This window comes from Euwallacea similis, chromosome 19 (genome assembly GCF_039881205.1).
Source record: "Euwallacea similis isolate ESF13 chromosome 19, ESF131.1, whole genome shotgun sequence".
Classification (NCBI taxonomy): Eukaryota; Metazoa; Arthropoda; class Insecta; order Coleoptera; family Curculionidae; genus Euwallacea; species Euwallacea similis.
In genome coordinates, this window is record NC_089627.1 from 387,301 (window position 1) to 842,935 (window position 455,635).

The window sequence follows — 455,635 nt, forward strand, 5'->3', positions numbered from 1 at the left end:
TAAACTTTCACTTCTTAACCGTCCTGGATTAATCTGGATGCAGTACTCTAAATCACTTCACAGATTCGAATATTTTCCCGATAACCCGGACCATCTCGTCTTAATAAGCCCCAATTGAAACCCTAACTAATCGCAATTATTTCAAGTTGGAATAAGGAACCATCAAACCCCGAAAATAACCTAATAACATATTACATAATGTATTCGCAAACAAAAGAGGAAAAAACGTGAAACCCACTTCTGCCCCAATCAAGAGTTACGTAACTGGGTGCAGATGTGGCCCGAACAAAGGCTCTCCTGTATATCTTTCTATCTGTCTAAATCTGTTTAATGTTCATTCAAAGGGCGAAAATAAAGGCGAAGATACGCTCGGAGATCGAGATATCTGTTTCAAAGGGCCGCATTGTATTAGGGTACTGGTTATTATTACTATTGTGCCCCGCTCGAACCACTTTAGGCCATAGAGGGATGCTGTTTGCAGTGCAAGTACCAGCCCCTTGATCAAGCGCTGATTTTCTGCCTTTGATTCGAGCGAATTTGACTATTTCTGGTTAGTCCCCGCAAATTTTGCCATGCGAAATGTTCCAAGTGAAATAACAAAAACTTGCACCTACAAAGGGTTTGACGATCGTCGATTTCCTTCAGTTTGTTTTGACCTTAGACGGGATTTCTGCAAATCTTGCCTGAACCCTTTTGTAATCCTCTCAGCCAAGTCAACAATGGGTGCCTGCATTAAGGCTCAAGAAGGTAAGATGTTTTCAGCAGCTTAAACCCTGAGAAAAGGGGTTAAAGCGATTTTTATTCTACCTAATTCTAAAGTCACTTAAACACAAAAAAAAATTAATTTCTACTAAAACCCTCCATACCAAAACTTTATCTCTGAGTTCCGATCTAAAATTGCATAAAAGGAACCGAAGGATATCCGCCACTCTTAACTTGATTAGCGCGCTAATCGTACCTTAAATTGGCCCTTTGTGAGCGAACGACCCTTTGCCAAGGGTTTTGACTTCATTGGCAGTTTAAAGGGCAAGAAGAGGGAAACGGAAAATACTGAATTTTAATTGGCCTTATTTTGGTTTCGTCGTCTTTATAGTCAAATTGAATGGCGGAACACTATACATGAGGAGCGAGAGGTTTTGGATATGTTTGTTAACGGGGATATTAACGTTTACGTTTTTGTTCAAGGTTATTTAAGGAATGTTAGAGCCGCACAGAGAATTGAACAATTTTTCGCACTGGCGTCTAAATACAGTCAGAGGGCAAAATCTCGAAAACGGTTAATTTTCCAGTTTTAAAATTCCATTAATTGTCAAAACATTGTGAGAAGATTTTTTAAACACAACATGAATCTTTTTCGATTGAGAAGTATTGCAAATTGCTCTTGCGTTTAAATGAACCAATACAAATGAAAATAGGTTCAGGAGAAACAGGTTGTGTTAGTTTATTACTAACTCAGTGGTATGCGCGATTGTTAAAAACACCTCCTTAGGAGCGACAACAGCTACAGAAATGCCCTCCAACACTACTTGGGTCGCAGACGTCTCCTTTTTCACTTCAGCGGCATATTTGGCATGTCTGCTGATGATTGTGCTGCTGGGAGCTGCAGGCAACCTCATGATTTGCATCACCATAGTGTTGGATAAAAGACTGCAAACCATCACCAATTACTTCCTCTTCAGTCTCTCGATCGCTGACCTCCTTATCAGTATCTTAATACTACCAGCAAGATATTTCACCCAAACCATAAGTAAGTACGCACTCAGAAACGTTTTTCATACGATTGTGAGCTGTAAAAATACAATTTCCATTAGATTTACTCGATATTGTTGTGCATGTATGTGTGTGAAATACTAACCAGTTTGGCTCCATATCAACAACAAATCCTATTGGATTCTTATGAGTTATGCATAATTTCGTACTAAAGGTGATGATCGTTCCTCGATTAAAAAACAATGTGCAAATAGCGGGAAAATCACCGAAGAATTTTCCTTTCAGCTTGTTCGAGTATGAGAATTCTCTAATGAAATTTTCAGAGTTGGATTCCTCAACGTTTTATTTATGTCCCATATACGCGAGTGCAGATGACTACTTGAAAGGCGTTTCGACTTTTCACATTTGTTCCATAAGCCTGGAGCGATACTCGGCAATAAAGAGCCCATTGAGCAGGTCCAAACCTACCAGAGGCCGACTTATTGGCCGCGTCATCCTAGTCTGGCTCTCGTCATTTATCATCTTTCTTCCATTGTACGTTACAGTAGGTATATGTACCCATACCATCAGATGACCAGAAATTTCAACAGATTTCTCTCCTCAGTTCTGCTTGGTCCTTATCCAGTCACACGAGACTATTGCTCAGCAGAGTTCGCCCTTCTAAAATACTTCAAAGTGGTAGTCGCAACTGAAGTCTTGATTATTTACTTCATGGTGGCAGTGGTCGGATACACGTTTATAGGAACAGTGTCGGTTTTGAGCAGATTGGCTCAAGAGCAAAAGAAGAGCAAAGCAGGAAGTCGCGTGGGAATAGTGAGGAATGTTCCCACAGGAAGCAGCAATAAGTAAAGATAGGTTCGATAAGTTGGTCTTCATCGGAATTTAATTTTTAATTACAGGAATTGCAGCAGACCTCAAGTCCATTACTCAGAAAAAAAGGCACTAAAGGTGGTGTGGATCCTTTCTTTTGCCTTCATTATAGACTTATTACCTTATGGCTTTGTCAACACTCTTTTCCTTATTTTTCCCTCTTTGCAACTGCCTACAATAATGTACACTGTATCCACATACCTCACTTACTGCAATTCTGTAATTAATCCTATTATTTATACGATTTTTAATAAGAGGTTCAGGGAGAATTTTAAGAACATTTTGCTCATGAGGTTTAAAGAAAGAAACAGAACAAACCCAATCAAAAGAAACAGGGAATCCGAAAGGGACAATATGTAAAATCAGATACGGGTAAAGCTAATGGAATGGTGATTTTTTTGATATCATTGAGAATAGAATTTTGCTTAACAAAATATACAGTGGAGTTCGTTATAGAAGAGCTGATATTATGGGTTATGTAACAGGTTTAAGAATCGTTTGTGCCTTAAATATTAATATAAATCATCTATGAATTCGCACAAGTCAAAATTCCTTTAAAACACGAGCTTATGCTAAAGTTTTTTCACACTTGTGTGGATTTCGCCGAATCTCATAGCTCTAAACGGCATATGTGTATCGGCCAATTTGATAATCCGCGTGCGATTAGTTCGGCAAATAGTTCGCCAAATAGAGATCCTTAGGGATTTCTCGAACCCACATGTGTGAAACCGCCTTAACAAGTATGAACTATTGGATAATGAAACACTGGAACTGAACTGTATTAAACGCTTGATTTCCATTAATTTTCGATTCTTACAGAAAATCAACATGAGAGACAATTGGAGAATGTTTTAGGAACACCCCGTATATTGAGAATATTTCACATCGACCATTTACTGTCGCGAAATTACAGGGTTCTATTCATAGAGGACTGAAGCTTCTAGAGCGGGCCTAACGTGGAATCAATACAACCGCGGCTTGAGCTTCGAACTCACAGATGGCGGACTATGTTCAGAGAGTTTTTGTTTTTCTGTTGGTGCAAATAACTCGAAAACTGGTGAGAGATTTGAAAAAACCGTGAAAGGTAAAAATTAAATGGAAAATTAAAGAATTTATTTAGCACGAACTAGGTCTTTAACAATGATTGCATAGTGCCTTTGGCCTAGCAAAATATTCCTTCTCTGTAAATTTTAAAAATTATTGAGTTCTCTAGGACACGAAAGATAATATGTAGATGCCGGTAAGCATTTGATGTAGTTGGCTGATATATAGGTAAGGCATATTGGTCACGCAAAATCCTTATGTTATTTGATTTAGTCTAAGGGGTCTTGGAGTCATGACGAGTGCCAGCACGTGAAATCTAATGAACCTAATGAAAGCTTAATATTTTGAAAATTTCTGCCAGCCCTGAGAACCGAGATTTGTAACTGTTTGAAAATTTGGAAAAAACGTTTATAAAATTAAGAACATTAGACATTTCTTGACTCATAATCGGTGGAGGAAATTAGGCGAAAATCCAGTGGGTCTCCTTTCTCCGCCAATATTTTTGGAGACTTCCAGCTCTGAAGGACAATACCACTGCATCACTACGTTCATCCAGCCTGTAAACTCATGTGTGTGCGGAACTTTCCAAAATTCAAGGAATGAGAGTGAGTCTTCTCACAAACAGTACGGCAAGTCATCAGTTTCTGCTTTCTTTGAGTATTGGGAACTATATGAAATTTGACCGAATTTTAAATCAAGTCAAGTCCAGTATCCGACTAGAGAATCAAATCAAGATGTAACTGCGGTGACCGAGTCTCAACTGAACGATTTTTCCTAAACATTTTAACGGGCCATGAGATCTATTATGCCTCATGAGAAATCTATGAATAATACAGGATTAAATGAAAATACATCTCTCTTGACACGTGTAAGTGTCAGGTAAATCGTGCATAATCCAAAGCATCATCCTGGAATAGATCTGGAATGGTTGCATCTGCGGTAAATCTGAATAAGCTCCAGACACTTGGCATTCCATTGCATGCACATGACTTCTTAATGGATATAAACTTTATAATCGATACAAGATGCATGGAAGAAGTCTAGTAATCTTTGATGTTATTGTCTGTATGAAATGCAAATGCGGCAGGAATCATATAGGATTGCTGCAGGTATGGTACATGCCCTACAATAAATAAAGCTTCGTTATTAATGTCTTTAAAAGTCGCCAACATTGGCCATAATCTCCTAGTGCTACAATTAATTAGGAAAACTTTATAAATCATTTAACTTACCGAGCAATGAAGTTATTTACACCACCTTAGCAGGCAACTGCATTTAAGTGGAGTCATTCGAGGATCGAAGTTTGCTAGATCCCTACGCATACCTGTCTAAACTTGAGACGAATTTAAGCAATTGCCTGGCTAATTGCATGTTTAATTACCGCTTATTGTCCACGTTCTGTAACTATTTTATCAATAAATCGACGTAACTGGTGGTAATTCTAGCTAATTTAATAGTCCAACGTATCATGGAAACTTTGCACATTTAAACTGGAGTTGCATGTCTCCCTGCATTCACTTCCATGGATCTAAACTTTAACCTATTCAAAACTATCTAAAATACATTGACATCCAACGGGGGAAAGTCGAGAAACTTTCTGATTAATAATTGCAGAAAAACTTGGCCGGACACGGTAATTCTACATAATTCAAATCGGGAACTTGGTACGGCCACCGTGCATAATTCAATACTCTACTAAGTCCGCTTAGTGTCACTGTTAATTGAAACAGGGCATGGAAATGAATTTTTTATAAATTCGTTTGTCTCAATCGTGTGCAATTTATCAAAATTGTACCGGAAATAATGGGGGGATGTTCCCCGCGTGTGCGGTCAGTTAACCAAATCCCTAATAAAGGAGCATTTAGGGATATGCGGGCTTACCGGATCGACCGCCGTCGAAGACACTTCCCGAATATAAAACAGGGATAAAAATCTTCCCTAAAAAAGCCTTTTCAAGCTCTGGAGCTCTAATACTGGGTCTGAACTACACTGAGCGCTTCGTGTGGTGCCAAATTAGGGCTAATATAATTACTACACTGACACATTGCTCTAAGGGATAATCGATCCAGTGGTACTGTGTGACGTAAAATAGGCGCGGTACGCCGAAAGGTACTCTTTGAATGGACGGAACTAATGCATCACGTCACGGATGGTTATGTCCGATTTAAATACAATTTAGCTGTCAACTGGTGGTAATTTGTGCGCCTTCTGTGTTGCAACACCCCAAACGCACCTTTATTGGTAACGACATTTATTGGACCGGTACTATAAATTGTTCCATCCATTAACTTCATTGATCTTTACTGCATAATACGAACATTTTATTGTGTTAAACGCCCCTATATTTCCCTTTAGTTTCCGTCGAGCTAAATATGCTTTAGTTAATACATATAATATACACGTTTCCAGGTCCCTGGATATTCTCTGGAAATGGGGAACAACGCATAATAATTAACAGGTTTGGATGTAGACATCGCTAGCCATTCTCTAACATACTACTCAGAACAAGACCCAGTCCTCAGATCTCTCGAAGGGAATCAGCGATTAGTTCCTACGTTAGTCCTGGTAAGCCTAGTTCCTAGATTCGCTTTAAGAATTACTTTGAAAGAACTATTGTTTTGGTGTCGATTTGCTTATCAATTTCTCTACGGGACATTGCAATCCTTGCCAAAATGGTGGCCCTTCTGGTTAAACGTGAGCTTTCTTCCAAAGTCCATAAAATGCATCGACTTAACAAGCAGGGACTTTTTACTGCTGAGACTCCGAGTGGAGACTTAACGAAAAGGGCAAACAGGATCCGCCATCAGGAAAAAAAACGAAACAAGGGAAGAAAAAAAAGTCGAATCCGAGCAAAAACCGGCCATTTAATAGTACTTTGCGGATGTTGGAGTGAATAGCCGGACCAAAGCACGAAATTCGATCTCATAATAAAGCGATTTCGCGTCTTTTGTCCTTTGATTGCGGTCAAAAGCGCCGCGCACAGTTCCATTGTCCAGGCTGCGGACAATGGTAAAACCACTCCGCGAACCATGCCTCAAGATTAATAATAAACCATTATTGTGTTGTTTGTGTGTGTTTTTAAGTAGAATTAGTCACACTCCTGCCTAATCCATCGATCATCCTGGAATCGGTCCGGTTTTGGCTGATGCCGTTCAGTTGCCAGGGATAAATGGCCTGTTTATGGCTGTCGCAAGCCACTGTCCAATCGATCACGTGATCAGGCTGATAGTGAAGGATTTATTTTCCGTACCAAGGAGGAAGGAAAATCGGCCTTTAATAAATCTTTGGAAAATTAACTGTTGTCATGCCTCAATGCCTCATTAAACCGAATATAACATTATACAAATTTGCTGACAATATTTAACTGCCCGAATCAAAACTAATAAAACGTTCAAATTATAGGAACCATTAGCTTCCCAAATAAAGCAATTTAAATTCCCGGATTTGATAGTTCGGTATTATAATGAGGGCTCCCCTCAGACTGATGACAATCGTCGGTTGTCTCACGAATAGGTATCGATTAAACATTTTACGAATACTCCACTCATAAACGTTTGCTTACTGTCATTTCATTATAAATTGTCAACTAAATGCTCTTAGATTAATAAAGGGATAAAGCAGTATTGGGAACTAAGCAAAGATCAGGTCCGGACTAACGGACGAGTAGCGTCATACCCATCTTGATGTTCCGAATTGCCATACACACGGCCAACCAATATTATTTCTTAGTTGGCCCTGTATATGACAATAAAATCAAATCTCGTTTTTTTTTTCAATTAGAATCAGTGAATCCCCTCAGAAGGTCCCAGACCGATAAAGATTACAAGACTTCACTAATTTTTGAGATGCAAACAGACTCAACTTACCTATATTCGAACTTGCTTTGTTTTCATGATAAGAGTACAGCTGAATTAAAAAATTCATATTTCCCCTACACTTGTGTATAGTGTTGAAACGCCTTGTAGCGTTATGATCAAAATCGCAACCCTAGTGAACATTTTTACATACATGCTACACAAGCTCCTTATCTCCCGGCTGTATCAAAAATTTATAAATGTTCAGTTTTAAAAACCCCCATTAAAAGAAGTCCGGCGAGGTCAAATCGGGTGACTTGGAGGGCCAAATTGGGCTATGCTGCCCCTAACTACTCTATCCTAACTTGACGAGTCCACCCCTGTCTTAAAGCCAAAAACTCAATCGTTCATTTATAGATGGGGTATTTAAATATTTCAGTTGGTACACCTTGACATCACGCAAGATGCAGCGCCATCGCCCGTCGTTTGTCCGATTCTAGATAATAAAATATACAAGTGATTTTAATGATTGACTGGGATAATGGGCCAGTTAATTTTCGAAAATTATTGCGTCTATTTCGTCTACCTATCTATTACGTCACACAATGGATTTTCAGTCCCAAATTAAAGATGGTTATTACTTGGGCCCGTGTAATAAATTAGTTGATCGAGTAGAGAGGGTTGACAGGGTTTCGGTCACGATTGTCACGACATTAATTATCGCATAATAAGAAAAGTATTGGGTTGTCTGGGGAAAGCGTGGGAGTTTTCATGGAGTTGTATCAGGGAAGGGCGATTTTTTAATTTAATCAGAAAAAGTTTTGAGTTGTATTGCATAGCGCGGATTGACGATTGCCTCCGACAAGAAGTCAGATCACAAACAATGATGAGGACCAAGAATGTTTTCTGAAAAAGGTTACAAGTGACATCCCCCATAAAGACAGGCCAGTGCATAGTTGAGTCAAGAGTAAAAGAAAAACGCGCATATTCTCCCAATTATCTCATGTTTCTGCAAAGCATCAACACCATCAGTGTCGCTCAACCAGTCATAACGACGCAACATTCCTCGTTATGAGATAGTTATTCCATCTTTTTTCCTATCGGGAATCTAATTGATTTGGTCGTTGTCGGATTCCCTGTCAATCATTCGCACCTCGAGAAAACCTTTGGGATCGTTCACCTCTCCGGTTAGCATTTTCCAGTATTTTTTCTACCTCTCGTGTGCCTTTTTTCTCTCTGTCAATCGGTCAGACAATCGGGCTGCGACCGGTGGCGAGAAAATAACTAACCGACTTAACACGCTCCTTGTCGCTCCGATAATTCGTCTTCGAATGTCACACTCTTTGGAATAATTGAGACCGGCCGAGGATGGCCCCGTCAGGCCAGAATCCCTCGAAATAGCCCTATCAGAAATAATCAAGCTTCTGATACAATTCCTCAGATTCCGTATATTCCGATATGCTAGAGAGAATTCCAATAGCAGCAACCCCTAAGGGAGTCTGTTCAGAGAATTTCTGAAGACCATTTACGTGGAGTCCGATGAATTCACGTGCTTCTCTTCCCAAAAATAATAGAGCTTTTGGCGCAATTTTTGAGAAGATATAGAGCGAATTCCAGTAGCGACAACGTTCAGGGGCCCAGGACTGTGGGAACCGAAGAGAATGCGGAATCGACGAAAATTCAGGACAAATTAATATATTTATTATTTTTTTACCCCATTTCGGCGCCAGGCTAATGAGATGATCAGGTGTCCTCTGCTACGTTATTGAAGACTATGCCGTGCTCATGGGGATAAAGGCAGTCTCAGATCACGATGGAACGAAAATAATCCAAAACTTCTAATATAATGCGATCCAAGGTGATCGCCGGCGAATTTCGGTTAAATATAGAGAAAATGTAGGATGAAGAAGATCACATACAAAAAGTGCGTGAAGAATAGTGTAGGGAAAAATGTGTAGTGCAAAATGCTGGGGAGAAAAGGCATAGGAATAAAGTGCAGGTGTAAAGAACGGCAGGAAAAATATCTGGAGGTACGAATTCTTCCTCAATCCACATGGATTGTCAACCGTCAGAAGCACCCATGGAGAGCATGGTCCTGGTATAGCTCTACATCGATTTAAAAGTTTCTGTGAAAATTCGTTGCTTATCGGGGCATTAACCGATAAAACCGGCAACCGTACATCTAGATCCCCAAGTACTAAAATAACAATAAAACTCGTATAAGCAACTCGAAATGTGTTCTGCCAGCAAGTCATATCGCTATATAAGTTAACACCGCAACTTTCATTCCATCTAACAGCATTATTACTGCTTTGATAACGTCCTCGATGTCAAATTGTGCGATTCTGGCCGATAGGCCGTTTACAGGCCAATTGTCGGCACCTTTGGTTAAGCTTAACATGTCCACACCTGAGCCGTTAAACTCTCACACCTTTCCTGCTACCAGTTTCACTCCATTTCGCGAATAACTTTACTTGGGCATAGGCCTTCGTTTATTATTGCCTCTTTCGTTTTTTTCCTGCGATCATTCAGCTTTGTTCAGCTCGACCATGGTTCTGTACCAATTTCTGCCCACCGGACGATAATAGGACGATTTGACTTTTGGGAAAATGACGACAAACGCCGGAAATTGGTGACATAAAGCCCACACCGGCCAATTAGTGGAGCTACTAGTTGGACAATATGGGTTGGTGATGGTAGGAAGGTGGAGTAATCGTTATGCGACTGAATGCAATAGGAAAACTGTTTTGGTCGAAACGGAGCGTTGTGATGTGAATTTTTATATTTCGTTAATGCCGATCATCAAAAGAGTAGCGTCACAGTCAACGGCTCTACAATAGACGAACTGTGCAGTAAATCGCCATTAGAACAATGAAAGTTGACAAGTTAATGTGGCAGCTTAAATGGCGATGAATTTGTTACCTCCATTCAATTTGTGGGAGAAAACTTACCACACAGTGGCGTAACCACCACCCAAAAAAGCCACTTTTAAAAATAATCATTCCCACCACTGCGCTGATTTGGTAGGCCGCGATGGTTGCTATTTTGTGACCTCACGGTGACCCAACCTCTGGGCTCTTCCCATATTCTAATGCCAACACAGTGCGTTGTTAAAATCCGCCTCTACGCCTCAGTAAAGCAAAGGGAATATCTATTAGCAAATTATACGAAAATAGAGATCACGGATGGCTAGACAAGAATAAAAGATCGTTTTGTATGAGCAGCGGCGGTGTCCATGTTACGGAAACGAGTGACAACAATTCCGACATGTGTTAAACGGGCCACTTTTCATGTAACAGATACGGCTGCTTTAGAAAAAAAACAACGACCATTTTTCAAATGTTTCAGATCCTGACCGCTGATAAGTAATTGTAGGTAATGGAGTGTGGACGGGTGCTTTGATGGAACTGGCAGAGGGAGCAAAGGGGGTTTTTGCTGCATGAAGGTCACTTCATCGTCAATAGCATTAAAAAAGGTATAGAACTACTTAACCACGAATTCATCAATTTCCATGCATTTTAGTAAGTTAACGCGATTTCCCGCAACAACAACCCTCAAAAGCGTCATCTCTGAAGGTCTTTTACGCGGAGTCCAAAAACGTGAAACGTGGAAAATGAAGGGAATTGGGAACCAGCTAGAACCCAGGAAGAATTAATTTTTTATAGCGCTTCGCTGGAACTTTACCCACTCTTTGCCTCATCAGGGCATCGATCGGATGATCGCATTTCATCGGCCGTTCCATCGTACCCATCTTCTGCCACGCTCCTGAAGGCTATGCTGCACTCAAGGGGTGAGAGACAGCTTGAGAAGAGCTAGGAAAAACTGAATAGAAAAAAGCCTAAATATAGGGAAGATCAGGAAAAACTTGTGGAAGTACCAATGAATTCGTCACTTCACACGAATTACCACATGGACTGCAAGACCCCCCTGCAAGGACATTCTTCCGCATTCCCGTGAGAGCTAACTGCTCACTACTTTTTCCACCTGTGATACTGATGGATCACAGGCAGGAGGAGGGTCAGGAGGAAAAATGTGTGGTATCTCCCTTCAGCAATGCATTTAATAATTGCGATTTCCTGATGATTACGATCCTATAATTATCTAATGATGAGGTGAATTCGCTGAGCGTTCTGTTTCAAAAGAATAATTGAATTCATCTTGTACATGTTCTATTTATCGACCCGCACTCACAGAGCAAATAAAGACATTATCCCGAATAGTCTCTCTGTCCCTAAATTGAAGAGGGCTAATATTTCAAACTCAGGCCAGCCCTGTGACTAATGTAACGTAACGTGGATAATGGCACTTACGCATGCTGTAGGTTGTGGCATTTTGTTTGTTCCCGACTACTTTTATATAGATATATTCGCCTGATAAATTAATCCTTCCAATAATAGACCCATTTTAAATTTCAATTTCCAATATAATGCAGACGATTGTTTTATTGTCGTGCCGCTTTTCCACGCTAAATAAACATATGATGGAAATCGTTTTGTCTTAAACGTCAATTGTCCCTATATTGGTAATTTCATTTCTGATTTTCTATTGTCATACGCAGACATGCAATATGATCAATGGGTCTATATCTATTTAATTTTTTAATAAAATAATTACATTCTGGGCAAGTTTCCAGAAGGAATTATTATTACCAACTGCGTAACTTCAGGCGACTTGTGTGTACTATCTCCATTTAATTTTCCTGTTTTATGGTAAAAACATTTATAGAAAAAAAAATTTCCAGACTCATCCAGAGAGTGCCTTTTCCAGGATTTCTGCGCTGAACTCCACTAGGTGTTATTCGAGTACGCACCTCACTCCGAGTCGTTTGGATCCGAATATCACTTTAGTCCGGGCGCGAACTTCACTCCGAGCTGTTCGGATCCGAATATCACTTTAGTCCGGATGGAACTTCACTCCGAGTCGTTTGAGACTCCCTGGATCGCTCGCCTTCAAGTCTGAGCTACAAACTATTTACACCATCAACAATATCTCTTCATGCAGAAACAATGAGTAATTTAGTTGCGTGTATAGTTTCCATCTAATTATCCTTTTCTTATGGAAAAAGGCACTCGTAGAAAATATGTTGTTCCAGATTCCTGCGAAAAGTACTCGAAGTCCACTAAGTGTCGTTCGGATTGGAACTCCTCTTCATATGGTTCCGGCCCGAAATTCATTCAGTGTCCTTCGGATTCGACTTTTAAATCCGCGGCACTCGGGCCCCAATTTCATTCCCAATCGTTTGGATCCAAAGTTATTTTTCAGTTATTATTCATGTCGTTTGGATCAATAGCAGGTATACGCACCTGCAACGGCGTTTGGGAAATTTTCATTAATAAACTAGCAATCTCTCGGACCATCCAACGGCTCCATCCAGATTCCTTTTCCTGTCGCCGAGGCCTTCGAATTGGAATTCCGCCTCTGTATAGCGGTTGCGTTACTTATTATCACTTAGTGGCTCGGTTAATTCTCTATCTAAAGCCGCATATGCAAAACCCCGAAGATCGGTCAAATAACCATCCGAAAGCGGCAGCAGCCTTGGCGAAAATTCCGGACGGCACTTAAAAGTAGCCGGTCGGTCGAGATCAAAGGCATCGCCGGAGAGGATAAGCACATTGTCAAGAAAGTCAATTAAGGAATAATTAGTGATCGCAATTAGGCAGGCATCCGCGATTCAGATTAGAGCGAGAGAGATATAGAAGGGCGCAAACATATCGTCTAGTAGTAGTTAAGAGCTTACCGGCATAAACTAGGAAAAGACTGAAAGCACTCGAGTGCCCTCTCCTCTTTCTCCACCGGCCGATGGAGATGTTGCTTTCCTTACACCGGCTTATTACATGGCTCTTAATTTCGATATCTGCGCAAATTAGCTTCGGAACTCATTAGTTACTTTAACTAGACAACCTCGCGAGCATTCGCTCACACAGATTTCCCAATCGGAGGAAATTAATTGGGGCCCGTCCACAATGGCTGTTTTGACACCGTTAGACATCGGGGAGATAAACCCGAAACCGGGCCATTCTCTCACGGAGCACAAATAGATTATCGAAAAACCACAGACAATTGAATAAGGCTATTAAGCATGCCTACTTTGTCACTGGTGGCTTTATCTCTCGGGATACCAAATTTTAATATATGTTCCGTGTCAAAAGAACTAGTTTCTGATATGGTTTCTCCGAGAGTGCGATGCGGATTTTTGATACCGCTGATGGCTACCGGGTACTCGAGATATTTCAAGACAGAGCCGGGCTCCGTTGCCGCAACTCGCGGGCCCTGGGAGATTCCAAATTTCATGGGCTCATAGGGAATGTGCGCGGAGGTTCATGGCTTCCGACCGCGAAATGAGTGAAGCTCAAGCAAAAAAATTCGTCATTACTCAAGAGTGATAAATTCTTTTAAATGACCCGCCCCTGACAGCATTCTTTCGTCCCGTGATGGTCTTATCGGAAAAAATTCTTGAAATTGTTTCCCGAAACTCCAACCTCCTTATCTTCTGCCACTTAACAGTGATTTCAAAACGGTGACAAAACACGTGTTTTCTGATCTTCCGGCGTCTCCCAATTTATTTAAGTAACGAAGCGGTTTTATGCCAAATAAAGTTTCCACACAACTTCGAAAACTTACATTAAAAACCGCACGACTGTCGGTTGTAAATTTAACGAAATTATAACGGGACATAGAACAGACCATTTTCGGCCTTACATTGTTAGAAGCCAACGGGGTATCTTACACCCTGGTGGGATAATAGGGAAGGGGAATAGACGGCTTGCACCAACACCATCCTGTTTTCACTGCGGTAAATCTCTCTCAGCCCCATCGAACGAAACTCACCACACTTAACTATTGAACAAAGAAACGTTAGAAGGAATCAGGGGGTTTTACTCGCTTGTAAAACGAAGTTCCTTTCTCGATCATTTGGTCAGATCAGCTGTATCCATCGACGTCCTGCAGAAACATTTCCGCAGTTTTCCGGTTCCATTGAAAGGGTGTCGCTTTTTATGACAATTGAGATTAAATGATGCGGTTTTAAAGAAGTTAAACGTTGCCGGCGAGGGGCACAACTGGTGATAAATCGGACACCCTAAAGTCGCTTTTAATTGTGAATAAGTTTGCAGTTGAGGAAGTAGAGGCTGGAAATCTAGCTTTTCGAGATCTCGTGTTTGTATGAATGCTGATGGAAGAGGAATGAAGCAGCTTTCCGCAGGTTAGAAGTCTGAAAAGTTTAACATGCAAACACTTTAGTTGCGGCTCACAAGCCCGTTCCTATCAACCTCTTTCTTTTCATTCGTATAACTAATTCCATCTGGCAATAAACAGTCAGGTGAGTTATGAAAAATAGCAATTTTTTTTTGGTTTTGGGGAATGAAGTAACAGTTTTTTTTTTAAAGAAAACTTGTGGCCAAACGGGCGTCATTTTGTGACTACTTACAAAATGAAGCATCGCGACGTCGTAACTTTGTCGTTAACAAACAAATGGGACCAGCAGACCTCTTATCCCGCAGAATCCCTCTCCTTAATACCGGGAAGTGCAACATTTTTACTTTTGGGGCAAGTTGAAAACTTCCTTCGATGCAATGAACTCCTTCTCATCTTCCAAACGAAGAACTTTGCTCTAAAGCCTTAGTGGTCACTTGTCACCTCATTGCGTTATTTCTTGGTTCATAGTAAGGATTACGTTTTCAGGTAACAACTTTATGGCCTCAGGTGCTTCCCCGGTCACACCCAAATAAAGCTAAACAGACGAAAGGGAAGCAATTACCCAGATCAGTCATTTGATTGAAATTTATAGTATGGGGTGGTGATAGGCCGCCATATGTGACATAACACTACAGGAAATTGCCTTTTATTGTCCATTGTCTGTTCAGGATTGGAAGTGGATGTTTCATGGAAGTAAGCAATTTTAATTTTCATTAATATTTGGTCAAAATGTGTAACAACGTCTAACGAGGCTGAACCCAAAGGAGAAAACAGCCACTGTGAAGCAGCATTTTCCCACTATTTTGCGCATTTTAGACTTGCTGAATTCAAACAGTGTTAGTATATATTTATGTATGTATGTGTACGTACAAAGGTGAAACCAAGTAGACGATGGGAAAGCAATGCGGACACATTCAGCTCGTTTTGAAATTCACGCTTCGTACATTTTATCTTTACAACCATCCGTCAAAAAAGTATCACATATGTACGTAACGAGACATATAATTTATATAGCATATCTGCGGGATAATCGGCGCGTGAAAAGATCACGTACAGATCATGATTCGGTTAAAAAGTGTAAGTTTCCACCTAATTTACACTCACTTCTGGCACCCGAAACAACGAACAGATTTTATCTAGAAAGGCTCAGCTCGAGGAACTACTCGATTGTGAAGATCTGTGATGAGATCTGAATTCAGAGGGAAAGTCAAATGAAAAAATAGAGAAAAACATGGACAGAGATTTGAATTCATTTAACACGTGTTAATCAGAGAAGGCGATAACTCGATGAAATTTCTGGATTTCAAACAACTTATGCGTTTTAAAATGCGTTTTTCGATTTTTCCTACAAAGTATTTGACAATAAAAGAAATAAAAAAACGAAATACAAAAAGAAGTTGTGTTTCCGCCCGGGATCGAACCGGGGACCTTCCGCGTGTTAGGCGGATGTGATAACCACTACACCACGGAAACTTCTTGAGACACAGCAATTTAGATTATATAGAATCGAATAATATCAAAATACACTTTCATAGTTACTCTATGAGGTGTAATATAACGTCACAAATATATTTCAGGAAGCGATAGTCTTCTGTAAAATAATAAAAAAATGCTAATAGACCCATGATCAAAAACGCACCATTTTGATATACAGGTATACAGGGTGGTCATGTTTCAACGTGCAAGGCGCCCCTAATAAACAAAAATCCAACGTTCCACGTTCCAAATGTGACAATCATAATATTTTGAAAAATTCCAAATATACCACCCAGCGTCAAAAAGCCACTTCTCATACGCGATTTATTAACGAGACTTCCTTGCGTTCAGAACTAAATACAAAGATAACACCAGATAAAAACGTCTATTACGCGATAACCCCCCAGAGACAAATTGATATCGGCCCAAATCCGGGATTATGGAAGATTCGAAGGGTGGAGGCGATCGGTTAGAGATATCTTTCGCTCTAGCCGAAATCATCCAAGAGTTACTGATCCGATGTGCTGATAAGGTTTACGAAAAAGGCCCAATAAGGATGAGAATATCGCGCTTGAAAGAGGGACGAAGTTTTTAAGTAACACAACAATTATGTCCTTTTGGTGTGGGTTCAAGGGTGTTCCTTTTTATCGAAATCCCGAACACCCTCACCCGTATGCGACATCGCGCTAATTGCAGTAGTGCGAATACCACCACCTGAAGTTTAAAAAAACTTGAAAAAAACGTAAACCATTAACGCCGATAGTTTACACCATCACATCGGACATGGGGGTTATTAAATGGTCTTGAACATTAGATGAGAATTCCGGTTGGAAATGAGTTTACCGGTTTCTATTAATTAAGCGTGTTTTTTCTGCCTTCAGGTAGTTAGTCAGGTGTCTATTAAACTAATTATAATTAGCAATTTAGTGCCAACGAAGGGTAAAGTATATGCTGCCTATTTGGACAGAGAAGGCCACGGAAGTTGATGGGATGCTGTTGGCGATGTGCCTTTTCCTTGCGTTGAATTGATAGAGACAACCCTTTCTGTGGGATTACTTATTCACTTCTCTTCATCAAAAGAAGTTTCTGGCATTTTCAAGGAAGCTTTCATTTTCCCGTGTTTCCCTGGAAACAATAACCGGTGATCATTAATAGAACCTTGCTGCAGGCAGCGGACCGTAAACGTAGGGCGTTGATTAAGCCATTTGCTGTATACCATCAAACACCTGACGAATAGGCAACAGCTGATGAATTTATCCAAGACGTGCCTTTGATATTTCAATGACTACTTACGGCTGGTCTCTGTGATCTCTGTAATCTCGAGGCAGTAAGGATACTAATTTACACCCATAATATCCTTTTTTATGTTGATTTTTCGCCAAGAAGATGAAGAACTTTACCTCGAAAACGCTTTAATAGTTAGCTCCAATTAATGGTACAATTAATCAACTGTAGTTGTCTCCAGCACTTCAATTTATGGAGAAAATGCTCTCTTTAAGTGACTCAATCACTTTCCTACTTCAGATCGAGTTTCCCACACTTTTCCGATCGCGTTTACATGCGTTAATCAAACTCTATTTTCTGTGAGTTTTCGCATGAAGTGGTTTGTGTGTACTGAGTCCAGCTCTATTTTTTGTCAGTTTTCGCATGAAGCGCAGGGCTAATTTAGCAGCGCTCACGGAGAACTCTGCTACCCCCTGCGCATTCGCATCTCATCCCGGAAGACCTAATTGACCTAACTAGGAGACAATCGGCGGTTGTCCTCTCTGCTACGACTCCAGCTTGCGAAAAATTTGCCTTTTAAAAAACGCGCAACGAGCAAAATTATTTGAATAAATAAATTCCACGCTGTCCAGGTCAAACTTCAACAGGTGGCAACCTTTCTAGCATCACTCGCAGTAATGACCGAACCACGACCTTTTCTATAAATCTCGGGAACAATTTGAGGCACACATACGCAAGACCACCGCGACGATTTATCGTCCTAGATGTCCATTAGATTGCGACGGTGTTTTGGCCTTGCATTGTCCGAACCATGCGATTTATACGCTGTCGATGGACGTAAAATTGCTACTTCGACATAAGTTTTCTAGGTAACAGCACTCATATCGTACAGCACTCATATGGTACCATTGCGACTTGACTATCGGTAACGATTTGGCGCGGCTCAAACCAGAAACCATCTGGTCCACAAGAGGAGCGGCTAAGATCAAAAGGCTACTTCACTTAGCAATTAGTTGTGTTTTAAATAAATTCAGACAGAGCGGAGTTTCCGCGCACAAGGCAAATCCTGCGGTGCGGTCATTAAGACTTTTATTAGCTGAGATTTATTCAAGTGGAGTGTGGGTAAACTGGGAACTGAAGTCGACAAATCACCGACGAGCAAGGCGAAAACCCGAACCACCAAAAACACAAATTTCATCTTTTTTAATCACCATAAATTCACTTAACGATCATAGAAACCATGTAAATTTGACCTAAACCTAATGGTCTAAACGTCGTTACGTCATACCTTTAAAAGAGGTAGTAGATGACCCCCCGGGGCCCGTCCCCGGGGGTTCATTCTTTGCTTGTCACCGACGGACACTGTAAAGGTACCTCCTGAGGGCCATCGATCATACCGTATCTATGGTGCGGATCTGGTACTCCTTGATTTCAGTTCTGTGGTGTAAATTTAAATTATGTAGATGTGACGCTGGTGTACGATGGTCACCTTATAGTGATGCCCATATCAGACTGTCCATCCGCTTTTCAAAGACATTTTCCGTATGCGGTCACCATTAATAATGACGTTTTTGACATTTCATGTCTGGTGCAAGTAGGTACCTCTCACATTTTAAATTTATTACGTAGGTACCACGAAATGGAATTGCCACTTGTAATGCAAGGCAAGCTTATCAGCTGGAGCTCGTGGTGTCCTGGTCTTGCAGTGCTTTACAGTAATCAGCCACACCCATCCCCCTTTAATTTACAATTGCTTAACAAGCCAGTTCCTTATTGTCATTAGCAACTTTGAGTCAACACGGGCCTTTCATATTCCTAAGCAAACAACTCGGTCTTAAGCGAAAATTGAGACTTGACTTCTGCTTCATCAGATGCAGCTGCTTGCATTTCCCGAGATATCGTAGAAATCCACACTAATTGACGGACGTTACCGCTGTACAACACCTTATAAGCGGTACCATCATTAAGGTGGTACCCTCGTAATTTCCTCAAAGGTGTTGCTTTAATTTAACTGGTTCATTAATTGGGTCTTCTGGGTTTACGCTTTTTTCGTTGTTAGTCGACGAAGGTAATTATTGCACTCAAAGAATTTTGACCCTACATAATTTCTGCTGTTATAGTTAAGTACCATTGCTCGCGCCAGTGGTATTGGTCGGTTTGAGCCATTCTCCTGAGGACAGAATGTTTTATTTTGAATTAGCTTTTTCTCTCTTGTATATTGTACCCTCATCAAAACGTCGGATCTACGAGTAACTAAAATTTTTATGGCTCAATTAACTTAATAAAATGGCGGTTATTACTGGCGCAATAGTACTTAAAAGATACAGGTGATTATCGTAGTACCAGTCGCAGTAGCAACTTTTAATTAACCACGTGTCAATTAGAGCTAAATTTCTGCTGAATCTAACGAAATGCGAATTAGTGCATGATGAAGGGGTATTGCGATTTTCTCGCCGCATCTTCGGGATGAAAGATGACCCGGGGTTCTTGATTTGAGTAGCATCCTGTATTAGCGTTAATAGCGTTTTTTATCCATTCGCACAATTCTGTCACTGTGTTAATTTCAGTCGTAAACACCAAACTTTTCATATAACCTCACAGATATACATAAAATCGCAAGGATTTAGGTCTGGTGATCTCGCGGACGGTCTTATTTGGTCCATTACGGCCTATCCACCTGTTAGAAAATTGGTTATTTAAACAGTCTCGTACTTTATTGACTTTTTTCATATGTATATATTTTGGTTGTTTTCGAAGTTTCAAAAAAAAACTACATAAAGATTTTGCTTAGTTTTTTTAAGTATATGTTTCTTAATAGCAAAACCCTACTTAAGATTCCCCTATATAGTCGCATTTGCTTTAGTCCACACACTTTCTCTCTCTCTCTCTCTCTGTTCATTTTATGGAATCATTATAAGTTAATTCGTTCTTGTTCCCATCGTTCTGGAACAGTCAAGCCCTAAGGGAAACCGATCTCTAAACAAGAAGATGGCTTCAAGTCATTTTCATTCACTCATTTTGGCGAAATTTTATCTAATTATAGGTCCGTTCTTTAAGAACCACACCTCAAATTTTCGTCTGTTATCATTGCATACCGGGTGAGCCGAACACATAAAATTTTCTTAAATTTTGGAGCTCCCCTTTCCTCCCTTGAATTATTGCAGCGTATGGAAAGCTTCACGTTTTAAAGTACAGTCGAGGCTCATCCTTCTCAAACATTTTGTTTCTTGGATCACTTCATTTTCTCCGATAGTAAAGAAGTTATGGACGAAAACTTTACTGCCATGGCGCCATTCACAACCGAGTCAGAACTAAGACAGAAAATTGGATGGAAATGTAATTTTCTTGTCGGCGCAGGTTATCCTTTGGTTATTATGGCTGCTGCTATTTTGAGTCGGCCGAAGGAGTCTAGCCGGACTAGCCGTTTGTGAGTATCCCGCGCAGCCACCAACACAAGGAGCAGTTAGTTGCATCGGTGGCTGCTGACTGTAGACCGATGCAAAAATTGTCTACTGAGAGTCAATAGAATTTCCTGCTCTTTCCTATACGACTCATATTAAACATTTTTACTAAAGCATGTTTTTCTAATTTAGATCGTCTAAATTAATTTTTAGGGGTCCATTCAGGAACTGATTGTTTTTTAACAGACTTAACAAGGTAATGATACTTTCGAAGCCTTTTCCTTGCGATGCAAGGTTATCAGAGGTAATTGAGCTAATGCTGCTTAATGTAATTCGGCTACTAAAAAATCTCTTGCGTTGGTATAGAGAACGTCTCCCCTCCTTAAATCGCAAATCAAATTGCCCGGAAAAAATAATTAATAAGCGCTGCAAATTAAACTCGGCCCATTTATTCCGAATGCGACACCCTGTATTCGATGCGAGTGTGCGTGAGCCAATTGGCCTTTTTCCTAATGGACATTTATCTCGTATCTACTCGACTGTGGACTCATTTATGGCCCGTCGATACAGAGAAAATAAAACTCGTTTCAATTAGGTATTAATTTCTTTATTTCTTAAAAGTAAATGACATATACACAGCGACAATTCACATTTTTTGTTTATTTCGTCTCTCTTTTCTACTTGTTTGATACACTTTGAATAAATTACAAATTTCAGCGGGGTTTTCTATTAGATATACAGGGATAATATCGTAAAAGTATCTTTTTTTTTAAGTTATAAGGGGATGTATACCTACAGTCAACAAATAAAACGAGGAGCTACGACTTGAGATGCTTTCGGTGGGTTTTGTTAACAAAGAAATCAGTCGCCTGGGATTAGAGATGTAGCGAATTCATACCAAATGTTCATGGTGAATGAGGATATCCGTGTGGGACTAATCTTAGTAAATTTTCGCCTCGAAACGCAAGCATGTTTGAAAACGTAGATACCTATCGGAAATTAGCAATAAATATCGAATCTCGATAAACTTTCTCGACGTCGATGATTTTTCCCGGTGTGAAATTTTTTTTCGATTTCGTCGTTTTTTGAGGCGAAAATTTATTGAGATGTTCGTTATACCTCCAATCTGCCTATACAATTGTGTTCTGGACACCAAAGCCTCGTCCAACTTGCCTTTATTTATATTCAACATCTGTCTTTGGCAAAACAGAAATACTATATGATTTGCGGTAGGTATGGTACAATTTCTCTTAGCGTCAATATACAATTTCTTACAGGGTTTTAAACAAAAACACTATATACAAAAAAATATCTTCCTATTAAAACTAACAATAATAATAATAAATATACAAAGTTTTAATTATTATTATCATTTACGACTTATCAAAAGGAACATTCTGTACTATGATCTCTGCAATGTAAACTCCACAGAAACGCAGGAAAACTAACACAGTCTACATAGTTAAATTACTTGTTGAATAAAAAGAAAAGATTACTACAGGTCAAACTGCCCGGAACGAGAATATACAGGGAGGCAACTAGTAAATCCTTTTGTTGACGTTGCCTCACCCAGTATATTCGAGGCCTGCCGCTAATTGAGAGTGTAAATAAGCACCAACGAATACATGAACCATTATTTTCCCTACCTAATAGTTATGTATAAATGTTTGTACTCTGGCTTTATAAGCTTAACAATCGTCTTGATAGAAGCGCCTTAACGATATAGGTAAATATAGTAATATACGTTCCAGGTGGGAGTTTCTGCAAGTATTATACAGGGCGTTTAAAATTTACAGCTCTGAAATTCGAAAATTTTGTTTATTACGTACTATTGCACTCTATGTATTATAATAAAGTCAGGAAAATGTGTTCCAGTAGGCACAGCTCAGAGGCTGAAAAAGGAAATTTTTATCGGGAAATGCAGGTGCAGCGGGGCTAAAATGAACATATCCAGTTTTGCTTAAAATTCTAAATTATACCCGAAACGGAATCGGCAAATTCAAAGATGTATCGAAGTTAAATGATAATTCAATGTAGCTGCTGGAAAGTGATGCCAGTTAATCGGTTATTCTCCGTGATGAGGGTTGTGAATTTCGTGGAAACTCATGGGGAAAATCGTGTCATTTGAAAATTACGAAATATCTGAAATTGAGGGAAGTTTTCGTTGGGCGTCACATAGGTACAGGGTGTTCTTTTTTGTCTCGTTATCTTTGCCGTGTATCTCGTTTATGAGTAAAGGTAGAAAGATGCGGTTATCGTCAAATTTGTCTAGTTTTTAGAAAAATAGACGAAGAAGCTCAGAAAATTAAATACCGTTGTTCGAAAGATTTTATTACGTAACATTCAGTGGACTTAATCATTTCTTTCTACACCGCACGGTTTAGTCAATAAATAAATAACCGAACAAATAAAAGTAACAAATAAAAATTTAATCGCTTTCTTGAAAGACGATTCGAAATACCTGAACTTCATAATAAGTTAAATCGTCCCTGCAGGAACAAAAACGAGGTACGCCACTGGATTCTACGTGAGAAGATCCGAGACACCGTTCCCCTCTTTTTTTAAACCTGAAAAAACATCCACTTACACGGGAACCTCCAAATCGAATTTTTTCCACATCACCCTGTACCTAAAAAAACACGAGGCCTATAACAAATCTCATTACACCCAGTACATATCTCAATTTTCATTCATTGTTTGCCAGGTATCTTACACAACACACACAACAATAACAGCAAAATTAATTGTTGTTATTGTTGTTGTACTCATAAGACAATGATCAACGTAAATTCCCATTAATCCACACCTGAGTTAACCCGTCTAGTTCACCTTCTTTTCAGGCCATCATGCCCACAAGCCTCTCCATTTAAAATTAGAAAATCATTGTAAAATTACAGAAAGTTTCCGTTGAGTAGCTTTGCAAGACCGATACTTATACAGTCTCGACTTGGTTTCATAGAAACAATTAAACTCTCAGTCTTGGTCTCAGCGTCGAGGATGAGTCCGAGACCAAGACGCGTAGCATCGGACGCATTACTGACAAAGTCAACTATTAAGACTGACTGACGACTGACATTTTGATGATTTGATGATTTAGCACTTGAGCAAGTGTGGAAAGTGATACTTTACCGCACGCTGATTGTAGTTGACCGACCGAACTAGAAATCTAGACGTTTCCATGCTTTCAAGCCTATTAGTGACTAACGGTGAAACGCCTAAGTTTTCAGCGACTATTGAATTATCATTTACTTATCATATAGGTACTTTACCAGTGGACATGCCGTTGTGGGACCGAAAAGTTTTGCCCCCCACTGTACACGCAAAACACACTTTCGCTCATAAAACTTTCATTTTTAGGAAACAGTATCAATGAGGCCTCCATCACCATGCGATCTCCTCTAGTGAAAGCACATTCTATTGCCTAATATTGCAAACACATCCCGGATAAAGAGCCTTTTCCCTTGCTACCCTAGGAACCATCATCCCCTAATAAGGCTCCCCACGAAGTACGGCAAAGAAACGACACAAAATGACACGCTCACCCCTTTAGCACCGACTATTATTTATCACCCGCGCCGTCCCCGGTAAGTTCGCTACTATGCTTCACATCCAGTCCATTCACCATCTTCTCTATACTCTTCAAATCACTAGGAGAACTCGCGGTCTCAGGTTTGGGCGACACTGTGCTCGCTCTTAAAGGGGGCGACAACGATGCGCCCCTTATTTTCGTACTGTTCGGGGAGTTGCTTAAACTGCGCGTGTGTGAACTGGGAGTCACCGTTTCGAACGCGCTCCCCATCCCCCCTCCAGCGGTACTTGTAGGCAAGGTATAGGGTGTAAACCTGTGTCCCCCCTTCAGGTGGTTGTGGATGGGGGACGTGGGCGACAAATGGTGGGGGTTCGGATGGGCCAAGTTCTGGTAGTGACTGAACAGGGCGGGGTGCTGGGCGGCCAGGGCCAGCTGAGCGTTGAACAGCAAACTGGGGTTCATCCCCGCGGGGGAGTGACCGCCCGTAAATAAGTTCAGCGAGGGACCAAATGGGTTGTGGGCGGCAGCGCCAGGGTAGATACCCGGGGGGTAAAAGTACGGCAGTAAATGAGGGGGTGGATGAATGGGGGGTCCCACACTGATGTTGGGCGAGGGGTATTCTCCGCTCGAACTCGAGGGGCCGGCTGCAGAGTCTTTGGGCGAGGAGGGGCGAGGGCGAAATGCGGTACTTCCAGGAGATTCGCTGCAAGAGGATTCGGAGCCGCTGTCGTCGTGAAGGCGACGTCGGATGGAGTCATCTTCTGCACCTGGAACCAACAAAATTACGATGATCAAGTTCTTGCTAAAGTGATGTCTATGAAAAAATAAATCGATAAGTGATTGATGGATGACTTACCACTGTGACTGACGCTGGACGCAACTGGGGTGGATGCGTTCAAACTAGGCCTAGGACTGTCCGCCGTGCCCACCACGTCCAATTCGCCATCGTCCGTTTTAGACACAGTACTGCTATCAGCGGACATACGCGCTGGCAAGGGATGGGAAATTTTCTCGTCGGAATGCCGTTGCGCCAACATGGCTTGTCTGTAACAATTTTTAGAAATAGCCCTATAAAATGAGGAGTTCAGGTAAAAAAAAAAAAAATAATTCGTGGAATAGCTACACATGGTGGCCATGCGAAAACGAACAGGTCCTGATGTTTTGGATGTCGTACAGGAAGGGAAAATAATTATTTCGAGTTTTTGTGCAGGCAGCAGACGTGCTAGTGCAGAAAAGTACGACTATCTTGTAAAGCTGAGTCGACACAGAAGGGTGGCGATTTATATCAGAGGCTCAATTAACCAACCACCGAGATGATTGCGCCCCGGTAACCTTTAAGAGTGCGTAATGCAAATGAGGGATAAGTGAGCAGACGACGCGACACAACTAATTATTTAGATTCCCAATGAGTCACCCACCGCTCCAGGGGCCGTTTTTCGCTTATTTTTCCATGTTTGCCTTGAAATCAGCTTCCGTCCTAAAGAACAAAGTGCGGCAATCAATCGTCCGGAGGGGTCGGACCTGTCGGCCGACATTTGCCCAAACTACACACTACCCCGATTGATAACACGATTAAGACGTCTTAAATTGAAAAATAAAGAACCCGAATTCGGGGTCGACGCTCCCGCTCTGCCCCCTCTATCGATTTCGCATTAGAATTTCTAATGTGCACTTGTTTCAGCTTTGTTAAGGCCGAAATATACGTATCCACATTTCCCTGGTGTTCTTAGCGACCTGTGGTGTATGAATAAGATATTCAACGCGGTGCTTAGGACACGTCCCGTGCCCTTTTCAGAGCCCCAGAGTTTCGCCGCGACCTTAAGCAAATGCCGGGGTTAATTTGAAACGATCCTCGCGGGGTTGTGGTCTCTAATTTAAATATCCACCCCCTGTTAGGGCACCAGACTTCGTCTTGTGTCTTCCAGGATCGAGAACAAATTTTTGCTTTTATTGTCGGGAAGTTGAAAGAGCCATTTTAGAAGGTAAAAGTGTGAGCGCTTCTTCACTTCTCAATTGTTAGCTCTTACAAGAAGAGGCTACAGAGAAAGGGAAAACATAAATAATTATTGAGAAAGGATCTATTATCAAATTAATATTTTATGTAAATGTACAGGGAGCCCGTTTCTGGAGCTCAGCGATCAATCCCGCTAACCATAAAGGATGGAGGTCGGTTAGATTGGAGCACAGTTGCGCAATTTGGAGCTCAAGAATATGCCGTGTTGAAATTTGAGAATTCCCATGACTTTCGTAGGCATTCGGGAAAAACTGAAATTCTGAAAAAAAAAAACGTTTAACACTTTCGACTACTATACAATGTATATGACGTATTTCTTTTAAATCGGTCCAATTTGCCCGCACCCGCGTTATTTTGCCTCTCTCGGAGAGTGCTGCCGTGGGTCGCAATTTGTCCGATAACGGCCGAGAAGATCCGAACGTTGCTATTATTCAGAAGCTTCTAAACTCGACTAGTTTCAATGCATCTTTATGTAAAGTGCCTTGGTTTGGACTCTTTTTGACTTAAAAATTAATTTGTCTCATTTTTGAAGACGTATCGATTCGATTTTTGCATATACCAAGAATTTAAATACGCACTTAGTTTTAGCACTTTTTACAAGTTCACCGGGGAGAATAATACTTTTCCAGGATTGAACCGAAAACCGAACTAATCCAAGTCCAAGAATTCGGCTTGCAGCTCTTCGTGTCAAAAGTCAAAAGTTTTTATATTTCGGAGTTGTTGAGAGGTTCAAATTTCATAAAGACAAAGTTTTTAGCGTAATTGAAGACGCAACTAAATAACAAACGGCCGCAAATTAAGCTATAAAAAACCCACCCTTCTGGTGTCTGATAAAATTGTCCCTCGTATTAAACCCGAAGGGCACTAATGCGTTAAAAGCCTGACCTTAAAATTACAAGGCGCTTTTTTGACCCCCTAATATGAGACAATGAGATGGCTAATGCTGTTTAAATATATTGCCTCATCCCTAAAGGGAAATCAGCTTTGGTATGGCTATACTGAATGTTCCCTAATATAGAAACATTAGATACTTACTTCTTTTCCCGCTTCCCCGCTCCCGTGTCCCTGAATCCTTTGGCAAATGGGTTATTGTCGATTTTTAGTTGGGTAATCTGAAACAGAGCGAACACGTTCAATTGACTCGGCATGGCGACTCGAAAGTGGTTTATTATCTGCACCAATCAATCTGTGACATATTTGCAATTCTATATGATGCTGCTGGCGCAAAAAAGCACCTAAAAATGCGGCATTTCCTTCTACACCGCGCAACAACTCGTCGAAGAATTTTAATTCAATCCTTGTTGACTTTATTACAACCTTTTACAGCTCATTATACAACTCGTGTGATTCTTTTTAATTTTTAATTTGCGCTACGTATTGCCTTTGTAAATAATATATGGCCCATTGTGTACCTCCTAATGGGTCTCTACGCTGAATTTATAAATATGCAACATAATGGTTTGTCACTCTGCAAGCAGCTTTTGCACCTGTATGGTTATGGGCGATTTATTGGGTAGTTAAACTGCAAAGCCACGTCTATAGGATGCTCATTTACCGGAAATAACCTGATAAACCAAAGAGCGCAAAAAAATTATTTTTTGACCGCTTGCAAAATTATCCTCACGTTACCCCAAAAATAATTCAAATATCGAATGAGATTTGAGAATTGCGCATTGTAAGACTCGTAAAATCCATTTTGGTAGGAAAAGTTGCCTTCATTCCTTCAGGAGAATTGCGCTACTCCTTCTGCCGGCGACTCAAACTTCTCCGTCGGGAATGATGAGTTTTATTATATACTCGTCCATTTTGAACTAATGGATATCGGACTGTGTAGAATCTATTGATTTAATATTTCTTGAATGGACCTTAGAACGGAACTACGGCATAGCAGAAGAATTAGCTGGAGGAAGTTCTGAGGAAAAAAGGACTCTGCTGACAAAAAATTCTGGCTGACAAACAAATTATTTATTATATGTAACGATAATATTCTCTATAGGTTTATTTTGAAAGCGAAGGAAGAGGACGAGGGGGAAGGAGTGTCTTGATCTGAAACGTAGTCTCCAATAGATTGGAATGTCAGAGCCGTATTAGGGCTCGTTGAGAAGATCAGTCGAGGAACACTCCACCATACATAAATTTGTTCCAAATATGCAGACGCATACGAATAAAAACCGAGATAAAAACCTAATTATGACAAACATTATGCAATAGGTCAACATTGTGCCACCTATGGACGTTCGTTGCGTGTACTCTGTCACTCTGAGCTTTCATCTGTAGACTTAATTGCCCTTTAAACAGTCTTAAACGTCCCATAACTCTCTGTCTCTCTCTGAACATTGTTGGAATAACGACTCCTAATTAGTTCTAGGAAGTGACCGAAAAAATGCAGACTGCGAGAAAAAGTTGAAAGGTACCGCGCCACGACACCGTTTGGTACAGATTACAGCACGGCAGTATCTATGTCGTACGATAATTAGACGATGTTAAACGGAGATAGAAAAACGTTTGTTCTCGGAAGTGGCGCTGTTATCGGCGGAACATAGCCGTACTAAGACTTTTTGTCAGGTAAGTAAGTTGTGAGGCAGATAATAACAGTCATTCACTCGTCTTTATTGTCCATCTTCTTGCAATTACCAGGCATAAACCTCTTAACCTGGACAATATTCAGTGAAAAGCTGGCCACTTGGAGAAGTGCAAACTTACCTTTTCGTTCTGGTAGGCGGTGACTGCAATGAATTCAGTTTCTTTGAACACGTAAGTCCTGAACGTCGAATAGGGCAGTTTCAGGATGTCGTTCGCCCTCACCAGGTGAAATCTCGGCTGGTATTTGTGCATCGAATTCAGTATCGTCTGCAAAAAAGAGATTATTTTAATAGAGACCCCGAAGAAGTATCAACATGATATTTTTCCCGATGTGTACTGATCCTCTTGCGCAGCGTATGGGCGCAAGTACCCCGGTAAGTTAGTCAAGGGTGGACCTAGGCGAAGTTATCTCGGATAGGTTCTAGTTCAAAATCGCTTGATTCGTTCTATTTGGCCAGCAGCTTATGTCAAATTCAGTATAGTACTTTGACCTAAGAGCAGCAAAACTTTGGATAACTTTCACTACTTAGTTACATTTCAAATTTTTTTAGAAGTGTTCAGTACGGCCCTGAGTTCCGTACACTTCATGCGAAAACTTGAGTAATCAATCGAGAATATTATATACCAAATTCAGTGGCGTACGCTAAAAATAGTCAAAGTTTTGCTACATTTCACTACATATAATAACACACAATAATAATACACCGTGATTATGAGGCACCTATACGAGGGCTACACGTTAAGTAATTAATCGACTTTTTTAAGTTATTATTAGCATACATAATGCGGTATAATATCATCGCTTGTTAAGGTTTTTAGGCACTTTAATTCCATATAGTAAATATGCATTAAATTAGGTCGGTCCGAGCTTGAAGAGCCAGCTGCCCCACATAATGAATTTAGATCCCGAAGGGTAATCCACTAAGACAGGCCTAAAAAGTGAATTAAAATCCGCCTCTAATGAATTTCGAAAAAAACCTGTAAATACCGTCATGAAAGGATTTTATTGGCTCATAGAGGTCGGATCATTAAAGAGGCATAAAACCGCATTTCTGTCATCGGCGCGAGTGATAAAAATCTCGATTCTTGATTCGAAACAATTTTCAGCCGTCTCAACGGCGAATAAACTATTCCAGTAAAATTTTTATTCCCTCCTTTCTGGGAATAATCTGGCCGAGAGATTGTGGTTCGAATGTGCTACAGGGTGGAGGACGCAGAACGGTATAGGCGGTCTCAGATGAAGAGCTTCCGGCTTGGTGCGAAATTCATTCTAAATTCCGAGTACCTCATATCCAACCGCCATAAGAAGAGGCTTCAAAGTACTCCCGAAAAAGCTTTTTTGCTTTAAACTGAAGTCGCCTGACGACACTTCGCTTCTCAGTTGGAACACCCGGTATGCTAAGCAACTGAGACGGCCTATACCTACGATCTGGTACTATCAGTGCCCTCTCTCTCAAAGTTGCCGCATCATTAAAATTACTTAACTTTTCAACACTTTTTAAGTACTGTATTATCACTACGACCGGCCTAATAAGCAATTGCGGTTAAAAGCTCACAAGCACCCGACTGGATATCGGACTCTTCGTTCTGAGACCGGACGCCGGTCAGTGCTGTTGGCCGATTGTACTCTTATCTCAACGGTAGCTGAAAAAAGACTTTACATCCTATTAACCTGGAGTTCGCTGCTTTTAGTTCGAAAGGGCAATGGTAGGGGCCACCCGGGTTGCTTTGATGTTTTTCGATGGAATGTCCGAATTTTATGGTGTGAAGATCAAGACGAAGATAGCCGGTTTATGGGGTTTAAGTAGCCGTCGAGGCTTAAGGGTAATGATCGTCGTTATACCGAGTGTTTGTTCTAATGTCCAATTAGTGCATGCGTTGAAGCAGGAGAGAAGGATGGTAGAGACAGGGTCCGAGGGCTGGACAGAGAGGCCACTAGAGCGGCTCGGCACATAGGACGAAAAGGCACAACATTTCGCATATAAACGCGAAAATTATGCACGATTTGAGGTTAACTGACTCTGCCGATCGTCGACGAGACTCGCTAATTATTTTTACGAAAGTAATTTTAATATTTCGAACCTCACACCGTGTGGCGATTTTTATAGATGTATAAATAATATCGATAATACCGTATGATTTTTGTATTCGGCGAGCATTGCCGAGCGGTCGTTTTGAAGTCCTTTCGGACGTCGTAAAGAATGACGATATATTAACGAGAAAATCGAGAATCGAGCGGCATTAGATCCGGTACGCGAGGAGGATCGCGGATTTTTAATTTACGGTACGGCCAATTTTTTTCTTTTTCGTTTAGGACGACGAATTAATATGTGATGACTATATCGATTTTTGATTGGCTTTCGTAATAAACCTTGCGAAGGCGAAAAAGGTTTACTTGTTCATAAAGAAAATGACGTGCACAGGGAAACTGGGGGCATCACCTTGACGCTGTCAAATACCTGGAAAACGGTGGCAGATCTAAAAAAATGCCAGATGCGTAATTGTTATTTATGTAATAACTACGTAATTTAGTGTTTTATGAGACGAATCAGTTTATGGCCGCATGGGCCGAGAGACTCCATAAATGGATGAGCCGAATAAAACCTCATTACGTACGCATTATAATACAAAGTTTTATGTCCGGCTTCACGTTAATTTGCTAATAATTTATCTTTTATGTCAAAATTAAAATACCTCTGGAATACCTTAATCACCTGTTGTGGAATCACTTTCATCGTCATTGGTTCAGACATTGTTAGCTACACAGTAAGCACATATTACTTGCTTTAATCTAGGATGATGATAATTATACCTGTTTTATCGTACTAGGACCGTAATGAATAGCTGCATAACACTATCAACCGGGGTCCAACAGGACCGAAAGTGGACCCTCATCACCGAGGTCCTAAAAGAAGATCCCGGCCGTTAAAAATGGAACCATGGAGGTTCAGATCCAGACAAAGCACATTAATTGTCTAGGCCTGATCAGGGGACTGGTAATGTCCAGGTCTGGATAGGACACATCGGCCGCACATGGGAACCCCGCGGATCACTCTGTCTATTCTGGACAGTTAAAGCAGTATAACCGTCAATGAAAAGGGGGAAGCACGTTGGGAAGCTGGATAGCCTTGAAGACATTGAATGTTAAACGGGTATAGTTTGAATCGAAATCCATGTCCTTACTGTCCATTTACAGGGGACTTTGAGCAGTTTGCAAATGTAAGTTTTCATTAAGAGGGAAAAAAGTCAGTCTCTCGACGTTTAGGCATCTGCACACAAGGTGAGAATGGACAGATTAGGTTTCGCAGAGAACCTTGAAGGGGATTCTTTCATATCTCAGTCTTGTGGCTTAAAACTCTTCAGATACCCCACGAATAAGTATATGGTCAGAAGCTCGCGGTACGTCGGGGTAGCACTGGCATTTAGTTCCATTGGGAGTACTGCGAAATGAGGAACGACGTAAAAATTCGTCCATGTAATTGAACGTTGATTTCTCTAAAAAATTCCTGCGTTCGTAAGCAAAAAGTTGCGACTAATCGATTCAGAAACATTGCTGAGACACGAAGAAATTTGCGTACTGAGCAGTACCGGGATTGATGACTGCCGGTCAATTTGCGCCAGAGTAAGGACGACTTCATTATCCGAAACGAGTCTTATCTCGAGGATGATGGCCGACATTACAAACACCACAAGATCGTTAAAATAATTGTAATACACCCGGGGGCAGAAAAATCGAAATAATGACCTCTGTTGCCGCCAAACACAAGAAAAAGTTATAAATATGACATCGGAAATGTCTTTCCGACGCTAAATCGACCGTGGAGAGCATCATAATAATTTTAATAAGAGATATCGGCTTGATATGTAAACAACACGTATAACTGTGACTTAATGAGATGGATCGATGATCTTGGGGTCAACCGACAAAGGCTCATGATGAGTATACTCTATTTTATTCCAAATGACCGATTGTGACTGGCTGTGTCGGTCAGTGGTCGAAATGGGTGCTTTAGCGTTTTATTTAATTAGCGTTTAATCGATAGTAATTACTTGCAAGTGGAAGGACGCTCCCACGTAAAACTTTAATCACAACCCAATTGAACCTTTGAAATTTTAACTACTGAGAAATTTACATAATTTGTATTATTTGCCTTATTGCGGTGCGATTATGACTCTTTCAATCAAAGTTATTGGAATTTTTATGGGTAGATTTCACTCTTCGGTGAGGTAACCATAAGCATTGACGCTCACTCTTCATTAACGCAATCGTAACTCCTGCCATTCACTCCTCGGTGACGTAGCCATAAGTCTTGACACTCAATTTTCGGTGACGTAACTACAAGTCGTGAGATTCGGTCTTCGGTGACGTCACCGCGAGGCCTGACCCTCACTTTTCGGGAAAAGAAATGGCGGAGTTCCAAGTCTGTCGCGTTGTTTCGCCTAGAAAACGACTTTGTTTTCTTTCCACGTTATCCCTCAATGTTGTCGTTAGCTTCAGCCCACATTTATCTTGTATGGCTTTGCGCTTTTTGCTCTAATTTGTTATATGAAAACTTACAGATGCAAAGGTGATAATTCCCATGTAAACCCCGCATTATGGTACACGTTCCCGTGTACTTAAGCGGGGAGCAAACGAGATTAGTTTCTGCAAACAACCGACGCCCTTAAAGGTTTTAGTCAATTTTTGCTGCAGTTCGTAGAGATGCCTCCCCGCGTCTTTCTAGCAGACAGCCCGATCGGTCAGCATTAGACTACATAATATTAACCAAATCAGACGTTTTTGCGTTTTTTTCGCATTCCTCATCTCCGACCATAACTCTGCGCGTTTCAACATCTGTCAAAGATAAAGAAATTGCTGCTGCTCACATAAATCAACGTCTGTCGTTTTCCTTTTTTGCCACGTATGTGTCTGAATCGGCGCCTTTAACACATTACAATATTAAAAATAATTACGCTCGTTGTCCGGCTATAGATCGAGATCCTGTTCGATAAGCTCAAAATATCTGAAATAGTACTGGGGCCGGAGCACAATGGACCATAGTCAGTTTTTAATGACACGTCATTGATCAACCGAGTCCCAAACAGAAATGATTAGCTATCAATTAAAAATCGCCTCGTCATACACCTGTCAATTTGAATAAAGAAATGATTTGTCACAGGCCTCCGATAGGTAAACAGACCTCGACAATCTATTAAGCGAAATGACCGGGGTTTTCGATACTGCCTTTAGATACTTATCGCATGGTTGCTTTGGTTTTACAGGAGAAACAGTTTTAGATGACCATTCGATATGGCCACGTGGAATGCTGGACTATTTAACGAACGCGCACGTAATAGACATATTGGAGCAGTGTCAGTCGAACAAAGGATAATTATCGAAAAGCTCTGTCAGCGGAAGATCTTCGACAGCAGGTACATGTATGAAGTCTGATTCAAATTCTTAGCAGCCATTTTCTATCCATCTCCGAATTTAGATGGGTCCTTCATCGGACAACCATAGAGGGAGGAGAGGACTATACTGAGGCCCATAGAGGATTTAACTGAGGAACAGTAAAAGATCTAGCGGGAGGAGGAAGTTCTGGAGGGAGATGGGCTCTGTTCTGGAGTTCACCAGTCTCGACAAAATGCTCAGCATCGAAAATAAAAATGACTAAGGAACACGGAAGAAACAGCACGGAGCATAGGCTGAAAGCTCCTTCTAGCTTCTAAATACTCACTTCCCTGGAGAAACAGGCGAGGCTGCGCGTGCTGAGAAGGATCAGTATAACAAGACCAGCTTGAGTGAGTTGCGTGTTGTCTTGATGAACTATGTTTCGGAGAAGTTTTGCGAGATAGCATTCTCTCCTTTATGAAGAAGACGAGTTTTGCCAAGGGAACCCTTATGAGGTGACAAGACCCCAATCGCCTTTAACCCGAACTAACTAGAACTAACTTCAGAACATAAATTTCATCAGATTGCTTTGACAGATAACCTCTATCATCTGTGTATCTGATTTGACAGATAACCTTTGCCATCTGTCTGTCTGATTTGACAGATGACATCTATCAAATCAATAGTTTGTAATGCATCGGGAAAATTCAAAATTAAATTTTTTACGCTTTTCAAAACAGCCAAAGAATGGAAATGCCCTCTTTAAAACTTTCCTAAATTAACCATCTCTTGGATTTCGATAATAATCGAGATGCCAATGATGAGAGCGAATTGTCACTAGAAAGTCTTGGTCGCCCACCTAGACAATGCGCTGATTACTTACTCTCCAAACCACTTCACTTATTCCAAAAACAAATTACTTTTAACCAGAATAGACTAATCTATAGCTAATTAAACTCGCATTTAAAAATATCTCCCTTAAAACAACACGACTGCTGCTTCGGCCCTTAATTGCTCACCCCATTGTTAACTGTTAAATATTTGACAAGTGACGTCGGAATTCTGCAGGATAATTACCGAGGGTTCGAAGGTCGACTGGATTTTCACCGAGATTCCTCGGGTTTTAACTGGGGAAAAGTAATCTAGGGGTTTCGTTTTAATCGAATTTGTGTGCTGATAGGATTTTACTCGGGTTTTACTTGTTGTCGATGCGCTAAAGAGTAGCAAAAAAACAAATACCTACTAACTACAAGTGCACAGGACTGGATCTAGATAAAATTCGATCTAAATACCTAGTAGGATGTCCTTTAAGAATCACTACAAATTTACAAGCTAAGATAAATAGGTGAAAGGGTACGTACCAGGAAATCTATGGACTTTTCTTTTAACTGAAAATAAAAAAGATGTAGTTTAGAAATGCATACTGACAACATACTTAAGTGGTATCCTACTAGATATTATTGATCAGGGGATTGGGGAACAACATGGTCTATTACAACTTCAACAGTTCAGGGATCTATTTCTAAGTTAAAGAGGCAAAATTACAGCAATTTTCAATACATTCAGTTTTCCACACAAGCTGAAACACAAACTGGGCCGGTCCGATCACGCCTTTTAAAAAACGAGCTCGATCGCACCTTGAACCGACGTTATCCGAAGGCGCATTCGGGTCGATTCGCTCTGTCAGTTTCCTTCCATGATCTGGGGCGGACTAAGGAGGACGCGAATGAAAAATATCGTGCTTAAGGCGTATCTTAAGATCGTGAGACACAGTTTCAAATTTAATTAAAAATGACAAAGGAAGTAGCATGAATGCAGGAAAGATCGTCATTTTGCCATTTTATGATTAAGTGCCTATAAACCCGAAACGAATGTAGGCATATCAGTTTTTAAATAATTGTTTCAATATTTAATGAGAAGCAGTAAATGTCATAACCTCATTTTTTACGAATTTATTGATACCAGACAGGGCGAGGAAATAAAATTGCTGTTCAAATCAGCTGCTTGATCAAAAGCGAAATACCGCTCGTTACAGGACCGCATTTGAAAACCATTATATTTTCACAAAGTTGGAATGACGAAAAAATGAACTAGGCAACGAACAGGACTCTTTGTGTGTCCATCACGTTTAAATATCCTCATTACAGAGTGCTTTTCTTTTATTACCTGAAACGTCAGGACATAAAGTTGTACAAAATTATTTATATTATTCAAGAAATCGACATTTTCAGATTCAACAAAAATGACCAGGTCAAACCAGATCGGTTCATATTAGGTTGGCTGAGGTCACCTTCAACATTAACCGATTTCTCAGTTTTACATTAAAATCTAAAATCTGGCAACATCATGCTATTCTTCTGTCCAACGACTGAAGCCATTGCACATGTAGTTGCCATTAATGCATCTATCAACGCAACGTTGCCATTGTTTCGTACGTTCCTAAAACTAACTTTTATAATTAAATCATTAAATTAATTTCGTACTATTTTAGGCTAATTTAATAGGTGTAGAATGGCAATGTACGAACCCTTATTACACAAGCAATTAACAGCATTTATGACGGACACACATCACTCATTCGTAGTTATCGCGTTCAGTATAATGTTGCCAGTGTTACCACTTTTCTTCACCTTCCTGATTATTTTCGTGTATCTGCTCCACGGGGAGGATTATGCCCTGGGTGGAAATTTCATGAAATACGTTCCATTAGTTATTGGAGTCCGTTCCTGGCACGAATTAATCCCTATCGCGAGCTTTAAAACCAAAGGAAAGCGCCGAAATGTAAAATTTTATAGCCCAACCGCGGTGGTCCAAAAATAATTAAAAAACACATTTACGGCGGCTCTAAAAAATCGGGATGCCTTCCTAATTGCTTATTACGGATTTATATTGATTTCGGTCTCGATAAGACAGAGACGGAATGCGCCTCTGTCGCATATCAAAATGGAGACGTTTCCCGGCCCAATTTGGACCTCTAGCTATGCTCGAGTTAGTGCTTGACGGCTCTTGTTGTTTACCAAGATATCGACGCACCGGTCTTCGTGGAGATGCCCCATCAGTCTAATGCGTGCCCATCCTAGTGTGTCCTGAAAGACAGTTTTTTGTTAGCCGATAAATTTTTGCTCCATCGGCCCGTAAAGTCAAAGCCGGACCGATTTCTGTCGATTCTCGCCTTTAAGTGGAGAGGCCTTAAGGCGGGGTGTACAAGATCCTGTCGACTAGATTTGCTTCAAGGAGGCGATAGGCGTTTGTTCTCTTGTTCCGATGGACTTAAGATTCCTTAAGTAGGCCTTAACCTTTAAGCAACCCTTTCAATATTCCTTTTTCCCATGGTCTGAAAGTAGGTTTTTGAAGAAGAAGTTTTGAGGAACAATGCAATAAAGTTTTTTTATAAGCATGCAAGTGAGGGGTACTCGGAAGGTACCTCTTATTAATTGCACTGTCCGAATCAAATTTTTGCATCGTCCAACTAAATGAGAACTTCCCCGGAGATTCTTTTTCAAGGGTTTGGAAAGGTCGACTATTCCACCTTAAGAAAATCAGACTATTTTAGGTTACCTCTTGCATGAAATTCGTTCTTATAGTTTCAGAATCTCTAGTTATTTTTGCCTGGGAAATTTCAGGTTAGTTCAGCCTCCTTTATTGCGGATTCGGGCGCCCGCACCAGTGCACACTGAGTGCGGAAATATGGCCGGCTAAAACTATCTGCGTCTGTCAAATATGTTACCAACGATCGTGGAAAGATAAAGACAGTCGGCCATATTGCCACACCGAGCGGCTGCCCGAATTCGCCATTAGTTTTTCTGTTCTCCCTGCTTGTGTGCCGATACAGTGTATCGATGGTATCGAACATCTCTAAGCTAAACTCAGAATGACGGTCGAGCTGCAACGTGGAAAACACAGTGGCTCGAATCCAGAACAATGGCGCAGATAACAATAAGTTTTATGATGACGCTGTAAAACAAATGTGTTTATTCAGGTTTTTCAGCATCCTTATGCAACAACTTGCCTTTTCGGGCAGTGTCCAGGCTATATTACGTAGCGATAACTCTCTGATACAATAGCATTTTATGGATTTTATGAAGTCCTTCTACTGCTCCTTATCTCCCTCGTTAGGAAAATAACAGTTTTCTCATTTCCTTCGTACGAAAATATGTATTTTATGGTGCAACCCGAAACGAAGTTCCTTGAAGTGCGCCACTGGCGAAATAGCATTTAATTAAGCGAAGACCGGTACATATAGTACATGGAGTGGTACGAACACATTTCATGTGTATTTTCTTCGCTCTTGTGACTTATGGCGAATTTCCGCGAACGCACCACTTGAGCGGCTCTTGTACAAATCGCCACTAAAACAGCGGAACATCGACCAAAGTCGGTGAGCTCTTCAGCAGCTTCCAAATTGATTATTGGGTAAACAAAAGAATGTTCTGCAAACATGGCGGTCCCGAGTCAAAGGCAGCCATGGACAAATATTTGATCTCGTATTAAAGCTCCGGCCTACTTCGATTTTCGTTTGTTCTGTGACAAAAAACTAAATGAAAAATTGTGTTTCTGTTAATGAACGTTTAAAAAGGTGGTTAATTATTGGGCCGTGAGGCCGCTAGATGGCGGCTTCCAGTTTGACGGCTTATTAACAAACGCATTGTTTGTTTGGCTTTTTGACGTTTTTAACACTTTGTGTGCACTTCTTAGGGCCGTGTCAACAACAGCCGCTCGACAGTAGGACGATTTACGTTGGTCTATTGTCTCTAGACACCGCCGCCCAGGTAGATGAACAAGGAATTACTGCTGCAACCTGTCGTCAAACGTAAAATTCGCCCAAATGCCCCATAAACCATCTTAAGAACTAAAATGTCACCTTTTTTTCTGGGTACTGACTACCCAGGCGGCACCGGACAAAAACTACCCCCCGCCAGAGTGGCGCTGGCATATTTTTTATCATCCCATTTGGTGCCTTTAGTTTTAGTCCTCGATGATCTTTTGTCTCGTAAATTTTCAAAATTGTTGACGTTCCTTTTGTTGTTCCGCATTTATTTCTCGGGCAGGTACGGTGAAATGGGCGTGGTTTTTCGGAAAAACGTGAGAGAGCCCACGAAAAAAATTTCTAAGCAATATCTTCGTGAAGATTTAGGCATGAAATCGGTAGCAGTAAGTGGGCACGCTTATCGCCCTCGAGCCGAAAAGCGCCTTTCAGCGTTCACGATAAGAAATTATATGGTTTAATATAAAAGACGTGTAGAATCTAATGCCGATAACTCTAATAGACAAACGGTATAAAATTCCCATTAAATAGATAAAACACAGCTTCAGATTGGACCACCAAACTGCTTGGCTACCACTGGCTTCCCATCTTCTCGAAGCCCGAAAATAGCAAAAGATTTTTTTTCACTTATCACTTTGTATATAAATAAATCACAGACTCGTCCTCAGCTGGAAATGAAGTCCATTTTGACCACTAAACTAAAATTAGTCACTTTTTCCTCGATAGTCATAGTCACCTTTGATGAGATTAACGAGTTACACCCCAAAAGACGGCTTCATCGAGCTAATCAATCAATGAGTGCATTCCGGGAATTGGCAGGGATCGAACGTTGCAGAGATTAATTTTCATACAGGGTGTTCTATGGCGAGAGGAAGATGCTTTAGATGACTCTACATATCATTTCCGACAAAAAAGGTGTGTAAAAAGGGTCCGACTTTTTGCTCTGATTTCTCACTCCCTTGTTGGCAATTGGGGGAAAAACTAACATTGAAATGAAGAACCACATGTGACATTAAAGAAATAAACGGAAGAAAAACTATTAGCGCATGCCAAACTGCTCAACGCTCACAAGGTTTTCCAGAATAACTAATTTGCCGAAACATTCACAGGCAGGCAAATTCAGTTTCTCCCGTTTTCAAGTTCTATTAATGATGTAACTAAAATAATCTGGAAAAAGGTCGTTTGGATTGCTGAATCCAAGAACTTTCCCTTTCACTAACTCCAGTTAAGGGTAGCACTACTACTGAATTAATAAGGCCCCGGAATTATCATTCCACTTGTTCCGGTCCTGCATACATACACCGAAAACTCCGCATAGCAAATGAGAAAGTTAGGCGCCTCTACAAATCTTACTACGTCAGGTTTTGTGTTTTTTATTGGCTCCGTTTCCAAAAGGCCCTTCTTATTATATGCATAAACCTAAATCAGGGGCGTAACGGCACTCAGAATTTCCTATACTTGTGGCAACAGCGCGCTTTTCTTTTGTCTTCACGAAATGTACTGCCATCAAATGATAGGGTGACATCAAATGCGACGATGCCGGTGCTAGATACTTCTTTAAGGGACAGTGCTAGGATGGTAGGATAAATCAGCATGGTGATCAGTCTTGCCTCCAATCTACGCCTCTGGTAAGTCCATAGAGCCAGCCTCTGACAAAGCGGGGCTGATCTTTATGAATAAAATTAATTTAAAACAATACGTTTATGGTTATTTATTCGTGTGTTTCGGGAAGGTTCGGTCGAGTTAACGATGGTTTTTTTGATACCATCGAACCACTGGATCGGAGAGTTTTTGCATTCATTGTGTCACAAAGGAAACTTACAATGGGAGCGAAATTGCAATAGTTTTAACAAGAGTCTCCCCATGTGGCACTTTGCACTGATTTCTCGTTTCCTCTGTTGAAGTGTTCATTTAATGCCCGCGGGAAGTGTTATAAATATAGCCTGTTCCTTTGCAGATTCATATCATTAATTCTGGCTTTATTGGACTAATTAATAAGAGCTCTTCGGGCCATCACATAAAACCACTGGGTGATTGATAGGGCAAGTCAGTTAGAATATTGGTGGGCGATAAGGTATGCAGCTAATCAAGGGACAGATTATTCCAGCTCATTTGTATCCAATTTGGGAAAGTGGTTATTTTTGTGAATGCCCGATTGGTGTCCTATTGGTTAATGTGGACAAAAAGAGTGTAATATGAAAGGAGTATTTACTGGTTTGGAAAAATATGTCGCTGACACGCCACGTTGATGGAAATACCCAATTTCGAGGCGAAAAACACGATTTAAAAGGTGAATCGTGTGAGTAATGGGTCAGCCGTGAGAAAACTTTGAGTCGTTTATGTTAAAAGAAAAAAAGCACGGAAACTTCAAATTATCATTTTTCTTCGGATTTATAGGCCTGTTACGGGGATCATTGCGGAAAGTGATTTAGGGCTATTAATCAATGCCCCACTGCTGAATTTTGGGGGAAATTGCAACAGCGTGTTTTTCCTTTTCTTCTGCGTAGGAAACACTATGCGCCACGGCTGACGGTGATGTGACAGTCAAGAACCGCAACATCCCCGACGTCTCGAATATGTCTTATGTCCAGTCGATTTTTCTACAGCACTTTTTTCCTTTCAAGTTGCGGTAATCATCAAAACAACCCTTCAGTCCAAACTCGAAACGTTGTACCCTCTGCGTTTGTCCCCTGTTAGCAGTAGTGCAAATATTTGCGTGGCATCTTCGTCGCGACAGAAATCAACTGGCCGTATGGCCAAGTTCCCAGAAGTGTCCATAAATTATTTTCGAAAAAGTTTTTGTCCCCCGAAAGCGGGGAACAATGGGCCCCGTCTCCGAATTTTGGTCGTCGCATCGCGATCGAGACGTGCGTATGCCGATTGGCCGGCATTTTTGACGTTCTTGACAGTTCTGACGGGCCGAACATATCTCCGTTCAGATTTGATTGGTCCACTTCAATGACGTGCTGCAGGAACGAAAATAATTTCACCGTTTCGCCTCCAAAAGGCGAAAGCACGATTGTTTTCGTTATTCCGACACCCGCGACATTTCCCCCGAGTGAGCTTGGCGTGTCTGGCCCATATTTTATACCTTTCTGGCGTGACAATACCACATAAAGCAAACACCTAAGAACATTACTGGCCATTTCAATGTTGTATTAACACTAGAAAATTACCTTAGGGCCCCGAAAAGCGACCCAGTGTCGGGTGCCCGCAAGGGCGAGAATGGCGCAAACTACAATTCGCCCGCAGACACGGTTAGCGTTAAACTTTCAAGTCCTTCGGCAAAGGAAAACGAGCTTAAAGCGGTTAGGGAGCGAAGGGCGTAGCGCCGAAATGCGGGAAATTATATGGAAGACATTTTCCTTGGCATGCGATGAGACTTTTCCAGGAAAACGTGGCAGTAAATTTCAGTCTCCGACGAAACCTCGATATTTAGTCTGCCTAGCAGCCAGTACGGATCTGATTAATTTTTAAACAGCTATACGTGCTTACATCTAAAAATTAGTGTCCCTTGTGAAGGACAAAAGTTAAACCACTTTCTGGAAAACTGAATTAAACGTGAGGAAATGGCAATATCACGCCTTTGTTTTGTCTCATGGCTGATTCACGTGGTCTCACGTGCGGATTTTGGTTATTTTGCGGATTTGCCGCGGTGATTGGTCACAAAGAAAATGTTTCACTGCAATGTTGCCATATGTTTGCGTATCGAAATATAAACAAATCTGGGCATACTGAAATCAACTGATTTACGAGAGTGCTGACAGATTATTTGTCATTTGTCAAACCTTACTTCGCTCTTTGTTGTGTGAATTTGGGTTCGTGCACCAAAGTGCGGTCTCAAGACATTTGTACCTTAATCTAGTGTTATAATATTTCTATGGGAGGTGCAGTAAAGTCAGTTGAAGTTCTCTGAATAACCTTTCAAGGAAATATCTGTTGACTTAATCTTTCGTGAAATTTAGCCACTCTTGACTGTGACTTCTCGCCGTTTTTGCAACGTTGTCAAAACTTTCGAGTTTTCCTTACAAATTCCGCAAGATGAAATATTCTTTGTGGCGTTGGCTGCGGTGTTCAACTATTAAAAAGTACTAGTACGGGTCTGTCTAGCTGCATCTAACGACGTGAAGACGGGGCGCCTTCGCCGCCTAACCCAATACCCAGTTGTTATGCCCAATTAAACATCCATATTTCATTTTTTAATGGCCCCAAAGCACTGCCCGAACCGCGGGACAAGGACACCTCCAATCATAATCACCCTGAAACCTAAACTTTGTTTGGTTTTCTACAATCTACGATTAGCAGGTGCAGTTTTTTTTAACAATTTTGGCAAATTTGGCAGGTGTTTCATTAGCTAGCACACAGTGTCATGAGGAGTCTAATAAATAACACATCAAACGGCCCTAAACTTGGGCTGTCAGCGGGAACAAAGAGACGCTGAAGGACAGATAATGGGGTACCGTTCAGGGTACTCGAGATAGGGCTACCACAAGCCGCTTAATCCTATGTAAGTACCCATCATGGCATTGTGTAGGCAATAATGAGACGAACCACAACACAAAGTGGCGGTACCTTTTGGGCACGGGATAAAGGTTGGATCTGTTTAACGGGCTTAAAGGCTGCTTGTAAATATACACCACGAAGATTTTGTCTGCCGCCCATGGGAACTTTATTTGATTAGGAAGGTGAAGTTCGCATTCACACAAACAAAATAAAACATTCGGGTGAGATTGTTGTGTACGTCTACGATGCCCAATATTTTAGCGGCCGTCGAAGCTTATCAAGTGTTAAAAGGACATTATTGTCCATTTATATGAGTCGCCACCCAAAGAGTGGCAGCACGGTAGCTAAAAACAGATAAAGAAAGTAATTTAGATAGGGGAACACCGCTTTCTACTTAGATTGAATAGTCGGCACCCACTCAGGATGAGTATGTGTCTTTGGTATTCGATTTCTCAACACTGTAACGCTTTGTTGATTCTATTTATGGTGCCAGTATCCTTCCAAGGGGGTTCGAACTTAGAGAGGTTTTGAGCGGCGCTCCGACTCGTAGCTTCCTCATTGAATACACCGATGGATCACCAACTGCGCTGAGGGCCATACGCTAGAAACTGTATCACCCAGAAAGCTCCCATGATGTTCCGGCTGTTAAATAACGGCAAGCTTCTGTGTATCCCAACAATTTTGAAGCCTTACGATTTATTGATCTTAAGGGACCTACATAGTCAGAATTGTGGTGGGCACGAGCTTGTCATTAATGCTCATCGGCGCTAATGTCCACTAACTTAATCAAAAAGGAAATCTGTGGGCAATAAACTTTTGTCTGCACCCAACATGAACTGAGTTGACCAACAACCATAACAGTCTAGAGAAGCCATTTTTGGTAATAAGGACGAATGATTTTTTACGTTCTAGCTAGGAATGTTTCACCTGGTTTAGCTGGCAGCCTCCAGAAGAAGAAAGTGATGCAGAATAGCGTCTACACTTGTTAAATTCATCTGAGTCGAATCAGTACAATTTCCTCATGGATCCCACATAATGTCCAGAAACTGGCCATCAGAAATAATAGGTCCCAGACCAGTTGAACATTCCAGATTGTGTCAATGCGTTCGTGTACGATCGTGAATAGTCGGAAGGATCAACGATGATGTCAGTGCCAGCTGATTCTGGCCAAATGGAGCAGTCGCAGTTCAGTTCCCCAAGATGGAGGAGCAACCTATCTACCTCTGCTAATCATCAAAATGTTTATATTCCAAAATATTTGATCCCATCCCTACACGTATAGGGTTAATTTAATGTTCGTTTGCTCGCTTCCAAATCAGCCCCTGGCGATCTACACCAATGACTTTCTCCACTTGTTCTAAGTCGATATCAATTTTGGTGATCAACAAGGTGGCCCTGTGAGCAGGGCATAAAGGCATTGAGCGGTAATCACAGGTCTCGGCCATAAACAGAGGTTCATATACATAATTATATGTTTGTTTAGCAGACAGCTTTAGGCGTGGTTCGGCGCGCGATGATCGATGGCGCCACCAGTCGCACAAGCAGTCGAAGGTACCCATTCACTCGTTTACGGTACGATTAGCGAACCCTGTGGGAAACTGTTGATTGTCAATTTATTACCGATGATTTGCAAATTTGTCGACCTTAATAATTTACCGGCCATCAATGCGGCTGACGTCTTCTAAGCCACAACAATAATAATTGTTCATGCAGTGGATGTTAATACGAAGTGTTTATAATAATCGAGGGAAATGTAAAAATAACCGGCGATAGTGTCAATTATTATCGCATTTAATTAGAATAAGCAATTAATTTTGCATTTTTATCGGCCGAGCTAAATCGTTTGAACATGTTCCGAATAAAGCGAAAACACTCGCCTATAAATAACCAGCTCTCTTTGTTTGTTTTAATTATTTATTATTTACTATCGGCGCAGCTGTTAATTAATGTCGAAACCCTATTGGGCAATTTTTATTCGCCGGATTTTATTCTGCCTTTTATTGGTAAACACCAAGTGGCAAAGAACAAATAGCAAATTAACCCGCAGTAGCGATAATTGCAGTTTAACTTCATTCTCTTTTGGGGCTTTAATTTGGATTATTTGCAGCTAAATTTGTTAATAATGTTTGAGCGCATTTGCTGGTTGAAAACATAGCAGGATTTAGCCAAAGTTTGAGAAAAATGCCCGGAAAATTACGAACAATTTAAATGGTTCGACGAGGGAGAAAAGACGGGGTCACTCGCTTTTAGTCCATAAATTAATCATAGACATTCTAACATAAAAAACATGAGGCATTGGCAACGTTTCATAATTGACAATTACGTCACGTTTCTAAGATCTGAACACACTTTTCCATGTCCTCCATGCTTCGCTTTGAGACATATGAACCACTCCTTGTTGCCATTTGCAAAATCATTCTATCACCATGATTGTTAGTGGTGGTAGAGAGATAATGTCTCTGTCTCTCTAGTTTAGGTGAATTAATCTGCGTCCGCTCGATTTGGTAGAAATCAGCTGTCACCGACATCAGCGATGATCCTCCCGACAATGCCCGAACGAAAACGAAGATGTAAGCCCGACCGGAATATGCAAACTGGTCTGCAATCTTTACTAACGTCCAGTTTCTTAAATTAGTGCACCTCCTAAATCGGGTTTCTGAATTTGTTGTCTTCACGTGACATTCAATTTAATACAAACAAAAACATTGATCTCGGTTTTCCTTTTTGGTTATAAATTCGAAGTAATAGAAATTAATTTAATACTAAAATGAATGTCTTCGTTCTGGTAAAAGTAGAAATCGTCATAAACCACTAAATTATTAGCCCGCCGGCGCATAAAGCCAAGAAAATATGATTTAACGGGGACGTTTTCAGTAAGTTTCAACCTTTTAGCAGACATTACGGTTTAGGGGGGCATGACCCTGCACGTAAAATTTCTGATTTAGTGCCGCCCAGAAACAATAAAATTGCGGTAATTTATACACAATTAAAAGAGCAAACCACGATAGAAGTATTTCCTTATTAGTGGAATAATGGAAGCTAAAATCACATGGCCGAAACGAGCAGAACGCGTCCGCGTGTGTCTGAAGGTAGAGAGAGTGACATCAAAAGGGCCTCGGCTCGGCAAAAGGGCACAACATAAGCGAATTACGTGTCACGCCTTGGGGCGGAGCGCGAATGTTGAATAAGACATGTTACCGGGCATATATTATGCATATGCCTGGGTCTGTCTGCAGGGAAAGGTCGGACAGACGTAAAAAATTACCAGGGACGGACCATGAAAATTTATTCCGTTTTAGCACACTTCTTAACCCAAGGAATAATTTCGTTGAAAAGAAGTTCAAACTGTCCAAAATCCACTGCATCAGCGCGGATTTTGGGCACCTCTAAACATACCCACACCTGAACCAAATACTAAAAAAGAAACGAACTGAGCGTACCTATGTCATAATTTTTGTCCAAACAAATATTTTCGCCTATATGAATACCGAGGAGGTTTGTCTTAAACTCGAGTCGTTCAAATCACACCAACATAACTTTTAACATTTTCTAGTAAAATGGCCACATGTATTGTTATAGTTAACGTGTTCGTATTGCTAAGAAAGTTGCACATTTTTTTTTAGTTTTATATGCTTGTTACGTTCGGCCAACTCAAATTTTTAAACGCCACTTTGAATAATGTGTTATGTAAATCTATAATCTTGCAACGCTGCAGTGAAATTTGTCCATAATGCATGATACTAGAAATAGATGATTTCCGCCCTGTTGCCGGCTCTAGTGCGTTTTCCAGGTCTCTCGCAATAAAGATTATTTTTGAACACCGGGAAGAGTCGAGTCCACGCAACCGAAAAGAGTTTTCTGGGCTTTCAGTAAACAGGAGTTAAACGAGACACGCATCTCCAGATTAAAGATCGTTTTCGTCTACACGTACATGTACGCGGAGAGCCCCAAAGGACGCCGCGTCGCTGTCGATCCCTTTAAAAAGGGGGCGCCGACCCTCCCCCGCGAGTTGTGTTCGGCTCCACTATCATGCATAATGTGATTGAGACGCCCCCCCTACCCTCTACATATTTCCTATATTTAAATATTTAAATATGGTAATGTCACCGTTACCGGGGGATGTTTCTGCGGTGGCATCATCATCATCGGTGGCAAAAGCGTTGAGAATTGTTTCTCTATAGATTTTTACCTCAGATCAAGCAATAGAAGGTAAAATGAGGTCAATAATCTATTAAGGAAATATGGACCTTTATGTGAATAATCAGAAAAAGTACTACTTACAAATCCATGTTTATCCGAAATGTTGTTCGTCAGCTTCAGTTTGTGGAAACTGACTACTTTCTGCATCCATTGCTCCCCCGTCGAGGGCGAGTCCGGATGGATGTACATTCTTTTAGGCATTTCTGGGTCCGCTTTGCCGGCCACCATCCACCGGCTAAAATTACCTCTCAATTAATACCCTCTTATGACTTATGCAAAAATCATGCCTTATTGATAATAATTAAGAAGAGTTAAAAACGTAAGTTTATGGATCATTATGTGTACCATTTGGTGGCGAGATGGTTTGCAACACCAAGTGTTCTGCGAAAAATATGACGCCGTCGATAACTCAGTGAGACACAGACTTAGAAATAGCAATGTAATGGGAAATTATGAATAATTAGGTTAATTGATAGAAAAAATAGAACGTTTGATGACCAATTTACACCTATAAATCTAACACATAAAATATAACTACTACTGACATTTGTAAATTAGTTATTTGTGGAAGGAAAAAATTGGCAAGTGGGGCTGTAATGGCTAAATTATTGTAGACCTTTGATCGTACTCGATAATATCGTCAAGCGACTAGAAACAAAGCAAAAAAGATGTGGTTTAAGTATGTGAAACGTAACAATTGACATTGAAACCCTTGTAAATACTAAAAAACCCTAACGTACACTTATATTATACAGTTTTAATTCAACCGTTAACTTTATTTTTACTGTATTTTAAATTAGCGTTAAGGGGTATCGAGAGAAACCTATCTCAAATGGTTCCTAAAGGTAATTTTTATCATTGATACTTCATTTTTATTGCGGGAAACATCGTCAATAACTGAAATGTTTGTGAAAAGGAAATCCATGGGTAGGTTCTAAGAAACAATCTCCGCCACAAGCTTGTTAATTCTGCAATATTTCATTTTTACTTAAAATTTATTACTTCAATTTATTATTTTAACGTAAAATAAATCAAAGCGCTTGTAACTTTCTTGCGAAGTTTTCACGGAAATCAAGAATCAAACTTTTCATTTCATCGTTTCCAGGGAAATAATTCTTCTGGCAAAGTTACCTGAACCAGGATTTTTGTGCCTCCAGAGGTTTTCGAAACTCCTGATAACTTTGAAAACAGGATAAATTTCATATAAACCGCAAAATCAAAGCAGAGCACTGGTCAGTTTCTGCATAAAATGCTACGATGAATTAAACAGAGCTGTACTAAGTATAAATTCATTGCGGCAAGGCCCAACCTCGCTACAGGTAATTATGCACCATGGTGGCACTCCTCAATGCGGTGGTACCCCTCTATACGAGTTTAAATTAATGATATACATATACTGGGATTTGCGCTGTGGGTGAAGAACGCTATAGCGCTCGGAAATATCCAGAAGTCAATAGGTTATAATCTGGAAAACTCGGAGGCCAGTAGTTTTTACGTAGGGGCATTTTGCGTGGGATGATAATTTATCGTTCTCACTGAGCATCTGACGCATATTACGACTTCACTTAAAAGGTAAACACAGTTAAAATGACCTCAACAAACTACAAAACGCATGCTTCGTGCTTTCGAAAACCCTCTCGGGCGTTTCCTTTGAAAACAGATCGCGCTTTCTGTATTGTCCGGATATTTTCAAACGAAAACGCCCGAAGGCACCTTGTTTCGCTCTCTAACACTTCGGGTTTAGCACTTAACAAAGCGGCCGAAAAAAAAGTGAAAAAAGAACCATCCGGGATAGAGAGGGAAACTGAACACCAAGAATAAACATAAACATACGAAATAAAGGGAGATAGGAAACATAATCATCTAACCTGTTGTGAAACTTATATCGGCAGTCATCGGCCGCCACGATGTCCATCAGAAGTATATATTTGGACTTTTTGTCTAAACCCGAGACCCGGACTTTATAAGCAGGAAACATGCGCCTGTAACAATTTCATCTGCATTAAAATCTATGGAAATCGCTATCTACCTGTTGTGGAACTTGTAGCGGTAGTCGTCCGCGGCTACAATGTCCAGCAATAGGATGTACTTGGCCTTCAGGTCCAGGCCGGACACGCGGAATTTCATTTGGGGAAACATTTGCCTGCAAAAAACCGCAACACACTACTTTTAATTGGGAGCTTCTGACAAACTATTTCGGAATTATAGAAAGTCTTCTTTTGACCAAACTCAGCGCTACTAGAAAGGACATTTTGTCCTTCCAGTTAGAGGATCATGAGTGAACCTTCAGCGCATCTTTGCGCTTTAAAATCTGCGGCGACCTCCGAATAAGGACAATTTCAAGGTCTCGTTTCTGCGGTAGATGAGAAAACGTGTAGGAATTGGACCTCCGCAAGCTCGGACGTGTTCTACAATTCTCTTGAGGAATTTTCCCCGCTGGTGGAGAATTGGAAAATTGACGAAAATTACGATTTCCTTATGGCGAGTGTGGCTCTTGTGTGCTGCTCGTTTTCTGAGAATTTTGGGCTGAACTCGCTGGAGCGGTTCTTCTGAGCCACTGCGCATTTCTGATCTACACCAAACCACCAAGGTTCCCATGTTTTATTTAATTTACTACATCTCTTCGACAATTCAGTTTTACGTAAAAATACTGCTCAATAGCCCCTCCGAAGGCCAAGTTGGTAAGCCTTAAAATTATTATTATGTTGCGCCTTTTAATGGAGTGGTAAGTGACCTACCTCCATCCACTTCGAGGTAGTTAAACGTCGCACGATTGTACCTACTACACGTTATCAGTAGTTATTTTTGGTTCGGCTGGAACAATACGAACATGGTTGTGGCGCAATTACCCTGTCAACATCTATGCAACAGCATTAAGATTAGTGGCGAGTGTTTTTATCGTCACAGCACTGTACGCGGTTATCCGCGTTTCGAAGGAAAATAAAAGTGATTTTAGACCAGAAATCAGGACCATATCCTATTGAATTTCGCCATTAATTAGTCGAGTTCGGGGATGCACTGGGCAACTGGAATGAGAAACAAGAGCAACGAGGCTAAAGAGGCGACGCTAGATTTTCGCACTGGGTCACCCTATATATACTTGTTTAAAATATCTCAATTATTAGTCATTGTAAAAAAGAATGTATTATTATTATTTGCTATCGATGTCTAGCTAGGTCAACTAAATGCCAGAACATATATCTAAATGTGGCGGCACTAAAAATGCAGTAAATGGCCCTATTTGAATGCTGAAAAAGCCAATGTCAATGCTGCCATATATTAGATATGCGTAAGGTATTTTCAAATAGTCGTTAAGAAAGGAGATCAGACAGAAAATGGGTATTGAATAACGATTAAAGTGAAATTTAGTACATGCGGCAATGCCCTTTCAGCTAACCTGAAACCCCAATTGTACCCATGACTACCAATCCTCAAGGCTCATTTGATTTTCAGCAACTGCCTCAGCCTTAATAAGAACTTGCATATTGTTCACTCTGTAGGTCAGTCCGTAAGCGGTCAGGGCATTGCAAAAACAATCATGGCTGAAAAACAAAAATGGTGCCCCTCTAAAATTTATATAAGTCAGAAATATTTCCCGGTAGACTCAGTTCAAACAATAGAGATGTGTGTTGGCCGGCACGCTCACCAGATCTTGCCCCATTAGATTATTATTTATGGGGAGCTATGAAAGACCTCATTTATGTCCCCACTGATGTTAATGAGCTGCAAAGGAAGATCGTCACAACTTCAAGGCCCGAAATAAAACGGAGGGATGTTTTAAGATCAGTGCGGAATTTAAAAGGATGCGTAGAGCTGTGCTGGGAACTGGAGGGAAAGCTTTTCGGGCACCTCTAGCAATTTTGATTTTTTTCTTATTTTGTTATTTCTACTCGTATAGACACCGTTTGCAAAAGCAAAATTTTTGATATTTTCTCTAAACTCCATAATTTAAGGTGTGATACATGAAGAGGGCGTTTATAAATAAAAACAAAGTTGATGATGGTCGTTGAAAATCGAAACGTCGGTATATAGATTCAGGCTCTATCGGCGTTGATGTGACTAGACGAAGGTGTCTCGGTTGAGCGAATTTTCTGTGATGCATGCTCAGTGATTTTAACGTTCCAAACGCCTCTTTCATCTATTCAACTATTGTAGCTTCGCTTAACATTCCTATGACTTCACGTAAAATCCTACTAAACTCAGGTTCAAACTTACAGCGACAAAACCAGCCTCACACCCTACAAAAAAAAGTTTCAGTAGGGATGTTTTTAAGAGATTTAACCCCGGTGAAAAGGCGGAGGGGAAATGCTCGCAACTTACGTACAGGAGAGGGCTAATTATTGCCACCCTTTCTATATGCTTAATTCTACACCCCGACGCAAAAATTTCGATCTAAGTAGATGAATGCAAGTACACTCCGAGCTCCCACTACTGGCGGCCTTGCAAAGAGGTATCGATGGAGGTTTTTTCGAGAAATTAAATGCAAACCCAATTTCGAGGCTGAATTCATTATTATCATTATAATATCGAGCAACAAGAGCGAATTTATATGATAATGACGCTCATTTAAATAACGTTTCACGCAGTCATTAGCCTCTCAATCTATTGGGCAACCTTTTTTTATCCCTCCCTGTACGTCCGTTATCCAAGGAACATGGATATACAAATTGTATGATATGCACGAATTTACCATCAGCAATAACAAAAGAAGTGGGGCCCCCGTTCATTAGTTTAATTACTTTTGCGCACGCAAGATGAATGGACATGTAGGTGCTAACAATAAATTTTGTTTGTTTATACTACGTGTTACAATGCTGTCTATTGGTGGTTAATGTGCACACACCTATGGAGAGGTTTTTGTCAAGCTCGACACACCCCTAAGTAGGTATGCGAGCGCCTTTGGCTGGGAGCAATTGGACCAAGGAGGATCGCTCGAAACGACAATTTGGTGCATTATGATGCTGAGAGGTTGTAAAAAGAGTTACACACGCGCAAAGTTCCTTTAGCACCTAATTTGCACCTAATTGGAACCTAATTGGCATTAAATTGCACCTGAACACCTGATTCGCCGATACTTTAACAGATGCCTTTTGACGAGGAGAGGATGAGAAACGAAAATGATAAATATAAGAAAGAGGGAAGGGGGGAATAAATGGCAAGAGAACGAGTGGGAGGCAGAAGGAAAGGGACTTGGTGCGATAGTTTGGAAAATCCAACTGGCCGGCAGTTTGGCTCAATGGGAAGATGATGATGTGGAAGCTCTTTCGAGCATCCGAAATACCTCTAATCTTGGGAACTTTGGCGGTGAGTTCTCACACGTTTTTGTAAGCAATTGTGAGGGGTTCCTACTTGAAATTTACCTCAAAATCGACAAGGGAGGAACGTGGAAGATTTATCGCTAAGTTGAACAATTAATACCTCAACAAAATATTTCTTTTAGAGACGTCCTGCCAATTGAGATGAAATCGATCTCACGAAACGTGCCGTTCTCTATAATTAAAGCTGAGCCGGAAAAGAAGCAATTACGGGCTGCGCAGAGTCGGAAGCGTACCAGCCAAATTTTTGCCAAGCTATGCGGGACTTAAAACCACCAACTAGAGGTAATTCTATTGGAAATATTCGAAACAAACAACTAGAACAATTCAGACTAAAAGCACGTATCACCATCTACAAAAACCACAATTAGTGTTGCTAATTACCGGTTGAAAGGCAGCGGAAAGTGGTATTTTATTGTTATTATGTTACCTAGGTCAACTAAATGTCAACACATCCTTTGAGATAGTGGTAGACACTTTACCAGGTGTCGTGTTGAAACACTTTTAAAAGGCCACATCTGAGAGTGCAGAAGAGATGGTTGTTATCCGTGACTAGGGCCACTCTATACCTGATTCGGAAATTACCATGTTTACAGAGGAGCTGCCTAAATGATGGGTTACATGGCGAAGGTGAGAAAAACGCCTTTTGTAACTGCTTATTAGCCGTGCATTCCGTGAGATGGCGCCTCCAGCTAACTGCTACGGACACTTCCAGGAAAAATAATCTCTACTCGGTAACCGTTTATCTCCTCGTAAACTATTATGTTTCTGTCTTATAATTTTTTTTCAAATTATACAATAATTTTGAAGTGGGAAATTAACCGTATCGATAATAAACTACAACCCATAAAGAATCGTTATGCAACGGCCTTTATCCCTAAATTTGTCAAACGCGGACAGAAAGGCTTTATATAGCTGATAAGGGGAGTCGTTATAATTAAGGAACTGCGGCGATAACTGTTTTAATCTCAAAAAGCAGCTGTAACATTGGAACATCGTGTAGTAAGAGATAACAAAAAATTGATCTTTGACTTTACGACCTTTTGGGATGTTTCCTATGTCTGGATTTCTTAACAGTCGAAGATAACGTGATTTGTGATGAATAATAATGCTAAGAAAAGAGCAAAATATGATTAAAATGTTTGGACATTCAATACATGGACTCGATAAACCTGCTGTACGCGACTTCTTGATATTCCAACGTGTGACGTTTGTTCCGAGATTAATTGGTGTTTGAGTCATGTAAGCTTAACAGCAAGCCAAGCCGTGACTCACCAGTTATTAGAAAAAACAGCGATGTTTTCCTTAAAATTTTTCAGGATTTTCAATTCAAGCCAAAGAGTGGAGGAGCATCCCTTAAGCCCCGCCACTGAATCGCTATGATGGTCTGTTATAATACGAAGCGCCATCTACCATATAATTTATTGGTTGAATCAAGACATCGAGGAAGTTTGTTAAAATACAGCGGGGCTAATAAGGAGTTTCGATATTTAATCACCGGTCCGGTTGTTTATGGGCTGTGCAGGAACCATCAGATGAAACTGTCGATTTCGGTGCGATGGTATTTTTTAATGATGAATCGGCGTTCCCAACCACTGCGGCCATAAAGCCGAAAATCGCGTGAGCTCTTGCACAAATAATAGACAGAATGATGGCGATCACCCCCTAAAAATTTTAGGGCAGCTGTCTACGTCGACGATCTATCATACAACGAAAGCGGGGTGAAAGATTATATTTTTAAGGGTGGTTCTATACACATCGAAGCCTACACCCCGGGACGTTATTGTGCCCTTCTCGTTTTATTTGCACCAGGAAGTGGTTTTTCTAGTTTTCGAAATAAGATCTCGTCCGCCATTCGCCCTGCTCTCAAGGTTTTTAGGTCAATTTCCGCCACTCTCTTTTAGGGTCGTGCGACAAAAGGCCCTTGGCAACATTTTTGCGTCACCTTCAGGTTCGAAAAGTGCTCTCCACCACCGAGCGATATTCTCCACTGCTTAAGTTTTTAGGGATTTTTACGCCCCTTTCATCGTCAAAATTACGTGGCGCTCTCGTCAGCCGCCCTTTGTTCCGGAGATTAAAAACGTGATACGTGCACCTAAGAGAATAACTTGCTGTACAAAGTTTACCTAACGCGGCTTAATCGCTTGTTTTTCGCCCAAAAAGTATTATTTATCCCTTGCGAAGCCCGAAGGGCGAGTACCTCGTGGTCAGTTCTGACAAGCGAAAGTTCGTGCTTGACCGAAAAATGTGGTAATTACCTCGGGTATGAGACGAGAAGAGTCGAAAAATCGTATAACCGACCCGCTATAAATCATATCTCGGTGAGTCGAAGAAATAGATAGGCATATAAACGCAGGTAGGGCCCTACGGGATTGTGTTTGTTTTACGTTAAACTACCGAGTGGCGCCTGTGCCCAGCATGGGACTGGCCGCCCGCTTCGGAAGTCAATTATCGAAAGTCATCGGTGGTTAGAGGTACTGGTGGTACCCGGCCTTGCCGCAGTGGTGCCAGTCCTCGTCCAAATCTGTACCCCATACCCAGGCGCAATTGTCAAGAGCGTCTCGGATATTGGGCGCATTCAGGGAGTTGGCAGCAGCGGAGCGACGTTGCAGAAAACGGAGCCATAAAAAAAAATAGAGATAATATGCAGAATCTCAATATACCGGAACTAACCTGAGGATTGCCATAATCGGTTAATACACGAAGAAAATTTCCGCTTATAGGCATAAATTACGGCGGGACGAAAACGTCCTGTATATGCCACATCTGCCCCCGAATCACGCATATAGCCCCACTCAGGCATCAAACGATTTCATCTAAATTTTCGTCGGTAAAAGGATTTCGGGCCGATGAATTAAGACGCCCTTTATACTCTGCCGTTTTCTAAGAGGATTAAATTCAGTGTGATACCTCGGATGCTCCCATTTCGATGCCTCCCCATCCCTTTTTGAAATTTAGATTTAGTCATCCAACGTTCCGTTTACGTATGCAACGACGCTCCCGCATGCCCTACATCCAAAGTTCGTTCTAACGTTGTAAAGTTACAAAAACGTACGTGTTCGTTCATCCTTAATGTTTACTAAATTGCCGTCGAAGAAACGAGAAAATTACCTAAATATGTGTGGTCTTCACAAGGCTGGAATAGGTTAACCACCTGTCTATATGATTATGTGAGAAGAGGTAGGAAGTCATATATCATAAAGCAAATAAGGTTTAAGTAAGGGCCTTGAAGGTTAAAAATGGTGATTACCGCAGTGGGGAATGAATTAATTTAGCTGTCAGAATGTTGTCCGTGGAGGCGATATAGTGATTATTATGATCTCGATTCAGGGATGATGGTGATTACATTTTTCTTTCTCTTTTGTATACGTACGACTCATACGCAAACAATCCGAAACGAAACCTTTCATGATATCATAATTTAGCCGCGTGGAAACCTAAGCTGACAGCACAGTTTAAGCAAATGGGAATAATTTAATGTTGGCAATTAGTGCACACGGTAAAACATGGTGCAAATTTATTACAAAACACGCATAATTTATGGAATATAATAAATTATTAATAGGTTAGATTTCAGTATGAAACTACAGCCTGGATTCCGCTTGAATAACTCTTTAACCGCTGCCTTGTAAGAGCTAAACGTGAGAAGACACGGTTTCGTTCGAGGAAAAAATATGTGTACCGACATAAGGCTGGAAAGTAAATCAAAAGGGGGCATAGACAAGATTAGACATTTAACAGGCAGAGAACGGTTAACACGGTAATAACACGAGCTCGCCACTTACCACCACAAGGGACAGTCACGGCGTAGCCGCCATTTTGTCAAGATTCCCTGCGTAGCATCTGAAGGTGAAGCCCTAGGGGGATGGCAATTCGTTAAATTTGGATTACCTTCTCACGATAACAAGAAATGGCTCATTAAAGAGAAGGAGCTGAAGCAGCCTCTATTTGAATCGATTTTGGGCCAATCAGGCCCACCGGATTTCTAGAGAGACAACTGCCAAATCCATCAAATTTGGTTTTTATGGTGGACTTTAAATAACGATTTGTGGGGCAAATCTTATACCGTTGGGATGATGGAAATAAATAAATTTAAAATCAACATGCAAATGTATGCGGAATGGCACGGTGTATAGTAACAAGCATTTAAATATGATTTAGCTAAAAAACGTGATGATATTATGCAATCATTAATGATCAAAGCGACTTGGATAGCACAGAAAACCGCGATCATGCTGTTTGGTGATTCACAATCAATACGACAAATGTTATAGATGTTGATATAGGGTGTTGAATATTAAAAAATATGTGTATGAAGACGAGCTGTAAGAAGTTAATTTTAACATTAAAAAAGCGCACGATTTGAGCCAACACACAAATTCCTTGCTCTCATTTCGCTAAGACAAGTCGGGCACTTAGAAGAACACAAATTTTAGGTGGAAAAAATCGTGTAACTCCAGCGATGTAGACTCTCAGAAGAGATCAGCATGTCTAAAATTGTCTTCATCGATGATCTTAATTTTGAGCAAAATAGCGAAAACCTCCAATTGGCCAAGCACAAATATCAGCGAAAGGGTGCCTTCTTTTAATTCCATCCAACTGGAATTTTTGGGGTTGAAAATTCCAGCATTGGGCCAGTCCGAGCCCCTAGAGCTGCGAAAAAAAACATGAACTAAGTACAGTGCGTTATCTCTCTATATCTGAAGAAAGGCTTTTGAAAGCCTTCGGCAAATATGAGTTTTACTGAAGAGTATGCTAAGAATTGGTATTCACCAAGAATTCATTGTGGGCCTCAAATGAACATCCTCGAACCGAAGCCCTCCTGGTAAAAATGCACGACATGCAGGACAACTTCGATGGAAACTGTGCTGTATATATCGAGGTTGTTACAGCTACACGGATTGGTAATTCTTCAACTTCTGCAACGTGGCGCCTATCCCGCCTTAGCGTGAAGAGAAATTAATAAACGAACAAAATCCCCCTCGAAAGCCTTTCGAGCTCATTTTTGATAAAGCGCTTAAATCCATAATTACGGCAGAAGCCCGATGTGTATAATTTCTCAATGAGTTCACCTGCCTTCAGCGGAAAACAACTCGGTACTCACTCTAACGAGGGTACCATTAAAAAAACTCACGAAGTCGCCCAGATCAATGACAATCAGAGGCCTCGTAGTCATCAGCGGAGGCCAATTATCGCTTTGTTCTTCCTTACTAATGGACACAACAATATTTTATCAAAACAATTATTGTTGGGAAAAAGGTTTAATAGTCGATGTCCCCTCATTTGCTCCGAAGCGTCGAGAATGATGAGAACAGAACGGTGATCGTTAAGATTTGCATACAAATGCGTGCGATCGCTTCATTCGGACAGCAACAAGGTGAAGATCTGGCTTGGACGATTGTACCTACCTCACTGCGAACGTGATAAAGACAAAATTATACCTTATGGCAATACGTTTTAAGTGCCTATAAGACTCAACAGCCGCGCGTTGCCGGGTCTCCACAATAGCCCCATTTCCCCCACGAAGACGCGGGACTTGCAAGAGAACCTTCACCAGCGCGAAGCGGAGCTGGCAGCGTGGTCTTTGCTTTATTGCCAGCTCATTACCAAAAAAGAAGTACCATGGTCGGGTATTTGTTTTAGGGGGGAGTTCCTCTTCGACGCAACATATTATTATCTGTCTTTTTTGTCGGTTAGGTCGAGACAACAGTCGCCCGTGTTAGCGCCTGTTGTTCCGACCCAGGTACCCGGGGGGGCAAAGGCGGGGGGAGATTAAGACCGGTCGAACGCGAACCTGATTATATAAGCGATATTTTGTTATGAGCGGTCATGAGTGGGCCGCCGGTGAAATATAATATTTAATCTGGGGGAATTATTAACGCTCCAGCGGTGGTGGCTTCGGAAAGTGTTTGAAAAAGCCAAAAGATGGAATTCGCCATGTCCTGTTATGGTAATGAGGCTGAAGCTTTAATGAAGAGAGCGAAAAAAACCATAGAAGCGTTTCAGTGCTACGATGCTGCAAAACACTTGGGTTTATCAAATTTCCTCACATTTCACGTCAACCTCAAGGGCCTTGGTCACACTCACTAACCTGTACTGTGGTTGGAGAGGAAAAAGTAGAATTATTTTTTCAAAAAAGTTCAGAAAGTTTACTGATTAGTGCAAGTCACATGTGCAAAATCGGAACAAATTACTGATTGTAGATACCAAAAACTAGAAGTTTCGAGAGGGTCGGTCCTCCAAACCCTTAACTCGAACGATAAGAAGCTCACTCTTGCCAGATTTGACGTGGGTCATAAACCATCAATTTGTGTCTAGACTTTGAAAAAAACTCTACAATTTTCCTCTCCATAAAACACTTCTTGTACAGAACACCCTGTACTTTCTTGACCCCTGACAATGACAAGAACTTGTCTACGTAATTTTAAACTGAGATAACGGCAGAATGCATGATTTTCCAAAATTGCATTATCACCATAAAATGGCAACATTGCTTCTGTCATTTGTTAGTTTATTACAACCTCCAATGAACGTCTAGGTGGGACGTCACGTGAGTTACCATATGGCCCTATGCGGCGTTGTCACAAAGAATAACCATCATGAATCATTCAGACTGTCAAAATACATTGAAGCGTTCGCTGCGTTCTGAATTGTGTTCAATAGCCCAAGAATAGATTTCCCTGTTTTAGTGTCTTGAATATGGACTTCATGTCTTCAAAATCGTTTTTAATTTTCAGCCCTTCTCCCTCACACACTACTGTTTAGCCTTGCATCTCATCAGTTTCTATATTAAACATACCTCGATATCCATTTCCAAGACTGCCTCCGGGGAAATATACGAGAGAAATGGAAACGCGGAAACTCAAAGTCCGTAATCGTTTACGGACAAATGCTTCTCCTTGAAGTCGTAAGGATACACTCGTGAGGGTCATCTCCATATTACGGCCGAACTCCGTTTGGAGCCCAAGTGGCCCTCTTTGAGGAGATTAAATTAGATCGGCCTAAAATTGCTTCTGTATTTCTCTATATTATGTATTTACATATGTACGCATTTCTCCCCTGCTTTGGGGACAGGGAGGGGTGTCTCATTTTCGGCATTCGGGCTTCACAGGAATGTGTTCCAATTGGGCGCAAAAATTGCGCACTTTCATAAAAATTATTTGAGGCGTACTCAAAGAGATATGCTTAAATAGGAATTTTTATTGAGTGTTTAGGTTTGGGGGCAATTTCGGTATTTAAGGGCACATCTTCGTTAGGAAGTTGTTCATTCCTCCTTCTTTCCAGTTATTGATCGCCTCTCAGAGGCAGGCTATTTTGATTAGGGAATTCAAATTATGTCCGTTCTTCCTAGTAATAGTAGTAGTACCACCGAACTGAATAGCTGCGGTACCAAAGTCTAGGTAGATCAAGTAGCGCCATGAGAATTCGAAAGAGCCAGTTTATTCGAAACTTTACTAAGAAGCCTGATTTCGTTGCTTTTAGTGGGGGCGAAGGGATCAAGCCAGGGACACTCGAATTTGGGTATCTGGACCTCCTGCAAGCACAAAAACCTAGCAGACACTCAACGCCCTATGGAGTTTTGAGCAATACTCAAATGAGATAAGTAGCAACACCGTTTATGCAATAGCCAAGGAAAAAGATCGTTTAGAACGCACTGTGTTAGATGCGTAATGTTACAGCATTAGACGAACCATAAATAATACAAAGATACCAAAATGAATGACAAGACATCCAAGACATTTTAGGCCACCAAATGCCCTTCCGACTCCAACGTTTTATTCTCCAGGGAAAGTTCCGGGCAGTACCGGCCTTATGGGGAGACGAAGTTCGACAATGACTCAGGGCGGCGGATTTTTCTTGGAGGTAGGAGGGTGGCAATTAAAAATTTCGCCCAGGGCGCTAGACTTGCTGAGGCCGGTCCTGGTTTCGCGTCGTGGCAGGATTGGCTTTGAGTAATCATGAGGTTTTTAGTGGATGGGAGCCTGAGGGAATCACATACTACCAGGTTGCTAAAATCTCAGGTCTTAGAAGCCTTTCCTTGTGACGAAAAAAATGACAGAGACAGAGGAGTTACCAAGGAGGACGTTACGGTAAACGTCATAGACGAATACTAAGTGACTTTTTTGTGATGAATATATGTTCGATGGTAATAGTAGTAGCGAAGCAGGTGGCCGAAGACGGGCTAGGCCCTTCACACTTTCTCACTCCTTCGGAGGCCATAAGTACTAAGCTTAGGTTTAATAACGTGCAAAAAACTTCTTATAATGAAAAATGTAACATGTTATTAAAACATGCAGCTCCTTCTTAGATGGTTCAAATGTCGCATGACTTCTCATAGTATTTATAATTATAAATCCCCCCGATTAAAAGGATATTATACGAATCGGTTGGCAGCTCGAAACAAATTCTTACTTATGTTGGGAATAACAAGCAATTTACATAAATGGCCAGAAGATATATGCACGAGTTTGCATACGACATCAAACACTTATCTAAGCTTAATAATTCAGCGGCCAGACTTCATGTTTTTATGATTAAATATCGTACTAAAAGTTTTTATCAATAAAAAAAAGTTAAATGAGAAATTGACAGATGAAGATGGAGTGAACCCGGGAAATCTTCAAATGCGTATGCGCGGAGACCCCGTTGCTCAAACTACCGATAACTGCCGTTGACCATAGGTACGTTTCTCTTCCATTGAGATCAACATGAAAATGTCCTGGGTGCTTCTGCAGCATTTCTAGTCCGCGTTAGGCATTTTTTCTCCGAATTCTTTCTAATCCGTGTTTTGCCAGTTTATATAACCAAAATGGACCCAAATTATATTTATCGACCGTCATAAGTAAATACGAGCACAAACACACACAGAGCTGGTCATAAATAATAAAAACGCCATTACAAAAGCTGAATTAAAAGGTCGTTTAATTCGATGTCGATATTCATCCGTATTACACCGAAAAATTGTATTACCCAAATTGAAAAGTAATGTTTTACGTTTTTCATTGTTTCTAATGGTTTATTAATGACAAACATCGTTTCCAGGCTCGAAAGCTTTTACTTTTTTCTCCAGCTTTTTCCACCTGCGATTGTCCAACTGCGGTTTCACTTAAAGCGACATCCATTTTTTTGCCACCGTTCACGATAATCGCTGTTTTTTGCTAAATTGTCCGATAAACAAATGAGGTTGCCTCAGTTTTTCACCGTCCCCGGATTAGCGTTGTTGCTCATTATCACACAAAACAGGATTAAAAGTAGTGTTGCCCCTTTACGGTACCGATAGCTGGTAATGTTAATGGACACTTACCGTCCACTTTTGGTAATCACCATTTCCGTTCCCAGCTTGTGGAACTTCTCCCAGAGATCCTTGCCTTCCAGGGTCACTTTGGGATCGTCCACAACCCCATCGTCTTCCGGCTGGATGGCGCGCAGGGGGCGCACCATTGCTGAATGATGATTGTGGACAGCCTAGACATAAGTGCAACGCTCAGGGCTTTTCAATCGATCCAAAATTTTATTATAAAACTTATTCGCATTATTTCTCGCCACACTCTACATTTCCAAATCTGGACACTCACCTGTAACAGAACGTCTTCAGCAGTAGTATAGGGGTGTCCAGGAAGCGCGTGATGCGGATGAGGTATCTTCGGTATCAAGGTACCAGGGTAGCATCCGTGGGGCCCGGCGGCTGCCTGCTGGGCCAGCAATGAGGGGAAGAACGCCCCCGCCGCCCCCGGGCCCGAAGGTGACGTGTTTACCCCTGAAGAGTTGTTGTTGGCGGTGGCAGTAAGCAACGAGCTGACGCTGAAGTCCGTCTGACGTGGCAGCTGCAGGAAGGGGTGGTAGGCCATTTTCTTCACGGCTTCGGGGGTGTCCAGCGCACTTTCGAAACGCATCGGGACCGAGGTTTAGCGGTAGAGCTGCTCCACCGCTTCGTTCCGACCATAAAAAAGGACTTCTCGATGGAGGGGTATGGCTGGTTGGGGTGGTGGTGGCCTAGAATATACAACAGAAAATTGTTGGACTAGAAACGACTTTGACGTTTATATACTGAATCAGAAAACTGAAAAATTAATTAAGACTTACTCTGTAGGGTCAGAAAAAGTCTCTTGTTAGTTATACCCCAACCCTGGGAGGATTTTATTTTTTTACCTTTTCATAGACTTTTTGGGGTCACCTTGTAGCGAACACTGTGTCGACCTTAATCAAACTTTTATGGCTACCCGTCGAAGACTGTAAGCTGACCTTTTAGACTATGAAAGGTACATGCAGATGATGCTCTTCGTAAACAATTTAAGACTGTTTAATTTGGAGGCTGATTTTCAATATGACTACTTTTTCCTTTGTGTATTTAAGGCATATCACTTCATTATCATTTGTATGCAGGATAACGGTGTTTTTTGCGTGGTAAACTACTAAATTACAATTGCTTTTGATTATTGGAAAGACGGTGCTATAAAGTGGCCTGCAAGTTCGTCAGATTTGAACCCCTTTGATTTTTCCTTTGCGATTGTGTTAAGGATACCCAAAACAAATTGGTGTTTATTTACGTTCACTTTAACAGTTGTTCCAAATGATACTTCCTGCAGCTCCTGCTGCACTTCAAGCTGAATGGTTCTTACCCCAGTATTTATTAGATACATTTACGTCATCCTATATAATTCTAAATAGCTTTGAAATCAACGCAAAACAAAAAGAAAATCAATGTGTTCGAGCAGTTTTACTATTTTCCATAATAAATCACGTCCTTGTATATAAATGACATTTAATTGTTGTTGATATCCGACAGGTCTATTTAACAAAGGTCTTGTTTGTAATCATTGCATGGTTTAAGCACTAGTTGTAACTTACAGACAGCTACAGCTTCAGTAAAAATTACTGAACTTGTAAGTTATAAGATTAAAATGCCAGAGACAGCAAGAGGTGTAGTTCCAAGTTACAAGTAACGCGTGTGTTTAACGTGACGTAACGTTAACGTACGTAACCAAAGTTTTGTCTGAAGTTTTGTTCATGATGGATAAAAGGAAAATTGGATGAAATGATTAGTGTTTGTGTGGACTTATTGTCTTTGCGTAGAAGTAGTTGTTCATTGATTGCATAGGTAGGTCTCGGGTAGTGTTTAAAAGGTCTTGTGCAAACTCTGTTAGAGATGGAAGAAAAAAGTTCAAATGAAATCTCTGGGTTCCCCCAAGTGATCTGAGCTTGCAACTATCTAATAACTTAGGGAAAACGATAGAACCTGGATACTTTTATATTGAAATGTCTTCTATACGTTTGAGGCAGACTGTTCATTCTCTGTTGCATTTCCTTTGGGAACGTTACGTCACACATTGCTACGCTCTATTCTCAGTTAAAATTAACTGAGAATAACATTCGCCCTTCAGAGGGCTTGGGCGAAAAGTTTCGGTTACAAATTCTGAAAATAGTGGCCGATTTGCCACCCAAACGTTAACAAGGGTTTCCCGCCCGGGCCCTTAATAAAGGATATTTTCAGTTAATTTTAACTGAAGAATAATGTGCAATTCCACCTCAATTTATGTGTGAAACGTTATTTCCAAACAAAAATAAAGAAAATAATTATAATTTTAGCCCTTTTGATGGTTTTAGGTAGAGTAAAGCCATTTCGGTAATCTTTTTGTGTCAATTTTTCAAGGCAAATTGGAGGCAATTTTCTGACGAATAACTACTATTACCACATAAATAATGTAATTTTTATCTGTACTTGAAATTCCTACACTTTCAAAGGAAATTGCCTATACCTTTTGGGTAAAGCAGGAAACCTCCAGCCCCGTATAAATCTGAGCCACAAATTTGTTAGTAGCTCTTATCATAAACGAGTGAATTGCCGGTAGTTCATAAACATTTTTCTAGAAAACTAGTGACACATTACTGATCGATACAAGTGCATACTAGTGAAATTATTGCAATTAAATGTTTCCAGTATATTCAAACTTTGCTAGTAACCATTAAGCCCGACCTGCGCGGCTGTGTAAAATAGGTCTTGCGTGAAATTGGCGAAAATCCTACATTTCTATTTCACAAAGTTCCATTTAGCCTGATGTTAGTGTATACTGTGATGTACACAGCTAAGAAAAATTCAAACATGTATATATGGATTTTCTGTACATAACACGTTCATGTTTTGGATTTTAGTGAATCTGTTGCATTAGAATAAGACTTGAATAAATTAGCGGAAAAATTACATATCAAAGTGAAGATACAAGAACGTACTCCTTACACTTATTTCCTCACTATAGGCAGTGATAGTGATTATTATTGGAATACTCTAGAAACATCTTCATGCTAACACTTTCAGGATGACTTAAATTTTTGCCCTAACTATACGGATACGATTTCACTCACTCGATTTCATTCATCATCAGTTTCAAATGCATTTATATTTGAATATTTAATTACTTATTAATCTTCGTGAGATTAGATCATCGTGCAAGTTATATAATCACATGTGGTGTTATAACTAACTACTAATATTTTTAAGATATGGTAAGGCATGGCTAGAGGTGTTTTTACTATCTTTGTGCGCTCTTAACCAGGAGCAATATGGATTTTTCGTTTGTTAGTTGTATGAGAACATTTTCTGCATAGCTAAATATCACAGGTACAGTATCAAAAAATACACTTTTTCTTCAGTTTAGGTTAATTCAGGTTAGTCCTTTAAGAAAAATTTTTTATTGTTCTCGAAAAGAATGGGTATTTTCCTGGTCACTTCATAGTCATTTAAAATCACCAAGTTCCATATAATAGAATATTCGTGTTTACCAATTTTACGGCGCAGATTCAAAGGGATATTCTTACATATAGAGGGTGTTGAAGTTTATGAAAAATCCGTGGTTCACTCTTTCTTAAAAAACTAGGTTTGATTTAAATTTTCGAAGTTTGATAGCGACATAGTAGTGCGTCTTTTAGCCATATCTGAGTTCTTCCACCTATTTCAGGGACGTGCCCCGGGGTTGGTCTGTGAAAATTGTACACAAAAAATCAACGTTTCTCTCCCTTGATATTTTTTCGTAATTCGCTTTCTTTTCGAGTTTAAAATTCAATCCGAACTGTTGCATATTTCCGAATCCACTTAATGTAAGAAAAAACTTTTAATTCATGGAATTAGATCTTTAAAATGTATGGAAACCACCGATTAGAACACATGAATTTTCTTCTAAGTGATTGCTTAACCCTTTGGTCAACCCCAGAAATATTTCAACACTTTGTATTTCCGATTTTCGCTACTTTTTTGGCTCCAACAATATTCCCTAAATTCTCCTTATGTCTAGGAAAAATCCCGTATGAATGAAAATGTGTATCATCCCATCATAAGTGAACACATGCAATTTATGTTTAGTCGAGTGAGTAGCAGTTCTAAATGCTCTTGCTTTGAACCAAAATTGGCTTCTTCTGCCCAATGGTATCTACCCATATTTTTTTACTGAGGAGTCAGTTAATTTTACACATATTATCGAAAAGATGAAAATGCGGCGTGTTTTAATGTGGACAGTAGATCGGTAGTAAGATCAGCCTAGTTGTATGGTGCCCTTGTAGGCAGCAAAGTGATTAAGATTGAAGAAAAACCACACGCCCTGGTAGGTGGTATAGCAAATATTAGATTTATTTATGTTTTAAACAAATTTGTTCGCTCCATATCTGGTCGTTGAATTTATTCTATTAATATTTGTATTAAACTGTTACTTAGGCTGCTACATTAGAAAATAATTAGTCTCGTAACAACAGATACAATGTTTTGGGTGTCTCCTGCCCTTCAATTCAGAAAAATTATGCATAAAGAATCTCAGCGTTATTTTCGTGGCAGATATTTTAGTCGGGAAGATCGCGGAGCTGAATTTCCCAATTTTACGTAAAACTTAAAATTTCCATTTCATAAATTTTAATTTTCGGGCTTATTTAGGTGCACAATAATCCACTTCTCACACATTCTACTATTTTCCTGTGGCCCCTTAAGCGTTATTTTGCTCCACGCGCGTTTTTCCTTCAATTTGCACTTCCGACGGAATAGATCTAGGCGGCGAGTTTTCAAACCTGCCCTAACTCTTTTGCAACTTTCAACTGTTTCATTTCCATTGCTTCCTCTGACAAGAGTGAATTTACGTTTACGAAACAACTGAATGACTGTTAGAAAAAAAATTAGATTTTGCCAGAATCGGCGAAATGAAGCCCGGAAGTGTTTTTCTGTTGCCAGAACAAAAAGGATAACGATGAACACAGTGAGAATTATTTTATTAAAAAACGTATTACTATTACAAAAAAGGATTGTTCCCGTTATGTTGTGCTTATTCGGATGATTGCTGGAGCCGGACTGGCTTGTGATGCCGTTTTGCTTAATAATCATTTCACCGAAAAATAAAAAAGCCGCTTTAGATCTGCCGAAATAAATAACCGAACTGAGTTGTTTTAACGCAGTAACCAAAAACATATTTTAAGTATAATAACTTCAAATCTAATTGTCATTAGAGTTGTTTTATTCAACATTTTCTACTGCAGTGCGCTAAGTGGGATTTTGCCTTTACAACGTCTTTTCGAACGAATTTTTAGGCCTATTTAGAGCTACTACAACTTACAAGACGATCTCTGGGCCTTGAGGAGTATCACAGCGGTTCAGCACATGTCGCAGGTCAGCTACAAAAACCACCACAGTCACAAGACAAACTCAAACTTTCGGCACTAAAACTTGTGTGAAAAGTCGATTTCCGCGCGCGGGCCGACTTCCCAAATACTTCTGGAGCCAATCACAATGAGCACTGGCCCGGGCAGAATTTCCGCGCGTAACTTCGCACCTAAACCGTATAACGAACAACGGACAACTATAGACTAGAACCCGCAAAGCCAACACTTAGCGGCGTTAATGATCCCGACGCTTTCCGATTGGCCGGCGACTTGACACCGACGCGCCGCGACCAATAGCAGGGCGACAATCCCCCCACTCTTTTCACACTTTCGGTGGGTTGGAGCGTCGGGGTTAGGCCTCGGGGGGTGTGGCTTGCGACGCCTTCGTCTGTTTGTCCTTGTCTGCGGCAGTCGGGGACATTTTTAGTCTTTTCGATGGTGTCTGCTGCAAAGAAAATAGAAGGGTTACCCGGGGGGGTGTTTGGCAGCCGCTTTTTTCCCGCTCGCTCGGGGGTTCGATAGGTGCTAGGCGAGGTGGCGGATCGGAAATGTGGTGGCGTTTTGGCAGAGGAGACGCTTCTGGGAGGTGGGTGGCTGATTCTAGCAGCAAAGCACGGGTTAGCGGGAATTGGTTAAGTGTTGGGGAGCGAGAGGAATGCGGGTTTCGATCAGTTGGTATCATCAGAGCTGTGGGAGGTACTCTGTAAAATTATTTACGTATAGTGGAGATATAAAGGTTGCAACAAATGCAACGAAATCTGTACGAGGCGAAGAAGTACTTGTCAGACATAATTTTTAAAAGCGCAAATTTTGGAAAAACGGTTTTATTACGTCGCTATTGACGCAGATACATATGAGTAAAGATAATTTGAGGAAAAAATCTATTCATTACATATGAGTTTATGAGTATCTATGAGCCCTCGACTGTTAGGTCTTTCTGCCTGGAAAGTAATGTTTACTACAAAATTTAAGACAAAACTGGTGGATGGCCAAGAAATTGCAGCCTAACGGTCATTTTACCTGGAAAACTAGCCCTTTTATTTATGTCGCCAACGGCACAACTGGCAAGTAAATGATTTCCACCAGTGATATTGTACTACTGTTGATACTTTTTACACTTCTCTATTATGAGGGCCACAACAAGATAGGAGCAACTCACTTTCTTTGGTAGAAAATGCCTATTTGAGAGTTTCAACACCGATAGAAGGAGGAGGAGGTATTTTAAACAGTAAATGACCAGTCAAAACTACAAGATCTTGCATTTTGTTTTTTATACCAATCATTAGTAATTATTCCCAAAGACCTTTAGTAGTTTCAAAGATTTCCACAAAAACATAAATCCTAATTTGAGTTGGTACATTATGGAATCCTCCATCCATCTTCAAGATGTTCCCATTTAATGTTTCAGGGGACGAATGCAAGTAGTGCTGATTTGTCTAATTAGTTTACACCTGCCACATGTATATCAAAAGAGTTTTGTTCCTTATACCAGAATTACTCTAATGGTTTTCCCCAATTTCACTAAAAACCTGGCTTGACTTGCCCGTCCGAATCCTCTACTCCTCATTGAGGCATTTCAAAATATCTCTTTATTGGTTTAGGAAGCGAAATCAAACGAATATAGTGCTGACTAGCCTAGAGTTGGTACACATAATTTGTGAAATTTCTCTAGTTTCCCTCATTTCCACAGGAAAAGGGTATATGCTCAGTCAGGAGTTGTCTCATTGAATTCTGTGTTCCTTCATTGGAATATTTAAAAAGGACTCGTTGCTCGAGGATATGGAATCAAATAAGTGGTACTAACTAGTCTAGTTATTAGGTGTCTTTTAAATGAATTTTATTCATTATTCCGGATGAGGAAAACCCATCAAAGGTTTTCCTCATTTTCACAGTAAAAGCGTTTTGAGTTGTCTTAACGAATCCTCAACCCCTAATGAAGGTATTTCATTTATTATTATAAGAAAAATGATCTGATAAAAACTACAAAGTCACGAATTACGATTTAATTTATTAAAACTTAGTCCTGACTGGTTAAAGATTAATAATTATCAGGGCAGATCTTGGCAAATCTAACGCCCTGGGCAAATTTTGAATCACCGCCCCCCTACCCGCGAAAAAAACCGCCAACCAGGAAAGTCCTTCGCCCAACTTCGTCCCCCATAAGGCCGGCACTGATAATCACCATAATTTAAACTTTGAAAAATCATATTTTTATGGGGAATTTAAAAAAAAAGAGAAAAAGTTTCTACGGTTCCATGCACCGGAATATATAACACCTGAAGGAAATTCTAGAAATTCCCTGACAATATAATTAGTCTCCATTCTATAAGTAGTGCTGACCGCTCCTCGTCAGCCTCTAAGCGTATTTTAAGTGAAAAGAAATTCTTACTGCACAACTGTCCTAACAGTTTCGTTCGGCCTAAATAGAAAAATTGTGTGCTTAGTAGAAAGTGGGTGCCACAGAATAACCGAATCCCCATCAAAGTATGGTGACTAGAAAAAGAATCTGAATTAACGTAAGAGGCTATTGGAACTGAGCTGTATGGGTAATCCAGGATTCCACTGGTGACATTTCCGGTTTGACCGGAAATACCTCTATCTTGGATTTTAGACGAAATCTTGACGTTACTGTTTATCGAAATTCATCGATAATTTTAAAGTACACATTTACAGTAATTTTTTCTAGGTGGGTTAGTTCAGGTTAAAGTAGCTAGTTTTCCTATTTAGGTACCAAGCATACTGTTTTCCATTGTGACAACTTTGGCATGGAGAGGAGTGTAGAGGTGGAGAAACGTGGCAAGGAGCTCCACGAGAGGAATTTGTCGGAACTTCTACTAAGATCAAAGGAGGACTGGGAGGCCGTGTGCAGTATAATTGCAAGTATAACGAGGAGAAAGTCAGGTTAGTTCAGATTAGTTCAGGTTAGTTATTTTTCCTAGCTAATTTTCCTATAGAAGTCCGAACATGAAACTAACGTGAATTAATTAAAAAAATAGTCCCTCTTCCCCTCATGGAAATTGATGTAATTGCGTTAAAAAAGTGGCAAGAAACGCCACCATTAAAGCACCCATTTGCTTCGTTTACGGTTTCCCTTCCATGTTCCGAGAAAATCAAAAATTCATTAATCCTTCATTAATTTCTGACCAAGAAAAACCCGCAATTAGAGACGCGTTTTTATCGTAGGAATTATTATTTTTTATGTCCCGTTTAATTTGAGCGTTTTTATTAATTTAGTTTCTTTTATTCCCGGCCGGCACGCAACAGGCCCTATTAAACGAAGAAATATTAAGGGAAAAATACCATTAGGATCGAGCAAATTCTTTTCATCTAATTTCTTCCACTCTCCTCAAATTTACCTTATTAAATTAAAATGAGCCCGAACAAACGGTTTTTATTCGTTTATTAATTCGAGACATTCGACCTTTTTGTCCACCAAATTGAATTAAACTGGTCGCTTATTCACAGTAATCCGTAATTTAAGAAGTGCAGTGGTGCGAATGTCACAAAACTGAGGCAAAAACTCCAGCACGAATCTAGATAGCGGAGTTCGCAAAAACCTCTCTTTTTCCACAAAAAAACTGCCTGAATTTGGCCCGCTAGGCATGAGGCTGCTCTAGTGCTAACACCCCTTTTTGCCTACTATTTTTTATTTGGTTGACTAAATGTTCAGCCGCTGGCTTCTTTGTGGATCCCCACAACAATAAAACCACCATCATCAGGATGAATAAATAATTTTTAAGCAGTATAGCAGAAGCGGCAGGTATTGCCTTGTAAAGAAGAAAAACCGTATAATTGTGGCTCAGCCCATAATTCCACGAGCACATTTTGAACAAATGCGCGGTTTAAACCGCCAAATGCCTATGTAAATGTTGATTTAACTGTTGGTTGCTCGAGCTATGATAATTATAATTATTACGATGCCTTTTCTGTTAAATAACTTTTACATTATTGTCCATGAATAGAGGTATTTTGTGCGTATGCATGATGTGCGCGTGTGTGCACACATGGCCGCCATTTGTTGCTATCTAGTACGCAAAACGTATGGTCAGTAATGTAAACGATGGCCATATTTACCAGCCGATATCCGTCATAGATGGCGATGCTATTAGAATGCTCATTTTAGACTTGGGTTGGGTCAAAATAGTTAGCCTGATTGGTCGCATCAAACTCGTGTTCCAGTACTGACCACCGGAGATTCCATTCGAATGTTCGTCATGTCCATATGGTAGAATTCGTCCGATTTAATGGGGCACATAGGTACTGAATAAATAATATTAGTGGGTCATGAACAAAGCGTTTTGGTCTCCACAGGAGCCGGCTTTGAATAATAAAACGTTTTAGGTTTATAAGGGAATTAAAGTCTTGAACGGCAGAAGCGACTTAAGTGCTGTAATTAAGTGCAATTTTTTTCTTCAGTCCAGAAACATCCATGAGCGGCACTTAAATTCAAGCGAGGCTTAAACTGAGAGTTTGCCGTACAGAACTGTCATCTTAAGATGGGCTAAGACTTAAGTGCGACTTGGACCTGCGGACACGATGAGGCAAGGGAGATCTCAAATCGGCGCCAAAACTCAATTTGCGCACCGTTTCTTGATAATTTTGTTGGATTTCAATCTCGTTAAATATAAGGTTGTTTGTAATGCCTTTTTGGTAGAGTTTTAGCGTCAAAATGTGAAGAGAAAAATCGAAATTTCTCAGAGGGAGACTGAGAGAGACTGAGAGTCTCGAAGAAAAAAATTGAGATTTCCATTGAAAACTATTTGCATGTTTTAAACTGTTGTTCCCATAGTCATTTAACCCATCCAGATTCGCTCATCCCTGCGAGACATCAACAGTCGAGTAGACGAGCAACAGAGTGTATAAAAACCATGATTTTAGCCGGGTTTAAAACATATTGCAATTTCAAGGACGAAGATTTATCGCCTGGACATTTCTACGTAAACAAGATCCTCTAGCGAAAACATGTAGGATTCATCATGCTCATAAAAAAAGGAATTTGCAGGTAAAAAACGCGGAGTCAATACACGCTAGGACGAGATGCATTATTATCCGTTTAAAAAGCAGAGTTGATGTTCAGTCCCCTAGCCCCCTCATTCCACATCGCTGATGGCGGTACATTCATGTACAGGGTGTTTCTTCATAAACTGACACTTCTAGATTCTTTGCTTTAGGAGGCGGTGGCCAACAACGGGGGCGATTTTGGCTCCCCAATTCACTCCTATTTTTGAACATTAAAAAATCTAAAGAAGGAAAGTGCCACAGAATGTTATTTTGGTACTTCCCTAGAATTCGTATTAATTGGGAACTCCTAGAGATGAGTTTCAAAATTCGTAAGAAGTTGACAAGAATGCCTTTGAAGTCTCGATGCTCTAACGAAGTCTATATTAATCTCTGTTTCCTAAGTAAAATTGAAAAACTAATCGGCAAATTACAAATATCTGCAAAAAATGAATAGAAAAGCTACGTTCCAAAGCAAGAAACATTACTTTCATTACTTGTAATTAATGAAATTCGCTCACTTTTTTAAATTGTTTTTTACCATCTATTTGCAGCATTTGTTTATAATTTATTACAATTTGTACTGTTTTAAGTCATTGCTTATAATCACGAATATGGAAAATCTACATAACGTGTATGGATCCTTTTAATTGAAAGCCACGTAGTGTCTACAAAGATCCCGTTTTAACCATAACCCGAGTAGAATTCCGCTTTTGCGCTTTAAGCAATATATTTTCGAAAGATCCTAAGAAAACAGGAAACCACCTTTTGAAAATCAATATCGGAGCATAATTGCTCATTCGAGATCCGTGTATGGCTGCAATCGCGTTATCACTGACGGCGTCCAGAAGGCCATCTAACAGAAAGAAACGCGCTATGGAATTAACATAACAATAAATATGTAAGAGCACGTCAAATCGTCGCTTGCGATAATTAAAAATGTGGGCCAGATTGTACACTTTTACGCCCGCAACACTATTAACCACGTCAGGCCAGATCTCAGATAAGAACACGAATAAAGCTATTAAAAACGTCACGCGAGCCTTCTCTACTAAATATTAAAACTGGCTCCCATATTAAACGTCGTCGGAGCTATTAAGTTACGTACAGAAAATGGTTTTTTTTCCATTTAGGAACACACACAAACACCGGCACGTGAAAAACTTGTCATTCACCCCTCCCCTCTGCCCTTGACAAGGCAAAAACCTACTGGCATCTAATTTTTTTTTTGTTAAATCTATACCTTCTCTGTCTCACTTTCCACTGCCTGCCAGCATTGAAAACCTCCACTAAGGCTTCGACATAGTGACTATGGCTACACTTTAACCGGGGGGTTAGAAAGAGACGCGATGCAACGCCGGCTCAAAGCGCCCTTTTGCGAAAACCGACTGAACGAGCGACTCTAAAGGGCAGTTCAGTTCAATTGCCAAAAAGGCATTTTCGAGAGTCTGCGCCAGCAATTTATGTATCACGACTGGGAAACTGATGGTTTATGTGAGTACAGGGGTCGAGGGAAAATTAGAGTGGTTATACAGAGTCATGTCAAAGCGCTCAAAAGACACATCATTTAGTTGTCAGCAGTAGAAAGGAATCATGACGCTACTAGGAAAAGTAAGTAAGAACGAAGTGACGTGAGGACGAATTTACATGTTCTGGGACCATTGGGTGCATCCAGTGACGTTCGGCGAGGGCGTAGCCAATAGCGACAAACGTCGGGTCAGCCGAATAGGATGGACGCTTGCTAACTCGAATAGGTGTCTTTCCAAACTCCTGAACTCATGTCTCGATGACAATAATTCAACATAACGTTTATGCAGTGAGAATTGAATTTTGCGAAAAATCTTAAATTCCAGTTCACATTTGCTCTTTCAGTTGTCACCAATAGAGGGTGTGGCAGCTCCGTTAATTTCTCTCTCTTTTTTTAAATTCTCCACTAGGCACTAAACGATATTTAAAAGTCCTAAACGCAAACAATTTTTTCTAAAAACTCGGCGCAAAACTGAAGAAAGCCCTAAATGCGAAGCAACAAAAGCAATAATAAAACCTAAATCTGTTGGGCATATTTGTGGAAGCAACATATTAAAATATTTGAACTGTATTACTGAATTATATGCCGTCGTTAAATACATATTTATCCAGCGTAAACAGGCGGCTCCATCTTTATGTAAAGTCAAGCTTCCAAAAATGTTTATTCTGGCAACCTTCTGCGAAATTTTCGAGACTTTTGAACAAGTTTAGCGTTGAGTTATAGATCATGGTTTTAGAGCCGATAACAATTTACGGTTTTATCTCAATTTATTTAACTCCAGAAAAGAAAGGATATTTAAACTGAACGGGCTTGTGTGGGAAGAGCACAAAACAGGGAAAATATTATTTAAAATATAAAAATTTTTTGATAGATATGAAGAGAAGAATTATTGTTTATCAAATTTAACTCAAGTTTTTGCATTTCTGACGTATTTGAAACCGTTTCGCGCAATTCCTTTAGTTTTGGCACATCAACGATTTTTGGAATTTTCTCCCCACCAATCTCTAAAGAATTTGAAATTTATCTACACTTCCCAGTTATACTCTTCAAAGGATTTTTTGAGCTTCAGGGGTATAGAGTGTTACATAATGCTATGCAGAAAATTTTGTGGCGCATAAATACGAAAACATTTCGTATAAACATCGGTCCGAAAAGAGCTCATTCACTCCAACCCCTGTAAAGCAATGCCTTACCGAATGCTGAAGTCTGAAAAAGGTTTTCATTTGGGTCAAACCTGCGATAAGTTCCACCCTTAATAACGCACGAGATCTGAGTCGAAGATGCTAACCTACAGTGTGTCCCAATTGCCCCAGAAAGCGTTAGAGGGAGCTTCGCCTGCCCCAAGTTCTAATAACCGAACTTTTGCTCCCGGACTATTCCCTCTGACCACAGAGAGGCGAAAATCCGCATCCCGAAACCCGCTAAAAGAATCAAGTTACCTTCGCTATCGCGTCTGAAATATCACCTCGGATGCGCTTCGGGAACATTCGCCGGAGCCGAAGGCGGTTACTCCGCCCTTTTGCCACCCCCCACTCCAGGCTCAACGTCGAGCACGCCCATCTTTGTCGTGTTGATGGATTCGGGGACTTTAAGCGGACACTTGGCCCGGATGGAGAAACGCGAGGACGTTTCGGGATTTGGACGTGCCAAAGTAATTGAATGAATATTGAAGTCGTGATTAAAAAATAGAATGGACATGCAAACAGTGGGAATTTGAATTAGCATTGGAAGCACATAGTGCACATTTGCATACATAAATATTGACGACAGTGCGCAATGCATCATTCATTATGGCACGTCGGTAATGGTCAGGTTCGTTCATTAGTTGACGCGGTACGATCGCGATCATTAATAAATTAAGTGCAATATTATTTTTGCATTTTCGTTCCTCAACTAGTTAATCAAGATTCCCATTAAGATATCCAATTAAAAAGTGGTTTTAATTATGCCGGTACGACGAGGTGATTTAAAAAGTTGGCTCTCGCTTCAGAATAGACGCGTTTCCTTAATCAGGCCCCAGGACTGCGCTTTTTCACTTAGAGGAAAACGTGTCTATAATTAAATTTTTCTCGATGTCTACTCTCGATAACCGCAGCGTATTCAATAATGCATGAAGTTATCACTTGCACTGATTCAAAGAAAAACTAGATACACTTATCGCTGTTTTTAGCTAAAAAGGGCACGCAGTATAAAGAAACCTTATCGAGAAACCCGATGCAAAGCTGCAAAGGGACTCTTCAGCTGGAAGTCGCCATGATGTGCTCACAATAGGATGAGCTTGTACGATTAAATTAATAAACAAGTACCTTCCCACACTCAATCAGTTCCGAAGAAGAGTATGTGTGGTGCTTTGTTTTTTATTTCGCCCCCTTTCGCTGGTTAAATGCTTAAGCTTAACTCGAAACTGTCAAGCCAATTTCGTCCGGTGTGTCGAAACAATTTAGAGCAATTTATAATTTTATTGGGCTTGTTTGGGGCTCCGCTTTAATCATAGATTTTAATGAAATTTGAGTGAATTTAATTCGATATTTGGAGGCACATTAGTCATATAGGTACCCAGAAATTGTTTATTTACTGCCGCGTATTGGGCGTTAATGTCAAGTGAACGTGACGTTACACCGACGTCACTCCAGTCGGCCGCAGGGCAGGGAATGACGTCGGCGCAACCATTCCCCAATTTTTGCCACTCAACAGACAACCAAACTCCTCATTGAAGGCGACTAATGGCGAACCCACTTTGCATGCTAACAAGCGCTAAAATTTTGAGAAAATTCCAAACTCAATCCTGCATCGACGAGCATCAAGTAAATCAAATGAAAGATACGTTAACTGGGAAAATTGCTGGATCTTAAAACGTAATGATATGCCAAAAATTTCGTGCATTTAGGGGTTCTAAAGGTTCCCCATAATTGACAATATTATCTTCCACCAAAGCAGGGGCGTATTGAGCGCAATCTTGATTTGAAAAAGGGGGCCAAAAATGTCGAAATGAGAGCAGTTTCTGAAAATTTTTGGATGTAAAAGCGTTGTGATGTGCCAATGATGTATTATATTTTCGACAAACACTTATAAACAAATTTTTACCCAGTACAAACAGGGATGGACGAAGGACAATTTTCTAGTAAGAATAATTAAATTAAACCCCTTGAAGTAAGGGAAATCTAGATAAGATATATGTAAGGGAATTTCCAAGAGCTATTGGACGAATGAGAATTGCTTAGACTCAGAGCATCGAAATAAAGATTCACTTCTTTTAAACGGCTAAAAATAGTTCTTCATAAGTCGAAAATAAGCGAAATTGCTGGATTTTTCAAATCTCCTTTCCCAGAGGCTTGAGGCTCTCTCAGACCTCAAAAACCAAAAATCCTTTAATTTCCTTCGTATCATGAAAAATTTTTTTTGCGACTCTAGTCCAAGGAGAGTAACCGTTCCTGCGTGTTAAAAACCTATCCCAAAATGGCTTCTAGAACTATCATCATAAGTGGCCGAAGATCTCAATTATATTCACAGAGCTCACGGGATCATAGGGTGAGGACAAGGCGCAGAACAGCAACGTAGAATACAAGAAATAAATTCCTTGAAATCATGGTTAATCCATATTTGTGGTAAGATGAACACGAAACGCAGCGTTTCCTAGTAATAAATTTTGCAGTGTTGGCCATATACATGGGCATATGGGGTCTAGAACCATATAGCCACATAATAGCAATGGTTCGCAATGGAAAGTATCCTTGTAGCATTCTCAAGCAATTATTCCATGAGCTGATGACTTAAGACCGAATTATGTTTCATTAATTATATCATGCGATGTCTGTAAGGAAGGTTTCCACGGTGCGCTGTTCGGCCCGTGCTAAGCGATCCCGTGGGAACCTGCCAACTTTACTACGCTTCTTTTGCCTTAATAAAGACTGCCCTATAATAGACATCTAAAGTGATGAACCTTGCAGACACAACTCAGACGATTAATGGATTTGCGGAAGATTGTAATTATAAAGGAGCTGTGCTATCGCAGGAAATACTTGATTCTTTAAAAATTGTTAATGTTGCATAACTATTTCAACTCCGCCTTTGTACAACGTGCGTAAGTAACATTGTCAGCTTATGATCGCTAATTAAATGTAGGCAAAAGGGCCATAAAATCAAAACAGCTTTAGAAATGTCGAGGCAGCGTTGCGCGGTTGCCGAAAATTTCCTACTCCCTCAATTAATTTATGAAAAATAAACTACCATTTTCCCTCAATATTTCCTAAAAGTTAATTGCTTTTGTGTGAGGCAAAAACCGTGAGATTGGGCATTTTTAGCCTTATAAGTTCAAAACTTTAAACGCGACAACACTGCACTGACATGCATATACTTACTTAGTAAATGCCGAAAAGCCTTCCGCCGCCATTGTAAATCGCGGCCTATGATCAGATTTCCACTAATTATCGCTGAATCACAAAAGGTCGGGCAGGCCCTTTGAGTCTTCTGTGTCGGTCGCGGTGAAAAGGCTCTGTATATAGAGCAATTCAAAGCCAAATCCTATGATATTCCGCGCGAGGAAAGGGTTCATGCCCTAATTGGAAGCGATTGGTGTTTTTTTTATTATGCAGATGACTGGGATAGAGTTTTTTTCTGCGTTTGTCGTACTTGGTACTTCCAGGGCAATATCCCTAACTACGACTTACATGCCCGCCCGATTAAGTAGGGAATTGAAAGACGGTCGTCTATGGATACTTAAAGTTTCCCATCTACTCTATGATACGAGGAAAGGGCTCATGCCTCAAGTGGAAGCGATTGGTGTTCCTTGTTTGTTATGCAGATGACGGCGATCGTGGCTTTTTTTTGTGTTCGTGGTACTGGGTACCTTCATGGGAATATCGCAACATACGACATACATACACCCTCAATTAAGGTCGCAATCGAAAGACCGCCGTCCAAGGATGCTTCACGTCTCCCATCTATTGTCAGTCATAAGAATGAAAAAACGGTACTATAATTGTCGGTACTTTATAATTCATATACCTACCGGGTCGTATTTAACGCTAATTATATAAAGAGACAATAAGTTAGGCATACACATGTTTTCACAGGATTTTTTGCGGAGAGAGAAACGTTAGGCCTTGATTGTTTCTTTTGTGCCGAGGATGAAATTATACGGTGTAATTTACCGTGTATACTTACACATGTGTGTGTTTTCCTTTTTTCCATATACCTAATGCCATGATACACGTAAGCGGCTGTTACATTATTATTGTTGGTCTTGCTGACAAAGTAGTTAGTTTGGGGGAGTCGAGAGAACCCCCGGGAAAAATGGGGAGCACCATTCTTGGCGCATTAACTCATTTTAGGTTGTTTCAGTTCAGGTTAGTAGGTAGCTGGCCCTAGGCCGGCCCTGACGCTATACAAGTTACTTGTTTTCATAAACATACAGGGCATTAATTATGTATGTAGACATACTTTAAGATGTGAATCCATAAAGTATTTTACGATAAAAAATTCATATTAACATCAGCCCATAACGGCCGAATTCTCGAGATACAGGCAATTCAATTTTTTGTTTAACAACGACACACGACGCAAATATCCTGTTTCTTTGGTATTCTTCACTTTCGATTACCACTTTATGAACTAGCGACTTCAAGTGATCTCGCAAAAAATAATCTGAAGGGTTCATATCGGGTGATCGGGGAGGCCATGTTCTTCTTTTTTACCTAACGATTTGGCCTATTTTAAACACAGTTCACAATTTGTCACTTAAAAACTTTAGTTTTTTTTAAATCTTGAAGACATTTAAAAATTTGCCATTTAATTAAAACTTTGTATAGCCCAATCTCGAACTTTAGAATGCTTTTCTCGTTGGAAGTCCTTGCTTAAAAAACTCAGTCTTTCAGCCCTCGATGGGAATCATTTTTTTATCTGCATGAAGATGGCACGCCAGGCGAGTGGAGCTTCCTATAAATAAAAAGTCCCAGAGCCACTACACCTGTTTTATATTTAAACATACATTTGTGACTGCAAGAAAGTGGTAATTAAGCGTGAAAGGCAACATGTGACGAATGTGAACATTTAATTTTTAGGTTAGCTTACTTCCGTGACAACTCGACTGATTCAAGCTTAATAAGAAGGCTTCTTAAATGGTTGTTACTGCAATATATTGCATCGCTAGCAGTAGGGAAGCTTGACTATTTTGTAGGTTTCAAAACACTTAGGGAGGTTGATATGCAGAGCAGTTTATGCTTGCTGAAATCCGGAACGCTGCTTATGGAGTGCGGTTAGTTGGTGACTGAACTGAGGGACGTGTTTTAGGAGAGACATGTGCCAACTAGTCTACATACTTAGGTTTTTCAGTCAAATTATCCAAAAATTTTAGGAGAAATTGATGAGATCTGCGACTTTCTTTAGAAAGACATACACACTCGTAACATAAAGGATCTGGATTTTCAACAAAAATTTTTATTGAGTGAATCTTGCACAATCACGGGATGAAACTCGTTTCAGCTATTTCACTAACTTGCCGATTACACACCTGAGAGAAGCCCAATCGCCCCTAGAAACCCCTAACGAATTGTGAAATCCGCCCTTTCTTCGGGCCCGTTCTTACCTTCGAATGTTTCTACTTCTTTTATTGTGAAGAATGAAACTACAGTCACAAGAACCGATCTTCCTACTGTCCCTTGAAATCTATAGTTACGCAGTAGTAGCCATCAGTTTCTTTCATTTCCATTGTAGGGGGACAATGGGACAACAATCAGGTTAGAGTGTGGAGGCAAATTCTCAAAACTAAGCCTATAATGGGACTGATAGCTAGAGAATAGTCTGAATTATTCGAGCTGAAGTGCCTCGAGTGGTCTAATTGGTTTAAGGAGGGATGTGAAAGGGTAGCGGTGCTTTCTCGGGGTTTGAGGGTTGTGGAAGACGAAATAGAAACGTGAGTCCCATTTTTCACGCAATCGAACTTTACAGAGTGTACATAGACTAAAGGTGCTTTTATGGACCTAAAGGTCCCAACTTTTTCTATAAGAAGTTAAGGCAGAGCTATAGCAGTTAGACAATAACACAATAAGGTTGTCGTAGATGAAAACTCCTAGTTCAATTTGTCATTTCCACTAGCCGTCCGTCAATCCTTAACCGTGCCATTGGGTGGCGCTTGTGTGGCAGGCGTTCCCTAGGTAGAATCTTAGTAAACTGCTCCACATTTTTTAATATGACAAATTTAACGCATATATGAAGCCTGTATGAGCATCTAAAGACAATTGCTAAGGAAGTGGCCTTTTTAACACCCTCATGGCTTCCACTGAAACGCATATAATTTGTTTGTTAGTGCAGACAATTTACATAATGTGCGGTCCAATTCCGAGAAAAGAAAAAGCGTTTTCCTATTGTTTCCCGTTTACGAGCGTAATTGCCCGACGAAATAATGCAAAATGGCGCGTAGGTAGCCATAATTTTATCAATAGAACCACACAGAGCGGCGTGATTTTACATATATGGCGTTCAAATGGAACAATATGTTTTCAGCAGGATAAATAACAATTCCGATACGATCTCGAAAGCCGCTATTTTCGTGTTTAGACGTTCAGATTTCGTGTTGTACCCACGTAAGCGAAATTTATTTCGCTCCAACGGCTCCGGGGAACACCGAGTGCACTGAGATCAAGTGCGGACGATTTCTTGTACCCACTGCGAAATTGTTGAAATTAATCATGATCGAACTTATGGACACGATTAATGTGTTTGGAGATTAACTTTTGAACATGCAGCAATTTTTTTTTCAACAATACAAAATAACGTTCAAAGATTCCTGATAACGGGCGAAAAATGATGCCGCCAGCGGTCGAATGCGCGGGCACCTTCCCACCAACGTACTTTAACTGCTCCTGTCATTCGCAGTTGTCATGTCAATTGTCATTGTCTGCAGTATTGCCAGTGTTTAATTTTTGCCTGGGTACACTGCTACATGAGTCATTTAATTCTTCCATTGTCTTTCAAATCACGCAGTACGTCCGGAAGCCGTGTGGAGCAAATTGGAGCCTCGAGAAAAATTATACCCCCAGGCGGGTAAAAATCGGTAAATTAGCTGTAAATTGTTTTTTCCCTGGTAGTTTCGTCGTGGCACTTTTTTCAGTATGAAACGCTTGCGGCTGCAAATTGTCGCTTAATGTAACAGTAAATTATAGACCGCTCTTTTTCCCAATAATAAAAAATTCAAATAGATTAATTTTTAACACAGCCCAGTGCCTCTGACTGTCCGGAAAAAAACCTGTAATTCCCATTGGATGATTATATTTGTCTTTCTATCAGTAATTTATGCAGCGACATCTACTCGCCTTACGTGGCATCAAATAGTTGGCCCCTTGAGCGCACGCAACCCCCTAACCAACATGGCCGCCCTCTATTTCTCGCGAATTTAGTTTCATTGGCTTGTAAGCGAGAAGGCACACACGCACAAAAAACCCCTTCGAGGGGTAGGTAAATGCATTGTGCCAGGTATTGTGTTGTGATCAATGTCCCAAGTGCAGTTTTCCATGTGCACAGCTGGGTCTGAACTAGGGGACGTCGGGGTAACTTCGAGAACCCTAATGTGGGGCCGATGGGAGGTTGATTAAAACACTTTTTTTGGCTTCAGATATAAATGTTTTATCCGGAGTACTCAAAGACTCTGAGAAATTTGCAACTTTTAGTAAACGAAAGTTAGGGGAAGGCTTTTTCTTGAAATCGTGTCCGATTTTACCTCTGGCTTCCCCTATAAAAATGCATCATGGCAGCTACCAGTCGTGTACCCTTACATCGAAGAATAATGGCAAATTTATTAAAGGCACATATCGGGTATCACGTAATTTTTTGGTATTTAGTGTCTGATGGGTCCCTTTTGTCGCCCTTAGGTAGTAGGCAGGGCCAACCCTGACATGGCGGATTATCATTTTCCTAATTAGAGGGATTTCTATTTAAAAATGAAAAAGAAACGGCGGTTGACCGAGATAATGGAATCGATTCATTGTTGAACCCTTATTTATTTTTTTCCCTGGGGGTGGACAATGGCGGCAAGCAAGCAACTTGATACTTTTCAATAGGCCGAATGTGGGCCATCTAATTTGACGACAAATTGACGAAACTTCATAACAATCTTTGAGAACGACCCCCATTGAGAGCGATCTCCTCCAACGTGTATACTTAACTGAGTATTTTATTCTACTTAATAAGTCTAAGTACATACAAATTTCTGTAATGAAAACACATGTTTGGGTAAATAATAGACGTAAACTTTTTTTACGCACGCATGGACACCAACACCACAGAGTGGCGTTTTCCCAGTGTGCGGACATGAAACATAACCTCAAATTGCCTGTAATTACGTCGAGAGACAATGACGATGCGAGAAACCGTGACCGTGTACTGTTTTTGAGTAGACATCTCATGTTTTGTCCACCTTTATCCGTGTCAATCATACACGCTCTTTAGTTAGAACGGTTTGCCGATTTTTTCAAGCGAGACTTATTTGCTGCTCATCAAAACCTAGTAACAATAAAAATGATGCATTTAAATGACATTCGTTTGACATTGACAACTGATGACTTTGACTGACGAAAATGAAGACGATTCACTGCGCACGCGCACTTGGAGAGTTTCCGGTTTTTCTCGGAATTTTTTGAGACGTTCCGTACATTCGATTTGGCCCGATACTTATGGATTCCTGATGAGTTCCAAGAGACTTGAGAGTTGGTCGTAAAAATTAGATACTAAAAACAGCTATTATGTTGAGAGATGAGGCGTCTAGATTCGTTTGCCAGATACACAAACTTGGTATTTTCGGATGTATTTAGTGAAACTGATGATGTGCTTCTCCCCGCTCACAGATCCCCGTTATGTTTAGCAACAACCCGTGAAGAACGTCAAACGAGGCAGACGGCACTGAAGTCGAGCGGCAAAAAGTCCGCTGTCGGCGGTACTAGGAACCACTGACGTTTAAGTCCTTATCTGCATCTTCGGGCGGCCCCTTTTTACGACGACTTTTTCGATAATTAAAGCGTTTAGGATGTCATTATGCGGATAAAATGGCGCCTGGCGCCTCCGCGGCGTCGTCAGGCTCCGCTCAAGCCAAGGATGCCCTTTTTTCTTTTCCGGACCCCGTTCTTTAAGCAGGGAACGGAGGCCCCTGTGGTCGATGCGAAAACTGCCTCTGTTCAAAAATTTATACAATATGTTTACATATGTCGAGCCGAATCGCGGCCGCATAATTGCCGGCAAAGAACTGTCAAAAAGAGGTTGAAAGTGGCGCCACCGCGCTGCAAAAAAAGACGAACCGAGGCGAGCGAGTCGCTCTTAAAGAGCGCAGACTGGTTTATAGAGATGAATCCGCTGCATTGCGTTGCATTTGGAGGAATTACTCAGATTCAGAAATTACATCTCTTTAAACCGAGAATTTCGCTTTAGATGTCCGGTGATATCGCACACTTTGTACAGCGCAAGTAGCATGTCAGGATGTTGTCTATGTGGTGCACGAAACCTCGGACACGCCCCTTTTTTATTATTGTCATTTGGTACCAATTTGGGAGCGACGAGCGCAAAAATTTAATAACATACAATTTAGGTTTCATTTGGCCGCTCAGCGTTACATTTTACAGTATTTGCACGATATTTCCTCATAAATGTCTACCTAGTTTTTATTATGCTCCTCTATCTGTTGAGCACAAATATAGGAATGCGGAAGCCTAATTCAGCCAGGAAATGTTTTTGCAAATCAAATTTCAACTATTAAACGCGTGGGTGGCAAATTCTGTGGAAGAAGAAAAGGTAGGAGCAAAGTGAGGGGGTCCGCTTAGGCCTCTGCTCTCCCCAGTTCACCCCCGTCTAATTTATGTGCACCCCTTTCTTCCTCAACAAAGCATGAAGTCATTTTTTCTAATTAAGGTCCTCTAGCTGAACATTTGAAAGAGTATTTTTCTGATTTTAAATATATACATAATAGTAGCAGTAAATGGAAATCAAAGACCCATCCACACCTCCACGTGGTGACCCCTGAATGCCTCCTCCTCAGTGTTCGGGAAACCAACCCTGGAGAAGAGAGAGAGAGAGAGAGAGAGAGAGAGAGAGAGAGAGAGAGAGATGTAACAGATGTGGAAGGCAGAAAGAGCGACCTATTACATAATTAGAAATTAGCCCTTGCGGCAAACACGACAAGAAAGGCCATAGAAGGTCAAGACAAAATAAAAAAAGGACCAAACACCCACAGACAGCCATGCACGTATGGATGCCACAACCCAAAGAGAAGCATCTTAGGAGAGAACACAAACATCAGGGTTGAATTTAACACAATACGGTAGTAGTAATAAGTAAGCGATCGGAAGGAGGAAAAGTGCCGCTGCTTCGCAACTTGGAAGGACACAAATCAAACATGGGGAATCGCGATGCCATCACAAAGGTCCTGTGGATTGCACGAAGAGCAAAAAAGAGCAACAAGACCAAAATGATCCAAAGAGACGGTAGTTATTCTAACACCACATGAGGAGAGCGCTATATCTACTAGCAGAAGATTAGTGGAGGAGATAGTAGTTACTCGCAGTCCTTTTTAACCCTGACGATATATCCCTCAGGGACAGTTTAAGAATCGGACAAAGTTCTTTCATCCCGAGATTTTTAGTGGGTAGATGTTGCAGGAAATCTCACACTACCCGGTCAGAACATTAAACCAGGCGTCTTTTGAATATTTTTCTCGTGACAAAAAAAATAGCAGTAGTAAAGCTAGAGGGGAAGATTAGACCTTTGGGAGCTTCTTTCACTCTCCAATTCCCACATTTTCGCTGCATGTGAGCCTCGTCTCTTTACTGGAGGAAAAGTGAGCATCCAAAACACACATCCGCTCTTAGGGTAAATATAATATCTAACATGTGCAAAAGTGTTTTTATCGTGCTCGTTTGTATCTCTGTATTAGTCAAGCATCAATCAATATTTATCAAATCAAGTCCGTACTCGTTAGGTAATAGGCACTTACGTCATTACTCAAATAGGTGACTTGTTGCAGGATGAGGACGAGCCGAGTCCAAAAATTGTCCGCGAGCACTGTAACACCTAATGGGCGTGTATTGAAAATAGACTTTTCTCCGACTCTTAAGACAATTTATCGCCTCAAGAATGAGATCAAAAGTTCTGTATTTTCATTTTTTTTCCATTTGTTCGTGTTAAATATTTTCAAAAAAATGACGTTGCGACATGAATAAAGCGCGTGCGAAAACTCTCTCAAAAAGGATTTACCTTAAAGCAACATATTTATGCCTACGAAGGACCTGAGGTCCTATGGGGTTCTCGGTCGTTAAAAATCTATTAAGGCATTTTTTAAATTTATCTCTGTTCAGTTGGATTTGTCAGTTTTTGGTAAAAAATTACCGAAAGATGTGGCCATGAACCTCGAAGCTCCTAGAGACAAAAGAGACTATTAAAAATGATTTTTCTTTAAGAAATACACATAATTTACACCCGCCAGTTTAGTCGATGTTAAGCACAGAATCCGTGAGATATTCCTGCATAAGCAGTTCACTTATTAATTATAATATTGCGACCTAAAGAAGCTCCTAGCTCCAGCAGCTCTAAGAGCTTTAACAGTCGAATAGGACGCTCAGAAGTGATGAAATATTTTAGTCCTGAGGAAAATTTATAGTCTGACATAAATTTTGCGGTTTCGAGACCGACAGCTGGCCTTTGTGGTATTTGTTTGCATTGAGTCGGTAATTAAAAGGAGATGCACTTCTGACGTTTGATTAAGATGATGAATCGACTGCGTATTTTTAAACGTTAAACACGTGAAAATTGGTCACCATTTACATGGATTATGTAAAGCACAGAGTTCGTCGATTTGTCAGTCAGCGAAGTTTGTGGAAGTTCCAATAACTCGAGAGTAAATAAGTTAAATCGATATCTTTTATTGAATAACGCTTTTCTCGCATCAACTTCCATGGCAGCATTTTCCGGACTCAGAGTCACGCAGGACTATCGCTTTCTGCCATCCCTGTAGACTTGGACCGGTCTTTTTTGGGAAAATGCGCCCCCTTCTCATCCTCAGTTCACTCTTCCGATTATCTAAAAGTCAATTGGTGGCGCTCCTCAGGTGCTATCTTGAAGGCCTCCCGCCCGCAGGGCGCTCTTCTGCCTCCTTGAACGCTTCATCCCTTGGCGGCTATTTCCCTTGCAAGTTGTCGGTTAGCAGCAATAAAGTTCAAATACTAGAAAAGTTCTCAGGCTCCCCGATGGGAGGACCTAGAATTAAAGCCAAGGCTAGCCGCGAATGGGTTATACCTCGACTTTTGGGACTTGTCGTCGGAACATGATTTATCAAATGCCTCTTCTTCCTGGTTGGTCTCAGGTGCGTCCGTTTTCAGGTCTTCCATTGGGCGATAGCTAACGTCTTGAATTCTTGTCCGGCATGGCACCCCCCGGATCCTAGTCCGTTGCCCTTCTGATCAGCTCATATTGATGTTTCGCGGCCCCTTCGCTACATGGTCCCTGATAACGTTCGTCATTGATCTGTAATTGAGATAATCACTTCCTATTAATCGTGCATCTGCGGTGGCCCCAATGATATTCTTTCAACCCGGTAGGAATTTTTATTGGGGTTATACAAATATTTTACCTGCCCGCAACCTGTCCGGCCCTAAACATTCCTTTATCACTAAAGCCACTTTCGCAACTGATACCTCCATTACCGGCCATTATCGCTTTATTTGGACTAGGTGTTTACAAAGCAAATTCTATGACACTGGTTTAGTAATCTCCAGGATTTGCCCAGCAGTAGGTAAAACAAACAAAAAGCTTGACTTTGGATTGTATAGGTACCATGTTATGAAGGTCGGGTTTCTAGTTATTTATGGCCCTGTATATAGGCATAGGTGAAGTGGGTTGATTTGTTATGATTGTCCTTGACAATGGCTGACTAATTCGTACATTGATTATTTCAATAGGAAGTTGAAAGATCTCGGTGCCGACCTTATGGACAGCGAGAGTGCGCGACAGTCTTTCCTGGTCAACGATGGGTCTTAAGGAGGCGATGATTAAACATTTCGTCCATGGCGCCAGATTTACTAACACCACCCTGGGAGAGCTCCAATTACGCATATTTTGATCGTCTTCACGATGCGTGTGTGAAAAACACTATTAAGGGTACTTCAATTCCGGCATGTCTAAACAGCTTAACAAATTCGCACCATTTCTTGCCGTTTAAAGGCGTCCATCAGTCCCAGTCATTCCCAACCAATTCCATCCCCTAAATCAGGCGTCCATTAAATCAGAACACATTTCGTTGGCCTTCCTGCATGTCCTTGTTGCAGTTTCGCCGCATTGTTTAGGAAAAATAAATAATTTAGAAAGTGATGGCTCAGGTGTGGAAACTTTATGATACATCACTTTAATGAAAATTTAATTGCGTATGAGCATTTTTTGCGCAAATTTATTGAATAATGTGGGATGACACATGTTTTTGACTATCATCATAAGATTTAATTTATTGACTACGCCATTGGCGGGGCGCACCACTGAGCTTTCATTTTTAGCAAGGCCGAGAGACCTTCAATACGATGGCACACGAACATACCCGATTGCTTGAACGATTGCATTTTTTTCCGCCATTCTGGTAACTCATGGCCTTCTTCGGCAAAAACCCCAAAAATTGCATTTATTTGCGAAATATGGCGATTTAGGTATAGGGACGTGATACATCGTTTTAAAGGAAATTTATTATCTTTCAGCGCAGTAGCTTATATACAAGGTGTCTTATTTAAATAAACGCACTTTAGGTATCTCTAATGTCCGACCGTAAAAGCATTAATTTTGACCCACATTTTTATATTAATTTATATTACAAAAAGGGCTAGAGCTAGATATGGGACTTATTAAGCAGAAAATATCAAAATCATAAGCTTCAAATAAAAAAAAATTACCTACATATGAATTGAGTAGATTAATAGTATCCATCTAAGGACCAGTTCTCTAATGTTCAGTTAGGGAGCGACAGCTGTCAGTTAACAATTAGCTGGCAGATCAAGTGTTTTCAAGCTATAGTTAAAACTTAGCAAACAGTTGAAGTGAGGACAGTTATCTGAAGCACCTCCGTAATTGACAAAGAAACTAATGGTTGTCCGCCTTGACCGCACCTTTACAGTTTAACGGAACATCCAAGAACCGGCCCTTAGGATGAAACATTTTTATCTTTTCTATAGTTAACGTTCTCTTTTCCAGGCTATGAATAGATGGCCAGATTCCAACTGCACAGGACATCTCCGTCCCATCCCTTAGGGCTCGCCTAAGACGTTGTGTCCATCATCAGAGAAAATCGCCGAAGAAAAGACGCATCTCGGTTTCCAGGGCGACTGCCGATCCCTTCTGGACCCTTGGCTGACCTTTCAGCTCCAGACCTTTGGCGGCAACCTTGCACGGAATAGGGCTCGTTTCATGCACGGTTGCCGATGTGACGGCTCCTGAAAGTGAAACGATCAAAAGGCATTCGGATCTAACGTGCGGAAAAGAGGCATTGGTGCGGAAATGGGCGGCCACCGCCTTATTTTCCCGGTTTTGCAAATGACAAGTGCACGTCGTTGGTGCTTTGATGAGTATCTCAGGCCTCATAGAAGTCGAGAGAAAAAATGAGAAAAATGCCGTCATCCCTCGACTGGCGATCCATCTTGGTCGGGACACTTTCGGGCTGTCATACTCTTAATTATAAACCAGAGACAAAAGACTTTCGGCAGATGGTTATCTCGTGGGTTTTGTGTCGTGTAAAACATTACAGAACACCGTGTCCTTTAGATTAAGGTTTTGGACCTGATACATTTCTCGAATTCTTCGCTTCAGATATCCCTGTTAGCATTTTGCATAGAAAACCATGTGGATTTTTATAGTTGAGACAGGCGCAAATGATACCAGAAGGTAACTAAATGTATGAAAGTTAGAGAACTGTCAAAATTATCGTCTCCTTTAGCTGGGTCTGACGTACGCACACAACTTGTGGTGACGTGTATGGCCGCTTTAAAATTATCAAAATTATCATCCCCTTTAGCTTGATCTGCTATACATCCACAACTGATAATTAAACGTATGGAAGTTACGAAATTATCAAAACTATCATTTCCACTGGTGACTTTTGAAAACAACACAAATCCCAATTCACACATCACGTTTCGTCGGTTAATCAATTTCTCTGAGGAGCATCCATCTGTAAGAATCGTACTGATAGCCGAAGAACGATATCTGGATGTATCATCTACCTTAAGAACCCAAAAAGTGATTTAAAAACACCAAAGATTAAAATTTTACGTATCGATGGACACTTTGGCGGGCCGTGTAAAACAATTCGAAACGGTATCTTTTACCTTTTTTGGGACTCGCTGTACGTTTCTATCTGATTGAACCTGTCTTGTAACAGGCAGGTATTTGTAATTTTAGGCCCTTTGAGCCCGTCCGAGATAGAGAACTTACACGGAGAGGCAGCAAATCGAGTGAGAAAAAGGTTTCGATGCGAGGATTGAAGTGAGTGCTGGGGACGTTTGCTGGTACTTTTTAGAATTGGTCACTACGTGTTGGTCTTCGAATGCCCGTCAGAGGTAGCTCGTTGGAACCAACTTTGATTTTGACTTTGATTTTTGGACAGTATTTGTGCATTTTACTCTGTCTTGCATGCAAGGGAGGTTGGTGAGGAAACTCACGTATTTGCTTACTGCCGCCTACATAGAGGGCGCCACATGATATCACATACTTCAATCTAAATAGCCATAACTCTTTTCTACCTCACTTTTTGTTCATTTTTACCCAGGAATCGTACTCTTAGAGTAGCCGACCAGGCAAAATGGGTTTGTAATTGGAATTTTAACTATCAAAATGGCACAATACATTCTGAAATTTATCTCTAGAGTAGTAATAGACAAGAAAACAATGCATGCAAAGTGAAACTTGTAAAACAATACACATTTCTCCATGACAGCAAAATCAAAAAATTTATTGGGAACAGATTTTAAAAACCTGACAGTGGTTGTTAAAAACCAAATTTTATGTGTATATTTTATTTATATTTATGTTTTTGAGTAATAAAATTGTAGAATCCACTGAGTGTCTCCAAACTTTTATTATTTTTGTGATCAGTCAAAACTTTTTATTCAAAAATGACTTACAGTCATTTACAAATAAGCTAGGGCTATTTGAGTTCAGGTGTGTTGTACCGTGTGGCGCCTTCTATCGGCAAATAAAAAACTGAGTAAATACTTTAGTTCCCCATATAACGTATAAGTTTAATTCACACTGTCAACGGAACGTTGGTGCACATTACTCACTTCCCGTTCCCATCATGAATACGAGATTTATACGAAAAACCTATTAATAACGCGGTCCGCTTTAATTTTCCCATTAATTTCGAATATTCACTGTACCGGTGTCATCCCTCATCGGGTCACGTGGCTTTAACAACCAATAACAATTAGCCACGGTTTCGGTACATTAACTTGTGTTTTTTGCAAGTCACATCCGTGATTTTTGCCACCCTACAGCGCGTTTTTCCCTTAACTGCGGCCGAGTTAGGGTCTGATACGAGGATCGATCAAATGGGGTCACCGCTGCTTTTCTAGCACCTTGGTTTATGTTGCTTGGTTGGTCCCGATATATGTATGTCTCTGGAAATGTAGAAAACCATAAAAATTTGTCCCATGAAGGGGGGGAATCTCCCTTTTGACAATTACAGCCGCCGCCGCTGTGACGGATTTTTGCTTCCGGGTGTGATGCGTGCGCCATTCCGTCACTTCCGGAGATTTTGTCGTTCGAATAAAAATGAGGAAGTTTTATTCAAGTAAAGAAGCATTAACTTGAATTTAAAATACAGCAACACAAACAATATCAGGTCAAGATTCTTCCTCCTCATTAGGCTATACCAATTGGAAAGTAGCTCAATTATCAATTTATTTTACGTGGAATGACCAGCAAGATCACTGGATTTGACTCCCTTCGATTTCCACTTTTGGGGCTATTTGAAATCTACGATTTATGAGGATACACAATTTTTGTTGGAGTTTGTGAACGCATCGTCATAGCCCTTTAGCATTGTTGAAGAGAGTGAACTTTGCGCCCTTACCGCATACGAGTAGGTTTTTGCGTTTTCCAGTTGTGCAGTTACGACGTTAGAGCTATTTAAAGGTATTTGAGCAATAGCTTGTGCGCGCAATAATCACTTAATAATATCATCTTTCTGGACCCTCTACTGCGCGCCAACCCCAATAGCTCGCTAACGTCAAGCTGGCCCTTTTTTCAAAAATTAAATGATCTTCTCACAAGGGCTCGTCAATTCCTCACTGTCATCTTGTTATGTAAACAGAATCCTTCACATCTGTCTAATTCCGAACCCTAATAATGGGGTACCATGATACTCGGGTACCCTAATGTCCGAGAACGTGTACCTGGCCGCGCCGCCGAGGCAGACGTATCATTTAGAAAAACAAACACCTTTCCGTTTTTCTTTTGTTATTTTCTGATTTTCGGCGGAATTAATCGCGGTAGCCTGGAGAGTAACCGCACACAACGATTATCCAGAGGGAGACGGAGGTAGATCAAGAAAAAAGCAAAAAAGGAATAATCTTCACCGGCGCGCCGTTTCTTCTTTCCACAGCCTCCCATGATTTATTCCGCGGCCGTCGTGAGGCGCATCGCGCGGCTCCGGTAACGAGATGCCCCGGTGGTCCGATCTTCATCTGTCTTCGCCGCGATGCCTCGTTGTTCCGAGCAAGGCTGCCGCGATTGTTTTCCAACGGCCATAAGTCATAGTGGGCCAAGGATATTTCTTTCGAAGTTGTTTTCTTCATATTTTACGGATTGGAATTTTCAGATGTCGTTTCTGCCCGTAATAAGGATTGTTGTTGTTGTTGCTACTCCGATCCCCTATTTAAGGAGATCGGTAGCCGTCCCATCACGTTAGATAAATACGGGGGCGCAAATAATAAGATCCCTTCTACACGAGAAATATCCATCGAAATCCATTTGTAGTTTCGCTCGGAAAACACGCGTTTCGGGGGTATCAGCTTACAATAGGGCTGATTTCTTTTATTGCCGGGCCGAACGAGTCGAAGCGCAGTGGGATCAAACCTAAACTTCTCCTCTTCCCCCCACCCAAAAAAAGCTTATTATAAACTTCTCCAATGATTTTCTCTGGCAACATCATATAGGAACTCTTCGGTTTTACATCGATCGAGTTGATTTTGAGTTGGTCTGCCGAATTACTTTGTCCGGTAGGTTCACACATTGACCCCACAAGGCATTTTTCTTTGGCCAGGGTAATCGTTTTAGAAAATTGCACAGGCCCCGAATTCGGCAGCCGTCCGCTGGTCTTTCTTTGTTAGGGCCATTTCTTTATTTCCTTATTTCCCCTCTTTTTCTTTCGGGGTCCAAGAGGACCTCGTTCCAGCCGATTACATTAGTCGCAGAAAAGACGTAGTGTAATCTTCACGTTACACGGCAATTATGTTTACTTCGCAGGAATTAAATACCTATTTACATGTGCTTCCAATCATGTTAATGAGCTGACGTTATTGCTAAAATTTTAATATACTGTATAGGAGAGGAAGGGGATTAACAAATATGAAAAAAGCAAATAAAAAAACAATAAATAAAAAAAAGGACAGATATAAAAATAAAATTTATAAACAACAAGTTTTCAGCTTTCCCGTTAATTTGTTTTTGTTAACTAAATCCATGAAAAGGGCCAAAAAAAGGGGGCTTGACCATTGAGAATCCTCCTGTACGTTTCCCCCATCTGTATTATCTCATCATGTAAGTCTTGAGCTTGTATAAAGTTACAGTTTAATATCTAAAAAACTGAAGGAACCGAGAACTAAGACGGAAAAAAACCTGAAAAACGTGACCACCAGCATCTCGTAGTCGAAGCGATTGCTAACCCCTGTCCATACGACCTTTCTTCCTTACAGCATCAGAACTTGAAATAGCACGTCATTAATTAACATTATGCAAAAGACCATGACAAAATTCTGCCAGGTGGGACTTAAGCAGACACATTACAGTCTTGCGTTATTGTCAAGGGGTACGTGGGAACACAACTCATCCGTAGTAAAATGTGAGATTTATTCTTCGAGGCAGGTCATGTTAGTTTTGTTCGACATGAGCGGAAGAATGTAAGACTGGGACAAAGTTTACGATATTTCCTAAGCAGATTTGGGTAAAATGTAACTTTTTGGGTTAAATGGACAATGTGGGATATAGTGATGTGTCTAAGAGGGATTGTCGGATGAGTATGAAAGTGAAAAGGAACGGGAAGCATTTGCTCATTAGTGTACAAGCAGATTTTAAGTTTGTGGTCCTGCTAACCATGTGGGTTCCTCATAAATCCCAAATTAGTTCTTCTGGAAGTCAGATCAGAGCTATAGGAGATTTTTTTGCAATCAATACCTTGAAATAGCCCCAATGTATGACTTGGACTGGTTTGTTTACTCTTGGAATCCCGGTTATGAATTTCCAATGGAAAAAATTGCTATACGAGTACGGTAACTTCGTTAGGCTTTGGCACTCTTCTCTATAAAGAAACTGCTTTTTTGGAATACGAAGACTGGTTTGAGGTTGTTGAACAGACTGATGGATTAAGACAAAGAAATTAGCAAAGAAGCAAGAATCAAAGAGAACGGCAAGACCACGTTATGAAGAGATCTCGTGTCGTTTTTGCTTAGAGCCCCAAATGTCGGTGAAACAGCTCGACTGAACCACTGCGAGGTTGACTTATGCGACAAAACACTCTCTTTCGAAGAATCAATAGCAGTGCGGAGAGTGTGACTATAAAGAGGACTCAGAACTACCTGACTTTGAAGCCCTCAGTGGGCGTGCAACCCTTGACATGTGAACCATCAAATGCATAAAACGACGAATCATTAGTGCAGATACGGGGCTGCAAAGTGAACCAGATCATACACTAGATGATTAACCTAGTTGGGTAGGACAGTCTGAAAAGGTCAAAACGAGTCTGATCCGAAGAGCGAGTGTTTCCCAAGCGCTTTCGTCGTGTCATCTTCTCGCCAAACCCGCTTCTGGCAGACCGACCAAATACGTTCTGTTTCTCAAAAACGCAAGTGCTAAAACTTGACCAAAGTACTACCCGTCTAGATTTTAAATTAAATTATTAGCTTTTTAGTCGCGGTACTTGCGTGTGGCAAATTTGCGGGACGGTCGCGATTAAAACGTTTTAAATAGTTTGGGGCAATTCAGCGAAACTTATAGCGGGTACGTGCAATACCCAGTTTGGGCCGAGTACCCGCACGACGGCAGTACCAAATTGGCGGTGCTTAAAATACTGAGAAGCAGTCTCTATGGCGAGTTTAACGCTGGTAATTACCGCGAAATGTCGTTAAAAATTTGTTTCGACGTTTTTCTGTCCCCTTCTCACTAATGGAATGGGATTTTTACCTTGTTACCGCTGATGAATTCCAATTAGGTAAATAAACGCCGATGATGTCTTCAATTAAATTGAGGCGATCGTTAAGGGCATCGCTGATGGGAACTAGACAGAGAGTCAAAATTGACGGTTTTTAGTCATCTTGAGGGTATCTAAAGTTGCCGACACAGTTATCCAAAAAAAAACCTTCCACGCTGCAAGAACCTTCAACACAGGTCCATGTGGCTCGATCTCCATAAATCTCCATTTTCGGCAAGAACATAATCACAGTCATTACGCCGCACAAATGGATTTCTAAGGGAGGTGCCATCGAATGGCCCGCAAAATCTCCAGATTTAACATCTCTAAACTTCTATTAGGTTTGCATTGTAACTCCCCCTGTTCTACAAGTCTACCAGACAATGAGCGGTTTTTCCAGTAACAACGAGGAAGAGTGGGTCTGCGTGAGGCAGTGGTACATGCGTACTATATCCAAATGTTGCAAATTAATGTTTTACTGAATTCTCATAGAGAGACTGCCTACGAATGTTTCTCATGTGATGGTTGTTGAGAGTTCAAATAATGGTATGGGTGCAGATGGTCGCGTTTCCTCGCGATGGCGGCGCCTCTTCGGTGGTGGCGTCTGCCGATCTCTTCGGAACTGCCTTTGACACCGCCGAAAAATGCCATCGGACCGCCGATGTTCGAAATGAGATAAGCCGACCTCAGATGCTCGAACAGTGGGAATAAAATGTTTAAAACCGCGGCCCAATCATTTATAATCATTAATGTCGCCGTGTCGGTACTAACGTTGATTCAGCTATTAATTTTTCGCTTATACATTCTAACCCTGGGAAAAATGACAGTGTATTGACCTCGCAAGAAAATGTACAATTTGAGTAAAAATGTTTGGAAAAAAGCTGGGAGATTAGGCCGTCGAAGCCGAGGCGTCACCGTAAATATCTCAGAATCGAGAGGCTGACAAGACCGAGCAATGACATTGACGGATGTGCGACGAGGACAAGAATGGACCGAAAAAGCCAAGCGAGACGGTCGCTTCGACTGACCATCATGTCGTGGGTAACATATGAACAACACCTCTCTTGTATACCGCATTTTAATTGGGATTTACTATTAACACGTCCTGTTTAACATGGCCAGCGGTCCGGTGCAAAGGAGCCCAGTGCCGTTCGTCCGAATACCCCACGTTTTTGGTACCACTGTACCTCTGGCTACAGCTCTTAATGAATCCCATTGAATTCCTCTCTGATCCGATCTTCCCTAGGAACCAGAAAAAATCCCATGCGCCACTGTCAGCAGCAATGGCAATGGCACCGTCACCGTGCCTATCAATCTGTCAGTCACAGTAGCCTTCGCCAATGCAATAAACAAACAAAAAGACAGTCGAAGACTCAGCGAACGTTTGTCGTTTGTTTTTTATTACATGGCCGTCTTGGTCGACGTTTCCGGACATTCTCCTCGGCAATTGTCACTCGCCCATTGCCCATAAATCGCCGGCGGCAAAACAATTGAAGATATTTCGTTTTAAATGGCGCCCATTTAAGGCCTACTTGGCAATTTTAATTGCGGCTTTCTTTTGAGGCTGCGGGTTTGTTTATAGCCGCGGATTGAGTGATTAATGAAATCTGAATTGAAAAAAAACCTGTGGCAGTTAAGGTGAGAAATAGCAGTTCTGCGAACCCAAATCTGGACCAGTTGGTGCAGTCGGTACTCGTCTAAGCGCCATCCATGCAAGAAGCAAGCTGCGTGGAGAACATGTGCAAGACAACGCTTAAAGGAAATCGCGAGTCGGTCCAACTAATTCCTTTAATTGCTAATTATGTCATGTCTGCTCTGCTTTCAAATGCTTTTTTGCTCGGGGAAGCTGCTCATATGCATACGGCTGATCGCTGAAGATGAATAGTAGACGTACATATCTATGATTGATGCCACCTCCGTTGGCACTGCTGGAAGGAGCAGTTTTAAGAGAGAAAATACGTTTTTTTATCATGAAGGGAGAGCAGCAAAACGTGGTCACGTGATGGGTCCCTAAAATCCCTCTTCGGATGCCTGGAAACACTCAGGTTGCTCCAGAAATGTTTCTATGCTCTCCCGAAGGAAGTTGTAAACTTTTGGGAATGTCAGTTTTCGAAGGAATTCTTTCTGTTACAGCTGCGTCTCTGCTGGACCAAAATGCCCCTTTGACTCGCCTTGTCCTGGTGGCGTCACCACAACTGTAGGCCCCACCACCTCCAGTTCTTATCAGCGAGTTCCAAGGCTGACACACCTGTACCAGAGGCCAAATGGAAAAACAATATTACCGGACCAATTTGCTCGTGCAAAAGGGGCCTTTTGCAAAAAATTCCTCTCCAAGATCCTTTCCAATTGACAGATGATTGGCATTCTTCGAATCCACACTTAGACCCTCCTAGTGTCCACGTAAGAATTAGATCCCGTGCCTATTGGCTGCGGTCTTCCCATCGTAGATCTCGAAGTTCGTTATTCATAGAAAGTACTAAAGAGGGCATGCGCAGAGACTTAAAGCTATTGCTTTAAGTCTCTGCGCATGTTCTCTCAACCGCTATTGTGCCATTCTTCAGCACCTCGTAGTGACCACTCGAGCAAGTAAATGCCCTGGATTTCTTACTTTTCGGGTTTATCCCAGTGTGGCAGGCCAAATTTTTAATCGGCGACAGGAAGCGACTTGCGCAATTTGCTCCCTTTGGAAAGTTTAATGCTTCCTTCCAGCCACGTGTCCCCGTACTTAACAAAAGTATCCGTCTATTAAACCTCTCCTGCATTTCAAGGGTGAATTTTCACTGTATAGAGTTACAAATAATAGTAACTGCCCGGGGTGGATGTAGCGCTTCTGGTCAAGGGATGACAACGAAGGGTTTTGGGGGATTAGAGGGCTGCTGATACAAATAATCGGTCAACTCAAGTGGACTGAATTGCGCTAATTGCCGGCTACGCCACTGACGATTGCCTGATGTACGTTCGTCAGCATGTGGGAAAAAAATTAATTAGTGCATTGATGGCGCATTTTTAGTTTTATTAATTCCGCAGACAACTTTTATGACCGATTGAAAGCGCGGCACAAAAATGTGGTGAAGCCCATTAAAACCATTGACGGGGAGCCGCTTTACGAGTGTACACGCCAATGGCGACTTAAATCACTACCAAGACTAACAGGAAATGAAACGTTAATAGTATTGGCTGCACTTGAAATGGTCGATAAACCATAGTTTTATGAAGCCATTGCAGAAAAAAGGAATTTCCTTTAGCGCTCCTTTTAGCTCGTCGAAGTGTGAGAAAAACAACCTCATGATACTGCTGAGTCAAATTCAATGGGTTATTACTTTTAACGTCCTTTCAGTGCAAATGTGATAGTTCCCAGCATTGACACATACCCTTGAAATACCGCAAATTCAGTCCAAATTCCTAGGAATACCTGCGACCCCAAGTCTGAAACGGTACCAAAATTGCTTGGCTTAACAAGATCATTATTCTTGTAATAGAGCCGCCTTATCTAGGTGCCTTTAGGCCTCATCTCCGAAAGCAACCTCCCCGTATTAGGAGGTAATCGATACTTTTGAAAAAGATCAACTGACCGGCTATAACCAGGACGGTAATCTCGGTTTTGTAATTGTCCGGGACTGGTTTCGACCTTTGGCTACCTGTATTGAACTATTTCGGCCTTTATGCGTGGTTAAGAAAACGTGAACATTGGCGCCATGTAATTGAGGGATATGTACCGGAAATGCATCCCGAAATTGGGCCAAGTGAACGTAAGTGGTTAAGCAATATACGGGGTGTCCTTTCCTGTCGTGCCCGGGATCTGCCAGAGTGCAGTCGCTTACGGAAATGGAGCAAATGAAAGAGATTCGGGACTTTCCTAAGACCGTTCGAATGCGTGAAAAAATATGTATATACTGGGTGTCTGCTCCTAGGAAGCTCTTCATAAGAAATTTACTTAAATAGAAATCCGTTGAAACGTTTCTGCAGCTTTCTCAGTGAGAACGGATAACGAAGCTCCAAGACGACGTTTCAATTTTCTGGAACTATCATCAACTAATTTTTTTCTGAAGGCGGCCATTGTTTTTATCAAACTGTAAATAAAGGGGGAAATAGCAATTTTCCTGTGAAATGTGGAAAGTGTATCTTTCCGCACGCTCTTGCTATTCCACAAACGACTCAAAGCGGAGCTTGGGCAAGTTACATCCAAACCCCCAGAGGAAAAATAACAAACTGCGATATGGTCGCCATAAAAAAATTATTTGATGTCTAGTTTTCTCAGAATTCAAGAGAAGCGTAGAAAGAGAAGATGGAAATGTTTGAAAAAGGAAAACAGTTTTTGAGATATTTAAAGGAAAAATCGCACTGAAGCTCCGTTTCCAATGCGAATTATCCACTCTCTTGCTATTGTTAATTATTTTTGCACTTTCTAAGATAACAATTTATGAGAAAATTGGACTCTTTTAACGCACTTTAATCTAAACAAATACAAAAGGAATCATGTAATTTTGCAATCGCATTGAAATTTGCTCTTTAATTTTGAGGCGGAATGAATGGATGCAATTTCGGATGCAAAAAGCTTTTTTCTGATCCAGATTACATGAATGCACATTGATCTAAAATTATCTAGAATTTTCCATGCACGAATTGTATTCGGAGGAGAATTTCATGAACCAAACGCTACGTATTTGTGACACACAATTTAATCGCGATTAAATTTGCTGACAAAGATTTTATTGCGATTTATTAATTTTTTTTCTACACAATTTTGTCTGTTTTTATTAAATTTCGTACCGTGCGACAATAGTTATTTACCTAACGCGTGCGGAAAGTGATTTTATTCCATTTATTTTTTTAACTTCTCTGTCGCAACATTTTCATTTCGAATTTCCTCATTTTTACAACAAATCGGTTCGAGTTGACCCAGCCGCCGGGAAAAGGCAGAAAATTGATTTATTTAAATATGAGTTCACGTGACATTCTAATCCTCTGGACACGGACTAATGGAATGCGATTCATTTTCTAACGAATTTCTTACTTTTCACATGCCAGCCCGGACAAAATGGCATTAAAATACCCAGCGCGCAACAAATTAAACGTTGATTTTCCATATAAAGAACACGCGCTAGTCATGTGCAAAGCTACTTATCGTCACTAGAATTCGCTCACTATTAAGCCCCCTGAAAGCCTAAGTAAAATGCAACCAAAATAACTAATAAAGACGATGATGTATTTTGTGGGATAGAACCTTTCGCGCATGAAGGCGTGATACACCATCAATCGCTTAAAGTTTAACATTCATTAACCCAGAATCATGAGTTTTACATACCAGCAGGCCAGATTAACCCCCCTAGTAAAATGAACCATTCTTGTCTTGTTCGAGGCTACGAGATAACCTATGTGTATTGTATCAAGATTCTCTGTGAGTATTGCTGACATATGTATAGGGTGTAACATTTAGCATAGAATATCGAAATATCTCGAATACTAGGCATCCTATAGAGAAATGTTTAGTATCAAACTTTAATCATTCTGAGAGGGAAATGTATTAGTGGTAAAGTTGATTCCTCTCCACCCCCATGTGGACGGAGTGGAGGTAAACTTTTTAATTTCAAAGGGCAATCTCCATTTTTTTACAGATTCGGATAACACGGCTGAAAATAAGAAAAAAATGTTTGAAATATTTTTTCGATTCATGTTAGAAAGCACTGTAACTAACGAAATTCAATTTCTCTTTCACTTATAATTTACCGAAAAGTTTGATATTTGCTTTAGAATTAATGAAAACGTAAATTTTTGTATAACTTTTATTTAAAGTAAATGTTCAAAATGGTCTCACCGAACTTCAATGCTCATACATGTATATCCATATTTTAAAGGACTCTTCACATCTACGAATTGTGTCGAAATATTGGCACAAGCGTTTATAATTCACAAAATCATATCCTCACGTGTAATTGGTATTTCTTTATAAACCTGATCTTTGAGATATCCTTAAAAAAAGAAATCTGGTGAAGTAAGATCTGGAGATCTAGCAGGCCAATTCACCGGTCCACATCTGCCGGTTAATCAACCGTTAAAATTACGATTAAGAACTTACCGTGCCATCGCAGAATAGTAAGCCGGATAACCGTCCTGTTGATACCACACGTTCTAACGCACTTCTAAGTTTAAGTCCTGGAGTATATGGGCAGTTAATTTTCCAAAATATTCCGATACATTTTACCATTCAATTATGTGGGGACCGATGAGTTTACTGCCAATGATTCCACAGCATACGTTGACAATCCAAGGACGTTGGAAATCGACTTGTCGAAGCCAATGTGAATTTTCAACACTCCAGTAATGTGTATTATGTCTATTAACTGTACCAAGATTCATAAGCGATAACTCCTCATAGAATAATACACAATGGAAAAAATTTGGTTTTCGTTTTATCTCCCCAGATATCCACTCACAAATGTCTAAACGATTTTCAAAATCTTTCTCGAGGATCTCTTGATGTAAAGAGGTATGATAATGATGAAACTTGTGCATCCTCAGCATTCTCCACATACTCATATGAGAAATTCCTGATAATCCTAATATTTCTCTTGTGCCCACTTGGGGATTGAGAGCCATAGCACCTAGAACTAGCCATTTGATTGTTTTTTCCACATACAGTAGCTGGACGATTTCTTTTCTTCTGATTTACAGTTCCTCCACTAATAATTTTTTTAATTACATGATAGAAAGAAGCCCGGGATCGTGGTCTTTCAGGAAAACGCTGAGCGTAGAGATTGATAGCATTATCTAAATGCCTACCAGCTTCTTCATTTACCAAAACCATTTCGATTTTCTCTTCTACGGTTAAATACTCCATCACGAAGACAATATTAACAACAAAACGTTTGAAAGTAGATGTTTTATTTGTTTCTGTTATTGTTTATTTATCACATTTTATTACTATAATTTTTTTTTGTCCCATAGAAAGTTTTTAAAAGTGAAGATTGCCATTTAAGATGTGAATTGAGTTTCGTTAATTACAGCGTTTTCTAGCATGAATCGGAAAAAATGTTTCGGACAAATGTTTCTTCATTTTAACCATATTATCTGAATGTAAGAAAAAAAAATGGGGATTGCCATTTGAAATTAAAAAATGAACCTCCAGCCCGCCCACGCGGGGGTGGAGGGGAATCAACTTTAGTACCAATACATTTCCCCCTTAGAGTGATTAAATTTTGATATTAAATATTTCTTTATAGGATGCCTAGTATTCGAAATATTTCAATATTGCATGTTAAATGCACACTGTATATACAGGACGTATAAAAAAATGTGGGCTTGCTATATATAACAGGCTTCTACGTCAAAAAAAAATTATACCAATATGGGCCCCGAAGTACTTCCTAACAGAAATATAGCCGTTCAAAGATGACGGCCAAAAAGTGGTTATATAAAGGGTGATTCATTGGGAATGGGACATGACGAAACCCAAGATAGAGGACACCAAAATATGACGATTGGATGCAACATGCCTTATATCAATGTTGCGCGTTTCAGAGTTACAGGGTGTTAAAAGTTAAAATTTTATTTTAAAATTCCTTAATAACTTTTTGTGTTTTCATAGCATCAACACCAAAATTGGTGTACTTAGGTTTTGTAAGATGCCAAATAAGGATTTTGATCAAATTTTTATGAAATTTCTAAAGGGCGCTAGTTACAACCCACCGCTTCGGTATATTTGTTCAAATTTTTTTTATGAGTGCAACTAAGGTTAAATTTTATTCAATATATTGAAAGAGCGTCTATTTTTACGCAAAAAAGGTATTCTTGTTCAATCCCGATATCTTTCTTCGTTTACGAGATTTTTACCTATAAGCTAATTCGTGTCGTTCCATTTCAACTCGGTTTTATTAATTTTCAAATAAATATTTTGCCGCATTAAACAAATGAAAAGCCATTAACAAATGAAAAATAAGTTTTATTTAAGGAGCTGTTCAAAATGACCACCTTTCACCTCAATGCACTTTACTAACCTTTTTCTCAAAGATCTTTTTATTCTAAATTGCATAACGACGTTATTCTTGATTTCATCGGCTGCTTGTTGAATTTTTTGGCATAATTCTTCGCGAGTATTAATTGTCCCTTTGTATACAATTGCTTTCATACTTGACCACATTGAGAAGTCCAATGGGTTGAGGTCTGGACTTCTCGCAGGCCACGGAAATTCACTTCCACGACCGATCTATCGATGTGGAAAAACATTGTTCAAATGTTGGCGCACTTGGAGAGAAAAATGTGGAGCCGCTCCGTCTTGCACGAACCACATATTTTGACGTAAATATAATAGAACATATTCGAGAAGTTCGTTAAGTTGTCCTTGCAAAAAATTTAAAGACCGAAGGCCATTTAAATTGGCTGGAAGTTCGAAAGGACCAATAAAAAAGTCACCTATTACACCACACCAAATATTCATCTTAAATTTGTGTTGGAGATGTGTTTCTCGTACAGCATTTGGATTCTCAGAATCCTATAAATGGCTATTTTTCCAGTTAAAAATTCCACGGCGTGTGAAAGTTGCCTCGTCAGTAAATAAAATTTTGTTCAAAAAATTTGGATCTTCGTTTTGTTTCTCTTGCAAAAATCGAGCAAATCTTAAGCGAGCAGAACGGTCTTCAGCGAGCAAATTTTGAACAGGCGTTAAATGATATGGATGGAATTTTTCTTTATGTAAAATTCTCCAGACAGACGATTGACTCATTCCCATCGTTGCACTTAACCGGCGTGTACTTAATGTTTTATTTTCAGCAATTCGTACTAAAACTTCTTCTTCCTGTTCAACCGGGATAGTCCTTCGAGCATCATTGTTTTGGCTTTGAGGGCGAAAAGAGCCTGTTTCTCCCAAACGATTGTACCGGTTTCTGAATAATTTGTGATTCGGTTGTTGTCGGTTGGGATATAATTCAAAATAACTACGTGCTGCAGCACGACCGTTAAAACGCATTTGAGCCAAAACACAAATCATATCGCGCATCTCACTAAAGGAAAAGTCATTATGCCTTGGCATTTTTACATTTAAATTACTATTTTTTACTTAAAAAGAGCAAATGACAAGAAAAGAGTCTAATTACTTTGACAAGCTAAAGTAACAATTGCTAAGTAATGCGTTGCTATGCAACTGAATCACAGCCACCTCCGTTTTTGAGGATTTGAAATGGCACGACACGAATTAGTTTATAGATAAAAATCTCGTAAACGAAGAGAGATATCGGGATTGAACAAGAATACCTTTTTTGCGTAAAAATAAACGCTCTTTCCATATATTGAATAAAATTTAACCTTAGTTGCACTCATAAAAAAATATGACCAAATATACCGAAGCGGTGGGTTGTAACTAGCGCCCTCTAGAAATTTCGTAAAAATTAAATCAAAATCCTTATTTGGCATCTTACAAAACCTAAATACACCAATTTTGGTGTTGATGCTATGAAAACACAAAAAGTTATTCAGGAATTTTAAAATAAAATTTTAACTTTTAACACCCTGTAACTCCAAAACGCGCAACATTGATATAAGGCATGTTGCGTCCAATCGTCATATTTTGGTGTCCCCTATCTCGGGTTTCGCCATGTCCCATTCCCAATGAATCACCCTGTATATATATATATTATTCATAACTACTTATATTATATATTATATATAACTATTCATTTCATAACTACGGTGGTGTGCAGGGTAACGGTACTACACAGAAACTTTCAACTGAATTTTTCTCGAAAGCGGTGCATCTGAAAGCTACGTAAAAAACACCAAAAAGTCATATTCTGTAACAAAAAATGTGTAAAAGTATCAATAGAAAGAATTAGGAGTAAAAATCCAAAGCGCTCCTCCCTCAGCTCCGCTCCTGAACATGATGGAAAACTGCGACTAATTGCTAAAACTAGGTACTAATACTAACAAATATCGCACCAAAATTGAAAACTCTATCCAAAGTAATTCCAATGATATTAAATAAAAATCACTTTTTGGTCGCCATCTTTAAAAGGCTGTAATTTCCTTTAGGAAGCACTTCCGAACTCATATTGATGTAAATGTTTTTTCTCATTTTTCGACGTAGAAGCCCTCTATATATAGCCAGCCCACATTTTTTGATTTTTTGTGTATACTCTATTTCAGACTGTAAAGACATTCACGCCGGACAAATTACACCTAGTCTTTTCGTCCTAGGAAGCTTTTTTATGTCGATTCGTTCACATATGCGGTGGACATCGCCAAAGGCCACTAGTCATCGCCAGTACTCCTCATGGATGAGTGAGGCGACAATTGGATCGTCCATCGTATTTATACTTTGTGCATGCGCACGCTCATGAATGCTCATTGGTAGAAGAGGCTTCGGCGCACATGTATACATGTAACAATGTAATAATAAAATATAATGTAACATATGCTTCAGTATGAATTGACGACCCTAACTTCTTCCTTCTTACAGAAGTTATTTGAAGATCGCGATTCGCTCTCTAATTAGTCTAGGGTGGTACCGTTGAGATTGAGGTAACACGTCCACCTCGTTAAAAAGGTTGCGATGACCTTCTGAAAGTGCATTCTACGCCCATGTTATAGTTTTTGTTTTGCCCCTAATATTAATTTGTATTCGGTTTGGGTGTAGAAGCGCAACCACATGGAACTCTTGGCATTCCTAGGGCTCATAACGGATCTTGTTTGTTCTTGACCAACTTCAACTAACAACTTTTTGAGATTGTGCTTTCTAGCACCCTAACGATCCGAGCTACGGCTCTATGTAGTGGACCTATTTAACCCCGTTTTTCTTCGTCAGTTTCTCTTCGTCAGTTTTTCCGTCAGGAAACTTAAAAGTTCATCCTCGTCAGAGGTCCTTAAACGTGTCAATTAGTCTACTTGTGAATGCTGCTGATGCTCGTTTAAGTCAAGTTTTACGCGGTTTTGGTGAAATTTCACCTGATAGAACCTCCAAGTCTGTCTATTCGCCCTCGAAGCAAAACCAGCATCTGTTGGCTCGTGCAGTTAATTTGTGGCAATGGCGAAAACAAACAAAACCCGAACAGAAATTGTTTCCACAGCCGGACCATTATTATCACCTCGTTTTCACCCGAAACGAGTCATTATTTTCGAATCAAATTTTGAAATTTTCGCATCGCCAAACACCCTTAACGACCCAAATGTGAATCTCGAATTACCGAAAACCCACTAAATAATAGTGTTTCGACGTCATTATACAGTTGTTATTGTTTTCGGCGCTCCTCCAAATCTATGTTATTAAAATACTAAAATACATTTCATTTCAGGTAAATTGTTGCTTATAGAGAGCAGTTGCGGCGCGCCCGGGGTTCCCCCGTAACGGAGCCTCCCTATCAGCTTTAAATGCCGCCCAACTCGTTTCAAACTCACGGTAATAACTAACTCACCGGTTTTTTGGGGTAAACTATTTCGTCGAACGCGGATAATAACGTGGAACTAGATCAATCCTGCAAGTCTCTAATCTGTTTTGCCTTAAAATGGATTTAAATCCGTATAATTCCCGAATTGAACCATGTTATTATAATTAGTTTAACAAACAATTCCATTTGTTCTAAAGCTATTATTAAACCAACGTTATTCTGGGACATTTTCCCTGGTTTACGCACACACACGGTAATCTGCTATTCGTAATTATGCGTAATTAGAAAAAGACGGAATCGCCGTTGAGGGCCGAACATCAATTTGCAACGTGCCGCAACTAGTTCTTCTCGATCGTTGTAGACCCTCTTCGGACCGTAAAAATCGGGCGGTCAATTTGCATGAATGGAACCGTCGAGTTGGAACCGTTTTCAGTGGACCCCCCGTGGAGCGCGAGTGTGCTGCCCTCTCGGGTGGTCCCCGCTTGGACGGTGGTACCAACGGCGGCGAAGGCACCATCGCGACAACCAGCTATATGACCTCTCCCGAAGGGTGAATATTCAATGAATCGCTCAAAGCAGTTTTGAATTTTTGCATTTTGTTGCGGGAAATAGGGACTTTATGAAACTTTGACAACGCGCGGTTTTGTTTCCTTCGTCAACTTCCACCTCATGCAGGAGGTTGAAAGGAAGGTAATTTTATAGAAGGTTGGCAACGTGGATGATGGGTTAGCAGAAATTCCCGCTAGATGGTGGTTAACCCAACTAACACTGCCATGTTGCCAATTTTTCAGATGGTGCCTAATTTATCTATATTTTCTTTCTTGAAGATGCACGGAAAAGGTAGCAGCCATACTTGCTCATTTACTCGGAAAAATTCATATATAACGCGGTTCTGCCATGTACAGCCCCTGTACTGCCACATTGATACTTTTCAGCTGGAGCGAGCGCAGTAAGTCGAAAACTTTACTAATAAAATTTGACATTTGTTGAAGTCCTAACGTCACTCATTTGTCAAGTCCCCCTGCAGTCTTTTGTTTATAGAGGGGAGAAAGATCTCTTTGGCGTCTCCTTTGGCGAGCCGAGATTTTTATAAAGATGGAATAAGATATCGGTGACTATCTAATAGGTAAGAGCGCACCTGAAGTCGTGAAAATAACCGAGGTGCTCTGTTGCCACTGTTTCCATTCGAAGCAATTGCATGCTTAATTTTCTACGGTTTCCATGAATCTAGAACTGCACAAAGAGACTGCCGTAAATTCAGTAAAGCGCAAATTGGGGCGCAAAACTAACTCCGGTTAAGCCACTTAGGCTGATTTTCGGGATTTAATTCTACAGCCCCAACGTTAGCGCGTCAGTTTGTAACTGTGCCAAACGATCCAGATTTTTCCGAGGGAGTAAAAATTTCCACCAGTGCACCCGAATTAGCCCTCCTAATCAAAAAGTTAATTATTTTGTAATCGAAAATCTGCGAACCGTTTTGTATCCTTCACATTTGATCATGCATAAATAAAGAGTTATGTGGCTAAAATTACAGCGATCCCTGAACTTTCCTAAAGGTCGTTGGTGGAAAAAGCACAGGACCGACTAGGAAAAAAACCTTGAAACGAGCTCACAGTGCAAGCAAACGAGATTTAACAGTATAATTAGATGCAAAATGAGCCAGAAACCGTTGTAGATCCGCTGTCGGGTCAAATTGGATCCCATCCAGGCCCGGCAAAACCATGTCGGGATTTTAAATCGGGGATGATTTGCATATACCCCGTGACGGTGCTCGAATTCGAGGTTTTGCGCAAACGGTTACAATGAGCTTGGAAAGTGGATTTGTAATTTAACAGAGCAATATTTCTAGTTGTCTTAAAGATCTAAGATTATCGTAAACACTGATGATGTATCTTTCATGACTAAAAAGGGTGGAAAGATGACCGAGTGACATCGAGTCGTAGGTTGCGAGGGGTAGAGGGGGAGGAGGAGGAGGGGGCGAAGCTAGGGGATTAAAATCGTTTTTTGTTGTTTCATTTTTCGCTTCAATATTTGTGTAACTGAATTGTTTGAATGAGAGTTTCCCATCGTCGGCATCAGTGGCAGCCCCAAGCCGACTAAACATTCGACTGTTTCCGGAGTCGCGGGGTGCCGAATTTGGGGTTTCACAGAGGGTGATTTTGGCCTTTCGCATCCACGGGGATGATTATGACAATTGCACCACTGTCACCGACCGTTTTGTCCGCAAATGCACTACGAACGCTCTGAGCCTTGTTGATGCTCCCGTCAATATTGGAGCTCCAACAAATAATGTCCCTTGTGTCTGTATTATCTACCTGAACTTAAATTTCCTTTTAAGCTTTTGTATGAAAATAATCGATTTTCCCTCTGTTTGCTATGAAGTTTGCTTGAAGGTATAGCAGTCGGAGCAAACTATACTAAGGCTGCAAGTGAGTTGCTAACGGACGTTAGTTACGCACGAGTGCATTCGGCCACCCTTCGAGCTAAATCGTATGTAAAGACTGGTCCAAATTGGTCCAGGAGACAATATTGAACGTTTCTATTAGTGCTACTTGTAAAAGAAGCTGCAGTTTATTTTTTAGATACACAAGTAGCCGCACTAGCAAAGATCAACTTGCAGCATCATGTCACCTGCATGAAATAACGTAACCAAATTTCTTACACCCTTGGTAGGAGAGGGGGGGGGGGTCAGAAAATGGGCAAAGAATGACCCTTTAGGTAATTTATTATTTTCATCAAAAATAATCCTGAGTGCTACCCTGTATACTGATATTCTGAGCCAGTAGATAGTGTTGGTACTAAGTCGATTGAGTGAGTGCTGAATTCAGTCTTAAGTCATAAATTTCGTATCAAAAACTACGTAGAAGCCTCTGCAAGATTTTTAGAAAGGTAAAATTGATATTAGAAAAAAATTTTGAAGGCAAAATTGATCGAGAAGCGAGACATGGGCGTCATAAATGTGGCAAAGGGAAACGAGGCGAAAATTACGAGAAATCTATCGGTAGAGGGAAATTACCTTGGAGGTACAAAAACTTATAAATATTTCTTGATCTCAGAACTTCATCATATTCATCCTATCCAGGGACGGCTTTAGCAAATCTGACACCCTGGGCGAAATTTTTAATCACCGCCCCCCTACTCTCAAGAAAATCCGCTGACCAGGAAAATCCTCCGCCCTGGGCCGTCGCCCAAGCTACCCCTCATGAGGGTGTTACTGATAGCACCTACTTCTGAGTAAAAGCTAAAAATTATAAATTTGTGGATTAAAATATGAATTTCTCGACCCTTTTGGACTCAGAAACAGATTAAAATTATTCAGTCTTCTGATCACCCAATCCAAGCCCAACAAAGGAGGTTAGTAAATCTTCAGTGACTAACCGATACCATCGCCTAACCTTTAAATACAATTAATGACCCATCATCATCCATCGTGATCTCTACATTACTGTAATGGCAGTTTAGAAAACTGCATTACGCTTCAAGCTACTGTCTTTAGTGGGTAATAAATTGCTTATAGAAGTTCGGAGCTTCATAAATTATGGAGTAAATAGCAGGAACATCGGTGTATTTGTCTGTTTAACGTATTGTCTTCACTCAATTTATATAAATTTTTCAAAAAATTGCATTGGGTAGACCGCTTGCCCCTGATAGCCGAAAGGAAGAATTTGGAAGTCTTCGTATTTAAAAGAAAATGTTAAAGCAAATTCTAAGTGAACTGTACTAAAAGGGCACATTCTGATCCTAGAAGAGATCTTAATTTTTCATTATTCAGTAATGTAGAGCATACCTAGCGCAGATTCTTACGCACCACCGACAATGGGTGAAGATGGTTCAAAATGTAAATAAATGTGGAGGACAACGAGTAGTCCTGTTAAATCATACTTTCACCCTGTATCTGGCACCACTGTCAGAGCTGTGTGCAAAATTCAGTTCAGCCGCGTCATATGTCATTTACAAGGTGTCACATAATTAACAATTTAGTCTGATTTACCTGCATCAGAAAGGAAAAATATTAATAATTTATTGTAACCCAATTCAAGCTTAATTCCCTTAAATGAGATCAATAATCCTAATTCTACCACGCCTCTGAACACACGTAGATTCCTACTTAGATATCTTGAAATTTTGCCAGTATTTGTCAATCTCGAACACTCTGCAGTAGGCCGATGCTAGAAAAAATTCAAATTTCGCCGCTCCAAACCTCCACATTTTTAAATCGAAGTTAGCCAGTGGATTCAAAATGGCGCCCGGTAAAATGCCACCATTTTGAATTCCACTCGTATTTGAAATATTTCGATTAATCAATCAAAAGCGAGTTATCAACGAATATAAAAAAAAAAACAGAAAATGGTTGACATGCCGACAAAATTACAAAACGACCATCCGTCCCATTGCCCATTTGAGCGCTACCATAGATGGCGATTCCCCGGAGGGCTACTATCTGCAAAAAAATGGTACTAGAGGTACTAGAGAGTGGAGATAAGTCTTCTCGTTGCTTCAAAGAGTTAAATTACCTCTTCTCGACCACGCCGATCGCTGCGAACGAGACTCGCCCGCGAGCGACCGTGTCGCCGCCTACTTTAATCGTTTTTTAAAAAAACAAAAGACCAACGCCGCCGCCTCTCGCCATTGGTCGCCCTGGACGTTCGTCATGGGAGGCCGCGGTTATAACTTACGACGCTTTAAGTCGTTCCAGCTCGCCGATGCGTTATTGTTTTGATCGGGATGGGTGTTGCCAAATCAATGTCAGACCATGGCCACTCTTCGTGGGTCTTCCATTTTCGCTTCGGTCGCAGGTCGAGCCCACAATCAGTCACTTTGTTGTTTTTGCCAAAAAGGATATGCTTCCTCTTTGAATTAAAACTATAAAGATGCGAGTAATGAGGCGCGGTTATCTTTGGCAGCAGCAGAGGCAATAAGAACGTTTATTTCCACAGTATCGACTCCGGATAGCTGCCATTCCAATTTCCTAGAGCTTTGCCAAAGTTTACGCAAACACCGAAGGTCGGTCGTATAAATGCGCAGTGGGGCAACAACTCAATGTTTCTAGCCAAAGCTGTCGCTGCAGTCTCCATGCGGCGATAAACTTTTTTCACTGAAATTTGCTAATGTCCCCTGCACGACTTGGTATCTTATAGGGACAGGAGAAGTTAGGTAATTGAGTTGTTTCATTTACCAAGAATTGCCCTTTCCAGGCTTTGAAAGTTTACCTCTTTTTCTTCTCAAATTTGCTTCGTAGTTTTTAATTTTCTTTCTTTTTCTTGGTTCTTAAATTAGTGACAGAAAAAATCATCTTCGGGTACGTAAATTCCGACCAAAGTCGACAGAATTACAGTAATTCACATTGGCAGAGACTATACCATGCCTCCCACCTCACCCATCAGCATCATCATCAGCACTCAAATTGCAAATTTTCGCATCGTATTACTACATTTTCAGGCGAATTTAAGCTAAAACCGAAATAGAAAATCAATCATTTTCAATTTAATTTTGTAATCACGTTGGATGCTCGGATTTGAGCCTCCCTGAAGCCTATATAAAGACCGTAATGCTCACATGAATTTTGACCAAATATAACAGTTAGGCAAAATTATGTAAAAACGCTGGGTGATATTACAATCGACCGATGAGCATCAACACGAAAAACAAAAAGGGTTTGAGATTTTGAGCGTTTTTGGCCCAACTTTTGCCAATTTTGGCCCACAGTCCTCGAACTGAAAATGACATATCGCCCAGAAAGACGATCTAGGGAATGAAAAACATCTCGATTCAGTTTGAGGGAAAAGGGGGGCTGTGTTGGAGGGCCGCGGGGGAGGTAAGACGCAAAGCGTCGGCTACTCTCGGCCCGGCGCCGTTGTCGACGAGGAGGGGCGTCGGTCGAAAGCGTCACGTGAAGGCGCCGGGCGCCGCGTCACACTCGACGCCGCCAGCACGAAGCCGGACGCGACAACGATGCAAAAAGTGCTGTTGGAGATCATTTCGTCGCTGGCTGCAGGAACTTGGAGAAACCGAGGGGTTCTTAGGGGGGTTGCTCTGCCAGTGGCGCACCGTCAGCGGCGTCCCTCAACTATCGTTTCCGATCAAATAAAAGAGGGTGCAAATTACGAAACGTTTGCAGTTGTCGGAAATAAATAAATCTCTTATCTGAACCATAAAATCCGATGTTTGGACAACCCTCACGATGATCCGGATAGGGCCGAGGGCTCGAAAGATATCAAATTAAGTTAACTGGCCCATGTGCGCGTCTGAACATACAAAACTTCGATCCAATTTGGGGATCAGCAACCGAGCGACGGGGGCCAAAATGGATAAATTACTAATTCGTTTCGCAAACATCTTCCTTGGAAATTATTCGAAAGGGCGGTATTGGGAGGAAAGACGTGATTGAGTTCTCTGGGTCATAATGTACATAACGAAAACGGTTTTCGGCAGTTAATTGTAAGTGTTCTGGTGGGAAAAGAGATGAATCTCCTCTACCCCAATAAAACTTGTCAAATTAAATTCCTGGGTCGGCCCCAACGTCTGCATTTCCCGCTGCGACGGGCTAAATAATAAAAATGATATATCCACTCGGAATTTCAATAAACAGCCCCAAAACAACCTTATAAAATTTACCCCTCGCAGTCGTAACTTTCGTCAAAACAACCAGACGTAATTTAGATTTCTTCGGTTAAATTCGGTTTTTGCCGCTTTAACCGCCCATGGATAAACGATAACCAGTGGATAAATTAAATTCCTCATTCCCTTAATTTATCAATTTCTAAACCTTCAGCAGCGTCCCAGCCGCCATGACAAAGTCCTTGGCTAGAACAGCCATTAGGGCCGATATATCGACGTCCTATGACTTGCTCGACAAGAAAAGTCCCGTAGAAATTATGAAATATCTTCCTGGTAAAGTTATCTAAACCTTGGTAAGATGGGCCTCAAAAGTATCATTTTGCGGTTATCAATCTCAGAACCAGCGCAGCTCTGAAGAAGCCGTCGCCTAGGGAAACGCAAATTTCCGAAAAACTGGATTTTTAATAATTCTCTAGTGTCCCTCTCGTATTGGGATCGCGACAGGCAACAGATTGCCCAATTCTATTGCCATAATACCCTGCCGCATTGGCGAATTTGCCTACAAAACATGGAAAATAACCCGGAACTGGACAACCAATTACAGAGATAAAATGCAATTTTTCCCGACATTTCCCCTTATCAAAGACGTTATCAAAGCAGACGCGTCCTGTCCAACCGAGGGGTCATTTGGATTCATCCGGACAGATATGAAATCATATGAGATCAGATTGGGATTCCTTTAACAACACCATGACAAATAATGCGGCTTTTATTGTGGACAATTGGGAATTCTCCACTACAACACCAATAAAAAATGTTTACGTTCTATCCAAGGTGGAAGGTTTAAATTCGTTCGATGCAGGTACTTTTTAACAGCTCGAGGAATATCGCTTTTGCTTCGACAAACTAGAGAGATTTTACGAGTCTGAAATTTTATGGAATTGAGAAGTTGCCGAGTGTTCCAATTTTACGGGACTTATTGGTGCGGATGGCGCAGGCCCCCTCTTAATGCATCAAATTCTACAAGTAGTGTAACTGGGACATTACAATATTGTGGCAATTCTCCGTTCCCCCTTTTCCTGGACAATGGGACTTTCCGAAACGGAAGACGAAAATATTTGGGGTGCCCAAGCACAATTGCGATTTTCTGCCGGAGTTAAGAATTAGCCACGGTTGACCATGGAGAATTTGCTAATATTCGGGAATAAATCATTTTTATCCCCCTCGATGCTCCATTCGGGATATACATATGCGCTAGAAATCGGAATAATAAATAACGAGTGTGTACATGCTTCAAAAATAGGTCTACTTATGAAAAAGTGTTTCTGGTGCTGATCGCCGGTAGAGTCAGCTTCATGATCAGGCCAGTGGTTAAACCCGCACTTTAGCTGAGATTGTGATCCGGTATCACGAGACCAATTCATTACCAATGAGTTCAGGTTAGTTAGTTCAGGTTAGTTCACTATTTCTGATTTCTGATGGAACAATGAGTCGATAAAAGGGAGAGGACTCATCGCATTCTAATTCGTCGAATTGACTTCCGTGTAAGAAGGTTTGCGAAATTCCGAATTTGTCCTGATAGGTGACTATATTTTATATTTGTCCTGATAGGTGGTCCTAATGGCTTCTATAACCCAAAAAAGGTTTTTCTGAGAACTTTTACTGCTTACTCTCATGTTAGAAAATGTCGAATGAGCTCCTGCGCCAAACGTGAGCTGCAGGAAGACTAAATTTCTCCTCGTGACATAAAACCAGGCCACAGGGGCGGAAAATTTACAGCCTACAGTCGATCCCACATTGTCTGCCTTTAATTTTAGACCTCCCCCTCACTCACCTCTTCTTCTTTAAAAATGCGTTTCCCTGATAGCCCTTTAAAAAATTGAAGATGCAAGGGTCAAAAGTGATCAGTTGGCCGCACCCCATCGTGTCACTATCTCCATTCCGCATTATGCACAAGTGGAAAAAATAAGCAAAACTCATTTTTCTTTAGAATGAAAACGCATCGCTCCCTCGATGAATATTTGTTTTTCATATCTCCCTCTGAATGGACGCTCATGTTTGCCCAATGTCCGGCAGGGTGTGAGGGTGTTTGTTTTAGCTGTTGATGGCCCCAAGGGCGGTCGCCTTCTCATTGGGTGACTGACCCCCCGAGCGAGTTGGCCCCCCCATTAGCATTGGACAAATTTTCCTGAATTTGTTCCCATTTTTAGAGCATATGTCGTGTGTCGAAAATACACCGGGCAGGATCGAAATTTAAAAAAAAATACCGCTTAAACGCTGTGTTTTAATCAAGGCAAACAAATTAAATCGGGCAATAAAACAAATCGCACTAAAACAGTAAACCAAAAGGGCGTAACTGTCGGAATTAATCAAGGGTTAACGGCTTAACGGGCCGCGGGTTGCGACACTAAATTAACCGACGATTTCGTTAAACCCACCTTTTTTGGGACCCCGTGTATGCCATGTGTCGAGCAGGGAGGAATACGAACCATAAATCTTCATTTAAAGACATACCCCTTAGTTTTCCAAAGCAACTCTAAAACAAGTGTTTGCTCCATTTTGGGTACTATAGGAAAGATAAAAATGTGCGCAAATTCTCCCAAAAAAGCTCCCATCTGCTAAGAAAATAAACAACGTTATAAGTACCTTTTTTCAAGTTATCTGGATCGGTCAACTAGCACCAAGATGGGACGTTTTCGGATAGTCCATCTCTCCTAACCCGAGCAATATCTGGAGCGATATTTTTTCCTTTTTCGTAGTAAATAGCCGGAAAATTAGAGACCCATAAATTATACCCGCAAAGAAAACCCGCAAAAGGAGAAAGTAATTTTTCTTCCCCCTAATCTCGGTCAGCGCTGGACAATCACTTTTAGCCGTCTCTTGTGATATTTTTTCGCCGATTTTTCTCGTTTTTCTTTCGCTGCGGACGTTTCGGGTGACTCATTCCACAATTTATCTTCACGTTATGCTATTGCATGACTTCAAAGGGGAAACATCGGCCACCACTAGCATTCTGCACCACTTTGAGGGTTGTTTCGTTTAAAAACATTATTATCTAAGCAACCGCCAAAGTACGAATTATTACATGAGCAACTGAATGGTATCATATTAGAATACACTACATACAATAGTTTTGATTGCATTATTCATGGTACCAAAGAGTGGCCGGCAAGATCAACAGACTTGAATCCCTTGGATTTTTTCCTTAAGGGCTGTATTGACGCCAGAGTGTATGAAAATAAATCCGTTTTTGTCTAAGCTCTTAGAGACAGAATAAGAACTGAGAGCGTTGGTCATATTGAACAATTAATGTGGTCTTCAACAGAAACAAAAAAATGTTTACTTGGGTGCACTCTGTCCTTGATACAATCCTAAAGGAAAAAATCTAATGGGGCTGGGCGACCTTGCCACTCAATGGTTCCACTTCCCCGGTAATCAAAGCTAGACGTAATTAAAGGCCTTAGCACACGAAAAGCACTTTGAACTCTTTTGCTTGTGACTTTTAACCAGTGAAAGGGAAAATCTTAAACTTTCGTGATAAAACCGGAACTATTTTATTTTTTACTGTATGTATACGGTGTCTCAACTTAGCTGTCCGCATGGGAATGTGTGTGTCATAGTTAAGTATATTATGATTAAGTTTCTGAATAAGTGAAAATTAAGACAAAATCTGAAAATGCTGCATAAATTGTCTCCAAAAGAATCTAACTAACCTGAACTAACCTGAACTAATCTTACAGGCATTTTCCATTTTCCCCTGGTCTCTTTTGAGAGGAAATCTCCGAAGGAGATGTTCCCATAACATCCTCGGGCTAATTTGAATACGGGTGGCATCAAGGTCCAATTTGTATTCAACAGCCGCCCGAAAGGTCGTAACTTTACGGAGAAGAAGCGGATGAATACTTGTCTTGGACAATTTTGATAATCATATTTTTCCCCTGTTTTAGTGACACTAAAAGTGGGAGACCGTTTTGTTTTTCCCGTGCTTTATGAAGATATATGGCGCTCGCCACTGATGGTTTATCTCGGACCAAGATAATGATGCGATTCGGGGATATGAATGAAGGTTTCGTGCCATAAAAGTGCGATAGTTCTTTGTTTTTCTGATGCACGTGCTTGACCACACGCACTACAAGAAGTCTTTTTCATATAAGTGGCCACACATTACCACAAAGTACTATTTACCACAAGGACAGTCTGAAACGAGTTTCCTCGGGCGGGGCTGTCAAATTTACGGTCTCCGGAATTAGAAAATTTCTTAACAAATATTGGATTCATCCTGGTAGGTCTTCGTGGCGATAAAAGTGGATCGCGAAAAGGAGGGCCTCCATTCACCAGCAGTCGATTATATCGGCTCAACTGTAATGAGCACCTTCGAGCTTAAAGACCATAAGCAAGCAAACCCGCAATTTGCATGCGAGTGAACAGTTAGTAATTAGCAAAGAAAAACCTGCGCATAATGCGGTCTCCAGTTGCATCTTTTCGAGATACGCCCCTGGTCTCGCCGATTATTTTCCTCAGGAGAATTTTGCTGAAATCCGGGCAAAATGTTTGTCATGTACTTCTCGTCAACAATAACGTATTCATGACCCGAGCGAATCAATCACCCACCGACCCACCCACGTCCCACGTCATTGTGCACAGACGCACGCATACATCCTGTCCTGCGAGGAGGCCATTGTGCCCTTTGTACTTCTCATTGCCCTATTGAATTACGTATGTCGCAAAGGACATTGTTTGGCCAACATCGGTCAAGCGTCGTTAAGTACTCCTTAACGACCTGCAGGACGCCCTTAATTGATTCGCCGTCGTCATAGCATCGTCACAACGTATTTCCTTAATTATAACTTTTGCGACAACGTCATCGTTGACGGGTCTAACTCCAATTAACTTTTTTCAATCAAGGTTACAGCAGCAGCAGGACGGGAAAAAGCCGAAAATAAGCGACGTCATCGTCGGTACAAAAACGTCATTAATCGGCCATTTAGTGCGTGTACCAGTCGAGGCGGCGGACGGACCGCTAAAACAAAAGACGAGCGCCCCGCCGCTAGCGCCGCCACCCACGGCGCATCGGTCGCGAGACAAATGAACGTCGTTGAGGAATACATGCGTCATCGGCATAACGACTCAAAAGGTTTTTTGTTTTTGTATCATGCGAGTGTGTGCAATAATTACGGTTTTATTGCAACATAAATTTGCATAATAATGTTGTTGAGGTCTAGCTGCGAGGAACGTTGAGCGAGCAAAGACATCAGCAAAGTTCTTGTCGATTTTATCGACTAGATGCCAAAAACTAAAAAGTTAAGAACAGCTCAGTAGCAGCAGGATTCGTGTCTCTACAAAAACCATCACAGTCACCAACAGTTTTCATTTTTTCTATTTGAGTTTAATGCTGATCTGGAAAATGTTCCTTTGTTAGTAACCCAGCGAACTTAGTTTCATTTGGATGGGCATCCAGTTCCTAGTGGGAGGCAGGTGACCACCTGACTATACAAAAATTATCCGCAAAGATGACTTTGGCTGCTATGGCCACCGCGCAGCCCAGACATACCACCTCTGGACTTTTACGTTTGAGGTCACTTAAGAGTTGAAGGGTATTCTCGCCTTATTAGCTCCAGAGGGAAATTGATGGCGAAATAATAATGCAAAAATATGTGCAACCTAAATATAAATGATGCCACTCCATTATCTCTATTGCTTACAAAGTGGTAACCCAGGAGAATTTCCCGGTTTTTTACCTGCAAGAATCCTTTTTTTTATTAAAGAAAGCTCAAGCGTAGCTGGAATCGTGGGAAAATACTGTTATCCATGCAGTTAGAGTTCAACTTTGCTCAATCCTTGAGCGACTGGTATTTTTTAATCTTTACTATAACTGAGCGTCACTGCGATTCATGATACAATTTTTTCCAGACCAGTTTTTCCCTACAGTCTTGCAATTTCTTACTTCCCACTTTAATTACTTCTTGTCTTAAGTCACTACTTCCCTCACTAATTGTTGAAAGCAACTCATTCGTCTTTCAGTCAATCTTCCGGTCATTACTGACCGTCGCTTTGTACTTTTTATCTTCATACATGTCTACTAGAAGTGCCATGATGTTAGTACTCCTGAGAAAGAACTAGTTAGCGGTCACCCGCTATTCTTGGCTCTTCCAAATGCTTATAAGAGACAACAAGTTAAGCTTACGGTCATCGGCGAGGTTCTAGAACATTCTAAATGCGCTTCGAAAAAATTCTAGAGCATTCTTCACGTAACACACAAGAAGTTCCATAACTGTTACGTTGCTGGTGATTTTTTTGATGATCAAGCCACTGCAGCTATGCCAATTTTTGCGTTGTTTGATGGTGGCCTAACTCAGTGTCTGATCTCGAAAACGCAACGTTTCAATCTAATCAGCAAATTATCCAAAAGCCCCTGTCGCTACTTAACGAGCTGAGCCGCAATTAACTTCACTTCTGCCAACATTTCAACGTGCACAACGAACAGTTCATTAGTCCAAGACTTTTCAGATCTAAGTCACAGCGTTACTTTGCGTTTAAAATAGCGAACTCACGTCATGCACGTTTTTCGCTTAATCAGTTTTCAGTTACGGCCTGAAGACCGACAGGAACAACCATCCCTTTCATCGTCATAGTTATGGCTAATTTTATTGACATCCGAGAGAGCAGAAGTGTATTTTAAGGCACCATGAGATGTAGGGGCCATCATTGGTTGGGAAATAATAAAACGGAAGAGTTTTTCTTATTGTTTCTTTCCATCAACCTCCTCCGTCCTTCTTCAGCTTCAGCTCCTTCAGGCTTCTTTGACTAGCTCTTCCGTTAGGGGTAATCGTGATCCAATCATTTACCACCTATTTCTGCATAAAACTTCTGCTACAATCGGGTTCTTCCTTCACACTGTCTCTTTCCACTAACTTCCTCCATCCTTTCCATGAATTTTACACCTTCAGGCATTTCTGCTATCTTCTTCATGGGTACTGTACCCATGCCTGGTCTCAATCCTTCAAGTTGCTTTGATTAGAGCAAATCTTCGTCTGGGCACTTTTGAGCTACTTTCATGTCCTTCGTGGAGGTGTTGTTGCACTCAGGTTTGCTAAATTCTTAAAGGCATCAAACATACAGAAAATCTGTAAGAAATCCCGAGCGTTTGAGAAACTCGCGAATTTGAAGCTCTCCTGAATTCCTTGATGGATCTCTTAGGCCCAAATTATTAAGATTTTGTCAAATTTAACTGCAGGCTAATTTCGATAGAACCTATAGCTTGGCGCTAATAACTTGACCGTTAGTGGGTACCAGTTTCAATATCTGGACCCCAGATATTCAGGATTTGAGCCCCTCCCAACAGTTAATAAATTTCGGGGGAGTTTTCGCAACTCTCGATGTTGTCCTTTCTGCATATACATAAAGGCTTATCGAGCGTTAATTCGCTGAAATTATGTTATTTCTACGTCATTTTACCGCTCATTTTTCCGAGGTCAAGCGCATCTGTCTGACTTGTTTGACCAATGCAGTCTTTATCTAAACAGTAATAAATGATATTAAAGGACGCGATTGAGCCCATCCCAGATTCGGTCCAGCATTAGCCGAAGGTCTACAATAGCGGTAAATACCTTTTGGGAATCACAATGAGTCCTAACAGGGTTAAGCCGGACCCACTCTGACCGCCGGTCAAATCCAGGATATTTGCTCTGGCTAACGATTGTTAGCCAGAGCAAATATCAGACTGTTTCGAAGGCCCCACCACGCACTCAGGGCTCCGCCAACATTTTGTTTAAATTATATTGCGGGTCCTGAATTCAGCCCAACTTTTAATTACGTTAAATACGTGAAATATCTTCGATATAAATTTCTCCGAGAAAACCGGCATCAGATCAGGAGGTGCCCCAACTTCACGTAATCGCATCATCTAGCATTACATTTGTCAACCGACCTGTATATGCAAATTGCATGAACCACGCAATACCGGAATATCATGGTTTTCTATCTCGGTTTAATATGCGATGACTCTCACTCCCACGAGTGAGGTCAAGAGGTCCTCAAATGGTCCCGCTGCGTTCCAGGTTTCTCCCATTCCTCGCGCGGCTGGATGGACGCCACCCGCAGCTACTAAAGGCGCTTCGTGAATTTGGGAACGTGGTCTGTTTTGAATGAATGATAAGGAATCGTCACGTCCTCAAGTGTGAGCGAAAGATCATCAAAAACGTGGCAGAGTCAAACGATATAAAAAATAATATTCGTGGGAATCTCGGTCGTGCGCACCGCACTTCTTGCATGCTGATGGTACCCGGCGACCATCTCGGGGAAAGTTCAACTAGTTTGCATATTATCTCGCAATGTTAACGTGGTGGAGTCTCGATGCATGTACCTTCCAAATAGACGTTTAAGAAAAAGTCTCTTTCGACGATTTTTCGAGGATGATTTATCGTCTAAACGGCCCGGGAGTACCACGGTGATGGCAGAGCACCAATAAGCAGACCTCCCAGATTGAAATATAGCCTGTTCGTACCCCGTGATTATCGCTTTCGACTCAGCCTCCTTGGATCCGAGCACCTTGTTAGCGAAATCATCAACGTGTGTGACGTCACCGACGTGGCGCACTCTGGGTACCACCAAATAGAGACCTCTCGTCACTATGTGGTACTCATATAAATCCGGCTTAGAACCCCCTCAATACACACGAAAACAATCACATAGAACAAAGATCTGAGGAGGGTAATTGTTTGATGTGTCACAGGGTTCTGATAACACACAGCGAGGGCTGATCGAGTTTTTGCGGGGCTGGAGAGATGTTTGGCGATAGGTGCCTATGGGGTACCCTAAAGCGACGGCCACCACGGAGCGCTGAAACAGACGCCAAAGTTATAAGCATGAGCGTTTTTAATTAGCTATTTCATGAAATTGCCGTATAATCATCGTCAAAGGTTTCCTCAGCCTGAGATTAATAGAGATGGAGCCATTAGACGACGTGAGCCTATATTATATTCCATTTCCTCTCGCAAAGAGAATGCATTATTTTTGTGATAAAACAAGATGCATTAGGTTCATCAGAAACTGCTGCAGGCGCGCCACTGCAAGCCAGTTTCAGGGGAATTTAACGCAGGATTTTTTTTTTATTTTGATTTTTTGTGCGATGCTCTTTAAGCTCCCTCAAATTGCAATTAATTACGTCAAAATCCTTCATAATTTTGAAAATCGATTTCAATCAAAAATCAATCAACTCCATGAGGTTATTGATTCCAGTGCTGTTTTAACGCACTCAGGATCACTGAGCTCGTAGAGACATCAACAGGCGAGTGGATGAGACAAGTCGGATGTTTAGTCATGTGAAAAGTACCGTGATGTATTCGCCTATAATGAGTACCACCCCCTCTAGGGGATGATGGACTTAATTATACGCTCGTCCAGTGACTTTCAGGACACTGAGTGATAGATTAGTCTTCCTGTCTGAAGTCATTAAACACTGATGCTTTTCGTATAAAAACGGCGTAACCACAAGGTGTAGAACCGTAGATAGTTATCAAAACTAATAAACTTTCTGCCTAGTTTAATTCATTATTTATGCAAATTAAATTGTGATGAATAGAATAATATGCCGCATTACACGTTAGGCCGGAGGCGTGTCACCCGCCATTTATTACTTTTATAAAATTGAAATTCCTGGTTTAGCGAAGCGTGGCCGATCGTTTTCTTTACTTGTCGCAATATCGTATGTTTGTGCCTTGTTGCGAGCCCAATAAAATCAATTTCCCAGGGGAAAAAACGAAATTTCGCACGGACTTAGGTCCGGCCAGGTCGCGTGACCCACCGAATCATCGATCATATAATCTAATTGGCCTCGGAAGAACCGACAAACGAACGTCGGCTCGAACTCAAAGGCCGCTTCGCACCCGTGTGGGTACTCCTGCGAGACTCGCATGCCAACTCGATATTTTATGTTTCCGATAGGGCACAACTCTTAAAGAGCCGTATAAAATGCTGATGGGTACCAAATTATTTCCAATACAAATAGCCGGGAGGTACCTACTGGTAATGAGAAGGGAATTAGGGCTAAAACAAGACACATATGGGGCAAAGTTTGCGGTTTTCAACAGCTCCAATTGGTATTATTAGCCTAACTAGGGGGCTTCTGTCCGAACGCACTCACGCAAACTAGAAAATTACTAGCATAATAACTGGGAGTTGATTCTTGGACTTCGATGGTCGACAATGACGGCGAAATGGCATTGCCCACTATGGCATCTACGACAGTTGACAACGACATCAGAATGTCATTGTCAAAATAATTGTCACATTTACAGTGTTTCGAAGTTTAGAACGATAATTTAGTCCTGAGTGAATAATACATTAGGACAATAGTTTTTTTCTTCCCGAATTTCCTAAGAGCCCTCCCCCCCTTTCTCCCCTCACTTTTTCAAACAAGTTTCCTTATCAACTTCCCGTAAGTACATGCAGACCTTCACGTCGAACTACAGAATAATAACGGCAAACTTATAAAACTTGCTAAGTAATTGGTACTTGTGAGGGGCGATCAATGACAAAAACGCAAAACGGTCTATTTGGAGCGGACTGAACTGAACAGAAAGAAAAACACGTTACATTACAACCAGCAATCATAGTGGCCAATGATAGTAATTTTGTGGTTACGTGTTCCAAACACCGCATTATCGTTTAGCTGTTTGTGTGTAACAACTAGGACATATGGCTACCGGTTTGAATTGCTTGCCATAAGACCAAGGAAATCTCTGAAGTCACACATTAAGAGTATGTGATTCGTTTTGCCAAAAACCGTAACAAATTACACTTAGATAGCCCAGTTAGCGATTAAAATTAGCAACTTCTTATCGTTTCATGAGTTCAACCGCCAAACTTCTATATACAGGGGGTTCTGTGAAAGCCGCTTGGAATGAGCACAAATTGAATTGTTTCGCTGGTTGACCGGTGTCGCAAATAAGGTGGCACCATCTAGCCGTCCTAAATTCGATTAACTTATATCAACTTCCCCGCATGATGGCGCCCCAGGTTGGTGCTGCCTCGGTAATTTGGTTCGCTGCATTTGAGCTGTGTCCTAATCACGATATCCGACTAATTACGAACTACAAGCCACAAACAAATTTCTTAATCACCACTTTGGACCAATGAATCGGTCATCTCACGACCCGTAATGACCGAATCATCGCGGTGGGTCCATCTCGGACAAAGTTGATTGTTTTAACTATTAAAATCGGCCGCCATGGCCACGGGCCGATTTTAATTGTCCGGGCCTGCTCAGATGCAAATTATTCAGTCCATTATGATTACATTCTTTATTTCAGTTTAAAGTCACGATCTTCGACGGTGAAATATCCTAGAGGGAGATCTTGGGCCTTCGTGAACCCAAGAGGAGGCTTCGAACACATGTATGGTGGAGATGCAGGATGGCGGACTCGGCAAATCGTCATTGCAGGTTGCTGGGGTGGCTGAAGAATATTTTACAGTCTTGATGTTCCTCTAGATGTTCGATAGTCTTTCGATATGCCAATACGCCTTATTTGCGATGGCGGTACTTTGCAAAGGATTATTTAGTACGTATCGGCGGTAATTGCTTAAAATGTCCGATGATTGGTCAGAGGAGCCGCTACGTTCAAGGTTCCTTTGGGTTATTACTTTTTAATTCGATGATAAGGCTAAAAGCCTCGTTGGGCTGTTGGTTTGAAGCATCGTTTTCAAACCTTCCAACCGCAGAAAAAACTTAAGTAGGGCTGGTTTGGTGCACCTAAAAACCTAACAGTAAAACGTGCTGACGACAAAAGGGAAGGAAACCGCAAATAATCGATATCCGTGCTTATTTGGCGGTTAGGTTGGGTTCATGTGTATCGGCAAACTGTCGTTTGGATATCAATTTGGGGGATAATTGGTTAACAGGTACCCTCAAAGACTATTGGAAAACTTACAAAAATCGGAACCCGAGTGATTAGGTTAGCGGAACATGTGGTCGTGCGGTGGAGCCGATTATCGAATTTACAAGTTGAAAAATGCTGGGATTGGGCACTTTTCGGTTTATATACCCAACAGCAACGGAGTTTAACGACTATGCAGGTTCTCGAGCTCAGCCGTGAGGGTAACCCTAAAAAGTACGAGGTCGGTTAAATTGGGGCAACAAGACGCAATTTGCAGTTCAAGAATGTGCCGTTATAAAATTTCAAAAGTTTCGATGACTTACGGAGGCATTCGAAAAGAACTAAAATTTTGGAAAATTGCTTTGTTCGGCGTATTCGACGAGGACTTTTCCTCTTTTCCAATGTCGCGATGTCACATTTGATATCCGACATTTCGATCTTAAGCAACCATCATCAATTTCTCATAGGCGTCATCTTGGATTTTCGCATTTTTGGGTTAGGTACCAGGGCATATCTACCTAAGCAAACATTATGTTTATTGGCCTTCACTCAGCGGTCCAAATTTCCTTATTATTTTCTTACATTCAAAGAGTCTTATTTCAATTTTTTAAAACTATCAATTGCTACAATTCCATAAATTGTACTTCTTACTGAATCTTAATAGTGGATCTCATTTATATACATGCCTATAACCCGTTGCAAGGGAAGGCGCCGTGGCTTAGTTGGTTAAAGCGCCTGTCTAGTAAACAGGAGATCGCGAGTTCGAATCTCGCCGGGGCCTCACCGAAATTTTTTATTTATTCTCTCATCATTTAACTCTTAATAACAATAATAATGGTGCTAATTAATTTTTACTAAATGCAAAAACGTATAATTTCATTTGTATTTGATAGTTCAATTTGTTTATAAAACACTCTTTATGATACTGTTTTCTGGCCATAAAACAACTTTTTATGGCCGTAGTACAATAAAGCAGGTAACAGATGTGTTTACTGTAGAACCGACATTGACCGACCGACATAAACTTCCTCTTTTGTCGATTAACTATTAACACATTTGTTTATTGTATACAAAATCAAACATGAATGATTCTTTTAACGGTCAATTTGCTAATTGTTTTACCTTATTGTAAGATTTTATTATAGGCAACCAGGTTCGCGACAATACTATCATATTTCACGCTTAATTAACTGATAGAGATAGACTTTAAGACATTTTGTTTTACCATCTGACTGATTTCATTTAAGATGTGCGGTAAAGCAGCTTTACCGCACATCGAATGCTTAATTAAATTAGATTAATTTTAATGCATTTATACCCTTAAACTCATTAGTCGTGCAAACTAACTTAAAAACTTCCGCCTATTGATCATTTGGTTTTCCACCAATTTAGAAGCCCCCCCACGATCAAAGTCGAGGTTTCCAAATCCTATTGCCAAGACAATATCCTTTGTTCCCACAACAAATTTATAGCTAATCAACTCTTTATTAATTACCGCCTCAACATCAAAAATGGCCGCCACAGCTTCTCTCAATGTGGGAGGCCGCACCGAACACATCTTAAATAAATCAATGGGGAATTATTTTAAGCAGGGACGGACTGATTTTGAAAAGAAATTCCTCGATCGAATCCGAACCAAAAAAGGAATTTTGCTATTATGCAAATGTTATCATTAAATTTCACGATTTAATTTGCAGCAAATTCTCCATTTTGCACCCGGGCGACCTTGCCCTAAACGCCCCTGGGTCCCGCCCTGCTTCATTGCATAAATCGTTCATAACGTAGCTTCGCTTTTTATTTCCCAATTTTTAAGATTCATTGAGAACACTTGTCCAAACAGCAGGTTGTTTTGTAATTGAGACTCGGGCATGAATCAAGCACTCCGCGCCTATAGCTTGCAGGAAGGACTGTGTGCGCATTTGTCCATCCTCGGGGGGGATTCCTGACGGTGTTCCCCGTCCACCCACTGCAATTTTTTCACTTGTTGCATATAAATTTCCCCAACAAGTCCCAGCCTTCAGGTGACTAAAAACGGCCTACGGCGCTGCCATCTTAATCAGGAGCGGCGATTTGATGTGCGCATTGAAATTCTTCGCAGGCTTAACACTGACTTAAATTTTTAACTTTATTCGAAAAACTCGGTTTAGGAATACCAATGGGGTATGTGAGGAATGGAAGGTGACCGTATTTATGCTCGCTCAGTCAAGGATAAACGTTGCTAATTCAAATATGTCATTTTTATGGTTGGAGAAGGAACCGAAGCAACGGCGTCACAGTGCTGATATGTCGGACTTAGATGGGCATTCTTTGAAATTGCGGAAGCTTTGCGGGAACCACGGTCCAGGCGTCAAATCCGTAGAAGAAAAGAAAATGTATCGATGGTACTAACTCGGAACTGAAACGTCGCAACTGAGAGGTGAAGGCTCAGGTACGTGGCTCAATTAAAATCGTTCTGAAAAACGCTTTGCTTGTTATATTCCTTATAAGTTTAAAAAATATGTATGCACATTATGTGATACCTTTTATATGTAATATATAAAAAATATGTATATTTATATGATAAATAAATGATGAGGGTAAACCTTAGGTTCGGCCTACAGCCCCAAGAACCGCGGTCGAAACCCTACCCGTCCGAAGACCGTAATCGTAGTAGCGAGCTTTGATCTAATTAAGGCCACCATCGATTTCGATTCGCAATTCGATTAATTAATAATGTCCATAAATCGAGGCATACACGTAGGCATTCCTTCCCAAAAGTCGGCGACCGGGGCATAAATTTGGCTGCCGAAAATGCCTCGGCCGCATCTCGATGCTCGATCGTTTATCTCGGACGGCCGCGATCGACGGTGGCGCCGTCTGGCATTTGTTTTAACCGTTCGACCCGCCCTCTGTCCTATTATCATAACGGCCGTTTTTTATTCTCTTCTCAGTCCTCGCCTTCGCCACGACTTTTTCTTCTTCTTCTCCTCGAGAAGCAGCCTTCATCTAATTCTTCTTTTTACGACTTTGCATTGTGCTTTGTCTCAAACGCTGGACCTAGCTAATATTGGGGCAGGGCCCTTAAGGAGAGCATGGGTAATCAATCTCGCTTGCTCTTCATCGGCCTCTTATCGAATATTTATACCTTGAAGAATTCGAGGGACCCGCTGCCCTGGCGCCACAGACCATCAAGATGGGCATTCCATGGGCGTGCATCGACGTCAAAGGGTTGATTTAATTAAATCTGCCAAGAACCCGGTACCGTGACGAGTACAAATGGGCCTCGATGGGCGCATTTTCCTTGGACCTACTTGGTTGCCAAGTTTCGGCCTGCATTTGCCCACCCAATTAACACCCATCTCCCAACAACATGAAAGTGAATGGAGGAGATAATTGGCCTCAGAGACGCAAAGTCGCTGAGGAATATTTACCATAAGGAGAGATGTAAAATGCACCTCGTTCAACTCGAAAACGAGACTTTCTCTGGGGGAATTGAACTAAAAGTGGCAACATGGGGTTGTGTTAATTTGAGCCCCGAATTAATTGAAACCATGTCTGCTTCAGTAGGATCAGATAATGTCTATTACCTCGTGTACGACTTGTTTTCGATAATTCAAGAGATATTTCTATTTTAATGTTGTCAATTTACGGTTGTCGTGTCGGCCTTCTTGTCTGAAGGCCCCTTTCAGAAGACAGGTGAAGCGTTTATTGATGAAGCGTCCGTTTGTTTTATGTAAATGTTGCCATTAAGGCCCGTACTACAGAGAAGTCTTTAATTTTTTCGAAATGAATTACAATAATTGACCCATAAAGCCCTGGACGAGCAGTGTCTCTGGTATATTAAAGTGTGACCCGAAAATAAAACAACCGCAGGGGAGCAGTTGGTTTGGGTTTCTGTTGACAGTTTTCACGCCCCTTTTACTATAATTTATTATATAATTTTTCGGTTGTCGACTTTGTGTCGGTCTGCCAATTATACTCAGGTATAAATGAGGCGAATATAGCATCTTTGCCTATATTCTCAGAGACATAAATAAGCGTCAAGAAGTGCTTAAAATGCGTTTAAATTCAGTCCTGCAGGTGGCTCACTGATTCTCCTAGGCTCAAAAACAGAATTTTACTTTCTTGCATCCACCTCAAAACACGCTGAACATTGCCCAATTAACGCCGATAAGTATAGACAAACAAATATAAACTTTTAAACATCAAAAAATATTAAACCTAATGCGAAACAAACCAAAAAGTTTCCATGTTTAAACTTCAAGCAATTACTCTGGGATAAACCTAAATTACATGACCTGCAGCGCCATCTTTAAGCTGAGGGCCAAAAATCACGGTCCTTCTTAAATATATCAATATTATCTTGCAGGCGTTTCCATTGCTTCTCGCGGCGCCCTCTAGACTTTCTCTTCACAGCTTAGCACATGCCGGAAACAAACGTCCGATAGATGGCGATAGCCAAGGTTTCTTTTCCCACATATTTAGAACTTACCAGAGACACTTGAAAAGTAAATTGAATTTTAGTATATGCAAAAACGTACGAAGGTTGAACAGTGACTATGACGTCTCAGTTGTCCATTTAATATGGACAGGATCACAGAGACGTTAAATTACTTATTTGGTTTGGGATTGGATGCACAAACTAGTCAAATCGGTTTGCTAAGCTAGGAATACACAACGTCCGGGGACATTAAGGGCTAAAGCAGTTCAATACACAAAAAAATCTTTTTGTCAAAAATTAAAAGTTCATTTCCATAAACTTGTACAAACAACGTATAAAAAATAAATGCTATTCCTAAATCTACGTTTTTCACATCAAAACCTACCTTGAAATGTATTCAATTATTAGTTCGTATTCGCAAAAATGGCTTAATTTAAATTAATCGACTTTCCAAGTCCTTAAAATAAATAATTTGAACGAACTAATAAGAGAACTGACAAGAGTGCAGGAGAAAATCTAGAATGATAATTAATATAATTACCACCCATGTGCGGTAAAAGGCCGTTTTCCTTAGAGTCACCTTTTCGTATGCTCACAACATTAGAGTAATAAATGTTCATCTGCATAATAACAACAATTCAATGATAAATCAGTTCGATAATTTGGCGCCAAGAGGTCGAAAAAAGTCCAATCAAAAACCGATTTATTTATGCAACAAGGCGGAGTACAGTCAAAACAATAAGTTGATTGCAAATCTTCAGTGAGTTATCTCTCGAGATGTTTAGAGAGCCTTTCAGAAAAACATCAAGGTTTTATGTAAATCCGGGAGCTAATCGCCCATTTACCTTCCACATGACAACAACACAAAAATAAAAACAAAACACATCAACACTATTAACAAATGGTCAAAGAGTATCACAGAAAAGTCTTGTACTTTCCTTTCTTTTTCATTAACAGTCACCTCTGCATCTCTCCCTCCTGTGTTTCTTCAGCACCAACAAGATACCAGTAAGAGTCACCATAGTGGCTAACAAACAGCCATACTTGAGACCCAGCTCCAAGTTCCATACAGTGAAGCTCGTTTGGTAAATTAATTGCACAAGTTCTTCAGGCAAGTCTCGGTCTTCCACACTCTATTCAAGCACAACCATTTTACAGATTTCGTCCAAAAGAAGAATTAGTGCAAACTTACAAATTCGACCCAAGCCAGGGGCAACACGAGACCATCAGGGAACTTCGTCAACTCCATCAGACCATAGCTCTTCTCCACTCTAATGTTGAGTTGTAGATTCAGTTTGCCTCTAAGTATAAAACCAAACTTGGGGTGTAAATCCATGAAAGTGTCGTGATCCGTGGGGCGTCCGTTCAACCCTGTGACCCCTTCAAAGACAGCACGGTCTGCCCCATAGAAGTGCGGGAGGGAGTAAAACAGTGGAGTGCCGAAGGAGCAGCTAGTGGCGTTGAAGAGCCCTCTAGGGGGACAGGCTTTGGTGCTCTTGTCGCAATAGCATTTGTTGTCTTCATTGTCAGTGCTGTCGAAGACGTCCGTGGGAACTTTGTATCTGTGACCAAAACGAAAATGAGCATAAAAGTAGCCATAAAAGGTTGCTTAAATTCGGACAAAGATGAGCCATTTGAGGGCAGGAATATGCCGCTTTAAAACTTAAAAAATTCTCATGGCTCTCCAAGTATTCGAAAAAATTGAAATTTTCGAAAAAAAGTTTTCATTAATTTTTTTAAAAGTATTTTTTAGGTTTTTATCGTTGCATCTTTCCTTTTACATCGTGACGATGAAATCCAACGTTTCCATTTTCCGACAACCATCATCAACTTTCCAACACACGCCTCAGAAGCCCTTCAAAAGTGTCAAAAATTCAAAATGAAGCCCATAAGAAAAAACAAAGTTGATGATGGTTGCTGAAAATCGAAACATCGAATTTCATCGTCACCTTGCAGAAGGGGTCAGTGATTTTGAATTAATTCCCAACCTGGCATCTTTAATGGTTATCAAAATCTTCACGGCTGTACTCCAAAAACGGACGCTCTGTATAAATATACGCAGCTGTCAAATTTATTGTATTATAATAAGGCCAAAATTTACCTGTACACAGGGACTTTGTCCAACATGCGCTCTTCTCCAACGAAATGCGCAGGAACTTTCCTGCAGAGTTGTGGAATGAAGAAGGAAACCTCCTTCTTGGCTTTGACTTTGTCGAAAGGGTATAGAACACCATCCGAGGATTGGATGCTATTACACGAATCGGAGCCCCACATATCATAATGACTTTCTCCATTGAATTTCTCGATTTGGCCCAATTTGGTGATGTCGTGGACCCCTGTGTTGGCCGTATAGATGTCAGGTTGGGTACCTTGTTTCCAAACCAAGAGCCCTGTAAGATTAAGGAGTGCTGTCTTCAGCTGATCATGAGTCAGGCTTTTTAGTCATACAGACTTCAAAGGAAAACCTCACTTGTTACAGTGCAACAGAGCGCTACTTACCAAAGTTATCGAACACTGGTTTATCTTCGTACTTCAAGTAAGTTTTGCTCAAATCGTATAAGTGGTCGTCGTACCCTGTCACGAAGTTCAGTGCCTTCTGCGTGGTGAACGCCCGCTCAGAAAGGGCATTCAGCAGCCCTTGGTAACCGACCCGCACCAGGAAATTGAATTTCTTGACTACTGCAGCTCCGGCCAGCAAGGGAACATTGGGGATTATTACCGAGTCCTCGGGGGAGCCCTTGGAGAGCTGCGGACTAAACCTGTAACAACAATTAAAACCCATCTCCGCTTTAAACCCATCATTCAAATCACCTGTAGTTCCTCTTCTCTTGATAGGACACCGTCCCATCCACTTTATTAAACCGCATATTGACCCTCTCCAGTTCCTCGTGGTAGACGTAAGGGCCAGTTTCTTGGACGTGCAGCTTCTCCGCCTCTCCCAGTTCGAACTTCTCAACGTTGGTGTAATTGAAAATGTGGATTTTCACTTGAGGTTTGACCGGGGGAATCCTCCACATCTGGTACCCGGGAGAGTCCTCGCCGATGACAAACATGGATTCGATGCGTTTGCGGAAGGCGTCGGTGAACCACATCGTGACAGTGCCCATGGTGCTGATGGTAAACAACAGGATCAGACCGGTCAGCACTGTAAGAAGGAACGGTTTAACTGGGATTCCTTAGAGGGCTCTTGAGAAGATTAATCATGGTTGGAGATGACTGATTAACCATGTTCCTTCGCTGCGTTGTGGTTAATTCGGGCTGACACAGTTCGTTTTCGTTTTGATTGTTTTTATTCTTGAAATCGGTACTATAAATACGTCTATTTTCTTAGACTTTGGCGATAACCCGCAGGGCAGAGAGACTGAGCTTGACACGGGGTCACTCCTTGCAGTGACGCAGGTGGATAGGACAAAATGGTATTTTACGCTTATAGCAATGATCTGATGAATATTCTGCTTCGAATAGTTCTGGATATCGACCATGATTATCAGGAAACAGCCTTAGAACGTGTAAAGTTGTGGAGATTACGAGAGCGTCTAGACTACAAGGGTTATCTATAGAGGTTAATAATACGCCTATTAAACCTCACATCCAAGAGGATTTTAATAAAATCGCCATTCAGCTCTTCGGTGCCTTTGGTAAGGTTTGCTGGCTTAATACGGGTTTTCTGAATACTCCTTAACCATCTAGATATCCGATCAAGAATAAGAACTTTAGTAGTCCAACTACCGGGCAGTTATGGTCAGTTGGGCTACCCCCCGTCGCCCTCCTACCCTAACCCTTCGCAACATCCAAAAATAAGTCAGTTATCATGAGAAAGTATCTTATAAACCGATTGCTCAATAGTTTTTGCGAATGACCATGAAATCCGATCACCCGATGCCTTTCCCGGCCAATAATGCTCTAGTTCTAGATAAACTTTAAACGGTAGTTAAATGGTAGTGAACCAATTATCAACAACAATGAACAAATTATAGTTTATTTACCGAGTGTTGGGTATATTTGGCACAATTGATTATCCAAAAAATGCGCTGTATCTTTTCCTTTCGAAATTAGTGTTGTTGCTCATGAGGCGCCTGTTTTGGCATTAGAAGAACTTGACCTGTGCCGCTGAACTTTGCGATTTTATGGGGCTATTAAGGTGATATGGTATAACACACGATTGTGTAATGAGGGGCTCTTTTGAAGTTTCACATATAACGTCTGCGAGTTAAATAACTTGATAACACAAAGGCGTTGGGACTTCGAACGGGAATTTTCCATCAAAACACCCGCTTTGCGTGCACTCAAAATCGAGGGCCTCAATGCTGCATAAAGGGCCTACCTATGTGTTAATAGTCACTACTTATGCAACTAGTTAGGAAATGCATATTTTTGTGTAACGAGGGGGATAGTGCTCGACGCGCGAAGCGAGGTTTCCTAATATAGCACAAGTTCCGCAATGCAGCGTTCCCGAACGAGTCTCATATTACATGTTTTCCTAATTTAACTGTACAATGAAGAAATCATCATAAAAAGTAAAAAATTTGCGCTGATTCATGTTACGAATCGCAGACAACTGCGGTAACCGGTGTTGTTAATGGTCAGGGTCAGATCACACTCCCACAATATTTTGATGACGACATGGCGGGTGCGCAAACAAAAGAGAATACAGGGTGTTTGTTAAACATAAAATATGTATGTAATGTAAATTCGTTCCGAAATTTCAGGGGCGTGCCCACAGAGCAGCTCTGTCGAATTTTTACTTAAAAATAGTAACGCCCAGTATATTTTTGGAATTTTCATAATTATTTTGAATAAACCAACGTAACTTTCCTGTACTGTATCTCACCAATTATCCAATTTCTCAAGACTGCTTAATTTTCTATTCAAGAAGCACGAGCCTTTAAATTTTCCCATAGAAAAAAATCTAATGGATCTAAATCTGGGAATCTAGCAGGCCATAGGTGAGGACCACCCCGACTAATCCATTGATCTTGATATTGAATGTTGACACGCAACCACACTAAAGTAATGCGCTGGTACCTCACCGTTTAATGAAAACGGTCTTCATGAACCTCATGCGGATTTCTTCAGGCTAAATATGTTGTGAAAATTTCTTATTGCGTTTCAGGAAAAACTTACTTCGTCGTAGACATAAAGCTGAAGTAATTTTTTGATATATTTTTTGGTATTTTTAGTTGCATTCTATCGGAATTCATTCCACCGAGAAAGAAATTTACGGGGCGTTAAAATTTTTGTGTAAAATTCCGACTTGCCCCATAGGCACGTCTCTGTTTTTCTGCACTAAAAATGCATCACTGATGTTAAGATTATGTATAAATTATGACAATATACGTTGCTGAAACATTAGTTAACATTAAGGAACAAGCGAGGAGCTCCGACTTATGCGGAACCTGGTATCATTCAACTCTTCCTATGCTTGATCTAAACTGCTCTTATTCCATGAGAAATTAATAATTCTCACACCCCTTTGGAGCACTAATTTACGCAAACAATTTCCTCGAATTATCAATTAACAGGTAAACTTACCAATGAACCTCCTAGTGTTCATCTGGTACCCGAAAAACGCGGTCTTCTGCGGCACCACATCGTTGTTGATTTTCTCAAAAAACTCTCTAGTAAGCGCGGGGGCCTTAAAGAAAATCTGATTGCAGTTCTTTTCCAGATTTGAAAGATTCGAGTGCCTCCTGGCATCGTGACTGGATCCGAAGGCGCTCTCTAACATGTTCGTAATTGGGACTTTTACCAACACCTCGTCTTCTACTGAGACTTAATCGCGATTAAGCTGCTTTAGAGCTAACACATGTATATATCTTCCAGTGTTTTGTATTTTTTTATCAATGAAAACGCTGGGTTTATCAACGGTTCTTTGACGAAATGATAACGTCTTGGAGAATCAGACGATATATGATGATGAAACGAAGGGGAAGTGAGTTAATTTACACTTGCATGTTCGGTTCGGTTGATGGTAAGGGCGTAGGGAGGAACCTTCGATGGTGATGTGAAGTCACCACAGAGCTTGTAGTAAAGACATGTCTCAGGAATCTCTCTGCTTGTAGCAGTATTATTTTGCGATTAAAAATTGTTTTCTATCTTTTTAGTAAAAGTTTTGCAAGCGCAACAAACGTAGTAGTTGTTTTCATATTTGTTTGTTTCGTCTAGGGTTATTATTGTAATTAAGAGATTTTGAGATCTGGGCTGCGTGAAAACACACGATCAATGAATGCATTTTTCCCACGCTCTGAAAAAATCATGAAATTTCTGCAACATTTGATGAATATGTTTGCTCCAATGTGCCTGGCAAGGAACGTAATACATCTGCGAAAATTAACAATAACTTCTTGCATAAGACTGATTTGATTAATATTACTATTTATTCTTTTATGTTATGACTTGAATAGAAGGAGAATCCTTTTTCCAACGTTTGATAAACACATCGGTAAATTTCCAGATCCTGAAAAATACCACGAGAGACATGAGGATTCCGTTGTTTTGTCGAGAAGGAGTTTTATAGGATAACTGGCACCAGAAGCTAATTAATCACCAAATTGCTCCAATGTATTGCGATGTTTTGTCTTTTTAATGTAATAATTAGTCGGCAATTATTAGCCAATAAATCATTCACTTTTTTCAAATTCAGAAAGTTCAAATCAAAGACGAAAACAAAGTCCGGCTATTCGGTCCTTGTCGCTCCTCAATTCATCCCATTTCATTCCAGAAGGGCCCCGTACCTTGAAAGCACCCTCACTAGATCCACGATGTATTTGTCGACTTATCCTTAATAGCCAAGATGGGCGTGTCCGAGTCCGGCCAGGTACCTCTAGTTATGTGCAGTTTGTCTGTACCCATTCCCATGCCCAGTGCATGGGATGTGAATTAACACGATGGAAAACCCCCACTTGGCTAACTCGTTAGGCCATACATTTCCTTAGACGCCCCTGCGCCCCGGAGCCAATGCAACGTCCCTCTTTCAAAATATAGAATTTGGGATCTTCTTGCACTGAGTCACAAATATGCCAAAACTGACTGCGGCATTCTCTTTTCTGGAAAAAGTCAGCTGACAATCAATAACATGTCGAGTTTATTTTTCAAAATAGGAAATTTTGAGTTTCCTCGAATTGAGTGACGAATTCGTCAAAATTCACTGCGGCATTGTTTTTTTTTGGAAAAGGTTAGCTGAAAATGAGTACTATGTCGGGGGATACCTTTCAAAGTAATAAAGTTGAAATTTTCCCGAATACGGTGAGAAATACGTCAAAATTCTCTGCGATATTGTTTTTTTCTGTTTGGACTTAAAACAAAAAGTAGTCTTAAAAGGATGCAGCAACGCTTCAGTTCTTTACTACTACCATTTCTAAGAATGCCATACTTTTTCAAGGCGCCCTATATATTTTCTTATAATTTTTGCATCGCACTTCTTCCCACAACTTTAGTCCCTACTTAATTCTTTGAAGTAACGTTAATTTTGAAAGGGATATCGACTAATAGCGATTGGTTTCATTCCATATAAAATTTTAAGTTCGAAGCTTGGAGCGCACTAATTACTTTAATAGTGCAATGAGGTAACGCATAAATGTCTATACTGAATGACGTCACTGAAAAAGCACACCGATAATGTCAACTACGCATCAATTATAGGTTATGTATTCCTGGCGAAACGCCATTTTTGCAACGAGAAGCACCGAAATTTACAAATACAGCTGCGAAAGTGAAGGAGAAAGACGTCACTTTCACAGCTGATCATTTTCACAAAAGCAAGAAGATTATTATAACTATAAACAATGATAAATGTATTAGTATTATTCCTATAATTTGCCCTCAAAATGTTCAGAAAAACACCACACCTGGACCGCAAACTAATGCAGAATGGACTAATCACCTCAATATAACTTCCCACAAGCCACCGGCGCTTCAAGACTGAAATCTCTGTAGCTGTGAAATTGGTAAAACCATAATTCCATTAATATCTCAGCGAATTCTACTCAATAACAAAATGTTGCCTTTTAGCTTAATTTCCTAAGAAAAAGCAATGTCAGAAAGTTTGGAACTGCAGCAGCTTGTAGATGATGAGGCTGAAGAAGACATCAAATTCCACAGGCCAAGACCTAAATGCCGCAAATATCCCTGTCTAGGTATAATTCTAGCTACTCTAAGTGCCCTATTCTTCTCGCTTTGCTCGGCTATAGTAAAGTGGATGTCTGACGTTGACCCTATGGCCTTAGCCGCTTATCGTTTCATTGGGGTACTTTTGCCAACTATTCCAATCCTAATCTACAAGCAAAAACCGTGCTTCCCTAAGGATAAACGCATAATGCTCATTTTACGTTCGTTCACTGGGAGCACAGCCTTAATGCTTAGCTTTTATGCCTTTAGACACATGCCTCTCAGTGATGCTTCAGTAATAGTATTTTCAGTACCAGTATTCACTGCAATATTTGCTCGAATGTTTTTAAAAGAGCCCTGTGGGTGGTTTAATATTGTCTCTGTGATTGTCACACTTGTGGGTGTGATTCTAATCACTAGGCCTCCAGTTATTTTTGGCAATACCATAGATTCGCTAGGGGAAAATGGGCAAGCACCCGAAATGTGGGGTGCTGTTGCCGCATTTAGTTCCACATTATTTGGTGCAAATGCCTTTGTAATTTTGAGGGCCTTAAAAGACGTTCACTTCTCAGTAATCATGACAAACTTCGGCACCTTTGCTTTGGTTCAATGTCTAATTGTCTCTTTTTTTATTGGAGCCCTGTGTTTACCTGTTTGTGGAGTTGACAGGTACCTTATAGTTGCCTTAGCAGTGTTCAGTTTCCTAGGCCAGATCCTCCTTACCATAGCCCTGCAAATGGAACAGGCTGGCCCTGTAGCCATTGCCAGGAGTACTGATATAATATACGCATTCATCTGGCAGGTTATTTTTTTCAATGAAGTCCCCAATAGGTTTTCAATAATTGGGACAGTTTTGGTTATGTCATCTGTGATTTTAACAGGATTAAGGAAGTGGGTATTAACGTTGCCCTATGAGGCTCCAATGAGGCGCAAACTGGAGTTTTTAACCAAGTGAAAGTTGTTTTTTACCATTTATTATTGTGTAACTGAATCAAAGGAAGATTGTGTGTATGTACAGAGTGATCTATTATTCTGGATGGTCAAATTAGGCAATAACTGTAAAAGGGAAAACAGTCCAAAATAAATAATTTCATTGTGGAAACAGCTAAAATTCACTTTTCAGCCTTTTGGAGGAGGAGACTCTAGAAGAGGGAAAGTTTGGTCATTAATTTGCTAAAGATTTTCACATACATTAAGGAATACCCTGTATAATAGATGACTTTTTACATATGCTGGGATTTTGAATAGTGTGTATAGGTCTTATGATCCGTTAAAAAGTATTAATGTGCCTATAACCATAACATGACCTTAATGTAAGAATCTCTTTTTGATTGAAAGTGACGGTAAAATTTTCCAGAATTGCATTATTGACATTTTGGAGAGTCTTTCTGCCTATAAATCTTAGCCATTGCATTTTTTCTGTAATACATAGGATATTTCAGCCATGTAGAGAGAACACTCTGTTTCTTTGTATTATTGCAGATAAGTAGGTATTCCCGATATTTCGATTAAATTATGATATACAGGGTGTCTGTAAAAGGTCTCAAAAAACGCTCTACCACATATTCTTCAGATCAAAACAAAACGATTTAGTCATATTTACTCTAATCCAAAAGTTGATAACAGCGCTAGAGGGTATCAAAGTTGAAAATGAAAAATTAATTTTTTATCATATTTTCTATACTGTGCAACATAAAAACGTGAAAGTTAGTGTAGGGAAGTTTTTCAAGACGCCGAATTCATATCTGCTGACAAATTGCACTTATCTGGCAGAGGGTGCCACTTATGGCCCATAGCATGTATTTAATTGATTGAAACTTTTTTGCCTTCTGGTATAACTGATTTTTAAATGCAGTAGTGTATTTGGTAATCGTTTCTAAGTAAAAAAGGTATACCTTGTTAATGTTCTAGGAGGAGCCGTTTATGAGATAAATGCATTTAAGTAATTTAGGTGTAAGATTTTAGACTAAGCGACTTATTTCCACAAAAAAGGTACCCTTGCTAAGACTTTAAATAATTCGCAGTGGTTTTACAAGAAAACTTAATTACAAAAACATGAATGCAAAAAAATAAAAATATCATAAAAACTGTTCAAGTGTCCACCATTTGTACGTATGCACAGATTTATATGTGGAAGAAAGTTAAAATGTATTCTTTACATAATTTCTTCGTCGTTTCTAATATTATTTACTGCATCTTGAATTTGCCACAGTTGTTCTTCGTTATCGACAGTTGTTATGTAAACCATGGACTTAAGATATCCTCATAAAAAATAATCCATTGGATTTAAGTCCGGAGAACGAGGTGGCCATTTTGCAGGGGCGTCATTACCTCTACCTATCCATTTATTTGGGTACTGCTGATTTAAATGATTTCTAACATTTAATGTAAAATGTGGTGGAGCTCTATCGTGCATAAACCACATACCTCTCCGAAGTCGTAAAGGTAAATCCTTTAACAAATTTGGCAATTAATTTTGTAGATGTTGCAAATAAATTTCCCCTATTAATCTTTGTGGAAGAATGACAGGACCCACAATATGATTACTAATTATTCTAGTTCACACATTAATTTTTGAATTCATGTTGAAAATGTTTTACCTTGATTGCATGCGGACTTTCATCTGCATAAACGTGTTCATTATAAAAATTGGTTGCCTCTTTTCTTGTAAAACACATCTCATCGGTAAACAAAATATTGTTGCCGAAATTTAAATCTTCTCTTTTCTTATTAAAAAAATCGACAAAAAACCAAGGGCATATCAGGATCATGTTACAAGAGATCTTGAACTGGCGTCTAACTTTTGGATTAGAGTAAATATGGCTAAATCGTCTTGTTTTGATGTGAAGAATCTGTGGTAAAGCATTGTATAGACCTTTTACAGATACCCTGTATATAAATAAAGGGTTCAGAAGCCAATAGGTCAAATCAATACTTTGCTAAAATTTACTCAAATGTTTGAATAATTGCTGACTTAAATCACAAAAGCTCTCTCTGTTGGTCACGCCTTAATAAAGTCACCTTTGCTTTGGTTAAGGTTGCCTCTGAACACTTTATGATATGATGAACGTATGTTTTTAAGTCTACCTGCATGTGTGGTAATAGTAAATGTCCCAATTTAAACTAATGATAAGATGCTGAATTGCCAATTTATCTTTAATATTCCTCTCGAAATTCACGGTCATTATCATCAAATTGAATATCACAAATCCTTTCTGAGGGTTCCTAATGGGAAATCTCTGCAAAGATTGGGCTTTGGCAACACTCCAGTTTTTACCTTCAACCACTCATGATGTTTTCTAATGTCGATCGAGTTGGTTTGCAATGCACAATTGTATGATGTTCTAGTCTTCGTTCTAGTCTTGTAGTTTTAGATCTCGTTTTAGGCATTATTTGTTGGAGTTTCAGATTTCGAAGGTTTCATCCAAGACCATATTTTGCTTCGTTGCAGGTTTCACCTAGTTTTATACTAAGGAACTAAAGGGTCTAGTCATTTGTATGTGATCATATCTAGTAATTTGTATCAAAATACAGTTGTCTCAGTTATTAGATGTTTTTTCTAGGTTTATAGTTTGAATGTAGTTTTGTTAAATATATTTTAAATTTTCGTAATTTCCCTGTTTTATTGAGTGGTCAGTGTAAAGGTTCCTACCTGCACATTAATTCAGGAGCAACTATCCTACGCCAATAAACTTTATGTAGTCCGTTAATGCGTGATTTCCTGTTCAAATTTGCCAATTTACAAATTAATTCAAGCACAAGCAGTGGCGTGCAAGACTTCTCTGGAAGAAAAAATCAATGGAAGAACGTCAGCAAAATTTGAAAAATTTCTAACGGCATTTGGAATCACACTATGCACTATTTTGGAATTAAATCTTGGATTTTCGAAGTCATTAATGGACGATTTTGCATACATTAAAGGAGTATGTTAATGCTTGCTCGACGAAAAATAACTGCTCATTTCGACGACCCATCAATAAAAATGATTGATTTTTAAAGCCACAATGTAATATTCATTATGGTCAAGTTCCATATTTGTGATTGCGACATTTTCCCCATTAATTTGCTAACGCGAAGCTTTCTGGTAACCCCAATAACTTAATTACACTATGTGCATATGCAAGTATACGTTGTTCCGACTTATTAAAAATCTCGGCTTGCCATGAAGTGCAGATGTTTTTCCCTGCATAAACAAATGACGGTGGCGAAATTTGACAAATGAATGCTGCATGGAAGTTTAAGAGAGGTCAGGGTGAATTAATATTCGACTGAATAAGTGAAATTGGGAGTTTCACACATTCCGATGAAAATTTCACATCTGCAGATCTGCTAATTAAATTAAAAAAAAGAATTTGATTACGGATACAAAAGTCGTTCCACCCCCCCACTAGAAGCAATGCCGAAGGGCGGGTCCTGGTGGCAGCAATGGGTCAGGGGGAGGATTTAGCGGGAAGGCGTTCTCGCGGACGAATCCTACGTAACCCTGTTGTTGAATCACCGGACCAGGTACCCATGAAGGTCTCCTCCCCAGTCAGAAAGTAAACACAAAATTCGTTTTGATTAAGGTCGGCCTGCATTTTCGACAATTTGTTTCCTTAGTCCGACCCAGTTGCGTCAGTATTCCGAACATAAATGAGAATTTTAAATAACGACAAAATGAGATTTAGGTAATTTATCTATCCTAACAGTCAATTTTTTATCTTTGATATAGGCTCCAACATTCAGCACGGAACAAGAATTAGCTGAAAATGCCGCATAAAATTGAACATATCTTAGGGATTAGGATTCCTGGAAGGATTGAGCGACATGGGGGGAATATTGGTGAGTATACTCGTTATTTGAACGTATTTTATTTTATCAAATGGCATTATAACTCTCTAGTAATTACTACTAACCCTTAGTATCTACCAATACTATCTATTATACTACCGAACCTTAAACAGTTCGCGAACATATTTTGAGCACGCGCTTTGCAGTGTATTAATGATCTTTTAGGCAAGCGACAGACTATAAAGTAACTAGAACTAAAACAAACCATACGATTATTCAATGGTTTCAGACTTTAATCTCACTGCAAACAACCCAATCGGTTAAATTCTAACCTCAAGAGCGTCAATCAAGGCCTCATCCTCTCTTTTCCTTAAGGCGGATTTTTGCTCTTGCAATAACCTTCTCAATAGCACTAAAAGATATAACCCCCCTGCACTCAAACAGAATACCGATAGCAGAATTTGTAGTACCGGTACCAACACTGTTGTTGCATAGGTCAGCCAATACATGTACCAGGGAATTCCTTCTTGGCTCTGAAACGGTACTGAAAGTCTTGGGGAAAGTAACGTAAGTTTACACTGACTCACATATTCTATCCACACCAGAGGTATAATAAAATTCTCCAATCGTTGAAAATCTGAATGGAACCCTCTCATAGTCTTCATGTGCAAATTTATTTGAGATCTTGCTCTGCCCTCTAATGGAAGTCCGGACATCTGCAAAACATGAATTGAGCTAAATTTAGTAATTTCTCTGTTGGTTGATTTTACCGGCTCAATGAACACGTACGAGCCGTGTTTTGTGAGATTGGGATTAAGGCCTTCAAGGTTCGACCCGACATCTTTGTCTGCGTGTAAAAAATGTGGGAAAGAAACCACTAGAGGAAAACCTAGAGAATTGCGTTAATGTACCATTTTGTCAAGAATAATGGGGTGCTCACCCCAATAGCAGGGAGAAGCGTCAATGATCCCATTGGGGAGTCTGGGGGTACCAGCAAAGCAGTCCCTGTTTCCCTTCCATTCAACTCTGCTGTAAGCCCAGGGTGCCAGCTCGAACCTATAAGTATTTATGCCTTGTACCACAGCATCCCCTGTATGAACAAAAATTAAGAAAAACCATCAAAAAACCCATTGGGCTGGGAACTCACTGACATATCGAATATCCGACTGCTTGCACACAGATTTCCTCCAGTAAGACAAATTTGTGTCTCTTGTAATCATCTGGGGGTAGCACATTCCTTCTGAGGCGTTCCTGAACTTGGACTGGCAGCTGGGATCAGAATAGTGCGGTAAATACTCAGACCCGTGAAACTTATCGATGGTAAAAAATTTCGAGTTACCGTGCTGGTTTCCTATGAAGACCGTCACAGGATCTACGAAATTCTTGTAAAGCTGCAACAGTTTCCAATAAATAAACTTGCAAAACGAGGGATGAAAATTTCATACCACGCTGAGTATTCCGACATTTTTGGTGGGCACCAGAGAAGGGGCCAGCTTCTCTGCAGGAACCAGAACCGGATCTGTAGCGTTCCACAGATAATCTTCGATGCTCATTTCAACGAAAAGCTTCCTGTTGTATGAGTTCAGCAACACATTTATGGCAAATTTGAGGAATATTGGAGAGTTGTGGAAGTAGGCTGGTATCATCTAAATGCAGTATTTTAAATGAATCATACACTGCCTGAATTTGAACAATTACCAAGACGCCCAAGTTAGGAACGATTACTTTACTCTTAAGGTTAATATTGTTTCTTTTAGGCAGAAACAATGTAGTCCTGTTGGTAGTAAAAGAAAGAGTACCATTAGGATGCCGCTGAGGGTTTAGGTGCTTCACCTTTTCCCTGGAGAAGTCCCGATTTAACCTTTAGTATTCAGGAACTGCTTATTTACCTATATAAAATCGGTCCAATTTCCTGAAGTTTTAGCTTCTTATCCAAGCCTTTTAAGAACCGCTCCGAGTTGGTTATATTGAATATCCAAACTTGAAGCAAGGGCTCTTCGGCTGGACTGAGCCACCATTCATATTGAGGCCACCCTGTAAACACCATATTGAAATAGTACTAGTTGTTCTTCATTGGAAGAACTCGGAAAGATCAAACTGGTGTTACATTACCAGGTGTCATTTCCAGTCTGAAACTCAGCATCATTTGCAAGGGTGTATAGGTGAGGGAAAATATGCCCCAAAGTATCGCCAAAATGGCCATGGTGATGTACAGTGATGTTTCTGGAAAAGGGGAAACTGTGATTGGAAAAGCTGTTGCAGAAATCCTGAGCTTACTCCTCAATGGAAATTTTGGGGTGTTTCTACCAAAGGCTAAAAGCTGCTTGCGGTTTTTCTTTTCTGAGAACCAACCAATTTTCATGATTGACTACCTTTTGCATCACCTTTCTGAAGCCAAATTAACTGCTTTTGGATGCAAACTCAATGAATTAATCTTAAAAAATAAATATAAAACGAAAATAAAGAAGCAAAAAATTTCGCCGAGGAGGAAAAAGAGGAAAGGGATTAATATCAAGGGTCTGGCGTGCATAAAAGAGCATTGCTTCAAACTCTAGAAAAAAAGGGGTTAGTCTGGGGTAGAATTTAACACATGAATCACAGCAGGTAGCGACTGACTCTAAACTCAATAATATTTATAATTAAATTTCCTGAAAGTCTCCACTTTTGTGATCCATTGCAAAGAAAATATTGTTGCAATATCTCTCTCATATTGCAGTACAGCGAGAAAATGGCACTAACTACACCGGATAATTGGATTTTTTAGTAGTAAAGATTAAAATCCCTTCTTGCTCACTATAAAACTGGGATAAATTGGGATTACTAAATGCATTTTATTCCAACATTTTTAGTAGGACTTAATAGGTTTACTGTTAACAGTTTTCCTGTTTGTTGTAAGCATTTTGTTGAATACATTTACGTTTATTATGACGTTAGTTATATCTATTACAGCAAAATTTTTTTGTCAACTGCCACAATTTTTAATTGTGGTCACTAAATAAATGCGTCGTAATTATATGCTTTGAAATCTGTTGTCTGTGTCTGAACGGCCGCAGTGATACAGGATCAAAAATAAAAAAATAAAAAAAAAAAATTTTTTTTTAATTAAAAAATTACAAAATCAAAAATATTAAAAATGCAAAAGATATTTTAAAAAATATATCTCCGTTGAATTACGCGTGGTCTGAACATCGGTACCGAAATAAAACTTTTTGGTTCACATAGCCCTCTCTACAACGGTTTCATTATAGCACGTCTAAATAGTATGTCGACAAGTATAATCGATGGTCCCCATTACGCTAAAACTATAATAGCAATGTCCTCTAGCAGATTTATCCCAATTACTGTATTTCTCCCATTTTTGTTTGAAAACAGAATTTGTTTCGCTATTTTATAGGGGTGCGATGAACGCCCATATCCTGCGCCATCCCCCTTCGGAATTCAGGATCAGCCATAGTTTAATATCTATTATCCCCTAAAAAACCTTTAATCTCTTTAAATGTTTTTCATCTTTAAATCGGCTGATTAGATATATATTGACTTGCAATCGCGATTCTATTATATATTAAGTCTAGATGTAGAGAGTTATTTGAAGAAGCAGAAAGCATTGAGCGCAATAAGCTACTTTGAATTAAACGTATGCCTGACGATTAAGGAACTCTTGACCATAAGATATTCCTATAGACTACAAATTCGGAGAATGCGTGTACGTCATTAAAATACTAATCGTGAAGCATTGAAGGAGGAAAGTTAAGTCATAAACCTGAAATAAGTAGGAAAATCTAGTAGTCTTCACAAATGCTTCATAGACACCCCAACCAACGGACACCCCAGTTCCTGTGAGGATTTGTGTAGATAGGCATATGAGTCCTAAATTGCCGTGACGATATCGCCATCCGTTGTAGGGCGTCTTCATGTTTCTGTTTAAGTATGTAAGCAAACGGGCACTTTAGGCTTAGCCAATGCCCTTATAGGGGGCGAGGTTGGGTGACAGCCCATGACGGCAGACCAGGAAAGACAGTGGGCTTTTCTCGGTCTGCTGGTCAACGGTTTTTCTTAGCGCTAGGGGGGCAGTAATTAAATATTTCGCCTAAGGCGCCAGAGCTTCCTAGAGCCGGCCCTGGGCATGATACCACTCATCTGGAAAGTGATTCATTTTTAGCTTTGCTTCGTCGTTCAGTGAACAACTCGTTTTTCTCAATATTGTTTCTTATCAAGTATATTATTTCTCGGTAGCAATAAACTGTAGCTATTGTTAAAAAGGGTTTTTTACACGAAACTGTCTCTGAAAGTGCGAACCCAGGAAGGTTCGGACGTGAATATCCAGGTAATAGCAATTTAGAGGGCCGTTTTGTAAATCCTCGGCAACATCGTCGGAACGCATAATTTTTTGGTTTTTTGAACTGAATCACTTCATCGATAATTTGAATATTTTTACGAATTCTGGTGCTCCACAAATCTCGCTCGACCATCGTTTTTAGCGAGGTCGAGAACCCTTAGAACCATGTCCAAACGATTCACAACTGTTCGTTTACAGTCGATATGACGTTTCAAAGCCGCCTTTGGCAGAAATGCCAAAAAAATTCCAACATTTAAGGGCGATGTTCAAACCGGAATTTATCAGGGAAATATGACGATTTTGGTATAAAGAGGTGATGCATAATTTTAAAGGAAATTTAACAGTTTTTCAGTGCACTTTAAGCAGTTGTTAACTGTAAAAGCATTAATGGTTAGGATCTATGTTGATGAGTATTGGGCCTCAAGTTGACGTGATAACATCGTTATATGTCATAAAAGGTTTCTTTTGTTATGTCATGGCCAGCTAGCGCAAGTCGTTTCGAAAATGGCTCGTCGCTCGCTATATCCGGGCTTTACTCGTTTTTTTTTAATATTGTTTTACCACGTTTATCATTATTCGGTAGCAATAAACCTTAGCAACAGCTAGGGTACCTTAGCCATAGTTAGAAAAGTTTTTTTTGCACGAAACAAACTCTCTGAGGCCCTTAGGGGGGTCCGAATGTATGTACATATCCGGCTCATAGTTAGTTTGGAGGGCGATTTTATAAATTCCCGAATTTCGGTAACATCCTGGAAACATATCAGTTTTTGATCCCTTCCAGCCGGAAACAGTTCATATCGGGTAAGACAAACATATAGTGTTTTTTCATAAATTCTGGAGGCCATTGTTTTCTTTCATTTTATTTTTTTGTCCTCTGCAATATCTCTGATAACAGAGTTGTGTCCTCCTGGGAGGACTTAGCACCAGTTTTTGCTTTGTTTGAGCCGAACTCAATTTTTTAATTATAGTTTACCGCAGACTCGCTGGACCTCGTTTGATAATTAATTCAAAAACGTGTCGAAAAAACTCCAATATAAGTTTTGTCAATTAGCAAAACAAATTAACATCCTCGAAATACGTCAGTTTCTGGTCAGTTCGTGCTGGAAACACGTCAATTTTTGACGCCCTCGCGCCGAAGTCGCATCTTTCTTTAACCATTCAACCTACAATTACCTCAGTAACCCGTCGTAATCCAATTATTACTGAAATAACGTTTAAACATATTCATATATTGACCAACAATAAAACGGTAATTGTTAAAGAAATATTACCAATTTGAAAGTGAATGGCACCATTCGCGATATAAGCCACTATTGTGATAGAAAAAGCTGCATTTCTCATAGAATGGAATTAGATCGTGCACATGACAGACTATAAAAATACTTTACTAATCTAGAACGACCGATACAGACATTGAAATGAACTTTTGAAAACCAATTATGATAAAATTGACCTTGATAGTGTTTGAATTTATTGTAGCATTTACAATCTATACCGGGCCTCAGCCCTGTTGTTATTGATTAACGATTCCTGTAGTATCATGCCGTTTCCTTGATTAATCTTCGCTCTAGTTTAAATTTTTACCATATTACTATAAATATTTATGAAGATTTGGACGTTCTGAAACTGTGCAAAATTCGACATTTTTTGAAAACAAATGTTGTTTATTCTTAGAACATAATACAATTTATTGTTTATAACAACTATAATTCCATATGTTTACAATGATTTCTTTGTTCTTGAGGAAACATGTAAATTATACCAGCTCAAGTGAATTTACATCGATAAGCTTTTATGCTAATTTTGTGGTTTTTGTGATTTTTGAAAGCTCAGTCCCCCTGAATGCGCCCCTGCAAAGCTGCACCCATAAACGAGAATTGTCAGCACCTTTCTTAATTATATATAAAAATAACTCATCGCCCATCGATAAAGGCAATGGGCTTACACCCGCTGTTACTGCAACGTTCATTGTGGCCAAGTTCAAGATTAATCATTTCGACATTTTCCCCATTAATTTACAAACGTGAAGCTTTCTGGTAACCCCAATAATTTAATTGCTTCATGCATGTAGGTACCTTATTAATATTTTTTTATAATAGAAACATACTGTATAACATAGAAGAGGAAACACCCCGTAAAAATGGTTTGATTTAAATAATTTTTGGTGTGCATGTTTCTGACACTAACACAAGTACATTATTAAAAAGTTGAATAAAATCGATGGCTAAAACTTGAAAAATACTTAATAACACAACGGTCCTCTGCATTATCTTATGCGCTCCTGGACACGTCTAGGCATCGATTCAATGAGATAGCCAATGTCTTCTTGAGGGAGCTCATTCCAGGCCATCTGTACGGCATTACAGAGTGCCGCTAGAGTTTGTGGGAGGTGGGGTAAATTGTATAACCTTCTACTTACAATAACCAGATATTTTCGATTGGTGATAGGTCTGGAGATGGCAGCGACCAAGATAACAAATTGACTTTATTTCGTTGGAAAAAAAATCTATAGTAACCTGAACTACGTGTTATCGTGCATTATCTTGCTGAAAAACTGGATTGCGGAATGTTCTGAGATACAGCAGAAGATGCCGCTCCAAGACTTCTTAGATGTATTGTTGAGCGGTTATATTTATCTGATGAAAACCGAAAGTGATCTGCTACTATGAGCTATAGCACTCCCTTCCATTATCTCTACAGTCTAATATTCCTACTCTCTTTCTCACTGTTTTCCGACTATCATGCATACCCAGGCCACATCTGGATTCATCGCTGAAGACTACAGTATCCCTTTCCAGGTCCCATTGCACCCGTTCTCTGCACTAGTGCAATCGATTACGAGGCAGAACAGTAAAAGCTAGCACAAAATGGGGTAAATGGTTTACATTCCAATAAGCTGTCCATGTTCGGTAAACCACTGGTCTGCCAGCGTCCGCGACGAAACAAAAATGTCTTCTAACGCCGAAAGTCTAAGAAGGCGATCTTGGGATTCTGTAATCTTTCCTCTAGACTGGCCATTATATTTAAACTTCGATTCAACCTAGTGGCGATTACTCTAAATGACAAATCAATTTCTCGTAAGCCCACTATTTTACTTTCTTCAAGGTCGATTTGTTGTTACACGTTTTACAGTTAAAAAAATGTCTAAATTTCCGGATTGACCGTTTTTTACATACCAAAAATTATTTAAATCAAACCATTTTTACAGAGTGATCTCTTTTCTATGTCACGCACTGTATATTTTCATGGATAAACTCCTTATTTTCTGTTTACATCACTCGTGCTATACTACCATTTTCAGTCTTTAAAGGGATACTCACTGTATTTAGAGGGTCTACGGTCGTTTAATAATGCCTTTGTCCAGCTACACAGGTTGACAGTTTGAGACACACGTCTGAGATTTTGAAGAATTGCGTCTGCTGGGGTGTCGATGTTGGTGCTGTCTGTCTTAGAATTTCTTCGCGAAGAACGGCTGGGCCGGGCGATGATTTGGTTCTTCAGAACCATCTTCTAAGCTTGCACAAGAATAATAAAGGCGTGAAGTCAAAAAATGAAAACTGTTCATTTATTTATTATTAATTTCGCGAGATTTAATGAATTTCCACTGCGATTTTAGTCATAATTCACTTTTGGACCAAAAAGAAAAAAAGAGAATGGTAATCATTGTAACCTACGCTCGCCTTATATCAACTTATAAACAAATAACAAAGTTCAGATAATACCCAAGTTATTTCAAGTTCGAGTTCTAATTAAGTAACAGTTATATTTCCATCTGAGTTTTGATTTGGATGTTTATCTACCAGCAAGGGTTCAAATGTGAATGCGAATGATCTTCACAGTCGGAGCGGCTACATGCACGTTTTATGGAAAATAGAGATGAGAAAAGAAATAGAGCTCTAAGATGAAATACGAGGAACGCTGGGTAAAAGAAATAACTTTTCCAGCACAAAGGTGAACTCAAATAGATTATAATAGATATAAACCGTTATTAAGGATTCCATTCAAGGAAAAGAAACCGTTAAAAGGAACTCTATAGAAAGTCACAATAGTGAAAAATCTAGGTTGAGAAATCCAGGAGTCAAAAAAGGACGATGGGGAAAGCCGCCACTGGTTTTACTAATTTTTAGAAATTTTTATGGAAAGATTCTGGCTAAGTATTAAATAGCCAAAAAGTAGCTATTTATGATCCAATTAGGAAATGTATAGTTTTGTCGCATGAGTGAGATTCAATGGTAGGAACGAAGGGACGTCCCCCATTGGAACTGGAGTTTTCATTCATAATTCTTCCTAAATTTGTTTTATTAAGAAATCAGAAGATAGAAGAGTGAGAAGAATTTTGACTTGCGTCTCGTATCTATAAACTTACAGTAACAAATAAAGCAATTGATTCATGTAGGAAGTTTGTTCTATTAACTGCTACATCTGTTAATAGAAATAATCTCCTTTCGCGTCTTGGCTTGAGCAATTACATGAAACAATCTTACAAATGCATTTAAATGGACGGTGGTATTTTTCAAAATACTTCTTAATTTATAGTATTTTGTTACAATTTACATAACGTTGCGTGCAGTAAGTATTAAGTACACTTTTATTCAGACCCTGTTACATTAAATTCTAGTAATAGTTTATACAACATCAGAATTGATTATTTCTGAAATATAATAGAATCAAACTATAACATATTACCGCATTTCCCCTATTTTTTTTATGAGGAGATAAATAGCCCTTTCCGCCAAAAATGTCCATCAATTTTTTTTCTATAACCAATGTCCAGGTTGCTGTAAAGACCAGCGGATATAGTAGCACTTTCCTCTTTTCTTACGCGAACAGCTATTGAGTATTTACGATGCATATGGAGGAAAACAGTCGCTCCTGTGGGGTAAACATTTTTTTCTCCATAGGGGATAAAATTGCTGAAATCTTCCTTCAAATGAGAGAAGACAATGATATCTTCTCTGAAGATCGCAGGAAAAGGAAAATGATCACCTTAAATATCAAGTTTCAGTGAGCTTTGAACTTGAGTGTTTGATAGAAAACCAAAGCAAAAAAGTGGTCATTTTAACCGTGAAGCTGTCGATGAAGCTTTAACAGAGGAAAAAATAGATTTTTTTCTCCGCCAGCTAACTCTTAATACGTTTATTTAATATCTATAAAAGGAATCACTAATGATTCCCTCAGTTAATTTTCAAATTACTTTAAATTAACGTCTCGTGACGATTAAATTGTTCTTCTAATATGTGTAAAATCAATCATTAATTGTCTTATTTTATGTATATAATTGTGTAATATATGTGTATAATTTTATTTTATAATTTATGGCAAATTCGGTGGCTCAGCCGTGGACCAAGTATTGTTCTGCACTTCTACAGATATAATGAGCATTACCCATTTAGAAACATTTCGCCACTTGCTTCGCTCGAGACGCAAGCTTCCTCAGCAGGGATGATACCCTTCATTATAACCTTGTCCAATAAGAGCGAGTCAGATCATAATTAAATGCATGCAGTAGCAATAAGTATTGCTATCTTGTTCTATGAGATTCATTCTTGGTACTACCATGTTCCACTCTTTATACTAAGTGAATACAGCTTTCTGTGACAAATCGTAACTAATGCACAATTCGGTACATGTGAAGATAACGCAAATATCTGCTTTAAAGGCGTATAGTAAAGAAATTAGAATAATTATAATATTGTGATTTTTCCGGGTGCTTACAAGTTAAAGCATAATAGTAATTGAAATTCATTGATGTGCAGAGAAAGGACACCAATACTGCGTAGGTACTGATTAATGTCACCACGAGATTGCAACGACCCTCTCAACATTGATTATTTAAAAGATTTCTTCCTTTTCGATCTATAGGAAGTCATGATCATTACATTCATTTAAATCAGCGAATTAATTTATAGAAACGCTGAAATGTTAATCTTCGAGAATCAGAGAAAAACCACTACAGTGGAAGGAGAAAATTGATTGGTAGGTCATACTATGGTCTTTTATGAGAATACTACCAAGGGGAGCCTCAAAGATATAGATTTATCCACAAAATTGTAATATAATTTGCTATAAATGAAATTTCACAAGAATATTTATAGTATCCCAAGTATTATACTCAGGTTAGTTCCCGTTAGTTCAGGTTAGAAAAAGTAAGGTTTAAAAAGCAAAGGCGTCGAAAACAGGAAAAATTAGCATCATTATGGGATGGAGTATTCAATTACAGACCAAAAGCGTTTCTTGATATTTTTCCCTCCTCTCACCGTTTTGCGGTAAACTTGATTTTTCTGATTTGTTTATTGCGGATGAGTCGACTGCATTGAGGCTGGGAACGTCAATCCTACTTTACATTACACATATCAGAAAAATGATCGATATTAAGGAAATCTAATTTAAGAGGCTTTGAAGGCCAAAATTTGGAAAAAAACAATTTGTTTAATATTATCATCCTGTAGCTCAGAAAAAACTCGATTTATGCTTACAAGACCAACCCACCTCAAAGTGCAATTTTTTAACTATTCCTGACCGTGAAAACTGGATTACCTCATATAAAACAACAATATAGACTTACTGAACGCCTCTTTCAAGCACCCACGAAGAAAGCGCTCAAATCAGAACTGCTCTCAATGCTGTCGCGTGCACCGCACTCCAAACGCTCCCTAATACCGGTACCCTAACGGTATGTTACGGTGTCCGAACAAGAATGAGATGGTCCCGTTGGTACTCGGGGATGTAGTATCTCCACCCACCACCACCTTTCTATACGTGCTAAGTTCTCGTGTTGACCTTCAGCACCTGCCATTGACCATTAATTCTATGTCGCCCGCATGGCGTATCGATTGGCTAAAAGTTAATAATAACACTTCTGCAGGTATTGGGTATTTGTTAAAAGACAAAAAAAATTATTTTCCATTTGTTGGATTTTTTTATATAGTTTTTGAACGTAAATAATTACAAATTGATGGTAGTCGTTATGGACAGACATTGAATTTTTTAAGAATTAATCAATAACAGAATTTATTCGATGAGCGGTAATTCATCACATTGGGTAATACAACGTATCCCGATTTGTTTCGAATAAATCGATATGGGAGATGACCTCATCATTTTAAGCAAAAAAGTTCATATGAACATGGATTCGATCTCGATGGATAGCGGAGTTACAGGGTGTCAAAATTTAAAAAAAAGAGATTTTTATTGTATTGTGCTTGACCTACTACAGATAGACCTTTCAAATTATATATGCATTTTAGGTAATAGGTGTTACTTAAAATGAGAGTAAGTTTCTTTCAATTACTATACCTTGTATAATAATTGAATATGATATCGTATATAATAATATATCTCAATATTACATGTATATAACATAATATCGAGATCGGACCTATGTATGTTCATATGAACTTTTTTGCTTAAAATGATGAAGTCTATCTCCCATATCAATTTGTCCGAAATAAACCGGGATACCCTGTATAAACAGGTTACGGGATGTCTTACGGATGATTGTTGCATTCTTTTACGTATAATAGTAAGACGTGGTTAACGATGGGAGCTAGATCTGAAGATCTGGATGGCCAAGATAGCAATAAATAATGAAAATAAACCCTTTTTATAGTTTCAGAGGTAATCATTTTATAATTAAACAGTGAAATTGGCGTTAAATATATGATAATTTCTAAAAATAGTGTTATACATAAATTTGTTTGAGTTTTTTCATGGTCACTGACCTAACATGGCAATAAGTTGAAATTCTCCAAAACGCTTTACTAACTAAACATCCTAAAAATTCGTTTTAAAAAGAAATATTGATATTTTTATGGACAAATCATTTCAAGAAATTTACCACTTTTTTTATGCGTAAAATGTATTGCGGTTAAATAAATACGAAAAAATCAACTGTAGGTATAACTGTATAATGTAAAATGATAAAATTCATTTCCCGGAAAATTATTTTTAAGTACGTCAAACTAATTGAAATTTGGGTTTCAGGTAAATGACAATATTGTGATCGAAATAGCTCCTTGAAATTGTAGTTGTTACAGTCGTGGAATATTGTAAAATCTTAATATGCGCAATGTTTCGGCATTAATCAGTAAGTTTTGTTAATGTTCAAAAAATGTATATTTTACTTAAAAAATGGCTTGCTCTAGCAACTTTGTTGGCTAAAGTAAATATTCTAATATAATGAGCTTTTTATAGCATTTTTAGAGCGTACATAAAATGGTATTTATAATGGTAGTATACATATGTGTGATAGTAATTTCCATACAATCTATAAATATACGATGGAGGATAGAGTGAATCAGAAAAATATTTGGATACTTATGTATAAGCATACCGTATATGTGCCTATATCGTATTAAGAATCAGTACATAATGGAACTTTTTTTATAGTAGTCTTTGTAATGATATATTATTAACAATAACATAAAATTATTGACAAATTATTTCAACAGTTCAGAATATTTAACAGATAAGATAAGAAGAATAAAACAAATAATATATGTATGTGTATTGCACATCATAAAAATATTCGGACATTCAGTCTTAAAGCTATTTATCACATCAAAAAAGCAACTAATAATTAATATGACCTCCTTTTTAATCTATCACACATTGCAAACGTCTAGGCATGGATGATGTGAGATTTTTTATAAAATTTATATAAATTTTTTTTCACTCTTCAAGTAAAATTCGTTTTAATTCATTTTTGTTTGAAATATCATGTTGCCTTATCTTTGTGTCTAAGTAATGTCATATGTTTTCAATGGGATTAAGATCTGGGGATTAGGCAGGAGTTTTAATGACTTTTAGGCAATTGTATAGCATCCATTCTTACACAATTTTAGCAATGTGCTTTGGATCATTGTCCTGATAAAATTTAAAAGTCCTCCTTATGTCCTTGTCACTTGCAATTTTTAATAAATTAGTTTTTAAAATGTTTAAGTGTGTCCAATTAACTGGGACGGTGAATTTGTATTAAAGATTATAATGAATATGAATAATTAATTTCGAGTAATTGTAAGATTTTTATTTTTACATGAACGTTGAAAAAAACAATGATTGACATCATGCCACTATTCTAACAAAAAATAGTGAAAATAAACACGAATGGTGGTTTAGTCCACTATGGTGATAACACCCTGGGTTACGTTATACATAGAGACAAACCACCCGTCGACAGTTAAAACAAAACAACAAGTAACTTGTACTGAAGTACAACCTGATGACACACATGATCAGGTGTACAACACCTGATCTACACTAAAAGCACCACAAGTACATTGTTTTATCTGAGATACCTTCAATGAAAACCAATTCACCAACTCCTTGAGAACAAAATACAGTCCCATACCATCATTTAACCACCATTAACCGTGTTTTACAGTAGCGCCTAAGTTTTCTGTTTTACTTGCTTGTTTGGTTTTCACCACACCATTTAACGTCCATCAGAATCGAAAATGTTGAATTTTGATTTGTCACCAAAAATTACGTCGTTCCAAAAGCCATCGTCCTTTAAAATAAATTCAGAAGCCAACGTGAATCTGAAGTTCTTATTTTTGTTGTTGAGCCAGGGCTTTTTTCTAGCTACCCTCTCATTATATCCATTTCTGCGTATGCAGTATCGAATAGTTTCAGCATTTACCCATTAGTTTTTACCCATTTGTTGTTCTAGGTTTACCTGCAGTTTAGGGGCGCTAATTTTGGGATTTTACTTGACTTGGTTTATAATATACCTTTCTTCTCGTTCGTTTAAGGCATGTGTACGTCTAGTTTGTTTTAGAGAAACGCGATCTTCATTCTTATAACGTTGGATAATGTCACTAACTGTACTTTTCACTAAATTTAGTTTTTCAGCTATTTTGCGATAGGACAGCTTCTTTTCATAGTTGAACATCACTGTCTTAAATCAAAAGTAATATTGCTTTTATTTTTAATTCGACTCATTTTCTTTAGTTCTAACTTTAAATTCACGGTTAACACTAACTTTAAATTGCCAAATTGAGTTATTTGCTGGAATAAACATTAGAATTTTGAAGAATCAACAAATGTCCGAATACTTTTTTGATGTCCAAAATCGATACGGTATTAAAGTTTTATCTATTTTTTTGTATTAATAAGAAAATATTTACATATTTTTGCATTTTTGTTCGTAATAAACGACTACAAAATCATATTAAGAAGAAAAACGAACGCATTTTAATTTTTTCTTAGTGAAAAGCAAATACTGTTCAAAAGCATAAGTATCTGAATATTTTTCTGATCCACTGTATATATGTATACGTTTTATGCATCTGAGGTGGATAGCTCATCCTTATTTTTACCTGAGAATATGCGAAATTTCACCGATGCGCAATGCTATTTTCTCAATTATCAGATACGTATATCTATATCAAATTATATCAGCATTTTTCCTAGAGCCACCATGACGTTTCTGGTAAAATTATGAAGTTGATAACACTTGAATCTTTCAAGAATGGCATTGGTTCTTGATTTACCCCGCCTTTTCCACGCAACCAGATTTATAACTCAACGTTGGTTTTGGCTTCGCCACCAGCAATTGCGATTTAAGATATTCATTGAATTTCGTTAATTACAGTGTTTTCTAACATGCATCGAAAAAAATGTTTCAGACAAGTCTTTCGCATTTTTAGCCGTATCATCCGAATCTGTAAAAAAATGAGGGCTACCATTTGAAATTAAAAAATTAACTACACGTGAGTTGGAGGAAAATCAATTTTAGTACCAATACATTTCCCTCTCAGAGTGATTAAAGTTTGATACTAAATATTTCTCTATAAGATGCCTAGTATTCGAGATATTTCAATATTCCAAGTTAAATGTTACACCCTGTATTTTCTCATTCCCAAACAGAATTTAAAAAAAACAGATGTTGCATTGTGTAACACATTGGTGGGCCATTGAGCTCTCATTTTTAACAAGGCTGAGAGCCCTTCGACACGGTGGAACACGAACATACCCGATTGCTCGAACGATTGCATTTTTTCCTCCATTATGATGATCCACGGCCGCCTTCGACAAAAAATCATATGTTATCTAATGATTATTAATAGTGGTAGTTTGGTGGTTGGTGTGTTTCTTTAATTGATTTTGTCGGAATTATTGCATTTTGCTAATAGGTATGTGTGGATGATAAGTATTAAGAACCATTTATATTTATTAGTTGGTTAGGATTTAACATTCGGTGTATTATCGTTGAATGATTCACATATCAGTTGTGAGGATGATGCGGCCAACCGGGGTTTTGTGGAGCGTTCCATTGTGCGCGAGGCGAGAATGTAGACGTGGAGTAAAGAGACGACATTTTTATTCTGGGAAGGTGTAATACGTAATATTCCTATGGTAAAAAACGATAAACAAACCTGCATTTGTTTACGAAATATGACGATTTAATCCGATCGGCATTTTAGGTCCGCCGAGAGATGTTTGATGCGTCACACTTCCTTGAAGCCGCACAAGTATTTAATTTTTTCGGCCATTCTGGCAATCCATGGCCGCCTTCGGCAAAAACTCCAAAAATTGCATTTATTTGCGAAATATGACGATTTAGGTGTAGGGACGTGATACATCGTTTTAAAGGAAATTTATTGTCTTTCAGTGCAGTAGCTTATATACAGAGTGTCATATTTAAACAAATGCACTTTGAGCCGGTTTAATGTCAGTAGTGTATGCCTTTCAAGAGTGCGAATAAACAGCTTGCTGTCTACGTGTCGTGAAATGCATGATTCATTGGATCGATGATTCCGGACAGTGGGTAAGAGATTGTCAAGGAATGTGTATATTTTTTTAAATTCCCAATTACCTAAACATCTCGTAGCAAGGGATAAATAAGCGTAGACGCTACAATGTCTAACCCTAAAAGCATTAATTTTGGCTTATCCTCTCTACATGGGGGGCAATCAGCGGACCTTTCCTAAACAATTTCCAAAACTTTTGCTTCGTATGAATTCAAATCGCATTATAACAGAGTTTTCTCAGGGCCCTATTTCAAACAAAACATAAGATAAGAAGATATTATATGACTAATAATATTTCGAAAACTGCTAGAGATAGATATAGGAATTACTAAGTAGAAATTATCAAAAGAACATAGGGAACGTAAAAATGAAACAATATACAGAGTGTCCATTTAATGTATCGCAAATGAACGATTTTCCCTGTAAGATATCGCCAAAACGGTAGTACAAATGAGTATTAAGTGCGATAGTGTAAAAATAACACTACTCTTCAGCTTTGACCTGCTGCGTAAGCCTTTATAGTCTGGGAAATTTACTGTAAAAATTCTAGGAGTGTATTTAACGCAAATTTAAAGAGTCGGAGCTGAAATACGTTTATTTTAAAATGTTTTGAATATTTAGGGGTTTCAATCGCTGGAACTATTATGATAACAAATAAAACAACAAAAACAAATGAGTAAATTTTTTATAAAATATCGTACAAAGTAATCAATAAAGTGACTAATAACAGACTGAAAATACGCCTAATTTTTATACTAAAATTTTATTGTGTTCTTCGATGAAGAGAACTCTCTCATTATATGCCACGCTAAAGACTATGTCGCCCTAATTATCATCACCTACGACCTGACCTAAAAATTGCTATTTTGAGTCCCGTTACAATTATAACAATGTCATCCTATACCACAAATTTTATTGAGAAATTATTACTTAATACTACCTACTTACATCTAAACTCTAAGTACCCATCAGTATAAAATACAAATAATGACACTATTCACACGCTATATCATAATTTCTGTATAAGTACAAATTTATTTACACACAACTTCCTTATAGAATACATGTATTTACTTATTTGTTTTAGTCCAACATAAAATTTATATTACGTTGTAAATTACGAATTTTTCTTTGCCAGGACCGGGCGAAGGTTTTTTAAAAAAATGCTGCATACGGTCCGGCATTATGCTGTTAACACATATTGCGTATTATTATTGTTCAAATTTATCACAGAATTAGGTTCAATCTGTATTCTTCAAATTACTACAATAAATTTTTAATCAAGAATTGAAAAATAAAGTGAGAAGTTGGAGAATATTTTGAGCAAAAGAAATGTCCCTAGATATGTACTTGATATATATAATGTGATCCGATTTGGTCCTCTACGATTTAGGTGCGTTCAGAAGGAGAGGGACATTATAAAATTAAAGAACAGGGGTACTATCCCCTATTTTGATGAATAAAATAGGGGTTTAGTAATTTTAAAAGTTTATTTTAGCTACAGCAAGGTCACTCAAAAACAAAACATTTATCTGCTGTGATTTTTATTTAATTTTTTTATCAAAATTAGGTACTCTCATCATCAATCAAATAAGGCTTTCTTAACATTTACTCAGGTTTTTATATTGTTTTTCGCATTTATCGGATTGCTAGCTTAAAATTCAAATTTATATCATACTAGGATCAAAAGTGATATCAGCAAGAGGCGTGTAAACGCACATCTTTCAAAAATGCTAGAATGCCATGAGACCCTGTCGAACGTTTCTGGTCACAATGGTGAAAGCGTCCATCAAAAATATTGTTTGTTACTCATCTACTTCGCTTTAGTTCTTGAAATGCATCAAATTGCTCTAGCAGGGCGAAGCAAATTTTGCCAAAAAAAACCATCTATTATCGCTTTGAGCGACCTTTCCTCTTCAAATACCCCCTTATACTCAAAAAGCAAAATAGAAACTGCAGTTTTGAAAAAATAATAAATACATAACAAATAAGTCTCATTCCGTTCAGTATTTAGGTACGTTTCCCATCTGTACATCTTTACCCTTATTGGGTGGTGATCCCACGTGGCCAGGTGCCAGCTGCAGGGAGTTGAGCCTATTGGCCCCCCTCACCAGCCGCCATATGGCTACAATGAGTAGGAGGACGCCACAAGCGAATAGGATGCCCGAGAGGGTTGCGTGAGCTATTGGCGGCACTGTGGTGGCCAATTTCATCAAACCAGTCATTTCTTCTGGGAGACTGTCCAGGCCCTGAGAAAAAAAAATTGATTAAAATTCTAAAACTATTAGTGAAGATATCTAAGGATGAATGTATTACCTCTTCAAACCACATTATAGGGAAGATGATATCCGGGAAAGTGGCAACTTGCTTGATGTCCACTACTTGAGACACAGCCAAATTGATCTGGATGCGGGCTTTGGCTCTCATTGCAGTGCCCATCAGCTAAAATATTAAATGAGAGTTTGCACATGGTCAAAAAATTGTTTGTTTCCACTTACAGGTTGTACGTCGATAAAGAATTTGTGTTTCTGCTCATCCGGAGGACTGATTCCTTCCACTGCCGTCCTATAACTATCGTTAGCTAAGTAGAAGTGAGGGAAAGAGAGCAGAATCGGGGAGTCTACAGAAGTGAGCTCATTAGAATGACTCATTATTCACATTAGTCTGAAATACTTTACCGTATTGGCAGAGCGAAACGTTAAAGAAGCCCGAAGGAGCACAGGGGGGTCCTTGAGGGCAGAAGCACATGTTATCTTGGTTTTCTTCGACGCTTGCAAATACGTTTTTGGGTGGAGAGAAGCGGTAGCCGGGAATATCGTTTGCACCCACTACTTCTTCTTGGAAACTAAGTTCCAAAAAAATTCTTATTTATGTAAAATCTTTTTAAAAAGTCCAGCAATCCAACAATTTGATGACAAAGATAAGTCAATCCCTGACCAGGGAGGGTCAGGAAACCGTCGCAATGAGGTGATCGATCAGAGTAGAGTGGGTCCTGCTACGAAATCGGAGAGACAGCAACCCATTCGAAATTTATTTTATTTTATATACTTATTAACGGTATCAACATTTCACCACGATAATTTTTTTATTTCACTAGTTAGGTTCCATATTGATTCAAAAAGGTTTCTCTCGCTATACTTACACAAGAGGTAGTTTCCTGCACAAGTCCTTATCAAAAATATGAATAGTCGAATTTTTCGTAATGTGCGGCGGAAATATCGATCCATCCGAAGCCATAATGTCATTGCACCGATCCTCAGTATAATGCGGCAACTTGGGCATCCCATTAAACCTATCAATTAACCCATACCTGGTGATATCACCAGCCCCGGTAAACATAGTCACCCTGTCCTTGGAGGTACCGTTTTTCTGCAATTATTAAGTAAAACCCCGAATCTGAACCATCAGAGACAACTCACATTGTACATAAGTCCAAACTCTTCGTATGGCAATTTCTGTTCTTTCGGAACAACGTCTTTGGCTAGTTTCAAGAGGGGATCTTCGTAGCCCCACAAAAGCTGGCCTACGGAGACTTCCACGAAGGGTTTGATTTTCAGGATGTCCATTATACTGGCCATGGCAAGTCGAAGGAAGCGAGCTGCGTGTTTCGATTGGGAAGTGGCACTCTATAGAGAGGGAAAATGTTAAAATAGGGAAAAATAGTTTTTTCTTTTAATTTCCAAAAAATTGAGGTATTTATTTTAATTTGTTATATTTAACAAATGGAATTTCAGAGGAGTTCGCGTGCATCCACATCTCCCGACCATACACGAATGAGCGCCATTGGCCTGCGGAAACACCCGACCTCTGGCACTATTAAAGAGAGTCCTAATTCTCCTCTAAACCTTTTTCTTAGGATTTATCTGGTGATGCGACTTTGAAAATTACTATTTTGGCAAATAAGATACCTTCTCCCCTCACTTTTGATGCAATTTTTGGGCAAGTTGCCCCAGACGAATAAACTTACCAGCATAGGAATATTGGGTACTACAACTACGTCATCTTCAGAACCAGCAGAAAGGGACTCGTCGAAGTGATATATCTTCTCCTGGTTGAAGCTGACTGTTTCGTTATCATGGAAAGTAATGTTCTTTTTCTCCCATTTCTCTCTGAAAATTTGTAAGATCTGTTAATTATTATTATACATCATAACCTCCTTATTGGAATATGTATGGCTAACTCAAGCCCACAAGACCACTTTCTTCTGGTTACCTAACAATGGAAAACGACACTCGCTTCATGTTGCAGAAATTTAGTATGTGCTAGGCAAATATTAGTACCTATTTAATAACTCATTACCAACGTTAATCTTAAGCCTAACGTTGGTAATACATTTTTTGCCTTCACGTCCCAAATCGCAAAGTGTTCTTTTTATTGTGCGATTATTTGGAAATTAAGTATTACGCAAGAAGAATTGCGGCCACTGCGAGTATCATAACAGTGCATTTGCCATTAAAGAATAAGTCGTTTTGTGCACAGGAAGCCATTCCGTTCAATAATCATTAATGCGTCTAGAAAATCCATTAATCAGAGCAGAAAATTGGGCTCGTTTACCTCCCTTGCTGGTAGAGTTCCTTGAACAGGTACCTAAGAATGACCATAACACAACTTTCTCTCCTCAAGATCTAGGTAGTGAATAAACACTTTGTTGCATAGTTTATTATTTTTTCAATCTTTATTAATCCTCATTAACAAAGGACTGGCAGAACAGTAATCTCAAATGCTGCAGCAATCGTCTTGCTCTGTTACGTAAAGTGATCTTAAAGTACTGGAATAATGATGGGAAAAGATGTGTATGGGCATTTCTATGATTACGTATGTCATGAAATCTTCATTTTCTGAAAAGAACAATGTTATATCATAAAACAATTCACATCAGATTAGAGTGTTGTCCGATTACTCCATGCCCTAGCGGTCATCGTTAAAAAATGTGAAATCTCATTAGGTTTTGGGCAGCGTAAGTTGTGAAAGGACATCCTAAATGTTTAGAAAATTTTAGGGTTTTGATATCGTATATAGGAATTTTGCTATCTGTGTTATCAGAAAAGAAACATCCGAGAAAGGCCAAAAAAGTGTAGTTGAGCACTTCTGCAAGCTCAGAACTCGTTGGAACGGTTCATTACTGCTTTAAAACGCGCTCTTCCGAGGAGATTCGTAATTTATGGAATTTTCTGTTATGATTGTCATATAATAGGAATCTTTGGAATCCGAGAAAATGAAATTTAATAATAAAAAAAAGTACAGTTAGGCACTTCTGGAAGCTCAGAACTCATTGGAACGGTTTATTACTCCTTCGGAATACGCTATTTCTAGGAAACTTTTGAATTTTCTATTATGATTGTCGTAGAATAGGAATTTTTGGAACCTTTCAAAATGAAGGTTAAAAAAATGAAGGTTCAAAAAAGTTTAGTTGAGCAAATCTGGAAGGTCAGAACTCCAGGTATATTTCAAAAACTGTTTCAAGCTCGAAGCTCTCGGGTCGCTCTGAATTATTAAGTTTTTAGCCTGGAATTTAGGAGTTACTTGCTCAGGCATAAGAATGCTTGATTTTCTAAACCTTCGACCTAAGATTCAACGCACATGCCTCTTATAGAATAATCTAGAAAAAAAAGGATTTTATCCCTTCATTAGAACTTATCTGAAATGAAAGCAGAAAGGCTTATTTGAAAGGTCCTGAACTTGTCTTGAAGCACATTAAAGGGCTCTTTTAATTAAAAAAAAATCAAAATCAAGGTGACTACCTATGAGTAACACGAATAGCAACTTATCTGATTCTGACCCCTTCTAGAAACAGTTCATGTCCATGCAAATCAATATTTTCGGAACCTTCTAATAGGTAATTCAAGGCCGTTTTTCTTGGCATCAACAATTTTTTCAAACACCTGAAACCGCAGATCTCAGAACACAAATAGAGTTTCACGAAGTCCTGTTCACGGTCCCCTTATCGCCAAAATTTGCACGTATATTGTAGCAGCTTCGACAGTCGTACTTACACGTAAACATACGGACCCAGCTCATCTAAAATGGGCTTGGTACCATTGTTGAGGAACTCATCTGCGTTGGTTACATTGTAAATGTATACTTTGATCATTGGTACCACTGGAGGTTTGGCCCACCATTGCGTCGTCTGCGAACCATCTCGAAGGGTGACTTCCTGCAAAAAAAGATGATAATGTGTTTTTCCATGTTGCCATCTCATGGTTGTTCCCACTAATGTTAGCTAATGAAAATGAGGCGTGGTTTCCTCGTTTCATTTTTTACAGAGATGAAGAATGAAGGTGCGTCAGCTTGCACCATAGCTGAGGAATGTTTTTATTCTTGGAAGATATAGTAGTGTTTCGTGCGATTTTCTTTGATGTAATGAAATTACATCAAATCCATTGGAAAGCTTGTTCTGTTCATTATCAATTCATTCCTGGAGTTGATAGTAGCCCCAAAGGTAAAAGCCCAGAGGTCTTTGGTCTGGACTGCGCGGAGGTCATGTTGTGGTGCGAGAAACACCAAGATAGAGTAATGTATAGTAAATTTTGTTTTAGTTCGGCCATTACACGGCAACAAACGAGAAAAAGAAAAAAGTCAAGGTCGTTAATTATTACAAAACCCACTGAAAAGGCGGCCGAGTTAGACAATCACTCATTACCAACAATAGTGCTTGCTTCACAAAACAATTGTGTGAACTCTATATTTTAATTTTTATTTATTTGCATAGGTATCCACAAATAAATCATTTTCAGGCGGATGTAAAGTGGACACATAGTTACGTATATAAATATTTGGAAAATAGCATATTTTTGTTTAATAGAGACAAGTTGACAGGCACTCTAACTCGTAATCCATATTCTCTAGAATTGAAAACTCAAAACAATTCTGAATTATAAAACTTATGGAAGAATTTCGAGTTTCATCTCTAGAATCAACAAACCGAATTTAGGGCGAATGGCCGATGTGTTTCAGTTTAATTTAAAAATTATGAATGGGCAAAAAATATCTATGAGTCATTCAGGAACTGAACGTCTTTTAAACCTTCTGCCTATGTTTTGCGAACAAAAGTTATACATATATGTGTAATAACTGGTAGGTACTACTAACCCGGTAGATGAGCGATCAATAACAATTCAAAGCTACATACACACATAAATAGTACGAAGTTAACATTTGCGTAGCTATTTCGATTCTACTGTTGCTTACTTTCACACAACCTACTTAAACTCGCTGGTATTTGTTCTATGATTAATAAGTTCGTACGTGTTGTGTTATCTAATAATAATTATTATTACACTTATGGCGGTTAATAATAACATTACATTCAACTGAATGAGAACGTGTTTCCAAGAGATGCAGTTTTTGTATTCTTTCTAAAAGTTGAGAATACACTTTAGTTTTGAAGTGACCCTATACGTAAAAATCAAGAGGTAGTAGGTCTGGGCTGCGCAGAGGCGATTTTATGATACGAGTGCGTGGCCATGGCCACTTACTACACACATTGCTTAAAATTTCAACAGTGAATTAATAAAAATGAGACCAAACCATTGTAAAAAGCAATTGTCTAGGTTAAATATAGAAAACGCCAGTGATAGAATGGCTCCCGATATTGCAATGAATTGCGGAACGCTACAAACTTTGCGATTATGCACTTGTAAAAAACCAGATTACAGTTACATAAACAATCCGATGGTTACAAATTGTTCATTTTTACTTTAAGCATTTAAAGAATGCCCTGAAGTGCTTTGAAGCTATGTTAAAGTGCACTTATTTTCAAATTAAACCATTTATGAGGTAAAAACGTGTCGACTTTTACTTATGACAATCGGAATTTAACTATCTGAGCGAAATCATGATGAGACGACGAACTTTCCATTTTTCAACGCTTCAATACCTCGTTATGAAGAACCATAAGTTGATTCTTAAATTTGCGCTAAAATTGTTTCATTCTGAGGTAGTTTTATGTCAAACCAGACCAAAAACTGAAGAGAGAGAGAGAGAGAGAGAGAGAGAGAGAGAGAGAGAGAGAGAGAGAGAGAGAGAGAGAGAGAGAGAGAGAGAGAGAGAGAGAGAGAGAGAGAGAGAGAGAGAGAGAGAGAGAGAGAGAGAGAGAGAGAGAGAGAGAGAGAGAGAGAGAGAGAGAGAGAGAGAGAGAGAGAGAGAGAGAGAGAGAGAGAGAGAGAGAGAGAGAGAGAGAGAGAGAGAGAGAGAAAGATGGGAGACGTTGGAGAATGAAAAGAGATTAGTTTCGAATCCGAAAGCTGTTTTACCAAATTAACATTTCATTGCGAATTCGAGGCTTCTTCCCATCACCACCCATCACGATGATATGCCTATAGATCTACAATCTAATATCTACCTACTTACATGATTTACCACCAAGTTGACCCAGTCCATGAAGAATATCGCCACAATAATCCCGGACAGGATGAACCCCACTGATACGGCCACCACGAACCCTGAAACCCAAAAAGAACCATTAACCATAGAGAAACAGTAAAATTCAGGGTACCACGCACACCATTTCATAAAGTACCATGTGAATTTAGGTGGGATGACGAGGATTTGCAGCAATGGAAAGCCCCAAGTAATGCAACGCAGTAAAATCATAATTGAGCTGGCGCTTCATTAAAAAACTTAGAAATCGATTATGAGGAAATCGTGTGATTAATGCTGTGAGAAGACAGCGTCATTTGTGTATTGTCAAGTCTAGGGATTGTTATGGGATTGTCATGACACCAGGTGTACAAGTTTATTGCAGTTCAGTGAATGGAGAAAGAGACATGATTGCGCTGGCATTAAACATCTTTTGGGCCATTTTGTGACACTCGAAGGTCAAAAACTGGTACTAGAAATAAAAAAATGTCAAAATGTTTCTACTAATTTTACTAAAACTATGTTTCATATATCTCCAAGATTGGATGCAGTTTGGGCGACACTGGTATTTCGCGCACCCCCCAACCATAAGCCTACTGAAAAGTAACCACTGTCTTGCAAAAACTCCTCGTCTCAAGAACTATTGCGAATTTTTATAAATTCACTGCTGTTGTATCAAGGCAATGCACGCCAATGAGCCAAGTGCATGCCACTCTTTGGGTATTGGAGAGCAAGCTTTAAATTTTACTAGTTCTTCTGCAAAGTATCAGGGGCGTACTGAAAGGGGGTAATCATTTAGATTTTTGCAAATTTGTTAATGTGTCACAGTATCTTGTTAATGCGTACTCTTTGAAACACTTTATCCTGTAAATATTGGAGCAGGAACCTTAAAATTCACAGGTTCCTTGTGTCACAGACGCACCGGAAATGTGATGAAATGATCGATTTTTTTATGACAAGGACGCTTATTATCGAACATCAATAGTTGCGTCATAGAGATGCATATATATATATATATGATTTCTTTCACCTATTTTTAATCCTATTAACTGTGAATCATTATGAAACAAAGTTGTATGCTTAGACTAATTAAAAACACGGAGCAATAGTAATCGAAGAGTAAAGGCCATTGTTAACTAATTACATCCAATAAGTACCCTAAAATTGTTAATTGAGTCATTACAGTGCCACGATTTGTGTTGCATAATTATGCGGAATGATAAGAGTGAGATTGCTGTTCTAGTCGACTGTTGGAATCTTAACAAAAACGAATACGGCTAAGTACGATTAATTACTTTTAACAAGCACAATTAATTCGGGCAACTTGGCGTACAATGGAGGAGTGATGCACCTTGTTTAAGTTAAATGTGAAAGTCTTGTGCTTGCGTAACTGTCGTTTACGTACACTTGTCCCATTGAGGGTGACTGCAGAGCAGTTTTACATTGGGAACATGATCATAATAGATTTTAAACTCAGATGGAAAACCTCAAATATCACATGTGAAATTTCGAAATTTCCCCAAACGCTCACCTACGAACCACCTCTCTTTCTTTAGCCTGCATTCCTGCCTGCATACGAACCCAACCTTGAAATTATTATTATTTGTGATTAAAAATGCCGAACACGTATATTAAAACCAGCCTCGGCTGTGACTGGGGTCATTTGGCGGCGCTTGTTTTGGGTCCTATATCCTAATTCATGTGCCAAGGGAACCCATTAAACATCGATTAATTGACGGACGTCAATGACTATTATGGAGTTTTAACCTTGCGCCTGGTGGTCGACAAACCGAGGTCCAATTCTCGGTGTTTTAGGAATAATTATTACAATACAATTTTCTTATGATTATTTTTGGCTGAAGCTCAACCACCTCGTGCGGATGTGAAGTAGCTTTTTAGGATTTCTTTCTGAAATTGAGGTTTTATTTCAGATCTGCTAGGAAACTCATAGTTGCAGGGAACGACTTTACAAAGGGCGGATCAAGTGAGCTGAGAAATATTCCATAGTAACATTAATATTCGTGTTTGGGCAGGACAAGGACCCTCGTCGCGCAGGCGCACCTGCTCACCTGCAGTCCAAAAAATGCGTAAGTGTTTTATTAATTTACTCCATATGTTGGCTTTTTAACCCATTTGTCTACACCTTCTTTGAGTCACCCTGTAGCAACTACTCTATCAACATTTTATGGCTCCAATTAGAAAACCACAAGATAATCTTTTAGACAAAAAGCTTCTGCCTGGTTCAATTTGCGTGCCGATGATTTTCCATACCCATAACTTTTTCCCCTGTTTGTATTTTCACCCATTTAAATTATGTAACTGATCTAAAGCCTGGCAGCTTAACAACTTCATTTCCTTCCGCCTTGAGCTATTTGCACAGCACCCATGAAACGTCCTCTCGACGATGCAATTTACCTGCTGCAATTTTTTTAATACCAGCGCTTGTGTTACTGTACTGCCAAAAAAGAGGTCATCATCCTCTTCAAAAGCAACTTTCCTTTTCAATAATACTAAGCACTCAAACGTAGCGGTACTCTTGTCGGCCACGATTTTACGATAAATTTTATTATGGAATAGGCAGGTTGAGTCGTGTGGGTTCTATGATTCTCGTATGGAGGAGATTCTCTGGTTGTCCTGTGACCATTTTTCTGTCAGAAAACGTTCTTGTTCCGCCCTGTTCTATTAGAAAATTTCCTGACTTCACCTTTATTTGTCAGAAAATATTCTGGCTCCGCCCTTTACTGTCAAAATTTTTTTCTGACCCCGCCTTTTTCTATCAGAAAAATTCTGACCTCCTCTTTCTGCAGGAAATTTTCTACCTTTCCCCTCTGCAAAATTTGGTAACTTCTAAGCTGCATAAACTTGCCCCACATAGAGCTTTTTTAGTTGGTCTACATAGAACTTTCATTGTCAGCAAAAAGAAAACTTTTTAACTTAATTGAACATGCTAATGAGCGATGCCTAATTACTTGCGGTTCCGAGCCACTACAACGTCAATCATTACAACACCCAAAAGCAACTATCTCGTCATGATATTAATTATTTTTCTCCTTGACTGAATCACAAGGGTATAAGGTGCTAATTGACTTCTATCGCCGAACTATTCTCCTCTAGATTTCGTGTTAATCAAGCATCCAAGAACAAAATATTTTAAGAAATGAGTAACATGTGGCTCGTGGGAAATTATGCATTAAAAACCATTCAATAATGAATAATGAGTAACGAGTGGTAATTAGCACGTTCCTTTGTGTGGTCAAGTAGGTTGAATGGAAATATCTGTCGAAAGGTCTAGCGAGTGATATAAGAGGACTGCTTGGAATGTGCAATGGATGCAGGCCATATTGCGTAAATCGAGGGGTAATTCGCGGCCTCTAGGGAAAACACTAAAATTCGCAAAAAAATCCGAAGGTAGAACTATCGTTTCAGAATGTACATGCAGTTGAGAATAAAGAAGCTGCATTTTCATACTTCAAATTCATGCCGGAGGCCATGGAAGAAAGGAGTGATGCAGGCGCGTTTAAACGCCGCAGAAACGCCACTGGTTCGTTGAATAATAAAAAAGAAAAGTATTAAATGACAATTATAAAACAATGAGAAGGTTTATTTTAATATGAGTTAGAAAAGCTTCCGTATATAAGTGGATTGTTTCATCGTACATTACCGGATATTTCCATGATAGCAGTGATGTAATATGATAATTGATCACGATGTATATGTGTACGTAATGTAAATAAATGATTACAGGAAACCGTCAATTCTTGTTGCAGTTTATGTAGATAATGTCCAAAACTTTGAGCCCGCAAATTAACTCAATTTGTACATATAAATCCTATTATTTACACCTATAAACGCTTGTTAGACATGACACGAAAATAATGGCCTTTGTAGTTAATTCTGCGATTCGATTATTTGCATTTCGATAGCGGGGAACAATGAAAGCGTGTTCTTTTAATTGCCCTGTTTCTTGAACTTGAATCAACTCAAAAGAACGCTTTTGCTTTGACTCATTAGGACTGCAGAGACTCTCGTTGTATCGCAAAAAAATAACCGAGATCGGCATTGACACTATTTGCGTTATATACTTCGGGACATGTGCCAAAGGGACACGGAAGGGAAAAAAATTGGTTATCTATGGCCCGCCGGGTTGCAAATAAAAAGTGAATAGAACATAACTATTCCTAATTCCCAAGCGGGCTTGTTGAGTTCCTCAATGGAATGATTGACATTTTGAGAACAAAAGAACAGTGCATTGTTGCCACCTCTAAAATTTTAATGATTTAGCATGGTCAGGATTTCTTTAACAGTCTTACGCCCAATTGCGTCGGTGCTCCAATTCTAAACCCCACCAGTTTTAGATTCGAAACTGACCACCCTAACTCATGAAATTCCATTTCGCAGCAATGTGCTGCTCTTTTGTTTTCAAACCGCCAATCGTTTTACGCATAAAATTTGTAAGTCTGGCAATGATGTTCGTAGTATGACATATGCGTCCCCGCAGTTTTAGACCAATAGGATTAATTTCGGACACAAAAGAACTGTGCCTTGTTGCCATTTACTGTGACCTGAAAAATCAATCCAATTGTCGCTAAAGTGATTAGATCTGTGTCTGAAATGCTCCTTGATGAAGCGCCAAAACAAAATGGTTTTCTCAGCCATTTGCCATTGACATTCAAAGAACAATACAAGCCCAACTTGATAATACTCCTTCTTGCACAAATCATACTTACACCACTTTCTCAAAAAAGCACTAGACAGTTTAGCGCACAACTTTTCTCTTCCTTTCATTGTGACCGGCTGATTCGAAAACACCCGGGAAAGTTACACTTCTTGCACTACTTTAACACTTTGCGTATCACCAGATTTTCTTCTCTTTGAGGGCCGGCGGTAGCTACCACATAGTGGGCCCAAAGGGGGGGGTCTTTGCTGGAAAAAAATTATGAAATTTTCGTTCATTTGGTCAGTGCAGCGTTGGAACGTGGGTTATCTATAACACCTCTATGATTGCTTATGAAGGGTTCCCTATGGATAATTAGCATATCCAATTATGTAGATAATTTGCGTAAACGGACCCGGAAGGTCAAATTTTGGAGCATTAGTGATGTGGCACCTTTCTTGCCGTGCCCAACACCAAACCAATTAACAGTGCAAAACCCAACTTTGGCCGTCTCTAATTGGAATACACGTACTTAAACTAATTACTGATATAATTTATTGTACCATAATCGTAACATTAAAGAGCTCAGTTGCGTACTTAAGAGACAGCTACTGAAGGAAAGGCTCCGACTGTGTCTACTCGCGTAATGCATATTTAAGTCAACCGTAATTTTTGTTAATTGAGTGGCAAAATTTTATAATTTTATTCACGAACATATAGATAAGCATTACTCTTGAATGTTTTCGATTTCAAAATAAATTAGTCTTCCTGGTTGGTTTTTTGTAGCGGGTAGAACCAGTTTCTGACGTCTTTGAATATCTTCATCTTATGGCCTTCACCGCCACTTAAACAATAGATGGGCCTATAATCAACTCAACTTGTACACCTATGGCAACGTTGCAGTTAGTTTGACTAAAACAGTCAAATTGTAGTCAAATTAGAGCAGCGATTTGACAGTTGTCAACCTTGAGACTGGTGCGATACTCTGAGAAACTCATCTGAGATCCCCATGGGCGGCACACAATACTCTCAAAGCCGTTCTGGCGGCAAATTGCTATAACTTTGACCTAGATTTCCAAAACAAAATCCGCGTTGTAAGCGACGACATTTAAATTGTTTATTAGCTAATAATTATTAATAACACTTGTGAGCATAATCCATAATACCCGGATAGGTCAAAAAGTACGAACTCGGCGTTCACTTAAATTACACAACAACAAACGAGATATTCAAATAATTCAGCCAACACACTAATTACCCGCATATAGGGTACGCAGGTACGACCAGCGCACTTTTAATATAATCAGCCTACTTTCAGAGACTTCCTAAAAGATTTCACTTTAAACTACCAATATCTGTCTGCAAGGATCGAATTAAGTCGGTCACGTGCAGATTACGAAACAAATTACTCAGGAAGGTTTATTTATTATCGTTTTAGGATGGATTTCATGTTGCGATACAACCCTCAAGTTTTTGGCACTACCCGGCAACAATGCTTTGCCATTGACAGCTCACGTGTGACAATTCAGTTGGACTTGCTCTAACAAAAGAGCGACGACAGTCAGGCAAGTCAAGTCAAAATTCCGTTGTCATTTCAAGTTTCCAAAACAAATGAGCGATGCCGGTAGCCATGTTTATCCTAAATTCGCAACAGTCAAATTCTTTTGTCAGAAAAAAATATTAGTTATGTGTCCTGACCCACATACAGGGGTGAAGTAAAGTAAGTAAAATCAAGATGGGCATCGATCATGTATTTGCGGTCAATGTAAGTTTCCTGACCTCTCCTGTTGCATTGAAATGCAGAATGCGAGAGATAGTTACAGCTCCTCGTTATGTTAAAATTCTGACGCGCTTTTAATGTGAATATTATACAGTTTATCGCAACTATTGGAAAAATACCGAAAGCAGTTGGTATTGAACTTTTGATAGTTGAGGGTTCTGCAAGTAATATTTTAATTCGTCTCGTGGCCCAAAGAACAGAGTCGCTTCAATGGTCAAGTTGTTTATTTAAATAATCGTGTTACTTCAGACAAGATTAATGGATGGAAGGTTTCAAACATTTTTGCTTCAGATATCAATAATTCATACTTAAACATTAATATATTTTCCACAAAACGGCAACGCTGCGCCCGCAGGGTGAGATATCTGCTCGGTACTAAAGCGAAGACAAAAACACAATGCTGCGTTGCCATTTTACTACATAATAATTATTCGTAATTAGCCGTTGATTAACACGTTTGATTACTTTGTTGGGTTTTGGCTGCTTTTTTGGTCAAAGGTCCAATGGCAATAAATCGACGGTTAATTAAATTAATGTGCTTTTTATTATAATGAGCAAATGGTACGCCGGACTTTGCCTAGCAAGTCGCAGAACCTGTTGAAAATTATTTTCAAGAATGGAATTTGCCCTGTTCGAAAACCACAATTCATTTGGACATTATAGTTATAACCCACATTTCAAATCCTCGTCAGAGGCAAACTATCACACTTCAAGATACTTACTTTCTCGTTGCAAAACCCAATCCCAATCGCGGAGATATTTGACCACAAGAACCGATTCAATCGAGTATCGCGGGTCGATTTCGACGACGTTTCGATCCGGTACCGTCACCACGATTCTCTTGTTTTCCCGTGAAACAAGCGAATGTAGAAAAATTGGGGCCTCGAGGTGCAAAAAAGCACGGCCGCCTCCGAACACGTCGCTACCGCACAGTGTTACACCTGATCGAGTACGCTTGGTGGGTACGAAGAGTAGTGCCTGGTCGGTACCCCCACCGAGACGAGGTAAATGGGTGTCAGTCGATGGTTCTTGGTCGCCTTCATTCTACCAGGGCTTCTTTAGAAGTATTGGACCGCTTTAATGAGACGAGAATGCGGCAGCTAATTGCAGCCTTAATCTCAAGAGGGCTATAGCTTTCAAGGATTGCTTATATATTTTTTGCTCTTCAGTTAATATTAAGAATTCTAGCCATTAATCTCTTAAGGGTTATGGAAAGTGGGTTTTAAATATCACTTGGGGGGTCTCCCTAAATATGGGACAAAAAGTGATAGGTATATAGAATTTCCCTAAATCTAGGGAAAAATTGCGGTATTCGGCAACATCGTTGTGGTGGATGACTCCCCTCCGCACATAAAGGGTATCTCAACCCTCAAATAACCGAGTAATGTACTTTGCATGCTGCCTATGAACAGCCCATGGAACTACCTATGGAGGAGCCCCGATATAAGCTTACAAAAACATTGTAGGGAATTCACGTGTTTCTAAGGTGCTCACGGATGTCGCAGTTTCAGGGATATTTAAAAAACTGTGTGTCATAGGTCTGAAAGTTATGTGTTAGAGGTCGAGTGTGTAATTCGTTGGTTATTTATTGTCGTATTTGTGCGTGCACGAAAAGTGCAACAATAATATAAGTGGATTATGGAAGCTCCCTAAAGTCTTGAGTGCATTCATGAAGGCGATGCGCCAAAACTTGCTTTTCTTTGTGCCTTGAAGCAGTATCTTGTGATATTTTGGACGAGGAATCTTAAAAAAAGCAAATAAATTTACCATTAACTAGAACCAGTTTCCTGTTCTCTGTCAGTTTGTGTAATAAAAGGATCATCCCATGCAATTAGCAGAATTTTGAAGAGACCTCCGAGGCATTTAACATCCGAAAAGGTTGCGTCATGCGATTGCAGAATACTCTAGCCGTTGAATTTGGTATATGTAAAAGTTTCTTAAGAGAAATCTTTAATAGTTATAGCCGCGTTATACAATTACATACACAAAAAGCGTGAGATACATATAGCGAGTATGTACATTTCCTTGGAAGAGCATGGGAGTACGGAGCCGAATTCCGTTAATTTCCTTGATGGTAAGATTAAACAACCTTAAATCGACACTTAATTAGGCATAAACATGTGTAATCGCCCAATATCAGTCCAAAGTTGTATTATTTTTTGCGATATTTTTCACTTCAACCTCATGCACTGCTTTCGTAATTTTTAAAAATGTGCCCGGCACGTTTGCCGCATATAAATTTTCTCCTCGCATTTCGATATTCCCATTCGCAGCAGATCGCTGCTTCGTAACAAGATGTTTACGGGTTTTTTATATTCTCGTCAAAGATTTCTCAGAAACAAAAGTTGTAATGACGATATTAAACCAAAATTTTCGACGATTAATAGCGGAATCACGTCCCGCAAACTGCGATCGACGATAAGAACCTGAGAAGTAAATCATGGGAGATGTAAGTACTCGCGTAAAGAATTGCGTCAATGCTCACTCTCCTATGGCCTTGTTTTCAAAATCTTCTTAGTTAATTTTCTGATTTCTTTGAAGTGGCTGACACCAGCTCGCAAGACAGTGAAGTCTTGATGGAAAGGACGCTTGCATCTCGGTAAAGTAAATTTCATGGTACATTTATGGTAACATACGATGCAAACCTGATGCTCAAAGTTTCATATTGTATTCATATCTTTACCTCACCTTTATTTATTTAGCTTCAAACTGCACATACCTACAATAACCTTTTTGTATTGATAAACGATTATTTACATATTTTTTCCTTAAATAAAGAATTCGATGTTTATTTTTATGGTGCGGGCTGGTACCACTTTAGGGTTCAAAGCAAAACTTTCAATCGCCAAGTGATACCGCAAATTAATCGTGTAAGAATACTACGGGCAAAATATGCAGGTGCACCGTCATGTCCCAATCATGTTCTATTCTGTATCTCCATAGAAACGTTTTAATAAACGTCCTTAATAAAATGGAGAAGAAAAAAGTATTCATTTTGTTTGTTTTTATTCTGTTCTCTTGAGTCGACGAATATCGAAGTTTTTTTAGCAAAAATGACTGGAGCCAAAATGGCCCATTTTTGACAAGAGCTTTGTATGTAAAAATTGTTCACCGCAGTATCCCCTATAACTTCCTTAAATTTGGTATAACCTTTTTGGAACACCCTGTACTTAATAGACACTAACGTTAGCCAAGCACGCAAAACTCTTTCACCATTTTGTCCACAAACTAATGTGCCTACCACTAGCAACATATTCAAATTACCTGTACATTTAAACCCTTACAGTCACACCTAATGTTAAGGTAATCTCGATTACTTACCCCAAAGCCTCTTCCTTCCAACATTGGGAAAAATCATCTCGCTTTTTAAATTTTGCTGTAAACTCTAAAGCCAAAAGACTAACCGCACAGGCAACCCACAATACACACAACCGCACTGATTGCGCCTGTAACCTTAAGAGGGGATTTTGCCGAATATCGAAACAGTTTTCGCACTTGCACTAACAATACCGAGTACTATCAACACTGTGCTCCAATGGTGCAGTACTTTCCAAAATCCGCTCGCTTCACGGTCTGACCTGAAAAACAGTATATCGAATTACTATGGTTTGTTTATCTAGCCGTTATTCTTTAGCTTACTAATTAATGATTATTTCACTTATTATCTGAATTTAAATTCGCTTAAGTGTTAAATTAGCGAATTACTCATTAGTATTATTTTTAAGAGGCGTGAAGAAGCATTTTCTAGGGTGTTTACATGCGGTAAAATGGTGATGTTGGTCGGGCTTTGGGTTTAAAGGTTGATTGGGTAAAAGGGTATGGACGTGCTACATGTGGGTACATAATGTATCTTCTTTTCATTCTACCTGCATTGGCAGTATTTTACAGCGTTTTGCTCTAGTAACTGCAGCTCTCGACCGCTTGGTCAATTTTGCCATTTATGTGTTTAATAAATATAATATACAAAGAAACGGGAATTTTTGTGCGTTACACAAGGCCCGATTTACAAGCTTTATTGCATGGTTCTTGCGTGATTCTTATTAATGTAGAAAAAACAATGCGAGAGAAAATCTCTATACATAGACATTTGCTTCTAGAGACAATGGTGCAGAGAGAGAAAGTGACACAGCTAATTATAAAATAATCAAGGTACCACCTACTTACTGCCAAAACGTATTTAATATTCATACAAGTACTCTAGTTCTTTTTTAATTTGTTTGTTACGTCAGCAGCAATAGTGCATATAAACGCGCGGTGTGGCAATATAAAAGGTATTTCAGAATTGCACGGTACTATTTAAGGTATGTATCCTCCGGTATAAAATTAGGAACACTATAAGCATGTGTCCGATATCAATCGGCAGAGGAGTTACAGGGTATTAAAAGTTAAGAAAAAATTAGATTTTTATTTTATTGTGCTTGATCTACTGCAGAGAAAGCTTTCAAATTTTATATGCCTCTTAGGTAATGGGTGCTGCTAAGTAAGATAGTAGATTGCCTCCGCCTGCTTCATTAAAAAAAATCAAGATTGGATTTATAAATTAATTAATTTATGAGGAAACTGAACAGAATTCGACCAAAAATCAAGAGAGGTAAACTTTAGGTGATAGGTTGAAGAACTTCAGAAAAGCATTAAAATTCACCAGTGATTCACAAGGAAATTTTTCTAAAGGATTTTATGGACCAAGATTTCAGAAGGTACGCGATCCAGTATAGTAGTTGGAGGTAATCTTGTCTCTTATTAAGCAGCACTTAAGACGCATATAAAATTTGGAAGCGCTATCCGCAGTAGATCGAGCACGATAAAATAAAAATCTAATTTTTTCTTGACTTTTAACATCCTCTAATTCTTTGCTGATCGAGATCAGATACAAACTTACGTGATCTTTTTTCTTTATTTTTTAATAGAGAATATATATAAACCTTAAATAGTGACGTACAATTCTAAAACACCCTGTATGGCAATCCACCCTGACAGGTACTATTTTGGGGATTGAAGTATTTGAGGTATGTAGCCATTTCCTTCTTACATCGCTGCACAACAAAATGTATCATTGAGACATTATTGTTAAGTAATTTGCGACAACTACATGTATCAAAAGGTAGGAAGTATATAATAATATCCGTCTAAAGGAGCGTCCACTGAAGTGAAGAAAAGTATCGCTTATACTTGCAAGAGCTATTATTACTTTTTTAGGTTCAATTACTTTGTTATGATACACACAGTACTTTCACTGGGTAAAGAAAAACTCGTAATTGCTAATCAGTAATCTCTTTTTGCGTGCATTTTAAATGTGCGGAAAAGAGAGACTTACTAGGTTCACGGTTATGAAGGCAGCTTGAATTATATTTTTAAGAGCGAAACGTGAAAACGTAAATATTAACAGACCGCTAGATGGTAGTAATAGCATTAAAAGAGGGAGGCGAAGCCCTGGCACCAGGATGTTAGGAATTCTTTTCCGCCCTAGTCAACACTCCTAAGGAGTGGTAGGAGTGTTTGCAAAGCGACATGTCCACATTTTCCTTCACCCACATGTCAAGAAACTTGTATTACTACATTTGATATACAGAGTGTTGCAAAAAAGTGTACCAAACTTAAGGAGGTTGTAGAGAACATTGCAGTTAACAAATTTTTGCATAGAAACTCCTAGTCAAAAGTGAGTCGTTTTAACTCCAGAATCATTTAACCACGTTAAGTTTGGCACAACCTTTTTGGAACACCCTGTATATTCCTAAATTATCAGCGTAGGTAGTCTGTTCCAGAGGGCATCGTAAATGATTTTAGTTCCTGTCACTTATCCCTACTATTTTTTACTATACACTATAATTAGTAATTAAAGATGTGTTAAGTGTAATTGAATGTTCACGCAGATCGCAAATTTTCCATGTTCCATAGTCTAATTTAAAAGTTGTTTTTTCTGACCCGAGTTTGCCTAGGTTATTTTCAGTCACCTTCCAAAGTTAAACAGTTAATAATTATTTGCGTGAAAAGGACTGAAAGGAGATTGCGCCCGCAATCCAAGTTTGAGGCCCAACGGGCTTTTATTAGGTCAAGGATGTAATTCTTGTTTTGTCCTGCTGTAAGTACAAGAATTTACGTACGAATTATATTTTTATAAAAGGAGGTAAATAAAGGGAACTTCCACATTAAATTTCCATAAGTTTCTGCGTATTTTTCAAAAAAGCAAACAAACTCGCAAAAATTAAAGTCAATTGAAAAATTCAATAAAATTGTATCGAAAAAAAGGTATTATCAGTAATTATGAAAAAAGTAATAAATTATTGGCCAAAAAAAGCCCTATCATTACCAGAAAATTATTGTGTATTTTTCACATTAAACAGCCTGGTCAAACATACCGTTTTTACCATTAATCACAAATAATGGACTGATGGTAAATTATAATTAGACACATAAGCATCGAATTACTGTCAAAAAAGTAGTATTTATGGACTACATTTTTGCTTCGAAAACTTTCATGGATACAATACCAAGTGCAGTCCTTGTTTATGTAACTGTGCGTGCATTTTTCATCAATACGCACACTATTTCGCAAGTACAATAATTATTTATTCTTAACACCACAAAGTTTATTGGTCTTATGTCTGTATAATAAGGCACGTACTACTACGTAAATTATGTCAGGAGTAAATGCGGTTTTGTGCACTAACTACGAAATTAACTAAATTAAAAATACTTTTAGTGCGTTTAATTATTTTAATTTAGTGCAGCCTTCTTACCCAAAATTCAAGTTGGGACCCAAACAAAGACTTGAACCTGGCAACGGTACACTGGATGGACTAAAACGCGAAGTGAACCGACCGTGGCCCCAACTAAAATTGACAGTAATATGCAAAATAACCAGCTGAGTAAAAATCTGGTCCGGGCACTATAGTACTACCGCACGACGCGATAGTACTCTGCGGTATAATAATTATTACAATAGGTTTCGCAGTCAGGTGGTACCGCTTTGATTATATACCTGCTAAAACGCTAAACACACTATTTTAGACTTTGGTTTGGTTTATGTGAGGACATTCTCTTTTGGCAATGGAAGGTATAGATATAGAATAGGTAATTAATAGATTTAAAATCAAAAATGGTTTTCTCTAACTGTAAATATGTGATTAGGGATCGTATTCATTCTATAGAGTCTGATTGAAAGTGTATTTGGGTATTGAATAAATTTGTTTTTTGTGTACAAAATGAGAGTTGTGAAATAGAAGAAAATATACCTTAGCATCCAAGGTTCCAAAGTTTCCAAAAGTGTGTTCGGAATGGACTTTCTTATTGACTATCTAAAAAAATATGAACTATCTTTTTTATTGACCCCCCGCTCTTACAATTAGAGGTAGAAAAAATTCTGAAAAAGTGCATCAGTATGCCGTCGTTCGTGACGTCACTATTTTGTCCTAACTACTGGCGCCACCTAAACACCACATAGAGCACTCTCCAACAAACGGGAATAGATTCCTTCTATCGGACAATGTTCGGTTTAACTACTCGTTCCTAGATGGCACCACGAAGAACTACAGAGAAATACTTAGCGAAATGGCGTGTAGATAGCACTACATCAAATTTTGGACAACACACAATACAAATACGCGTAGCTCACATGACCGCTTGTAAGCGTACTATACAACTTTATGCCGCAGTCAAAACTCGAGTTGGAGAACATCGGTTTTTGGGTCCAAAAAATATCATGGACTATATATCGCGAAAATTTGTAGCTAAAAAAATCAAGTTGCTCCGATTTAGAAAATATTTGGTACCGACGTAAGTACTTCAAATACCTACCCGGAAACTTGGGATCTTCAAAATCGAAACACTCAATTTTCACTAATTGATTTTTGTACAAAATTGTAATGGACGACACTATCTTCGCGAAGCCAAAATTTGTCAGTAAAATTTTTTTAGGCCTAAAATTTCTTAGAAAAAATTTCCTAATACGTATTAGTTCATAAATCCAAAATAGGACCATATTCGGAGTGTTTTACACGAAATATAACACTTGATATCCGGAACACAGAAATGCTAGGAGGTATATTTAGTTCCTGATAGTTTTTGAATCATCATCATTCCTAGACCACTTACGGAATATTTTTACTGAAAATTTAACATTTGGTATCCGGAACACAGAAGCGTGAGGAGGTATATTTAACTCCTGATAATTTTTAAATCATCATTCATAAACCACTTGCGAAACATTTTACTGGAAATTGAACATCTGGTGTCACGAATGCAGTAATGCGAAGAGGTATAAAATTAAGTAACGTCAAAAGCAACGACATACTGATACATTCGTTTGAGTTTGCCTTCTTAACTTTCTGATGATGGATGTGGAAATGAAAACATATTTAAATCTAATATATTGTATATTTACAAGGATCTTCAGTTTATTTCTGGAATTTTCCTGACGTTGATAACATATTCAACTCAAATTACGAATACCTCAAGCTTAAGTCACAAGTAATAATAAATAAACAAGGAAAATAATTAATTTAGTGTATATGGGGGGGAGAGTGTCAACTTAGACACGAATCCAGTACATGCCGGAACGAATCCTGTTATAGTCAGGAAGTTGTTCAACTGGACCTACTGCTGCCACTGCCGGACACCTGGTAAAAACAAACATGATATAACCACAGTTGCAAAAAAACCTTCTGGAAATCTAATTATCGAAGTTTCTAAATAAATTTACCTGTCATACAAATATTTGTACATAACATCCCTGACATTGCGAGCAGTAATGCAGCTAATCCTATGAATCAACTCATGAGGAGGTAGGCGCCTTCCATAGCACAACAATTGACGTCCTTTCAGAAGATTTTTATTTTTAATTTCATTCTACAAAATGACGCTTTGCAAACCACTTACCAATATCTTCACACACTGCAGTGGATGTGTCCAATGGTAGCAAAGTATTGGCTGTCAACAAAGCCTTGGCGCGTTCCACTTCTCCTTCGGTCACGCTGTTGCACATTCTCATAAACTCTTCCTGAATGTTGAAAACCATATCACTGATGCGCAGAGGCTCGGCGACGAAGTAGATGCCCCATAAACCTGTGTCCTAAAAGAATATATGTTCACTTCCATTCAGCAGATGTTGCGGAACATTTAAAGTACCTTGTAACAGGTATTGAAGCTCTGGAAGGAATGACATAAATCTTCCTCAGCACTAACTCTAGCTAAGTTGGTCGCGTTTTGTTTTGCTGAAGCTTGAGACCTGAAGCATTTTTTTTAATACAAGCATCAATTGTATAACGCACCATTTACCTGTCCCATGCTCCCAATAGAGTAGAAGCAACCATAAGAGTCAAAGTATCAGGGTCTGACCAACCAGCTCCTTCAACTGCAAGGGCAATATGAGCCAATGGCAGAGAGTCATCACGAACTCTGACTTCAGAACCAGTAAAGCGGCATGGATTCAATTTAGGGAAATCATCAGTGTAGTTATTGTCTAAAAAACCAAATATTAATCAGCAATATAAGATCATTATATCGAAACTGCACCTACCTAATTTTCCTAAATTTGACTCAGCCAGTTTGACCAAGTCTTCATGGGAAACACCACCAGCCCCAGATACAACAATGCGACTGGCCTTGTAATGGTTGTCCAAGTAGTTCCTTAAATCCGAAGAATTAATTGATCGAATATTAGCAGTGGGACCTATGGAATTGTAATAAAGAGATTAAGCCTGAAACAGGTAAAACATTTTTTAAAAATACCTAAAATGGTGTTGGCCAGTGGTGTGCCTTGATAGGCAATTGAATGCAAATGATCAAAAACAACTTCTTGCAAGTTGGACTCCACCTCCTGCATCTCACGTAATATCACTCCTCTTTCTCTCTCAATTTCGGCTTCACCCAATTTAGCATTTTGAACAATATCTGCCAAGATTTCAACTGCCTATGCCCAAAAAAACCAATACACAAATTCAAAATATTAGAAGCCAACCTCAAAAATACCTTAGGAACGTCTTTAGATAAACATTTAGAGTAATACACAGTTTGTTCTCTGCTAGTGTAGGCATTCAATTGAGCTCCCAAATCTTCAATTTCAAGCTCAAGTTGGCTTTGTGTTCGTTTTCCAGTTCCCTTTAAAATATTTTACTTATACACATTTGAACAAGACATTTCAAGTCTGCAGCAGACCTTAAAAGCCATGTGTTCCATGAAGTGGGCCACTCCATTATTTTTCGCATTTTCATAACGGCTTCCAGCATCAATCCAAATGCCCACTGTGGCGGTTTGTGAGCCCCAGTCTTCTGTTGCAACTCTAATACCTAAATACGAATTTGACTGGTAAAAAAAAATTCCAAATGAGGAAAGATGCCCAGTCTTTACCACTTTTTAGATTTCACATGTGTTAATATTTTAAGATATCTATAAACAATTGCAATAAAAATCAGATCAAGTTTTATGAGCCCTATCAACCTACACTCATCGGATTCCCCTATTGCTTTCAGCTTTCGAGATATAGGCTAATTTTAAGCAGATATGTTGGGCAAATAGCAAATACTAACCCAACCACTCATTTTAAATATCACTTAAGCTATACTTACCATTATTTAATGTTGTCACTTTGGTAGGTGGAATGTTTAAGGAGACCTGTTTAGCCTCCGCAGCAGAACTGGATGCTTTTCTTAGGGCCTGCAAGACAAATGAAATTATGGACCTTACATGAAGGTTAAGGGTAAAGTTACGTAATTTGACGACTGGCAGCGCAGCCCTAAAGCTGTAACATGCGGCTGCTTATGATATTCTGGATCATCGCCTTTGTAAGAAATAAGTAATATCGTTTATTTACCTTATTTAAGTTGCAATTTTTGGATAATTTGGCCGCGGACTGCGAAAATTTTAGAATGGACGCCATTTTTTGCTTTACGGTGGGATGACAGTGATGACAATTGAGCGACGTTTGAATAGGTCCTTAGGGTTTTCACGATTAATCAAGAGTACGAGAGTACTAACAGAAGGTTTTAATACTCTAGATTATGTAACAAATTAATCAATTTAAACCTCAAATATCAAACAATTATAGAAGTTATATTATATGCGCGAGCCATTTGGATATCGCTATTTTTACTTCTCTAAGCTTTGCAGTTCAGGCTTTGCCATTTAAAAGTCCCTTAGGTGTCCCACCTCCTAACGTAACCTCAACTTGTCAACAACCGTCAAATCAGACCACGCCCTCCTATTTTCTTGTTTACGTTTATTTTGAATTTTAAGAATTTTTGTCTTTAATAATACAAAACTATTATTTCTGATTTTCTGTCTTAAATGTACAAAAAGGGCGACATGCCAGGTACTAAGTCGCTGACAGGAACTCCGAGTGTATATTCGCACGTAACCACTAGAAGTAGTGCCAATTTAAGAAGCACCAGAAGCTTGAAATCTTTAAAAACTCCATGGTATCGAAAACCTCTAGTCCAAGATGCCTTTTTTCTTGATGTACAAAGGGCTTCAATGATTGCCGCGATATTTTCATTGGTAAATATGGTTTTGGTCATTCCTATATCCCCAACACAAATTTAAATTAGAACAAAAACTTGCTATCAACAAAAAATGTTGAACATTACACTAACTTGCAATTCACAATCTCTAAAATATTACCATTTTAAGAATGAGTGTTCTGCTTAATTACAGTTATTATCAATATTCACCATTATCAGTGCATGTTTTGACCTGTACTGCTATGCAATGGCTGCACCGGGCAGTACCCATTATGGCTACTACATCATATCATATGAATTTGTTTATGTTGGCTCAAGACATGGTAAATACAAAGTCAATAAGAAGGATGACCACCCATATGACTGTAAATTTTGCGATTTCCATACATAAATATTTTTTGTAACAAATGTCATGTCATGTGGGTTTAATCCTTGTTAGAGACCTTTTATAATTTTGATCAATCATTTTATAAACTGATCCTGCTGTTATTTTAGTTCGCAACACATCAGTAATGTTTGCAGTATTCTCAATATTGTTGGCTATAGGAGTTTTCGTTACAAGCATAATGTTAATTATAGCCCTACGAAAGGTAAGAAATTTTTTAAAATGTGTTTTTTTTTTACCTTAGTTATCTTCTAGGAGTATGAAAAAAAGATGCTGCCTTGGATATACACTTTTGCAGTCTTCACAATCTTCAGGTTTTTGGCCTACTTATTCTTCTCCATTGTAAATGACATGATTTTTGCGTACAATGTTCTAATGTGCCTCTTCTGGACTATATTTTTAATATGTTCAGTGTATGGATGGATTCTGGTTTACTCTCTTTATGTTGAACTTACAGATTTGACTAAATTGGAAGACTTAGCACATTTAAGGGTGAGTCTGCCTATTCATTTATCTAATAAAAATTTATTTAAATGAGACTAAAAACTAGTTGAGGTGTATATATTAGCAGCTAATTTCTTCTCATTGAAGCTTTTGATGCTTTGTATTGTCATTCTTAGTCTCCTACATATACAATTAAAATTTACATAAGCACTGCTTTCTTATTAATGTCTCCTTTGTATGTCTTCCTCATTAGCCACTGGGAGTCTACCATTTTGGTAAGCTCGCATTCATACCACTCTATCCTATATATAACAAAATTCTGCATGCTTTAATGAATAAATCATACTTAGATGGGCACCATGCAATCGCTGAACGCCTCCACAGTCCCGTCTCTAGCGGGCTCCCGCCCTACAACCCCCCACAGCACAGTATCGACAATGCCAGTGTGACAACAGTGACCCCATCTACTGTTGCTGCAGTTAATGAAGAAGGTCCCAGCCAATCCAGTTCATTTATTTCTCAACTCCCTAGCAGCATAAGCAAGTACACAATGTCAAGTTTAATGGGACCACAGAGCTCACAGGAATCTCAAGGCAATACTATGGAAACTGACATGTGTAAATCTAGTTTACCATCACGGTTTTAATGCCGTGTGTTGCTGGTATGGATCTTTGTATTATTATTTTTTAGTAAGTGTTTGGTTTAAGGATGACACAAAGACTGTGCCTTTTTATGTTTAATTGTATGTGAAGTGCCTATTATTGTATACTCAAATTATGGCTTTTTAGAAACTATACACTTGTTGATTTGTTGTGATAGTTTTATGACTTGTCCGTCCATTTACCCAGATTGTATTATGGTATATTTTGTATATCTCTGCTTAATAAAACTTGCTTTTGAATATTTTTCATAATTTTAATTGGCCTTGTAGCTTTTACCCTGTACTTAATATTAAATTAGCCCCTAGACATCAAACATATGGGTAACCTGAACATCAAACTTCAGGACAAAAGACAACATTGTGAAGTCAGTACAGGTTGTGTATTAATTCACACACCCAATCTTTTTCAAAACAAATTGTCTCACATAAAAATAACTGCAGATTGGATAAATGTAGTAGTGAATTGGCATAAGATAAGAAAGAACTGAACTATCACGAGACTCTGAAAATAGGCATGATTGTCATCTATAAAAAATCTATTGAAGACAATCAGGAATTGTAAATAATCATAATATTGTCTTAGCAAACTTGGCTTTTTATGCTTAAAACTATACAAATTTATGCAAGTAAGAAGCAAAAAATATCACACTCACTGCTTTATTTTATGTAGGTCAAACTATCCATCTTCCTCATACTCCAAAATCTCAAAGAAACGTCCTACTTTCACAGCCACACCTCTATCAGACCGAATTTCACTAGGCATATTTGCAACTTCCCCTGTCAAAGTTTCATGATCCTGATCTACTGCAAATAGTTTTTCATTAATAATATCCTCTTCTCTCTCTCCAAGCAGCAGCTTTTTCCTATCAACCAATTGGGTTACTGCCAGTTCCGCCTTCTGCAGTAAGCTCCTCTGCTCAATTACTCTCTCATCGAGATCCTTAATAGTCTGTTCAAAAGTTTTGAGAACTGAATATGAATGGGGATATGCTTTTTTTGTCACCAGATATTCGCCTGTGTGCACTACTGTCCCGGGTATGTAAAGACGTTTGCATATGGGGATTAATGCGGAATGTTCCGGCTGTTTACTAAGTTCGACTATGTTTTTGCGTGATTCTTCTAAGGATTTGATGCTGCTGTGGATCTCTTCAAAGAGACACTGGTTGTTGCGGATATCCTGGTCTAGGAGAGTAAGGAACTCGGTGCGCTTACTAAGAATTTCATCTACTTTTCCACTCATTCTTAATTTAATTCTGAATTTCTTTGCTAGATTAAAAATACACAAATAACAAATTTCTTGGTTTGTAAGGTTATGTTTGAATTTTCTACCTGACAGTTGACAAACGAAGCAAAGCAGGAGGGATTTTCGAAAAAACAAATTTAGATCCTTGCAGATTTTCAACCAATGGAATTAGCTGGCTATCAATTGAGATCAATGCGATTGGTCCAAAATCAGCTGACAAGAATCAATCCATTCTAAATCGTTTCTGAAAATAACTCCGCCTGTTGCTTGGTTTAAACTAATGCCGCCAAAAATATTACAATATCGTTATTAACGGTTGTCGCTATATTCATACTTACTGCTTTACTGAGGAAATTTAGTTTCCTTCTGAGACATTAGGATTATTCAAAAGAAGACGATAATTCACACAACAAAAGGACTTTCCTTAATACCGAAACTTCAATAATAAAATTTGCCTGGGATTTTACTGAGCTATTAACATAGTAATATACGTTTGTTTATTACTATTTATTTATTACTCTATCGTGTGTTAATGCTAATTATTATTGTATGCACAAATACAAAAGGTCAGAACGAAATAAGGCGTTCACGGAGATAACCTGAACTCCTGTGTATCTTTGTCGGTCCACCCCTTTTTCACATTATGAATCCGCAAACGATTTTTTGGTATTGAGCTCTGGTGATAGTCAGATTTGTTTTAGCTTTTATTTCATAGCTCCCTCAGTTGGTGATATATCAAATGAAATTTTGCCCTGGCGAAGATCTGCATCATCATACATTCTGGGGATCAACCGCTTTTTACAATCTCAAAGTGGCTTGTCATGCACCATGAATGCATTAAAAAAATAGAAAACATTTAAATTAAACAAAATCGAAAAGAGTCCGTATATATAGATGAGTGATGAGCAAAGATTCAGGTCCGGTTGATGTCAGATTTAGGGGGCCGTTTCGTGGTGATGTTTTGGACGATCAGGTTAAGACAGTCCAGGCTTGAAGTAGATGAGGGGGACTCAAATCCTGTAAAACATCTTTCATAAGTTGAGGGTATGTGTAGTCAGAATTAAAAACCTTAAGAACCACAAACAAATAAAAGTAGTTCTGCGTATTGTCTTTGCACATTGAATTATTTTTGCATTTTTGCCGAAGGCCCCGTGGAACGCCACAATGGCGAAAAGCAGTTCGGCCCTTATAAGGCTTCAAAAAGATGTGACACATCAAACACCTCTCGGCCAACGGAAAAGCTAAATAGGCGCATTTCGCAAATAAATACAATTTTTTAGGTTTTTGCTGAAGGTGGCCATGAGTTGCCAGAATGGCAGAAAAAATTGAACACTTGTGAGAGTTCAAGGTGGTGTGACACATTAAACATCTCTCGGCCGATTTAAAAAAGACGATCGCCCTGCGATTGCCGCTTTAAAGGTGTTTTTCTTTTGTTTTATTTGGGGATAAATCCCCAATCCCCACCCCTGCTTGCCTCACACGCAAGCAGGAGTAGGGATGTCATGGCATTTTTTCCGAAAAAGACTCTGGAATGCCGTGACCACTGCAAACCATCTGTCAATCAATTGCGTCCTGCGTCGAAGATCGGGAAAACCAAAGGACCAACCAAAGGAAACCAAAGTGATCAAATGTTATTAATCTCTTTTGATCTATCCTTGTTGCTAGCAATATCAAGCTGTATGCTCTATGAGTGAAAGTCTTCCTTCATCGCCAAAGAGCATTTATTTATTGGTCCACGAACGAAAATTTAAGAGGCTCTCTTGAACTACCAGAATAGATTTTATTGCAGCAACATTAAAGAATATATTAAACAACAAACATAAATTTCCGCTTTAATTGCCGCGCAGTGTACGAATGTGTTAACGACATCGGCCTTTAACTAACTGTCTTTTCGCGCTTACCCCCCATTTCACCACATTAGCAAATCTCTCCCGACTTTGATTTCAACAACGGCCGGTTTGTTTAGCAACAAAATTCCCATGGAAATATGATTGATCGGCCCTAATGAGGAGGCTTACGCCGCCAGCTATAAGAGATAGCACGTTTTGTGATCTTTCAAACATCTGGAACATAAATTCTGGAATAGTACATATCAGAGTGACGCGTTTTTCAACCGACGGGTAATCTTGAAGGCCTCTGGAAAGCGATTATAGGCAGATCGTGAGTCTTGGGTAAACCCCTGGCTTAAGCGCTTTCCGCTTTTTGTTTTTAAAGTGTCCCAATGGCTTCCCATGTAACGATGTTTTTCCTATTGACCTTAGTGCATGTGAAGGAATTTGGGGGATGTTTAATGTTTTCGGAGTGCTTTAGTCACGTCAACGCAGGGTCGAGCGTCGATTCCACGAGAGTGCTGTAAAGAGCAAAGGTCTCGTTCCAGTGCTTTATTAAAAATCATCTGGAACGAACCAATTTTTTCCTTCTTGTGGAGCAATCGCCTTAGAGCTGGGATGAAAAAAGTAAAACTTACCATCAAATTATCCGTAAAAGGTCGCGTTTCTATTCCCGGAGTCATATTCCCATATGACCGAGGCGCGAGTGAGAGGGCCCATCTACTCGGGTCGCCTTATTTATTACCGTCAATTTTCTTTATTTCTTTCGTCTGGTGCAAAAGGCAGAATAAATGTCGCATATCCGAAAATAAACGATATCAAAACAGTGAAATCCCTGTTTTAACGGTTATAAATAACGGCGGTCCAACTTTGCATAAGTAATCCGCATGTTGAAGTTACGAGTTTACGATTACATCTGTCAAAAATTCATCGATTACGCAGATTTGATGAATGAGGTGAGAGAGAAGCGCTCATTTCATTTCCAGCCAGAAGAGCCAGGCCGGTAATTTGGAAAGTGCACTTGTTGACCCGTTTATGCACGAACTCTAATGTCGCATCGATAATTCTGAGCAAAGAAAAGTTCGGATAAAAGACCCCTTTTCCCCATCGGAAAGAGCGCGAAACTATCAAATGAGATCAAGACGAGGGAAATTGATCACTTGCAAAGCGGTTTTATTCAGTCGGTTTCTGGGGGCTTACACGCACAAAAGGACGCTCAATTAATTCTCCCCTCAAACCCAATCAAAAAAACACAAGGAGAAATCTCAGAACAGCGCAGCGTTCCTCAGAGATCCCTCCTGGGGCCTGCCCTGGCAATGCTTATCACGTCGAGATTTTAAGGAACAAAATCATTGAAGGGATGGACATGGCAGCACACGCGGGCGACTCGGACATAGGAACAAGGGCAAAATCTCTGCAGGATTAAATGAAATTCATTGTGAAGCGCACTTCACAAAAAACGGAAATCTCGTCGGTCGCACGTATATGCAAGATAAGGAGCATGGACATAAGCCTGGAAAGCATAGCGGTCAAGAGCAGGCCGGCAGTAAAATACCTCGGCGTGCATCTGGACGGGGATTTACATATGACGTAGCAAGAAGTACGGAAAGTGCCAAGGGAACGAATTTTAACACCCATGAGCGTTAATGGATTTATAGCGGATATAAATTCCGCCCATTATGGTACCAGGTGATACACGGGACAGGGCTCAAGCGATACGTTGAAAATTATTTGAAATTCTCCTCCCCGTGTCACCCTCTGTACTAAGTGTCCCCGTATTCAAAATCGAGGGTCTAACATCAGCTTAATATCCCAATTTTGAAACAACTTCCGACATTTAAAACCTACTTTACGGCACATGACGAGCTGGTAAACACTGGAAAGACTTCTTTAAGCTTCGAAGGAAAAGGTCGTATTTTAATTTTATTAGAGCTGTTTCGTGTTTAGGCTAAATGGTCGTCGACAGGTCACTTAAGACATCAAAAAGCGGAAAGCGGCTCCCTGGTGATACTCCACTTTTCAAAGCCAAGTGGATAAGGAACGAAACGTCACAATATGGGGGCACCCCGATTTTTATTGCATCCGGCAGTACCGTGAATGGATATGGGCGTTTTTGAGTTGTGACAGGCCAGATCGGCTTGTATATATAACAAACTTATAATTTATATTCACTTTGCCTGAATGCCCTGTTAACGGTCTGTTAGAGTTTTCAAGTTAGCTTGTGAGTACAAAATGTTTTATCTTGTTAACAGTTTGGTAACAGGGTGAACGAAGTTATTTAACTATTAATTTAGATGGATTACGTAGGAGATATGGAAGGACTCAACCGCCGGGGAATTCCTTTCAATCGCTGAGTTCCTCTTGACCATTCAATTTCTGCTCCCCTCCTGCTGTAAAGTGTGCGAAACACTCTGAAATTCCTCTTGGCAATCGCTAAGGAATTCCTCTCTATCGCTCAATTCTTCACCGATTGCCAAGAGAACTTTCCAAGTGTCTCATACATTTTACATGTTCACATTCCCTACATTTGAGTTAATTGTTAATTTTTGTTTAGCGAGCAATTTTTCTTGAATTCTGGCAACGGCCACGTTCTCTCGTTGGCTCAGGACTTTAGATGGTTCGTCAAAGTCAACTTCCAATGATATCCGGCCAGTTCCACGCACTAGTAGGCCCCTTTTAGCGGTGCCACATTTTAAAAAGTACTTTCGGTTGTTGAAAGATCCTCATGTTTTGAAAATAGAGTGTCACCGAGCCCCCGTAATTAATGGTGTTTATAGACTGGTTATCGTGAAATATTATGACGGATCTAGAAAACAAAACTTCTGCTCCCCGAAATCACATGGTGATTGCCGATATTTTCGGATTTTCATATTTTTAGATTTTATGTATTCTTCGAGCATAAAGATACTGAACATCAAACGAAACGAACAACGAAGAAATGCATAGGGACGGACTAGATCGGATTAGCCAGGGGCGGACTAGGTCCGATTAGCCCAGGGACGGACTAGATCCGATTAGTCCAGGGGCGGACTAGATCCGATTAGTCCAGGGGCGGGCTAGGTCGGATTAACCCGAGGCAAAGTGCCTGCTGGCATGGTGCTTACCATTGTGCGGCGAGTACTTGGGTTCGCTTAACTGCTGGAGCCTCTCGCATAGGTATTGATTGGCAGAAGTATCCTGGAAAAGTAACACAAAATTCAAAAAAATTACATCAAACAAATGATCCGGTGTTGATTTATGAAATAATTAACGCGCTCGAGGAAATTGCCCGGTTAACACGAGTCTTCCCCGGTGGTGACAGCGGGCGTTAACGCCGGCCAATGAATATCCCGGAAAAGTGGTAAATCACGTAAGTGACAAATTGGGGCATAAATAATGCATTTGGAGCACAAATAATGTATTATTGCATTGGATGATGCAACTACAACGTTTAATGAGTTATTTACAGTGAGCCGGTACTACATATTTTCATCTCTGTTTTTTTAACTCGTGTCACGTCATAGGTAACGATTTAAGGAACTAATTTTTTTGCGTATAATCGAATGAAATGCTCGTGGGATGTGCATCTACTTAGACCACATGCTAATGGTTATGAAGTGAAAATAATATGAGGGACAATAACTAGAGATTTAAGGTGTAGGGACAAGATTGAGCACTTGCACCGAGGCGGGAACGCTAATGAGCAATACAGAAATTCAGCATTGGAAGGTATCAAGAAGGAGAGGAGAGGAGGCTCTAAAGCGAATAAACGTGGTAACAAGAAAGAATTAACCCGCAACTGGACAAAAACAACAAAAATGATCCTCTGTTGTGTGTCGCAATGTTTGGATTTAAATATCCGAAAAACTGATAAAAATAAATTTAAAAATAATTACTTTTTTGAAATCAGGAAAAACAGGCATTTTCGTTTCTGCAAAAATGTACAAGGTGTAACATATCATCATGGAGATATTTCAGGGGGCGATAGTATTTTGCGATAGTAATTTTATAATTTAAAAAATGCTAATAAACCCATGGTGAAAAACGCACCATTTTCGATATATAGGGCAAAGTTTGGCATAGAGGCATATAGGGCAAAGTTTTCCATTTTTTCTCATATTTTGCGTTTTTCTCGTGTATGCCTTGAGGTTCATTTTCGAAACTTCCTACACCTACTGTCTTTAAGACGCTCTCCAACAAAATGTCAAAATCGTCAGTAGCCATATACAGGGTGCTATGTTTTTTAGGTCATGTACTATTTTATGCTTTGTATCTTTTTTTGGAACACCTTGTAAGTATTTTAATGCAAATTTGAATTCCTTTTTCAATTCAATCAACAGTAGAATCATTTTTATAGGTTTGCGAGGCTCATCTGGTCGAATCGACAGCAGATTCCGACGATTTAGAGAAAAATATGAAACTACGAAGATTCTCATTGACCGATAATAACGACGATCTCCATTTGATTGAATGCAGTGAATCATCCAGTGCAGTAAAAACTTGCCCTTAACACGTCCAAATTTCAATCTTTGAAAGGAGCGTATTGGCGTTGGGCAAGGCAACATTGCCAGATTTCCTAAAAAACCTTGGAGTTTGAGAAAGGTCCAAAGCTGCATTTGCCACCTTATTGCGGGCGTTCCAAATCCGGAACAATACCTTTATAGTCGTCATCATTTATTCCAGATTCTGAGTCCAGATTTCACCCCTCGCGCGAGGGGGATATAGGTGTTCTTTGTTCTTCTCTAAGAAAGCTCTCTGGCTGTGGCTACGAGACCCCAAGTAACAATATGCATTATTCCTGAAGCGAACAAACGGTGAGTAGTAAATAAGTGCAACATCATTTTGGCAGTAATCCAACGGGCATCCTGGATTAATCCAAAGTCGCAAAACCCACCGGCGGCTTCTTAAATTAAATTCCGAATCTCTAGATTTATATGCGTATTAATAGCCGAGAAATTTATGTCGACTTGCCCACTATTTCTTGTATCCCTCGTTTTAGTCCCGTGTTATTACCTACGTTTCTTTCGTTTTTTGGCTTTTACGTCGCGTGTACACGCTGTAGGTATATGTTCTGCATCCCGCTTTGATAAATCGACCCCCTGTCGCTGTTTTTTGATCGCTCGGACAAATGAGCTTTTATTCCTGGATGCACCAGACCCCCCAATAAACTTAATTATCTTCGTGCTTAACGACGGTCATGTGGTTTGTCCAGAGTAGCAGGGAATGCGAGAGTCGCGCGAGCCCCATGTGTTTATTGTTAAATTACTATGGAATCAAATAATAAGCGTGTATGGCAACGGAGCAAAGCCGCAGCCACAATCTCGCGTTCCGATTTCATAACCCAACCCCAGGGATTCCAGTTTCCAGAACAGTATTTCCGACTTCTTCTGAAATTGCCTTCAACTTTCATTTCCGCCTCCTGCAGGGAATACGCAGAGACGATTTCAAGTTCTGAGAAATAAATAACGGAATCAGTGCCGAGAGATGACTGTGTCGTTGCAAAAACCTTAAAGTTCTGGAATAAAAATCATTGTTAAATCGGGAGATTTTGAGGCACACTTGCAAGGAAATTGAGCTTAATGGTCGAAACGAACAGGGTTAGAACTCCGATTGGTGTCGTTAAAAAGCTTTTTCCAAATTTATATCTGCGATATTTTCAAATCGATTGGTAGCTTGAGAGAAACGTTTCTCGTTTATGGCCAAAATTGAACACACAATCGACCTCGTTTAATCGATATTGAAAATTGGGGACATCTAGTGTTCGGTCAGGCCTTTTGTGCATTGACCCTATCTATGGCAACTCGAGCACTCAACTCTATTTCCCTGGGTAATTTGAATCTTTAATTAAAATTTAAAGGCAACTTCACTCATCTTCAGCGCGTGCAAGATGCGATTTTATCAAACCCTTCACGTGCCTGCATATTGGTGGTACCACTGAATATCTCATGCAAAATCGGAATAGTTGAGGTACCATCCACCTATCGAAAATGAATGAATCTGCGGACTTCTTCCGAGCGAATTTTCTTTCCCATCCATGAAAGAGATTAGATTGGCAACTGTGGTGTGGCAGATACGCCGTATCTATACTCTAGTATGGTTACCCTCCTCAACCATCTCTATTGGAACCATTTCATGAAATGTTAATTTTTCGAAGTTCTTCAGACTTTAATGAAGTACGGAATCTGATAGGTACCACTGATTTAATCACTTTAATATAAAATCACGTGGTACTTGCTATTAGCTACCATACCATAGAAATAGATGAGATTCCTATTCTAATAAGTTGCTGCTAATAAGTTGATAACTTCTTTCTTCACGTTTAACATGATGCGAACCTTCACATATTCAGACACTTACCAAAGCTGGTACTTACCTGCCCCTTACTACCAGCCAGTTGTTGCAGCAATTAATTTCCACATCAATTTTAACCCCAAATTTAATAGAATTAAATGAATAAACTTACCATTCTTATACCTGTAAGTGACTATTTCTTCGCTTACCAAGTATTCACTACGAGAATTACCAACACCACTATGCCTGTCCGCGACATTCTTGGACCCCTGCAGGATCTCTTCTAGGTATTCTATGTATTCTATCGCACTCCTGAGGATCTCCACTTTGGGTAGTCTTTGGCTTGGGTTGTTGCAGGTGCGTCGCTTCAAGACTTCGAACGCCTCATTCACCTTTTAAAGAATTAGCTCATTAGGTTGAATTCGGCTAGTTATTCGCATTCGGACCGAGCATTGTTTAAGTATAAGGACCTCAACTTGCGTTGCCCTTAAACAAGAATTGTCCATGTTATTGTTCGTTAAAGGGTTAACCTTAACTATACCTAAACATTGCATGGTGCAAACGGCCATTAGCATTTTAATAACATACTTTGCGCAGCCTTCGTCGTTCACGTAAAGTGGCGGCTTTCCGCCTGTCGATGGCTACAGACTTCTTCTTACAAGCTTTGCAAGCCCAGGCCAAGCATTTCCGAGGACCGTTCAGGCTACAGCCTGAAATTGAATGGAAATTAAAGTTAAGGCATATCAAGACACATGGTTTGTATCGGTACCGTATCGAAAGGAACCGAGTTGGAAATCAGACGGGCAATTCGTGCGAACGCAACCTCTGCTGCACGGGTAAAAAAGGCATTTACGACACTAGTGCTAAAATGTGCGTCTCATTGACAGTCACAGTAGTGAATGGTGTATAATAACCAGATAACTTTTCGTGCTTAAATTCGCGTCTAAAATACTCCATCACAGGGAAGAAATAGTATATTTCATTAGGATTTCCGAAAATGGCATTTTGCCGTGCACGCTTCACTAATTCTCATATAAGCCGAAGCAGAACTCGGAAAGTCGTGCAGGCGCGGGAAAATGATTTTAGGGATTTGTAATGAACGATACTCTTCATTATTAGACTCTGAATTTCGTTAGGAGTCAGGAAAATTGCATTTGTCCCTGCACGGTGTATTTCCCCGGATTCTTACGGGATAAATGTGTTTTCAGTGGTACAGTAAGTTAAGTAACTGGGAAATTCTCCTATACTCTGTCGCATAATGAAAATATTATTAATGCATAATTTGCTGGCAAAAAAGGAGGTGGTTCACACAAATTGAGTTATAATTTCATTGCCGCACTAGTAGCAGTAAATGCTATAATTTCGTGAATCGAACTATCGTGAAGTTACGTGGTCATGGTTTTAACTTCAATAGTGACTGAAACGTACGACTTTCCGCACGTAAATATCAACTTATCTGGCATGAAACCATTTTCATCACTAGCGATCAGGAAAGTTATCGCTATAATCAAACTAGTGGAAATTATTGCGAGAAATGAACTAGTGCAGATTATCGCGACAATTGCACTAGTGCAAATGATCGCGATAGCGGCCTTAGTGCATATTATTGGAATTCCCAAGAAAATTGCCTACCTGCGTTTTGTGGTTCTAAAACATGATTCAGTTCCTTTTCGTCGTCGCTATCAATCGAGCTTTCAGCACTAACGTACCCGGTGTCGCTTGTAAAGCACCTGAGAGGTACAAGTGAAACGTTTATCAATTTCCTTGCAAACCACTTTAAATGCTTGTTGCCTCACCCGGTAAGTTTCTTATCCTCGTCTGCTGGTGCGCTGCTCTCACTATCACTAAAGTTCTTACTATACTGCACTGCACTTTGACTTCTACATTTGCTGCCTCTCTCCTCACTCGCGTACTCAAACTCTCTCTTGAAACTACTGCATTTTTGATAAAAGTTCTGAAAATACTCGTTCATGTTCACCAAGTATCTCGGGAACTGATAGAATGAGCTTGCGCCCCGGCTAGGAACTGATACTTGGATGATACGTAAATCTTAATTAGACGGAGACCGGTGACACGTTCCCGTTTCTATCCTTGTCTATTTCGAATTTGGGACGTCTTTAATCGGGCGATGGGCGGGGTATATTTAGCATTATAAAAGCTTTAGGAAGTTGACTTAAGTGTATTTGCTTGTTTTAGGGGTTAAAACATTTAAGAAGGGAGTCCGCTTAAGGCTTATTTCCAAAGCGCAAGTTAGATTTATTACTGCAGACGTAATCTTTACAATCGCTGATGAATGCTCGTGAGTAAGGCGTCTTGGCTGTTGAACAAATTTAAATCTAAACCAATTACAGTTGCACTAACTCAGCCGGAGTGTCAATTCGGGGTTATTTATGGGAATTATGAAACTTGCTATCTAGAAAACATTAACATCTGCGTATAAATTATCGGAAAGATGGATGTGGGAGTAAGTAGGTGGAGTTAAAAGCCTGTTTAAATCTTCGGGATTGAGTGTCCGCTTTCGGGGCACGAGATAATGTTATTCGGCAGTAGGTGTAATAAACTTCTCGTCTTATTGGGCGGGCACGTTATGAATAGACTTGAGAGAAAAGTCTTGGGTTTGAGTGCGAATTTTAACGCGTTCAGTAGTTCGGAGATGTGCCTGAAAACCGAACCTTATCCATTCAGACCGAAAACAGATCCGAAAAATCTCTTTTTGCCGACGGTTCTGTAGCGATCAACTTTGGCTCGTCATAACAGATTTTCGCCCGCGCCCACGAGACCTCCAAGATTTACGGGGCGCCCGTTTTTCGAATTTGGAGCGCAGGTATCTCGGGAACCCTAAGAGCAACTGCATGAAAAATTCAAATCAAATTAATCACCTCGACGAGCTCTGTGAGCCTGCATTGGGTGTGTGGCGTTGTCTCTTTTAATTCCCGATATATGCAGTGGTTTGAGGTTAAAGCCGAGGCTCCAAAACTGGGCCAATTACCGTCAACTCCCGTCGATGAACAAGTTGAATTGCAGCGCTAATTCTATAGTTGAAATTCGCGTTTTGCCTTACGCTTCTTGAACGGCAAAATAAGGACAACTGGGAAAAGTCCATGGAAAATGGCCACTTTAAGACGTGACACGTGACCATTCGGACATTAATGTAATTGACCTCCGAAGCGCATCATACACGTCAATGTTACGCCAAAGCATTGTCCTCGAGGCGTTTGAAACTGCTTGTAAAAGGTAACCCGATCCAGGTCTCGGATTCCTGGAGAATAAACGCGTGTGATGAAAGAAAATTAGCTCTCCCTACATTTATCCCCCATCGATAGTGCGTCCTTACGATTTATGACTTCGAGAGGAATTCGAATAACCAACACATAAAAGTTCAATCAGATCGGGGAAAGGCTCCGCAAATAAGCGCGCTGGAAAAGGATAAACATTAACCTCATCGTGACCTGCTTTTTAACATTTTACACTCCCATGACACACTTTCCGAGAACTAAAACTAAGGCCTTCGAGGATTTGTAACCCTCCGCCTGCAAGACGCTCCCCGATAGCACTAATCCCCAACCCCTCTTAAAGCCGACTCGTAACTGCAGCAAATCGGCTTTGTATGATAATTTCTGGCAATAGCAATATAAGCACAAACATCAAGTTTCCTGTAAAAATAATCTTGCCGAAGCCTCCAAGTAAATTGGCCACGTCTCCAAAACTCCTACATGCCCCCGACTTTCCCCGAACTGGATCAGCCCCGAATCTCCTCGTGCGTCTTCGCCCTCGTCCGACCACCCCCGATCGGCCTTTGCTTCGGTCCAGATGAAATATGTAGGGACGGGATTCTGGATACTGGATAAAAGGGGTGTGTGTAACGGAAGTGAGAACTAGGGCAAGGAAAACCTGAATGACTAACTGTCTCGATTATTCTTAATATCCCGCAGGATGGTCCTGCGGCGCCTTCTAAGGGGAATCAGGACTTTTTCCTGGATGCTCAGCGCGTGTTCGGCCGTTGCAGTGCTCAATGGAACCGTCTGTTGAATGCAACTTGTTCTTTAGTGGGGCAGTGATGGCAGTGATGTGTTATGTTGTGTTGAAGTGTTTCTGAGGGGCCAGCCCAATCATATGAATCCGCTTAAGATCGGGCAGGATGTCTTGGGAGTCACTCAATTCCAGGGAGTTTAGGTAAACAAATTTCAGTATAAACATCCCGACTGGACGTGCGACAACAGCCAAACACTCGCCTTTTATTTGTCGAATTTTTATTTTCCCCAGCATTGCGAATCCAGTAAAACTCCTGCGTAGTCGAACAACAGCGGAAGTTTCGAATGCGAAATACAATAATTGGGAATTATTGTCTGGAAAGGATCAATGAGGGGGCGGAAGGGGTTTCTTTTGTTTTGGTTGATAAAGCTGGAGAGGGTGGAATTAAACCAATTACGAGGGCATTCTGTCCTGTGCGTGTAGGGTTGGTCTCGTTTAAGTGTCAAAGGTCAGAGTCTTAATTACACAGGGTGTTCCAAAATTACCGCAGGTATAAGGTCACGCTCGGGCTACTCGATGTCCAATCCATCAATCGATCAAGATTCAATTTAAGACTCGACAATAATTCAAACTGATTAAAAACTCGAAGAAATTTAGAGTCGGCACGACTCTGAATTAATTTACTGGAAATTGATTAAAGTTAAAGTTTACGTGCGGAAACCTGATGAAATTTGGAAGGATCTCGCTTTAGAGCATCATCATGCATCCGACCTATTTTCGACGCCTCAGAAGCTCTTGTGTATGTCTAGGAGGATTCTTTACTGAAACTGACAAAAGTAGGAGGCAAATTGGCTAACTTGAAACGTGAACTCACTTGAACTAATTTAGCTCTGTTTAATTAAATTTAGAGTAAACCGAAACCTGGTGAGAACCGCAGATTTAATACTTCAAGGCACTTGAAGTATCCAGGGGGTTAGAGGGCTCAATTGAACTTCTTCCTCTAAAAATACCAAACTGAACTCTCTGTATTTTCAACGAGATCTATTCAAAATTCTCCCCATTTTATCTCCTCAAGAGAGAAGGCTGTTTCCTCATATTCAAATGTCCTCCTTTCAGCAACTTCAACAACATCTACCACACCTCTGGGGCGGGGGTTAGCCACCAGCTCTCAGCGACACGGCTCTTGTCTTCTCCCGATGGATCCAGACACCACCTGGACGGTCTGGACCACACGTGGCCCTGGAACGACTCCTATTCCAGCTTGCACAGGGACACCTACACCGAAGTGCGCACTCCTAGGGCTCCAATCTGCACTTTTGGCTGTTTCTATGCTTGCAGAGCCAGGCTCAGGCATAGCATTGCTAAGAGGAAGGTACGGCAATGGTAGATTGTATGGGATTCAGCGGCAGTCGGTTGATCGTAATACTCGAATTATTGTCAGTTTTCGGAGCATCAAAACGGATGGCAAAAACCATTAAAGTTAATAATGACGCTCTAATAATTCCAGACATTACTCATGATGTTAAATTACATCAACTCAACAGCTTGTACAAGTCGATTTGTAACAATATTATTTGACGCTCCACAGGGGCACTGAAAGGGCCCCCTAATAGCCCCAAAAGATGCTCAAAAGGGAAAGGATGAAAATACGTTCAGTTTTTAAAAGGTCCGCATTTTTCTATTTTCAACTCGTCCATATTTCACCTTGAATGCCATTACATAGAGGCTTAAAGCGCTGCTTCGGAAGGGGTATAAAGTATCCTTTTCAATGGATGATGTCGGTCAAAACGAATGCTGGCCCTTATGGTCAATATAGTGTCTGATGGAGATTTACTTATTAGCTTAAGTGTATTTTAGGTGGAGCAAGGCTTGAAACTGTACAATCAGCATAAACAACAGCAGGCTGTCCGGAAGTGGAAGAGCTCCTTAAAGGCATTGAGGAAAAGAGACGACAAGTTTAGTGTTTTGGGATACTTGTATCAGGCCTACATGGATTGGGGAAAATATCGGTAAGTTGTAATGTTTGAATTAAAGAAGAGCAGAAAACTGATGCGGCCGGATTTCATGCCTTATTGCCGCCCTGCGTTTAATGCAGGCAATGTCAATGACAAGGACGTTGAGCTTGCAGATGAATATTTTACCAGCGCCATCTGTTGTGTAGTTTTCGCTGCAAATGAAACGCTTAGTGAAACCGATCTTTTCAAAACTCTTCAAGCAAATTCAGCATTTGCCCTCAATTATTTACCCCCCGATCAATAAATTATGATAAATGGATCAATTTGGAATAGCAGCATTGCCAAGTTCGCCGGAGTGGCAAAAGACAATTTTCCCCAAAAGCGTTTTAGTTCTCTTTCTTATTAAAATCCATCGGGCGGAACTTTGCTCTAAAAGAGTGCCTGAAAATGGGTTTTTCGCATCCCCGAATAAATTAGAGCCCGAGCAAAGGCCTGTCGTGTCAACGACAATCTTTCATCCAAATTTATAATTTTCAATTTGCATTTCCAGAGATATAATTTTTCTAATAAAACGTTTTGGGCTTTTTGTTTGACTTCTCCTGGTAGGACACCCACATTTGTTCGGAATGATCCATTTTTGGGCCTTTTCCAGAAATTTAGTTTCCTGTGGGCGCTGCTGTTCGGAAATGTAAATTAAACCGGGCGTTAATTTCAAACGTTGTAGGTCTATTAAAACTTGAAACATTAAGGGAGCCAGGGAATATACATCTCCATCGGCTCTGAGCATAACCGGGTTAGATTAAGCAAACGCCGGACGTGCTGTTTGATTTAGGATCGTTGTTTCGGGTTTATAGCGAATTATGAAACCGTAACGTCAATCTCCGTTTACCATAAATCGCAACTTTTCAGGGACGCCCTGGAATACGCCCATCGGCAGCTATTCATATCGGAAGAGCTGGATAGCCCCAACATGAGGGCGGAGTCCTATCTCAATTTGGCTAGGGCTCATCAGAGGCTGGGCGCCTTAGAAAGGTTAAAAGTCTCCATTAAAGTCGAAGATTTATACCTAGTTCATGCGATTTTTAGGGCTTTGGCCTATGCGAGACATTCGCTATACAACGAATGCGAACTGTGTGCCACTGCTGGCCACGTTCACTTGACTGTAGGCTCCGTTTATCTGGAGCTGGCTGGCTTCAATAAGGCTCTAGATAGCTTTCAACATGCCCATCGCATCGCTCAAGCTGTCCACGATCCAGCCTTAGAACTTCAGGTGAGTCTAGGGCCGAGTCAGTGGCCACGTGTTCAACTGGAATTTTGTGGCCGAAACCTCTGTCACTTTGTTCTCGTAAATCAAATAATAATCTCAACTATGATCCACATCAGATACCTTCGTAAATTGTCTTGGTTTCGATCATATTTGAGGCGTTACAAAGAAATGTGTATCGTACATTCCGAAATTATGTCCCGTCCGAAGGTTTATGTGGGATTGTCGGAGTTGTTCAGCCGTTTGCAAGATGCGGATAAAAGTGCCAAATACGCTTCAAAAGCTTACGATTTGTCGAGGTCTCTACAGCTTGGCGATTTGAATTCACGTCATCACAGGTAAGATTCTTTTGTCGTTTATAAGTAGATGCTTGAAGGTGCTATAAACGCCGTAAAACTGCACGTTGGCAATTTTCTGCATTCCCGAACATTTTCATTTCCTCTAAGTCTGAAAGCTCTTACTTGTGCTCCACTATATAAATACGTACTGCCGATGGTTCTTTGATGCTAATTTTAACCATATTTTCTCCGAAAGAGCTGCATTGCTTCAAATGGCCTCAGCCCTTCGGAAGCAGGGTGAATTAGGGGATGCTCACGATTATTGCTCGGTAAGTAACTGAAATGCCAAATTTAATCTAAAATACTCCCTTTTCCTTCTTAGGAGGCCACCAGACTCGCTTTAGTCTCAGGCGATCAAGCAACTTACGCGCGGAGCATACGAATTATGGGTGATATTTACAGAAAAAAGTCTGATATCAATGTACGTTGAGTATTTTTACAATTCTAATTAAATCACGAAACTTTTGATTCGACGATAGAAAGCGTTCCGCCAATATGAAGCAGCCATGGGCTCCGCTGCTGCCATGGGCGACCGCGTGATCCAGATGGAGTCCATGGATGGCGCAGCCCGGTGTCTGGAAGCCCTCCGGCTACAGCACAAAATTTGCAACTGTCGACCCTTGGAATTCAACACTAGGTTGTTGGAAGTCGCCAGTTCTATTGGTGCTAAGGTGAGAGGAAAACCGCAGAGAACGGATTTTTTAGGCTCAACAATGAGGGAAGAGTCTATTGATAAATTTCAGTTACTGGTGAGGGCTGTTCGGATGCGCCTGTCTCGGATTTACCAATCTTTAGGAGATGAAAACAATAAATTGCACCACGAGCGGGTGGCTATAAGGTTGCAACATGATTTGGATTTGAATTGTGCTGGTTGTGGTTCTCCTTATGGGTTGGAAGCCGATTCGTTGGAGACACTGCCCTGTGCTCACATTCTACACACCAGGTGAGTTTGAAGACTTTTGAAATGCGTGATTTGTTTAATTCACTTCAGAAATGTTGTCACTTAGTGCAATTTCGATTATCAATGATGAAGGGCAGTGACGAACATAAAACTGGGTCCGTACCAAAAAATGAATGACGAAAATTGATAAAATCATTTTTTCTAACATAAAATTTGATTTTATGTATTTTTGAACTGAACGTAACGCTATTTCTAGCAGATTTGTCCCTCTTTTGGCAAACGAAACACTAATCCATAGCGACAAAATCCGAGAAAATGCATCACCATGCCTTTTTACGTTTCGATTTAGCCAATTTGAGTAGCATTTTTAGAAGTCTCAGCAGTTCTTGGCTACGTTCAGTTCTTCCAGGTCGTTACCAATGGCGTACTAGTGGAGTTTCCCAAATATGTATTAGAAAATCATATTCCCCAGTTTTGCAAATTGATTTGAAAAAAACCAGGGATGTGCCCTGTTTTTTCTCGCATTAAATGAACATGGGTTCTCTACATCAATTTGTGAAATCCATTGATTTTTTCTTCTGCCCGACCTATTCCCTCTAATTTCCCATCCATCAGTTTGATCTAATTTCAGATGTGCTTATGACCTGTTCCGACGTAACAAGAAGAAAAAGAGATCATGTCCGGAATGTGATCGCACTAGTTCTCGTCTCTATTTAAACTGCAACGACTACAACGCCATGCAGTACAGCCCTGTACCTCTGTCGGTCTGTTCATCGGACAGTCATTGTACTTCCCACCACGCTACTAGTTCGGTATAAAAGTGCTTTTATAGGTTTTTTCATTGGCATTAGTAACCACTTGAATATCATAATCTCAAGAAATTCGTATGAATTGGTCTTCCATTTTCGCGATAGTTCGATGGCAATCAAGTAGATCGTCAGTAGTGCTGTATTTTAATGAGTTATTTAATAAATTTTCAGAGATTCCAATCATTTCGATTGTAGCCGACTGTAGGCCAGTTCGATAAGTAATTCCTTTCGCTGTCTGTTTCTTTCGTTAAAGATGCGTATAAAAGGCGAGCTTTTCGTATAAGAACAAAGCTCAAACAAATCAAAAACAATGTGGAACTGATGAGAGATCACGTGAAATACATTAGGAAAATGTATTTTTTAAACTTCCTCGACTTCGTTGTTCTTAGCGCTAATAAAAGAAGATAAAACGAGTTAATAGAAAAATACTATTTAATAATTATAGGTATGTTATAGTAAGGTTAAAATTGTTAAAATATATATATATAACACTGCACTTCCACATGCGCACCAATACGGGTACTAGTGTATTTCATACTTACAGTAAGTTTCAAATGAGGGGGTGGAGTTGGGTTTTCCTCAATTAATGTTATAAAGTGACTTGTTAAGTTTTTGAACTCGTTTTTGTAAATATAGTTATGGTAAAATTGTATTGTAACATATGAGACTTTCAAAACAGAACTCCACGACCTCAACACTCATGATCAATATGCCAACTCATCAGTTACAGTCATCAGTTTAGGTTGATAAAGGGTTCAGGTTTTTTATTGTTGTTTCAATGACCAGACGTTATTTATAATCACCAATTTAGATTTTTTTCGACCGTTTATTTGTAGGTCTTAAGCTAGAAGTAGCTAGGAAAATATACATAAATATTTCTTCAGTCTCGTCATGGAGTTGCAAATATCGATAATGGTGTCAATTTTTGACTCGAAATATTGTATATTTCCATCTAGTAGTAATGACAAAAATATTCACGAAGAACAATCAGCGACCATCACTACAAAAACTAAGAATTAAAGTAGGAAAGGTGGAGGTTACTCAATGCCTTGATGTTTGGTTTTTCTAAACTCTGGGAAAGTCCAGGTCGGAGCATTGATACCACCTAATTATTGTTATTTTTGATTTTGAAATAAATTGATTGTAAATATCATTAGTTGATTTTTTGCCCCATATGAGCCAATTTGCTACAGTTAACACTCCATATGATCAAAACAAAATTAAGTAGAACGATTTAGAACCATAGAAGTATTTGGTTAATTAACCTGTAACTTTCCTTCACCATAACGTCAAGAACTCTTGCAAATTAGTGTTTTATTAGGTTAAAAAATATTTAAGTTTTTGTAATTGAAGAATTTTGAAAAGTAAACATTTTAAAGCATCTCTTTTTTTAATAAAAAAATTCAGAGCCAAAAAATTTATCACTCGCCTGGCATGTTACGTGTTTTTATATTTATGTAGTCCAGAGTCATCTTACAACAACCGTGAAAAGTGAATCGTCTTTGCTATCATGTCAGCCCAGAGCCATCTTGTAACAGTCATGGAAAGTTCGTCGTTTGTGTCTGATTCCAAATTTTAAGGTTAGTTTTGGTTTGCTTTTGGTGAACCTAATTTTAACGTTAAACAGCATTTACTGAGTTTTAAACGCAGTTAAAACATAAATTCTATTTACAAATAAATTTAATTCTAGTGCCAATATAATGTCTAAACCTTCTGGATATGAGTCTCACAGCGAAGGACCTGGCTTTGTGGGGATCAGGTTTTGCCAAGAATGGTAGGATTTTGCTTTAATTCCCATGAGTAACAGGTCTAAGATGCATTATTTTTGCAGCAACAACATGCTGTATCCCAAAGAAGACAAAGAGAACAAAATATTGCTATATGCATGTAGAAATTGTGACTACAAACAGCATGCTGATTCAAAATGTATTTATGTAAACAAGATTATGCACGAGATTGAGTAAGTATAATGTTCAGTTGTGTAAACCTTGCAGAATGCACTGAACAGAAAATATTGGCCTAAGGTTTTGGTATACTATTCAAATACTCTTTGAAAAAATGGCTTGTTAATGCCACCTGGCAATTTCTATACTAACCTATGAACATCACTTCAATACGGTTAGAACCATTCTTAATATCATTTATTATAGTGAATTAACTCATATCAATTCCGATGTTATATCTGACCCTACACTACCCAGAACTGAAGATCATCACTGTCCAGTTTGTCAACACAGGTGACGTCACATTTTGCAACTTTGAGCAGTTTTTTTTATTCATTAATGATAACAGGTTAGGTCATATTAATTTTATTTTTGATTGGTAGATGACCATTGCTTTGTTGAATTATAGGTATTTCAATTTATGATAGAACCAAATGTGTGGATAAATAAAAAAAACTGCTCTTGGATAGTGCATTGTATGATTTACAAGATGCATGTTTCAATGTTAAAGTTTACCACTCTTTTAGGGAGGCTGTGTTTTTCCAGGCTCAAACACGAAGAGCTGAAGAAGAAATGCGACTGTATTATGTGTGTACAAATTCACATTGCGCACACCGCTGGACTGAATAACTCTTGTATATTTTATTATCAAATGTGATGTGGATTAGGTCATAAGTATGAGATAAATGATTTTTTCTATGTGCTTGCTTGTAAATACTGTAAAGCTTTAGAAAGTCTTGTGACAATAAAGTGTTTTGTAATGATCTTTCTGAATATCTCAATATTGATGTTAAATGCTACAGAGCGCGAAAACGACCTTTCGTAAAAAAACACTGTTTTTAATATGTAATTTTATATATTACCATTTACACAACAATTTTAAATTAAAATGCCATAATAACAAAGTACATGCTATAAATAAAAGTTCACAATCGTGGTTTTCATAAATAGAAAACCACCTTTCCATGAAAAAAAACAAGTTAAGTAAAATTACAAAAAATATACGACTTTCAATCATCAGGAAAATAATCTATAATAGTCCTCTAAAATCCAATGTCTTCGACTAGCATTACTTCGAAATTTTCTAATAACTATTAAGTAGCAAATTTATGTGCTGAGAATTTTCTTAATAAGTTTTTGGTTATTGGGGATTTAATAAGCATGATTCTGCACAAAAAGTCCGGTATCCCCGGCTTTGCCCTGGATGGTACCCGCTTGATACTTGCCCAACGAAGCGTCACTGTTAGCCTGAAACGGCAAGTTGACATTTAGGTAAGACTATCGATAACATGAAACTGAATCTAATATAGATTGTCCAGTACTAAAACCGATGCACGTCATAACACTGAAATTCAGCGTTGTTGCCAATTGCATGATTGCTTAAGTATTTATTATACAATATATAAATATACTATTTGTGAAATTTAATAAATTTATAAACATACTTCTCTGACGGCATTCACTGGCCACAAAGGGCCGTTGTTGTTCCTTTCCCGTTCAAAATACTTTATGAAGGAAGCAATAAGCTCCCTACACCAGCTATTTAACTGCTTTGGCATACCAAAAAACACTAATAAAATAAACATAGAGAATATTCACACTAATCTGTATTCTTAAAAGAACAGTGTATAGTAAAGAAATCACTAGTAATACGGGAACTTTGATAGAATACGGTGAAAAATTTAATAGTATTTAAGTAAGTACAACTGTCACAAAAAAATAAAAGGGTGGAATGGAGAAGGCGTAATATCAAAACGGACAAATTTGGCGACACCGTGTCCTGTTGCCAACATTGTTGTTAACATTTCCATATTTTATGTTCATGTTAAGATTAAATATTGTACTAAACGTTAACGTATAGGTTGCCCTTAGGTCCAAGTACTACTTGCAGTTCGTCCATATAATTATTCAACTTAAAATGAATTCCTCCATGAAAACTTTTCACATTTTGACCATGAGGGTTGACAATGAAATCACGTGATTTATGACATGCATCGGTTTTAGTACTGGACCATCTTTAAGCGTGGTCTACCAGAGAAGAAAACCGATTCCGTCAGAAATATGCGTAGAATATCGATAGGGACTCCTTGCACATATTCCCGATGATCCTTACTTGGTTTCATTTCCTGTTAGAATAGACCTAATACTCTTAAATAATCTATCAACACTAAAAGGGCTCTTATGATGAGTTCATTTTAACAAAAGATTTTTTAGGAGGCTGTTTTAGACTTACCTTAGCCCGCTTCAAGAGTTCATCCTGGCCGGCCTTAACCTGTTCGTCTTTACCACCCCATGCGCGCAACACTGAGGCCTGCAGGGCACGACCGTAACTGAAGGTCAGTACCCATGGTTTCTTACCTGGGTACCTAAAAAGTACATAATACAACAATTTGGTACATGCTCGATAAAAACTTCCACTGCTGTGTATGTTGCCAATCTCTAGCATGTGGTTTTTAAGTAAGTATGACAGATTATAGTCTTTAAAACAGATTTTACTTACGCATTAATAGCGCTCAAGTTGATGCTGGCCTCCTCCTCAGACTGACCGCCGGACAAGAAAGTGATTCCGGGTACGGCAGCCGGAACGGTGCGTTGTAATGCAGTCACCGTAGCCTTGCCTATGTCTTCAGGGCCGAATTTGACAGGGTGGGCTTGACCAGCAGTTACCATGTTTGGTTTCAACAAGGTTCCTTCGAGGAAAACGTTGTGATCCGCTAAAGCCTTAAAAGCAACAATTATTTCAGGGCAAAAAATTCAATTTTACTCGGTAAATTCCTACCAAATGTTTCATAGCACGACAATCGAGTTTAGATTACACTAACCTTATAGACGAAAGCCAAGACAGTTTCGGTGACTTTCTGCGCCCTCTCCAAATCGTGGGCGCCATCGGGAAGCACCTCCGGTTCGACGATGGGTACAATCCTATTAGCCTGGCAAATGGAGGCGTAACGGGCCAAAACATTAGCGTTTTCAATCAGGGACTGAAGAGATGGAGTGTGCTCGTTGATTTTTAACACGCAACGCCACTTGGCGAAGTGGCAGCCGTCTTTCTTATACTGAGCGCAGCGTTTCGCTAAGTCGTCCAAACCTAAAATTTGACACAGGTCTCAGGAAACACAGTTATATGAAAATACGTGTGGTGTTTCCTAAACTTGATCTTTAATAGTTTCACAAACAGAAAAATCTAATTAATTCATATCGAGAGAATTAGGGAGGCCAAACAACCACAACTAATATTATACAATGATCTTTCAGGGATAAAAAAAAAAGTTTCGAAATAATCACCTTGAGTGGTACACTCGTCATTGCTTCCGAACAAGGGAACCACTCCGGTGTCGACTTTAATTCCAGGAATAATTCCCCTCTGTTTCAGAAGCTCGGGGAAGGGAGTTCCATCATCGGCCTTCTGATAGAGAGTCTCGTGAAAGAGGATAACTCCGGAAATGTAATCGCCAATAGTTGGGCAGGTGGTGAAAAGTAACTGCCTGCAACAACAAAAACACACTCCAACAACTTCATTGATTGAAAATGCTCCATATACCTGTATTTACGCCTGTTTTCGTCTGTGTTTTCCACCCCAATGTCCGCCAATCTCTTGCCCATAGTGGACACTGACTCATCGGCGGCCAAAATCCCTTTACCAGGAGCCACTATGGCATTGGCGATTTTGCGAAGTTCATCTTGGAGGGCCGGGTCGGGGTAGTTCCAGTGGGTGGTCATCTTTGTTGAGAGGTTTTTTAGCGGACTGAAAACGAGGCAAAGATTACATAACAATACTTGAAGATTCCGTAAACGAGCAACCGTTTATACGATGCGTTGGTCACAGACACAGAGTTAAAGTTCTCAATGACTGAGAATTTTGAATATGTAGCAGAGAAGACGCACCTGCAGGGGAAATTTTTGAGGAATGGGAGGCAACGATCACTCAACGTAGGCTAAGGCTACTTGTTTGTTGTTTATTAAGTGAAGGATTATCTTATCAGTTTGGTGGTAAATAAAGGCCATTGGCGTACGAAAAAACTGCAGCAGCCTTTTTTGCTTAAATTTCCTTCAGAAAAGAATCTCAAAACAGCATCACTTGTGAAATAAAACGTTCCATTTTTTGCTTTAAAGAATTGTGCGACTTAAAAAGTATGACTCATCTTTATAGAATCCTGCACAGATCACATCATGTCCAATTAACTATTATTACATTTAATCAAATAATAACATTTGACTTTCTGTCCATATCACAACAGGCTGATTTTAGGATATTTACTGCCATTGGCTGGCTAAAAACAGCATGTTTTGCAATAACTCAAATAACAAATAGCGGAATCTCCTCTGGGGTCTGAAGCAATTAATAAACGTTTCAAAAACAATAGTGGATGTTTTGGATCAAAGATTAATCCATCGGACTTGAAAACATCTACGACTTATCAGCTTTAGTGTAGAATGATTGTTGATTAGTGCTGTGTCTTAATAAGTGTAATGGAAAACCCCAAATCGTGATGAGTTGAATTTGCTTTCAATTGTGTTCTGAGGTATGAAGGAGTAATAAAAGAAATATTAATGTCAAAAATGTTTTGTTGACATAATGGTGAAGGAAATTTTGCTCAAAGTTAACTCAAAGATCACCAATCAGCAGCAAGCTGATGGTATAATGTGGGAATTTTATGGCTGTTTCACATACCTGATCCTGACAAGGAATATTTAAATTAGCGCTTTTGGACATAGTCCAATGATATGAAGTGGGCATTTGTATTCTGATGTTTCAACAATTTTACTGTACAAAATGGGTTTTTAAAATTTTATTTATAGGCAAATGCTATAAATAAAATATATAAATTTATCTATAAATAGAATATAGATAGAACGTTGGATTTTCCAAATATACCCAACCCCTGAATTAACATTTTTATATGTTTGCAGTAGCATTTTGCACAGACCCATTTTTGACAGATTTAGAGACACTACAGAACAAAGTTTCAGAAAAATTCTGAACAAATAGGGAGATAAACAATGGCATTAAATAGAACTTCCTAGGGACACAGCCCTAAGCCCTGCGGCCACACTTTAAAGAAATCAAATGGACCATATAGGTTCTCAATACATTATGTGAAACAGGACCTTTTTAGCCACATTCCCCAGTAATTATTATTGAGACTTGATAAGTGGGGCCAAGAAAACTGTACTGTCTTTCTAACTACCTTTCACATCATGCCTAAACAAACAAACTACTGATATTTGCATGTGCCTAAGCACACACCTTTTAGTCCAACATCTTCCCCTTTTTGTTGTAATTGTAACAAAAACTTAGGGGTAGCTAATTTTTGAAAAAAAAGCACATTACAAAGCAGGTCCTTCTTAACACATCATACCATTCCTGCTCTGAATAACCTACAGCTCAATTCTTTCTAATAAAAACTACACTTAATTTCATTAAATTTTGTAAAACTAAGGAAAGTCTCCTTTAACCTTCACTCTCACAGCACCTCTCAAGGCAGCACCTACAAACCCAAAAGTACCACATGTATAGTTAAAGAAATTTCCAAGGGAGCTTCGAGTGAGGTACAACCTAAAGCATATCACTGTTAGAATAAGCAATGGGACTCTGTAAGAGCTCTCTCGAAACACTTTTTGCTGCTTTCATCTCTTAATAAGTCAAAGAATTTGCTGATTAAGCTTCAAGTTATTTAACAGTGGATTCTAATTAGCAAAGTTATAAAATTTTGAGAGAAATGCTGCAATTGATATCATTGTGCAATATTGGACTTCAGTGGGCCGAAAATTGGCCACGATCAATCCGCAAATTGCGTTCATTGAGTGAGGAAATGAAATTGAAAGTAAAATAATGAAAAACTTACTATTCAACGTCTAAAGTTCACAATAAATTTCCAAAATCTGTCTCACTACCGGGAACGAATCTTGGACTGACTCGCTAAAGGACGTTTGGAGGACGATTCAGTCAAATTGACAATTATGATCAACGAAAGAAAGACTAGTTCTGTCTCCTTTTGTTACACCTAGCTGTGTCCTACTCCTCTTCGTGAACGTATGTCCCAGAAAAATTATCTGTAATTAATTAGAGGCTTGGAATGCCAAAATGGTCCTTAAGAATAGATGGGTTAAGGATGAAAATTGTCGGACAAGGATAGTCAAATGAGCGCAAGTATCTAGTTCGCCCTTATTCTTCATATGCGTGCCGCCATCTCGAAGAACTAATAGTAAGTTAAACATAAGAGTCATACAAAATTTGTAGTTATTGTCACTGAAATTTCCTTGCACTCCGCTAGGCGTCTCTAGAGATTCGTCTACCCTCTTTAGTTGCGTAAGAAATTAAATTACAGGACTAAATTGTCCGGCCATTACTTTACAATTATTATATGTATCCTGAGATTTTGGAAAATAATCTATGAAACTTTTTAAAGTAAAAGATTAATATTAGTAAACTAATTTAAAAAATCCCTCTCAGAAACAGTAAATTTTTATTCAATGTTATCATAGTATCATCATGGTAATTAAATTAGCTGAAAACGGAATTTATCAGACGCGCGTTATGGTGATGTCCAGGATAACAGTATTGGTTTTGACAATTAGAAACTCGGGACAGGTAATAAAATGAGCACACGATCGACATTAATTACAATATGTTAATATTTATGTGGAAAAACGGTCAGGAATCACCTGTTTAAAATTCGTATGAATTATTTCGTATTGAAATTTTCCCGGCAGAGTCATTTGAACAATGGAGATACAAGTTGGCCGACGCGTCCACCAGAACTTTCTCCATTAGATTTTTATTTATGGAGGAAATATGAAAGATCTCATTTATACCTGACTATATACGTCTCCTGGTTGTGCTCCAAAAACGGACATGCATATACAATAAACTTATAACATTTTGCTGCGTTAGTTTGTCCGCAATGTCTACAGTGTCATAATGATGGGCAATTATTATAGTAATATTATTATACTTGCAAGAAAAAAGTGGAAATACCAAAGCAGTGCAATAAGTAACGATTATGTGACCAAGCATACTAATAATTATCACTCTTATATTATACCACTGCAATAGGGGCTTCCCTCTAAAACAATGGGTACTGTACCTATATAATTTCGCTTCTCTTGTCTAAAAATATCATAATCAAAAATAATATGCTAACCATGACCGTCCGAAAGTAGAAATTTGACCGCATCACAGTCCGAAAAACCCCGCCTCCATCATCGACCGCAAAGTCCAATCTCATCGAACCCGGTGCGCAAATAACTAATTGTAAAAAACCGCGAAATTCTTGGGGCCGGAACCCGTACATCATGCAAATAACCAGCAAAAATTCTAATTAATAATACACATAACGAATGAGTACCGCACCGGAGCGCCGATTTTATTATTGATCATATAGAACCAGATGTGAGGCCGTCGCGATTCTCGTGGGGAAACCGCTATATGGTACCCGTGCCGACCCATCGAGTCAATAGTACCCGGTCTCACGTTAGAACGCCCGTGGGTCACACTTCTCGGTTCGATGATGACGATCGGTGGTCGTGATGGACCGTGAAGTGGTACCGGTGGTCGTGATTTTATTGTTAGCCCCGCGGGCTTAGGTAGAATTCGCTCTACTCAGGATTTTATTTCGTTGGTTTCGGGTGGTAATTAAAACCGACAGTCACTTACCAACCAAAAGGGACATCACAGGAAATAAGGGAATTTTACCGGTAAGCAAACTGGTCTTAGTTTATGGGCTCTATATCGGGAAAACGTGCAGTGATGGTAACATTGGGGAATGAAATGTTTATAGTGAGATGCCAACTAACATTATCGCTATCTTATCAGGTCACAGTTCGCTAATTTTTTCATTACGTTATTGCTCATTCGCATTCTCAAAAAAAACAAGGAATTCCTACACATTTTCTATTGGAAGAAAATCGGGTGTCAAAGCCCCAAATGAGACCAAAAGTGAGTATAAATGGACAACCGCATATGATTCGTTTATGAATATAGAGTGTTCAAATAAATCTTTTGAAAGATATACCCAGTTCACAAATTAAATTTGTCTGGTCCCTTGAATTTACCTATCCTTGAAAATCCAGTTTCTCTTCTACCCATCCCCATACTGTACATATTGGGAAAATATACTAAAAATATCAAATTTTCAACTTTCTTCGCAATAACGTCTTCCTACCTCATGGCGCCTACTGCAATCGAGTGCGCTAGAGACACTTTCGCACGCCTCATGTGCAACACTTTTCGAGCGCATATGCGTTGCTGCCTTATGTTAATTCAATTAAATATATTTCTAATTATTCAATGTTTTTTCTTACAAGCGCGAAGTAGCATGTTTACGCGCACAAGTTCGGTAAACAGTCTCAAAAAACGCATGTCAAATATCCATGAAAAGTTTTGACACATGCCACTTTGAAGTGTTACTTTACCGCACGGCATGACAACCGGAAGGTTAAAGACCCATGAACTAGAAATGAAATGTAAATTATTGTTCGTTGTTAGTTTGCATTGTTCTTCCAACGCGTTCTCTTTTCCATTGAGCCTTCCTCTTAACCAAATTCGTATGAATTTCGCACTGCTACTTTCGCTTTAATGCTCTTATTGATTTCATTCCTAACGGATTCGGACCTTTCCTAAACTTGTTTTTTACGTCACTCCGCAGTTAACACATACGAGCAGTATATTGCGAAACCCCAATTTTGTGCGTTACAGGCACTTTTACGCCGCTGCATTTTGCATGCAGTTACCAAATACCGAGGACTACGCGCTCGTGCCCCGATTATTGCCCAATTAAAGTGTTTTCGGCACTTGACAAAAATATGAAATTTTTAACAAGCTGTGTTCAGCATTGAAATCGCTCATTTTGACCGCAATGAATGGACTATTGGCGGCTAATCTCCAGTGAATTTGGATGCCCATTGAGGGGCAATAATTCGCAATGAAACAATATTCCGGTTGTGGCAAAGAAACCTTTCTTGCATCATAATAATGTTTCAATAACAACGATTAAACCTGTGCTGCCCGGTTTTTTAAAGCGGAATAAGCACTTTATTGTTGTCGACATCATTATTTAATGGTCATAAATAATGCCCATTTTCGCCAAAGACTTCGAATTTTACGAGGGATTAAGCGGCAGTAAAACCCAGCAATAAACTAAGGTCAAATGCGAAATGGTTCTCTTGCATTATCAGTGCACCATTATCATGTCATATCCATTGGGAAGGCATAAACATTCGTCAGCCCATTGTATTTCAATGGAATATTTGAAAAACAACCTAAGCGAATTTTCCAAATTACCCATCTCATAAATACCCATGTAGGGCGCAAAGGTAAATTGTAACGCAGCGGTATTTTTAATTTCGCAAAAACCAGCAATAATTAAACTATTGTTCAGGCTTTATGAGACAGCGCAATTTACGAGTGGTGAAATAGTATGGAAAACATAAAAATGGAAAAACATGATAAAATTGTGCTTTAAGCATCGAGGCTCGTACACTTTAAAGCAACAGGACACAAACGTTGCTCTCAATTCTGAGAATTCAACTGAGCATCGATTCAAACAGTTCTCGACAACTAGAGGCGTTTTGAATTTAGGCCAACCACAACTTACCCGGTATACTGAGCAAGATGTCCGGGTAGCATAAATCTGCACACCCCTTGATCTGCATTCTCTCCAACAACATCCATCAGGAGGCACCAGAGTTACGGCGATAAGCAGCTGCCCCGTGGACAGCCACCCTTTACCTTGATTTCCTTCTGATAATTTCCCAGGTTGAGCTACCAACACCTTCGTATTTCGAGCCTTAAGGAGAACCAAATGTCCAGCGGTGCCGCAACATAGCAGCCGGGATATAGCGTTACTGATGCTTTCAACCTGAATCACGGTTGCATTCAAAGCCATTTGAGGTTCAATCAAAACACTGACTACTCATATGTTATGAGCATAATCCTTCCTTGTCTTTCTTGATCTTTCCTTGTTTGGTTATTTTTTTGGGGGACGCGATCCCGGGGATAAAAAATCTTCACGGTAAGACGGTACTGGAGTCCGTACTATCAATCTGAGTAAGGTTTCACCTATTAAGAAACCCCGTGCTTGCAGAGGATTTCGAGCCCGTGTCCGAAGTCCTTGATCGCGCATTTGGGACGCTTTTTTTTTGGTTTTGGCATCAAATATCAGATTCGAGTGGGATTATAGCTTTTTACCCTGCCATCTCTCTAGGCCTTTGTTGCCTCTCACAGGAGGTGAGTCAAAGACTCCTCCCGGATCTTTGGCTTGAATTTCCCCGCCGACATGGGGTTCTTCTTCTGTTCGTTTGGACGCTTCTTCTTCGTCGGCTTCATCCTCGTTGGTTACCAACTGTGCAATGCTGAGTCTTTATATGGTTGATCAAAGTATGAATCGAATTATGGTTTTGGGGATTTATTATGCTAAGTGAAACAGGTAGGAGTGACATCTTCAGTCGTTACGGGCACAATGCGACTTACACTCATGAACCCAATCCAAAGTTACGGTTGCCAGCTGGACTTTAAGAGATTGCCGCATTGTCGGTGAAATCTGTCACTGGGGTCTATTAAAAGTGTGGCTGCCAGGCCTAAAGGGTCGTGCAGACAGTTTCTGAGGAAGATGACGCCGTAATAGCAACTGTTGTAAAAATATTACGGAGGACCTTTCTTAAGAAGCAGTAGCTTGTTGCTACGTAAAAAACCGCGTGGGTGTGAGACACACTGAGCAGCGTTTTGTAGAGGCCGCTACATTACGGCGTTCCTCTCCTAAGAAAAGTAGCTTATTGCTACCTAAGGAAGCTCATTGTTACCTACGGAAGCTCATTGCTACCTAAGGAAGCTTGATCACCTAAGGAACTTGCTCATGAGTGTAAAATGCATTGAGTAGCGGCCTCTATATTACAGCATCGCTCTCCAGGGAGGCCCCAGCTTAACGGGCCAGTCCTCGCAAAATGCCTTAAGTGTTTATTGCTTTTATGGATTTCTAATAATTGCCTGCCATATGTAGATAGACACACAGTGATAATTAATGGCTTTTGTTGCAACGGCTTAAAAACCATTAATTTTTAATAATAATGACTAAGTTTTAATGGGTTTTGCTAATAGTTCTTCATGGTGTGCCTGCAATGATACCGGTGCTACTGAAAATAAGGCAAAGCAGGAAGGAAGAACTCTTTCCGATTGCTGATTAGGCCTTTTCGTGACAATGGAAAGTTCCGGCAAGGCGCTAATTCCTAAGACAATATGTATTTTTATTTATCGAGGCCTCGCTAAATATTCCGGCCTGCCCGATAATAATTAAAGTCGGTTGTGCACAAAAAAGGCGCACGCCTCCACTTTCCGAGAACAACATTATTGACCACATTAAGACGAAGAATTCCGACAATGAAAACAAACCATTAGTATTTCTTCGCCTCAGGCAGGACTCGCTAACTATTGGCTCTCGTTATGGCCTTCAAGTTCGCATATAAATTTGGTAGTTAACTAAATTTTAACCACTTCATTGTTATCGTGAGTACCATTAAGGAATGCGCCACGTACTATTACGAAGAGAAAGCTCTTACATTTACATCGAAACACTTATCGTCCCGCAGTAGGTCAAGTTCAAGCGTACCGCTGATTGATCAAAATAGGTACAAAGGTTGAATATCCAACTATGTAATGGGCAAATGATAAGCTGAAGCGTACCTTTGATTCCTAATCAGGGAATTCCTCCTCCTGATCAACTGCTCCATGTTTCTTGTAATTATGTGTTGCAGTTGCAAGGCCGACAGCGACGCGGGCTATTTATCAATGCAGATTTGCTTCATAAACCTTCGGTGTTATTCGAGGTCTTGTTAGGGAGGACCTCCGGTGAGAAACCATAATGAACTTCAAACTTGTGCATTCCACTGGAATGGAACACAAAATTCTTTTTTTATGTCGGTGTTTTTTACATTTTATAAACAAATTTCGCCCTGGTGTTTAATCCTGCGGCACTCCATCTTATGAATCACATTCGCTGTGAAGAGGGCAAATTTATGGGGTGACTCATTAATGATATGAAACTCGAAAGGTGGAGTTTGCATTCATGCAAACGGCACTGCACGTCAAATGGTCACCACTAGTGCACACACACCTCGCCCGAAAAGTTTTAGTTCGAGAAATTGTGTTTTTAGACCACAAGTGTCATTTTTTTTATGTTGCGTTATCACAGCATAGTGTTCACTGAATCGGTTTTTCTGAGATGAGGCGTGTTTGCACCAATGGTCACTATTTGACATGTAGCACCTCCAATTTTCAGGATTCTCATTTTTAATGAATCGCCCTGCACAGTAAGTCAAGGTAGTTTTTGCAGTACTGTAGGTCCTTTAGAGGTCTGATTTGGATCAGAAAATGAATATTTAAGTCAACAGTTATTTTTCTCTCATTATCAACGGCATTTAGACGTAACATGTAAGTATTGAAGTCTCCCTCATATAATGCCTGGAAACATAAGCAGTCGGTTAAAGGAAACCTCCACCTTTTAGTTTGCTGAGGTTCTTAAATCCATTATACAGCAAATAATTTGTTCTATAACTAGATAAGTTCCATAATCGAAATAATAAGATCTCTACAGATAATCTAATAATAATTGCTGTTTGCAATAACAATTCCGCGATCCTCTTCGTGACCGATTCTAAGTATACATTCGCAAATTTAAAACGAATTTTCCCCAATTATTGATTTTTGTCCCTCATGCCAAGTTTTGTTTGATCTTCAAAGTCCAAGATGAGCGATTCTTCGAATATTAATAATAATTATTTACGTGGGATTTATTTGCACCACACAATAGTTTTGTTTGTTGCTCACGTATGTGGATTTACCGATTTTTCGACTTGTGCAAGCCCACCTTGCATTGTATTCTCCACTTTTCTAGACAGGAACAGTGAATAATTGGGCTTCTAAATTAACGCTAATTTGCTGTGAAGTAAATTATAGAAACCACGAAAATAATTTATTTTGGCATTTAAAACATTTCAAGAAACCTTTATCAAGGTATGTAGAAATTTCCCTTATCTTGAGAAATTTGACCCGCTACACAGAAAGTGCATTATAATTGGAAAACCATTGGAGGACGTAACGCAAATTGCGTATTTATCGGTAATAGACGTTGAGGGATGTTTTGCCGTGTATTCTTAGCAGAATTTTCCTTCAAACAAAGCGATCAAAAATTCACGTTCCAACGTTGACTGACATGAGAAATTGGGCAATGGCAATATCAACTTATATAAATGTCCGTTTATTTATCATTCAATATGCACATCGTTCGAATTTGCATAAGACTTATAATCAAAATAGTAAAAAAACATTTAAGGAGAATCTAACAGGTTAAAAGCACGCCGAGTGACCAAATTTACGTCTTAACAAAAAAACTATACTAAAAAATATATACAGGGTACCTCCAAAGAGGAGACCAACCACCGATTCTTTGAGCATCGGAAAATCTAAGAGTGGCAAATACGATTCATACTTACCAAAGCTTTACGATATATAGGGTGTTAAAGTTTAACTTTTTCCTACAATTTTGGAGATATTATATTTGGAAAGTAAGCAATTACCCTACATGTTTACTGGGTCATACAGGGAGATATTTTTTCTGGAGTCAGGCTCCAAAACAAACTTTCCTCGTGGTACGTCAATTCCCACTTACTCGTTACTATTTGAACCTCCTGGCTTACCTGTCACCGTTCACCAGTTATTTATCGGTGAATGTAGATGATTCCCCCATAACAAGTTCAAGTACTTGAAGTGCTCCAACTCAGATTTCTGGATACATTTACCAATACCTGGAAAACTGTCATAGATGCGGAAAAAACGCAAGAGATAGTTTAACCCTTAACGCCCTGTATATCTCAAAGCTTTGACATGGGGATCTAATTTGTTGCGATGTGTTGTGAAAACCTTGAACTAGAAACGTCCCCGCTAGTTCTATCAACTTCACCCAAACTATTTAGATGAGACGATACCTTTTCACTATCTTCATATCCTCAGCTATTCATTTCCTGCAGTCGGGAATCCTTGTCCTGCATGTGATACCAGGCCTTGTATATTCTCAAGTAGCGGTCCTTTGGATCCACCGAGAAATCCCCTAAGCAGAACATGCGAAAGGCGTCCTCGCCATAGCTGCCAACGCCATGCAGCTCGCCCACTTTTTTCCAGTCTTTATAGAGGAAATCGTAAGACATCCGCCATACCTTCGGACAAAAATGCCTTCGTTTTAAAAAAAACATGATGCTGTTGCAAGCCTAAGTAAATTGTCTTCCGAATGGGGTCATTTGCGGAGATACCGAAAATCGATAGCATCTTTGGTATTTTTTTAAACCCAAGTATCCCATTTTCTTCATCCCTCTTCTCCACCAGGAGCTTTTTGCGTGTGCGCACGCACGCCTGTTTTTATGCTAATTATGTAACTAAACTTTGGCATTCTACTGCAGTAGCAAGACTGATCTATGCAAACCATCCGAGTAGTCACCCAAAATTCCCATATCACAGGTGGGACTATCAGGGCAAAACATGCACTCTAACAACTGAAGGATCAAGATTACTTACTCAGACTCTTAATGTGAGTCCTCAGCATAAAAACACTGCCCATAAACCATTGTATCCTTACCCATCCTCCCATTGTAAACCAAAGTTCTCAAACAAATTAACATCTTCCCAGCTGGCACAACCATCATTTCACAACTTAATTACACCTTTTCATTCCATAATTCCCTCACCTGCTTGGCTCTCCTTTTCTGCAGCCCCAGCGGCCCAAAATACGTCTCCAATTGCTCCACTTTCTTCCCCACAACCGTGAAAGGATCCGGATTCTCCTCTAAAAACCAGAACACGTAGGGCCGGGCCGCCATCGCCGAGGTTTTATTCAGAAAAATCGTGGCCACTAATAGCGACCAAGGATCGAGATAGAGCTCCTCCTCTAGTAAATTATGGGGCGACTTGGGGGGCAGGAAACGCGGCAGCCTCAGCTCCAGTTTCGCTCGGAAAAACGGGGAAGTGTGCAATTTAGCTTGTTCCGAGGCGGCCTGTTTCAGCTCTCGGATTTTCTCTAATTCCTTGTTGAGTCGATGGATCTGGGAAACTATTTCTGAAAGATCCAGTTGAGCTGAAGTTAGATTTTACGATGGAGATGTAGTACCATGTTCTCTATCGATGTGTGGATCTGGTTCGTCTTTAATCCCATTGGGGCACTCCATAGGAAAAACGTTTGGAATTTTAGCTTTCTCGGACCATGTCTTATCTTCGGTTTTAAAGGGAAACATCAGATTTGAAGCGAAGTAGCTAGAGCAGACCGTTTCCTCGCTTGGTGCCTTTTTAGTGTAGTTTTCTAGAAATCTTCTATGAATAGTTTTGTACAGGTCATTTTGAATCCTCGTCCACTGATCCGATAGTAATGATAAGGTGCGGACGGAGTCTTTTTGCGCTTTTTCAGTAAAACCTGAAAGATGTGTTCAACTCGATTTTTTACACAGAAAATGGGAGATTGTTGTTTCATTTAGAGGTATTATAGAGCCTTCTCTGTAGGTAATTTTTTAGACGTTTAATAGACCGACAATTTGAGATTTAGGGGCATCCATAAATGGTTGGATACCATCAGAAAATGGTGTTGTGTGGATTTCTAGGCAGTTTTGATACAAAATAAAATCTAACTCCTTTTGGCAAATTCTCACCGAAAAAGGACTGCGTTCCCGCCTCAATTCTGCTAACACGCTCCTTTATCTTCCGACAACGCACGTTGGCCCTACTGACTTCCTCCCTATTAAATCCCAAAAAGCGCCCCCTTTCTTTCAACTTCAATCCACATCTCTGCTCAGCCTCAGTCACTAGCCCCTTCTGGCAAACAGCGTCATACGGCTCAAAGAGCTTAAATTCTCGAGCGAATTCTGAAGCTTCGCATTGGGAGATTCCGTTCGCAGGTGGCGTTTCTTGGTTTTTCATGGTATGCGCCATGGTTCTATCCACGCCCCATGGTTGACTTCAGCCTGAAAACATGTTTTAAAACAAATATAAAATTAAAATTGAGTGAGGCAAGCTATTGGCCATATTATGTTTTGAGTCGGTGGTTTGCCTGTGGGCACAGTTGAATATAAATTTGTTTTGTGTCTAAAAGGTTCGATGAATAGCCCGTCAATAACGCAGACGAAAACAGGTAAAAACCGTTAAGAGTCTCTTTATTAAAATAGGTATGATCAATTAAGTCTGGCCAGAAATCCCAGCGAACAATACCTTGACGTAGGCGAAATAGACGGAATTTGATCAAGTAAAGAGGTCTAAGTCAGAATTTTGATGCCGCAATTACCATAGCTGCGAGCACTAAGCGCAGCCCGACTAAATTGCTGCATGCACGTTATTTTTAATAACAATATTCACCATCATAATTATATTAAAAGAACCACCGGACAAAAGGAGAAATATATTAATTTCGCACAATGTCATTAGCAGCGAACCATTTGAATATAATATCGTCACAAACATCCGGGCTGCTTTTGTACGGACGGTAGCAAAAATTGCAGGTTACAGTTATTCTAATACTCGACACAAAAATCCAATAATAGCTTATGTCTAAAAAATTATTGCAGGTCTATAAAAATGGACCAGTCCACTCAAGTGGATCTTTCAACGGTCGCCGGAAATCAGCACAGGAAAATGAAAAGGCACAATACCTCTGGGGATCTGTTCTACGCCTCCAGTCAGCAGGCCCGGAATATTACCCTCAGCAATTCTTGGGTAAATTCCATCGGCTTCAACTGGCCTGAACTAAGAGTGAAAATAATTGCAGGCCCAACTGAGGCCCTCCGGCGGGCGTCCGAAGTCGGTAAATGTAGCAGAGGCCTTCAATAGACCTAAATTGACAGATACACCGCTGTCGCTGCTATCAACCCCCGGGATGGACACCCCGTTAGGGTCCATATCAAGAGAGAGGACTCCACCCTTCTCTTGCAACTCTAGCCTAGTCTCTATTGGGAGCAAACCGCCTCCCATGTATATGTCACCTCCTCCACCTCCTAGAGTAAGAACTTCCAGAATCTTTCAGTACCTTCCAAAAATCTGTAACTATGTTACACCATAGTTACAGTCCAGCATTGATGAGGAAAGCACGAGCAGCTCCAAGTGCTACTGCAAATGCTACGACGTGGACACCAATAGAAATGGCTTGAAGACACTGAGTAACACACCTGAAGGATTGTCATGGAGACGGTTACACAAATCCAGGGCCAAGCTCAAAGCCACTGCTACGACTTCTGAACTTCTCTCTGGTTTTGCCATGATAGCAATGGTTAGTAGCATAAAAAAACAGTAACAATCATCTATACCACTTCTCTATAGGTGGAGCTGCAAATTAACACTCCAACCAACGTGCCCGAATGGCTCTTTGTGATGTTCGCAGTATGCACAACAGTCTTAGTAGCAGTGCATATATTTGCTCTAATGATATCCACCTACATCTTGCCCAACATCGAGTCCATAGCAAAGTTGGAAATTTGCGAGCTGATAAGTGAGAGTCCACATGAGAGAATGAGGGGATTCATCGAACTCGCATGGGCTTTCTCCACCATCTTAGGTAGGAATTTGCTGTAAAATACTTAAGATATATAATAATCGGGCATTGCAGGTTTATTTTTGTTCATGGTTGAAGTGGCCATACTTTGCTGGGTGAAGTTCTGGGACTACAGCTTTACAGCTGCGGTAGCCGCCACTATTATAGTGATCCCAGTGTTGATTACGTTCGTGCTCTTTGCGGCCCACTTTTATCACAGTTTAGTGGTGGATAAATGTAACTCTTCAGTTAGTGATATGCGCAAGTTAGAGGAGATGAAGCAGAATTTGGACGAGATTAGCAAAATTGGACATTCGCAAGTGTGAAGCAATCTTTTAATTACCTCAATCATTCCACATGAACGTTGGGAAAAAATTCTTAGTACCTATTTAGGAAGGAAGGCAGGCTCTGTTTAACACGTTAACCGCCTACCATACATTTGAATTTTTAGTTGATGGGGCCCAAAACGAAACTTTGTTTTAAAATGATTTTTTTGATACATAACTGTCATATATGTATATTTGACTTTTATTATAAAAATGCCAAAAATAAGTAAAAACACACTTTGAAAATGAAACCCAATGTTTGGGATTCGGAGCCGATTTGACAGAAAAAGTAAACTCCATGGTTTGGGCTTCGTGGCGGTTAACATGTTAAGGGTGAAAATAATTTGCTGTAATATAGTACCTATCTACATCATTGATTCTAGCAATACAGAAAATTGTGATATAAAGCAGTATTCAAATGTGAAAGTAGAACTATGTGGATTTGTAGGAAAGATAATCTTTATGCTCTAAGTAAATTTATAAAAGTAGCAAAAGCCAGGTAAATTAATATGAAGAAACCCTATAAGAATACAAAGTATTAATTTATTCTCTAGATTGTCTCAATATAAATGACGCAACTGTGCATGTGTTTTTATTTGATTTTTAATGAGGTAATAAAATCCTCCCTAAAAAGGAGAACAGGAAATAGAAAGAAAGCATTAGAGATATTATAGATCAGTTCATTGTTGCCCTAGAAAACATCAAGTACAACCTTGTGTAGGCCAGTATGTAACATGTTTTTGTACGTTTTATAGGGCTAAACTGTTTTGCATTTCTGTACTTTCATAGAACCAATAAGTCTTTGACATGGAAAATATCTGTTTCTTCGAACATATAATCTTGTTAAATTCATCCACAGCTTTTGATGAAATTACTTCAGTTCCTTGTGTATGACCTGCTATGGTTTAAATATTCATCATTGTGGATGTCATACAATGAAGTGTTCATATAACTAACCACTCATTGTACTTGAATCCATACTGCGACATGGTTTTTTGATCTCTCCATGTCCCTCCCCATCTAAGTTAGACGAATGCAACATAATAACATGCAAATGCTGCTATAATTAATAACAGTTTTAGAATATAAATAATAAAGCACATTTAAAGGAATGTTCCCTTATGCAAGGCTACTACGAGTTTACTCTACAGACATGGAATTATTGCACCTTTCCAGGCTTAGTAACAAAACTTGCCTATAGATATTTCATCCACCACAATTGAGTTGACAAGGTAAGTAATAAAGAAAAGGCAATTATAATGCAAACACAGAACTTTGAGCCTATAATGTACAAAAAAAAAAAAACAAGACAACCAGGTCTTGTTTGGCAATAGATGGATGGTTTTAAGGCCCAAAATTTGTACATAAAACATATTGTAATAATATTACGTACCGAGACTTATTTCACTGTAGTACCGGAAAATGGTTTAATAAATCACTCATAAAGGCCCAGTTTTAATATTGTTAAAATTAATAATAATAGAAAAATCAAAAAGCTTCAAAATACCGGAAACGTCACTATCACTGTCACCTGTAACGTTGCGTTGATGTTCATCACATATTTCTCCATCATGTAGGCAACCCTACCTACTTCCAGTTTATATAGTTGCATACCCGTTGGCTGACATATCAAGTAGGAGAAAATGTAAAAAATTCAAAAAATACTTCTAACTAGATATACGTAAATATAATTAGGCATAGATCTCTTTAAAATGTAAACAGTTCTGTACTTAATCTGCCTACTGAAGAGGGTAAACACAAGTTTTGTTAAAATAATAATCGTATTTGTTTATATTGAGGGGAAATAATAAATCGGGGGCTATATTTAACACGTCGCGGCGTTGTAAAATTTGGCAGCCTAAAGCAATTTTTACCTTGAACTCACCAAATTTGAATTATGTTGTTTGTTACGATTCTCCCGGATAGAGCCAATTATTTTTCTACTAAAACGTTGCTTTTAAACCAAAGGGAGAACACCATTATAACATATTTATTCAACTGATTCGTTTCGATTCACAATATCATTTGAATAAATAATAATAAACATGTTCTAGGAATTACAACAATTACAAGCAAAAAAGGATTAAAACATTGATAATAGGTCTGCAGGAGATGATAAAATGCGCGAAGGTAAACATAATATCCTCAGGGCGAAATGAGATTATCAAAGGTTTCGGTACTTCCCCAGTAGATGCCTTGCTTCTTTTAGAAGGAAAATCAGTTTTGGCTACACCAAAAATAACAGGTTAAGCCGCCAAGACATTCTTTGTGTTCCCTGAGCATGATGTGTAAGACAAAGAATTTACTTGAATTTCAACCGATAAAGGTATGAGGAAGAAAAGACAAAGCATTAGCATAAAACCGCTCATCTAATATAAAAACAATCTACAGGATTATTCAAATGTCTCGCATAAAATTCATATCTTTTTTATGAATGTTTTTTCGAAAAACGCTGAAACACGTAATTTTATTGAAATTACTGTTCAACTTTTGGTGATAACATTCATCCCTTATTTGCAACCCTTTCATCCTCAGCTACCCCAACTTTTGTTTTCAAGTGGCAGCCTAGGTCATATGGGAGCTCTATGAAAAAGTCTTCAAAAACTGTATTCGGTGGTACCAAAAAATCTGGATAAATGTTGAAAATGACCTCCATCTGATATACACCAAGTCTAGGATAAATACTACCTACTGCACTATGAATATTTTTGGCGGGAATATTATTTATTTCCAACCTTATCCTACGTTTAAATCCTTATCCTATGTATCCTATGTTAAGGTTCTCAATGTTTTCGGGTCTATTTTGATACACCTTTTTCTTTAAATACCCCCATGGAAAGAAATCCAGTGGTGTAAGACATTTACTACATTAAATCAAATTAGGTAAGTGGTAATTATCTATTTAGAATAACTCTTACTTAATAATTTTATTAAAAAGGGCATTGTCCTTAAAAAATAATTAGCCTTTGTTTTATCGAAACGGAATGAACAGATCTAGGTTTTTTTGATACCACCAAATACAGTTTTTGAAGACCTTTTCAAAGAGCTCCCATATGACCTAGGTTGCCATTTGAAAAAAAAAGTTGGGATAGCTGAGGATGAAGAGGTTGTAAACAAGAGATGAATGTTATCGCCAAAAGTTGAACAGTAATTTCAATGAAGTTACGTGTTTCAGCGTTTTTCGAAAAAATAATTCATAAAAAAGATATGAATTTTATGCAAGACTTTTGAATAATCCTGTATAGGTCGTCTATTACAAAACTCAAAGTTTAATATTGCATCTCTATTGGTTTATATCAAGTTATGTTTTGAACAGTATTTTCAAACTCTACGTGTATCTATATACAGAGGGAGCACAAAAAGTTAGGGTGCTCAGTCCTTACCGAATGACCCTGTACTTTATCTACTTAATGGTATGTTTACTATTTCTACACGAGGTTTATCTTAGTATATTATAAACTGTTTTTCCAAAGAAATTATGGTTTAAGATTGTTGATTTGTTCCTTGTGTGTAACCTTACAATATTCATGATAAATAGTAGGCAGGTACTACTAAAGAATAAGGTCAAATTTGATCTTTTTCTTATATGAGAAATTAGTAATAATATGTAGCATTTAAAAGGTAAACCAATGAAAATATCATCATAAGTCACACACCGGAAGAATTCGTCAAATATTGAATTTGTACTAATAAGTACGCACCTACATCTGTGATCGTACAAAAATGTTCCTAAATAAATATGAAATTTCCACGTTGAAACACAAACCCACACCTCCAAAACAAACACCTGTTTTGTCACTATATCACAATTTATTTTAACTATCTACAATCTATTAGATTTATCTACTTCTGCAGATATAGTATGTATCTATTTTTTATTAAATCTTCCACTTATCTTGTAGTGACAGTAATTAACATTAAAAGTCAGTAAATGACATTGAGGGTCAATAATTAATACTGAGGATCAATAATTAACACTGAGGATCAATAATTAAAATTGAAGGTCAGCAATTAAAATTCAGGGTTATGGCAAGGACCTAAAGGAACCTAGGAATTGGTAATGTTGTGTGTGAATGAGGTCGCTCTGTATTGCTTAACATAGTTAAAATAAGAATCAGTACAAATAAACTTATGAAACTGTGAAGTCCCTTGAGAAAATACCAAATACCCCCTCTCACGTTAATGCGAGTCAGTTATATCTCAAATATTTATACCGGCATGCAACCAACATAGTTTATGATATTAAAAAAAATAACGTCCATTCTAGTATTGACCAAGAGAGGTATTTGGTGATAGAGTAACACCAGTACCTGTTGTGTGGTGCTGTGTGGCTAATGTGCGAAAAGGGGGATCACACCGCGTCTATGAAATACCATATGAAGCTGTCTGGTACCTATACGTAAAAAAGAAACTAAACCATATTTAAGAGTTGGAGTGGTCGATTGGATTAATAGGAATATTAGTGTGTTGGGAAAATGCTCACTACATCAGTTGTAGGTTTTGTGCTACTGGGGGTCACGTCTTTTACGGGTAAGGATTAAGCAGAAAAGGAGATTTATTTATCCCTAGAAATAGGAATGAAATTGGGAAATTCGCTCACTTTTACTGGTAGGTACCATAGTGCTTTTTTTTACTCTACGAACATTTTTATTAAGTTTTATTATATATTTGTTAATAAATTACGTCAGAAAATTAGGTGTTTAAGTTTAAAATTTTAGCTCGACTATCTACAAAAAAAAGCCAAATTAATCGATCCTAAATAAGCATTAATACTGAAAATTCTAACATTTATTGATATGGAAAAAAAATCGAATAGATGGTGGTAATATAATACATTGAACAGAAGAGAAAACACTAATCAAATAAAAAGTGTTTCAGTCAGTTTTCTATGCCATATAAAACAATTTTTCTATATCAATAATCGTTAAAGTCTTTTTCACTGTTACTGCTACGAACCAAGAACATAAGTTGTTTCTATATTATTTTGGTATTAACTGCTCGAAAGGTCATACACAGTTCCCCACTAATACTGTGTATACGTTAAACCATGACTTTAGCGCAATTCCCAAACAAAGTGGTGATTTTTTAACGCACGAAGTCAATCACCTCCAATACGACCTCCGCGATAGGTTTAACGGAAAAAACTAGAGAATCCTATAGATATTAACATCAGAAATTTTGGTGAAATGGCTTATTGCTATTGTCACTATCTAAGATGAGCGCTTCAGATAAAACTTATCTAAAAAAGGCTTTTGATTCAAAGCTTTGGATGACATTAGTAGAAGAGATCGATAATGACACGAATCAATTAATTGATAAGCAAAAGTGCCCGAAAACAATAAATTTATGTGCAAAATTCGCGTAGTAACAACTATGAACGAGGTGCTCTCCAAAGAGTGGTTGCTGTTAATTTATTACACGATGGCGTCAATGGGTAAGCCGATCCATGCTTATCACCATCGCCATTACAATATATCGATACAAATCAATACGCAGATAAAAAAATATCGAATTTGTCGTATGTTGCAGGTCTCATCACCGGGAAATGCTTCCTGGAAAAGGAAATCGAGATAGTTTCCAGGGATGAATGGGGGGCGCGTCCCCCCACATTAGTGGAAAATATGACCAACCCAGTGCCTTTCGTTGTGATTCACCATAGTTACATACCTGCTGCTTGTTTTACCAAGGAAGATTGCATTGTGGCTATGCAGTGGATGCAGGACTTCCATCAGGTACTATTAAGGATGGATTACAACGCATGCAAAACTATTTAGTTGTAGGGAAATTTGTTGTTCAAAATATTAGAGAACAATTAGGCATTTTTTAAAATTTTAGTTTAACCGTTCATGGAACGACGTAGGATACAGCTTTGCTGCAGGGAGCGACAACCGTATCTATGCAGGAAGAGGGTGGTCAGCAGTTGGAGCTCACGCACCAGGTTTCAATAACCAAAGTATAGGAATCTGCATTATTGGTGATTGGACTGGTATGACGTTCATATTTTGGTAATCCGTATAGAGTAATCCTTGTATTGTTGTCTCGAAGCACTCTGGGGTATTGGAATTGGCAAGATTTCTCGCTAGTTGCATGTATTTCTAGGTTTCTCCTGCAATTATTTCAGTCCTCGAAGCATCTGAGAATTGTGTTACCTAACTCTCGATGTTCTTTATCAACCTTGTCTTCTTCGAAATATGCAAGTTACTTCAGGAAGATATCTACAGCGGCATCCAGAAAGGCTCAAACTTGTTTCGATTCGTTTATAGAAATTTAGCCATCATAGAAACGGAACAAATTTATTTTTTCATGCTGAATTCGGAGATTGCAGTTCGAACGTTATCTCCCTCGTGACCCAGAGATCTTTGGTACGACAGACAACAAAGATTCCTGATTACCTGAACGAATGAATTGCTTTCAAAAATGGCTTGCCAGAGTCTTCCTGGGCAAAAATTCGAAAATGACCCCTAATGTTTGGAAACTATACACAAAGCAAAATTTATTAGGAAAATATGACGATTTTGATATGGGCTCATGATACATCGCTTTAAAAAAAATTTAATTGTCTTTCGACGCACTTCTACTTGGCACTAACTATCCCCAAAATTTCTGCTTTTTCTGCGTTCAAGTCACGTGGCAACAGAAATTTTCTCAGGACTTTATCTCACCAAAAAAGAGCATTAATTAATAGTTCGAAAACAGCTCGAGATATGTAGATAAAGGACTTATTAAGCAGAAGAAGAAAAAACATAGCCAACAATGCCCCAATTAATATCTCACAGCTGCCACTACTTTTATCTATAGGTCTTCAGGTGTTCAGTCAGGATCTTCAGGGTGTTCCTGAAATGGTGGTACAAATGAGTAATGGATGCTAGAGGGTAAATCTCTCTTCTTATTTTGTGGCACGTGTGCTACTGCGATTCAATATCCCGAAATAAATACATATTTAGGTTATATTAATATCATGGCTTACCAAGGGCTTATGGAAAACGCCTACTGAACTTCCTACATGTGGAACCCCTTGCACTAAACACGAAAAAGCGAAATAGGATTACACGAACTGCGACATACAAACAGCTGAAGAGGCACATATGAACTAAGGAACCACTATGAATTAGCATCCGAATTGTTTTTTTCCACACTTAATTGTGCATAAGGCCGAATGGAATATAAGGAAAATATCTTCAAATCGCCAATCGTAGCGCGATCAACATTTTTAGGTTGGCCCATAGGTATTGGATGCGTTACCTTTCTGTGAAGCTGAACAAGCGGAAATTTTTTTCGATATTGTGGCGATCCCTGACTACCTTCGGCAAAAACGCCAAAATAATTCAAGGTGTAGGAATTCTTTTTTCAGGGAAATGTGATGATGAAATTATGTTTTAACTTTTCTAAAAATTACTCGAATTTGTCACAATGTGATACATCATCGAAATCAAGACAAAAATGTAAAAATTCAAGATGGCGCCCATAAGAAAAAGTATATGCAAAAATGTTAATGATGGTTGCCGCAAATAGAAACGTTTAATTTCAAATATGACATCGGCTCGTTGTAGAGGGGGAAAATTGCAAAAACGAATTGACAATCATTTTGAATTCCCTCGTCAAATAGGCTGGGAGAGAAATAAAAAGATTTTTCCAAATTTTCAATTTGTTTCGAACGCCCTCAAAAATCATCAAAATTTCTCATATTTAAAACAGCACATTCGTAAACTCCGAATCGCGCAAATTTGCCCCGATTTAATCCACATAACATCTTTTTTGGTTACCGCGTAAAACGGCCAGCCTGCATACACTGAGGCTCCCTGTGTGGGTGCACCTCCATATACATCTTGTCACAAATCATGCTGGCTAAGCCGAAACTGAATTTTATAAAGTTCCAATAATAGAAGCCGCCCGGGTACTAAAACCGCACAAAGGAGGAATAATCAGTTTTAATACCTTATAGATCAAAGTGTATTTCGAAGATTTGCGATTTAACTTAAAAATAGACCGCTACAATGAAACCGTAAATAAATCCGAATAGATGCACGAATCTTATGTCCGCGCGTGGGCGTCTTAAAAGGCCCATTTAATATTACGACTCGCGTGCATTTTTGAACGAAATTCACCAATTGCATCCAATAAACCACGAACAATTATTTCCAGAAAAGCTGCCTCCAGAAGAGCAACTGCAAATAGTCAGGCAATTCATCCGCCTAGGGGTGATAAAAGGTTACATTAAAGAAGACTATAAGCTCATTGGGCACAGACAGGCTCGAGGTAGACTTTCAGTGACGAAATATTATTTATTGCACACAAAAATTACACTTATTTTATTTATGTGCAGATACGGACTGTCCAGGAGATGCCCTCTTCGCGGAAATTCAAACTTGGCCCCATTTTGATCCATCGATCAACATCACAGGAAAGAGGGCTTCGACGATAAGGAAGGAGGGACTAGCACCAGTGAAAACCGTTGGTGGGGAGACTGATAAACCAACAGGCAATAGCTTGAAATGACCGACAAACATGTGATATCTTCCAATCGATTTCCTTGAAACGCATGTTAGATTGAAAATGTACTTTATGAAGTTCCTAATAGACGAATAATGATTAGTTTTGACGACCTTTTATTTACATTCAATAAAACCGGCTCCAATAAAGGGCGATCACTAGAAAAAACCTATAGTATGCGTTGAAATATCAGACGTATGTCTGAGATAAATTCGTCTGTTATCAGGCCACTCACCCGGATGTTGTTAGACAATAGTAAAAGGTTTAATTGACGTCCTACGTCTATAGTTCACCACCTACTGCCAGGTTTTCTAACGATCACCCGTCACAAAACTTGTGGAATCTATTTTTCGGCTTTTGATTGACGTTGACCAAGAAATAGGTCTGTAACTAAGAATGGCAAAAACGACCTCACATGGTCACCTTTTCGTAAAACTGGGTGTTAAGTCCTAAATCCACTGTAATTGCCAAAGATAGAACTTTTCGTTCAAAGTGGAAGCGATTTTTGTTCTATCTATGCCTGGTACCCTGTATCAACTTCTTCGCCTAATAAAACCAAGACAAACCTGCTTGATCTTGCACGAAACCGATTTTTCCCTATTTGTTCATTTCGTTTCCTCTTTTCTTTCGCAAGAAAATGATCAGACAGAATTTTTTCGTGAACATCTGAGGCCATGAGATTGCAGTTCATGAGAAGTTGGCTTGTGAAGTGTCCGGTAGGTACTCAAACTCTGGGTTGCCCGAAACATTGATGCGTTGATGAATGGCTTGCATCGTACAGTCAGCTTCAGCTGCACAAAATACTGGCTTTTTCCTGAAGAAGACGGATTCTGCCTTCTGCCTGCTAGTGATAGTTGGAAAATATTTTTCAGAAGCGTTGCTAGAAATCCTTCTCTTCTTCCTCATCTGCCTGATCCAATTACGCTCCGTGTAACCCCAGCAACTTAATTACTCTTCCCATCAACTTCTTTCTCTTCCTGCAACAGCTTCACAGGTGTTCTTAACCCGAAGAATTGGAAATTCTCGCGGTTGCAAAACATCAGCCATAATTACCTGTAGGGAGCCGCAATCCTCGAAATTGTAAAAATTGGTTGGATGGAACGCCAAAAGTCGACGTCACGACGCCAACGACGCCGGCTCGAAATAGACGCCAGCTATTTCTGTGGTTCGCAGCATTCTCAAAATGTGAACGAGACTCGATCCGCGCGAGACAAAAAGTCACTCGAATTTTGCGAAAATACGAGATTTTTTTTTGTTAGATTACGAGAAACGCGTCGAAAGGACCAGCAACCGAGAATTGCAGTTTAGGTTTCATTATTGGTAAAAATTGAAGTGTTTTTGTTTATTCCGGCTCAGAAGCAACAGGATTATTACCAGTGATAGATTAGTTCCAAGAAAGATCTTTGAATCGATTAGTCAACTGGTAAGTTCGCATTGGGACATTCAAAATTTAATGCACCGGAGGCACAACGCAAAATATAAAAAACGTATCAAGTTTTAATAATTAAAGTAACTCAGGAAACATTAATGTTCGGAATGGTCTATGAGGGGACGATACAGGCAGAGGAGCTAGAGAGAGGATTATCCGAATCATTAAACTGAGAGCAAAAATAGAAATCTGTGGCAGGTTGTTGGGAATTACTCACCTATTTTTTACTGAAGGTTCTATTGGCAAGGTCCCTCATTTAAAATTAAAATTTAATTTAGTATCTCGGCCATAAACAAGTCATGCCTAGGTATACGCCTAAATGAGTGGCCATAATATTCCGGAACCAACATATGAAGGTTCCCAAGAATAGTGGGTATATTGGGCGTTTAAACCTTTTTTCCCAACTTAGTAACAATAAGTAACTGTGAAATCTAATAAAAATAAAAATACACAGGGTACAAAAAACTGTTAATAAACCCATGGTTAGAAACGCATCATTTTCGATATATAGGGTGACAACATTTTTTCTTACGATATTTGAAAATGCAAAACGCCAAAAATCAAAACAAAATTATTGAAATGGCTGAAACCCAGCCATAGAATGCCAGATTATGGAATGGAATATGTAGACTGCTATATATTTTTGCAAATTTTACGAAAACAGTGAAAGATACGAACACATTGCAAACAAGCAAAAAGCTAAATAATTGAAGAAAGAATTTAAATTTTGTATCAAAATTCACACAGGGTGTTCCAAAAAAGATACCAAGTACAAAATAGCACATGATCCAAAAAGACATAACACCCTGTATATGGTTACTGACTGTTTTGATATTTTGTTGTAGAGCGTCTTAAAGAAAATAGATGTACGAAATTTGAAAAATTTAACACAAAGCATACGTGGAAAAACCGCAAAATATGAAATTTTGCTACCTTGTATATAGAAAATGGCGCGCTTTTAACCATAAGTCTATTGCCATTTTTTATTTATTTTGCAAAGTACTATTACCTCCTGAAATATCTCCATGATGATATGCTACACTCTGTATATAAGTTTGAAAAGCACACTTAAAGGGGAAATCGGTGCGACAAAAATATTAAGGAAGCGCAGTAGGGGTAGTGATAATATCAAAGCGGGACATCTGAGGGTCTATAACTAAGTCCTCAGCGGCCTTTTTCACCCCATGTGAGCCCCTACCCTACGCAAAACGCCTTCTCTTCGCGAAGGAGTAAAATTCATATGTTACACTGAAGCACTGTAACTGAGCTACTATGGAAGGATGTATGTAGTTATTTTGTAAATCGTCTCTAAAGAACGAAAATAATGTTTTAATAGGATTGTGAGAACTGTAGGTGTAGGTACATACAGAGGGTTGGCCATTAATTCTATCAGGAATTTGACAAAATCGTAAACACAGGGCTTACAGGAACGTGTTCAATCAAACTGGACGAATCATATGTAGCGGTAGTAGCAAAGCAGGACGTCCGAAGCCTTGCGATTGGGCCCTTAGGGTTCTTTTTCACCCCATATGAGCCCGCCCCCCCTCCACAAAACCGCCCCCTGCTCTTCACGAAGGCAGGAGTTCTATTAGGAATTTAACAAAATCATTAGTACAGAACTTGCATAGGAGGAGGCGGATATCACCAAAACATTTTCAATGATTCTGGATGAATCATAGTTTTACAAACATAGAAATCCAAAGTTTTTTTTAATTCTTTATACATTTATAACTGAAGTCAACACGCTATTTTTGGTACATTTGCCATTCTACTATAAACTGAAATAATCGCTTTTTATAAAACCCGTTAAACGTACGTTAGAAGTGGGGGAAATATGTTCCTAACTTGTTAATAATAAAATAGAACAACCTTCAAAAATTCACTATTCATATCACCTGGCTAAAGTAATTTCAAAGCGAGCCGCACATTTTTAAAGCGCAGTTTGAGCGGGTTTGAAAGGTGAGCTGTGAGTTTAACACTGGAGAATGTGGGAAAAAAATTACTGAGCCCTCTTAACAATTTTAGAATTTATTAGAACTCAGGAACTTTATTTTTGAATCATCTTTTGGGCGTGAATGACACATTTTTAAAGTAATTTTTCAATTAATGTTACCAGTGAGGAGCGCCATTTCTCAATATTTTTATGCTCAGAATAGGTGACAGAAAGCAGTTTTGAAAATGTATAATTCCCATTAGAGTGCGTTAAACAGTTTTTCCACTCCTTTGACAGTAAATTACAAATAACGTTCGAAAGACTTATAGAGGAAAATCTGGAATTGCAGCTGCACTGCTGTGTAATGCACCTTCAAATTGTTACATAATGTTATTACATAACAGTTTCTACACACATAATAGTTATTTCCTAACGGATCAAATGAATCTTTACATCTCTGACATCTCATTTTAAAGTTCAGCCCGGCCAGGTCGCCCGTGGCAACCCAAATTGGCCGACTCATGGCGCAGTGGCAACAGAAACCTTGTTTTCTGGAATATTCCGTAATTTGAAAACTTTTCAAAAGAGCATTTTAATAATTTCCAATTAGGACTGTTTTCTCTGGATAAGCCACCTATATTCAGCTCATTTACGCTTACTAAGTTCGTCCACTCAGTACATAAAACCGATAGACATCCTGCTGACATGGACTATGAAGCTATACATACTTAACCCCATTTGATCCATTAGTAGTTAAGTTAGGCCTGGCCCTCATGTCATGTCACGACACCGTATGTCTTACAAATGGCAAAGAATATGTGGGTCGAGCATAGCACAGGCAAGCTTAATTGGTAATGGAAGAAATGAGCTTTAGATGACGCCTTATTTAAAATCTCTTTTGTCCGCAAAACTATCACAAATTAAAAATTTTGTTTTTTAGCGGAAAAAGTCTGGGTTTGAACCGAAAATGGTCATACTGGCGCGACGCTAAAATTGGAAGAGCTGTAGCACACTCGCAAAAGTTTTCCTTTGGGATATTCAGTAATTTTAAAACATTTAAAAGGCGCATTTTGAATGCTTTTCAGCTGTGGTCGTTTTCCTCCGGATGTGCCAGTTATATTCGGGCCACTTCCTGTGTTTACTAAGTTGGTCCACCCAGTATATAAAGCGGTACACACAAGATACAGGCCATAAAAACAACGGCAGCTTCATAAATCTTTTCGCTCCGTTGTACTAATTACGACTGGTGCTGACATATAAATAAAATAGATAAATTGGGCCAAAGCAAATTGCTAAAACGTGTGCCGTATTCGTGTTCCGTCCAGCTGCGGCAGATGGACCGCACCCGAAGCTGCACTGTGCCGAATATTCGAAGATAACCAAACTGGGTCTCGTCGTCATTATGGGGCTTTTACGTTCGACGTCACGATTTATATTCAAACAATTTGGCAAATCTTACCAGTGTAATCATCTGAAATATCAAAATTTTATTTTAAATTCGGAAGCTTCGCATTTGACACTTTATTGGCAACTCTACAACGCCGAGAGGAGTAGTGCGAGTGGGTGTGGAACACAAACTATAAATATTGCTTTATTTTGAAAATTTTGGCCTTTCAAATAAATCGCCTCAGTATTTTCGATCGTGACTCCATGACCTAAACCTAAAATTAGTCATTTATCACTCTCGAAACTAAAAAACAAAAGGACTAACATAGCAGAATTGGAGCGCTCAAAAATAGGCCTCCTGGACATCCTTCGATTTATCAAAACGAACAAATTAACGGATTAAGCCAGGGACATTCCGAAAGCCAAAACACATTGCTGCCGTTACGTTTACTTTTCGAGATCCGAAAATAGCACCGCGCTGCAGCATAACATTCTGTATTGTAAACACATAGACGAATTGCTTACTCAGCCAGTTTTTATGGCGAAAAATCCTCACTTACGTCCGCTTGCAGAGCCTACAAGAAGTGTAACAAGATGCCAGCAGGTGGGGCAGCGAAGAGCTCCAACCCGTCGGGAAGGACTACCTTCAGGCCGCCCTGGGTGAAGGAAGGTGCCGAGGTCACCGACGCCCTGAATCCGTTCAACCTCAAGAGCGTCCCCAGGAAGAAGGAAGTGTCACCGAAGCCAAAAGAAAACGACGTCAAGGAACAACTCAATCCCATGAAGCTCAAGAGCGTGCCCAGGAAAAAGGAGAGTCCTCCCAAGGATGACTCTGATGACGATTCAGGGAACTCGCCCATAGGTGAAGAGTTTTATTTGCAGCCTTTGCTCCATGCTCACGGCTTTATATGTAGTCTATGTCTTAATTATGTGTAACTGACGTAATTTTCTATGTAAATTTCATGGCTTCTTGAACCATCATCGTACTACACGTTATTGGCGTTTGTAGCTGGTGTGCAACTAAGAAAAGTGCCTGTTAAAGAGGTAAAAGAAGTGGAAGAGATTACTGTACCGGATAAAGAGAGTCCGCTAGGTAAACGAATCAATACCAAACCCCTTGTCGAATTCCACTATAACTAACACTTTTAAACATCGTAATTAACATCACTTTTTCAATTGGGCCCATGGTTCTCAAGTAACCAGTAGGAAAATTGCAGACGGGGTCCAGCTAAGAAAGGTGCAAAAGAAGGAATACGATCGGGAGAGCTTTAGGAAAGAAAAGGAGAATAATCCTCTAGGTCGGTGGGCTGCAATAGTTATCTTACTGTTAGTAACAATGCGATTGCAGCTGGAGTGAAATTACGCAAAACTTCCGTCCAAACTAAAGAACCCCAGCAAAATGGAGAGGAGAAGGAGTCTAGTTTTTTCGTCAAACCACAACTTAGGCCCGTTCAACAGAAGGAAAAGTCTCCCCCCAAGAAGGTAAGGAGTCACAAGAATAACACCGTTACATCATCGTTTTGACGCTCAGTTAAATCCAAATGCTATGACTTAAAGGCTCTAGTTCTAGATTCTAGAAGGTTCTAGAAGTTATGACCTTAGAGATTTTTCGGTATTACTAAAATTGGTCGCATGGACTAAATTAGATCACCCTGTATAAACACCAAAAATCAAATTAATATAGAAGGATGTTTGCATTCTACTGCGAGATCCAAACATTTACAAGAGTAACGTTTCCAATGTTTTTAACAGGACTACAAAATCCACGATTTGCCTGAGCTAAAAAAGGTGGAAGAGAGAAAGCTACCCGAAAGGAAAGCCTCCATGTTGCGAAGAGACAGTACAATAGAAGATTTAGAAATAGATAGGGTAATGTATGGCCACGAGCTTTCTGCATTTTTTCTGAATGCCTGTCATCTATCTGAAAATGTCTTAACAAAATTCTCATTTCTCTCTCTGCAAGTTCAATCTTAAGTAAGGGGTTTCCTTTTAACACGACATAGACCTCAAAAAACTAAGCGAAATCTTTATTTACCCCACAGATAAAAATCACTTAGACTTAGGTCTGGTGATTTCGTGAACCATTTTTTTTTCTCTTTCTCGCGGTGAAGAAACCTTCAAAAGGTACCCTTTCTTGTTGGCGATCAGGGAAGGTGTAGTCGGGGATTTTTACCACCGTAAAACCCCACCACAGAATTTCTTAAAACCGCCGAAAGGCATTTCTTCAGGACTTTGTCCCGTTTATATGTTTTATCTTCTGTTTATTTCGTCTCTTTCATCCTATTCCTTTATGGTAAGTATCTTCTCCTCATAATTTGTAATCACTTTGGATGTTCCCATACTTGCAACCATTTCTTTTATTACACTAGCTGTCTAGTTTATCCACTAGCTGCTAAGTCAATTCTTGTCCTATTATTGCGTTGAGTGTTTCCCTTTTGTTTTGCGACTTTGTGCACTTGAAAAATGTATGTTTTACATCATCCATGTCTTCCTCGCAGTATTAGATTCTATTTTTCTTATTCTTTTTAGATATGCTTGAAAACATCCATGTCCAGTCAAAAATCGTATCAAATAAAAACTGCTTCCCCTATGTTTCCTTTCTATCCAAGTTCTAAGTTCTGGTATTAAAATCTTTGTCCACTGACTACCTTTTTCTGTTCATCTTTGTTGCCACACTTCCATAATCCTCTCCATCTTTTTTTTAATTTATTTTACTACTTTGCCACGTTTTAGAGAACTATCTTGTTAGTTCCTTACGACCTATTCATCTGTTAAAATATTGGTTATTTAAAAAGCTCCATTTTTTTTTCTTTCTTTATACGTGCATATTTCGATTGTTTTTGAGATTTCGAAAAAGTATTATATAAAGATATTACTTAGTTTTTTGAGACCTATGTTGTGTTCAAAGGAAAACCTCTACTTAGGTTTCACCCTATATAAGTATTTTATATGTTCTAACAACCTACAAAAAAAAACCGCCACTTTTCAGGACTAGCAAACTTGGTGCTCTGTTCTACCCTCATTTTTCTTAAACTTCTTATAAATGGCCTTATAGTTTCCCTTTGCTCTGATCTGAATCTTCTTTCCAGATCTGCAAACTTGCATCTAATAATCTCTAACACACACTTTTAATATATCAAAAAATTACTTTTCAGGTAAACGGGATCGGTAGCAATAAGGTAGGTGCCCGTATGAATTTGATCTAAAAATATGGCATCAATCAATCCAGACACCACACAAGCACTTGAAGAACTCGTACGCAGTCGGTTCATTAATTGTTATTCCCTGCTATTTATAAACAAAATCGTGCCCGATTGTGCCAATTGCAGAGCCAGTTTGCGTCTAGTCTTTCACACATACATAGTAACAGAATAATTCACTAATACAATTGAATTTCGTGACCACTAATAACCATCAGCACTCAAATAGGAACTTCCGGCCACGAGGAACAACCTCGTCAGAGCAGAGTCTACGAGGAAGATAGGACCTGCACCTCCACCCATGCCACCACCACCTCCATGCATGCCAGGGCAGACACCCAAGAAGCCCTTGACTGAAGAACAGGCCAAAAAATTGGATTTACTCAAGTACGTGCGTACTTAGAAACACAAATTACACTGCATTTTTAAAATATATGGACAGAATCAGCACTTGAGACATTTCAAGGCTCTAAGTGTCTGTCTCATATTTTTTGGCAGTTTTCTCGACAATCTCCTTCAAGCTCTGGTGTGGTTCATTTTCCTTTTGTCAAGATTTTCATATCAAGTGACCATGAATAGAGTACGGGTTGCGCAAACTTCCCCAATTTGTACAAGTTCAATGTATGGGAACTGAACTTAATGTTCGATTCAATAAAGGAAGTGTTGCCAAATTTGCGCTTTTCCCTCAAGACCCCAGAATTTTCTTTTTATATTTCAAATTTTAACGCATCAATTCAACTGAATTCTCATGGTCACCTGGTATAATCATCGCTATTTGGAGCTTAACGCTCTATCGATTTTCATTGATTTGTTGCACTCAATTATTTTACCAATAAAACATACAGTGTGGCCCAAATTGCGCCTACATGCACCAGCATCTTAAGTACTAGAAATATAGAAAAAAAGTCAAATAGGAAAATGGAATCTAATAGTTGGCTGGATGCCATTAAATTCCTTTTAACTTTGATATTTTCTCTATTTTTCTAGCTCTTGCAGTTTCCAAGATATGTAGGCACAACTTCAGATACACTGTACACTTACTCATTTATCAATCAAAATCATCAATCAGCATATACTTTTATTAAATCACGGTTTGCGCAGGTCTAGACCTAAAGTCCGACCTGATTGGTCTGCCACCTTGAAGGAGATTGAGGGTGGCAAGAAACTGAGGCATGTGGAGTGTAACGACAGGTCTCAACCCATTCTCCCAGAGGAAAAGGCTCAAGAGCACTTCCTCTATGACAGCGAAAAGGCCACTGCCCACAATGAACTGTTAAAACAGGTTCCATTGCTCAATGGATGATTTCTTCCTAAACCAAAAGGCTCGTTTCAGATTGAGTCCGGAGTGAAACTCAAGAAGGTGCAAACGAACGATAGGAGTAAACCTGTGCTAGACGGACTCAGAAAGTTCAGGCGACAAATGACCATTGAAGAACAAATCCAAAAGTCCATGTCCATGGCCAGTATTCCACCGGTAAGTGTAAGTACTCACACCAATTTGCACGACAGCTCTAGAGCATGCATTGATGATCTTTACTTACACACCTCTCCCTCTTAAACATTGTCACGGCATGCTCAACCTGCACACTACTGACGCACCAACTGCCCAATAAATAATATACCGAAAAGATCGCTTCCCAGGACGAAATTGCTCCTGAAGAAGTGGATGAGCTGGACGACATCGACAAAGTCCGGGACGACTTGCAGAGCACAAAACAAATGCTGGCATTGGAATTGAGGAATAAAGAGGCGCAAGAAATGGAAAAGAAGAGGCTGCTAGCTAGGTTGGCAAATATGGAGGCCGAGTTGGAGAAGGCAAAGGCTGAAGGTGGTGGTGGCGGAGGAGGAGTGCAGGGAAAGGGCAGTGCTGCTGATGAAAAGGTACGCATATTTCGTACTTATAATCAAAACTCATCCTTCTAATAGCCTATTTATAATACAACACTTATATACGCGACCACAATCCTACTTGCTCTTTTTGGAGCCTCCAAACCCGGAGAATCCCATAATACTTGCCAATTCACTGGTCGCCTCCGTCTCTTCTTCTCGCATTTCCTCGGCTTTCCTTTTCTCCTTTCGCTTCTCCTTTCGATACTCCTTCAATTTCTCCTCTTCTTCGGCTATTTCGGACAGCCGCGCTTGTAAGTCGTAATCCTTCTTCTTCTCTTCCATTTTCCGCTTGTTTGCTTCAAACCGCTTCTTCACTGAATCCAAACTGCTCCGCTCTACTTTCATCGACATGCCCAAATTCCTTTGGTGCTTCTTCCCATTAATGTGATCTAAGAAATTTATGGAATCTTTGACTACACAGTCGCAGACGTTGCAGTAGTACCCCCCCGATTGGGCCGTGGGTGTATTCTTGTTGATGACGATGCTTTTGCCCAACTTTGAGTCCAAATCGACTTTGTATTCACGGGTTTTCAGGAGTTCTCGCTTGACGGGGGGGCCTTTTTTCTTTTTTTCGGCCTCATCTTTTAGGTCGATTTCCGCCTGCTTGCGCTCCTCCGCTATTTTCTCGTATTCTTCCCGGTCCCATTTCCTCCTGTGATCATCCGGTCTCATCGACATGGCGCTTGCCTTGAATAGAGAAATAAGGGTTTTTATGGGCAGATTATACAGTCACTAAAAAAAGAGGTTGACCAGTCGCGAAGGAATTCTGAGACTATCGAGAAGAAGTACACTGACGCCATGAAGATGCTGGACACAACCAAGCTTCAATTGGCGGAGTATAAGAGGAAGAATAATGAGCTAGAGAAGAAACTTTTGGATGCCGTGTATCCCTCTGGAGGTAGTTTATTGACTTTGAATCGGGTTTTTGAATTTTAAGAGATTTGCATTGCAGGCAAGAAACGTCCTTCCCTCAGTGGATCAGTGTCTAATAGCATAACCAATGGAGACGTTGATGATCTCGATGAAATGGAAAGTGAGGAGGAAAGCGATGGAGAGGATACGCCAGAAAAACGAGAGAAGAAGATGCAAAAAGAGGTATCACATAACACGGATTAATTTTGCAAATCATTACTACCTGCTTATAGGTCAAGCAATTAGGTAACAAACTGAGGAACTTTAAAATCAAAGAAGATAATGCTAAGAAGGAAAGGATAGCTCTCAAGGAAATCATTAAAAAGAACCAAGCTGCAATTAAAGAAGAGAAGAAGAGGTACGCCAAGATCAAAAAAGAGGTACAGAATGTAACCATTCAACTAAAGCTCAGGTAAAACAGGAAACTATTGTAGGTTGATAAAATGGCTGCCTTGCTAAAAGATGTAAGCGAAAGCGAAGATGATGACGACGAAGAAAAGGATGAGGATGAAGAAGAGGAGGTAGAAGAAGAGGAAAGCAGTAGCGAAGAATCTGAGAGTGAAAGCGAAAGCGACGACAGCGATTCTGAGAAGAGCGTGAGCGAACCTGAAGACGCTCCATTAGAAAAGAAGAAAACCAACCTATCGGGAAGAACGACGCGACATGAAGCCAGACTGGGAGCTTTGAAGAAGGGCAACTTCTTGCTCAAGACGAATGCTGAAAGGTCTGCAGTTAACTCGCTTAAACTTGTTTGCACAAATTGTTGGCTTTTAGGTTACAAGACGATCTCAACAAACAAAAGGAATTGACTGCAGCCCTGCAAGAAGACTTAGATTCGGTCCTATCAGAATTAGGATAAAGGGTGGCAAAACTAGGTTTTAGGGCAACATAGGACAACTTCTATTTTAAAGTGAAGATAAACTATTTATATTTTGTGAATTTGTATAAATACTTATAAGTTTGACACACAGTAAAATAAAGAAATTTTATGATGATTTAAGTCCTTTGTGCTAGTCAAAGTACAGATGGGAAAATTGCAACAAGGAGCGAATATGAGTTGCTGAAGGTTTTGGGTTCAAAAAGCACAGGAGGAAGTTTCCACAATTCATTAATTTCGCATGGTTACCGAATGATATACGTTTTTTATGTAATGTATTGCTATGTTACATTGTGACATCTAAGATAATAAAGTGTGATATTATATTACTACAATTTACTTTTATTGAAGAAACCCATATACTATGCATTTATGAGAGTGAATTATGGTAGACCATGAGGAATTTTTACAAACGACTAGGAAATTACATAAGAGAATGTCGCATTTTACATCCATTAAAAAATCAACTAGAACCAAGTTAAATTTTAGACTGAAGTATGTATTGAATTGTTTATTAATTGCCCAAAATAATATTAAAATAATGACGGATATGACAAATGTATTACAATGGGAAGTACACTAAGTCCTCTCACAAAAAATCATCAAGGCTCATCACAAAAAATTAGGTGACAAGACCTAACGTCAAAGAATTAGAGCTGTTCGAGCCAAGTTGTTGAATCATGGTTTCAGCTTGGTACTACTAGGCTTGACCCTTCTGTATTAGAAAATCACTGACCTTCAGATTCAGATTCATGTTACTGTGGCATTCAAATTGCTGTTACTGTGACAACAATGCATTTTTTATGATTACAAAGGTCAGGTTTAAGTGAATTAAGCTTGAGCTATCAGTCATTAACTCAACCTTAGAGATAAATGTATATTCTCTACCTGCTCTATATGGTTCGAGTTGGAAATCACCACAAGAAGGTAAATTGCAGTTTTGGCCAGTTTTTCATAAGCCTTATCTTTCAAAACAGCTTATATAGCAAGTCGAAATTTGGGGCTTATAACTTATGATGCAAAATATATAAGATAGCGGTCACAGAACTAATGGATACTAGGTGCTGCGAGCAACTGGGGCAGATTGGGGGGCCAAATCGCAAGACTTCCTTCCCCACTATTACTTGATAATTAATCATTGTGAAAGTTACCGTTTGTTTTTTCCTCTTTTATGCACTTTTTGTATAAAGTATTTTGTCAATTTTTCGATTTTTGTTAAAGCATTAAACACAAACTAAACACAAAAATCACAACCAAAACAAAAAAACTGATAAAACAGCTTGACGTAGAATGTCAACTGTTTGGAACATTTGCGACCTCTACAGCTACTTAACAGAAAGGGTAATTGACCATTTTGTGGTTATGTTAAGTTGTTTACTAATTTATAAAATAATCCAATAATTTCCGAAAAAAACTTTCAAAATGAGTTATTTTGGTATAGACCGCTTTTTTACTTTCCTCAAAACAGTTAAAGACTATGGAGGCATCAAAGCATCCCTCTACAAGCTCTACAGGTAAAATTATTATGTAATAGTGACCCCCTTTTAGCCTGTCATAACAGTTAATCCAAACTCAAATAACCCCTAAAACCCCTTTAGAATGGACTCCTTGAGGCCAGGAACCTTGGTGGGCACTGACAAGTATGGCAATAAATATTACGAGAACAAGATGTACTTTTATGGAAGAAATCGTTGGGTTGAATATGCTCCAAAATATGGTAAGTAAAAGAGACTCCAGATCCCAGCCATTAGAACGGGCCGAGTTTAGGATTGGAATATGATGGAAGTCAAGTGCCTGCAGAATGGTATGGGTGGCTACACTACAAGACAGATTTGCTCCCCTTCAATGACCCCAGCAGGCCTAAACACAAGTGGATGATGGATCATACCCCAAACATGAGTGGAACCCCCCAGCAATATACACCTTATTCTACCACACAACCCAAAATTGAAGCATGGCAACCACCCAGGAAATGAAAGATGGCCTTCTTAAGTTAATGTAAATAGTGAGAAACATCTAGAGTATTTCAAGCAACAATGACTCAACAATAATACACCAAATACTGAATGTTGTCTTTATTGCTATATATTTTACAGTTTAATCTAATGGGACAATATCTGAATCCTCAATTATAGTTTCTGAAAAATGCTCCTTCTCCCTGTGGCAAGATAGAACATGTCTTGTTAGCGACGAAATATACCGATAAGAACAGTTACATATAGAACACCTAAAACCACACTCAAAGTTTACAAAATAATTCACAAGAGTTTGAACCTTACTGATACATTGCTTCTTCTCCCTCATGTATCTCCGTATGCCTCTGTAAATTCGAGTATCTAGAAAATTGCCTTGCACACACATGACAACTAAAAATCTTCCTGTCTGCTTCTGGACCTGAAGTAGTTTGATTCCCTTCATTTTTTTGTCTGAAAATGAAATGAAGGAATCCCGTGACCAAAATTTAGGAACGTCAATTTACTTAGTTTTAACTGTTAGACCATCAGACGCCTTGAAATGATCCGCCATATGCTTAGCTATCCGTGCAGGGGTATTGAAACGACGCTTGCACTCAACACACTCATACAGACCTTTTTCTTCTGTACTTGTAACCCCATTTGGACCTTCGACAAGCTCAGTTTTTGTAATCCTTAAAATTGAAGTTTTTATCACAGGAATTGGACATTTTTTAAAACAATAAGTCTCACCCCTTCTGCGAATGACACTCTAATGAGTGGACTTTTAATAGAGTGCTTGTTCTGAAGTTTTTTGTGCAGATCTTGCACTGAAATAGAGCGGGTGGATTGACTATTACTCTTGTCGTCCTCTTTCCTTCTTCATTAATGGTGATTTCTATTGTGAGGCTAGCGTATCTAGAGATAAATTACCATTTAATATGCAACTTGTTATAATTATTTATTATTGCATTTGAGATTGAGGGAAATTTATGTATAAACCATCTCTCAAAAAACAAAGTCTATCAATTGTAAAATACTTACTTCTTAAAATTCAACTGTTCGTGTTCAATTTCATTAATCCGTTCGTTAATGTGTGAATTTTCTCGTCCAAAAATCGTCTCTTTTGAATTGTTATCGGGAATAAATTGCCATTGTTCAGAAAATGAATCGTCCTCCAACTTGAACTCCCTCACCATATAACCGCTGCAAAACGAAACTGCTTTCTCATACCAATGTTTGATATGATTGAAAGTTTTTTCCACTATCTAAAGAAAAAACAATCCTGATTTCCATGCAAATGAATCATTTCCTAATCATTCACCTTAATGATAACTATCTTGTTCCTCAACTTCCTCATCACACTGTCCATGTTCATCAAACCAGCCATGGTTTTGGAAATAGTGTCAAAACAACCTTTAGAAACCTTTTTATTTTGAATAATAATTTTAGAGCGATCGCTCGCTGCAGTCAACGTATTTTCAGGCTCTACTGAAATATCTCCTAAGGGTTCGTTGTCATTATTAACAGCCTCAACAACGGGAGTGTTATTTGCTAGAGCAGCTATAGTTGGAGCTACACTATTACAATTTTTTGAGACGCTATAAGTACGAGGTTTTACTGATAGACAGTTATGGGTGAGAGTTGTTGGATTGTGCTGAAAACAATATCCTCAAGAATCATTCTGTTGGTCTGTCATTGTAAAGTAAACTCACTGAGTTCTTCCTAGCTGAAATTTGGGAACTCTGCCTTACACTTTTAAGAAAATTCCTATTTTCAATATCAGCCTTTTCCATCACATTTACAATCTTCCCCACTAGCTTCTTCCCAGTATCAGTTTGTCCCAATTCTATCTTTCGATTTATAAGCTTCTTTAAGTTATTAAAAGACGATTTTGCTGAGGATTAAACCTTCATGGTGAAGTAAGCAATACATAATATTGCAGTCATACCTGTATTTTTTGTTGCAACGCTATTTACTTTTTTGTCCAAGGCTCTAGATAAGGTGATTACTTGCCCAGTCTTAATGTTGTGCCCTATATAAGATTTTGGGTATAAATACAGATAATTACTTTATATTTAGACTGCTTATGGAAAGTTTATTTTTAGAGGCGACAAAGTACTAAATATTTATTGCAGAGTGTCATTATAAAAAAGTTGTTGGATAAAACATAAGGTTTAAAGAGTAGTCCTAAAATCTTCATATTGAAAGTTACTTATGAAAAGCAGTCTAAATATCAGGAAACACTTTTTACAGAATACTTAAAATTTGAAAGTTTTACTGGGTTATTATTCTAGGTATTACTCCCCCCTTTACTGGGTACTTACTCAGTTATTATTGAAGATAAGGGCATATGGTTCACCCTCTGTGATTCATTTATTCGCTAAGATGTCAAGAAAATAAAAACGGATTTTTAAATTCTACTTCCATTTTATGTAAATTCAGCACATGATTCCAAAACTATATGTTTCTATCTTCAATAATAACACAAATACCTCTTAAAACCATCAAATTTAAGATGCTGTATATTATCTGGCTATCTAAGAAAGTGTAAGATGCTCACCTTTGATTTCAGTTAAATCTATAAAATTGTCATAGGTTTGTTCACTGCTTCTTTCCACAGATGAGGAATCAACATAACTGTTACCAGTGTATTCTTCTCCAATAACTCCTGACAAGTCTAAAGGATGGTCCAGCAGTTGCAGATGTATTTTTCCATCTCTTAGTACACCATATTGCACACTTCCATACATATAAACTGATTAAATGTGAAAAATGTGAAACAACAACATACTTATTTGAGGTATTGGTCATCGCCTGTTGACTTAAGAGCAGTTGTTCTAAATCCATCACGCCTTCAAACTGCCCCAAAAATTCCTCACTAACTTGAGTTTGGACGTTGGTATCATAAATGTCTAACTCAGCCATTTCATATTGCTCCTACAGAATTATTTGCTCAGTTAAATTAAAGTGTGACATGAGTATAGATGCTTACTGAAGCTGGCAAAAGTGCCTGGGAGTCTTGAATATAAAACATTTGCTGGTCACCATCCTCAGTATTTATTAAAAACCCATTATTACTGAGATCAATGTTGCTAGCATATTGAACATAATCTTCATTACTACTATTTGCGGCCAGTATCTGCAAAAACTCCTCCTCTTGTTCTTTAGAAATAATGACTTCATCTAGCATTAAAAGCCATAAAATATTTTACAATTTGAAATAATTGGAATTACCAGTATTGTCTTCACCAGAATACTGGCTGAAGTCATTTCCATCTTGGAGAATCAACATCTGCCCTTCCGAAGTAACTAAAGTACCATTCACAAACAGTGCCTTACTGCCATCTTCCAGAATCAACTGCCAATAAGGGTGACTTTAATTTGGGTTCTAAAGAGTCTAAGAGACCTAGAAGGGGCCGAAAAGGGGCTGTGTGGGAGATTGGGAGGTTGAGAGGAAGTTTGAAAGAATTTTCCAAAGGGATTTACTTGAGTCCAATATAAATGTTGACCTACATTGGTAGTGTTAAAGTCATTGGTCTCTCCTAGAACCATTTCTTCTCCATTACATTGAATGTAATGAACTTGGTCAATTTGACTGAAATCGGCCTTTTCCCTTCCTTCAAGAGTACTATTGGATATTTGGCTTGGAAATTCCATTCTTGTGTGATAAAGGGTGATTGCGGTGAGCTGTCGAACTGTGGAATATCTATTAGATGAATTGTTAATAAATTGAAGAAAGTTTTGAGTTTGTGATGGTTTTCAAATTTTGAATTTCAATCGGTAAGAAAAAGTTTTCGTACCTTCTCCCAGGCGGTTGGTCCTTTGTCCCTGTCGGTAAGTACAAAAATCGAAAATGGCCGACGACAGTAGACCATAGACTTATGCAGTCATAGAATATTTAGAAATGATGTGGATTGTGTTTTACTTCTGTTTCTCTCGTTCAACAGCTTTTTGAAGCTTGGCAGATGCTTTCTCTGTCGCACCAAAGTTTGAGTTAAATATTCAAGTCTCTCCCAGTTTATCAAAAGACATCAAAATGAAATCTGACACTTATCAGGTGGTTTTAGCTAGGTTATGTATTTTTCTAATTAGCAGCTATTTAGTCATTCATTATTGATAAGGTTTTTTCCGGCTTTGAAATTAAATTTAAATAAAATTTACTAACACCAGCTATGGCGGTTCTTGCGTTAGATTTCACCTTAGACCCTAAGCTCTCCGAAACCGACTCCTCTTTATCGGTTACAGCGACAAATATCGAGAAATCAATGAAGGAAGTTTTGTTGGATTTAAGCCTGGTAACGACTTTTAATTTAGAGGGCGGCTTAGTGAAAATATTCACCGCCGACGGAGGATCTGTGGTGAACTTAAGGCTTTTCCCCACTGGGTTGGTATCACTCAGTGTGGATTATTTTAAAGGTGATAAGGATAACTCTTCAGCAACCCTTGAGGTAGGTTTTAACTCCAGGTCCTTAAACCTTCTGTTTGGAAGAAAATAATGAGAAAGTATACTGGTAATATAAAGCTACAGGTTGATGTGCACATTAAAAAAATTCTCTAAGGAAAATTTCTTTATAAAATCTTTCCAACTTCATAAAATCCAGATGTAATATCTGTAGTCTCTTTTATCTCCATTATAGATGGTCCAGAAGTTAGAATCTAATATTATTAAAACAATAAGTGGGATTAAATGGACGCGTTCTCTGCCAAGCATACAACCAGATAAAGCCTTGCGCTACTACCTCACTTCTGGTAATACATACTCTTAGCCAGAAGTGGCATTATTTAACCATCAATTTCCACAGATAGCAGAGTTATTGAATATGACATAGACAAGCTCGTTTTCGAAGAAGTAACTCCATATCAAAAAGTTCAAATCGTTCATTCAACCACTCTAGGAAACATACTGGTTTTAGACAATTTGCAAAGTATGTTTGATTTCTGTGAGCAAAACATGTACATATTGTAATTTCATTATTACCTCTTATTAGATTTGAGTGAGGCAGACTTAGTTTATACTGAAACTCTTATGCAACGGGGAAAAGAAAATTACAAAGATAAAAGCATATTAATTCTGGGTAATGTCTTTTGGACAAACTCCGAATTTCTTTATAATCATAGCACTTCTAGGAGGAGGGGATGGGGCTCTTCTATATGAGCTCCTTAAGGAGCAGCCCAAGGAGGTTATAATGTTGGAAATTGATGAAGTGGTAATGAAGGCATGTGCTAAGTACATGCGTTCAGTGTGTGGGACTGTTTTAGACAACTATGAGGGGCCCAATTACAAAGTATTAATACATCCAGTCATGTGCTATAACCATTTTTATGTTGCGTTAATTTAAGATAATTGTTGGAGATTGCATGCCTTCACTGGAGCAATATGCTAAAGAGGGCAAAAAGTTTGACTACATATTCGGAGATCTAACTGATGTGCCGATTTCAGTTGATCAATCTAAGGAATTGTGGTCTTTTATCAACCAGGCGTTGGTATTGAGTTTTAGTGTTCTGAAGGCTGATGGCAAGTTTATGACCCATGTAAGTGGCTTGATTGTTTGTGTTCATTTATTATATCGCCAAATTCGTCTCAAGGTTACGGGGACTAGTTCCTGGAGTGCTTTAGATTTGTATGCGAAACAATTGAAGAATATTTATCCTCCAGTTAAGTTTACTATGGATAAAGCTTTTGTGCCCTCTTTCTACGAAGAATGGATCTTTTGTCAAATTGGCTTTGAGAGCAAGGAATAACGTTTAGTTACATCTGGGACGGAGCTGACCGTAGATATTATAGTTAGGCTAAGATTTAGGGCATTTCTAGCATTTTTCTTGCTCCAATGCAAGTTATCCTATGAACCTAAGAGATGATACCATTTGTTAGGAGTTAGGACTGAGCAGTGGTTAAGGAATAAAAGTTCATCAGTAGAGAAAACCGGTCACTTTGTTTAGGGTTTAATCGAGGAAATAAATTTTGGTTTTAACGTAAACTATTCTAGATCTGAAATCATTCTGTTTGTTATGAGATAATACAAGTGTTTTTTTTTGTTTAGTTTATTTCCGTTTGTGTCTATTTGTGTACGATCCTCAGTTTAATTCTGTTACCATTTTTCAGTATTTTTTATAGGTATTAATGCCGTTCCTTCAATAAAGGTGCTAAGATTTGCATGGATTTAGATAGATATTTGCCGTAGGCGTTTGTTGTTATTATTATACTGTTGAAATGAAACAATAAACAGCTTCTTCAATTCTAACTGGGCCAACCTTAAGTAGTTATTCCAGTAGTATTCAGATTCGTTGGCTCCTCACTAGATAACGCTTGGAGGACATAAACGGCATAAACATTATTTGAGCGGCGGTTTATTCTTGAAGGTAAGAGGATGGTGATTAAAAATTTCACCCTGGGCGCAAAAATTGCTAAGGCCGACCCTGTGGATGACGCACAATTATAACGAGCGATTGGTTAGTACTAGTTTTTATTTCAATAGGTATAAAAGGTGAGATTAACAAAAGATATATTAAAGAGCTTTTAACATACACAATAGAACAGATATGATATTGTTACAACGACTTTATTACAACTTACGATAATAAAGCTTTAAGCATTTATTCGCACAGCCAATTTTACAATATCTTATTTACAATAACTTCCGTAAATTTTTGGTTTCGAGTAACATATTTGAACATTTTAATTTTTGTATTGGTAAGTACGTATATTAATATTTAATAAAATCAGCGTTAAATAAAAGGTAAAGCAGGTAAAACCGACTAACCTCCATTATCATGCGTACAATATCGAAACAAAGTTGCATATAGGTCTGTGGCTGATACAGGAAAATAATTTCGTATATAAGTAGGTACCTAATTACAATCTTTATCGCTACAGAATCATCCCCTTCATTCACCCCTATCAAGTGAATCATTTAGCCTCAAAATTGCAGCCTCACTCCTAACTCTTAAACTCTCTTAAACTGAACCTAGTGGACCACCTTCGTTTTTCTGCGAAGCGTCCCTGGAGTGATTCTCATACTCCACCACCAATCCTTCGTCGTTAGGCTTCAAGGAGTCGCTATCAATATGCAATTTTACATCGGTGGGGGCCGCCACCATGGACCCATGAGGGCCCAGTACTAGATGCGTTACGTCCATGCCTATAAGCAAACCCTTAAATTAACTAAGGGTCAGATAGTCAATGTACTGTTAACTTTAACTAACACCTTAATGCCTGCCAGATTCTTTGTTTCTATGGAAACTAGCTTGATGTTAAAATTAACAGAAGATTCATAATTAGGCCCTAAAGTATGACAAATAGCTACCTAAATGCTGTTCCTCTCCAAGGTAATGATGCTGGTGATGGTCACCAGCGTGATGATGATGCGCGTGGTGTTGGTGGTGACTTTGATGGTGATGCTTGTTGCTGGAGTCATGAGCAGGCTTCAAGTCTGAATCTACCACATCGTTTGGGTGGGGAGCGACCCCCATGCCGATGTGAGAGCCTGAAGGGGAAGGAAAATGTTTTAAAAATGTACAGTAGTTTTAAATGCAGTTGATAATTTGCTTGTTCTTATATTTGTAATTAAGGTACATATCTGAAAACGCCTAGACTAATCCAAACTTACCTTTCTGGTGGCTAGGAGCGGGCTCCATCCCGAAAGCCTTAGGCGAATTTTCCAAGTCTTTAACAATCTTCTCATTTTTCTTCTCTGTGTCAAGGTACTTCTCCAAACTATCCGTTTCCGTATTCTGCAAACACATGAATAATTCAGTCTTCAAAGGGAACGAATCTTTCATCCACTTACCGCATTTTCAGCATTTTGATAAGTCTCGAACCACTTCTTAAGTTTATTTTTCAGCTTGACATCGTTTTCGAAATGCTGCTTCTTTGAATTCTGGGCATCGAACAGGTCTAAAATTTTCAACCATCATTCGAGTAAACCCCCAGACTTCATGATTCAATTCATGAAAAAAATGATCGGGGTAATGGCGGATTTACACTGCTCAAAAGAATCGAAGGAACAAGTATACTTTTGGCTATAATCTCTATATAATGACATTTATTCACAATAAATTCACATAAAATTTCTTCAATACCTTGTGTTACCACTACGAGAATTTAATAACAACACGGCAACATCTTGGCATACTCAAAATCGCCTTATTTATAGTGTGTTGTAATAAAAGTTACCACTGTTCCTGAAGATGTTCTGAAGAGCCAAATTGCCATGAGTACCATGAAATTGCCATGTTTTTACAGCATATCCCACACGTGCTCTATGAGATTAAAGTCGGGTGATTGTGGTGGCCAATTCATAAGTTACATCGTTCCTGAATTAACACGTAGCAGCCTGGCTAATGTGTGGACGAGCATTGTCATGCATATAGAGAAGTTCTAGGCAACAGCATATGCAAAAAGGACAACAGGTTTCAGCACATGGTCTTGGTACCGCACTTGGTTCGGCGTTTATGACATCAAACGAGTTTGTTTCGATGATGCAATGTGATATCACCTTGTACCATCATAGAACCTCTTCCATAATTAAGAACTTCCTGAAAATGCTTCTTCTGTTCTAACCGTCCTGTTTCACGCCTAACACGTTGTCTTGGGATATAAGGTTGAAATCCAAAGTGTGACTCATCTGTGAACAACACATTGGCCCTTTCTTCAATATGAGGATTTGTCAACAATTGTCCTTGTGCCCTAGATTATTTTGAGCAGTGTATGTAAAGACATGCTGCTGCTACTCCTATAAATGAAGAAATCTCTATTCGTCCAATACCTGGATGGATGTAGTCTTCACTGGGCCTACTGGTTTCCTGGTCCACGTACAAATGCATGGGTAGCTCCATGGTGTTGGTATCGTTAATGGCGCAATCCTCCACGCGGATCTTTCCGCAACTCTGACAAGAGCAATTCATGATCACCTGCACCCGCTTCTGCAGCACTTTAAGCTGTTCAGCATCGTTGGAATCGGCCTTCAAGTTCACCTAAAAAACCCCCTGTTCAAATGAATCCCTACAGGAACCTTATTGCTGGAAAACTGACGTGATAGCACCTAATTTCCGAAGGCTGGCAGCTATCGCAATAAGGTCCAATTAGTTCCCCGGGTTCTGCAGGTTCGCTTTTGGGGATGCTGTAGCTGAAACAAGCTCCCACACAGACGTTGTTCTGGATTGTGACGGGCTCGAAGCCTGGAGCCGAAACCACCTGCTGGATTTGCGTGGTCTGGCACCAGGAGTGCTTTTCTGGGTAGAGGACTATATTGTGGACCTGTGGCAGTTGCGAGAAGAGGGAAGGTGAATTAAGGTAACTAGGGGTTAAATTTTTAAACATACTTTGTGTTCCTGCTCGCCGAGGGCGGAAGCGGCGCAAAGCAGCAGGAGCAGCGAGAAGGTAGGCCCCAAGATAACCCTAGAATACATTTTGCTTTGAATGTTTTCTGACTATTTGCGTATTTCTTTAAGATTCTCGTTTCGCTGATCCTCAGCTATTTCGCCTCGTTGGCTTTAGAGCCCAATAAAGTCCGACCCTGTGTTTTTAAAAATTCCTTAAGAAGAGTTCAGACACGGTTTTGACAAAATTGACTATTGTTGTAGACGTCGATATGGATCTCAAGGAGGGAATGGCTGAAATCCTCGAAACCTGTCCTGTTGCTTAAAACAAGTTTTCTTCGCTGTACAGTACCAGAGAAGTACCCACTAAAACGTGATGTCTTTTCGCGTCCAATTCGAGATTATAATCTAAAAACTAGAACTTGCAGTACTAGTTTCCGCGATATACGTGCAAGCAGCCAACCAACGACAATATTAAATTACACTAGAATACATTTCAGGTCCAGTGGCGTGTCTTAGAAACAGTGGCTCGAGTGCGTTAAAAAGCGGGATCCATCTATAGATATTCGCCATTTAAACGACAATAAATGATTAGAATCACCTCAGGGGGTCTATATGATGGTACTCGACGTCCCAAAGGTTATCAATCAAGCTTTGAAAAAAAAAATCAAAATGAATGCCACAGCTAAATTCTATTTGCATAAATTAATATTTATGAGTAGGAATTCTTACATTGCTCGTTGAATGGGTTCCATATGCGATATTTTCTATTTGATTATTTTTGTCGCTAATTATGGATGGGGATTTTCACTACTTACATATATACCTTTTTAGTGTCAAAATGGTGAATGTGGCGTAAATTTTTCTTGAAATTTCACGCATTTCTCGATTTGTTTTTTGGGGAAACTACGCCACTGAGGAACTGAAACTCGCCACTCGGAAAACTGAAAGTTTGATTGGAGATACGAAGCACCAATTAGATCTAAGAAGCCAGTTGTAAAGTATTTTTTGGATGTTCGTAACCAAGGCACTAGAATTTTTCTACATAGCTTTGGCTTAAAAATTCTTATAAATTCGCCACATAGGTGCATTTAAAAGGAATGTACAGAGTGTTCTACATCTAACTGTACCCATGCATCGATATACATTAATTAAAAGGCTGCAGAAGAAACACTGCTCATTTATATAAAACATTATTAAAGGTACAGCACGTCGGGTTATGTGGTTCGCTCTATAGATTTTCAATTTTTGGATTAAAAATTGACTTTTTATGAAAAGAAAATTCCCAAAATGCTTCCAATTTTCCAAGAACATGAGACACTCTTACTGTGTGCAAGCACGCACATCACAAGATCTGCCACTTCTGACCTACTCGACTGTTGCAATAATTGTATCAACCCAATTTCTCGCTTTTCCTCTCCATCATCAATGCCCACTTACATCTCAAACAGCCTCACACTTTAACAGCACGGCAGTCCGAACTGGTCTCAAAGCTCATCACCACCTAAACCCAAATCATTTTGCTCAACAATCAAATCGATAATGCCAATTTATGGGTTCTTTATCTGGTTCTTTCTTATTACGAATAAGCGAAGTGGACTATCGGACGGCGCCGTGAGGTCAACTCGCGAGAAACAAACTGAGAATCGGAAACCGCTGCCCGCGAAGGTAACTTGTTGATCTCGTAAAAAAGAACACCTGTTGGGAAGGTGAGAGAGGTGGACTTATGGGGGCGAGAGGGGGATTTTGTCGTCGAAAACGTTTTGCACATGGAAATCAACAAGGATGTGATAGGTACCTGCTATTGAATTACTTGGGAACGTGAGGGACCGGAGAAGATGCAGTGACTGGTCTCATCAACCTCATTAAATGCTAAGTAGCATAAGGAAATTAACATGCTTTTAAGGCAAGTGGTACTAGGAACAGCTACTGTTTTAAAATTTTCATGGCTTCCCTTCAATCCACCCATCAAGAGTCGGGGATACCCCAGCCAACAGATCAAAGCGGCTAATGAGAGAGGTCTCCCATCAGAGAATCAGTGGGGACTTTCCCAAGGAATATAGCGCGAATAAATAAGGGCCATAGTGTGAGACTTAGGGCATCTCGTTACTGAGTATATTTTTAAGATCTTGTCGATCAAGGCAGTTTTAATTGGACCACCCTTTATATGTAGTTGAACCGCTGCTTAAGGTGAGCTTCGAGGCATGAAATAAATATTTTTAGAGTTTCTTAGACCACTTTCACGCATTTATCTTTACCATTTATTGTAGGTGAGTCATAATGTAACCTGCAAGGTTATAGATAAAAGGTTCTATTTTTACATGTGCACTACCTAGCTTTTAGTAGAGAGGTACGCTGATTGTTAACATCCTTTGTATAAAATATGTACAATTACATGATTTTATACGCGTTTTTCTGCCAATGTATTACGAGTCGACGTAGACACGCTTTCGTACTGTTAATAGAGAATCTACCTATCTATACTACGTATAATAAAATAAATTAGTGCAGCATCTAACTGAGCCGACCCACAGATTGTATGCAGATGAGTAAGAAAAAGTAATAATTTTTCTAACGATTAGCATAACCAGAACTAAACCAAAAGTATCTGTGAAAGCCGAAATGTATATCTAAATATGAAAATATAGCTGAATTTATTGATCGGAATTAATAGGTACATCGTTCATCTCTGCATCTCATCAAAGGAATTTTTAAACCGGGACGTGCACTATTATAGTAATTACTGCATAACTAAATGTACGAATTACACAATATTCACTGTCACATCATGTAACGTAGAAGTAGGAATTATTACTCATTATATTATGTTCCGATAGTAATAGTGCCTAGTTCACTAGTGGTTGGGTACTGCACGTCTGTCTTGTTGGGAAACGGCTTTCTATCTCACGTGCCGGGAAATGCTTAAATAATTCCCCGGTGCAAGTAATTATTGTGGTGTTTAAGAAAAAAACTCTACAGTTATATTGAGAATCGTGCATGTTGAATTAATGATCTCTTTAAGGCTAAAGTGATCTTCATCGTCTGTTTGGTATAGTTTGCTAAGCTTATAAACACTCCCCCTAGTAAGATATAATGCTAGATGCCTAATATTTAGGAGCTATCAGCTATTTTCAAAGAGCTTTTCAAAGATATCTTGCTCAATAATTAGGAACGGATGAGAAATTATTAATTAGATAGCTAATTTTCAGCTTTATGATTAGTATAAATCAGTCATAAAGCAATAATTTGCTAAATGCGGGTGCATCACAGTTGAATTACTGGAAATCTCTCTTTGCTGGAATAATTTTGAGGCGAAGACGGTCCTGTGCTTTCTGTTGCGAGATATTCAGATGTTTTGCTTTGGAGTAGGATGTGTCATGCGCTTATTAAGTATTTTGATTCTGTTTAGAAGCAACCTTTAACCAGATTATAAAAGCGGAAATAGCTTTAAAATTGCTCTGTTTTATGTATTAGAAATAAGATTTCATATACTCTATCTTCCCTCTTTTTGTAAGGCGCGATTTCACTTTCCAAGCTAAAAGTATTTTCTCTCTCTTTCTGCACTCCTAAGCAGAGATTGCAATAAACAAAGCTAACCTGTGTCCCATGAGAAATTCAAGGCTGTAACCGGCGCATCCGCATAATCCTCTATTTGAATTGTTGTTTCTTCAACCAGAGGTCGCTTTTGTCCGAAAGCTATTTTTATTTGGCGAGTGTGGTGAATTTGCCAATTTTCATTTCGACCTGTCTCTCGTCTCTTGCTTGCCGCGCTCGTGTCGTGTGATTGAATTGTTTCTTACCTGATTTTTCTTTAATTTCCGATAACCGTCAAGTTCGTAATAGTTGGAACCTGAAGTGTGTTTGGTTGGATTGAATGCCCAAATCTCTGTCGCACATCGTATCGAATCGCAAAACAGTTGCAAACCTCTGGAAATTCAAGGCCTGCTGTGGTGGAGATTTTCTTGTGGCGCAAGTCCTAAATAAAGGTGTTCCAGCCCGTTGATTTTCGATTTTTAAGTACGAAAATGAAGATTTATAAACTTTTAATATTAATTGAAATTATTAGAAGCTCCAAGACTGTTTTTCAGTGTGATAACTCGTTGTAAAAGGGCCCCCCTTTTCACGGAAAGTGAGGTTAATACCGCGAACTGATTCCAGGAACCTGTGACGTAACTGAGTTGCTCATAAAGGCAAATTCCTGCTAGTGACTAATCAATTAAGTGGAAGACATTTAAGAAGGATTTTAGGATTGCCCATTTACGACCTAATAAACCAAACATTTCCGAAACAAGGATTTTGGAATTTACCGTATCTTCTATTGTTAATTTAATGCATCTTCACAATTCGCTCCCTATTATGTATTCAAGTGATTTTAACAAATACATTAAGGTGGTTTGTGGGAAATATTTGGATAGGATTTGCGAGATTTCCGCAAACAAAATGCACCAAATTGAATGCTCCTTCTTCTCCACTGAGGCAGCCTACCGAGCAAAGAACGATCCTGGGGATTGACAGAGGCTGCTCCCCACATCTTATTATGCTTATTTGACACATATTTGATGTCTTCTAATGGTTTGATGGAGTTGTGTGTAAAAGGTGAGTATCTCCCTTTCAAGTAAATAAAGAAAACATGCCTTATGTAACATGTCATGGGACAGTTGCGTTGAAGCCTGTCAGTGAGGTCAGGCTCACTTAAAATTAAGATTAATATATGACTGTCTGTCTACCTCTATTGGGTACTTAAATTGTGTTACATAATGAAATCACAATTTTAATTATCTAAAAAAGAGACTGATAAGATATCACTTCTATGTAAAGAATGTAGGACATATGGGAGGCACTTGTAGTTTTTAATAGCTAGCTTTAAACCTGTAGCTGTTTTTAATTTTTTGTCTGTCAAAATATTGCTTTCAGTTATCATTGCAGTTGCTCTCAGTAGCTCAAGTAATAATCAAAGGGTATTCAATTGAGTAAATTTCAGTGTAAGTGAGTGCAAATAGTTTCTACTATCATATAAAACCCACGATTTGGGGGTAAATGTAATGGTAGAATAAAAAGAGCCAAGAGAAAGGGCTTTAATATATCATTAGATTGCCCTTCAGTGAAGATGCACCATGGTAAATTTCACCTACAGATCAGCTGCAGTGTACTCTTCATTGTAGCCACAAGAAATAGGGAGGCAGGGAGGAGGGAAAATTACAGGTAGGTACCTATAATTTTCCATCAGATTATTGGGAATATTACTTGAAATTCTTTAATATTGGTATGAATTCTTACATGGTTTAATGAATAAATAATGGATTAGCCCTAGATTGTTATTAACTTAATTGTCTTCATTTCTATAGAACACGACTTGAGTGTACAGAACCTAGTGGCAAAACACTAGGTACTAAGATACACACTAACAACCAAATAATATCATTTCATTGGCAATGGAGGAGTTATCATAAAAAAACAGAGTATTGAGGTGTAGCTTGATGCGCTTGATGGTAACTTCTTTGCAAAAGGAATGAAGGAAGAAACGGAATGAGAGGGGTCAAGAATTTTGAGGCTAATTCGGGATGTATTGCTTCGAAGAGGTGTTGAGGTCTAGATGTTAGTTCTGGTAACTGTATCACTAGTGAACGGACTAAAATTCAGATCTAAAGGCCGCGCGAATCATGGGACAACAACCCACGTCGCTATTGCCCTCTGGCAGCTCAGGAAACGGGCTTCTGCAAGGACATCATACTCCAAGGTAGCTGTTGGAAACCTCACTGCCATGTACTCATTTATTATTATTATGTTATAAGTTTTTGAAATATAATAATCCAAAAATATACCAACAATTCTTATAGATCTTGAGTCAAATCTACTGAAACCCACGTCGAAATCTCCTCTGAAACAACTCATAATTCCCAAGTATTAGGAATCGTCAAAATCTTTGATATAACGAGTTTAGAATTTCAGTGCCAAATTTTCCGTAGCAGCACGAGAAGTCGCTCATGATTATTGATGAATTACAGCCAACATTCCTTATAGATATTTTCACGGAATGTTAAATTTATAGGAAATTAAAGATTAAAGAAAATCGTTTTAAATCTCTTAAAATTGATGATAAATATGTGATAAGCCGAAACCATCTTTCAAGAGGCGTCTGTTATCTGTAATAATATCTATTGCCTGTTCTTAACAAATCCACGCGATAAAGTGCCTCCTCGATATATCTGTTAAGCATGGTAAGATCATGCCTGTTTAATATAATTCAAGGCAACTGTCACCTGCTGGAGATAAGGTATTGTTACTGGCAAGTGTGTTAATGCAACACTTAAAGATTTATGAAGAGTTCAAAGCATTTTTTGTCTTTTTCAGATCTCTATACTAAAGAGTAAACCACTTATCTCAGTGTCACTTGTTTGAGTTCATAGAATATGTGGCTGAGAGTACGCCGAAAAAGGAGGGAAGAGATTTCTGCGGGAGATATCGAATAGTGTCTGCGAATAAGCGCTATTTGGAACTTATTTTTTTTATTAGACTGTGTGTATGTGGTCTTCGGGAGACTAAACTGATACTGCGAGCGCAAGTGTTTTGCAATAAGACTCGTCCAGCTGATAGTGCACTAATCGTTTAAATAATTATACGTCGTAAGCTTAATTGTTAGAGTGATTGTTGTAATATTTAGTGATTCGACAATGGGAGGTGACAATATATTTTCGATGTTCTTCAAGAAGAAGAAGGGACCCAACTTGCGGACCTTGGAGCAGATTGAGGGCCTGTTGGGAGGTGTGTACAAAGCAGTTTTGGTAGTAGAAGTCGGTTAATTTTCTTTAGACCGATTGCATAAAGTTTTCTGCTTATCGCAAGATGGCATTTCCCACTATCAATTTATTTGCCTGATTACGAGGCATTAGAAAAAATGATAAATGCTTGACTTATCTTACTAATTGTAAAGCCCAAGTCATCCGTTCCAGGTAGTTAATCTATTATTAAGTCGATGTACTTGATCGATTATCATCGATTATTGAATTTTTTAGGTAGTTAAATTATAATAACGATTTAAATTCCTCTTGAAATAGTACTTCACACATCACAATGCAATTTTTACCACACAAATCCCGGCTCAAATCGCAAATTATATCATCTATGTTTCTTGACCTATGAACCCTGCAAATAATATTATGTACTTTCATTGAAATTGGATTCAAGCCCGATGCTACTGGATTCAATCGCCGTCACATCCCAATCACTACAGTGCCTTGTTTCGTGGCTTATTGATTTAAGCTCTTACGCAATATTTTTCTTATGAATTAGACTGAGTCAGTTTCAGAGTTAAGACACCGCAACAAGCTAAGTTAAAATGCATAACACAATCTGGTGTTTTCTGATGGTTAATTTGTTATTATTCTATTGTAATTAACTGGGAATCCCTTGATAGTTTTTAATCGGATTGATCGTGGTTTGCAAGGTGACATCCACGGAATATTAATAATTTAAGTGCCTTAAACATGGGTTGTCTTCTTCAGGGAATTTCCCATAAGTCAAACGGGCTATGTAGAATCAGTGTATGTGCCTACACATATTAAAGTGGATTTTCTTAATCCTAAACACACGTCCGAAACCGAAAAAATACTCTGGAGAGTAGTTAGACCTCTATAGCTACATATATCACGAAATTTCCTCAGTTATGAGTACGATGAGAACAGTTTTACGAAACTCTTGATAACCTATTGCTCTATAGGTAATAAACCACTATTAATCCCTTTGAATTTCTGTGTCTGACCCCTTCCGAGCTGGGAATTATCTAACGCTTCCCTTGGGCCACTGCAGGGCTTTTCTGCTTAAAGAACTGACTGCCTTGTCCGTGCAAATATGCCAGCCATTTATATATGTTTCTTGACCTTTCCCTCCGATTTTTTCATCGTATCGCAAAATCATGTATGGAACTCGATAAGAAAAACAATTTTACGCAACTCGTGCCATTTTTAGAGAGAAATCATGAAATTGCTTAACTAGTTTAAGAACACACGAGTAACAAAGTACTACCTCATAGCCATACTCATGGTTTTACTTAATGAGGAGTTTTTCATTCTATAATCTTCCCCGAGCCACCCAGAATAATTAATAAGTGTAGTAAATTGTACTTACCGCATGGCTGTAGAAAAATCATTTTAAATCATTAGTGTGCCTTAAACAAGGTCTTAAACGGACAAATTTGCGAAAAAGAAAGAGAAGAAGAGAGAATCAGGACTCTCATCGTTATCTCAGTATTAACTTTTACTTAAGTACCTTGGCACCGTTTACGTCACTAATCCCCAGACTTATCAGCACCACAATCACTTCATATCTCAAACCTGTTCAATTCCAACACGCTTCAAAGGTATCTGATTATAATTTGAAATGTATTCAGTTTGCAAAACTTCCTTTCTACTATAATATTATTAGTTGTGATCTTGATGAAATATTATATTGGAAATGGTAAGTCCCACGCCATAATACAGATAGCATTAATTTAAGCAACTAATGAGAAATCTACCACGTTGCACCCTTATTACAGGAAATCATTCAAATGATTACAAAATGTTCATCAACAAGGGCCAAGACGACGAAATGGAAATATTCTACTATCGTATCAGCCAAGTGAAAACAGCTTTAACGTATTTGGGCTTTGTGTTTACCTGTGGACTACTCAGGCTGATCTACCATTGGGTACCGTACTTATATTTGCTGTCCACTTGTGTTAATTGCAAGATTAATGAAGCCGAGAAGATGCTGATAGTGGTAAGTGGAAACGAGAAAAAGAAGGAAAAGACTAGAATGGCTGTTTGTGTATTTAAAGAGCATGAATTCATCGCTCAAGAATATACAAAAAAATTATATAAATCATAAATAATGCTATAAGGTATTTACAAAATAATTACTTGAGGAAGTATGTATAGGTGGATGTTTTTATCTGAACTAAAGAGATTTCTGGCCGTCCATTTTACATTACTTTGCATTTCTCCAGGAGCTGTATAACGGAAAACACAAAATTTACCATGTGAAGCCACTGAAGGTACTCACCCCCGAATCTGTGGCCAAAATGAAACACGAAGATGACGTGTTGCACCACCAAAATAACAGTGAGGACATTGTCCTGCCTCAGGCGTTGTCGGTTCATTTGGAAAAGGGTGAATTCCGGGATATGGACAAGTGAGTAATATTTTTAATCAGTTTAAGTACTGGATAATGAAAGCCGATGTTTTCCAGATTAATATTGTTTAGCGTGAAAAAAGTGACCTATTTGTACGATACTACTAAAGGACAATTTGTGAAATTAGCCGGCTTGGATAATGGGGTCCCTTGTGACGTCTTCCATCAATACAAGCCGTTAACGGCCAGCGAGAATTTTATGAGGTATTTTGAGACATAATTGGTTTGTGAATTATGAGTAAGTATTTCTTTGCAGGCGGCTCGTTTACGGGGCCAACCTGATCCTGGTCAAAGAGTCGTCCATAGGAACTTTACTTTTTTTGGAAGTTCTTAATCCGTTCTACATCTTCCAACTCTTTAGTTTCATTTTGTGGTTTAGCGACGAGTACTATTATTATGCTGCTGCCATTATGTTTATGTCGGTGTTTGGAATTGTAATGTCAGTCAGACAGACTAGGAAGGTGAGTTTCAAGAGCACATTGACACATCAAACTAAATTAAACTAAGATTGGTACGCACAAGTTCAATAAGTGGCTTATTACGATATGAATTTTTTATCTGTCTCTTATATGAGTGTGTAATCTCAACGACCATTGCAACAACGTAACAACTAATGCACGTGAATTATATTTTATTGAATGTTGTCCCTTTATTCATAAAAAATTTGAATTAAAACGAAAAATGTTTCTTGAAAATATGGCGAATACGACTGTTATCTACATCGATTCCTCACGTATAGGTATTGAAGTCTACTATGGTCAAACGTATTTGTTATTTATAAATATTTAACTATTTACCTGCAAGAAAGCGAATATTGCGTCGTTACAAATTATGTTTAGATTAGAATAAGTGTCCAGTATGGTCACAGCAAGAGACAAATGTTTAATTGAAGAAAGAAAATATTTATGGAAACGACTGCAATGTTTCGAACCATAGATCTCTGATTAGGGTTCAGTAAAGTTTCTTAACAATAATGTTGTAGTTGCAGTAATTCATTGTATTGGCTGCAAATCAACACAATAGAGCACAAAGTAAAGGGATTTGTCCCGACAGTATGAAGCAAAATACACATTAACAATAGGTTGAAAATTCTTTTATCTAAATCCAGATGTTCCGGGAATTAATTAATTGTTACCATTAGTGATAACCAGTAACTTGTATTATTCTGTGAAATAGGTTAATAATTGATTCATTCACGTTGCTTTAATTTTTAGAAATCAGGATTTATTAATTAAGAGGATATTGTTTCAATAACAACTTCCTAGTATATATACATAAATATAACAAGGAATTTTTCAAGTTTTAGATTCAAAGAAGTTTAGCTTTCGAATATTTGTTCCGAATATTAAGCATACATTTTTCCTTGCAGAACCAGCGTAACTTGAAATCAACGGTTCACTCAAGTGACGTTTGTACCGTGCTTCGCCGCCCTCCTAAAGCGGCCAATTACGATGAACTGAACGATCATGGATACACAACAGAAACAGTGTCGACAGACCTCTTGGTTCCTGGAGACATAATGGAGGTACCCTCTCATGGATGCGTGATGCATTGCGATGCTATCCTGTTAACTGGGAATTGTATTTTAAATGAAGCAATGTTGACAGGTAAGAAGAAGGAATTAATGAAGTCATTTCCACAGTGAATATTTGAATGAAAATGTTATGTTCTAGGAGAAAGCGTTCCAGTAACTAAAACATCCCTGCCCAACTTCTCCAACCTAATCTACGACCCCAAAGAGCATGCCAGACACACGCTCTTCTGCGGCACTCAAGTGATACAGACTCGTTATTTCGGCAATGAGAAAGTCTTGGCTGTAGTCATCCGTACCGGTTTTTCTACCTCCAAAGGAAGCTTGGTTCGTAGTATTTTATATCCGCCCCCGGTGGATTTCCGCTTCGAGAAGGACAGCTACAAGTTCGTGCTCTTTTTAGCCGTAGTGGCTACCATTGGGTTTATTTACACGTTGGTGTCAAAGGTACTTTTGAAATTTCATCTTTGTTTTATTAAGTTTTTCAACGTTAAACGAAAATAGATTTTGCATGGAGTTCCTGCAAGGGAAATTGTTCTTCAAGCCTTGGATTTGATCACCGTGGTAGTACCTCCAGCTTTGCCTGCCGCCATGACTGTGGGGAGGTTGAACGCGCAGATACGGCTCAAAAACAAGAAGATTTTTTGCATTTCGCCAAGAACCATTAATGTTTCTGGGAGTATTAATTGCGTTTGTTTTGATAAGGTAAGAACAGGACTAGTTGACAACGCTTTGCGATGACCTTTTTTGATTCTCCGCCCATTTAAATAAACTTTTTCTCATTGTTTTTTCCTTTTTCATGTTTTCTAGACTGGTACATTAACAGAGGACGGTCTTGATCTGCTTTGCGTAGTACCGGTAGATAAAACCACCTTCAAAACGTCCATAGAGAGTGTAGAAAACATGACCTATGACACTTTTTTGTATGGTTTGGTCTGCTGTCATTCGCTAACCATAATTGACAAGCAAATAGTCGGAGACCCATTGGATTTAAAGATGTTCGAGTCGACTAAATGGGTGATGGAAGAAATGAACGACGTGGCCGATAGTAACAAATTCGACATGCTTTTTCCGACTGTACTGAAACCGCCCAAGAATCGGGCGTCAATTAACCAAAATCTTACAGAAGAGCCCCAAATTGGTAAGTTAAATTAGGTCTTTCGTTGTAAAATTTGATCTTAAAACTGTGGATATATGACTGGTAATATGTTTGTTTCTTTGTTAAAGGTATTTTGAGGGAGTTTCCCTTTTCGAGCAGCTCTCAACGCATGGGAGTGATCGTAAGACGGCTAAATGGCACCCATTTTGAGTATTTCTGCAAGGGATCACCGGAAATGATATTGAATTTCGTGAAGAAAGAGACGGTGCCCGCCGATTTCCATGACATATTAGAGAGCTATACCCAGGAGGGCTATAGAGTCATTGCTATGGCCCATAAAGAGTTGCGGTTGAGTTACATAAAGGTGAAGAATATAGAAAAACTGTGCATATAACAAAATAATGTTATACTAGGTTTTTCTGAAAGGTGATCCCCTCACCAAGTAATAAATATCATAGGTCTTGGAGAGAGACATATGTACGACAACAACTACTTTTAAAACACACTTTTCATGTTTTTGTTTTACTCAATTCCCATTTCAATTCAGGTACAAAAAGTCCAGCGTGAAGTCATAGAGACAGACCTAAATTTCTTGGGTCTAATCGTTCTAGAGAATCGATTGAAACCCGAAACTTTCCCAAGCATACAAGCCTTGAACGAAGCCAATATGAGGGTGATTATGGTCACTGGTAAGTATTCTCTACCGCTTTTCATTTAATTTAGTTACTAAAGTTTGCGTGCTATAGGTGACAACATATTAACAGCCATCTCAGTAGCCAAAGATTGCGACATCGTCCTACCTTCTCAAAGCATCATAACGGTGAACAGTGATAGTAGTAATCCCCCGAGTCTGTACTATACTCTTACCACGACAAAAAATCGCACGAAAGCCATCAAAGGTACGTTAACGAAAACTGATTTTTTTTTTGCTGAACTGCTCCAGGATCCCCTTTATAGATGCCTCAGTAATATCGAACTCCATAAGCGCTGTCAGTCTGGAGACCTTGGAGAGCCAGCTGCACACAAATTCGATCAGCACAGCTCACGACCAACAGATTGTTCGGACCAGCAACGGAATGGTTAGAAGTGCAGGAATATTGAACAATTACAGGTTTGCCATGACTGGAAAGACATGGGGCGCAGTCAAGGAGTTTTACCCGGAACTGCTGTCGAGGATTTGCACCAGAGGTAAGCGAGTTTTTTTTCGTTAAGTGGATATGGCAATACCTAGGAATTTCATTTGTAGGGACGATTTTTGCTAGAATGTCCCCCGAACAGAAGCAACAATTGGTGCAGGAGTTACAAAGTTTAGGATATTATGTTGGTGAGTATGAGATTGAAATAAAAAAAATAAAACGATTTAATCGTTTTTTCTTCAGCTATGTGCGGTGACGGTGCGAACGACTGTGGTGCCCTCAAGGCGGCCCACACCGGCATCTCTTTATCTGAAGCTGAGTCTAGCGTAGCATCACCCTTCACTTCCAAGAATCCCAACATAACTTGCGTTTTGGATGTAATTCGAGAAGGGCGTGCCGCTCTTGTGACCAGTTTCGGCATCTTCAAATACATGGCTGGCTATTCTTTATGTCAGTTCGTTTCCGTGCTGATTCTTTATTCGATACAAAGCAATCTGACAGACATGGAGTTTTTATATATCGATCTGTTCATTATCTCCATATTCGCATTTTTCTTCGGGAAAACTGAAGCTTACCCGGGAAAACTGCACAAGCACACCCCACTGAGTAGTCTGATAAGTTTGTCTCCGATTCTATCGCTAATGATGCATGTGCTTTTGGTAACGATATTTCAAGTAGCTGCTTTGGAACATCTTCGAATGGAACCATGGTACGAACCATTTAATTCTACCGATGTGGAAAAAGTGGCCTGTCACGAGAACTTCACCATTTTTACAGTTTCCAGCTTCCAGTATATTATCCTGGCCATAGTGTTCTCCAAGGGATACCCATACAGGAAGAGCATGTTCACCAATTACGGATTTATAATTTCATCCTTTGCAGTCACTGGCATTTCCGTGTACCTAGCAGTGTATCCTTCGCAGTTTTTCAAAGACTGGTTCGAGTTGGAGGTGCCCAAAAGCCTGGACTTCCGTCTGTATATGTTAGGATATGCGGCAGCTAATTTTGTGCTTAGTATCTTGGTGGAACAATTCTTCATAGAGAGGCTACTTTTCCAGCATTTACGCTTTAGATTCCACAACGTAGACAAATCTAAGAAGCGATACATGGCAATAGAGCGGGAGCTGAACAGGGACAGTAGGTGGCCGGTATTAACGTCAGACTTTAAGAGTGCTGCCAGTCCGTTAACGCCTGCTCCTGAATGCCACGCTGAAATTGTTGTGGAGCGCCAGAACAAATTCGATAAGAACCACGTACTGAATAAGCTATTTGACAGCGGCAGTGGTCTGGCTTCGGATGGGAACTCCACCTTCACTACTCCGACTCACATTTTGGGGACTCCAAATCACGAATACGGCACTCCCATTCATCAGCTACCGTTCCCTTCTAGCCCCAGCAGAAGCGACACTTTTAAGTCGGTCAGCAACAATCAGAGTAGCTACGACATGGCCAGCTCTGAGCTGAACATCCCAGATATACCTCTTGACGACGATGTGGTGGTCATGTCGAGAACCTCCAGGAAAAATTCAGTAAACATATGTTTCGTAAAGGAGGACGAGGCTGCGATGCGGCATTCGCCGCAGGCTTATTCTCACTTTAACGCGTTCGGTATCAGTAAGAGTCCTCCCGAAGGCAGGAACGAGGAGAATTTAAGATTAGAGTTAAACAATTTCGATATCAATAGGTGATATGATGTGGTTCGGTTTAGGGTTTGTTTTCAGAACGATTTTATAGTCGGCGGAAAATCGGGAATTTCATGGAGTTTGCGGGGTGAGGGTTTGGGTTCCTTTGGCTTATTGGGCTGAAACAAAGTCATGGGCAAAGTATAAACTCGCGTATTCGAGATTAGGATCAAGATGGTTGTGCTCGAATTCAAACGTTTCTAGCTCATATTATCAATTAAATTTAATCAAATGTTCTTTCCAGTGTACGTTTCGTACGACAGTCTGACAGTCAAACGTGAACTTAATGAATTTGAAGACAGAAAAATCAACATAAAATTGTCTAGAACTGTCCGTTTAAGCGGCAGAGAAGTAAATCGGGCACACACGAGATATTGCGGTAGTTACCAATCTCTGGATATTTAAAATAGCCGTGAGAATGGATTAAGGCACCCAGTTAGAGTTTTACGATTCAGCATGATAAGTTGGAGTTGATATGTTTTATAACCAATTTATCGAACTGGAGAAATATTGAGGAATCAGGCTGTCTGAGCTAATGGTTTAAATTCAGTACTTAATTTACTCTGCCTTAGATTTTGTGAGAATTCCCGATTGTTACCAAACATAGGTATTATGTTTTTTAAGCAAAAAATTAGTTTTCTATTAACCTATAGTTGTTGAAATTTACTAGGTAAGTACTTAATCTTCGTGATACCAGTAAAGTATTTTGAAGTACTGGTATGATAGTATAAAAAATTGGTTACGCGCTTCCCTTTTTAATGACCGACATCTTCATATACTGTAGATGCACAATTTTTAAAATACTTCACATTTTGATTACATTTAAGTGTAAGTTACGGTATTAATTGTCTAGTTAGAATGCAATTTCTATTGGGTTTAATATTGTTTGGTAATTTTTATCGTTATACATGAGATGTCCTTTTAAGTATTAAATCGATAAGATTTTTCTTCTGTAAGAAAGTAACTATTTACTTACTTCTGCTATGCAAGCTGTACTAACATCTAAGTATTAATTCACTGTTATTGGCTTTTTAAGACCATAAGATTAGTCAAATTTGTTGTATCATATTAGGGCATTTTACTTAATTTACACATACTTTTTTTATTACTTACAATAAATTATTAACTTCTAGTCGTCTAGCGAAGTGCGAAGTGCTGAATCACCTAAAGAAAAGACTTTCCCAAAATCCTGAATTACAAAGCGTGACAATTGTTAGTAAGAACCCTGAAACGTAACATATTAAGGATAGACTATTCACGTATTCCTTCAATTTAAGCTCAAAGCTGCTGTAAGTTTTTGTCAATTGCATTTAGCTAAGTTCAGGAGCCGGGAAAAATGTAAAGAAAATAATTTGTGCTTTGATTTTGGAAGCACCATAAATTCCTATTTGTTACCAAATTGTTCACTATAGCTAAGCATGCCAACGCATGTGAATAGAACTTAGGCCAGTCGAATGATGAAACTCTACTGCATGTGTATGAAACGTTTTAAATAATATAAGAAAATAAAGTGCCCCTCACTTACATCAATAAAACTTTATTTACCTATTGCGCTCGGTTGCAGCAGGTAGATTAACTTCTGCGAGCGGGTACAAGCTAATTGCTGTATTGGTCTCTTGGGGACCGCAAATGTTATGAGAGAATATCACAAAATATTCAAGATATTAACTCTGCTGGTGCAAACCACGACACTTTACTCACGAGTACACATGCACACACATTATTCGCCCGTTCACGAATATACAATAATTGCTTAAAACCTATGTAGTAGGAATACAATTCGACTAAAGGAACCACAACTAATTAGTAGTGTGTCGCTATTAATAATCGTTTGGAAACGGGAATGACATTTTGTATTTGATCTAACTAACACTAGAGACGAACAAACACGCTCAAACTTCTAACATTCCTTGGAATTACGAGGAGTGAAATTTCCTGCAGTATATAACCCAATAATCATTGTTATTAAATAATTATAAAATATATATAGGTTTCCATAAACAAAAATATCACTGTAGCCGATAAAACTAAACGCGTATTTACAACAAAAGGAAAACAATAATAATGTGGAATAACTAGAAACAACTTGAAAAGGAAACGCCGGTGGTTGTGTATTTAGCACACGTAGTCACACAATTAGAATAACGAACATGTCCTCATGTCTTGCATCAGTCCTTGGCTTTGCTGTTCTTCCTCTTATGTATCCTCTTATGGTAGCTCTGGGCGAACGAGTTCACTATGGAAATCACAAAGTAGACTATCATCGCTATCACGAATAACTCGAACGCCTTCCCCAGCAAGTTGCCTCCGCTTTCTTTCACGCTGTGATTCGCTTTTTTGTGCAACTTGTTCTTTTGCCCGTCCATGAAGCCCTTGAAGGGCGTCTGCAGCATTTTGCCCACCACCGGCACCAGCGCCAAGTAGTTGATGACTGTCTCGATCAGCGTTTCATTAAACGCTATTATGACGAATAGCTTCTGGATGTGCATCTTGATTATGGCCTTGCCGATGAGGGTGGCGCCGAAGAAGGTCCAGAAGGGGACCAGGAAGTGGCCGCAGGTGATGCCCGCCAAGTCGAAGAGCGGGTTTGGAATCTGTTGGATAATGGAAATTTTTTGTAGTTTTAATATCGCTCAAGTTCTTTCGAATGATTCCATTTGTTTTAAAAGTATACTACACTATTGACTCTGGCAATTAAAACCTCCCACAAAAACGCATACTTACGCTAGCGCAAGCCAGAATCCCGAAAAATCCCACTTTTTGCACTAGATCCTCCACAAACAACTTGCCCTTCTCGATAATCGACAGCTTCTCCCTGTTTTGTTGCTTCTTTTGCAGCTCCTCGAACTCTTTTAAGTCATCGTCTTCATCATCTGGCTCGATTCTGAATGCTCCACTATTATAACCGCTTAAACCGGAAAACATATGCCTTACCCAGACAGTCGCGAGGCCCTGGCCATAAAATAGGGGGGCAACTCCCCTAAGGCCGTACCAGCACCCCAGCACATGGCCTCTAACCGCACTTTCGACATGATACTTAGTATTGTTACAGGAATTATGCCCTCCTCTCCATCGGCTGGGCATACAATTCTGAAAGACTGAAACTCAACAAACGAAAGTTGAAAAGAAACACGATGACGCACTCTTCAGGATATGGAGGCTCTGGAAAATTTAAACTGCCGCATTCATAGCCGGCCAACGTGACTGCGGCTATGTGTGGCCCCAAGTACAGCAAGAACGTGTGAAGTCCGGTACCCAAGCCTACAGACGACAGTATGCCTTAAAAACAAACATACGAGAGTTAAGTTTGAGGTGAGTAGGCTCGAGGTGGGTGGTACCTAAGCCCATCCAGTAGAGACACCAGAGAACTTTTTTATATACACCCTGTACCATTGCGTGGTGTGGTCCCTGCATATTGACTAATAAATATAATGATAATACTGAGATCCCCAATAAAGCGACTAGTTTTCTATTCTCTAAAAAACTGAAAAGGAATAATTGTAGATCCCTTAAGGGTGGAACTTAGGTACTTACTTTCTACCATAATATGTGACCAATTCTACACACTCTCTGAAAAAATACTCGAGTGTGAGGATGGGTTTCTTCCACAGGATTATGGACTCCCTCTCAAGTCTCTCCCTCTGCCTTCTTTGGGCTTCATTGGTAACATTTTTCGTAGTTTTACTACTTACATTGTTTTGTACTATGCTCCCGTTGGTGTTTGGGCTATTTTTGCCCTCTTTTCTTTTTGTGGCCATTTTGTAGCCCAGTCTTTGCAACTGAATCAAACAAGAATGGTGGTTAGCTAGGGTCAAGGTTGTCAGGCAGAGTATACAGGGTGATATCTATCGTCTAAACAGAGATGGAACACACTGTATACTACTAGGTTATATGAGGAACCTCTTACATCATACTAAATGGGAAGTGACTGGCTGGAGAAATCAATGCAAGTTTCCTTGTAATCGATGATTTCTCTTAAAATATTTCAGTTAAAGGTCTTAGTTTAATGACCGTGCAGAAACTCTAACGGTTCCCCAGATCTCAACGCCTTGAATCTCTAAGCTGTATAAAATCATTTATAATATATACATTGCAGGGGCTCAGGGTTTTATTACTGCACCCTGAAGGATGTAATTATGGGTTTAATGCGGAGTTATGCGATGAAGGGTCTACTTGCAAAGGGAGCAGGAGGGAAAAAAATTGAGTATGAATTACCCAGAAAACGTTAATGAAGAAAAAAGAGCGTTTTCAGTGTTTGGTAAGTCATCATATAAGCTCTTAGTGTGTTAACAAGAAAAGCAACGTCTCACGAGGGTATAAATCAAAATCCAGTAATGGGTATTGAACCATGTAGGTTTACTAGTGCAATGCAGTGCATGCACCAATAAGCGAAGCCCCCATTATGGCGCTCAAAATATTCACTAGTGATTAATGATCAAAGATAAAAATTCGCATTTGGCGTCCAGTTTTAAAAGGCGTCGTAACATTGCATAATGTTATAAACCATTAATTGGCAATGGCAAACTGAACACCTCATGCCGCATATCAATGCCTCAGCATGGAGCCAGGTACATTCGCCAGTTACTTTGGCATTAGTCGAATAAAAGAAATAGCACTTACAAGCTTCACTGAATGGTAACATTCCGCTTCCTCGCTCATTATAACCCAATCCGTAAAACACAAACAATTCGGCCCAAAATTCACTTAAGCTCGATGGAGCTGTCCATCCAATGCTTGGGGTTTCACTGAGGGAAACGCACAAATAACTGATAATTAGTAAACAATCTAACAGTGTGTTAGGAAAGTACCCGCGTTGATGCGAATGCAACGTTCGACTATCAAGGTCCAGTCGGTACTACTGACCAAGCGTACATTTTTAAAATATTCTAATTATAAACGCAATCAGGCGATGGCGACCTTTGGTCAGTGTGCTCAATTCAACGTTAATTCAAAGACGAAGTTTCTTTTGTTGAAACGCAGTGAAGCATCTAGGAAAAGTACTTGAATTTCTTGATGCGGTTCGCTTCTAGGCGGTACGATGCTTCAAAACTCAAATTAAAGATCATCCGATCTGCGGGCGTACCTGCACTTTCAACACAAGTGTATACGTGTAGGGAGACCACTTTTAAGTGAAACGCAAAGGTGGAGTGAATTTTTTCCTGGTTAAGGAGTGAGAGAGATTTCGAATAAGACAACTTTCCTATAGGGACTTTGCTTCTACTACTAATTTAAGTGTTTCACATAGTCACAAAGCCAAAATAACAAAAACGGCGGCAAGCAGGAAAACCACAAATAAATACCACTTAAGCGCTCTACACGGGTACTCTACTGGAAACATCTAAGCTGAGAAGCTCTAAAACAACTCGAAAAAGCTAGGTCCTCCTACCAGTTCCTGCTTATTGCCGGTGCACTTTTGGCCCCTTTTCCGACACTCGGCCTTAAGCTGCTGTTTGGTTAAACCGAGCAGCTCGTCTACGCTTTTCGACTTTTGCATTGGGGCCTCTTTCGGTAAACGGGGCACCAGATCTGGCAAAGTCTTGTTTTTCGAACGCGCTCGGTTTTTACCAGGCATGTTCGGCACTAGATTTAGTTTCAAACCGTCTATTGTGTTTCTGTTAGTAACTATGCATCTACAAAACCAAAATGTTATAAGTCAAAGATAAGAAGGCTTGATAGATGTAATTGACTGTTTGGGTGAGGGAGGCAGAAATTCAGCAGGGAATACCACTGACATATTAAGGATCTGTCCAGCATTTCCAGTTTCAACAAGCTCACAATGACTATCAAAATCGAGGGGTAAACTGCAGGCTCCAATTTTGAAATTTACACAATAATTGCAGTCATCATTTCATCACAATTGCTTCAGTTAATATCTTGCTGGCTGCAGGGGGTTTTTAAACCAAGTTTGCAGTGAGTTAGATGTTAGAGTCTCAGGGAATAAATGCAGACAGCTTATTATACAACATCGTAGCAGGACAGCATGATACATGACAATTTGCCCCTTGAATATGAAACAATCTCAGTTCTGTCCTGTAAATAACACCTATTAAGCCACAAGCATGCCTGCAGTATACCACATTCGCACAGTGTGTCTAGAAGAATTATGAATTATATATGAAATCCCCTCCTCTGAAGACTCCCACAGCTTCATCCATAAGCTCCTCTGCACTACTGACCCACTGAAAGACAAACTGTGGAAAAGATGCCAGCTCCTGATCCTCTAGAAAAGTAGGCAGTTGTCTAATGTTACTTCTGCATTTTTTACCCAGGGCCCCAGCTTGGGTGAAATTACACTAAAGCCCTTATTGCCTAAAAAATCACTTATCATTCCCAGAATGTATATGCTGTTAAGCCCCCTGAAAGGCATACTAAAAGTAAAATCCCAATGGAAAATCTGTTGTCCTTTGCGAACTAATGCTCCACAAATCGTTAAACTAGACAAAACTGCTGATAAGTACATTCATATGAGGTGTTAGTAATGTTATCTTGAGTGTGGCATGAGGATTCTACATCTGCTTATTTGAGACTTAGCTTATTAAACTGATGATGTGATTTTGACATACTCATGGCAATGAACTGGGTACAAGTTAGGGACATGATAAGAAATAAATCACGAGAACGAAATCAGTGTAAACTGACAAAGAGATACGTGTAAAACGAATATGAGACGATCCCTTTGTTAGGCACATAGTACAACAAGTGCAATCTTTCTTAGCTTTGTACTGGGCAAATTAACTGAAGTAAGCTTTCTCTGGAGCAACGGATAAGACGCAAAGAAGCAGATTCCCAGTAAATAAAGGAAAATAAGCAGATTACATACAATTTATAAACAAATTAGTGCACAAAATCAGATTCGAAAATCAACTTGAAAACAGCCCTTAAATCCTGGTCTAAGTTCTATTGTGTGGCAAATGAAACGGAAAGCAGTACGTGAGAGTCGATTTGTGAGCCATTGGATAACTGAATCGGTTTAATTCCACTCACCTTTTTATAGAATTATAAGCAAAAACTCACATTTGCCACACTGAAAACACACATGACCAGGAATAATTGAAATAAAAAAAACCTTAAAAAATAATTGATCTGTCATTAAAAGGTGGCGCTAGTAAGGACACGTCACCTATTCATTATATTTCACAGATTTGCTTAACCACTATTTTGCTTTTTGTGGCGGCGTGAGGTAGAAGAGAATAGCAAACTAACTCGGACAAGATAATCTGTCAACGGATTTGTGTAGACATGAAATATTGTCAACAGGAAAAGCGTCGACTAGAAGTAAAGTCTGAGAAATTAGGAAGTGTTATCGAGAATACAAAATATTGCATCCCTATATTCATATTTTTACTATTCAAAATTGCTAAAAACCATTCAATATACAGCAGAACTTATAAGTATCATACATTAAAACATGTATTCATAATTTTAACCTTGAAATATGTTCTATTTCGTTGCAGTCACACAAGCTAAACAAGGAAAGGTCATACTTCTAACTTTCCCTGACATGCTCTAATATGGAATATTAACGGAAAATAAAATGGCGGTTTTCAAATTAAAACACCAAAACAATGATAAAGTCTTAAGAGTTTTTTCGTTTTTCTTGCCTTAAATGTTGTCGATTATCTTTGAATTTACGTGAATTCCAACGCAAAATTATAATGGAAGAACCACTAGTTGAACTTGCAGATATAATCAAAGGACTTGACTCGATTTCAAGCTTCAATCACAACTCGCGTACAGGCATATCGCATCAACGTAAGTTTAAATCTTGCATTATGTCCCTTTATGGAACTCTTCGTTGTAAATAGGAACACAGAAACTAAGAGTCATTCACACAGACAATGAGCTCCATCAAATCCTCTACTTGGTTGATTGCCATGTTCCCACTTTACGAGAAAAGGCTGCAATGCGATATGAAAAGCTTTTGAATACTGAGGATCAAAACTCAAAGTTGCAACTACAAATGCTTAAAGATATCATTACACCAAAGTGTTCTTGGAGCTTGAAAAATGAGGCCTCAGAATTGAAAAGAATAATCGCAGAATTGCCCAAAGGTTTTTATTTTTTATGTTTGACCGAGTTCTGCTGGGTAATTTGAGGGAGTTGTAGAATGGACAGCAGTTCAGCTGACCACACAATTTGACCCAAAAGACCAGGAAAATTTGGACCTGAAGGTATATCAAACAAAGGGGTTGTATTTAACATTGTTTAATTGCGGGCAAGATGCAGTAGATCCCCTTCTAATAACGCTGGATCCACCAAGATTGAACGGAGCAAAACTGGATTTATTGCAGCTGTTGATGAATGCCTTGGATAAGAATTCTGCGAGGCTCTTTAGTACTTCCAATAAGAAATTTTTTAAGAATAGGAATGCAAAGAAATTGTATATTCTACAAGCAGAGGAAGTGGAATTAACTGTTGCAGTGAGTTTTTCTAGTTTAGTAGTGGATTTTTGAATAGAAAAGTGTGTAATATGTGTTTATATATATATATATAATATATATAATATGTTTTAAATTTAGAATGTTATACAAGATGCTGAAAAACACTGGCTCCGCCTGTGGAGATGCTTACTATTAGGCAAGCTTCAGGATCAATTGGCAGAGCAGACTATCTGGAACAATTTGCAGGAGATTTTCAAAATTTTGTAAGTTTTTGTTTCATTAGTTTTGAAAGAGTTTTACTTCATCCACACATTTTGCCTTAGACTGAAGGGGGTAACTGTGAACAAAAAGCACAAACAACTGCTCTTTTACATCCTTAAAGGGGCGTCTTTTCTCACCCAAGAGGAAATTTTTGAGGGCGTTAAATATTGTTTGGGAAACGTATGTAATGAGGGAACGCTCAAAAATGTGGCTCACATGGTCAAAGAAAAGAATTTGCAGTTTCATATTGACAATTCAGACCTCCTTAGACATCCTGTGATTTTGATTATTGATGAGGTATTATGGTGTCAACTAATCTAAATTGGGAATTTAATTCAATTTCTAGACCCTTGATAGCATTCCATGGGAAATGATGGATGTACTGAAAAACGAATCAGTCTCTCGAGTGCCTTCTTTGCATTTTCTCTACTTCCTCTACAAAATCCATGAAAAAGATATAGAAAATGGACAAAAAGTTTGTCTACATTTTCTTCCTTATTAGAACCATTGAAAAATAGAAATTTTCAGATAATCTCTAATTATACAAATGGCAATTTTATCGTAAATCCTGACGTCAACTTGGACAGTATGGAGGTCAGAATGATGTCATTCTACAAGTATTGGCTGCCCAAATGGGGGGGAATGAACGGGCGTAAACCCACCAACGAGGAGTTTTTCGAGCTACTTAAAAGCTCTGATATATTTGCGTAAGATTTTAACACTCAAAAGAGCTATTAACAAAGTCGCAATTACAGTTACAGCGGCCATGGAAACGGATCGCACATTATGACTGTAGAAATGCTGCAGAAAATCCATGTTAAAGGAGTTGTGTTGCTTTTTGGTTGCGCCAGTAGTAGGATCACAAGGCTGGGGCCCCAGACTGAGACCTATGGAGCTTACCATATGTATTTGATGTCGCGTTGGTATGGAGCCAAATTTAAAGCTTTTTTTAAATTTCTTTTATGGATTTTCTTGAAGCCCTACTGTGGTGGGAATGCTTTGGCCTGTGACAGATGTTTCAATGGATTTGCTTACTACTGAGTTCATTAGTAATTGGGTTCCTTCAGCTGCACCTATAGCGTGGACCAATGTGGAAAAAGAACCGTGGATCCGTGGCGGTGGTGAGTTTTTATAAACTTTGAGGCTTAGGTTGCAGTGACTTTACAATGTGTATTTCAAGTTTTTTTATTTGATAAATTAAAAAAGAAATCCTTTTAAATATGCTAGAAACGTATAATTTTAGGCTCATTCGTCGCAGTTGAGAAACCGACTAAAGTACAAAACAATTTGGAACTGCTGCGTGCCATCTCTTACTGTAAAAGGAACACATCTCATTATATGACCAAAGCTGCATGTGTGGTCAGGGGACTGCCTATCAAAATTAAACCAACATAAACCCAATTAAAGTTCCCTATTATTGTTAAATCTTGAAAGTAAATTTGTATGTTTTTTTATGTAAATAGTTATTAAATTATGTTTTCTTATTTTTGTCTGACACAGTGTATTTATCATAAACCTTAGTGGGGTCATAGGGCTCCCAACGACTAGCGGGGAAAATGTGTTTGTTTCGCTCATACCAGCTTCTCATCAAAACTTTGCCCGCATGACTTTCCTCTTTTTCAACAGAGGCATCACTTACAAGTCTTACGTCATCATGAACATCAAATTGAAATAATGGTCCACTTTTTCCTCTTGCCTGAAAATTAATGCATAAATTGTTAAAACTTATTCCCCCTTTCTTGTGTTTAAACCAACCTTAGTGACAATAAAATCATAAAATGTATAGTGATGAGGCACAATCAGGTCTTCTTTTACATACATAAGCTGATCTGCCATTACAGTCTTTAATTCAGAAAATTCTCGTCTTAGTAGTTCCAACACTTTCTGTAAAAATTGATATATGGAGTTGCCCTTCTTTACTCGAACAGTTCTTCTATGGCCAGAGCCATCCCAGTAGCTGAAAGTGATATCAATTTCCTCTTCTTTGAGTTTCTGTTGTTGTTCTGCCCACTGTTGCCGTAATTCCTCTCTAAAAAGATCTATTATAGGAAAAAAAACTTTGCAAATTAAAAGTCAGAAATACCTTAATCTGTTTTCCTCTTCTTCTCTCTCTCTGTCAGGCAAAAAGCTAGTATCAGCCATGGGATCTTTTTTAATTTTCTTCAAATTAATGGCATCAATTTCCTCTGCAGATCTCTTAAAGGAAGTAGAGTCTTCACTCTCATTATTATCATCTTCTTGATCATTTTCCTCCTCGTCTAGTGTGAAGGACAATGCTTGAATCTACAACCAAAGCTAGCACCTTTTTATTAACTTATTCTTTAGTACCTACAAAGTACCCCACTAACCTGTTTCTTCTGTCTGTTTTTTTCAGCCCGTTTGGCTTCAATTAATCTCAACCTTTCCCTCTCTTTTTCTGCCTGCTTTTGAGCTAGCTTTTTCTCCCGTTCTTTGACAATGTTCTCCTGTTTGGCTTTCATTTCGTCCAGGGTCACCAACCCTATGGTGGAGCTCTAAGGAATGTAAGTTAAGGGGATCCAAATATGAGACAACTTACTTTGAGCTGCTGCTCCACAGCATCATAATGGGTAGCAAATTTGTTTTCAATATTGTTAATTCTCAAATCTTCTTCAATTTTCTTCTTGCGAATCTCCAAATCCTGTATTTCTTTCTCTCGCTTTTTCATGAGTTGCATGGCCCTTCCTGCCTCGCTTGCAGCCCCTTTGTAGTGCGCCATTTTGTGGAGTTATTGTTACTTCACAGATTGCTTGATAAGGAAGTTGGAGTAAATATCAGTGGTTTTCTAGTTTTGGGTACTTTAAGAAAAGTAGGAATTCAGTAGTGAAAGAAACAATCATTTTTAATTGACCTTGACATACAACAAATGTTTTTCCCACATTTTCGGGTATCTGGAATTTTCTCCAAAAGAAAAATAGTCACATAGCTTTATTCTAACATAATAGGGAGATGAAAGCCTTGCAAAACCGTTCAAACATATTTCCCAGAAAACTGTAAATTTAGTTCAATAAGCAACAAACCTCTTGATCTCCTTTTAATTTCCGCTCATCACACTATTACACTAAATTTGAACGCACTACAATATAGAGAAATAAAGTCTTCTGTCAAATTTGTCATAAAGAACTCACCGGTGTACCAAGTGCAAGTGCGTACAAGAAGTGTGACCAAGAACACACCTAGTGTTTGGGTTTTCGGTTTGAGGTTAAGAGTTTGCGAGTTTTGTGTTTGATTTTATTTTTTATTTAATAATAATAATAATAATAATTAAATAGCTCTTAATTATAGTCTATTAATTATTTTTTATTTAGCTATATGCACTTAATACTAAATTACACATTAACTAAATCTTCTCATTCATTATTCAATCCACCTCCTAAATAACATATCGGTAAGTTTATGGTAAACAAGTCAGCTTTATTAGCTTCATAATAGTCCTCCAGTGAACTCTGACAATGTGGCAAATTTACAATGCTCTCTTGAACATGTCAGTAAATTATATCATGTTTAAAAATGAGCACCTTCCCAAACAGATTAGCCTCTACCAATTGACAAGTCTTGGACAATGCAGTCACAAGCAGAATATAAACTAAAATCACCCCCAGACGATGCAATATCGAGCGTGAAGTTTGGCCCCAATACTCAACAATTTTTATTGGTTTCTTCCTGGGACAGTTATGTAAGATTATATGACGTAAATACCAACAGCCTTCGCCATAAATATGCCCATGATAATGCTGTGCTTGACTGCTGCTTCACGGTAAGTCAAGTTATATTTATGGAGTATTCGTGTAAGTGAGTGATAAGGAACAGTGAGCATTATGTATACCATCCTGAAATCATAATGGAGATCCTTAAATTTGGGACACATATTCACCTCTTGCAACTTAGTTTCTGCTTATAGGATGCTGTACATTCCTATTCCGGAGGCTTAGATAGCACATTAAAATCTTTTGATTTTAATACAACTACCGAAAGTATTGTGGGGACCCATAATAATTCCATAAAATGTGTGGTGTACTGTAATGAATTTAATTGCATATTAACAGGTAGGCACCTTTCTACCATTAAAGGACTTTAAACTACTTTCATAAATTCCTCTCTTCAGGTAGCTGGGATGAGTATGTAAAAATCTGGGACCCCCGATCCTCAGGACCTAGTGGAACTTATAAGCAATGTGACAAAGTGCTCTCTATGGACACTTGTGGGGAGAAATTGCTTGTAGCCACTGCAGGGCGTAAGGTATTTGAATTTTTATGAAACATTTTACACCTATTTTAAATTTATTAATTATAGGTTTTAGTATGGGATATTAGAAATATGGCTTACACACTTCAGAAGCGTGAAACTAGTTTAAAATATCAGACCAGAGCTATTAGAGCTTTTCCAAATGGGCAAGGGTTTGTTCTCAGTAGTATTGAGGGTAACTTTTAGTGAAGCTGTATAAGGCAGAGTGTAAATGACTTGGAATTTTAGGAAGAGTTGCTGTAGAATATTTAGACACAAATCCTGAAATTCAAAAGAAGAAATACGCTTTCAAGTGTCATCGTATCAAGGAAGATGGCATGGAAAAGATATATCCTGTTAATGCCATAAGGTGACCTAAGAAAAAAAGGAAAAATAAATATATAAATTCAATGGTTTTTAGTTTCCATCCGATTCACAATACTTTCGCCACCGGCGGTTCGGATGGTTACGTTAATGTATGGGATGGTTTCAATAAGAAAAGATTGTGCCAATTCCATCAGTACCACACATCAATTACCTCCCTCAGTTTCAGTAGTAATGGTGAGATTTTATCGCTAACAATTTCGGCTGAAGTTTTAAATGCATCTTGTTTTCAGGCTCTACCTTGGCAATCAGTACGTCATATTTCCTGGAAGAGGACAATCCCCCCAATCCATTACCTGAAGATTCCATATATATCAGATCTGTTACTGATCAAGAGACAAAGCCAAAGTACAGTTCGAATTCATAGCTTTAAGAAATTATTCAATTAAAGGATTATTTTATTGAATAAAATAATTGACTTTAGTGTTAGGCCTTTCAGATATTAGCATTTCACGCAATTCGAACCAACACCTGCATTAAAAATATATTGCCAATTTTTTCTGGCTATTGTTTGTACGGTGCCAACGTATTCGAGGCCTTAATCTTTTGTATTTTTTCTTCTACTTGTACTTCACTATTAAAGGTAATTAATGGTATTGTGTATTAAAGCTACAAGATTCATTTTGTTGTTATCATTTCTTCTAACGCTGTGAAAGCTTTTATGATTGATCAAATTATATTCTAGAATTTTCTTTAGCTATATATGCCGTGATCCAAGGAAATTTTTGACGTTTAGACGAAGTAATCGACTTTGTTTATTGATAATTACTCGGGCGGAAACTGAATCGGATCATCTTTCGTGTTTATACTGTGCTAGTTAGTCTAGGAAAGTACCGTTCAGATTGATGCTGAATTTTGGCTAAGTACCTTTGGTTGTCGAATGTGATACCACACTTCTTTCAGCTGCTCGGTATATTTATTCAGTCTGAGATACCGACGATGGATCGTTATTTGTATGGTGCGAAGGTCTCTTCTTTCATCTTTATAATTTTCTTTAACCAGCCACTTTCATATCGCAAATAATCATAGTATATCGCTGAAGAATTTAGGAGTCTTAATAGAGCGTTTCTTTTAGGACAAGGTTTTTTATTCATCACACACATCATTATAAAATTAAAGATCTAAATAAAAGTAAGTCTTGACCGGGTTTGATTTACCTGCCAAACGTTCAGTTCCTCGTATTCCTCGATACAGGCATCCACTTGGTTGGGGTTATATCCTTTCGCAGCACATTTCTCTAAAACATCAGATACTTTAACAGTCTTCTCGCTTCCAGCCAACTCTCTAATAATGGCGAATATCTTGTCGTTCACATTGGGAGGTCTGTACCCCTTGTTCTCGAAAGTTTGCTTCAGAGAATCTTTGCTCATTTCCATTAAACGTATGGCTTCGTTCACGTCGGCTTTTTCCACTAGGTTGGATAATCTATAAGACGTGTTAGTTTTGTTTCCCTTATTGTTTGAAGCAAAACAGCTTACCTCAATCGAGCCAAAGCAGTGGACAATCTCAAAATTCCCAGCAAGTTTCTGGCAGAGGTAAAAGTCATATCCTGAGAGTTCCTGGCCTCTCTGCGCAATTCCACGTATGCGTTCACAATAAAATCAGTCAGATCTTCGGGAATAACTGGCTCCTTCATCTTACACAATGCAACGTATTTCCTCATCACCGACATGCTCAAAGCGTCGGTTTGACTGGGCGGTTGCCTACAGTTCTGGTGCACGTAAGTAATGTGCTTTGCTAGACGTAGATCGTTGTCTCTGTCCGCCTTGTCTTGGATGAGCCATAGAAGATCAAAACGGGACAAAAGAGCGGCAGGCAATTGGATGTTTTGCTCGATGGTGCGTTTCGGGTTGTAGCGGCCATAGGCGGGATTAGCAGCGGCCAATATAGAAACGCGGGCATTAAGGCAGGTCATTATACCTTAAAGAGACTTGTTGTTGAAGGAAAACAGCAGCAGCCAATAATACTTCAATTTTGATAATAAATAAGAAAAAAATAATACGAGTTACCTGCTTTGGCAATACTGATGGTCTGTTGTTCCATTACTTCATGAATTGCGGTACGATCTACGTCTGCCATTTTATCAAATTCGTCAATACAGCAAACTCCTTGATCGGCCAGTACCAAAGCCCCGCCTAAACGCAGTAAGATCAAAATAAATACGAGTGATAAATCGCCTCCAAAAACTGACCTTCCAGCATCATCTCTCCAGTAAAAGGGTCTTTCATAACTGCAGCGGTTAAACCCACCCCCGAAGACCCTCGACCTAAATTTGTCCCATTGTACCATTAACAACAAAACTGTATCTTAAATTTACCAGTGGTGTATTGACTTCTCGGTGCCAGGCGGTCAATAAAACTCAATAGCTGCGATTTGGCAACTCCAGGATCACCCATCAGGCATATGTTAATATTCCCGCGGATTTTCATGCCTTAAAAAGAATGCTAATTAATTTCCAGAAATTTCCAAAAGTCAAGAAAACTGGTACCGTCCGGTCGCTTGTCCACTCCTCCTACTAGAAGCAAGAGGAGCGCCTTTTTAACGTCTGCATGACCGTAAATTTCAGGAGCAATTGACATGGCCAACTTGCCATAAAAGTCGTCTTCGGTGAGGACTGCTAATTCTTCAGGGGTTAGCTGTTTGGCGGCGTCTTCATCTTCAGCAGTTTTGTTAAGAGAAATAATTTTGTGAGCGTCCAGGAAGGTCTCTGACATTAAACCAGCTGTAATCTGATTAGGGGGAAAGTTTCAATGTTATTTGAACTGATAATAGGGGAGGAATTTTGAACTTAAAAGTAGCATTTCCTTACCTAATCATGCAAATAACAAATTTCTAACTACAGAACTACCTGTTTAAATCCCTGCCTAGCCAATGGCAAAAATATGCCAGTAATAGCTACATGGTCCCCAGGTAAGGCCTGCCTGGTAATCTCACCCCTACAAAACACTGTCATTGACCTAGGAATATGTCCCACAGGCACTTGGTCAGTGTGCTCTTGGATTTTTACCTCTTGAAACTGTTAAAAAAATGTTCATATTCACAACTCGATTTGCCATTTCAAATGAATGTTATACACACTTTGATAAATTTTGAACCTCTGGTTTGAAGGTACAAACGACCTCCAGACTTGTTAACTTTACAGTCCTCACTAGGGCACAAAGTCTCGGGCATAAAACTTAAGCTAGAAATTGGTTGGTAAGTTTCAGCCCCACACTGATCACATGTGTAAGTTGCCACACACATCAGTGGCTTCACTTCAGTGCTTCTGGTGACAATACCTGTGAAAACAATGACCTCACTCTAATTTCTTATGTTCCTGTGCAGCAATAACTTCACACCTCTGACTGTAACTAGCTTGCCTAACTGGTTAGCCTTAACATCCCTAATAGGTTGATGCTTTCGAGTAGACAAATCCTTGAAATAAATTTCAAATCTCTTCATCAATTCTGGAGGAAAGTGGTTTCTAGGGTTCCTCTGTTCATTTGGCTGCCTAGTTCTTTGCTCCATCATAAGCCTGTGAAATAAATGTCCATCACCTATATCACCAACTACATCTTAAGGCTATTATACCTATGCTCAATATAAACATCCAAAGCATCTTTGGCGACAACCTCTCCCTGAACAAATGTGGGTAACAATTCATATACTATATCAGACAGGAGCAAAGTGTATCTTCTAGTATTGTTAATCACATCATTGGCAAGCTCGTCATTGAAATCACTCAAATCGTCTAATTCAACATGCATGGAGATTTGCTCTCGATGGGCAAGTTTAGTTAGCTGATTGGAGTATTTGAAGTTCTTGTTCCCATGAGCGTCTTGTACACAGTACTCTGTGAGGAATCTTTTAAGGGTCTCCTTTTCTGTATCATAATCGCGCCGGACCATGATTTGTTAGTGCTTGGAATTTATTTATTATTTTGTTGCAATTTGCCTTGCCACGATTGTTGATAGAAGTGGAGGACTATATATTGAAGTTCAATCAACAACTTAAATTGTTATATTACCTTTACGAAATAAAACACTCACTAGAGAAAAAAGCTGGTTTAATTAATTTATAATTGTGGAAATGAGTGGGAAACCAACAGAAACTCCAATTCAGTCGAAAATAGTGGTGTTGGCACAATATAAACAATAATTTTGGCGGGAAATAGGGAATTACGGGTATTATTTGACACCAAGCGTTTTTTGCGGCTAATGTGACAGCACTGAAGGTGTTTTCCATTGTAATGTATGCTAATTTAGTGCAGCAGTGTAATACCAACTCGTTTCCCATGGTTTTGAGATACGGCAGCTGGTTCAGTACATGTCAACTTTGTCAAGAATATAAACAAAAGACGCTTTATTGTTTGTTCCATTTTAACAGCTCAAAATTTAAAAAAATGTTATCGTTCTAAAGTTGCAAATGCAAAAACTTCAGCAATAAAAACAAACTTGGTGCGAAGCCCTGAGTCGTTGTGATAGTGTGCAATGCTTAAAAATTCTGCGTTCTCTACCCTTAACAGGGTGCTAACTGTCAGAAGTCAAAAACACCAAGGTCAGCTAATTTAAATCCTTTAAGGGCTTAATGATCATCCTTATCTCTTTTTCTTAAGTGATAATAGAAAAAGAGGATAGTACACTAGCAGCATGTCCAGCCCTTTGATCAGTTCCATGAATTTTTTTGTTTATTCATTCGAAATTTTAAATTTTAGTTTGATATCGTAATTTCTTAATTTCTTTTACCAGGTTATTGCTGCTCGCTCTCGAATATATTCATAAAATTCCTACACTATAGCTTTATTAAACGAAACCCTCTTTAGGATTTTTTCATATTCCCGTTCATAAAGTTTTTGGGCAATGTGTGGAAGAGGCCGAAGAAAACTAAAAGACAAAAGTGAAAAAGAACTGAATGATGGATTTGAAGATTGGGTGAGAAGTAGCTACATAGAATCTCTAATTATTGTCAATTAGTATGAATAAATGAGGATTTAAACATTAGAGATATAGATAATATGCTCACTAATATCCTGCTTCAAAAAATCAGAAAGTCTTAGTTCTCAGAAGGAAAGAATTCTTACATTCACATCAGTTAATATTAATCTTTATCTATTTTTACCATGAGGGATCTGCTCACTCACTTGTACATTCCATCTGCTCTTAAAAGTTAAGAGTTGCATACATTAGACACATTTCATGCAACATCTTACAGATTAGACATCAAAGTAAATTCTAAGGATTATGCCTTAACAAATTACATTACCCGACGTTTTTAAAAAACTAAGATGCGAGAAACCTGCTTGTGTTTTTTGAATGTGGCTCTCCAGTGGCCAATATTCAGTTTTAAACAAATTAGCTAATTTCAGAAAGGATATATGGCCGCAAAACAAGCCAAACTTTTAGACCAATTTCACACCAACACAGTGGAAAAGATCTCTGCTATATTTTCTGGGGTGCACATATTAGTTAATGGCTTGACCCATCCTCCTGCCGCTGAATTAAAAGCCCTAATGGCTGCCCATGGGGGCGAGTATCACATGTATCAATCCTCCACTACAACGCACATTATAGCCTCCAATTTACCCAATGTTAAAGTAAGATGTTGGCTATATTGCTACTATATGAGTTCAAAACATATTTCCATGGGATTAGATAAAGCATTTAGGGGCTGTGCCAGTGGTTAAACCAGCATGGATCACTGAAAGCATAGCTTTGAACAAGCTGCTTGATTATAGGAGGTATCTTTTGTACACGAATCAATCCCGGTTGCAACCAGCCTTGAACTTTCCTATTGCAACCAATGATAAGTCATTTCCAAAAAAGTAAGCATACAATGTAGTAATATGTAGGTAATAAAGGACTTGGAGAAAATTGTTAGATTTCACTTGGCTTTTAGGCAGGGCTCTGATGATAGTTCAGTTGATACAAAGGCTGAATTGAAAGTCACAAAAACAGCATCTGATCCCAGATTTTTAGAAGAATTTTATAACAACTCCAGGTTGCACTTAATATCTACATTAGGGGCTGAGTTTAAGCAGCTAGTGAGTCAACTGAGGGAAAAGTCCTGTGGTCAATTTCTAGGGAGGGAGAAACTTAAAGGTGCATTTAAATTACACAGTGGAAGTCATATAACTGAGGGAAATAATTATTAATCTTTTCTCTTTGTGCAAATTTTAAGCCAAATCAGAGTCAAATCTCCCCACGCCCAAATCAGTGGTGATGCACATTGACATGGACTGTTTTTTTGTCTCTGTGGGGCTGAGGAAACATCCAGAACTGAGAGGGCAACCAGTTGCAATCACTCATGCTCGTAGTGGGGTGATAAACTCCAGTGACCCTACACGACAAACAATTAGGGAGCAAGAGTTCGCCCTGTATGAGGAATTATTGCCTGAAGGTACTATCACAGAAAGAAGAATTATAAGTGCCAATCAAGTGAAATATCAATAAAGTATGATATTTAATGTGCTGTCTGATTTAACGAATTTGCATAGCTACACTAACTATGTATTGATCAGATTTTTTGTATGCATGGACACTAGCTTGACCTTAAAATTAATAACACCGTTAAGAATTCCTGCTAAAGTTTTCAAAACGTCAATATTTTGGCCCTTATGTCCCTAGGCCATAGGTTTGCGTTTTTCAAATCAACGCAATATTTCTCACGATTACTTTAATATAGGAACCGCTTCAAGGGTGGCCAACATAAAAGAAAAAATCGATGGTCTGGCTTCAATGTCCGAAATTGCCAGTTGTAGCTACGAGGCACGAGAATTTGGTATAAAAAACGGCATGTTCATGGGGCAGGCCATTAAGTTATGCCCAAACCTGAAAACTTTACCATACGATTTCGAGGTAACTATGTCTTTTAAGACAACTAATTTACTATTAGAACATTTTTTAGGGCTACAAAGAAGTGTCCAATACGCTATATCATACTGTTGCTTCCTATACTTTAGACATCGAGGCTGTGAGTTGCGATGAAATGTACGTAGACGTTAGACAAGTATTACAAGACACAGGTCTTGCAGTCCAAGAATGGGCCACACATATTCGGACTGAAATTATGGATATTACTGGCTGTCCCTGCTCCACAGGTCTTTAATTTCCCACTTCACGCGAATTATTTCTTGAATCAATTCATAAAAATTCGTTAAAATAGGCTTCGGAGCGAATAGGCTTCAAGCTAGACTGGCCACCAGGAAAGCGAAGCCGGCAGGTCAATATTATCTCGAACCTGATGATGTAGAGTCCTACATGTCCGAGATTTCTTTGGCAGATTTGCCTGGTGTGGGCAGGGCTACTTTGGCCAAATTGGCGCATTTAGGGTTTAATACTTGCGGGGATTTGCAGCAGGTTACATCGATTTGTGTAAATTTTAAGGTGATTCGAGGTTTTGTCTTTGTAGAGAGGCTCAGTGCGGTTGTTGCAATCGGAACTCGGAGCTAAGCTAGGAGAGAGAGTTTGGGAGCAAGCTCACGGTCAAGACAGCAAGCCTCTGGATTTCAATCACGAGAGAAAGTCTGTTTCGGCCGAAGTCAATTATGGTAGGTTTAAATTTACTGGGAGAATATGCAACAGTACTATATGATTTACAGGCATACGTTTCAAAATGAAGGAGGAGTGCTATAACTTTCTACAGAGCTTGTCAGTTGAAGTATTTAGTCGCTTGTCGGAAATCAATATGAAGGCGCGAGGGCTGACTTTAAAGCTATTGGTGCGGGCAGAAGGTGCCCCAGTGGTACGTTTTACTAGAACTATTAAATGCTGTAAAATGTAGTGTAGTGAGCCATAAAAACGATAGAAATAATTTTTAAAATATCACTAACTTTATAATTTTGTGACAGTACATGCGCAGACATGTAAAAAATCGATAAATTAAAACGTATGATTTAAGATCACCACGTGGACCAGATTTACATGCAATGGATTCGTTTGGACATGGTTGCTACTTACATTTGTAGGTTTTACTCTCGTTTCATTGTTTGATGGTTTTCTCAATGGATCTCACAGGAAACTGCCAAGTTCCTTGGCCATGGAGTCTGCGATGCTATAACAAAGAGCAGTATGTCAAATTTATTATACTCAAACTCGGATATTATTTATAAGGAAGCCAAAGTGATTTATGACAAGTTAAACGTGGCATTTGGGGAGCTGCGTGGGGTAGGGATTCAGTTGACAAAGTTGGAAAAAACTGCACCTATTAATAAGGTGAAGCACCAATATGTGAATTGCTATTGAAGGTGCGCATACAAATATTTTGTAGGCTTTAAGCAACTTCCTGAGAGGTGGAGCCTTGAAAAAGGATTCAAATAGCTCTGAAAATGCTTCTTTGAACGTCAAGGTTGTTGTCCCGACTGGTGAAGTCAATACTAGTTCGGCCAAAACTTCCATAAATAAGCTTAAAGGCCGAGGTGCTAAAAGTAACTTTCTGTACCCTTGATAAACATACCCTTAACTGTTTTCTCGACAATTTTAGAAAAAGTTGAGAAAAAATTAATTACTAACAAGACCATGATGTCCTTTCTAACGACGGCTAAACCTACAGATAACGCTCAGAGCTTAGTAAAAACTTCTTCACATCATCAAGCCCTTCGAGTCGAGTCTTCGAAGAAGCCACATAATTCTTTTATTGATATGGAGGTTTTAAAAGAACTTCCTGATGATATTCGAAGAGAAGTCATGAGGGAATATGGCCTAGAATTAAAGGATTTGAATCCCAAGGAAATCAGCTGTAGGGACATTAATGAAAGTGCAAGTAAGTTTTTCAAAATGTGAAAATCTTATTAACGAAAATACAAAACTTTATTAATACTGATTGAGCTTAAAGAACTAGGGCCTTGCGTCAATGTGACTGGAACTACAGGCTGTAGGTTCTTCAACCTTTCCAGCGACTACATTTTCTTTTTCTTCTTTGATTATTTCATTTGCTCCTTCATCGCCTTCAATCCTGCGTTTCTTTTTATCTGGTTCCTCTGCATTATCCTTGAAATCTGTTTCATGTTTTTCTTCATTATCATTTTCCTGTTCCTTTAAAGGGCTGTTTAACTTAAAAAAATTCGTTATGGGTTTTTGCCATTGTGGGGTCTCTGTGTGAGGTATGGGTGGTAATTTCCATGAAGACGAGCCTGAAATAGTAATTTTTGCTTTGTGGGACATTTGGCTTTATAAACTTGAGATTACCGCCAGATTTAGTAGCCTTGGGGGTTGCTGAGGTACTGGCTCCTCCAACTTTTTTGGAGGATCTTCCACTGCTCACTAAGAATATAATATAAGTGAATGTATTTGTGAGAATGGCATAATCAACAATACAAAATATGAGTCATGTCTGATCACACAAGATATACAGAGTGGCCCACTGTCAACTCAAGAAAAAGCACTGCAAATATTGTGTGATGAATTCAACAAACAGTTTCAATGAACGAGAAAGACACTTTTTTTTTTTTAATGTTTACCTCTAATTCCAGCTGCACCTGTTCTTACCATGTCAAGGTAAATAAGTATTCACTCCAACTGTTGAGATTTTGTTAATTTATTATATATGATGAGGAACAACAGAGATAATGTTGAAATAATAGTAATTCGTTAGTAGGATAGCAAAAGGTTAGCTATATTTCAAATTTAAGTTAAATATCTCATAAGCTTGGGTAGGCACAAACTTCAAGTTAAACTTGACACCTTGTATATCAAAAACAAAGCATTTGCAAACATATTTATATGAACTTTTTGTATCAATTTTCTACGTTTTATTGACTGTTAAGTTATTCTAGAAAAAACTAAGACACCCAGTATCCGAACTAGCTTATTTGTTCTTAAACTAACTTCAGACATGCAACTGTATTTCTAAATCCTTTGGAGGTAGATTTTAATTGCACTATTATTTTAACGTTACTTGCATAAAGTTGAATACTTTGTATATTATTAATTTATGTGTTACCGATATAAGGTAAAGGGATTTAAGCACGCAAAATACTCGTTCTCATGAAATAAAATACAAAACTGAGGTTAGGTTTTGCATGTTATTTGTTTGGCTGCGGTATGAGTACTAATCGCAGACAGCGCTACCGGTTGTTCTACATATGAACCAAATTGTTGTTAGCAACCAGCAATACAGTAGACGCATGTGACTAAAACCATATTGGTCCGGTCTTGGTATAAAAAAATTGGTGTTGCAAAATATCGAGAATGTAACTAACTAGATTAGCTGGACAATGACCATAGATAGTGACCACAATAGCGTAACATTTCATCATAACCAAGAGGTCATTGTTAGTACATTACACGTTACTATTCAATATTCAGTACTACAAAATGCACTTAGTTTAGTACAACTGATACTGTTATAACAACCCTGATGTACTGTTAAAAAGACCGAACCAAATCGAAATGATTTAAGAATTGTCAGGGTTGTCACTGGTTGCAGAATTGTATTGAAGTAATTTTTTGGGCAAAAACAGCGAGTAGAACGTAAACGAAGGATATTTCAAGTCTCTATAACAACTTTTACCTTCAGAATACAAATTTGAAAGACCTACAAGATTTCTAATTAATATTATTGAATTATTTAGGCACATCGATAAATGAAGTGACTCCCGCAAAAAATGCGTCTCCTTTCGCAAATAAACCCTGGGAACAGGTAAAAGAGGGCATCAAAATGTGGATTCGAACGGAAGCAGAACCATCATCAGTAGATGCGGAAATGCTTGCCAATTACCTAAAAGATTTAGCATTGGGCCGGCATATTGAAATATTGCAGAGTGCTTTTAATTTTCTTTATAGGTAAGTAGTGGTAATACATCAACAAATACATCCTTCTCTACCAGCAACTTACATACAGTTTTGTTTCAGTAAATTTAATAGATGCCGTTTGGTAATTCTACAAATTTTTGTTTCAGAACTTTTTCAGGTTTAAGTTGTACTTGGCATAAAGTTTATTACGCGCTTGTAAACGGCGTGCAACAAGGCATGGTGGCTCGATATGGTAAAACTTTATACATAGCAAAAAGTGACTTTTCATGCTGTCACAATCAGTAAAATACTGTGATTTAGTAGTAAGGTTCTCATACATAATTAATAGGAAATATTTACGTTAAGAATCGCCGGGAACAGTGACATGTGTATAATATATAAAATACGGCAGAAAGAAGCGCTGTACTAATTTAGGTTCCAAAGGTTACTATAAGAATGTCTCGGTTTTTCTTAAATAGCACCCGTAACAGAATAAAAATATTTCTAGCCACTGTTGAAATTCAATTTCAAAATGATTTCTGGGGAACAAAGTTACAAAATACACGAATTTTTTGAAATAATATAGTGTGGGTTAAAATGTATGGATGAAAACTAAAACCACTTTGAGAACCCTACCCTGAACTTCCTTATTATCTAGTATTATTCTTCTAGTGCGACAATGTATAGTATTTCGTATCGCGTAGCGATTTTTAGATCGATGATCTGTATCTTCACAAAAGGCACGTTCTAAAGTTTTTTGAATAGTTGGGAATCGATCGTTGTTGTGGTTCGACCTATGACTGGTACCTTTGCCAAAGGCAAATTCTAAAATGTTTGTATATTTTCATACCGATATCGTTTCTTAGATGATATAGCCGAGTGGTAGCACAACAAACAAGATATTCGTAATATGAAATAAACTATTAATCGATTGTTCTTTCGTTTTAAAAATTTGTGAGATACCTTGCTAGTGAGCTCAGTATAAACAAATCCACACGTTATTTTACAATAATACATCACACGGGAGCGACACATTGGGATAAGAAGGCTTTGGAAACAAAAGAATAACGTTTCGGTTGTCAGTATTAATGGCGTCTCCGTGTCTCCCCCGTTTCGCTTGCAAAAAATATCTAATTTCGATTGAGAATGTGGAAAAAAATCGGAAAAATTTGTGCGAATTTAACGATTAATTCAATAGAAACGTAAAGAGTGTTCTTACGGGATTGTGCCCGGTTGAGAATGTATAAAAATCGTGTTTTTAAAATTCGAATTTGTTTGCCAATTCCGGGAATATCGTCATCTCGTTTACGTTCGGGCCTCCGAAGCTGCACGATGGCCAAACAGCATATCTGGACGGAATTCAAATTAAATTGAACTAAAAATTTCGGTAATAGAAAAGAAAAAAAATCCATAGGCGGACGTGTGACCAGGCAGTGCGGTGCGTGCTGTGTCAAAAATAAACAGTTACTGTAATTATTTTTCTCAATGGCTGAGGAATGACAATTTTTCTGACATGATTCCAAAAGGACCATAATTTCAGAAGGTTTATTTGAGGTAAGTGATTGCTATTTGATCATTGTACCAACTTAAACCTGTTTTTTAAATTTTATTTTCTACGTTCGGGATTACTTTAAGTGGGTTTGTCCGTTTTTAGTTCCATTTTATATGTCCTTCCTCGCGCATAAGTAATTCTTCCCTTATTCAAATTTTAAAATTCTAACTTATTACTTATTTATTTTTCAGTATTTATTTGAATGAAAAAACTAAATATTGAATTAGCTCAAAACAAAAATTGTTCCCTATTCTCGAAAGAAATAAATGAGTTCTTCTGAGCAGTATTATCGTTTTTTAGAGCTTTGTATCAATTAAATACAAATTTTCGTGTTTTAATTTACACTAAGCACTACGATAGATTTGCGAAGCCGCTGCATCGCCGTTATTGTCCTGTCTACAACTTGTATCTTTGTAAAAAGTAGATTGTAAAGTTCTTCCATGTTTTTATACCGATATCGTTTCTTAGATCGAATCGAGTGTTAACCCGGCTGCAAAGATGTTTGTAATCTGGAGATATTTATTGGGATAATTGTGTTCTTTTATTTAAAATATTTGTAAGATACGAGTTTCGTGTAACGGTGTTTTTAGTGGGAGCAGTTAACAAACGGGACCAGCAACAATAAAAATCTAGAGATACAGGGCACAGATTAAATGTGCTCAAATTTATGACAATTTCTTCTAATTTCTTTATCACACACTAAAATTAGAAAAAAACACATATAGAATTTGTTAGGAAATGTTAAGTAATGTAACATTTCCTAACGTGTCATCCCTACTTTCGTTCTATTCAGGAAAATCTATTAATCTGTAAAAACAAAACAAAATTTATTAGAATCACAATCTCAAACACAGATCTTAACATTCCAAATTGTTATGCAATTTCAATCATGGGGTTTCCATATTTGACCAAATTGGCCAACTCCTTAGCACTGTAGCCCAAAAGTTGTTTTAAATCGCATACGAATTTGTAAACGAATCGTTTACCGTGAACTTTCGATATCATATCACCGTCGTAGTAGTACCGTAGAGCCCTAGAGAGCTTTTCGTAGTTCATTGCGGGTTTGTTTTTGCGTTCACCCCAGAGATGAGCTACCACTTCAGGATGAGTGAGTTTGAATTCTGAATCTTTGCCTGGAAACAAAAGAATGAAAGGAGTAACAGATACAGGGCGTTGTGAACTGGAGAAGATATTAACAATTTAATGATGGAATATTCCTTAAGTTGAAAAAACACTGCAATTCTTACCAGTCCATTGTATCACCGATCGATACTCTTTACTCGTTAATAAATCCAAAAGAAATTGCCATAGTTGGATTTGGCTGTTATGACCTGATTTATTTCCCCCGGTGCTATAGGGACTGTTAAAGGTCTTAAGGGTAGACCCATAGTGTGGAAGGTATTTTAACTACGAATGGAAATATTTTGAACTTTAATACAATAAAATAGTTATCAATTATTTTAGGTTCATTATATCAATATCCTGATAAGTTTACCAAGAAGAGAATTTCCATTGAAGTGAAGAAATTGGCCATAGCTTGGCTTTGATTTCATAACTTAACTTAAATTGAAAATTACCAGACATTTGATCTAGTGGCACTTGCATTCATTAGTTTATCTTATGGAGATTTCGATCATATTTACTGCATCGCTCTTACACGTTTATGGTGCGTTATTATGTCAATAAAGAGAGCAGGTTTAAATGTACGGCAAAGATTAGAAAGAGTATGAGAAAATCACCATGTATAGAAATTTTTATATATCTTGATATGCTATGAAAAAGTTCGATAAAATACAAGATGTCTCCTCGAAAAAATTGAAAATAGTGCTTTTTGCCGATTTTACTATTTACAAATATCTTGCACATCACTGACCTTAGGGCTTTTGCCAGAAGCAGATGACTTTCCGAGACTGACTTTGCTTTCTGGCTTCGCACTACTTTTCCCTGCACCCTCCCTTAATGTAGCTAAAACTCCCAATTAAGAAAACTTTAGTGACCCAAATTTGTTCATACCAATTAGCTTCATCTGCCTTAATAACTCCAAATGTGTCCAAAATATGTCTCCAGGGTCACTAGGGACGATCTTTTGAAAATCCTCAATAGTCAATTTAAAAAGCTCTTGTCCAGTCATGTTCCAGTCACTGAGCTTAATATTGGAGAGATTAAACTGCCTGACGGCCCATTGTAACCAATGACGAACATGCACAGCTGTCCTGAAATTATTTGTAAATTTATGGCTTTAACCATTATTGCTACTAAAGACCATTCCTCAGGATCTAAAGGGATTTTCAATCGAGTCTGCTCCTCTTTGTATTGTACATCCACTTGCCACTGCACAACATGTTGCACATCATCAACAGATGCAACCACCTCTTTATCAGTTTCCACTGGGATCTCATCAACTTCTTCTAAATAACATTATATTTTAATATCAAGCATTTTTATTTGGTTATCAGACTACCTGTATGAATGTAGTCTTTGGCAGGCTTTAAAACATCAACAATATTGATTTTCCTAGTCAACAACTCAACTTGGACATTTACTTGAACTAAACCCTCTCCTTGCACGCACTGATCCACCAAGTTTTTGTGATCCTCTAGCTACAACAACCTTTAAGTTTGTTTGCATAACTCAAGAAAATAATATACAATTTGAGCATCCTGAAGAGTAAACACAAAGCTGGACAAGTTGATGTTCAGTTTTTGTTCAATGAGCTTCCGAAGCCTTGACAAAGGTTGGCGGATATCCATGTGCTGAACTATGGAATGCATGGTTGGTTCAGTTGTATTCAATACATCAGAGTCCAGTTCATTTATCCAACTTTCCTCAAAATCAGCATTATTATCCAATGATATCATTTCTAAAATATATATGTATATGTGTAGAAGAATTTGGAATCTTTGCCTGGGATAAATTACCAAATTGGGAAGTGCCATTAAGAAGAGTGACGGTGTCAGAAACAGCTGAGAGACTATTGTCTATAGTGTTTTGATCTGACTTCGGCGGTAAACATTCTACCATGTTTCCTTCATTGTTCAAAATGAATCTAGAAATTGCTTGTGGTTATTGCTAATTAATATAAAATACCTGTGATTTGTACAAGGTGATCACTAAAAAAAGCCTCAAGTAACTATGAATTTTGGATTTGGACACTTAGTGTTTACTTTTCAGAGGTGTATGACAAAACTAACATAATTGCATCCCTTAATAAATGGCATTAATCAATAAAAAAAAACCATAGGTCATATACCTACTGATTAAGGGAGTGTCCCAGTCCCCCTAATCTTTGGAATTATTAAGAATGACTTGTCTTATGTAAAAAAGAATTACAAAAGTAAATAGAGGTTATGACTTAATTATGAGATCATCTTCTTGAAACACAACCCTAAAGAGTACCACTAGTAATAATACTATTGAGGGGGCTATTCTTGTAAAGCCCTTCTTGATAAAGGAAGTTCCAGAAACATTTACTTTCTTTTAACAGCAAAGTTACCTTTTGTTTGGGTCCTCTTGCGAAGTGCAGACTTTTTGCCTAAATTCATTGATCTTCACAAAATATGTCTCAGCATTCGACTTGTTCATTATTTTTTCCAAAATTATCGCTTAAAAATTAAAAAATAGAAAAAACTTCTCAAAAAATGAAAACAAGCAAATAATTAGAAAACTAACCTCAAATAAGATTATAAATTACAATTTTGACAAAATAGAATATCATCGAGGCAAGTTAACCGGTAAGAAAGGTTTTTCAGCTGAATCGTAAGACTGTATCTATTGTCCTAAACCAAAGGATAAAAAAAAGTTCTTTAAAATCAAATAAGAAATTGGAAGTGAAAGGATTTTTATGTGTACCAAATAAAAACTATAATGCTTTCTTAATTCAAACTTTATTTGTTATCTAATTCTGCAAAAAACGAAGAAAATAAACCGACTTTTACGTTCCGGCTATTATCATCAATTATTATAATAAGTAATTATAATCAAATCGTATGACTAAAATATTTGCATAAAACACCTAGACCACCAAAACGGCCGTCAAAATCACAATTATTCCCCGACGTTCCCCGGAAAATACATTTAAATTTATTAATACAGCATCTGACAATTTGCCATACAATAACAGTACGTTTAAACAGAACATCGAAAAATCTGACCGCAATGATTTATTATTTTTATCATTAATTATCTGTCCACTTTCACGAATGCATTTTTTACAGCTTTTCTACTTTACATATTTCCTGATGATGCATGCGTTCTTACAATACTTATAGGCAAATTTAACGAGAGCATTGACGAAAAGGAAAAAATCGGAAATATGAGAACTTTTACAGCCACGCCCTAGTGAAGATTCGACACAACTAATTTTTTGTTGCACTTGATTGGGTTACAAGGCAATCGGTAACAATTCCTCGGAAGTAGATGTACGAAAGTAATAACTATCGTGAGTAGAGTCAACCTGTAGCATACCTATTATAATGGACGTGGATGGATGTTGCGGAATAAATAGTTATATTAAATAAGAAACGAACTAAACATAACATCATGGAATGAGCGAGCTCAAATTATTATTGACCTATAAAACCAATCCTAAATATCAACAAGAAACAAATACTTTATAATAATATTAATTCCAATAAATTATCATTACTTCTAAAAGTAGCCAATGCGTTTAACAATATCAATAATAATAAATAGTTTTTGTTTAATAAATAGTATATAAATTGCATGAAACGTCTTCGCTTCTTCTTTCGGGGACGGGTGTAGTATATAAAACTGGAATGTGCTTTGGAGGGCTTGAATTACGCCCTCTGAACCGGAAAAGAAATAACGCCCTTCAAGCTGAGCATTTCGCTTACATATTACCTAAATAGAGAGAGTACGCGTTATAATAGCATTTTGTGCGTTTAATTTCGCATAGGAAGCCATATTAGCCAAATGGAAGCACTAATTATTTTCGTCAACAAATTACCAAAATAGTTACTAGAACGAACGAAGACGTTTCGGTTCTTGCTACGGGCTACTGACATCAATTTACTAAATTTCAAATTTACCAAAGTGCCATTTTTAATCTCAGGTTTTTTCAATTTTGCAGTTTAGCAGGACATGCGCACTAATACGTGATTGAGCAATAATCTTGTAAGTGTATCGATTTCAGCAGCCCGGTAATAAGTTTGTTTAAATTATTTTCTTTACAGTAACGCATCTGGGTTCTTTTTGGTGAAAAACAGCGGTGTTTATACAGGACTTTAATCGATATTCTCTTTCGGGTCGAAAAGTTGGAGATTTTGCTGAAAAACACATCCAATCGAAGAAGAAGAAGGCAGAAAAATAAAATAAATTATATTTGATTATTTGAATATTTGAATTTTATATATTCAGGGAAATACGTTCCTCATCGTGAAATTTATTAATTATTCGCACGTTCGTTATTTAAATTGTAAGATATGAGTGTCAGCGTATCATATAAAAATCACAACTCACATCTGGCGGAGGTGTAAAACTAATTTAAGCGACCTTACAACTCTCATAAAATCATCTCATAATAAAACTGATTTCAGGCCCGAATTCGAACATCGATTCAAGCTCTTTGTATAAACAACCTTAGCGCGAACCTCCTCGTAACGAAACGAGACGCAAATACACACACCAAAGACGGGAACTTCTGTTTAATTCTAAATCGACACACAAGTTACAACTAAATAACAATAATAAAGAGCAATTAACGTTTGGCATATCGATCCAGCTTACCTTTAAAATTATTATACTGAAAGTAGATCCCCGCTCGTCTCGCTACAGTGCAGACTGCGCTTCTTATTACCTGAGGGGGTCTTATACCAATGGGACCATCGCGCGTGACTCGTCAAACACCCCAACCCATCTATTTGTACGTCGCGATGTAACAAAATCACAAGTGCTCGTCCTATTTGTTTGGTTTTTACATAAAGGGCAGCATGGTAGCCAGACGTAAAAGTAGCCGTAGTGCGTTCGACCACAACCGCCTCAAAGGGGCGTACCTGAGTGCCAGGAAGTGCCACGTGATCATTACCCCCACCATTTGTAGCAGCCGGTATACCATAAACAGCTTGGAGATTTGTTTTCGGGCTTTTGGGATTGAGGATGCGTCTTCTTTGAAGATAAACCTATGAAATATGTTTCCAATACGTCTATGAAGTTGGAAAGTGTTTTACTGATTTACCGTCTAATTCCCAGAATGTAGTTTTCTAAGTATTTCTCCCAATCGATAGTAACCACGTCGAAGCAGAATTCATTCTTGTCCGCCTCGCCGAGGGTCTGACTTAATGCCCTCACGTTTTCATCGTCAAATTCCCATTGTTGCGTCGTGAAGTACTCCAGACAGTCGGCTGCTTTGCTCAGTTTATTTTGCACTTTGATCATGCTGAAATAATTCAAATGCTTGGCTTAACCATGACCTAGTCCAGTCAGGTAAATACCTCCATAAACGTTAACCTTTTTAGTTCAGAATTAAATAAAAGATATATTTATCGTTCGTATCTTCACATTATGGGCATTATAGTGTATGATATTTTGAGGTTTTTACGTACGTTGTTTAAAAATTATAACGGTGCCAGCCAAGCTTCTCGGTTTATTTGTAAACGATTTATCCGTTGATGACCCAGTATGAGTATTCTTGACGGAATATAGATAGATGTAAATCATTCAAGACAATTTTAACGTTTATACTTTCATATTAGATCTTAGAGTATCCACTTACATGGGTTTTCCTCCACTCAGCCAGACCAACGAATCCATGATATAAGCGGGTATCCAATGTAGGAAGCACCTGTTCACTGTATTGACAGTCTTCGAAGCCGTCACCGACCCGTCCGGGTACCACATGATCTCTTTCAGAGGGTGTCTCCTCAAGTACTTGAAGCAGATCCCAATGAAATCATTCCACGTGATCGGTTTCCTTTGTCCTAAAAAACAAGAGGAAATTTTCTAAAATTTCTAGGTCACCTAGACTGCGTCGAGGCGGAGAAAGTGCTATAAATGAAAGCGAATATGTGTCGCGAATTGATCAGAATGCATACGAACCTGTGACGCAGTTATAAATCGGTATCTCCTTCGTCTTGGCGCCGGCTATCCTCCAGGCCGACACGATCATCAAATTGATGACGGTGTCAACGGGAACTAGATCGGCCTTTTTGGTTTTCTGGCACAGCATCGTTCGGAAAAAGCCTTTTCCGGCGGCTGCAATGATCCCTGAAATAATCCAAACCCAATAACATAATTCCTCAACATTTCTAAGTAAATACTAGCCGGTAGGTCCATTCCAATTATCGACCCAACCCTTCAAGGGCCCGTCCTTACTGCTCAAGACTATACTGGGTCTCACAATTACTAGAGGCAAGTCACCCTTATTGTCCTTCAACCAGCACTCGGCCAGCGCCTTCGTGAAGGTGTATGTGTTGGGGCGATTGCCTATCAATTTGGGCGTGAGCGAGTCCACCAAATCTTCATCCAGAGCCTCCACCACCGAAACCACCTGATCCGGCCCTATTGGCGGTGGGTAGATCACTTCTTTTACCTCCATGCGGTCACAGTTGCAGTAGGCCGTCGAAACGTGGATCTGTGAATGATGAGTTTGAAAACGAGATTCCGAGTGCAGAGAGAGGACCAACTTACCAAAGCCTCGAGGTTGGACATTCTTTTGCAGAGCTCGACCAATCGCTGAGTGCCGAGCATGTTTATCGTCACGGACAACTTCAGTTTTTCGTCAAATTTTACTGTGGCAGCGCTATGAAATACTACGTTTACGGACCTGGATAACAATAATCGGTCGGTTGGACTGATGGCTAACTCAGGTTGCGTTATGTCGCCCTCGATCGGCAGCACTTTGGAGAGGTCATTTGGTCGTTCTTTGCGAAGAGGGTCGAATAACTGAAGAAGAAAATTGTCGCGATATGTTATTTTAATATATTCACAGTTTTCTTAAAGAACATGAAATTTTAAAGGATTTTTAGATGAGTCATGCTCTGGCACGCTGTCGAAAGTTGTCTTACTGTGTCGGCTAATACATTTTCTAAATCGCAAGAAAGATATAGGACGCTCAAATGAAGTCAAAGAATCCCAATTTAATGCTTGTTTGGAGTCAGTATCTGAAGATTTTCTTATAGACACCATAGCGTTTTTTTATGATTTTCAACCATTTTTTTTCCTCAATATTGCACCACATAGTTACATGATTGCGACGAAGAAAGAACCTCAAAAATGTTTTTTTTCTTCATTTTAACCAGGCGATTAACAACTTAACTGCCGATAATGAAATTAACGTGACAGGTAGCTAAGTAAAGTATGCCGTAATAGGATGATATCAGCGGGATAATTTTTGTACAAATTGCTGATATATCAATCAGCCTTCAGGTAAGGAGAATTTTATTTCTGGTAATTTCATAATTATTATAATGTGGGAAACAACAATTATTAATACTTAAATTCTATATTAAGGTAAGCTGGTGATCTAATTCCAGGACACGCACCTGATAACTTTATTGCCCGCTAGACTCCTACGTTCTGATAAATGCGGTAATGCGTGCGGTACAAAGGTTGTTGATCTATTATTACCTGACGAAACACGGCAAGTGTGTAAAAAATTCTATTATCACAAAATAAATTTTTTATTTTCACTGGCAAACTTGTACCTCTCGATGAGCTTTCTCCCAATACGCATATCCTGGTCAACGACAAACCGACGTTCTTTACGTGCACGACTTTCTTCACTTTTATTTTTTTCCTATGCATATTGTTCCATAAAAAATAATAACAAGCAGTTACTGAAGGACACACATTGGCAAATGATTGTCCGGCATTAGTAGCCACTTATCAATACCAAATCAGTTCCATGGATAGGTCGCCTAAAACGAATTCAACTGACACAAAAACAACTTTCTTTTTATTTATTTATAAAGGATTCGGCTAAATAATTCATATCTCGTTCCACTATACGAATTAATTATGGCATAAATCGCGTGCTGGGCTGGAAAGGCCTTGGGAATTTGCATCGAGAATTTGCGATTATTGCAAGGAAATGAAATAAATAGTTCCTTATTACTTCAATAATCAGTTTTGTGAAATGAGGAAGTTCTGGTTTTGTTGGTTTTTATTTTCCATAGCAAAAAATAAGCTTTTCTCGCCTTCAGGACATCAAGGGAAGAAATCAAAGTCTCACACCAGCAATTTTATAGTGATTCAAAGATGCAGTAAATATACTTAATGGTCAGTTAGTTAAAGTAACATTTTAGCTGCCCTTTGTGACGCTTTTGGGGCGCTCTGAGTCCTAAATCTAATTCCGTGGTTCGGGAATTGAAATTTCAAAATAAAACTGCCTTAAAAAGTTATAACTTATTGTCAGTTGACTTCTGGAGGAAGGTGACGAAAAAATTACATATTGCTACCTAAGCAGCAGGGTACAGGGCCTTTCTGTGGATATATTACTAACAGAATTAACAATAACTGGACATACTTTGACGCTCTTAGTGATGCGATGATTTGTGATATAGTTATTTAAACAGTGAGCCATTATAGGAAGGAGACCTATTACAGGTAAATTTCCGTCTACGTGACTAAAATCACTAGATTTTCTTTTTAACGAACATTCAAATTTGTGAATTGAATTAGTGTACTTAGTGATGCGATAATTTGTGATGTAGTTATTTAAACAGTGAGCCATTATAGGAAGGAGACCTATTACAGGTAAATTTCCGTCTACGTGACTAAAATCACTAGATTTTCTTTTTAACGAACATTCAAATTTGTGAATTGAATTAGTGTACTTAGTGATGCGATAATTTGTGATGTAGTTATTTAAACAGTGAGCCATTATAGGAAGGAGACCTATTACAGGTAAATTTCCGTCTACGTGACTAAAATCACTAGATTTTCTTTTTAACGAACATTCAAATTTGTGAATTGAATTAGTGTACTTAGTGATGCGATAATTTGTGATGTAGTTATTTAAACAGTGAGCCATTATAGGAAGGAGACCTATTACAGGTAAATTTCCGTCTACGTGACTAAAATCACTAGATTTTCTTTTTAACGAACATTCAAATTTGTGAATTGAATTAGTGTACTTAGTGATGCGATAATTTGTGATGTAGTTATTTAAACAGTGAGCCATTATAGGAAGGAGACCTATTACAGGTAAATTTCCGTCTACGTGACTAAAATCACTAGATTTTCTTTTTAACGAACATTCAAATTTGTGAATTGAATTAGTGTACTTAGTGATGCGATAATTTGTGATGTAGTTATTTAAACAGTGAGCCATTATAGGAAGGAGACCTATTACAGGTAAATTTCCGTCTACGTGACTAAAATCACTAGATTTTCTTTTTAACGAACATTCAAATTTGTGAATTAAATTAGTGTATTTTGTCTAATTTACAAATTTAAATCGCAATATGTCGGTATGATTTAAGCGCAGATTACTTACCGGTGAACACAAAAGTTCCTGAAGGCGTTCTTGTGCATTTTGGCCTCTTTTCGGTCTAATTAAAAGATATATGTTTAAGACTCCCGGGCAGCTCCTCAGCAACTTCTCTAATAGAACCTAGAAAAAAATTAGGATTAAAATGCATTTTTGTAGAGTTTTCATCATAAGTATCCGTCATTCGATAATACGATGGATGCAAAAGGCGGAATCATTAGACTTTCCGAAAACGTTGGGAGAAAAGTATCCAGAGATTCAATCGGATTTTGATTACTTTTAATAGTAATTAATTCCACCAACTAAATACTCGTTATTGAGGAGGGCGTAACCGAACTAATGGAATAGATCTCTAATATTTTTTTTAGCTAGGATTCGAATCGTAATAACTATTTTGTTGCCTAATTGATTATTGATTAGCCTATTATATGCTTATTATGTCTCTTCGGTTCTTAGGTTAGTTCAGGTTATATACTTAATGCTCTGCTAGTGTTTGCAACAAAAAATTGTTTTTTGATTATATTTGGAAACAACGTATCAATGGGCAGTAAAGGGTAGCATCACGAAGAATCATATACAGGGTAATTCACTGTAAGTAGCCTATTAGAAATTCTGGAGTATCTGGAGAATGTAATATACAACTAAAGTAAATGATATTCTATCTTATAGAAACATTGGCAACATCAAAATTTAAAAAAAAAAACGTCTTTGTATTTCGAGGAAAAAATCCAATTTGATATATTACAAAACTTCTTAAAAACCTGAAATGAATTAACCCATTAAATAGCTTTCAAGATCAAGATGTCTAAAACTTCTTATAGTTGCCAGAATTCCAATATAGGGTGTCTCAAATAAAGTGACTTTCATGGTGATGGTTGTTTGAAATCTAGGACGCCTGAAAAAACTCTAAGAAGTGCAAGTAAAAAGTCTAAGAAACTTAATTTGCTCATATAATGCCTATTTCTGTACACAAATGCACTGTTTTGCAAGTTAAGTCGCCTCATATTTTTTGCCGACTCCATAATCCCAGTGAAACTCTATATTTAGGACACCCTGCACATGTGAATCACCAAAAATTACCTATATCATATAAAAATTTGCCAATAACACTCAAAAAATATACCTTGCCCATGAAACCAGTGCCTCCGGTAATAAACACGGTTTTCCCGCTGTAAAAATCAGCGACTGACCCCTGGATAGCCGCCACTGGCCCGTTCGCGCTGATGGCAGCCATTGGAAGGATTTTCGATGCGCTACTGGTGCTCGTAGAAAACTTCTGAATCACCATAGAGAAACCCTCCAGATCTACAACAAAGGTTTCCCCATTATTCAACCGGCATTCGCAGAACTAAACTAAAGCAATAGATTACACAATAAAAACACCTATATGCTTTCTATTTTTATCACTTTCGATTTGGAGATATGTTCTACTCTAAATCGTTATAACGGGCAATGAGGGTTAGAACCATGAGGAGGGGCTCGGGTTTTCGTACGGACGTAAATAAATAAGGAAACGCGTGGGCCGCATGTTAAGTTGGTGTTAAGGGGCTAAAAATAATCTGTTTGTGCATTATTTATTTAGAGATTTTCAGTGAAAAAATTCAGGTGAGTGCTCGTTTTCAGCACTGCCTGTTAGCGAAATTAGCCCGGGGGTAAGCCCACCTTAAGCGTTCAAAATATGTTGATATTCATGTTATCCTCGATATTCGTCATAGCTTACCTTTATGTGGTCAGCACTTCTTTCGCCCGCCGACGACCATCGTGCAAATGTCTTCTCGCGTTGAAGCTTCAAATCAAAAGGCAGGTAAGCGACGGTTGAAACTGGAAAACTTAATTTTATGCGTTCTTCAAGTTTCGGCTTCAAGTCTTGGAAGAAACGGAACGGTGCTATTTCTTGGAAATGCGGAAACGGGTCGTTTTCATGTCACTACGGATCGGTGGTGCGCTCGCCTGAAATGAGTGAAAATAGTTGTCATTATGGCAGATCTGTTAGACAAACGTCATACTGATGGCAAGTTTAACTACTGGATAGGGCGTGCCTTTCTCTGGATATTACGCCAGGATTGGAATAAATATTTGTGTCGAATTTCCTAACTCCAGAACCGCTTCAAGGCTGAGGACTACGGACGTACTTAGATAATATTCTAAAGTTCAAAACATTGATTTTGGCCTAAATTTCTATCATAATTCATGATAGAAATGAACCCTCCTCCACTTGAGGACAATAATCAATGTGTCCAATAACCAATTAAATTCAACAGAGCAAGTATAGCAAATCCGTTATTTTTCACACTTTCTAATATGCGCCAAATTAGTACTAAAAGTAGGTACCAAGTAATACTACCTGCCGTTGTCGTCTAAACCTGAATAATGAGCAAGAACTGGGCGGATAATCGACAACGAAAGGAAAGTTGATTACCGTTACATTTACCTTGAACTTGGAGGTCTCTTCAAGTGGAATCGACCTTTGATCGCAGGGGAGAACCCCGGAGAAATTCTTCGACGATCGTTTTATGGGGTAATAGGTATCTGCACCTACCGGTTAATTTATTCTCGATAGAGTGGATTTAGTTCCGGTTTAATTTTGTTGCACCTCGCATTCTAATGCCATCGCCTAATGCTGAGGATTCTATATTCTATTTCTTTATAGTGAGATGCCCCATTTCAGCATTTTTAGAAGGCCTTGGATACAGCCTTGATTAAATATTATCAGACGTTATTTTGCGTTTATTATGCTCCAGTGATTTACTCTCATATTCGCCATAAGTGCAAAAGCATAGTTTAAGTTTAAGCGTGGCTTACATTGCCGCTTCTGCATGCATAACTATCAAATTTACGCATGCTTAGACTTAAGTGCGGCATATTAAATTCACTTTTAGGTTTTATTTAACTTAAGAACGTGACGTAATCTTTATTTACTAAGCGCCACAATTCAAATATACAGTGTGATCTTCACACAATAAACTAAACTTCGTTCACTTCGTTTTCTATACAGAAAAAATTACCTTCCGGATATATCTGCGGTATATAAAAATTGACAGTTTTTGATACACTACGGCTTCCAGTTTTCCTTATTTTTTTTTAGATTTTCAAGAAAATATCGAAATTTATGAGATGTCGTTTCTCGATTTAATAAAATAGTATGCATCCAATATTAATCCTGATTACTTCAGTTGAGTCGTAAATCCTCGGAAGCCATCTCCTAAAGTATTTCTCTCACGTCACAGAACACCCTGTATAACACTATTATCTGATTAATACATAACGATTCCTTTATAAAAGATATATAAATATATGTATTTATATACATACATATATCTTGTTGGCCAGGTAGATATCAGACTATGACCCAACAAGTAAAGAGAAGATATGAATATGTAATTAATTTATATGGCAACCAATAAGACATTGACTTAAAATAACGATGGTTTCTTGAGTACGGCGAGGGAGAGGATTAAGAACACTAAAGCAACTAAGGGTGTTCTCTGAGTTCGAAAGGAATTAAGACCTAATTCAAGCGCTTTAAAACGAATGATCGGACAAAGGTTGTAAAGTTGTTAAAAAATTTCGGTTATTCTTAGATTTCCTTTAAAACAATTGTGGCAAACCTTCTCCAAAACAAATCCAAATATCCAAGCAGCTCCACACTTAGCACTTTCTCGCCATTAACCAGTCTCAAACCAGATGAAAGCTCTACCCGATGAATACAAGAACAGACGAACAGACGTGGACTACTGGTGGCACCCGGAACACCGATCACCCGGTATATTCGAGGACGTTCTTCGAAATTCTTCAGTTGTTGTTTTCTTGGGTCAGTGGGGTAAGCGAAGAAGACGAGGAGAGGCGGAAGTAGGTTAATATAGCGGTCTCATGAATCAGTACCGCGACGTGTAAACGGGGGGGTCAATGTCTTGGGTTGCTTTTGTGAAGCTCCGCTGGTGATTGATGCCAGAGTCCGAAAGGAACAATTAATATCATAGCTACATACCTTTTTTAAATTCTTCTTTTTAGTTCTCTTCACTAATTTTTTTACGGTTTAACACTGAAACGCATCTGGGGAAGAACTAAAGGATTTAACGACGACTTTCTCTATTTATCGAATGCAGTTGACAAGGCATAAATTTTCCGTTTAAACGACTATTCACAAATGACGTATGTTTGTACAAGGTGTTCTAGAGTCAGAATTCTAATACCTTCTAATCATTTCCCATTTTAACATTTTTATCTAGCTAATGCACGATTTTGTAAGATCCAATGTAGATTTATAGCCCGACATTTTGTTTTAATTATTATTATTTTATATCAAAGACACGGCTAAAAATGTTAATATCATATATTAATTAAAAAATAATAATAATCGTTTTAAAAAAGCATACAAACTACAGCGATTTCTTAATTAACGTTAAGTAAATGCCTTTTAATTAAAAATATACGATTAGGCGAATGCAATAGATTGTTTATTGGAATAAAAATTAGTTTACGTAGGATGTATTTAATTTCAGTTTTTTGATTAGACATGACAATTCATGGAATTCCCAAATCAAGAAAATGTATCAACCTGCGAAGATACAAATTTGAGACTAATCAATATGATGAAAAAATAGTAAAACAAAAGAAAATTAGTATAAAAATAAATAATAAAAATAATAATAATAAACCATAATTGGTGAACTTTCATTCGGAAACAATTTTTTACTGGTACTATTTCTTTGCAAATTGGCAATGAGACACGAACGTTATAAAAATGAAAAAATATTATCTTTTAGGAGTGTTTGTGGTTTTTACCCACCAATTAACACACTGGAAGTGCTTATTGTGGCAATTTAATGGGTTCTTAAATTATATGGGAAAAATGAAAAAAAAGTAAATGACGCTGAAATTTTTATTTATTACGTTCTTTCCAGCATCTCTTTTTTCCTAATCAGACGCTAAACGAACGCGTTTAATAAATCACACATGTTCAATTGAAACTAGATCTTGTAGCCGTAAACGAACCCCTCTTTCTAGAGCTGTCAGTACCATAGACATGGGGTAACACTATCATATATGTTTAACGCAAGTATAGCTACACCTCTTGTTAAATTAAACCGATTAATCCATAGACCATAATTCCAACAGGATGTTGAGTTATTCATTGACAAAACTACTAAATGAATGAAAACGAGATCCAGTTTTCAGCGGTTAATTAAGCAGGCCTAGGGCAGTTAACACTAACGCTAAGTACTAATGAAATGGACAGGAAATTGAGCCTTATCAATATAGGTACTAACCTTTATTGTTGAGCATTATCATGATTGCGATTGATGAGGAAAGGTACGGCAAATTTTACTTCAAAGCAATAAACAATGGTATTAATCTACAAGCGCGGGTGAGTACTGACTCAGGTATCACTTTAGAAATGGACTCATAAGTTACTTATATCATGCAATAGTGAGGCGTGGGGCTACACTAATGGGGTCCCATAACGTCATACGTTCAATTTAACGCTTGTCTTCTTCTGAATTATTTATCTTATCTATAGTTTACAATACTGGTACCTTAAATCCCTTTATTTATTGTATTTTGTTCAAGGTTTAGTTAAAAACAGAGGCGTACCGGGAAAGTGAAGTAGCAATAAACCAAGAAAATAGGTTAATAGAACACGAAAAAGGAGGTTCCGCATAGTCAGAAAGTAATACACTTAAATTCTTGCCAAAGAAATTTTGTTTATTGCTACTAGGAGCATGAGTAAATCGTATCAGGTGTGTCCTAGCAGGTTCGAGAAACATGGCAAGCGGTAGGATGATTTAATATCATCTGGAAACAGTAGTAACTATCGTATATCGTAGGTCAATGGTTTTCTTTTTACCTGAAAACTGTAAATAACATTTTTTCTTCAGAACTATTCAATATGTCCGTATCCATGACGTTACTGATGGAAATTAGTAATTTTCTTTAGGGCAAAATATTCGCCTTCGATAGCTATCATATATAAAAAATACAGTAAAACATCTCGATTGATATCGCAGAAATAAATCAATTTGTTATTTTTGTTCCACCCAACCTTTACCACCCTGTAGATAAATAGGTACCTTAGGAAAGATGCTGCCAAGAGCTGCTGCTTATGAGAACTTTTTCTCTTCAAATGATGCCAAAAATCGCCTACTAAAATCTCACGTTGCATTCGGTAATACCGTATATCGCGTTCTTACATGTATACAGTGTGTCTAAGATTTGGGTTGAAAAGCTTAAATAAAAACTTGATGGGAAGTATGAGGAGTATTCATTAATAGTTATTTAACAAACGAGAAAAAAACACTGATAATTGAATTTTTTGGTATTAAAATTTTATCGCACGCATGTTAATGTCAAAAACTCATAAAAAGTTTTGACACTGTCACATACAAATTTGATTGGCATGTGAAATAAGTAAAATAAACACGCCTAATTTTTTGTTTCAAAATTTGTTTTCAATTTTCAAAACTTTTCAAAATTTTGAAAAATGCATAAACTTTCAAAAAATTATGTCATTGGATAGATCTGTCAAAGCCAAGCTTGAACAATGCTAGCACTGTTGATTTACTTCAAACCGTTGATCAGATGCATGCAGATCATGAAAATTATCGAAAAAATATAATCCCGAAACGTTCAAATAGCTCTATAAGTACTGTGATTCATCGCATCCAGACCCTGATAAAAAAAGGCAAACTATTCATCACCGTGCTTTAAAGAATGCATAATATATTTCATCAGTGGACGAATGACAATAATAATGATCATCGTAGTCACGAGATGATAACGTCATAGACGGTACAAGCGTAAATCGCATATATCAAGGAAGTACGTATTGTTCATTAAAGGTGTGTTGGGCAGGTACTGTGGGCCGAATGAGGTAAAAAAGTACGTACCCACTTCATACAATAAATTTTGATCGATGCATAGGTACCATACGGCCACGTGATTATCCCATTCTTGTTGCGTGAAAGGTGTATGAGTCTAGATCTTGGTCTGAACTCTGGATCAAAGGTATATAATCGAAATCAACTTAACAAAACCAGTAATAGAGAAATACATGCTGGTGATCCGGGTGATTTGATACTTGAAAAAAAATGCGCCTGAAAGCCCTTATACTCGTCTGGATAAGGTTGCAATTTACTGGATATAGAGCCAATAAGTCCACGTATTATGCCGTATCGTTTATTTTTATTTAATCTGGTTATTCCTGGAGGCTTACTATGAAATGAAAATTCCGCGAAACAGCTGCTTTCGGCTATCCAGACTGGGCCTGACCTGACAGGCCCTAACCCCGTTCCAGTTTTCAGGTTAGAATTCTCCAAACCCCTTTAAGAAACGTGCCGAATGAATTTTCTTAATAATAAACCTTTGAACATCTCGTGCCGATGCAAGAATGCAGGATTAAGCGATACCTCACGATTCTATGCAGAAAAATCCCCACCAAACCGTTCGAAAGTCATTCATAACGCATTTGGAGCTCACCTTCCTCGTCAGTATGGACCGGTTGATGGTTTTCAGTTTCCAGACCGCCAAAATTAATTTGCAGACCGAAAATTAACACAAAACCGATTTTATCTGTGGATCGGGGCTCGCGCACGCACCGCCCGATTACGTTTTGAATTTTTTAACGCCGAACGGAGGACTGGAAAACGGGTTAGGAAATTACTTACTTTCCTGAAAAAATCAATATAATAATACCGAAGGCTTTAGAAATTTGGGCGAGTTTTCACTGTTTCCCAGGGTCGGCGATTGGCCGGCTGACTGCTACTGCTGCGGTAAGTGGAAATTTCAAAACGGGTCGCGCCATCTATAAGACGGTGGCTCGCTCGACTAACTAGGCAATTTCAGAAACCTTCGTGGGGTGGATCCCCAAGTAAATAATTTCGATCTGTGAGGATTTTTGGCGGTTAAAAAATGTAATTCAACTGCATTTTTCAATAAGATTTTAGTGAATTTTCAGAAGAAGCTTTAAAATCTAACGGTGGAGGTTCTAAAGAACTATATGCGTACAACATTTGAAACTAATATCTCAAAAACTCAAGGTGCTGTAAAATGAAAATTAAAAAAAAAATTGATTCCCCTTTGTCAATGAGTCACCCTGTAGAGACAAATATTCACATTTTTAAAATTAGGGAAGGTAAATCCTTTCATTTCTACAAAAATGTAGAGGGCCACCCTGTTTGCGCAATTACAGTAAATCGCTCGGTACTTCAGTAAAAGAGGAGCACGAAAAAGCTGCTAAACAAAACAAGGAATTTAAAAATTTTACATCAGCTATACAGCGTGTACTAAACTTCCAGGTGGCCGTTGGGATCAAAAAGAGACAATGAGAGATATTCACCCTACAGAATGAGTTAAATTGAATTTATCGGCTTTCAGCCTCTGGCGGTTTTCTTTCGGCATGGGATCATAAGGAGCGAGCACCCGTCCACCGGACGAGTGAAGGCCGAGAGCCCATGCCCGGCGTGCACGCCGCCACAAAATAGAAATTTGCCACCATGGGGCTGCATCAGCGAAGTTTCGGCAAACCGCGACGTAACCGCATGTAGTTCGGGCCGAATGTGGCTTGTTGGGAAAGCAGCAATTTTCACGGTCTTAGATTCTTCCTTAGTCCAGTCGAAGACAAGTAGTGATACATCAATATCGCTGTAGTATAGGAATGTCGTTGCGGCAGCAAATTGACTACTTTTTCGCCTTGTGAAACCGTGCATGGAGAAAATGTGTGTTGGATGAAATTTGCCCGAGATTAAGTCAATTGTTGGCAAGCAGCCTGTATAAAGCCTCATACTGAGCACCTACTTGCATTGGCTCGAAAATGGGATTTTGAAGAAAACATGATTTTGAGGGAGTTTCCGAACTAAAGTAACACTTACAACTTACCACTCTGTCATGTTTAACACTTAGAGTAAACATGTCCCTCGGTCTGTAATCCGGCGACTTCTTGCCCTGTCTGGGCAAGCAAAAGGGTCAGCTTCAAATAACCACCTAGATATATCTACTATGCTCCTCCTCATCCCGCTTGGGGGTCAAATATATACCCGGATGATGTCTTTTTCTAGGCTAATGCTAAATGCATGCAAAGGTAACGATAAAAAACGAATTTTTTGAATTTTAAATACCTCGTGAAAGGAAAACCGAACATTTTGAAAAATCTTCAGCGTCCCTCAGTGACACAAATTTAAAGTTCGGCGGGGTTTAAAGAGAGAAGACAATATTGTTTACCTACGAATGGCGCATTACGATTGGTGGATGGGGTTTTGGCGCGCTACCCCAGCGCCACCGCGGAACGCTTACGAAATAACGTAAACTGCCGGTCAACGCCAACTAGTGTGTGTGTGTGAGGTAAGTCGATTTTATTTTCCCCTCAATAATTTTTATAAATTCACTGGATTTTTTCTCAAATACCGCAAAAATATTATAAAATATTAGTTTTTCCGATGCTATTTATCGCATAAGCCAAACTGGCCTGCGTTTGCCCGTTCCAAAGCAATTAATTCCCGAAGCAATTGTATTCGATAAAATTCTGGTATGGCCGCCTCGGTTTTCGTTGCAAGAAGTCAAGCTCGGTCACGCTAAAGGTTTGAAAATTAATTTATCTGATGTTAGACGGTGAATCTTCGTGGTTTTTTCACCTAATTAAAGCAGATTTTTGATTTTATCATATGGAGCCGTGTTTCACCTCGATACATACTTTTTTTTTCGGGAAAATATTTGGGTGTAGCCTGTGGAATTTTAATATTATATTATTTTGAGTATGGCGCGCGCGGCATAGAACCGATTTCAAACAGTTTTATTGCGATCAATTTATTTAAGCCCTAAATGATGACCATGTTTGCTGAGAATCACAGTGGTTTATTTATTAATTACTCAATAATTAAATTCTGATTTTTTTTCGCGAATTCTGTCGTAAATACATTCCAGTCCTCAACGTGAAAATTAAAATTCCCATTAAGTTTTTCATGTTTACACGGTTCGTGTGAACACGGCGAACGTTGCAGTTTGAAGCGCTGCTTTGTCGCATAAGGCCCATTATGAAGCAACGCCATGTTTGGTAGAGGAGCCTATATTGATTTTCTATTTTAAGAAACTGGTGATGCTATATAGAGCATTGAGTTTGAGTAAGAGGCAGGTTGATGAGGCAGTTGCTTTCAAAATGGGGAGAAAGAGAGGGGTCGCAGTATGGCCGTTCACTTAACGGAGTTCAACTGTTCACTCTCTGTTTTGTTTCCTATTGGCTGGTGCGAAACAAATGAATGATGGGGGCCGGTAAGAACTCTACGTAATATACATGGCGTCTTTTAAATTGTTAAATGCCTGCAGCAACGAATATTGCAATCTCAAAACCAGCTGAAGCTGTAATATTAGTTAACAAGCCAAAGTTGTCTTTTGTTAAGATTTTATGACGAGTTCTATTGGTCATAGCCGGCTTCTGTCTACTTGTGACTTCTGATCAAAAAGTTTGATAATCCTAAAATCAAATTTTCCTACTATTCGCAATTCTCATATACTCCCAAAATTTAGTGTTTTTTTTTTATATTGACTCTAACTAATGATTGAACCTGAACTTTGGTGACCTTGGATTCCCTAAGAGGGGGAGGGGTGAGCATATTTATATTGACATTGTTCTTATTTAGGAAATTCTACGCATGTCGCAAATTAGGCGCGCTTTCAAAATTGCCCAGTCGTATTAGGCAGTTCGGCACAGTCGAACCGGGACAAGAAAGCATTGCCACGCATGGACGCACCAAACATTGTTACCAATCCTTTCACGAGCATCCACAGCTCAAATGTAGGACTGACATAAAAACATTCCCTACTTTACATCCGGCTAATTATTGAATGTATTCGAAATTCGGCAACAAGGCGCGCACATGCACGTGTCATAATTTGACGAAAATTTCAATTTCAAATCAAACTCGCATATACACAAGTCAAGCGGCTGTGCTTAATGCAGATAGGACCTTATTTTTGCCCTTGAAAAATGTAAAAAAGTAGAAAGTAGTTTCTAATTATATCGAAATTGTTTGAATATGTGCCGGTAAAAAGATGTATGTAGTATACATACAAGGTGTCCCACTAAAGCCTGCGAGGTTCTCGACCGATTAAGGAAAGTTATAAATGTAAAGAACTTGTAGCCCTCAAATGTTTTTCAGGGTTGCGGGCATTTGCAGTTGGGCCAAAAGTAGATGTCGATTTTCTTTTTTTTAATGGACCACCCTGTAGATTTTAAGATTTTGTCTGAAGATCTAAGGTACCTTGTATATACCTTAATTAGTATTTACCTAATTTAGTATTTTTGTTCAATAAATTATTGTTTTCTCGGTCGTAAACCTTATCACTTCAGTCATTGTCTATATTTGGTCACTTTACAGTCATGAAAGTACCCGCCACATACAACTATTTATTTAAATTGTGGTAGATAATGTGCATAATTTAGTGATTTATTGATAAAATGTTATTTGTTATGTCACTTGTGCGCTATTTATGTCTAAGACCACTGACCTCAAATTTAAGAGTTATCTAAATAACATATTTTTGTTATGCCATTTTTGGCATAGCGATAACAAAAATACCTGATACAGCACCGTATTTCCATTCTATTGAAATCTTTCTGATTATTACTGATTGTTGAAATAATTCCTGTATCTAATGACAATAACAAGAGACATGTTTTCATTAGTAATTCGTGGTCTCTAATTACTTTGAAGCCAATTTGGATTTGTTTATTATTTTTCTCACGATCGCCATATTTCAGACGATCTAGAGATCAATAAGTAAACATAAAAAATGTCTGACGACGCCGCTCCATCTCCAGGCAAAAGAGGCCGCAAGTTTGCCGCTGAGAAGGCCGAAATTGCAGAGAAGGCCGAACCCAAAAAAAGAACTAAAAAGGTAAATTATGGTAGACCAAACACGTGGGCAATGTGCCTAAGTTGCATTATCTCGTGCAGGAGGCCGCCAAAGATGAGGTCGACGAGGAATCTGATGGCGCTTCTCCGCCGAAACGAGGCCGCGGCAGACCAAAGGGTACTACCAAGAAGAAGGCTCCATCGAAGGCCAAGCCTGCTAAAAAAGCCAAGGCAACTGGTAACTTCAATAATTATTCTTTATTGTTGACATGGGACGATAACTGAAACTTTCGAAGGAGGACGCGGCCGGGGCAGGCCAAAGAAGAATAAAGAAGAGGAAGCTCCAACTTCTGAAGAAGACGACGTTGAAGCCAACGATGCTGAAAGTGATGAATAAACCAATAAGCAAAACTTTTAAAGTAAAAAATCAGATTTCTTTGGTGTTGTTAATATAAGTCTGATTTTTGAACTGAATTTAGCGACATTTGCCATTTCCTAAACAAAAGCGAAGCTAAGATGATACAATTATTGCTAGAACGTGGAATATCCATTTTTTTACCCCCAGATTGCAAATTGACTAACATTAAATATTTAAATCCTTAATTAGGATGTGCGAGTATAAGAAATGTTCCAATAAGGTTTTGGTAGATGTTATGTTGATGAATGTGTGTCAGTGAGTCTCATCAAAAATGTATAATTAATGTAGAATATTCGCATTACTTAAGAAATTCCCTTCCTAATAAATTATAAGTTTCCAAAGTGTGTTCTTTATCCAGTATCTATGTACTAATATAACCCAAAGGAGTAGCAGTCGTCAAACAAAGATAGCATGGATTGTCAAATAGGTCCTGCAATAGTGCGTCAGATGGTAATAGTATTAAGGAAATTTTCACCTGTATCAGGACTTGTTTATGCATTGCTCTGCTACCGTACGTCGAATTTATTTCTCTAGACTACAGTTCCTTTCGAAAAAGTCCTGTACTGAGCCTAAATATATACGATAAGTGATTATTGCGGAACATGACAAAAAAAATCTTTATATAACAAGATTTTATTTAAAAATAGTTCATTCTTGTAGATTATTCTAATTGAAGCTCCTATAAAATATGCTTTATATGTATTATTGTAACAAGTGCCTATTTTAAAACTTTCTGAAAATGAATAGTAGCGACCAAAAATTACTATTGAGATAGTTTTTAATAAAACCCGAACACACGAGACCGTAAAATAATTAAAACGAACACCTTCAGGCGAAACCCGAACTCTCTTAGTTAATTTTTAGCAAAAACAAACAACCCATCAGTTAAAATACACCTCCCAACCTTACCTGCGAAAACGCATCCTAATAAGGCACAAGTTAGAATATAACGTTAACGTAGAATATATACAAAAAAAGAAAAGCTCAAGATAGTTATACCTATTAGCAAAAAATAGCTTTTGGGCCTTAGCAATATTTACAATTCCTCGAAAAATGCTACCCGGCTTTTAGTGCTGCCACTCTTACTTTTCTTCAAAGTAGAGTACTTGTTTTCACCCAATTTTACTTGTTCGTCGTGTAGTTGATCGAATTCGGAGGCCTTTTCTGTTACCTTGAGGATGGCGATCTCCGACCGAAGTTCTCGCAGCTGACTCTGTAGGTGCTTGGACTTCTCCAGATACTCCACTCTAAAAAATATGTAAAATAAACAAGAATTCTATCGCGCTTAAAAAAAGACGCTTGCCTTTCTTTCTCAATCTCCAAGGAGAGTTGATCGGCATCGCCATGTGCAATGAGGTCGTAGGAATTCAAGTTAAAGTCTGGCGACGTACTCGTCTCGGTCTCCAATAGAGAGAGCTCAGAGTGGAGATTGTTTGGTGACAAAGGAGCGGAGTATAAAGTAGCAACAGACTGTTGAAATGGAAAGCAAATGAAGATGTAAAAGGTGGTTGATTCGACATACTGAGATAGGCGACGTGGGCGTAGACCCAGACAAGGTGCCGCGACTTAAAAAATCCAGCAGTTTCTCTTTGGCTTGTTTCTCAGCGGCCCGCGCTTTCAGTAGTTCGTCTTTGAGCTTATTGGCCTCGGCGGCCCGTCTCTCCGACTCTTCCACAAGGCGAGCGGTTAGAAGTTCCGCCTCGCGAGTCTTCCTCTCTAGTGTTACCTGAATCAAATTCCTTATTAATTCAAACATCCAACAACAATGTAGAATTAGCCAATATCATCATGTATATATTCGAGAATATACGTATATAGGGCCAACTTTGCAAAAATCCATTACCAACCTTCTCTTCATCTTTTTTCATGGCAGTCAGTCTCAATCTAGTAATTTCTTGCTCTGCTTCTGCGGCTTTTTGGCTCAATAAAGTAGCCTCCTCTTCGGCAACTCGACTTTTTTCCGCTAGTAGCTCAGCAGTCTCTTCAGATCTCCGCTAGGAAATGAATGTGAACGATGATTGCGAAAATAAACTAAAGCTTACCAATGCTTCGTTGGCTAATCTAATCTCCTCTTGATATTGTAGCAGCCTTTGCTCCATATTAGCTCTATCCCTCTCAGCTTCTTCCCTTAGTTGTTTCTCTCGAGCTAATCTAAAGAGAACAAAATTGGACATTTTAGTATTCTTTAATGTTATTAGAACTGAATCCCATAAGAATTTAAATATAATATCCACCAAATCGTCCAAAGAACGGCCATCCCCTAATAAAAATTATGGCTATTTATATTTAAAAAACTATCTCATATCTTGGAAATAAGCGTACTTTTCTTCCGTTCTTAATCTCACAACTGGTACTTATATTAATATGTTCTGATTTAGCATATGCTTTTTCTTTTAACTTCATATAATCTTCTATTTCAATACCTATTCCTTTGCACTTGTCTTCTTTGCTTTTCTTCTTTAGCTGCCGCTTTCATCTGCTGCAATTCCATCGAATCAGGTTTTCTCCTTCTCATGAAAAGATCATGATTACCCATACATAAATCTAAAATCTACCAAAGCCATTATTTCTATACTTGTAAGCATAACCACATTCAACATACCAGTTTGTTCATTCTAACTTTGTGGCTAAAGAAAACAAAATTCGGTGAGTTCTTGTCCACCGGTTTAATAATGAATTTCTTGTCGTCAAAACTGATGTGTCTTATTTCACTCCAGGTGAATGTAGTTTTTGGCTGCAATTTGTTCTCTTTCTCATAAATATTAAGCCCCAGAGCAGTCACTCCCAACCATAATTCAGTCTCTTTTTTATTCTATAAATCCCAAACTAACAGTAACAGGAAATTCAATTATTAAGTAAGGACAAACCTGTATAGGGAAATAGTTGACCCCATACATATCTAAATCTTGTGCAATTTTAAGGTACTCCATTTCAGCTTCATCTCTAGACATTCCTACAATCAAAATCATTTAGTTTCAAACCCAAATAAATAAATAAAATTCACCTCTATGATCAGCATACCAAACCCTTATCCTCTCCTCCCACATCTCCAGGGTCATCTGATATTGATCTATGACCCTTTGAGGTAACAAATCTTCACTAGCCAACATGCCTGGTTTATAAGTGTCTTCATCAAAGTCACCAAACTGTAATAACAATTAAAAATGACTCAAATAGGAACTACTGGAACTGTTAAGGACAATAGTTATTGGACAAAATTTTAGAATTGATTTTGCAATTCCTTCTTTAAGATATTGAGAAGGCCACATATTGGGACCATTAAGGATTCATTTATATACAAAAGGCAATTTATAAGCGTGCAGCTTATTAAAACATCATACATTAACTTCCACAATAACATAAGGCTATAGGAATGTGTGGAATTCAAATAATTCATTCTTATCAGCAGGAATGTGCATGTTTATTTATCTTTGTATACACATTTAATATTACTTTATCTGTTAAATCACTGCATTATCACATTTTAAGAGAAAAGAGCAATTTGCTCATAGACTCTAGCAAACAATAACATTTTTGCTAAAGGAATTTAAAGATCAGTGTCTCACCTGATCTTAAGCTTCCAAAAACCAATATTTGGAGGCCTGAACTTACCTTGGCTTGAACTGCATAACTAGCTAATAATACTGAAGCCTCAGGGGGACAGTAAATGTCCATGGATAAAATGGCCTGCTTCACTTGCAAAAAGAACAAATGCTGAGTGACCTCCTGCACAAGCTCTTCTGCTACTTCTTCAGGGTAAAATTTAGCTAGGAACATGAAGGAGGCCGTTTGGTGATTCTTTTGAATGCTTTGGTCTTGAACTGGAAAAACTATGATGAGTACATTGTCAGAGAAAATCAATATTGGAGGCCCTACCTTTCTTATCTAGTTTTAGCCAGGAGATGAACCCCTTGGAGTCTTCATATTGCAAACCAAAATACCAGGTTTCTCGTAGACCAATAGTCCTACAAACTAGCTCGAAAAGATCTCGTCCTGTGGCGCGCCACTGCAAGTTAGGGATAGGGGACATATCAGCACATTTTTTGGTCATGATTCATGTTAATTAGGAGTTCAGAAATAATGGATTGATATGTACCGCCTACATGAGAGTTTGAGAATGGCACAATATGCAAGTTTCGTTAATTAAGCATCCTAATTATTGGTGCGTGCGATAAATGGAATTAATAGTTTGCGAGAATGCTGGAATTTGTAGTATTTTGAGAAACATAAACAGACACACAGACCTCCAGATTGAACTCTAATTCGGCGTCCAATGTGCACACTTTCACCGGAAAAGATTTCCCGCATTTTTTCCTTCGAAACGGAGTCATTTTGTCGATCATAATTAACAAAAACAATTTGTTTTAATTAAAGAAAAACTACATTTTTGTTGTTTTGCTCATAAATTTATTTGGCGAATCGAGAAATTAATCACATTGACAACTTGTCACTGTCAATTATTACTTCAAATTCATTTGCGTCAAGATGAACGTTCAAGCATTGCTCCGTCTCGCTTCTATTTTCGCAATTTATGACCAAAAATGAGAGAGAAATAGGGACTCGCTAAGATTATGTGCAACCGTCAGTCCCTGTGAATAATGTCATTGTCATTAGTAATCTTTGTTTTGTTTATTTTTAAGTTTGTATTGTATTTTTAACACTTTTATCTGGAACTAAATCTTATATCACACAATTCTGGGGTGTTTGTTCTTCAGTGTTCATATTTAAAAGCAAATAAATCAGCAATAGCTACATTTACTGCGAGGCACAAAGCCTTTATTACTCACAGAAGCAAATTATAACCTCGTGTTAACATTGCTTGGGGGCACTCGACACACCTACAACTGTATGCTGGTGGCCCCAATTCGAATTTGATGAGAAGGATGACTGGGGAAGACGACCAACAGCGGGCCGGCCAAATATTTCAAGCTTTCCAAGTGAACTGGATAATTCTCCGAGACGCAGACTCTGGTAAGGTCTTCTGGCACGGACAGGAAGATATCAGTCAGCCCGACGTAGAACATGAGGCCCGAGTGCCCAAAAACATCCTCAAATGTCGTGCTGTATCTCGAGAGTTTAGTTTTAGGTAAGTCATCTCGTTTTGCCTTAGGATGGCTTTAACACAAATATTTTCTTCCAGTTCCAAAGAGCAGATACAAAACTTTCGGCTGGAACAAAAGGTTCTGTTTAAGGGAAGGTGCCTTGAAGAGTGGTACTTTGAATTTGGTTTCGTTATGCCAGAATCAACAAATACATGGCAGTCTATTATGGAGGCTGCACCTGAATCCCAAATGATGCCTGCCTCAGTTCTGAATGGCAATGTGATAGTTGAGACTAAGTTCTTTGATGATGACCTGCTCATTTGCACATCAAGGGTTAAACTATATTATGTGTGACTCACAGTGACATTCTGTGTTTTTCCTTAATTTTAATTCTGCGTAAATGCGGGCCATCGTTAAAATTCATTCCGTTCCATGCATTTGTTTCACTTTGAAAGTTACATCGAATACAAATTTAAAGTTAACAAAAGTAGGATTAAGTCATACACTATTTAGGCACTAATACTTTGGTTGTGTTAAGGCCATTTATGTATGGTATCAGATGACGGGATGTCAAGAAGTTTATATATATGTAGGATGTATATGAGGAAACGAGAATAGAATTGTTAACTCAAAGACTGCTGCTGCTCAAAGGCTGCTGAGCATTTTTAATGAGCGTTCCAACTATCTGGCATTGACGAAATTTGAATAAACATTTTGAGAGGTGCTGCTCTTTCTAGAGTCTTGGACTCATATAGGGCTATGCTCTTTAAAATTGTTATAAAGAGACAAAACTAGACGTATCTCAGCCTCAAAGACAACACAAAATGAGTTACTATGTGTTAAAATGCAATCCAAATTTAAACCTCTCATGGAAGAAGTGAGGTTTTTGGGAGTCATTTGGACCCTTATTTAACTTGGGAGGGTTAGTCTTGAATAAAAATTGTGATGTTTTGTTAATAAATGCTACTAAAACAGTTAAAGCGAGTTAATCGTTTGGACCAGTTTAAGCAATGTATTTTCTATGTCACGATTAAATGCAGCTTTTGTTAAAAATAAAATATGTTTCATTTTTCAAAGTGTAGATTATCAAACCAAGGAATCCCGTGCAGAGGGAAATTCAAGGAAATCGCAGTTTCCTACTGTAGTTTCACCTATTTGGCTTTGCAGTGATTAACGATTAAAGCGAATTTTGAACACTCATTATTTACTTGAAATAATTTTAACAGGTCAAAGTCGAGTCCTACTCGCGCCCTAAAACCAGTTTCTCTGACAAGTTAGATTTAACCAGCCCTCCTACTAAAAAGCCTCTTAAAAACACCTTATTCTCATCTCGAAATCACATCAATTACGAGCCAAACATATTTCATCTCTCCGCCCAACTTCCCCAAAAAGTCCCAATGCAAACAGTCCGTATCTAGCGGCACATGCGCCTCTCCCTTCCCCCCTTTCAAACAACTTCCCCAACGTATCGATCCCCTCGGAGTTTTCAAGGTGGCCCTTTTCAGGAGCCGTTTTTTTCAGTTTGTAGCGGACTTCGCAACTCTATTTCGTCAAAAATGGACGCGTTGCGGCGCGAACCTCGGCATCGCATCAGGGGCGTCGATAACGACGTCGGACTGTCGCTTATCGGACGCGAGTTAGCCCGTTGAGGTCACAGCTTCAGGGACGCCCCGGTATATGGAATAAATTGCCTGTTATTTCAGTTTTGCGGGGCCCCTTTTCATATGATATCCGTGTTTTCTTTGGGCGGGTTTAGCGTCAACATGTCGGCGGATGGTAAGTGGTTGGAACATCCCATGGAGAGAATGATAAGCCGGAGAAGTGTGTGTTTTTGATAGTAGATGCGATGTGACGTGACTGTGTGTATGGTTAGAATATTAATCGGCACTTCACGATAAGCCTTGGTTGAATTCAGTTGAACACGAACTTTCACATATGTGGAGGCATATTGTCAATAATTTACCATCAAAATTACGATCAATTGAACTGCACATTCTATTTGGAAAAATACACCAAAAAGTTCCCGTGAACGTAGGTGCGAAAACTCCTCATTAATAAATACAGTGTTTCTTGATAGAACATTTTCCTCAGAGAGTTTGCAATTTCTGAGATATTTAGTCAAAATTTCGAGTGCATGCAACACGTTGTGTCCTACTAATAGAGGGTAAATAATAGAAGGTCATATCTTTTTTGAGGCCAGCAGGGCCCGTTTTATCTCCACAAAGATTCACTTCTTGCTCAACTTAGAAGAATCACATCACTTGAAACTTCCAACAGTTTTCAAGTTATTTAAAAAATATGTTATTTCTTACGACGGTGTATATGTAGTAAGAAAGCACCCTTTTGCTCCCTAGGGAGGAAATAATTTGCAAATCAGTACGAAGAAAAAGTGCTGCTTTTCTCCTGTCAGTCTTACCGGTTTTCTTATATGTATGGAAATAACATTTGGTGCCTGTCGGCACCCAATTGCACCTGATGCTGCAACAATACATTACTCGCAGAAAACACGTTCCTTCGCAGAAAAGTTCCTTTTACTCCTTATAACGTTGACACCTGCCGTTTCGCGTCAAACCTGAAATTGTTCGGGGAAGTAAAAATAGCACTTTCTTCTCTTGTGCAAGAGAGGGTTTATGTGTCCGAAAACCTACCAACACGCGGGTGCAAGTTGGAAAAAGGAAAGAATATGGAAGCTACGGGCAAGCATCAATTCTGCCTTTTTAGGACTTCGCCCACAATGTTTCCATCTCCAGGAAGTTCATCCCGCATCTCCACAGCGGCATTTCCATGGATACCAGAATCTTGTATTTTTCCGTCCTTTCCAGCCTACATTCGAATGGGTGCGTCACATGTCCACTGCATACTCGTCCGCTGAGTACTCATACATACCAGATGAAACCAATCAGTAAAAACGCTGACTGCCCAACATCCTCTTTCCTTTTTACTTTCACGCTCATGGAATTTTGCGGACATTTCTCACATAACAAGGAACGTGAGAGACCATTAACGAGGGCAGTAAAATATTCCTTTCACGCCCCAATTGATGCAATAAAATGCACTTTTCTACACAGAAGTTTGAAATAGTTACTTGCACAACAAGGCAGGACAGCGCTACATTTACCCCGATAAAAGGTCGCTGGTCCGTGGGGACCTTGAAACTTCAAAATTTGAAACAACTGTCACCAAGATGGCCGCCGGGCTGTTGATGTTTGTTTGTTTTGCCTCGTTACCATGGATACCAATATGAGGCAGTGGAAAATGGGCTCATTTCCCTTATCGCTACGCCGGCAGCCCTCAGGAAATAACAGTACACGGAAATTTAGGGCCTTTTGACATTATTTTGGTCCAAAAAGGGCATCAAGAGAATTCGTTGTACCCACCCCACTGCATTTGAGTATAATAACGCACAAAATAATTCCCTGAAGCTTGTCGCCGTTATAATCTACATTAAGCGAGATATCTATGTTAAAGACACAATTAGCCCACAAAGCGTGTCAAAATTTGCATCTCTAGATTGTAGTTTGAGCGCCCCAATTCCGTTACAAATTATTGCCACATTAAGCGGCTCATAGTCCCCAGGTACATGACTTTGCTAAGCGAAGCTAATTAACATATAAGCTATACTTAGCTGCCTCCCCATATAGGAACAGAGCTGAAGACAAACGCGAACATAATGTTAATGGAGTGCGGTCAGTACATTTATGATTGTTTCTATTGTGGCGCAGAAAAGGACTACAAGGGGAAGTTGATCGCCGTCGTGAAGAAGGAAGTGAAGCAAGTAATGGAAGAATCGGTGACCAGGAAATTCGTCCATGAAGAAAGCGGTTCTGTGACCTCTCTATGTGGAGCGGTAGAAAACTGCTTGTCTCAAGGTATTAAAGGACAAACAGCTCTATGAAAATGAGGGTGACTGTGTGAAATAGGTCTGAGACGGCGCGCATTAGGTCTCTTCAAGACCTCCTCCACGACGGCCCTCCTGCACAAAGTGGCTAAACACTGTCCGGAGGCCAACAGGATTTCCAAGAAGGTGCAAGAACTGGAGAATGTGGACTCGAACAAGCGATCTAGTAGCAGTAGTGACAGTGTCACCAAGCCCACGTTGAAGAAGAACTTGTCGTTTCCTACCACTCCTTTACCAAGATATTTATGGATAAGGTAACCATCAACCAGGCGTTGCCTCCATGTACAACGTAAAGTTAAATGGTTTCCAGGTTAGCATTGTTTGATAAGCAGCTGGCTAAAATCATAGATTATTTGGTAAGCAATGCCACAAAGTACTACGACAAGGAAGCACTGGTTGCTGATCCAGACTACGGTTCCATTCTCAGCTCCTTGCTGGTCGGACCTTGTGCTTTGGACTATTCTAGGACTAAAAGTGTGGAGCACTTTTGGACCGATCCTCCGGCAGATGAGCTGGTAAGCTTGGAAGTTCTCTGGATAAGTTGGTTCCATTTCAGATTTCCCTGTGGTTTCGCCGGGATGTTCCACAATTTTCGTTTTCTAGATTTTCCGCAAATTTTCCCGTATAGCTATTTCTAATTTAGTCCGGTAAACGGGGATGCAAATAGGGATTTGGGCCGGATTACCAGAGGATTTGGCTAACAACTGAACCGATTAGTCGGACTAGTTTCCGCAAACCGTGTAGAATTGTTTGCGTGGTCAAATATCAGAAGATACTGGAAAATTGAAATTTAATTAAGTTTCTTAATTTTTTATTTTCAATTTTTATGTTTTATTTTTGCTTTTATGTTCTTCCTGTTTATTTTCATGTTCTTATTTCTTATTTTGATCTTATTCCATATGCCAATTTTCAAGTTCCTCCAACGAGTTCCGACAGGCCTTTCGCCATTCCTACCGAATCATCTCAACTTAGTTGTATTTCTGAATAACCATCTTATCCCTCGCAATCTCCCCCAAATTCATCTTTTTCGTCATTTCTAGAAAATATAATTTTCATCCTTCAAACCCAAAATCTGACAATCCTTGGCTTAGGGTAATTGCATAGAAAATTATCTTGTCCCAGCAAGGCCGACAGCAGAGAATTTACTGAGACGGGAATTTACAAATGTTATTAGGGACAACTGGGATATTGCAGGATTTAACCCTTCAAGGCTTAGGTGAAATGTAGGTATCGTAAGGCTTATTTCGAAATAACTTTCTCAAAACCTCCTCCGGCTCTAATTGAAGCTGTTTTGTTTACATTCAATTAACCCCCCGTCTGACACTCTTTCCTGCTGGGAATAAAAGGCTCCGTCAGTATCCAGGTGTAAACAGCTAAATTGCATCGTTCCGGGAGTCCAGCTCTTAGAAACGTCTCCATCTATCTGGCGTTTTTTGGTTGAAAGCTTTCTTGCTTCAGGTCAAGATGCACAGGATATCCAGCAGTCACTCAACGCCACCCTCAGTCCGAAGACCCATCCTGAACTTCGGCAGGTCTTTAAATACCTCTTCTGATGATCCTTTGCTATCCAGAAACAACTCTCAACATCTGGCTAAAGATTACGTGGAAAGTCTGCATCAAAACTCCAGAGCGGCCTTACTTTTCGGGAAAAACAACGTGCTGGTCATGCCCCTGAAGGACGAGGTGACGGAGCCGATGCCAGGGTGAGGAAATCGACCTGTTGACATGACTGAACAAGAAAAAATTGTTTCAGATATTTGAGCTTGCATCAAACTCCCTGTGGGCTGACCATCAAGTGGACTCCTAATCAGCTGATGAATGGGTTTACGGACGATTCGCAGGACAAAAGCGTCTTCTGGGACTATGCCTTACAAGTGCAGCTGGACGAGATTGTATACGTCCATTGCCATCAGGACAGCGAGGCTGGAGGAACCATAATTCTGGTAGGCCAGGATGGAGTCCAAAGGCCTCCCATTAATTTCCCAAAGGGTAAGGTATCATAAATCAACGTTCAGTGCCTAACAAAAGCCCTTTTTACGCACTTAATCGAAACGCGATTAGCCTCTTTTGATTGAGACTCGAGGAGCATCGTCGCATTTCAATTTCTAACGCCTTCAAACCGGCGACAAATCGATGACTCTTTGTTAAACAAGCTGGAAATGGGAATCTGAAACCGCTCGCAATTCTCTCCATCTGAATTAAATTGGAAATTTATTAGGAGTTTTGTGGAAACTTCCTTCGGAGTGTTTAATAGTGCAGAAGTTTCGCTCTCTAAAACGAATTAAAACGTTTCTGAGATGTTGGGTCGGTCAAATAAAAATGTAAAAGGAAAATGGGTTGAATCATTAGGAAGGCGAGGCCCATTAATTAAAGTTAAATTGCAATCAGTCGCTGTGGAAGCTGCTTTGAGGTTAAGGCGGTTTTACGAAGTTAGGCGAGGAATTGCTGGAGCTCAACCATGAAGATCTAAGTAACCATGATGGATACGAGGTCGTTTAAATCGTGAAAGAGGTGCGCAGTTTAGAGCTGTTAAGGTTCAGTCTTGAGTTTGGTTTAAATATTAAAAGTTCCGTTTCTACATAGAGGGTCTTGCAATAGTCTAATGGGGACAGATCTGGTGAACGTGCTGGCCAACGTGTCTCCATTGCTAAAAATGACTCCACCGGGAAATATTTCTCCAATACCTAAGCCTTAGCTTACTTGAGCTTACTCAATAAGAACAAAGTTGCTATCACAACTGAAAGTAATCTGGCAGCAATATATGGTCTTAAGTGAGCTAAAACTTAGGTTGCGCATAGCTTAAGCCTCATTTCCACAACCAGACCTAAATTTGTATGTTTTAGGAGGTCATATGTTAGCCTTCCTCAGTTGCCTGGAAACCGGGTTGCTCCCCAGAGGACGCCTGGATCCACCGTTATGGTCACAGAGATCCGGGGCTAATTCCACGACCAAACGAAGGAGACCCTTGCCTGCCTTGTCCGAAACTGAAGAGACCACCAAGGACTACGTCTTCAGGATAATCGATAATAGCGACCATAAGGACCTTTGTAAGAGCCTTTTTTGATTTTGAGGCTTGTTCAGGGCTTCATAATTACCTATTAAGAGGGAATGCGGTAACGTTGTTCCAGGGATGCTATTCAGGAGAGTAATCCCTTTGGAAATGATAAAGCTCATGGAAATACCTTGCAGATAATGTTGATGTATTGGTCTTTAGGGCGCCGATGCTTGGTGCTCCACCAACACGAGAATTTTCATAAAAATGGAGAGGCGAGCCAACGGCTTTCTCCGACTTTATCATTTCTATGGAGATTATCTTGATGGCAATGGTAAATCGCTAAAGCGAAATTGATGGGTAGCATGTTGCTAGGAAAAGATAATGTTTTTAATTGTTACGAAAAGCGCTATTTCCGCACTCGTTAAGAAAAGAGTTATGTTGACAATCTGCAGGTCTCGTCGTAAAATATCGTTCTCCAACGAAAGTCGTTGCATTTGTTGTTCTAAATAAAACACGCGATAAAATTCCTCTTTTTCCTGTTTTATGTCGGTTTATCGAGACTTAAACCACGCGAACATTCATTATTTCTGAATCGCCCACATATCCGATATTTTATTAGGAAACATTAAACTGTGCTCACCTTCCTGGATTTATTGTCCTTTCGGAAAAGTCAAAGGTCGGTCGTTAAATGGAAAATGGAACATTCCAACAGCATCCATAAACTAACACTCAAACTAATGACTTCGGGTTTACACGCTCTTTAATAAAAAAAAATGTATATAATTTCCAGTAAAGCGAAAGGACTTGATGGACACCAAGGCGTCCCTGCCTTCAAAAGTGAGGATGCAGCATTGCAGCACAAGCACCAGCTCGGAGAGCTCTACGAAAAGCTTTAGCTTAGGTACCGAGGAAATTTTTGCCTCTCAGGAAATAACGGATGCAGTTTCAGACCAGCAGAGTGTCCCAGACAGCCCTCCCAGCGTGTACATTCAAGCAGTATGCGACTCCATGAAGAAGCAAATAATTTCCCGAGCGTTCTATGGATGGCTTGCGTATTGCCGCCACCTTTCCACAGTCCGCACTCACCTCAGTGGGTTGGTTAATGGAAAAATCATCAGTGGGGATGGGGCTTCTGAGGGTAGGATGGCTAATGGAAACATGGGTACTAAGCGGATGTTTCGGTACCAATTGTGACATTATAATTTTCTGGAACGGTCATCTCTCATGTACCAAATTCTGAAGTAAGGTACAAAAAACATTATTGATAATATTGACTTATCGACATAATCGATTTATTGGTATTATCGACCTATCGATTTCTGATCTAGTTAATAGTTTAGTACAGGGTGATCTCAAACTTCCCGCCCTACGTATTTTTCTTTGAATGCTCTGCAGGACGAATATGAAGGTTCCTTTGAAGGGACCAAGATACGGACCAGATTCTAAGGAAAAACTGAATTTCTGTTTTTGGATGAAGCACAGCAATGTTTTTCCAGAATATTGGGCTGGATAACACTCCTTATGTTAGTAAATCTTGGAGCCGGGGTCAGGAATTATAACACAATTCAGAATTTCTCACCTTGACTGCCCATAGAGAAATCATTCAGAACTAAAGAAAAGCTAATTTTCGGGTACTCTTATTGAACTCTCCTTAAAAGAAAACTCTTTAGATTCTTCAGTAATTAAATCTGGTAACAAACCTATGGTAAAGTAGCACTTTGTGCATGAAACCGCCCGCGTGCGGTAAAAAACTTTACCGCACGGAAATCTAAGCGGCAAGTACCCCAAGTTTAACACGATCACACACTTTCCAAATATCGTAAGAATGAATAAAATCCGCTTGGTACCATATTTCCTTCGGGCACTTTAGTTAGGAGCATTCTCCGTATAGGCATCACCATGGAGAAATGGGCGGAACTATGCATAGACGGAGTGGTGTCCGACTTCGAAGAGGTCTATAGGTTGACTTACTACGGAGGAGTAGCTGAGAGTTTGCGGAAAGGCATTTGGCCTTATTTACTGGGCCATTACAAGTTCGGCAGCACCGCGGAGCAGCGAAGAGAGCTAGATGAAGAAACGAAGCAAGCGTAAGCCAATTTTCAGCAGCGTTGCCGCAAGTGTCCCTTTCCTTCCATCTAGTTATGAAAACATCATGTCAGAGTGGTTAGCAGTGGAAGCGATTGTTCGCCAGAGGGATAAAGAAGATCAAGCGCACGCCATAGCTAAGCTGAGCAGCGAGAGCGTTTCCGGGGATCAAGTGCCTAACGAGATAAAACGGGAGTTAAGCAATGAGGTGTTTGAGGATGGAATAACGGACGATGAAGATTCCTCCTCTACGGAAGATAGAATAGAAGAAGCGAACTGCAGGAAAACGAGACGAAACACTATTAGGTACGAGAGCGATGAAGAGGTGGCCCAGGAGGGGCGTATCAGTGACAACGAGAGTTGTACGCACGATCCATCTGTTAGAGTACAACGTAGCGATGAAGATGCCTTATGTAGCAGTAGCAAGCAGAGTTTAGATGAAGGGGAAATGTCCCCGAACCGTTGTGATAATAATAATCAAATTTGCGGTAAAGTCCCATCCAAAAAATCGAGCTTGTAAGACGTCTATTTGATTCTTTCGCAGAAACTTCGAATCCAACAGAAGACCTAGACTTCGTTCATAACGTCATAGTGACGAACGCCTCAGTGGACATCACCACAGTGGACACAGAAAGCCCTATAAGACACCCGATGGACGCGGTAATTGAAGAGACCCACTCATCGCTGGACACTTGCATCGAAACCCATGGATTAGTCAGCCCTGGGAGATCGGCTTGTGTATCTCCCGCTAGTTCAAATGGGGGAATTTACAGCGTAAGCTAACTTTAATTTTGAGCTAAAATTGCTACAAATGGGCTTTCAATTCTAGCAAGAATTGCTCAAGACGTTCGGTCTCAACCTCCATAGAATCGAGAAGGATGTTCAAAGGTGCGATAGAAACTACTGGTACTTCGCCAACGAAAATCTGGATAAATTAAGGAATGTCATGTGCACGTAAGTTTCGCCTAAAGTGGGGGAACCAACGCATTGAAAAAACAACAAAATTAGAGGAAGTTACTTGATACGGCCCTCATTAGGAACCTGTTTGTGCCCTAAATTCAACTCTTTTTCAAAGGCGTAAGTTGACCTTTTTACGGGGGCCCCAAATCGCCATAGTCAGTCCCGCATGAGGGGAACAACTACTATAAATAAGAGTGTAGTCAAAAACAGAGAAAGGCTCAGTCATTATGTTGGGAACTAATTGAGCAATCTGATCAAAAGCCCTCCGACTTAACTACCGAGTTAAATTAACAGCAACAGATGGAAAAGTCGTCAAGTGGGTACACATACGGGGACATGAACACCCTGTATATTTTCCCTCAAAAGTCCTTTTTCCCTTGGGACACTTAGTGCAATAATTAAATTGGTCTGAAAACAAATCTTCCGCTCTTCCAGCTACGTCTGGGAACATCTGGACATCGGCTACATGCAAGGCATGTGCGACTTGGTGGCCCCCCTGCTGGTCACTTTCGACGACGAATCGCTCACCTACGCCTGTTTCTGCCATCTAATGGAGCGTATGATTGAAAACTTTCCCAATGGAAATGCCATGGACTGTCACTTCGCTAACATGCGCAGCCTGATCCAGATTCTGGATGCGGAAATGTACGAGCAAATGCACGCCCATGGAGATTACACCCACTTCTACTTCTGCTACCGATGGTTTCTGCTGGATTTCAAGCGGGAGCTGGTAAGGGGAAGTTAAATTTGGTTAAATGGACGCAGAGATTTTTTTAATTGCCCTCAGGTGTATCCGGACGTGTTTTCGACCTGGGAAGTGATCTGGGCTGCCCAGCACGTATCCTCGAGCCAGTTCGTGCTTTTCCTGGCTCTGGCCCTCCTGGAGACCTACAGAGACATCATCTTATCCAACGGCATGGATTTCACTGATATCATCAAGTTCTTTAACGGTGAGTTAATGCATTTTCTCGAAGGAGTTCATCAGGGACTTATCTGTAATAGAAATGGCCGAGAGGCACGATGTGGCCGCCCTGCTGAAGTTAGCCAGGGAGCTGGTTCTGCAGCTTCAGCTCCTGATAGAGAATAAGTAGGTCCGGGACTTCTAATAGCACAAAGAATTAGTTATTAGGGATTTCCGATAGGAGTAGAAAAGTACCAATTTTTATACGGCCAAGGAGGTTTTTGTTTTCCACCACTGGTTGGGGAACTGCGGTTTTTGTGATCGAAGAATTCTTCTTGTTTATTGGTCCAAAAAGTACTGAGCTTTTGTTGTTGCGACGTCTCAATATCAGGAAGATTTACAGCACGTGCAAGGAAAAACTATATTTTTGTGATACTTACTAGCTACTACACTTCAAACGCAAACTTAATCATAGTTCATAATAGGTAAAAGAAGGCTTAGGGGGTTAGACCTATGCATGGGGTAGCCTCTAGGTGGTATTTAAGTCTCCAGGGACTGGAAAAGGAGGATTTTAACTAATCTCAAATCTACGGTGCCAAAAATGTACAACGCAAATATCACGGAATATCACTAACTTAAACTTGTTCTTAGTTGCGTTTACCTTTCTTATTGGTGCTAAAAAGGAATCTAGAAAACGAAAGTTTTGCCAGGTGAAAATCTCCGCTTTCAGCGATCGAATAATCTAATTATTGTCGGTAAGACAGCATCATGTAACATAGAGATTCTATCCAGCTACTATAAGTAGCCGTAAAATGTATGTATCATGTATTTGCATAAGAGTGTTTGCATCCATTATAATTTCTATATTTTTCATATTTATAGCCTAAAATATCCACTTATTCCATGTTATACATTGAGAAATTTTATATCGTCATTTGTAAATGTGTTACTACGTATTTTAATGTCTATTTTTCCCATATCGTCAGAGTGGACTATATCTTCCTATTAAAGAAGTCTATTACGCATAAAAGTATATTTTTCAGGAGCCTATTTATTATAATATTTACTATAGATTGCCGATTCCGGCCTTTTTCCAACTCTGTTAACGCCTCACCAAGAAAATTAACGTACAACCTTTAATGACTGTGATCACAAGCGTCCGGCTCCACTAATCCCCCCTTATAAACCCCCCACCCAATCAACCCTGCTGATTGAAGCTCCCCTCTACATCCAAAGCCCCTTACGTGAGCATCCTCAAAATGCTCACTTAGCTACTGGCGTCACCACATATCACTACAACTGATTGAGTTGTTTTTTCGAGGATCTAGTCTAACTATAAGAAATATTATAATAAACGTTTGTATAATAGAGACCTTCAGGCGTTTCATCCTCCCTCCGGAATGCCTCCTGAGCATACATTTGATCATCCTCTATCCCCATAGCTACGTCAAAGTCATTTGCAAACGAACCCAGCAAATAGCTCGAAAACCAGCTCAAAAGCTCTGCAATCCGGCATGGAGCCGCGACAGTACGTGCACATGGGGCCCAAGCCTGCGGAAAAAGTGTCCTGCATATGGAGAGGTTTATTTCTGCCCTTCTTTCAACACTGTAAATTCCTTTTCACTTCTCAGCCGCCCACATTGTCATATTCGTGCTGTTGATTGTGTCCAGCAGCGTAGCCACTGTCTGCATTTACAACATCCTGGACATGTACAAGTTCAACTGCATAATATACGCGGAGATCTCCTTTGAGAAGAGCTACGAAGATCGGTTTAAAAGTGTGTCGAATTCCAGCGAAGCAGTGAATAGATCCGCTGTGAGGAACAGTGCTCCAGAGAAGCCTGGAAGATTCGCTATTGGTGAGGATAATCTGAGGGTGATTAGTTCATAAGTCTGTAACTTCTAGAGGACAGAGTCTACAAGGTTTATCTTCTGGCATTCTGAGCTTCTAGGTTGAGTCCTCGACTGTCTGAAATATGAGTAAATTCTGATGACTCTTGTCGAAATGCGAGGGGTTAGATTGTGACCGCCTCATGACGTGCCAAAAATGGACTCTAGAACTTGACCAAGTTCACAAGGCCGTAACTTCTAAAGGAAGAATCCCGAAGGTTCATTTTCCGGCATTCTAAGTCTCTAGATAGACTCTTCAATTGTCTGAAATAGTATGAGTTCATTCTGATGTCTGCTGTGGAAATGCGATAACAGAGAATCTGACCAACTCATAATCTGCAAAAAATTGTGGGAGATAATCAAAATTGAATTTCTCTTCTGATTTTTGATGCCCTTTTCAATTAAACATAATTTTTCCAATTTTTTAGAATTTTTCTCTTTATTTTTTTATAGCTTGGGCCGATATAGCCCGCGCAGCCAACGTTGACAGACGTTCACCGTACGTAAAAGACGGCTCTAACAATACAGGATTTTTGAACATGAGGTAGATATTTCCCACAGCAAAGGTATATCCCATTCATGTGCTATGTATATGCGGTTTCATGTAAATACATGCGGTCCAACTCTCACACATACATGTATAAAATATGAACGTATGCACGTGCTCGACAACCGCAGTTGTCCGGATATCATACATGTATGTTATGAATATGAGTATCGCATTTATGACCATTGACTGTGCGGTTCCGCATCTTAAAGAGATATATGCCATGCATGTTCTAGGAATATATCCCAACGAATATACACATATTCAGGTCCTACATTCAATGGCTCGGTAGACCAGGTAAATCTGTTATTAGGTTATGAAAAATTGATCATGGAGTCTAAGTAACTACTAGGCTCATGGAACCTATTGATTATGGGTGAAAGAGGGTTGGAAAGGAGGAGGGGTGAGGGGGGTTAGGTTCACTGAATCATATATTTTAAACCTGTAGACACTGTTCGCAAGACGTTCCGATAAGATCCAGGATTAGAACTTCATACATTTCAGCATGGAATTTAGCAACAGAATATGCCAATTAGCACAGAAATGGGATATGCGTAGCACATGCAGTGGACATGTCTTTCTGCATATCTTCTGCATATGCACTGCGTATGAATATACTTTTGATGCCATGTGGAACTCATTTTAAATTTCACAATCCATCGATTTCCTAAATAGAAAAACGGTGTTCGCCACCATTTACATTTGCAACTTGATGTTCTTCGCTCCCCTCGCCTCTGTCATAATGTGCATCTTCTTGGTAGCCCTAACGGGCATGGGAGGAAAGGGAGGGGCAGGAAATCCTGGGGATGTGTAAGCATTTTATTTTCGTTCAACTTAAGGTACTGTGTAAAGAAAGGTTATTGTGGAATTACCAAACTCCAGATTACCAAACCCTTGGGTCTGCGTTTACCCCTTCTTAGGCTTATGCGCCTTCATCATGATCTTAAGCTTCATTGCCACTAACCTTTTTCACAAGGGATTGGGGTTATTTTGCCTACGATATTCTGAGCTTACCAAGACCAAATCGTAAGTAACAAAAATGATAAATGATTGTCGTTCTTTGGAGGTAATAAATTTTAGGTGTTCTAAGCTCATGGACAGTTTCAACGTTCAATTTTCTCCCGGCCGGAAAGGCCCCCCGAAGCCTTTTTACATGAATTATTACGTGGGAGGTTATGCAATACAAGTCACTTCAGCCTTGTGGGTGCTACAGTCGCTCGTGTACCTCTTTCGGATCTTTTGTTTGGCGGATTTCTCCTTGTATCTCACGAGCATTACGATCAAAAATGACGATGTAGGATTTCGCAATAGCTCCCAGCCGAAGAGGCATCATTATGGTTTTTTTTAGGTGCCCGATCCGAAAACGGCCAGTGTTGCCTTGAAGGTGATGGATTCAAAGAATAAGAAACTTTAGGCTCTATGTGGGGATTTCCAGAAAAATCCAGTTTTTTTTTGAGTTCTTAATTTAAGATTTTTTTAATGAATTCAGCTTGAAACGAAAGATATTGCCCTTTTTGTCTGTGAATTTCAGTAGTACATAACTTTAATGATAATGATTAAGTGTGTCTCATTCAACACCAACAAGAAATTCCATATAAAACACTTTAATAGAGGAATGTCGACAATCGCTGGATAAGAGGAAGAGACAAGCCCAGTGCCATGGACAAAGGAGAAGCAGTGCGAAAAGCGCTGACATTTGAAGCAGAAACGAAGAATACAATCAATAAGTGACCGATATAACGAAATGAGAGGAAATTCACCAAGAGCCGAGCTAAAAATTTTGTTAATACTTAGGCAAAATTTCGTGAAATTCGCAGTTTCAAAAGGACCAGAAAGAAGTCCTTCACCGGTTCGACCAGTGGAGGCTGAAGAAGCGCTCATAAGTCTGCAGTATTTCCTGGTAGAGTCATTTTCAACAATGGAGAGATACGTTGGCCGGCACGCTCGCCAGATCTGACCCCATTAGCCTATTCCAAAGCACTCACAACAGGATTTTTTATGTTTCAAATTTTAATTTGACTGCCCTGTATATGGAAAGCTTAGCCGTTGCGCATCCCTGTTAAGATGACCCTTTTTTTCTTAAAATTCCTCAAGGATTAAAGTTTGTCTATCCACTTAATTAACAATGGTATAATGGAGGATGAAAGAGTAACGGGTACCCATATTTTTTCGGTTTTCACGTCTGATTAAAACGTTGATTAATTCCCTCATTAACGATGCTAGTCTGCTTTTTCGAATTGCTGATTAAGTTCCTACAGTTTCATTGACCCTACAACCGCCCATTTCTCTAATAAAACGGCAATTAATTTTCAACGATTTGTTATTCAGTTATCAAAACACTCAGCTCTCTAGCTATCTCGGCCTCTTCATTAAAAAAAACCATCCAGCTAATGAACACCGGTACTGACGAAGTACCTTTTTCACCTAATGGAAATCGAAGATCCGTTCCATCACCTTATCGGGCAGTTTACACTTCGCCTGTCCATCGTTAGTATCTTGTTATCCCTATAGTCTAAAACTATAAGTGCTAGCGCGCGGTGTACTTCTGTTATTAAACGCAAAGTCGCCGGTCAAAATCTCTCTCTAATTCACTAATTCCTCTTCTTCGCCTGTTTCTTCGTGCGGTTTCTTCGCTCGTCCCCACTCTCGAGCCCACCAAGATTATTTACCTGCATACCAACATCCAAGATGGCCGGCGATGAAGAATGCGAGCACCCAGCAAATAACTGTTAGACAGTGGACGTTGGACGGTTTTTCGTGCGGCTTCTATATCGCAAAAAAGAGCAAATTGTCGTCCGGTGTAGTTAGATGCTTTGTCGTCCGAAACGAGATGATCTAGTTGACGATAGGTGAAGATCGGGCGCCAGAGTCACGTTTTAGCGGAGGAATCCGCGGTTTTTCTCCTACGAGGACTGCGAGGCGAGTTCACAGGAGGTTAAGGTTAAAAGTACGTGCATATGTGACTACGAAGGAGGGAAATTAAGCCAAACGGTAGCAGAATCGTCGGAAAAGGAATGTGAGCTTTTGTTCTTTGTTGGTCCATTCTTCAGTAAGCTTCGGGTCTTTTTGACGAGGCACCCATGAAAATAGGACACGGTTCAGTGACAAGGACTTAGTATGTGGTTTTTAGTGGTTGTAGTGTTGCGATGTCACATCGAGACTTTACTGAGGTAAGTCGTGGAATATGGGCCTCCGGGACCATGTCCGCCTTTCTAGAATTTCTTCGAATTAACCTCTAGGCCTGGTGGCTTTTGAGCGAAACCGCGCTAAGCTCTTGGCCGCGAAAAAAGCGAAAAAAATGCAATTAGTGTAGTGCTTACTCAAAGGCGAAGCATTTGATCGAGGGAACTACCATTGAGGTTCATATGCCGAAATAATGCTTCTTCGGCTCAAGCTCGCTCTACTGTATGAATAGATAGAGCCGAAATGCCCTGGGCATAGTCGAATCTTGGACCCTTTCGTGAAAAATGCTCGCTGTTGCCGTCAAGTAATTTAAATATGCTTAAAGTTAAAACAGGTAGTGGCCATTAACTAAAAAATGCTCTTGCTATTTTTGACTTAAGAGTGCCGTAACTGCTATTACCTGCCCATTCTAGCCCACACGTCGTTCTTCTCCATAGATAGGTATATGGGCATATAGCTAGATAGAGAGGAACAACCTTGGGAACGACGAAAATTTAAATGCTTTCATAAAAATTTCATAAAGATTTCATGAAATGTCGCAAAAATTTCATGCAAATTTTCTGAAATTTCATACGAATTTCATCAAAATTTCATAAAATTTCTAAAAAATGAAAAAAAAAAATATAATAGTTCTTTATGTAATAGGTCCGTAATGTAAAGTTTTACGAGATGAATCAATTTATGGCTCAGCAAGCTTGCCAGCAAGTCCATAAATATCGAATAAAAATCCTCCGGGTCGAATAAAACCTCATTACGTACGCATTACATACAACGGTTTATGGCCGATTTCATGTTAATTTGATAGCAATTTAACTTTTAAGTCAAAATTAAAATTCCTCCAAAATACCTTAATGACCTGCTAAACGAATTTTATATTCGCCAGTTCCCGCTCAATCATTGTCAGATCTGCAACAAATACCTATGTCACCGGCTTTATTGTACTAGAACTATAATGAGTGAGTTTATAGCAGCGCAACAGTATCATAAAGCGCCTTCTAGAACCAATCTGGGCTTTCTTGGCAGTACTCAATCATGAAAGACTGCTAATGACATTTAACTTGTCAAACATAATAATTGTGAGGCGAAAGGAGGAAAATGAAAAAAATCTACAGAACAAATGAGACAAAAAAGAAGCAGAGCACGTCATGAATACTTGATAAATTGAAGCTAAAATGGGCTGCCACATCTAAAACCATCCAGATGATTGATCTAAAATGTAATTACATAAAAGGAGTAGTTAGGACAGAAAAGGGAAAGGCACAAGCGAGGGCATGATAAATTAACCGTCAAAATCGAATTAATGAGACGAAATTATGGAACCAAAATAATTCCTGACAACTAACTGATAAATTCGGGTACATGAAAAAATCCGAATTTGGGACCGTACAGCGTCGGTAGAAGCTGAACACCCTTACTTATCATTAAATTAATTTTAAAAAAGTATCATTCGGTGCTTTGACAAGAGGGCAGTTATTTAAGTATTTTAGTGAATTCATTTGCGTTTTAACATACACCAAATGACTATTTAAGTCTTTTCATTAAGTACTGGAAAGCTCTTCAATGGGATGGGGATTCGTCCTCCACTAAATGCCCCTAAACAGGGCTCTGGAAATCTGGAGAAAGATTGTCAACGTTCGAAACCAGAAATATAAAACTAATAAAATATAAACCAATAATATAAAAATACATACTGGGTGTCCTAGATTTTACGTCACAGTAAATTACGGAATTTTTTCAAAATATAATCTAACTTTGACATCTGTCAAACTTTTAACTTAAGCCAAACTTTTGACATTTGTCAAATTTTTAACTTAAGCCAAACTTTTGACATTTGTCAAACTTTTAACTTATGCCAAACTTTTGACATCTGCTAAATTTTTAACAGCTCTTTAACAAACGTGAAATATGGCGTTCCGATTCGCCTTGAAGAAAAAAGCAATTTTGCCGTAACTCAAACCGTTCGCAACTTATCAAATCTGCGATATTTTGTTTTCTTGCAGTATTAAACGTAAATAGCTCAATCCGATGCAAAACCCGCGGATCTCAATGAATATACTTCATGCGAGATCGTTTTTTGCTTCCTCGTTCGTGTCTTGCGAGCGCGTCCACCACTTACCACCCCTCATTAGCGTCATAATCCGTACCTTCCTCACACAATTCACATGTAAGACGCTAATTCCATTCCTAGGCATTCCTTCGCCTTCCACAACGTGTAATCTAGAAGTCAGAAATGCCAACACAAAAGAAGGATGTTTGTCCAAACAATTACGGTTAGATACCCGAGGTGATGGTACCGCCAAAAGACCCATCCTCACACCGATGCCACACGAGGGTTCTTCTACCTGATGTTGTTTGTTGGTAGAATTGACATCGTTTCCTTTGTGGTTGATCCGCCGGTAATTACCATGGCTATTAAATCAACATTAAGCCGATTTTCGAGATCCTACTGTGTGTACCTGAGCCAAAGTATAAAGTGATTTATATCGTGTAGAGGAAGGAACTTTTCCCCTTTGTTGTGCAGTTTTTTGCAATTAAGCGCAGATGTGCTCATTATTGTTGTTATATGCTTAGCAGATAGTTATAAAGCAGAAATTTCCTTATTAATCGCTTGGGAAAAAGAGGTAATTAACCCTTCTTAGCAGAAGAGTGTTCCCACCTAATGCGAAGTCAAATATTAATCTTCAGGCATTGAATCACTAATTAGATCCACGTAATAACATAAAAGTGCTACACAGCTAATGCTTCGGTCAATATTTGCATCGGTCTTCAGGAGATTTTTATCTGCTCCACCAGCTGCCCTTTGAAGTTCAAGAGCAAGAATTGTCACAATTTTTGAACAGTAAAATAATTAACAAAGTAATTAATGTGCAAAAATAAAAACGAAAAACATTGAAATAATTAATATATAAAAATAACAACAGAAGAGAAAAAAACGACGACGATGCCAGATAGGCGTGTTCCTATAAAAGCTTACAGGATGTTCGAGCTTCCGTAACGCGGCAATTTTGACCGTATTAACCATAGGTATCTAAAAAACTCTAAAATCGCTTTCTTTAAAAATTTATGTTTTTTTGTAGTATTTTTCACCATTCGATTTTTCTTTATTTAATTTTTTTGTTATTCCTTATTTTGTATTTTATTTATTTTCATATGTTATTTCTCACTCACTTTTTCACTTTGAAAGTTCGCTCGGCGCATGTGCTATGGCCAGCAGTTGACTTCCTGAGTTTAAATCTTCGCAAAATAACATAGTGCAGATCCCTCATATTTCAAAACTGGTTGAGCTTCGCGTGTAAAACGGCCCCAATTAACTTAAACGAGATCAAGTGTCTTTCAAGTTTTTTCCATTTCGCGTAATTACTCTTTACTTCTAATTCCCGTCCCTGATAACTATAATGACCTGTCGCTTTTATCATTTGCAGAGATACCCAGTAGCGGAATGCGTTTAATGAGACCTTAAGGTCTCAGTTTTTCAACACCTTTCCTCCTTCATAGTTTTTAAAAAAAATTTTCATTAAATTTTTTTTCACACTTTAATGACCCTCCGTTGTTCCTCAATCCGTTGCAGGTGGAGCCAGAAGGCACTTCAGAACTACCGGCTGCCAGTAAATCGCTGTTCCTTGAAAAGGTACAAATGTCGCCCTTTTACTTCCATGATGCTTCTATGCTAAGATCTAGGTCCGACAATCGAATGCTGCTTGCCAGAACGGTGACTTCGCAACGGCAGTCGCCCTGTACACCGACGCCCTACAGCTGGACCCCACCAACCACATCCTGTATTCGAACAGGTCTGCAGCCCGGTTAAAACAGGGCTTATTTTCGCAGGCCCTGCAGGACGCCATCACCGCAAGGGACCTATGCCCATCGTGGCCTAAGGCGTATTATAGGTGAGAAATTAGTTATTGCATCTTATCAGGTGTCAAACTTTCTCTTAATTCTTCCTCTGCAAATAGTAAATTACATTATAAGAATAATAAGAAGCGTGTTACGAGCGAGGCGAAAGTCTGTGACCGAATCGCAGGTGCCGTCAGTAATTTCCTCGAGCTAAGTAATTCTTCTTGATTCCGAGCAGCGTACGGCAATTTCCTGAGAAATTTGATGAAGTCTTAATGAATATCCTCAGGCATGACGTTTGTATTCCAAAAGCTCGTAGCAACGCATTGCGTACGCATTGTAGCGTGGCACTGTCTGCTTGTTCTAGCCGAACACCGTTACGTAATGTTATTACGCACGGATTGAAGCTTCATTACGCATGCCAATGATGTTTAATTATTGCCTACTTTCACCTATTACATTATCCGCAACTATACAGAAGAATAAACAATAATTGATCTTAACTTGATTTGCAGGCAAGGAGTGGCCCTGCAATGCCTTGGCCGACACGGAGAAGCCTTGGCGGCTTTCAGCCAGGGCCTAGCTCAAGACCCTGCATCTCAGCAGCTTTTGGGGGGCCTAATAGAGGCTTCGGTCAAATCCCCCCTCCGACACAACCTAGAGCCGACGTTTCAGCAGTTGGAGCTCATGAAACTCAACCAAAGCCCCTTTGTCCTTATTTCTGTAGTCGGACAAGTGAGATAACCCTTCAATAAATGCTTTCATGCCAATGTGGGTGTTCCAGGAACTCTTGGCCGCTGGTTTATACCATTCGGCAGTCAACGTGTTAGAGTCAGCATTGCGGATTGGGTCCTGTTCTCTGAAGTTGAGGGGGTCGGTCTTTAGTGCCTTAAGCTCGGCTCATTGGGCCCTCAATCAGTTGGATAAAGCCATCGGGTTAGTCTGGGTGTTGTTGAAGGTGCGGAAGAGAGGGTTGGTTTAAATTATATGTGCAGGTACATGCAACAGGATTTGGCAATTGCCAAGAGCTTGGGGGATACTGCGGGCGAATGCCGGGCCCATGGCAATCTGGGGTCGGCCTATTTTAGTAAAGGCTCTTACAAGGAGGCACTAACTGCGCATCGGTATCAACTAGTCTTAGCCATGAAATGCAAGGTAATTTGAATGAAACTGTGTTTCACAGCTCTCAGCTGCACATTATTATAGTATCTAATTATTATGGGTGATATATGCGGTTCGACTTTATTTTTACCCCTAGAACGCGCTTTAAGACCGTAACACCGCGTGTATCCCTAAAGACACCTGGATAGTTTTCGACGTGAATTTGGGTTTGTTCAGGTTAATTCGAGTTACAAGAGTCCCATAACTTGAAGAACTTTTTATCTCGGAGGTTTTCTTAAACTTCCCTTGTGCCTCCCGTGGCCACGTCCATAGCTCCAGCCTTATCCTAGATTTCTCCCAATTTCCAGGATACGCAAGCTGCGGCAGCAGCTTTAACCTCCTTAGGCCATGTTTACACAGCCATAGGGGATTACCCCAACGCCCTAGCGTCCCATAAGCAGTGCGTGCAGTTAGTGAAACAAATGGGAGATACGCTGCAAGAGGCCAGAGAAATCGGAAATGTAGGGGCCGTTTATATGGCAATGGGCGATTTTGATAGTGCCGTTGACTGTCACACGCAACATTTAAGGATAGCTAGGAGACTTGGCAATCAGGTGAGACCAGTAGCGGACAATTAGTTGATGAATGAGGCTGAACGTGAGTTTGCCGGAACCAAAAAAAATTCTGGAACCTGCTTTTCTCAGGTAGAGGAAGCTAGAGCCTATAGCAACCTCGGGTCTTGCCACCATTACAAAAGAAACTTCGCACAAGCCATGGTGTTCCACGAAAAAGTCCTGAGATTGGCCCAATCAATTGGGGATAAGTACGTTAAGTTGGGCAAAAAAAGATCATTTTTCTAGGTAGAAATTGTGGTTCTTAGGTCAGTAGAATCCAGGGCTTACGCTGGATTGGGCCATGCTTCCAGATGCGCAGGTGACTACGTTCAGGCCAAGCAATGGCACGAAAGGCAGCTTGATGTCGCTCTTGCCACGAGGGACAAAATAGGGGAAGGAAGGGCTTGCAGCAATCTGGGGATAGTGTATCAATTACTGGGTGAGTACTTTTTTCAACTTCATCGCACTGGCAACCTCGGACCGTGATTTCAGGCGAATTTGATGCAGCGCTGAAGCTGCACCAAGCCCATCTTTCCATCGCTAGAAGTCTACAGGACAGGGCAGGAATGGGAAGAGCGTATGGTAATATTGGTAACGCATATTCCGCTGCTGGGTTCTACGATTCTGCTATAAAATACCACAAGCAGGAACTTACTATTAGTAAGGTAAACCCTGCCCAACTCGTTTGCTTCTTTTTCCTCACATTATTATTAATTTATCTACAGGAAGTGCATGATAGGAGCTCGGAAGCGAGCACACATGGCAATCTCGCTGTTGCCTATCAGGCCTTAGGGGCTCACGATATGGCTTTACTCCATTATCGCGCGCATTTAGGTAAAACTGCTCTTATTATCACGTTGATAACACGTAACAAAACATTATGCACATGAAATTTACCTTGTTTGCTCTGCAGGCATCGCACGGGAATTGAAGGATACAGCAGGAGAGGCCTGTGCCCTTTTAAACCTGGCTAATTGCCTCAGTTCTCGATCAGAGTTCGCTGAGGCCATTCCTTTCTATGAGCAGTACCTCATGTTGTCACAGGAACTGTCTGATGTGGAGGGCGAAGCCAAAGCTTGCCATTTTCTAGGTAATATTGAAAAAATTACTAAAGAGGCTTACCATGGAGGTAAATCTTCTTCCTTTCAGGTTACGCCCACTACTGCATAGGGAACTACAGGGAAGCAGTACGATACTATGATCAAGACTTGGCCTTAGCCAAAGACCTCCAAGACAAGATGAACATGGGACGTGCTTACTGTAACCTGGGATTAGCTCATCTGGCACTAGGCCAGTTGGATAGTTCCCTCGAGTGCCAGAAGTACTTTTTGGCTATAGCACATATGACGAATAACTCTGCAGGTAGCATCGCCCAAATTTTTCTCTTCCTCCGTCTTCTTCTTCTCCTCTCTCTCCTCCTGCTTCTCCACCTCTTGGTCTTACTTTTTCTGTTTTTCTCTAAATTCTTGCTGCCGAATTCACGAACGTAAATCATAATTTTCAGGTAAATTTAGGGCCATGGGAAACATAGGCGACGTATTAATCAAATTGAATGAAACTGAGGAGGCCGTTAAAATGTATCACAGACAACTCGCTTTGGCCAGAGGCAACAGAGACAGAGCAATGGAAGCGGCTGCATGCGGAGCCTTGGGTACTGCCCATCGCCTGTTAAAAAAGCTGGACAAAGCTTTGGGTATGTTTACCCTAAAAAATCACCATTAAGGTAAATAGCGTTTGCATTCAGGGTACCACACACAGGAACTGACGTTGAGGCAGGAGATGTCGGACCTGCAGGGCGAATGCAAAGCTCATGGCCATTTGGGATCCGTCCATATGTCACTGGGAAATTACACACATGCGGTTAAGTGCTACCAGGAGCAACTGGAAAGGGCGCAGGACTTGCAGGACTGCGCAGTAGAGGCCCAGTCGTATGGAAACCTTGGAATTGCGAGGTGACCTTTTATAACTAAACGAATAATCACGTAAACTACAGTGGTTGAATTTAAGACTCAACATGGCCCATTATGAGGATGCAATCGGATATTTTGAGCAGCAGCTGGCGACCCTTGAAAGGATTTCCAGCTCGACCGCTCAACTCGACAAAGGGAGGGCTTTCGGAAGTTTGGGAGACTGTTATGACGCCCTTGGAGATCCTGAGGAGGCCGCTAAATGTCACGAGCAGTATCTAGCTATGGCATTAAAGCTGAAGAGTGTTAGAGACCAAGAGAGAGCATATCGAGGATTAGGTAAATTTTACTAAAAATTTCAGGTTTGCTGCGACTTGGTTACTATTTCTCCCTATAGGGCAAGCTCAAAGGTCCTTGGGCAATTTACAGCAAGCGCTGGTGTGTTTGGAAAAGCGTCTGGTAGTGTCCCATGAACTGGGCAGTGCTGATGCTAAGGCTGCAGCCTATGGAGAGTTGGGGCAGCTGCACGCCACTTTGGGCAACCTAGAGCAGGCAGTTTCGTGTTTGGAACACCAGAGGAACATTGCCAGGGAGCTGAGTAAGCTGACTTCAGGGGAGAATAGAGATTTTTGAGTTGAATTTGTATAATTTAAGACGATCGGGTTATGGAGTCCGAAGCTCTTTGCGGACTGGGCAACGTGTATCATCAAATGGGCGAGTATAGTGCCGCCTTGAAGTACCATCAGAACGACCTAGAGATTGCGGAGCAGTTGGATATGTCCAGCTTGCAGAGCAGAGCATGTGGAAATATTGGTACGTACATGGGCTGCGTTAGCTCCACCATAGAGGCTTGGAGGAAGATATGAGGCCGGTTTTTGAAATCCACGGTAAAAACACCAAATTATTTAAGGCAACGTGTATGAGGCATTGGGGAACCTAGAACAAGCAGTCCGGTACCAAGAGCAACATCTTTCAATCGCCATGAACACCAACGACCAAATAGCTAAAACGTTGGCTTACAGCTCCTTAGGCCGCGTTCATCAGCTTTTCGGCAATAGATCCCAAGCCATCGCCTACCTCACTCAAGGACTTTCCATCGCCGAAGCCCTTGGAAGAAGAGATGAAGAAGTAACTGCCAATTCCCTCCTTAAGCTTCAGAGAAATTAGCAATAATTTATTTTAGGCGAAAATCCGCAATAGGCTGGGATTGGCGTTGTACGCAAATGGGGACTTAGAAGGAGCTCAAAAGCAGCTGGAGTCAGCAACGCAGCTGCTGGAAAATATCCGCAGGGAGACCAAGAGCAACTCTGAGTATAAATTGTCATTATTCGAGCTGCAGTCCTCCAGCTATCAAGTGCTCCAGAAGGTCCTAGTTTGTAAGCAAATTTGACCCCTTTTAGGAATTTAGTCAATAAAGTTCTTCTTCTCAAGGTCTAAACAGGCATGATGAAGCTCTAGTGATGGCCGAAAGGGGCAGAAATAGGGCGTTCGTCGATCTGCTGGTGGAGCGTCAAGGCTTGAATGAGCTTAAGTCGAAAGGCAAATCCAGCAGAGGTGATCTTTTGGGAATAAGCACTTTGGATCACATAAAAGACATCGTTAATAAGCAGAGGGCTGCTGTGCTCTATTACAGCATCGCGGCAGGATTTCTCTATGCCTGGCTCATATTACCTACTAAAGGTAGGTATACAGAGTGGCCCAGAAACAATTATATAAACGAGTATTAGGAGGTAAACTTGCCTTTTACGAAAGTTGCTGATATCCATTCTATAGAGTCAAAATAATTTTTACAAAAAATTACGTAATTTTTACGACACCCTGTATAATTTACTTGCATCACCCTGCTTCATCAATATTTATACATAGGCGTGGTTAAATTTCACGCTGCTTCACTGATGGATCAGGACAGCTCGGACAACGCGGACCATACCGACCCAGTACCAAGCGGTACGGGTTTGTTGGAGAAACTGGTCAATTCAGTCCGAGATAACTTGGGCCTCGAAATGAGCCCCTGTACGACGATTACTGAGGATCAATGCTTGGATGACAATATGTCAGAAAGGACTGGTAACATTTAAAATTAGTTTGCTAGATGTGGTTGCACAGATATCTTGTTACAAGGGTTCCTTCGGATGGTCAGCAGACACCACCTGATGAACTCAAGCAATTACTCCTTAAGCTCCTTGTTCTCGCTGGGAAGCGTTGGAGGCTCCGTGGCGTCCCTCCAAGGCAGCACTAGGTCCAGTTCCAGTGCTCAAGGGTCCACTAGGATGACCAAGAGGCAAACTTGGAAAGGGCCGAGTTGTCTGCACTCACTTTACACCCTGCTGCTGCAACCATTCGAGGAGTATTTGCCTTCTAGAGGTGTGTTCGCAAGTTTCCAAATAAGACTTATCAAATGGTCAATTTTTCGTTATAGCCGCAAATTCGAGAAACGGGGCAAATAAGCGGGAGCTAATTTTGGTACTGGAGAATGACCTTTACTTAGTACCATTCCCAGTTCTGCGATCTTCAAACGAAAATTCCGAATACCTCTGTGAGCGTTTCTCGTTGCTAGTGGTACCCAATGTCAGCTCACTAAGATCGGGGAGGACAAGGAAACAGGACACAGACCAAACTGTAGGGCTCGTCCTCCATCACTTAAAGTACATTTAGATGAGCGATCTTTCCAGGTTCGTAGTCTGATAATAGGCAACCCGAACCTGCCCTCTGCCGTCACTGACCATTACGGCTGGAAAGATATTCCTCAAGCCGAGCAAGAGGCCATCATGGTTGCTGAGCTGTTGCAGACGCAAGCCATGTTGGGCAACAGCGCCACCAAGGAGCAAGTTCTGGGTCAGATGCAGGAAGCTGAGTGCATCCATTTTGCCACCCACGTGTCCTGGAAGTTATCCAGTTTGGTGCTCAGTCCCATAGAGGTCTTTTACTATCCAGTCCAATTTTAGAGCAATATCTATGGTGTATCGCTGCAGGTTTTGGAACAAGCTCCGACTAAACGGCTCTACATGACCGACGCACTCGAAGAGGAGGAGCATACAGATGTATCACTGACTGCAGAGCTACCGTCGCTTCCCGAGTTTCTGCTCAGCGCCGCTGATATTTTGTCCCTGAAGCTGAACGCTAAGCTAGTAGTGGTAAGCGACTGAGAGTTGAAGCTTCTTACCAGGCTCATGCTATTTTTTCAAATAGGTAAGTTCTTCTCATACCAGAGATCAGCAAGGCTGGGCAACGTCGGATGGATTGACCGCATTGGTCAGGGCCTTGATTGCGGCAGGAGCACAGGCGGTGCTTATCTCTCTGTGGCCAGTACCAGATACAGCAACAAAAATTCTGTTAAGGTAAAAATGAATGCGCACTCATCAAGACTCGAACTCACAACAGTTTGATCTCCAGGGCTTTCTATTCCTCATTGCTTCAAGGCACTAGGGCCGCTAAAGCCTTGAGTGAAGCGATGCAAACTGTACAACATACTAAACACTTCGCTCATCCTGCCAATTGGGCTGGTTTTGTTCTCATTGGTCTCAATATTAGACTTTCCAATAAGGTAATATTATTCCAAACATTTGATAAATGCTCTGAAGATTAAGGAACATTTCTGCAGGTGGCGTTGATGGGCCAGGCTTTGTGTGAACTGCTAAAGGGTCCGGAAAAATGCAGGGATGCCCTGAGGGTCACGTTACATTTAGTTGAGAAAAGCTTACAGAGGATCCACAGGGGGCAAAAGAATGCCATGTACACCACGCAGAAGTCCATAGAAAATAAGGTCTGAAATATTTCCCGGTAGAGTTATTTCTAACAATAGAAACGAGTGGTGGCCGGCGCGTTCACCAGATTTGTCCTCGTTAGGTTATTCCAAGGCACCTTTGTAGGTTGGGGGTTAGCTGTGGAGTGAGGTGGTAAAATACACATTACATTAATTTTCAAGGCCCCCCTCTGTCATAATTAACTTTATTTCAAAGCTTTGTTTGTGTATATGGTATAAGCGAGTTTCTTCTAAAGGTTGGCACAATTACTGGTTGGAAGGAGCTGCTCATGTCGGTAGGCTTCCGGTTCGAACCGGCATCCAACGGGATTCCCAGCAGTGTCTTCTTCCCCCAATCGGACCCGGATGAGCGTCTGACACAATGCTCGGCTAGTCTACAAGCATTATTAGGCTTATCTACCATCTCCATACAAGCACTTGCTAAATTGACCGCTAATTCCGATGTGGCCGATGATATAATTGCAGTCATCCAATCGAGTTTGTCTCAGTTTTCCTTGAAAGGGAATGAAAATGAGAGCGCCGAAGTGGCTTTAAACGTTAGGTAATGGTGAAACACCAATCGAAGAGTTTTAATTTTAGTGAAATTGCTTTTAATAGATTATGGAGAACTCCGGGTTGCCATGAACTCCTCGCCTCTTTGGGCTTCGATCTCTGTGACGTAGGACAGGACAAAGTCACTTTGCGAACGAGCAAACAAGCCACCAAGAGAAACATTCAGTTCACCCTTCAAGCCCTTCTAGCTTTGTTTGGTGAATTGGTTTCAGGCAGGTTATGACAAACTTTTCGCTCATTTCTGATGTTCTAGACACTCAAGAGGCTCCGAAAAGCCTCGCCATCGACTCGTCAAGCAGTCTGGAATCATTGGCCTCTGTTGAGAACGATTATCCTCATTCTGATAACGAGATTTCATCTACACCTCCACCGTGTTCCAAAATCATGCCAAAGAGGGTTCCTCCACCGTTCCACAGAACCGTGTTACCTCATAAGAGATTGGGAGGCGCTTTCACTTCGTACGTTAGACGTAGAGGTGAGTTCAAATCGACAGAAACCTGGGTCAGGGTTTTCGATTAAACCAGAGAATGAGATTTATTTTTAACTTCCTGTTTCTTTTCATCTGCAGGAGAGCCAGATGGTCGCACTGCAAACCCTACAGATAGCAAAACTTTGAATGATCTTAAACCTCGCAAAACCAACACTTTGGCCAGACCTGGAGGTGGTGAGTCTGACGCGGCCTTTACCCCTAGTCCTCCTGTGGTAATGCAGCCAGAAAATTCCAGTTTGGCCCTCTCTTTGGCTCACCAGACGAGGATACGGTAAGAATGGCTTATAGCATTCAGTTACCAGAGAGTTATTGACGTATTGACTCCTTGATCTTTAACGTACAAATAGGGCTTCTTAAGAGGCCCGCTTTGAGCCGAAAGGGTAGAAGCTTCCTAATTTCCCGAAGAATTTTCATTGTGATTAGTGTGGCCAGCTTGTCAAAAAAATTCCCTTTGCAGGAATCTCTATTCCCAAAATGAACCAAAGACTGATCCTTTAAGACCAGATAGCTCTAGTTCCGCCAGCTCGGCTACAGACTGGGAAAGTGGCCATGCTACAGTTTTAAGGCGGCAGACTCAAAACCAGGTAAGTGGAAGGGTGGTAAACACCTTATTATCCACCACCCTCATTATACTTTAATAATGAACCATCAGATGCCGCCGCTGCCTCCTCCCAGGACGACTAAACCTCTAGTCGAGCTGCCACTGTACAATAACCTCCCTTCGGGAATGTTTGAGAACAGCTCAGATAGTGAATTGGAGAAAATGGAGGCCAAAATGTTCAACACACCGATCATTCCAAGAGGAAAAATCATGTTGAAGAAACCTAGAAATGCGATGTTTACTATAGACAGACTTAGTGTTCGAACCGAGGTAATAAAGCAACCCCTAGATCCGCCACTGGAGAATTTTTAGTTATATGAAAAACATGTATTTTAATTCGTTAACGACAAAGGCATAAAGATCACAATTTTCAAGTAAGGGCGCAATTAAGTGAGAGCTTTTTTCATTTTGACAGGTCACTCAAACGTCACTGCATCCACCCCTGAACCATCGTAAACCAATTACATTGCCCAGCGAAGAGACTCTGCCAACCAATGAGCGGCTCCTCTATTTTTCTCCCAACGAATCAGACGCCTCAGTGACGTTAGCGTCTTTGGCTTCATTAACCAGCGGTGGGCCAATGGGAGCGCAAGTGGGCGGAGTCGGCGACGCTGACGAGCCAGAACTGGTTGGCGGCAAAGCGGAGGCGTCAGTAGGCGTGAAAGCTGCTGCGCTACACGATACCATTCTGGCGACGCAGCTGCGGCATATTAATCGCGAGTTGACGCCCACGATATCAGAGGTTCGCTTTACTTTTGTATGCATTTCATTGTTGAACTATTGTGTTTAATCAGGTGTATCACGAGAGGAATATCGGGCTAGGCCTAGCTCCTCCTTTATCTAAATTGCTTCTGAATCAGTCCACTAGTTCAGCCCCCAAGACTGACAATACTGTATTGGAAAAAATTACTCTAGGTAAGTGGGTTTTAAAGGAATTAATGTGGCTTAACGCAGAGCATTGCAGGGATACTGGACGATGAGGATATTAGTAACGAAATGACAAATGCACAGTGTCAGAGGTGTAACTCGGAGAGCTGCGTGTGCAAATCTAACAAGCCATGGATGACCGAGAACGCAAGTGCTTTGCAGCAGATCCAGAGCTCGGACCTCACTACGGCTGATATTCTGGAAAGAGAAGTGAAGAACAAATTGGTTTTAAGGTGAGGTCAGGTGCTGTACTTTGTTCTGCGGTTCTATGAGATTTTTAAGGTCGGAACAAAGGCAAAAAGAAGAGTCGGAACCAAAACGGGTTTCGCCATTTTCGGAAATGTCCAGGCGTGACGAAGGGGACGGCAGGAGTATTGCTGACTCTACTTCGTCCAGTTACAAGAACACTCAGTTTTTGACTTACCATGGAGTGGGAGACAAGAACAAGAGTAAGCCAAGCGCGAAAATTCGAACTATTCCCAAGCAAAGACGCAACTAGTGTTAGTGCTGTAGTTATTAATTTATTTATTTTAGCTGTTCTTGGTACATATCCTGAGTAGGTTAAGAGATCGTATTGTAATTTCACGATTTATCGATGTTTAAACTGTACTAAATTGAGATTGTTTTAATAAATTATATTGATTTATTTCCTTTATTTTGCTTCATTTTTATGCCTGCTCCAAGAAAGTCCAAATACTAGCAGATATAAAGCGTGACGGCAAGGAATCTGATGCGAGAAAAAAATCTGAAGTGCGCTTGTCCCAACTGCGCCCAGACTAATGTTACGCTACATAAGCACACGTACTAAGAAATCGTCTGTAAAGAGCTACTCGCCTGCTCAGATCAACCCCATAGAGTGAACGCGGGCAACACGCGCATGCAGTAGTGCTGTTCAGGCTTATACAGGGTAATTTAGAACTTATTTATAAAATTTTAGGGGTAGGTGTGTCATGAAAAACTAAATCAATTTTATAAGAAACTTTTTGGAAAATCCTTAAAAATTTTTCGGAAAAAATTGTTAAAGTTTAACCATTGTGTAACTGGACAACTGTAATATTCCCGTTTTTCTGCAGAATCCCTTTTAGGTTCATCAACTTTGCGTATAATTTACAGTTGGGACTGCCACATGTTAATAGTTGGGAGCTGAAGACATGGGTGATCCGACTTAAGAGTACTGTTGTTTCACCTGAAATAAAAGAAGTAAGCTTACATGTGTAAGCAATTTTCGCATCATAAATTGTTACCCTTAAGTCGGATCACCTATGTCTTCAGCTCTCAACCACTGACACGTGGGAGACCCAACTATAAATTATACGTAAAGTTGATGAATCTAAAAGGGATTCTGCAGAAAAACGTAAATATTACAGTTATTCAGTTATACAATGATTAAACATTAACAATTTTTTCCGCGGAAATTATAAGAATTTCCCAAAAAATTTTCTTACAAAATCGACTTAGTTTTTCATGACACACCTATCCCTAAAATTTTATAGATAAGTTGTGAATCACCCTGTATAAGGGGGCTCGAGGAATCTTGGCAAAAACGAAATAATCGTTGGCATTGCTGCTAAAGTGTGAGTAAGTAAGAAAATTCATGTACCTGAAAGAAATTATGACGATTCCAGTTGGGCGAGCTGTATCCTCCTATTCTCGTAGCTCCAGGGATTGCCGGTGCGATTCAGGGTTGTGGTTCAGAATTAAAAGCTCTCGGCCTGGACGTCTGAGTTATTAAGGCTTCTGCAAGAAACTTGATATGTTTTTTTTTATTTAGTGTATTTTGAGACGCTTTTTACTTGATGATCGTACCCTTTCTGGTTCATATCAGACATGTAGGACTCGCTTGTCTGCGTTGCCGTTACGAGAAGAAATAGGAGGCCCTGACAGAAGCGTGACAACACAGCCACGATCATTTGTTTCAAAAATGTCCCCCGCAAGGGTATTTGACAGCTGTCAGAGGCCCATCGCTTTCGTCGAAATCCCAAAACTTCCGGTGCTAGAAACATTAATTAAAGCAGCATAAGCCTTTAATGCCCTACTACGAAGATTAGATAGTTTACGGTCGATCTTGTTTTGCATGAAATCCCTGCTGCGGGTCGAAGAAACGAAACGAACGACCACCAACTCTCCCGCATATCGCCGTTGACGCATTCGTCGATTGGTGGTGTGGCCGTCAGCTCGTTCGCGGTTCGTCCCAGTGTGCGCACCGTTCCCGCGCCAAAGCGCTTGCGATTTGAAAATGTAGAAGCGCGATTCTTCCTACTCGACCATTCAATTTTCGGTGAATTTATCCGTAATCGAGTCTTAGGACGCTTGACATTGCCGCAAAATGTGTACAAGGTGATTGTGGATTTGCCCCTCGAGATAATGCCAGCAGCCCCTCGGTGGTCCTCGTCCCTCCGGCAGTACTTTAACGGATAAGCGACTCGCAGGTGAGCGAATCGTCAATGAGATTTCTCCTCAACTATTTTAGCTATTATTTGCACGAGTTAAACGAACTCTGGAAACAATCACCGAATTAATTCAATAAATCGATAGTTTATTATAAAATCAAATATTGCATGCGGTTCTGGTCGCGGCTCGTTTCTACGTTTCACCTCAACCGCAATCAACGCGAACAATTCTTAAGGAAAAAAAAAATGAATGTGTGCTAATCAAATTCACTGTAGTTCTTCAGTTTTACTTTCGTCTGGGAAAAATATCGGTTTTCTCTTTGCGCTCGTACTGAATACACCTCACTGTGCCAGATACAACACGCGATAATCATAATAATAAGTTAATCATCTTCTATTCTTAACGTGGCTGTACAAGAGGTGCTGAGGCTACCTCGGCCCGTGATCGCGCTTCCTGAAGACACTTCAGTAGGCATATCGTAAATTCTGCAAGAGAGGCGCAATTGACCCGATTTCTAATTGAACGAAACCTGAAAACCGTCGTTGATTTCGTGTTTCGCTAGGTCGAAGATGTTGCCAGAAAATATCTCGGGTGTTTGCGTTTGTTATGTTCTAGTCGAGTGTTTGTACGAGTACTTGATCATGAAACGTAGAAAAGGAGACTTGCGAACAACCGTGAGATCTACGGAAGTTTTCAGTGGGAACAGTAAATGGAGATTCCGATTCTTCTTTCGTAGGATTTGAGGCCGCGACAATGAATATCGAAAGTGCATTGCGTTACAAAGGAACTTATTAACTTACTCGACCACCTGTGTACATGCAAGTTCCGGGGCTCTTTTCTGCAGAAAATTTTTAAAAACGCACTTTTTTGCTGAATTTCTTGCGTGTTTTGGGAAACTCTTTCCAAGGCTTTCGAGGCCGTTATTCCAATATCCCACAGGGTTTTCTAAATTCTTGAGCAGTTCTCAAGCCTCTGAAAGAACATCTAGGTGCCGTCCCTGAAAGGCTCTTCAAGCTTAAGATTTTTAGAAATGTTTTAGTCTCTTTGGAAGTGAGAATGAGAGTGGGAGCGCGGACGATTGCGTAATTCGAGAGAATTTCATCACGAAGAAATGGAAGTGTTTTCCAATGTCACGTATATTGGAAATTTGTTCGAGTACTTTTGAGACCGTTAAAATTCACCAAAGTTCTTCCCAGATATTCTAAATTTTTGAGCGATTTTCGAAACTCCTTCAAGCATCTTACGGGTCTGATGAGCTTGGTGCCTAAAACACTTTCAGCCTTCCCGAGCCCTTGAATTTGTCAGATTAACAACACTCCTTTGAAAACTAATGGAGTGTCCAATTATTTTCAAAATTTCGAGAGAATTAATCGCAAGCCCTACAAGACCTTCCACCCTTCCCCTATTGAATCTTGATCATCTTACAGCTCATGTCGTAATTATTTTTTCTCGAAAAGCGAGTCAGTCGACTACCGGTTGCACTAGCCATGTCCATTCCATTTCCGATCCATACCCGCCCGTTCTTTTATTTTCATTCAATACCAAACCCGACCTGTTCTACCAGGTGCTCATACGGACATGATTCACCACATAGGGAAGCTTAGTTGCTCGGTACTATTTACGAAATAGACCGTTTCTAATCAGGTCACATTGAGTGCCAAATCAGTCATACTGATTTTACGATGAAAGGCACATACGGTAATTAAAACGTATGAATGTGAGTTGCATAAATCGTTGCACACTTCGGTGGTTCGTTGTTTGTCTTAACAAAGTCACTCTCGTTGAAAAAATCCATCTAAGCGCTTAAGAAACCGTTAACAATTAAAAATGACTACCAGTTTGTTGAGTGAAAGTGAAACTTATTTATGAGTACTGCAATAGTGTAGGGTGCACTCAGGTACTTCGAGCTAAGAGAGGTGCGCTTAAGTAGGGTACCGCCGTGCAAAAGCACCGATAAGGATTGTAGGAAACATCATTACAACAACATAACATTGCATTGTGTTTCGCAACGGTCGATGCAGGAAATAGAATTGATAATGTCGATAAAATTAGGCATACTGGGCGTTGATTGTATAGGAATGATGCCGCTCCTTGAGAGTTGTGGTCGATGGTCGTTAACAATGCAAGCCAGGCCGCCTTCTTAATCATATTTTTAATTAATTTGCGTCTCTATTATTTTGTGCTTGGGCACCGCATTTATTTCCTGCTTTGATGCAAATTCGCACATGCGCGTACGAGGTGACTTACGCATTCAGAGCGACGTCACATACCAACTACCAGTGTTGCAACGTTGCCGCAGTGTTCAGCCTCCTTATAGCTAACATCTAAAAAAAAATAAATCGGATTAATTTTTCTATTGCTATAACTAATCCGTTTAAATTTCGAAATGATCGGCAGCCACGAAATCACGGCTCCGCAGGCATGGACTTTTGCAAATAAGGCCAGGGCAACCATTAAATTAAGTGTTATTGACTATTTCAATTGTGCGTCAAGTGGGAAGATTTCGATTGATAGAGGATCATGTCATCGAACTCAAACATGTTTCGTGGAATATTATAGGAAATTCGTGACATTTACAAGGACGATTGTGGTTTATTTATACATAAGTTGTCTTTACGGTCGTTACAGAGCGGCCATTAAGCCGGGTCATTAAAATGTACATTGTAATGTCCGCAAAGAGGATGAAGAATTGAAACTAAATTTGGCAATGTTGGAAGGATTTGAGAGTAAAGAAAACAATCTGTTTTGACATGTGTCGACAAAGATGATAAAGAATTCAAATCAAATTTGGCAGCGCTGGGAAGGGTTTGACAATAACAAAAAATCATATATTTTTGCTGGTCTTAACGAAATTTTGATTTTGCCCTTTTCTGTCTCTCGGTCTTACCAGTGAAAAGCAGATTTCATGGCCAACAACTTCAGCACTCCATCACATTTCATTACTTGTGATCAACGACCTAGGAGAAGTTATTTTTTGACAACGATCCATGGCGGCGAATCAAACGTCAAAAATGAGTCTATATCTCGGGAACGAAGAGAGGCCCACCCTATGCGGGCTGATAGAGCAACAGTCGCGATGTCTGGTAGGTGTTACCTTGAGCGTGGTCTTATGGCCTTTCGACAGAAATACCATAAGCTGAAAGAGAGTATTGTTTATTGAGGGATTCCCCATTAAAATCCAAATGAAAAAGATTTGTAAAAAGAGCCCTTTATACGGTTTTAATGATCTCTCGACAGAGCTGCCAGTATTATTCGTTAAGGGATTCCCTCGTGTAACTATTGCTACGCCCCTGTAATAAACAATAAAACAGCTTTATTGAAATACATAAGTGCGGGTGGCCAGGTATGGTTCCTGCTGGTGCGCTGCGATTGTTTGCCATTGCGGAAATGTTCCTGTGGTTTTGGTGCAAGCTAGGATTGACCTTGGTGCTGATGGCACTCCAAATAACCGCCCAAAACGCTGGAAGTACTGTGCGTGCTAACGACTGAGTGCGATTTAGTGAGATTTCACGCTCATAACTGGGAACCTAACACCCAAAGCCCGACTTGGTGCTACAAAGGACCTCTTTATCTAGAAATTCAGGTTTAAGACAGCGGCGTTCCATGGCCTAGGGAGAAAAATCTTTGGATTATCCCTTAGGGAATTGATATTTCACAAATTGTTAATGAGGCTTGCGCCGCAGCCCTAGATCCGCCCCTGCTTTCAGAGTAGTTTATTCCGTTCCAAATACAATAATAGGCCCATTGTTTCGGCTATTGTTGCTGCAGTGTTTAAAGCCCATAAATCATCTCTTGGGCCGCCTAACCTAATCAGAAAAAGCAATTCTGCGTTGCACAACAAATCATGTCATAGCACGGCGATTATTATAAATAACCAATTTTTAGGCCAACGTATTTCCTTATTGTCGCACTGGAAATGGCTCTTTTTCCCACATGCCAGTACCAATCAATACCCCGTTCCTCACTCAGTCCAACAACCAGTTTTTTCAATTAATCCAATAACTTTAATCTCAAGCCTCGTACATTCTAATTGCGACCGTCGGCATTTACTGATGTAAACGAATTAGGTTAACCTTATTTTTCCTTCTTGTTAAGATGTTAAATAATGGTATTAGTTTGCCATTTGCGAAATGACCTTACACGAGGTTCACGTATTACAGTACGTTTACATTTACCAGAGCAGTTCGTGTGATCTGCCGCATGGTAAAAGCCACTTTCGGCACCACCTGGACAACGCTGAAGGTCTCCATTCAGTTCTTATTTGTCAATTTATATGCAAGCTAAAACTCACAAATTAGTCTGTTTACTCGTATGTTAATTTAGAAAATCTTGGTCGTGACCCGACTCACTTTTACTCAACCTTTAAGAGAGCGCTTGGGGTGGGAAAGGGGTTCTGCAAGTCTTGAGATGTGAAGAGTCAGAAAGTTCCCTTTATGAGGCCAAGAGGCGAGGCTGGAAAGGTTCCAAGGGTCAAATCCGAAGGATGGTTCTTCTTTATCCCGCAGCTAGGTGAAAAGTATTGGTGTAGCAAGGTTTTTAGGTGTTAAATCGTCGGCCCTTGAGTGAAATGGACTGTGTGCTGGAAATTTTAGGATGCTTTAGAAAGGCCTTTTTGGTTTGGAATTTGTTTTAAAACCAGGGCAGGAAAAATTTCCGAAGCTTTAACAACGGAAAATCCTTCCTGCCGTCCATCCAAAGGCTCCTCCTCCATGACACCAACAAGTCCGTTCTCAAGGGAACGCTATCGCTTCCATCCTATTGTGGGTTTTTCAAGCTTTAAATTTTTATTTTAATTCGGTCATATTTTGCTAAATAATAAAAAATAATATAAAATATCAAGTAAATAAATAAAGATTCAAAATCCGAAATATAACATTATTTACTGCTAAATATCCGTCACAAAAACCTTTAAAAAAACTTGTAAATCGTAGACCTCTGAGGTTAATTTCCCCATTAACTTACAGCCCCTAAAGGGTAATTTTCTACTTAAAATGAACCATTCTCCACGCTACAACTACTCCCATTTTGCCTCTGATTTTCCTGGCTTACACGTGCTTTTCGTCTTATGTCCCGTTAAAAATAGGTGCAAAGTACAATTATACAAGTTTCATATACATTTGCACGTTTCTATGCTAAATAATATTTACTGTGCGTTTCCGCTACAGGGCATTTTACAAAAACTGTTTAACCGAGTTTAAATATTTGCATTTTCTCGTGTTAATATCCCCACAAGAGCGTGTTTTCTACTTGACCATTTAGCGTGACTTAAGGAAATTTGTAAATTTGCTGTAATTTTCCCTTTAAATAATTCAGACGTTTTTCTAGGTAGCATCCAAGCCGGGAAATGCTGAAATACACCCCGGATCAAGTGGCCTCCATCATAGCTTTGCCCCTCACTGGCATTCTCCTCTTCTGGACCGTGGTCATTTTCCACAAGAATCGCAGGAAATGGGGCCCCTACGACATCCCCATTGTGGCTATCCTCGTGCTCAACACCCTCAGGAACACTACCATTTTAGCCTACATTTTGGCAGCCATCTTCAACTTCAATACCGAGTACTGTGGCATCATCACTTGGATTTTCAATTCGATCCACACGTTCCAGGCGTCTTGCCTGACATCCATTGCTGTGATCGGACTATTTTCGGCTAAGCTACACCGGAAGAATCAGAACTTGAGGACTTTTTTGACCTCGACTCATATAGTGTATCACCTGTTTTGCTTGACTACCTTGTGCGCTTGTGTGGGCGTAGCCGCGATTTTAGCGCAGAAAAGTGGTGATGTGTTCGCATCAGAAAACTTCGATGTGAGCCCCTGCGATTTCCTCCCTTTCCAACTGGACATCAAGTTCAACGTGTTCATTATAGTGCTTCACGTGTTCTTAGCCTCAATATCCTTCACGTGCTTCGTAGCCATCTGCTACAACTACTATAAGACGAAGCAGCGGGGATTTGACTACATTAAGAAGAGCAACTCGGATTTGAGTGAGCTGAGTAACAATTTCCACGGGATTAACGGCAACGTTACTGCGGAAAACCGTAACTTTTACGACACTTATACGATCAGTCGTAACGACAACAACAACTACAAGGACACTTGGAGCAACGAACGACATTTTACGACCAACAGTGAGGTGTTGTCGAATAATTCTACCACCGTGAGTTCGACCAATTCGCGCCGGCCCTGTATCGTGAAACCCCGCCAAGAGGAGGAAGAGGAGGAGAGGGATGTCCGGAGGACTGGGTTGGAAACCATGCATCCTGTTCTGATTGTGTGCTATTTGTTTTATCATCTGCCAGTAATTGTAAGTAAAATATACTACATAATGCTACGGCAGAATGAGTTCTTTAGCCGAGATCTTAAGCAAGAAACTACTTAATTCTACTGAAATGCCACTGCGGTACTGTACTACTGTGCTCCATTGTACTACTGATCCTACTGTAATTTGAATGAAGAAAAAATTTAAATTTAAGATCATAAGAAAGCAGTCGCCTTCCTTGCAAGGAATCTTCTCCTGACACAGATCATGTTGCCATAAGTAGGTGAATTCTGGTAATTAATTATTAAGTCGCTTATTCAGCATCCTGCTGGCTCTAGGGCTTATAGTAACAGGGCATAAATAAGCCTAGTAATAGATGAGATAGACCTCGAAAAATGTAGCTGTCGAGCGAGCTAAAATGTAGCTATTCTACGGGCAGCTGAAACCGATGGTACTAACAACATGCAATTGCGCTAAAAGCTCGGAACGTTCGTCTCGCAATGATTCATCACTGTACGCATTTACGAGTGGCAATTTTCCTACCTTGGGCTGTGTTTAACCGGGCTTTGTGCTGTTATAAATATTGTTGGAAGTGGGAATTGGATTAAATGCCGTAAAAAGTGAAATTAATCCTAAAAAACTGGCAAGTTTTCAAAGTCTCTTGGTCGTAATTAAGGAAAAATAATTGCAAACATTTCTTTAAAAAGGCCATTTTTTGGTTAGCTTAAACCAAAAGGATCTTCCAGATCTAGTTATCTTCCAACAGGAAAGATTCATTAAGGCCTTGCGACTGAAACCTAACTGATCGGTCGGAAGACTATGGGACCGCTGCATTGCAGCCCGTATGTGTAAAATCTATTGGAAAATTATGAATTAAAATCGCCCTTTTTCAAGCACTGACTGCAATTGATTTATCCACGGTTTCGGCCTGTAACATATCATCAATTAACTGATTAAATCGGTTTCATCAGAAACATTTTTTCCGGTAGCGGCTCCGTCACGGTTGCCACAGCGGCTCAACTCTGTTAAAAGAATGTCGTGATTTAAACCAGTTTTGGTTCTGTGTACAAATCACCTGCCCTCGTTGTGTAACAACAATGCCGGAATTATTTACGAGGCGAAAAATCAAGTATTAGTCGTTATTGCTGTGGGTTCCAGGCAATAACGCGAGCTTCTGCGAAAAGGCCATAACAATGATATATGATGCTAATGTCACTCGATACGACCATTAAATATTCCCAGGAATTTTTATGCATGAGAGGAACCAAACGCCATTGAGAATTACTTGTAATGTGATTTTTACCATGAGAAAATAATGAACTCGCAAGTGGAACAACACTCATATACAATAAGACAAAGTATTTTGGTCATCGCCGGTCTCGAGTCAAAACCATTTCCTGCAGTGGCTGCTGGTACCAGAGTACCTAGTACTTTCTCCTTATTATATTCCTTATTATAGTTTTTAGGCGTTTTAATGTAAGCATTCGAGCTATAAGCGTATTAATGGCAGTTGCTTAACTCGACGAGTTGCTTTTTTTAGATGAAAAACGGACTGATTGAACCGCCAAATAACTAGCTGCAACCTTAACGCTGCGTGAAGCAGCATGTCAGGGTAAAATTCCTGACAAAATGGCGCAGGGAGCTTCCCTCGCTATTTGGTCAAGAATCGACTGTAACTACAAAAGCGACACGCATCCGTGTTTATTATCGCACAGACATATAGAAACCCCTCGACTGTAGCAAAACAATAATCTAAATTGCGACACGTAATTACCGAACACGCTTATTAACAAATTAGACCTTAAAGAACAAAAAGCCTTTGTTGCGATCAAATAGGACTTGGTTTCACTTTCGTAATCGTGCAAAGATCAATTAAAACAATTCGCCGGTATAATAATTATTGTCAATTAATTGGCGAGTAATTATCGAAGATCCACCTTGAAGCCGAGAATTTTCTATTTTGTGAAATGAGATTACACTCCATTTGAAATGAAAGTGGGCTTAGTGGGTGTGATGTAATTAGATTTTTCAGTACGCGATTTATGGTTAACGTGTTGAAATCCATATGAAACTTATTGTTAAAGCAATTGTCGTTGTAGCGAGTGATTATACCGCTGAAGAAGTTTCAACATTGTTCACTTCAGCCAACACAGAAAATCTCCACTTCCATTGAGCACTGCACGAAAATTTTCGTAATAGAGGAAGTTGTAATGCTGGAGTGGCATGTCCCAACTTCCTCTCATCAAACATCTGTTTTCAAATTTATCGCTTTGAAGTGCAATGAGGAGCATGTGTCGTGCATTATTACGATTATTATTATTAATAGCCGCAAAGCCACATGGCGGTTCTAAAGTAAATTGTATACAAGAAAACTCGAATGAATCCAGAGGGAGGTATTTCGAGGCGGATGGATAAGTTTTACACAAGAACAAGCAATCTGATTATGATGGTCGTTCAATCGCGATTTTAATCCGTGCAGCATTTAGCAACGCTAAAGGCTGATATTTATAGATTGCCGTTTTTAGGCTCAGTGATTAACCTACATAAGCTCCACCAACTTTTAATTTTTCAAGCATCTATAATGCAAACCTCCATTAGTTTATACTGAAGCTGTAATTATGGGAAGTATGGAATTCGCTAATTATAATGATTCAATTGCCAAGCCGAATTTAAAAGGCGATTTTGGAGCGATTTGGGCTTTTGTTGGAGAGAAGGGAGTGGTGAGAGGTTGGTACTGGCATTCTCTTCTGTTTAAGTCGTTATCCATCTTCAGATTAATTTCGTCCATTGGTATTGAACGTAGAGTCAATCTATTACTGCTAAGGAAGGTCCTTTCACTGTCATCTTACAGTTTATAGGGCAGTTGACTGATAGTCCGATAATGAGTTTTGGGTCCAGGAAAATCACTGCCATTTCCCTCGGATTCGCTCCAGATCAAAGAAAATCCGTGGACAAACTCGTACTGTTGCGAAAATCCTCCAATGTTCTCCGTTTCATTTTTCCTTGATTTGACCTTTCATCGTTCACTCCATAGGGCAATGGACTGATGGCGTGATTATGAATTGTCCAAAAACTCACAGCAATTCTCCTCGAAATTCGCTTCAGAAGCATCGGTCCCACGTTGTTTTGCCCTCCATCATCCCTGCTACCAGAGTTTCTGAAGCCAGTATTCTCACGTTGACTTTCAACCTTATCCATGCAGGGTGTGACGTGCCTAGAGCTTCTATAATAGCTGAGCGCTTGGATCAGGTAGTAATTCAGCCTCCTGCACAAAGTCCAGATTGAGAGTTTAGGAACTAATGTCTTAGTCCGCTGACCTTTGTACTTCAAACTTACCCAGCTCTATTCCTGGATGGTTTGCCCTCTGACTTCTTGCTTGTGGCTTCCGACTCCGAAGACTCCAAGGGAACCATTGCAACGCGGCCTGTTGATTCACGGCCCAGATTTCGCGGAAAAAAATCATGCAACAACGAGGTTGCACATGCACATTTAAAAATTAGAGTTTGTGTAATAAAAGACGAAAAACCAGTCGATTAATTGAACAGTTGAAGAACCAGACACCCTGTGTATATAGGCCACACCCACTTCAGTTTGACTGCATATACGGAGTGAATGTTTTCACGAGAGGAGAAAAAATTTTTTACGCATTGTACGATTTTACCACCTCGAGAACAATCTCTAGACAAAACAAGAAAGGTGTTTACAGCTGCCCATGCACTTAAGAACTCATTGTTAATTAAATGCAATGACCTAGTCTGCCCGTTTTAGTGGACTGCAGGACATAGAGAATCAGCCTTAAGGCTTTTAAATTTTTTTCTCGGAAACCAGTACAGCAACATACCCATATTTCAGCCCAAAGCTGTAGTAAAACACACCTAAACCTGGTAAAAGGTTAAACGTCTTAATCCATTACTTCCATAGTGTTCTTACAGCAAATCGCCCCGCTCTTGCGGGCGCTGCTGCATATTTCGCAAACAATCATGAGGTGAAATTCGGTATTTTATTGAAAATTACGTGAAATTCAACGTTTTACTGAAAATTAAAGCGAACCGTTCATGCTAATTCTGGCCCTCGATTATGAAGCCTAAACATGCAGATGATCTAAATTTATGGCCGAAAATGTTTGAATGGCCACCGCAATCAATAATCGGTGCCAACCAGTTACGGTGGTAATTCCAATGTTTGCCATTGATTTTGGTATGAAAATAGATGGATCAATATTATTAGTTTACTTATTTATAAGCGACGTACCCTCGATTGGAAAAAGTAGGTTAACCAGTGTTTTGTTAAGGACTAAAAAATTGGTTTTCCGGCTAGATTTAAAGACGCTTGCGGTGGCTTATTGTTGATGTTAGGGAAGCCAACACTTCGTCGCTAGAGAATGAATTTAACGAAGACAACATCCATTAATTCAACGATCAATCCGAGGATGTCCTATTCAAGGACATACAGAAAAAGCGCGATATCGCACATAAGTACAGCGTGAAGACAAATGAATATGTCCTCCGCTACAAAAATTGCCTAAAGAACAATGAGACTACAAGATTCGGAACAGAGCATCATACCCTCTGCTTCTTCTATCTTATCGGGCTAGGATGTCATAAATGAAGGGCCATCCAGGTTAATATTGTAAAATTTCCTGGATCTGAAATTTGGAGTCGCAATGGTCCTCTTTAAGAATCATACGCCAAATTTCTGAAGAGTACACCTACAGGGCGGAAAACCAGTAGCGGACACCTCAGTCTGAAGTACGGTTTCTCCGAACTACAACGAGCAATATTCAGAAATTGAGACTTCCAAACATAATTATTTGATTTATTATGGGCACGGACTGCACGAACACCACCCGGTTCTCTAATTTAAATGTAGGTGGACGCCATACGCACTCATATCTAAAAAAAAGTTCAATTTTCTCTTTTAGCGTCATTGTGTGACCCAAAAAATACCGATATTCTATACAGGATTGGTCAAATTTATCGATGAAACCTTTCAAATTCTTTATCTTGGCCTCGCGTAAACAAAACGGTATCTGTTGCAATCGCGTAATAATGCCTTCTAAGGAGGATCGTGGTATATTTGTGGGATTCTTTCTTGAAACATTAAACGCGGTTAAAGGTAGAGGGGCTCAGCTTGAGTAGGCTTATTCCTTAGTACTTAACCATGCAGGTAATTCAGGTATAATCGCCTTTAGCGTATTCAATTCCGTGAAATCCTCGAAGAGGGAATTAGATGAGCTCCGGCTCCGTTATATTACCATGAATTCCAACTTTTTATCGAAGAGTTTGATGAATCTCTTCAATTATTAGTTAATAATCAATTACGGTTGTCGATAGTCTATGCATTAAAACTAAGGTCGCTTAAGCGACATATGGCTAATAAGTTCATTTTTTATGGAACGCCTCGATATGTTTGCCTTCAATATCATTTATTATGCGACTTTGTAGCATATGGTATGTGATCGAGAGTTAATATCTTCACTTTCTTTGCATTTACCTTCATTCAACATCACTTAATTCCTAAAAATAGCCATATGGAGAAACTATATCATGACTGACATAGTTTTGCCTCCACCATTTTTTCAAGAAACCTAAACACGAAGGGTTTTTCTCAAACAATAAGTTATAAACAATAAAACATTAGAAAAAATAATAAACTTACGCTTTGATACTTCGTTGGGCCATAACATCATTCATCAATTTGTAAATGTCTCAAAATATCTCGAAATAGACCCAGAAGTATGGTACCAGCTTCGGGCAAAAGTGAGGCAAAAAAGGGAACTGCCGGTTTTAGAGAAAACCTCCAGAAAGGCTGTTTCTTAATTTGCAGATTTTTTATTACAGCGGCAACAACGCCCGAGGAACGAATCATCACATGACGTATTGCTGAACCAGTAGCGACGCACGCTGAACAGCTGAAGTGTAGAGCGACATTGCCGTTTGGGCGAGATTTAAGGAAATTTCTGTTTTTTTTCAGTCCCAATGGCTGGCTCTGTTTCATCCTCTCTTCTTCTATTCAGTCCAAGGCCCTTGATATTATAAGTGAATCTTCCTTATCCCTCTCTTTGAATTCTGGGTTTGTTGCTAAAACTTTAGTTTTAAAACAAATTTAAATGAGAGTTGTGGTAAAATAAGGAGATTAAAGTCATATTTAACGCGAGCTATTTATAACCTCAAGAATATTAAAGTCGGTGGCTGCTAAGACCTATGAAGCATTCATTCGACGCATATGTCCAACGTCAATACATTCTCAGATGCATTTGTGAGTAAATATGGCCATAAACTACATTCCTGTTAGGTTACACACAGTCTGACAATGAATGCGATACCTGCGTGGATGCAGATTTTTTTAAAGAAACCACTCATACGAAGCACAAAAAATCCAGGCAGTGGTCATGGATTTTGGAGTCATTGCCTATCAAATTATACAGCAATTAACGGACAAGTCGAGTCGAAGCGATAATTTAAATGGAAACGCAATATCCTGTAAAACAAATCGTGCTCCCAAGGGGTGACGAAATTCACAATAAATGGGTTAATCAATTATTATTGGCGCAGCCTTTTAACATCCTGTCGGTCGTCGAAGCAGCCCGCTTCTAAAATTTAATCATTAGATCAGGTTGCCAGTCATCAAAGAGGGACCTGGCTGATTAACCTTCCATTGATTTCGTAAATGCCAAGAAACGGCGTGGTATTTCACGATAATCTGAGGCTAATCTGAAAGACCTTTCGCTCTGTAGGTACCTGCAGCCAAGTACCTTCTTGGCACCGCACAATATTGCCAGTCAAGTGCTTTTAAAGCTGACCTAAATATTGCGTTTAATTAGAGCATATTCGGCTTAAACGATTGCATAATATGTATTTGTGAGTGGGCTTTATGATGCCTCGAACGACTTAGTTACCTACTTCGCGATCCTGGATGCTTGAAGCTAATAGGAAGCCATAAATTTGTGAAACCTTAGGAACATGGGCCGAGCAGTTACATAAATCTTAAAATACAGCTATAATCACTAATAACACGTTGCCTACTTGGAGATCGTTTATCTTATATCTTGTCATCAAGCAATTAATTTTTTGGTCGCCGCCACTGGCGAAATTGATAAGCGATAGAGGAGTACATAAAATCCAACTAAAGCTACAGAGTCACGAAAGGATTAGACAGAAATATAAATTAATACAATATTGCTACATATTTATTTCACGTATGGTAAATTAAAATATCCTATCAAGAACAGAATCTATACAGGGCATTCTCGAATTGCGCGGCCAAAATGATACCGCAGATTATTTGAGCAAAAGTAATTCAACTAAACTTGTTTCGGTCCAAAAGTTGATAATCACGGAGCTACAGGATGTTAAAGTTGAAAAAAAGTAAATCACATTTTCTTTAATACCTTTCGATTTCTTTCAGCTAATTTCACGAAGTTTCATATCTGAGGGTGTTTTAGGATGCGAAATTTAAATTTATTGACGATTTCGGTGTATCTTCTAAAGGGCACCACAGGCGGCTATTAGGACTCATTTAAACTGTCAAAACTTTTTTGTGCCACGGTGTATGTCATTTTGGGCTAGATAAATTTTTCCTCTCACCTTTCCTGCTTCAAAGAGGTATACCGTATTGAAGTCGCTAGAAGAAACGATTTTCAAGAAAAACGCATTTAAAGTTGATGATGCATGCAAATTATCTTAAAGTTATTTCCCAAAAATTGAACCAAAATTTACATAAGTTAATTTAATTCATTAGTTAATTTTATTCCTCCTTGTAGCTGTTTCTTTGCTCATTATTATTTTGTTTCATCTTTAATAATAATTGTTTTCGAAAGACTTAATTTTTTTTTTGAACCAGACATATTTTTAGATAATTTGCGTGCATCATCAGCTTTAAATGCATTTTTACCGTCAATAAATTTAAATTTCGCATCCTAAAGCGCCCTCAGATACGAAATTTCGTGAAATTAGCTCAAAGAAATCGAAAGGTATTAAAGAAAATGTGATTTATTTTTTCAACTTTAACACCCTGTAGCTCCGTGATTAACTTTTGAACTGAGGCAAGTTTAGTTAAATCGACTTATTTTTACTCAAATAACCTGCGATATAATTTTGGCCACGCAATTTGAGGACACCTTATATAGATAAATAAACACAAAAAAATTATAGCAAATGCAAGCCTGTTTAAAACTCATTTGAGATGTTCGTTTTGATCCACAAAAGTATTCGAACACTTTTGTCTGCGTACAACTGATAATTCCGGAAGAAGTGCCAAAAATGGGGGTGATGTGGGCGTGCGGTTCGACGTGACTAGAAGCCTGTGTGGTTCTTTTCGTAGGGCCAAAATGCACGGGTCCTTCTGATAGGGGCGAAGGAAAGTGATTCCGATTCGAACCAGCAGAGTTGATATATTCCGCCAACACTGCCGGACTTGCGAGAACGTCCAAGACGGTCGCCGATGCCATAAGGATAAGATGATCAAATTCGAACCGCCCTGAGTTTGCAGTTTTAGAGACGCTGTTTCGTGCAAAAACAACTCTTCTAACTTTGGCCAAGATTTATTGGGAAAAACTCACGATTTATGTGCTAAACAATATCGATTAAAACGAGCGATAACAGGACAAAGCAACTGACTCATTACTATAGGACCGTGGTACTACCTAACCCCCCACAGGGAGTGTTTGTTTCCTTATTACAAAAAAACTTAAATACAACAAAAAACGGTCTAAGGCCGGTGACGCGGTTGCCACGTCGCCTTGAATTTTATAAGATCTTAACAACAACTAAAGCTAAAGACGCAGTACCGGCCTTATGTGGGGAAAGGGGGGCGAAGTTGCGCGACGACCCAGGGCGGCGGACTTTCCTGGTTAGAGGTTTTTCTTTGGAGGCAAGGGGGACGGTGATTAAAAATTTCGCCTAGGGCGCCACATTTGCCAAGGCCGACCCTGGAAAACAATTAAATCTAAAGAAAAATAGAGAGATGGCTAAAATACCTGTAAAATTCCTAGAATATTTAGTACCGACACTTAAGTCCAATTCATTAATTGAATTGCCTGAACGCCTCCCCATTGGTACCGAGGCTTTCTCAGTTGCCCTGGGCCAACCTACATTATGTTAAATAGATGCTTTTCAGGGTACGCGACTCCTAAGACTCACAAACGCATGGCCAAGCCCTTCAGAAAATCTTTTTTGTGACCTGAAGTTATTAACTTCGCAATTTTCACTAACCAGTTACAACGTTGTCGCCCTCCTCCTCATTTTCCTCAAAGGCGAATCGGTTCTCCCTAGATACGGTCTGATAGACGTCGAGCCCGACCAGATTCTCCCTCATCGACTCAAATTTAAATCTTTGATAATTCCTGGAAATTTTCAAAATTATGTGAAAAATCGGAATAGCATAACGTGCAGGAATTCGCTTACCTTTAAGTCATAAATACCAAGCAGCCACGGGCGGTTTGATACCATCGCACGTATAATTATCCCATTAAAAAAGAACGATTTCTAGCATCATAAATGTTGTTCGCGTATATTAGTAACATCGCAATAATAAATAAATTCCGATCTCGTATAATAAAAGAATGCTAATTGTTGGAATTTAGTAGATACACTAAGTGTGTATTACATGCAAGGCCAAGCTTCGCTGTAAATCTAATCTGGCAAGCTTCCTTATTTAGGAGGTTTTTTAAGTGCCATAAAAATGGTGATTTGCCTAAAGCATATAATTTTTTTAACAACGTAATCCTCTACTTTTTGGAGCCCCCGTACCAATCTCCATAAAAGTAGTGTAGGTCCACGCGTGCCTAATAACCCAACAAGGACATTCCTACTTCTCTATGCTACATGATTCTATGAGCGATTGATATTTTAGATATAACTTAATTGTGTTATGTAATTTCTAACAATAACAACAATTACGAAGTCCTCGTTTCTCCAATAACGTGCCGGCATTTTTATAGGCTGCGTAGTCTACAGGGTGTGTTTAAAATGCTGTCCAAGCTATTCAGTGTGGAGCGGGGAGTCTGTCCGTGAGCTGTACAAAAATAGCTAAAAACAAATAGCTCGACTATTTTTCTCGCTATAGCGGTCCAAAGGTGATAATACACTTTTTTTACGTCGCCGTATTTTTCGGACAGCTGAATATCTCATAAATTGATAAATCACGTTAATGTTATGATATCTTAGAAATCGATTTTTTAATAATCACTAAAGAGTCAAAAACCTCTACAATCTTCATTTCAACAAAACTAACGAAGGGACGCTTTTCAAAATGCACCTGCATAGATACATATATTTTTTTTGATTCCTTGACGAGGAATGTGAGGATAATGAGGGGACCTTCCCTTTTAGCCACACCACCTGAATTTTTAAGTGAAGAATGATAACCAGATTGGGAACACGAAGTTACCAGATATCGTAACCAATAAATTTTATTTTACGTATTTTTATGGGGTGTTCCCCGTGACACCCTGAAGAACTCGGGCATCATTTTGAGTACGTCCTGTATATGTTCAGGGAATTTAACGTTTAGCCAAATTCAAATTCGGGCAGTTTTTTAACGACAAAATGCTCGGACTTCTCAATTTAGTTCAGGCTAATTCGAGTTTTTTCTCAGAATTATTTCATTCTGTTTTGCGTCCGGGGCCTCAAAGAAAGGCACAGATCATGGCAAAGAGCAAAACAATTTTAAATCCCCAATTTTGTCAAGTTGTTTAGCTGGAGCTCTACCTCAATTGGTTCTGCTCGATTTTCATTGAAACTTTCAACAATACAACACAAAATTACCCATGTTCAGAAAACTACCGTTGTATTTATCTGAAATTAGCGACAACTTTCTGTGACGAACAATAAATAAAAACCACTTCCTTTTATGGGATTGAATAAAAGCCGCAAAACAGCGTGCGAACTAACCGGCAAAAGGATGTTTGTGTGAGATACATCATATGAGATTTCAGTGCCTGATATACATATATTCATTTGATTTGTATAGTTAGTATTGATGGATACGAATAAAATAAATTCAAAACTCTGAAAGAAAGTTTAGGGTTGTTTTTTTATCACTTCAACGATCGAGATACGCGCATAAAGCGTAATATTTAAGCAGCAAAGTTTATAAAGACAAATTTGAGGAATTATGTCCAAAAACTTTGTTATTTGTTTAAAATATATTTTTCTATATTTATCGGGAAAATTAATTAAAAAAAAAAAAAAAAAAAGTTCTAGCAGAGCGTGGTTTCGATCCACGGACCTCTGGGTTATGGGCCCAGCACGCTTCCACTGCGCCACTCTGCTCTATGACGAAGGCTAGTCTGATGTCAGTGACTTTCCAAGCCTCTTACAAAGCTGAAACTATTTATTTATTTATTTATTTATTTATTATTTATTTAATAAATATTTCATTTATTATTATTATTATTACTGTTATTCACGCAACTTATTATTCAGCCAATGATCTTTAAATTACAGCGCAATAAAATAGTGATCTCGTTTCGTAATGAATCTCAGGAAATAGCCACCACTTAAATCATCAAGTTCTTTATTTTTTTGTTAATTGTGTAAACATTTCTCTGCGCTCGAAAATTTACAAGCAATTAAGTGCAAACGTAACACTGTCAAGGTTGCCGTTTTAGATGTATTATTTGGAAACTTAATAGTTTTAACTTTAAATTCCGCCTGCAAACGTAAACATATATAGGATGGGCTAAATTCGCGGTGCATGTACGAATTGAGATCTTGAAAACTGTTAGAAAAGCGGAAAGAAATGGAAAAATTCTGTGAAAAAAAGGGAGTTAAATTTAATGATAAATTCAGTAAATTTAATTCCGTCCGCTAATTAGTTTCGATTATGTCTAATGCAGTCACTTTCTCTCGCAGTTGCAAGTTAAAGCATTTTAATTAATACTTATTGATAAACACTGCTGCAACACAGTACCGGCCTTACGGGAGATGAGGTTGGGCGAGGGCCCAGGGCGGCAGACCAGGAAAGGCGGCGAATTTTCCAGGTCGATAGTTCTTGAAGGTAGGGGGGCGGTAATTAAAAATTTTGCTCAAAGTGCTAGACTTGCTAAGGCCGGCCCTGCTGCAACACTACAAGATGCAAGGAAAATCGACATAACGAGAAATGCTAAATTATGCCGCTTTTTTCAGATTTTATGCATTTACCCCCGTCTCATCTACCCATGGTCCGTGGCAGGAATCGCCTTATGGTTAGGCCTGGTACAGGATCTACTCATTCCTGTAGGACTAGGGATCGTCGATTCTAGATTTTGCGGGTGGGTTAGTAACGTGTATCGATGCAGCGCCAAACATAAAGACGAAAAGTTACCTCAAGGCAAGTGCTCCGCTTTAAGCACATGTTTCCCTATAAACTTAAATTTAATTTTTAGTGGGACTAGATGGTAAATTCCGGCCTTTTGGCCTGTCCAGTCAGCCGCAAAGCCTGGATCTCAGCCATCAAGAACGCTCCAAAACCCTGCAACAAATGGAGCATCGATTCCCAATAACCAACGGTTCTCTTTATACGAGCATAGATGGACGTCTGCCAGTCATCCACAACTACAGGCGGCACAAAGAATTTAGGACTGGTACCTTGAAACAGCAAGAAGTTCAGTCCTCCAACGTAGCTCTGCATTCGTCGCATTTACACCGAAGAGACTTGGAAGAAAATCCGCTTCAAAAGAAGAAATATTCAAGCTGCACTAACTGCTCCATGGACCACTGTCCTAGTCACTCAGACCTACATCATTTAACTCCACAGAGGGTGCAGAGAAAATTGAGTTTTTTGCAGGTCTCCCAAAACAATGTATTTGCCTGTAATGGCGAAAGGAAAGAGGCTCAATCCAGCTGCCTGTTTGTGGGCAATAAAAGGTACTTTCTCTTTATACTAAAAATTCAATGAAGATAACAGAGAGATCTGTTTAATTGCAGGCTGCAAAACACCCAGAATTCGTTGCAACGCAACCAAATTCGTCTCCTGGAAAACAGCAGGTTGAGGAGTCCAGGAAAGAGGCTAAGTCAGAGCCAAGAGAGTATCAATCATCTGTTCTTCGAGAATGGTACTGGCTACAAATTGGGGGACACTATGGTTTACCACAACTCAGATATCAACGTCTCCAGTCCTCATCAACGCTTGATGAACAATAACCTTCTGCGGTAAGTTGCCTTCGCACAACCTCCTTAACAAGCACCAATGCTCTTCAATTGTAGCTTAAACAAAATGCGATTGAGTCGGAGCGAGGATTCCATTAAAGATATCCAGATATTGGAGACTCCCCCTCAAAAATTCATCCAGAAGATTGACTACCAAGATCAAGACATCAACCAATACTCATCCGATGACGAAGACTCGACGTTTTTCAATCACAACGGGAGTATTGCGAAAGATTATGACTCCATGAGTTCCAGCAATTCAATTACCACAGAAGCCAACTGTGACTTTGAATTCTTCCAAACTCAAGATTCTTCCAGAGCTAATGCCGCTAATAATCCATTTGAAAATAACAACCCCAAAGGTGCAAATAGAGAGAAGGTTAAGCATGTGTCCAATATTAGGATCACTCGGTCTAATTCTCGGAGATCTCTAGAAAACCTCCAGACGTTCATTGAAGAATCCCTTGATTTGGAAAGTAAGATTAAAAACAACGAGAATGTGAGCAATAAAGTGGTCATACTCCAGCGGTCCAACTCTTACACCACTCTGGAAGACAAGAAGAGAAAGAGGAAAGTGAAGAGAACCATGAGCAGGAGTAATTCTAAGACTTCCGAGTCGGTTAAAATTGATAATTTCCAGAGTCAATTGTTGGATATGCGGAATAAGAAAGTTAAATCAGTGGAGTATCTTCCACATTTTACTAATCACGCAGTTTATATTGAGGACTTAAAGAACAACAATAACATGAAGAGTGTTGGACGTAGTGTACCTGATTTTAAGAAGGTGTTTATCTCTGATTATATTTAGTGTATGTATTATGTGTGTAGAGTTACCCCTCTATATTAGAGAGAGTTGTTCCGAACAATATACCTTGCAAAACTTCCCTATACTTTCAGTAATATTATATAAGAATCCACATTTTATATCTCAAGTTTTATGTGAATACTGCAGATTAAGTGATCATACCATATTATTATTATTATCGTGTGTAAATTAAATATTAGTGTGTCCTGTGTGCATAATATAAACATTTTGAATCACTTGTAAATAATGATAGAAATTAGGGTAATATAATTTTTTTAATTAAAACTAACTATTAGTCTTTTTACATAATAAATTGAAATCTACTAAAAATTATGTAATTTTAAATTGCTGTACGGACTACCTTTTTTACGTCATAGATATCACATCTTGTCCTACGCATAGTGTTGGCGTAAAATAATTGTGATACCCGTCACTGTCACTGTATTGTCATCAGCAATTTTAAGGTTATATTTCTGTTTAAGTTTAAATATTTCAATTTTCAAGTAATAATAATTTAAAAAAGCAAAAAAGCCATTTTGATCCATTAAACATGATTCGATTAAAACCTCTACAAACTCACAAAATGCACAACTACTTTTCTGACTAAAAATCCACCACGGCTAAAATCAGGTGGATGGATGTAGTGACGTACAAAAGTGAGTTCCTTTCACCACAAATTATTGATATGCTGTTAAATTTCTTAGACCCCAAATTATTACCTCAACTAGCGAATAAGCCTTCGCCAACTGAAAATTATGATGCTTCCAACCTCATAAGCACTATTTACTCTGAAAGAATCAAGGGCTTTATTGGGTACCCCTCCATAAAGCCCCCAATTGAGGTTGAGTTCCAGCTTCTTTGCAATGTCAGCATCTCTTATATATTTATAAACTCATGCGTTGGGAATCAGAAGTGTTCAGGAATTGAAATATTTGCCAAAGGCAATTCTAGCCACTATGAATCAGTTGGAAAGTGTCTTTTTGATAAGCCATCAGTGATGTTCTGTAATGGTCGAAAATACTCATCCACAAACCATCCTCCTGGGTTTAATGCACAAAATGTTGAATTGTGTTTCTTTAAAAGTTACACCTTTAGGTCCTTTCTCAATGCCTCAAGGATCAAGATTGTAATATTCCGCACTGACAAATCAGTCCCATGTTTAGGAAAAATTGAAATATGGGGCATGCCAGCTAAAACTTGCTCACAAAAAACTGTTGATACTGTGCTACACCTAACAAAAAGAGTTGTCACCTCAAATGTTACACCCTCTGAAGACAATGCAGCTTTTAAGATACCTAATGAGTTTAAGGATGATCTTACTTATGAGCTAATGACAATACCATATACCTTGCCTAGTGGCAAAACCATAGATCAAAGCACTTTGGAAAAACATGTGGAAAATGAGAAATCATTTGGGAGAAAACCTGGAGATCCATTTACTGGATTTAAGTTCACAGAAACTTTGAAACCTGTGTTAAATGTTGCTTTGAAAAGTAGGATTGATATGTTTTTATTGAAGAACTCCAATCACCCACAGACTTTTTGTCTGAAGAGGTCTTTGCGAAGTAATGAACCTTCTGCCAAGTGGATCATGCCTATAGAAAGTGCCACTAATTCTGGTTCAAAAGATAGTGTAACTATCAATCAAGACTTAGATAATATAATAAAAAGGGCAAAAACAGATTCAAGTTTTATATGTTTTAGCTCTCTTGGCAGTGAATATGCGTGCACCTTGTGTAAAGTAAAAAATGAGTCTATGTATGAATTGCCTTGTAAAGATAGTTATTGTCGGATATGCGTGTTAAAAGTCTCTGAAAGTGGTGTGTGTGTGAAATGTAATGTTGTTTTTGTTAAAAGTGAAGTTAGGAAAATATATATTTAGTTCAATCCTTGGTGGGTTTTAATGTAGGTAGTTGGAAATTTTAATAAAAAAATATTGTCATACAAATGGCACACTATCGCATATGAAAAAACGTTGAGCCATGGATTTTTTTATGAAACGGATGTCCAGAACTTTGCTTTATTCAAATAAATGCATATATTGCATTGGCCCTATTTGGGAGGAATTTCTGCGGACCGTTGACAAAGTCCCATATTTATCTATACTGACCTCAATCGTCATAAAAGCTCGAATTTTACATTTACTTTTTAACTATTACTGTCGGGTATGTATTTCACCAGCTATATTTGTAAAGTTTTTGCGAAATATTGATCTAAACCTGCATTTACCTGTATGCAATCACGGTGCGGTCGCCATAAAGTCCAGAAAACTCCCTTTCTTCCAGCATTTGTGAAAGCCGCGAATTCCGAGAATTTCATCTATTTTACTGCATCCTCCGATTTCTTTTTCAGATCCTATAATTTTGCAAAAAACTATTTAAGTTTTTTTATTATTTCATTTAAATTTCTTATTTGATTACTATTAGCAACAACCTGCAGTGACGCTTTTACTGTGAATGACATATGTCAAGATTGCTTTTGTTTTTCTTGTTCTTAATTAGTTTTTCTATAATTTTCTGTTTTCCAATTGTAAACAACAAAATAATGTAAAACCAACGTAAATAAATGATCAATTATGACAGAAGTTAAACGGGTGACCTATGTTGGAAAGTCAAAGCGAAAGAAGCCAGATAAAGAGATGTTGACCTAAGCTAAGAATGTTAACCCGAACCTTTGGTCAAGAGTCAAGACATTACTTCCGTTTTAAACATTAAACGAACTGTTTACACAATACATAAAAAATCTTAGATAAAATGAGCCTGGAAACTGTAACTCAGTCCCATTCTCAGTCCTATTTAGCTTCTCATTTAGCTAGTGATAGCATCATGTGCGAAGATCTTCCGTCAGCTCACAGAAAGCTTGAAGAAGTTGTCATTAAGGCTGAGACTTTTGAATTTGATGAGGACATTAAAGGAGAATCTCAAGAGGATTTAGATAGTCTATTGAATATTCCTTCAGTTCCTGAAAGGTATGTTGAATAAACCTGTTTTTTTGGAATATAACATTCAAGCTTCCAATCGATGCATTATTAAATTGAATTAGATTTATTTTGAGTAGGCGTGTAACTGCTCCCACACTATGACCTGGCATGTCTTTTACATCAATATTTATTACATTTGATGTAGCAGATTCATCTCCTTAAGAAGGTCTATTATGCTATTAGATACGATTCTGTGAAAATTTGATAGGCGGATTTCTATAGTTTTGATTTCTGAAATCAAGTTAGTCTCTCAGCAACTGAATATTCTCTTAAAATATGCTCAATTCTTTTTTGATCCTTACCTGCACTTAGTACTGTCTAATCCAACCAAATTTCTTATGTTCCTTGAGTTCCCTTTAATCTGAACTAGTGCTCGAACTTTTAAAATTGAAGCTATTAGATTTGATTGCAACCAAGCAACTTAACAATTTCTTCCAATGTTTGAAAACCTGCTTTTTAGTGATTTTAGCAATGCTGAGGACTGTAATCCATCCAGTTATGGAAACTTCAACTGTGAATCATGTGTTTTTAGAACCAAATATAAACACAATTTACTCAGACACATAGGAATCCACCAAATAAATTTAGAATCTCCCCCAAGCTTTAAGTGTGAGCAATGCCCATATGAAACCCACAAAATTGGTGAGTTTCATTAAGATTTGCAAAATCGATTATGACTTTTACCAGCTACTACACTTTCTAGAATACCTTAAGAAGCATAAGTATGTTCACTCAGATGTGCAATACAAGTGTGGTTATTGCAGCTTTTCTACAAAATTTAAAACCAACCTACCAAAGCATATGATGCGACATAAACCTGGTACTGAATGGCAGATATTTAAATGTGATGAATGTGAGTTTGTAACTAAGGAGAAGTTGGGCATTAAAAGGCACAAGTTGACTCATAGGTAGATATTTTATCCTTTTTAAGTTGGAGCGTTTTTAAGTAAAATCTTTCTTAGAACTCTAGAGGAAGTGGAGCACTTCAGCTGCACCCTCTGCAGTTTTATCACTAAGCATCAAATTTCCTTTACTAACCACATGCTTAAAATTCATCACAGGGATAAAACTAAAAAACATTATTGTCCTGAATGTGATTTCTTCACTTATCATAAGGTATCGTTGAAGAACCACATTTTGACTCACAGGTAAGTAAGTCTATTAACAGAGGAGAAAATATAACTGGCTTGTTAAGGAAACCAGGGGAAGTTCCCATGTACAAGTGCCCCGAATGTGAATATGAGACTAAAAACAAGCAATTCCTGCCAAATCATATGAAAACTCATCTGAGCAATAGCCCATGCCCCATTTGCAACAAAATGATTTCACAGAGGGGTATGCCAATGCATTTAAAAAGCCATGAGAGTGGAGAAACTAAAAACAAGTACTGACATCTCTATTGTGAAAAATAATGCTGCAATCTCTAAATTCCTGATTTCAGATACAAGTGCAAACAGTGTGATTACAGAACCATGTATTTTGGGAATATGAGCCGGCACCTGAAAATTATGCATTCCAGCAAAAAGGACATAGATTATAAGAGGTGCCCACAGTGCACTTTTAAGACTTTTGAAAATTGTAATTGTTTTTTGAGCGTGGGGTAACATGAGGGATAAAGCAAGAATTTGGATTTTAGCCAGACTGAAGAGGCACATAAAGGAAATCCACTCAAAGGAGGCTCCTCAGTATAAGTGTGATCATTGTGAGTTTACATCCAAGTTCAACTCATGCTTAAAGAGGCATGTGGAAACTGCTCACATTAATACTGACCCAGTGATGTGTCCTGTATGCGAAAAGCAGTCGGCTAATATTTATACTTTAAGGTAAATAGCTTTAGCGGTTTATAAGTTTTATTACAGATTAATGTTCCATTTAGAATTCATATGAAGTTGCACAAAACCGAACAAGAAGTAAAAATGTTCCAGTGCGTTGAATGTCCATACAAAACGCGTCATAGCAGCTCTTTTAAAGGCCACTTAAAGCGGCACGATTCCCCGAATGAGGTAACCATTTCTACTAATAAAAGCATCGCATTTAAAGAGAGTTTTCAGTTCAAATGCACTAATTGTCCCTTCACGGCCACCGCAAAACAAACGCTCAATAGTCACATATCCAAGTTCGTACACTCTAATCGATCAAACTACAAACTATCTTGCCCATACTGCTGTTTTCGGACCAATCAGAAAGGCAGCTTGCGCATACATACCACCAAAAAACACAAAGACGAAGATAATGAGAAATTTAGGAATTGCGAAGAATGCGAATTTAAGACCTTGTAATGTGCTTTTGGTTTAATATTAATTATGATTATTTATGAAAGGAATTTATTGCAGGAATAATAGGGTTTTTAAGGAACATTTGAAGAGTCATAAAAATTACCATGATTTTAAGAAGGTTTCTGGTGAATTGGGGGAGAATGTTGAGCTGGATGTCTACAGAGAATGTAGTGAGGATGACAATGCTTCTTTGCTGCAAGAGTGATAGTTCAGTGGTCAGGGACATTAAGGTATAAAAAATACATAATATTACTTTGCAATGCAGTTAACAGTAGGTATAAGAGATTGGACATTTTTTGAGTGCAATAAAGAGTACCTATTGAGAATTTTAAGATTATTTATTATTAATGATTTATTAATTCTTGCTATTTGTATTCGATGCAAAAGCAATAAAATATGATTTATGCATTTTAGTGCTGCCATATTTATGTAAATATAAGCCAATAAAAAAACATCTACTTAGCTCTGTTTTTACATGTATCGAATTACTTATACATAGCACGATCTTTATCCTTGCTACATTGGTGACTGTACAATTGCAGTACATTCCCTACTTCATTACTGTTGTGTGTTCTGGAAGAAATCTGAATCCAATGCGAATATTTTAAAGGGGGATAACCTAAATGTTATGTATTGAAAAATTGTAATTTTATTTTGCCATTTTTGAGTATTTTTGTTCCGTATTGTATAGCCTCAGCAAGATGTTTATTCTAAGCCTCGCTCTTCTATATATTTTGGAGCTTAGGTTTTTGAATGGTTCAGTGGGACAATGGTTATTGGACCATTCCCCACACGGAAATAACATCTGTTGTGGATAATTTTTGTCTAATATTGGATAATTGGTACTTATATTTTCTACCATATATGAATCATTTTATTACAAGATGATTACAAGTACATTAAAAACATGTTTTCTTATTAATGATGTTTTGTTTTGAAATCATAACAGCTGATAACAATTCGATTGTGACTTATATGCCCAACTATAAACCTATTGACCCAAAAAAACATGAACTAATGCAAAAAAATATCTTTTACGGGATGCTTTTCGAACACATTTTTCGTAAACTCTAAAAACAACTCCGCGTACTCCTTCTGGTACCCCGCACCCACTTCATCAAATAGGGCCCTCCACTCCTGGTTTATGGCTTTGTTGATATTGTCTCCTAACAATTTATTGCCGTCAAATAGATTCTTGAAGACATAAGAGGCATGTTCAGGAATCATATTAACTCGGTAACTCGTGGGGGTGAAGTAGATAGAGTCTCCTTTTTTGGTCTCTTCGAATTTGATTAGGTGCCTTGTGTAGCTATTTACTAAAAGATATGTGTTTTGGCTATTCTGTGAGGTTGTATAGTATAACCTCGTAAACTGGCACAAAAATCATACCTATGGATAAACTGCAGTCTCCATTCCCATACACCGGTAACATTAAAATCTTCCCATTTACTCTGTACTTGGCCTTCTGAATTATCTCTGGATGAATGGTCCAGAACTCCAAGGACTTCTTCTCCAAATCAACGCTAAGAAACCCCTGCTATTGTATTATTAACAATAACTATTATAACACCTTTGGAACTTACTGAGATTCATTGATTTTGAAATTAGAAAACCCGAACACAATAATGTCTTCATAGTCCTGAGCCACTTCGACTACCCCTGAGCCTGCCGCCACACTCAAAGCAGGCAGCTTTATGGGGTCAATTGGGGGTATGTTATATTCAGGTAAGCCTAGTCATCAGCAAATTTTACAATATTATTAATAAACTTTAGGTGTTTTTACCGTTTTTAGCCATCCTGACGGCCTCCTCAATGGCCGAACTTAAGCATGTTTCAAAGTCCGAGTTTTGGAGTTTGCAAGTAGGGAACGGAACATCAGCTAAAATTGTTCAGGTTAATGGTGCATCGCTGTATGGGTTTGCTGAAATTCACCTAGTATGAAGCGAATTAAAGCACTTAAGAAGATATACGTGAGTATTCTCCTGGAAAGCTCCATATTGGGGCAAGTAAAGAAACAATATCAACGATGCATTTAAAAATACAGGTTTTATTGGTCACATCCAGCATTGCAACCGCCATAATTGCACAGATGTGTAGCAATGACATGTATTTTTATTATATGTTGCAGCGAAATTATATGTTTTCAGACATTCTGTATTAGTCACTTTCCAGGTAGATCTCGTACTTTCTTGTAATAACAGTTTTCTTGGTTAGATGAATACTAATTAGCGTTTCGAGAACTGTATTTACAGTGATTTTTAAAAGTGGTTTGCCCTTGGACATATAACATTTTATGGTCTTAATTTGAAAATTTTATGTTCATCATAGAATTCATCATAGAACTTTGCAGAAGAATCGAGGGATCGACTTATGAGTGATGCGTTCGTTTCTCAACAATCATGGCAGTCTAATGGAAAAATTGTAGACGAATTTACTTTCTGACCTAGAGACATCGGGCGTAATCGTGTCTCGTCGTGTGCGGACACAGCCAATGACAACCCGTTATTAGCTTTGCCGAACTATACGTACAGTGATTAACTGGCATAAGTGTTCTCTGCATGTTTTTACTGATCAGGCAGAACAAGCAGAGTTTGTTATAAGTCTGAATTCAGTAACGACTCCTAATATACCATACGCTCGAAGTTCACTTAATCATGAAATCCTTCAGTCCAACCGTTTTTGAATTTACTCCGTAATCTCCAATAAAATCCTCGACTAACTCCTTAATTTTAATAAACCGAATACATTCTGAGTTCCAGTCCCATAATTGTTAAACTTCCACAGCCGGTTGTGCGTTTTGTCATTCAAATTTCTGCCCTCTTTAATATCGATGCCAAACTTCCTTCCACTAGTTGCAGCTGAGACATAAGCAAGGAGCTTCCACATCAATCATATTGTTGATGTTCGAGTCTCTGATAATCAGCTGACCATTTGGAGATATGTCCGGGACGTAATCGTCCGCACTCTGGACGCTTCTGTCCCAGACTCTGGCTAGCTTAATCTGCACAAAAACATTTTTAGAATTCTAGAGCGATATTGGTTGTTTTGGTTATCACTCTGTTGAATCCTTCATAGCTGGCGTCTGTAGTAATATTGCTGTCCATCACCAAGAAGCCATAAGATTGTCCTAGAGCAGTGTCCGGAGCTAAAATCATTCGATGGCCTTTCTGCACGGTAATGATAGTATTGAATGTGGTCATTTCAATTATTGCGACCACCGATCCATACACGTAGTCAGTTTCCTCTTCTATATAGCGCATGTGCACCATCACTCTCTCTGCCAATTGATTGTTCTTAATGTCCAATCCTACTATATCTTGCATGTTCAGGAACTGATCATTAATTAAACGAACCTAAAAGCTCCAACAGTTTTAGCAGAACTAACATAAGGGTAAAAAAAACCTTATCTGCATCGACTTTGATGGCGACCGCCTGCGTATCAGGAGCTCCTTTGTGGACGTTGACCCCAAAGCTGAGCTTGAGCTCAATGTCAGAGCTTTGAATCCAGCAGACTATAGAGCACTTAGCTCTAATTACGTGTGCTTTAGAGGCGCAGGTGTGAAAAACTCAAACGGGATCTCCTTCCTGATACCCACTGCCATTTTCGCGCACGACCGTCTTCCACCGCAGCTAGGGCACTGAGGATGGACATAATGTTAATTTCTTCAGGATTTTCGAACAGTCCGTAGATTATCAGGGGAACGTCGCCTACTGTTTTGCTGAAAAGTTGACAAGAAATTAATGATTATCTGAGATGCATTTTTATGTTCGAAGAAGAAACGAAAGAATTCTCGAGCGAACTGGATGATTTACAAGAAACTTCTCTTTCTCGAATTTGATCTGAGAACTTTGACTTACATATAATGTCCTGGCTCGATCTGGATATAAACCCTGGAGTGCTTACTCTCCTTAGCGGTAGCCTCGTTGCCTACCACCTGAATGGACTCCCCATCCTTGACCACATAATCTGGAGTGTCTGAAAGCATGTCTTGTGACTCCCACCCAGCGAAATGGTTCTCCATGGCGTATTTCTGGGCCTCCTCCTCGGAGAGGATAGGCCGAGAGGCTGTTTCTAGATAATCCAGGACATAAGCCCCAGACAGGAATCAGAGAACTAGTGCGTAATTAAACCGCATTGTTGCCTGAGTACCCTTCCTGGATATATAGAAGGAACCAATATGGTTCGTTTTTATAAGTGGGATATTTGTGTTTTATTGAGTGATAAGGGCTTTTGAACTTTCATTACAGTTACAAATAGATTAATATTGTTAATGGATGATCATAGACGTATCTCCAGAAGCTTTTTTGGATCACCACTGACGGGGAACCAAATGGATAAATTACAAAAATTTTAAAGTTCATGTGCATTGCCTTCAGTTTTAATAATCAGAATCAATAATTTTCTTGAATATTATCCATTAATTGCCATCTAGTATATTTAATAATTACTATTTGATTAATTATTACATTATTAATATACTATTTTAATTGAGCTGACTTCTCTGTAATTTTATGCATGTTACTTATACTTCAAGGGGTAATATACAGACTAGTGTGTATTAAAAAATACAGGATGGCAAAATTTCACTTCTATTTGCAGCAAAGAATAGTTTGTTATCGATACCAATATCGTTCGTTATCGACCCCGCTCTATCAAAAATTTTAGGAAAAATCATGAAGCTCAGTGTTTCTCTCAGGGGAGAATTGATTCATTGAAGGAGTGTCGCAGGGCAGCATTTTCGGGCCCTTGATCTACACCATCTACGCCTGTAATTTTTTTCCTCCCCCTTAAATATGACTAACATCATATATCCGCCATTTACTGATTTGATTCCATTAGTACCTATATTGTTAATAGGCAAATTGATAGAGTTTGAAGAACCTCGCCGCTGCTTCTGATGAGCATCTGCTTAGAATTAATTTCACTTAGTCGGTCACTTTGGGAGTACAGTCGGACGACTTGGTCGCACCACCGACTAGCGGTCAATTGAATCCATCGAGTTCGCCTATAAAAATTTAGAAATGCGCGTCCGGAGTGCCTCACCCTGTATTAGCACAAAAACATAGGAACGCAATTAAAGTGAGTGTTCTTCGAAGTGACCTTTACTAATTACTTAATTAGAAAAAAAATCGTTTTTTTTAAATTTAATCAGGTGTATTCTTAAAACCAGCTTTACTTTTTTGTATTTACACCCATATAATTACCCACATAATTAACGCGATAATTTACCTTATTTAATCTTATTTATGGTGTAATTAATTATATTCCGTCACGTAGGTACCAAATTTCCATATATTTAAACAGTTCCAGTGTGATGACATGTTTTTCTGCAACCATGAATCTCTTCCTATATTTGACTGCAGTAATTAGTGTTTGCTGTGAGCCCTAATATAAATTTATAGAAATCGAGATTTATAAATTTTGAATTTCAGATGGCGCCTCCATCCCGAAATGCAAGATAGGCAGCCCGGATTTCAACGCTTGTCTTACCAAACTGATTCAAAGTATCTTCCGTGCAAGCAAATTAGGTGAATAAATAATCATTATACATATTAATTCAACCTGCATTCACCAACAAATCATCAATTCTATTTTCACTTATCAAAGTGTTAGTCTTGTTGTTACCTTCTTGTAATGACAATGAGAGCAGGTGGAAGCACAATGTTCTTGTAAGCTCAACTCACTCCCCCTTTGTAAGCCTCTCCTTAAGGGTTATAAGTCCCAAGTGGTTGCACCTTCACTTCCCAACAAAAGCATTTGAGCAGTAGCCTATAGTGTCGTTAGGGCGTCTCTCTAATTAGAGGTCGATTATCTCTTTGGAGAACTTCCTCCATAATTTCTGGTTGCCCCTTGATTCAAGCGGGTGATACCTTCTTCCAAGGCACCTCTCATCTCAGAATGATTTATCTTAAATATTTCCTTTCTATGCGCTTTTGAAATCATTTGAATTTCGGAAAAAAGGAATTCCAAGAAAAGACGTATATTGGTTGAAAAGCGCTAACAAAGAACGCAATGTCATCTCATTTTCGAAGAGGTGTAACAATCTGATGTTCAAATTTTGGATTGAAAATGCCGTGGAAGGCGGAATCCCTCGAGAAATCAAAATGGCAACATATTTGTAAAACAATTCGCGGTAATGATGATCGTGTCATGCCTCACTGAAAAGGAAATTCGCGTTAACCCATGATTTTCCAGGTTTTCCAGAGTACGGAGTCACAAAGTCTTTTGACCCCCTGATCATCCCAAAGCTGACCATCGATACCGGAAAGGGTCCTGTCCAGTTGACACAGTATTACAAGGATCTTACCGTCACAGGATTTTCTAATTTAACTGTCAAAAGTGTGAGGTGCGTATGATAAATTTTGCTTTGACTTATTATAATCGAGACATTTCAGTCTCGATCTCAAAAAGCCAATATTGCAATTCTTCGCTCACTTCCCGAAAATTCTTCAAATGGGACACTACAAAATCGATGGTAAGATATTGGCACTTCCCATCAACGGAGATGGACAGTCCACTTTAGAACTCAGTGAGTAAATACGCTGTTTCTTTGCTATTAATTTCACATTAAAACGCGTTTATTTCTAGGCAACACTGATGTAAATATTAAGCTTAGTTTCGAAAAGATCAAAAAGGACGAACAAACTTACCTGAAGATAATATCCTGCGTTCTAGACATTAGACCGCAAAATTTGAAGGTTCATTTCGAAAACCTTTTCAATGGCAACAAGCTGATGGGGGACAATATGAACAAGGTGATCAATGAGGAATGGCAGAGCTTGTTCAACGATGTGAAACCTTCAATTGACAAAACATACGGGGAAGTCTTTAAAGTGTACTGGCAGACATTCTATGATAATATACCCATGGAGAAAATGTTCTTCGAATGAGTCTCACTTGAATTTCCTGTGTAACCTAAAGGTTCTAGTTTTCATTTTTCTTGATTTTTTGGTGAACTTTAGTAATATAAAATTATTTATTTAGCCAGATAATTCGTTTTTCCAGTTTATTACCTTTCTTAAGAGCGTGCGGTAAAGCAGCACTTTCCGCACTCATTAAGTAAACTGCCATGACGACGATTCAACAAAACTCACCTCTTTTCCTATTCGTTTCCCACATTTTTTATTTTACATTAGTATTTCAACCCTAGAGCAATATAAACCACCTACAATAAACCTCCTGAAATCGCTTATTAGGACATGCCTTTGCCGCTCAAATCATTGACATCTCCACTTGGATCTCGTATGTTGTTCCTAACTGGAGCCCAGTCCCGCGTGAAGTCCCGCCCGAAAATCCCGAAAGTGAGCAGTCTGCTTTGCGGCTCATTTAGTTCAATATTGCGCTCTAAAATTTTCTCATTTACAGCTGCTCCTCTCCAGGAATACTCCATAATAGTCAAGGGTCGCATGGAGCTCAGTAGAGTAGTAGGCAACTGGAAGCGTTGTTCCGAGTGGCTGAAGTTGCCGGTGATGTTAATGAAATTGAAGATCACTGGCCAGGAAATGGTCGAGTAATTGGAGAATCTGTTTAGGAGATTTTTGGGTCCTTAAAAACTTAAGATTATGTGGGAGAACTCGGCAACCTTTGTCCACATGAATTTATCGATTGGTTCAAACATGCGACCACCCCACAAGTTTCCACCCCTCCGTAGTACACGCCTGAGTAGGTTCTCACCCCATTGAAGGCAACCAAATGATAGGTATACGCATTACCGGCAGTAGAGGTCGAATTCAGCGTTATGAAGGTATTAAAGTGGCAACATAAGACATTACGGTCATCCTCCCCATGACACACTATGTGCTCGGAAGACCCATTGGTGGACGTGTTAAGGAGCACTGATTTGTGATCTGCAAGTGCAGTTTAAAACAGAAATCATAGAAAAAAGATATAGACAATTTTTTCAACCCTTTATAGATGGATCGACAAGCAAGTAAAAGTTGTCTAATGACAAAGCTAGTTGGTCAATGGTATCAGTGTTGGGGATCTCGTAAGAAACATTGAATTCTCCCGAATCAATTGGAACAGTTTGTATCATTAACTTGGTACCGCTTTCAGCCAAAACGTCATACTCAATTGGCCCATGTCTAGCCATAAATATCCCCGACCCTCCAGCTCCAGATTGGGGTAGACTAGCCCCTGAGGCCAACAACACCACATTCATTTCTTGGGCCCACATCTGCTGTATTTGAAGGGCTAAAATTCTCTAACGGATTTTACAGGGATTTTCTTCAGAACCACCTACCAGTTAAGTAAGGCAGCTCTCCAATCCACTGTAAAGGAAAAATCATATTTTTTACTCCTCGATTTTTGATTAAATTGAAGGCCGGAATGCCGAACTGAATGTCAAAACAAGTCATTATCCCAAAAGTTGTATTTCCCATATATAACACTGGTAAGTCGAGTGATGTTGGTCTGCTCTTGCCTCGCTCCCCAAACAAATTCCATTTCCTATATCTGATTCAGACTATTTAGGTAGGTTTATGAGACGTTTGAGAAGTTCATGAGACAAAAGACATGTTACATAAGGTGCGTATACGCTATGACCATGACCATGACCATGAGCTATGTATTTAAATGTTGCTGAATGTACGATACTTTGTGTCATTTGCTTAATTTCATTCACCATTTTGTCACCAAACAGTATTTGCTGCATGTCTCATATCGCATGCCTCATGTCTTAAACATTTCTAACCTGTCACCAGACTTAGAATTGTTACTTCTCATGTAAAAATTTACCTAGCAAGTATAGAACCTTTCGTGCCGAAAGCTACGACCGTGTTGTAGTACTTGTAATCCTCAGACTCTAAACAATTCTGATCACCTTGACACACCTCCTTCTCGGTGAAATTTATAAGAACAGTGGTGTTGTAATCCATAGCTGCGCAAGATAGGTTTTTAAGGAACTGTGCGTAGTTACCTTCAGTTGAATTGCAAAGAATAAAGTTGCCGTAATCTGGTGGTAAAACTGCCGCATTTTCTATGGCACCGAAGTATGGAGATAGAGTGCTCTCCGGGAAAACTACCAAATCAAGAGCCTTAAGACTGGGATAAAAACTGAAAATAGTTCCTTTTGATAGTGATGCAACTTACCGTACTTTGCTTCTTTGCTTGCTGTATTAAATTAACGTAGTTCATTGTGTTATCTTCCAAAACTTCCGAAGCAGGTTTAAAGTAGTCTAGGTTTACTGCAAATTCCATTACTGCCACATTATATGAGTCTGCCTGAAGGGCAGTAAAAGTCAATAATTTTGGGACACGTGAAGATGCACAAGGGCGAAGGAATCTTTTTAACTTACTGCTGAGAAATACAGGAAAATTATGGTCAAAAATTGTGGTAATGCGTTAAATGGAGGTACTGCTATGCCTTTCATCTTATTAACTTTCGTATGTGAACAGTTTCCTTTACTAAAGCCTGCTATATATAATTAATATTTTACGCTTGTGTGAGGGGATAATGGAGATTACACTAAATATTATCAGTATTATATATTATCTCTTTACTGTGTGTAATAATTAATTAACATAAGTAGACATCTTAAATTTTAATGCTTTGCGCAACGCGAATTGGAACATAAAAAATATCTAGTAGGGACAACGCAAAATCAGCTTTGTGGGCTTCGAACAACGTTTATTATCATTAAATTGCAATAAATTATTTTGTTAATCATTTTTGAATTTCCCTCCTTTTCTACTTAAATTTTTAACTTTTTTCGTTCAGTACGGTATTTAACATCGAGATGGTGCTGCGTCAAATATGGTGTTGTCTATCTTGGTTTAGATCCCACAAAAGAAGAAGATAGCATATGTTCCTGCCTTCGAAAAATTCTCCCAATTAACGTCAGACTGGTAAGTGGCAGGTGTTCAAAGTGTAACGGTTATTTTTAAAAATTTTGATGATAACAATTATCGACTGACGCAAAGCAAGTAAAAATTAGTTTTTCTTCGATTTAAGCAAATAAATAGATCACCAATATAAAATGGAACCACAAAAAGAGCCAGTAAGTGTTCGCGTACATCGCATTAACGCCGAAATCACGAGCAAATGTCGGGGCTCTGCCAAATCCAAAAACCAACTCCTAAACAGGGAGACCATCCTGGACGTCCTGCAGACCCTATATGACGAATGCACCATCGAGGGACTTCAAAAAGTCGACTCCAATATTACAGAATTTGTAAAAAAGTATCAAAATGATATGAAGGAAATCAAGATGTTAAGGGTCAATATCAGTGACTTTGAAATTAAGAATATAATAGGTAAACAACAAATTAGAATGTGTTAATGTTAATAACCCAGGCCGCATGCCAAAGGTAACTTTACAAATATAGTAGAAATATTTGTGGCACTACACTGTATCTTTGAACCAATCAAATAGGTATATGTACACCGAGAACATGGAAATCACTAGTGATTAATGTTTCTTAGTCATGTATCTGCTCAGATGATTCTGCCAGTTCATTAGAAGACGCAATGCTTAACACCACATAAGTAAATGCATATTCAGTGTATTGTCAGGCTTAGAATTTCATACAATACTAAAATGCTTAAAAGTACTAAACTTGAGACCAAGCTCAAGATTAAACATGATATTTTGATAATAGAGAAAAGTCTCTGGCACTATAAAGAGTTTTTTTCAATATCATGAATCATAAACTATAAATTACCCCATAAATCTAGTAATTCTTAATTCAAGAATCCATCTAGAGTAATTGCAAATTAATTTCAATAACACTTAATAATGGCTACTCATTATATGAAGGTAAATCTAAGTAAATAAAATGATTTTTGTACAAAGTGGTAATTGAAATGATAAAAACTCCAAGACAACAGAAATTAGAAAAAAAGATTATTATTTTTATGGCCTTTTTGTCCCTTTCAAATAAAAAAGATGTACATCATTTTATGATAAAAGAATTAGGTGCACTAGAGCACTGATGAAATAACAATTTTTGCTAGCATTTCCCTTCTCTCTTTGTCCATGCAATAGTGAGTGAAGATAATGATTTCACCATTATCAAGATTACTGATTGATTATTAAATCAACCAATTCACTATAGGTTGTGGACATTTTGGTGAAGTCCATTTGGTAAAAGAAAAACAGACAGGTGATGTATATGCTATGAAAACAATAAGAAAATTTGATCATGAAACCAAAAGAATGTCTTATGAAGAAGAAAGGAATATCATGGCTTTCTCAAGCTCCCCCTGGATTACAAGCTTGCAGTATTCATTTCAAGACAGTTCCTATTTATTTTTTGTCATGGATTATCATCCTGGAGGAGATCTTTTAGGTAAGTCAACAATTTGAACACAGTCAAGAGTCATAGCTACTATTCAAAATCTTTTAGGGCATCTATATAGAAATGGTGGTACTCTACCAGAAAGGGCTGCCTTATTCTATTTAGCAGAAATTATATTGGCTCTTGAGGATCTTCATTGCATGGGTTATGTTCATAGGGATGTAAAGCCTGATAATATTTTGTTGGGTACGTTTTAAGCCTTAAAAAATTGTATGGGTTTAAGGATTTTTGTATTTAGATCGATGTGGTCACATTAAGCTTGCCGACTTTGGATCAGCAGCAAAACTAGACAAAGAGGGGATGGTGAAAGTCGGTCCTCCTGTAGGTACTCCTGATTACATTGCTCCAGAAGTCCTGCAATGTCTTGATAATAAAAGCATTGAGAAAAGTTCAAGTTATGGGGTGTCATGTGATTATTGGTCTCTTGGCGTGCTGGCCTATGAATTGACGGTAGGAAATCCTCCCTTTCAAGGGCAGAGCTCTACAGCAGTGTACTCAAAAATTATGAACCATTCTAACAGCTTAAAATTTCCCCATGACATTACTTTAACACAAGGTTATGTGAACTTAGTTAAGGTAAGGATTGTTTTAATGAAAAATGCCTGAACTTACTGATAATGAGAGATGTTCAAAGGGATTAATCACCGACGCTAAATCCCGTTTGAAACCCGACAAAATCAAGTCACATGCTATCTTCAAAGGCACGAATTTTGATACCCTCAGAGAGCAAGTACCTCCTTATGTTCCCAAAGTCACCTCATCCGAAGACACCAGCAATTTCAACGACGTTCAGGCTAAAAAGAAGCACCCAAGTATTGAGAATTTCAAGCGACGATCGCAGTTTTCAGGCAGGAATTTGCCATTTATCGGTAAGTGACAGCAAAAAAAAATCGTTGCTTCCAAAGAAATGTAAACAGTTGTTTATTGGCCGTGTTTGTACACGTTTGTATGTGATTTTATTTTCGTTTAGGGTTTACGTTTACGCACAATTCCCAAGGGTCTTATGAGTCAAATTTCCCACGTCCTACAATGTACAAAAGTGATTTTGAATTAGTAGAAAGTCTAAAATCAGAATTGGCCATCTTAAGAATGCAGGTGTCGAAGAGCGGAGATTTCAAACAGGAAAAATTGACTCTAGAGCAGAAATTAGACGCTACTGCTATTAAATTGCAAAGTTTGGAGGCGTTGAGAGACAAGTTGGAAAAGCAGTTGGCTGAAAGCTTGGCTCAATCTTCAGCGGTGAAACGCACTTTGGATTTAGAGCGGAAGGAGCGTATGAACTTGGAAAAGAAAGCCTTGGATTTGATAAGAGGAGCGAAACTCAAGTGGGAGCTAGCTGAGAAAACCAAAATTGAGGCATTAGAGGTAGAAATTAAACAGTTAAACTTGAAAAACGAGCAGTTGGCCAATACCAATAGTATGTTGAATGAGCAGCTGCAGCATGCCCTGAAGATGGAGGAGAAAAATCGGTCAGTTACTGGGAAATTTTGCCTTTTCTTCTTAATCTTATAAATGTTTTTTATAGGTTATCACTAGAGACTGAACAGAAATTGAATCGAAGGAGCGTCGTGGGTTTGGAAAATTTGCTAGAGAAAGCCACCGCCGACAGGCAAAGTAAGATTTCGGAACTGCAAAGGTAAGGCTTCTTTATATTCGATATTGGTGATAACAATGTTGATTTTCAGTAAATTAAAAAATGAATCCAGTGCTAACTCCAACTTTAAAACCGAAATTTGTTGTTTACAAAACGAATTGAAGGAAAAGCAATCTCAAGTAGCCAGTCTAAACAATCACTTGAGCAAAAGCAAGACGGATTATGACAAACTTCAGCAGAGACTTTACGAAAACACAGATTTGGTTCAAGAGTTGAGTTCCAAAGTGACTGAACTGGCAAAGGAGCTACATAAGATAGATGAATATGAAAGGGAAATTGAAGTGTTAAGGCGCCAGTTTGATGATAGTCAAAAAACTGTAAAAGAGCTGCAAAGTAAGATCTTGGTGCTTCAGAGAGAAAGTAAACAGTTGGAGAACTGTAAAAAACAAGAAGAGGAGGTGAAGAAAAAGACCACTGAAATGCAGCTACATATTAATGAATTGCAAAAAGAGTTGGAACAAAAAAAAGAGCAGTGTAAAGCTCTTAAAAAACGATTGGAGGAGGTGGAAGCATCAGAGACCAAAACTCAAGAATTGAGAGATAAGCAATTGCAATTCTACAAGCAGCAGAAAGAGCTCTCAGATTGTAAAATTGACAAAAGGATTTTGGAGAGGGAGTTAAAGGAAGCCAAAGTGAGTTTTGCTTTTGTAAGTTTCACAACACAGGGTGACGAGATTTTTAGGGTGAAATTAAGAAGTTGGAGGAGAAAATTACTCAGTCAGAGAAGGTTTTGGATGAGAGCAAAAAGGCACAAGAAGCTGTAGTTTTGGAGCTGTCTGGTATAAATGAGAGTATTTCAATTGAGCTCTTAAAGGCCAAGGAAAACATTAAGAGTTTACAGGTAAAATATTTACTTAGTTACAAATGGGAGCAGTGATATATATTTTTCATTTTATTCTATTTTATTGACATTTATGTTTCGTTTAGGATCAACTACAAAATGAGAGAAGCAAAACTGACGATGAGAAATGCATTATTAAGGAACTGAAAACCTTTTTGAGGAACAAAGACGAATCTGTTCGTAATTTAGACAGCAACGTCAAAACCCTTAAAAACGAGCTCCAACATTTGAAAACCAGGTATTCACTTATCATAACGCTTCCAGCCCTATAATTATACACTGATGACTGATACTCTCTTAAGGTGTAACAAGGAAGAAGCAGAAAAGTCCAAATTATTGTGCCTGGTGGAACAGCTGCAAAAGGAAAAATTACAGCTAAACGAGACGATTGAAAGAGGCAAAATTGACACATCCAATATGAAGCTTGTAAGTCGCTAACCTCCCACATTTGATTCACTAAATATATAAAATCTGTTACTAGAACCTTGACGGTCTGCGTGAAGCCTGCACTCTTCTTGAAAGTCAAGTAATCGAGTATGAAAAGCTAGTGGAAATTAGTACCGTGAAGCAAACAGAATTGAGTAGAAATGTCGAGAAACTTATAGCAGACCTCTTCGAGGCCCGTAGGGAGACTCAAGAGGCTAAACGGCAAATCAACGAAGAGAAATCCTTAAAGGCAATTAGCGACCAGAAGATCAAACGTTTACAGGAGGACATTGATTGTTTGGAGAAAGAATGCGCAGATTACAAGGCTCTCTCAATAGAGTACAAGGACTGTTCTTCGGGGCTGTCTGAAGAGTTGGCCGTAAGTCTATTACTAAGGATTATTACCACAAATTGATTAATTTTTGTCAATTCAGGCGTCTGAGGATAAACTATGTAATGCGAAAGTAATGATAAAAACTTGCGATAGGCAAATTGAAAATCTAACAGTGGAAAACCGGTCACTTAAAGAGGAGATTTCAGGACACCTTACAAAAATCGCTCACTTAAAAGAGTCGAAGTACAAACTGAGCCATCAAGTAGGCGATTTAAGTAAAACCGTGGAAGGTATGTTAGAGTTTTTTAACCTTATAAAATGGGCAAGTAAATATTGGTGGTTACAGAGCTGTTGGAAAAAAGTAACGAATTACAGAGGACACTGCATGAAAAGGAGAATTACCATAAGGAGAGGGAGGTGAAGGCTAACGCTAGAGATAAACAACATTTGAAGCTGATTGACTACTTACAGTCGAAGGTAAGGCTTGTTCAGTTGTAATTGTAAATCTGCTTATTAAGTGAACTTTGATTTCACAACCTAAAAATTGCAGATCGAGGAACAGTCCCACAAGAAAAAAACTCTGTCGGAGGTGATTTTCGGCAGCTCCAAAAAAGATAATCAACCACCGATATCTCTGGCTTTGAACTACAAAGATTTAGAGCTGGAATTGCTGAAAGAAAGGGAGAACAACGCCAAATTGAGAGAAGAACTTTTCAAATTGAAAGTTCCCAGCCAGTGCGAAGTAAAATTTAACTAAACTTGAAACGCAGAATTTAGTCTCACCTCAAACTTTTACAGTCAAACTCGTTTAATTTGACGGATAAGGTGACCGGCAAAATTGAAAAATCTAAATCGGAAATCATGAGCCCTCGAACTATAGATGCTTTGGAGCAAATAACCACCCCTCGATCCAATCAAACACAATTCAATCGCAATGGATCCAGTAGAATGCACCATAACATTCCCCACAGGTTTGAATCTAAACTGAACACGATACCTCAGAAGTGCGCCCTGTGCCAGAACCCGATTTTATTGGGGAGAAATTATCACGTATGCAAAGAATGTTCAACAGTGGCACACGTAACGTGCTCTGTTGGTCTTCCGAAAGTATGCGGTTTGCCCAAACAGTTGGTCGAGCATTTTAAGGGCAGTTTAGAGCACGTCAAAAATAATGAAACTGGAGAGACACAAAACGAGGAGGCTGCGTGCGAAGGTTGGGTCAAGGTAGCTTGGTGAGTAATATTTAAGTTCTATGATTTGTTACCCTGAATCATTCACGCAATGCTCCTCTTGCAAACGCATTGTGCTTATGTTTTAATTCCCTTTAAAATATGACTTGTATTTCAGTATAAAATCTGGTTCATGGGAAAAGCGCTATGCGCGTCTTACAAACTCCTCCTTGGACATTTATACGCAGCCACCGACTAACACAGGAACAACACTTATTAATAAATTTCCTGTTATATCTAACGAGACTTTTGGCAAGGTAATATTCCCGTCAAGCCTTACAGTTTCGCCTATTTTAATTTCTGTAGGTCATATTGGAGCCTCTACAGTCCGAAATCGGAATTCCAGTTGCTGACAGCGACATTCCTTTCGTTTTGAAGATTGAAGTGGGTTCGGAAACTTCCTGTTGGCCCTCCAAGTACCTTGTTCTTATGGCTTTAAGTGCTAAAGACAAGGATAATTGGTTTGCGGGTAAAAAAACAAACACTTTAACAGCCACCAATTTTAAATTTACATTATTGTTTGATTGCAGTTCTTCAAAAGAAATTTGCATCCAATCCCATAGGTTCTAAGGTGCATTCTCTCTTCAAATTACCCGCCAACACTGAGGTAAACTGCGTTGTGACGATAACTGAGAATATCCTCATTCTGGGGACGGACAAAGGCCTCTTTGCCCGTTACGACAATAATCTGTTGCATATTGAAGGCCCTGACAGAATAGAGCAGGTTAGATACCATCAACAGTTGCGCGTCACTGATTTTAATTTAAATTTTTGCACAGATTGCAGTTTTCACCTTGGGCAAAGCTGTTTTAATGATAGAAGGACCGAAATCCAGTCTAATAACTTGCGACCTGAATCATTTAATTACTTTAGCGCAATGTTCTCCGTGCACTAAACCTACTTTAAAATATCAGCAAGTAAAATGCAACAACTTAAGCGGGTTCCATATGCTGCAGGTTAGTCGAACTTCCTTCTCCGAAAACTCCTTTTAATTCAGATTCAATTAGGTCTCAAAATATCAAACTCAAAAGAAGATAGCGGTGGCCACTCGAAAGCAGCTCGTAATACACGAGTACTATTTGGACACCAACGAGTTCTTGCCGGTGCGTATAGTGGACACTGCCCAGCCGACCAGCTGCATCCTCTTCACTGAAAATAGTCTTATAGTGGGAGCAGATAAATTCTTTGAGATAGACATGAACACCTTTAACGCCGAAGAGTTCTTGGACCCCTCTGACATTAAGTTAAAGCATGTGAGCAAGTGCTACAAATTGGGAAGCTTCCCCATTGCTATAGTGGAAGTGTGCTCCAATCCCAAAGAGTATTTACTGGCCTTCAAAGAATTTCTGCTGTTCGTAGATGAGTATGGTAGATCTTCGCGAAGTAAAGAAATTAAGAACCAGCATTTGCCGATGAGCCTGCATTTGGCCAACAAACACTACCTGTATATAATCCAATTCGGTGCAATAGAAGTCCTTAAAATAGCCTCAGAAAGTTGCAATTCTGAGGACGCACTGGAGTCATACAAGATGGAGTTAACGAAATTTAAGTATCTGGGAGCGAACGACAGGGGGGTGTTTTTGGAACAAGAGGGAGAAGCGAGATTTTTTAGTGCCAGAAACTTGCCAGATTTCGACGCCTTGTCGAACGTGTCCGATGGGACGACAATGACCAACGACTCGGACAACTTGAGTCAGTTCAGTTTCACCAGTTCGATGGCTCATAGTTTGGATGGACATTTGAACGATTCGGTTAATTCGGAACAAATGGATGTAGGTCCCAGCAGGGTGAGGTTTGATCAGACTGATTTGTAATAGGTAGGAGTAAGGAGGAACGTGATTTTAATTGTTGGTGAGCGTATTTTAATGTTCTTCTTTTATTTTGTTTGGAAATTGCACAATATTCTCATTTACTTTTAACAAAGAATAATATGCATTTCCACCATTTCCAGAACACTTATTAGCATGTAAGGCGTTGAAGGTGAAGAATCCACCTCAAACGTCCAAAACTATGTACTTATAATTTTATAACTTTAACTACTTATTTAAATTTCTAAATGTACGTGTTTTTCAATAAATACTGTTTTATTAAACACATTCTGGCCTTTTCATTTATGGCTATAGAAATTAAGCAAATATTTTTTCTTACTGTGAAATCTACAAAAAAACATCTAGGACAATCAAATAGTATCCAAATCTCTATCAACAAATCAAAGGATCGTCAAAAGTTCTACCACTAAACAGGTCTACTATTTTATATCCTTTGTGAACTGCCTGTAACTTTCAATGCGTTTAAGCGTAGCCAATAGCCTTCTAAGCTTGGTATACCACAGAGTCCATAACTTGAACTGTGGAAGGAATGGCAACTCAATATTAAATCCGCCACACCATGTGCCATGGGCAGAGATCGCGAGGTCACTAAGCGTCACTATTCTCTTTCAAGTTATAAATTATAGTTAATTTCGGTTTCACCATAAGGTGCAGAAAAAATTAACTATGTAATTCAATTTAATTGTAAGACAAAAATGTGTTAATTTATAGTCGTTAGTGATACAATTTCATTAAATTCCCAACCCATATTAAACGTGAGTGTGGTGTGATGTGGCAATAAATAATGAACACATCTTTACATTAAAAAAAAAGCATATATACATATATATGTATATTTAATACTGTAGAAGAAATCTCAACAATTACCACTTAATAATAAGTGCACTGTACAACAAAGTAAATTACATAAATAACAAGCTTTGAATATCATGGTAGAAATATATCATCTCAAATAAATAATAATTATTAACAACTTTGCGCCAACAGTTGCTGCCAGGACTGTGCTCATCAAGGCCTAAATGGTAAATAACCTTATATTTTCGCTGAATTCACATAAAGCACACACCTACCAGCGGCACCTACTTAAGGGAAAGTTTAATTCTTCCTAACTGGAGTAATAAAACTAACCCTTACTTTACGTTTGCGTAAAATGGCAATACAGCACCTAGTTATCACATCATTTTGGTCCAGGCCATGGGGTCATCTTTTAAGTCGTTCCTATATAGTTTCTTGCCCTGTGCCAATTTTTCCGCGAACAAAGATACGTATGGGTCCATGCCGCATGAGGTGGTGGAGACGACTTCGTCATCTTTGAGAAAGAAGGCCATAAATTTGAGATTTTCAACGTCTCCCGCGTAGATTATGTCGTCGAAGCTACCATGGCCGGCGTAGCGAAAACCTTTGCCGAACAGCATGGTCCAGAAATAGGGCACTGTCTTAATGGGAGTTGTCTTACCCACCATGTTCAAGGCGGCCATACGACCATGATATTGAGCTAAGGGATAATGACCTAGGCAGAAACAAAAACATAAACAGAGAGGAGAAAACATGGACTTTTTTAAATGGATAAGATTTAGATCTTAGGGGAAATATTGGTTGATCAATAATAAATTTGTTGAGTGAACCAAATTTAACTTACCAATAGCCACTTTTCTGTTGTTATATGACCACACCGGCGCATAAGCGATATCTCCTCCAGCATAAACGTTTGGAATGTTGGTCTGCAAATACTCATTGGTTTCAATGGTTCCATCGGGTTGCATATTCAGCCCCGACCCTTTGAGGAAGTCCGTGAAGTACGTGCTGCCGATTCCACAGAACAGAATATCACATTTCAGTATTTGTCCATCGGACAGTTCCACGCTGGATACGAAGCCTTCGCCATTGTCGTTGATCTTTTTTATTACTAAAAATTCATATTATGCAACGGAGAATTAATACATCTTAAAAACGTTACCATTGTTAGGAATATATTTCACACCCTTTTTCTCGAACAAGGCAAGAATGGCAGCACCGATGCGCTGTCCCCAAATAGTCCTAAAAGGCACTGCTCCCCTTCCGATCACAGTGACGCTTTTGACTTTGTCCACGCAGAAGTTAGCGGCTTCCATTCCAATGAAACTGGAGCCAATTACCACAACTTCGAGGTCTTTGTTTAACTGAGGGTAGGCGTAGCTGTAATTAAAGCCGATTTGAGCGTTTGCTGCTTCACACTCAAACATACTTACGCAGAATCGTCATAATCTTTCAACACACAAACGTTTTTGAGTTCTTTGCCGGGCACGTCAGGTTTCCTGGGATTACATCCTGTGGCGATATATAATTTGTCATATTGCAAGGTTTTCCCATTCGACAAAGATATGGTATTCGTCTTTGTATCCACAGCTTCAGCCGCTACCCCCTTTAACACCTCTATGTCATTATCCTTGTAGAATTTGTCGTCTCTGAATTCCGCCTTGGAAATCTCAAAATCCATCTGTTTGCTTACTTTCACTCGGTCGTAAGGCAGGTGGTTCTCTTTGCATACCATAACCACTTCACCCGAAAATCCTACAAAATCGATGTTTGTAAGTCAAACAAATCCCTTATAAAGTTTTAACTGAGGGAGCACCTTCTTGCCTTAGGGTTTCCACTGTGACCGCCCCGGATGGACCCCCACCGATAATGACGTATCTTTCATTTACCGAGGCCAGTTTCTTTACCATAGGTTTCATACGTTTGTTAGTCTGAAGATCGATTTTTCGGGCTCTGACTTTCACATTTCCGTTGTCTTCGATTGTTACTTTGTAGCAAGGCAATGAATCCAAACCTAGATGGCAATGCAAACAGCGTATGGCGCAGAACTAATTCATCTATCAAGTATTGACATTGCTAGCTCAAAGCCATTGAATTCTACTAGCTTGACGCCTTCATCACAAACCGCAAAGAAAAGGGAAGCACAAGTACCCACTCAAACACCTTTTTCACCATCAAGTACTCCACTCAATACATGAAATTACTTGTTATTTCATGACTCACATCAAAATATTCGTTACATAAAAAGTTAGGCCCAGTCACAAAGCTAGGTCCAAACGCACCTGGGAAATCTTCGATATCTCCTGTGGCTAAATTGAAGCAGGCTCCATGCCACTGGCACCGCACTCGTCCTTCACCTAAGGCCCCATTAACCAAGGGAGCACCGTAATGGATGCACTTGGTCCCCATAGCTGTAATAACTCCATTTTGCTTCACCACTAGAACTTTTTCTTCGTCCAATTCAAAAGTCTTCATTTCATTTTCGTTGATGTCTTTGACGGTACAGACCACGTCTTCCACGAAGTCATCTTCGAGGTCGTTTTTAGTAGGGACCGCGTCTAGTCAATGAAAGATCATTTGAGGTATGCACACTTAGTTTCATACCAATAAAAGTTGTTATAAGCATTAAGCGATTTAAAAGCTCCTGATTAGTAGCAATTATAAGAATGCTATTAATGTTGCATAAGTGACATGAATTATAAAAACGTTCATTATAAAATCCAGAAATTGAATACACGCTAAAACTCGCTCACACGGCGAAAACTTGCCGAGTCACCGGATCGAACGAGAAAATACCTAGTTTGAATTCACCTCATCCAAGGTAAAAATGATCTTGCGGCGACCTTCCTTGGTCTATGGTACTGCTAAGGTGCAAATCCTAATGCTTTTAGCTGGTACAGATTAAACTAATACAAAAATCTGCAAGCAGGTCAAGTTAAAAACACGCCAAGCGCAACATACGCTGCGCCTGAAGCATTTTTTCTTGCGTGAATAATACTTGAGCTTACGAAATCCCAAATTAGGCAAGACGTATAGGTATAATGTATTTACTACCTAAATCATATTTAGTTTCGTTTTTATTTGAGCCAAAGTGCAAGTACTTCAGCCAAGATAACATGAGTTTCAAACAGTTTTACCGATGATGCTACAGTTTGGTTTACGTGATTAGCAAGAAAATGATAAGGTTTAAAATATATTAGTGGCGAAATCGTATCAATAACTGTTAAGAAATAATTCTACTTATGTTTCTTTTAATATCCAGACAAAGAGTTTTTAGTACTAATAAATAGGTCTGCAAAACTCGTCATTAATCAATTAGATAATCTAGCTTATGAGGTGCGGGAATACCTAGTGCAATTTAGTTCCTTGTCTTACTTAGTTGTAAAGCGATCCCGAGCCCCTGCCAGCTGCCTCTACTTGTCAATATTTACAATATGACCCAGTTCGGCATTTGACATTGAAATGGGGAACGATTTAATTGTTTAAAGGGGCTTTAAATTGCGTAAAATTGACAGTAAGAGGAGAATGGGGTGTACTCAAGATCCTGGAAGCCTGCAAGCTACATATCACGTTTGGACCTAATAACAATTGCTTTCTGCGTACAATTAACGTCATCACTAGGAAGTTCCGATTCACCTCATCATCTTGTCCAAATGCTGGAAATTCAGGTAGCACAATACGCGTCTGCAACGGACTCAAAATACCTATTCATTCACCTATGCTACAGATATATCATGACCATCAAAGAGAAGCCGTATTTTCTGGTCAATTTGTGCGTTCTATAAACAAATTTCAATCTTACATGCCATCAAACAACAATGCCCTGGAGCACCCAAATGAGCAATAATGAAAAGGGCGGAAACCCTACTCAGTTAGGCGTCTTGAGGGTTGAGAAATCAATGTGCGAATGCTGAGAGCCCCCTGCTTAACATGCTCTCCTAATCCACTTAAAATTATTTATTTACCACGTTTTTGAGGTTAACATTTCGCTTTTGCCACTGCCGTTATGACAGCTTTATGATAAACTCGAAAGTGGCACTCACCTGTCGTTGAGGTGATGTCGAGTTTGGATTTGGACGAGTTGCACCCCATTCTTCCTTAAGTAGATTGGTGGTCCCACTAAATCACAGATTGACTGGCGATTTCCGCCTTGCAACGGCTTCAAGGCGAAGCTCCGCGTTTACTGAGCGCGAACTCACACGGTGAAAGGGAAAGGAATTTACAATCAGTTTTGAAACCATTTTTATGGGTAATTCTGATCTTGCCGACAATGAGCGGGCGCGGAATGGGGCCCACGTGATCCGTTAGTGCGATCGCGTTCTACAGAAATTTTAATCAGAAATGATTGACAGGAAAAATGGTAATCGTTAAAGAACATCAAGTAGGCGTTGAAGCGTCAAAGACGCGTCATAGATGAGTTCATTTGTTAATGTGTTATCACTTAGTTGTTTGATGATGATTAACAAATGTTGTAATTAACGCCCTGCGTTTATGATTCTTCGCAGCTTACTGGGAGGGTTTTTAACGATGGCCTGATGTTTCTCTGAAAATAGAACTTCAGCTCTAGTCCGTCCATCATCATACCCCAGAGCACTCATCGGTAAATTTTAGCCACATTAACGAGGTATCTCACGAATTTTTCAAAGGAAAAACCGCCCGATTATTCGCTTATTCGTCATTACGAATGCCTTGTTCGTTGTGCTAGCACTCGGCTGAGTCATCTAAGAAACCATATCGGTACGAAAACATACAAAAAATTTTACAATGCTTTTTCGAAGGGACCGGTCATAGGGCCAACGATAACAACGATGCGATGGCCTCCAAACATTCAAATAACTTTACAGCGTTTTTTGCGAGCATACATTGGTCTAACCACGGAAACGATACGCGAAACGAAGTAATATACAGCGGGTATATGCTAGAAGAAGGAAATAGAAACGGTGACAAAGGTCACTTGCCATTAGAGTGATCACCAACTCGTAAAATACAATTAATAAAGAGGGAGGTTACGTTAAGTCCAATGATTAAATCCTGGCCTTGTAGGGGGTGAGGTTAGCCGGCGAACTTTCCTGGTTGGTGGTTTTTCTTGGAGTACGGGGGCGGTGATCGAAACTTTCGCCCGGGGCGCCAAACTCGCTAAGGCTGGTCCTGCAGACACCAATCCCTTACTTCAAATTAGCTTTTTCGAATGATAATCTATCAACCATTGCGAAGAATAATGTCAGTTCCTGTTTATTTTCGACGCAGCACGCACTGCACTTACGTCCGCCTATAACTTTTTCCAATCGCCGAAACTCTTGCTTCGGTTCAATGTGAGCCCATCCAAGAACGTTGCTCAGTGATCGCGCTACTTCGAAGACCAGAACGCGAATAACACGATATTCTCAGAATTGACAAATTAATTCGAATTTTAGAAGCGCGATTTTTATCAGTTTTTATCCGGGCATAATCCTGTAAAAGCAGTCATTACGTTTCTACTTAATTAATCTTTAAGTCTTTAAAATTTTTCGGAATCTTCTCTATATTTTCAGTCGAAATCTTTTTTCGCGAGCGGTGGCGCCATTAATACTAACAATTGAAGTGTGCTATTCTTTTGTTTCCAAAGCATTCTAGCAAAAAGCGTCGCTCCTCTGTGACGACGAATTCACAGGATTGCTAATAACTAGATTTTCTGACATAGAAATTCCCTCAAAAATAGTGTTAAACGAAAAAGTTATTCTATTATGAACTCCACCGATAAAAGTGCGCAACAGATGACGTCGAGCGAAACTCCCTTTGCCTTTTCTGCATATGAATCTTTCACCTTCGAACAAGGCGCTGTAGAGCCACTTGGGTCAAACTGCTAGTTTGATGAGCAGAATGATTTTGCTGCATAATCTGTGGAAGAAAAATGACTGGATTGTCCTGTTATCGAGCAGTAGAATGTGAATTGGGTAAATCAAACAGTTATCACAACAAATATACAATTTATTTCAATAAGAAACAAATGCACAATTTTAATATTATGAGGTTATATACACATCCAGATTATTACAAAAATAAAATTGTATAAATAAATGCACCTTGAAAAACATATACTTAATAATAATTGTCATTTTCCAAATATTATGAGAATACACTTCTTTTGTTTGATATGACATACTTGAAAATACACTTAATCCTTAAAGGAATCGTAATTAATAATTTTAGCCAATTAACTAGCAAAGAATGGAATTTAACAGAACTGCAGTTTTGAGTGTTGCTATCTAAAAAGTGAATATTTACAGTGGTATTGGTTATGTATGTACACATTAGTCCTACAATAACCAATTGTTGTTAAGGCAAAAATAATTATCCTTGGATCTTTGCTATTCTGTTGTTAAATAGATTAAACTTATGGATAGCCTCTGCGATTGACCATCATGTTTAACACAATTTCAAAAAGCTCAATTACACTGACCAAAAAATTGTCTGAAGGATCCTATAAATGAAACTCGCTAATAGTTCTTTTATTCTAATTTGTTAAATTAATAAAAATTAACAAACCAGTTTCTGAGAATATCACATGCTTTTGGCTTTACTCTCCTAAAGTAATTGCGCATGGAAGCTAATACAACGTATAAAGGAAACTGAGCTATTCATTTGAATTGTACTGGTACACTATACACCATCCAGTATTCACCCACTCACACACATCCAAACATTCCTTTGCTAACAACACTTGTTGCCATTGCCTTTCTTTGAAGATTTCTTTTTGTCCCTTAAATTAACTACATCTCTGTGATCATTTTGCCTCTCCTTCATTTCTACTTTTGACCTACAACAAAAAGCCACATTTTACCTTTGTAATCAATACCATCAGTACTAACACTACCTTAACACTAGCCTCGTTATTGCCATAAACATTTCTTCTACATTAATATTGTCTTTTGCTGATGTTTCAAATAGTTGAATGTTCATTGTATCAGCAAATCTCTGAGCATCCTCTGTAAGGACTACTTTGCGGTCAGGTGTGTCATTTTTGTTCCCCACTAAAAAATTCAGCATTTAATTAAAAGGGTACAGCTAGCAGTGAAACTAACCCAGCACTCTGTTCACCACCTCACAATTTTGGTCAATTTCATGCAACCATCTCTTAACATTTGCAAATGTCTCTCCATTGGTGACATCATATACTATTATAACCCCATGGGTACCCCTATAATAACTATACAAGGCTCTTAGTATATTTTTCCAGTTCTGTAAGCACTGTGACTCACGTGCTGGTGATAGTTCTGAACCTCTCCTGCCCTGCAGTGTCCCATATCTGAAGTTTGACCCTTTGGCCCTCAATGTGTACAGTTTTAATTTTAAAATCCACTCCAATGGTTGTTATATAACTCCCAGTAAATGTGTTGTCTGAGAATCGTAGTAGAAGGGAACTTTTGCCAACACCTAGTTAAGAGGGTTTTGTACAGTTTAAAGAACCAGTTGATCTAGTAAATCATTGGGATCTATTATCATTGCACTGGCCATAGTTTAGTGACAACATTGTAGTGTTTTTCAAGTGAAATAAAACTTATATTGCTCAAAGAGAATAATATTTATAAATTAAGAGGATTGGAGCTGTATGCACATCAAGAGAGCACACTTTTTGTGTGCTAATGCACAAGGAATGGGCTGCAGAAAATAAGCTCATATCATATAGGATAACGGAAGCCACCTAATTATTTGATAACTGAAGAGTATATTTATAGTTTTAACTCAATTTTCACTTAATTTCCTCTGAAACCCCGCCCCGAGACAAAACACAGGAACACAGAATACTCACCACTATCTCCTATTATTAACAATTTAAACAAGTGGTCGTAGTCCCTGGCCATTCTCTCGAGGTTCACTAATCACTGGGATTCAATTTTAACATAAAATTCAGCTTTTTTTCCTATTTTTTATTTATCTAAACAGTTTTTTATGTATTTGCTTAATGAGTGTAGGATCTAACAAAACGATGACAAATCCTTCTCTGCCAAAGTGACAAGTAAATTGTAAAGTAATGTCATTGTCAGTGGGAAGCGAGTGGCTCCATCTGATGAATGGAAGCTCAAGTCATTATTGAAAATCAGATTGACGGGTAACGTAATCAAAATTACACATTTTACGCTTTGTAAGTTTTTATTGTTTTGTTAGTGATCCGTAACATGCAATAAAACAATGAACTCCATTGGTTTCCCCCGGGATAAAACTCCTACCCGCGTGAGTATACAATTGACAATGACCGTGTCAAATGTCAAGACCAACGCATTCGTTTATCAACTTTTAATTAAAAAATCATGTTGTTAATACAAATTTTCTGCTAGTTAGACAAAGACGAAGAGAAATACCCATGTTCTCCTTTGACGTATTGTCTTAAGTTCTAACCTCAATCTAAAAAATAAACAAACAATATTTATGGAGTGGAGGGTATATTTAGCCTGAGACCGGTATAATTTTGGCGCACTTTTTTATCAGAACAACGCTAAAAAGCACTGCGTGTTTGTGCAAATTTAATCCCAAGAATTTAAGGTTGCAAAGGTAAGTCAAATATCCCACTATTACGCTACAATCATGATACCTCTTGTGGTTTACTGTTAAAATCCCCCAAAAGAGGTTTTTCTTAGGCAAATTGGGTATTTTCTTTATAAGAGCGAAGCGTGGTGTATACCAGTCTTTAATCACGTATAGATAAGATTCAATCCTAAGCCTACATCTTGCTTCCCTACTGTCTTATGACATAATGTTCTTGGACATTGGAGACAGGCCCAATGGGTTCCAGTGATGCAGAAACCTTCCATGTATCCTTTATAGTCTGAAAGGTCGTCGTATGACCTTGAAGAGGAAACCATGAAAAGTTGATTAAGGTCTTTAAAACATTCCTTACATGGTCACTGAAAAAAGATGGATAATAGTGTAAAAGAAAGAAATCCCTTTTTTATGGAATAGACTTGTGGCTGTTTTTCAAATGTTCTTGTAACATTATCAGGATAAAATTGATTCCATATTAACAAGCATAAAACGGCCCTATTTTAATGCATAAATCAAAAGATTAATGCAATTCCATCACTTTCCAAAAAAAAAACAGATTTTATTATTTTTGTAGTCCTTTTTTCAGTCACCTAGTAGAAAACATTCCATTAACTTTTTATAATTAGTTACATACTTCGTGTATTATATTTTATCTACCCTTCCAGTTAATGTATGTGAACTAATAGACACAATTAGCATATCAACAAAAATACGCCTCAAATTTCATGCTAAATAACTCTTAAATGCATTGTCATATTTTAATGATTTGCTGTGGTACCTCACAGCAATTACCATAAAGTACAGAAATTGTTATTCATTTTCAAGGATTCAAGAACATCCCAAAGCTACTAGTAAAAACTTTACTGCCAATTGCATTGCCATCAATATTGTTATTATTATTATTATTATGATTATTATAATCATTAATGCTTCCTATTGCAGCAATGCCTTCCTATGAAAAGGAAAATGATAGTCTACAGGCCAATCTATTGTCCAGTAAAGTGAACTATTCGGTGCTGTCCCCCAGTAAAGCCAATATAATCCAACAGGAAGTAATCTCTGATATTCCCATTCAGGTGGGAAAAGACTATGAGCACTTTGATCCAGAATTAGAACCTTTATTGCGTGAAAATCCCAGAAGATTTGTAATATTTCCAATTGAATACCCAGACATTTGGGACAAGTACAAAAAGGCCGAAGCCTCGTTTTGGACCACTGAAGAGGTGGACCTGTCTCAGGACCTCATGCACTGGAAAAACCTCACTGATAATGAGAGACACTTTATTTCGCACGTTCTTGCTTTCTTTGCTGCCTCTGATGGAATTGTAAATGAAAACCTTGTTGAAAGGTTCAGTCAGGAGGTGCAAGTTACCGAAGCGAGATGCTTTTATGGCTTTCAAATTGCCATAGAGAACATTCATTCTGAAATGTACAGCATGCTAATAGAGACCTACATCAGTGATCCCAAAGAAAAAGAGTTTTTGTTCAATGCCATTGAAACTCTGCCATGTGTGAGGAAAAAAGCAGATTGGGCTTTAACATGGATCTCTTCGAAAACCTCAACCTTTGGTGAACGCCTTGTTGCTTTTGCTGCTGTGGAAGGTATCTTCTTTTCAGGCAGCTTCGCTTCTATCTTCTGGCTGAAGAAACGTGGACTGATGCCAGGACTGACATTCTCAAACGAACTAATTTCCAGAGATGAGGGTCTGCACTGTGATTTTGCTTGCCTGTTGTTCTCCCATCTGGTGCAAAAACCTTCTAAAGAGAGAGTAACTAATATCATAAGGGACGCCGTGGTCATTGAACAGGAATTCCTATCAGATGCCCTGCCTGTGAGCCTGATAGGCATGAATTGCAACCTTATGTGCCAGTACATCGAGTTTGTGGCTGATAGATTGCTGCTGGAGCTTGGGTGTGAGAAGATCTATAATGTAACAAATCCCTTTGATTTTATGGCAATTATTTCCACTGAAGGTAAGACCAACTTTTTCGAGAAAAAAGTCGGTGAATATCAAAAGGTAGGAGTGATTGGGGATTCTGAGGACAATGTATTTACCACAGACGCGGATTTTTAAGTAGTGTTTTTGCCAAAAAAATTTACAATTTATTTTTTGTTTATGCACTCTTTTTTAGTCTCGTATTTTTATCCTTAGTCTTATATTTTACTTGTTTATTGTTTAGCTGTGAATGAATGTTTAGTTTTAATAAAAAAATGATAGGGATAATCTCTACTTGTTTAAAAAACCTTGTTGCCAAGTTTTATCATCAGGCCTGATCGGTGTTACGTTCACCTATTGTCAAATGTTATGTGTGCTCCAACGTCAATCAAAACGTAAACAAAAGATTTAAATGCTTTGGTGTTTTAATTGCAAAAAACAGTTGAAATGGAAGAAAAACTACTCATAAACAAATAAACTTTAAAATGCGGCAAAAAATAACGCCGACAGAATTCTTGAAGAAAAACTGGCTGCTCTCAGCGATTCTCCTTTGCATATTTCTTGCTGCTCTGTACCCAAAGTTGGGATCCAAAGAAGGCAAGTTTGAAAACCTCCTTGAAATAACCTAAATCAACTCAAAGTTGCGACTTTTAGGACCATTAAAGACAGAATATACCGTTAAATATGGAGCTATATCCCTTATGTTTCTTATAAGTGGCTTTTCTCTTAAAACGGACAGTATTTTCCGTACCTTCAAACAATACAAACTGCATTTGTTTATTCAACTATTCACCTTTATTTTCGTTCCAATTTTTACCCAGATTTTTGTGAAATTGTTATCAAAATTTGGGATCAACGTTTGGGTTCTAAAAGGGTATGCCAAACCACTTTATTTAAAGCACCAAATTAAAAATAAAAATTTTCATTAGCCTCTTAACTGTGGCTTGTATGCCACCCCCTGTTAGCAGTGCAGTGATTCTCACAAGGGCTGCACAAGGCAATGAAACAGCAGCAATTTTCAATTCAGTTGTCGGCAGTTTTTTGGGCATCATTATTACCCCTTTGTCACTATTGTTCAATGTAGGTATAAGAAGAAAATTCCTTTTTATTTAATTAATATGACCTGAAACTTTCAGTTAGGATCCACAACTATTGTGCCTTTATTCAGCACAGTAATCCAGCTGACCATTACTGTGTTATTACCGCTTATTATAGGGCAGAGCCTTAAGAGACACCTAAACATTCAGGCTCACAAAATCCCAATGAATTCTATCAGCCAATGTGCTTTATTGTTTGTAATCTATACAACTTTTTGTGATACATTTTTGGTTCCTGAAACTGGACTTTCAGCTTTAGATGTTATTTTCACAATTTTTTCAGTGCTAATTTTACAGATTATTCTGATAATAATTAGCTTCAGGCTTTCTGATTTTTTAAAAACTTATTTCTCTGCTGCTGACATCATTGCCATAGTTTTTTGCTCAACTCACAAATCCCTAACTTTAGGTAAGTTTCTACTCAATGAAATTAAAGGCTTCTACAGACGGACAACTTGGTTGTGTTACTTAAACATTGTAAGGTAATTTAATGATGCCGCGGCATAAAGTGATCTGTCTCTAGGAGCCCAAATATGCTGTCAACTTTAAGTTAAAATAAAGCATGGGTGTTAAATGTTCTTTCCAGGCATTCCTATATTAAAAATAATGTTCCAAGGCTACTCACATTTAAGTCAAATCAGCTTACCGTTGTTGGTTTATCACCCAACTCAAATTATCTTGGGAGGATTAATGGTTTCACAGCTGAAGTATTGGCTACATTCACAGAGGCACAGAAAACTACCTGTTTAAAATGAATATAAAGCCAAAATATTGTTTTAATTTTTAATTTATTTGCATGTTAACATTCACAATAATATTAATTTATAAAGCCACTTAGTTTTTAAATACACCTATGTAGGTACAATGTGAGTAACCACTTATTATGGCCAGTACCTTGGAGAATTATCCTCCACCAGTCTTTCATAATTCAACTGGATAGCAGTTTCCATGCCCATGATTTTGGCAGCATGATTTCCATAGATTTTCTCCATATTCTTTAATCTGTTCTTCCCCTCAGGCTCTTTCGGTAACACTTTTAATTTACCTAAAGAGGTGCTCGGCTCCTGTTCATCAGTAACACCACTATCCTGTGACTCTACTTCAGTGCTAAAACTAGTACTGGGCTTCTGTTGCCAGGTTTTGTTTTTCTCATAATAATTTACTTGTTGAGCATATATATCTCTTAAGTGCTGTCGCAACATTTTATTTTCAATTTCCAAACTGATAGATCTGGATTTCCAGTAGGCTATTTGCTCCTAGTGTTGCAAATATGTGATTTTTTGGTTTTGTTTTATTAACAGCAAAAACTTACCTTTTGTTGCCACTCACTGACTTCAACAGGGAGTTTGTCGAAGTCACACAAAGGGGCCATATCCATATCAATGACGTTAAACTCTTGAACTTTATTACAGAGATCCTCAGCGCCCCTCCGTAGGCGTTCTCCTTTCAGCATAGCCAAGTAGGTCTTCCTGCTCCTTTTTCTGCGATTTCTCCGATTGTAATTTTTTGAACTTTTTTTATATTTCTTTTGGATAATCTTTGAAGAGACGCTGCTTTCGAAGTGGCGCTTTTTCAGTTTGTCACGCAAATCGGTCAGTTTATCGTCCATCGCTTTATGAAGTTGGCATTTTTAGCCTTCTTTTGGGGAATTTATTTTGAGAATTTGAAAAGAAAAAATTCAAGAAGACGAACAATATTGTAAACCACAAATTTGGTTGAATGACTCTCTTTGACATTGACAGGTCTCAACTGATAATGCTCCAGTCAACTATCGTTTGTTTATTTTTCGGAATGAGTCACGCTTTTCATTGGTGGTGTACCACTTGTTGATTCACACGGGTTTTGGGATGAATCATTTTAATTCTTAATTATTGAAAAGTGCTGTTAGTCTCGGAACTCTGTAACGAGGTAAGAGTTTTGCATTTAATTCACTCATAAGGGAACCTGTTTAATCGAATTCACATAGAGAAGAGGAAGTCATAGCAATAATTAAACAAAAACAATAAAGAACAAAATCCTGTTTGAAAAGTCAATTCGGCTTATAGAAGCCGCCACCATCTGCACCTCAGTAGATCATATAGCTATCTGTTTTTTTGCATTGATTAACATGAAATGCAGTACTTCAAAGATTTATTTGATCTTTTTTCATTTTTGAACGGGTAAAGAAACTAATCAAACCGCGTTGTGCCCTTCCAAAAGAATTTAACCAGTGAATATTAAGATGCGTTAATTCAGGTAGTTTGAGGACCATCAGTTTCAATACAATCACAATAGACACTAATCCAGGACAGAGGAGCACACTCAGAATTTCATTGGAACTTCTCTAAGTAAAAACTAACCTTTAAATACCTTCAAGTCTCCCCTGCAGGTCCATACTTGTAAGGAAATGTTCAAGGACAGCTTCAAATATTACAAATCTAAGAATCCCCCGCCTGAACTAGGCAGAGTCCTTGATTTTGATTGTATACACAAGTTCAAGAACAAAGTTCAACAAGTGCCTTTACCCTCGACTAATCTCAGCCCATTCTTTGGTCTTAAACCTTTAGACACTTGGGAAGTATATGAAATCACTGACCGCCCAGGCTTGATCTTCATCCGAAACCCTTTCACTCCATTGGGGCAGCGGTTTTGGCCTGTCAGGTGTCTTAAAGACTACTCGAGAAAACCTAATAAATCCAATCTAGACGGTTTCAGTTTAGTACCGGATAATAAAGATTGGTGGGAGTTATGTCAAAGCAGCAATAAGTTGCTGTTGAACAAGTTGAGATGGATTACTTTGGGGTACCACCATAATTGGGACACCAAGGTGTATTCTGAAGGTAACAGGGGCAAGTTCCCTAAGGACCTCAAAGAACTGACTGCCTTTCTTGCAAAAGCTGTGGGCTATGACAGCTTCTCAGCTGAAGCTGCAATAGTCAATTATTACCACATGGACTCCACACTGTCTGGTCACAAGGACCGTTCAGAAAGGAACTTAACAGCCCCATTATTCTCTCTGAGTTTTGGGCAAACTGCCATATTTCTTATTGGAGGTGAATCAGTAGAAGACATAGCAATCCCAATATTTCTAAGAAGTGGGGATGTAGTGGTGATGAGTAAGGACTCAAGGTTGTGTTATCATGGAGTCCCAAAGATTTTACAAGTAGACTCAGGGCGGTGGAGCTTGGTGGAAAATAGTAGTGAAAAAGTAGTGGTGAAAGAACACAAGGAAGTGATGGATATCTGTAAAAATGATGTCCTGTGGCAGCCTTTTGGAGACTATTTGACCCATTCAAGGATCAATGTGAATGTGAGGCAGGTGTTGTATGATGGGGAGGTGCAGCTGGATTAAGGCGTGCTGAATGATAAAAGGTTTACATATTCACTTACATGATGCTCATAGGAGGTAAAAAAAAGTTAAAGTAATTCAAATGTTACTCAAGTAGCATAAATAATGAATGAAAGAGTTGCACAATGCACCTTTTTAGATCTAGTTTACCTCATATTATGTGAATGTATAAACTCAGCTACAGGTACTGAAAGCCTTAGTAGTGCTGGAGCTTAGTAGATACCAATTTAAATGTGAAGTTACAGTAAAGCAATAAGGGACTGATATGTGCCAAAATATTGTTATTTTTGTATACAGAGCCATTGAATTTGTTGTTCACTATTTACAGTATTGTTTATTATACGTTTTTGAACTATTGTTGTGTATTTTAACTCTTAGCCTAGCCTGTCCTCCCCCGCTTCCATGTTTACCCTCTGTGGAGCCTGTGTTGATATAATAAAATATTGTTTAAAAGGTCATATTATATTCATATTCACGACATTGTTTTATATCTAAGACACCTACATCAACTAAAATGAGTGGAGAAATCGAGGTTTCTGAGACACCCAACTGGCTGAACGATTTGGAAGCCAAAAGAGAGCGAAGACTGAAAGTTAAATTGGGCCATGAAACCGGCGCCGGGGCACCCTGTCTCAAATGCGGAGATGATTGTCCAGGTACTTAAAAGCCCTTCAATTGTCTTTCATGTACATCTCAACCTTTATGTATTGGCTATAGGCCTGGACCTACATTTTTGGAGAAAAGCTTGCAAAATATGCCGTTGCCCAAAAGAGGAGCATGATGTCCCTGACGATGACATTTACGGGTGGGCCCAGTTTCAGCTATTAGGCAGCAAGCCCAATAGGGTGAAGACCAAAATAAGTAAGCCTTCATTTATTCACGACTTTGATAGTATTAATAATGTTTTTAAACAGTTTTGCCAGGTAGAAAGGACGAAGTCGAGCTTGAATGGGCTCCAAAGGGACACAAGGAAACCATTGATAAGTACTTAAAGACTTTACCTCCAGAAGCTTTGCCAGTCAAAGGTAATTTTAATCTCTAATAGACAAAAGGGACCAAGTCACAATTGAAATCTTTCAGGTTCTCAGGCAGCTCAAGACCGCAAACAGCTCCTGCAAAAGCAGATTCCCGTTCATGACATCGATCCAGGTCTATGCCATGAGTTGAATGATGAAGAAGTTGCCAGGATGGAAGAGTATGTGGACCACATTAAAAGCAGCTCTGTTGGAGTCGGCCAGATTGTCAATTTGTCCACTGTTATTAAGGGTAAATAAGTGGGAAGACAAGTCTATGGAGGTTTTAAATTTTGCATTTATTACAGCTAATCTTCACAGCATCAGTCCTCAGGAGGCCCACATAATAGCCAGTAAACACCCTAAATCTATCCCATTTAGCGAAGTTGTCAATTTACAGAGCGGTTTAGCCAAAAGCCTGGACTCTCTGTCGCTTAATCAGAAGCCCAATCATCAACTTCTCGCCTCCCCTTTACCCACAATGCAACCATCTGCCATTAACCCCAGGGAGGACGTCAGTAGATCTCCTTATCAGGCGATGAAATTCAAAGATATTAATCACGTGGGATATTCATTAAACTTGAGCCCTGACAAAAGCTCACTGCACCCCCGTTATGCAGACAACTTATCTAAGAAAGAGGGAGACGGCTATAGTATCGATGAGAAGCTGTTGCAAGGGACCAATTTTAACCCGGCTTTGACTCCTAGTCAGTTTATGAAAGGTCGCGATGAATTTAGACGGTCTCCAGTGCCTTATGCAGATGCCTCATTTGAGAAAAATACCTTAAATTCTAAAGGTTCGGCTGATAATGATGAGCAAACCGGGTTTGAAAACCCACTTTTTAAGAATCGCTCTCCGGCGAACAAGAGTCTTCCGGGTTATTCAGCAGCAAGCAACGTTTCGTCTCAAGTGGAGAACCTGGACCCAACAAAACCTCTTAAGAGCATGAAAGACCTGATTTATAGCACTTATGACCCGAATCAAGGACCGATTCCTGAAGATATCTCAGGGAATGTGGGTAATAGGGCAGTTTTACCAGGTTATGAACCACATCTTGTTTTGAACACGTACAAACATGATCCTAGCGTGATAGCACTGCAAAAGCACAGTGAACAGGTGCCGCCTTTTAGTGGAGCTTTTGCAAAGAATTTGACTTGCAATCCTGCTAACACCGGTAAACCTTTAAGCATGCATCAAAATGTTAGTGAGCAACAAAATAATAGCTTTGAGGATCATGGAACTGCCATAAATAATTCCAGTCTAAGGCCATTTAACCAAAGTGCACAGAGCAAAGAGCAGGAACCAAACATTAACGAAGCATATAATACCCCAAGTCTACATGATCAAATCTTTAATGCTCAACAACGCCGAGAGCAGGAACCCCATTCCGGTGAGTCAGGAACACTGCCCCAAAACATGTATAATAAACCTATTCCGAGCACGAGTGCTCAATTTGGAGGCCTTCCTCTCAAGGCTCGTAAACCTCTTGCAAATCAGAATCCAAGAGAATTGCATATTACTGAAGACTTCCTGGAGCCCCACTTTGTGAACATTGGATCTATCCAGGATTTAAATCCAGATATTAGAAAGGCCACATCGGCAGTTAATCCCGGATATCAGGATGAGGATTACGGGACTGATTATAGCCCCGAAAGCATTAAGGAAATCTTAAATAACATTAAACTGCCTGATTGCCACTACTGCAAGAAACCGTTTGAGGAGAATGAGTTCGCAGTAACCATAGACAGGGCTAGCGTTCTCTTTCATGCTAATTGCTTTAGATGCGCCGGTTGTAACCAGTGCTTGGCTGACAACATCTACTTCTACCACAAGGAAACAAACAACGTGTACTGCGGTCGGGATTATGCGAAAATCAGAGGTTATCCGCGCTGTTCTGCCTGTGACGAGCTGATATTCACCAAAGAATATTGCTTAGCTGAAAATAACACGTTCCATTTGAAGCATTTCTGCTGTTTCCAGTGCGATACTCCCTTGGCAGGGCAAGACTATACTTTGGAAAAGGATAAGCCTTACTGCCTTCCCTGCTATGAGACATCGAAGGCTGCCAAGTGCAGCACTTGCGAGAAAGTCATTAAGCCCCATGAACGTGGATGCCATCTTAACGGAGTGCACTTTCATGCCGAAGATGAGTGCTTTCGATGCATCGTTTGCGGTGTGCCGTTGATGGGGAAGAAGTTGCTGTTAAAAGTTGGAAAATTGTACTGCTCACATGACTGCTTTAATAGTGTGAGCGGTCACAGGTCATAGAAGAATTGGAGCTAGGTCAGGTTCATACTGCGTGCTGATGGATAACCATAATAGGTGCTTTGCGTTTTTAAAAGAAATAAAACCATTGTGCCAGAGTATTTTTAAGGTATAAGTTACCATATTGGATGTGTGTTGTTAGTATATTTTATGGATTATTGTCATATGCTTAATAAGGGTTTTTAGCGATTAAGGTTGAGATATTGTGGAAACTGATCCAAGATTTTTAATACGTTTTTGGGCAAAAGCTTGACTATGTGTGATACAAGAAAATTGAGTATTTTTCTATGCATTTATGAGTGTTTTATATATTTCTAATATAGTTTTGCAATAAACTGGAAATTCACAGCTCCTTAGAAAATCAACATTGTAATATATAGAAATAAGAACCATCCTCGTCCGCGAAGATTTTCTTGTATTTTTCGGTAATTTTTTGACTGATTTAAGAGAAAAGAGTATTTTACTACCCTCCCTTAGTTTTATTCTTTTACCTATCTCTCATAGTGGTCTGTTGACTTCATCCTGAAACGCCACACCTACATGAGCGCACGCGCATTTAAAACCATTTTACTCGAAGAAGCTTACAAGCTGGTTTTGATTTTCTGGTATTCCTTACATCATCATCGTTTTATCATGAATCAAGGCTACGGAGTTTGGCTTATTAAAAACGAACAAACGCGGTATTTGTAAATTATTGTAATTTTGTAGATATCTTAAACCTTTTGTGGTTCTGATCGGTTCAGTTTTGTTCCCAATCAATCGCACGCTAGTGAACGATATCAAAACATGTTGGAGACTACAACCCATGGTAGTTTTGATAACACCACCCTTATTAACGTACCACTACCGGATGTTCCATGGTATTTCGCCTGGATTATCGTGGTGCTCGGAACTGTAGGAAACATCTTGGTCTGTGCGGCCATAATAGTGGACAAGAGCCTTCAAACCAACACCAACTACTTCTTGTTCAGTCTATCGGTGACGGATTTACTCGTAACTGTGGCAGTAATTCCTGCTAGATTCATTCTGTATATCTATGGTAAGTTGAGACATGGCAGGCGGCTTGAATGGAAAATTTTTGAGGGGTTTTTAAGCCTCTTGAACGTTACGTGGTATCTTTATCATAAGGATATCTTTCATTGACATTGTGAAATAAAGAGAGGGTTTTCATGGAAAATATCTTCCTTTTACTACGGCTTCTTGTAGAGAACGTGTTGTTAACATTTAAGATCTCTTTGAATGATGAGTACTCCACTTAAGGAGCAAATAAGGTTTTATTGTCTTCAGCTTTGGAGCCTTCAACGTTCCCTTTATGCGTTTTGTACGCACTCGGAGACGACTATTTAACAGCTGCTTCCGCGCTACATATTTGTTCCATCAGCATTGAACGGTACTGTGCCATAAAAGACCCATTGGGAGCAAGCAAGATGACCAAAGGCAAGTTGCTGAGACGAATCTTGGTAGTTTGGGCTGTGTCATTCCTGACAATCATCCCTTATTTGACTAGCGGTATTATGCTGCACAGCAACTTGTTGACTCATATTCATGCCTTTTATTTGAACAGCCCTCTTGTCGAAGTACCCTCAAAAGACCACTTACTGCGTCGTTTTACTGAGGCAGTTTCCCTACTCCAAAGTGATCCTTTTCACCGAGAGTTTGGTCATTTACATTATGGTAGCAGTGGTGCTTTATACCTTTATTGGGACTGTCGTCGTTTTGAACAGATTAGTAGAACGACAAAGCGACCCAGGAAACACTATTGTGCGATCTATAGCGAGGAGCCAAAACATCAAGTGAGTGAGTGATTCGGGTTATTCTAGGAATATTAGGGTGGATTTTATTTTTTCTAGGGACGGCAGCCATAAACTTCGAGCTTTAAATACTGAGAAGCGGGCCTTAAGGGTGGTTTGGATCATATCGTTTGCGTTCACGGTTACCTTACTACCTTACGCTATTTCCACCACAATGTTAATTTTCAATCTCTTCGTAGCTCCTGAGATCACCAAAGCGGCAGCCTATCTCAATTACATGAATTCCGCAATTAACCCCATTCTTTACACGATATTCAATAAGCAATTCAGAAGAAATTTCGTGAAATTCATACTATTGAAATTCAGGTCTCATGAGGCCTCATAAGAAAATGTAAGTTCTTTTTACCTGTGGTAATATTGTTTAATTTAGATTCAAAGAAGTTAACGGTTATTTCGATTTAAGAGAACTTTTCAAAGGACTTCTTTTGCCTCAAATTCTTCAAGCTTTTGCGCAATAATGTAAAATCCTTGTCATGTGGGTGTTCATACGCGAAAAACCTTCTCAAAATATATTTTATGTGAAAACCAGTTATATTAATTTGTATTGGGAAGTCGATTCAATAAAGACCAGTTCTTACTGATTTTTGATGAGTTGCGTCTTCCTACGATTCTTCATGATGAACAATGAAAAACGCGTGGCGGACTATTTGTACGATTTGATTTGATTTTTGCATCGACTAGACTATCGCTAGAATCTCTCATTTCCCTGATGGCGAACCTCAGACTAATCTGTTAATGCTCAACTAAAGTATTAAGGCATTAATTTAAAAAATATGAAACTTATAGAGTAACTAATTTAATTTGATTATTAATTTGAATATTAATTATTAGATTTATGTATCCCGCCAGTCTAGATCCAAAAAGGAATAAATGACAATATTAGTTTTCATTTAAGAGCAAACGTCTAGACTAATTAAGAATATTGATGACTAAATAAAATAAACAAAATGTGAAATAGGACGTACATACCTCATATAGAAGAGTTTTGTAAGTTAGTCTTGATAAGGACACTGCCCTTGCCTTTCGATAAGAAAACAAAACGCTCTAGCTTGTATTAACATTTAGTGCCGTGTTTCATTGATACCCATTTTCCTATGAAAATCTAATATTAATCACTTAAACATTCGAGTTATCATCAATCATAGAAAAGTGAGGTCGATTTTTTTATGTTTGGTACTTTAAAAGAATCCCCCCCCCCCCCCCCCCCCTCAAAATTCAAGCGAATAAACCAAAAACTGTAAAATTTATTCCAAGTTCATATAATGAGAAATACTTTTTCGCAAGTTTTTGGCAAAAAGCACCAAGCAGCGCCTCTTCTTGTAAATTAAATTGCAAGCTTATCTTGACCCGATCATCCGCTCCCATCGCCCCGTTCCAAGTGCAACTCCATTCAGTAGTGTTTATTTCCTCAGAGTAGTTGCATCCTGCCAGACCTCATGTCTTATTGATTGGGGGGTGAATGTGAAAGGACACGAATGGGGATCTTGTTTTACTTAGCTTTGTGGGAGGAACGCGCCTCCGAGTACTAACTAACCACCAAACACCACACGAAAAAGGGAAAAAGTTTTTTGGCGACACTCACTTTAACTCACTGAATCACAATTATACGACTCTCGCTTTCGCTCACTACATGTCCGATACATAACATTCACGTCTCACAGGTCTTTGTTGACAGAAGAACACCCGATTATCCCGATTAATAGTTCCTGATTGCGAACATCTTATTCGTCGCCGCGCTACCACTCGCCTGAATCATCTAAGAGGTGATATCGGTAGGAAAACATGCAAAAACTTTATAATCTGCCCTTTAAAAAGGTACTAGTCACAACTCGAACGATAACAAGAGTACAATGGTCTTCAAACATTCAAAAAACTTTACAACTTGCCTTTTGTAATGGTACAGGTCAGTCTAAAAATCGATACGTGATGCGATATAGCACGTAATGTCCCAATGTAAGGACAATATTCGATTATATAGGTGTCCAGCGTAGCGATCTCAAAGCGGCTTTAGTTTAATCAACGAATTTGTAATGAAAAATTGGCGGGAAAGTTCTTTACGCACATTCATGTATAAATTTCATCTCCACCATTTTGTCAGATTTCTCTAAGATGTACTGTTTTATAGCGATTCATGATGTATTATATAAAGTTTTATGGCATTATCTCTAATAGATATATCGCAATGTAATATCTGGTTCATCAGATCAATGCGGTTCATGAGATCCTGAGCGATCGCGAGCCCTCTTTACGCAGACGATTTTTGTCCCATCTTAGCTCTTGCAATAAATTGCCAAACTTTTTCTCTAAATAATTTTGGGAGAGCCTATGTACTCCTCTGACTTTCTTTCCCATTTACCCATTCTAAGAAGAAAAGCCTAATTAATCTAAAATTCAATTAGAGACTTGATTATGCTTGCTGCAGAGAACACTTGAATGAGATTAGGGACATGGGAATAACGGGGATAGAGCTTGTAGGGACATTCGTTTCTCATTTATACTTTATGTATCGGGTTCAAGAGATGAACTGTGAGCAAGTGATATGTGCTCTATGAAGCACTGAAATGCAATGAATTTCATTACCATTCCGTTACATATGTGTATGTGGTATAATCTGTAACTACCTGCGATTTTTATCTGTATTTGCGATATCAAGCTCTTCCATCTACATTACGGGTTTTTACATATTAAAGATGACACAACAAGGATTGAAGAGTTACGTGACCGTAAAGGCAATCATGCAAAGTAGCCGTGTGCTTTGTTCTCTTACATTATTAAAATTCCTATAGTACTATACGATTATAATAATACGCGAAAGTTGATAATCCGTCTAATTAGGAAAACAAGTTTCTTCGGAATTTTCTAAGGTAGGCATGGCTAAACACATCAGTTTTATCGTCGGTTTTGCTTGATAAACACACAAAATGTCGGGAAATAGTACTTGGGCTTCGGATCCTACTGCCTCAATTCACACGACCGCTACTAATTTAGCAGTTAAACACCAAACTCTTAATCCGTTCTTCACCTTGATAATTGTGCTAGTGGGAGCGATAGGAAATTTTCTAATTTGCATGGCGATACTTCTAGACAAGAGGCTTCAATCTGTTACCAACTACTATCTTTTCAGTCTGTCTATTGCTGACTTTCTGATGAGTGTCGTTATTATTCCCATTAGGTATCTGTTGCTCTATAATGGTAAGTTATAGCTGTAGCTGTGAAAATAATTTGGGCTACACACCGGGCTATGCATGCAACGTGAGCTAGGCAGTAAATAATATTTGGAGACAAAATGGTGAACGTACATTTCATTTCATCGAGTGCTCGTACAAAGTAGCACCCATCAGAGAAACATTTGTGCATTTTTATTGCATACCTCGAGTTGCATGGCTAACGTCTCATGCACCTTCGGGCTTATATTTGCCATAGTTTTTCTAATACAAAACTGCTCGTTTGCTTAGAAACCTAAAATAAACAAAAAACACACACAAAACTGACAAAAACGTCCATACATTCTAATTCATATACGTATTTAGCATATCGATTAGAATGAATACTATGAATAAATAACATAAATGAATAGTATGAGTAAATAGCATAAATGAATAGTATGAATAATAGTGTTAATAATAGTATTAATAGTAGTGAAAATTAACTCAGGTATATTTTCAGAATTAAATCCTTCCACCTATTTCTTGTGCCACCTGTACCTAGCCGGAGATCACTTTCTGCTAACAGCTTCAGCTCTACATATCTGCACCATAAGTCTGGAAAGATACCTTGCTATAAAGGATCCTTTGGGAAAAGTCCGGCTAAGCACTGGCTCCTTAACCATACGCATCGTTTTGCTATGGTTGGTATCAGGTATGCTTATCGCAACCCCATTTGGTATAACAATTGGTGAGTGTGCTTGCTATATGACGCAATGCAGCGCTATTTGCTTGAATGCAAAACTTTTCCAGTTCTTTACGGCCCGAAGGAGGACGGCGATTACCACTGTAGTAATTTAAAATATTTTCAGTTAGTTACCATCACACAAATTACAGTAATCTTACTCGCTGTAGTAATCGTTTTTTATACTTTCATAAGAACAGTGGTAATTCTGCATAATTTGGGTAATGAACAGCGGCGGCGCAGGGAAGGGAGTAGAAATGGAATTATTAGGTCAATTCCCACGATCACTAAGTAAGAACTTCTGAAATCTCAATTAAAGCTACATAAATTGGTAAATTTGGTTTTAGAAGCAGCAGCAGCAAGCGTCTACTAGATGACACCGAAAAAAAGGCCCTAATAGTGGTTTGGCTTTTATCGTTCGCGTTTATTATCGCCGTTTTGCCAGTCACCATCGTGTTGTTAATCTATGTGATCGTTGGTGAATTATACGATAATACGGCCGAAATAATGTTAATTGTAGCGTCCTACATGTATCACATATACACAGTGACTGATCCCATTATTTACATCATTTTTATCAAGAGATTTAGGGATAATTTCAAGAACATTTTGCTGCTCAAATTCGGAACATTTAAGTGCTGCAAGTAAGCGATAGGCGAGTTAAGTCGATTTATGTTACACAGCGGAACTACTGCAAAATATTGTATGCTACATGTATCATATTTACGTTCTCACTAATCACGTTATTTATGTCATTTGTGTCACGAGATTTAGGAATAATTTCAAGAATATTTTGCTGTTCAAATATGGGCCATTTAAGTGCTGCAAATAAGCGATCGGTGAGTCAGATGAATTTAAGTTACACAGCGGAAGTAATGCTAATTGTAGTGTCTGACATGTGTCATATTTTTACGGTTACTAATCACGTAATTTATGTCATTTCTGTCAAGCGACTTAATTACTTACAGATTACTTTAGATTATTCATAGATTATGGCTACTTATGGAGGACCATGTTATTCTAGGCGAGAACCGTTGTCACTTCAAATTTCCCAGCGAATTAATAATTTAATTACCATTAAACAAATTAAAGGACTAATTTTTAATTTAACTGATGATAGGACTTGTCATCCTTTTAATGCAAGTTAGCATAATGAAATTAAGAAGTTGGGAGACTGGTTACTCTAAATTGATTGCAAAATTACTGAAAATCATAGCTTGACCTACGGACGAATTAACCCTTATTTCCTTTTACTGAAGAGTATATTCAAGAGATCCTTCCACTCAAGGTTGTTTGCAATAATGTAATGAATGTGTAACTCTTAGCATATGGTAGGGGATAGTGCTCGTTTGGGCCGATGAGAAAAAGATATTTTTCATAGGACCTGTGAGCCACATTTTTTGCTCTCAGGTACTCACAGAAATACAGATGCAATAGAATATCCTAAAATCTGGAAGTTTAATACATTCTACAGTGAACCCAGGAACAAAGTAAATTGAGCATTATAAGCACCACGTTTGGAAAATTGTTTAAATATTACTGACCCTCCTTTACGACTGAAGGAACGCACTTTCCCTAATAAACTCAATGAAAATTATTTGGAAATAACGTGGAAAGCATGGGGAAATGTAGGAAATTGCAGCACTCGCAAGTTTCCCCTACCCCCACAGAAGTGCTGCGCGTGGGCCATTCCCTAAAGTAGGCAAATTTTCTGAATAGCCCTCACTAGGTGCTCTACCAAGCGCAACAAAATTCACTGCAAAATATACAAATTTTTCGCCCCTTAAACAAGTTCAATACGTACAGTCACCTCCCCCCAAACCAAATAAAATATTATTTCAATAGCCTGCATTTTTGAGAATGACCCATCGGTACTTCTTTCGTTCAAGAGACCAACCAAGCCCTCGTATTGGCTGCTTTGCTATACAGGGACTATAAACCATTTGTCGTGCAGGCACCGTGTTTCAGTTCAATTTCAGCTGAAGTTTAGTAGTGTTGAAGTACTACCCAACGTCCAGGCTGGGTACTTCAAACAGACTAAAATCGTGTCGCGAATCGGGCCATGCATGCCTAAATCAGAGTGACTCCAAATGAAAAATTTTAACAGAAAACTGCAAGACGTGTCGTGTACCTGGTACTGCCATAAAGAATGGTGATTTCTTCGAGTGATCGTGCTCACTGTTTGGATGGTAATGTTGGTGCTTCAAAGGTGCTAGAGCTTATTGGAACATCCTGTAGGTAGGTGTCGATATTTTCTGTTATAAGTGCATCGCTGGTGAGACAAAAATTGGTGATTCACTCTCTGTTCTTGAGGGGTCATTTACATAACAACTGTTTTTAGGAGCAATCAAAGCACCAAAACCAGTTTTAATTAAAACTGGGTTAATTGAACTTGAAACAGTTTCTTACGTGTTTTTCTATTGTAATTGATTTGTTAACGCGATATTGACAATGACCATAAACGAACCGAGATGCTGAGATTAGCTCCCCACTTCACATAAAATGGGCTTAAGTTTTCCTGAAATGGTTCTTGGTACTCCTTACATGCCAGTGGAATTACCAACTGCGTGGTAAATAAGGCTTGTCAAGTACTAATTAACAGTGGGTAAACTAACTGCTGGTACCTGCAAAGCGTTATTTTTATCTAAGAGTGCCTGTGAGGAAATCCCCTAGCTAAGCAGCCTTGAGGAAATCCAGGTAAAGCCCGACACAGTCGAGTTAAAAGAGGCCTTTAATGTTGTATAACCAATTGAATAACGTCCGACCTAGAACATCTTGTGAAACTATCGCACTTTCACCCAACAAGGATATAGAGCAGAAGAATAATAAACACGTTTAACTTATTTTAGGACTAAGAAGTGCAGGTTGCGTGTGCATAATCTAAGGATGAATTGTTTACTTTTATGCAATAAGACTGCGAGACATGATGGTAATTTTCCCAAATATTTCTGAGATTTCTGAAGGCGCGTGTTTCATTTTGCATAAGAGATTGTGCTGAAACGGCATCAGAATTGGTCAGATATTTTAAGCTCCATTTACGAGTTTATGGAAATTCTGAGAGACGCTCGGAGATTTTGGTAGTTGGTAATTCTTACTAAAATGACGGACTATCGCAAATCGGAAACGAGATTCTGATCGTTCTAGACGGATGCTACCGATGTGAGAATTTTTTTGATTTTGTGTAATTTCTGCCTTCATATGGGAATGTTTTCCAAATGTCTGAGGATTGTTTTCGCTATGTTTGGGACGCTAAAACTTGACTAAAATTCAGCTTTTGCCGATCACACGAACCTATTCCATAATATACTTTTCCATAGTTATTTCCATGGTTTTCCGAACAGTTTGGCTCTCCATGGAACCATTCTTGAACTTGTCTTCAGGGCTAATACCAAATCGACTGGCGTTCTGTGTCTATGGCTAGAATGGTAATTGAGGCACTCCTGAGAATTAGCGAGTTTTCAGCGTGATCGTTCGCAGATGATCTTTGCGTTCACCAACTGTCAAGAAAGGGTACACTTTCGCTTTCATCCTTTGTTGTTTTGCTGATTGTGCGGCCCGGTCAGTGTGTCTCTGGATAGTAAACATGTAAGTCAATGTCCACTGATAAACGTGGGAGATGATATAAAATTCTCGAAGCGAGACCAAGGCCGAAAAATCAATCAATTGTTAACATGCAACTCTTCGATTCGCGGGAAATTGTCGCAAAATTAGTTTTCTTTATTTAGTTTATTAATTAGGCCTGTCGTCCTGTCTGTCCCGGCGCGTGATGTGAAGCGTAATTTAATTTTTGATGGTTTTAACGACCTTAATTTGCGACCAATGACTAGAGCGATTGGTCCTTTTGGTTGGTCCTCCGGTGATCTGGTCATCTCGCGACTCCCACCTTCAGAAGAAATATTCAGCAGTGAGTCTTAGGTCAGCTCCTTTCTGATGGCCCCCGTAAACCGTTTGCGTAAATAGCTTAAAAACTGCCAGAAACGGAATGCTTCAATGTGAGATCCAAGATGTACCAATCATCTATGTGAATTTTCGTGGAGAGTGAGGACTTTATTTCTTCAGTAATAGTGGTGTTGTCTGATTGCCATATAGATTTCGAGCCAAATGAAGCATTTTTCTGTCTCTAAATAGTGCTTGAGCTTCATGGACGGCTTTATAAGATTCTTATGTTTTGAAGCTTCTGAGTATCCAGTATAGACCTTTAACATGGCCGTTTTGCTTAATATTACCTTCGCTTATTCAGACTTCACTCCTAGGAGGTAATTCAGCCGTGGGCTGCTCAGGAGGCAAGCGTTGGAGGCAGCAGCAGAGATTTTTCCAGAAAAAGAAGGTATTTGTCTAATCAATTTTCAGCTGAGCAAATAAGTACAGAAATGCGTAATCTGAATTGCGAGCATATTTAAATTACGCACACAAGCCCGGATATATAGCAATCACTGCTATTGCGTTAGTTCCTGAAGTACTTTATCATTATTATTATAGCAAAACAATAACTTCGGTAATAACAACGCTTTATTGCGAAGCCCGAAAAATCCCTATAGGAAACGCGTTTTGTTATAAATGATAGGCGGACAAGCAACATTTCGCTACCCTGCTCGATTTGCGACATTTCGTGATAATTGCTACCCTAATCAAGTCCCCATACTTCCTGATTGGGCAATAGCACTGCCCTGAGACGTCTCATTAATAATTGCCTTTGTTTCTTCGTCTAGTATCAGTTTCCGCTTGCAAATTTCTCGGTAGTACCGGTTTTATGTAGGTCCAGCTATTTATAGCTGCAGCGTCGTAACACCAATTGATAATCATTAATTAATAAATAAATAGGAATTTGTATTTTTGTGCGTGTTTGAAGACGAAATAACCGGTAGGCCTCCGAGTTCGTCAGATTTTGTTCCTGGTGCAATTCGTTTTCAAGCATTGCTGAGCCATCTCCCGGCCTTGACTGCAACTTAATTAAGAACAGTTAAAAGACCTCTTACCACATTACTCATTAAAAATAGCACGATAATAGTTCGTAATCACAAAAAAAGGTGATTTAATTTCAACGGCGGCAACGAAATCAGGGGGATTTCTTTGTTGCGCTTTCGGAGCAGGCGCCATTTTCAATGTCATCTGTTAATTAGAAAACCAAAGAATCTAATTATAGTTTTGTAATTTTAGATAAACTCTGAGGTTGCAGTCGAAATAATGTCTGATTTAAAGGTTCGGGTCGCGAATAACGGTTGCATTGAGCGGCAAAGTCCTAGAGTGGAAATCGTGCAAATAATGCGGTTTGCGTTCCACTTTTTAAATTCGAAAGGGAAAGCAAAGTGATTTTTTTCTCTTTCCCTGAATTGTGGTCATTGATTGCGATATTTTGAAAATAGTCACTCGGCCCAAAATTATTGTACGTATAGCACTTCGACCCCGTGTAAAGCAAATGATCTAGAAGTGTAAAGAATGACGCCATATATAACTCTGATCATATCAGGGCTATTGGGAATGGTGAAACGAGGAGTATCAGGTGCAAAACATAGTATGTAGTAATGTCCTTTCTTTTGAGTAATTTCAGGAAGAAAATTGTGATGTCATTAGTATGCACTTTTATCAATAATTTAATGATAAAAGCACTAAATATATTTGCGTGGACTAGCTTAATTTCGTTAATAAGCGATCCAATTTGCAATATTAATTAACATAAAGGAAATTTGCACCCGAAACGAGCAAGTTAATTTAGCAAATGAATAAAGCATTAACTGAAAGGTTAACAAATTAGATAAAACGATTTATGTAACGCGATACGGGTACACGCATTCGCCCCAGGGTCGGTCAGCCTTATTTCAAACAATGAACAATAGGTCTTGTTTTTGCGCGGATTGGTCTATAACGGGGTTGAATAACTTTCTTCACTTTATTATATGGATAAATAAATATTAACGCGAATTATCAATAAAAATTTTCTTCAACCGTAAAAACCTGCTGCCACTCATTTTGACCGTCACCCCGTCGTCTTTGAACCTTCCAAATTGGTTTCGTTGGTTCGTGGGGTCAAATATGAATATTTTAATTTTGTCGAGCTTATTAGGAATTCATTACACTTTTGATTATCCAGAACAGGATACAACTACCTTGACCGTACCGATTGACCTCCCCCTTGACCCAGAAACCAAATTGTTCCTTCTTAAACGATTACAAGTAGTATATTTTTACGCGATCTTGCGATAAAAAGTTGATTCGGTGGTAATTGAAAGGCGCATTCTGATGACGTCTACCGTTTTTTCACATGCAACGGAACATGGTTAAAATCTTGACGGAACGCAACCTGAAAATCAAATTTTGACGTTTCCGCAGTCTTCAGCTTTTGATCATTTTCCGTTAGATGCGACTACAAATAATCACGTGAATGCTCTACATTACGAACTCTTGCATGCTTCACATTAAGAGCGAATTCAGTGATTTGAGGGTTTGGGGGCAATATTGCATAATATGATGGATGGATTTCTTAGGGTGGTCCTCCTGGGGCTCGATCGCCTAAGAAGTTCATCCTTCTGCTACAGTTTCCGGTCGCGATAACCACCACGTTTAGTACATTTCAACCACAATCGGCTTAATTGTCATTCATTCAGCGCTTTCCACGTTCCACCTGCAGACAATAAATTGTTCAAAGCGCGTTTTGTCGCTTTGCGCCAATTCCGAGCCATAAACGCATAAAGTATAGACTTGAAAAATACAAATCCAATTAATGTTTAATTGATGAGTTGAACACTTTGTTGAACATGTCGCAATATCAACGCCACGGGTCTGATGGCGTCAAGGCCGGTATGAACCCTCATTACCATCAAAACTGTACAAAAAAGAATGAAAATAACAGTTTCCACTTCTAGTAATTCGAACTAATTATTAATCCGCTTCCTCAATTGTGCAAACATGCCGTCTAGTGAAGCGTCTCGAGCAAACAAGTAGGTATATCTGGGATATTGATTTTCCTGGTTTTTGTTGCTCAGCAATGAACTTGAAACTCAGTAATAAACTATTGCGTTTTTATTGCATATAAAAAAACCCACATTTAAAATGGTTTAAAACCTATGAAATTGGGAAACGGAAGCGGTAAGAAAATTGAGGAATTGCGCAATGTCAAATATTTTGACAGACGTCAAACTGCAAAAAATGTGTCAAGATAGATTTTGAATTTTGATACATGTCAAAGCGTAAAAATATGTTAATGCCAGGCAAACCTTGACAGTTAATATGAAATGTGAAAATTGTTTCGCTCCTCACAAATTTATCCCACTAATGATCTGACACGGGCGTATAAGCGCTGAGGCGAGACAAAAACTAACAAAAATCGGGAGAGCGGGTATGAAGGAGATAACAGATAATATAATGAATGAGAGAATAAAAGACACAAAGACAGTCAACTAACTAATTTTCCTGCTTTTCGCAACACCTTTTAATCACCTCATTTCTTTTCTAGATACGTTGCGGCTCAAAAACTCAAGAACGAGTCCTACTGAAACATAAATGGTAAGTCCAGTTTGAAATACCTCTATATCCAATCAAATCAGCAGCCGAATGATCATAATAACGTCATAAAACTTCGCGATATGTGTGTATTTAGGTCGCAATGGCCCCATTATTTTGAGCATCAGAACGAAAATAAATATACATCGTGAGGCAATAAAACCACGGAGAATGCAAATATTCCGAATTTCGACCCGCTTTCGGAACCGTAACTCACCGGAACTAATCGCACTAATAATAGATTGAGATGGATTCGAGGAGCATGAGTAACGCCGCATCTTTACGTACCTGCGTTCCTCGTTGGTTTCATTGGTTGAACTCACGGCCGTGGGCGTGTTGCGTAATTATAAGGCCCTCATGAGGATCAAATGATTGTGGATTATTTTTATATTAATTAAAAAAGACGGGCGTTAAGTGTAATGGTACCGACTGCGCGTCCGAAGAGGAGCGGCCCCTCTGGGGCGAATTTTATCGCGTCAATACCTGCAGCTTCTTCTCTTTTTTTTTATTTTGGAAAATTGAAAGCATTCGGACATTTTGGCAACAAATTCGAGTAGTAAAAAACTCGAAAAATTAAAGGTAATTCGATGCAAAGTGTGAGGAATATTTGGATAGACGCCAAGCAGCGCAACAGACCGGCGAATGGGCAAAAAAATGGGCATTTCGAGAGGTGCAACTAGAGCGGAAACGACTAGCTTGGAAAAAACCTTCTTGGTTAATTTTATACATATAAAAACGATGTCTGAGGCGGGTCATGGTTAGTTATTATTTCTGGTTGTATTTCGGGTAAATACCTGCCTGCTGGAATTTGGCGATTTGATACGAGGTTGGCGCGGACAAACTCAATGATTGCTCATGGAAACCGAGATAATTCACTGCCCAATGGTTCGGAAACAAAGACCATTAATTCTATCATCGGCACTCTTCGAAATACTAATTAGCGTTTAAATAAATAAATGGGATTAGTTAGTTTTTCTGTGCGTAATCTGGTAGTTGCATAATTGGATTTTTGCGATGCAGCTTTCTTAGTGAGTTCGGGCGAAAAATTGCGAAGCTCAGAAAATTGAATGGAATGTGAATAAAATTTTATCTTGTTTTTTCAACTTTTCCTCTGCTGGTACCCGGCGATGTCATAGTTGAAACCCGACGTTCCGAATTTCGGCAACCATCATCAACTTCACCCTTTCTTATGGAGGTCATCGTAAGTTTTCAATTGGAATTTTTTCAACTGAGAAAAATATGATATGCTCATGTGTCTTTAACTCAAGTGTTTTCTCTTCCTGCCAACAAGAGGCAACAACGGAGTCCAAGAACAACTGGGGCGTACTAAGGCTCGGGCACAAACTTAGCCGCCCTTCATTCCCATGACTTTTTACTTGCGAAGACCCCTTGCTATAGCCCTAAGCAGTACTGTATCTGCCGTTGGGTAATGCGTCACTTTTTGCGAGGTAACCCAGCTCAGCACTAAAACCCGATAAGAGTAACCGTGTTTTGTACACGAGCTTAAATTTACGTACTTGCATTAATGCATTGACCTTCAATTAAGTTATCTTAATACATTATGCAGTTCAAGCGCCAATAGGAAAAACATATACTTTGAACTTAGAGAATAAATGACGGGAGAGGAATTGCGGGTTTAACTAAGAGATAGGATTTAATATTATCATCATCGCTAATAGAGTGTAAATATAGAATCAGGAAGTTGCGTGCCAATACGTGATTGCTCTGTTAAATGCAAAATTGAACTGATTAGTCATTTTAGTTTGAAACAGGAAAACAATTATTAAGTTCAATCGATTGTTGGAAATTCATTTAAAAATCACGCGGCTGCATTCGCGTTTAATTTAAAATGGCGAAATTTTGTCCTAAGCACCGTTAAGGAACGCTTTTTCTGTGTAAACTGGGTCGTAAAGAAGTGGTAGCTATCGGACTACCATTGATGACTCATCGAGTGTGGCTCAGCCACTTTGGATGGCGTTGCTGTACAATAAATTCGACGCTTGGTGGGCAAACACAAGAAACCAGTAATTCTGACTGAAATATGCCACAAAATGACGTTTGAGGTATAATTTGTCAGTGACGGCCCTATATCATATTAAGACGTGAGAGGAATGAAATTTTTAGCGACGCTGATTGGCCGAAAAATTCAATAATCTCTCGCTTGTTGCTATAAAAACTGATCCTTGGTTTGTTTACGTTTGCCAACGCTTCTCAAAGTCATATATCAATTATATCTAGCTCCTAGTAATACCTCCCGCGTGACATTATTCTGTGTGCTCAAATTTGAGCTCTATAACAATTTTTTTGGTGCCTAAATGAAAATTTCTGGGCTTCATAATTGCGTCGCATTCTATGTTCTTATAAGCGCTCTTCCAATGGAAAAATTTGCATATAATCCTATTCCTGTCGATCAGCCACGTTAAGCACACATGCTGCCAGTTACTTGCCATTCGCTTTATTCCATCAGAGGCTAATGAATATCGTTTAATGCTCATTAAGCAGCTTATAAAAGTATGTGACGATAATTGTGCGATCGTTAAGCGAATCTAGATATCATTTCAATAATTAATTTTTTTATTGGCTGAAACAATCACCAGTCATCATGTCGAGTGTGCCACAATTTTCATGTAAACTATTGAACAACAAGACGAATGTAAAAAACATACTGAACAAGGCGAAACAAAGACTCCAATTTGATACTCCCATTGTTACGGAATGACACTAAGTGGAACTCTAACAATGATAATAAGCGTTAAATATGAGCCTATGTTGAGATTCATGTAGTTTTTTGGTCCACGCGGATGACTAATCACGTGTGGGTGAATTTGCATAATTATTCATCACACAATCTCTTGGACTACGAACGACCGTGAATATCGGCACTAAGACGACCTTCGTGTGAAGCGAGCATATGAAGAGTAAAATCAGTAGTTATGAGGAACATTGCAAATAAATACTTGAAATAATAGAAATCTCCTGCAGTTTGGCAACGTGGATTGGCGATGAGGTTTCAGAGAGGCAGGTGCAATGACGCGCACAGAAGTCCACATCATTTGCTTGTGTTTATCAAAGTATTCCAAAGTCAGCAAAACACAATAAAACTATGAAAAAATTTAATTACTTCTAGGCAACTACATTTACCCGCCAAATGGAAAAACCCTGTAATTAATGAGGTCTAAAGAAGCTTGTAAAAATCTCAAATAGCAACAAAGCTTCATGATTTCTGCATTTGTGACGATAAAAATGTATTATTGCTGTGTAATAGCTAAACTATGCAAGTTTGGTTTATCACAATATTTATTGCTGGTTCGAAAAAAATGCCTCTGTACGATTTTTATGAAGCAAGGAGTTCACCACGTGCTTTGGGAAATCCAAATTTAAAGCGTGAGGCAGTTTTTGAAAGGTTACTGAGGATTTCTTGAAAATTGCTTCTTTTAATTGTATCCATTCACTGCGTGTTTTATTTTTGATTTTTTAATTAATTAAAATTTTTAATTAATTGAAGATCTGTGAAGTTGTGGTTCTGTAATCAAACTCCTATTATCTCTTGAAACGTAGATTTTAGGTAGAATCTGATAATTCTCAAGATGAAAATAATGCATGTCTGACTTTGTGTGAAATGTGACAGGGGATGTAAAGCGATGAACGAAGGGGTAGCCGTCATAAGCTTCTTTTCGACTTTTTTGGGCCAAGATATTCTTTGCAACACAACATAAATACACATAAATGTGTTCTAATCCTTGGAGAACACTAAAAATGGGAGAAGGTATACCAGGATACTTTTGATAATAATCAAAGAATTAAACGGAACAATCCTCACTGCTACCATTCGGCTAAATCATCTAAGAATCGATATCGGTACCAAATCATAGAATCTTTAGAATCTGCCTTTTGCAAAGGTACTAGTCATAGGGCGAACGATGACAACTATGCGATAGTCTCTAAACATTCAAATAACGTTGTAGGCTTTTTGCGAGCGTTCAGCTCATCGATTGAACTAGAGAAACGATATGCGAAAAGGAATAATATACAGATTATATACGCTTCAGGAAGGACATACAAACAGTGACAAAAACAACTTAGAGTCCTCAACACAAATTTTTTTAAAAATAATATATAATAATATACAGGGTGTCCCAGATAAGGATGAACAGCATGGGGATCTCGGAAACGGTAATAGATACAAAATGGTTTAAATTGGGAAAAAGTTAGGCAATTTAAAGCAAATTAATAATCTGTTTTTATATCGACGAAATTCCGAATGGTTACGAAGATATCCGGAAAAAAACGAATTTGGCGGTTTTCGTTTTTTGCAAATAACTCTTATACGGTTATAGTTAGAGGAATAAAAGTTTTACATTATTAAAGCACTTTTTTGAGAACTGTTTAGCAGTGTTGCCAGTTTTCTTGTTACATACTTACTTTCGGAGAAAAATGAGTAAACTTTTGATTTTCATATGGGCGTGATATCAATTATTTATATTTTCAAAATCGTCATAAAATTCCCTTTTCAGCCATGCATTACATTTAATATTTTTCTCAGAAACTCTATGAGTTATAGCCATTAAAGCATTTTTTGATAAGTAGGCCATGATTTTGACTTATAGTAATGGTGCACATTAAATAAATGAATGCTGTGGAAACGTCAACATTATTTAAAAGTATAAATATATTACTGGTATCAGCCTAAAATTAAAAAAATAATTGTTTCAAATTATGTATTTAATAACAACAATGCGGCTAAACTTGGATCGAATCAAATGTTGACGTTTCCACAGCATTCATTTATTTAATGTGCACCATTACTATAAGTCAAAATCATGGCCTACTTATCAAAAAATGCTTTAATGGCTATAACTCATAGAGTTTCTGAGAAAAATATTAAATGTAATGCATGGCTGAAAAGGGAATTTTATGACGATTTTGAAAATATAAATAATTGATATCACGCCCATATGAAAATCAAAAGTTTACTCATTTTTCTCCGAAAGTAAGGATGTAACAAGAAAACTGGCAACACTGCTAAACAGTTCTCAAAAAAGTGCTTTAATAATGTAAAACTTTTATTCCTCTAACTATAACCGTATAAGAGTTATTTGCAAAAAACGAAAACCGCCAAATTCGTTTTTTTCCGGATATCTTCGTAACCATTCGGAATTTCGTCGATATAAAAACAGATTATTAATTTGCTTTAAATTGCCCAACTTTTTCCCAATTTAAACCATTTTGTATCTATTACCGTTTCCAAGATCCCCATGCTGTTCATCCTTATCTGGGACACCCTGTATAATATATATAATATATATAATATATAATATATAATAATATATAATATATAATAATATATAATATATAATATAATATATTAAGAAAGAGATTAGGTATAGTGATCAAGAGTCAGTCTCTTACCTTAGCTTATTTGAACGATGATCCATCGGCCATTGTGAAGAGGAATTTCAGTTACTATTTATTTTCGACGCAGCACTCACTGCATTGTCCGGTTTCATCTCCGCCCATGACTTTTTTCTTTTCAATTGGCGAAATTTTCTTCGCGGTATGCCGCTCGGTGATCGTGCGACTTCGGAGACCCGAGCGCAAACGAGACGATATTCCCGGTATTGTTAAATAAAATCGAATCCTAAAACTGCGATATTTACCTGTTTTCAACCGAGCAGAATCCCGCACGAACTCTCATTGCGTTTCTATTTACTTAATTTTTAAGTTAACACAAACTTTTCAGAATTTTTCCCATATTTTCAGTCGAAATTTTATACTTTTCGCTAGAGAAACAGGAGGAAGTGCGAAGACGTCATTGACACCGACAACTGGAGCGTTATTCTTCTGTTTGGAAAGCCTCCTTAACCGAACGTGTCATTACCCTGTGACACATTATTGTAAAACCATGCGATGGTGACGATGTGAAAATCGCTCAATTTTTGAAAAATAAATGCTTGGAAAAGTTGCACCTGCAGTTTTTACGGATTCGTTAATTGAGAGAACATTTTACAAATTGTGATAAAATCGGGTTGATTTAAAAAGAAACTGGACAAGGGGGTAAACTGATTATACTCCTCTAAGGACCCATTTTTAAATGTCTAGTTAAAGACATGTCAGTTAACAACTAACTGGCAGATGAAGCGTCGAAGTTTTCCTATGGTAAAAATGGGGTGTTTTTGCAGCCACTTTGGCAAATTGCTCGAAAACGAGCAGGAAAAACGCTAGAAAACGTTTTTGAATTAAACGGAGAATAAATTTTTTCACTAATTAAAGTCAGTGGGGTGCCACAAAAAAACAAATAAGGCGCCAGTTGGTGTGAATTCTTAGGGGAAATGTGCCCCCCCAATTTTGCACTAGATATTTCAACAATTAGAATAATACTGCAAAGAAAAATCGAAAAAAAAACCCTGAAACGTCAATACTCTGCATGTGTTTTTCAAATCACCTTTATTCATGTACTCATGAAGTCGTCCTACTTTGCGACTTTCTACCACCCCCTGGAAGGACGCAGATGAAAACCGAACAACCCTGGCCGTCGATCCGAGACCAGCGGCGGAGCTATGAATCGGTACTAACAGTCTTTTCTGCAAAAATTTGCTTGTAAAATGATTTGAATTTGTAAGAATTACTTATTATTTATCCAGGCCATGGGACCCGCCTCTGAACTCTCGACCTTTCCCCAGCCGAATTTTGATTTATTGCCCGCGCTTTAGACACGGTACCATCAGCATAGGAACCATACCCTACCCAATCCAATTATCACTTTTGAATGGCGATCATCATGCAATAGACAGACTTCTATTATTAGTTTCGTTTTGCGTTTGGATAGTTCCAGTCGTACCGTGGCTAAGTCGGCCGCATATGCGGTACGCGCACAAAGTACTTACGAGTCTGCGACAAGAGTCAGTTATAGGCGTTGGTACTATCTTTAAGTGATTTTCAATTGTGTGCTAGCGACATTATGATTATTGAAAAGTGGTTTTATTGGATTTTTGTTGTTGGAGCTATGACTTGATAAGGTAGGATTATCCAATAGAGCGGATCGGGAATTGGGGCTATAGGAATCGCTTTTACGGAGAGTCCGTTGAACTGAGCAAGTTTAGTAAAGCACTCTTAACCATTAAGAAAATTGTTTGGGCTAGTCGGCCGTTAATGGCCAGGGTTGGCAGCTAAGATGTGAATTTTGCGGCTCTTCTTCATTCACTTCAGACACATTTCACTTACCTTACACACGCTTTACTCACTTCACACAGACGTCACTCACTTTACACAAATTTCACTCATTTTATAGACATTTCAGTCATGGTACGTCTGACAGCATTTAAATTTCGACCGAAAATCTTAAATCTAATGGTAATTCACCAGTGCCTTGGTGGTTCATGGTAAAAACGGGTAAATTCAAAATTATTGATCCAGGAACGTACGAGCTTTCCTACGTGGGCAATTTCCTATATGTGAACTCAGTTTGTCCAATTTAACAGAAAATCCGATTGGCTCGATGTGGATTCTTACTTATAAAATTGTTATGTAAATTAATTTTAAAACACCTAAGGACGCGTGCTATGCGTTCAGAACCCTTCTATGACGCAAGAAACGTGAGTTTTATAAATATAAACAAGTTTGTGTTATAGAAATTATTTTAAGCAAACAAACTTAAATTTAGATAAAAAAAACGTGTCAATTAGCCTGTAATTGATCTATCAATATTGATCGATCATGCCATGCGTTTAAACGCAATAATAAAAAAATAATAAATGCGCGATGAGGGCCCTTAAAATGTGAAACATCCAGTACGATTTATGTCTCAATAAAATCCCACGTAATAAATAAAGAAATCTTGACCTTGTTTATTTAAGATTTCATCAATGAACGTTACATACATATTTATTTTCGCGTTTTGAACCAAATTGAATAGTGTTTAGTACAAGTGGTCTTTTCACGAGTCATTGTTGGTCAGTATGGCTCAAAACACGCTCGATTCCCTTCAAATGGTTCGTGTGATGATCGCGCATGTTTGGTTTACATTTGCGGTTGTTACTAAAGTCAGCAAGAGAAATGAGTTAGAGAAATGGAAGTGTCAATCATGACACATTTTCTGGGCTGAAGTGGCGGTTGACAGGAGCTGCGTGGCAGTAGTTGGGTGTGGGACGCCAGTGGAGTTAGAGCTACGCCTATGGTCACACAGGTTCTTGAAAGTTTACGCCACTTGGTGCTGTAAGGCTCAGACGTTATATGTGTAACAATAATAGTAATTGCCACCCTGCACCCGGAACTTCAAGAAATAAGCACAGGGCGTAAAGGGGGCAAAAATAATTTCATATACCAGACGATTATTTCCACGAATCATCATTCCGATAGCTTCCAGAACCCTCTGGAACATTATTATCTCTATTACGGACTGGTAAGTTCATTTATAATGGAACGCGTAAACAACGTATTTGCATGACAACGCTGCAAATGCACTTTTAAGTGTGTTGTAAGTGTTTTCATCATAAGTAACACTAAACGTCTTTTAATAAAGGCTCTGGTAATTTTTGTAGCCGGTTGTGAGCTGCTCATAATGTGCAAATTACAGTCTCCTGACGTCACGTTGTATACTGTACCTATACCGGCTGTTTAAATTAAAAAATCGAGGGCTGGAAATCTAGGTCAATTTTAGGTAGAAAATGTCTATGTCCTCGTTTTACAAATTCCGTGTTTGCTATACAGGGTTTCCCTATATATCATTCCTAAAATCTCTATTCTTTTTGCTCTGCTATCCTAGCCCATTTTCCCCTAGTTCTAGGTCTATGATTATTCGAGGGATCTGAATTGACTTCCGACGGGAGTGGTTAGTTTTGATATTAGCCCTTTTCACAAGCCCAAAAACGATCCCCCTGATCAAATTCCCGAATTTGATCAGGGGAATTCATTTTCATCATGACCAGAACTAATCCGAACCCCCTTCGTTCATTAGCTCACACAATGTGATGCCTCACTGGACTATCTCCCAACGAAGCACTAAATCACCCTGTGAGAATTTTCACTAAGGGCTGTGCCTTCATGTTAGCATCCTTAAACCTCTTCTATATTACATCAGGTTGATACGTAAACTCAGAAGTAAACAGGGCCGCGCTGGAAGGAAATCTGAGGGCAAATGAAAAATCGGCCATGAGAAAATTTGCCAAGAGATTTATCTTCCAGTTAGTAGGCTGAAGTTTTTTCCTTACTTATTAAATCGAACATAAGTTCAGAGGTAAACAGGGGCGTACTAGAAGAGAATTTGAGGGCAAGTGAAATTTTAAAAAAATCCAATCGCAAGGTATCCAGGGGGGTGGGGAGGTGGGAGCAATTCTTGCACTCTTTGCGAAAACCTCCCTCAATCCCGTGAGCGGGACACTCTCCGTCAAATTGACACATCACGAGTCCCGCAAGAGTCAGAGGCGTATCAGAAAGGTATTTGGCAACTACTCCCTTCCCCCCGTAACTGTTCAAAATTTTCCTATTTAGTCAGTATCATTTTTTAGTTTCATTTATATATGTTTTTAAGCGTTTCTCCGCGCTTTATATCAAATCGCCCTGATAATTCGAAACTTACAATTCTCGCCATTAAGATCATCGTTAAGGAAGTCTCGTTGGTGATTTCTCCACTTTCTAGAAACGAGGCCTAAAAATAGCTGTGATATGCTGCTAACAACATAGTTAAATGAGAGATTCATAAAAATAGATCGTTAATGATTGACAAGATATGATAATGCCAATGACTGGCAGACGAATAGCTGTTTGGTTAGTGTTCATTTTCATTGTTCTCAAGCGCCTACATCCAGACGCAGATATTTCGCTATGATTCAGAAGAAAAATTGCACCGAAATTATAAATTTAACCTACAGAGTTACTCAATATTTATTCAATAAATTCGCCAGTTCCTTTGAGTCATCTGCTGTTCTGTGTAGTGTTCTCCCACCTACGAACACCCATATATTTTTTAACCAAGAGAGAACATCTGGAGGCTGTCGCCTGTAAATCTGCCAGACCTTCGTCTTAAGCGGATTTATGCAGTTTTCTGCTGCCTCTTTGTTGCCTCTTTTAAATCACCTGCGAGCCCCATTTGCATACAGCATAAAGGCGATTTTTCAGAGGCCATCGACAGCAGCGGTACTCGCACCATTCGGTAGGCACATCGGACCACCTACTTCCTTATCGCTACTGGATTCCCAGATTTTAAAATCACCCACCAAATTTACGAACATAAGCTATTTTTTGAGATTTTTCTGAGACAAGACTTATCGTATTTATAACTCACAATTTCCATTATTTAGTCCGTTATAAATAATCGAGCATTACGACTAGTACAGAAGTATTATGCATCATTGTCAAGGACCGCAATAAATGATTATATCAACTCCTGCTGGCTTTATAAAGAGTAGATGATGGATTACAGTTGCTTTATTTTAATAAAAAAACATTTATTGACGTTAATAAATTCTGTTAAAATTGTCGTCAATGTTAACTTGCTGCTGGAAGCGCGTGAAGGAATTTGAAAGTGCGTCATCGATACAAAATCTGCCACTTTCAGGGTCCAAGAAAGGGAATACTGAAAAGCAGAAATAAAGAAATTCTGTCTTGGTTATCGTTCTGTTTAGTTCAGGTTAGTTTACGTCAGTTTAGGTTACCTTACGTCAGTTCAGATTAGTTTAGGTTAGCTTAAGTCAGTTCAGATTAGTTTAGGTTAGTTTGGATTCGTATTCCTCCGTCACGCAACTCCAATTCGGGGTTGAAGGCAAGGGAGAAAAAAGTATCCATATTTGTCGCTAAGCGTTCAACGAATATCCCTGAGGCGAGTCATGTCCCATACCGCCCTGTATCTCACCAGACCGTCCTGATACTGGCAGGCAGTCCCCCCAAATCGATCTTCTGCTGGAGAAGCGACTGGGCCTCGGCGACCATCCGAGGCTGGCAGGCGAACGGCCAAAGAGCAAACTCTTGAGAAAGAGCAGACGCGCCTGGTAAGGGTGGAGGACAGAGGTCAGTGGGCCTCGAAATTTGGACTTGGTGCAAGAATTACAGCCTGCCCTACTACTTGATTTAGAGTTTTTGACTGAGGATCGGATAGGGGAAACCGGGCCGAAGTGCAAGGCCTGCGGCGTCATCGATACCACATAGCCCTTGATCTTCCATGGTGCGAAGTTCCAGACCCAGCGAGAAGAACTGATTTTTCATTTCTCCTCGGTTTCCAGTTTCAGTTTCTGGGTTTCTGACCCTTGAGAGACACCCTTAGAATATTACTCTTTGCAAGAACGTACAAAATAATAATTAACAACAGAAAAGAAACTAACAATGACGCAATCTTACATTGGAGATATTCAGGGGCGTATCGAAGGGTCCAGACGCGTCCAAAAGGCGCGAACCCAGGAAAGTAGTAATTTTAATGCATATAATCACTCTCTCGAGAACCTCCCTGATGGATGTTAGATATCTGCACTTAATTGAGTGTCTCACATGTTATATTGACGAGACGCCTTATTGCATCGTATATCGAGATATTCAGTGGCGTATCCAGGAGCTCTAAAAGTGGAAAATATTTGTATTAGCCCTTTGAGCGATGCTCTTGGATGGTTTTTGTTATTAAATCCAAAGTGCTTTTATAAGGTTTTGAAGGGGAGGAGTGTTCAGTCAAAAACCCAGCTCTTCAGTGGCGTATCACGAAGCTAACAATGTTCCAAAAAATCGTAGTATCGTGTCAAGAGCACTCACTTAAAAGAGCGAGAGAGAGAGAGAGAGAGAGTAAAAGGTCATTGAATCATAGGAAAATATTTGCACCTGAAGCATCATTTGCTCAGTTCTTTCTCGACGGCCCTGAGGCGAATCTGCGTGTACGTAGCTCTTAGCACTGCAAAAATAACACATCAACATTCGCATCCAAACCAAAGATTTAATTCAAGACTTCTCATGAATGCCTCGGCATTTTACACAACATCCTGTTAGATCTCATGTAGGCAGGTTGTATCATTAAACTTCTTCGGTTTAATTAAGCAAAGGTAAACATTCCGGTGACGTAACCCTGCGGATTATATTCATTCACACGTCGTTCGGTCCGGATCTCTGACTTCTGAAGGATTATTCGATGAACGATTAGTTCGCATGTTCCCTTTTCGATTAAGTTTTACATGCGGATTTCCCGACAGCAAACGCTTTGATTGTGACATGCGCCTCGCCACTTGCAAGAGCTGAAATTTTAACGCCACAATTTTAAAATTACTTTAGAGCACCAACCTGCGTTTTAAAAATAGGTGAAATTACTTCGCTATCAACTAAAAATAATTGAAACTCGAAAGTTGGCAGAGGCAACTTTTGCCAATTTTCCGACACAATACACGTTAGGCATTAGGGCGATTTGTAACGTTATTCTAACATTGTTTTAACATCGGTTTAACGTTATTTTAACACCATTTTAACGTTTTGCTATGGGCGCGCATTGTTGCGAGGGTACAAATCCAAATAAATCGATCAACAAGTAGTCCGATCGCGAAAATCCCCGCAATAACCATTAAAGTTGGCCCATATCCAACATCAACCTTTTCGAGATTATAACGTGCAATTGAGAGCTTTAATTGAAGGTATAAATTTGCACTTTAATAGACTGAAATAGGCGCTCCCACGTGCGGAAAAAATCGTTTTTGTATTTATAGACCTTTCGTAAGCTGAACACCTGGATCATAGCGCTCAGCCCACTTAAGCGGACTCTCATTGAACCATCTGAAAAACGCCTTAATGCGCTTGTTTGATAATAAACTTTGGCTTCATTACTTTTTTTATAATAAACTACTACTACCGTGGTTTGTTTCATAAAGTAAAAGTGATGAATGCGGAGCAAATACGCCGGGAATTTATATGTACTTTTGCTTAGAATATCGCGCTAATTTTTAGGTTTTTATCAAAGTCGGTGTGTTAGAGTTAAAGACGAATTTAATCATTTCATAGCCGCATGATCTTTAAATAGGCTGAAAAGAACACGGGGCGTAGCGATAGGCATTTCGACGCGACCACGGCACTGCAAAAATCGCGTTTAACTTTGCGATTACTCAATTTTCTGACGTCACTAGAAATAACATACGTCAGTGTATACTACGTCATTCCATTGTCAAATGACGTCGCCAGGTACCTTGGAATTGTAAACTTTCTATCTGAAAAATCAGAGGCGTGGCGGTGGGGATTTCGAAGGAGGTCCACAAATGAAAAAAAATCATTTCCAATTTTTGCGATTTTCCGAATTTTCTTTCGACTCTAAAACATCGAGATACGCCAATGTGCAGAACGGAAATTCATTGTCAAATGACACCTCTAGATAACTTGAAAATTTTAATATTTTCCATGAAAAATCTGGCGCGTGCCAAAGATCGCGGAGCGATTTCAGGAATGACAAGTGAAATGAAATCAGAAAAATTTTAATTTTGATATTTGTGCAAATTCAAATACGCTCATATTCAGTGCGTCATTTCCTAGGCAAATGGTCCTTTAGCTGATCTGATATTTTAAGTTTCTTCCGGAAAATCAGAGGAGTGGTGACAGGATTGCCATGAAATATACAGAGGCTGAAAAAAACTTAAATTTTTTTTGTAATTTTTAGGATTTTCGGGCGTTTTTAAAATCAAATCAGCTTTAAAATGTGGTTTTTTTCATAGCCCAACGTTGCCTCTACATAACCAGAATCGGGCCTGCATTGACTGGAAGAAATTCCTCACATACCCTCTATTTTTAGAATTTCGTGGCTTCTCCAAAGATCGAGGTATCACTGTATAGTATTTCCACTTTAATGGCAACTAAGGGGATTCCCTCGACCAACAATATACCATGTATATCGAGGCCACTGCCGTATTTTGAATACAGATGACCACACATCAGAAGTAGAGTTTTCCCATCTAAATTCAAAATATATCGTAAGGCAAGAGCACTTTCGGCATTATGGAGGGCGAGATTAGGCGACTGCCCAGGGCGGCCGACCAGGAAAGGCAGCAGACATTCATTGTCTTGGACAGAAGGTTCTGGATAGTCCAGGTTAGGGCGAAGGAGAGTTGTGAAGGATTAAAGGGTGCAAAGACCACTTCGACCCGAAATGATTCATCCGAGAATGTTGCTGCCTCTCGTGGGAGAAAAGAATAAATTAAGAGAACAGCTGGAGATGGCACACTCACACTTTACGGCCCAAAGCTTTAGATTCCGCTTTGACACCGACAGAAATGGCTGAATTTAATGAGCGTTTAAACCTCGATAAATAAACACGGGGGGCTCACTTCATCATGATCGTCCTCCAATACAATAACCACGTCACCTATATGTCTTATTGCATCCTGCAAACGTGCCCTATTAATTTATGCATCAGAACATTCGAAGCGACTTCAAAACATCATCTGGCTTGATAGTGCATATCCGGATGAGCCCTTGAATCAACATTTCAACACGGATTAGGATTTTTCGTGTGTATTATTATTGTTGTTGTTATTGTTTGTGTTATCGCAGTAGGAATTTCGACGACTTGAATGTGGAAAGGACCTTTTTTTACACGTGTTTTACACGAGCGCTCATTCCTGCGGCGAGGATTTGTTTAAAACTGATTAGGTACATGGATTGAAGGTTTACTTACTGCGAAAAAATACGGCTCCAACAGTTGAATTCCACGGCGGAGAAAACTGCCAATGAAAGCAAATTCAGCGAACTTGTTTTGGTCGTTTTCGTGATTAAGTATCTCCAGGATCGTCGGACTGATATTAATGATAAAAGATTTTGGAAGCCCAATTCCCATATATTTATGGGGGCAGTTTGCTTTTCTAGAATTAGGCGTACTTTCGCACCATCCAAGGCGCTTAAAAAGGCATTATAAAAAATAGAACAAAGGGGCAGTCACCATTTTGTCAAGTCTCAGTTTGGGCGACCTCTCTTGAGTTAATCGGAGGCTTTAGTGCTCCTGTAACAAGAAAGTATTAAGTTTTATTTCATCTCATTCTCCCTAATAATTCTTTTCCTAAAGCTTTTCGCCGCAGTCTCCCTCCTCCAGTAATTCCCCATTAAGAGCACACCACCAGGGCATACTCTGAGGTGCCTGCAACTCCCTCTCCAACAGAACCAGCAGCGGCTCTCACCTTCCACCCTTATTTTGCACAGATATTTACTAAAGATTTCATGTCCACTAAACATCTGCGTCATAATTTTTCTTCTGCCTTGAGATCTCCTCATCGCCTCTATTTGAAGCCGGAATAGTCCCTCAAGCAGGGCCTGCCCACAAGCGTTATCCATCATTCGGGCAAGCTTATATATTTAGCATTTAAAAAGATATTTATCATCGAGCTGAATCCAGACTCATCCTGACTGAAACATCAGTGGCAGAGAGGAGGTGTTGCGTGTGGGTGGAAGAAAGGCTTATTGCCAATTCCCAAGCTTATAAACATGAATCGAGCTTTCCCAAACTGGGTGGTGGGACCCTCCGACGATCCCGACACCCATGATGGTGGTATTTTTAGGTTCCATTCATCATTTAGTCGAGATGATCATTTACGCGCTTCCTAAGGAACTTTCAGTGAACGCGTTGGACTCTCTGATTGATTTTTTCATCTTATCATGGTCGAGGTGCCAGTTCAGTGGCGTAGACAAGAAGTGGTTCTTTTCGGAGCTCATCGAGGCGAAGCTGCGTTACGTTCCAGTTCCGTTGAATAATGTCTGATATTATTGCTTGCAAGGTACCAGAGCTATTTTTCGTGGCACGCACCAGCCACGAGTGCCTCGATGTTTGTTTAGTCTAGAAAATAGCGATTTCTCATCCTTTTGAGGTGGTTTTGTGCAATTGCCGCATCAGTTGTTCAGTAATTAGAGAAATTGCAACGATTGCACAAGCAGTGCTAATAACCCAAATCCGGAGACTCGCGTGTACATCGTTTTTTGTGCTTTGTTTACAGCTTTTATTATTAGCGACCATTAGTTTGGGCACGAGCTTGGCCTGGTGCCACGGGGAAGCATCCTCATTTGACTACATACTGACAAAAAGTAGCCGAAAAATCCCTCACTGACTTTGATAAAAAGAGCTCCGTGACCATTCCCCTCTGCGATCTTCCGACGCTGACCACCTCAACATACGCAAAAACATTGGACATGTCCCAATTTAGTTATTATACCCCAAAGCATTAAATATATTACATTAAATTGGTCATTTTATCGGTGCATGCACTAATTCACCTTTCAACAACAACGCACCTCAACACAGATCGCAGTACACCTTCTGTTCACCTTTAGTTGGTTCTAAGCAAATTCATTACTTAGCAAATTGTGTTAGGCTAGTACAGGCCCTGAGCCACCCGCGGCTTGCCTCATTAACTCTGAGCTTATCCTGGTGAGCACAACACAGTAGGGAGTGATTTGGGAACTACATGTACTTGTAAGATTTATTATTATTATTTTTTTTCTTTAATATCCTGCTCCGCATCTGCATATGGAGCTACTTACAGTCAAATCTTAGTACTACAGTCAAGAGTAACCATCAGCTAAAACATTTCTGTTAACTTGCGCAGGTGTTCCTTTAGCTACCCTTCCATCCGCGGCTAGTTACCCCTTAGCTTCAGTTTGAAAAAACTTTACCTGCCAATTAGTTCTTAACTGGCATCTGTGGCTGGTTAACTATACATTAAAAAACCAGTCCTTAGAGGGCTACCAGTTAGCCTTTTCCCCAGCATCAGTGGTCTCTGCATCGAGCTCTTTGCCTCACAATTCGATATTCCTATTCCAGTTGGCATATGGTGGGTTCTTTAATGTCCTGCTACAAACTGCATGGAAATAACCACTTAACCCCTAAGTAACGATCAAGTTAGCTATATGTATGTGTCTTTAAATGAGTCCAGCGCTCATTTGCCTATGAGCGTCTTAACGTGGAACGTTTGGAAGGTGAGAGGGTTTGGTAAAAACTGCGTAGAAATAACCACTTGGCCACCAACTAACAATCAAATTTGTTATGTCTTTAAATGGCTCTCGCACTCATTTGTGCATGAGCGTTGCTGAAACTTAATATGAAGCCTTTGTAGGGTGAGAGGGCTTGGTGTAAACTGCATGGAGGTAGCCAATTTAGCCCTAACTGGCTGTCAAATAAATTACTCGTAATCCACGTGGAAGACTTAACTGAATTGTTTTCCTTTAGAAATTTACACATTCTCAATTATTGTTTCAAACAGGTGCCATGATCCGTTTAAAAATCACTTACGGTGCAATGTCAATAGCTTCAACAATTAATCAAGACCATGAAAAACACTTTTTATTGCGATACCTACAAGCGATAACACCAATAATGATTGTTTAGTTCAATGATGTCCCCGTTATCTCAGTGGAATGTCTGCTAGTATTGATGGTAGATTTTAAAAAAATTATGCGACAAGAAAAATGGGGAAAACCCATTGAGGTCCCTCGTAGGGGCAACTTATCAATTCACAGGAACTTATTTGAAAAAATGATAGCTATTCTAAGAATTGACTCATTAGCAATGGGCAGTAGAATTTCACACGATACGATATGATATTTCGCTGTGACCGCAGTAATCTTCTGCTGCCTGAGGAGTGCAATAATTATTTTTATCTTTTAAATGCGTAACACAAGCACAATTTTTGCATAACTGCATAATAACTGCTCGCTCTAATTTAAACGATTTTTATTGGTTTCAGGCCACAAATGGATTCGGACTACCACTGGTTAGTGACCGTTGCTCTCGTCACGTCCTCAATAATAGCAGTGACGGCCAATGTCTTTTTACTTGTCATTTTTGCCAGAAGAAGAAGCCTACGGACCATCCCTAATAGGTAGGCAATTTTCCGCTAATGACCGGGGGATCACTAGCAACTAATGGATTAATTGCGTCAATTCAAAAAAATCGGTTCTCAAAAGCACTCTGGATAATTGTTGTCCTTGTCCAAAGACATAATAGCTACAAGGAAATTGGCATGGAAAGTTATCTATTTATTGGTTCCGGAATTCCGAAAACTGAATGAAACGAACACAAAAACACAGGCGTAATTATGCCTCAATTATTGCCATTATTACTGCTTATTTATGCTTTTAGTGTCAGTTTAATGGCAGTGATATAAGGTTTATTTTTGTCTCGCTAATTTTGATATTTATCGCCGTAAAGTCCAAAATTTTAAATACAAAGTACGTACTTTCCCAGTTTTGTGCCTTTCTTCTATGGTTTCTTGTTCACCATAGTGTCAGGAGTATTGACATTCTCTTGAGTGTTTCCATCTCTATCCTTTTGTATTTACTCTCATCCCTCATTAACCCACATTGCTCCAGACAATTTTTTTCCATAATTTTCTGTTTTACGTTCACCATAACGTCAGCAATATTGCTTGATGAGCATATATCGAACGAGATCCATTTAATTAGCCAAAATTCTCTTTCTCTTTTCAGATTTGTCATCAACCTGCTGGTGACCAACCTCCTCTCCAGTTTGCTCTTGATCCCCCTTCTAGTGGTGGATCAAGGTTCCTTCCCCCTGGTCCAAGCCGTCTCGTCTTTGGACAATCGAACAGTCCAAAGCATCGAGGAAGACGTGCTCATCAAAGAGGAGATCTTCAGCTCCAATAGACCCATCGAGATCATCCAGACCAGCGAGCAGGTGTTGCAGACCAGCCTCGAGAGCAGCAGCTCCGTCCCCTTCAACAACCACTCAACGACTGAGGAGCTGCTCTGCTACTTCGCTCAAGCCAGTACCAGCTTCGTGTGCACTGCCTCCATCTTCAGTATACTGCTCATCGGGGTGAACCAGTACTTCGGAGTGATACACTCGTTGCGGTACCATTCTTACGTGAACAAATCGCGAGCAACGATCTTCATCCTGAGCAGCTGGTTGGCTGCGTTACTATGTGCAGCTTTGAGTACCGTCACTTACTCGGATGGGAGTTTGTGGCACTTTTGCAGCAGCAGGAAAACCCCTGAAAGCTCCAGCACTAAAGTACTGAACACAGTGTACGCTTTCATGTACTTTTTCCTGGTAATTCTGGCCCCATTCCTGGGGATCTGCATGATCTACGTGTGCATTTACGCAGCTGCCCGGCAGAACAGCGAGAGGATGCGGAAAAGCACGTCCGCGTCTTCGACCACTCCTCTGGACTCTCTGGACGTGGAAGAAGGCCAGCGGCACTCACCCAGCCCTGAAAGGAAGCATTTGCCTAAGGTTCATTCGGCTCCCAATTTTTCGATGCTCGAGTGCAACGTCGCTCAGGAAGAGCCGAAAATCAGTAGGGTCAAGCGCACCAGCAGCGATCGCAACAACTTCATAATCAACTTGAAGCACAAGATCTCCAACGCTTCAGTGTTTAGGTACAGAGAAGAGACACGAGCAGCTAAAATTAGCGTGTTGGTCATTTTCATGGTGCTGGTGTGCTATGTCCCGTACGGCCTGACCCTCGTCCTGACGTCAGGGTGCATTAGCGTCAGCCCCGGCCAAATCTTCAACTACCTCTCCTTAGTATTACTTGTGTTCTCCAACGTGCTGTCTCCCTTCTTGTTCGGGTACAGGAACAAACGCGTGAAGCGGGAGATAGGGAAAATGCTGGGCCTGGTACCACCTTGCCCGCAAACGAACGCGGAAATATTCAAGCGGCCCCAAATAAGCAACATCGTCAGAAACAGGAGCTTCGATGATGGTATCAACATAAATATCGTAGTGGATAACACGGAACCGCTTCTCGAAAGCGGGCTGATAGTACCGGAAGTGATTGTGACCTGCAAACCGGAAAATGAACGAAAGAGCATTTTAAAACGAGTCGGATCGGGGTGGAGCAACTACAAGAAGTGCAACTTCATCACAGTTCCCGACAGCTGTTTAGGAGATGCCCGGGGGTCCTTTTCGAGCGCCAGTACCCAGGTTTCCAATGATGAATTTTAGAACCGTGGCTGCACGTGTCTATGTAACGCGTCAGTACCGCCAAAGTGCCTTAGTCGGAATTAAGCGATTCCATTATTGTGGTTGTCGCGCAATTAGCCTTATCATCAGGTTTTTTGCCGCATAATCATGGGATTAGTTGCGGCAGAATTTTCCATTAGGGGGCACTTTCGGTTCGACATATGCACGCTTAATTGAGGCATATTTTTTCAAAAGCGACATTGTATTATAATAATTTGTGATATTAACGTTTAAACCGTATTTAACACCGTTTTAAGTAGCTAGTTTAGGGGTTTTTGTATTCCCAGTTGAAACATGAACAAATATTCGTGCGTAGCACCAGCGGAATATTCCTCGAATTGAGGGGATCCACGGGTGATTAGGGTCTTACGGTCAAAGTTCCAAACTTTATTCTACTATCAACCTGACAATTTCTGTAGTACTGGGTACTTAAACAAGGACCATTTGGGTACTTAAACGAGAACCATTCGCGTACTTAAACAAGGACCATTTCGGTACTGTGTATCAGACTTGTAGGTGCGTGTACTTACAAAATATTTATGTTACATGTAAGGAAAATATTGAGACTGATGTTGGTTAAAAGTGCATTTTTACGTGTAGGGTAAGGAATCTCATAAAAAGTGAGATATCCAGTGACTTCTCTGATGATTGGTGCGTTTCGAATAGCTTTCCGACTGCCTTTATTCTTTAGATAATATTTATGTCCACGGCCAGAGGTCTGACCCGCAACGGCGTTTTGTATTTGCTAAAAAAGTATTTCTAATAGAAAATATAAATGAGAGCGTCTTTAATATAAATCTGTGTTTTATTGTTCGTCCCCGACAGGAATAAAACCATAATTTTGCATCATTTAGACAACTCAACTCCTTATTCTGCTAGCGCTTACTCGCATTCTTTAAGCTACGCGCATAATTCCAAAACTTCTAGAGCGGTTTGTGTACTCGGCAGTAAATCTGGCTCAGGTGCAGAGATTTACCCTCTTCGTCAATATCGACATTCAGACACGAAATTTTACTTTTCCTTCTCTCAGCATGGGGGGCATGTTTCCCATGATATCGCACTGCTGTGCAAAATGCGAAGCTGGCAGGAAGAGCTTTAGGAAACTTTATCAAGCTTTTTAATCAAGCTGATCGTGTTTGCCGAAGCAGTAATTGGACCAAGGAAAATAGAACATAGAGCAGAAGCAACATTGTATGGGACAGCTAGTAAGACATAAGAAGCGACTTACTTTGAGTGGGTCGGGATAAGCACAACGGAGGACTACCATTTGAAGGGTAAAATGATAGAATGAATTAATGAACCCAAGAGGTCGGGGCAGGTGCATTAAAATGCATGTCAAATATTTCGAAAACAGCGGGAACTATGGAGGCAAATTAAAAGCAAATTCAATTTGGAACTCCCTATATTTCACTATAAGAAATTTACTGTGTGGAACATTAAAATCTCCTACAATTGAAGAAAAAAGACTTTTGCTCTTGAATTATACCGAATCTTGACACGACACAGCACTGATTTTTATTAAATTCACCATTTTATCCAGATCGCTAAAAAGTCACTCCTCGAGTTTTCGATCAATGCGATAAGCAATATTATGTCTGACCTATAATCAACTGGGGCTAGGCCTCCTTTCCTAATCCTAATAAGAGCCGGCATTTCGCAATATCCACTCAAATTTTCATTTCATTTATTAACAACGCAGATTGTGTAGCACTTATAAACGTAACACATTGCAGGCTAATTCCATTGCCTGAACGTTATCAAGACATTCATTCGCAGCTATAAATAGCAGTCTTCGCTACACTTTCCTACGCGCAACCCATGGACACTCTACGTTACACCAGCAAAACGAACAAACTAGAATATGTACAAATTCCTATTCCTTAAGTGACTCAGCCAGATGACGTCCTCATTAAAGTGGCCTATTCGGGAGTGTGCGGGACTGACTTCCACATCATAGCCGTGAGTCTCGGTTCCTAAGTACTACCACTTCAATTATTTTTAAGAATTCCAGGGAGAATGCCCAGCTGTGAACCCAGAAACTACCACCTTGAGTCATGAATTCTTGGGGCTGGTTATTGATGTTAGATCTGCGATAAAGGGGATAAAGCGATGGTTCACCCCTTTGAGTAAACTCTTGCATCCCTATGTGTATTATTGCTCCGAAGTCTGCTCTCTTACAGCGGTTGCAAATGCTGCAATTCCTGTCACTCAGGGAACCTCCATTACTGCGTGTCAGGTAGAACCGAAAGGTCTCTGGGTACAGTCAAGAACGGGACCTTTTCCGCCTATATTTTGGTACCCATGATTGTCGTCTATAAGCTACCCGACTTTGTGCCCTTGGAACAAGATGATTTTTTAATTATTGATGCTCAGTTCCACAACTTGAGAATAATAAGCCTTAGCTGAGCCTTAATCTTGCCTATCGCATGGGTGAGGCATATTGATGCCTATTCCTGTGGGTTCGCGGGTACTGATTATAAGGGCAAGCATTATAGGGAGGTTGTGGACCTGCCTGTTCCATCTGCAAGGCTACAGAAAGGTAACGGTATTCAAGCCCAACGCCTCTAGATTAAATTACATTAAAAAATTAGATAAGGCATAGTAACTCTCACGCAACACAATCTTATATGACTTTACCTCCCTTTATTTTAGACACCGGATTTACCTTTCTAAATCCAGCCCAACTCAAAAAAAAAACTTGGAGGACCTCGAAGACCTATTTGACGTCATAATTGATTGCAGTGGGTAGTGCCTTGCCATACAATAGGCAATAGGTTTGCTGAACAAGAGAGGGCGGCTGTGCTTCTTCGGAGTGGCTCCAGTGGAGACTAAAATCAGGTTCAAAACTCAACTAGTAGACATCATAAACAAAATCGCATTGTGGTTTGTTCCAACGTATCTCCGTTCGAGTTATTTGCCAGAGAGTTATCCATTCTGGCAGTGAATGTAAATCCCTTTAGCATAATTAAGGTTATAAGGCTTATCGAGGCTATGGGGCCTCAGTACCTCAATTACGAAAATTTGGGCATTGAAATCTTTGCCTTAAAGGAGTATAAAAGTGCATTTGCTCAGTTGAAAAGTGGGACAATTGTCAAAGCCATGTTTAAATTTGATTTGTGAACGATGTAAAGAGATTTATAGTCACATGTATGATGTTTAGGCATTTTTTACTAAACCATTTAAAAAAACAAAATTGTTATAGAACTATTCGACTTGCTTATCCCCAAAAATGATATCCGAATTCTTGTCTCCGAGATATGCTTAAGCGACCCGAATTTTGAGATCATGAAAGGGACATTTTCAGAAAATTTCCCGTTGATTTTCCAATTGTGGGCATGGTGAGTGTCCTAGTTTCCTCAGAGGAACTTAATTACTAGTTGCTCTTCTCTCATTTGATCATTCAGGTTACAGTGGGAAACTTATGAGGCTTTCTGGTCTATATAATATTGGGTCGGCATAATCCAACTGGCCAAATTTTGGAATTAACATCATTTTTACCTCTTGTCATAATGCAGAGGCGTAGCCCAATGTCATACATGATCTCCACAAGGCAGGCTGTAAATATGTTCAGGACATGCTGGAGTAGTTCTTATTCACCATTATGATCAGAAAGGATTTGTGCGACGTGTATTAATAAACAATTTTAGCAATATGATGAAAGATAATGTATTATAACTGTTTTATATATCGTTCTAATGGTGGCAAAA

General features: G+C 39.1%; 53 protein-coding genes, 3 long non-coding RNA genes and 3 other non-coding genes across 91 annotated transcripts; 32 read left to right on the forward strand and 27 right to left on the reverse strand.

Moving 5' to 3' along the window:
* Positions 1–1,495: 1,495 nt before the first annotated feature.
* LOC136415179 (uncharacterized) lies at positions 1,496–2,836 on the forward strand. Its single transcript, XR_010752588.1, has 3 exons — positions 1,496–1,747; positions 2,034–2,555; positions 2,610–2,836. It is a non-coding gene; the product is annotated as an uncharacterized lncRNA (long non-coding RNA).
* A 1,796-nt stretch (positions 2,837–4,632) lies between these two features.
* LOC136415204 (uncharacterized) lies at positions 4,633–5,880 on the reverse strand. The gene is made up of 3 exons (XR_010752589.1): positions 5,006–5,880; positions 4,857–4,957; positions 4,633–4,747 (listed from the first exon to the last, which is right to left on the reverse strand). It is a non-coding gene; the product is annotated as an uncharacterized lncRNA (long non-coding RNA).
* Positions 5,881–16,012: 10,132 nt separating this feature from the next.
* TRNAV-AAC (transfer RNA valine (anticodon AAC)) lies at positions 16,013–16,085 on the reverse strand. The gene has a single exon. It is a non-coding gene; the product is annotated as a tRNA-Val (tRNA).
* A 5,219-nt stretch (positions 16,086–21,304) lies between these two features.
* Positions 21,305–74,066, reverse strand: bi (T-box transcription factor bifid). Of its 6 annotated transcripts, none has more exons than XM_066399547.1 (11): positions 73,866–74,066; positions 67,579–68,069; positions 62,569–62,986; positions 62,298–62,458; positions 49,547–49,660; positions 47,760–47,913; positions 35,572–35,598; positions 28,960–29,106; positions 27,292–27,368; positions 25,099–25,292; positions 21,305–25,009 (listed from the first exon to the last, which is right to left on the reverse strand). In XM_066399547.1, exons 3-11 carry the CDS (start codon positions 62,884–62,886, stop codon positions 24,273–24,275), a joined length of 1,929 nt encoding a protein of 642 aa, XP_066255644.1. In that variant the 5' UTR covers positions 62,887–62,986; positions 67,579–68,069; positions 73,866–74,066; the 3' UTR covers positions 21,305–24,272. The 6 variants fall into 6 exon arrangements, with proteins under 6 accessions (XP_066255644.1, XP_066255643.1, XP_066255645.1 ...); XM_066399546.1 differs by lacking the exon at positions 49,547–49,660 and adding an exon at positions 49,708–49,821 and having other exon boundaries at positions 73,866–74,065; XM_066399548.1 differs by lacking the exon at positions 49,547–49,660 and adding an exon at positions 49,708–49,821 and having other exon boundaries at positions 25,099–25,286; positions 73,866–74,064.
* Positions 74,067–126,072: 52,006 nt separating this feature from the next.
* TRNAT-AGU (transfer RNA threonine (anticodon AGU)) lies at positions 126,073–126,146 on the forward strand. The gene has a single exon. It is a non-coding gene; the product is annotated as a tRNA-Thr (tRNA).
* A 3,923-nt stretch (positions 126,147–130,069) lies between these two features.
* LOC136415124 (scavenger receptor class B member 1-like) lies at positions 130,070–135,584 on the reverse strand. Its single transcript, XM_066399556.1, has 6 exons — positions 135,318–135,584; positions 132,597–132,930; positions 132,285–132,544; positions 131,887–132,175; positions 130,978–131,347; positions 130,070–130,918 (listed from the first exon to the last, which is right to left on the reverse strand). The coding sequence occupies exons 1-6, from the start codon at positions 135,511–135,513 to the stop codon at positions 130,736–130,738; spliced, it is 1,632 nt and encodes a 543-aa protein (XP_066255653.1). The 5' UTR covers positions 135,514–135,584; the 3' UTR covers positions 130,070–130,735.
* Positions 135,585–137,486: 1,902 nt separating this feature from the next.
* On the forward strand, positions 137,487–141,503 carry LOC136415129 (solute carrier family 35 member G1). The gene is made up of 2 exons (XM_066399567.1): positions 137,487–137,731; positions 137,796–141,503. The coding sequence occupies exon 2, from the start codon at positions 137,818–137,820 to the stop codon at positions 138,844–138,846; it is 1,029 nt and encodes a 342-aa protein (XP_066255664.1). The 5' UTR covers positions 137,487–137,731; positions 137,796–137,817; the 3' UTR covers positions 138,847–141,503.
* A 1,249-nt stretch (positions 141,504–142,752) lies between these two features.
* LOC136415122 (scavenger receptor class B member 1-like) lies at positions 142,753–219,419 on the reverse strand. 4 transcript variants are annotated; one of them, XM_066399553.1, is made up of 11 exons: positions 153,563–153,579; positions 150,318–150,507; positions 144,774–144,884; positions 144,551–144,695; positions 144,360–144,501; positions 144,107–144,307; positions 143,809–144,052; positions 143,602–143,751; positions 143,432–143,550; positions 143,249–143,377; positions 142,753–143,194 (listed from the first exon to the last, which is right to left on the reverse strand). In XM_066399553.1, the coding sequence occupies exons 2-11, from the start codon at positions 150,502–150,504 to the stop codon at positions 142,982–142,984; spliced, it is 1,641 nt and encodes a 546-aa protein (XP_066255650.1). In that variant the 5' UTR covers positions 150,505–150,507; positions 153,563–153,579; the 3' UTR covers positions 142,753–142,981. The 4 variants fall into 4 exon arrangements, with proteins under 4 accessions (XP_066255650.1, XP_066255649.1, XP_066255651.1 ...); XM_066399552.1 differs by lacking the exon at positions 153,563–153,579 and having other exon boundaries at positions 150,318–153,510; XM_066399554.1 differs by lacking the exons at positions 150,318–150,507; positions 153,563–153,579 and adding an exon at positions 144,939–145,066.
* Positions 159,422–180,450, reverse strand: emp (epithelial membrane protein). Of its 4 annotated transcripts, none has more exons than XM_066399559.1 (11): positions 180,280–180,450; positions 176,864–177,120; positions 167,100–167,191; positions 164,744–164,904; positions 162,718–162,859; positions 162,170–162,376; positions 161,893–162,119; positions 161,429–161,595; positions 161,249–161,370; positions 161,067–161,192; positions 159,422–160,999 (listed from the first exon to the last, which is right to left on the reverse strand). In XM_066399559.1, the coding sequence occupies exons 2-11, from the start codon at positions 176,898–176,900 to the stop codon at positions 160,754–160,756; spliced, it is 1,527 nt and encodes a 508-aa protein (XP_066255656.1). In that variant the 5' UTR covers positions 176,901–177,120; positions 180,280–180,450; the 3' UTR covers positions 159,422–160,753. The 4 variants fall into 4 exon arrangements, with proteins under 4 accessions (XP_066255656.1, XP_066255655.1, XP_066255657.1 ...); XM_066399558.1 differs by lacking the exons at positions 176,864–177,120; positions 180,280–180,450 and adding exons at positions 171,836–172,031; positions 174,265–174,406; XM_066399560.1 differs by lacking the exons at positions 176,864–177,120; positions 180,280–180,450 and adding an exon at positions 174,265–174,388.
* Positions 181,896–184,486, reverse strand: UQCR-C1 (Ubiquinol-cytochrome c reductase core protein 1). Its single transcript, XM_066399562.1, has 11 exons — positions 184,350–184,486; positions 184,105–184,192; positions 183,695–183,825; positions 183,509–183,637; positions 183,269–183,449; positions 183,057–183,209; positions 182,816–182,999; positions 182,666–182,765; positions 182,417–182,609; positions 182,241–182,355; positions 181,896–182,157 (listed from the first exon to the last, which is right to left on the reverse strand). The coding sequence occupies exons 1-11, from the start codon at positions 184,413–184,415 to the stop codon at positions 182,070–182,072; spliced, it is 1,428 nt and encodes a 475-aa protein (XP_066255659.1). The 5' UTR covers positions 184,416–184,486; the 3' UTR covers positions 181,896–182,069.
* pasi2 (Protein) lies at positions 184,719–186,420 on the forward strand. Its single transcript, XM_066399568.1, has 5 exons — positions 184,719–185,032; positions 185,189–185,318; positions 185,491–185,585; positions 185,636–185,872; positions 186,175–186,420. Exons 1-5 carry the CDS (start codon positions 184,823–184,825, stop codon positions 186,271–186,273), a joined length of 771 nt encoding a protein of 256 aa, XP_066255665.1. The 5' UTR covers positions 184,719–184,822; the 3' UTR covers positions 186,274–186,420.
* On the reverse strand, positions 188,211–197,870 carry nau (nautilus). Its single transcript, XM_066399569.1, has 6 exons — positions 197,624–197,870; positions 197,460–197,557; positions 196,416–196,537; positions 196,037–196,219; positions 192,662–192,734; positions 188,211–188,745 (listed from the first exon to the last, which is right to left on the reverse strand). Exons 1-6 carry the CDS (start codon positions 197,797–197,799, stop codon positions 188,642–188,644), a joined length of 756 nt encoding a protein of 251 aa, XP_066255666.1. The 5' UTR covers positions 197,800–197,870; the 3' UTR covers positions 188,211–188,641.
* LOC136415159 (43 kDa receptor-associated protein of the synapse) lies at positions 199,399–206,174 on the forward strand. The gene is made up of 12 exons (XM_066399608.1): positions 199,399–199,695; positions 199,760–200,000; positions 200,916–201,171; positions 201,657–201,808; positions 202,664–202,786; positions 202,841–203,024; positions 203,229–203,356; positions 203,553–203,625; positions 203,679–203,777; positions 203,836–204,027; positions 204,100–204,299; positions 204,889–206,174. The coding sequence occupies exons 2-12, from the start codon at positions 199,966–199,968 to the stop codon at positions 205,073–205,075; spliced, it is 1,629 nt and encodes a 542-aa protein (XP_066255705.1). The 5' UTR covers positions 199,399–199,695; positions 199,760–199,965; the 3' UTR covers positions 205,076–206,174.
* On the forward strand, positions 206,705–207,702 carry RpII15 (RNA polymerase II subunit RpII15). The gene is made up of 4 exons (XM_066399570.1): positions 206,705–206,840; positions 206,898–207,026; positions 207,217–207,303; positions 207,537–207,702. The coding sequence occupies exons 1-4, from the start codon at positions 206,767–206,769 to the stop codon at positions 207,637–207,639; spliced, it is 393 nt and encodes a 130-aa protein (XP_066255667.1). The 5' UTR covers positions 206,705–206,766; the 3' UTR covers positions 207,640–207,702.
* Ald1 (fructose-bisphosphate aldolase) lies at positions 207,846–213,011 on the reverse strand. Of its 2 annotated transcripts, none has more exons than XM_066399389.1 (7): positions 212,856–213,011; positions 210,551–210,754; positions 210,295–210,494; positions 209,832–210,097; positions 209,510–209,730; positions 209,243–209,375; positions 207,846–208,257 (listed from the first exon to the last, which is right to left on the reverse strand). In XM_066399389.1, the coding sequence occupies exons 2-7, from the start codon at positions 210,727–210,729 to the stop codon at positions 208,162–208,164; spliced, it is 1,095 nt and encodes a 364-aa protein (XP_066255486.1). In that variant the 5' UTR covers positions 210,730–210,754; positions 212,856–213,011; the 3' UTR covers positions 207,846–208,161. The 2 variants fall into 2 exon arrangements, with proteins under 2 accessions (XP_066255486.1, XP_066255487.1); XM_066399390.1 differs by lacking the exon at positions 212,856–213,011 and adding an exon at positions 210,895–210,916.
* Positions 214,248–225,467, forward strand: LOC136415128 (calcium release-activated calcium channel protein 1-like). Its single transcript, XM_066399565.1, has 6 exons — positions 214,248–214,707; positions 223,600–223,747; positions 223,800–224,030; positions 224,091–224,297; positions 224,348–224,582; positions 224,634–225,467. Exons 2-6 carry the CDS (start codon positions 223,610–223,612, stop codon positions 224,882–224,884), a joined length of 1,062 nt encoding a protein of 353 aa, XP_066255662.1. The 5' UTR covers positions 214,248–214,707; positions 223,600–223,609; the 3' UTR covers positions 224,885–225,467.
* On the reverse strand, positions 220,278–223,126 carry LOC136415127 (uncharacterized). 2 transcript variants are annotated; one of them, XM_066399564.1, is made up of 5 exons: positions 222,691–223,126; positions 222,159–222,458; positions 221,740–222,107; positions 220,987–221,214; positions 220,278–220,927 (listed from the first exon to the last, which is right to left on the reverse strand). In XM_066399564.1, the coding sequence occupies exons 1-4, from the start codon at positions 222,968–222,970 to the stop codon at positions 221,008–221,010; spliced, it is 1,155 nt and encodes a 384-aa protein (XP_066255661.1). In that variant the 5' UTR covers positions 222,971–223,126; the 3' UTR covers positions 220,278–220,927; positions 220,987–221,007. The 2 variants fall into 2 exon arrangements, with proteins under 2 accessions (XP_066255661.1, XP_066255660.1); XM_066399563.1 differs by lacking the exon at positions 220,278–220,927 and having other exon boundaries at positions 220,963–221,214.
* Positions 225,468–229,241: 3,774 nt separating the features above from the next.
* LOC136415205 (peptidoglycan-recognition protein LB-like) lies at positions 229,242–233,448 on the forward strand. Of its 3 annotated transcripts, XM_066399671.1 has the most exons (6): positions 229,242–229,414; positions 229,460–229,492; positions 230,414–230,616; positions 230,720–230,870; positions 233,027–233,140; positions 233,208–233,448. In XM_066399671.1, exons 1-6 carry the CDS (start codon positions 229,360–229,362, stop codon positions 233,378–233,380), a joined length of 729 nt encoding a protein of 242 aa, XP_066255768.1. In that variant the 5' UTR covers positions 229,242–229,359; the 3' UTR covers positions 233,381–233,448. The 3 variants fall into 3 exon arrangements, with proteins under 3 accessions (XP_066255768.1, XP_066255769.1, XP_066255767.1); XM_066399672.1 differs by lacking the exon at positions 229,460–229,492 and having other exon boundaries at positions 229,250–229,414; positions 233,208–233,447; XM_066399670.1 differs by lacking the exons at positions 229,242–229,414; positions 229,460–229,492 and adding an exon at positions 230,161–230,318 and having other exon boundaries at positions 233,208–233,444.
* Positions 233,449–234,539: 1,091 nt separating this feature from the next.
* LOC136415217 (uncharacterized) lies at positions 234,540–245,330 on the forward strand. Of its 3 annotated transcripts, none has more exons than XM_066399689.1 (15): positions 234,540–234,797; positions 238,695–238,984; positions 239,132–239,215; positions 239,340–239,420; positions 239,471–239,604; positions 239,875–239,991; positions 241,552–241,709; positions 242,424–242,604; positions 242,656–242,802; positions 242,952–243,203; positions 243,933–244,110; positions 244,165–244,307; positions 244,358–244,504; positions 244,559–244,848; positions 244,899–245,330. In XM_066399689.1, the coding sequence occupies exons 2-15, from the start codon at positions 238,717–238,719 to the stop codon at positions 244,981–244,983; spliced, it is 2,265 nt and encodes a 754-aa protein (XP_066255786.1). In that variant the 5' UTR covers positions 234,540–234,797; positions 238,695–238,716; the 3' UTR covers positions 244,984–245,330. The 3 variants fall into 3 exon arrangements, with proteins under 3 accessions (XP_066255786.1, XP_066255787.1, XP_066255789.1); XM_066399690.1 differs by having other exon boundaries at positions 242,656–242,796; XM_066399692.1 differs by having other exon boundaries at positions 234,541–234,797; positions 242,656–242,796; positions 242,964–243,203.
* On the reverse strand, positions 243,213–243,899 carry LOC136415219 (zinc finger matrin-type protein 2). The gene has a single exon (XM_066399695.1). The coding sequence runs from the start codon at positions 243,888–243,890 to the stop codon at positions 243,288–243,290; it is 603 nt and encodes a 200-aa protein (XP_066255792.1). The 5' UTR covers positions 243,891–243,899; the 3' UTR covers positions 243,213–243,287.
* Positions 245,331–246,325: 995 nt separating the features above from the next.
* On the forward strand, positions 246,326–247,068 carry ND-B17.2 (NADH dehydrogenase (ubiquinone) B17.2 subunit). The gene is made up of 3 exons (XM_066399696.1): positions 246,326–246,515; positions 246,600–246,718; positions 246,769–247,068. Exons 1-3 carry the CDS (start codon positions 246,424–246,426, stop codon positions 246,975–246,977), a joined length of 420 nt encoding a protein of 139 aa, XP_066255793.1. The 5' UTR covers positions 246,326–246,423; the 3' UTR covers positions 246,978–247,068.
* LOC136415218 (uncharacterized) lies at positions 247,062–250,846 on the reverse strand. 2 transcript variants are annotated; one of them, XM_066399694.1, is made up of 14 exons: positions 250,757–250,846; positions 250,470–250,651; positions 250,191–250,314; positions 249,949–250,133; positions 249,748–249,893; positions 249,517–249,695; positions 248,905–248,988; positions 248,669–248,850; positions 248,278–248,610; positions 247,998–248,221; positions 247,707–247,871; positions 247,481–247,648; positions 247,281–247,427; positions 247,062–247,228 (listed from the first exon to the last, which is right to left on the reverse strand). In XM_066399694.1, exons 2-14 carry the CDS (start codon positions 250,611–250,613, stop codon positions 247,099–247,101), a joined length of 2,211 nt encoding a protein of 736 aa, XP_066255791.1. In that variant the 5' UTR covers positions 250,614–250,651; positions 250,757–250,846; the 3' UTR covers positions 247,062–247,098. The 2 variants fall into 2 exon arrangements, with proteins under 2 accessions (XP_066255791.1, XP_066255790.1); XM_066399693.1 differs by having other exon boundaries at positions 249,949–250,139.
* Positions 250,847–251,062: 216 nt separating this feature from the next.
* On the forward strand, positions 251,063–253,207 carry Sms (spermine synthase). The gene is made up of 7 exons (XM_066399622.1): positions 251,063–251,404; positions 251,594–251,705; positions 251,759–251,881; positions 251,945–252,031; positions 252,084–252,241; positions 252,297–252,488; positions 252,543–253,207. Exons 1-7 carry the CDS (start codon positions 251,129–251,131, stop codon positions 252,696–252,698), a joined length of 1,104 nt encoding a protein of 367 aa, XP_066255719.1. The 5' UTR covers positions 251,063–251,128; the 3' UTR covers positions 252,699–253,207.
* Positions 253,208–253,403: 196 nt separating this feature from the next.
* LOC136415103 (uncharacterized) lies at positions 253,404–257,951 on the reverse strand. The gene is made up of 8 exons (XM_066399517.1): positions 257,715–257,951; positions 256,278–256,353; positions 255,988–256,212; positions 255,722–255,929; positions 254,744–254,850; positions 254,564–254,687; positions 254,261–254,440; positions 253,404–254,095 (listed from the first exon to the last, which is right to left on the reverse strand). Coding segments are annotated over exons 1-8 (1,107 nt in total). The 5' UTR covers positions 257,717–257,951; the 3' UTR covers positions 253,404–253,910.
* Positions 257,952–259,951: 2,000 nt separating this feature from the next.
* Positions 259,952–272,345, forward strand: LOC136415222 (polyamine-transporting ATPase 13A3-like). Of its 2 annotated transcripts, XM_066399697.1 has the most exons (16): positions 259,952–260,870; positions 262,626–263,036; positions 264,808–265,031; positions 265,258–265,442; positions 265,500–265,646; positions 265,699–265,903; positions 266,812–267,049; positions 267,116–267,420; positions 267,478–267,678; positions 267,784–268,114; positions 268,201–268,436; positions 268,620–268,761; positions 268,819–268,971; positions 269,030–269,260; positions 269,319–269,396; positions 269,452–272,345. In XM_066399697.1, exons 2-16 carry the CDS (start codon positions 262,946–262,948, stop codon positions 270,894–270,896), a joined length of 4,212 nt encoding a protein of 1,403 aa, XP_066255794.1. In that variant the 5' UTR covers positions 259,952–260,870; positions 262,626–262,945; the 3' UTR covers positions 270,897–272,345. The 2 variants fall into 2 exon arrangements, with proteins under 2 accessions (XP_066255794.1, XP_066255795.1); XM_066399698.1 differs by lacking the exons at positions 259,952–260,870; positions 262,626–263,036 and adding an exon at positions 264,591–264,728.
* Positions 272,346–272,411: 66 nt separating this feature from the next.
* Positions 272,412–278,020, reverse strand: Tango5 (Transport and Golgi organization 5). 3 transcript variants are annotated; one of them, XM_066399701.1, is made up of 8 exons: positions 277,875–277,993; positions 276,277–276,520; positions 274,425–274,669; positions 274,229–274,374; positions 274,034–274,169; positions 273,825–273,980; positions 273,615–273,774; positions 272,412–273,484 (listed from the first exon to the last, which is right to left on the reverse strand). In XM_066399701.1, exons 2-8 carry the CDS (start codon positions 276,460–276,462, stop codon positions 273,059–273,061), a joined length of 1,455 nt encoding a protein of 484 aa, XP_066255798.1. In that variant the 5' UTR covers positions 276,463–276,520; positions 277,875–277,993; the 3' UTR covers positions 272,412–273,058. The 3 variants fall into 3 exon arrangements, with proteins under 3 accessions (XP_066255798.1, XP_066255800.1, XP_066255799.1); XM_066399703.1 differs by lacking the exon at positions 276,277–276,520 and having other exon boundaries at positions 277,875–278,020; XM_066399702.1 differs by lacking the exons at positions 276,277–276,520; positions 277,875–277,993 and adding an exon at positions 275,511–275,660.
* Positions 278,021–278,423: 403 nt separating this feature from the next.
* On the forward strand, positions 278,424–281,027 carry Sse (separase). The gene is made up of 10 exons (XM_066399678.1): positions 278,424–278,642; positions 278,696–278,941; positions 278,997–279,310; positions 279,410–279,534; positions 279,595–279,829; positions 279,879–280,007; positions 280,061–280,239; positions 280,288–280,455; positions 280,511–280,653; positions 280,776–281,027. The coding sequence occupies exons 1-10, from the start codon at positions 278,546–278,548 to the stop codon at positions 280,925–280,927; spliced, it is 1,788 nt and encodes a 595-aa protein (XP_066255775.1). The 5' UTR covers positions 278,424–278,545; the 3' UTR covers positions 280,928–281,027.
* LOC136415211 (protein FAM50 homolog) lies at positions 280,934–282,660 on the reverse strand. The gene is made up of 6 exons (XM_066399681.1): positions 282,571–282,660; positions 282,090–282,299; positions 281,881–282,045; positions 281,616–281,815; positions 281,288–281,561; positions 280,934–281,228 (listed from the first exon to the last, which is right to left on the reverse strand). Exons 2-6 carry the CDS (start codon positions 282,267–282,269, stop codon positions 281,004–281,006), a joined length of 1,044 nt encoding a protein of 347 aa, XP_066255778.1. The 5' UTR covers positions 282,270–282,299; positions 282,571–282,660; the 3' UTR covers positions 280,934–281,003.
* On the forward strand, positions 282,549–319,465 carry LOC136415213 (high mobility group protein I-like). Of its 2 annotated transcripts, XM_066399682.1 has the most exons (4): positions 282,549–282,566; positions 318,636–318,749; positions 318,809–318,944; positions 319,003–319,465. In XM_066399682.1, the coding sequence occupies exons 2-4, from the start codon at positions 318,645–318,647 to the stop codon at positions 319,101–319,103; spliced, it is 342 nt and encodes a 113-aa protein (XP_066255779.1). In that variant the 5' UTR covers positions 282,549–282,566; positions 318,636–318,644; the 3' UTR covers positions 319,104–319,465. The 2 variants fall into 2 exon arrangements, with proteins under 2 accessions (XP_066255779.1, XP_066255780.1); XM_066399683.1 differs by lacking the exon at positions 282,549–282,566 and having other exon boundaries at positions 318,593–318,749.
* Positions 282,774–284,779, forward strand: Bub3 (mitotic checkpoint protein Bub3). Of its 2 annotated transcripts, XM_066399631.1 has the most exons (8): positions 282,774–282,938; positions 283,081–283,307; positions 283,452–283,596; positions 283,656–283,789; positions 283,844–283,970; positions 284,024–284,144; positions 284,196–284,335; positions 284,392–284,779. In XM_066399631.1, the coding sequence occupies exons 2-8, from the start codon at positions 283,113–283,115 to the stop codon at positions 284,523–284,525; spliced, it is 996 nt and encodes a 331-aa protein (XP_066255728.1). In that variant the 5' UTR covers positions 282,774–282,938; positions 283,081–283,112; the 3' UTR covers positions 284,526–284,779. The 2 variants fall into 2 exon arrangements, with proteins under 2 accessions (XP_066255728.1, XP_066255727.1); XM_066399630.1 differs by lacking the exon at positions 282,774–282,938 and having other exon boundaries at positions 283,033–283,307.
* Positions 285,223–288,180, reverse strand: Mcm7 (minichromosome maintenance 7). Its single transcript, XM_066399605.1, has 10 exons — positions 287,729–288,180; positions 287,497–287,672; positions 287,237–287,436; positions 287,007–287,174; positions 286,647–286,887; positions 286,476–286,589; positions 286,350–286,424; positions 286,168–286,293; positions 285,637–286,078; positions 285,223–285,583 (listed from the first exon to the last, which is right to left on the reverse strand). Exons 1-10 carry the CDS (start codon positions 288,043–288,045, stop codon positions 285,280–285,282), a joined length of 2,163 nt encoding a protein of 720 aa, XP_066255702.1. The 5' UTR covers positions 288,046–288,180; the 3' UTR covers positions 285,223–285,279.
* Rev1 (Rev1 DNA directed polymerase) lies at positions 288,960–295,254 on the forward strand. Its single transcript, XM_066399599.1, has 15 exons — positions 288,960–289,068; positions 289,503–289,730; positions 289,789–289,958; positions 290,033–290,235; positions 290,315–290,533; positions 290,819–290,991; positions 291,041–291,233; positions 291,299–291,492; positions 291,545–291,683; positions 291,735–291,877; positions 292,150–292,347; positions 292,403–292,559; positions 292,616–292,894; positions 294,705–294,915; positions 295,032–295,254. The coding sequence occupies exons 1-15, from the start codon at positions 288,997–288,999 to the stop codon at positions 295,168–295,170; spliced, it is 2,718 nt and encodes a 905-aa protein (XP_066255696.1). The 5' UTR covers positions 288,960–288,996; the 3' UTR covers positions 295,171–295,254.
* Positions 292,896–294,152, reverse strand: LOC136415152 (PCNA-associated factor-like). Its single transcript, XM_066399600.1, has 3 exons — positions 293,592–294,152; positions 293,320–293,394; positions 292,896–293,264 (listed from the first exon to the last, which is right to left on the reverse strand). Exons 1-3 carry the CDS (start codon positions 293,620–293,622, stop codon positions 292,969–292,971), a joined length of 402 nt encoding a protein of 133 aa, XP_066255697.1. The 5' UTR covers positions 293,623–294,152; the 3' UTR covers positions 292,896–292,968.
* On the reverse strand, positions 297,221–300,078 carry Ets97D (DNA-binding protein Ets97D). 2 transcript variants are annotated; one of them, XM_066399680.1, is made up of 9 exons: positions 299,910–300,078; positions 299,335–299,462; positions 299,065–299,276; positions 298,878–299,016; positions 298,680–298,821; positions 298,430–298,629; positions 298,290–298,381; positions 297,664–297,823; positions 297,221–297,549 (listed from the first exon to the last, which is right to left on the reverse strand). In XM_066399680.1, the coding sequence occupies exons 1-9, from the start codon at positions 299,996–299,998 to the stop codon at positions 297,290–297,292; spliced, it is 1,422 nt and encodes a 473-aa protein (XP_066255777.1). In that variant the 5' UTR covers positions 299,999–300,078; the 3' UTR covers positions 297,221–297,289. The 2 variants fall into 2 exon arrangements, with proteins under 2 accessions (XP_066255777.1, XP_066255776.1); XM_066399679.1 differs by having other exon boundaries at positions 297,222–297,549; positions 298,680–298,824.
* Positions 300,284–314,591, reverse strand: LOC136415024 (putative fatty acyl-CoA reductase CG5065). 3 transcript variants are annotated; one of them, XM_066399371.1, is made up of 10 exons: positions 314,340–314,591; positions 308,584–308,813; positions 307,987–308,168; positions 306,870–306,986; positions 304,061–304,315; positions 303,695–304,004; positions 303,470–303,637; positions 303,147–303,351; positions 302,610–302,810; positions 300,284–302,553 (listed from the first exon to the last, which is right to left on the reverse strand). In XM_066399371.1, exons 3-10 carry the CDS (start codon positions 308,149–308,151, stop codon positions 302,349–302,351), a joined length of 1,626 nt encoding a protein of 541 aa, XP_066255468.1. In that variant the 5' UTR covers positions 308,152–308,168; positions 308,584–308,813; positions 314,340–314,591; the 3' UTR covers positions 300,284–302,348. The 3 variants fall into 3 exon arrangements, with proteins under 3 accessions (XP_066255468.1, XP_066255470.1, XP_066255471.1); XM_066399373.1 differs by lacking the exon at positions 314,340–314,591 and adding an exon at positions 312,134–312,229; XM_066399374.1 differs by lacking the exon at positions 314,340–314,591 and adding an exon at positions 310,852–310,872.
* A 276-nt stretch (positions 319,466–319,741) lies between the features above and the next one.
* Positions 319,742–323,559, reverse strand: Mer (ezrin/radixin/moesin family protein merlin). Its single transcript, XM_066399677.1, has 12 exons — positions 323,369–323,559; positions 323,001–323,130; positions 322,737–322,945; positions 322,129–322,270; positions 321,992–322,077; positions 321,727–321,936; positions 321,548–321,675; positions 321,167–321,275; positions 320,972–321,118; positions 320,647–320,850; positions 320,428–320,594; positions 319,742–320,371 (listed from the first exon to the last, which is right to left on the reverse strand). Exons 1-12 carry the CDS (start codon positions 323,465–323,467, stop codon positions 320,161–320,163), a joined length of 1,842 nt encoding a protein of 613 aa, XP_066255774.1. The 5' UTR covers positions 323,468–323,559; the 3' UTR covers positions 319,742–320,160.
* Positions 323,560–323,730: 171 nt separating this feature from the next.
* PrBP (Prenyl-binding protein) lies at positions 323,731–325,224 on the forward strand. The gene is made up of 2 exons (XM_066399426.1): positions 323,731–324,210; positions 324,265–325,224. The coding sequence occupies exons 1-2, from the start codon at positions 323,999–324,001 to the stop codon at positions 324,518–324,520; spliced, it is 468 nt and encodes a 155-aa protein (XP_066255523.1). The 5' UTR covers positions 323,731–323,998; the 3' UTR covers positions 324,521–325,224.
* A 407-nt stretch (positions 325,225–325,631) lies between these two features.
* Positions 325,632–336,378, forward strand: LOC136415081 (small G protein signaling modulator 1-like). 2 transcript variants are annotated; one of them, XM_066399472.1, is made up of 16 exons: positions 325,632–325,942; positions 327,889–328,035; positions 328,087–328,318; positions 328,375–328,579; positions 329,523–329,767; positions 329,818–330,053; positions 330,908–331,111; positions 331,850–331,960; positions 332,003–332,197; positions 332,951–333,146; positions 333,199–333,632; positions 333,689–333,918; positions 333,974–334,098; positions 334,540–334,834; positions 334,892–335,054; positions 335,107–336,378. In XM_066399472.1, exons 1-16 carry the CDS (start codon positions 325,891–325,893, stop codon positions 335,193–335,195), a joined length of 3,159 nt encoding a protein of 1,052 aa, XP_066255569.1. In that variant the 5' UTR covers positions 325,632–325,890; the 3' UTR covers positions 335,196–336,378. The 2 variants fall into 2 exon arrangements, with proteins under 2 accessions (XP_066255569.1, XP_066255570.1); XM_066399473.1 differs by having other exon boundaries at positions 332,009–332,197.
* Positions 336,379–336,519: 141 nt separating this feature from the next.
* On the forward strand, positions 336,520–338,865 carry LOC136415269 (uncharacterized). The gene is made up of 7 exons (XM_066399789.1): positions 336,520–336,586; positions 336,637–336,864; positions 337,349–337,439; positions 338,118–338,252; positions 338,325–338,468; positions 338,523–338,736; positions 338,791–338,865. Exons 1-7 carry the CDS (start codon positions 336,520–336,522, stop codon positions 338,854–338,856), a joined length of 945 nt encoding a protein of 314 aa, XP_066255886.1. The 3' UTR covers positions 338,857–338,865.
* Positions 338,866–340,150: 1,285 nt separating this feature from the next.
* Positions 340,151–355,060, forward strand: LOC136415028 (tetratricopeptide repeat protein 28). The gene is made up of 39 exons (XM_066399378.1): positions 340,151–340,612; positions 344,194–344,253; positions 344,304–344,512; positions 344,975–345,194; positions 345,244–345,395; positions 345,455–345,614; positions 345,929–346,174; positions 346,265–346,383; positions 346,441–346,613; positions 346,667–346,839; positions 346,900–347,008; positions 347,088–347,264; positions 347,324–347,536; positions 347,679–347,867; positions 347,919–348,126; positions 348,182–348,420; positions 348,479–348,679; positions 348,736–348,894; positions 348,992–349,209; positions 349,265–349,457; positions 349,513–349,761; positions 349,948–350,148; positions 350,203–350,445; positions 350,501–350,700; positions 350,754–350,999; positions 351,054–351,215; positions 351,271–351,419; positions 351,475–351,625; positions 351,683–351,844; positions 352,081–352,385; positions 352,442–352,593; positions 352,650–352,871; positions 352,965–353,157; positions 353,344–353,470; positions 353,539–353,757; positions 353,903–354,229; positions 354,282–354,402; positions 354,452–354,647; positions 354,697–355,060. The coding sequence occupies exons 1-39, from the start codon at positions 340,589–340,591 to the stop codon at positions 354,911–354,913; spliced, it is 7,284 nt and encodes a 2,427-aa protein (XP_066255475.1). The 5' UTR covers positions 340,151–340,588; the 3' UTR covers positions 354,914–355,060.
* Positions 355,061–356,481: 1,421 nt separating this feature from the next.
* LOC136415061 (uncharacterized) lies at positions 356,482–377,284 on the forward strand. Its single transcript, XM_066399433.1, has 6 exons — positions 356,482–356,843; positions 362,131–363,109; positions 375,193–375,376; positions 375,432–375,912; positions 375,973–376,197; positions 376,252–377,284. Exons 2-6 carry the CDS (start codon positions 362,150–362,152, stop codon positions 377,000–377,002), a joined length of 2,601 nt encoding a protein of 866 aa, XP_066255530.1. The 5' UTR covers positions 356,482–356,843; positions 362,131–362,149; the 3' UTR covers positions 377,003–377,284.
* Positions 374,266–374,337, reverse strand: TRNAM-CAU (transfer RNA methionine (anticodon CAU)). The gene has a single exon. It is a non-coding gene; the product is annotated as a tRNA-Met (tRNA).
* Positions 377,285–377,470: 186 nt separating the features above from the next.
* LOC136415191 (RING finger protein 37) lies at positions 377,471–378,888 on the forward strand. The gene has a single exon (XM_066399656.1). The coding sequence runs from the start codon at positions 377,634–377,636 to the stop codon at positions 378,879–378,881; it is 1,248 nt and encodes a 415-aa protein (XP_066255753.1). The 5' UTR covers positions 377,471–377,633; the 3' UTR covers positions 378,882–378,888.
* A 515-nt stretch (positions 378,889–379,403) lies between these two features.
* LOC136415154 (zinc finger protein 845-like) lies at positions 379,404–382,524 on the forward strand. Its single transcript, XM_066399602.1, has 10 exons — positions 379,404–379,967; positions 380,440–380,621; positions 380,683–380,887; positions 380,942–381,127; positions 381,175–381,363; positions 381,421–381,557; positions 381,616–381,802; positions 381,856–381,982; positions 382,031–382,254; positions 382,313–382,524. The coding sequence occupies exons 1-10, from the start codon at positions 379,753–379,755 to the stop codon at positions 382,458–382,460; spliced, it is 1,800 nt and encodes a 599-aa protein (XP_066255699.1). The 5' UTR covers positions 379,404–379,752; the 3' UTR covers positions 382,461–382,524.
* Positions 382,525–383,190: 666 nt separating this feature from the next.
* On the reverse strand, positions 383,191–384,251 carry LOC136415270 (protein takeout-like). Its single transcript, XM_066399790.1, has 5 exons — positions 384,188–384,251; positions 384,039–384,134; positions 383,839–383,986; positions 383,645–383,778; positions 383,191–383,571 (listed from the first exon to the last, which is right to left on the reverse strand). The coding sequence occupies exons 1-5, from the start codon at positions 384,249–384,251 to the stop codon at positions 383,270–383,272; spliced, it is 744 nt and encodes a 247-aa protein (XP_066255887.1). The 3' UTR covers positions 383,191–383,269.
* Positions 384,252–384,970: 719 nt separating this feature from the next.
* LOC136415271 (pectinesterase B-like) lies at positions 384,971–386,773 on the reverse strand. Its single transcript, XM_066399791.1, is given in 8 exon segments — positions 384,971–385,123; positions 385,125–385,256; positions 385,312–385,608; positions 385,658–385,784; positions 385,852–385,974; positions 386,114–386,327; positions 386,398–386,483; positions 386,754–386,773. Coding segments are annotated over 8 exon segments (1,152 nt in total).
* Positions 386,774–387,567: 794 nt separating this feature from the next.
* LOC136415085 (protein takeout-like) lies at positions 387,568–389,171 on the forward strand. The gene is made up of 5 exons (XM_066399482.1): positions 387,568–387,634; positions 387,689–387,784; positions 388,452–388,602; positions 388,652–388,785; positions 388,845–389,171. The coding sequence occupies exons 1-5, from the start codon at positions 387,571–387,573 to the stop codon at positions 389,144–389,146; spliced, it is 747 nt and encodes a 248-aa protein (XP_066255579.1). The 5' UTR covers positions 387,568–387,570; the 3' UTR covers positions 389,147–389,171.
* A 277-nt stretch (positions 389,172–389,448) lies between these two features.
* Positions 389,449–391,727, reverse strand: LOC136415272 (vanin-like protein 3). Its single transcript, XM_066399792.1, has 7 exons — positions 391,553–391,727; positions 391,347–391,478; positions 390,993–391,291; positions 390,499–390,710; positions 390,162–390,449; positions 389,839–390,103; positions 389,449–389,779 (listed from the first exon to the last, which is right to left on the reverse strand). The coding sequence occupies exons 1-7, from the start codon at positions 391,625–391,627 to the stop codon at positions 389,449–389,451; spliced, it is 1,602 nt and encodes a 533-aa protein (XP_066255889.1). The 5' UTR covers positions 391,628–391,727.
* A 414-nt stretch (positions 391,728–392,141) lies between these two features.
* sti (sticky) lies at positions 392,142–400,066 on the forward strand. Of its 2 annotated transcripts, none has more exons than XM_066399675.1 (21): positions 392,142–392,510; positions 393,312–393,545; positions 393,603–393,740; positions 393,793–394,130; positions 394,189–394,423; positions 394,525–395,023; positions 395,080–395,190; positions 395,240–395,840; positions 395,891–396,049; positions 396,136–396,287; positions 396,352–396,475; positions 396,531–396,854; positions 396,910–397,099; positions 397,156–397,286; positions 397,360–397,551; positions 397,608–398,041; positions 398,157–398,295; positions 398,345–398,507; positions 398,569–398,762; positions 398,818–398,994; positions 399,046–400,066. In XM_066399675.1, the coding sequence occupies exons 1-21, from the start codon at positions 392,234–392,236 to the stop codon at positions 399,850–399,852; spliced, it is 5,619 nt and encodes a 1,872-aa protein (XP_066255772.1). In that variant the 5' UTR covers positions 392,142–392,233; the 3' UTR covers positions 399,853–400,066. The 2 variants fall into 2 exon arrangements, with proteins under 2 accessions (XP_066255772.1, XP_066255773.1); XM_066399676.1 differs by having other exon boundaries at positions 392,185–392,254; positions 399,046–400,064.
* A 635-nt stretch (positions 400,067–400,701) lies between these two features.
* On the reverse strand, positions 400,702–404,895 carry LOC136415098 (apoptosis-inducing factor 3-like). The gene is made up of 7 exons (XM_066399507.1): positions 404,706–404,895; positions 402,945–403,220; positions 402,479–402,676; positions 402,096–402,417; positions 401,825–402,042; positions 401,507–401,773; positions 400,702–401,377 (listed from the first exon to the last, which is right to left on the reverse strand). The coding sequence occupies exons 1-7, from the start codon at positions 404,752–404,754 to the stop codon at positions 401,040–401,042; spliced, it is 1,668 nt and encodes a 555-aa protein (XP_066255604.1). The 5' UTR covers positions 404,755–404,895; the 3' UTR covers positions 400,702–401,039.
* A 1,713-nt stretch (positions 404,896–406,608) lies between these two features.
* On the reverse strand, positions 406,609–408,656 carry Rab35 (RAS oncogene family member Rab35). Its single transcript, XM_066399668.1, has 5 exons — positions 408,452–408,656; positions 407,901–408,075; positions 407,724–407,848; positions 407,516–407,672; positions 406,609–407,458 (listed from the first exon to the last, which is right to left on the reverse strand). The coding sequence occupies exons 1-5, from the start codon at positions 408,501–408,503 to the stop codon at positions 407,353–407,355; spliced, it is 615 nt and encodes a 204-aa protein (XP_066255765.1). The 5' UTR covers positions 408,504–408,656; the 3' UTR covers positions 406,609–407,352.
* A 417-nt stretch (positions 408,657–409,073) lies between these two features.
* On the forward strand, positions 409,074–411,307 carry LOC136415198 (ribonucleoside-diphosphate reductase subunit M2 B-like). Its single transcript, XM_066399665.1, has 2 exons — positions 409,074–409,191; positions 410,125–411,307. Exon 2 carries the CDS (start codon positions 410,127–410,129, stop codon positions 411,255–411,257), a length of 1,131 nt encoding a protein of 376 aa, XP_066255762.1. The 5' UTR covers positions 409,074–409,191; positions 410,125–410,126; the 3' UTR covers positions 411,258–411,307.
* Positions 411,308–411,499: 192 nt separating this feature from the next.
* LOC136415202 (sodium/bile acid cotransporter 7-B-like) lies at positions 411,500–413,049 on the forward strand. The gene is made up of 5 exons (XM_066399669.1): positions 411,500–411,716; positions 411,774–411,993; positions 412,049–412,199; positions 412,256–412,625; positions 412,803–413,049. The coding sequence occupies exons 1-5, from the start codon at positions 411,605–411,607 to the stop codon at positions 412,964–412,966; spliced, it is 1,017 nt and encodes a 338-aa protein (XP_066255766.1). The 5' UTR covers positions 411,500–411,604; the 3' UTR covers positions 412,967–413,049.
* Positions 412,988–413,961, reverse strand: LOC136415200 (gem-associated protein 8-like). The gene is made up of 2 exons (XM_066399667.1): positions 413,529–413,961; positions 412,988–413,472 (listed from the first exon to the last, which is right to left on the reverse strand). Exons 1-2 carry the CDS (start codon positions 413,823–413,825, stop codon positions 413,098–413,100), a joined length of 672 nt encoding a protein of 223 aa, XP_066255764.1. The 5' UTR covers positions 413,826–413,961; the 3' UTR covers positions 412,988–413,097.
* Positions 413,962–414,005: 44 nt separating this feature from the next.
* On the forward strand, positions 414,006–419,172 carry Tes (Testin). 2 transcript variants are annotated; one of them, XM_066399660.1, is made up of 6 exons: positions 414,006–414,124; positions 415,999–416,200; positions 416,262–416,405; positions 416,459–416,569; positions 416,625–416,810; positions 416,866–419,172. In XM_066399660.1, exons 2-6 carry the CDS (start codon positions 416,059–416,061, stop codon positions 418,824–418,826), a joined length of 2,544 nt encoding a protein of 847 aa, XP_066255757.1. In that variant the 5' UTR covers positions 414,006–414,124; positions 415,999–416,058; the 3' UTR covers positions 418,827–419,172. The 2 variants fall into 2 exon arrangements, with proteins under 2 accessions (XP_066255757.1, XP_066255758.1); XM_066399661.1 differs by having other exon boundaries at positions 416,041–416,200.
* On the forward strand, positions 414,374–415,901 carry AlkB (alpha-ketoglutarate-dependent dioxygenase AlkB). Its single transcript, XM_066399666.1, has one exon. The coding sequence runs from the start codon at positions 414,603–414,605 to the stop codon at positions 415,545–415,547; it is 945 nt and encodes a 314-aa protein (XP_066255763.1). The 5' UTR covers positions 414,374–414,602; the 3' UTR covers positions 415,548–415,901.
* Positions 419,173–423,555: 4,383 nt separating the features above from the next.
* On the forward strand, positions 423,556–425,170 carry LOC136415273 (5-hydroxytryptamine receptor 2C-like). The gene is made up of 4 exons (XM_066399793.1): positions 423,556–423,826; positions 424,301–424,528; positions 424,591–424,813; positions 424,870–425,170. Exons 1-4 carry the CDS (start codon positions 423,556–423,558, stop codon positions 425,168–425,170), a joined length of 1,023 nt encoding a protein of 340 aa, XP_066255890.1.
* Positions 425,171–431,895: 6,725 nt separating this feature from the next.
* Positions 431,896–452,375, forward strand: LOC136415099 (octopamine receptor beta-2R). 4 transcript variants are annotated; one of them, XM_066399511.1, is made up of 3 exons: positions 431,896–432,022; positions 449,689–449,823; positions 450,431–452,375. In XM_066399511.1, exons 2-3 carry the CDS (start codon positions 449,696–449,698, stop codon positions 451,908–451,910), a joined length of 1,608 nt encoding a protein of 535 aa, XP_066255608.1. In that variant the 5' UTR covers positions 431,896–432,022; positions 449,689–449,695; the 3' UTR covers positions 451,911–452,375. The 4 variants fall into 4 exon arrangements, with proteins under 4 accessions (XP_066255608.1, XP_066255605.1, XP_066255606.1 ...); XM_066399508.1 differs by lacking the exon at positions 431,896–432,022 and adding an exon at positions 432,592–432,689; XM_066399509.1 differs by lacking the exon at positions 431,896–432,022 and adding an exon at positions 432,759–432,805.
* A 1,238-nt stretch (positions 452,376–453,613) lies between these two features.
* On the forward strand, positions 453,614–454,468 carry LOC136415161 (uncharacterized). The gene is made up of 3 exons (XR_010752585.1): positions 453,614–453,887; positions 453,932–454,054; positions 454,109–454,468. It is a non-coding gene; the product is annotated as an uncharacterized lncRNA (long non-coding RNA).
* Positions 454,469–455,635: the final 1,167 nt, after the last annotated feature.

What these genes read in the sequence shown, in the direction of transcription:
- Mer (XM_066399677.1), bottom strand. Translation starts at nt 323,467, where the DNA reads ATGATCGACAAAATGACTCCGTTTCGAAGGAAAAAATGCGGGAAATCT. An exon ending in AGACAAGTGCAAAGGAATAG is followed by an intron (nt 321,276 to 321,547) that starts GTATTGAAATAG and finishes TGTTCTCTTTAG; the next exon opens with ATTAGCTCGAGAGAAACAAC. An exon ending in TTGGAGATTGAGAAAGAAAG is followed by an intron (nt 320,372 to 320,427) that starts GCAAGCGTCTTT and finishes CATATTTTTTAG; the next exon opens with AGTGGAGTATCTGGAGAAGT.
- RpII15 (XM_066399570.1), top strand. Translation starts at nt 206,767, where the DNA reads ATGTCTAAACCTTCTGGATATGAGTCTCACAGCGAAGGACCTGGCTTT. An exon ending in ATCAGGTTTTGCCAAGAATG is followed by an intron (nt 206,841 to 206,897) that starts GTAGGATTTTGC and finishes TTATTTTTGCAG; the next exon opens with CAACAACATGCTGTATCCCA. An exon ending in AAGATTATGCACGAGATTGA is followed by an intron (nt 207,027 to 207,216) that starts GTAAGTATAATG and finishes CATTTATTATAG; the next exon opens with TGAATTAACTCATATCAATT.
- LOC136415191 (XM_066399656.1), top strand. Translation starts at nt 377,634, where the DNA reads ATGGATGTAGTGACGTACAAAAGTGAGTTCCTTTCACCACAAATTATT.
- nau (XM_066399569.1), bottom strand. Translation starts at nt 197,799, where the DNA reads ATGAACGAGTATTTTCAGAACTTTTATCAAAAATGCAGTAGTTTCAAG. An exon ending in AACGACGAAGGCTGCGCAAA is followed by an intron (nt 196,220 to 196,415) that starts GTATGTTATTAA and finishes ATTCTTTAAAAG; the next exon opens with GTGAATGAGGCGTTCGAAGT. An exon ending in CAAGTACTCGCCGCACAATG is followed by an intron (nt 188,746 to 192,661) that starts GTAAGCACCATG and finishes GATGTTTTACAG; the next exon opens with GATTTGAGTCCCCCTCATCT.
- LOC136415270 (XM_066399790.1), bottom strand. Translation starts at nt 384,251, where the DNA reads ATGGAGCTTTCCAGGAGAATACTCACGTATATCTTCTTAAGTGCTTTA. An exon ending in TTTAATTCGCTTCATACTAG is followed by an intron (nt 384,135 to 384,187) that starts GTGAATTTCAGC and finishes GAACAATTTTAG; the next exon opens with CTGATGTTCCGTTCCCTACT. An exon ending in TTCAAAATCAATGAATCTCA is followed by an intron (nt 383,779 to 383,838) that starts GTAAGTTCCAAA and finishes GGGGTTTCTTAG; the next exon opens with CGTTGATTTGGAGAAGAAGT.
- LOC136415159 (XM_066399608.1), top strand. Translation starts at nt 199,966, where the DNA reads ATGTCTTGGGAGTCACTCAATTCCAGGGAGTTTAG. An exon ending in TTGAATTCACGTCATCACAG is followed by an intron (nt 203,357 to 203,552) that starts GTAAGATTCTTT and finishes TTTCTCCGAAAG; the next exon opens with AGCTGCATTGCTTCAAATGG. An exon ending in CCAGTTCTATTGGTGCTAAG is followed by an intron (nt 204,028 to 204,099) that starts GTGAGAGGAAAA and finishes GATAAATTTCAG; the next exon opens with TTACTGGTGAGGGCTGTTCG.
- LOC136415213 (XM_066399682.1), top strand. Translation starts at nt 318,645, where the DNA reads ATGTCTGACGACGCCGCTCCATCTCCAGGCAAAAGAGGCCGCAAGTTT. An exon ending in CCAAAAAAAGAACTAAAAAG is followed by an intron (nt 318,750 to 318,808) that starts GTAAATTATGGT and finishes TATCTCGTGCAG; the next exon opens with GAGGCCGCCAAAGATGAGGT. An exon ending in TAAAAAAGCCAAGGCAACTG is followed by an intron (nt 318,945 to 319,002) that starts GTAACTTCAATA and finishes AAACTTTCGAAG; the next exon opens with GAGGACGCGGCCGGGGCAGG.
- Tango5 (XM_066399701.1), bottom strand. Translation starts at nt 276,462, where the DNA reads ATGCCTGGTAAAAACCGAGCGCGTTCGAAAAACAAGACTTTGCCAGAT. An exon ending in CCGGCAATAAGCAGGAACTG is followed by an intron (nt 274,670 to 276,276) that starts GTAGGAGGACCT and finishes TGTTTGATTCAG; the next exon opens with TTGCAAAGACTGGGCTACAA. An exon ending in GTCACATATTATGGTAGAAA is followed by an intron (nt 274,375 to 274,424) that starts GTAAGTACCTAA and finishes ATTCCTTTTCAG; the next exon opens with TTTTTTAGAGAATAGAAAAC.
- LOC136415028 (XM_066399378.1), top strand. Translation starts at nt 340,589, where the DNA reads ATGTCACATCGAGACTTTACTGAG. An exon ending in TTATTTCTGTAGTCGGACAA is followed by an intron (nt 345,195 to 345,243) that starts GTGAGATAACCC and finishes TGGGTGTTCCAG; the next exon opens with GAACTCTTGGCCGCTGGTTT. An exon ending in GCTCATATTACCTACTAAAG is followed by an intron (nt 349,762 to 349,947) that starts GTAGGTATACAG and finishes ATTTATACATAG; the next exon opens with GCGTGGTTAAATTTCACGCT.
- LOC136415200 (XM_066399667.1), bottom strand. Translation starts at nt 413,825, where the DNA reads ATGGACGATAAACTGACCGATTTGCGTGACAAACTGAAAAAGCGCCAC. An exon ending in TCAGTGAGTGGCAACAAAAG is followed by an intron (nt 413,473 to 413,528) that starts GTAAGTTTTTGC and finishes TTGCAACACTAG; the next exon opens with GAGCAAATAGCCTACTGGAA.
- sti (XM_066399675.1), top strand. Translation starts at nt 392,234, where the DNA reads ATGGAACCACAAAAAGAGCCAGTAAGTGTTCGCGTACATCGCATTAAC. An exon ending in GGCTGTCTGAAGAGTTGGCC is followed by an intron (nt 396,855 to 396,909) that starts GTAAGTCTATTA and finishes TTGTCAATTCAG; the next exon opens with GCGTCTGAGGATAAACTATG. An exon ending in CTAACGAGACTTTTGGCAAG is followed by an intron (nt 398,296 to 398,344) that starts GTAATATTCCCG and finishes TAATTTCTGTAG; the next exon opens with GTCATATTGGAGCCTCTACA.
- LOC136415085 (XM_066399482.1), top strand. Translation starts at nt 387,571, where the DNA reads ATGACATGTTTTTCTGCAACCATGAATCTCTTCCTATATTTGACTGCA. An exon ending in TTAACTGTCAAAAGTGTGAG is followed by an intron (nt 388,603 to 388,651) that starts GTGCGTATGATA and finishes GAGACATTTCAG; the next exon opens with TCTCGATCTCAAAAAGCCAA. An exon ending in ACAGTCCACTTTAGAACTCA is followed by an intron (nt 388,786 to 388,844) that starts GTGAGTAAATAC and finishes GTTTATTTCTAG; the next exon opens with GCAACACTGATGTAAATATT.
- bi (XM_066399547.1), bottom strand. Translation starts at nt 62,886, where the DNA reads ATGCGTTTCGAAAGTGCGCTGGACACCCCCGAAGCCGTGAAGAAAATG. An exon ending in CGATATAAGTTTCACAACAG is followed by an intron (nt 47,914 to 49,546) that starts GTTAGATGATTA and finishes AGGTAATTTTAG; the next exon opens with CCGGTGGATGGTGGCCGGCA. An exon ending in AAAAGTCCATAGATTTCCTG is followed by an intron (nt 29,107 to 35,571) that starts GTACGTACCCTT and finishes TCTTTTTTGCAG; the next exon opens with ACGATACTGAATTCGATGCA.
- LOC136415222 (XM_066399697.1), top strand. Translation starts at nt 262,946, where the DNA reads ATGGGAGGTGACAATATATTTTCGATGTTCTTCAAGAAGAAGAAGGGA. An exon ending in CAGTCAGACAGACTAGGAAG is followed by an intron (nt 265,904 to 266,811) that starts GTGAGTTTCAAG and finishes TTTTCCTTGCAG; the next exon opens with AACCAGCGTAACTTGAAATC. An exon ending in GTCGAGGATTTGCACCAGAG is followed by an intron (nt 269,261 to 269,318) that starts GTAAGCGAGTTT and finishes TTTCATTTGTAG; the next exon opens with GGACGATTTTTGCTAGAATG.
- LOC136415202 (XM_066399669.1), top strand. Translation starts at nt 411,605, where the DNA reads ATGCGGCAAAAAATAACGCCGACAGAATTCTTGAAGAAAAACTGGCTG. An exon ending in AAAGTTGGGATCCAAAGAAG is followed by an intron (nt 411,717 to 411,773) that starts GCAAGTTTGAAA and finishes TGCGACTTTTAG; the next exon opens with GACCATTAAAGACAGAATAT. An exon ending in TCACAAATCCCTAACTTTAG is followed by an intron (nt 412,626 to 412,802) that starts GTAAGTTTCTAC and finishes TGTTCTTTCCAG; the next exon opens with GCATTCCTATATTAAAAATA.
- pasi2 (XM_066399568.1), top strand. Translation starts at nt 184,823, where the DNA reads ATGTACAAAAAGGGCGACATGCCAGGTACTAAGTCGCTGACAGGAACT. An exon ending in TTGCCGCGATATTTTCATTG is followed by an intron (nt 185,033 to 185,188) that starts GTAAATATGGTT and finishes GCTTAATTACAG; the next exon opens with TTATTATCAATATTCACCAT. An exon ending in AAGACTTAGCACATTTAAGG is followed by an intron (nt 185,873 to 186,174) that starts GTGAGTCTGCCT and finishes AATCATACTTAG; the next exon opens with ATGGGCACCATGCAATCGCT.
- LOC136415205 (XM_066399671.1), top strand. Translation starts at nt 229,360, where the DNA reads ATGCTCACTACATCAGTTGTAGGTTTTGTGCTACTGGGGGTCACGTCT. An exon ending in GGGGGTCACGTCTTTTACGG is followed by an intron (nt 229,415 to 229,459) that starts GTAAGGATTAAG and finishes CCCTAGAAATAG; the next exon opens with GAATGAAATTGGGAAATTCG. An exon ending in AAATTCGCTCACTTTTACTG is followed by an intron (nt 229,493 to 230,413) that starts GTAGGTACCATA and finishes CGTATGTTGCAG; the next exon opens with GTCTCATCACCGGGAAATGC.
- LOC136415219 (XM_066399695.1), bottom strand. Translation starts at nt 243,890, where the DNA reads ATGTCGATGAGACCGGATGATCACAGGAGGAAATGGGACCGGGAAGAA.
- LOC136415273 (XM_066399793.1), top strand. Translation starts at nt 423,556, where the DNA reads ATGTCGGGAAATAGTACTTGGGCTTCGGATCCTACTGCCTCAATTCAC. An exon ending in GTATCTGTTGCTCTATAATG is followed by an intron (nt 423,827 to 424,300) that starts GTAAGTTATAGC and finishes GTATATTTTCAG; the next exon opens with AATTAAATCCTTCCACCTAT. An exon ending in CCCATTTGGTATAACAATTG is followed by an intron (nt 424,529 to 424,590) that starts GTGAGTGTGCTT and finishes AAACTTTTCCAG; the next exon opens with TTCTTTACGGCCCGAAGGAG.
- Mcm7 (XM_066399605.1), bottom strand. Translation starts at nt 288,045, where the DNA reads ATGGTCCGGCGCGATTATGATACAGAAAAGGAGACCCTTAAAAGATTC. An exon ending in CTAGGCAGGGATTTAAACAG is followed by an intron (nt 286,888 to 287,006) that starts GTAGTTCTGTAG and finishes CCCCCTAATCAG; the next exon opens with ATTACAGCTGGTTTAATGTC. An exon ending in GAGAAGTCAATACACCACTG is followed by an intron (nt 286,425 to 286,475) that starts GTAAATTTAAGA and finishes GGACAAATTTAG; the next exon opens with GTCGAGGGTCTTCGGGGGTG.
- Tes (XM_066399660.1), top strand. Translation starts at nt 416,059, where the DNA reads ATGAGTGGAGAAATCGAGGTTTCTGAGACACCCAACTGGCTGAACGAT. An exon ending in ATGCGGAGATGATTGTCCAG is followed by an intron (nt 416,201 to 416,261) that starts GTACTTAAAAGC and finishes TATTGGCTATAG; the next exon opens with GCCTGGACCTACATTTTTGG. An exon ending in TTTGTCCACTGTTATTAAGG is followed by an intron (nt 416,811 to 416,865) that starts GTAAATAAGTGG and finishes CATTTATTACAG; the next exon opens with CTAATCTTCACAGCATCAGT.
- LOC136415218 (XM_066399693.1), bottom strand. Translation starts at nt 250,613, where the DNA reads ATGGAATTTCCAAGCCAAATATCCAATAGTACTCTTGAAGGAAGGGAA. An exon ending in ATGACCAATACCTCAAATAA is followed by an intron (nt 249,696 to 249,747) that starts GTATGTTGTTGT and finishes TATGTATGGAAG; the next exon opens with TGTGCAATATGGTGTACTAA. An exon ending in GAACAGTTGAATTTTAAGAA is followed by an intron (nt 247,872 to 247,997) that starts GTAAGTATTTTA and finishes ATTTATCTCTAG; the next exon opens with ATACGCTAGCCTCACAATAG.
- AlkB (XM_066399666.1), top strand. Translation starts at nt 414,603, where the DNA reads ATGTTCAAGGACAGCTTCAAATATTACAAATCTAAGAATCCCCCGCCT.
- LOC136415272 (XM_066399792.1), bottom strand. Translation starts at nt 391,627, where the DNA reads ATGAAAGGCATAGCAGTACCTCCATTTAACGCATTACCACAATTTTTG. An exon ending in TTTTCCTGTATTTCTCAGCA is followed by an intron (nt 391,479 to 391,552) that starts GTAAGTTAAAAA and finishes ACTGCCCTTCAG; the next exon opens with GCAGACTCATATAATGTGGC. An exon ending in TGTCGATCCATCTATAAAGG is followed by an intron (nt 390,104 to 390,161) that starts GTTGAAAAAATT and finishes CTGCACTTGCAG; the next exon opens with ATCACAAATCAGTGCTCCTT.
- LOC136415211 (XM_066399681.1), bottom strand. Translation starts at nt 282,269, where the DNA reads ATGGCGCACTACAAAGGGGCTGCAAGCGAGGCAGGAAGGGCCATGCAA. An exon ending in AAAACAGACAGAAGAAACAG is followed by an intron (nt 281,816 to 281,880) that starts GTTAGTGGGGTA and finishes CTTTGGTTGTAG; the next exon opens with ATTCAAGCATTGTCCTTCAC. An exon ending in ATGATTTTATTGTCACTAAG is followed by an intron (nt 281,229 to 281,287) that starts GTTGGTTTAAAC and finishes ATTAATTTTCAG; the next exon opens with GCAAGAGGAAAAAGTGGACC.
- LOC136415061 (XM_066399433.1), top strand. Translation starts at nt 362,150, where the DNA reads ATGCTGAAATACACCCCGGATCAAGTGGCCTCCATCATAGCTTTGCCC. An exon ending in TTTATCATCTGCCAGTAATT is followed by an intron (nt 363,110 to 375,192) that starts GTAAGTAAAATA and finishes CGCTTTTTTCAG; the next exon opens with ATTTTATGCATTTACCCCCG. An exon ending in AGACGAAAAGTTACCTCAAG is followed by an intron (nt 375,377 to 375,431) that starts GCAAGTGCTCCG and finishes TTTAATTTTTAG; the next exon opens with TGGGACTAGATGGTAAATTC.
- Rev1 (XM_066399599.1), top strand. Translation starts at nt 288,997, where the DNA reads ATGTGTGGAAGAGGCCGAAGAAAACTAAAAGACAAAAGTGAAAAAGAA. An exon ending in AGGGAGGGAGAAACTTAAAG is followed by an intron (nt 290,236 to 290,314) that starts GTGCATTTAAAT and finishes GCAAATTTTAAG; the next exon opens with CCAAATCAGAGTCAAATCTC. An exon ending in CTTGCGGGGATTTGCAGCAG is followed by an intron (nt 291,493 to 291,544) that starts GTTACATCGATT and finishes TTGTCTTTGTAG; the next exon opens with AGAGGCTCAGTGCGGTTGTT.
- Sms (XM_066399622.1), top strand. Translation starts at nt 251,129, where the DNA reads ATGGCGGTTCTTGCGTTAGATTTCACCTTAGACCCTAAGCTCTCCGAA. An exon ending in ATGAGGGGCCCAATTACAAA is followed by an intron (nt 252,242 to 252,296) that starts GTATTAATACAT and finishes CGTTAATTTAAG; the next exon opens with ATAATTGTTGGAGATTGCAT. An exon ending in ATGGCAAGTTTATGACCCAT is followed by an intron (nt 252,489 to 252,542) that starts GTAAGTGGCTTG and finishes ATTCGTCTCAAG; the next exon opens with GTTACGGGGACTAGTTCCTG.
- LOC136415127 (XM_066399564.1), bottom strand. Translation starts at nt 222,970, where the DNA reads ATGGCGCATACCATGAAAAACCAAGAAACGCCACCTGCGAACGGAATC. An exon ending in ACACATCGATAGAGAACATG is followed by an intron (nt 222,108 to 222,158) that starts GTACTACATCTC and finishes TGGATCTTTCAG; the next exon opens with AAATAGTTTCCCAGATCCAT. An exon ending in AGAAAAGGAGAGCCAAGCAG is followed by an intron (nt 221,215 to 221,739) that starts GTGAGGGAATTA and finishes TTTTGTCCGAAG; the next exon opens with GTATGGCGGATGTCTTACGA.
- Ets97D (XM_066399679.1), bottom strand. Translation starts at nt 299,998, where the DNA reads ATGAACAAGTCGAATGCTGAGACATATTTTGTGAAGATCAATGAATTT. An exon ending in CAAAGACTACATTCATACAG is followed by an intron (nt 298,825 to 298,877) that starts GTAGTCTGATAA and finishes AATGTTATTTAG; the next exon opens with AAGAAGTTGATGAGATCCCA. An exon ending in ATCGGTGATACAATGGACTG is followed by an intron (nt 297,550 to 297,663) that starts GTAAGAATTGCA and finishes TTTTGTTTCCAG; the next exon opens with GCAAAGATTCAGAATTCAAA.
- ND-B17.2 (XM_066399696.1), top strand. Translation starts at nt 246,424, where the DNA reads ATGAGTTATTTTGGTATAGACCGCTTTTTTACTTTCCTCAAAACAGTT. An exon ending in TCCCTCTACAAGCTCTACAG is followed by an intron (nt 246,516 to 246,599) that starts GTAAAATTATTA and finishes AAACCCCTTTAG; the next exon opens with AATGGACTCCTTGAGGCCAG. An exon ending in TGAATATGCTCCAAAATATG is followed by an intron (nt 246,719 to 246,768) that starts GTAAGTAAAAGA and finishes GGCCGAGTTTAG; the next exon opens with GATTGGAATATGATGGAAGT.
- Rab35 (XM_066399668.1), bottom strand. Translation starts at nt 408,503, where the DNA reads ATGGCCAGGGACTACGACCACTTGTTTAAATTGTTAATAATAGGAGAT. An exon ending in TTCAGAACTATCACCAGCAC is followed by an intron (nt 407,849 to 407,900) that starts GTGAGTCACAGT and finishes AGCCTTGTATAG; the next exon opens with TTATTATAGGGGTACCCATG. An exon ending in ATAACGAGGCTAGTGTTAAG is followed by an intron (nt 407,459 to 407,515) that starts GTAGTGTTAGTA and finishes TTTTTGTTGTAG; the next exon opens with GTCAAAAGTAGAAATGAAGG.
- LOC136415152 (XM_066399600.1), bottom strand. Translation starts at nt 293,622, where the DNA reads ATGGTAAGAACAGGTGCAGCTGGAATTAGAG. An exon ending in AGGTGCAGCTGGAATTAGAG is followed by an intron (nt 293,395 to 293,591) that starts GTAAACATTAAA and finishes TTATATTCTTAG; the next exon opens with TGAGCAGTGGAAGATCCTCC. An exon ending in CAAGGCTACTAAATCTGGCG is followed by an intron (nt 293,265 to 293,319) that starts GTAATCTCAAGT and finishes TTACTATTTCAG; the next exon opens with GCTCGTCTTCATGGAAATTA.
- Sse (XM_066399678.1), top strand. Translation starts at nt 278,546, where the DNA reads ATGGAAGAACCACTAGTTGAACTTGCAGATATAATCAAAGGACTTGAC. An exon ending in AAGTGGAATTAACTGTTGCA is followed by an intron (nt 279,311 to 279,409) that starts GTGAGTTTTTCT and finishes TTTTAAATTTAG; the next exon opens with AATGTTATACAAGATGCTGA. An exon ending in ATATAGAAAATGGACAAAAA is followed by an intron (nt 280,008 to 280,060) that starts GTTTGTCTACAT and finishes AGAAATTTTCAG; the next exon opens with ATAATCTCTAATTATACAAA.
- LOC136415024 (XM_066399371.1), bottom strand. Translation starts at nt 308,151, where the DNA reads ATGGTGATTCAGAAGTTTTCTACGAGCACCAGTAGCGCATCGAAAATC. An exon ending in AGGAACTTTTGTGTTCACCG is followed by an intron (nt 304,316 to 306,869) that starts GTAAGTAATCTG and finishes TTTCTTCTTCAG; the next exon opens with TTATTCGACCCTCTTCGCAA. An exon ending in TGTCCAACCTCGAGGCTTTG is followed by an intron (nt 304,005 to 304,060) that starts GTAAGTTGGTCC and finishes CATCATTCACAG; the next exon opens with ATCCACGTTTCGACGGCCTA.
- emp (XM_066399558.1), bottom strand. Translation starts at nt 171,893, where the DNA reads ATGAAAGGAAGAGAAAAGTTGTGCGCTAAACTGTCTAGTGCTTTTTTG. An exon ending in TACCCAATATTCCTATGCTG is followed by an intron (nt 162,377 to 162,717) that starts GTAAGTTTATTC and finishes CCCTCTCTATAG; the next exon opens with AGTGCCACTTCCCAATCGAA. An exon ending in CGTTTCGCTCTGCCAATACG is followed by an intron (nt 161,371 to 161,428) that starts GTAAAGTATTTC and finishes TCACTTCTGTAG; the next exon opens with ACTCCCCGATTCTGCTCTCT.
- LOC136415128 (XM_066399565.1), top strand. Translation starts at nt 223,610, where the DNA reads ATGGACCAGTCCACTCAAGTGGATCTTTCAACGGTCGCCGGAAATCAG. An exon ending in CACCTCCTCCACCTCCTAGA is followed by an intron (nt 224,031 to 224,090) that starts GTAAGAACTTCC and finishes GTTACACCATAG; the next exon opens with TTACAGTCCAGCATTGATGA. An exon ending in GTTTTGCCATGATAGCAATG is followed by an intron (nt 224,298 to 224,347) that starts GTTAGTAGCATA and finishes ACTTCTCTATAG; the next exon opens with GTGGAGCTGCAAATTAACAC.
- LOC136415269 (XM_066399789.1), top strand. Translation starts at nt 336,520, where the DNA reads ATGGAGCCGCGACAGTACGTGCACATGGGGCCCAAGCCTGCGGAAAAA. An exon ending in GCCTGGAAGATTCGCTATTG is followed by an intron (nt 336,865 to 337,348) that starts GTGAGGATAATC and finishes ATTTTTTTATAG; the next exon opens with CTTGGGCCGATATAGCCCGC. An exon ending in ACAGGATTTTTGAACATGAG is followed by an intron (nt 337,440 to 338,117) that starts GTAGATATTTCC and finishes TTTCCTAAATAG; the next exon opens with AAAAACGGTGTTCGCCACCA.
- LOC136415122 (XM_066399553.1), bottom strand. Translation starts at nt 150,504, where the DNA reads ATGGTTCTGAAGAACCAAATCATCGCCCGGCCCAGCCGTTCTTCGCGA. An exon ending in CCGTAGACCCTCTAAATACA is followed by an intron (nt 144,885 to 150,317) that starts GTGAGTATCCCT and finishes CCCCTTTTCCAG; the next exon opens with AAACATCACTGTACATCACC. An exon ending in ATTGGACCGATTTTATATAG is followed by an intron (nt 144,502 to 144,550) that starts GTAAATAAGCAG and finishes GGACTTCTCCAG; the next exon opens with GGAAAAGGTGAAGCACCTAA.
- LOC136415124 (XM_066399556.1), bottom strand. Translation starts at nt 135,513, where the DNA reads ATGTTAGAGAGCGCCTTCGGATCCAGTCACGATGCCAGGAGGCACTCG. An exon ending in GAACACTAGGAGGTTCATTG is followed by an intron (nt 132,931 to 135,317) that starts GTAAGTTTACCT and finishes TCCTTCTTACAG; the next exon opens with TGCTGACCGGTCTGATCCTG. An exon ending in CCCTGGCTTGGGTCGAATTT is followed by an intron (nt 130,919 to 130,977) that starts GTAAGTTTGCAC and finishes GTGCTTGAATAG; the next exon opens with AGTGTGGAAGACCGAGACTT.
- Ald1 (XM_066399389.1), bottom strand. Translation starts at nt 210,729, where the DNA reads ATGACCACCCACTGGAACTACCCCGACCCGGCCCTCCAAGATGAACTT. An exon ending in TGACGAGTGTACCACTCAAG is followed by an intron (nt 210,098 to 210,294) that starts GTGATTATTTCG and finishes GTCAAATTTTAG; the next exon opens with GTTTGGACGACTTAGCGAAA. An exon ending in AACTTGAGCGCTATTAATGC is followed by an intron (nt 209,376 to 209,509) that starts GTAAGTAAAATC and finishes TGTACTTTTTAG; the next exon opens with GTACCCAGGTAAGAAACCAT.
- LOC136415198 (XM_066399665.1), top strand. Translation starts at nt 410,127, where the DNA reads ATGCCTTCCTATGAAAAGGAAAATGATAGTCTACAGGCCAATCTATTG.
- LOC136415098 (XM_066399507.1), bottom strand. Translation starts at nt 404,754, where the DNA reads ATGGGGTGCAACTCGTCCAAATCCAAACTCGACATCACCTCAACGACA. An exon ending in GGAAACCCTAAGGCAAGAAG is followed by an intron (nt 402,418 to 402,478) that starts GTGCTCCCTCAG and finishes TCGATTTTGTAG; the next exon opens with GATTTTCGGGTGAAGTGGTT. An exon ending in GAAATATATTCCTAACAATG is followed by an intron (nt 401,774 to 401,824) that starts GTAACGTTTTTA and finishes ATGAATTTTTAG; the next exon opens with TAATAAAAAAGATCAACGAC.
- LOC136415217 (XM_066399689.1), top strand. Translation starts at nt 238,717, where the DNA reads ATGCCAGCAGGTGGGGCAGCGAAGAGCTCCAACCCGTCGGGAAGGACT. An exon ending in GGATAAAGAGAGTCCGCTAG is followed by an intron (nt 239,216 to 239,339) that starts GTAAACGAATCA and finishes GGAAAATTGCAG; the next exon opens with ACGGGGTCCAGCTAAGAAAG. An exon ending in ACGCCAAGATCAAAAAAGAG is followed by an intron (nt 244,505 to 244,558) that starts GTACAGAATGTA and finishes AAACTATTGTAG; the next exon opens with GTTGATAAAATGGCTGCCTT.
- LOC136415129 (XM_066399567.1), top strand. Translation starts at nt 137,818, where the DNA reads ATGTCAGAAAGTTTGGAACTGCAGCAGCTTGTAGATGATGAGGCTGAA.
- UQCR-C1 (XM_066399562.1), bottom strand. Translation starts at nt 184,415, where the DNA reads ATGGCGTCCATTCTAAAATTTTCGCAGTCCGCGGCCAAATTATCCAAA. An exon ending in AGTGACAACATTAAATAATG is followed by an intron (nt 183,826 to 184,104) that starts GTAAGTATAGCT and finishes ATTCGTATTTAG; the next exon opens with GTATTAGAGTTGCAACAGAA. An exon ending in ACTGGCCAACACCATTTTAG is followed by an intron (nt 183,210 to 183,268) that starts GTATTTTTAAAA and finishes ACAATTCCATAG; the next exon opens with GTCCCACTGCTAATATTCGA.
- LOC136415099 (XM_066399508.1), top strand. Translation starts at nt 432,607, where the DNA reads ATGCAAAGTGTGAGGAATATTTGGATAGACGCCAAGCAGCGCAACAGA. An exon ending in AAAAATGGGCATTTCGAGAG is followed by an intron (nt 432,690 to 449,688) that starts GTGCAACTAGAG and finishes TATTGGTTTCAG; the next exon opens with GCCACAAATGGATTCGGACT. An exon ending in CTACGGACCATCCCTAATAG is followed by an intron (nt 449,824 to 450,430) that starts GTAGGCAATTTT and finishes TTCTCTTTTCAG; the next exon opens with ATTTGTCATCAACCTGCTGG.
- LOC136415154 (XM_066399602.1), top strand. Translation starts at nt 379,753, where the DNA reads ATGAGCCTGGAAACTGTAACTCAGTCCCATTCTCAGTCCTATTTAGCT. An exon ending in GGCACGATTCCCCGAATGAG is followed by an intron (nt 381,983 to 382,030) that starts GTAACCATTTCT and finishes GAGAGTTTTCAG; the next exon opens with TTCAAATGCACTAATTGTCC. An exon ending in GAATGCGAATTTAAGACCTT is followed by an intron (nt 382,255 to 382,312) that starts GTAATGTGCTTT and finishes AATTTATTGCAG; the next exon opens with GAATAATAGGGTTTTTAAGG.
- LOC136415103 (XM_066399517.1), bottom strand. An exon ending in TCGGCGAGCAGGAACACAAA is followed by an intron (nt 256,213 to 256,277) that starts GTATGTTTAAAA and finishes CAACTGCCACAG; the next exon opens with GTCCACAATATAGTCCTCTA. An exon ending in TGAAGACTACATCCATCCAG is followed by an intron (nt 254,851 to 255,721) that starts GTATTGGACGAA and finishes TGAAAATTTTAG; the next exon opens with ACCTGTTCGATGCCCAGAAT.
- LOC136415081 (XM_066399472.1), top strand. Translation starts at nt 325,891, where the DNA reads ATGATATCCGTGTTTTCTTTGGGCGGGTTTAGCGTCAACATGTCGGCG. An exon ending in CAAATGGGGGAATTTACAGC is followed by an intron (nt 333,919 to 333,973) that starts GTAAGCTAACTT and finishes TTTCAATTCTAG; the next exon opens with CAAGAATTGCTCAAGACGTT. An exon ending in TGGATTTCAAGCGGGAGCTG is followed by an intron (nt 334,835 to 334,891) that starts GTAAGGGGAAGT and finishes AATTGCCCTCAG; the next exon opens with GTGTATCCGGACGTGTTTTC.
- PrBP (XM_066399426.1), top strand. Translation starts at nt 323,999, where the DNA reads ATGAGAAGGATGACTGGGGAAGACGACCAACAGCGGGCCGGCCAAATA. An exon ending in TCTCGAGAGTTTAGTTTTAG is followed by an intron (nt 324,211 to 324,264) that starts GTAAGTCATCTC and finishes ATTTTCTTCCAG; the next exon opens with TTCCAAAGAGCAGATACAAA.
- Bub3 (XM_066399631.1), top strand. Translation starts at nt 283,113, where the DNA reads ATGCAGTCACAAGCAGAATATAAACTAAAATCACCCCCAGACGATGCA. An exon ending in TGCTTGACTGCTGCTTCACG is followed by an intron (nt 283,308 to 283,451) that starts GTAAGTCAAGTT and finishes TTCTGCTTATAG; the next exon opens with GATGCTGTACATTCCTATTC. An exon ending in ATTTAATTGCATATTAACAG is followed by an intron (nt 283,597 to 283,655) that starts GTAGGCACCTTT and finishes TCCTCTCTTCAG; the next exon opens with GTAGCTGGGATGAGTATGTA.